The sequence below is a fragment of the Oryctolagus cuniculus genome, chromosome 5, assembly GCF_051225735.1.
Source record: "Oryctolagus cuniculus isolate XC-2025 breed Fujian yellow rabbit chromosome 5, ASM5122573v1, whole genome shotgun sequence".
In the NCBI taxonomy this organism is placed as follows: Eukaryota; Metazoa; Chordata; class Mammalia; order Lagomorpha; family Leporidae; genus Oryctolagus; species Oryctolagus cuniculus.
Genome location: NC_142871.1, coordinates 87950551 through 88454038, shown reverse-complemented (window position 1 = coordinate 88454038; position 503488 = coordinate 87950551). Strand labels below are relative to the sequence as shown.

At 40.6% G+C, this 503488-nt stretch overlaps 4 protein-coding genes, 2 long non-coding RNA genes and 1 pseudogene across 28 annotated transcripts; 5 read left to right on the top strand and 2 right to left on the bottom strand.

Annotated features, from left to right (window-relative positions):
• Window positions 1-81435: 81435 nt before the first annotated feature.
• On the top strand, window positions 81436-86398 carry RIPPLY2 (ripply transcriptional repressor 2). 2 transcript variants are annotated; one of them, XM_051854518.3, is made up of 4 exons: window positions 81436-81681; window positions 82138-82216; window positions 82499-82563; window positions 85601-86398. In XM_051854518.3, the coding sequence occupies exons 1-4, from the start codon at window positions 81575-81577 to the stop codon at window positions 85755-85757; spliced, it is 408 nt and encodes a 135-aa protein (XP_051710478.3). In that variant the 5' UTR covers window positions 81436-81574; the 3' UTR covers window positions 85758-86398. The 2 variants fall into 2 exon arrangements, with proteins under 2 accessions (XP_051710478.3, XP_008261509.2); XM_008263287.5 differs by lacking the exon at window positions 81436-81681 and adding an exon at window positions 81725-81963.
• On the top strand, window positions 82150-272115 carry CYB5R4 (cytochrome b5 reductase 4). Of its 4 annotated transcripts, XM_089332946.1 has the most exons (17): window positions 82150-82216; window positions 82499-82563; window positions 93734-93887; window positions 134741-134841; window positions 144691-144772; window positions 152568-152597; window positions 154049-154109; window positions 158876-158933; window positions 161888-161981; window positions 164640-164672; window positions 167105-167227; window positions 177640-177780; window positions 178905-179057; window positions 182124-182274; window positions 182575-182661; window positions 193452-193616; window positions 207236-207829. In XM_089332946.1, exons 3-17 carry the CDS (start codon window positions 93761-93763, stop codon window positions 207288-207290), a joined length of 1461 nt encoding a protein of 486 aa, XP_089189072.1. In that variant the 5' UTR covers window positions 82150-82216; window positions 82499-82563; window positions 93734-93760; the 3' UTR covers window positions 207291-207829. The 4 variants fall into 4 exon arrangements, with proteins under 4 accessions (XP_089189072.1, XP_008261382.1, XP_069929924.1 ...); XM_008263160.5 differs by lacking the exons at window positions 82150-82216; window positions 82499-82563; window positions 207236-207829 and adding exons at window positions 88037-88335; window positions 272043-272115; XM_008263159.5 differs by lacking the exons at window positions 82150-82216; window positions 82499-82563 and adding an exon at window positions 88038-88335.
• On the top strand, window positions 193583-343790 carry MRAP2 (melanocortin 2 receptor accessory protein 2). Of its 11 annotated transcripts, none has more exons than XM_089332951.1 (5): window positions 193583-193616; window positions 272043-272114; window positions 319462-319595; window positions 326706-326805; window positions 342261-343790. In XM_089332951.1, exons 3-5 carry the CDS (start codon window positions 319469-319471, stop codon window positions 342652-342654), a joined length of 621 nt encoding a protein of 206 aa, XP_089189077.1. In that variant the 5' UTR covers window positions 193583-193616; window positions 272043-272114; window positions 319462-319468; the 3' UTR covers window positions 342655-343790. The 11 variants fall into 11 exon arrangements, with proteins under 11 accessions (XP_089189077.1, XP_089189073.1, XP_089189075.1 ...); XM_089332949.1 differs by lacking the exon at window positions 193583-193616 and adding an exon at window positions 246533-246581; XM_089332948.1 differs by lacking the exon at window positions 193583-193616 and adding an exon at window positions 293691-293741 and having other exon boundaries at window positions 272095-272114.
• Window positions 262667-263531, top strand: LOC100341873 (cyclin-G1 pseudogene; annotated as a pseudogene).
• Window positions 343791-366123: 22333 nt separating the features above from the next.
• On the bottom strand, window positions 366124-456587 carry CEP162 (centrosomal protein 162). 9 transcript variants are annotated; one of them, XR_016233891.1, is made up of 27 exons: window positions 456261-456538; window positions 455129-455244; window positions 450460-450571; window positions 444048-444194; window positions 443529-443712; window positions 439675-439742; window positions 431084-431202; window positions 428573-428603; window positions 427966-428082; window positions 419991-420185; window positions 419377-419458; window positions 417706-417988; window positions 416541-416802; window positions 408201-408328; window positions 407663-407890; window positions 407007-407147; window positions 405147-405259; window positions 399812-399917; window positions 394006-394132; window positions 392619-392782; window positions 390913-391030; window positions 386149-386361; window positions 385007-385644; window positions 380892-381033; window positions 377532-377630; window positions 369272-369406; window positions 366124-367575 (listed from the first exon to the last, which is right to left on the bottom strand). XR_016233891.1 is itself a non-coding variant. In XM_002714457.6 (27 exons), the coding sequence occupies exons 2-27, from the start codon at window positions 455183-455185 to the stop codon at window positions 367366-367368; spliced, it is 4203 nt and encodes a 1400-aa protein (XP_002714503.3). In that variant the 5' UTR covers window positions 455186-455244; window positions 456261-456587; the 3' UTR covers window positions 366124-367365. The 9 variants fall into 9 exon arrangements, 8 of the variants coding, with proteins under 8 accessions (XP_002714503.3, XP_008261388.3, XP_008261389.3 ...); XM_002714457.6 differs by having other exon boundaries at window positions 390926-391030; window positions 419991-420182; window positions 456261-456587; XM_008263166.5 differs by having other exon boundaries at window positions 390926-391030.
• Window positions 456431-458444, top strand: LOC138849641 (uncharacterized). The gene is made up of 2 exons (XR_011388633.2): window positions 456431-456568; window positions 458353-458444. It is a non-coding gene; the product is annotated as an uncharacterized LOC138849641 (long non-coding RNA).
• A 13218-nt stretch (window positions 458445-471662) lies between these two features.
• On the bottom strand, window positions 471663-501762 carry LOC149126571 (uncharacterized). The gene is made up of 3 exons (XR_016233428.1): window positions 501522-501762; window positions 499917-500006; window positions 471663-471990 (listed from the first exon to the last, which is right to left on the bottom strand). It is a non-coding gene; the product is annotated as an uncharacterized LOC149126571 (long non-coding RNA).
• Between the last annotated feature and the right edge of the window lie 1726 nt (window positions 501763-503488).

Genomic DNA, 503488 nt, shown 5'->3' with positions numbered 1-503488 from the left:
GCCAAGCACAGAAAGACAGGTATACTACATGATTTTGGCAATGACTTTTTAGATACAACACCAAACATATGCTTTAGCAAAAACATAACTGAAGAGTTGGACTTCATTAAAATTAAAAACTTCTGCTTTGTGAAAGATGATTTCAAGAGAATGAGAAGGAATAGACTGGGAGAAAATATTTACAAAAGACACATGTGGAAAAGAGTGTTATTTAAAACATATACAGAAAATTGGGGCCAGTGCTGTGGCACAGCGGGTGAAAGCCCTGGCCTGAAGTGCTGGCATCCTATATGGGCGCCAGTTCTAGTCCCGGCTGCTTCCCTTTCCATCCAGCTCTTTGCTATGGCTGGGAAAGCAGTGCAAGATGGCCCAAGTCCTTGGGACCCTGTACCCACATGGGAGACCCGGAAGCAAGCTCCTGGCCCCTGGCTTCGGATCGGCACAGCTCTGGCCATTGCGGCCATCTGGGGAGTGAACCATTGGATGGAGGACCTCTCTCTCTCTCTCTCTCTCTCTCTCTCTCTCTCCCTCTCCTCTATCTGTGTAACTCTTTCAAATAAATAAAACAAATCTTTAAAAAATATACAGAAATCAAAATAGGAAAATGAACAACCCAATTAAAAAATAGGCAAAAGAGGGCCTCTGTGAGGCCTCGCAGTTAAGATGACACTTGGGGTGCCATAACCCCTACTGGAGTCCTGGAATTTGAGTCCCAGCTCTGTTTCTGATGCTAGCTTCCTGCTAATTTATAAGCCAGAAGGTAGTAGGTGATGGCTCAGGTAATCAGGTCCATGCCAACCACATGAGAGACCTGGATTGAGTTCTCTGTTCCTGTGTTTGGGCCCAGCCCAGCCCTGGCCATTGTGGGCCTTTGGGAAGTAAACCAGTGAATAGGAGCATTAGCTCGCTCTCTCTGACTCTCTGCCTAGTAAGTAATTAATTAAATTAATTTTTAAAAAATGTACAAAAGGCCTAAACAGACACTCCAATAAAGGAGAGGTACAGGTATATATGGAAAGCATATGAAAGATGGTCAACATCACAGATCATTAGAAAATTACAAATTAAAATGGGATACCTTGGCCGGCGCCGCGGCTCACTAGGCTAATCCTCCGCCTTGTGGCGCCCGCACACCGGGTTCTAGTCCCGGTCGGGGCGCCGGATTCTGTCCCGGTTGCCCCTCTTCCAGGCCAGCTCTCTGCTGTGGCCAGGGAGTGCAGTGGAGGATGGCCCAGGTGCTTGGGCCCTGCACCCCATGGGAGACCAGGATAAGTACCTGGCTCCTGCCATCGGATCAGCGCTGTGCGCCGGCCGCAGCGCGCCGGCAGCAGCGGCCATTGGAGGGTGAACCAACGGCAAAGGAAGACCTTTCTCTCTGTCTCTCTCTCACTGTCCACTCTGCCTGTCAAAAAAACAAAAAACAAACAAACAAACAAACAAAAAAAAAACAAAAAAAAAATGGGATACCTTTACTTACCAATGAGAATGGCCCAAATCCAAAACAGTGACAATCATAAGTACTGGTAAGGATCAGGAACAACAGGGATTCACACATCACTAGTGACAATAAAAAATTATACAGCCACTTTGGAACATGATTTGACAATTGCTTACAAAATTAATATATGCTTACCATATGATCCAGAAATAATGCTCTTTGGTAGCTACATGAATTGAAAACTTCTATCCTTTATAAAATCAATGCACAAAAATCAACAGCCTTTGTATACACAGGCAATGCCACGGCTGAGGAAGAACTTCTAAGATCAATCCCATTCACAATAGCCACAAAAACAATCAAATACCTTGGAATAAACTTAACCAAGGGCGTTAAAGATCTCTATGATGAAAATTACAAAATCTTAAGGAAAGAAATAGAAGAGAATACCAAAAAAATGGAAAAATCTTCCATGCTCATGGATTGGAAGAATCAACATCATCAAAATGTCCATTCTTCCAAAAGCAATTTATAGGTTCAATGCAATACCAATCAAGATACCGAAGACCTTCTTCTCAGATCTGGAAAAAATGATGCTGAAGTTCATATGGAGACAAAAGAGGCCTCGAATAGCTAAAGCAATCTTGTACAACAAAAACAAAGCTGGAGGCATCACAATACCAGATTTCAGGACATACTACAGGGCAGTTGTAATCAAAACAGCATGGTACTGGTACAGAAACAGATGGATAGACCAATGGAACAGAATAGAAACACCAGAAATCAATCCAAACATCTACAGCCAACTTATATTTGATCAAGGATCTAAAACCAATCCCTAGAGCAAGGACAGTCTATTCAATAAATGGTGTGGGGAAAACTGGATTTCCACGTGCAGAAGCATGAAGCAAGATCCCTACCTTACACCTTACACAAAAATCCACTCAACATGGATTAAAGACCTAAATCTATGACCCAACACCATTAAATTATTAGAGAACATTGGAGAAACCCTGCAAGATATTGGCACCAACAAAGACTTCTTGGAAAAGACCCCGGAAGCACAGACAGTCAAAGCCAAAATTAACATTTGGGATTGCATCAAATTGAGAAGTTTCTGTACTTCAAAAGAAACAGTCAGGAAAGTGAAGAGGCAACTGACAGAATGGGAAAAAATATTTGCAAACTATGCAACAGATAAAGGATTAATAACCAGAATCTACAAAGAGATCAGGAAACTCCACAACATCAAAACAAACAACCCACTGAAGAGATGGGCCAAGGACCTTAGTAGACATTTTTCAAAAGAGGAAATCCAAATGGCCAACAGGCACATGAAACAATGTTCAGGATCACTAGCAATCAGGGAAATGCAAATCAAAACCACAATGAGGTTTCACCTCAGCCCGGTTAGAATGGCTCACATTCAGAAAGCTACCAGCAACAGATGCTGGTGAGGGTGTGGGGAAAAAGGGACACTAACCCACTGTTGGTGGGAATGCAAACTGGTAAATGCAAAATCGAAGTCAGTTTGGAGATTCCTCAGAAACCTGAATATAACCCTACCATACAACCCAGGCATCCCACTCCTTGGAATTTACCCAAAGGGAATTAAATTGGCAAATAAAAAAGCTGTCTGCACCTTAATGTTTATTGCAGCTCAATTCACAATAGCTAAGACCTGGAATCAACCCAAATGCCCATCAACAGTAGACTGGATGAAGAAATTATGGGATATTTACTCTATAGAATATTATACAGCAGTAAAAAACAATGAAACCTGGCCATTTGCAACAAGATGGAGGAATCTGGAAAACATCATGCTGAGTGAAATAAGCCAGTCCCAAAGGGACAAATATCATATGTTCTCCCTGATCGGTGACAACTAACCGAGCACCAAAAAAGGAAACCTGTTAAAGTGAAATGGACACTATGGAAATTTATATTCATTAAATAAAAGTTAAAAAAATAAGAAATCTTATATCCATCCATAGATATAACAAAGAGAACTGAGAAAAATCATAAAAATTGTACAAATCCTAGTTTACAATATGCTCAATGGTTCTGCTTCTTTAAATGAGAAGAAATTGTTATCCTTTAGAAATTTAACTAGAAAACCTCTACAGGACCAGATGGAGTATAACTCCTCTACAAACTAAATCGTGACTTAAAGTTTTAGCATTTTTGAGGTTTTTTAATCTAGAATTTATTTTCTTCTCCAACTAATATAGATCTCTAAGTGGTTTTGATTCAGCTCCTGTATTAACCATGATTTATTGTTGATTTATATTATAGCACCTACAATTGCCTCCAATTTGCCGATATTAGATTATTGCTTATGTGGTCAGGGAAATGCTGAGATAATATATTCTATTATAATTTAATGAATTGGATGAGATATAGAAATCTTGGGAAGCATCTCATAAAACATTCATTTTACAGATTAGAAAACAGCACTGAATTTAGTGACCTGATGAATGTATCACAGTTAATTAGCAACAAACCTGACACTAGAATTCGATTTTCCTGATTCTGAAAATTAAGAATGCTGAATCCACAGAATACAAAGAGCTGACCTCTATAGGGAAACAAGAGAATATGTGCAAGACTAATGCTTTTATCAATTAAAAGTTTGAGCAATAAATATTATTTTAACTAAAAACAGTTAATATGTCAACTTAAAATTCTTGGATTAAATATGTTTTTCTTGCTGTAGCAATAGCTCTGTATCACAACTCAAAGAAACAAGGAATTTATTGCAAGATGTGACTTCAGTTTGGTCTCTCCTTAAAATAGAAGATAGCTCTAGTTAGAGAGCAGATGTGTTCTTAAAGAAAACACACCATCTTTACACTCTGTGTATACTCCAACAGGGTACCCAATTCCTGATGAAGATAAAGAAGCAAAAATGCTGAATATTTGATAATATGCAGCCTGTGGTTCTCTGAAACTTCAACATACAGGGACTACTTGTTTCTCTTGAGAGGTAATTACATTTGGCGAATTATATTTCATTGGGCATATTATCTTTCTGAGGTCAAAATCATTAATGTTGTGACAGTGTTGTGTAGTACCAGAGAAGAGAAAGAATTTTTTTTCAGCGTACAAATCAGTTTTCACAGTTAGAATGCACCTTCGTCAGAGAAAAGCAAATAATAAATCATCCCCTCATTTGAGCTTGCTAACATGTCATTTGCCTAAGGTAGCTCTTCCTTCAAATTTAAGAGAGCATTCATTACTTTCACTTACTTCAGTTCATTGACTTATTCCTAAGCTTTAACAGTGGCTTTGACGACTTCTCTTCAAATGTTTTTTGACTTCTGTCCAATGCAATGCTGATGGCTCCTTGTCCTGAATTTTATTAAAATATTCTGAATCTCCCTGCCTGGCATTTCTTTGTCTTGCTCAGTCCCCAAAGCTGTTCTAATTTTACCCTCCTCGTAACAAATCCTGTTTAGAAGGAACCTTGTTGTTAGAACTACTACTGACTTTTGATGAAACATTGAAACTTTTTTTTCTCCTCACAGTCTGTTGTATGAACCATCAGGCTGTTCCCCGAGCATTTATTTCCATCATTTGTCTTCTTTATACTTGAGTGTAAATGGTTTGCAGCAAGCAGGCAAAAAACTTTGCAAAACCATTACGTGGCAGGAATTGTGTAACAATTGGCCATTCTTAACATTTATAATTTCTCCTTGCAGACTTTTCCTGCCTATCCTACTATTGCTTCTTAGTGCTGGTGATGAGAGAGCTGGAGCCTTAATGCAATGACTTTGTGCACACTCTCATTACCCAGCAGACCCAAGCAGAAAAGGGGGCCCGGTTGTTTTCTACAGAGTCAGACAGTTACTGGGCAGGGGGTATCGTGCTTCCAGAGCAGTCTGACAAATATATAAATCCCAGTCACTGAGTTGTCACTAGGGGGTGTGGAGGCAATGCAGGAGTACTTCTTTCTTTCTTTTTTTAATAAATACATTCATTTATACAAAAATGACATTTTATGTAGTTCATATGTATAGTTTTATGAACATTTGGCACCTAACCCTCCCACTAACCACTTCCAGGATTCTGGGGAGAATATGAAGTTATCCTTTTTTCCTTGTGCTTGAATCAGTTTGAAAATTAGTCTAACACCACACCTCTCTGTTATAATTATTTGCCTATGTATCATTCTCACCTCTTAAAATTATGTTCTCCTTAAAAATCAGAACCACACCACACACGTTTCTCTATCGTTCAGACATGGCCTCATCACTGATAGCAAGTAAGTGCTAAAACGAAGAGAGTGAAGCAATCTGTGAATCTAGGATCTCGGAGGGTAGTGCTTAATCCTCATGAGGCCTGCCTTGACTTGCTTAAGATCCTAGGTACAAAACCTGCCACCTGTTTTTTCCACATCTGATTTAAAATAAGTTCTGGGTAAGGAAGTGGGATGGAGGATGTAAGGTGCAAAGGCTGATTTGGCAGATGAAACCTCTGTGGAGTAGTAGCAGCAGTTTTATTCCAAAGAGACATTTTCAAAGATCACATCAAGGGGCTGGTGCTGTGGTGCAGCGGATTAACGCCCTGGCCTGAAGCATCGGCATCCCATATGGGCACTGGTTCTAGTCCCGGCTGCTCCTCTTCCGATCCAGCTCTGTTATGGCCTGGGATAGCAGTAGAAGATGACCCAAGTCCTTGGGCCCCTGCACCCACGTGGGAGACCAGGAGGAAGCTCCTGGCTCCTGGCTTCGGATCGGCGCAGCTCCAGCCGTTGCGGCCATCTGGGTAGTGAACCAGTGCATGGAGGACCTCTCTCTTTGTCTCTACCTCTCTCTGTCTTTCAAATAAATAGAAATAGAGCTTTAAAAAAAATCACATCAAAGTTTAAACATGTACATGGGAAGCCCCCACTGAAAGGGGAGTTTCCCATGTCAGAGCCTGCCAAGCCCAGCCTGCCTCCCCTAGTTCTGCCAGGACACTCACCTCCCACATGAAATCCACCCCAAAGGCCTTTCATGCTGTCTTCTGAATTCATTTGTAGAATACGCTCTTGAGTGAGAACTGTCTCTAGTATTTCCATTCATCATGACATGGATTGCCTTTTTGTCAAATTGCAGTGGTTGCTTTGGGTGCTGTGTGTAGAGGGATTCTGTTAGAAGGATTCCCTCTGAAGTTTCTGAGCCCATGCCACAGTGTGATGGAAGACTTGGAAGAAGAAGAAAGTACGGATTGTGCAGTGCACATGGCACGGGTTGACCTTCTATGTTGGTATGTTTCATTTTAATAGTGTCTAGTATTCTAAATACTTTCTGTGCCAAGCACTCCTGTAAAACACCATACAGCTATTAGTTCATTTGATTTTCTCAGTAATCCTCTCAGATAGACATAATTGGTATCACCATTTCATAGATGAGGAAACAGATGCCCACAGATGTTAAGTAACCTGCTGAAGTTTTGTGTCTTTTCAGTAGCTGGTCTGAGATATAAATACAGGCAAACATTTCTCAGGGTCCAGATACCTGATACTATGCCTATTCTCCATATATATTCACTAGGAAGTATCTTTTTTCTCTGCAATAATAACAGCATAAAATTTATAAGAATATACATGTTCTCAAGTTTTCTGCCATTTGTCATATCCTTTGCTTAAAGGGACAAACCACAGTGGCAACAGAACTCTGCCTCTTCCCTGTGAGTGGACTTGAAATTGCTTGTCTCCAACATATGCGTCTTTGAAGGCCTAAGTCTGGAAGCCTTAGGAAGCTACAGGCTTCTTAACTGCATTGCTATTTCCTTCCTTCTTCTCCAGCGGACATTAGCCATGACAGCGTCTGACAGATGTTTTTACTTTGAATATACTGGCTTCCTTAGTAAAAAGCTCAAGAAAATGGAGCAAACATCTCATTACTTGACAGATGAACAGCAGCACACCCCAACAACTCTTTGGGGAGTGCATAGGTGGATTTCACTTATTAGTATTTGGAACACCACAGGATTTTATTACAAGAAGAAAAGAGAAGATTTTTCAAACAAAATGTATTAGTTCAGAGTTGGAGGGACACTCCCCACAAGCTAGAAAAAGCTAACCCCCCCCTTGTTTACTCATTCCAGCCTTTCATGAAATGAATGGGTGAACATTTTCTGAATGTAAACTGAGGCACTTGCTTAGTCTCCACATTGCATTATTATATACACATTCCTCATCTGTGTCCTTGAAAAACCATTTGTCTTCACTTCACTGAATGTTTTTAGTCTAAGAACTTTTTTTGGCCATACATCTTAGCAACATAGAGTACTCCTGGTAAATGTATCTGAAGAATAAATGAGCATTCATTCGTTTATCTCCTGCTAGGAAATACAGGAGTAATCCTTTCTGTAAAGTTTCACTATCCTTTCCCTAAATGCTGATTTCTTCCAAGATTTCAAGCTTGGTCCTCAAACCTTCTGTCTGCTTCACTCACGCTCCCTAAGATCTTGCCCTCTTCCTCCTATGGCTTATTGATTGTGAATTTTGCTTTTTCCTAACACTCCCCTACCCTCTACCCAGTCCTCATTCCCTCTGTGATGATCTTAGTTCAGGCTTTCATTATTTATGGCTCAAATTAAATACTCTTCAAACTGGCCTTCTGGCCTCTCCTTTCCTTCTCTTCCAGTTAGCTCTATATTGCCACAATTATTACTTTCACAAAATAGAAATACGGTCGTATCACTGTCTGCTACAAACCTTTAAAGACAGCTTCTTCACATACAGAGTGAAGTCCAAGGTGCAGAGGATGCCTCCTTGTAGACTTTGCTCTGCCTTTTCAGGCCCATCATCCCCCTTACCACATCCACTGAGCTCCATGCTTGCCCAGCAGCTCATGGTTCTGGGGTGCACTGTTTCTGCACCTCATGATTTGCTGGTCTCATTCATTGCCTGTGGCCAGATTGGGTTAACCTTTCAGTAACGTGAGCAGGGTGGACTTTCCCAGGCAGAGTGCTGTTCCTCTCCCTGTCGCTCCCCCATTCGCGGAGGAACAACACCGGACCCTGCGCTGTTCTTTATGCCCGGCCCTTCCCGGGTTAGCTGCCGCCCCCCCCCCCCCCCCCCCGCCTCCGCGGAGGGGCGGCACCCCTGCCACTTTGCCTGCTTCCGCGGAGGAGCAGCACACCACCGGCCGGCTCTCTCAGGGGCTGCTCAGATGGTCCTCAGATGTTGCTCGGTGCATGCTCTCTCTCTCCTCCTTTATAGTCCTCTTCCACCAGTCCCAACTCTGCTGCCCACACACCGAGCACGCTGCTCTCCTCCAATCAGGAGCAGGATCAGCTCCTGCTGCTTGTTAGTCAAATTGGCAAGGCAGCTGCGTAGAAGTCGTTTGCTCTCTCTCAGCGCCATATTGTGGGATATCAGATGCATAGTGTTAGTCTTAGTTCCAGTAATTTAGTCTAGTCTCAGTTGCTCCCCACATCTCCCCAGTGCCTCTTCCTCTGGAATTGTGTGGTTCTCTTGCAGTACCTGTGATGCTTTATTGCAATGATTTTTCCACTTGGCTTTCGTAATGCACTATGCATCTCTATAGACTGTGCGTTGACTACACCCGCTCTTACTCCTATGATATTTGTTAGGTTAGCCCTAGGTTAAGAATACAGACCTACTGATCTGATTTCATCATCATTTAAAAAAAAAATCATCTATTATTTTTCACTTTATGTTTCTGTGTGGGAACAAACTGTTGAAATCCTTACTTAAGGTATACTAAGCTGATCTTCTGTATACTAAGATAATCGAAAATGAATCTTGATGTGAATGGAAGGGGAGAGGGAGTGGGAAAGGGGAGGGTGGTGGGTGGGAGGGACGGTATGGGGGGGAAAGCCATTGTAACCCATGAGACGTACTTTGGAAATTTATATTCATTAAATAAAAGATTAAAAAAAAAAAAAAAAAAAAAAAGATGATTGGAGAGGCAAAAAAAAAAAAAAAAGAATACAGACCTAAGACCAGACCACAGAGCTCATACCCTAACTCTCCATTCACTATCTGAACTGGGTGACTTTCAGCAAAATTAATCTCTCATCTTTCTGAATCTTAGTATCTTTTTCTGTGAAGCATAGGTTAACTGTACTTACTTCAGAGGTTTCTTTTGATCATAAAGAAAATGGGTAGATGTCAAACACTAAAGAGATTAATAGAGACCTTATCCTAAATTTCACTAGATTCTTTTCTTTACCATGGCAGTAATACTGGTAGAAGACTTGATGAGGCAAGGGGTTACATCTCTTTTACTTGACAGCGTGACATCAGCACATTCTAAGAATTCATGGCAGAGGGCATGGATGGACCTCACTTTTTAGTATTTATTACACAACATAGTACTATGCCAAGGAGAGAAAGGAAAGAGTTTACAAAGGAAATAGAGAACTCCAAAGTGATATTGTTAGACTGTGGCCAACTACTGTATGTAGTACAGATTCTGTTTTCAAACCGTTTCTACAAAGAAGCAACCTCAAAGGTGAAATAATTATTTCCTTCTAAATTAGCCCCAAATCACATTGAAATAGCTGGTTTCTCTTGTGAGAATGCTCACCAGAACTTTAATAAAATATAATTACATTGATAAATAGGCCTGTTATAGAGGATGAAGATCCCTATGCTCCTTGGTTGGCAAAGATATCTTTGACAGTAAAAATTGGGAAAGACATTCACAAGTACTTTTGCATTAATGCAAATGTACCCAATGTCCACAAGAAGAGGAAGATGAATTATCTCTGCACAGGGACATAACTTTTCTAGCTAGCACCTCTAAATCCCATGTCTATTCAGGGAAACAAGTGGGTACACATTTAAGCCATGTAGAATCTTGATTCTACATCAAAAATATAGGAGAAAAGCTTGGCTTTGATGATTTCCAAGGCTGGGTTTACAAAATGTGTTCACTCATATTTATCATCATATGACTTACTATGATTAAATCTTTACATAACTTCCCTCACATATTTATTTTGTGTAGAAAAATAAACTTTAAAACCTTCCAGATTTAGCGGATATTTTTAGCAACTACTATATTCTACTGTGTATGCCATATACCATTAGCTATAAAATAGACCCTGAACAAGTAAGAATTGATCTGTTGAACACAATTGCTTGATAGCATTCATTAGTATTCTACAGAGTATTAGTATTAGACAAGGTCCAGGATGGTGGGAGGGGACAATAAAAGGAAATTCTCAAACCATCTTCATAGTCCAGATTGCTTAGAATAAGACTCAATGAGTGACTGGGTGAACTGCAGTTTGTTGTGATAGTGATGGTAGATATACTGGCAGGAGCTGGATGAGTCAGGGCATCCAGAGTAGACTGACTTAAGGCAAATATCAAGTCTAGAAAGAAGAATAACATGCTAGTGGAGAAAAAATGAGGTATAGGCCTTAATGTATGGATCAAGAAATAGTAGCTAGAACTAAGAGAGTTTGCCATGTGGTGGGTTCACTTCAGTGCAGTGGATACTGGTTTCACAACATAAGGCTAGTTACATTTCCCTGATGGTTAGTGATCTGAGCATTTGTATTTCATCCTTTGAAAATACCTGTTCATATCCTTAGCCCATTTCTTAACTGGATTGCTTGTTTTATTGTTGTTGTGTTTCTTGAACTCCTTATGTATTCTGAATATTAGTCCCTTATCAGATGTATAGTTCGCAAATATTTTCTCCTATTCTGTTGGTTTCTCTTTATTTTGGCTAGTGTTTTCTGTTCTGTGCAGAAACTTTTTAGCTTGATTTAGTCCCATTTGTCTATTCTTGCTTTTATTGCCTGTGCTTCTGGGGTCTTATCCAAGAACTCTTTGCCTAGGCCAATGTCTTGCAATGTTCCCCCTATGTTTTCCTCCTAGTAATTTGGTGGTTTCAGATTTAGGTTTAGATCGTTGACTCAATGATAGTTAATTTTTGTATAGGGTGTAAGGCAGGGATTTTGTGCATAGATCTGTATCTGGAGATCCAATTTTCCCAATACCATTTGTTGAAGAGACTGTCCTTTTTCCAGGAATGTATTTTAGCTTTATTTTCAAAGATTAATTGGTTGTAGATGTGTAGATTATTTCCTGGAGCTTCTAAAATGTTCCATTGGTCCACATGTCTGTGGCCATCCTCCAAAAATCAATAAAGAAACAAATGCTGGTGAGGCTATAAAGAACAAGGTCCCTAATACATTGTGGAAATGTAAATTAGTATAACCATGAAAGACAGTATAGAGATTCCTCAGAACTTTGAAAATAGATCTACCATATGACCCAGGCATCCCACTCCTGGGAATTTATCCAAAAGAAATGAAATCACTATATGAAAGAGTTATCTGTACCTCCATTTTATAACAGTTCAATTTGAAATAGCTGGGGCTGGCACTGCTACACAGCAGGTAGAGCCACCTCCTCCAGTGCCTGCATCCCATATGGGCTCTTGTTCAAGTCCCAGCTGTTCCACTTTTGATCCAGCTCTCTGCTATGGCCTGGGAAAGCAGTAGAAGATGGCCCAAGTCCTTGAGTCCCTGTACCCACGTGGGAGACCCAGAAGAAGCTCCTGGCTTCAGATTGGCCCAGCTCCAGCAATTGTGGCCATTTGGGGAGTGAGTCAGTGGATGGAACCTATCTCCCTGCCCCCCGCCTCTGCCTCTCTGTAATTCTGCCTTTCAAATAAATAAATAAACCTTAAAAAAATAGTAATAGCTAAGATATGGCATCAACTCATTTATCCATCAACTAATGTCTATACAAAGAAAATGTGGTATATGTACACTATGGAATACTACTCATTTATAAAAAGAACGAAATTGTATCTTTTGCCACACAGTGGATGCAATTAGGGAACATCATGCTTAGTGAAATAAACCAGTCCAGAAAAGACAAATATCACATTTTCTCTGATTTGTGGCAACTAATATAGACAGTAAAAAGTACTGTAGTGTATATGAGTGAAATTGACATCTTGAGATTTGATTATTGCTTATAGCCCTTGTCTATACTCCTGAGGAACAGTGGTCATTCAGTATGCTGAATTCTTTTTTTTTTTTTTTTTTTTTTGACAGGCAGAGTGGACAGTGAGAGAGAGAGACAGAGAGAAAGGTCTTCCTTTGCCGTTGGTTCACCCTCCAATGGCCGCTGCTGCCGGCGCGCTGCGGCCGGCGCACCGCGCTGATCCGATGGCAGGAGCCAGGAGCCAGGTGCTTTTCCTGGTCTCCCATGGGGTGCAGGGCCCAAGCACCTGGGCCATCCTCCACTGCACTCCCTGGCCACAGCAGAGAGCTGGCCTGGAAGAGGGGCAACCGGGACAGAATCCGGCGCCCCGACCGGGACTAGAACCCGGTGTGCCGGCGCCGCTAGGCGGAGGATTAGCCTAGTGAGCCGTGGCGCCGGCAGTATGCTGAATTCTTTCTTTAGTGGAGGCTTAAGCTTGTGATTGTAAAGAAAATTAAAAGTATGTCATTGTAATAATTAAAAGAAAAATAAGAAAGGAAGGAGGAGAGAGGGTGAGATCAAGGAGGGGAGGGTGGGAAGTATCATTATGTTCTTTTTTTTTTTTACTTTTATTTAATGAATATAAATTTCCAAAGTACAGCTTATGGATTACAATGGCTTCCCCCCCATAACGTCCCTCCCACCCGCAACCCTCCCCTTTCCCACTCCCTCTCCCCTTCCATTTCGTTATGTTCTTAAAACTATATATATGGGGGCCGGCGCCGCGGCTCACTAGGCTAATCCTCCGCCTAGCGGCGCCGGCACACCGGGTTCTAGTCCCGGTCGGGGCACCGGATTCTGTCCCGGTTGCCCCTCTTCCAGGCCAGCTCTCTGCTGTGGCCAGGGAGTGCAGTGGAGGATGGCCCAGGTGCTTGGGCCCTGCACCCCATGGGAGACCAGGAAAAGCACCTGGCTCCTGGCTCCTGCCATCGGATCAGCGCGGTGCGCCGGCCGCAGCGCGCCGGCCGCAGCGCGCCGGCCGCGGCGGCCATTGGAGGGTGAACCAACGGCAAAAGGAAGACCTTTCTCTCTGTCTCTCTCTCTCTCACTGTCCACTCTGCCTGTCAAAAATAAAAAAATAAAAAAAAATAAAAAAAAAACTATATATATGAAATGCATGAAGTCTGTTCCCCTTCTATAAAAAATTAAAGGTTATGTTTATACTATGCAATACCATTATATCTAAGAAAACAGTATTTATACCTTAATTAAAAGATACTCTGGGGGCCAGTGCTGTGATGTAGCAGGTAAAACTGCTGCCTGCAGTGCTGGCGTCCCATTTGGGTGCTGGTTCAATTCCCCGTGGCTGCTCCACTTCCAATCCAGTTCCCCGCTAATGCACCTGGGAAAGCACTGGACGATGGTCCAAGTCCTTGGGCCTCTGCACCCCCATGGGAGACCCGGAAGAAGCTCTGGGATCCTGGCTCCTGGCTTTGGATGGGCCCAGCTCCGGCCTTTGCAGCCATTTGGGGAGTAAACCAGTGGATGAAAGACCTCTCTCTCTCTGCCTCTGCCTTTCTGTAACTCTGCCTTTCAAATAAATAAATAAATCTTCTTAGAAAGTAAGGAGAATGACAAAGAAAGATTACTGCTAAAGAAAAAAAAGAAGTCCATCCCTGGTGCTTCATCTCCAAATGACCAGTTTTGGCAGAAGAGCTAAGTGTGACTGAGAGACAGATGGAATCTATCACAGTAACTACAGATGAAAGGGCTGGTCAAAGTGTTGCCTTTCTCTCTCTGCGGAAATGAAAGACATGGAGAAATAGATTACAAGACAACATACTTGACACATATTAGTTGATGTAGAAAGACTTACAGAGTGAATGAATGACAACTGATGTGGATTTTACTACTAAAAAAAAATCCCAGCTAGAGCCTTTGAATGGAAATCAAGATATGATCAGAAACTCGGGGGCCGGCGCCGTGGCTCACTTGGTTAATCCTCTGCCTTGCAGTGCTGGCATCCCATATGGGTGCTGGGTTCTAGATCCGGTTGCTCCTCTTCCAGTCCAGCTCTCTACTGTGGCCCGGGAAGGCAGTGGAGGATGGCCCAAGTGCTTGGGCACCTGCACCCGCATGGAAGACTGGGAGGAAGTACCTGGCTCCTGGCTTCGGGTCGGCTATTTGGGGGGTGAACCAACGGAAGGAAGACCTTTCTCTCTGTCTCTCTCACTGTCTATAACTCTACCTGTCAAATAAAAAAATTAAAAAAAAAAAAGAAAGAAACTCGCAAGTCTCAAGGTTAGAATTGTGATCACACATGGCTGACGGCGGCAGAGGTCATAAATTAGACTGGGTCAAAGGAGGAGTGGATTGCAGTGAGCGAGGAGGACCCAGGACCCTGGAAATGCCCACTCTGGATGACAATGGCTTACCGTTATGGGCCTGTAGAAGTGTGTAGCAGAGCTGTATCCATTACAGACACACAGTCAAGCTTAGTGACGGCAGAACTGACCACAAGAAAGAAGCAGCTTTGTTTTCTGAACACTGACCTAATTATGAAGCACACACGTTGAAGACAATTAGAAGGGCTAAGGTGACACCATGTGCTATGCCAACTTAAAAAAACACACACACACATACAATAATGATAGAAAGATTTTCCTGCCTGATTCATGTGGTGGGCTTTTAATAGGCTGAGAGCGTTAAAAGCTTTAAATCAATGTTGAGATTATACCATTTTCTCCTACAAATGATTCTTGCCCATGAGTAAAAAGGATTATAGATCATTTAATATTTCCAAAAATAAACTCAGACATTTTATGCAAACTTTTCTTAGTTAAAACAGTGTAACAATAATCAATGGTATAGTAGGTAAACTTTAAATCAGAAGCTCCTTCATGTGGGATATTAGATTGAAAAACTCACACCTAATTTATTTGAAAGGAAATTGGCATGTCATTTAATGAGAATGTTTGTTTATAGCTGTTGTCTATATTCCCACTAAACCAGGATCTTTTTGCTTTTTTAAAAAGAATATTTATTTATTTATTTGAGAGAGGCAAAGGCAGAGAGGGCAAGAGAGAGGTCTTCCATCTGTTGGTTCACTCCTCACCATGGCTGCCATGACCAGAGCTGTGCCAATCCAAAGTCAGGAGCCAGGAGCCAGGAGCTTCGGCTGGATCTCCTACACAGGTGCAGGGGCTCAAGGACTTGGGCCACTTCTTACTGTTTTCCCAGGCCACAGCAGAGAGCTGGATCGGAAGTGGAGGATCCAGGACTCGAATCGGCGCCCACATGGATGCTGGCACTACAGGCGGCGGCTCTACCCACTACTCCACAGCGCTGGCCCCATGAAATACATTTTGCTGTTGGTTTTGTGCTTGCTCCAAAATCTTTTTGCAGATTAGATTACTATACCCCCCCCACACACACCTCCAGCTCTCATAAATGTCCTAGAGTGTAGTAATTATTCTTTTATGATGAAGAGCCTAGGAGGAGCTCACTTTATTCTAACTGTGAGGTTCTACTTCAAAGTATCAAATCCAGGCCCACTTAACCTCAAAGTCCATCTGCTTTGCATAAGCTAACACCACATGAGGCCACTTCACTTTGATTATTTTACTTCCAAGCCTGGTTCTGTGTACAAGGACCAATAAGCAAGCATGATCCTGTGTGGTAGTGATATGGGGACTAGTCAAGGAGTTAGATTAGGTTCATGAGCTGGAAGTTGCACCTCCTTCACTCTGTGTTGCCATGTTCACCTACCTGTCAATCAAGGACCCCCTCCCCAGGAAGTTTCACCTGGATGTGAGTGTGGTGCCACATAAATACTTCTGTTCTTCTAAATCTCATAAAGATAGAAATGGAATCTTGTTCTCTCCTCCTCGTGGACTCAGGACAAGCAGAACAAGGTATGATAATTCCCTTTCTTTGGCCCACTTTCCTGAAATAAAGCTCTAATGAGCCTGTGTATTTTTCTCACTTTGTAAATAAAGTTTATCACTCTGCATGTCATGTTTGGGTCTGTGCTTAGAATTCTTCTCTAAGTAAAAGGCAAGAGTCTGGGAAATAAATTTAGGTCCAACCCAGCCCATAACAGTAGGAATACATTACACAAACCTATTGATTAAGCTGCATAAATAAGCACATGAAATATTATCAGGGTTCCATTAGCAAGACAGTCCTTGGCTCTTTACACTGAGCCACCTGCAATTAAAATCTACAAACTCCTAAAATTTTACATCCTGTTCAGGAATAGATCCTGCTCACTTGATGTGTAGTAAGCACTCAATGAACATTGGATAAAGGAAGGGTAAGAGAGAAAGAGGAGGGAGCAAGGAAGGAGAGAAGGAAGAAAAATTATAATCTTGAGTGTTTATATGATCATGGAGAATAGAAAAAAAGAATTTGAGGTATTAGCAGTGGAACTGAAGTATTTTATAATTATCATCCAATGTGGGAGAGTGGCCTCTGGGGCTAAAAGTCAAGTCATAGAAGAACAAGTCTGACTCGGATGAGGATGGTGGAACATGAGGGCTGGAGTTTGAAGTTTGGAGGGCAGAAAGGTGAACACAGGATGAGAAAGAAACTAGAAGAAATGAGAAGCAGTGTTGCTAGGTGTCTCACGATTTCCAAGTAGAAGGAGAAGACTCATAGCACATGCACAGATACACACACACACAAGGAGAGGGCGTCCACAGCTCCACTCATTTACAGAAAGTCAGTCTAATATTGAAACCATCAAATAATTCTGTTATAGTGAACAATATAACAACTCAAGAGATGGAGAAAGCAACAGAGCTGTTTTTTTTTTAATTAATTCAGCAATAAATTTCAAAGGGAGAGAGAGACAGAGAGTACTCCCAGTTGCTAGGCCAAATGCCCACGCCCAGAGCCACTCCTAGGGGCTGCCATTCTGGCATAGTAGGCTGAGCCTCTGCCTGTGGTGCCAGCATCCCCTGTGGTTACCAGTTTCAGTCCTAGCTGCTCAATCTCCAATTCAGCCCCCTGCTAATGGCCTGGGAAAGCAGCAGATGGCCCAAGTGCTTTGGTTCCTGAATCCATGTGGGAAACCCAGAAGAAGCTCCAGGCTCCTGGCTTTGGATCAGTCTAGCTCCAGCTGTTGCAGCCATTTGGGGAGTGAACCAGCAGATGGAGGACCTCTCTGTGTCTCCCCCTCTCTTGGTTTGTAACTCTGCCTCTCAAATAAATAAATAAATCATTTTTTAAAAAAAGAACCACTTCTTTTTTTATGTTTTTTTTGGGGGGGGGTTGTTTTTAACTTTTATTTAATGAATATAAATTTCCAAAGTACAGCTTATGGATTACAATGGCTTCCCCCCCATAACTTCCCTCTCACCCACAACCCTCCCCTTTCCCACTCCCTCTCCCCTTCCATTCACATCAAGATTCATTTTCAATTCTCTTTATATACCGAAGATCAGTTTAGCATACATCAAGTAAAGATTTCAACAGTTTGCTCCCACACAGAAACACAAAGTGAAAAATACTGTTTGAGTACTCGTTATAGCATTAAATCTCAATGTACAGCACATTAAGGACAGAGATCCTACATGAGGAGTAAGTGCACAGTGACTCCTGTTGTTGACTTAACAAATTGACACTCTTGTTTATGGCCTCAGTAATCACCCTAGGCTCTAGTCATGAGTTGCCAAGGCTATGGAAGCCTTTTGAGTTCACCAACTCTGATCATATTTAGACAAGGTCATAGTCAAAGTGGAAGTTTTCTCCTCCCTTCAGAGAAAGGTACTTCTTTTTTGTGGGGAGCAGCCCGGACTAGACTGAGTTACTGGAATTAAGACTTATTCTATGCATCTGCTCTCCCACAATATGGCGCTGGGAGAGAAGTAAACAGCTTCTGCACAGCTGCCTCCAGTTCAACCAATAAACTGTAGGACTTGTTCCTGATTGGAGGAGAGCAGCGTACTCGGCGTGTGGGCAGCCGAGTTGGGATTGGCAGAGGAGGACTATAAAGGAGGAGAGAGACGGCATGCACCGGGAACATCTAAGGGGAACATCTAGCTGAAGGAACACCTGTGCAGCCCCCGAGAAAGCCGGCCGGCGGTGTGCCGCTCCCCTGCGGAAGTGGGGAATGTGGCCAGGGGGAACTGCCCTTCCACGGAGGTGGAAGGGATAGTAGCCAACCCGGGAAGAACCAGCAGCAAACCCGGGGAGGGCCGAGCAGACGAAAGAACAGCGCAGGGTCCTGTGTCGCTCCTCCACGAAGAGGGGGAGCGACACTTTTTGATGGCCTGTTCTTTCCACTGGGATCTCACTCGCGGAGATCTTTCATTTAGGTCATTTTGTTTTGTTTTGCCAGAGTGTCTTGGCTTTCCATGCCTGAAATACTCTCATGGGCTTTTCAGCCGGATCCACATGACTTAAGGGCTGATTCTGAGGCCAGAGTGCTATTTAGGACATCTGCCATTCTATGGGTCTGCTGTGTATCCCGCTTCCCATGTTGGATTGTTCTCTCCCTTTTTTTTATTCTATGGGTTAGTATTTTCAGACACTAGTCTTGTTTATGTGATCCCTTTGACTCTTAGACCTATCATTATGATCAATTGTGAACAGAAATTGATCACTGGGACTAGTGAGATGGCATTGGTACATGCCACCTTGATGGGATTGAATTGGAATCCCCTGGTATGTTTCTAACTCTACCGTTTGAGGTAAGTCAGCTTGAGCATGTCCCGAATTGAACATCTCTTCCCTCTCTTATTCCCATTCTTATATTTAACAGTGATCACTTTTCAGTTAAGTTTCAACACTTAAGAATAACTATGATTAATTACAGAATTCAGCCGATAGTATTAAGTAGAACAAACAAAAAAAAATACTAAAAGGGAAAAAGTATTAAGACACTATTGGAAACAGTGACTTGATCAGCTCTTGTCCTGACGGTTGATGTACAATGTAATACTTTATCCATTTTAGTATTTTTTTTTTGTTCTTGTACCATTGGTTGAACTCTAATTAACACACAATTATTCTTAGGTGTTTAAATTTTAACTGAAAAGTGATCCCTGTTAGGAATTTGGAAAACATTATGCTGAGTGAAATAAACCAATCCCAAAGGGACAAATACCACTTGTTCTCCCTGATAGGTGACAACTGACTGAGCACCAAAAAGGAAACCTGTTAAAGTGAAATGAACACTATGAGAAACGGTGACTTGATCAGCCCTCACCCTGACTGTTGATGAGCAACTTGATATGTTATCCTTCTTAGTATTTTTTTTATTTGTTCTACTTAATACTTTTGGTTGAATACTGTAATCAATACACAATTCTTCTTAAGTGCTGAAACTTAACTGAAAAATGATCGCTGTTAAATGTAACAGTGGGAATAAGAGAGGGAAGAGATGTGCAATTCGGGACATGCTCAAGCTGACTTACCTCAAACGGTAGAGTTAGAAACATACCAGGGGATTCCAATTCAATCCCATCAAGGTGGCATGTACCAATGCCATCTCACTAGTCCCAGTGATCAATTTCTGTTCACAATTGATCATAATGATAGGACTAAGAACCAAAGGGATCACATAAACAAGAATAGTGTCTGCAAATACTAGCTGATAGAATCAAAAAGGGAGAGAATGATCCAACATGGGAAGTGAGATACACAGCAGACCCATAGAATGGCAGATGTCCTAAACAGCACTCTGGCCTCAGAATCAGCCCTTAAGTCATGCGGATCCGGCTGAAAAGCCCATGAGAGTATTTCAGGCATGGAAAGCCAAGACACTCTGGGGGAAAAAAAAAAAACTAAATGAAAGATCTCTGCAAGTGAGATCCCAGTGGAAAGAACGGGTCATCAAAGAAGGAGGTACCTTTCTCTGAAGGGAGGAGAGAACTTCCAGTTTGACCATGGCCTTGTCTAAATATGATCAGAGTCAGTGAACTCAGGGAGCTTCCATAGCGTTGGCAGCTCATGACAAGAGCCTAGGGTGATTACTGAGGCCATAAACAAGAGTGTCAATTTGTTAAGTCAACAACAGGAGTCACTGTGCACTTACTCCTCATGTAGAATCTTTGTCCTTAGTGTGCTGTACATTGAGATTTAATGCTATAACTAGTACTCAAACAGTATTTTTCACTTTGTGTTTCTGTGTGGGAGCAAACTGTTGAAATCTTTACTTGATGTATGCTAAACTGATCTTCGGTATATAAAGAGAAACGAAAATGAATCTTGATGTGAATGGAAGGGGAGAGGGAGTGGGAAAGGGGAGGGTTGTGGGTGGGAGGGATGTTATGGGGGGGGAAGCCATTGCAATCCATAAGCTGTACTTTGGAAATTTATATTCATTAAATAAAAGTTAAAAAAAAAAGTTGAAAGAACTACTTCTAATACACTTTTATCATTAACCTACAACAAAGAAATTTTGGTTCAATGTAAATGATGCAAACCTCTGAAGAATATTGTAATATAGTTTACAATATTCACGTGGTGAACTCTGGGGCTTGTCAGACCTACATCTAGGTATTAGAAAAGCAGATCCTCTTTCATACTTCCCATTATTTCCTTTATCCAGTGTGTATTTTGATTAGCAGATGTTTATAAGGGAATAATAGATAAAGAAGATTTAAAATTTTTAGAATAGATATGTGATATTGATAAACAGCTAGAAGAATATATCAGAAAGACTTGAGGATGGCGTGTGCTGGAACTTGTAGAAATGTTATTCATCTATTTTAGAAAGTTTTGAATGACCTTTTTGTTAAGCTAAGTTCAGAGAAAAACAACCCAAAAAGAGATATGACCAAGGCTTGGACAGATGGTATAATATTAATAGATGGTAGAGAAATGACAGAACTCAACTGCTTTTAAAAATTTCTCTATCAATAAAAATGGTATTTGAACTGGGACTCCCAAAGTAAATGTTGTTAGAACACAGAAGAACAACTTAACTGAGATGAACTAAAAAAATCACTTGCTTTTAGAAATATCTTTAAAACTCCAGGTATACATTTATGATAACCAGGAGGTATTAGAAATATCATATGTGAGGCTTTTCAGACATATAAAAGTTCACCTCTGTAGGTTAATTTTGAGGCTCATGGTAAAAGGTTCAGGTGCTAGTAGTAGGAAAATGGTGACATGAGTTTTTAAAAGTCCAATTTTCCATGGTGGCCTTAGACATGCACATCAATGAACTCGAGTTCAATACCTCAGAAAATTCTAACAGAGGTTGTTCAATTCATGGATGGTGAGCACTTAAGAAGGCCCTCACCAAGCCACTGCTAGCTGGAATACAATGGAAGGAGGAAGGAATGCAATGCAGGCTATGGAGTCATTCTGATTAACCACCCTGCAAACAATGAATTCGAAACTCAGGCAGAATCAAAAAAGCATTCTGACAAGAGGTGGCTATGGAAAATAGGATGCCAACCGAAGCAATGAATTGATGGGGAGGGCTGAAGTCATGGACCACAGGTGAGAGAAGAGAGCCCAGGGGGACTCTGAGCCAGGCCAAAGGCGGTGGAGCTGAGACAAGCTAGGTGTGGCAATCCGAAGCAGGGTTTGCCAGGACTAAACTGTCTCCTTACGGTTCAGTGCCATTGGAATCTTCGGACACGGGGCCTGCTTCCAGGCTGCCCAGGACCATCTGCTTCCTAAGGACCAGACACCTGGGAACCAATCCTCCCAGCGACTCCCGGCTCAGAGCACTGTCCCATGCTTTGGCTTCTTTGTGTAGAAAAAAAAAATCATATTTTGAGAAGAGAAATTTAATCTTATTTTATGGGGGTTGTTTCTGATGTTTACTGTGTTCTGAATGTTTGTGTCCCACTGAAATTAATGTGTTGAAAGCCTAACCCCCAAGCCAGTGGTACTAGGTGAGGAGGCCTTGGGGGACAGCCTTCATGAATGAGATCGATGATCTCAATAGAGAAACCCCTTGCCCCTTCTACCATGTGGGGACACAGCAAACGCAGGGCCACTGTGAGCAGAATGTGGGTCTTCACCAGGAACCAAATGCACTAGCGCCTTGGTCTTGAACTTCCCAGCCTCTAAAACTGAGAGAAAGACGTTTCTGTTGTGTAGAAGCCACTCTGTCTATGGTACGTTGTTATGGCAGCCGGAAGAGACCACGATAATGCTGCCTCGGGGAAGTCCTGTTTTTCATAATCACCGAACATTAAGCTCTCACAAAGGAAATCCACACAGCTTTCCTAAACGTTCCTGTAGGCAGAAAATGAGTGTTGCAGAGGAAGCGCTGCCTGGCTAACTGCTGTGTTTTCCTGTAACTTAAACAAAGGATGTTAAGAAAGAAACAGAATAACATGTTCTGCTCAATTAATCGCAGGGAATATTGCTTATCATTTTCAGCTTCACTTTTTAAAATGATGACTTGCCCCAAATCAGCTACTCTTGGCCAGAAGGTTTCAACTGTTACAGCCTGTATTTCCTGTCTCCAGGCAATTCTTCATTAGAAGAGCCTCGTTTGGACTTCAATAATACATAGTAGAAATTCGTATTTCCACCATAAGAGACTTGGATAGTGTGCTTTATATTTATGAGAAATGTTTTTGCTTCTGACAGCTATGTGATTCATTCTGTGCTTAGGTAATCTTTCCTCGGATTGAATTTCCTGTTTACTGTCATGCGTTTTTCTCATCCTTGAATGTGTTCATTCAGGGTGAGGGATACAGTGGGTTTCTTTTTCTCCCCAGGAAATCTCTTGAATTATATCAGTTTTTATTTGGTATTTTCTGCCATTTTATTAACTTCCTGACTATGTAATCGATCATTGGAATCAATTGCTGATCGTAAGGCATTCATTCATGAACTCAGTTTCTCTCTTCTCCTCTTCCTGTTCTCTTTTCTACTTGATATCTCTCACCACTAATTTCTAACAAAACCTCAGAGATTTTATTAGTTAAAATTATTTTCCTTGGCAAATAATAGAAAACATTGTGAAGTTGACAGGAGTTTATTTTTCCCACACATGAAGAAGTCCAGAGGTTGGCAGTACAGGAACCTAGCAGCCCAGTCGCTAAGGATCTGAGCTCTTTCTGTTTCACACACATCGCCATCTTTTTTTTTAACTTTATTGAAATGCATATACATCACCATCATTGCCGTATTAGTTTCTACCCTCACAATTGCTGTCCCATTGCTGCTCCACCTTTGGGCAGCAATAGAGGTGAAGGAATGGCCAAAGTCAATGTCACTTAACAAAACTTTCACTGGGGTCCAGCATTGTGGCACAACGGGTTAAGCCTGCACCTGCAATGCTGTCATTTCATATGGGCACTGGTTCGAATCCTGACTGCTCCATTTCCAGTCCAGCTCCCTGTTAATGCGCCTTGGAAAGCAGCAGAGGATGGCCCAAGTCGTTGGGCCCCTGTACTCACATGGGAAACCTGGATGAAGCTCCTGGTTCCTGGCTTTGGCCTGGCCCAGCCCCAGCCATTCTGGTCATTTGGGGAGTGAACCAGCAGATGGATGCTCTCTCTGTCTCTCCTCTCTGTAACTTTCTTTCTCAAATAAATAAAATAAATCTTTAAAAAAAATTCATTTACTTCATTGGCCCTAATTGGGTTACACTGACACCCTCATACCAACCACTGAAGGGTGACTAGGAGAAAAGGGGCAGGTTTGAGACTGAGTCAACCAGGAAACATTAGCTGCTACTCATCTGCCCTCCTCTATCACATCCCATAACTCAGTAAGAGGTGATTCCTAACAGGCTTTGGATGTCCAGCATGTACTGAGCATGATAAAGAGTGCATTGTATTCATTACTTCAGCCCAATAAAACCCATGCAACATCATCATTGTCATTATGATTATAGTTCTCATTTTAAAGAGAAAAGAGCAAGGCTTCTGCAGCTGAGGTTACACAGCCAGTGAGTGGCAGGGAATACATCTGGCCCACTCTAAAGCCCATGGACTTAATATTATTGGTTTGAGAAACAGTGAAACATGGGGTGGAGGTTGTTTTCTCCTGAAGACAAAAGTGTAAAATTCTTTCATGTTAATGCACTGACTGTCCTGATATCTAAGCTTTTAAAATAAAGTGCACCTATAAGATGAGATGTGAAGACAAGAAAGAAAGGAATTAGACATGTCTCCCTTATCAATAATTGTAGTCCTATCCCTCTGCCCCACATCTCTTTGAGAGACCAAGGCCTTTGAGCAAATGTGCACTAAGCCTGGGACACAGGACCTGAATTTGGCTCTCCACTTTAATACTTACAGCTATGTGAACTTTGACAGCTGAAAGTTTAGCAACTGGTTCTCTAAGTGTAGTTCTGACATGTATGTTGATTGACATTTTCACTTATATTCCTGGATAAGACAATGGTGAAGACGTATGTTGGAACACCACTTGTTCATCCATAAATGACTTATTTGCTAAATCAGATAATAGGGTTTATAAGCTGGAAAAACATTTCCTCAGTTATTTGTGCCATTCACAATGTCACAGCTCTAGACATAAAGCATTTTAATTTTAATCTTATTAACAACAAGAGTCCAGACAATCAACAAAGCAATAAATCACGCCCCAATTTCCATGGTGTAAATATTTCCACTACAGCCAGTTTCAAGCTGCCAACATGCTGTTGCTAGTGTGGAGCTGGGAAGATGTGTGTAGTAACTGGCAAACCCTTATATGGTATTTCTACTACCTAGAGAAAGGAGAGGTAGATAACTTCAAGATACTAGTAAAATAATTGGAAATTATGAGTTTTGAGTGTCACTTTTTTTAATAGAATTTGTTTACTCATAAATGTATGAAACAATTTTTTTTTTGACAGGCAGAGTGGACAGTGAGAGAGACAGAGAGAAAGGTCTTCCTTTTGCTGTTGGTTCACCCTCCAATGGCCGCCATGGCCGGCGCGCTGCAGCCGGCACACCGCGCTGATCTGATGGCAGGAGCCAGGTACTTTTCCTGGTCTCCCATGGGGTGCAGAGCCCAAGCACTTGGGTCATCCTCCACTGCACTCCCTGGCCACAGCAGAGAGCTGGCCTGGAAGAGGGGCAACCGGGACAGAATCCGGCACCCCGACCGGGACTAGAACTCGGTGTGCCGGCGCCCCAAGGCGGAGGATTAGCCTAGTGAGCCGCAGCACCGGCCTGAAACAATTTTTAATAATGGTTGTGCTTAACGACCAACTTCAAGTCTTCTTAAAATGTCACAGTTGGTTCCCAGAGCCTGTTTTGAACCACATCACATGATTTAACCTATTTGAGTCCCTATTTTCTTATCATTAAAATTGCTTATGCTACCAATGATCATTGTGAGAATTCCATGAAATGATATTTTAGAGAAAGAACTTTGTAATTGGTGAAGTGCTATGTAAATAGAACCTCAGCAACAAGGAACAAATATAGCAAGAAAAAACATTCCCTTGAAAAAATTATGTACTATTATAAAGATTAAAAATTGAAAATCAAATTTCAAATTAATCAGTTTGATACTGAAGACATAGAGTGTAGATAAAGGAAGGGAACTAAATCTGGGGGCATTGGTAGATTGAAAAAATGGAGAAAATTCTTGGCACCTCTTCCTATGAAGAAGTTAAATGTGGACTGACTTTGTGAATCACTTGGGCCAATACAATGTGGTGGAAGTAACATGTGAGTTCTGAACTTAGCCTTCAGAGGCTTGTTGTACCTGCAGTTGCTGCTTTGGGAACCCAATAGCTAATAAATGAAGGAGCCTGGGCTAGCCTATTAGAGGAGGAAGAGAGTCCATTAGAGACGAATTCAGATACTATAGCCAATGTCAGCCAGCCCACAGCCAACTCAGCCACCAGCTGCACATGCAGCAGGGAGTCCTAGCAGAGATGAGTCAAGCTTGCCCAGATCACAAATCAGTGACCTTCAGACTTATAAGCCAAACAAATGGTGGTTGTTCCAAGTCACTAAGAATTGAGGCTTGCTGTTGCAGGGAAAAACCCAATAAATTCCTATAATGTTCAAGGGATTATATTAGGCTCTTTCTAGTATTTAATCTTAATTAATCTTCATAAGACTCCTGTGAGTCAGCATTTTTAATCACGTTTTAATTCTTCAGGGACCTGAGGACTCTGATTACAGGAATGTGGCTATCAGGTCAGAAAGTATATAGAAGAGCTTGTATGGTTTCAGTAAAGAATATTCACAGATATTGTACTAGAGTTTAGGCTAGGTATGTGGAAAAGATATCAGAGATGAGACATAAGGAATTCTATTGCTGCTGAGTAATTAGCAACTGTTTATTTTTGTACCTGTGAAATTTGGATCACTCTAACACATGGAAAAATACTCATTAATAATTCTGATATTTAAATTTTAAAATAAGCACAAGTGTTTAGAAGAATCCATTTTCTTTTTTTTAAAGATTTATTTATTTATTTGAAAGGCAGAGTTAAAAAGAAGCAGAGGAAGAGAGAGAGAGAGAGAGAGAGAGAGAGAGAGAGAGGTTTCCCATCTGCTGGTTCACTCCCCAGATGGCCACAACAGCCAGAAGCCAGGAGCTTCTTCTGGGTCTCCCACGTGGGTGCAGAGACCCAAGGACATGGGCCATCTTCCACTGCTTTCCCAGGTCATAGCAGAGAGCTGGTTCAGAAGTAGCACACTGGCCGGTGCTGCAGCTCACTAGGCTAATCCTCTACCTGCGGCGCCGGCACTCCAGGTTCTAGTCCTGGTCGGGGCGCAGATTCTGTCCCGGTTGCCCCTCTTCCATTCCAGCTCTCTGCTGTGGCCCCGGGAGTGCAGTGGAGGATGGCCCTAGTGCTTGGGCCCTGCACCCCATGGGAGACCAGGAGAAATACTTGGTTCCTGGCTTCGGATCAGTGCGGTGCACCAGCCGCAGCACACCAGCCGCAGCAGCCATTGGGGAGTGAACCAATGGAAAAAGGAAGACCTTTTTCTCTCTCTCACTGTCCACTCTGCTTGCCAAAAAAAAAAATTAAATTAAATTAAAAAAAAAGAAGAAGTAGCACAGCTGGGACTCAAACTGGTGCCCATATGGGATGCCAGCACTGCAGGCAGTGGCTTTACCCACTACGCCACAGCACCAGCCCCAAGAATCTATTTTCTTCACAAAATGCTTGCAGCTTTTTGATAGTCACTATGAGGTATTGTGTAATAATCCTCAGTGCTTTTCCAAGTTGGATATTCTTTCTGAATATCATAATGATATTTAATATTCAAAATTCTTTACTGACATGATGACATTATATTTGTGGCATTAGACTAAGAAATACTGTAATTACTTAATTTGAACAAATTAATAGAGGTTTAAGCAAATTATATGCAAACATATAAACTTTTAAGTAATGTATTGAGGTATTTTAAATTAACTTTGAAACTGCAAAAGAAAAGCATCTATACTGCCTTTACTCACACAAACCTCAATTTTTATTAAAAACTAAGTACGGAAATGCTGAACTTCGATTATTTTTCCAACTACCCATCATTCTGTCCTTAAAATATCCCCTTTCTCTCTCGCTTCTCTTTATTTCTTTATTTGAACTGCAGAGGAAGAGAGGGAGAGAGAGAGGGAGAGAGAGAGAAAGAGAGAGAGAGAATCGATCTTCAATCTGCTGCTTCATTTCCCAAATGGGTGCAACAGCCAGGGCTGGACCAGACCAAAGCAAGGAGTCAGGAACTTCGTCTAGGTCTCCACATGGGTGCAGGGGCCTAAGTACTTGAGTAATCCTCTCCTACTTTCACAGGTGCATTAGCAGGGATCTGGATCAGAAGTGGAGCAGCTGGGACAAGAACTGACACTCCATATGCGATGCTGGCACTACAGGTGGCGGCTTAACCTGCTGCACCACAACTCATGGGAGTGGGGATTGAGGGTGGGAGCTTCTTCATTTCTCTTCCTCCTCCTGCAAATATCTTACTGGATGAGTGGTGAAATAGGAAATTGCCAGTGTGTACCTTCTGGCCTAGCAGTTCAAACACCTATTGATATACCTGCATCCTGTATTTAATTGCTTGGGTTTGAGTCCTGGCTCCACTTCCAAGTCCATTTTTCTGTACCTTAGTAGGTGATGACTCAAGTAGTTGAGTCCATGCCACATACATGGGGAATTGGGATTGAGTTCCTGGCTCCTGGCTTTTCCTTGGCCTAGTCCCAAATATTTTGGACATTTGGGGAATGAGCAAGTGAATTATGGTAGCTGTCTCTCTCTCTCCCCTCTTCCTCCCTCTGTGCCTCTCAAGTAAATAAAAATAAATAAATAACAATAAATAAACAAAAATTAAAATGGAAATTCCTAATAATAGTGTGTGCATACAGCAAGAACCGTTCAGTGCTTTCTTGTTATCATCTTGTTTACTTCCTTATGAAAGGAAATTATTTGAAGCCAGCTCTGAAAAGTCATAGGGCAGCTAACTGAATTATTTGTGCATTCATTGTAAAAGGGATTGCAGATGCATAAAGTTTATTGTAAAGATGCAGTGTTGTATTACCAACCCTAGCAAGTACTTGCATTTTCATAAGGATCAAATCTTTGAATTAAATGAATAAAATTATACTGAAGGATATTCTCCAGTGTGTGTGTGCGTGTGTGTGTGTACAGAAAGGAGGAGTATATGAATCATCATAAGATCACATCACGATATGAGTCATCTATTTCATGTATGCAGATTTGGGCCTCCCAGACCCTAAATCCTGAGATTATACTGCCCTTCTTCAGATTTGTCATTTAAAACAAAGCATTAAACTGTAAAATAAATGTAAGGAGATCAACAAAAGTCTGGCTTTTCCAAAGGTGTTCTCTTGGGTTGATTTTAAGATCAACATCAAATGCTTCCCAAATACGCTGGTTTTCCATTGCCTCTGGACCTCTGCTTACCTTTGAAGCATAACTCAGATACTGGGTGCTGCTTGTTGGGGACCCAGTGTGGCATGCCTTGTGATACCTCTTCTGCTAAGATGACAAGCCAGTTTTCCAGCAAGAGTAATTAAAAGTCAGCAATACAGAAGGCCATTCAACACGATACAAAATGCTTACTTCTTTGGCAGTAAATTTCTGAACTGCTAAGCATTTGCAAAGATTCTTTTTGGGATAATTAGCTTGAAAATGGTATATAAATGCATACAAAATCCAGAGAGATAATAGCAGTAATAGCTTTGGGGTATCTGGGTTCTCTATTCATTCTCCAAGTTTCTTCCTGGGCTAGCTCTTTCACCTCTCCCAGCTCTTGTGTGCATGTCTTTTCCTCATCCCATCTGGAGGGATTTGATTTTAAATTCCTAAGCTTTTCTCTGGGTATTAAAGTTGCCTCATGTATCAGTTGCATTCTGAGAGTGGGGTTACTTTCTTTGAGCTCTTGTGTAGCCCTTTTTTGAAAGCTTTTGTTTATGATTTGAGAGGAAGAGAAAAAGAAGAGGAAGAGAGTACAAATTTCTATTTGCTTGTTCACTTCCCAAAGCACATAACAGTTGAGGCTGGGGCTGACTGAAGCTAGAAGCTGAGGACTCAATTCTGGTCTCCCATGTGTGTGACAGGGACCCAACTCCTTGAGCCATCACTGCATGTCCCAAGGTATGCATTAGTAGAAAGTTGGAATCAGAAGCTGGAGCAGGGGATCAAACCCATGTACCCCACCAATGTAAGTGCTAGGCCAAATGCCTACCCCTGTGGCCTTAGGTCTTAGCACTGAATACCTCCTGCCTTGGTCCCCATTCTGAGACCCTGCTTAGTTTGCCAGTTCTATGAGATGGGTGCCAGGGCTCTGCCCTTCTCTTCTTTGCCCTTGCTGTGAGATAGGAGACCAACATGTGAAGCCAGCCTAGAAGCTGAAGCATTGATTCTGTGGCCAGATCTCCGCAGGGACTACTACCCAGCCTCTCTAACATCCTGGTATCACACACTTGCACTTTCTTCAGCATCATGTGAGCCCCACCAACCTGCTTGGAAATCTCATTACAGTTATTTCTCTACCCCACGCTGACAATGCTTGAATCCCCTACAGTTGTTCAAACGTGAGTCAGAGAGGAGCTATAATCCCCAATCCTGCTCCATATGAAAAACCCCTCAAGCAATCCTCAGACAGAGAGGATACAAGTTTTTACCTGAGTGGCAAAGATAGAAACACCAAGGCAAGAAGAAAGAAGGAAAGATTCACTTAGGTAGAGTTGAGTCCAGACAAATCAGGCAGAGGTAGAGCAAGGCCTGGCCACATAACAGGGTCTACATAAAATAAATCATGCTGATGTGAGACTCTGGCCAATGGGCTCCTTTAGGTGGTACTCAGGGAGCTAAGTAGTTTGATGAAAGAGGGAGATGATGAGCTAAAGTGATGAGCTCCTCCAGCAAAATGCTTCCCCTATTTCACTCTGAGGAAACTGCCATGACTCACTACAAAAATAATCCCCCAAATACAGCAGTCAGATCCCTACTGAGTCATCATTGTGGCATCTCGAAGCATCTCAGGGGCATTTATATGGAAATGCATAATTTTAATTTTAAATACATTTTTAGTATTTTCTTATTTCACATTGATGTATGGTAATTGTGGTGAACTGGGAATATGCAAATAAGTAAAAAGAAGAAACAAGAATTATCCACAATCATAACACTTATATATAGCAATTGTTAATATAAATAATTTTGGTGTGTCTTTCATTGCATGGTGTGCATGTGTAATATGTGCATTTCCATCCATCTATCCAGTCTTTTAAAACGAGATCTATTGTTCATACTGTTGACAATTTGCCTTTTTGCATACACATTGTGTATATCCTTAACTGAACCACGTTCAAGAATGTATTTCTTTTCTCCTTTTTGTTTTCATGGAATGATCTGACAGATCCTTAATTTTGTACATTGTCACTTTGAATAACCCAATATGGTGTTTCTTTAGAGTATGCTTTGGACAGACTCATACAAAGTTCAATTAGTTTACAGAGGATTTTAACAGCAATTGTCAAGGCAGGCAAAGACAACAAAAGAAAAATGACTAAGACTTGAAAGAAAATTCTTAATATGTTTTGCAGTGTTTATTTTTTTGCTTGATTTTTAAATAAAAACAAGTCACTCCAATTCCCAACTTGTCTGAGAGCTTTTGTGACATATATTTCTAGTAACTTAAATTATTATAAATTGCTACTATAGTTGTACTCCTATTGGTAAAATATACAACAGTGTTTAAAAGGCAGCATCCTGAGAAAATAGAAGTCCGAATAGTGTAAGCCAGTTGAATTCTCCAAATGACTCTGTAATTCTAAATTTCATGGCTTTCCTAGGGCATGGAGTTCACTGAGTATGGTCAGCTCTATCCTGAGAATGCACCGCTGTCAGGGGTCTTTGCAGATGTTCCCACACAAAAAGCTTCTCAAGCTGCCTTCTGCCTTAGCTTGGAGACATCTGTTCCGACTGTGGGATTTCCTCCCTTCCAGTGTGGAAAGAATGTTTTCCCCAGCAGACCCGGCTCAGGCAGGTGTCCACAGTGTTTCAATCAGGTCAATCAAAAACTTCCTAAACTTGGCCAGAATGTTTAGATTTCTGTCTAAATTGTCATCTGTGAGATATTCTTTAACTATCAGATAATACATGTCTTCCATGTATAACATAATCTGGTTTCAATACTTCCAGACTCTTCCAATTGATTCGCCATATTCATCGTTTTGATACAACACTTTATTGCCTTTATAAGATTTAAACTGGGCTATTAATTTCTTATAGTATACAAACTGATTCTAGGCTCTCCGTAGTAAAATTAAGAATCTTTAAAAATAACACAGTGATTTGATGATTTGTCATTACTTCTGGACTTGTGAATTCTATGGTGCAGCCATTCACAGATAAGGTTTAGAATAAGAATTAATTTAAGACTTTGGGAGAGTGAACGGCTTCTGCATTCACACAACTTTCTCTTTAATAGCCTATGCCTTTGATATTCTTTTTCCAGCATATGTATTATCAGCTGCTTAATCCATAGAACTGGGGAGGTATTTCAAATTATTTGCAGTTCTGTTTAATAGGAGGGCATAGTAAAAAGTTTGTGGAAAATGAAATTAAAATATGTTTGGGCACAAAAATGTTGAAATCTATGCATTTTTTTTCATTTTCTGTGAACTTTCAGAAGTATCCTTGTACTTCTCAGAGTTTTGTGGCTTGGCAGTCATTCCTCCCAACTCATCCTTACCTCCTCCTGAAGTCTTGACCTAAGAAATGGCTTCCAGGCATATGATCTATGGTCTAAGCAGCATGTCAATGATTTGGTGGAGGAATGGTAGTGTAAAGACTTCTTTGGTCGGGGTTTATTGGAGCCAGTCCTTTTCTTCCTTTAAAAGCTCCACCATCTCTTTTCTCTTGCTCTGATATGTTCCCCAACGTCGTCTTTCTAAAATTTATTATTAATATTGTCACTATTTTGGCCAACATTGAGAACCACACCAGGTATCTAAGACCCCAGAGGATGACATCTTGTTCTAGGGCCACCCTTGCCTCCACTCCTAAACCCCACTCATTGCCCGTCAGTCCCGAGATGTCTGCTCCGCCTGGTTTCACGTTGCCCTTGCCTTTTCCCACACGGCTTCTGGGAGCATTTGTTCTCTCATCTAAGAAAATCTGTACCCAGAAACCAAGCTGAAGGGTGCTGTGTTCCTTCTGCTGATTTTAGTCTTCCATGATTTCTGTTTCAACATGCAGGATTTCTGGTGTTTGATTTTTTCTTCCTGTCCTCAAACATGTAATTGTCCTCTCCTTTCCATTCTATCAGAAGATTAAATTGATGTCCACCAAACCCTTCGTGTAAAAGTCTGTAGTAGGTCACATTCAAGCAAGTGGTCACATTTACTTATTACGTCATGGATGTGTTGAAGTGATTTTTACCTTTGAAAAATTTAACAGTTTTTCAAAGCTAAGTCATATGGTTCAGCATTGCTATAAATTCAGAAAACATAAATTCTAAAGTTTATCAGCCAATATTTTTCAAGGCACTTATTTGCATAATTGTTCAGGAATTGTTCCTTGATTAATTATTCTACCCTGAGATCTTAAATGATCTTCTTGATTCATATGGTGCACTCTAGTGGGGTCTACTTGAATTACAAACAGCCCTGTTCCCAGATGCTGCCCACAGTTTGGGGGAAGGTGGGGCATGACTTGGAGAGGCAAGACATAAACTAAAAATGTACAGTGGCATAATGCTAATGAATGTACTAGAGAATTTTTTTTAATAAAAGAAGCATAGATCTAGAAAGGAGGTGGAGATATGCAGTTCCTTCCATTGTGTCTGATAAACATTTACCCTAAGTCAATCCAGAAGCTAAAGTCTGAAGGAGTGAAGAAATAAATCTTGCAAAATAACCATTTATGTATTTACTTTGAAAATGTAAACAGCACTATCAAATATTTATAGAGTATGATATTTGTATTTGAAATGGTAGTAGATGTTATGATTGTTCTGCCTGCACCACTGCATACATTGTACCTACTGAAAAACCCCTTCACACAAGCATATATATATATTTGCATGTAACTGGAATAGGATTTATGTAGGATGAGATAATACCATAGCATTGTGGTAATAGATATGTTTTGCCAATAATTTCAGTGGCCAGGGACCCCCAGTATGAGAACTTTCTAGTCCATTCTCCTTTAATACAGCCTATTTTGTTTCTGTGTGTTTTTAAGAAAGGAACTCCTATAGACAATGTAGATAAGGGGCTGAGGAATGTTGCAAAGCAAAGACGACTGAACATTAAGAGATCTGGATTATAATTTATGTTCTTTCACTTCCTAGATGGGTAATTTGTCATGCCAGTGACAATTCACTAAGTAGCCTCTACATTCTCATCTCTAAAATTAGGAGGTGGGCAAATATTTCTTCATTGACTGGCTCATTAGTTGATGTTATCCATGAAATTACATTGAGGGGCCGGCGCCGTGGCGTAGCAGGTAAAGCCACTGCAGTGCCAGCAATCCCATAGGTGCATTGCTTTGAGTACAGCTTCTCCACTACCAATCCAGCTCTCTGCTATGACCTATGAAAGTAGTGGAAGATGGCCCACGTCTTTGGGCCCCTGCACCCACGTGGGAGACCCGGAAGAAGCTCCTGGCTCTGGGCTTTGGATTGGTGCAGCTCTGGCTGTTGTAGTCATCTGGGGAGTGAACCAGCAGATGGAAGACCCCCCACCCTGCCTCTGCCTCTCTGTAATTCTGCCTTTCAAATAAATAAATAAATCTTTTTTAAAAAAATTACATTGGTTACAAGTAGAACAGTTATATTTTGAAGTCCTTGAAAATTGGTGAGAAATTCAGTGTTTTCTAACTTTCATATTAAAGTCCTGTCCTCACTTCAGTGACGGTCATTTTAACCTTGTTAAGAGGAAGTGTTTGTTAACATAATTCAGGCAAATAAGGACCATAGAAGAATAATCTTCAAAATTCTCCTTTGTTTATGACAGTTACATTGTCTTGGATCACTAGAACTTAGTAGTCATGGAAGGTTTATGGTAATCATAACAGAAAAGTATGCCTAACTGTATGAAAGATGTTTTTTGTTTTAGCAAGAAAATACAGTCACAGATAGATTCTATCAAAGTCATTATATTCTTCAGTCTAATATGAGAAATCATTGTTTATATTTTCCTCAATACAAGTATTAGTTAGATTAACATATAACACTATATACATACTTTAAACAGCTCTATATATTTATATACCTATCTATTAGAGAGAGAAGGGGAGAAAGAGACAGAGAGATCTTTCATCTACTGATTAATTCCCCAATTGGCAACAACAGCAAGGGCTGGGCCAGACCAAACCCAGTAGCCAAAATTCCAGTCAGGTTTCCCAAATGGGTGGCAGGATTCCAAGTACTTGAACATTGACTTTCTAGGTGCATTAGGGGGAAGCAGGATCAGAAGTGGAACACTCAGGACTTGAACTAGGACTCTGATTTAGGATGCCAGTGTCACAGGTTGCAGCCTAATTTTCTGTGCCAAAACACCGGTCCATGTCTAAGACTTTTTAATTAAGGTTTTCTAAAATGCATGTGGATTCTGAGGAGCTTTTTCTTGTTCTTACTCCAAATAGATGCAACAATTATATTGGTTTTTTTTTTTTACTTGGAAAGAATGAAATTGAGAAAGAGAGGATGAGAGAGAGAGAGAGAGAGAGAGAGAGAGAGAGAGAGATCTTTCATCTGCTGGTTTACTCCCCAGACCACACCAAACCAGGATCCAGTGCTTTATCTGGGATGGCAGGGGCAGCCCAGGTACTTAGGCCATCTTCCATCACTTTCCAATGCCATTCGCAGGAGATGGATTGGAAGTGGAGCAGCTGGGACATGAAGTGATGGCCAGACAGCCCCAACAACTATATTCTTCTAAATGAAGAAAAGTTTAAGCAAGGAGTCAGTGATATGAAAACTTCCTTAGGAACCTAGTTCTTTACTGAAAGCTAAATCTAAGTGCTACATTATCTGCTCAAAAAGAGAATACTGATCCATTTTTAATTTCTCCATTCTAGTAGATTCCCAAGTCCTCTTCAGTAATGCTACACTCCTGTGTCAAACTGCCTCTTTGGACCCTACTCTCATCCCCAGGATACAATGTTAGAAAGCACCATTGAAGGATAAAACATCAAGTAACAAAGAGTACATAATGTATGCAACAAATTACTCCATCCAATATACATATTTGTATTGTTTCTCTGGCTTGCTTTTTTACCTCACCATGATTATCAAGTAGATGTAATATAATAATTTATTTATTAATTAATTAATTTATTTATTTATTCATTTATTTCTATACAAAACAGCAATTTGTGCCTAGCATGTATTGGGCAGTGTAGAAAAGCTGAGTGTACTATCTAGTGATTATTTTAAGACCTAAGCTCAGTGCTGGGGCAGTGGCACAGTAGGTTAACCCTCTGCCTGTGGTGCCAGCATCTAGTCCCGGTTGCTCCGCTTCCGGTCCAGCTTTTTGCTGTGGCATCGGAGAGCAGTAAAAGATGGCCCAAGTCCTTGGGCCCCTGCACCCGCGTGGGAGACTGGAAAGAGGCATCTGGCTCCTGGCTTCAGATCGGCACAGCTCTGACTGTTGTGGCCGTTTGGAGAGTGAACCAACGGAAGGAAGACATTTCTCTCTGTCTCTCCCTCTCACTGTCTGTAACTCTGCCTCTCAAATAAAATAAACAAAATCTTTAAAAAAAAGACCTAACCTTATTCTTTCCTTTGGTTTTATTTATGTCCCTAACTTAGCAATGAACTATGTGGTTAAGTACTTTATTCCAAACTAAACAATTGACTCAGGTAATATAATGCCTCACAATACGTAATCAAAATCTCAATAATATTCCATTCAAGAACAAAATCAGTTAAGAAAAAGAGAAGCAACAGTAATAAAATCATATTTGGGTTCACAACAAACCAAGTATGTTGCTATAGTGTCAAATAATACTATTGTGTTTTCATATGCTCACAAAGTATATCATCAAAATATTGAAAGGTCAGTCTTTCAAGGTTGGTGAATTACCTGCCCCTGATGTGAAGGAAGTCAAGATATTTGCTGTAGTCCATTTTCTGCTGCTATAACAGAATACTCCAGGCTGTGTAAATTATTATAGCAGAAGTTTATTTGGCTCATGGCTCTGGAGACTTGGATGTCCACAGTCCAGGGGTGGCATCTGGTGAGGGCCTGCTTCCTACATCCTGACTTGGCAGAAGACATCACATAGTGAGAGAGGGTCAGACTCATTTGTATGTTAGCCCACTCAGGAATGTACCCAGTCCCAAGAGGAAAGAGTCCTTATGACTTAAGCACATCACATCTTTAAGGCCCCACCTCTTAATACTGTTACAATGGCATTTAAACTTTAACACGAGTTTGGGAGAGGACATTTAAACTGTGGCAATATAGAATGTCAGCTTACTACAGAAACTGTAATAATCTACATTATGGTTCTATAGTTAGGTACAAGCCAAGAATAATTTGATGGATTTTCCATATAGACATGAGATTAAGTTTCTGCGTTTAATTAGCTACAAGCAGACACTATATTTAGTTCATTTCTCAAGCAGTACCTCAGTTATTATCTCTATCTTGCAAAAATATTGGTGGAAGTGAATCATTTTGAAAGCTGATACACTTTCAGAAAATACCCTAACTTGACAAATTCATTCTAAAAATGGATACTATATAGATTAGCACAGGAAGCATAAAATACTATAAGAGGATTTAGTTGCCCAGAAATTCACATGTAGCCCATCTCACAAAAGAACTGGTCTCAATTCAAGAAAAATTACCTCCTATAAAATTCTTGTTGGTCACATATTATTTTCCATCATTTAGGTAGTGTTCAGGCTGTGTGAATAAAACCACTTTTATAAACGTCACACCATCACGCCCTGGCTGACATTTGACCTGGTTCAAACAGTGAAATATAATCACAGATTTTTAACCTGTCTTTTCTATAAATGCTAAAGAACCCCCAAAAAGATAATTATATCCCTTTCATAAAATATTCTATTAGCAAATGCATAAAGTGCTAACAGCAGCACCATAGAGATGGAAACATTTAATATTTATAAATATTTATAAATATACCTCCAAGGTATACACAGTGTATTTATACACTACACACACTCTTATTCTTGAAGAGTGTTCACTTGCTTGAGCTGTTTTCTTCCTGTTACGTAAGGACATGGGAGTCAGCCAATGGACATCTTTCCACAGAGAATTGACAGATGTCTGCGGAGCAAAAGTGGAAACAATCCAGAAAGTCTAAATTGGCACACTTTATGTGGACTATGGACAAAACATTTGCTTTAACTGTATTTCATTCAACAGTATTTCCACTTTTGACATAGGCCTTACGACTTTATGAAAATTTATTGTCCAACTCTTGAGATTTCTTAATAGCAATTCATATACTCATTTCCATAAGTGCAACATTGTTGAATTTTATCACACTAATAAATGAACTGCAATATGGTACAGGTCTAAAAATACTGAGTATTTCAGTATTGCAGGCATACACTGTTGCTTTTGAGGTGCAGTGGGAAACCTGTACATCTACATGGGAATGGTCAATTAGTAAATTAGTATAAAAAGGAAACGAAAGTAATGTTTTTCTCTGCAAATAATCATTATCCTGCAACAAGACATTTTATTATTGTATTGTGTGCCTAAACTTACCTATCATGTTCTAGTTGTTAGCATGTTCCCAGCCTACCATAGAGTATGATGAGAAGAGCATGGATTCAAAGATCTGACAGATCTGCTTTCAAATTCAGCTCGACTACTTAGCAATTGAATGACCTTGGCAACTGTCTCAGTTCCATCATTTATATAACAGGTATAATAATGTTTCATTTGAATAGCTGTTTTGCAGATGAAATCAGGAAACAATGTCTGTCACATTAGTGAGCAGGTGTTCAATAGCTGTTATTTCCCTTTAAATCCTCTTTCCAATCTCAAAACAACAAAATAATAAAACCTGGTTACATCCTGAGTTTATCCATTTTGAGTGTTGTAAATCTTAAAAATACAAAATTCATTTTAAAAGTAAGTACATATTTAGAGAAAGAAATTATGTCATAATAAATTACAATATTTTTAAAGCTATTTTAAAAAGTATAGATGAATGGGGCTGGCATTGTGGTGCAGCAGGTTAGCCCATGACCTGAGATGCCCCCATCCCATATGGTCAATTAGTCCCAGCTACTCTACTCCCATCCATTTCCCTGCTAATGTGCCTGGAAAAGCAGCAGAAAATGGCCCAAGTGTTTGGGCCTCTGTTGCCCACGTGAGAGAGCTGGATTGAGTTACAGGCGCCTGGCTTCAGCCTGGCCCTCCTCTGGCCTTTATTGCCATTGGCAGAGTGAACCAAAAGTTCTCTCTCCCTCTCTCTTCCTCTCACTCTCCCGCTCTCTTTCTCTCTCTCCCTCTTTCTGCCCCCTCTGTAAATATCTCTCCCTTTCAAATAAATTTTTATAAAAAATAGAAAAAGTAGCAATTTTTCTATATAAAAAATAAAAATGATTCAGATTTTTTCTAGTATTATTGGTTGAACTTTGGATTTTATTATATTTAGTCTGGGAAAATATTATTTTTAGGGTCTTAACCAATTATTGTTAATGGCATGTAAATTTTAGAATTGTCAGTTTTAGTAAATTTTGCATCAAGTTTCTTTCATATATAAATTGCAAGACTCAGGGAACTTCAGCTTTTCTTTAAAGTATAAATTTTAAATATATCTAAATTGGCAATCCTGGTGAATTTTCGGTTGATGTCCTCATGTTGTGATGTTAGGGAGAGTGGGCAGCAAGTATCTGTGGAAGCTATTCTTGTACCTGGTCAGCCAGCAGTGTAACTATAGCTAGATACAACTTTGTACCTCAGAATCCCCAAAATACTGGTTCATTCCCTCATCTGCAGTTTTGCTTTCCATGGTTTCAGCTACCCACAGTCAACTACAGTCTGGAACATGGGTTATGTCAGCAGGAGAAGGGTGCATATAATGTAGTAAAATACTGAGAGAGAAGGAGGAGAAGCCACATAACTTTTACTGCACTATATTGTTACAATTGTTCTATTTTTATTTGTTACTGTTGGTGGATTCTTACTGTGCCTAACTGAAAGCTCATCATAGCTGTGTCTGTTTAGGAAAAGAACATTATATATATATATATATATATATATATATATATATATGTATATATATATATGTATATATATATTCATATAGGCCTTGGTTTCAGGCATCCACTGGGAATAAGGAGGACTACTATAAATTCAAAATAAATATAACTCCAATTCAATTACCCCTTAGTTACATCTCATAGTAAAGAGGGGCATTAAATTGAAAAGAGCGAAGTCTTAAAACCAACTGAAATTAAAATATCCTACTTTCGCCATGTATGCAAAATGTGACCACGTGAATACGTTGCTAGAGCCCTTCCCAGGGCCTTGGAAGGGGTGCATGTGATGAGGCACCCTGAGACTTGTGCTTCATTGGTTTTACCTCAAATCCATCTTGCTTCTTTCTTCTCATCTTTTCTCTTCCTGTCCTGCTCAAACTCTGACCATCGCTTTCTTCGTATTTTCTCACTGCTTCACTCCCCGCAATCTGCCATTCAGCTCTATCACAACATTGAACTTGCTATCTTGAACACCATAGTGTTGAGTAGCTTTTCCTCCATTCTCATCCGACTTGATCTTCCTGTCACATATGAGGCCGACCATCACCCTCACCTTGAAATTCTCCCTTCCTTTTGTTGTCAGCAACTCGCCAGTCCCTGTTGACCTTCAGCCTGGCTGCTTCCTTCTCTGCCCCTTGCTGGCTTGTCTTCTTCCACCCCCCGAATTACACAATCCCTGTAGTGCTCTTATCTGCCTCTAACCTCATCACCCTGCCAACTGCACAGAGAAATCTCAGTGCTCGTGGATTTGGTGAACACCTCTACCTAGACAATTACCAATCATTAAACTCCCACTTTACTCTGCAACATACTCCAATTTCATTTTCCCATCCATCTGAAGGGCAGGCCTCTTTAAAGTCACCTTAACACCTTAAAATCTATAACATGCTTATACTCCCTAAATGTATCCCATTTGTATTGTACTGCCTAATTAATTATTGACTTTAATTATGTAATTAAAATAATTATATTTTATTTGAATAGCTGATAGATACATGCACATGTGCACACATACATGCACGTGCACACACACAAACAAAATCTTCCACCCATTGGTTTACTTTTCAAATGCCTACAATAGGCAGGATTGGCCTAGTCAAAGCCAGGAGCCAAGAACTCCAGCTGGGTCTCCCACATGAGCGGCAGAAGCCCAAGTACATGAGACATCGTCTGCTGCCTCAAGGGTGCTGGTTAGCAGGAAGGTGTGACTTCAACCCAGGCCCTTCAGTATGGGATGCCAGTGTCCCAAGCAGCATCTTCTTACCTGCTGCGTCAAATGTCCACCCCGATTCTATCATTTCTATAAGCTTAGGAAAGCCCCATCCCCCTTCCTTCGCCTATGTCCTCTTCCTCTCTTCCTAGTCTTCTTCCTCTGCTTCCCTCTTTCCTTCTTCCCCACTTCTTTTAATTCCTTGAGAGGGTTGTGTAACAGTAAATACGTGCAGAGGAAACAGAAAGGTACGTTAGAATGTTGAGAAAAATTCTGTAGTCTGTTTCTCGTGAAGGACTAGATCATTTCCGATTTTCTTTGCCCACTTTGACTTTACAAGGGAATCTTCAAACATGGGAAAATAAGGGGAAAACCACTAAGTTGTACAAAGATCACGGCACCGCACAACACTCCAATTGTTTGGTCCTTCATTAAGATGAGGAAATCTGTCAAACACTACCATCTGCCATCCAAAGAATTAAAAAATGTAAAAAACACACCCAAATTAAGTCATTTGATGATTCACAACAGGGATGCAAGTTTCAAAGGCAACACATTACATAATGACTAATAAAGGCTGAAACAATGGCAAAGCCTGGAGGGCAGAGGAGGAGGAGGGATGTGTGGGAGGAGGAGGACTAATGATGATTACTAGTTGTCATGTCTCGGCTGAGCTACAAGACAGGAAGATGGAGGAGAGAAGATGACTCAATTGACTATTCTCTGCCCTCATCAGCAGCAGCCTACTGTTGATGAGAGTCAGAGAGGCTTAATTTCAGGAAGACTTCTTGTTGTGCTTCAACCATACAATTGTGCTTGGTTCCTTGGTTAAATCTGTGGCCAATGGTATGGGAGTGGGAGTGGAGTATGAAAGGGCTGAGAAGTTCTGATTTCTTCCGAGACATAAATTACACCTTAACAGAAGCTGATCCATGATGGGTCACATTTTCTCAAGGAAGGACCCAACCCTGAACAAGAAAAATGTCCTGAAAAGAATACTTTCCCAAGTTTCCTGGCAACTAATATTGCTAATTTCTGTATAAAATGATTGGCCAAAATGTTAGCTTAGCACAGAGTAACATGAATTTAGTATATTACTAAAGTATCAGTACAGTTGAAAATTCAGTAAAAGTTGGTGTTACTGTTATAATTTCTTCTGTTTTAACAGAAACTAGATATAAACAAACTTTAGCTGAACATCAGTGTAAGCTATTGATATGTGTTCATTACGTTTGTCTCCCAAAAGGATCTCAGATTTTAAATTGCTTTACAACGAATTCAAAAATCTTGATACAGAGGTGGGCATTTGGCCTAGTTGTTAAGATGCTGGTTAAGGTGCCTGTGTCTTATATTGACTACCTGGGTTCAAGTTCTAGCTCCAGCTCCAAATTCTAGCTTCCTGCTGATTTGGACCCTGGAAGGCAGCAGGTGATAGCTCAAGTTGTTGGGTGCTTGATACATACATCGGAGACCTGGATTGAATTCCTGGCTTCCAACTTAGGCCCTGGGTCAGGCCCAGCTATTGTAAATTAAAAAAAAAATTATTTATTTATTTGAGTGGCAGAGTTACAGAGAGAGAGGGAAAGACAGAGAGAGGTCTTCCATCTGCTGGTTCACTCTCCAGATGACCACAATGGCTGAAGCCAGGAGCCAGGAGTTTCTTCTAGGTCTCCCACATGGGTGGCAGGGGCCTAGGGCAATCTTCTGCTGCTTTCCCAGGCATATTAGCAAGGAGCTTGATCAGAAATGGAGTAGCCAGGACTCCATATGAGTGCCCATATGAAATGCCAGAGCTGGAGGTGGCAGCTTAACCTGCTGCACCAAGGCTCTGGACCCTATGGTGCATATTTTGAAAATGAATGAATCAGCAAATTCACTCCTTCACCATCTTCCTCTCCCTGGTCTCTCTTTCTCCTTCTTCCCCATTCTTTTTCTCTCAGTATCTCTGCCTGCAAAATAATGAAGATTAGATAAGATAAAATAAAATGCTTAATATGGTAGCAATGACTTAGCAGGTGGGAATGCATTACAAGACTCCCAGTGGATGCCTAAAACCTCAAAATGTGCAAATCCTGTACACCTGAGATATTGCAACAGTTGATCTGATGACTGCTAAGTAAGGAATGGGCAGGTAGTATATAAAGTGTAGATACACTGGGTGAAGGGATGACTTATGTTTGGGGCTGAGAGAGATGATGTGAGATTTCATCATGGTGTGCATTTAAAATTTATTAATTGTTTATTTCTGGACTTTTCCATTTGGTATTTTTATACCTTTATTGATCACTGATAAATGAAACCATAAAAACTGAAACTACAAATAAGGAGGGTTACTATATGGTTAGGGGTTTGTCCATTTTGAAATTGATCTCAATGTTGAAAATGAAAAGGAGGAACTCATTTAAAATATTTATTTTCTACTGTTGCAGCAAAGTCAAATAGACAAATTTTATTTAGTATCTTAAATCAGAAGGTTTTTTTTTAACTTTTATTTAATGAATATAAATTTCCAAAGTACGGCTTATGGATTACAATGGCTTCCCCCCCATAACGTCCCTCCCACCCTCAACCCTCCCCTTTCCCATTCCCTCTCCCCTTCCATTCACATGAGGATTCATTTTCAATTCTCTTTATATACAGAAGATCAGTTTAGCATACATTAAGTAAAGATTTCAACAGTTTGCTCCCACACGGAAACATAAAGTGAAAAATAATAGATGATTTTTTAAATGATGATGAAATCAGATCAGACCTATTGTCATGTTTAATCCCAGTGAGAGTCAAGTTGGGAATTGATAATTTCTTCTTCTTTTTTTTTTTAACAGAAGATCAGTTTAGTATACATTAAGTAAAGATTTCAACAGTTTGCACCCCCATAGAAACACAAAGTGAAATATACTGTTTGAGTACTCGTTATAGCATTAAGCCTCAATGTACAGCACATTAAGGACAGAGATCCTACATGAGGAGTAAGTGCACAGTGACTCCTGTTGTTGACTTAACCAATTGACACTCCTGTCTATGGCATCAGTAATCTCCCTATGCACCAGTCATGAGTTTCCAAGGCTATGGAAGCCCCTTGAGTTCTCCAACTCTTATCTTATTTAGTCATAGTCAAAGTGGAGGTTCTTTCCTCCCTTCAGAGAAAGGTACCTCCTTCTTTGATGACCCGTTCTTTCCACTGGGATCTCACTCACAGAGATCTTTCATTTAGATGTTGTTGTTTTTTTTTTTTTTTTTTTTTTTTTTTGCCAGAGTGTCTTGGCTTTCCATGCCTGAAATACTCTCATGGGCTTTTCAGCCAGATCCGAATGCCTTTAGGGCTGATTCTTTTTTTTTTTTTTTTTTTTTTTTTTTTTTTTTTTTTTTTTGACAGGCGGAGTGGACAGTGAGAGAGAGAGACAGAGAGAGAAAGGTCTTCCTTTGCCGTTGGTTCACCCTCCAATGGCCGCCGCTGCAGCCGGCGCACCGCGCTGATCCTGGCAGGAGCCAGGAGCCAGGTGCTTTTCCTGGTCTCCCATGGGGTGCAGGGCCCAAGCACCTGGGCCATCCTCCACTGCACTCCCTGGCCATAGCAGAGAGCTGGCCTGGAAGAGGGGCAACCGGGACAGAATCCGGCGCCCCAACCGGGACTAGAACCCGGTGTGCCGGCGCCGCAAGGTGGAGGATTAGCCTATTGAGCCACGGCGCCGGCTTAGGGCTGATTCTGAGGCCAGAGTGCTGTTTAGGACATCTGCCATTCTATGAGTCTGCTGAGTATCTCGCTTCCCATGTTGGATCACTCTCCCCTTTATTTATTCTATCGGTTAGTATTAGCAGGTACTAGACTTGTTTATGTGCTCCCTTTGACTCTTAGTCCTTTCATTATGATCAATTGTGAACTGAAATTGATCACTTGGACTAGTGAGATGGCATTGGTACATGCCACCTTGATGGGATTTTATTGGAATCTCCTGGTATGTTTCTAACTCTACCATTTGGGGTAAGTCAGCTTGAGCATGTCCCAAATTGTACATCTTTTCCCTCTCTTATCCCCACTCTTATGTTTAACAGGGATCACATTTCAGTTAAGTTTCAACACTTAAGAATAACTGTGTATTAATTACAGAATTAAACCAGTCATATTAAGTAGAACAGACAAAAAAATACTAAGAGGGATAATGTATTAAGTTGTTCATTAACAGTCAGGGCTATGCTGATCAAGTCACCGTTTCTCATAGTGTCCATTTCACTTCAACAGGTTTCCTTTTTGGTGTTCAGTCAGTTGTCACCAATCAGGGAGAACATATGGTATTTGTCCCTTTGGGACTGGCTTATTTCACTCAACATGATGTGTTCCAGATTCCTCCATTAGGTTTTGAAGAGAATTATGAGATTTATATTATAAAGTGCCTAGGAGCACTTGGAGCAAGCTATGTTTTATAAGGGTTCCTTTTAAGGGACGGGCATTTGGTGCAGTGGTTAAGCTGATGCTCGGGACACCTGCACACCATATCTGAGTGCCTGGGTTCAGATCCCAGCTCTGCTCTCCATTCCAGCCTCCTGAAAGTCACATCCTAGGGGGAAGCAGGTGATGGCTCATATGCTTGGGCCCAGCCATGGCTGTCGCAGGGATTTGTGGAGTGAATCAGTGGATGGGAGATCTCTCTGTGTCTGTCCGCCTTTTGAATAAAATTAATCATATACAGATAGACTTCAAAAAAGACCTTCTTTTAAGTAAAACCAATACGTGGTAAAACAAATTTCAAATAACTTCTTTACGTAGTTTGGCCTCTCTGAGAGCGGATGCTGGAATCAGGATTCAGGTGAAAATAGTTTGGTTGAGAGAAGGTCACGTCCAGAGGAGTGAGGAAGTGGGACAGGAAGGAAGGCAAACAGTAAAGGGTGTGCCGCGTGGAGCCAACTCTCCTGTGTGAGAGTGGAGCCTAACCCCACCGAGGAGTCCCTAATGACAGTGTAGACCACACATGCCTGCAGGAGAGGGAGCTGGGACATTTCACAGACTCACGTAAGTCATGGTTTCACTCATTCAGTGAAAGCTGCTCTGTCAGGAGCGTCAGTTCTACCATTCGTCAGACCTGTCATATGGGAGGCAGAGTGCACCTCCATGACGAGGGGAAGCCCACGGTCCAGGTACTGGCAAGTGAAAGCCGGCATGTGGTGCTGGCGATAGCTGCTGTACCTCTCTCCTCCATGCTACGTTTCACGCCGTAGGGCATTGCTTTTCTCTCTCTCTCTCTGCATCCAAATGGCATCCACCTTTGAAAATAGGAAAACGAGACACCAGATTATCCAACAATTAACCACCTTCATTATGTTGGTTTCTGCAGGAGCTTCCCAGAGGCAAATGCTCAGGGAGGAAATCCAGGCTCCCTATTTCTAGCTGCTCTGGATGATTTAACACACAGTGTCTTGCAAATAGTAGAGTATGAGTTACTGGGAAAGGAGAATGTGCAAGAAGCAGAGTACACTGAGAGTATGTTCCTTATATAGGATATTAAGATGCTGTCTAGGAAGTCTTCCCCGCCGCCAGCCCTAAGATAAAATGATTGTTACTTTTGTTCAGCTCCATGGTCATCTGGGGAAGCTGCTCATCCTTCTTACTTTTCATCTATTCAGGGAACCCCAAAATTCTGTGGACCTCCAAACCCTTTACTTGTGAGGGAAACAGATTTGTGCTACAGAGAGAGATCAAGTGGCTTATTCTTGGTCATAAAGTAAGTTAATTGCTTAACTAGGATCAGAACCGGTTCCATGTGGTCAAGGAGATGGAAGGAGCTAGAGTAAGAAACTTGTCCCAGCCCACTCACTCTCTGAGTTATACACATTTCCATCCCCACTTGCCTTCAAATTTTTCTCATTCTTTGCTTCCCTTCATATAGAAATTCCCAAACTGGTCAAATGATCAGGTAGGTGTGGTTTTTTCTTCTAGAGTTCCTACTTCCTTGTGGCTATGGGGTGTTCAGATGGGAAAGATATAAGGTATTGCATAAGATGCAAAGAACATTTTAGCCATCCCTGCTGGCCTTTGTGCCTGTTTCTCTTCATCAGTATCTCAGCATAGGTAGCAAAATGTGTTTTTTTTGTGTGTATTTTCTGGTTTGCTCCAATCTCTCCCATATTACTTTTCTTCAAAATATACCTTGATGCTTTGTCCCAAAACATCCACATCCTTACTCATCAGTTTCCAAGTTACCTGGAAAAATAATTAACCCTTCCCCATGATTGGTCTCAATTCTGTCCCATGGACTTTTTGCTTTGATTGTTCCAAGTTGGGAGAAAAAATTTCAAGAAAAAAAATGTGCTTTTAACAAAAAGGTGATGAAAAGTCAGCAGTTGTGTGCTCAAATAAAAAAATTGTGATTTTCGCCCTGTTGTTGGGTACCCAGCAAGAGGAAAAAAAAGGATTAGCTACGTGATTTATATTTACACTTTGAAATTTGTCCCCAGTCTGAAATCAGATCTCTGTGTTTACTCAGCCATAAGATGGAATCACATTACTCCTCCAGCTGATGACTCACAGGAAATACTGGATGATTTTTTAAACTGAAAAACAGGCAAAGCCTTCTTTTTCTGAGAATCCTGAAAGATAGGGAGATAGGAGAAGGAGGGTGGAAAATGCCTTTCCACAGTCACCACTCAATAGTCTTCTTCAAGACCTGAAGAGAGCAGAAATACTGCTATTTTCCTCTAGTCGCATTGCAAAGTGTGGAAACAATGTGTTACATTATAAATGGGCTCACTGAGAGGTTTTCTTCCCAGCAATAACTAAAGGATGTGTGTACACAGAGGAGAGCCAGACATGGGGCAGGCCTTGTGGTGCATTGGTCAGGATACCACTTGGGATGCTCTCATCCCATACCAAAGTTCTCCTTTGAGTTCCCACCCTGCTTCCAATGCAGATTCCTGTAACTCACCGCTCTGGGAGACAGCAGGTGACAGCTCAAGTATTTGGGATTCCAGCACCCAGGAGGGAGACCCAGATGGAATTCCTGGCTCCTAGATATTTGCAGGCATTTGGAGAGTCAACCACCAGATGGAACTTTTGTTCGTTCTCTCTCTCTCTCTCTCTCTCCCTGCCTTTGAAATAAAAAATTGAATAATAAATAAAAGTTTAAAACAAGAGAGAAAGACATGGCTTAGGATGGAAAAAATAAAGACATAAATATGTGTATCCAGGTTTCTTATGTATTTCTCTTCTGTATCTTTAGAGAGAAGCATCTTAAAGGTACAAGGTATATAAACATACAGAGGGTGACTACAAAAGAACAAAATACAGCAAAGGTATCAAAGGTGCATATTGAAACTTCATGTAATCCTAGTATTACATTAAATCATCCTTTGCCAGAATAACATACGTTCCTGAACAATATTACTTACAGTACAACATATGGAAAATGCTGTTTTAATTGCATCAAGAATACTAGTAATAAGCAAACCTTGATGGGATTTAGTATTGCCAAGGACATTCTGCCAAATTAGGGTTTATTTATTTATTTTGCTTGACTATTTGGTTGAAGCTATTTAATGTATTTGTTCAATGCTCTTGTTAATTTGATCTGTGCCACATGTGTCTTCATCCATAGTCTAGTAGACAATAGCTTTTATGTATGTAATATACTCATTTAAATATAAACGTCTATCACTATGATGTGTTTGGACATTCAAGTCAGGCAAAAGAATGAGTGCCAAGTCTTGACTTCCTAGTGAACAATTATGTTCTTATATGTCATAAACTGGGGTTTGAGACTCAAGGACTACATGAAGAATCCAGACCATGAAATATGAATAAAACATTATGCAAAGGTAATTGTAGCTCAAAGACATTTGTAACTGCCAGAAACATCTGGGAATAGTGGCAACTTACATTGTTTCTAACAGTGATCCACTTTAGGTGGAAATTTAAATCAATGGCAGGAGAAAAAAGAGCAAAAGTATCAAATTATACTGGCATTCCGTAGAGACATTGTGATCTGCAGATAGAAAATGTAATGTTTTCTTGTCCTGTGAAAGTAAAATTCCCAAAATAGGACTGGGCAATAGAACTATCTGTGATGAAACTGTTCTCTATATTCTCTGTTCATTACTGTAGCCACTAGTTACATGTGGCGCTTGAAACATAGCAGTGCAATGGATAAAATGAATTTTAATACAATTTACTCTTACTGAATTTGAATGTAAATATCCACATGAGGATATTATGGCTACCATATTGGATAATATAGTCCTATAGGGAAAAAGCTCATATTGACCCACCCAAAAAAGCTATGGTAGAGTGGCAGGGATGAAATTAAATTAGAGATTTTAGAATCAATGAGAATCACTTGGAAATATATTGAATTTACAAACAGGATCTAACTCTAAAGGTTTCAAGATCCTGTTTTCAGGAAAATATTTTTTTCAATCCAGCCCTGATCTCCTGATTTTTTCACTCAGCTACAAATTCCTTGAAAATTTCTCCTCTTTTAGCATTCTTTGGCAGTGATTTTTGGATTCTACTCTTATTCTTCTATTCCTTCTCAATGTTCATTGCTAGTTCTTTGGGACCTCTTTATTTCTATACCTCCTATGTGGAGCATGTAAATAATTGTGTCCCTTAAGACCCTAAGACTCTACTCTGAATATCTGTTTACCCACCTACTTTTCACTTCCATAATTGTGTGTTTGACCCCAAAATATTAATATTAAGTCCCAGACTTCATACCTGGCTACTTCATCCTAGGCTACTAACTTCTCAGAACCCTTCTGCCTGAATGGTGCACACAACTCCAACATTAGAGGATTTGGGTCAACGGCCTCTACTACATTCTTAATTAGGCTACGTCTATATTTGCATCCATTGTGTTGTGAAAGGCAGGACTTCATTCTTTTTTACTGCTGAGTAATATCCCATCATGTGTATATACAACTTTACATTCAAATACATCTTATCATTGAAATTTTCCCACATTTTACCTTCTATAGATCAAGCAAAACTGTTCTTTTGTAAAGTTATCCTTCATTCATTCCTGAAAGCAAACCAATCTTTCAATTAACCAATTCTTCCGCCAGAAATATGTCACCTATTCACTCTGCTTGCTTTCTTGAAGGACAAGCTGAAGGTCTGGAGTCCTAAGAGTTAGGGCAGGCTGGGTATGGGACAGGATCAATAACCACAAGTGGAAAAATAAGAAAGGTTTTATAGTGGAGAATGTGCAAGATGGAGTAAGCAGCTTTGAGAGGAAAGAAAGACCCAGAAAGAGTCCTAGAAATAACTGAATGCTGGGTGAAGGGACTCTTGTGAGCCTCTATTGATGAATTTAGGGGCAGAATGGGAGCTACTAGGCTTACAAAGCCTATTATATTGGCTTTTTCTTTCTCCTTGATAGATTAACCTAGTCTGAGAAACACACTCTTACGTTTCCTTTGTTGCTTTATTACTACTTTATTTTTACCTCTGGCAGGTTATAAAACTTCTTTGAGCTTAAGATCTTCATCTGTTAAAGGGGGAGGGTATTCAAACCTATCTCATAGAGTTATTATGAGAGTTAAATGTGTTGGTATAGGTGGATCACTTAGAACCGTGTTAGATCACTTAGAACAGTGGCTGACACCATAATAATGCTATTTTTCAGATGTTTAGCATTGTTACTCTATTATTCTATTGTGCTATTTCTTTAACAATTGTTAAATTGGTCCATGTATACACAGACTCTAGGCCCCCCATTCCATTCTGTATTTAATTTTGCAATTACTTTATTCTTGATATTTCCTTTGACTTTCAATGGTTCCCAAATTGCATAATGGTTAAGTACAAACTCCTCAAACTCACTATCATGACATGGAATGCTCAAGCCCCAACCATTCAACATGACTCTTTGCCCTGATGCTTTACCTCTCCTTATTTTTAAATATTTATTTGTTTATATAAAGTGAACAGATTTCATATATACAGTTTTAAGAACATAATGATACTTCCCACCCTCCCTCCTCCTTCCTTTCTTATTTTCCTTTAATTTTTGCAATGATATATTTTCAATTTAATTTATAATTGCAAGCTTAATCCTACACTAAATGAAGAATTCAATAGGTAGTAAGTAGGAAAACCACTATTCCTCAGGAGTACAGAGAGGGATATTAACAATAATCCAATCTAAAGATGTCAATTTCACTCATACACATTACATTTTCTGCATTCTATATATTGTTACCACAAATCAAAGAAAGCATGATATTTGTCTTTTAGGAAGTATTTTATTTTACTAAGCATAATGGTATGCAGTTTTATCCATTTTGTTGTGAAAGACATGATTTCAGTCTTTTCTGCTGCTAAGTATGTGTGCTGCTGCTAAGTGTGTGTGTGTGTGTGTGTGTGTGTGTATACAATAATTTCTTTACCCGGGTATCAGTTGATGGCTATCATGGTTGATTCAATATCTTAGCTTTTGTGAGTCCAGCTGATATAAACAGTTAACTCTTTCATTTGTTGATTTCATTTCCTTTGGGTAAATTACCAGGAGTGGGATGGCTGGGTCATACAGCAGATCTGTTTTCAGATTAATGAGGAAGTTCCATACCATCTTCCATAATGGTTGTAGCAGTTTACATTCCCATTTGTTATATTTTTTGTTATTTTTTGATTATAAGATGATAGTCATTCTAACTGGGGTAAGATGAAAACTCATTGTGATTTTTATTTGCATTTCCCTGATGGCTAGTGATCCTGAGCATCTTTACATGTGCCTGTTTGCCATTGTATTTCATCCTTTGAAAAATGTATATTCATGTTTTTAGTCCATTTCTTAACTGCTTTGCTTGTTTTGTTGTTGTTGAGTTTCTTGAACTCCGTACATATTTTGGATATTAACCCTTTATCAGATATATAGTTTGCAAATATTTTCTCCCATTATGTCAGTTGTCTCTCTTCACTTTGTTGAGTATTTCATTTGCTATGCAGAACCTTCTTATTTTGATGTAATCCCATTTGTCTATTTTTGCTTTTATTGTCTACGCATCTGGGATCTTATCCAAGAAGTCTTTGCCTAGGCTAATGTCTTGCAGTGTTTCCCCTATGTTTTCCTCTAGTAATTTGATGGTTTCAGGTCTTAGGTTTAGATCTCTGTGAGTTAATTTTTGTATAGGGTATAAGGCAAGGGTCTTGTTTCATCTTCTGCATGTAGAGATCCATTTTTCCCAATACCATTTGTTGAAAAGACTTTTCTTTCTTTAAGAAATTTGTCAAAGATTAATTGGTTGTAGATGTGTGGATCAGTTTCTGGGTTCTGATCTGTTCCATTGGCCTACATGTTTATTTTTGTGCCAATACCAGGCAGATTTGATTATAACTGTCTATGATATGTCTTGAAATCTGTTATTTTTATGTCTCTGCCTTTGTTTTTATTGTTTAAGACTGCTTTAGCTATTCGCTGTCTTTTGTGTTTCCATATGAATTTTAGGGCCATTTTTTCCCAGATCTGTTAAGAACATCATTGGTATTTTAGTTGGGATTGTGTTGAGTCTGTAAATTTCACTGGGTAGTATGGACATTTTGATTATATTAATTCTTCCAATCCAGAAACATTGAAGATTTTTTTCATGTGCATGCCTTCTTAAATTTTTTTCCTTAATGTTTTGTAATTTCCATTTTAGAGGTCTTTCACATACTTAGTTAAATTTATCCTAGGGTATTTAAACTATTTTGTAGTTATCGTGAATGGTACTGATCTTACAAGTTCTTTCTCAACCATGGAATTGTTTGTGCATACAAAGGCTATTGATTTTTGTGTGTTGATTTTATATCCTCAAATTTTCCAAACTGTCTTAGGAGTTCCAATAGTTTCTTAATGGAGCATTTTGGATCCCCTATAAATAGGATCATATTATCTGCAAATAGGGATAATTTTACTTCCTCCTTTACCATTTGTATCCCTTTGATTTCTTTTTCTTGCCTAATGGCTCTGACTAAAACTTCCAGAACTGTATTGAATAGTAATCATGAAAGTGAGCATCCTTGTCTGGTTCCAGATCTTAGTGGAAATGCTTCCAACTTTTCTCCATTCAGTGTGATGCTGGCTGTATGTCTGTCATACATTGCTTTGTTTTGTTGAGACATGTTCATTCTATACCCTATTTGCTTAAGATATTTATCATGGAAGCGATCGAAGTCGGCGAACTCAAAAGGCTTCCATAGCCTTGGCAACTCACGACTAGAGCCTAGGGAGATTACTGACGCCATAAACAAGAGTGTCAATTTGTTAAGTCAACAACAGGAGTCACTGTGTACTTACTTCTCATGTAGGATCTCTGTCCTTAGTGTGTTGTCCAATGTGAAGTAATGCTATAACTAGTACTGAAACAGTATTTTACACTTTGTGTTTCTGTGTGGGTGCAAACTGATGAAATCTTTCCTTAATATATACTGAATTGATCTTCTCTATATAAAGATAATTGAAAATGAATCTTAATGTGAATGGAATGGGAAAGGGAGCGGGAGATGGGAGAGGTGTGAGTGGGAGGGAAATTATGGGGGGGGAACCATTGTAATCCATTAACTGTACTTTGAAAATTTATATTTACTAAATAAAAAATAAATAAAAAATTTCAAAAAAAGATATTTATCATGTAAGGGTGTTGTGTTTTATCAAATGTTTTCTCTGCAGCTATTGAGATGATCTTGTGGTTTTTATTCTTTTATTTGTTAATGTTATGCATCACATTTATTGATATGCTTATGTTGAACCATCCCTGCATCTCTGGGATAAATACCGCTTGGTCTGAGTGGATGATGTTTTTGATGTGCTGTTAGATTTGATTGGCTAGTGTTCTGTTGAGGATTTTTGCATCTATGTTCATCAGGGATATTGGTCTATAGTTCTCTTTCTTTGTTGTTTCTTTTTCTGGTTTTGGAGTTAAGGTGATGCCAGCTTTTTAGAAGGAGTTTGGGAAGATTCTCTCTCTTTCAACTGTCTCTTATGGTAGTGAAGATTTTTCATACCATCCTATCAGTGTTTGTTGATGTCCTTCGTTAGAAGGATCCCCTATCTTATCTTCTACTAGTCTGAACTCTAACCACTTTGGAAGGTCCAGCTAAAGTTCAGCCTTTTATACTATAGTAGTGATAGTGTCCATTGTGCTTTCCTAATATAAATATGTACATCCAATAGCATTGGCCATAATGTCTGGCACACAGTGTTTGATAAATATATAAATATTTGTTGTTCTTTCTTTGGCATTGAGCATCACAGATTTTTAACCATCTATTCTGTGATTGATAATTAATTTATGAATACATATTGCATCAGTTTAGAATATATCTGCTATCACATTTTATAGAAGACCACAATAATGGAGGATTAAACCTAGGGATATTTATTGTTTCCTCCTATGTTCTCATGAATAGCTCAAAATTGTCTTTCCACCCTAGGTTTCAGCATTCTTAACCTGTTGGATTTTCCTCTGTGTGCTTTTTATCTCGCCATCTTATGGCACCTGCTGTAGCTCCAGCATTACATCTTCACATAACTATTCCAAAGTAGAAGGGATATCAATGGCAAGTGTATCATCTTTAGCAAGAGTGGCTAAGAAAAACAAATGTCTGGGAAAGGAAAATAGGGATGCCATGAATGGCTCAGATAATTCATCACTTGAGACAGGTCACACTGCTCTCCTAATAAAATTGCGATCTTCTTGGTAAAAAGAGAAAAATGGCTCTTGAGTAGGCATCTTGGATAGTGCCCGCCTCTGTTTCACTTTCATTCTTGACTTCAGGTTCCTTGAGTGCAGAAATAACATCTTTACCCCATCAGAGTGAACATTAGCCTTAAGAGCAGCAGCCACTCTGTAAGAACTTGTTTCATAGTTGAATACTTAACTGCTCTTGGGAGAATTTTTTTAAGTCCATTTCAGAGTCACAAACAACTACCAATTTTGAAAATAAACGAAGTTCAACAGCAGACTGTGAGCTCACAGTTATACAAGTTTATCATTCTTCATAGAGAGTCCTGCTGAAGCTCAGAAGCCAACATACAAATTTTAAGGAGTATTTTTTATTACTATCTGCTTGATATAAACATTATATACTGAGCTAAGCTCAGTGTTCTTTAATTAACTTTTCAGGAGGCCTTGGTGAAAGTGTAGGTCCTAAAGCTTCCAACCCAAGCAGCCTCCTGAAGCCCATGCTTCTTTAAAACAGGAGTTAGCTACAAATAATAGTTCCTTTTTCCACACTTGATAGTATTTAGCTGAACACGAAGTAATTAACATCTCCATCAAGTACAGTTTTCTGGTTACATCGTATGGTCTGAGACACTCAGGCCACTCATCCATCTGGTTGCATTGATTTTGCCATTTGCCAGCATGTGGGCTTGTGTGTGTAGTGAGGGCATGTCGGGGGTAGCAGAGAGTTGTTGGGTGTTTGGAGTAACACGTTACCACATGTGCAGGGTTGGGTCTGTAACGTGTACCTAATCACTCCATTCCTCTGCCCAAGTGGAAAAGGACAGCAATTTCTTGTCACATCACTCTGCTATATCTCCTGCTTGGTGTATCTGGAGAACATCACAGCCCAGTAGAAATAAATGTTGTACCATGAATTGGATTAAAAGCTAGTAGCCTAGCAATTGCTCAGCTCTGAAAGTAAAATTCTACATATCAAGAAAACAATGATAATCCAGATGAAAGACAACATGAGAAACACGTGAAGAAAAATATATGCTAGTGTGAAAGACAACATGAGAAACACGTGTAGAAAAATATATGCTAGTGTCAACGTACCTATATATTCCTGAATTGTACATAAGTAGATTAATTTGCACACATTATCCAAATATGGGGGCGGAAGGTGGAAAAATTTAAAATTCATCCAGTTTATTTGGTTATGTGACACATCTATACTCAAATATTTTACATCTAACATTTTCCTTTCCTTTCAGCTACTTTGAAGACACATTAGCGAACTGGTTCAATTCATACAATAATTAGCACCAAAGATAGGAAATACTCAGCCCATGGCCTTGGATTGTCTGAAGTTTCTTTTTATGAGTATGCCATAAGAACTCAATGAGGAAAAATATATGACATAGCAGGTAAGTCATGAATGGCCATTCCATCTACTTGCACATGTTGAAGTAGGCTATCGATACTCTGCACAAGCTAAACATGGCACTTTCAATGAATATAATTCAACAATCAATAACACTTGTACCAACTATAAGTTTCACCTTTTATTAATGAGGTCAAAATAACTTTAATTAAGTTTTGCTTTCCATGAAGGAAAAATACAACCCGAAATTGAATCAAGCACCAGATATACTCTCCTCAGAGGGACCACAATGACCTTGCCTGAATATTAACAATTATAACCATGAAACTGGATTGGGAAATGTGAGGTGACAAAGGACCAGAGAAGAAAAAGATAAAAAGGACCCTACAACTCTTGGTTTGCTGTTTGCTACTGTTTGCCATGACTTGTGATGTTTACCACTGAGAGTGATAGAGGGCATTAGGCCAATCAGCAGAGTGGAGGCCCTGGATGGGTTGGAATCTCACTCTACTAGGTGTGGTGATTTGGGCTGGCAGCTTGGGAAAGGTGCTTAACCTAAGTATCAGTTTCCTCTTTTATATATAAAGGGTGGATAATAACAGTAACCATATTATGTTTGTGGGCAAATTGAATAAAATAATCATATAAAGTACTTAATGCACGGTGAATTCTATACATGTTAACTACTATTATCATTTTAGTTATAATGCTATGGGAGAGAGAGGTATAAGAGAACATTTCTGAAACTTTGTAATTATTTTATTATTCTGAAAGGGTGAAAAATAGGAAAGGAAGGGACGGGAAGGAAAGCAAGGCAAGGCAAGGCAAGACTAATGATGCTGAGTTCCTTTCCATGATTTGTTAGCCAGTTGTATATCTTTGTTAAGCCTTATTTTAATTATTTAAAAGACAGCGTTACAGAGAGAGGTAGAGACAGAGAGAGAGCTCTTCCACCTGCTGGTTTACTCCCCAGTTAGTTGGCCACCATGGCTGGAGCTATGTCGATCCAAAGATAGGAGCCAGGAACTCCCTCCAGGTCTCCCACGCGGGTGCAGGGGCCCAAGCACTTAGGCCATCCTCCACTGCTTTCCCAGGCCATAGCAGAGAGCTGGATCAGAAGAGGAGCAGCTGGGACTAGAACCCGCACCCATATGGGATGCTGGCACCTCAGGCCAGGGCTTTAACCCGCTGCGCCACAGTGCCACCCCACCAGTTGTATATCTTTATAGTATAATTTTAAATATCTCATTTAATTCTTGCCATAGACCTGATAGGTATTTCATAGGTAAGTATACTAAGACTCTGTAAAGGAGAGGAAGTAAATTGCCAGACATCATGACAGAATTATATTCAAATCTATATGTTTCATACTTCAGACATGGGCGGAACGGGCCTGGAAAGTGACAGAGTTGGACTACTTAATGGTGTCTAGACTTCTCAGATTAATAAAAACCTCACTGGGCAGTGAAATTATGACCAAGGCATGAGAGAAGCCACTCACCTATAATGCAGGCCAATTCCAGTGGATAAGCGACACACAGATGGATCTCTGTGCTGTCTCAAGGCATTCAGTTTTCCCAAAGGATACTTTTGGATGTCTCTGTGGGTCATTGAAAACTCTTATTTTTAGTTTTAAAAATAAGATGGTGACTGGCATAATTCAACTGAGAACTAATATATTTCATAAACTGCCATTTTATTTGACTAACTAGAACATTTTGGTCAAAAGGTAAAATATGAAAAAGTTAGACTTATATAACCCAATTGGAACAGGATCCAGACTGTTTCAAAAAGCTTTTGATCACTTAGAACATTCGAACAGCTTTGAAATAAAACAGGTGAATCAAGAACACATGTCCTAGAGCCAATACTTTGCTAACTACAAACTGACCCAGCAGCTCACAAAAAGTTTGTCTGTGTACTAACATGTGCCCCCCAAACACGTGTATTGATGCTACACACAGAAGCATGTTTCAGGCACAACATGTAGCATCAGCAACTGCTAACTCTATACATATTTTACCTCTCCTACCTTCTCTTGAGATTCTTTTTATACTGATTACATAATTTTTAAAGAGTTCCGTGGTTAAAAAATAAACTGCCTGGGGTGGGACTTGTGGATTAGTAAGTAATCTAGCTTAGGATGCTGGGTTTCCATATCAGAGTGGCTGGGATTAAGTCCTATCTCTGTTTTGTATGTACCTTCCTGCTAATGTGCCTGGGAGGCAGAAAATGGTGGCCCAAGAACTCAGGTTCTTGCCACCAACATAATAGAGCCAGATGGTTTCCCTGGCTCCTGACTTCAGCCTGGTACTGCCTTGGCTATTGTGGGCATGGAGAAATGAGCCATTAGAGGGAATATCTCTCTGTAACTTCTGTAACTCTACATTTCAAATACATATATATGCATATATATTTTATATATCATATAAATTTTTAAAATGATGCCTGAATTTATATAAACCTGGTTATTTTAAATTCTAGTCTATTTGATCCCAAATAGTGAATAATCTTTCACTCCCTCTATGATAGTATTAAAGTGATATATGTTAGAACATTACAAATCAGAAGCAAGAGAATCAGTTACATGCTGGGACAAATTTTAGAATCCAAAGATTTAAATTGAGATAACATTAAAATGTCCTGACATTAGCGGGACAAAGCTTGCTGCCCATGCTCTGCGGGAGCCCTGTGTTTTCCCAGGTACTTGTGTGAGTCACACTCGCCTGCCACATACCCCTGGACAGTGTGGGGTGTTTTCATTACACGGAGGGACAAATCTCTAGCAACACCAGAGCTTTCTGTTTATTTTAAAGGAAGTGCAAAGTACAAGTGTTTACCAAATCTGTACCAGACTGCCTGGTCTCAGACAAAATGGATTGTGGCTTCTATTGTTTTCTCAAAATGTGTTTTGATTTGAGTAGAGCAATTTGGGACAGAAAATAGTGAGATTCACTTAGATTCCTTTTCTCTTATGATCTATATCCCCCAAGGAGAGATGAAGAAATTGGAAGGAATTTTCCACTCAAGGGTGATGACTGTGCAACACTACCTGTGTTAAGCATACAGCATTATGTTTTTAAGAAATATCTCTTAAAACAAGCGATTTTTTTTAAAAAAAAAGCACTTCTCTAAGAATCTTCTCTTCTTGTATTGAAACAAAGTAAGCAAAAGTAATATTTACATAAAGATGAGGCATTAGTGGAAACAACTGGGACACATTTGCTGCTGCCAGGACTATATCTGGAGCATTTGTTTCCTGGAGAGTGTGGGGAGATAAAGTGAGCTCTTTTATCCTCTGGATCCAAAATACAGATGCCTCAAAACCCTGTCTCAGCTCAGGGCTTACTAAGAGCTGGAGCCCAACTGTGAAAGCACAGATCCTGCGAAACAAGGTCGTTATATGACTGGTTGTGATGTGGAAGGTGCAACCCAACAGAATTGACTTGAACTCCCTGGGCGCTCTAAAAATACTAGTGAAGTGTTCAAAGCAGTTATATGTATATTGGAACCATGTAGTTCCACATTTAAAAAACCAAATAAGCTTGTAGAAAATTATAAGAAACAGACATAACTGGCTCTTTCTCTGCTCTAAAATCTACTTTACTGAGAGTGGTTCCCATGCAAACACTGCCAGGGATTTATGTTTGATGCTCACCAAAAAGAGCTATAGCAAATTTCCTTTTTCCCCTCTTTGTTTTGATATTCTTTTAGTTGAACTTTAACATTTTTTTCTGGTTATTGGTAGAAAATATGAACATTGTTTAAAAAGTAGAGAATCATAGAGAAATAAAAATCACCTATAGTTGCAACCCCACTTATAACAAATTTTAATGTTTTGGTCTAGTTTTTCTAATCTTTCATCTATGTTTGCATTCCACATAATGCATATGTATAGCACTCACAAAGTTGAATTCATATCTTACTTTTTGTCTCCAATGCCATGGAACATTATAAAATGAGATTTTAACATGACACTAAGTATTTCTTGAGCACAAAATTTTAAATGACTGACAGTAATATTCTTTAATAATTTGAGTATTGCTCGATGTGTAGGTGGTTTTTACCATTGTATTGTTATAAATGATGAACCAATGGGTAATTTGACACATCAATTTTGTATCATATCTGATTGTTTCCTTTGATAGGCCCTAAATTGGAATTAATGTGTTAAAATAAAAGATTTTAAAGTTCTTAGTGTAGTTTCCCTTTCTGTGCTGACTGAATGTGCCCAGGTAAATTGTGTTAAGTCCCATTCCTGGCTAAAAGACTGTGTCTATTGCCGGTGCCATGGCTCAATAGGCTAATCCTCCACCTTGAGGCGACGGCACACCGGGTTCTAGTCCTGGACGGGGCTCAAGATTCTGTCCCGGTTGCTCCTTTTCCAGTCCAGTTCTCTGCTGTGGCCCGGGAATGCAGTGGAGGATGGCCCAGGTCCTTGGGCCCTGCACCTGCATGGGAGACCAGGAGGAAGCACCTGGCTCCTGGCTTCGGATCAGCACGGTGCACCGGCCGCAGCGGCCATTGGAGGGTGAACCAACGGAAAAGGAAGACCTTTCTCTCTATCTCTCTCTCTCTCACTGTCCACTCTGCCTGTCCAAAAAAAAAAAAAAAAAAAAAAAGACTGTGTCTATCAATTTCATCATATTCTCATACAAACTTACTTATGAGCATTAAAAAAATAGTTTCCAGGTTGATGTGTAAAAAAGTAGTGCCTCACTGGAGCTTTAATTTGCTTTTCCTTAAAACTAATTAAAACATACATTAAAAAATTTCAGAAAGTGGCAATTTGTATGTTTTGGAAAGTGTTCATTTCCATTATCTGTTTTCCTCTTTCTGCTAATTTAATTTTCCTATTTTTACAGTGCCAGCCCATGAATAGTTTTTTTTTTTGTAAGATTCATTTTCTATGAACTTTTTGAAAAATATTTGTATTTCTTATAAACATTTAATTTTACAAAATACACCAACATACACAAGTATAGAAGCTTTAAACAAAAATTAGTTTACTTCCTTTTGCACTTAAAAGTATATCCTGGCTTTATTTACTTGTCAGTCTTCAATATTTTCCACTCATTTAAAAAATCTCTAATATTCTGAAATTTGGATAATTTACTTCGCCATATCTTTATGCATATTCTCATACACATATTTTTCTGTTCATTGTGAGTATGGCTCTGGTTTATTTCTATGGGTCTTTCTTGTAACTGAACATAAAGCATGAATCAAATTTTGCATGTAGTTTTTTTTCTGAAGGAGGAAGATTCTGTCTTGCAGATCTTACCAGCTGGTGACAAAAGCCAAGGGCAAAATAAGGTGTTGTGATAGGGCCCATTTCCCACGCTAAGAAACAACAGAATAGGCTTGGTGGTGAATCTGCAGGAGACTTCTATTAGCCGTCTCCTGCTACCTCCCCATTCTGGAACCACAGAACTGGAGCGGAGGAGGACAGGAGGGCTGAGTCACAATCCTGCAGCCCACCTCTGCTGAGTGGGTGGCTTAATGCTTGTAACTATTGAGTAGGTTGCCCTTGGCCACAGCAGCAGGCCAGACTCATCCTGTTCCTAGTAGAAGTAGCTATTAGAGCTCATTCAGCAAATAGCCTCTTGGTTTCTGCTTCCAAGAAATGGCTTGAGGCCAGGAAACCTCAAAAGTACAGAGGAGGAAGAAGCCATCAGTCTAGGCTGCATTCCACCTCCTGACTCTGAGCATCCTCAGACTGGGCTGACTGCAGAACTTCCATAAACACCTGCCTGGCCTGACTCAGGTGAGTGAAATGGATAGATACTCTGATATAGAGACCCGACATTTACAAATGCTTACTCCCGGAGATACTGGAAGGACATCATATAAAATTCATTCATGCATCATTTTTAAAGATTTATTAATTTGAAAGTCAGAGTTATACAGAGAGAGAAGGAAAGGCAGAGAGAGAGAGAGAGAGAGAGATCGATCTTCCATCCACTGGTTCACTCCCTAACTGACCGCAATGGCTGAAGCTGTGCCAATCTGAAACCAGGAGCCAGGAGACCCTTCCAGGTCTCCCATGCGGGTGCAGGGACCCAAAGACTTGGGCCATCTTCCACTGCTTTCCTAGGCCTGGATAGGAAGTGAATAGCCAGGACTCTAACTGGTGCCCATATGGGATGCCAGAACTGCAGGCGGTGGCTTTACCAGCTATGCCACAGCACCAGTCCCCATTCATGCATCATTAATCATGCATTTAGTAAGTGCTTCTGGAATGCTGGTTTCAGACATCTTGATAGTTGGCAAGGACACAACAATGAAAAAACACGGTCTTTATGATAAAGAGATGAATGTGAATGAATTACTGTCATGACATAGGCTTGGTGCTAGATCAGAAATGTGTACAGAGAGGGGAGCCTCAGAGGAGGAGGTGAGTTTTTGTTACTTGGGAGACAAACAGAAGAGGAAAGGCTTCTTGGAATAGGTATGTTGCAGCCAACTCTGTTGGTCTTCCCAGACATTGACTTCCTGTGTGTCCCTTCAGACATGCCTGACTCCAGAACCAATTCACAATAGTTACCAGAGTAAGTACCCACCAGTTGCAGGGTTGTGGGTAAGCATCCAGCCTTGTGGAAATCTTCATCTTGACCTAGGGACAATGGGGCATAGTGTCTCCAGATCAAAGGTCAAACCCTCAGAGAAGACATGAATTTGAACTAGAGTGGAGTTTCATATGGCCTTCGTCTTCATTTGCTTTTGCCCATAAGCAAATGCTGAGACAAAGCTAAACCTTCAGGAAAGGTGGAAGGAAAAGCAGATTTATTGTGGACCATTTTGTGACATTCTTTCCTCCCAGGTCAAGAATGTAGGAGTGGGAAGTATTGTCCACATCCAGCTGTGTATCTGAAAGGCTTTGATTCCATGTTCAAGGCAAACTATGAAGAGAGATCTAGAAATGTGGGTTAGGACAATAATCCTGTCAAGGTAGGGAATTCCTATTTAATTTTATGATGAAAATATGATTCTTAAGAATTTAAAAGTTGGATTTTCATTAATAAAATCAATCTAATTTTTGAAAATGAAGCTTTCTGCAATTCGGGACATGCTCAAGCTGACTTACCTCAAACGGTAGAGTTAGAAACATACCAGGGGATTCGAATTCAATCCCATCAAAGTGGCATGTACCAATGCCATCTCACTAGTCCCAGTGATCAATTTCTGTTCACAATTGATCATAATGATAGGACTAAGAACCAAAGGGATCACATAAACAAGAATAGTGTCTGCAAATACTAACCGATAGAATAAAAAAAAAGGGAGAGAACGATCCAACGTGGGAATTGAGATACACGGCAGACCCATAGAATGGCAGATGTCCTAAACAGCACTCTGGCCTCAGAATCAGCCCTAGAGGCATGTGGATCCGGCTGAAAAGCCCATGAGAGTATTACAGGCATGGAAAGCCAAGACACTGTGGGGAAAAAAAAAAAAAAAAAAACTAAATGAAAGATCTCTGCAAGTGAGATCCCAGTGGAAAGAATGGGTCATCAAAGAAGGAGGGACCTTTCTCTGAAGGGAGGAGAGAACTTCCACTTTGACCATGGCCTTGTCTAAATATGATCAGAGTCGGTGAACTCAGGGGGCTTCCATAGCCTTGGCAGCTCATGACAAGAGCCTAGGGTGATTACTGAGGCCATAAACAAGAGTGTCAATTTGTTAAGTCAACAACAGGAGTCACTGTGCACTTACTCCTCATGTAGGATCTCTGTCCTTAGTGTGCTGTACATTGTGATTTAATGCTATAACTAGTACTCAAACAGTATTTTTCACTTTGTGTTTCTGTGTGGGAGCAAACTGTTGAAATCTTTACTTAATGTATGCTAAACTGATCTTCTGTATATAAAGAGAATCGAAAATGAATCTTGATGTGAATGGAAGGGGAGAGGGAGTGGGAAAGGGGAGGGTTGTGGGTGGGAGGGACATTATCAGGGGAAGCCATTGTAATCCATAAGCTGTACTTTGGAAATTTATATTCATTAAATAAAAGTTAAAAAAAAGAAAAAAAAGAAAATTTATAAGTCAAAAAAAAGAAAATGAAGCTTCATTTATTAGCAAATTAAACTTAAGTAATTAAGTTGAATGTTATGGAGTGGATATGCCACAGAAAGAGAAATCTGAAGTCTATTATTTCTAGAGTGCTACAATGTGTCCCTCATTTTTCTGGGGGCAGTAACTTCAAATTGTGAAGTCACCAGTGCAAGCATAGAGACATTTCTGAGGAGTCTAGAGACCCCAGACTTTTGGGTCCAACCTCCATAGCCAGAAACAAATTTAACCAGCAAGAGGCTGGAGTGTTCACACCTGCTATGTTCTGATTAGCCCGGTTCAATTCCTTACCTACACATTGTGGTCTTTATGGTGCTTCAAATCTACCATCCTGCAGAGTGGGCATTGAGTCTAGCTGTGGAAATGCCAATATTCCCCATCAGAGTACCTGAGTTTGAGTCCTTCTTCTCTTCTTAGCCACCTAATTAACTGTTAAACCCATCTCAGGCTCCAGGATTTGGCTCAAAATTCCCTTGGGCTCAGGATGGCCCCTAAGCACTGTTCCCATGCTACCATGGCTCTATCTAACCATTTATTTTAGTCTTTTCCCCTTGCCAGAGCATGAACTCCTCTCCAGAAAAGATCACTGAAGTATTTCTAGTTTTGAAATCAGTACCTAAAATACACAGGTGTTAATAAGTATTTGGTGTTGGAAATTCAATTTTATATACTTGTCCATGTGAAATGTTTTAGGTGTAAACAAAAAAAAATCCATCTCAGTCTGATGAAGAAGGAATTTTCCTCAAGGTCTCTACAATGTTAAGCAATCTTCTCACCCATACTGCTCTTCATCCATTTTTGAATTCCATTACAGAATCAGAATAATAATAATACATTGGATAAAACCACTTAATAAATCTAGGCTACATTTACAAATTGAACAAAAAGTCTTAAGAAATCTACAACATTTCTTTTTAAAAAAGATTTATTTCATTTTATGAAAAGGCAGAGTGAGAGGGAGAGGGAGTGGCAGAGAGAGGAAGTCTTCCATCCAGTGATTCATTCCTCAGATGGCCACATTTTGTCTAAGGCTGGCGCAGGCCAAAGACAGGAGCCTGGAACTCTGTTCTGGTCTTCCACAGGGGTAGCAGGGCCCAAGACCTTGGGCTATCCTGTGTGGCTTTCCCAAATGCATTAGCAAGGAGCTAGATTGGAAAGCAGGGCAGCTGGGTCTTGAACTGGTACACTGATATGGAATGCCAGTGTCACAGGTGGCAGTTTAACCCACTGCACCACAGTGCCAACTCCTACAATATCAGTTTTAAACTTGAAAATGTGCTAGGACTTCAGGACCATACAATAATCATAGCACATTTTTATGTAACAAATAATTTCTTTGAGTGAACATTTTATTATTTCTCATACTTTAATATCAAATATAATTGAATGATAACTTTTTGTGTAGACATTATGCAAAAATATATGCTTATAACATGAAAACACAAGGCTATATTATCTAGTTGCAGCTGGTGAAGATCAAACCTTGGGCCAAAATTTCCAAATTTCTGACTTCAGAAATCAGAATCTTAAAAATCTATGAAAAGATAACTCAGAAGAATATTTGGACCTTGCCTAGTGTTATCTTTTCCATAGATTGAACAAGACAAGCAAACTTAGTAATACGCTTCAGTGGAAATCTGACCCTTATAGGATTTATAGGAAGAGCAAGGAACAATCCACAATGTCAAACAATTTTACAATTGCAGGGATAAGTGTTGGCAGTAACTTTAATGCCAAGGTATTCTGAGGAAAAACTCATAGCTCTGTTAATGGTGAAGATTGGATTAGGGTAATATTAGGGTGGTGTACGAGATGGAGAAAAAGAAAAAGTGATTATGTACTTTTAAATATATATGCATATGGATAGAGACATATCCATTAATTTTGTATTGTGGAAAATGAGCAGGGTTTCATATATTCTTTAGACTATGCATGCTTTGACAATACCTTGTTCAATTCTTATCTTTTTTATATTATTTTTTGGTGCAATGAGGAGGAATGTGGCATCATGTCCTCAAAGTGGCTTTATGTGAGGGTGTCACCATCAAAATGATAATTGTTTGAGATACATTTTAAAGTTAGTATTTCAAGTTTGCTATAGAATTTTAAAATCTTTGCTTAGTTTGAGCATTTCGTCTAGTCATTATTTTGAACAGATTACTATTTCCAACAGTTCCTGTCCTGAATGTTTATAGGTAATTTAGCACTGGAGCAAATTTGAAAGCAAAAAATAAATTCAATTAGCCAGAAGGGTAAGTAGAAAATAGAAAAACTCTGTGGCAAATTCTAAACAGCAGCTTGCAACAGATTTCCATTCCAGTAAATACTGGAGTTTCATTCTGAAGGAGTATTCCACCTGAACGCTGACCTTTTGGCTTCAAATATTTGAACGGTGAATCTCTCACTGTAGTTGGGAGAAGTAGAGGGGAAAGAGGCAGGAGATGTTGTTAGAAAAGTAGCCTGGGGGTCAGTATGGAAAGAGCCTTGGGTGCTGGGTGAGTTTCTCTGCTATGTGTGGTGGCAGGATCTGGTTCCCTGTGAGCTGGGCCATCAGAAAGGAGGACCCTTGTCTCATGGCCTTCCTCAGGCCAGCTCATGAGCTCTGGATTTTTCCCTTAGGCAGCTTCCTCTAGGTCAGTTCCCTAGGCTCCTGGGGTCCCACCTGGTACTGCTCATTTTTTCTGCTTTCTCTCTGCCGTCTTACACATCACCACAGTTTCTTTATCCTTCCATGCCCTGTGTTCTTTCATAACAGACCTCAATGGCTCATTAAATCTAGAGCCTGGATCAAAAACTGCATAAATTGCCCACTCCCTTTCCTCAGGGGTAGAGGGGGTTGAGTCTTTGACCCCTCCTAGGGAGTAAGAGGAAATAATTACAATTCATCCTTCCAATTCAGCAAAGAAGGGAAAGACAGAATAAGCAGATACTCATATTCAAAAGGACTGATTATTCATGTTCTGCTGTGACAGTTTAATGTCCCCTCTTTCCCATCCCTATGTCTCTTCCAGTTCAGGTCTTCATGTATCCCACTTGGACTTATTCTGAGTGTTTCCCTCCATCCTAAAGACGTCTTCTAAAATAAAAATCTGACCAAGTAAGTCCATAGTTTAGGAACCTAGACTAGTTCCCAATAGTCCTAAACATTAGTTTATAGTCAACATCATGATACCTGTGGTAGGCAGAATAATGCCCCCTTTACAAGGTCCATGTTCTAATCCCCAAACCTGAGAGTCTGTTATCACACATGGAAAAGTAAACTTGACAGATGTGATTCAGGTGGGGAATTACCCCCGGTTATCTGGGCGGACCCAAAGCAATCACAAGCTTTCTTATAAGCAGGTGGCAGAAGGACACAATTCAGGAGCAGGAAATGTGAAACGGAAGCAAGGGGTTGGAGCCAGGTGAAGAAAGGTCCACAAGGCAAGGAATGCAGGCTCTCGCAGTTGGAGTGGGTAAGCCATGGATTCTCCCCAAGCAATCTCGAGAAGGAGCCAGTCCTGCTGACATCTTCATGCTAGGTCTGTAAGACTATTTGGGACTTTTGACTTCTAGACTTGTAAGAGAGTAAAACCTGTGTTATTTTGAGCCACAAAGTTTGCAGTACTGTGTTACAGAAGCACTAGATGCTGGGACTCACCAATCCATTTTGTGTTTCTCCTATGCACACAAGGTATCTCCAGTCCCAAAGATGTGAGTGGGCCAGTGTGAATGGTTCTGGCCAACGGGATGTAGGCGGAAGTAATAAGGACCATTTCCCAGCCTGGAACACAAGAAATCTTCTCTTCCTAGTCTGTCCTGCTTTCCCTTTCATTGCACCCTGGGGCTTATAAGTGTGAACACAGTCATCATACCATCTGATAATGGAAAGAACTTGAAGGACACTGGCCCTGGAAATCTGATAATGAGCATTTGCACTGCACTTTGCCTAAGTGAGAAATAAGCTCTTATTGTGTGAAGGTACTGAAGTTAGGGGTGTGCTTGTTAATTTGAGGTATCCTACCTCAAATCCAGTTGATTTTGCTTTCAATTCCAAGGGGAAATTCATTCTGGGGACACTAGCATCATGGTCAGTGAGCACACAATAGGAGGGACATATTGGTAAGAAGAATTTTCCTGAAATTCCTTCTGATTATCCCCTCCCCTCGTTACACCTGAGGATTTCCCAAGGAGAATCACATCCCGGACATCTGATATGGTAGTGAGGTGATGGAAAGAAACCCAGATACTGCATCAAGGGACTGAACTGTACGTGCAAGAAACACCCAAGAAGAGACAGCAGTTACTGGCACTTCAGAACCATTGGATTCTTTTTCTAACATTTAAAATTAAAATTAAAGGGACCCACATAAATGCTGCTCAGTACTATCATGGCCATAATCCCTGAAACGGACTTTGTTTTGGCTCTGTAGCGTCTGCTCTGTCTTAGTCTGGGCTGTCTCTAAGAGTTGAGCCTGAAACCCAGACTCGTGTCTATTTATGAAGTAAGGAACAGCAAGAAGACACTGCTGCTCAAGGGTACAGAGGAGTGCACGTGAGACCATCAGTCTGAAGCAAGCTGACACCTACAGCAGCAGCAGGAGAGGCAACAGCCAAAAACAAGCTGATTCATGCTGCAGAATCCTGGGAAGGCTCAGGAAGTAGAGGTGCCAGGTACCTCTGAAGCTGAGATGTGGAGAGATACTGAGAACAGAATTAGTAGAAAGGCTCTGTTTGCAACAGACACCCTTTTCTCAGCACGTGCACCAGGCAAATGCCTTCCCCCACCATAGCTGAAGACTGGAAAGGCCAACATTGACAAGTTCTGGATCTGAGAACAACAGGCACAGCTGAGGTGTGGGTGAAGCAGTGCACAGAAATGTTTTGGATATTGAATATACCTATCACAGGAAGCATCTTATACTCCAACTTTGGGTAGACTGCACATAACCAAATATCATTTAAATTCCAGAATTTTTTATATCTAGGCACTTATTTTAATATAACCTTTCTTAGCTATCATTCACAAATATAATTTCAGGGTCTGCTAGAACTGAGAGCAGCTTTGCTCCTAAGAATCCTCTGTTCTGGGACTTGGATGAATTCAAAACCATGAACCCCAGCCCAAGAAAGATCTATGTTATTCACAGACCAGGTGCCCAAATACTGTGCATTCCAGTCAGTACTTCAGCTCTGCTCTGGCCATTGGTTATCCGTGACAGTGGCTACAGTGCACAGTGTCTTGGAATTGAGTTGCTTCAGTCCAGACTTCAGCTAAGCCAGTTACCTGCTAAGCAAATTGCTTCCTAGTCTCTCAGTTTCTATATTTAAAATAAAATTTTAAGATTTTTCAAGTCTTTGGTAGTGTAATATACCTAGGAATTACATCAGTTTGTAATGAAAAACCACTAGTCAAGATTATATTGTTCTCAAAGACAGTTTAGGAAGTTAATTCACAAATAACAGATAATTTTATTCTTTTCCATCAATATAGACTTAAATATCAAATTCTGAATAAAAGGATTGCTAATGTTTTAAAAATCAAATTTCCAAGGCCTAGAATGCTAGCAAATACATTTAAGAGGCACAATGGAGCTGGAAAGTCATCATTCAGAACCTATCATCATAGTAATAGATTTAGCCAGGAATCACCAATGGATGCCAAAACTAGTGATAAAATTTTAATAAGAAACAGAGTACTACATAGCCTTAAGTATCTCCTCATAATTCCTTATTAATTACAAAGAGAAAATAATGTCATGGTGGAGAAATCTGGCAGACAATATGTTAAGCAAGTGACTAAAGTTAATATCACATTAATGGGGCAAATTAATTCCATGTGTCACCTGCTAGGATACACCAAAAAAGATACACTGTCACTGCTGAGTTGTTCCTCCCAAATGTTTATAACTTGAATTAATCCTGAGGAAATGTCAGATACATTAAAATTGAGGAATACTCTCCAAAATAATTGGTCACAACCTTTTAAAAATGCTAAGGTCAATAAAGACAGGGAACTATTTGAAGAAATGTCAACTATTAAAGGAGAATGAAGAGGTAGACAAATTAAATTCAATGCCATGACCCTGGATTGGATCCTGGACTGATAAAAGAAGAAGTTATAAAAGACATTACTAGGATGCAGGCATTTGGCCTAGTAGTTAAGAAGCTAGTTAAGACTCCTGTGCCCATATTGGAGTATCTGAATTCATTACCTGGCTCCGCTCCTGACTCTAGCACTTCCAACCACTGCAGACTCTGGGATGCAGTGTGATAACTCAAGTAGTTGGGTCCTGGGCATCTACAAGGGAAACCTGGATTGGGCTTCTACCTTAGGCTCTTGTGGGTACTTGGGGAGTGAACCAGCAGATGGGAGTTCTGGATGTGTGTGTGTGTGTGTGTGTGTTTTGTGTGTGTTGTGTCTTCCTCTCTCTGACTCTCAAATAAATATGTAAAAAGACATTATAACAACTGATGACATCTGAATATTGAATGGGGATTAGGTAATAGTCACTGTGTCAATATATCAATTATATCAGTTTTGCTAATTGTCGTAGTTAGGAAGGAGATTGTCCTTAATGTTAATATATACACACTGAAGTCTTGAAGGATAAAGAGGTGTGATGATGAACTTACTCTCAAATAGTTAAGGGAAAAAAGTGTGTATAGGTATGACAAGGCAAGCAGGGCAAAATGTTTCAGAATTGGTGAAGGGCAGGCGTATGGCACAGCAGTTAAGATGTCACTTGGCTGCTTGCATCCCATACCAGAGAGCCTAGGTTCAAGGCTCACCACAAATTCCAATCCAGCTTTCTGCTTATGTGCACACTGGGAGGCAGTGGGTGATGGCTCAAGTATTTATCTCCCACAGCTAAGACCAGATTGAGCTTTAGATTCCTTGCTTTGGCCTGGTCCAGCCTGGGCTGTTGTGAGCATTTGGTGACTGAACCAGGGGGTAGATCTATTTCTCTTTCAAATAAGATTAGAATAAATGTTTCCTTAAAAATTGGTTAACCTGAATAAATTGTATATAAGGAATCTTCAAAACATTTAGATAAATTTAAAATTATATAATATTAAAATCATGAAAAATAAATGTTCCACATCCACAAATATAATCTTCTCCAGGTGACATTACATGGTCAAAGGTGATACAGATGAACTTAGCATATCATCTTGTATCTCCAAGCTTAGAGAAACCCTTTTTTCAAACCACCCCATAACATGATCAAAGGCAAGATCGCTTCAAACCCCCAGAGCCCACCAATAGTTCAACATGTAATGTAAGAAATCAACTACTTTATGACTGATTCTTCAGATAAAATTAATAGCAGTAGTTTTAAGAACAGCATGCAGAATCTGCAAGTTGCCACCCTAATGGTCAGTCTTTCATTCTTGGTAACAAACCTCCTGAGTTTTAGGTAGGAAGGTTCACAAGAAATGTAGGTTCACAAGAAAGGCTATATTTCTCAGCTTCCCTCGCAGCTTGGTGTGACTATGTTATTACATTCTGATAGAAGGGATTAAATGGAAGTTATATGACAATTTCTAAACATCTCATTAAAACACATCAGAGTTCCTTTTATCCTACTTGTCTCTTCTAGCAAATTGTTACCTGGACTATGGATGAGATGCCTGGATCTTTAGCAGTTATCCTGGGCAATAAGGGGGCAGGTTTGTACTCCAGGAATGGTGGAACAGAGAGATAGAGAATATGACTGAAAAGAGCTATCATGCCAACTCTGGAACGTCCACCTGGTAGATTATTTTATTTTATTTTTTTTTTTTGGACAGGCAGAGTTAGACAGTGAGAGAGAGACAGAGAGAAACGTCTTCCTTTTCCATTGGTTCACCCCCAAATGGCCGCTGCGGCTGGCGTGCTGTGCTGATCCGAAGCCAGGAGCCAGGGGCTTCCTCCTGGTCTCCCATGGGGTGCAGGGCCCAAGCACTTGGGCCATCCTCCACTGCACTCCCTGGCCACAGCAGAGAGCTGGCCTGGAAGAGGGGCAACTGGGACAGAATCTGGCGCCCTGTCCGGGACTAGAACCCGGGGTGCCGGTGCCACAGGTGGAGGATTAGCCAAGTGAGCCGTGGCGCCGGCTGTAGATTATTTTATGTAATCTATTTTTCAATATTTTACTCCATAAAGGTGGATATCATTGACGTATCTCCAAGAGCTTCACAGAATCTTCACAGAATTTCAGCTGATGAATATTTGCATAATGAATGAAGATTCTTCAAAATGTTGCCTACGACCACATCAGTAATTCATCTGTACTTGGTACCTTTTTTTTTTTTTTTTTTGCCAGGCAGAGTGGACAGTGAGAGAGAGAGACAGAGAGAAAGGTCTTCCTTTTCCGTTGGTTCACCCTCCAGTGGCCGCCGCGGCCAGCGCACGGCGCTGATCCGATGGCAGGAGCCAGGTGCTTTTCCTGGTCTCCCATGGGGTGCAGGGCCCAAGCACTTGGGCCATCCTCCACTGCACTCCCGGGCCACAGCAGAGAGCTGGCCTGGAAGAGGGGCAACCGGGACAGAATCCGGCACCCCGACAGGTGTGCCGTCGCCTCAAGGCGGAGGATTAGCCTAGTGAGCCGTGGCGCCGGCCATACTTGGCACCATTTTAAGCATCATAATTTACTTCAAAGATCATAGTAAATATATGCCATCCCTACAAATCTTTAGACAAACAATAGAATCCTTACCTGGTCTTCCAGTTTGTTAAAATCACACAACTAATTTGTTATATTTTTGTTTGCTTCGATAACATTCTCATTTGATAATCATGACATAAGCTGAGTTATATAGTAAATGGTATGTTTTGTCACAGGAAGAAACAACTTCAAAATCCCAGGAGTTTAAAACAAAGTTTTTGTTTTTGTTTTTGTTTTTAAGGTCAATAGGGGGCTCTATTCTATATAGTCCCCAATCTGATGGATGAAATCTCCTCCTTTCAGACAAAGGACAAGTGAATTTTCATTCAGCAAGTGGGATGGACTTTTGGCCTAGTGGTTAAGACTACTGAGAACACCTGCATCCCATATGGGAGTGTTTGGGTTCAAGTCCCGGCTGGGTTCCCAATTCCAGCTCCTTGTTAACCCTGTGCACCCAGGAGGACATCAGATGATGCCTGAGGTAATTTTATCCCTGCCTCCTGCGTGGGGACCAGGAAGGAGTTTCAGGTTCCTGGCCTCAGCCTGGCTCAGACCTAGTTGTGGGCATTTGGGAAGTGAACCAGCAGGTGGGAGTGCTTGCACGTGCTCTCTCTCTCTCTCTCTCTCTCTCTCTCTCTTCAATTCTTTCTCTATATAAATAAATAAATAAACACAATTAAAGTGTTTGCAAAATCCTTCCTTTTCCAAGTGTATCTGTCTGAGATGGTATTTTCTCGATGGTCTTCACCAAGAAAATATTTTACCAGACTGAGTACAGAGCAGGCAAGATAACTCAGTTGTCTTCTATAATCCTGAAATGAAAGAGATTTGCAAAAGAAATTATTTCTGGAAAATGTAGTCACTTTTTATATAAATGTATATTTTTGCTAATATGAAATGGATAATTATTATTATAAAGGAATTAATGTAATTAAAGTTTTCTCAGTTTACTTTTAATTCAACAATTATCAATAAATTACAATCCACATAAACACTGGGTTTTTGAGGTCCTCAAAAATGTTGATTTAATTTTTGTTTTGAATAAGTATCCTTAATTGAAGAGTGTAAAGGGTTACTGAGACCAAAAGGTTTGAGAACAAAAAAATCAGTTCTTCTCAGTCTCATACTACTATGTTTCTTTTTTTCTTTTTCTTTTTTTTTTTCTTTTTTTTTTTCTTTTGACAGGCAGAGTGGACAGTGAGAGAGAGACAGAGAGAAAGGTCTTCCCTTTGCCATTGGTTCGCCCTCCAATGGCCACCGCGGCCGGCGTGCTGTGGCCAGCACACCACGCTGATCCGAAGGCAGGAGCCAGGTGGTTCTCCTGGTCTCCCATGCGGGTGCAGGGCCCAAGGACCTGGGCCATCCTCCACTGCACTCCCAGGCCACAGCTGAGAGCTGGCCTGGAAGAGGGGCAACCGGGACAGAATCCGGCGCCCCGTCCAGGACTAGAACCCGGTGTGCCGGCGCCGCATGCGGAGGATTAGCCTAATGAGCCGCGGCACAGGCCACTACTACGTTTTTGTTTCTTAAATTATCCTGCACTTGTGATTGCTAATATAGAATTCCCTTTCAAATGGCACACTTTCAGTTAAAATTTGGCTCTCCCATTAAAATGAGGAGTCATTTACCTATTTAAAAATAAAAATTTCACTCTAAGTAATTCTCTAATCTAATTAATAAAATTCAGAAACAAAATGCAGATATATTATCCCCTATGGCCTTCTTTCTCTGGAACAATCCACGCACCAGCTGTCTGGTCACTTACTAATAGTAGGAGCCAACTCAGCCATTGAGATATTTTCTGCTCTGATTTTGCTATAGCAGGAATAGTTTACAGGTCATTTAGGAAATGGTTCTCTGGCATTTTTTCTTTCAGGTCTTAATGTAAATCCTTTCAGAGGCTTTCCCCTGATCACTGTATTTAAAAGAAGCTTCCTCAAGTTATTTTCTATTAATCACCTTTCTAATTCTGTTGCAAATAGTAATTCTCTCCTTCATCTATTTGTTTACTTTCTGTATTCCAACTAGAATGTAAGCACTGTAAGAGCACTGCATTTCAAAGCTTAATACAATACCTGGTACATAGTGGCCCATCAAGTGTCTGTTAGCTGAATCTAGTTTTCTCTCCTATTTATCATATTTTGGTCAATGATATTTAATAATAGAGAATATTAAACTTGCATAATTAATGGACATTTCATATAAATATTAGATGTAGTAGTATATAGTCTTTAATGGATAACATCAATCACTTCTTGTGTCAGATGGATGTTTCAAATATTGCATTTTTATTTTATATACTTCATTATATATGAGAAATTAACCTATTGAGGGCTAACACAGAAGTTTAAAAATGTCTAGAAGTGAAGCCATGAAAAACTCACAATAGTTTTTGTCCAAACCTGAGCTTCTACAAATGTTTTCCATCTTTGCTATACTTGGAATTGGAACCACATCTCATGAATTCACTCTCTCTCTTTCATTATGGTTTTAATAATTTAATCCAATTGTAACTCTAATGTCAAGCACTAAATAATGTAGGCAATTAATTATACTTTCTTGTTGTCACTGACCAAGAAAGCAAGCCACATTGAGATGTGGCTGCTTTCGGGGGAGATATTCCCATGTATGAGTGTGATTAGCACAGACTTGCTAAATCTCTCTCTGAGCCATCTGTGAGCACCTTCTTGCTTTAAAACAACACACACTAGCTCTGCTCAGTTCTAAGTCAGTTTTGACCACAACTGTTATCTTTATCTTAAACCTGGGAAGATTCTCATGCCTGAAGCCTGGAAATGCCACTTTTCACTCCTCAAACGAAAGACTTCTTTTTTAATCAGGGGTCTCATATGAAATTTTATTGGCATAAAATGTTGACCAGAGAAGTTCCAATCCGTTTGTAAGGGAAAAGCTAGATCAAGTTACTGGTGAGTTCAGAACACAGTCTTGTGTTTAATCTGTGAACAATCACAAGGAAATTCATAGTCACTTGGGCTTTCTTGCTCGCTCTTGGTTCAATCTCAAGTTAGAGTGATGGAAATGCTCCTTTTGCAGTGGCCTCTGAGGGCCTGTATTTGGACAAAATGACAGTAAATGTGCCCTCCACAGCTTGGAAGCTGCACAAGCTTTTCTAACAAACTTGTTCTGAGCTCCACGAATCCAAGCACACACAGGCAGACTCCAGACTGCACTGCAGCACTGCTGCCTGGAAGGGCGCAGACACCGGCGTAAACAGGCGCTGCGAGTGCTTCAGCACAAATTCTCACGGCATCAGAGACATTTGAATAATCACTTTCTCTACACAAGATGCAAACTGGAAACATTGAAAATAGGTTTGATCCTCAGTGCAGTGTTTTAGTTCAAGCTCAGACCTACTGAAAATCGGCCCTTTAAAGTCACATTGAAGATATATTGAGATATATCTTGTGTATCAGAAAATTCATCCATTTTAGCTACGCAAGTTCGTGACATTTAGTAAATTTACAGAATTGTGCAATCATCCCCATAATCTAGCTTCAGAATATTTTTCCTTTAAAGATCTCCAATACATGTAATGTTTAGGACTTTGTATTCAATTTTTCACAATTTTTCTGTGTGGAACCATAATGTAAGTAAAATACTGAAAATGTTAATAAAATTGACTCTGTTGGCATTCAAACAGAAATGAATATTTTGCATACAAATGAGCACTGTTTTATAACATTGTAAATTTACAGTAAGGAGCACATTTTGTATGCACAAGTTTTTTGCAAAGGAGTGTAGCTAATTAGGCAGGTATCACAGTTTTCCTTAAATAATATTCCTAAAGTCATGAAACAGAGGGGAATTGTAGGAACTGAGACTAGCCCTGTTCTTGTTACCAGCAGCACTGGCCTGACTCAGGAGGCACATGGTGGCAGCAGCAGCTGTGAGTCATTATGTTCCCCACATTCCTTCACACGTCTGTTCTCCACCTCAGTTTGTAAGTGGGGAATAAGTCACATCCCAGCTGAGGTCATCCTGTGCATCGAAAAGAGTAGGATAGTACCACATCATATTCAAAGTTCCAATTCTACTTTTCATTTGTTATTGTTTTCCAGAAAATACAGAAACTCATAACCATTTTGTAAACTTTGCTTTGTCATTTGAGAGGCAGACAGGTAGAAAGGTAATGGTGTATGTCTATGTGTGGGTGTGTGTGTCTGTGTGTGCACACGCTACGGAGAATATGAATGCCATGGAGATAGAGAGTTCCCGTCTACTAGTTCACTCTCCAAATGCTACCACATGGGGCTGGGCTATGGGCTGGGGCAGGAGCTGGGAACACAATCCAGGAATCCAATTACTCAAGCCAGTGTCCCTGGTTCTCAGGTCTACACTGGTGGGAGGCTAGAGTTACGAGCTGGAGCCAGGAACTGAACTCAGGCATGCTGCTGCTGCTGTCTTAACTGCTAGGACAAATGCCTGCTCCCCTGCATTTGAAAGTGTGGTCTTGATTTCTTTCTTTCTTCCTTCTCAGGGACCATAACCTAAGTACTTATTCTCTAGAGTATACATTCTTTCTCTTATCTTGTAGTCATGCAAAGATCCAGAACACACACATAAGGCACACATGTACCACATATAAGATGAGTTTATGATAGTTTCTTGTAGTGAAATAAAGCTTTATGACATATGTCTGTTAGAATGTAGTGTGGGATTTCATCACTTTTGCTCATTGCTGTATCCCAAGCTCCTAGAACACTACCTGGCACATAGCAGATGTTCACTAAGTACTTGTTGAATAAATAAATTTTGTAGAATTTTAATCATAATATACTACATATATTTCTGTGTTATGAAAAGTGTGTTGATATGTTACAAAAAGCATATATTTTAAAGTGCTCTAATGGACTCAGGACAAATTCTGAAATAAATCTAAACTATAACATGAATATGTTATACCTTAGGTTGTTACGTGATTCTGTATTTTTTTTCTTTTTTTAAGGATTTATTTATTTATTTATTTGAGAGGCAGAGTTACAGAGAGAGAGGGAAAGACAAAGAGAGGTCTTCCATGTGCTGGTTGACTCCCCAAATGGCTACGATGGCCAGAGCTGGTCCGATACAAAGCTAGGAGCCAGGAGCTTCTTTCTGGTTTCCCACAGGGGTGAGGGGCCCATGCACTAGGCCATCTTCCACTGCTTTCTCAGGCCATAGCAGGGAGCTAGATCAGAAGAGGAGCAGCTGGGACTCAAACCAGTGCACATGTGGCATTGTGGTGTCGTAGGCAAAGGCTTTACCCATTATACCACAGCACTGCCCGTACCCCTCCCTCCCGCCATATTTCATTATATTTAATTTACAAGACTTTACGTCCTTATACTACATAAAGCTTGATTGATAAGCCCATATATAATGATAAAATAATAAATAGAATGTCCCTGAAATTATATTAGTTGTTCTCTTTTTCTAGCAAAGCTTCATGGTTTAGCTAACAGACCCCATCTTTGATATAAATGACAAAATTATGCAAAAAAGGGAAAGAAACATAGTATTTGACCTTGGCCACACTGGAAATCAGCTTCAATATATGTATAGAGGCCAACTTGGGTTGCTGCTTGGAACATTGGCATCCCTTATCAGCAACATCTGGGCTTACAGTGGCATTGAACTTCATCATTCCTTTGAGTTGAGGTGTGTCCTATGATTTGTTTTGAGCAGTAAAATGTATTGGAGGTGATGTGTGTCACTTCTGGGCAGAAATCTTTGAAAGTTGGCACACATTCCAGGGGGAAGAGGCTCCATCAGCTTGCATTGTAAGTGAAGGTGCTATGGAACAGATCTCCCACCAACCAAAATGAACATACAGCATGAATGAGAAACAAATCTTTGCTTTTTAAGGCTATAGAACTTTGAAGGTATATGTTAGTATTGTATAGTCCAGCCCATTCTGATCCAATACTTAAAAGCAAATTCATTAGTTTTCCCTATGTACCATTAAAAGAATAAAACAACAACAAATAATCTTACCTGCTGTCTCTCCTACTTTCCATTTTCTTTGTCTTCACACCATCATCATCTCCCTGGTCAAGAATGGAAACCCTAGAGGACAGCTAAACCCCATTTTTATGTCTGTCCATAGCTAATGACTCAGGTGGTTTTGCAGATTCTATTTCTCAAGTGTCTGTCAAATCTATTCATTCATGACCATGCCTAGCATACATTTGCTAATTTACTACCTCTTGCCTAGATGGCAGTGATCTTTGAAATCAGGGGTGGGGAACCTTTTGTCTACCAAAGGCCATTTGAATATTTATGTCATCCATGGACCATAAAAAATTATCAACTGAAAAATTAGCCTGGTATAGATTTATTGAATTGTGAGTCCTGCCTGCAGTTGCTTTGTCAGGACAGAACAAATGATTTTGCAGGCCTTATATGGTCCACAGGCTGGACATTCTCCACCCCAGTGAAATGATCTTGTTGTCAGTAGCAGTCTTCCCTAAATCCATCTTCTATGTCTCCCAGAGTGAATTTTATAAAATGCAAACTATGACCATTACACTGTTCTGATTTAAATCGTCCACCAAAGCTTAAAGAATCCATTTGGAATGTCCTAGAACAGCAAATTAGATTGTCAGTAGTCAAAACCCTTTGTATTTCTTCAGTGACATCTCTGCTCCAGCGATTACCTGTTCCTTCTTCTCCCATTCCTGTACCGCATACATGGATGATTTTATTACTTGATTCTTCTAGAAATCTCAAATTAGGTTTTATTTATGCTAATAGGCTTTCCTGGTTATCTGACAGAGATGTCTAAGTCTCCTGTGTGTCACTTCTCTGTCTAAAAGGAATAGGTCACATTAAAAAGATCCTTGTTCATGTGACCATTGTAATGGCCACATAACGTAGTGACTAACCTCCTTGAGGATGAGGGAGTATTTTATTCACTGTTAGATTTCATTTAGCACATTCCAAAACCTCAAATATGTTCATGCAAGGGGTTGGTGTTGTGGCATAGTAGGTTAAGCCTCTGCCTGGGGCGCCAGCTTACCATATGAGTGCCGGTTTGTGTCCCAGCTGCTCCACTTCTGCTCCAGCTGTCCCTTCTGGTCTGGGAAAGCAGTGGAAGATGGCCCAACTCCTTGAAGCTCCTGGCTCCTGGCTTTGGATTAGCCCAGCTCTTGCTGTTTGTGGCCATTTGGGGAGTGAACTAGTACATGGAAGACCTTTCTCTCTGTCTCTCATGCTCTGTATTTCTGCCTCTCAAATAAATAAATTTAAAATCTTTAAAAAAAGTTCATGCAACTGAAATAATAAGCGATTTCATTCAATAGCTTAACATCTATAAAGGGCTTATAATTTTAAAACAGTTTAAGATCTAAGGGCTGGCGCCGCAGCTCAATAGGCTAATCCTCTGCCTTGCAGCGCCAGCACGCTGGGTTCTAGTCCCGGTTGCCCCTCTTTCAGGCCAGCTCTCTGCTGTGGCCAGGGAGTGCAGTGGAGGATGGCCCAAGTGCTTGGGCCCTGCACCCCATGGGAGACCAGGATAAGTACCTGGCTCCTGCCTTCGGATGAGCGTGGTGCGCCGGCCTCAGTGCGCCGGCCATTGGAGGGTGAACCAACGGAAAAGGAAGACCTTTTTCTCTCTCTCACACTGTCCACTCTGCCTGTCAAAAAAAAAAAAAAAAAAAAATCTGGTGATGGTTTACTATATGTCTGACACTGCAACAGCACCTTATAAGTTTTATTTTACTTAATCTAACAATAACTCAAGGGCATTGTGTTAGGTGTGCATTCTCACTGATTTCATTTTCTGAAGCAAACTGTCTCTCACCTTCCTGCCAAGTAGATCAGTACAGCCCTTTAGGTATAAATTAGGTGGATTATTTTCCTGTACAGTAACAGAATGAATACAAGACACTATCATTTATGTTCATGATTTTAATCCACAACTTTCAAAAGAAAGTTCTGCTCCATTATGTAAAATATTTTGAAGAAACTTATAACATTTATATATCATCTTTCCTTTGAGGCAAAACACTTTTTACCGAGTTCGATTACGGGCACAAACAGATTGACTAACTTTTTTATGTATCGCATCATATGTTTTTCTAGATTTCAATATCCTTTCAGACACTCCTTGCCCCCAGAAAAGAATCTTCTAGTTGTCACTGCGTGACAAAATGCCAAATAGTGACCAAGGTATACAGACTTATTGTAGAGAGATACTCACAAGATGTTGGGGAAAAAAAAATCACAAAACTACGGAATAAGATGATAGTTTTATACGCTCAACTCACATGACTCTCGCCCTTGGCACTCTTGCTGGAACACTCAGTCTTTCACAATTCATCTCTTGCTGCCAATAATTTTTAATGACCTACAAATAGGCAGATCTATGCATCCAATTAATCAATACATTTTTAAACAAAATAGCCAACATTCTTTCTTAAGGAGACCACTGAACCTTTAAAAAAAAGTGTCAGAGAGAGGAAGGGAAACCATTCCCTTTCATTTTGGTCTGCATCCCTCCCGTTTTTTGGAAAACCCAGCTGCATTTGCCAAAGGTCAAAGAGCCGTGGGATGAGTCACGCAATCCCCAGCCACTTGGCCCTTTTGCAGAAATACACAAAACGTGTAGAGTCACTTAATTTCATCTCCTCCTAAGCTCTTCACATGGAAATTGGCCGCTCGGGCGAGCGATGTTTTTCACCAAAGCCAAGTGTCGACCGGCGATTAACACTCGCTGGGAAGAACACCTTCCCGGCCATTTGGGAGCTGCACGCGTTCACACCCGGGGCCGGGCGCGGTAAGCTTTCACGCGCAGCCTTTTTGTTTACGCGGGGAGGGGGCGGAGAGAGCACAAAGCTCCGCACGCGCAGAGGCCGCGAGGGCTTTTATAAAGCTCGGCTCCGCGGGCAATGCCTGCGGCTGGCGCCGAGCCGGACCGCGCCATGGAGACCGCAGCGAGCGCGGAGAAGGCGGAGAACGCTGAGGAGAACGGGGCCTGCGAGCGCGCGCGCTGCCGCAGCCGCCACCCGGCGCCCGCGGCCCTCGACGGCCCAGCGTGGCGCAGGAGCGCGGAGTCGGGGTACGGCCCCTCCGCGCGGCCCTGCGCGCAGCCACCACGCCGTGCCTCCCGCGCGCGCCGCCCCAGCTCCTCCCCTCGCTCCCGGTCCTCAGCCCGCCGCGCGCGCGACGCGGCGGCTTCTCCCGGGGCTGGGCTCACGTCTCCTTTGCGCACCTTGTGTTCCCCATCCTGCAGGCCTGCAGGTTTCTGGAGACCGTGGCAGGAACCCCGAGGCGAGGAAGAGGAGCAGGTGCCGCCCCTCCCTGCGGAAGAGGTGAGGAAGCCGCGACTCCGCGGGGTGCAGTGGCTGCACCGTTGCTGGGGATGCGGGGCTCGGAGGGAGACGCACACTCCGCCTGCCCCTCGCTGAAGATCGCACCCGCCGGTAGCCCTGTCGGTGTCCATGCAGTGGGACAATACTGAATGGGAGCCTTGGGGAGATGGGGGTTTGGGGTAGGGGTATGGGGACAGGATCACATCCCCTGGGGCACGGTGGACGATTCCAGGTTCTAGACGAGGAGGTTGGTAACTGGGATCCCTCTCCTTTTGCCCCCAGGTACCCTGTGGCCCCGGAATGACCGAAGACTCGGGAAAGCTTTCCCAGTATCGACACCCAGTCAGGTGAGTGTCAAGCCTCCACGGAGGTCTCGCCCCATCCAGCCCCGCGAGGAGCCCAGGGCACGGCACCCGCACTCAGCAGCGGCCCTTGCAGTTTTCCTCTCTTGCACAAGCTTTCTTCAAGGTGACTGCCTCTGGCAGTCGTGGCGGTCCGTTACTCATAGAAATGAGAAGCGTGGGAGCTCCTGCACACGCAGTCAGTGCTGAAGGAGTACGAAGAGGGCAAGTGCATGCTAGAGTAAAACAAAGGTGACGTCTTACACCTTCGAAAACAGTTTCACGGTTTATCCCAAAGGGGCCGAATAAAACTGGGCTCCCACCAGGCAGAGGGTGTATGTTACTGCCTTGCAAGTAACAGAAGGAAGAATGGGGTTAACGGTTGCAGTGTCTCAGCAAATCAAAGTCGACATAGAAAAGAACATAGAAATGTAATGGAAATCCTTAAGATTACTAAAGGTGATCACACAATGGGGTGAAAAGTTACTTGAGTTCACTGTTTACTGCAAACAGGCCCCAGTTTACTGCTGTTAGCCACATGAAGTCAGCCTTTGTTTGAGATTCTTTATAGCTTTTATTCACATGAAAAGTTAATTCTGCAGTGTGCTCGATTCAGACAGCTGTTAAAGGCAGAGCTACAGGATGCCTGTTAAGTGTAGGTGTTTATAAACAGCAAGTAGTAGCCAATTCATGTTAATTTCCTACCATGCTGCCGGCAATAATGAAAGAGTAGGGAAAAATACAGCAGGTGGGAAGCGTTGTCATGGAGCTTAGTTTGGTCGGTTTTACAACTAAGTGCCTGCCTGCCAAGGGGAGCATTGAGGAATAGGGAACGGATGTGTCAAGGTTGTGATTACCTGGATGGTCTTGAAGAAGTTAGCCAGATGGTTGAGGCGTGGGACCCAAGGGAACAGCATAGGAAAAGAGATGCAGGGATGTGGTACAGCACGGATAATTCTGGAGATCCAAAGGGCTAGAATGTGGGTGTGAGAAGCTGTGGTCATTGCTGCAGGGTAGTGGGAGGCCAGGTCTTGAACACCTTGCTTTATCTTGATCTTGTGTGTGGCACTGAGAAACCACGGACTTTACTCTGTAGTGGCATTGGGTGGTTACCCAAAGGATTATCTAGAAGGGCAGTGTGATCATATTTATGTTTCCAAATTCTAAAACAACAACAACAACAACAACAACACACACACACTAAGGAATGATGTACAGGCTTAGAGCAACGCGGGATTGGAAGCTATTGCCATTGCTTCTAAATCAGGTGAGAAATGATGAGCCATTCTAAGACTTTGGGAGTGATGTGGGGACTGGATGAATTTGAGGAATATTTAGATAGCAAAATAGAGTGGAGTTTGTAATGAATTGGATATGGTAGGTGACGGAGAGGTAAAAAGCCAGAATGGCTCCCAAGTTCGTGGCTAGTTATCAGGTGAATGCTGTACTAAGAATGGAAATTAGAACTTGAAACAGATTTTGGGAGCAAAATGAGCTCAATTTTCTACTTATTATATTTAACGTGCCCTTGGGGCATCCAAATAGAGATATCTGTAGGAGCTACATACATAACTCGGGGGCCCCTATGTAATGTCGGAAGTAGCCACAGAGACCATGGAGCCTGTGGGAAGTGGGTTGGGAAATCAGGGCTGAGGCTCGGGTCATTCTAGGGAGTGTAGAGGGAGGGGTGAACATTCCCAGTGAAGCCCTAAAGGAGAGGCCACCATCTACCCAGCAGGCAGAGGAGGAGAGCCAGCAAGGCCTGAGAAGAATAGGAACAGCAATATTTCAGGGCAGTGTGGAGTCCCTGGTAGAAAAGTGCTTCACACTGAGCAATTCTGAGCAGAGGGTGGTAACAGCTTAACTGGATTTTTTGGCTTTGACAGTTCCAGAAATTTATCAGAAAATGTTTCCTATATGAGTCATTCCTTTGTTGTCTGAACTGTTACAATTTAATTGTATTTCTCTTTATTTCATTTTTATTAATTTCTGTTTTGACTGGTATGTTTCTTATTCTTTTTATTCAGTTGTCAACTTCTTGAGGGTAGGGACCATGATTTACTCATCTTTGAATTATCTACTATGTTAGCATAAGGAATCACCATAATGGGTATCCAATGACTAAATCATAGTTATTTATTTAAGTATCAAAATTAGAAACTAGTAATGAAAATTCTAGACACATTTATAAACTAAATAGCCTATTTTTCTGCCTTTTAAGATGAAACATACTGAACATAATATAACTTCTGTTAAAATCATTCTATTATATGGATACACAGGGCAATTTATCCTATGCTAAAATGACTGCACTGTAGTTGGTAATTCAGCCCAATCTCTCTTCCTTTCTTTTCCTCGGATGAAAAACAATAGGGAGCCAGATGGCAAGATTAATATTTGTCAGATTTTTAAAATTCTGAGGTAATCATATGCAAATTATATGTATGAAATGTGCATCATTTCTCAATATCAGGATCGTGTTGCTAAATTTAGTTGAATGGAGAGAAGTGAGGCAGATCAGGTAGGCTGAGTTAGAGATAGCCTTTCTAACCTCGAGTTGGTTAGTACAAAGACAAACTTAAATATGGCTTTTTGTACTTTCATAAACTTAAATTGGCTACATCCATGAGTTAATCTGAATTTTAAGCAAAATAGTAGGCAGTTTCCACCTTTGTATAAGGTACAAGTATTTTGTCATCTTTATAAAGTTTATAAATTCATCAGAAGTTCTGGTTTAGTGGTAGGATTCTTTTTCCAAATGACCTAGAAGTTGAAAGTAAACCTTGTTGTATGTTTGTTAAGAATAAATACATCCATAATTATTGAAGTAAGCCAAACATTGATCTTATACCTTTATAGCTTCAGCTTGGATAAAATTTTAAAGTCTGCCAGTTGTTGACAATTTAGCAAGTAAACTCCATGATGAAAATGCATACATCAGTTGTTAAATATATGGAGCTCTTGAAATTTCACTGTTTCATGAGTGTAAGGATTCTGTGTGTGGGGGGAAAATAAAGCATATTATGTTGTCTACTTTTTTCAGACTGTTTTGGCCCAGATCAAAGTGTTATGATTACTTATATCAAGAAGCAGAAGCTCTTCTGAAAAATTTTCCAATTCAAGCCACAATTTCATTTTATGAAGATTCAGATAGTGAAGATGAAATTGAGGAACTGACCTGTGAAAATCAATCTGATTAGTTACTTTTGATGACATTCAAGGTTACAAGATTTAAATTTAGTGTACAAATGTATTATAATCCTTTCAAACTAATTTATTTGTATATAAACTATTAATAAAATGGAATATTTTATAATTACTATGGTAGTGTGGCCTTTTTAAAATCCCTACACTAGAATTAAATGTTTGAATTTTAAAAAGATGCTATAAATGTCTTATTTGTATTATATTTGGGGTTTGTAAACTATAATTTTGGTGTGTTCATTAAATTACAAATTTCCCTTGAGTTACACTTTTGCAAATTATAGTATTTAATTTTTAAGACTGGACCTTGTAACATCAGCTGTTTGCTGCTGGTCCCTATTGGATGTTGTGGTTATATATTAATATTGTCTTACTAGATAATACTGAAAATAACCTTATTTTATCAGTCACACACTTATTATTATGTTCTTGATGGAAGATGGTGGAAAACACTTTAAATCATAACTGAGAAAGGGAATCAATCTTAGGGCTCTTAAATTTTAGGAATTTTAAATAAGTGAATAAAGTAACTCTTATTGTAATAATTCTGCTATCCTTAAATTCAGTAGCAAAATACTCATGTGCATGGATTTCAGAAATCATTTTTGTACCAAAATAAACTTAAATTTTAATTCCATTTTCAGTGAATTTTTTGAAGTACATTCATAGCGTTGGTCTTCAGTATGTATCATACTGCATGAGAAATCCCCCAAATTAAAACAACATTTAAATGGAACATTTTACATGGAGTCTAAAGGCCAGAATTTGATAGTATTGTCTAATTTTTGCCCAAGGAAGAGCTAAGGAATTTGGCAGCTATGAAACAATCTTTGATATTATCACATTTCCTTTGCTTTAGTTCCTTGCTTTTGATATTCCCATGTAATTTTTTTCTCATGGGAAGTGAAATCCGTAGTGAGTTTTTCTCCTAGATACTTGTAGATGAATGCATCACCACTTAATGGGAGAAAACAATTTCCAAAGTAATGTAGTATAACATGGTTATGAAGTTCTTTTAGCGTACATACAGTCTTTTCAAAGTAAGCATTCCAATTGCAAATAATATTTCTTTACCATTCCAGAATATTAATGGGTAGAGATGAAGGTCAGAGGTGATTAGCTGACTAAGTAATGCCTCTTAATGAGTGGTCACATACAGTGGCACACTCTTCATTCCTATTTATTTTTATTTGATTTTGGAGAGAGAGTGAGCATGAGCTGGGCCTGGCAGATGCCAGGAGCCAGGAACTCAATCTGGGTCTCCCACAAAGGTAGCAGGGAGAAAACTGCATGGGGTGGGGAGGAGCTGGTACTCTGGTATGGGATGTGGGTACCCCAAATGGCATATAATCACTGCATCAAATGCCTGCCACATTCTAATATAAAAGGCGCTACAAACAACTTTGATTTCCAGGCATTTTATGGACTAGGTAATTGTAATGGAGGAGGTTTCAGCCATGAGGATCTGTTCAGCAGGCGAAGTTAGTGAAAGGATCATGAGGAAGGTTACTTATGTGTCTCCTCTTAAAAGCTGCTTTTATTGAATTCTCTTCTCAGGGTCTCTGTGTGTGTACACAAAATGCAGCAGGCCACCCATATGGACTTGGAGCATTAGGGACTTGTATTTCCCTTCACAGTGTTTGTGCTTATCTCATGAATATGTTGGAATAGTACAGAGATCCACTGCCATTTATTGAGTACCTACTGTTAGCCAGGCACTGCCCTACAGTTTACATATGACCCTTTACTCTGGCCATTGTGCAGATGGGGAGAATGAGGCTTTAAGATAGCAAAGCAACTTGGCACAACCCCACTCAGTCGTTAAGGGCAGGGATGGCATCCAGACCAGATGTGCTTGATGTGATCAACATCAGTTAGGGGTGAGCTGCAACTTCCAGGGAAGATGGGAGCAGGAGGAGATTTACTCACATATTTCACTGAAAAGTGAAGTTTTCTTCTTACACCCAGTGCTGGCTGTCGGCACTTGATACCTTGACACTTAAAGGTGTGAGGTTCTCCTTGCACAGCCTAGTACTTTACAAGGGAGAATTTCAGAGCAATCATAATGCTTTTATGGTGTTATTTTATTTCTGTATTCCAAGTAGTATGGTGGTACTGCTTAACATGGACAGACACTGGCATTCTGAATACTCAGACCCGGTCAGCACCAGGGCTAAGGAACAGCTTCACTGTTAAGACTTCCACGAGATAGCTGTCACCTCCCTCTAGTGCTGAAGTTCAGGACGCAAGAGTAACTGAGCATGCGTACTTTCCCCGGTTCCACCTCCGCCGGCGTTCCCGCCGTCCCGTTGGCCCCGCCCTTCGCGGACGTGCTGCGTCATGGCGTGTCTCACCCCCGGTGACCCCGGAAGTGGGTCAGGGGCTTGGCCTCTGCCCGGCCGCAGAGCCGGAGCGGGAGTACTGTTCTGAGAGTTGAGCCCCAGAACGAGCTTATCTGGCGGCGGCGGACCCCGGGCAGGGCCCGGGACAGGGTCCAGGATGCTCAACGTCCCTTCCCAGTCCTTCCCGGCCTCCAGCTCGCAGCAACGCATCGCCTCTGGGAGGCGTAGCAAGGTAAGCGAGCTACACGGCCAGCCTAACCCGGAGCTCGCCTTCCGCCGGCGTTCTGCGTTCCTGCACGGTCTGTTAGCTGCTGACACGCCCGCTCCCACCTCCTGTGCCACTCTGTAGCCTTCATGCCCTCCTGCCTTTGCTGCCGACCTCTCTCTGATCCTGCGGCGTCTCGTGTCCTCGAACTCCTAGAACTTCCTTGCTTCTCACCTGCTAGCCGCTCTCTGTCAGCTCCAAGTCCTTTCCCGCTATTTGAATTCAGATTTGTATGACAGGACCATGCCCTGTGCTTGCCGCATTGTAGGTACTCAGTATTGGGTTTCTTCCCTCAATCTATCCTCCTTTGCAGCCGTGGGAGTGCTGTGGGTTCCCTAGAGAAAGGGAAAAGCTGTGCAGTAGCGACAGTGGCCATCCCTGTAAGGCTGGGGACTCTTGGAGAAGCAGGGACAATTGTCCACAAACTTCCGAACGGTTCTAAAGTCACACTGCCTTTCTTTCTCCGGTAACTGTTTCTCCAGTGCCTTTTCTGCTGATCCCACTGGCTGACTTTGACATTAAATATAATTCTCTTGAGTTTTTCTTGAGTGTATTACTGTTAGCAACAAGTGTTACACGTGTATTCTATATTTGCCAAGTTACCAAGAAATTGCAAGGTGAATGTTGCTCGCTTCAGTGATTTCTTAGTTTCTCATTGTGTTACTACACCTGCCTGTTTCATTTCTGAGACATCCGCTTGAGACACTCTTTTCGTTTCTGAATCCTTTGCATCTGCATCATTTGGAACCCTCATTGATTTTATTATTATTCTTCACTTAGACCTAGAGTTCTGATCCTAGATCAGAATAGGGGTTCAGGGATCTCTGGTTTTCATTAGCTTTTCACAGGTCTTTAATCCTAAACATAATAATAATACTAATAACAACAACAACAGGGTTTGCTTACTGATGTATGTTGAGTGCTTTACGTGGATTATCTCGTTTAATCCTCACAGTGATACTATGAATTATTCCCACTCAGAAAATAAAACTGGCTGTGAAGTGTTGCCTTACTCTCTGGGCTTATTTGTGATGTGATTCTGGCTGTGACATATCATTTATTGCTGTTGTTTACCATACAAGCCATCCATTATGTGTCCTCCCTGAGGTTTGGCCTGTTTCTCTCTTTAAAATACATACTTGACAGATTAATAGAACCTTTCCAGAGCAAATCTCTGAATTAGAATATGAGTTACTGCTCTCTTCTTCGTTAAAACCCCAACCATATTCTCAGCATCCATGTAAAGGCAAAAACTTAAAGGCAAAGGCAGAAGTAACAGCTGGTGGTGGTAAAGGTGAGTCTTCGGATCCAAAAAGAACAAAATATGATTATTATACAATTCAAAGGAAGATTCCAACTCTATTCTTTTTTTCCCTCTCTTTGTGAAACAGATGATCTTGGATGTGTTAGAAGCTGAGGCGGGGTTAGATGAGATGGGTTAGAAGTTGAGGAAATGGAACTTATGTGAAGAGGTTGTACTCATCTGTTAAAATTGTTAAAAATGTAAACTTTTAAGTAAATGCCCCAGATTCTTTCTCCAGATTCACTACTTTATCTCTGAGTCAATTTCCTCATTTGTAAATGGGAATAACAGTACCAGTTTTATAGGATTGTTCCTGGGATTAAATGAGATACGGCTTCTGTTTGTACAGCTTTGGTAGTGGTGTGGTAAATGCTATTTGCATTGAGCTTTTTGTTCAAATCTTACAGATTTGACTTTGACACAAAGTATGCACTCAGTATGTGGTAGTTATTATTATTTCTACTAACAGTGGTACATAAGTGCTTTCTGGGAACCTACCATATTCTGAAGATGTAGTTTCTGATTTCAAGGAATTTCATCTCATAGACTGCATGGACTAGTAAATTCGCAGTTCCAATGTCATGAGTACCATAACCATCCCGACCACAAAATGTGTGGGGGTGAGAGAAGACTTCTGGAGAAATAATGAGTGGGGGAGGTTGATCCAGGTAGAGAAATTTGCACTTATAAATAGGTGCTTGATAGCTATCAAAGAATAAATTTGGGGCCGGCACTGTGGCATGGCAGGTTAAGCTGCTGTCTGTAGTGCTGGCATCCCATATGGGCGCTAGTTGAATCCTGGCTGCTCTACTTCTGACCCAGCTCCTGCTAATGCACCTGGGAAAGCAGCGGAAAATGGCCCAAATCCTTGGGCCCTGCTGTGAGAGACCTGGAAGAAGCTCTGGGCTCCTGGCTTCGGCTGTCCCAGCTTCAGATTTTGCAGCCATCTGGGGAGTGAGCCAATGGATGGAAGACCTCTTTCTCTACCTATTTTTTCTTCTGTAACTTTTGCCTTTCAAATAAGTAAATATTAAAAAAAATCAGTTCTCCTTTGACTAAAGTATATAATATGAAAGAGTTAAAGTTACAACTTCTATCTAGTAAAGGAAAATTGACCAGATTGTGAAAGATCTGATAAACTACTAGAGAATATAACGACATTATTATAAGGTAATGTTGGAAGCAATTGGATCAAACAGGTTCCATGATTAGATTTTAAAAAAGAGTTATTTATTTATTTGAAAGACAGAGTTACAGAAAGAGAGGGAGAATGGAGTAGAGGTTGGGCAGGGGGATATCTTCCATTCACTGCTTCATTCCCCAAATGGCTGCAATGGCTGGGGCTGGGCCTGGCTGATAGTAGAAACCTGCAACTCCATCTGGGTCTCCCATGTGGGTGGCAGGGGCCTAAGAACTTGGACTGTCTTCTGCTGTTTTCCCCGGGCACATTAGCAGGGAACTGGATCAGAAGTGGGGCAGCCAGGACTCAAGCAGCACTCCTATGGAATGTTGGTGTTGCTGGTATTGGCTTAACTTGCTGTACCATAGCACTGACTCGCATGACTAGATTTTCATTCCAAAAGATTACCTTGTGGATTATGGAATGGAGAGGGATAGTGATTTTGGTTTGAGATGGGAAAGATCGGTTTTTTATACTTTATTCATTACTCATAAGAGGCACAGAGTTTCCATGATGATCAGAGTGGGATGTTGTAGATTGATGAGATAGAATTTGGAAGAAAAATGGATGCCTAAAACAGAAGAGTAAGATCTATAATCTTCCTTTAATTTGCGTACTGTACATTAGATATTGTCCTGGTACTGTGTTACGAACTTGTTAAGACAGTTTTTATACAGTAGTCCTGTTCCTTAGAGGTGTATGGAAAATTTTCCAGTAGGTATTCTCAACTGGGTAAAATACAAGAAATACCTCTTAGTCGATTTTGTGTTGCTATAACAGAATACCTGAGACTGGGTGATTTATAAAGAACAAAGATTTATTTTTTATAGTTCTGGAGACTGGAAAGCCCAAGGTCAAGGGGCCTGCATTTGCAAGGACCTCCTTGCAGAGGGCATCACTTGGTAAGAGAGAGCAAGACATTGAACCTGAAGTCTCAGTCTCTTTCATATTTAGCATTAATCCATTCATGAGTGTGGAGTCCTCAGGACTGAAACACATCCCATTAGGCCCCATATCTGAACGTTATCATATTGGGAATTCAGTTTTCAATGCATGCTTTTCAGTGGACATATTAAAAGCATACCAAGCTTTAAGGCTCTGCTGTAAAAGTCTTGAAGATGTATTTGTAAAACAAAACAAGAACCCAGACCATCCTGTTAGTAAATCCTCTAGGCAGGGAGGGGTTGACTGGTTGACTGACATACTTTTATTTATTTATTTATTTTGCTAAGAGCCAGATAGTAAGTACAGTATTCGGTAGTTTCCCCTTCTCTTTGATTTTGCTTTCTATGGTGTCAGTTATCTGCAGTCAACCAATATCCAAAAATATTAGATGGAAAGTTTCAGTTCATGAGTTTGAGGTTGTACACTATTCTGAATAGCATGGTTAAATCTGGCTCTGGCCCTCCTGCTCTGTGAGTCATCCCTTTGTTCAGCATATCTACGCTGTATATGACAGACTTCATTCACTTTGTAGCTGTCTTGAGTATCAGATTGACTGCCTTGGTTTCCCAGTGCCTTGTGTTTAAGTAACTTTTATTTTATTCAATAATGGTCCCAAATGCAAGAGTAACGATACTGGTCATGCAGATATGCCAAAGAGAAGCCATAATGTTCTTCCTTCAGATGAAAAGGTGAACATTATTGACTTAAAAAGGAAAGAAAAACAATCACATGCTGAGGTTGCTAACATCTATGGAAAGAATGAATGGTCTATATGAAATCATGATAAAGGAAAAGAAATGTATGTCTGGGGAAAACCTAGAATATATAAGGTTCAGTACTATCAGCAGTTTCAAGCATCCTCTGGGGGTCTTGGAACATATCCCTGCAGATAAGGGTCTACTGTATTTAGCCACTGAAGGCTTTGGAGGGTTTCAGTCTCTTCACCACTACCATATGTCCAAACTGTTCTTACCTCAGGGCTGTATAAAGATGTTGGAAGGGTAGGCCTGGCCATTGTTTGCCAGCTCCTTTTAATAATTTTACAGTTTTGTTACTTTTCTGATATTTGATAAACCTTGTTTCCCAATGGGTTCATAGCAAACAGATTGCTACCTGATGATTTCTTGTGCCGGCCTGCGGCACAATGAACTGGGTCTTCCTGAAACAGAGAGTGGGAATGCGGGGACAAGGACGCAAAGAATGGAGCCAAGACAAGTCCTGATCAAGGCTCATTTATTGAATAAATGCAGTAGTATTTAAACATGACCAGTTGTTTACAAGGAGGAGCACAAAAGATTTACATATCAAAACGGCTCTTAAGGTTACAATAAAAACACTTAGGTGATAAATGAAGGTTACAGGTGTGACTGATTATTTGTATCATCTCTTGTGAAAGGTTTAGATTCCTCCTGCCTCTTCCCAGAATCTCCCCTAGCCTAATTGTCTGTGCCGGGAAGTCTCCATTCATATGTTTAAGTGTAAACAAAGGGAGTGACTACCTGTGGCTGCCCACAATTTCTAATGTCTCCTATATATTGACAATCAGTTTTAGCCAATCATTTATCTTCTCTGCTATCAAACTTGTTTTGATTTTAAAGGTGAAGCAAATTTTTGGTTCGAGTTAATGACTATTACATATACAATATTAGTGATAGAACCTGGACCAGACCATTTAGTGCAAATTTGTGTGACAAATTTCTAAGCTCTTCCTCAGATCCTAGGTATTTTAAGTAGTGTTATATTTATAATGCTAGTATAGCAAAAGCAATTTTGACAGCCTCCTAAAGCTATAAGAGGATTTGTAGAATTGTGAGATTTGAGTTTTATTGTATTTTTAAGTGAGACTAAGAATCGTGAAGGTAGGCTGAAGACAAACAGTAGGGAAGCAACCAATGTGAAGAAACCAAATTTGTTTCTTCCTTTTTTTCCTTTTTTAGGTTCCTTTAAAACAGGGCCGAAGTCTTATGGATTGGATTCGACTGACCAAAAGTGGAAAGGACTTAACAGGATTGAAAGGCAGGCTAATTGAAGTAACTGAAGAAGAACTTAAAAACCACAATAAAAAGGATGACTGTTGGATATGCATAAGAGGTGGGTAGAATTTATTAAACACTACAGAAAAATTTTGTCTCGGTTTTCCAATTGTTATGTGATTTTTACCCTGTATTTTTGTTGTTTGGTGATATGATTCACAATTAGATAACAAAAGCATGCCTTGTATTATTACTATTATTTTAAGATTTATTTTATTTATTTGAAAGAGTTACAGAGAGAGGTAGAGAGAGAGAGAGAGAGAGGTCTTCCATCCACTGGTTCACTCTCTAAATCACCACAGTGGCTGGAGCTGAGCCAATCTGAAGCCAGGAGCCAGTAGCTTCTTCACGTCTCCCACATAGGTGCAGGGGCCCAAGGACCTGGGCCATCCTCCACTGCTTTCCCAGGTGCATTGTCAGGGAGCTCCATTGAAAGTGGAGCAGCTGGGACTTGAACCCGCACCCATATGGGATGCCTGCGCTTCAGACCTTCTGTGCCACAGCACCAGCCCCCACATGCCTTGTATTTTTTATACATTATATCATAAATGATAATTTTGATATATATTCAATTATATTTTATAATTTTATAATTATATCATAAATGATATAATTCTGATTTAAAGTAGTATTTATTCCTTAAGTAACCATTGGTATTCTGATGCAGAAAATGGAATTTCTGAAATGAAAATTTTTTTCTAGTATTCCTGCATTACATTGCCTTTGAAAGGATATAAATATTTTCCAGGCAAGTTAATGCCAAAGTAATACAGTAAACTTACTCAGTAACTCCTAGTTTATGTAGAATAACTTTCCACCACAGAGCTTGTGCCAGAATCCTATTGGGGAAAAATTTTTTTTGAAAACTTAAAAATTGGAAAGAATTAAAGCTAAATCTACAGTTCTCATTTGTAGCATTTTTTTTTTTTGTTACATAGTAAATGAGAGCTCCTATTGAGAAATGAGCATATTGGAGGAAGTGAGCAGAGGGACAGGAAGATAAAAGCATGACCTGATGGTAGCCAAAACTATGGTGTCTAAAATAGGAGCAAAAACAAAGAAAGGCATCAAACTACAGTGAGCTTCTATAGTGATGGTCTGGAGTTATCTAGACACAATTAAATATATCTGATGCCCTCTGTTTAAAATTTACTTATTTATTTATTTTCATCAATTTAAGATTCAGAGAGGCAGAATGAGAGGGGGAGAGAGAGAAAGAGACAGAACTCACACTGTTACTGACCTAATTTGCTCACCTGTAAAGACAAAGAGACCAGTGTGCAAACCAAATGAGGTTTTCTGGGGGCTTATGGCTACAGTATGGTGGAATGAGTTTCCTCCAAGTGGCTCACCACTGGAAGCTGAACAGGTGCATTTGTGGGACTGGGAAGATGTGGTGGTTTCCCCTCAGCATATGACACTCTAGTCTGTACCTTTCTTGAAGTTCTGCATCATTCCCCTTTGCACAGCACATTTTGGTTTGCGCCTGGCTCGGTGTACTGCACAGGCATAGTTGTTTTTTTTTTATACATTACATGCTCAAAATTGGTGTTGTTTCTCATTGCTGCCACTCCAGGAAGGTCACATATTGGTTGCCCTTGACTGTTGGGCATATTTGCAGTTTGGGGAATGCTCCTTGTTCCTGATTGGTTTCGAGGTGGAGCTGGAAACATAGTCAGGTCAGGGATACAAGTCGGGTCCTAAGGGACTTGATTTAGTGAGTCCTATTTATATGCTGTTGACCATCCACTGGTTCCCTCCCCAAATGTCAGTAACAGCTCAGACAGGATGAAGGAAAAGCCAGGAACTTAAACTGGGTCTCCCACATGGGTGGCAGAAACCCAATCACTTGAGCCATCACCTACTGCTTCCCACAGTGCGTATTAGCAGAAAGCTGGAATCTGAAACATAGCCAGGAATTTAATCTAGTCACTCTGATATGGGATGTGGGCTTCCCAGTTGTGTCTTAACCACTCTACCGAATGTGCACTCCATCCTCTGTTTACAGAGGAAAGAAACTGTGTCATTTTTACTATTATACAATTATAATTTTATTGTCTAATTATGGTTTGTTGTCAGCTATCCTCATTATGCTGTATCCTGCATGAAGGCAAGGACCATGTCAGTCTGTCTGAGTACTCTGTGCTTAGTGGCTGCACAGTGAGGCCACATGTTTACTGAGTGAATACAACACTTAATTTTTAAGAAGTTTTGTTACTTAAAGAGGTATGTGGTTGTCATGGAACTGTTGATATGATACATGGAAATACCCCAGGAGACACTTCATAGGTTTCCTATGATGACCACATCAAATTTCCCAAACTGCATAGCTTAAACAACAGACATTTATGGTCTCACAGTTCTGGAGGCCAAGAGTCTAAGATCAAGGTGTTGGTGGGGTTGGTTCCACCAAAGGACTGTGAAGAAGAATCCATCCCAACCTCTCGCTTAGCCTTAGGTGGTTGTCGGCAGTCTTTGGAGTTCCTTGGCTTGTGAAACATCATCCCAATCTCATCTTCATCTTTAAATGGCATTCTCCTTGTATGCTTGTCTGTGATGAAGTTTCCACTTTTTATACAAAACACAGATCCTATTGAATGAGATCTACCCTACTCCAGTGTGACCTTATCTAATTTTTTTATCTGCAGTAACCCTATATCTAAATAAGGTCAGAATCAGAGTTACTGGTGATTAGTACTTCAGCCTACAAATTGTGGAGAAGTTAATTCAGCCCATAATAGAAACAATTAGAGCATGGAATTTTCAGTGGCAAAGGATATAGTAACTTGCAGCAGATGATAATACACTTTTCCCTGAGAGAATAACTCTGCAACTCCCAAAAGTTCCTCAGAGACACACGAATGTAGAAGTAGGATTCTATCTATTGTGAAAAGCCCCTTTTGCCATTTAATAGGAGTTTTAATACCCTCCCTGCTGCCTATCTGTTTATCATTTGCAAGTACGTAGAGCCAAGTGACCTCCCGACTGCGCTTGAGTGTGCTTGAGTGCTTTCTGGTAAGCTGAGTGACATGGAAGTCAATTCTCCAAGAGCATCCCTCAGCTAGCCTAGGCTGTAATCATTCCAGATTTCTGTTCTGCAGTAGGAAAAACACCCTTGTGTGAACCCTTCTTGTTTCAGTGAGGCATTATCCAAGTATATTATACTTTATTATTCACTGGGTGTATTGATGGGGATAACAGATTGCTTAGCCATGTTTGAAAAGTAACACGATGCTTTGCTGCTCCTTACTGTATATCTTCTGATAATGTATAGCACTTCTTCTGGTAAGGTTGCTGATTTAATTTTGAATTGTGAAAAGTTTTTGGAAATGTGTTCTACTCTGTCAACAGGAAGACTTTTCCCACCTTTGCAAGGCAACATAAATGTCTTTTTTTTCTTTCTTCTCTCAAGAAGCATGCAATTTAGACCTTGCCCTTGGTATGAAGTAAATGACTATTAGATAATAGGCTGAGTGAAGGGCCATAAAGAAAGCAATATCATATTGAAGATGGGGAAACACATGACTTATAACAATCAGGGATGCTTTTGTGGTAGAGATAAACCTTGAAGCAGGGGACAGTATTTCAACAAGAAATGGAGTAAGGGCATCATCCAAGTAGACAGAAGTATCTACATAAAGAAACAGACACAGAAAAGTCTGAGGTTAACTATTGGAAAATTGCAAGAAGACTAGAAACATTTGTTAAGTTGGATTGTGCCAGATCATGAAAGCCAGACTGAAAATGTGTTCTTCATTTAGATGGCACTGTAAGCTGTTGAAAGGATCTGGATGTGAGGATAGTGTGATCAGATATGTCTTGGAGAGTAATCTGATGGTGGGTGTAGGGAATTGAAATGGGACAAGGAAAGCATTTATCTAATCATAAAAGATCAAGTGGAAAAGGAATTGAACCAGGATGTTGACAAAGACAGTTGAAAGTAGGATGAATATGAAATGGACTGTTCAGCTGGCACTGCAGGTCAATAGGCTAATCCTCCACCTGCAGTGCTGACACCCTGGGTTCTAGTCCCGGTTGGGGCGCCGGATTCTGTCCCGGTTGCTCCTCTTCCAGTCCAGCTCTCTGCTGTGGCCTGGGAGTGCAGTGAAGGATGGCCCAAGTGCTTGGGCCTGTACCCTCATGGGAGACCAGGAGAAGCACCTATGTCTCTCTCTCTCTCTCACTGTCTAACTCTGGCTGGCAAAAAAAAAAAAAAAAAAAAAAAAAAAAGGACTGTTCATTTCTAAAATTATTCCAAATAAGAGTTAAAGAAAATATATAACTAAATGTCACTTTTTCTTCTTATCTATTCTAATTTTTTTTTTTTTTTTTTTTTGACAGGCAGAGTGGACAGTGAGAGAGAGAGAGACAGAGAGAAAGGTCTTCCTTTGCCGTTGGTTCACCCTCCAATGGCCGCTGCGGCTGGTGCACTGCGCTGATCCGATGGCAGGAGCCAGATACTTATCCTGGTCTCCCATGGGGTGCAGGGCCCAAGCACTTGGGCCATCCTCCACTGCACTCCCGGGCCATAGCAGAGAGCTGGCCTGGAAGAGGGGCAACCGGGACAGAATCCAGCGTCCCGACCGGGACGAGAACCCGGTGTGCTGGCGCTGCAAGGCGGAGGATTTAGCCTAGTGAGCCGCTGCGCCGGTCCTTATCTATTCTAATTTAACATATTATTTAGGGGCTGGCGCTGTGGCGCAGAAGGTTAATCTTCTGCTTGTGTTGCCGGCATCCCATATGGGCGCTGGTTCTAGTCCCGGCTGCTCCTCTTCCGATCCAGCTCTCTGCTATGGTCTGGGAAAGCAGTAGAGGATAGCCCAAGTCCCTGGGCCCCTGCACCCACGTGGGAGACTGGGAAGAAGCTCCTGGCTCCTAGCTTCGGATTGGCGCAGCTCCAGCCATTACAGTCATTTAGGGAGTGAACCAACGGAAGGAAGACCTTTCTCTCTGTCTCTCTCTCTCTCACTGTCTGTAACTCTACCTGTCAAATAAATTAAATAAAATCTTTTAAAAAACATTATTTAAGCTTCTTGTAAGGAGAATGTATGCCGTTAGCCTCAAATATTAATGATAATGTCTGTACCCAAGATTTTTAAAAAATCTTTTTATTTTCATTGTATTTGAAAGGCAGAGAGAGTGCTTTAATTTGCTGGTTCACTCCCCAAGCACCCTCAAAAGCCAAGGCTATGCCAGGCCAAAGCCAGAGCCTTGAATTCAACCCAGGATTCTTATGTGGATGGTAGGGACTCAGGACTTGAACCATCACCTGCTGCCTCCAGGGTGCTCATTAGCAGGAAGCTGGATCATAAGCAGAGGCAGGATTTGAACCCAGGCACTCTGATCTGGGATGTGGGTACTGTAAAGCATCATAAAGGCTATGCCAAATGCCTGTCCCTCTTGCAAGTTTTGATCAAAACTGTAGCATGGGGAAGCATGGTATCATAGTATAATTTCTTTTTTTCTTTGTAAAAACATTCATTCTTCATTTTCTAACAAATGCCTCATTTTTAGATCAAATCTGAATTCAACTGATAAGGATGAAAGAATTATAATCTCTGATAAATCTTAGAAAATATATGACTGAGTGTGCGGTTTTGTAGCTAATATTTTCAGGACTATTTTCTCTCTCTCATTTTTTTTAAAAGGATGATTTTGTTCATTTGAAAGAGAAGGAGAGACAGAGAAGTCTTCCAATCCACTGGTTCACTCCCAAAATGGCTGCATTGGCTGGAGCTGGGCCATGCTGAAGCCAGAAGCCCGGAACTTCTGGGTCTCCTGCGTGGCTGCAGGGGCCCAAACACTTAGGCCATCATCCGCTGCCCTTCTCAGGCTACTTCCTGGAAGTGGAGCAGACGGTACTTGAACTGGCTCTCATATGGGATGCTGGCATTTCAGGAGAGCCTTAATCCACTGTACCACAATGCCGACGCCCTATTTTCTCTTTTCGAGCATCGATTAGCGGTTCTGCTGCATGCTCATGTGTGCTGAGGTCAGTCACATTCCTAAAAATGATGGTGAAAAAGACCACTTGACTGTCAGTAGGCTGCAAAATGTGAAACTACATTGTAGGCATTGGCCTGGAATGGTTTCTAAAACAGATCTCTGGAGTTTGTGGTTTGATAATTTTCACTATTTTCTGTAAAGTACATAACTTTATTGTAGTACAATAGTAGTTAATTGGAGCCGGCGCCGCGGCTCACTAGGCTAATCCTCTGCCTTGTGGCGCCGGCACACCGGGTTCTAGTCCCGGTCGGGGCACCGGATTCTGTCCCGGTTGCCCCTCTTCCAGGCCAGCTCTCTGCTGTGGCCCGGGAGTGCAGTGGAGGATGGCCCAAGTGCTTGGGCCCTGCACCACATGGGAGACCAGGAAAAGCACCTGGCTCCTGCCATCGGATCAGCGTGGTGTGCTGGCCGCAGCGCGCGGGCCACGGTGGCCATTGGAGGGTGAACCAACGGCAAAGGAAGACCTTTCTCTCTGTCTCTCTCTCTCACTGTCCACTCTGCCTGTCAAAAAAAAAAAAAAAAAAAAATAATTGGAATTTTGAAGGGATGGTTTGGGGAAGTGTTTTGCTTTTCAAAATCTTTGTTGAATTTACCATTCATTCATGCTTTTATAGTTTTCTCCTTTATTATTTCTCTCCTCTGAGAAGAAGTGAGGTGATTTACAAACATGAAGTTTTGAAAAGCAAACATTTAAATCATTTATCCCATTGGCACAGGCAAAGAATTCTTGGGAAAGACCCCAGAGGCAGAAGCAGTCAAAGCCAGAATTAACAAATGGGATTACACCAAATTGATTAGCTTCTGTACTGCAAAAGAAACACTCAGGAAAGTAAAGAGGCAGCTGACAGAATGGGAGAAATTATTTGCAAACTATGCAACTGATAAAGGATTAATAACCAGAATATATAAAGAGCTCAGGAAACTCAAAAACAACAAAACAAACAACCCAGTTAAGAAATGGTCAAAGGATTTAAACAGATATTTTTCAAAAGAGGAAATCCAAATGGCAATAGACACATGAAAAAATACTCAAGATCACTAGCCATCAGGGAAATGCAAATCAAAACCACAATGAGGTTTTATCTCACTCCAGTTAGAATGGCTTTCATACAGAAATCAACAATGCTGGCAAGGATGTAGGGAAAGAGTACCCTAATCCACTGTTGGTGGGAATGTAAACTGGTAAAGCCACTATGGAAGACAATATGGAGATACCTCAGAAATCTGAGTATAGACCTACCAGTGACCCAGCCATCCCACTCCTGGGAATTTACCCAAGGGCAATGAAATCAGCATATGAAAGAATTATCTGCACCCCTATGTGTATTGCAGCTCAATTCATTAAAGCTAAAACATGGAATCAACCCAAATGCCCTTCAACTGAAGACTGGATAAATAAAATATGGGATATGTACACCATGGAATACTACACAGAAATCTGGTCACTTAAAAAAAGTGGATGAATTTGGAAACATCATACTAGTGACATAAGCCAGTCCCAAAGGGACAAATACCATATGTTCTCTCTGACTTATGATCACTAATAGAGCACCTAAAAGGCAGTCTGTAGAGTGAAATTGACACTTTGAGAAACAGTGACTTGAATAGCCCTTGTTTTGACTTGAGGAAGTTTTTTTTTTTTTTTCATATTATTTGTTGAACTCTGAACATAGTTAAACATATATGTATAAAGTCAGTTGATAATAGATCTTAGTAAAAAATAAAAGTGGGAATAAGAGAGGGAGGAAGAAGAGGAGTAGGAGGGTGGGCACTTTGGGAAGAATCAGCGTGTTCCTAAAGTTGTAATTATGAAGTGCGTGAAGTTTGTAACGGTAAAGCTGTATAGTTCTGCATGCATTCCTGTGGACTCACTTCTAAGGGTACAGTTTAAAAACTTGCCATGGGTCCCCAAAGCCCCTTAAGCTTGGTGGTAAAAATACCATCATAAGTGTTAAAGTGGTCATATGGATAGGACTAAGTGTCTGGTAATAATAATAGATATAATTAAATAAGAGTGAATGCTTCAACATGGGAAGGAGTCCATACAACAGACTCACACAATGACAATTGCTTTAAATAGTACTCTGACCTCAGAATTAGTTGTAAGGCATTCTGGTCTGACTGAAAAGCCCATTTGAGCATTTCAGGCATAGAAAGCCAGAACACCGAGGCAAAAAATGTCCTACAAGAAGGACCTTGGTAGGTGAGACCCTAATGCAAAGAAGTGGACATTAAAGAAGGAGGTTCTTTTCTCTGAAGGGAAGAGAGAGAGAACTTCCACTTTGCTTATGGCCTTGTCTAAATACTGACGGAGTTTGTGGGTTCCAAAGGCTTCCATAGCCTAGGCAGCTCATGTCAAGAGCCTCAGGTGATTACTGATATCATATATAAGAGTATTAATTGTTAAATTTACAACTGGAGTCACTGTGTACTAACTTCCCATGCAGGACCTCTGCCCTCAAAGAGCTGTATTATAATTATGTCTAAATGCTCACAAAAGATGTATCATTCTTTGGTGCTTCTTTAAAGTTATTAAGTTTCTAAAAAAAATGTGAAATTAACTTCAGTTAATTAACTTCAGATGCAGTGACTTTGAATAGTCCTTGTCTTGATTGTTGAGGAACAGTTTTTTGTGTGTGTGCAAATTGTGGAACTCTTTACTTAGCATAGAGTTGGTCTTCTGTGTAAAAAGGTAATTTAAAATGGATCTTAGTGGAAAATGTGACTGGGAATGGGAGAGGGAGGAGGAGGAGTGGTCGGAGTGTGGGTGAGAAGGTGGGTATGGTGAGAAGAATCACTACATTCCAAAAGTTGTACTTATGAAATGCATGAAGTTTGTATTCCTTAAATGAAGGATTGCTTTGGGGGGAAGAAAATAAATCACTTATTCATGAGAGCTCTGAAGAGCTTAGATCAGGCTGTATGGTATATTTTATTTCAGTATGTAACCAGTGTTAGTACTGATTTATTATGTGATGAAATCGTCATGTGGCAGTGTGGTATAGCCTATGATCTTAGTGAGGGTGAGGGATATGTGTGGCCTGATACTCAGTGATGGTATACTTAAATAAACAGTATTTTGAAAAAGTTGATTACAGTCAAAGGATTGATGGCTCTCTTTTTAAAAATTTGTCAGATTAGGTACTCCAAATAGTATTTAATGTACTTCATTTATGATTTAGAAATAAAAACACTTTGATTTCTTTCTTTTTTTTTTCACTTATTTGAGATGCAGAGTTACAGACAGAAGGAGAGACAGAGAGAGAAGTGCTATAAAGTGTCTTTCACAGTATAGTGTCATGTATTTCATATTTTTGTGTCTCTGTTGGTGATTTTGCTGTTTGAAATGGCTGTCAAGGATACTGAAGTGCTGACATAAGAATGCTTATGGTATGCTTTATGGAGAAAATAGGTATTACATAAGAGTTACAGTGCTGATGACTCTGAGTTCAGTGTTCATGAATCAATAATATACAGGTACCAAATAAGATACCTTTAAACAGAAGCACATTAAACCAGGTTATTTAATGATTGGTTGGCAAAAATTTTGTGTCAAGAGGGTTACAAGAAACAGAATGTATGTTTTTCCCTTAGGTGTAATAGTTCAGTAGCCTCTGGTAGCTACCATTATACTTTTAACTTCTATATCACCTTTTTCTTTAGATTCTACAAATGAGTGGGATCACATTGTACGTGCCTATCTGAGTCTGACTTGTTTTATTAAACATAAAGATCTTCACTTCCATCCATGTTGATGCAAATGACAGGATTTTTAAAAAATTTTTTCAGACTGACTAGTATTCCGTTGTGTTCTATATTTTCCTTATCATTCATCAGTTGATGAACATTTAAATTGTTTCCGTTTTTTAGATATTGTGAATTCTGCTGTAATAAGCATGATGGAGCAAATAATTTTTTGACATCTAATTTTGTTTCCTTTAAATATACAGTAAAGGGATTGCTGTATCATATAGTGGTTCTATTTTTAATTTTTTAAGGAATTTCTGTGTTAATTTCCACAATGGCTGAACTAATTTATGTCAGCAGTGTACAAGAGTTCCTTTTTCTGTACATCCTCATCCTCCTCAGCACTTACTTTTGTTGTTTTGTTAATACATCCTCACTGGAGTGAGGTGGTATCTTACTGTGGTTTTTTTTTTTTTTTTAAGATTTATTTATTTATTTATTTGAAAGGCAGAATTACAGAGAGGCAGAGGCAGAGAGAGAGAGAGAGAGAGAGAGAAATGTCCTCCATCTGGTTTTTCATTCCCTAGATGGCTACAATGGCTGGAGCTGCATCTATCCAAAGCCAGGAGCCAGGAGCTTCTTCCGGGTCTCCCACATGGGTGCAGGGGCCCAAGGATCTGGGCCATCTTTTACTGCTTTCCCAGGCCATAGCTGGATTGGAAGTTGAGCAGCGGGGACTTGAACTGGTGCCCATTTTGGATGCCAGCACTGCAGGTGGCAGCTTCACCCACTACGTCACAGTGCTGGCCACCCTTACTGTGGTTTTGATTTGTAGTTCTTTGATGATTAGTGGTGTTGCCCATATTTTCATGGTGCTCTTGGCCATTTGTGAGTCTTTGAAAACTGTCTATTTAGATCTATTACCCACTTTAAGTGGATTATTTGTGTCATTGCTATTGAGTTGTTTGAGTTTCTAATATGTTCTGGTTATTAACAGCTTCTCAAATGTATAGTTTGCAAATACTTTCTCTCATTCTGTAGGTTTTCTGTTTGTTGATTTTTTCCTTTGCTGTAAGAAGCTTTTTATTTTGATGCAATCCCATTTGCCTTTTTGCTGTTGTTTCCTGTGCTTTTGGGGTATTATCCAAGATTTATTTGCTGATCCAGTATTCTGACATGTTTCCTCTATCTTTCTCTGGTAGTTTTCATAATTTCGGTTCTTATATTTAGGTGTTTAATCCATTTTAGTTGATTTTTTTGGTACATGGTAAGAAATAAGGTCTAGTTTCATTCTTTTGCATTGATATCTAATTTTATCAGCCTCGTTGTTGAAAAGATTGTCCTTTCCCCCGAGCATGTTTTTAGTGCTTTCGTCAAAGAGCAGTTAGTTGGCTGTAGATATGTAGGTTTACTTCTAGGCCCTCAGTTGTCTTCCATTGGTCTATGTGTCTGTTTTTATTCCAATACTACTTTATTTGCTATAGCTTTGTAGTATATTTTTTAAAAAAGATTTATTTATTTTCCTTGAAAGTCACAGTTACACAGAGAGGAGAGGCAGAAAGAGAGAGAGAGGTCTTCCATCTGCTGGTTCACTCCCTAGTTGACCGCAACGGCTGGAGCTGCGCTGGTCCGAAGCCAGGAGCCAGGAGCTTCCTCCGGGTCTCCCGTGTTGGTGCAGGGGCCCAAGGACCTGGACCATCCTCCATTGCTTTCCCAGGCCACAGCAGAGAGCTGGACAGGAAGTAGAGCAGCCGGGTCCTGAACCGGTGCCCATATGGAATGCCGGCGCTTCAGGCCAGGGTGTTAACCCGCTGTTCCACAGCGCCGGCCCCTGTAGTATATTTTGAATTTAAGGTAATATATTACTTCCTGCTTTGTTCATTTTGCTTGAGATTGTTTTGGCTATATTATTTATTTTGTGGTTGTGTACCATTTTCAGAATTTTTTTCTGGTTTTGTGAAGAATGTTTTTTTTTTTTTTTTCTTTGACAGGCAGAGTGGATAGTGAGAGAGAGAGAGAGAGAAAGGTCTTCCTTTTGCCATTGGTTGGCCGGCGCACCGCGCTGATCCGATGGCAGGAGCCAGGTACTTATCCTGGTCTCCCATGGGGTGCAGGGCCCAAGCACTTGGGCCATCCTCCACTGCACTCCCGGGCCATAGCAGAGAGCTGGCCTGGAAGAGGGGCAACCGGGACAGAATCCGGCGCCCCGACCGGGACTAGAACCCGGTGTGCTGGCGCTGCAAGGCGGAGGATTAGCCTAGTGAGCCGCGGCGCCGGCTGTGAAGAATGTTTTGATAGGAATTGCATTGAATCTGTAGGTCATTTTAGATACTGTGGACATTTTAATGATATTGTTCCTTGTATTCCATAAGCATGGGATATCTTTGCATTTATTTGTATCCTCTTCAGTTTCTTTCATTAATGTATTATACTTTTTTATTGTAGAGATCTTCTACTTTACTTAAATTTATTTGTGGTTTTTAAAAAGATTTTAGTAGCTATTGGAAACATTTGGACTGCTTTTTTGATTTCTTTTTCAGATAATTCACTGTATAGAATGACACTACTGATTTTTCCATGTTTTGTATCATGCAATTTTGCTGAAATTTTTTTTTCTAATAGTTTTTGGTAGAATCTTTGCAGTTTTTTATATATAAAGTCATGTCAAATGCAAACGTTGGTAGTGTGATTTCCTCCTTTCTAATTTAGATGTTCTTTAATTCTTTCTCTTGATTAATTGCTCTGTTTTAGGATTAATTGAATGAAAAGTGGTAAAAGTGGACATCCTTATCTTGTTCCAGATCTTAGAATGCCTTTAGCATTTATCCATTCAATATGATATTAGCTGTTGGCTTGTCATATATGGAATTTATTATATTGAGGTACCTTTTCTTTCTTTTTTTTATTTTTAAGATTTATTTGTTTCAAAAGCAGAGTGACAGAGAGTGAGACATAGAGAAATCTTCATCCCAGATTCATTCTCAGAATGGCCACAACTGCCAAGGCTGGGCCAGGCGGGGCCAGGCTAGGCCAGGCTAAAGCCAGGAGCCAGAAACTCCATCCAGATAATTCACAAGGGTAGCAGGAACTCAAGTGCTTGAGCTGTTGTGTGCTGCCTTCCCAGGTGCAATAGCAGGCAGCTGGATTGGGAACAGAGTAAACTGGGACTAGAGTTAATACTCTCCAGTATAGGATATGGGAATCCCAAGTGTCAGCTTAACGTGCTGTGCCACAACACCTGCATTAAGATAACTTCTTTCTATTCCTAACTTGTCCTGAAGTTTTTTTTTTTTTAATTAAGAATGGATTTATCAAATGCTTTTCTGCATTTTTGGAGATGATAATATGTTCCTTGTCTCTCATTTTGTTGATATAATGTATCATATTTATTGATTTGTATGTGTGGAATCATCTTTGTATCCCTAGGATGGATTCCCAAGTTGGTCACAGTGAATAATATTTTTAATGTTGTGTTTGGTTTGGTTTCTATTATTTTGTTCACCAGAGATACTGTCCTGCCATATTCTTTGTGTGTGTGTGTGTGTGTGTTGTTTCCTTGTCTGGTTTTAGTATCAGGGTAATATTGGTCTTGGAAAATGAGTTTGAAAGAGTCTCCCCTCTTTTTTTGGGGCGGGGGGGAGATGGGATAATTTAAGAAGAATTGGTATTAGTTTTCTTTTAAATGTGTGGTAGAATTCAGCAGAGAAGCCGTCTGATCCTGGGCTTTTCTTTACTGGGAGAATTTTTTTTACTAATCCATTATTGTTTCTAGTTATTGGTCTGTTGGGTATTCTGTTTATTCATGATTCAGTCTTGGTAAGGTGTAGGTGTCTAGGAATTTGTCTACTTCTTCTGAGTTATCGAATTTGTTGGCATATAGTTGTTCTTAATTATTTCTCTTCCTGGAGCTGGCATTGTGGCATAGCAGGTCAAGTTGCCACCTGTAATGTTGGCATCCTGTATGTGCACCAGTTTGCGGCATGGCTGTTCTACTTTGGAACCAGCTTACTGCTAATGGCCTGGGAAGGCAGTGGATGATGACTCAAGTATTTGGGCTTCTGCCTCCTGGATGAAGCTCCTGGCTTTTTGCTTTGGCTTTGCCTAGCGCTAACCACTGTGGCCATCTGAGGAGTGAACTAGCAGATGGAAGATCTCTCTCTCTGTTTCTGCCTCTGTCTCTCTCTAACTCTGACTTTCAAAATAAATAGACCTTTTTTTATTTATTTTATTTTATTAATGAACATAAATTTCCAAAGTACAGCTTATGGATTACAATAGCTTCCCCCCCCCATAACTTCCCTCCCACCCACAACACTCCCCTCTCCCACTCCCTCTCCCCTTCCATTCACATCAAGATTAATTTTCAATTATCTTTATATGCAGAAGATCAATTTAGCATATATTAAGTAAAGATTTCCACAGTTTACACCCACACAGAAACACAAAGTATAAAATACTATTTGAGTACTAGTTATAGCATTAATTAAACACCTAAGAGTAATTGTATATTAATCACAGAGTTCAACCAATAGTTTTAAGTAGAACATAAAAAATACTAAAAGGGTAAAGTATTAAGTTCTTTTTTTTTGTTATATAGTTTTTTTTATTTAATAAATGTGAATTTACAAAGTGCAACTTGTGTATTGTTGTGGCTCCCCCCCCCCAAACCTACGTCCCTCCCTCCCGTGGCCCTCCCCTCTCCCACTCCCTCTCCCATCCTGCCCTTCAACTAAGCAAGGATTTCAACAGGCTGCACTCACACAACTGCACAAGGTATAGGGTATTGTTCGACTAGTAGTGTTGTTTTTAAGTTTCATAGTAAAACACATTAAGGAGATCCTATGTGGGGAGCATGTACCCAATGACTCCCGTTGTTGATTAACAATTGGCACTCTTATTTATGACGTCAGCAATCACCCGAGACTCTTGCTATGAACTGTATAGGCTGTGGAAGCCCCTTGAGTTCACCGACTCTGAACTTGTTTAGTCAAGGCCATATCACAGTGGAGGTTCCTTCCTCCCTTCAGAGAAAGGTGCCTCTCTCCTTGATGGCCTGTTCCTTCTGCTGGGGTCTTGCCCACCAGGATCTTTCATTTAGATTGTTTTTTGCCACCGTGTCATGGCTTTCCATGCCTGTGAGACTCTCATGGACATAAACCTTTTTAAAGAAAAAAACCCTCTCATCCATTGTATGTCTGTGGTTTCAGTTGTAATGTTTCTTTTCCTTCTCTTGAGTGTGTTTATTTGAGCCATCTCTCTTTTTTTTTTAAAGTCTAGCTGAGTTTATCAGTTTTACTTATCTTTTTGAAGAATTGGTTCTTCATTTCATTGATTTTTTTTAGTTAATATTTTGAGCTCTAGCTTATTTTTCGTTAATTGAAAGGCAGAGAGACACAGAGAGTAAGGGAAGAGGAGGGAGGGAGAGAGAGAAAAAAAGAAATTGGAATGAAGGAGAGAGAGAGGGAGAGAGAATGAGAGATTGGTCTTCTATTTACTAGTTCATTCTCTAAATGCCCACAAGAGCCAGGGCTGGGCCAGGCTGAAGCCAGGAGCGTGAATGTTAATCAATCTGGGTCTCTAGCTTGGGTGTCAGGGCCCCCATACGTCAGTCACCAGTTGATGCCTCCCAAATGCACATTAGCAGGAAGCTGTATCAGAAGCAAAGCCAGGACTTGAACTCAGTTACTATGAAATGGGGTGCTGGTTTTCCAAGCAGCTTCTTCACTTTTGTTCCAAATGCCAATACCTTTATTATTTCTTTACTTCTACTAATTTTGAGCTTGGTTTGGTCTTGTTTTTCTAGCTCCTTGAGATAGAGCAATAGGTTGTTCATTTGAGATCTGTTTTTTTGATGTAGGCATTTTATTGCTGTCAGCTCCCTTCTTAGTATTGCTTTTGCTGTGTTCTATCCATTTTGATATGTTGTGTTTTCATTTTCATTTGTTTCAAGACATTCTTTAGTTTCCTTTTTATTTTTTCCCTAAATCCGTTGGTTGTTGTAGTTTCCAAAGTTTTTTTTCTTATTTATTTATTTGTAGTTTTAATGCATTGTGACCAGAGAAGATACATGATTTGATTTCAGTTTTAAACATAGTGTGACCTACCATATGATCTGTCCTGAAGAAAATTCCATGTACTTTTGAGGAGAATTTATATTTTGCAGCTGTTGCATGGAATCTTCTGTATACATCTGTTGGGTTCAAGTTGTCTAGGATTCATTTTGGTGATTTTCTGTCTGCATGATCTACACATTGCTGAAAGTTAGGTATTAAAGTCCCCTACTGCTTTTATATTGCAGTCTACCTCTGCTTCTAGGTCTGCTAATTTTTTTAAAGGTTTTATTTGAAAGAGTGACAGAGAAAGAGAGCAAGCAAAAGAGCTGTTTTCTATGCTGGTTCATTCCCGGGATGCCTTCAACAGTCAGTGCTTGACCAGGCTGAAGCCAGGAGCCAGAAATCCTTTTGAGTTTCTTGCATGGATGGCAGGAAGTTGGGCCATCATCTGCTGTCACCAGGTACATTAGCAGGAAATTGGATGGGAAGCAGAGGCAAGACTGTATCCAGGCACTCCGATATGGGATGCAGGCATCTAAAGCAGTGAAATAGCCAGCTGCACAGCTGTATTACAACACCCACCCAGGTCTATAAATACTTCCTTTATATCTGTAGTTTTTCTGAAATTGGGTACACATATATTTATAAGTGTTAGTTCCTCTGGCTGAATTGTCATGCCTTTTCATTATATAATGATCTTCTTTATACTGCTTTTTATTTAAAGTCTTATTTTATCTGCTATAAGACTACTACTGCTTTCTTTTTTATTTTGCATGTAATAACTTAAACTGTTCCTTCAGTTTCAGTCTATGTGTATCCTTAGAAATAAAGTGAGATTCATCTGATAAGCTTATTTTTTAAAAAAGAATTATTTATTTATTTGAAAGCCAGAGTTAGAGAGAGAAAGAGAGAGAGAGAGAGAGAGAGAGAGAGAAAGAAATCTTCCATGTGCTGGTTCACTCCCCAAATGATCTCAACAGCTGGAGCTGGGCTGGTCCAAATCCAGGAGCTTCTTCTGGGTCTTCTTTGTGGGTTCAGGGGCCCAATGACCTGGCCAGGTAGGAGCTGTAGCTAGGAGCTCAACTACTTGGGCCATTACTGCTACCTTTTAGGGTACACATTAGCAGGAAACTGGACTGAGGAGCAGAGCTGGGATTTGAACTCAGGCACTCCAGTAAAGATGCAGGTGTCCTAAGTGGTGTCTTAACTGCTGTGCCAAATGCCTACCTCCTCACATTTTGATTTTTTGATTTCCTACTTTACATCTTCCGTATTATGTATCTTTTAATATATTAACAAAGTTATTCTTTTTTTTTATCTTTTATTTAATGAATATAAATTTCCAAAGTACGACTCATGGGTTACAATGGCTTCCCCCCCACCCCATACCGTCCCTCCCACCAACAACCCTCCCCTTTCCCACTCCCTCTCCCCTTCCATTCACATCAAGATTCATTTTCGATTATCTTAATATACAGAAGATCAGCTTAGTATACCTTAAGTAAGGATTTCAACAGTTTGCTCCCACACAGAAACATAAAGTGAAAAATAATAGATGATTTTTTTTTTAATGATGATGAAATCAGATCAGACCTATTGTCATGTTTAATCCCAGTGAGAGTCAAGTTGGGAATTGATAATTTCTTTTTTTTTTTTTTTTTTTTTTTTTTACAGAAGATCAGTTTAGTGTACATTAAGTAAAGATTTCAATCGTTTGCACCCCCATAGAAACACAAAGTGAAATATACTGTTTGAGTACTCGTTATAGCATTAAGCCTCAATGTACAGCACATTAAGGACAGAGATCCTACATGAGGAGTAAGTGCACAGTGACTCCTGTTGCTGACTCCACAAATTGACACTCCTGTTTATGGCATCAGTAATCTCCCTATGCACCAGTCATGAGTTTCCAAGGCTATGGAAGCCCCCTGAGTTCTCCGACTCTTATCTTGTTTAGACACGGTCATAGTCAAAGTGGAGGTTCTCTCCTCCCTTCAGAGAAAGGCACCTCCCTCAACAAAGTTATTCTTAATTGTTCTGTTTTTCAGTCTTCATACTAAAGATATGAGTGGGCCAGCGCCGCGGCTCAATAGGCTAATCCTCTGTCTGCGGCACCAGCACCCCAGGTTCTAGTCCCTTTCAGGGCGCCGGATTCTGTCCCACTTGCTCCTCTTCCAGTCCAGCTCTCTGCTGTGGCCAGGGAGTGCAGTGGAGGATGGCCCAAGCACTTGGGCCCTGCACTTGGGAGACCAGGAGAAGCACCTGGCTCCTGGCTTTGGATCAGCGTGGTGCGCCAGCCGCAGCGGCCATTGGAGGGTGAACCAACGGAAAAGGAAGACCTTTCTCTCTGTCTCTCTCTCTCTCACTTTCTACTCTGCCTGTCCAAAAAAAAAAAAAAAAAAAAAAAAAAAAAAAAAAAGATATGAATGGTCTGCATATAATGTTTATGATGCTAGAATATCCTGAATTTTTATGGCTATTCACTAGCAAGTTTTCTACTTTCAGGTGTTTCCTTCTTTCTTGTTAGCCTCTCTCTTTGTTTGAAGAACACCTTTTAGCATTTTTTGCAGAACAGGTTGTGTTAGTGATAAATTCTCTCAGCTTTTGTTGGTCTGAGAATGTTTCTATCTCTCCTTCATATTTAAAGGATAACTTTGCTGAGAACAGTATTTTTTGTTGACAGTCTTTTTCCTTGCAATACTGTGAAAGTGTCATTGCACTCCCTCCTGGCCTGAATTTTTTTGCTTAGAAGTCTGCAGTCAGGTAAATTGAGACACCTTTATGTGCTGTTGTTTCTTTTTTCTTGAAACTTGGAGAAATCTCTCATTGCATTTAACTCTGGAGAGCTTGATTCTAATATATCATGGGCTAGCTTTGGGTGAGTCTTTTTTTTTTTTTTTTTTTTTTTTTTTTTTTTTAAGATTTATTTATTTGAAAGGCAGAGTTACAGAGAGGCAGAGGCAGAGACAGAGAGAGTTCTTCCATCCAATGGTTCACTCCCCAAATGGCTACAATGGCCAGAGCTGTGCCAATCCAAAAGCAGGAGCCAGGCCTTCCCATGCAGGTGCAGGGGCCCAAGGACTTGGGCCATCTTTTACTTTTTTCCCAGACCATAGCAGAAAGCTGGATTGGAAGTGGAGCAGCTTGGACTCTAACCGGTGACCCTTTGGGATGCTGGCACTGCAGGCGGTGGCTTTACCTGCTACACCACAGTGCTGGCCCCAGATTTTGGTGAGTCTTAATGTGATATTTGACCTTTCTGTACCTGAATTTTCTAAGTTTGGGAAGTTTTTGTTGTTATCTACTACTTGAATATGCTTTTTGCCTCTTTAGCCTTCTCAGGTTCTTTTTGAACTCCAGTTACTTGACTATTTGCTCTTTTAATGCTATCTCATAGTTCTCATAAACTTTCTTTCTTCTTCTTTTTTTTAAATCCCCCGATTGTATATTTTTTTTCTGTTTGATCTATTCTGCTCTTGTTACCTTCTATCAAATTTAGCTTTCTCTTACTGTGTTTTTTAGATCATGATTTTTAAAAAATGACATCTATTTCTTGGTTAAGTTTCTGTTAGAGGATTGAAGCATTGCTCTGTGCTTTCCTGAAGCTGGTTTAGTGTCCTTAAGACAGCTGTTTTGAGTTCCCCAATAATTTGAAGGTATCAGTTGCTGTATATATGGTCAGTTTCTAACAGGTTTTGTTTTTGTTTTTCATTAGGAAAAGCCATGGTTCTCTGGAAATTTTTAATGCTTTTTGGTGTATAGTGTGATTAAGCATTAAGCAATTATATATTTTTCAAGTCTTTATTTGTGCCTATTTTTCCAGAAGTTCCAAGCAGTCTGTATTTCCTTTGAACACTTCCATATAGCATCCAAAGTCTAGGTAAGCCATCAAATCGTCTCTTGGTGTATCTTTTTCACTGCTTCAGCGCTAGAGTCTATTCAGCCCAAGTTTGCCCTAAAACTGTAGTTAGTGGGGCCTGTGCTGTTAATCCTCCACCTGGGGCATCAGCATCCCATATGGGTGCTGGTTCTAGTTCAGGCTGCTCCACTTCTGATCCAGCTTTCTGCCATGGCCTGGGAAAGCACTAGAAGATGGCCCAGGTACTTGGGCCCCTGCACCTATGTGAGAGACCAGGAAGAAGCACCTGGCTCCTGGCTTCGGATTGGCACAGCTCCTACTTTTGTGACCATTTGGAGAGTGAACCAGCAGATGGAAGACCTCCCTCTGTCTCTCCCCCTTGTCTGTAACTCTACCTCTCAAATAAATTAAAAAAAAAAAAAAAAAAACCACATAAAAACTGCAGTTGGTGTATTTTTTTGAATGAACTGAGGTAGTATTTAAAAAAAGTTCTACATCTCTGCAAGCCTGTATCTAATGCGGGGATGCCTTGTCTGTAGTCAGTGATACATGATCAGGTCATGTAATTCTGCTTAGCTCTGGTTTTCACTGTGGAGAGACCAGCCCCATGCTCCATTGCAGTGGCTTGGCACCTACCTCCCTTTTCTCACCCCAATGAATAATTACTTTCTTTCTGTTTTGCTGCCTGGAGTTGGAGAAGTACTCTGAGCAGTTTTCATCGCCACCAGTACTACAATGCTAGGTCTCACCTGGAGCCCGCAGCCCACTGAGACCAGCAAACGAAGGGCCACAGTACTATGGGATCCCTTTTACTCAGTTGGACTTGCAGCAGATACTGCAGCAGCCAGCAGCATGTGATACTCTCTGGGATATAAATCTAATTGGTCTTTGGTACCAGGTAGGTCCAGAGGCTCAGAGACTGTTACGATCTACCCAGTATTGGGTTTTACCAGTCCAGCACTGATTAGCAAGGCACAGTCCTATATTCACTTTTGTGTTCTCTCTCAGCAGCTGGTGTCTTGTTCCTTGCTAGCAACTCAAGGTAGGGAGAGGGGTTGTAGAGGCTGTCATTTGGCTGCCCAGGTTTACCTTAATCTGGGTGGCATTTGAGTCTTCTAGCTGCAGGTAGCTGTGCAGTACTATACTGAGGATGTGCACCACTCACATGTGGCTGGTGGTGATGCAGGTTGAAACACAAATGTGTCTCACTGAGATGCAGGTTTCCATCTGATGGTAGGGCAAGTGCCTGGGGATTGGGCCTTTAGGCTGCATCTGGTGCTAGGTCTCACCACAACAGGACTGGCACTGAGCTCCAATTTAAAGTCCTAAGCTCACTTTCCTGCCCTGCTCCCCAGAGGCTAGAATCTTGCTCTTTGTTGTCTGCCTTAGGTTCGGGCATGGTGATACAGACATGCCTTAGCTGCTGGCTGATCTGTGGGTGCTAGCCTGAGGGCAAGGGCCTTTGATCTTGTCCAGCACGAGGTTTCTCTGTGATGGGCCTAGTACTAGGTTTCAAAACTGAGATCTGAACTTAGTACCCTTTTTCCCCAAACAAGATTTTTCTACTCATTGTGCTGTTTGGAACTGGGGAAGGGGTATTGCTGGCAACTTTCCTTCCTGCCTTCTTCAGTGCATCTTTTTATTGTACTGAGGTCAAGCCCTGAGGTCTCTTGCTTGGCTTCCTTAGCTCTTGTAGAAGCAGTTTGATGAATGAATTTATTGTTATATTGGTGTCTGTTGAGAGGTGACTACTTGAGCATCCTACTTAGCTGCTGTCTTGCTCCATTCCACAAACCAACTTTTTACAGGTATGCTTCCCATCATTTGTTGTTGATCTCACCCATAGATTTTCGGGTTGCCTATTCCACGACACTATTGCAAGTAATCTAGTCTTTGTTGATTTTATCTGTTTTACTGACATCTAAGTTTATTTGGTTTCTCTTACTTTCATTCTCTGTCTCCGAAATGGTCATTTACTCTTCCTCCTCCTTCTTGTTTCTTGTTTCTTAACGTTTCCTCTCCATCCCATTAATTGAAAATCCAGAAAAATAGAGGAAAATCCATTGAAAATAGAGGAAAAACAAAAACAAAACAAACAGCAACAATCAAAGCACAAGTGGTCCAGGGTCTCATCTGCCCTTGACTGTGCTGCAGTGCTTCACAGACTTCATACAGCAGTCTGAAGTTTCTAAGAAATATGTAGGCATATTTTAATTTTCTCTTGTGTCAGATTTTGAAAGTTGTGCTTTGCAGTGATTTTGTTAATTTCATCTCAGCTATCAAGTATGCTATCTTCAAGTTGTGCACGGTTTTTTCTTATTATCTCTTGAATGCCATTGGGTGCCATGGTATACCCTAAACTCTCTCTCATTCCTGATGATGCTAATTTTTGGTTTGTCTCTTTTTCTTGGTCAGTCTTACTAGGAACTTAAAATTTTACTAGCTTTTTCAAAGAAATTAATTTTGGTTTTGCTTTTCTTGATTACTTGTTTATTTTACTAATTTTTACTCTTTATTGAAGAGGTAGGTATTTTAAGATGATTTTCATCCAACTTTGGCATCATTGTATTTCTGGTAATAATTAGCTGTAACTCTAATATTCTTAGTTAATGCCTGAATTACTTGGTAACGCCAAATCCAGTATTGTGATTTCTTTCTTCCTTCCTTCCTTTCTTTTTTTTTTTTTTTTTTTTTCTTTTTTAACCTCTTGTTTCAACCTTTGTTTTAGGTAAGATCTGTGTACCTGAGCTCCAGGAGCTGAGCTTTCTTGGTGCTTTTGTGACTTCCCCAGGGACAGACATCCTCTGCTTCTGACTTAGTACAGGATGTAGAATGCAAGTAAGTTTCTTGCTTCTCCCCCCATGACAGTTAACCTTATATCAGTAAGGGAAGTGGGAGAGGCCAGGACAAAGGATCAATTTTCTTGCCTCTTTTCTAGTGCTAGGATTACTGTTTTGTATGAGTGCAGCATCTGGCATGAGTTTTCTGTCCCTTCCCCAGTATTTGGCTAGCATTTGCCTTGTGTCAGTGCAGAGTAAGGAGTAGTGTGTGTTTTCTGCCCTTTCCAGCAACAGCTAACTTTTGCCTGATGCCAGGGCAGGGGCTAGGAGGTAGGAAACTTTATTATTCCCTTTTCAGATCAGACAGCTTTTTTCTTATTACAGGATTTGGTCTGTGGCATGGTGTCTTGTTCTGCCTCAGCAATAGCTGATCACCACCATGTGCTTGCTTAGGTTAAAAACATAAATGGACTTTCCTTGTTATTTCTGTTCTATCCTTAACTTTTGGTGCAGGTACTACATACACATACTATCAGTTAGTCTTTCTCAGTTTTGTCCTGCTCACAGTATTTTTCATGAGCAACTCAAGAGGTAGAAGATAATGAAAAAGAATTGGTTAGTGAATACAGAGTTCCCTTGTATATGAGATTCTCAGGGATTCATAATTGGCTCTAGTGCACAATTGCTTTATAATGACATCTCTCTCTTTCCCTGTGTTCTGCTAAAGTTGAATTGGTTCACTTGCCCCTTCTGCTCAGTGTGGCTGGCTACTCTTCGGAATTTAGATCATCTACCTCATAGTCTCGCCTCACTAATGAGTGCAACAGCTTTATTTTTGTGGATTATCTGATTTTTTGAAAGATGGGAGCAATGCTTCCCTATGACTTTTACTAAGTTTGTTGTTCTATCCTAATAAATTTTTGCAGCTGACTTATTTTGGAAAATAGGAAATAGCTAAGAGCACAAGGACACATTTGTCTCCATACACCCCCACCCCCCAAACCCGGTGACTAATAGCAAGACAGGTAAGTGCTGGTAAACCTAAGGCATAGGCTTACAGAAGGAAATGATTCCACAGAATTGAAAAGAGATAGAGAAAGGCAGGAAAACTCATCTGTTTTTAGAAAGAGGATAGTTGCATAATATTGATGCAAGTTGTGAATCTAGTTTAAATGTAGTAAGTGTGACCATTATTAATGATTCCTGATTTCTACAGAAGGTGGTTGTGGATTGTTTTCAGAATTGTACCTTGATTGCTTAGACCTTTGGTTAATTTTTCATGCTTTTACTAATGCATCCTTTTAGTTAAATAGCAGGGCTGTTTCTCCTAATACTGTCATTCATAACAATATTGATATTTGATAATTATGCCCAGTTGACCTTCTGAAGTGTTTAGATGCTTATATCGCATTTTCTTAGGGGGATAATTATTTAAAATTTTTTTCTTTCAGTATTGGTATCAACCTTTGGCTAGTCTGTTTCCCCCTAGGAATCTTATAATTTTCTATACATAATTGTTCTGAGAACCATTTGAGTAATGGGTGGTGGTGGTAATAAGAAGTAAATTTTAGTGTTTTCACTAGTAAAGTTTTGCCTCTTTTTAGTTCATCCTGCTCCCCTGCTCCAAGTGTGACCATATTCCTGAGCACGGTGTCCTTCTGGCTCATCTCTGGAGAGTGAACCTATGCTTCTTGCAGAGTTCATTGGAGGATTGTCATTTGGTTGTGTTGGTGTTGGAGTTGTGGATCCTAAGGAGAATGCTGCTGCTTACTTTCAGAACTGCCTGAAATCTCTGATTTTTGTACCTTTTGAAGTTCTGTTGAACAAGTTGACATTTTTTTTTTAATAGGGCCTACAATTTACATATAGGTTTTACTTTCACCTTTCTTTATTCTGCCAAGTGTGTTATTGTGTTACCACTAATGTATTTGGCTTTCAGACTTTAAAAACCTTGTTTCTATTATTTCCTTATATCTGGATTTCATGTTATTTATCTTTTTAAATAAATATTTATTTTATTTATTTGGAAGAGTTTCAGAGAGAGGGAGGGAGGGAGAGAGAGAAAGAAAGAGAAAGAGAAAGAGAAGGAGAAAGAGAGAGGTCTTCCATCCAGTGGTTCAATTCCCAAATGATGCAATGGCCAGAGCTGAACCAATCCAGAACCAGGAGCTTCTTCCAAGTCTCCCACTTTGGGGCAGGGGCCCAAGGGCTTGGGCCATCTTCCATTACTTACCCAGGTGCATTAGCAGGGAGCTGGATCTGAAGTGGAGTAGCTGGGACTCTTAACTGGCACCCACGTGGGATCCCTGGTGCTGCAGGCTGGGGCTTTAACCCTCTATGCCACAGTGTCTGCCCCTTATTTATCTTTAGCAGTCATTTTAGAACCTTTTTTTAAAAATTTATTTTATTTATTTGAAAGAGTTACGGAGAGAGGTAGAGACAGAGAGAGAGGTCTTCCATCTGTTGGTTCACTCCCCAGATGGCTGCAATTGCCGGAGCTGCGCTGATCCGAAGCCAGGAGCCAGGAGCTTCCTCCGGGTCTCCTACGAGGGTACAGGGGCCCAAGGACTTGGGCCATCCTGCACTCCCTTACCAGGCCATAGCAGAGAGCTGGATGGGAAAAGGAGAAGCCAGGACTAGAACCTGCACCCATATGCAATGCCGGTGCTTCAGGCCTGGGTTTTAACCCGCTGTGCCACAGTGCCAGCCCCATTTTAGAAACTTTTCAGCAGTGTTAGAGACAAACAAATGCTTTTAATCCAGAAATTGTGAGATACTCTATTATCCAACACCTTTTAAACCTACTTTCTAGTTACTATTCTTGAATATGCTAAGCCTCATTTACTTTATATCAGTATAAAATCCATTTACCTTTTGTTAATTTCTTTGACATCTCTCTTAACTAGAATTAGCAAAGATCTATTGCTAGGTTTTCTAAAATAATATGCAGAGTTCCACTTGATCATAGCTGATTTGGACCACCACTCTTGCAAATACAAGTACCATCTATAAATTCAAGACAAAATTAAAAAAAAAAGCACACACACACTGGCTAAAGACACTGAGAGCAAGGGTCATCTGTATTTAAATAAGAGATTATGGCTGGCTGAGCTTCCCATTTCTTACAATATATTTTTTTAAGATTTTATTTATTTGAAAGAGTTACAGAAAGAGACAGAAAGAGAGCTAAAATGAGATCTTCATCTACTGGTTCACTCCCCAAATGACCATGATAGCCCTGCCAAAGTCAGGAGACTCCTCTGGGTCTTCTAGTTGTGTGCAGGGGCCCAACGTCTTGGGCCATCATCTGCTGCTTTCCCATGTGCATTAGCAGGAAGCAGGTTCAGAAGTAGAGTAGCTGGGACTTGAGGTGTTTTCCATATGGGAGGACAGAACTGCAGGCGGTGATTTACTCGCTGCACCACAGCACTGACTTCTCTTACGGCATTTAACCAGAGGTTATGTCTGAATGTTGGAGCCATGAAAGGTGGGTAAAACTCAGAGGCTCAAAGTCTTACTATAAGAACTAGAGGACAGAAGTTGGGGCATCTGTAGTAACTGGAAAGCAAGGGAACAAATAAGAAAAAGAGACCCAGTGAGAGGTGTAAATTGTTTAAACCTTGCATCTAGGACAGAGTTGAGCACCCCAAAGGCTAAAAATGTTATGAGAAGTTTCAGTTTTCATCCTGCCAAAGGGGAACAAGTTTGGAGTTTGGGTCTAGTTAGGTCACTTGTCTACTAAAACAGTCAATACTTTCTGGATGAATGTAACAGGATCCAAAGTTTCTTTAACACATTGTTCCTACTGGCCATAATATAGTTGAAAATTGCTAGACATACTTAAGAATTAAGGAAATTACTAGAAATTAATCCCTTTATGATCCACATGTTAAATTGAGTGCACAGGATTTTAAAACACCTGTTATAGCTGTGTCCCAGAAAGTAAAGGAATATATGTACATAATGAAAAAAGAATTGGAAATCTCAAAGAAATAGAAATTATAAATGGAAATCTAGAACTGACAGTATATGAAATAAAAAAAATGTACTGAATGCATTTAATAGCATATTGGACATAACCTAAGAAAGATTAATGAACTTGCAGATAGATGTATAGAATGTATCCAATCTGAAGAACAGAGAAGAAAATGGTGGAACATAACAAAGGCTCAGGGACCTATTAGATAAAATAAAAATGTCCGGTATATGTGAAATTATTATTTCAAGAGAGGAATGAGATAATGAAGCAGGAAAATATTTGAAGAAATAGTATCCAAATATTACACAAATTTGTTGAAAAATGTTGAATTGTGAATTCATTAGCTTAAAAAATCCATGAATGATCAACATAAAGAAAACTACATCTGGAAGGTGGTGGGCAGATATTTGGCACAGCAATTGATATGCCTCTGGGAATGCCCACATCTCACATTAGAGTGCATGGGTTTGAGTCCTGGGTCTATGCCTGATTCTGACGTCTTCCTGGGAGCACCCTGGGAGGCAGTGAGTGATGAATAATGGCCTAAGTATCTGGGTCCGTGCCATGCATGTTTGAGACCTGGATTGAGTTCCTTGCTCCTGACTTCAGCCTCGTCCATCACCAGCTGTTGCAGCATCCTGGAAGTAAATCAGCACATTCTCATTCTCTCTTTCTGTCTGTCTCTGTCTCTCTCTCTCTGCCTTTCAATAATAAATGAAATAAACAATCTTAAAAATACACATTTAGTTACATCCTACTCAACTGCTAAAAGCCAAAGATAAGGAGAGTATCTTGAAAGCAGCCAGAGAAAACACAGCAGGGAATATTAAAAAGAACTTATGGGAAAAAACAAAAACAAAAATAAAGCACCATCAACCCTGAATTCTCTATCTGTAAAGATACAAAATTCTTTAATGATGAAGATAAATAGTTTTTCAGATAAACAGAAACTGAGAATTTATTACCAGAAAACTTACAAGAATTGCTAAAAGAGGTTATCAGATTGAAAGATAGTGATACAAGATAGAAGCTCAGATCTTCAGGAAATGGTAAATATGTGATTAAGAGAAAAGATTACCTTTTGCTCTTTTCATTTTAAAGTACATGAATATTTACAGCAAAATTATAATATTTGTTGTGGAATTCCATAAAGAATAGGGAATGGAGAACAGTAAATAGTTCTTATGTGAAACTCTTCAGAAAGTCTGTGGAAAAAATGGAATGAGAAAGTAAGTTTGTTTTGTTGTAAAGCACCTCTCACATGCATAGATTTCAGGATTTTTTGGCACCAAAATAGACATTTTTTTTTTTTTTTGACAGGCAGAGTTATAGACAGAGAGACAGAGAGAAAGGTCTTCCTTCCGTTGGTTCACCCCTCAAATGGCTACTACGGCCAGCGTGCTGTGCCGATCTGAAGCCAGGAGCCAGGTGCTTCCTCCTGGTCTTCCATGCAGGTGCAGGGCCCAAGCACTTGGGCCATCCTCCACTGCCTTCCTGGGCCACAGCAGAGAGCTGGACTGGAAGAGCAACCGGGGCAGAATCTGGCACCCCAACAGGGACTAGAACCTGGTGTGCTGGCGCTGCAGGCGGAGGATTAGCCTAGTGAGCCGTGGCGCTGGCTTAGACTTATCTTTTAATATCAGTTTTCCATGAACTTTTTAAAGTGCCCCTATATTATCACATGTGAAGGCATATGAGATTAATTCTTAGGTAAGCAGGTATAAACTAAAAATATATTCTGTGATTCCCAGAACAGTCACTTCAAGAGTAATCCAAAGAGGTAAGGCTTAATGACCAATAAATAAAATAGAATTCTAAGATTGGTTAGCACAAAAGAAGACAGGAAAAGGGGAACTCAGCCACAAACAGAACACTTGAGAATGGGAAACAGTAAGAAGGTGGATCTAAATTCAACCACAGTAATTATTTTAAATATGTTAAATATTCTAATTAAGAGATAGAAAGTGTGTGTGTGCGTGCGTGCGTGTGTGTGTTTTACCAAGACTTAACTACATGATGCCTACAAGAGATATATCTTACAAAGATACATTGAAAATAAATTTTTGGAAGAAAAGTATACTCTCTGAACAGTAAGAAACATTATTGGTTGAACCATTTTATTGTAAAATAAAAAATACTACCAGACAAGACTAAGACTTTTTTTGGAAAAAAGACATTTCATAATAATTAAGAGTAATTTAATTAGAAAGATTGTTTATGACTTGAAGCAAAGCTTCAAAATATATGAAGTAAATATTAATAGAATTGAGGGGTGGATTAAAATCTGTATTCATAGTTACATGCAGCAATCTCAGCAATAGTGAGAATTAGATAAAAGTCAGCAGACATGAAAATAATGTGCAGTTTCTTCACTGAACACAAGATGGCAAAGTAGTTACAGTACTTGCAAAAATTTATTTGTGCGTTGAGTACTGTGAAATAGGCTAGTTTTCCCTCATTTATTTTAGAGTCGACAAAATTAACAGTGGCGAATAATTGAAATAAATAGGAATACTACAGTATAGTGGCATCATACTTGTACTATATATAGTAGGCATTAAATAAATTTTTATTGAATGAATATAATATTGAACTTTGCAGTTAAGCATATATTTGAATTTTAGAAACAAAAATTATTTGTAAGATCTAATTAAAAATATCACTTTTTCTTATAGCTGTGATTTTTGGTCTTAAGATTTTTTAAATGTATATTTATTTATTTTCCACTATTTACGAGGCAGAGTAAGAAAGAGAGAGATGTCTTCCATTCCCTGGGTTACTCCCCACATGCCCTCAGCCAGGGATAGGTGCCCAAAACTTCATCTGGGTCTTCCATATGGGTGGCAGGACCCCAGGTATTTGAGCAGACATTCACTGCCTCCTGTGATACGTTAGCAGGAAGCCAGATCAGAAGTGAAGGTGCCGAGAATCTGAACTGGCACTCTGATATGAGACGAGGGTATCCTAAGATATATCCCTTTCCTTCTCCCCTTTTAATAACTTTTATTTATGATGCCATCTATTGATAACTCAGTTTTCCGAAATTAAAATTTATAATTTTTAAACATATTTAAAAAGTAAAAACAATAAACCCACTCTGGTAAGATAAATAATGCCCGTGTTTCTGAAAAAAATTGTCTTCATTGTTTTACATTTTGGCAAATTTCTTTTAAAACTTAATTTTATTTATTTGAAAGGCAAACAGAGTATGTTCCCCCATGTGGCTGGTTCACTTCCCAAATGCCTACAGCAGTTGTGGCTGGGCCAGCCTGAAACCAGGAACGGGAATCATCTCTGTCATGTGGATGGCAGGGACCCAAGAACTTGGGCATCGTCTGCGCCCTGTGCACATTAGCAGGAAGCTGGAATTGCAGGTGGAGCTGGAACTCCAATTCAGGCACTCCCATATGGCGTACATGTGTCCCAACCACTGAGCCAAATGCCTGCCCCTTGGCCAGTATCTTTAATATATGGCTTAATAGTTGACAGCTATAGTCTCATTTCACTTTCTACATTCAATCTTATAACACATCATGTACTCTTTAAAAAAATTCTACGTTTGTCAAAGAATGAGAGTTAAAAGAGACAGGTAACATCTTAGTATTACTATGGAAAAGTTTTGGATCTGGAACACCAAAAGAATCTAAAACTCCTTCAAGAGTTCCTAGATCAGAACTTCTGACTTAACACAAGAGAGCAAAGAAGAAATGAAAACTTCCTGCTTAGTGGGTGTGTGGTCTGCATGATGGTGATACACTTTCCTCTGTTGGGCCATTGTAGTTCATATGTATTATTAACATGTGGGAGCTTCTTCTGGGAGATAAACTAATAGGCATACAATCTGATTTTGTTCATAGTAGCAAAATAAAAAAAAAAAAAAAAGGAAACAACCGAAATGTCGGTCCCCTGATGAGAGGAGAAGTAAAATGTGGTATAATCACAGATGGAATATTATGTATCACAAGGAAAAATACTGATACATGTCACATCATGGATGAAATTGACATGCTAACTGAAAGAATACGGTTACAAACTACCATATATTATATGATTTCATTTATATTAAATGTCAGGAGTATGCAAATCTATAGAGACAAAGTAGATTAACAGGGACCTGGGACTAGGGAGGATGAAAGGAATGCTACCTGAAAAATGCTTGTTTTTTATTAAATTGCCTTTGGAGTTCTCCTGGTCTTAAAATTGTCATTCTGTGACTGAACTTAAATATATATTTTTTTGACAGTATGAAGTACTAAGTGTAATTTAAATATGGGTACTTCAGATTTTAAGAACTTGTTTGAGAGCTCAGAGTTTCAGACTTATAACACTAAAAACATAATTTAGTGTGAAAAGATACTGAACAGGTAGTGCTAGTATTTTGACTAAAAAAACTCACTGTAGCTTTCAATATGTGTTTTCAGTTGCACTATAGTTGTACTAGGATGAATTAGCTGGATAATGTATCCCTGAGTGTTGCTAGGGCATTTAACAATGATTCATTAAACATGGAAGAGTATCTTCCTGATACAACTGTTGAATTTTAACTTTAATGTCTACTCTTGATTAAAGTTTAGAAAACAAAACATAAAAATATTAGCATAAAGCAGAAGAGGAAAGGATAGATGAATGGATGGATGGATTAATGGATGGACAGATGGTTGGTTGGATGGATGGACAAACAAGAAGGACAGACGAGTAGATAATTATCCTCGCCAAATCCTCCACCACTGAAGCTCACTCATGTTAATGGCCTAAAAGTATTACTTGGGTTGTGAACAGAAGACCTTGGTTATAGTTTAATTCTGCATTACTCAATTTGGTGTTTCAAAAATCCATTTTTGTTCCCCATTTTTATTGAAATTTAAGTTTTGCAGAATTTATTAATAGTCTAGCATCAATTTGAGATTATGTCTATTGGTCCATAAATATTGTACTTAATGTACAATCAGGTGCCCAAATCAGCATCAGAGCAATCAGAGGTGTAGAAAGAAGTTAATAAAATTGAATCATTAAAAAATTCAGGAGGTTATAAATTAGTTTCACAAAACCAAATAGTAAGACTTCATAGGAGGTTATAAATTTGAATGAGAGATTTGTTTCTAAAAACTCATGTATAGTACAGTAGAATATAATAAAGCAAAAGAGCATAAAATTTGGTTTTTCATTTTCTTCTAATGTATCCAGATAACCTAGTTTTGTTTTGTTTTATTTTGTTTTGTTAGGGAATACTTTTGAAAAGGAAAAATGTAAAGATTATAAGGAGGGAGATAATGTGGAAAGAGTCTCTGGATCAGAGGAAATGTACCAATTTCCTTTTGGGACTGGGTTTAAATCTCATGATTACCATGTTACTAGCAATGTCAAGTGTGGTTGAATCTAGTATATGTTAGATTGACACAGTGACAGTCTTAATTCCTTCCAGTGAGGAATTTTACAAGGATTTCTACTTTTTGAAAAATGTATTTAAGGTCTATAAATTTCATGTATTTCCTATATACAGATTAAGGAACATAGTGATACTTTCCACCATTTGGATATCCTTTTTTTTTTTTGAAAAATGCCTCTTTAAGTCCTTTGCCTGTTTCTTCACTGGGTTATTTGTTTTGTTGAGTTTCTTGAGCTCTTCATATATTCTGGTTATTAATCCTTTATCAGTTTCTAGTGTGCAAGTATCTTCTCCCATTCTGTTGGTTGCCTCTTCACTTAGCTGAGTTTTTCTTTTGTAGTGCAGAAGCTTCTCAGTTTGATGTAATCTTGTTTGTCAATTTTGGCTTTGATAGCCTGTGCTCTAGGGTCTTTCCCAAGAAGTCTTTGTGCCAGTGCCTTGCAGAGTTTTCCCAGTGTTCTCTAGTAATTTGGTCGTATCGAGTAGTAGATTTAGGTCCTTGATCCATATTGAGTAGATTTTTGTGTAAGGTCAAAGGTAGGGGTCTTTTTTTTTTTTTTTTTTTGACAGGCAGAGTGGACAGTGAGAGAGAGAGACAGAGAGAAAGGTCTTCCTTTGCCGTTGGTTCACCCTCCAATGGCCGCCGCGGCCAGCGCACCGCGCTGATCCGATGGCAGGAGCCAGGAGCCAGGTGCTTTTCCTGGTCTCCCATGGGGTGCAGGGCCCAAGCACCTGGGCCATCCTCCACTGCACTCCCTGGCCACAGCAGAGGGCTGGCCTGGAAGAGGGGCAACCGGGACAGAATCCGGCGCCCCGACCGGGACTAGAACCCGGTGTGCCGGCGCCGCTAGGCGGAGGATTAGCCTAGTGAGCCGCGGCGCCGGCAAAGGTAGGGGTCTTGATTCTTACGGTTGCACATGGAGATCCAGTTTCCCCAGCACCATTTGTTAAAGAGACTTTCCTTGCTCTAGGGATTGATTTTAGCTCCTTTGTTGAAGATAAGTCAGTTGTAGATGTGTGGATTGATTTCTGAAGTTGTATTCTGTTCCATTTGTCCACACATCTGTTTTTTGGCCAGTACCAGGCTGTTTTGATTGTGACTACTCTGTAGTATGTCCTGAAATCTGGTATTGTGATAGCTCCAACTTTTTTTTTTTTTTATGTATAAGATTGCTTGAGCTATTTTGATCTCTTGTTTTCCCATATGAATTTTAACATAATTTTTTCTAGAAATTTTCTAGGAAATTCTTCTCATTCTGAGAAGAATGTCATTGGTATTTTGATTGGGATTGAATCTGTAAATAGCTTTCAGTAATATGGACATTTTGATGATGATATTGGTTCTTCTTTTTTTTTTTTTTTTTTGACAGGCAGAGTGGACAGTGAGAGAGAGAGAGAGAGAGAGAAAGGTCTTCCTTTTGCCGTTGGTTCACCCTCCAATGGCCGCCACGGCCGGCGCGCTGCGGCCGGTGCACCGCGCTGATCCAATGGCAGGAGCCAGGAGCCAGGTGCTTCTCCTGGTCTCCCATGGGGTGCAGGGCCCAAGCACCTGGGCCATCCTCCACTGCCTTCCCTGGCCACAGCAGAGAGCTGGCCTGGAAGAGGGGCAACCGGGACAGAATCCGGCGCCCTGACCGGGACTAGAACCTGGTGTGCCGGCGCTGCTAGGCAGAGGATTAGCCTAGTGAGCCGTGGTGCCGGCCGATATTGGTTCTTCTAATCCACAAACATGGAAGGTTTTTCCTTTTTTGTGTGTCTTCTATTTCTTTCTTTAATGTTTTATAATTTTTTTGGTAGAAATCTTTGACATCTTTGGTTAAATTTATTTCAAGATTTTAAAGCTTTTTTTGTAGCTATTGTGAATGGGATTTATCTTAGAAGTTCTTTCTCAGCCATAGCATTGTCTTTGTATACAAAGGCTATTGATTTTTTTGTGTTAATTTTATATCCTGCCACTTTACCATACTCTTTTATGAGTTCCAATAGTCTCTTAGTGGAGTCTTTTGGTCCCCCCATATATAGAATCATATTATCTGCAAATGAGGATAGTTTGACTTTCTCCTTTCCAATTTGTATCCCTTTTATCTCTTTTTCTTGCCTAATGGCTCTGGCTAAGACTTCCAAGACTATATTGAATAGCAGTGGTAAGAGTGGGCATCCTTGTCTGGTTCTGGATCTTAGTGGGACTGATTCCAACTTTTCTCTATTCAATAGGACGGTGGCCATGGATTTGTCATAAATTGCCTTATGTTGAGGAATATTCCTTCTGTACCCAGTTTGCTAAGAGTTTTCATCATGAAAGAGTATTGTATTTTATCACTGTTGAGACAGTCATACAGTTTTTGTTCTTCAGTTTCTTAATGTAATGTATCACATTGATTTGTGAATGTTGAACCATCTCTGTGTACAAGGGATAAATCCCACTTGATCCGGGTGAATGATCTTTCTGATGTGCTGTTGGATTCTATTAGCTAGATTTGGTTGAGGAATTTCACATTTATGTTCATCAGGGATATTGGTCTATAATTCTCTTGTCTGTTGCTTTTTTTCCTGGTTTAGGAATTAAGGTGATGCTGGCTTCATAGAAGGAGTTTGGGAGGATACCTTCCATTTCAATTGTTTTGAATAGCTTGAGAAGAATTGGAGTTAGTTCTTTAAATGTCTGATTGAATTCAGTAGTGAAGTATCAAATCCTGGACTTTTCTTTGTTGGGAGGGACTTTATTACTGATTCAGTCTCCGTCTTGGTTATTGGTCTGTTTAGGTGTTATATGTCTTCATGACTCCATTTTGGTAGATTATATGTGCCTTGGAGTCTTTCTACTTCTTCTAGGTTTCCCATTTGTTGGCATACAGCTCTTTTTAGTAATTCCTGATGATTGATTTTATTTCTGAGGTATCTGTTGTTACATTTCCTTTTTCATCTCTGATGTTCTTGATTCAGGTCTTCTCCCTCTTTTTTGGTTAGTTGGGCCAATGTTGTATCAATTTTGTTTATTTTTCAAATAGCCAGCTCTGCATTTCACAACTTATATTTTTATTGTTTAAATTTTGTTTATTTCTTCCCTAATTTTAATTATCTCTTTCCTTCTACTAATTTGTGATTTGTGATTTTTTTCTAGGTCCTTGAGTTGCATTGATATTTCATTTATTTGGTACTGTTACAGTTTGTTGACGCAGGCACCAATTGCTGTATACTGCTTTTGCTGTATCCCATAGTTTAATATGTTGTATTATTGTCATTTTTGATTTCTTCTATGACCCACTCACTGTTCATTCAGGAGTATGTTGTTCAGTCTCCATATGTTTCCATATATTCTAGAGATTCTTGAGCTGTTAATTTCCAGCTTCATTCCAGTGTGGTCAGAGAAGATGTATGGTATGATTTTGATTTTCTTGAATTTGCTGAGACTCCTGTATGGCCTAGTATATGGTCTATCCTAGAGAAAGTTCCATGCATTAATGAGAAGAATGTATATTCTGTAACTGTGGGATGAAAAGATATGTAGATAGTAGTTAGATCCATTTGGTACATAGTGTTGGTAATCTCTGTTGTTTCTTTGTTGATTTTCTGTCTAGTTGAACTGTTCAGTGATGAAAGTGGGTGTTGAAGTCTCCCATTACTATTATATTAGAATCTATGTCTCCCTTTAGATCCATTACTATTTCTTTTAAATAGACATGTGCCCTGGAATTGGGTACATATATATTTATGATACAACTTCCTGTTGGATTGATCCCTTAATCATTACATAGTGCCCTTCTTTGTCTCTTTTAATAGTTTTTGTGTTAAAGTCTATTTTGTCTGATATTAAAATGACTACACATGTCCTTTTTTGCTTTCTGTTAGCATGAGATATCTTTTTCTATCTGTTCTCTTTCAGTCTTTGGGTATTTTTATTGGTGAGGTGTATTTGTTGTGGGTAGCAAACCTATCTGGGTCTTGGTTTTTAATCCATTCAGTCAGTCTGTATTTTTTAATTGGAGAATTTAGGCCATTTTCATTCAAGGTTACTATTGATAAGTAATGATTTGGTCCTACTATTTTTCCATAGATATTGCTATTGTTTATTTTGGATTTACTTTTACTGTGAGATTTTTCTGGCTTCACATTCTTTCATAATGATGATTGTCTTTCTGGGTTTTTGTGTAGAAGCTGTATAGCACATCCTTAAGCATTTGTAAGGCTGAATGAGTAGCGACAAATTTTTTCAATTTCTGTTTGTTATAGAAGGTCTTTATTTCACATTCACTCATAAGTGAGAGTTTTGCAGGGTATAGTATTCTGGGTTGATATTTTTTTCTATGAAGACTTGGACCATGTTTTGCCTTTCTCTCTTAGCCTGTAGGGTTTCTGATGAGAAGTCATCCGTGAGTCTAATTGAGAGACCCTCTGAAAGTAATCTAGCATTTTTCTCATGTACATTTTAGAATGTTTTCTTTATGTTTTATTGTGGAGAGTTTGACTATGGTGTGCTGTGTTGAAGACCTTTTCTGGTCATGTCTATTAAGAGTTTTATGTCCTCCCCTCCCCTCCCCTCCCCTCCCCTCCCCTCCCCTCCCCTCCCCTTCCCATTTATTTTACTTGAATGTCAGAGTTACACACAGAGAGAAGGAGAGGCGGGGGGGTCTTCCATCCGCTGGTTCACTCCCCAGATTGCCGCAACAGCCAGAGCTGCGCCGATCCAGAGCCAGGAGCCAGGAGCTTCTTCCGGGTCTCCCACATGGGTGCAGGGGCCCAAGGACTTGGGCTGTCTTCTACTGCTTTCCTAGGCCATAGCAGAGGGCTGGATTGGAAGTAGAGCAGCCAGGTCTGTCACTACGCCACAGCACTGGCCCCTTGCATATCCTTTTCTTTCTGTAAATTGGAGAAGTTTTCTGTAATTATTTCACTGAAAATGTCTTCTAATCTGTTCTTTCCTTTTACACATTAGGAATTTTTTATTTGACCTATTAAATTCTTCATTTCTGATATTTTATTTTGATTTCTCTTTAAGATCTCAATTTCATGGAAACATTTTCATTCATGTCATGTGGGTTTCTTTAATTCATGGATTTGCCTCTGAGTAATTCTATGATTAATCTTTTGAATTCTGTTTCAGCCATTTCATCTCTCTCTTCATCTTTACATTCTAATATGAAGTGTTATTGTGTTCCTTGGAGGGTTCATTTGTTTTCCTTATTGTTTCTTGAATTTCTGTGTTTATTTTTAGGCATTTGTGGAGGTACTTAGTTTTTTCCTCTGATGGGTTTTATCTTTGAACTATTCCTCTGTGGCTTAGTGGAATAACTGCTGTTTCAGTGAATACCCAGAGGTGTGTGCTAGATATTGCCAGGGAGCTCTGGTCAGTGCTCCAGGGTGGTACAAGTATCCAGGGTGACACCCAAGTTGGGCATAGTAGATCTCATGTTAACATAATGGAGGGGTATAGTCACCCCTGTTGGTATAATTACACCCTCTCCTCCTCTCTTCCAAGGTGATCAGTGCCCAAATTTTAGCCATCAGTGGGTGTAACATTTATCCACACTTCCACATGAACTGCACAAAGGATCTGTTCAGTCCTCAGTGTGAGCACAGATCCTGTTGCAGTGACCTACTCCAGGCAGTTAGGGAGCTCTGAGTGTGTGGAGCCTTACACAGTTATTACCCAGAGACCCAGCTACACCCTGCACCCTCTCATGCAGTCACATAGTTTCCACAATCTCACTGCACAGGGCTCCCAGTGTCACAGGGTGCAGAAGATCTGCTCTGCCCCCCTAGCCTGTCCTGTCTACAGAGAGGCTGAGACATTCCCAGAGCCAGCTGCCTGTTGCTGCTCCACCTGTGCAATTTGAGCCCCAGAGCCTGTGATATGTTGAGAGGCTGGGGGCACCTCACAGTTGTAGGTGGGTACCCAGCCCCCTGTCAGCCCTCCCAGCCAAACTCAAAGTCAGTGGGGAACATGGATTTTTCCCTCTAGTAAAATCCCTGGATCACACCCGTGCTGAATAGCCACTGGCTGAGCCATACTTGTTTCATAATCATGCCTTCTCCCCGCTAGTTGGTGGGCACATAGAAGAGTCTCTAAGCTGGCACTAATGTCGGAATGGTCCTCCCTGCCTTTTGTTGGGTTCTGTGCACCTGAACTGCCGTGGTTACCTCTGCTGACAAGATTGCATCTGTCCCCTCCAGTTGCTGGTTGCCCCCACAAGAGATTCTGCACTGCTACCTGCTAATGTCCAAAATGGCTACCACCTTCTCTCAGCTGGTTGCTGGGTGTCATTGTGGAGTGGATGGGGAGAGAGAAATGTGGCCTCCCTGTTTTTTGCCTCTGGGTGACCAGGTACCTGTTCCCCTCAGGACTCTGGGCCGAACTCAAAGACAGTGTAGTCTGCTAGGCTCTCCCTCTGTATCCCCAGTGGCACAGACTGCTGCAGGGTGATCTCACCTTGCTCTTAAAGCTGGCGCTGTCTCCAGCTCAGGGCTGCTGAGGGGTGTGGTGTGTCTGTGCTTGCTGTCCATGTGCACCTTGCACACTGATCCACGGTGTCTCTCCTCCTTCCCAAAATCTCCACTGCTGTTTTCTCGCCAACTCACCTCTGACAATGTACTTTCTCTACCATTTATTTATTTATTTATTTATTTTTACTATTTTCCCCTAGTCTAGAGCAGTCTGCCCTGTCCCTGTTCTGCCATATTGCAATCCTGTCATACTCAAGGATTTCTACTTTTGTCCTTCTGAAGAGAGTGGGATATTCTTCGTTTCATACAGTGATCTTAATCCATCAGAAAGTTAAGATTGTGAGAGGATACAGGTCCATTTAAAGGGCTTTGAGGAAGCAGAGAGCACATGTGGGATGTTTCAGGCCTTATATTCTGATCAAAGATAGGTGTTAAAGCTTCCAGGAGAGCTGATTGCTGAAACACATGAAATTCAGTCACAGATGATCTGTTTGTAGATTTCTTGTTCTTGAGAAACTCTTGAACCCTAGTTAAGATTTGGTTGCAGAGAAAGTTTTCAACTCTTACTTAGAAGGGATCCTCTTTTAAAAAGCTTACAGGGGCCGGTGCCGCGGCTCACTAGGCTAATCCTCCGCCTGCGGCGCCAGCACAGCGGGTTCTAGACCTGGACGGGGCGCCAGATTCTGTCCCGGTTGCTCCTCTTCCAGTCCAGCTCTCTGCTGTGGCCCAGGAGTGCAGTGGAGGATGGCCTAGGTGCTTGGGCCCTGCACCTGCATGGGAGACCAGGAGGAAGCACCTGGCTCCTGGCTTCGGATCAGCACGGTGCGCCAGCCGCAGCCCGCTGGCCACAGCGGCCATTGTGGGGGAGAACCAACGGAAAAGGAAGACTTTTCTCTCTGTCTCTCTCTCACTGTCTAACTCTGCCTGTCAATAAATAAATAAATAAATAAATAAAGCTTACAGGGACTAAATCTGATCCTAATTGTTGCTACTTAAATTTGTGGTCTGTGGATTTTGGAGCATTAAACAGTAAGTAAAATTCCTTCTAAATTTGGTGAGGAGAGGTGTATGTGGACAGAGGATGGGCTCAATCAACATTTTTCAGATGTTTGTGGAAGTCTACTGAAAGACTTCTGTGAATTTTCTTCTTTTCATGCTTGTGTTTAAGCAGGTTTATGAAGAAATCTGGACTAATTGGTTATTTTCTAAAATTTAATTAACATAGGGTGAACTTTTCAAGTTATCTGAGGTTATTTAAATTCGTAAAAGTCATAAAAAGAGGGAGTAGTCCTGTAAGTAAGAAAATCAGTTGTTCTTATTGCACTTTGGAGGTATCTTTAGAGCTGGTTTTGTCTGCTAGAAAGTTTTTATGTAAAAACTTAAGAAGCCACTCACTTCTTTGGAATGGCATTTCATTGAGCTATTCTGTTCCTTTTGCTGTTCCCTATTCCACTTTCTTAAGAGATAAAAATATAGTTGTTAGTAGGCATTTAGCCTAATGATTGAGATCCCTGTGTCTTACTTTGGAATGCCTTGGTTCAATTCCTGGCTTCAGCTCCTGGCTCTAGCTTCCTGCTAATTCACACCCTGGGAAGTAATGAGGAGACGGCTCAAAAAATTGGGTTCCTGCCATCCTTACAAGGAGTCTTGGATTACCCTCCCAGCTCCCAGCTTTGGTCTTGTCCCAGCCTTGCCATTGCTAGCATTTGGGGAGTGAACAAAGAGATGAAGGCCCTATCTGTGTCTGTGCTTGTCTCTGTTTCTGCCTGTCTTTCTCTCAAGTAAATAAAAAGGGTTGAGTATATGAATAGATAGATGAAATATTTGGGGATGATAAAAAGATTAAGATCTAAATAAAAATCTTTGTTTTTTGTGGGGGGGGGGGATGGGCAGTTGCAGAGAAGAGTTGGATTTTTTTTTTCCACAGAGCAATTCTAAGTGGTTACCATTGCTTAGCTTTTGCAGAGATCAGATATACAAACTAAGAGATCAATTCTTTTTCATCCAGATCTCTTCCTATGGCAGACGTGAACAATGGAGTAGAAATATTATTGCTGTGGGGTGTGTGTGTGTGTGTGTGTGTGTACTTTCAAAAGTTACAAATACAGTATTTCATCATCATGCTGTGGTAGGGAAGCAATTCGCTATGGGTCTTTTGCATTTGGTATGTATAATGAGCAGAGGCATTGCCTTTGTACTGGACATCCTTTTCAGAGATGTCTATATACTAAGCAACTTTGGATGATACAATGTCTCCCTCTAGTGTGAAAGACTGGTTGGCTTATTGTCCAGTTTAATAAAAGTAGTGTCTCCCTCTAGGAGGAATGGAAGGTGTACTTCTCATTTGAAAACATTCAAGTTTCCTAAGCTCAAGAGTCTTCTTTATAATACAGCATGTTGAGAGTATAGACATTACCTGGCCCTCTTTACATAGCTCTTGAAATCAAAGTTGAGGGAACTGGTAACAACTGTTACTACTCTAGCTACTGATGTGAGTTCTAAACTACTCTTTGACTCTAATCTAGTAGTCTTGTTTTGCTTGCCAGGACCCAGAATTCTGGCAAGTTAACTTGTGTGATAATCTCAGACTCTACAGTTCTTGATATCTTGAAATAATGATTTTTAAAAATAAGGTGTATTTGGAATGATTTAATGTAATATAAGTTTAATAATTTTTACAAAACTCATTTAGGATATTGATTTTCATTGCTTTCATGTAGGGTTTGTTTATAATGTCAGCCCATACATGGAATATCACCCTGGTGGAGAAGATGAACTAATGAGAGCAGCAGGATCTGATGGGACTGACCTTTTTGATCAGGTAAGGTTCTGAAATTAATCAAAATACTACAGTGGAAAAGTACTCATATATTTAGCAGTATGATATTTGTAGAAGGAAAGAAAATAATACATTTCACAGATGTTGACTTGAAATTTGAAATGTAGGCAGATGCTCACAAGTAGCAGCTATTTAATTTGCCTTTGAATGATTTTTTTAGAATGTTAGAGATGATTTTGAATTGGTTAGAGTGCTCACTGCCTCCTCTGCTGGCCAGTGTTAACTCAGTCTTGATTAACTTTGATAATGATGATTTACTTATGGGAGACGGTGATGATTAGAAGGAATACTGGAAAACATACTAAATCACTTTTTTAAAAGGTTTTATTTATTTATTCATTCATTTATTTATTTTATTTATTTTCCCCCCAAAGCAACTTTTTATGTAAGGAATACAGACTTCATGCATTTCATAAGTACAACTTTTGGAATATAGCGATTCTTCCCACCATACCTGCCCTCCCACCCACTCTCCCACCCCTCTACCTCCTCCCTTTCCCATTCCCAGCCCCATTCTCCACTAAGATCCATTTTCGATTAACTTTATACAGAGAAGACCAACTGTATGCTAAATAAAGAGTTCAACACTTTGCATGGTAAAGAAAAAACAAAAACAAAACTGTCCCTCAACACTTGAGACAAAGGTTATTCAAAATCATTGCATCTTGAAGTTAATTTCACTTATTTTTTATTTTGTTTTTAAATATTAATTAACTTTAATGAAGCACCCAAGAATGGTATATCTTTTGGGAGTACTTAGACATAATTATAATTACAACTCTTTGAGGACAGAGGTCCTGCATGGGAAATTAATGCTCAGCGACTCTTGTTAATATAACAACACTCTTGTGTATGACATCATTCATCACCTGAGGCTCTTGACACTAGCTGCCTAGGTTATGGAAGCCTTTTGAATCCACAAACTCTGTCAGTATTTAGACAAGGCCAAAAGCAAAGTGGAAATTTTCTCCTCCCTTCAGAGAAAAGAACCTCCTTCTTTGATGATTACTTCTTTCCACTGGGGTCTCACCCACCGAGATCCTTCATGTAGGACATATTATGCCTCAGTGTCTTGGCTTTCTGTGCCTGAAATGCACTTGTGGGCTTTTCAGCCAGACCAGAATGCCTTAAGGGCTGATTCTGAGGTCAGAGTATTATTTAAAGGGGTTGTCATTCTGTGAATCTGCTGTGTGGACTGCTTCCCATGTTGGAACATTCACTACTGTTTAATTCTATTATTACCAAACTTAATAATAATCCTATCCATATGATTAATCCTATTCATATGATCACTTTAACACTTAAGATAGTATTTTTACTACCCATGGGATTGGGGGTCCCATGGCAAGTTTTTAAACTGTATCCTTAGAAGTAAGTCCATAGGAATGTATGTAGAACCATACAGCTTTACAGTTACAAACTTCATACACTGAATAATTACAACTTTAGGAACATACTGATTCTTCCCACCATGCCACCCTCCAACCTATACTCCCAATTCCTGTCTCTTCCTCCTTCCTCTCTTATTCCCACTCTTATTTTTTACTGAGATCTATTTTCATTCAACTTTATGCACATATAGTTAATTCTATGCTAATTAAAGAGTTCAACAAATAGTATGAAAAAAACTCTTAAGACAAGGGCTGTTCAAGTCATTGCTTCTCAAAGTATCAATTTCACTTCTAAAAGATTGCCTTTTAGGTGCTCTGTTAGTTATCACAGGTCAGGGAGTACTTGTGATATTTGTCCCTTTGGGACTAGTTTATTTCACTAGTATGCTGTTTTCTATTTTCATGCATTTTGTTGTAAATGACCAGATTTCATTTTTTATTGCTGTGTAGTATTCCATAGTGTACATATCCCATAATTTCTTTGTCTAGTCTTCAGTTGAAGGGCATTTGGTTTGATCCATTCTTAGCTGTTGTGAATTGAGCTATAATACACATGGGGGTGCAGATAACTCTTTCATATGCTGATTTCATTTTCCCTTGGATAAATTCCCAGGTGTGGGATGGCTGGGTCATATGGTAGGTCTGTGTTTAGATTTCTGAGGTATCTCCATACTGCTTACACGGTGGCTGTACCAGTTTACATTCCCACCAACAGTGGATTAGGTACCTTTTTCCCCACATCCTCACCAGCATTTGTTGTTTGTTGATTTCTGTATGAGAGCCATTCTAAGTGGAGTGAAGTGAAACCTGATTGTGGTGTTGATTTAACATTTCCCTGATGGCTAGTGATCCTGAGCATTTTTTCATGTGTCTGTAGGTGATTTGGATTTCTTCTTTTGAAAAATGTCTGTTTAAGTTCTTTGCCCATTTCTTCAGTGGTTTTTTTTGTTTTGTTGTTGAGTTTCTTGATTTTCATATATTCTGGTTATTAATCCTTTATCAGTTTCTAGTTTGCAAATAATTTCTCCCTTTCTCTAAGTTGACTTTTCATTTCTGAGTGCTGCTTTTACAGTCCAGAAGCTTCTCAATTTGATGTAATCCCATTTGTTAATTTTAGCTTTGATTGCTTGTGTCTCTGGGGTCTTTTCCAAGAAGTCTTTGCCTATGCCAGTTTCTTGCAGGGTTTCCTCAACATTCTCTAATAATCTGATGGTGTTGAGTCATAGATTTAGATCTTTAATCCATTTTGAGTGGATTTTTGTGTAAGCTGTAAGATAGGGGTCTTGCTTTATACTTCTGCATGTGGAAATACAGTTTTGCTAGCACCATTTGTTGAAGAGACTGTCCTTGCTCCAGGGATTGATTTTAGCTCCTTTATCAAATATAAGATGGCTGTAGGGTTGATTTCTGCAGTTTCTGTTCTATTCTGTTGGTCTATCCATCTGTTTTTGTACCAGTACCAGGCTGTTTTGATTATAACTGCCCTGAAGTATATCTTGAAATCTGGTATTGTGATGCCTCCAGCTTTATTTTTGTTGTAGAAGATTGCTTTAGCCATTCAAGGCCTCCTTTGTTTCCATATGAATTTCAACATCATTTTTCCTATGAGAAGAATGTCCTTATTATTTTGATTGGTATCACATTGAATCTATAAATTGCTTTGGAAGTATGAACTTTTTGATGATATTGATCCTTCTAATCCATGAACATGGAAGATTTTCCCATTTTTTGTATCTTCCTCTATTTCTTTCTTTAATATTTTGTAATTCTCATCATAGAGTTCTTTGACATCCTTGGTTAAATTTATTTTAAGGTATTTGATTTTTTTTTTTTTTGCAGTTATTATGAATGGGATTGATCCTAGAAAGTCTTTCTCAGCCATGTCATTGTCTGTGTATACAAAGGCTGTTGCTTTTTGTGTACTGATTTTATAGCCTGCTACCTTACCAAACACTTCTATGAGTTCCAGTAGTCTCTTATTGGAGTCTTTTGGATCCCCTATATATAGAATCGTGTCTTTGCACATAGGGATAGTTTGACTTCTTCCTTCCCAATGTATATCCCTTTGATTTCTTTTTCTTGCCTAATGACTCTGGCTAAAACTTCCAGGACTATATTGAATAGCAGTGGTGAGAGTGGACATCCTTGTCTGGTTCTAGATCTCAGTGGGAATGCTTCCAACTTTTCCCCACTCAATCGATGCTGTCAATTGATTGTGTTGAGGAATATTCATTCTATACCTAGTTTGCTTAGAGTTTCCATCATGAAAGGGGGTTGTATTTTTAATGGATGTGTTCTCTGCATCTTTTGAGATAACCATGTGGTTTTTGTTCTTCAGTTTGTTAATGTGATGTATCACATTGATTGATTTGCAAAAAATCCCTCTTGGTCTGGGTGAGTGATCTTTCTGATGTGTTATGGGATTTGACTGGCTAGAATTAGATTAGATTAGTTAGATTAGAAGAAGGAACTTTGGAAGACATATTAAATCACTTTTAACAAATCATGTAAGCCTTTTTACTGTTAATCTTTTCTCATTTGGAGATTATTATGTATTCAACTTGCCTCAATATACAGAATCTGCCTTTCAAGTAAAAAGTTAGATGAGGTTGATTAATGATTAAAAAATTTATTTTTTCTCAAGTGATAGTAGAAATTCTGTATTAGTATCTCACGTTTCCCCTTTTATTTACTAAAAAGAAGCATTAGTTCTTACAGTATTTAAAACCATACCGAATATATTAATTAATATCAATTTACTGAGAGGGCAGTCTTTAGAAGGATAGAAATGTGCCTTTGTCTCAAAAAGTTTGTGTTTTTTTTTTTTTATATTTGAATGTTGATTAACCATATTGTGGGTTTTTATCACTGCAGATACCTGAAGCAGATTGTATAAGGTTTTTTCTGATCAAATATAACTTGATCTCTGGTCTCTTGTTCTCTTCCATCTTAGGCTTTTTTTGACCAGGTGACAGAAATATAATTTGTTTTATATTTAAAGTATCTAAATGCACCTACTTGTCTGGCAGAATCTAGTTTACTATTACTGTTCTTCCTGGATTGGAGAGAAATCAGGTTTGATAGCATTGTTCTTGGGAGCTTCTTATTGCTGCTTTAAGACAAGTCTCTATTGTGATTTGGTGGTATTATTATCTAGCAATACAAGCTCAGTAGAAGCAATTAGGAGGGGCTGGTGCTGTGGCTTAGTGGGTAAAGCCACTGCCTGCAATGCTGGCATCCCTTATGGCTCGGGTTTGAGTCCTGGCACCTCTTCCAAACCAGCTCTGCTATGGCAGCTCTGGCCATTGCAGCCAACTGGGGACTGAACCAGCAGATGGAAGACTCTCTCTCTCTCTCTCTCTCTCTGCCTCTGCTCTCTCTGTGTAACTCTGACTTTCAAATAAATAAATAAATCTTTAGGAAAAAAAAAGAAAGAAATGGTTAGGGATATTTGTCTAAAACCTGATCTGCCACAGTTTTATCTTATCTGCCTTATAACTTCTTGATGCACAAGAAACATTTTCAGTAAGATCTAGACTTGCTTATATTTCTCAGTGTTATGAGGTGATATGTACCTTATTTAAAGAAACCTTATTTTAGAGAAGTTGTCGCTCCCCCTCTTCGTGGAGGAGCAACACAGGACCCTGCGCTGTTCTTTCGTCTGCTCGGCCCTCCCCGGGTTTGCTGCTGGTTCTTCCCGGGTTGGCTACTATCCCTTCCACCTCCGTGGAAGGGCAGTTCCCCCTGGCCGCATTCCCCACTTCTGCAGGGGAGCGGCACACCGCCGGCCGGCTTTCTCGGGGGCTGCACGGGTTCCCTTAGATGTTCCCCATAGATGTTCCTGGTGCATGCCGTTTCTCTCCTCCTTTATAGTCCTGCTCCGCCAATCCCAACTCGGCTGCCCACACGCCGAGTACGCTGCTCTCCAATCAGGAGCAAGTCCTACAGTTAATTGGTTGAACTGGAGGCAGCTGTGCGGAAGCTGTTTACTTCTCTCCCAGCGCCATATTGTGGGAGAGCAGATGCATAGAATAAGTCTTAATTCCAGTAACTCAGTCTAGTCCGGTTGCTCCCCACAGATCCCCCTTTCTTTTTATTTTTTGGCGTTGATACGCGCCTGTCTTCGGTGTCCCGCGGCACACACTCTGCTCTACTTGCTAGAGTTGCCACAGGCTCTTACAAGTCCTATCAATCAGGCAAACCGAATCCGGGTCCTCTCTTCGCCATGTTGTGAGGAGGTTTTTAGGCGCTGATGCGTGCCTGTGTTCGGTGCCCTGCAGCGCATGCTCTGCTCTGCTAGAACTGCCTGCAGGTGCTTACAAAACCTATCAGGCAAACCGAATCCAAGCCTTCTCATTGCCGTATTGTGGGGGAGACTTATTAGTGTTGGTTTGTGCCTATCTTCGGTGACCTGCAGCTCATGCTTTGGTCGAGCTGCTTGCTGGTGCTTACCGCCTTAAATCAGGCAGACCGAATCCAAGCCTCCTAATTGTTGCATTGTGGGGAAGCCTTACTGATGTTAATTCGTGCCCGGTCTTCGGTGACCTGCGGCGAATAAGCTGCTAGCCACCCAGGTGCTCATCGCCTCACTCAATCAGGCAGACCGAATCCAAGCTCTCTAATTGCCATGTTGTGGGGAGGCCTTTCTATTTCTCTATTTCTCTATGTCCGGGCATTCCTATTTCTCCCATTCTACTTCCATCTTCCAGCATTCCTATTTCTCTCACTTTACTTCTAAACTTCTGTTTCTCTTATCCCTGCGGCTTCCCGGCGGCGCCCGCCCCGAGGCTGCTTCTCGGCACCTCGCCCCACGGCAGCTTCACAGCTCTGCGCGGCTTCCTGGCGCCTCGCCCCGCCGGCGGGTTCCCGGCTCTGCGCACACGCTCCGCGGTCTCCACGCACTTCGCGTCCGCACCACGGCCTCGCGCCAATGCCCCGTGCTCTCTCTGCACGCGGCGGCTTCCACGAATGTTTCCGCCACCACCGGCATTCAATCCAAGTTCCCCGGACTAACCTGGCGAATCCTGGCGGCCCACGTCTCTGCCTCTGGTTCCAGATCTTCGCCTCTTGCTCCCCAGGGTGACTTGAAGAATTCCAAGATGGCTTGGCCTGCACTCGCGGCTTCATCCTCCCTAACATTTTTCTCTACCCGGTGTGTTTCCCTAAGTTTTCTTCCAACAATATTCCTCCCTCATTTCTCCTGGCCTCTCCCCACAGTCCGTATCCAAGTCTAAGTTTCTTATAGGTTTCACTTTCACTTTCAACCTGCAGTCCGTATCTGAGTCTGTTTCTTCTTGCTTTCACTTTAAATCCTAACTTCTTTCCCACAGTCCATATCCGAGTCCAAGCCTCCTCCAGGTTTCACTTTCGCTTTCAATCTCCTAGCTTCCCCGCCATAGTCCGCATCCGAGTCTATGAAAGCTTTCACTTTCGCTTTCAATCCTAACTTCTTTCCCACAGTCCATATCCGAGTCTATGCCTAGGCTTTCAATAGCTTCTTCCGGCACCTAGGCTCTTTGCTAGTCTCTCTCTCCGGTATTTTCCCAGTTCTTCCCGTTTCTTCCCGTTTAAGTTTCATATCCGTCCTAGGTTTCCTATCCGAGCTAGGTTTCCTATCCGTCCTAGGTTTCCTATCCGAGTCACGGCACCATTATGTCGCTCCCCCTCTTCGTGGAGGAACGACACAGGACCCTGCGCTGTTCTTTCGTCTGCTCGGCCCTCCCCGGGTTTGCTGCTGGTTCTTCCCGGGTTGGCTACTATCCCTTCCACCTCCGTGGAAGGGCAGTTCCCCCTGGCCGCATTCCCCACTTCCGCAGGGGAGCGGCACACCGCCGGCCGGCTTTCTCGGGGGCTGCACGGGTTCCCTTAGATGTTCCCCATAGATGTTCCTGGTGCATGCCGTTTCTCTCCTCCTTTATAGTCCTGCTCCGCCAATCCCAACTCGGCTGCCCACACGCCGAGTACGCTGCTCTCCAATCAGGAGCAAGTCCTACAGTTAATTGGTTGAACTGGAGGCAGCTGTGCGGAAGCTGTTTACTTCTCTCCCAGCGCCATATTGTGGGAGAGCAGATGCATAGAATAAGTCTTAATTCCAGTAACTCAGTCTAGTCCGGTTGCTCCCCACAGAAGTCACAAGAACTGTTGTATTTTTTATTGTTATATTGTTATAATTGATATATTTAGCAGTTAAAATAGTATTTTGGTCACCAAATTTCTTCATTCCCTTTGGCTTTAAATAGATTAGTGAAGTTTAAATTATTTATGAGTTTCTACCACCATGGAAATGAACATTTGTATTCTAGAAACTACAGTGCAGCTTGTTGCATCTTTCCATGTGAGAATTTACTTATACCCAGAATTTGAGTTGTACGAAGAATATTAATGTCATTTTCTTTGCCTCCTGTTTTGATCTCACTGCTGACCTCTTTTTTTTTTTATGAGACATTTATTTATTTGAAAGGCTGAATTAGGAGGAAGAGAGAGAGAGAGAGAGAGAGAGAAAGATCTTGTATCTGCTGGTTCACTCCCCAAATGGCTGCAATGGCCAACGCATATTTGGCCCATTTTCCATTGCTTTCTCAAGCCATTAACAGGGAGCTGGATTGGCAGTGGAACAGCCAGGATGCGAACCAGCGTCCTTTTGGGATGCCAGCACTGCAAGCAGCGGTTTAACCCTCTGCACCACCATGCTGGCCCCATGATCCCTTTTCTTGTATTTCCAGCTGCCTGATGGTCACTTTGATAACATGGTGGCACTTCAACTCAGTGTGCTCTCAGATAATATCAACTCATCTTCTTTTCTCCTGTTTCCTGTTTCTGTTAATAGACATGAAACCACTGAGAATCTTTGCTTTCTGTCATTATGCCCCAGTATCTGGCCATTTCTTTGCTCTATCTTTAAACAATTTTTTCTTTTCCCAGTGCCTTAGTTTAAGCCATCAGCACCCTCTCTAGTCCTGTCCTTGTAAAGCTGTCCAACTAACTTTGCCTTTAGTGCTAATTTAAATAACATGACAGGTAGATTCATATTCTTAAACTCAGTTGTCTTAGTACCTTGCTATTCAGTTCTCAGTGGCTCACCATTTACAGGTTTTATCTTGGCATTTGAGGCCCTAAAAAGTATAGATGAGGGCAGATATTCTTAATTGCATCTTACTTTAAGCAAACTGAAGTACCTGTCATTTTTCACCACCTCCATGATTGACAAACCTCATATCTTTCTCTCTTTGACTGTCTTTCTGTTTTATCTGTTTAAATTGTACCCAATCTCAGGCTGAAAAGACCAATGGCAAAGGTAGTGCTGTAGACACTAATGGATGCTCCATAAATGCTTGGTAAATACCCTTTGTGTTTATATTTGTAAATAAGTGCCAATTTCTAAGTATATGTACCTTTTGATATGTTATTATAATCAATATTTATTTACTAAAACATAGAGATGCTGTTATCAATATTATTTGACCTGATTATTTTAATGATTATGTACTTTTGTATTGAATAATATTATCTTCCTTTACTTGTTTTTGTATAATTGGTTACTTGAATTATTTCCAATATTTTTCCAGATATGTTCCAGAATATCTGAGTGAAAGAGAAACATATTTTTGGGCTTTTTAATGCAAATTGAGAAAGTGCCCTAAACGAAGGTTATTTAAATTTAATTCCCACCAGTGGTATCTGGCTATGAGTTTTGTCAGTTTTCTTCCTTGAAGTGACAGTCTTTGTTTATTTTTCAAGAAGATGTCTGTTAAATACCCAAGTCTGAATAAATGCTTTGTTTATTAGGCATTCTTTCTTGTATAAATGGCCTTTCATGAAAAAAAGCCCATTTTGATTTGCAGATCAAACAGCTATTTAAGTGTCCTCAGGGCAACTATCATACTTTATAATAGATGAGTTTTGAGAACTTTCTGGTTTGTCACATTGAATATAAAAAAAAACATGAGTACTCAAGGGTCCAGATTTAGGTAAATGAATGATTTTTTTAATTCATGAAGAAAGGATATTCTGAAATATCAGCACCCCTCCTCCCCAGAATCTGGTGGTAAAAATATAATGATCACTAATACAGTTTAGGTCTCCTGCCTTAATTAGTACTAAGATAACAACATTTTACCCACCACTATTGTTGTAGCACCAGTGCAAATTTGAAAACAGTGACAAGGGCACACAACATCTTAATATTTTCATGAAGCTAATGGAGACCTCCCTCATGGATACCCAAAACCTGAGAAACCTCCAGGAGCCCGTAGACAAACTTTGAGAATACTGTATAAACAATCCCTGTCTTTGCTGCCTTTTTGTCACTCCCTTGATTAATTGAATCTGTTTCTTAGTTTTGAGGTGTGTGTTCAGAGTGGTTTAGGATGTAGTTTTGATCATAATAAAGTGAGAGGATCCATGGAGTTACATTCAGCATTGCATTCTTCTCCCCTGCTAGGTTCATCGTTGGGTTAATTATGAATCCATGCTGAAAGAATGCCTGGTTGGAAGAATGGCAGTTAAACCCACCATTTCAAAAGGTGAGGGGAGCTGGTGCTAAACCAGCATTGATGTGTATTGCACATGTAGTCCTTTTTTTAAATTTATTTATTTATTTAGTATATGTTTGAAAGGCAGAGTTAAAGAGAGATAGAGAGAGGGAGGAAGGGAGAGATCTTCTATCCGCTGGTTCACTCCCCAAATGACCTCAACAACCAGGGCTTGGTCAGGCTGAAGCTAGGAGCCTAGAGCTTCTGGGTCTCCCACGTGAGTGCAAGGGCCCAAGCACTTTGGGCTATCTTCTGCTGCTTTCTCAGGCACACTAGCAGGGAGATGGATTGGAAGTGGAGTAGCCAGCTCTTGAACCAGCGCCAATATGGGATACGAGCTTTGCAAATGGCAGCTTAACCCGGTATGCCAGCCCCATAGTCCTTTGTTTTTAAAGTTGGATTTCAACAAATAGAATTCAATAAGTCACTACATTTTTCTCACTTTTGCTGACCTCTTGGTCTAGTCCCTCTAAAGATTTTGCTTCATTATGTAAACATTCCCTTAAAAATTGGCATGTTTTGTATAGAAAATCATAGTATATGAGGCTTAAATATTTGTGAAAGTGAACACTTTACTCTTTTCTTAGTTTTTATTAGTTTCATATTCTCTTGTTGCATAGGCAGATTAGCTACTTAATTACTCTAATATTTGGTTAGGACTGATTTTTAGATTAGTTTTTAGAACTTATATTTTGATCAAATAATAATATTTACACACTTTAGAAATCATAGTATATAAAAATTACATAGTGAAATTTTCCATCCCAACTTTTCACCCTATTTGCTTTGAAAAGTCATAATCCATGCTCCTTTGCTACAGATAACTCCAGTCTTATTTTAAACTTCTTTTAAAGTGTATTCCATTTCTTTTTCTTACTTTGAGCTGGAACTCTACAATCTGGGTTTTGTTCAATGTCATCTTATTAGTTCTTGATTGGCTTTCAGAAGAGCAGCCATTGAGAATTTTAGACATGGAATTGGAGTTCTAGTAATACTTTCTTTTTTTATCTTTCTTTCTTTCTTTTTTTTTTTTTTTTTTTTTTTGACTGGCAGAGTGGATAGTGAGAGAGAGAGACAGAGAGAAAGGTCTTCCTTTGCCATTGGTTCACCCTCCAATGGCCGCCGGGGCCGGCGCGCTGCGCTGATCCGAAGGCAGGAGCCAGGTGCTTTTCCTGGTCTCCCATGGGGTGCAGGACCCAAGCACTTGGGCCATCCTCCACTGCCTTCCTGGGCCACAGCAGAGAGCTGGCCTGGAAGAGGGGCAACCGGGACAGAACCGGCGCCCCGACCGGGACTAGAACCCGGTATGCTGGCGCCGCTAGGTGGAGGATTAGCCTATTGAGCCGCGGCGCCGGCCTCTAGTAATACTTTCTATAACCCTTTTCTATTAAGGAATGATAGGCATTTCTTTTGAATAACTCCTGACCTTTTCACTGAAATTCAATGAAATTGATTTGTTAAGACAGAATCATCTATTAATTATTTCACTGAGTTTTGTAATTCAAGGCTTTATTGCCAAGAGCCTTGATCAGCAGTATGGAAATAGCACAGGCATACCTAGGTTTGAACTCTACGTCCATGGCCTATTGGCTGTGCAGTCTTTGGGACAGTTTCTACCAGGGAGCATCAGTTTCCAGGTATGTACAGTGATTAATGCTACTAAGAAGTAGCCTGAGTAAGGTTCCTTGCACAGCAAGTCTGATAGGTGATCAATAGGATTATTTTTCTTCCTGTTGCTATAAAACAAATAAGATATATGTGAGAACTGTATAAAAGGGACATAGTAGCTAAAGAGAAAGATTTTTTAGTTCAGAAATAAGAAATGCCCATGATAATTAAAGTGGTGTATTAACATTACTTCCTATACTTTTTATATGTGAGATTTATTCATAGAGAACATTAGATGGATAACCATGTACCAGTCTAAACTGGAACAATTTTTTAGAGTTAATGGGGACTATTAGTGATTAAACTAGAACAATGGGGGTAAACTATGTCTGTCTAGCAAACCAGCTTGTGTGTCCACCCTATACTTAGAGCTTCTCCCAGGTGAAGTGGGAAGAGAGGATGATGAGACTAATCCTGACAGAATTGGGTAGGAGGAGAAAGTAGATATACTGAAGAGGAGTTTACACATGAGCTCTTTTCAGTATTGGAAATCTGGCACTGTCTTTTATGTGAGGTGATTGCCATACACCAGTGCAGGTGGGCTCCAGAACAGACATGTGGACAGTTTTGGGGGCTTAATTCCCAGTTTGTCTGGTGGCTTCTAGTGTAGCAGTGGTGAAATGTCTGGGTAATTAGGAAGAAAATTGCCTAGTACGAGTTGAGATATGGTTGCTATAAGTGTAAACCACATTGAATTTGGTATGAAAAACAAAATGTAAAGTGTCTTATAATTATTGTATTGATTATATGTTCAAATGAGAATATTCTGCATATAGTAAGTAAAAATCTAATTTAACCTTTTTCTTTTTTTACTTTGTTAATCTGGTTATTAGACAATTTACATTTACACGATGGCTTGCATTAAATTTATTTTGGACAGCACTGTTCTAGAGCATAATTATACTTTTTAAAATTAACATTATATTTTTAAAAAGTAGTCATATTTTCTAATGACATATTTCAGCTTCAGGACTATTTCTTCTTTTTCTTTTTTTAAAATTTATTTATTTACTTGAAAGTCAGAGTTACACAGAGAAGGAGAGGCAGAGAGAGAGAGGTCTTCCATCCGCTGGTTCACTCCCCAGTTGGCTGCAATGGCTAGAGCTGTGCCGATCCGAAGCCAGGAGCCAGGAGCTTCTTCCAGCTGCAGGGGCCCAAGGACTTGGGCCATCTTCTACTGCTTTCCTAGGCCATAGCAGAGAGCTGGATTGGAAGTGGAGTAGCTGGGACACGAACCGGCACCAATATGGGATGCCGGTGCTGCAGGTGGCAGCTTTACCTGCTACGCCACAGCGCCGGCCCTAGGAATATTTCTTCTTAATTCTTTTTACTCTATCATAATTCCTCTTACTTTATTTTTTTAGATTTCATGCCCTGTCTCTAGAATTCAATGACTGTAAAGCATTTAGAACCATAGGTTAGCAGAACATTAGAGGTGGGAAAGGGACTTAGAGCTGCTCTAATTTCCTCTGTCAACGTGAAGCTACTGAGGCTTGTAGATTTTTTTTTTAATTTTTTTTTATTTTTTATTTTTTGACAGGCAGAGTAGACAGTGAGAGAGAGAGAGAGAGACAGAGAGAAAGGTCTTCCTTTGCCGTTGGTTCACCCTCCAATGGCCGCTGCGGCCAGCGCACCGTGTTGATCCGATGGCAGGAGCCAGGTACTTATCCTGGTCTCCCATGGGGTGCAGGGCCCAAGCACTTGGGCCATCCTCCACTGCACTCCCTGGCCACAGCAGAGAGCTGGCCTGGAAGAGGGGCAACAGGGACAGAATCCAGCGCCCCGACTGGGACTAGAACCCGGTGTGCCGGCGCCGCAAGGCGGAGGATTAGGCTAGTGAGCCGCGGCGCCAGCAAGGCTTGTAGATTAACACACCTGATTAAAGGCTACAGGGTTATTTAATTTTGGAAGCGCACTAAGTGAAGAAATCTTAGGAGCCTGCTTTTTTAAGGCAGAGAATGACCTCATTAATGTTATGTGCTTTTGAATGATTTATTTTCATTTGGTGTATGCCAGTTGTCCTTAACTGGAGTTGATTATGTTCCTCAGGGGACAGTCAGAATTAGCTGAAGAACATTTTGGTTGTCATAAGCAAACTAGGCACAACTGGCATTCTGGTGGATGCAGGTCAGAGATGCCACTGAATAACGTACAAAGCTTAGGACAGATGTCCACAACAAAGAATTATCTAGCCCAGAATCTTGGTAGTGCTGAAACAGAGAAACCCTCTTACATGCATTAGTCTCATTCTTAAAACTGATGACAGTGGCCCAAGCATATTAATCTGGCATGTAGACAGTGAACAGCTCTCTGGTTCATCCCAGGCAAACCGTGGCATCTGTAGAGCCAGGTATACAGGTAGACAACAGGATCCACAGGGTGCTGAGGCGTTCTAATTTCTAGGAGTCCTTTTACTGTCACAGCATTGTGATCAAGGACTGGGTAACTATTGAGTGGACTGGCTGCCAGCTGGAAGTGCAGCCTCTGCAGAGACAGAGTTCTTTGCTCTAGGACCTTCTGTTTCCTCATTAGTGGAATGGGGGCCACTTCAGGTGAGCAAAGCATAGCTCAGAGAGTAACTGGTAGAGGAAGAAGCAAGACAGCTACTTGTAGGAGATAGGGTGGCAGGGGGATGTAATGACGTGAGATTTACCAGACAAGCAAACTTGCTCTTTTAGTCTAGCTGTCTTGATTTGCTCTTGCTGGTGTAAGGTCCATTGTGAGGGTGATTTAAAGGAAAGGTAATTAAAAATGAGAGATGAGAAGTCTCTGATTAGAGGGGCAGACGCATGACTGAACAGAATGTGCATCTTGCTCTGTGGTGATTGATATTTTGTTTATATTAGCATTTGTTTATTTCAGAGAATGATAAATTTTGAAGACACACACACACACACACACACACACACACATATACGTATTCATTCCAAATAAGGTTAGAATCGTTACTCCCTCAGGGGCTAGGACAGGAATTGGACAGTAAGTATAAATTGGAGAATTGAATAAACAGTGACAAGGATAACTAACTTACGGAGAAAATATGAACTTCTAAAAATGCATTGTATGCTGTGATGAACTAAATGCGTAATGGTGGAAAAAACTCTGGAATAAATAATTTACTCTGGTGCTTGTAAAGCTTTTTAATCCTGGGAATTTACAGAGTGTGTCTTTGAACATTTAAATTCTGCTGGTAAACTGCTTCTAGGACTGTTGTGTGCAGTAGGATAAACTGCCACTTTTAAGGCTGGCATTCCATGTCGAAATGCCAGTTTGAGTCCCGCTGATTCAGTTCCATACTAATAAGTCTGGAAAGGCAGTAGAGGATGGTCCAAGTACTTGGGCCTCTTCCACCAATGTGGGAGACCAGGATAGAATTCTTGGCTCCTGAATCTGGCCTGGCATAGATCTGGCTTTTGCAGCCATTTAGGAAGTGAACCAGTGGATGGAATCTCTCTCTCTCTCTCTCTCTCCCCCTCCCCCTCTCTCTCTCCCTCTCCCTCTCCCTCTCTCCCTGTGTGTGTGTGTTCCTCTCTGTGTGTTACCCTGCTTTTGAATAAATGAATGAATAAATCTTTTTTTAAAAAGAAAAAAGAACATAAGAGGAATAAAAAAGTTTAAAATATAGAAATTATTAAATCAAGATTTGAGCAATGAATATATAACTTTTGCAAAAGTATCTTAGTGGAGCTTTTCAAAGTAATGCAGATCACCTAAGTAGATGTCCTCTTTCTACTGGCACATCTTGGATTTAAAAAAAAAAAAAAAAAGACTCAGGGAACAAATTACTAATTTAGCAGAATCCAGAAAGTTCACATCAGGTAGGAAGTAATTGTGTGAAATAATATATTTTCCCCCTAGAAGAAAATTACCTAGCATATTTCTTCAAAATTTGGGAGCCTCTTAGATTAAAAAGAAATTATTATACATAATAAATGAGATTTATGAAGCTACTAGCTGTGTTGTACACTGAAAATAGCTTTAATTTACTTAGGATACCATCATAATACTGTTTTCTTTGTTCTAATATAAAACAAATAATCACAACTGCAGTACCAGACAGATAAGACTGAAGATGAAAGTGAGTGAGCAAGCATAGACAGCAATAATCCTTTGCCAGCTATAATAACTGGATTTCTATCTGGCAGTTGATGAATCAAGCTTGTGTTGAGGGAGAATTTAAGTGATGTTTTTGGTCTTGTGTATTTTTAGGAAGTATTAACTCTAGCAATGGCATGTCAAGAAATAAAGGCTGAGTTTCAGAGGAGGAAAATCTAATCTTGGCTATGCTGCCAGTTGTGGGTTTCTAGTCCTTGACCTCTGATTTTCACTCTTACATGAGGGGATCGGGTAATTTGCCTTATGTTGTTAGGATCCCTTTCAGCTATAAAATTATTTTCATAAAATGAGGAAAACTAGGATAGTCACCTGGCCTCCTTAATCATAATTATTTTGCAAAGGTTGAATGAAGTATAGTTAATTATGGAATTTCTGATGATTAAAAGTTAGAACGTAGTTTTGAGAACTTTGATTTAAATGTTTCAGTTTCTTTTTCTATAAAATAAGGTGATGTCAATTTAATGAGCGATGTCTTTCAGTTTTTCTACTCGGTTACCTTGTGATAGCTTATAATACTGTTTTATTTTAAAAACTCTGACTACTTGCTGAGAGTCTCTGTTTTTGTTTTTTGTTTTGTTTCTTGTTACTAGAAAGGTACGTAATTACTAAGATAACTTTGTGGGTTGGCTGTCATCCTGAAAAAAAAATAAATACTAATTTTTTTTCTGTGTTGTAACACTAATAATTCCATTCTATATCCATGTGAAAGTCTGGACATATTTTCAGCATTTCTGCCACTTTAAAGTTGTAGCAACAAAGATCACTTTAAGTACTGACCAAAAAGAGAAAGATAATAAGGAATATTTCTTTGGATTGTTTACATCTATGTTTCATTTATAAAGTGTAATGTAATTCTGATTAATTTAGACTAATTTAGACTGTAACCTGGACAAAACTTGGAGTTTATATCCTCTCTAAAGAAACTAAGATTTTAGAAAAAAGTGACCAAGGAAGAAGGAAAAGTCATGGAATGGGAGACCGACCTCAGCAGAAATGGCCTAATAATTCTCCAGAATTATTATTAACATTGAAAATTATTAACATATTTTTTAAAAAATATTTATTTATGGCCGGCGCCGTGGCTCACTAAGCTAATCCTCCGCCTTGCGGCGCCGGCACACCGGGTTCTAGTCCCAGTCGGGGCGCCGGATTCTGTCCCTGTTGCCCCTCTTCCAGGCCAGCTCTCTGCTGTGGCCAGGGAGTGCAGTGGAGGATGGCCCAAGTCCTTGGGGCCCTGCACCCCATGGGAGACCAGGGTAAGTGTAAGTACCTGGCTCCTGCCATCGGATCAGCGTGGTGCACCTTCTGCAGCGCACCAGCTGCGGCGGCCATTGGAGAGTGAACCAATGGCAAAAGGAAGACCTTTCTCTCTGTCTCTCTCTCTCACTGTCCACTCTGCCTGTCAAAAATAAATAAATAAATAAATAAAAATTAAAAAAAAATTATATATTTATTTGAAAGGCAGAGTTACGGAGAAAGGGGGAGAGGCAGAGAGAGAGAGAGAAGGGCCTTCCATTCGCTGGCTCATTCCCCAGATGGCTGCAATGGCCAAGCCTGGGCCAGGCAGAAGCCAGGAGCCAGGGGCTTCATCTGGGTCTCCCATGTGGGTAGCAAGTCCACAAATACTTGGGCCATTTGCTGCTGCTTTCCCAGGCATATTAACAGGGAGCTGGATTGGAAGTGGAACAACCAGTACTCAAACCAGGGCCCATGTGGGATTGCAGCATGCCACAGCTTTAGCTCCGAAACCTACGTATATGAAACAAAGGTATATAGTTATGAGCCTTCTTTTTCTTTTTAAAAATTTTTTTATTAGTAAAAGAGAACAAATTTTATGCATTCCATAGCTGCAATTCCAAAAACACAACCACACTTCTACTTAAGCCTTGGTTAGAAAGCTCTTCAAAAAGAAAGACTTTTAGCTTTAAATCAATAATATGTACTGATATTCTCTTTGATATTATATACTGTTTCTTACTTCTTTTTCTAAATCATTGTACAGACTATCATGAGGAAAAGAAAGTCTTAAATGGTAAGTCATAGATATATAATAAAAAGAGTCGTGCATGCTTATGTACAGTGTTGCCTCACAGAATTGTATGGGAAGTTATATTTTTTTGAAGTGAAAGATGTCATTATTATATTAAATCTAGAGAATTGGATAAAACTTTCTAGGCCTCCTATTCCAGTCACTACTGTTAACAATAATCTACTGTTAACAACAGTCCCTTCTATGACATCCCTAAACACATGTCCCCCCTGCCGTCATCTTGAAGGCATGTAGTGATTAGGAGTTACAGCCTCAGAAATAAGCCTGAACAAGCCAGCTCCCTGATGCATGTGACTCACCTCCAGTGTTGTATGTAGATGCTGAATAGATTAATAATCTCATCTTTTCTTGGCTGAGCAGCATTGGCTTCCTCAGCTGTTCATTGTGACTTGATGTTAGGACTGTACTTGCCCACCCCCTGCTTACCACCCCCTCCCCCTGCTGCAAAGAAAAAGTTGGGTGTAGCAGATAGTACTGATTGATGAAATGCCTGAGGTAACCAGACCTGAACTGTTGATATGTGTTTAGAAGTTTTTCCCCTTGTTTACAAAAGAATGTTAGAGAAATGCAGCTAACTAGCTAGACTGCCAGATGAGCTGCTTCTTCCTTATTAACTAACAAGAAGAGTATATTATAAACTGGTTTGTACAATTAATGATACCTAAAGCTGTTTGAGAGTGTAAAAATGTATTAAATTAGGGACTGATCTTTGGTTTCATCTGATGATTGACACTTCTATGATACTGCAAAATCGACCATTGTTTATAAACTAATTAATAATGGACTGGGCATTTCCTTTGCCACCACATATGGCTTCCAGAATCTTCACTTTACTGTTGACCTCCTTTGGATAAATTGCATTTAAACCCAGTTAAAAGTGGCTTTAATAATGGAATATAGCACTCTATAAGTGATTTGGCAAGCACCATTACCACTGTGATCTGGATCCCGTAAGACTGAAAATATATGCAAGCATCCTTCAAAAGTTTGTAGAAAACTTGATTTGAAAGATAAGTTTATTCAGGTGCAAAAACATTTTTAAATCGATATGTAGTTTTTCCATAATATGCATATTCCATAAACTTTTTGAAGTCCCCTCTTATTTATGTTTATCAGCTGCCACAGTTTGCTCTTTTAGGCCCATGTGGTACATTTGTATTTCTGGATGTGGTCTTCCTGCCTTCTATGTCATAATTCCAACAACTGCAGGGGTTGTGTGTGGGGGGTGGTGGAACTTGTCAGTTGTTAGGGGCCATAAGGTGGGTGCAGGATACAAGGTATGTTTTGGTTTATGAAAACTGAGTAATACATTTACGATTTGTGTCCTGTTATGTTTGTATGTAATATTTCCATAAAGATTGAACTGAGATACCAAAAAATTTTCACTGCTATGAAAATGAATTAAAGCTTAAATTATGTTTTCCTTTGCGAAGGCATGCTTCCTAAGAGCCGAGTGACAGATACACTTGCCAAAGAAGGTCCTAGTTCTCCAAGGTATGCACTATGTAGAAAGTTAAATCAGCTCTACACAAAAATGCACACATTTTTTAAAAAGTAGCTCTGAGTATGGTTTATTGCTTACTGTTAATCATAATTTTTTGATGCAAGAACAGTAGTGCCTCATCTATCAGATGTTGGAAAATGAGTTGATCCATGAATGTGAATTTTACATATAACTGAAATTTGATCCATTTTAAACACTAACACTTTAAAAAATTAAAAAATTTTTTTTTCTGATTATAAAATACATTCATGGGGGCAGGCGCCGCGGTTCACTAGGCTAATCCTCTGCCTCGCGGCGCTGCCACCCCAGGTTCTAGTCCCAGTCGGGGCGCCGGATTCCTGTCGTGGTTGCCCCTCTTTCAGGCCAGCTCTCTGCTGTGGCCAGGGAGTGCAGTGGAGGATGGCCCAAGTGATTGGGCCTGCACCCCATGGGAGACCAGGATAAGTACCTGGCTCCTGCCATCGGATCAGCGCGATGTGCCCGCCGTGGCAGCCATTGGAGGGTGAACCAACGGCAAAAGGAAGACCTTTCTCTCTGTCTCTCTCTCTCACTATCCACTCTGCCTGTCAAAAAAAAAAAAAAATACATTCATGGAAGAAAACTTGGAAAATAGAGAAACACACAAAAAAGTGACGAAATGAATTATAATCGCCCCAACTTTAAATGTATACTGCTACCATTTGATTTATTCTGTCCATTTGCATTCACATAATACTTATTTCCGTAGTATTTTATTTTTATAATACCAGTTTTGTAATAGATTCCACAAGCAATTTTCTGTTATTAGTCTGTGGAAGCATTTTTGTCTGTATATAAGACCATACTAGAATTAACTATTCTATTATTTGTATATCTAATTTGTTTTCATCAATTTTTAGTGGAAATCTTTCAAAACGTATTGAGTACTGTCTTAAACAGTTAACATTATTCAGTATATGTTTTTGTTAATGACTTCAAATTCCCTTCAAGTTAAGTGTGTTCTCTGTCATTCTTACCATCTTTTTTTCCCTTGCTGGTCTCTATTATTCTAACGGTAGCATCCTGATATATTTGTTACATTGTTTTGTAGACTGTTTTAAATTAAGAGGTTAGGGATGCCCACTCTAGGTTCACCTATGAGTGCCTTTATGTAGGTGATAAGTGTAAAGCCAGTATCAGTTTGATCAATAGCTATGGTAATACAGAAGACTTAGTTTAACATTTACTGTCCACTCATCAAAAAACCTTAATGAGTTATCTTTTTTTTTTTTTTTAATCTTTGTATACTTTTTATTTTCTCTACATAAATTCAAAGAGAACTGCATGCATAAAATACTTTATAAGGCTTTTTTTTTTTATCTTTTATTTAATGAATATAAATTTCCAAAGTACGACTCATGGGTTACAATGGCTTCCCCCCCCATACCGTCCCTCCCACCAACAACCCTCCCCTTTCCCACTCCCTCTCCCCTTCCATTCACATCAAGATTCATTTTCGATTATCTTAATATACAGAAGATCAGCTTAGTATACCTTAAGTAAGGATTTCAACAGTTTGCTCCCACACAGAAACATAAAGTGAAAAATAATAGATGATTTTTTTTAAATGATGATGAAATCAGATCAGACCTATTGTCATGTTTAATCCCAGTGAGAGTCAAGTTGGGAATTGAAAATTTCTTTCTTTTTTTTTTTTTTTTTTTTTACAGAAGATCAGTTTAGTGTACATTAAGTAAAGATTTCAGTCGTTTGCACCCCCATAGAAACACAAAGTGAAATATACTGTTTGAGTACTCGTTATAGCATTAAGCCTCAGTGTACAGCACGTTAAGGACCGAGATCCTACATGAGGAGTAAGTGCACAGTGACTCCTGTTGTTGACTTTACCAATTGACACTCCTGTTTATGGCATCAGTAATCTCCCTATGCACCAGTTATGAGTTTCCAAGGCTATGGAAGCCCCTTGAGTTCTCCGACTCTTATCTTGTTTAGACACGGTCATAGTCAAAGTGGAGGTTCTCTCCTCCCTTCAGAGAAAGGCACCTCCCTCTTTGAAGACCTGTTCTTTCCACTGGGATCTCACTCACAGAGATCTTTTTGCCAGAGTGTCTTGGCTTTCCATGCCTGAAATACTCTCATGGGCTTTTCAGCCAGATCCGAGTGCCTTTAGGGCTGATTCTGAGGCCAGAGTGCTATTTAGGACATCCGCCATTCTATGAGTCTGCTGAGTATCTCACTTCCCATGTTGGATCACTCTCCCCTTTATTTATTCTATCGGTTGGTGTTAGCAGATACTAGACTTGTTTATGTGCTCCCTTTGACTCTTAGTCCTTTCATTATGATCAATTGTGAACTGAAATTGATCACTTGGAGTAGTGAGATGGCATTGGCACATGCCACCTTGATGGGATTGAATTGGAATCCCCTGGTATGTTTCCAACTCTACCAATTGGGGCAAGTCAGCCCGAGCATGTCCCAAATTATACATCTCTTCCCTCTCTTATTCCCACTCTTATGTTTAACAGGGATCACATTTCGGTTAATTTTCAACACTTAAGAATAACTGTGTGATAATTACAGAATTAAACCAGTCATATTAAGTAGAACAGACAAAAAAAAATACTATGAGGGATAATGTATTAAGTTGTCCATTAGCAGTCAGAGCTATGCTGATCAAGTCACCATTTCTCATAGTGTCCATTTCACTTCAGGAGGTTTCCTTTTTGGTGTTGAGTCAGTTGTCACTGATCAGGGAGAACATATGGTATTTGTCCCTTTGGGACTGGCTTACTTCACTCAGCATGATGTGTTCCAGATTCCTCCATTTTGTTGCAAATGACTGGATTTCGTTGTTTCTTACTGGGGTATAGTACTCTAAAGAATACATATCCCATAATTTCTTTATCCAGTCTACCGTTGATGGGCATTTAGGTTGGTTCCAGGTCTTGGCTATTGTGAATTGTGCTGCAATAAACATTAGGGTGCAGACCGCTTTTTTGTTTATCAATTTAAACTCCTTTGGGTAAATTCCAAGGAGTGGGATGGCTGGGTCGAATGGTAGGGTTATATTCAGGTTTCTGAGGAATCTCCAGACTGATTTCCATAGTGGCTTGACCAGTTTGCATTCCCACCAACAGTGGGTTAGTGTCCCTTTTTCCCCACATCCTCGCCAGCATCTGTTGTTGGTAGATTTCTGTATGTGAGCCATTCTAACCGGGGTGAGGTGAAACCTCATTGTGGTTTTGATTTGCATTTCCCTGATTGCTAGTGACCTTGAACATTTTTTCATGTGCCTGTTGGCCATTTGGATTTCCTCTTTTGAAAAATGTCTATTGAAGTCCTTGGCCCATCTCTTAAGTGGGTTGTTGGTTTTGTTTTTGTGGAGTTTCTTGATCTCTTTGTAGATTCTGGTTATTAACCCTTTATCTGTTGCATAGTTTGCAAATATTTTTTCCCATTCTGTCGGTTGTCTCTTCACTCTCCTGACTGTTTCTTTTGCAGTACAGAAACTTCTCAATTTGATGCAATCCCAATAGTTGATTTTGGCTTTGACTGTCTGTGCCTCCCGGGTCTTTTCCAGAAATTCTTTGCCTGTGCCAATATCTTGAAGGGTTTCTCCAATGTTCTCTAATAACTTAATGGTGTCAGGACGAAGATTTAGGTCTTTAATCCACGTTGAGTGGATTTTTGTGTAAGGTGTAAGGTAGGGGTCTTGCTTCATGATTCTGCACGTGGAAATCCAGTTTTCCCAGCACCATTTATTGAATAGACTGTCCTTGCTCCAGGAATTAGTGTTAGATCCTTGATCAAATATAAGTTGGCTGTAGATGTTTGGGTTGATTTCTGGTGTTTCAATTCTGTTCCATTGGTCTATCCATCTGTTTCTGTACCAGTACCATGCCTTTTTGATTACAACTGCCCTGTAGTATGTCCTGAAGTCTGGTATTGTGATGCCTCTGGCTTTGTTTTTGTTGTACAAGATTGCTTTAGCTATTCGAGGTCTCTTGTGCCTCCATATGAATTTCAGCATCATTTTTTCTAGATCTGCGAAGAATGTCTTTGGTATCTTGATTGGGATTGCATTGAATCTATAAATTGCTTTTGGGAGAATGGACATTTTGATGATGTTGATTCTTCCAATCCATGAGCATGGAAGATTTTTCCATTTTTTGGTATCCTCTTCTATTTCTTTCTTTAAGGTTTTGTAATTTTCATCGTAGAGATCTTTAACGTCCTTGGTTAAGTTTATTCCAAGGTATTTGATTGTTTTTGTAGCTATTGTGAATGGGATTGACCTTAGCAGCTCTTTCTCAGTCATGGCATTGCTTGTGTATACAAAGGCTGTTGATTTTTGTGCATTGATTTTATATCCTGCCACTTTGCCAAACTCCTTAATGAGTTATCTTTAATAGTAATGGATTTGTGACAGGCAGGAATGAACATAGTAAATGCAGATTTCTTCATTCTCCTTAAAAATATTTTCTTATTGCTCTAATTAAAGGAGATTTTAGTAAGGAGATGCATAACCTTTATAAAAAGTGTTATCAGTGTTATTTTTGTTTTTATTCAAATATATGGAAGTATAAAATTTTAAATTTAGAAATAATGGTGACCTATCTAATGAAGATCATAACATGGTAAAATTACTGTTTATTTAAAAAAAAAGTTTAATCTGGAGAAGTATAATTCTCAGGGTAAGTGTTTAAAAATTTAATGATTTAAAATGTTAATGTGCAACATTGTTATAATTATTCTTTCTTTTCTTAATATTTTACAGCTATGATTGGTTCCAAACAGATTCCGTAGTCACCATTGTCATATATACTAAACAGAAGGTAAAACATTTAAAAAAATTTAAAAATAATAAATAACAAATGTTATTCATGGGTCAGGCCCTTTTCTAAGCACCTATCTTATATTGATTTATTTACATCACAAATATTCTGTGGTAAAGATACTAGTTTTATCCTGTTCTAAAGAAGAGGAACCAGAAAGAGATCAAATAATTGGACCAAAGTCACACAGTAAATGGCAGATCTACAGTTTGGATCCCCAGCAGTCTGGCTCTAGGGTATCTTCTCTTAACAACTGGGCCATAGTTTCATTAAAGTATTGGACTGGGAAGTATTTTATGTGACTTTTTTTTTTTAAAGCATGGGTAATGAAAGTGAATCCCAATGAACTTCACCATAAAAACAAATTTCCTGAATGTAAATTGGAATTAGAGAGACTGTACTACTGTGGTTCAGTATGTTTGAACTTCTAATGGTGTTCAGATATCCTTTTTTTTTTTATAAGATTTATTTATGTATTTGAAAGGCAGAGTTAGAGAGGCAGAGACAGAGAGAGAAAGGTCTTCCATCTGCTGGTTCACTCCTTGGAGGACCGCAACCACCGGAGCTGGGCCAATCCGAAGCTAGGATCCAGAAGCTTCTTCCGGGTCTCCCACATGGGTGCAGGGACCCAAGGACTTAGGCCATCTTCCACTGGCTTCCCAGGCCATAGCAGAGAGCTGGATTGGAAGTGGAGCAGCTGGGACTAGAACCGGCGTCAATATGGAATGCTGACACTGCAGGTGACAGCTTTACCTGCTATGCCACAGCGCCGGCCCCCAGGTATCCTTTTTTTTTTTTTTTTTTTTTTTTTTTTTTTTTTTTTAAAGGATTTATTTATTTTACTTGAAAGTCAAGCGTTACACAGAGGAGAGGCAGAGAGAGAGAGGTCCTCCATCCAATGGTTCACTCCCCAATTGGCCGCAGCCACTGGAGCTGCGCCGATCTGAAGCCAGGAGCCAGGAGCCTCCTCCGGGTCCCGCTCGTGGGTGCAGGGGCCCAAGGACCTGGGCCATCTTCCACTGCCCTCCCAGGCCACAGCAGAGAGCTGGATCAGAATGGAGCAGCCGGGTCTCAAACTGGTGCCCATGTGGGATGCTGGCACCACAGGCCAGGGTGTTAACCTGCTGCACTACAGCGCCAGCCTCCCCCCCACCCCCATATCCTTTTGAAACTGAAGTTAGGGGCTGGTACCTGGTGGAGCCACCGCCTGCAATGCCAGTATCCCATATGGGCACTGGTTCAAGTCCTGGCTGTTCCACTTCCCATCCAACTCTCTGCTGTGGCCTGGGAAAGTAGTGGAGGATGGCCTAAGTCCTTGTGTCCCTGCAGCTGCATGGGAGACCCCGAGGAATCTCCTGACTCCTGGCTTCAGATCAGCGCAGCTCTGGCCATTGTGGCCAATTGGGCAGTGAACCAGTGGATGAAAGACCTCTCTCTCTCTCTCTCTCTCTAGCTCTCTGCCTCTCTTTTCTCTGTGTAACTCTGACTTTCAAGTAACTAAATAAATCTTAAAAAAAAAAAAAAAGAAAAGAAACTGAAGTTAGGGAGATAGTTTATTCACTGAGGGTTTGCTTGACACTTTGTTTATGTGAGGCCCTGCCTTAGTTGGCAGGGTTCTAATAATGAAGGACTGTTACACAGAGCCCTGGCTTTCCCAGGGCTCACTTTCCCCCTGGGAAGTCTCCAAACACCTCCTTCAGCAGTCATCAAGGTTCCCACACTTGGAGGAACAATGTGGGTTTAAAGATGAGTTCTGGCAGCTGGGAGCTTTTTCAGCTGGGAGCTTTTCATGCCACCTCTGGGGTGGCAGAACCACCCTGAGCTGATGAGTTCCTCTGACTCTTGCAGCATTAGCTTACTCTGCTGCAGAAGACTGGCTTTGGGGTAGGTGTTGCAATGCATCAGGGTAAGCCTCTCCTTTTGATGCCCACATCCTATATTGGAGTCCGTGGGTTCTAGTCCTGCCTTCACTTCTGTTACAGCTGCCTGCCAGTGTGTACCCTATGAGACAGCAGATAATGATTCATGTCCTTGGGTCCCTACCACCCATGTGCTATACCTGGATGGACTGCCTGGCTTCTGACTTTGACCTGGCCCAACACTGGATGTTGTGGGCATCTGAGGAATGAACCAGTAGATGGAAGATACCCCTCTGTAACTCTGCCTTTCTAATAAATAAACACTTACTAAAAGAGAAAAAGTGACTAGCCTCTGCCTGATACAGTCATATAGCCAGGAGCAGTAGAGACATTGCTTGTCCCTCTTCCCACTCCTTCTTGCTGTTGTCCCTTTGTCATGTAGTCTAAAACCAATAGGGGAGAACCTAGGGAGGTCTGAGTCCACTCCCATGGGTAATATCAAAGTAGTACGGAGACCAGAAGGCTAAAGGAAAGGGAAGGTTTCCATAGGAAAGTATGATTTCAGTATGATTTAATGATACCAAAATACCCTCCACCAATGCTACGTTGTTTTAGAGACATCTAAAAATTTGCTACTGGATTGGTTTTGCTTTGTTTGTTTTGTTTGATAGGCTGAGGTGGAGAGGTTATATAATTTGCCAGCATCACCCAGTAGTGGAAAGATGAAAATGAACACAAATATCTTGGTTTCTCATATAATTCTAATTTTTTTCACCATATTGCTTATCCAACAAGTATTTATTGAGTATCTACTAGCTGCCAGGTGCTATTCTAAAGATACTCTCTTAAGCATAGTGCTCCAAGGTGAAGGGGGATCCTAACAGACATGAATATGTAGTTTAAATTTTGGTATGTGCTTTGAAGGAGAAGAATTGGGTTGAATGAGAGGGAAAAAACAGGAGTAACATTTATTTAGCTTGCAAGTTCTATAAAGAAGCACAGTACAAACTCTCATCAGTCAGTCACCTCACAAGTATAAATGTGGAAGTTTGGGAAAACTGCTTTTTAATCTTTTGTTTTTGCTTTCTGTTTAAGGATATCGGTTTAGACTCAGTAATAATTGATCATCAGGATGATTCCTTTAGAGCAGAAACAATTATCAAGGACTATTCATATCTTGTACATATTGGTGAGTACTGTTTTATTAAATGAGAGTACCCTCATTTTCTTTTAAATAAGACAATCATGGTCTATAGTCTAGGGCACTATATATTTTATCTCCTATTTTTTTTGTCATTTTTGATTTTTTTCTTTATACTAATAAAAGTGTTAGCAAATGGTGGTAAGGCCTTAAACCTTTCCAAGTTTAAGCAGTCAGATGCCATCAGAATCAATAGTTTATACTTGTTGGTCCAGCTCTGGTATACCTTACAGGCAAGTCTCCTGAGGCCTCCAGTTGTTATGTACTTACTTCGCACCCATCACTGGGTGGCCCATTCCACAGGTCTATTTCTTGCCTGCTCTGCCATGGGCAGTCAGAGGCCACAATAGAGCAGTCTGGGCTGCACATGTGTGTTGTATCCTCAGCTGTCTGTCTCTTCATGGCCAAAGAGAAACCAGACAATTCACTTCTGTCGGTTTGGAGGAATTAAGATCTATTAGAAGAAAGAATCTCTAAAGTCAGGTTTCAGAATACCAGATTCTTAATCTGCTTCTCGCTTAGAATGAACTTGACTCTAAGATTTCACTGTTTTCTCCTTTTATGACAATGATGTTTTTCTAATTAGAAAGTAGAAATAAAACAAAAAGCAAATAATAGGAACAGGAAAATAATCTTGGAAATAGTGTGTAAAGTATGTATTCTCGGGCCGGCGCCGCGGCTCACTAGGCTAATCCTCCGCCTAGTGGCGCCGGCACACCGAGTTCTAGTCCCGGTCGGGGCGCCGGATTCTGTCCTGGTTGCCCCTCTTCCAGGCCAGCTCTCTGCTGTGGCCAGGGAGTGCAGTGGAGGATGGCCCAAGTGCTTGGGCCCTGCACCCCATGGGAGACCAGGAAAAGCGCCTGGCTCCTGGCTCCTGGCTCCTGCCATCGGATCAGCGCGGTGCGCCAGCCTCAGCGTGCCGGCCGCGGCGGTCATTGGAGGGTGAACCAACGGCAAAAGGAAGACCTTTCTCTCTCTCTCTCTCTCTCTCTCACTGTCCACTCTGCCTGTAAAAAAAAAAAAAAAAAAAATATGTATTCTCATGAAGGACTTTTCAGTTACTTTTGCAGAGTCCAGGCTGAAACTCTCAGACTTCAGCTGAGGCAGATTCTGCTCAGTGCTCTGCTCTATTAATGAAGTTCATTTAGTTCTGAATTTGGTGAGAGTTAATAACTGTTTGTTGTTCTTACTTCTCCCTCATCCATTAGAACAGCCAACCTCAAGCCATAAATCTTTCTAGAAATATATCCTACCCTATGCAACTGTTTTTCTCTAATTTTTGATGATTTAAAATCTGATTGCCTTTTATGGGGGAGCTTTAATTAGATACTCCAGTTGTCTGGAAAAGTATTTATTAGTCATAGCACTGTCATGATTTCTTTTTAAATAAAACCTATGTGTTAGCATCTACTATTTTTTCCAAATACTTTGTGACTGATTTTGTTCATGCTGTAGCTAACAGTATATTTAGCTGTTCTTTCTGGCCAGACCACAGCTGCAGTTGCTCTTGAAGCAATAGCTGAGAGTTTGAAGAGTGTCCCCAAATCATACCATTTGGGGTTCGTTAGAATTCCAAACTAGGAGGCATTAAATGTCAGGATGATCTACCCAAAACTTTAATTAGGAAAATGGGTACAGAGGGGTCTGCAGTATATTTCAAGGCAGACAGTGAGAAAAAGGGATGTTCTGCCAATGTGTGTCTGAAACAAAGGGGTCAGGTTATGGAGTTTATAGAGAATTCAAGAGTTTGGTCAGGGCTGGGGCCAGTTTCTTTCAGTGTTTTGGGCAATAACCTAAACACCTTTAACAGTGCCTAGAGAATGTTCGTGGCCTAGGCTTATGTTCTAGCCTGCTGGGGAAAATATGCTCATGCTGGCTGGGTCACAGAACAGCCAAGGCATTTTGTATTTCTCCATCAGGACAAAAAAAAGTGGAGAATCCTCTAGGACCCAGTATTATCACATGTATTACAAAAATGACAACAACATCAAAAAACAAACAAAAAGAACCAGCTTCGTTACCAGTATTGAACTGAAGGAAGGACTGAAATAGTGCAAAATTTTTAGAAGGTATTTGATACAGTATTCCTTGCATCTCCTCCTTTTAGAGTATAAGAGCAGAGGTTTTTCTCTTTGATTAACTGTTGTATCCATTATTCTTGGAAGTGCTAGCACATACAGAGTCTCAAAAATTTCTTTTCTCAGCAGTTAAATGAATATTCAGCTTTAGAAAATAATAGAAAAGAGAAGCAAGGCTAGACCTTGCTTGGTCTGTGTTCTCATTTGTTCATGAACACACCCAGGGGTCTGCAGCCTACAGGTGCCATGTCTCTGTGTAGCCTGCCTTTCTATGGTTTGCTGGACTTTTCTTCTGGGACCATGCTTGGACTTGTATGAGTTCTCCACTTATGTGTAATTATATATTTATTCTATTAAAAGATAGCAGAATGGGATAATTAAAAGAAATGTATATTTAATTTGGCTCTCCATTTTGATGGTGTGCAATATTTTTTCCTTTTGATCTTTCAGAATGTTTTGCTTGTCTTGAGGGATTTGAAATAGTACATAAACCACTTAAATGATCTTGGTTTTCATAAATTGTATGAATTTAAGTTGGATTTTAACCAAATACATTTTTCTGTCCCAGGGCTAAGCCATGAGGTTCAAGAAGATTTTTCTGGTAAGCTGCCAAAAAATTGTGTTTCTATACATGCATATAAATAGAAAAAAATCACATTTTTTTTTGACAGGCAGAGTTAGAGAGAGAGAGAGATAGAAAAGTCTTCCTTCCGTTGGTTTACCCCCTAAATAGCTGCTATGGCTAGTGTGCTGCGCCGATCCGAAGCCAGGAGCCAGGTGCCTTCCCCTGGTCTCCCATGCGGGTGCAGGGCCCAAGAATTTGGGCCATCCTCCACTGCCCTCCCTGGCCACAGTAGAGAGCTGGACTAGAAGAGGAGCAACCGGGACAGAACCGGCGCTCCAACCGGGACTAGAACCTGGTGTGGTGGCGCTGCAGGCGGAGGATTAGCCTACTGAGCTGCGGCGCCGGCCAGAAAAATCACATTTGTCTTATTTTTCATAAGTATGTTTTCATATTGCAAAACAAAGGTATATAATTTTTTATAAAAACAAATATGTTAATTTTTAAATATGTTTTTACTGTAGATTTTATGTTTTCCTCCATTTTTTCTTCCCCTTGTGCCTTTAAATTTTTTTCTTCCTTAAAAAAAATTCCTGTCTCCTTTCCATTCTTCTTCCTTCCTCATCTCTGCCCTGCTGCTCACATGCAGTTTGTAGAAATATACTAGACCAAATTTCTCTTAGCTGTTTATGTTGGCAGAGAATATTACTGAAGCATGAATATTGCTGCATATCCACGCATAGCATGGATTTCACACAGTTGTTTATTAACAGTACTCACCATAGAATGGTGCTTTCTTGCTTCCAGGTACTGTCAGAGTATACAAGAGTACTTCAAAAAGTTCATGAAAAATGGAGTTAAAACAATAAATTTATTTTGGTGCAAAAATTTATTGAAATCTATGTGTGAATTTTTCAAAGTATTCATTTTCCATGAATCCTTGTAAGACCTCTTATGTTACACTGTGTTAGTGTCTCCCCTTTTCTGTATACCTTAGTGAGCCTAGTGAATTTTATAGATTATGCTATTAGAAGTCAAGAAGCATATTTTCACTTCAGATCAGTACTCACTGAATTGCATTAATTTGATTGATTTTTTTAAAAAAAGATTTATTTATTTATTTATTTGAATGACAGAGTTACAGACAGAGAAGGAGAGGCAAGAAAGATATCTTCCATCAACTGGTTCACTCCCCAAATTACCTCAACAGCTAGGGCTGGGCCAGGCTGAAGCCAGGGGCCTGGAACTCCATCTGAGTCTCCCACATAGGTGGCAGGGGCTCAAGCTCTGGGATCAACTTCTGCTGCTATCCCAGGTACATTAGCAGGGAGCTGGATTGGAAATGGAAAAGCTAGGACTTAACTGGAGCTCACGCAAGATGCTGGTGTCTGTTGCAGGTGGCAGCTTAATCTGCTATGCCACAGTGCTGGTCCCTGACTGACCTGTTTTAAAAAGCTGTAAAGTTGATACTGGATCCTGTGTTTACTGTGAGGAAAAACAGATAACATTGTTTCTAAAGAAAAATAAGATGTGCTTCAGTTCTTTAAATGCATGTTCAATTCATAAAATTGAAATCAGTATATGGAATTCTATATATTATTATTGTATCCATGTATTTGAAACTATTTTAATCATTCAAATAATATAAAATGCTTTTAGTTGTCAAAAATTCATATAAGCTTCATTAATATAGTCCCTATTTGCTTGGGATGTGTTTCACTGAGGTTTTTCTTGTGTTTCTTACTCAGTGTTAGTCTGCTGAATTTATCCATGAGAAACCCCTGATTCCAACTAGGCAGTTTAAAACTACGCAACTTGAATTTGCTTTTGTGGCTACTCTAATGAGTTTTGTCCTTGCATTCTGGTTGATTGTTAGCTGCTATCCTGTTCTTCCCCAAAATTGTGCTTAAAAGACACTACTTCAACAAATTTCTTGGGTCTTTCTCTCTTGGATCCCCCTTTCTGACTGCTGTGGTAGAAGTTTCTGACTTAAGTAAATCTTGCTTCCCCCCCCCGCCCCCCCCCCAAACAGTAAATTTAGCTGTAAACTGCTTAATTCCATGACTGTATCTGATAAGCGTTATGAAGACTAGTAATATGAGAGGTCTTCAAAAAGTTCATGGAAGATGCGTTTTGAGAAAAACATGATTTCAGTTTTTTTGTACTAAAATTATAATTCAATTCCATTTTCCATGAACTTTTTGAAGTACCCTTGTGAATGTTGGTTTGACCCTTGAAATTAGTTTGTAAGAAGCTAATCTGGCCTAAAGTTAATTAAACTGGATTTCACATTGTATAAGGAATAAACAATTTTGATAAATATTCAAACAAAATGTCATTTATCTCACTAGTGATCAACATCATTTATATTACTTAGATCAGAACATTTGGACTGTTTGAGAAAGATTGTTTTGAAAAAAAGATCTGATATTAGTACCTATGAATCCAAATGGCTGTTATCTTCTTTTCAGTGCGGGTTGTTGAGAATGTGGGAAAAATAGAAATTATCCTTAAGAAAAGAGAGAAAACTTCTTGGAAATGTCTCGGTCATCCCCTGGAGAATGATAATTCACTAGTTCCAAAGAAAGATACAGGTATGCCATGCTGTTACTTTCTTATATTAATTTAATATTGGTGAAATTGTTGTACTGTTTGGGACCAGAGTTTGGAAGGCCTGATTCGTATGAGTTAAAGGGTTCCTATATTTTTTTCTAGCTTGAAAAGGACATTATGTCTGGTTTTTTTTTTTTTTTTTTTTTTCATATATGTTAAATTTCAGAGTAAAGGTTTAGGCACAAGTCCCTAGATAATGACTTCTTGAAAGGAGAAGCCTGCTTGTACTTAGACATTTTTTTTTTCCAAACCTTTTTGAGAGGCAGGGAGACAGGCAGAAACATAGAGCTCCCATGTGCTGATTCACTCTCCAATTGCCTACAATGACTAGGGTTAGACCACGCTAAAGCTGGGAGCCAGGGACGCAGTCAACTATCCCATGGGAATGACAGAGACCCAACCACATGAGGCATTCCCAGTTTCCTCTCAGGGTACACATTAGCAGGAAGCTTGAATAGGGAGGAGAGGCAGGAATTGAACTCAGACACTCTTAATGTCTTTTTTTTTTTTTTTTTTGGGCAGAGTACTCTTAATGTCTTTTAACTGCTGGACTGAATTTCTTCCCCTGTGCTTAGGCTTTTGTCCTACCTACTCCTTTGGGTGCCTTTTAATAAAAGATACAAACACAAGTTGACATTTATGTTTTGTGTACACATTTATGTTTAATATTTTCTGCCAAGTAAACCAGATTCTCACTTACTCCTAAAGGATGATACTGTTTATTTCCTTCCTTTTCATCTAAGTTTAAAATACATAGAAAACAGTGCATGTTACATGTGTTCTACCTGATGAAATTTCACAAAATGGACATACCTGTATTTTCTCTTTTGAAACAAGTAGGATTTGCTCTTCCTCCCAAGTGTGTTGAAAATTCACAGTGATGTGTCACAGTATACATCTATTTTCCTCCTTCATGCCGAATGTTCATCCTCCATGCTGATCTTTTCAATATAGAAACTTAGGATTTTGTTTTTTGTGGGTTTTTTTTTAAAGATTTATTTATTTATTTGAAAGAGTTACAGAGAGAGAGAGAGAGATCTTCTGCAGGTTCACTTAGAAAAGGAGAGAGAGAGAGACAGGGAGAGATCACAATCATCCATCTGCTGGTTCTCTCGCCAAATGGCTGCATGGGCCATGGTGGGGCCAAGTCGAAGCCGGAGTCAAGAACTTCCCACGTGTGTGCAGGGGCCCAAGCTTTTGGGCCATCTTCTGCTGATTTCCCAGGCACGTTAGCAGGGAGCTGGATCAGGAGTGGAGCAGGTGGGGCTTGAACCGGCACCCATATGGGATGCTGGCCCTGCAGGTTGCAGCTTTACCCACTATAGCACAACACTGGTCTCAAAAGTTAGGATTTTGAATTCTGGGAAATATCATTGATTGTCTTCCGTCTGTGATCTGTTTTTGCTTTCTAGAAGTATTTTTATATTAAACCTCCTTAATCCTCTAATTTTCTTAATTTTTCTTATTTTCACTTTTGTCCTTTTGTTCTAAGGAGATTTCTTTAGCTTTGTTTTTCAAAGCTTTTCTGTTAAGTTACTCATTTCTACTTGTACTTTAAATTTCTAAGAATTTGTTTGATTTCTATTTGTTTGTTCTTAGCATCATTTATTTGTCTTAGCATGTTATTAACTCCTCCTACCTTTTTAAAAACATTGATAGTGTTTTAGAGTTTTCACAGTGTATTCTGAGATTCCCTCTCAAGTTAGTTTGTTGCTCAGTGTGTTTTAGTGTCTTTCATATTAGATGCTCTCTTTGAGTGCTGGCTTATCCTTGACTGCTCACATTTCACGGTGGGACTCTAAAAGCTCACTGGAAACTGCATGTGGGTATTGCTTATCAATGGAAATAGACATTACACAGCTGGATCGTTTCCCTGGGAAATAGTGATGCCAGTATTTTGTCAGATCTCTAGAGTGAACAGTCTCTTCCCTACTGATTTCAGTTACCAGGCATGCCCTTGCCTTGTCAGCTCTCGAGTTTGATGCTTTCATTTCTAATTCCCATTCTTTCTGTCCCTAGGGGCTTTTGCCTTAAAAAAATAACCAAACAGACAAAAAGAGGCCTAGTTGTTGTTATTTTGAGGGTTTCAGAAGGAGTTAACTGTATGAATTCCATTTATGACTTATAAATATTTAAAATTAGTATATGAAATAGGAAAAACTGAAGTGTTTATCTGACTCTCACCATTCAACCTAGAACACACACTTCTGGTCACCAAAATGTGTGGGAGTTTGTCCCTACTGACAGCCAGTTTGCCAGGAACACCAACCGGGTGTCCACAATTTAACACTGTTCTCATACTAACTACAGTGAATGCAGACCCCACTGGTTAAGGCTCAGTGTAACAAGACTGTCCTTTAACTCAGCCCTTTAAGTCAGTTGCAGGCTCCTGGATTGTGACTGTACTTCTGACCAAGCAACCATAAATTTGGGTTCATTTGCCTCATCCTGCTTTGAGTTTAGAAAGTTGCTATTTAGAGTCATGGAACTTGGGGAAGCACTTACTTATATGTACTCTTTTAGTGTAAAGGAGGTAACATAGGATCCAGCTGATTAACCAGATTGAAGAGAAGTAAAGGGCACCGTATGTAAGGAGTACAGAGTTTTCATTGTCTCCCAAAGCTGCACCACACTCCAGGTAACTCCATGTGTTCAGCAACCTAGAAGCTCTCCAAATTCTGTCTTTTTGAGTTTTTGTGAAAGCTTCATTATGTAGGAATGATTGATTGCGTCATGGCCAATGGCAATCAACTGAGTCTTCAGCCTTTCTCTCCTTGGAAGTTAGAGGTGGGGCTGAAAGTTCCAAGTGTTTAACTATATGGTAGGTTACCCTGACAGCTAGCTTCCTGTCTGGGGCAGTCCAGGAACCTGCTAAGAGTTGCCTTATTAGAACAAACAATGCTTTAGTCACACAGAAAATTCCAAGGGATTTAGGAGCTTCCTGTCACTCAGGAAATTATGAACATTTTAGTAACTATGTCAGAAACTGAGTCAAAGACCAAATATTAGAAAAAGGATTTTCTTGGTACCTTTATCTATAAGGATTTTAGGAGCTCTATGTCAGGATCCAGGGACATTTATTTATTTATTTCACAATTATAAAAATATATTTATAGATAATTTTCAGAAAAGTATGAGAAATCTTATTTTGAGGATTCATTGTATATAAAAGGCTACTTTAGGCACTGTTAAGAAACAAACAGAAAACATGAGAAATTATTTCTCAGGTTGAAGAGAGAAAACATTAAAAACAGGAAACTAAATCTTTTATAAAGATCAGATCAACAAGGATATGTTATGTTGTACAAACTAAACATATTTTAAGGTAGTCTCAAGTGAACAAAGATGAAGTTGATCTTGAATGACTACCTGAAGTTGTTTGAAATTGGAATCTATGGCTTTAAAAAAAAATAACAGAATAAGAAGCTGTGAAGGACTTTCCGTATCATACTGGATATATATTGTGTCGAGTATTTTGCAGTTTGGAAGAAAATGGAAGAAGCACATAAGTGGTATGTATGAAAGTTCAAATAGGTTAATTGTTCTGGAGCAGGAGGAACTGAATTTTGTGGTATTATGTAGGGAAGGGGGACACAGGAATAATAGTGTGATCTAGTAGATCAGAAGAAAGGGGCAATGAAGAAAAGATTTATTATTAGGCTGAAATCTCTCACCTGAGATTACCTGACTTATCTAGTAATTGAAAGATGGAAAACCAGATAAAATCCAGGTCCAAGAAATAAATGATACTGAAAACTAAAGCTGGCCTCCATTTGGAAATAGAGTGATCAGTGCCCAGGTATTCATCTTTGTAACTTGCTGAGGTTTTCCATAAACTCTGATACCTTTGCTATAAATTTCTCCTTCAGACTCAAAGCACCATAGGAAAAAGAAAGCTTTATTTAAAATGAAAGAAAGAGTGGAAAAGAGAAGCAAAGAAAGCATGGTTTGACCTTTTTTATGTGAAATTGGAGCCAGGGGTATTATTTTTCAGTGAAATAGATTTTCTACTTTGAGAAATGACTCAGTCTGGGTGATTTTTATTTGACTGAATTAACAAAGATAATTTCTTATTTTTTCTTTCTTCTCATCAAATCATGAAAAACTGTAGATTATTCTACTCACTAGCAGAGCTTAATTGTTATATCATCAAAGGATTGTATTGAACTTGTTACCTGTTATCTGAAACATGTACAGCCCTATGTGGTTCCTAGATTTTCAATATGTATTACTAAAAGTAGACTCTTTTATAACATGTTGACTTCATCATAGTGAAGTTTCTTAGCTAAAAGAATTTTAGTTTGAAAATAAGCTTGTAAGTTGAAAGTTTTTTTTTTTTTTTTTTTAAGATTTACTTATTTATTTCAAAATCAGAGTTATAGAGAGGGAGAGGCAACAGATCTTCCATCTGTTGGTTCACTCTCCTAATGGCTACAATGGCCAAGGCTGGGCCAGGCTGAAGCCAGGAGCCAGGACCTTCATCTGGGTCTCCCATGAGGGTGGTAGGGTCCCAGATGCCTGGGCCATCTTCTGCTGCTATGGATCAGAAATGGAGCAGTGGGACATGAACCAATGCCCATATGGGATGCCAGCTGCAGACAGCAACTTTACTGGCTATACCACAATACTGGTCCCCTGGTGTTCCCTTTCTGTTGTCTCTCACAGTGAAGACTTTGCCATGTTTTCTGCTTTAGCCTAATGAAACTTTATTTTTGAAAGAATAATGGATTGAACATTTCTAAAATTTATTTTCATTTTATTTGAAGGACAGAAGGGGAGGGGCGGGGGAGAGAGAGAGAGATCTTCCATCCATTGGTTTGCTCTTCAAAAGTACCCACAGCCCCAGCTGAAGCCAGGAGACTAGGACTTAGTCCAGGTGAACTTGAGTGGCAGGGCCTTAACTGATTGGTAATCACATGCTGCCTTCCAGGGTGCACAATAGCAGGAAGCTGAATCAAAAGTGGAGCCAAGATTCAAAACCCAGGGACTGCGCTGTGGGATGAGGACATCCCAATGACATCTTAGCCACTGAGCCAAATGCTCATCCCTGACGTTCTATTTTTAGAAAAAGAAATACAGCTTCTTTTCAGTGTTAAGAAAAAGGTTTGTGGGGACTGGCGCTGTGGTGCAGCAGGTTAAGGCCCTGGCCTGAAGTGGCGGCATCCCATATGGGCGCCGGTTCTAGTCCCGGCTGCTCCTCTTCCAATCCAGCTCTCTGCTATGGCCTGGGAAAGCAGTAGAGGATGGCCCAAGTGCATCGGCCCCTGTACCCACGTGGGAGACCCGAAAGAAGCTCCTGGCTTCAGATCGGAATAGTTCCAGCCATTATAGCCATCTGGGGAGTGTACCAGCGGATGGAAGACCTCTCTCTCTGTAATTCTGTCTTTTAAATAAATAAAATAAATCTTTAAAAAAAAAAAGAAAAAGATTTGTCCAAATTATCATATTATTTCCCAGTATTTCAGTGTTTCGGTGTTATCCCAATATCTCTGTGTTATGTGAGTGGTGGTGTTTTTTTGTTTTTTTTTGTTTTGTTTTTTTTTTTTTTTTGACAGGCAGAGTGGACAGTGAGAGACAGAGAGAGAGAAAGGTCTTCCTTTGCCGTTGGTTCACCCTCCAGTGGGTGCTGCGGCCGGCCCACTGCAGCTGGCGCACCACGCTGATCTGAAGGCAGGAGCCAGGTGCTTCTCCTGGTCTCCCATGTGGGTGCAGGGCCCAAGCACTTGGGCCATCCTTCACTGCACTCCCAGGCCACAGCAGAGAGCTGGCCTGGAAGAGGGGCAACCGGGACAGAATCCGGCAGCCCGACCAGGACTGGAACCTGATGTGTCGGTGCCGCAGGCATAGGATTAGCCTATTGAGCCGCGGCGCCGGCTATGTGAGTGTTTTTAAAAGAAGTTAAGGGGGCTGGTGCTGTGGCATAGTGGGTAAAGCCGCTGTCTGTAGTGCTGGCCTCCCATATGGGCACCAGTTCGAGTCCCAGCTGCTCCACTTCTGATCCAGCTCTCTGCTATGGCCTGGGAAAGGAGAAGAGGTTGACCCAACTCCTTGGGCCCCTGTACCCACGTGGGAGACCAAGAAGCAGCTCCTGGCTTTGGATCGGCACAGCTCCGGCCATTGCGACCAGTTGGAGAGTGAACCAATGGATGGAAGACCTCTCCTTCTCTCTCTGTGTAACTCTGACTTTCAAATAAATAATAATAAAAAAAGAAACTTAAAAAAAAGAAGTTACGTATTTTGGATAGAAAACTTTGTCTTATATTTTTATTTTATTACCTTGTATTTATTTTCAGTCTCTTGTTTTCTTAAATAATTATCTGTGCTTACAAAGCCAAAAATCTGACACTTAAAATTATGGCATTGTCCAGACTGAAGTTATTAGCACCATCTGCTTTATACTACTTTTTCCCAATTTAATGTATTTCCCAGTGGTCTATGCTTTATCCTCAGGGCAACAGGAAGCTTAAAATTCTTAAATTTTTCATAAAACTTTTAAAGCCTTTAGTTAAGATGTTCCTCTAAAATCATGTCAGTCTTTTATGGGTAAAATGCTGAAATTACCTCAGTAGTGTTAAGTTGCAAGAATACTGTGTCAACTCTCTTACAAGGTAAGTCAGTAATTCACCGTAACCCGGGATTTCCTTGTGTTGTAAGTATAGTCTTAGAGATGCATGCTTACTGTGGAAAATCCTTCCTGGCAAATGCTAGAAAAGAAATTGTCAAATCAGAAGATGGACATCTTTACCCAGCAGTAAAGTTAGGACGAAGACATGCAGTAGATTTGATTAGACCTATAGCCTTTAGACCTGGGCAAGGGGGGCACCTGCCCTAGGTTCCACTCTTGGAGAACCCCGTATAGCTGTCCTCCAGCCACACCCCTTCCATGGTACCTCTTCCTCGGGGTGAAGATGTGCAAGGCCATGATATGTCCACCTGGTGTATATGCTCTTTCTTTCAGCACCGTAGTCTTGCCATCTGGAATCCCAGGATTGCTTGACCAAATGGCTGTAAATCCACTTCTACCCAAGGAGTGCTCAGAGCTGTTTTTTAGGAGAGATCATGAGTAGCCTGAAAATGTGAACTGATGTGTCCACACCTGTGTAAGGCTCCGCTACTGTCAGAGCTGAGAGTGAGAAGTAGAGAGTTGCAGGCATAGGGCCCAAAGGTCTTCTCCCTTCCTACTCTCACTGTGTCATGTTCTTAGGAGTTTAAGAGTCTTGAGTTTGAACCTAGCAGGGAATTTTGAAGGTGAGTATTCTAAAGTACAGCATAAAAGTAATTTATTGACAGTTATTTGCAGATTTGTAATTTTTTTAAGTATTTTGATATATATTGTGAGTCTCTGGTTGTATTTCTTAACTTGGGTCCCAGAAAGGGTCTGAAGGAGGGAGATCATTTGACCTTCGATTTCTCTTATGGGTGGGACTCTGTCCTTTAACTCTTTGATAACCCTGGTTACTCTTGCAGGAGAACTTTAGGGTAGTGACATTAGCCAAAATCTGATCCAAACCTACGCCCTGACACTACAGTGAGGTGGCCTCAAGTAATGCCCTCGTTTTTGTGTTCTTTGATGCACTCTGAACTTTTGTAATTATTGAGCAAACCATGTTAATAGGTAGAAAGATTGAATGACTGGAATCTTTGCAGGACAGAAGAAAGAAGGAAAGTTGGATCCAGCTATGCCCAAAATGATTTCTAAGATTATATGTGAATTTCAGTTTTCTACTCCTTGTTGATTATTAACTGTTGAGCCTCATTTGTTAAGATCTGGGAGCAAATTTTTCTGTACCTACTTAAGTTTTTTTTCTTAAAAATTGATTGACAGATTGATTGATTTGAAAGGCAGAAATACAGAGCACAAGAGAATGAGATCTTCCATCCGCTGGTTCACTCCCCAAATGGCCGCAACAGCCAGAACTGGACTGATCTGAAGCCAGAAGCTTCTTTTTGGTCTCCCATAGGAATGGCAGGGGCCCAAGTACTTGGGCCATCTTCTGCTGCTTTCCCAGACGATCAGAAGTGGAGCGGCCAGCACATCAGCCGACACCAATATGGGATGCCAGTGCTGCAGGCAGCAGCTTAACCTGCTAGGCCTCAGTGCTGGTTCCCCTACCTCAATATTTTAAGAAAGAGAGGATAATTAGGATAAATGCATTATCAGGATTGATTGCTTTACATCTCTATAAGTACTGGTTTCTAAGGGAGAAAATAAGCAAGCCAATATCATGTCTACTGTGGTATACTGTTTATATCGAAAAGAAAATTTATTTTCTCAGCTTGGAATAGTAATTTCAAGTATTTCCAATATTTCTTTTTTCTTTTTTTTTTTTTTTTTTGACAGGCAGAGTGGACAGAGAGAGAGACAGAGAGAGAGGGTCTTCCTTGCCGTTGGTTCACCCTCCAATGGCTGCTGCGGCCAGCGCGCTGCAGCCAGAGCACCGCGCTGATCCGAAGGCAGGAGCCAGGTGCTTCTCCTGGTCTCCCATGGGGTGCAGGGCCCAAGGACTTGGGCCATCCTCCACTGCACTCCCTGGCCATAGCAGAGAGCTGGCCTGGAAGAGGGACAACTGGGACAGAATCTGGCACCCCGACCAGGACTAGAACCCGGTGTGCCGGCGTCGCAAGGTGGAGGATTAGCTTATTGAGCCGTGGCGCCGGCTTGTTTCCAGTATTTCTATAACTCCTTGATTGCTTTTGTTTTTTAATTATTATACCACAAACCTGGCATCTTCAGTTTGTCACTTAAATTAATTTTCCAGATTCTATAACCTATACCTTAAGCGTAAAAGTTTATTTCTATTTTAATCATTTTGATGGTTAAAATGTTTTATAATTTACATATACACTTAATATATGTTCATAAGTAGACATAGCAATGTTTACTTTTCTTGCCTTCATCAAGGAGGTATTCTAAAAACAATTTTAAATCATTTTAAGTATTTCACTGCTAATTGCTTTGGGAAAACAAACGAGGTAAAACACAGACCTGAAGGCTTACATATTTACAGCATTCATCTTTGATAGGCTTGCCTTCTTCATTAGCCTATAGGTTAGTAAAAGACAAATCTGTTTTGTTTGATTTTGTATCTTAAGCACATACAATGTGGCATAAAGTGTATGCTCAACAAATATATGTTGTGAATGAATGAAGGTCCCCTGATTACTTTTTTCTTTAAAAAAAAAATTATTAGACACAGAGAGCAAAAGAGAGAGTGAGCAAGTGAGCAAGGGAGAGAGTATGTGCTTCCATTCGTTGGTTTACTCCCCAGATGTCTGCCACAGCCAGGGCTGGGCTGGAGTTGAGAGCCGGGAAGTCATTCCAAGTTTCCCACATATGTAGTAGGAACTTAATTAATTGAGGTGTCACTGTCGTTTCCCAAGATCTGCAGTAGCAAGAAGTTGGGACTAGGAGCGAGAGCCAGAATGAACCCAGGCCCTCCAGTATAGGACATGGGCATCTTAACTGCTGGACTAAATGCCTGGCCTGCTTCCCTGATCTTATTTCTGAACAAAAAGTGATTCAGGCAATCCCTCCTTACACCCCAAAATCTGAAGATGTAGGCTTAGTCATAATGTCAGTGAGAAGGCATCTCTAGTGCCCAGGCAAGAGCTATATTTTCCGAGAGCAATTCATGTTTCTTCTTCCTACCAAGAAGTCTGATAAAGTAACTAATTCTAAACCTTTGGAAAATTAATTAAGTCTTTAAAAAGCTTAATATCTCAGACAGTTTCAGTTTATAATTCTACAGAATTCATGTTTTAATTCAATTTCATGTTCAGACTTACTTTTCTAAAGCCAGGAGAAGTTAACAGGGTTATAGAATGGTTATTGGCAAGATATGAGTGTGATTCATTTATTCTTCTAATGTCCATTTTTAAGTTCTTGTTGTAGGAACATTACAGCTTTAGAGGAAGACATCTGTTGTAGGCTTAACCAGAAAATAAAGTATGAGAGAGCTTCAAAAATTTTATGGAAAAATGGAAGTATAATGTGTTTATTTTGGTGCAGAAACATTGAAATTCCTGCATAGTTTTTTCATGTATATGGTTTATACCACTGTAAAAGTAAAACCTGAAAGGTAGAATTATTTGAAAATAAATTTGAGAAGTAAAGTAAATTTTAATTTCTTAAAATAGTTTTAATGTACTGTAATAGATATGAGAAAATTACACTTATTTTATAAAATTCATTTTTCATATTATAGAAATGTAAGTTTAAGTATCTCAGGAAATGAAAAACTTTAACCTTCTATTATTGATGAATTTTTAAAATATGTAGACATTTCAGTGAAATTGAAACTCTCTGGAGTATAAAAGCTGAGTATGTGCTTTTACTTGATGGCCTGCTATTATTAATTTATGTATCACTAAGAGAAAATGAACCACCTTCTAGGTTTATACTACAGAAAGTGCCAGTTAATTTCCAAGGAAGAGGTCACTCATGATACAAAGCTTTTCTGTGTGATGCTGCCACCAAGCACTCATCTTCAGGTGCCCACTGGGCAACATGTTTACCTCAAGCTGACTATTACAGGTAAGAGAACAGAGGCTTTGGGCGCATTTCTTCTTCCTTAAGGAGTTCACACTCAGTATTGATGTCTTTATGAAGCAACCATTTAGGTTATTAATAAGTGTTTCTGGGCAGCAAGTTCAATAACTGGTATCTTCCCAAGTGCAGTTATTGCCCAAGTATTTTAACTTACATATGAATTAACTTTATATATATCAAGGAACCACATGAAAAGCTTTTTTCTTTCAAATGTGTGGTGATGCTTCTGTTTGGAATTTGGTTAGCTAAAGCTATAACATGAATTCTTTATTTTATCCTTTTATAGAAATCATATATTCTTTTTATTTTAGAATTTTTTACCTTTGCCACATTCAATTCAAACATAAACATTATATATATATTTATATACACATATGTACAATTTTTCTTAAAGAGATATTAATATCACACGGTGAGGGATTCATGACAATGATCATGATGTGGGGAAAGAAGAGCATATTATTATTTATATAGTATGATTCAGTGAAGTAGTACTTAAAACTACCCAATGATGTAATATCCACACAATTTTTATACTCTTTATATTAATCTCCACAAATAAGAAAAATTGTGATATTTGTCTTTCTGGGTTTGGCTTATTTCACTTAGCAATTTCTTAAAATTAGTTGAACATTTTTTCATTTAGTTACCAAGATTCTTTATATATATAAAGTATTAACTATTAAAAATGTAAAGTAAAATAAATTCTTCCACTTCTCCACATACTTTCGCTGGCCATCAGCAACCACTTGTAAATTCCTTCTTACATCCATCCCTGTGGTCAGCTTTTGATACAACTTTTGTTGTGGCCTATTACAAAGCTTAAATGCTTATGGAATAGATTGCTGTCTATTATTAGCATATTATTATTTCCATTATAGGTTTATTATTGCTTTGTTAAAATTATGTCAACATATATAAGCATGGAGTATATACACATGTGTATACCATATACCTGTAAGACATACAGTTAGAATTATTAATATACATTAGGGGCATCATCTTATATGTATACCCATAACATCATAAAATATTGTATATTTCATCTTCATTAAGAGTTTCTTAGATTTTTAGAGTTTAACTTATTTTTTGTGATTTCTTTCCTCTAGGTACAGAAATAGTAAAGCCATACACACCTGTATCAAATTCCTTACTCTCAGAGTTCAAAGAACCAGTTCTTCCCAACAATAAATACATCTACTTTTTGATCAAAATCTATCCAACTGGACTCTTCACACCAGAACTTGATCATCTTCAAATTGGTTAGTATTTTTGTAAACCTTGTGCTCTAGGTTGAATCAAACTAACTGTAGTTATCTCCAAATGGAAGTCTGTCAGATATCTTCACTCAAGTTTAAGATATTTGGCAGTCAGCCATTAAGTTCTGTTAAGTCTGCCTCCTTGTGACTTTGTAATCTTTTCCCCTAGCCCTTCTGCCACCCTGTTATGGCAAGCCTTCATCATTTCTCTCTGGTCTCTAACTGGTTTTTCACAATTCTTTCTACCTGCTGTTGGTCTCTTTGTTTATCTGCATTTTCCAGTCCTTGGGAATGAACTTAATCATGTTGCCCTGAAGCTTTGAAACCTCTGCTGGTCCCCATTACCTGTACTGATTCAGTCTTCTGTGTTCCCTACAGAACATGATCTTCCCAGCTTCATCTCTTGGTATACAAAAATACTGTGCTCCTGACAGTTCTACAAGTTTGTCATCCACATTCATTGGTACATTCAGTTGTTCATCAACCCTTTCTCTACTGACCAAGTGCCTTACTTTGTAAAAGATCCAACAAAATATCACTTTCTGTGTGAAACCTCCCTCCTCAGAAACCTCTAATAAATAAAATTACCTCTGTTTTTAACTCTGTTATAAGAACAAATACATAACAGAGTGTCAATAAATGTACTTAAAAGAATGGATAAGGGGCCAGTGTTGTGGCAGAGCAGGTTAAGCCTGTGATGCCAGCATCCATATGGGCACCGAATCAACACCTGGCTGCTCTACTTCTTCTTCTTTTTAAAGATTTTTTTTTTTTTATTTGAAAGTCAGTTACACAGAGAAGGAGAGGCTGGTTCACTCCCCAATTGGCCGCAATGGCCGAATCTTTGTTGATCCGAAGCCAGGAGCCAAGAGCTTCTTCCGGGTCTCCCATGCAGGTGCAGGGGCTCAAGGACTTGGGCCACCTTCCACTGCTTTCCTAGGCCATAGCAGAGAGCTGGATTGGAAGTAGAGCAGCTGGGACTTGAACCGGCGCCCATATGAGATGCTGGCACTGTAGGCAGTGACTTTACCTGCTGCGCTACAGTGCAGGCCCCTGCTCTACTTCTGATCTACGTCCCTGCTAATGTAGCTGGGAAAGCAGCAGAGGATGGCCCAAGTCCTTGGGCCGCTGCACTCAAGTGGGACAGCTGGAAGAGGCTCCTGGTTCCTGACTTTGGCTTGGCCCAGCCCCCTCATTGCAGCCATTTGGGGAGTGAACCAGCAGATGGAAGATCTCTCTCTCGCTTTTCATTTCAAATAAAAATTTTTAAAAATCCTTCAAAAAAGAAATAGGTAAAAGACCTATAGTAAATACTTTGGGATTAATGACCTCACTTATTGCTCCAACTCCTATTCTCTTATGTTTTCTGCTCCTAGTTCTGTATTTCCTTTCTGCTGCTTTTTACCTAAGACAAAGTGTTCTTTCTAAGACAGCATTATCAATATATTGGAGTAACATTGAATTGGATCACTAAAATTGACAAATTAAAAAAAGTCACATTTCTTGGAAATTCATCTTAGAAATCTACATATAATTGCTATGGTTAGTCATTCATGCTTTGTTACATAAATGAAAATAGTGTTTGTGAATGTGAACGTTACATCCATATGATTCAGTGGAAACTTAAACAGTGATATTACAACTCTTTCTAAAGATTCTGTGAACAAAGGAAAGTGGAGATTTCATCTAGAGCATGGAGCAGGAAAACCCAAAGAACAAGATGAAGTATTATTTCAGCTTCATTCAGGGAAGCTAGACATGATATAAATACTTGTGTCACTTAAATAGTTGTATTTTTGCATGGTATGATAACTCATGAACCCTTACCATGGTGTAAATGAACTGTCCCATAAAATTATTCACCCCTTTGTTTCAATCCTTGTTTACCAAGCAACTTTTATGTGATTAATATGGTTTTCCAAGTGTTTTGATGCAAGGAATAAGGTACTTGGGTTGGGACATGGAATGTTCAATTCACTAGATACTGTCAGTCACTTGCCATTTTTGCATGTGTATTTTAATGTCTTATGAATTTGATTAGTGACAGTTACACTGCCTGAGTCTAATCAGAGTTGTGGCGTTGGAAGGATTGTGAATAAAAGTTACCAATAACCATCTGCCTATTTCCTAAGGACATGCTGATCTTCTGATCCCTTTCAGCCTATAACAAAGAGTTTCTGTCACTTTCAAATGCTTAATTCATCAAATCAAGATTGTTACTATCCCTGTAATGGAAAATACGGAAAAATTTTGAACATCCATGCAGTTTAAAGTAATTGGACTATTTAAAATAATTTAAAAATCATGAACAGCTTTATTTTTCATTTTTAAAATTATAGTGGAAATTTCCAAATGTAGTCCTACAGGCAGTTTTCTTACATGAGTAATTCATGGTGGTTAAAGCAACAGCAGTAAAGAATATGGGCCATAATTTCTTAACTGTTTTGATCCTAGATTAGAAAGGTACATGCCCCAGGTACAGCTGACTGCTTTTCTGATTTTGCTGTTTTTATTGGAATTATAACAGCTTTTCTTATTTTAATTGATGTGTCATTTAAAAAATTTGATGGAGGAAAAGTTAGCATATTAACTAACCTAAGATTGTAGAATACATTTCTATTTCACTTTTCTCTCCTACTAATTGTATTACAATGGCTAATAATCAGTATGTACACAGTGAATATCTATTTTTTGCCCAGTGCCATATAGTACAAATATTCATGAACTCTAACTTTTAGATGCTTGTAATTTAGTCTAGCTACAATCCTTTATCATAATTTATGGGTAAGTACAGTGTGATACTTTATATATCTCACACTTCAGATAATTTGAGAAAGTAACAGTGGGGCATAATAAAATCTCCTTATTAACTTAATTATAATGATATAATTCAGGCATATTTGGGGGCCTAATGATCACCTCTAGCACTTCTTAGATCCTCTAAAGGCTGATGTGCTCTCTGAAGTTATTTATCACTCATCATTGTTCTACCTGTAGCTACTTTTAGCATTCTCAGTTTCTCTGCTGGGTTTTTCATTTTTCTGATTTAGTTTATATTTCATTGTATAGGAGATTTTGTTTCTGTAAGCAGTCCTGAGGGCAATTTTAAAGTATCCAAACTCCAAGAATTAGAAGATCTCTTCTTATTGGCAGCTGGAACAGGCTTCACACCAATGGTTAAAATACTGAATTATGCTTTGACTTATATACCCTGTCTCAGGTATGTAATTTTATCTGTAATTACTATCCCTTGTGAGGCTGTTGTATTAGTATAAAGCTTTCTAAACTGAGTATGCATCAGACCCTAACAGACATATTCTTACTTCCTCATTTATCATTTCTTAGTCTGCCTTCTCCAGACCTAGCTATTTTATTAACTTAGATCTATTATCTCATGGTAGTTTTTGATACTTTTGGTTCTAAAAAATATTCACCCTAGTTCACTGTAGACTTTCAATTTGTATGTAATTTAAATTTTTTTATTTAAATCTTTCTGAATTTGCTTTTTCTTTCTTTTAAGGAAAGTGAAGCTGATGTTCTTCAATAAAACAGAGGATGATATAATTTGGAGAAGTCAGCTGGAGAAATTAGCATTTAGAGATAAAAGGTACTAAAATTGTGTTAGTTCTGCATTTAAATATTCATACCTCTATAGTAAGTGTAGGCCTTATCTTCTTTGGTTGAAACTTTGAGTTGATCAGGAAGCTCCTCCTTCATAAAACCCTAATCAGTAATTCTCTGAATTTAAATCATATGATTGCCTCCTCCCCAAGAAATACTATCTAAGTATGTGTCAAAGAAAACGTATATTGGACTCTCTGATCATGTTATGTAATTTTTACTGAATTTTACTGAATATTTCATTATAGTCATTTTGGCAGTTAAATGTTTTCCTGTTGTAATGCAGCAGATAAAATAAATTTGGTGAAAATAGTTTCAACAAATTGGATTAGCACTTTTTTGAAAAAAGGAATTTGTTTTACTTTAGATTTTTAAGGTCACAGCAAATACATGCTAATTACTACAACACAGTTCTCAATTCTCATATTAATGCAAACAGAACAGATTCACTGTAGTTCTAGTGCAGAGAGAACAAAAGAAATGAAGTTCCTAGATACAATTTGTACCACTAATAATCCTCAATATACAGTTTGAGAAATGCTGAAACAGGCAATAGAAAAAAAAAAAACTAGTCAAGTTAACTCACTGATATAATGAGGCAGAAATACTTTAAATTTATTTCAATAAAAAACAACCCAGCACAGTCAGCTGAAATAAGAATATAATTTAACAAGCATATGGCACATCTTCCCTAAAGATTTGAAAGCAATAGGAAATTCAGAACAAGTGTTTTGTTTTGTTTTGTGTTTTTTACAAAGAGTGAACTGGATAAGCTTTCACACTTTCTAAAGTATTTTTGTAACAAATGGTGTTTCTGAGACTCTCAGGATGTGGTAAGTTGCACAAAATATCTGATGTAAATGTTTGCATTTATAATAACATAAATTCTAGACCTTTTCATTAGCGTTAAAATCTAGAGAAACTCAGTTAGCTATCCCAGGGGTGCCAGGTTTTTCTAAGTATTTTCTGAATATCTGTAGTAAAATAATACAATGATCTTTTTAAGATTTTTATCTCCTTGTTTGTTGTCTCCCATCATCTTCCCCTTTCTCTTTTAATAAATGACTTCCACAAATTAAGAATAGTTTATCCTTGAAATGTTTACTATTCTTTAAAAGCTTAAAACTGAAATCTACAAATATTTACTATATTTAGGTAACTGTATAGCTATTTTAGAGAGTGATTTAAAGAAAAATTTTTATGTTTTTAAAGTGTGTTTTATGCTTGGAAGCATTTATTGAGAAGCCTAAAGATCTAAATTCTAGTTCCTGTTCTACTCCTCTATAGCCTGAAACTTTATTCAAAAATTACTTCATTTTATGGTCTTGCCTCTTTATCTTTACCATAAAATAACTGTGTCTGTCTTGCTTACTTCATAAAGCTGTTGTGAGAGTTGTAGGAATTAATATAGGTGCTTTGGAAACTGTGAAATCATCCCTTAGATGTTTGTATTGGGCTTATAGAGAACTTGTATGTACATGTGTTTGGTTTCTTAACTCTCAGAGCTCCTGTTTTCCTAAACAGACGTTTAAAAGAATGTAAACAGATAGAGCTTGGTTTGTTAGCTAGGGTTGGGTTTTGTTTTTTGGTGTTTTTTTTTTTTTTTTTTTTTTTAAGTATATCTGGTGGTTTGATAAAGATCTTCTTTGAGATAGTTTCTTCATAAAAATTTTATAAAATTCTAAAAGAAATTTAACATTATTTTAATAAAGAGACATACTTTTAGTTATTAAAAGGAGTTAAACTTGATTTTCAAATTAATTGGTGAAAAGGAGTGTATTGACATCCTCTGAACATAAAGTGTCTTTTAACAAAGTCAACTTTGCTTTTGTTTTGGGCTTCATAATTTGGGTTGGTGGGATTGCATAGGCTGGAGTATTGAGGATGTTCAAGAAAGGCCTCCTTTTCCCCTTCTGGATGCCTGGCTCTAAGAGCACTCACCAGGAGAGTGATGCTCTCAGTGTGCTGAAAGAAGTGGTAGGGTTCTGACTGCCCGCCTGCCTCCTCCTCCCTGTCTCTGCCTTCTCCTTCTCTTCTTGCTGTCTCTTGCTCACCGCTGTGTGCTCATTCCCTCTACTGCCAGGCCTTTTCCTTCCTTTCCCTGTAGACTTAGCTCTCCTTGACTGAGACACTCTATTGGTACTGACTTCTGGCCACTTGTCTGATTCACAGTTCCCAAAGATTTCATGGTCTTTTTTGAGTGAAGTCAGGACTGACAGGAAAACAAAAGATCCATGTTTATGTAGATGGTTTTGGAACATTTATCAGGAATTTTACCATATTCTATGGTTTTTTGTAGAAATTGAAGAACTCTAGTCTTAAAGGCATACTCATGAGTTTTGGTAATGCTATTATATCAAAACAATTATTGTGCCCCATAAATGAGAGGGAAAATAAGCATTCAGTTTTAACGTCGGGTGATTTTAGTCATCCCTGTTTTTAGTTAACATTTAAACCTGTTCATTTTTTACTGTACTGAGTCACTCTTTCCCACCCCTTGACTCCCATTTTTCTTTCCTAGTTTTGGCAATAAAGTTTCTGATGATAGAAATGTGTTATCTAAACACATTTCCTTGATTAAACTACTATTGGATTGTGAACATAGAAAAAGTTTCTGAAATGTTGTAGTTAAAACAAGTGAAATACCCTTCTCTGTAGATTTCAGTCTCAGCATTCCACATAATCCTTTGTAGAACAAGAAGGGATAGGAAGAGTTAGGCTGGTGGGTGAGCTAATATTTCCATGTTCGGCAAGCATGCTATGCTTGTCCTCAGGGTTTATCTGGATGAAATCATTCGCAGACAAAATTCTTCCAAATAACATTGTAAAATAGCAACTGATTAACCTGTGATCTTGAGCAAGTTACTTGCTGAGCCTTGATTTTCACATCTATTAGAAGAGAGGCAAACCCACTTAATAGACTCACTTGGGTATGGGGATTAATGAGCTACCATATGTAGTATTAGCATGCTTGTAACACTTTTGTGAAATATGTGTGCATATCTACTCTACCTGTATGGAGGCCCTTACAGAAGGATAAAATACTGCATGGATTTATTTTCTCATGCATTCCCAGGAATGTGTCTCTTCATTTTTCCTTATTTCTACTCTCAGTAGAAATGCCAAAAATAAAAAATAAACAGGTGTTCTATCAGTATTTTTGAGGATATTTTTCATTCTATTTTAATCTGTTATTAAGTATGAAGTTTGAACAGAAAAAAAGTGAAAGCTTACCAGATTTTACCTAAATGTGTTCACATACTTGATTATTAAATCCAGCCACTGGGATTCAATTCACAGCATTCCAAGCCTTACAAAATCATGAATATTTCTTAAGATGCAAGAAAACCGTAGGCAGCCCATAAACAACTCATAGACAAGCCAAGGTCAGTCTTGGCTTGTGGAATTCCTGGGATGAGAAAGTCACGTACTCCCATGTTGAAGGAGGATGCACTCTGTTAAAATTAACTGTGTTATGACTGTGTTGCAGAAAGCCCGATAAGTTGCTTGCATGTGTTGTTAACTTCTGTGTTGCCTTGAGCTGCAGCTGGTTATGTATAAAATATCACTGAGACGCTGGAATAAATGAGCCTTCATCAGCCTGTTGTCTTGGCTCCATTCTCTGCACCCTTGTCCCTCTTTTCCTTCCCACTCCCTCCTTCAGGTTCCGTTTGACTGGTGTGGCTGGCCTGCACAAACAGTAGGTAAATACTATGTGCAAGTAGTTAATCAAGCTAATTAGTTTATAAAACTGAAAATTCAAATTAAATTTCGATTACTCTTCTCTCAAATATGTGAGCAGTGTTATAAGGTTCAGTTGATCTAGTCTTATACATTGGTCTACCTTTTCCCATAAATATAATGTACTGTTTCAGTTTGTCAACGAGGTTAACTTCTGGACAGTGTTCTGTAATAATATAAACAAATATTTTCCCTCCTTTTCAGTCATTTGGGGAGGTGGTAAAACTATATTAATAGAGCTAAAATGTTTACATTGATTTCTCCTTTTGTTTATAAAATTAATACATATTTATATAGAAAAATTATGAGGAAGAAAATCTTCCATAATCCTGTCACCCAGAGAACAGTTACTAACATTGTGATCTGTTTGCTTACATTTATATACACATGTGCACATGTACAACTTTTGTATTTTCAAAACAATCTACTCATGCTTGTTATACTTCAAAAAAGTTTATTTTATTTATGATGCAGACATACACAGAGAGAGCTCCCATCTACTAGTTCACTTCCCCAAATACCCAGGCCAAATCCAGGAGCTAGAAGCTCAATCAGGGTCTCTTGAGCCATTATCTGGTACCTGCCAGTTGTACATTAGCAGAAATGAGGAGCAGAGCTGGAACTTGGGATAGGATGCAGGGGTCCCAACCAGCATCTTAACTGCTGGGCCAAATGGCTACTTCTTATAACTACATGTTCTTTTTGTACTACATGGTTTTATAACCTCATGTTAGTGTTTTATATGTATTCTATGTGAAGAATCTTTCTACTTAGTCTATTATATTCTATGTAAAGAATATTATCAGCCAGTGATTCTCAACATGAAACATGTCCACTGCTTTGGTGGCATTTTTGTCTGGAAACATTGTCAAAACTGAGGGAGGAGGTGTTACTGACACCAAGTTCATGGGCCAGAAATGCTGCTAAACATCGTACAATGCAGAAGATAGCCCCCTACAAAAAAGAAGTATTTGGCCCAAAAATGCCAGATTGCTGGTTTAAAACAGCATGTACCATAATTTTTAATAACTACATTGTACTCAGTCATACCATATTGTACTTAACCACCCCTCACAGTGTTCTTTGCCTCTGTAATTATTCTGGATAAAATTCTTCAGAGGAGTCACTGCGTCCTAGTGTCCTAAGGATGTTTATACATTTTGTTATATAGCCTCTAAGAGGTAAACTACTCCTCAGCTGCTACCACCACCTCCATATACTTAATATTGTTGATGTCATTTTTTTTCCCGTTAGAACAGGTGGGAAGGGTAGTGGTTAGCACATAAGGGAAAAGAAAAAAAGAAAGAAAAAGATTGCTGTAAGGAGAGAATGGGTTCAGATCATTTGCAACTCTTTAAGCATCTGTGTGATTGTGGTGGAGAAAGACATGCCAAACAGTGGGACCACCCTAGTGGTGAAGTTCTGATGTACTTGAGTAACTGTAGAGTCTGTGCCTTGAGCAGAACATATAACTTGTCCTAGAAGTCTAGGGAGAATGAAAGAGCAGTTCCATTTTTGAGAAGGTAGGATATCAGAACTTTTTGGAAGAAGGGCTTTTTGAGCTGTGCATGGGGAAATAACTAACATTTCTATGAACAGGAAAAGAAATTTTGCTAGTGAGATTACATTTGTAAAAACATGAAGTCCAGGAGGATATCTTAGTGTTTTAGTGACAGAGCAGAATCCAGTTTTGTTGAAATAAACATAGTGTGTGAAGGAGAACACTGTGAAATAACTATAAAAATAAAACCATTAAACCTTATGTCAGTCCTTGTTTTACAGTCAAAGAAACAGGGTAGGCTGAAATCAGTTGGTGAGAGACCTTGAATGTAGTTTGTGTCTTAGTGTTTTTAGTAGATGAACATGACAAAGCCCAGCAGTTCTGTGCCACCAATCTCATTTTAGTGCTGACAGAATCTATAGACAATGACTGTTTATTTGTTCTGGGGTCAGCGCTGGGATTGGCAATGTGTTGTTTCCATTTAAAATAGCAAAAGCCAATGATTGCAGAAGCATAAGTAAATGGAATGGTGTGCCCTCAGCCCTCTCACAAAGGGGAAAGATCCCAGCCTATCTACACACAGATATGTAGGCCCCAAATCTAGACCGCCATTCTATTTTCTGTTCTTGCCAGATATTCCTTAAATGGAGTGTTTTTTAGAATACATTGTTCCTTGAAATGTTCATGTGTTCTCGCAAAGGATTCTATGATTAAGTAAGTTTGAAAAATAATATATACCACATTGCTTTCTTAGAAGATTTCTTCTAAATATATTTAAGTCTTTCAGAAATGTTGAAGAAATCATATTTAACTAATTTTAACCCAGTGTATCTCAAACTTATCTGATGTTAGCCTTTTTTTCATGAAATAACTAATAGCTAAGGTTTCATCAGATTCATTTGGAAAAACATTTCCATAATATGTATATTTTATTTAATTTTACCCTTGGGTGTTTGTTTTGTGAGACATTTTTCTTGTAAGCAAATAGCAAGTTTTCCTGTGGTTCTTACTATTTTTTTTTTTTTTTTTTTTTTTGGACAGGCAGAGTTAGAGAGAGAGAGAGAGACAGAGAGAAAGGTCTTCCTTCTGTTGGTTCACCCCCCAAATGGCCTCTACAGCTGGCGCGCTGTGCCAGTCTGAAGCCAGGAGCCAGATGCTCCTTCCTGGTCTTCCATGGGGGTGCAGGGCCCAAGCACTTGAGCCATCCTCCACTGCCTTCCTGGGCCACAGCAGAGAGCTAGACTGGAAGAGGAGCAACCAAGACAGAATCCAGCGCACAAACTGGGACTAGAACCCAGGGTGCCGGCGTTGCAGGCGGAGGATTAGCCAAGTGAGCCACGGTGCTGGCTTATTACTATTTTTTTTAACCAGAAAAACCCATGCACCTCTAGGACCTCAAGTACTCTAAATTGCTCATCTGTGGGGAGTGAGGAACCATTGAAGCTTTTTAAGCAAAGAAGGTGCAAAATTTGATCTAGGTTTTTAGGGAGACTAAAAGATTAGAACAAGGCAATTATTGTAGTAACTAAGTGGTATATAAGGATTTAATCTTGAATTTTGGCAGTAAAAATAGAGAAGTAGGCACATGACCACATGAGTGAGAAGTATGCAGGAGGTAGGTTTTAGGAGAGGGTTTAGATTGTTGGATCTCTGGGCTCTGCATATGATTTAGACTGTAAAAAATACACTTATATTTTAAGACTTTTCAGATTATTATCGGTCTACTTCAAAGTTTCTTTTTTGACAGGCTTATTTACTTTGATTAACATTTTAAATCACATAGACATTCATTAGAAGCAAGTCTTTTCTCTCTCCATCTCTGTCTCTCTCTTTTAATGTTGCTTTGTGTTTTATGGATTATCTAAATTCATTACCTTTTTTTAATTTTTATTTTTATTTTTATTTTTTTGACAGGCAGAGTAGACAGAGAGAGAGACAGAGAGAAAGGTCTTCCTTTACCATTGGTTCACCCTCCAATGGCCGCTGCGGCTGGCATGCTGCGGCCGGCGCACCGCGCTGATCCAAAGCCGGGAGCCAGGTGCTTCTCCTGGTCTTCCATGCGGGCGTAGGGCCCAAGCACTTGGGCCATCCTCCACTGCCTTCCAGAGCCACAGCAGAGAGCTGGCCTGGAAGAGGGGCAACCGGGACAGAATCTGGTGCCCCGACCGGGACTAGAACCTGGTGTGCCGGCACCGCAAGGCAGAGGGTTAGCCTAGTGAGCCGCAGCACCAGCCATTACCTTTTTAATAGTCCTGGTCCTGCTGGTATTTTTGAACTCATAAAGCAAAGAGGAATTTCAGGGTATTTACTAAATATACCCACACAGGCCTCCAACATCTCAAAGGTGTTAATTGTCTCAGACAGTAAATTAGCTTTCATTCCAAAAATCCAGGAGAGAAGATTCCATAGGCATCGTCTTGATATGCTGTTAGAAGTGCTTCATTAAAGAATTCTGAAGTCTTACTATGGGCTTGCTCCTGCTCCAGTTTGAACTCTCTTCTCCAGGGAGAAGAAAATGAACAGGAGAGCAGCCTCTCTTTTCAGTTCCTGAGATTGTATCCAGGTGCTTGTTTGCTTTCTCCACTGAGTGCCTGAATTTATAGTCAAGGAACCATTATGTGAATTAATGCAAAATGCATGAGAAATTTGTATCATTTATGTAAGAATCTCAGTTATTTATCGTCATTCCATAGATTATGCCTCCAGAAAATGCCATTGATATGCTTGTTTTTAAGCATTCTAAAAATAAATTATGAATAATTATTTACTTCAAATTATAATTCAAATTGATTTATATATCTTACAAGTTTATTCCAGTAATAGGCTCATTGGAATTAGGGCCTTGAGCAACCATCTCTTATTTTATAATTTAGTGGGGCATTTTCAGTCTTTTGTACAAATGTTTTTGTATAATTGGAAATTTCTTTAGACAATGGTTTATAAGCTGTTTTGAGGACTCATTTGATAATCTAATGAAAGATTAGGGACCATTTTCCCAGAAAATGCACTTAAGAATTTATGTATATTTTTACATGTAATTTCATAGATGCCAGCACTTTGCTTTGTTCTTCTAAGCACAAATTTTATTTTAGCCAATATGCTTTCTTTGTAAATAAATTCCTTTATTCATTCAACTGGTATTTTTGTGCACTTAACACTGACTCATGCCTGGATCTAGTATTTTTATTTATTTATTTATTTATTTGACAGGCAGCGTGGACAGTGAGAGAGAGAGACAGAGAGAAAGGTCTTCCTTTGCCGTTGGTTCACCCTCCAATGGCCGCTGCGGCTGGCGCTCTGCGGCCAGCGCACCGCGCCTATCCAATGGCAGGAGCCAGGTACTTCTCCTGGTCTCCCATGGGGTGCAGGACCCAAGGACTTTGGCCATCCTCCACTGCACTCCCTGGCCACAGCAGAGAGCTGGCCTGGAAGAGGGGCAACCGGGACAGAACCCGGCGCCCTGACCGGGACTAGAACCCGGTGTGCCGGTGCCGCAAGGCAGAGGATTAGCCTAGTGAGCCGTGGCGCCGGCCTAGATATAGTATTGAAGAAGGCAGACAAGGACTCTGATCTCATGGAGCACTAAGCAAATACCGCATTCTGAAATCATCTGAAACTATCTTAATTCTAAGCGCTAGAAAGAAAAAAAATATGCTAGTATAAGACAGTATTCGGGGAAGCTGTTTTGTATACGGTGATTGCTGCTATAAATGGGAACATCAGAAGTAAGACATAAAACATAATTCTGTAAATATTGGCTATAAAATTACAGAATATTAGAAGTCTGATAGGTGATGTAGGGCTGGGGTCTGTGTGCATGACCCTTGGCTGCTGCTCTTATTTGGTCTGTGCTATTGTGTCAGGCTTGTAAGTTCTTAGGGAGCTTAACCCAGGTGGGGCACAGTGGGGGTGGGGAAGAGGGTGCACAGCTGCACCTGCCACATCTTGTTTCTGTCCTCATACTTGATTCTCCCTTCACAAGTGAAACATACACTTCAGTTTTCTCTGAAGATTTACATTAATGTGTGATCAATTCCTACTGCTATCAGACAATGTATCAGTTAACTCACTGGAACATGGAGAAAAGCAGTTGATCTGATGCTGTTGAAAATTTGAAGAATTAATTGTAAGGAGCTGGCGCTGTAGCGTAGCAGGTAAAACCGCCACCTGCAGTGCCAGCATCCCATATGGGCACTGGTTCAAGACTCAGCTGCTCCATTTCTGATCTAGCTCTCTGCTATGGCCTGGAAAAGCAGTAGAAGATGGCCCAAGTCCTTGAGCCCCTGCACCCACATGGGAGACCTAGAAGGATCTCCTGGCTCCTGGCTTCAGATCGGCCCAGCTCCAGCCATTGCAGCCATTTGGAGAATGACCCAGGGGATGGAAGACTTCTCTCTCTCTCTCTCTCTCTCTGCCTCTCCTCTCCTCTCTCTATCTGTGTTAACTCTCTCAAATAAATAAATAAATCTTTAAAAAAAAAAAGAGTTAATTGTGTTTGCTAAAATGGAGCTATCAGAGCTAGTATAACATTGAATTTTGAATTTACTGTGGCTTTTCACTAGCAATTTACTTGACAAGATTACTAAGCCTGTGAGAAAAAATGTTCTGTCATTACACTGTGAGACTTGGTTTGATGTTGTTCGTCCTCATTTTAATTCTATACCCTTTCTTTTGCTTTCATCTATTTAGTTATAAACTATTTGAGTGCCTCCTATGTGTTGGCCACTAGGCATACGGTGATAGCCAAAGCAGACATGGTCTCATGTGGAAAGTAGACAATAAAATGGTCATCTTGGTGACTGCACATTTACAACTGTGGTGCTTCCCTATAGAAATGATGCTTAGCTCAGGACTGAAGGGGCATAGAGTACAGAGTGCAGGGTGGTGGAGAAGCCTTACAGAAAGCAGAAAGAGAATGGCCAGCTGAGAGAAGACAGTCAAGAGCAAGGACTCCAAATTGAATGCAGAGAGCTAGGCAGAGAGAGGTTCCCAACATAAACCCCTCATTTCTGGCTTGTGCAACCAGGTTGATAATGGTGCCATTCACAGAGATAATGTCAGGTGTGGGGCAGAGATATCCTAAGTTAAGTTTGAAGGGCCTTGATTGCCTAAAATGTCAGATAACCTTGTTAGTCAAATTGCTCATAAGAATCTGCAAATCATTGGAGAGATTTGGAACGGAGATTGAAATGCACTTATCATTGGTAGTTGCTCTTTCCTGTGATTTATATGAGCAGATTGTTAGTGGAAATAAGTTGTTTGACATCTCTTGGAGCTCTCTTTCTAATGAGTTCAATAAAAGCCAAATTGCTTTACATAACTATAGCTAAGTCAGTACTCGGTAAATAATGGATTTACCTGTATGTTTTTGTCAAATATGTACTTATAATTAACTTTAGTGATTTTTTTTAGCAGATATACCAATCTTTATATTTAAATTACTCTTTTGATGGGGAGAGGAATGTTTTACTAAACTTGAAATATGGTAGTATGCTTAAAATAACACATTTTTTAAATTTGTTTCTTTTCTCTAGATTTGATGTTGAATTTGTTCTCTCAGCACCCACTTCTGATTGGAATGGCAAACAGGGACACATTTCACCAGCTCTTCTTTCTGATTTCTTGAAAGCAAGTTTAGACAAATCCAAAGTTCTCATCTGCATTTGTGGACCAACACCATTTACAGAAGAAGGAATAAGGTAAGTAGGAGTGTGATAGGAAATAGAATACCCAACAAGGTGAAATGGAGATCTCTCATAAAAAGAAATTGACTTATTTCTCATTTCTTCTCATTCATATAAACCTGCAATTTAATTACTTGCTACAACCTTTAAAAGTAACAAAGCCTTTAATCTTCATGTGGTGAAGGATTGGGAGCCAGGATTATGCTAGTGTTAGATATGAACATAGAAGTAAAATACAGCCAGCAATCCGTGTTTTTTGCCAATAACTCATAATATGGATACATTCACAAGATTGATACCATAATCTTATTTGGGACATTAAGGCTCAACCTCTTCTTGGACCAGTAGTTTTATGATGTATAATAATTAATAAACAATGGTCTTCTTATTGTAAGGTTCAATCTTCATTCTCTACACTGGGCAAGTTAGTAAAAAATCAATACGGTGACCAAAAGGCAACAAAACAAAAAGGAGAGACTAAAGCATAAATAAGGTCAGACTAATAGTTGAACCTTGGGTGACAGAAAAACAATGGTAGTGACCATGTTATTTGAAATTGATGTTAATATGATTTAACTCTAAAGTGATGCTTTAAAATATGTGATTGAATACAGCTACTGTTGGGCTTCCGGATGAATTTATAATATGACTGTCTTAAACCCCTTGTTTTTGTTGTTTGCTGTATGATTGAATTTGATGTTTTCTAGATAATTTTATATCTTTCAGCTTTCTTTTAATTTTCTTCTTTAAAAGATTTATTCATTTATTGGAAAGGCAAAGTTACAGAGAGAGGGAGGGATGCATAGAGAAAGATCTTCCATCCACTATTTCACTCCCCAAATGGCCACAACATCCAGTGCTTGGCTAGGCTGAAGCCAGGAGCCTGGAACGCCATCTGGGTCTCCCACATGGATGACAGTGGCCCAGATACTTGCACCATCTTCCTCTGCTTTCCCAGGCACATGAGCGGGAAGCTGTATCAGAAGTGGGCAGCTAGGATTCATATGGGATGCCAGTGTTGCAGGTGATATCTCAACCAGCTACTCCACATGCCAGCCCCTTTATTTTTGTTTTAATTATCAGATTCATCACAGAAAATAAATAAAGGCATTAAAAATAATTTCTATGCCATATATTAATTAAATTTAAGTATATTTCTAGCTTTAATAGTTCAGAAAAATACTTTTCTAGTTAACCTTTCTCACCTTTGATAAAATTTTAAAGTTCACATTTAAACTTACTCTTTTAAGGCTCAAGCAAAACTTAAAATTATAGTTAAGATCTAGTATGGTTTGGATATCAAGTAATTTTTAGGAAAAAAAGATTAAGAGCTACACTGTGTCCTCCTGTCTTGACACTGTTATTTTAGAAGTATCAGCGTAGATTGCTGTATAATAATTTTGAATGATTGGAGTCATAAACTCTTCAGTCTCAGTAGGAAGGAATTTGTTGTATAGCCTCCTTAATAGAACTAGATTTTCTCACATGAATTACAGGTTTCTTGAAGACTCAGATTTTGTCTGTTGATTTCATACAGGTCTTACCCAGTTCTTTGCATACTAGAGCCTCAGGACATGTACATGGAATAGAAAGTAGATCATGCTTTTGTATTTTCGTTTTTTAAATTGACTAATCTATATATCTTTATTTTCTTGATTTTTATCTCAGAACTAATCGTCTAGAGCTATAATAGCCAGTTTGCCAAGAATTTCTCAGGAATGTTATTAATTGTTAAATATGGAATACCAACTACTAAGCACCGTTGAAATGCAGCATGGAGTTGCCTTTTGAGCTGTCATTTAATTCAAATCAGCACATGTAATAATTCGTAGCATCTGCCCTGTGACTTTCAGCTGAGGATTCATTTGATTCCCTTGTCTCCCCAATCATAATGGATGTGGAATAGCTCTCATAATTTGGCATGGATCCTTTATTCCACATGGTTTTTGCTTTTATGAAAAGAAACTCTGTGGGATGTCTACTCCTGGGGCCCTCCAGAATTAATCTCCTGTCTGCCACATAGGTTATATGCATAATCATTGCAAACATATGCTCCGTATTTTGTTGGACATTTGTCAAGTTGTATGATGTGGTAACAGGGCAGGATTCAGAAACCTACTTTAAAAAAAATACAGATAAATAATTTGGAATTACTAAATGCCCACTTTATTACAGAGATGAATAAAATAGTCTGTGCTTTCAAAGACCACAGTGTCTGCTGGTGGAACAACTGCATATACTAATAACTAAACTATGACTCAGAATATCATAAACATTCATATGAGAAATAAAAAAATAAATAAGTGGTTTTTAGAAGATTAATTCCTTTATTTGAAAGACAGATTTACAGAGAGAGAGAAAGAGACCGTCCATCTGCTGGTTTACTTCCCAAATGAAGGATGACTAAAATGTTACATGACAGAAGAGGTGGAGAGGAAAGAGAGAGAGAGAATGAGCAGAAGCATTAAGGGTCCAGGCATTCAGAAGGTTAAGTTGGTTTGAGTAGAGAGACTACTTACCTGGGGGCGGCAGGAAGAATGGCTGGAAAAGTAGGATTGTTCAGATAGGAAGAGACCTGACTGGTGCATCTGGTTGGCCTTATCACTCCTATGTGTTGTGAATATGGGTATGCATTCTAGAAGCTGCCAAATGGAGGTTGAATCCCAGCTCTGCCACTTAACAATCATCTTAAAATCATTTGCTGGGTGTTTGAGGGCCAGCTACTTAACATTTTTAGGCTTTAGTACACTCACCTGTAAAAAGGTATACATAGTAATTCTTAAGCTTGTAAAGTTCTTAATACGGTAACTGGATATAATATAGTAAGTACTAAATAATGGTTACTGGGGTGGGCGTTGTGGTGCAATGGGTTAAGCTACTGGTTGCAGGACTAGTATCCCATATATGAGCACTGGTTCAAATCCTAGCTGCTCTGCTTCTTTTTAAATTTTTTTCTTTTAATATATTTAAGAAAAATAAGTTTCATGTATTTTATATATACAGATTTAGGAGCATAGTAAAACCCTCTCTCCTGCCCACACTCCCACCATCCATTTTTACTTTTGTATTCTTCCTTTTAATTTTTACAATGAAATACTTTCAGATTATTTTATAATGATAAGATTAGCACTCCACCAAGCAAAGAATCCAACAAATAATAACAAAAAAACCCCACTGTTCCTCAATAGTAAAGACACGGATGTAAACAAAATATCAAATCTCAAAATCTCAATGTTGCTCATATATGTTACATTTTTTAGTACTCTATTAGTTACCACAGATCAGGGAAAACATGATAATTTGTCTTTTTGGGACTGGCTTATTTCATTAAGAATAATCATTTCCAGTTGCATTTTGTTGCAAAAGACAGGATTTTATTCTTTTTTTAAGGCTGAGTATTATTCCATAGTGTATATGTACCACATTTTCTTTATCTAGTTATTGGTTGATGGGTATCTGGCTTGATACTATATCTTTAAGCTATTGTAAATTGAGTTGCAATAAACATGTGGGCACATACAACTCTTTCATATGCTGACTTCATTTTATTTGGGAAAGCCCCAGGACTGGGATGGCTGGGTCATATGGTAGATCTATTTTCAGAATTCTGAGGAATTTCCTTGGTATCTTCCACAGTGACTGTTCCAGTTTACATTCCCACGAACAGTGGATTAGGGCACCTTTTCCTCTACATCCTCACCAGCCTTTTTTTTTTTTTTTTTAATTTCTGTATGAGAGCCATTCTAACTGGGGTAGGGGAAATGTCATTATGGTTTTGATTTGTATTTCCCTGATGGCTAGTGATCCTGAGTAGTTTTTCATGAGTTTGTTGTCCATTTAAATTTCCTCTTTTTAAAAATGCCTGTTCAGGTCCTTTCTCCATTTCTTAACTGGATTGTTTGTTTTGTTGTTGAGTTTCTTGAGCTCTTTATAGATTCTGGGTTTTAATCCTTTATCAGTTGCATACTTTGAAAATATTTTTTTCACATTCTGTTGGTTACCTCTTGACTTTGTTCAGTGTATCCTTTGCTGCACAGAAGCTTCTTAGCCTGATGTAATCCCATTTGTCTATTTTTCCCTTTATTCCCTGTGCTTCTGGGGTCTGTTCCAAGAATTCTTTCCCTAGGCTAGTGTCTTGCAGATTTTCCCCAGTGTTCTCCTCTGTTAATTTCATGGTATCAGGTTGTAGATTTAGATCCTTGATCCATTTAGTGTTGCTTTTTCTGTAAGGTGTAAATTAGGGGTTCTTGTTTCATATTTCTGCATGTGGAGATCCAGTTTTCCCAGTACCATTTGTTGAAGAGACTCCTTTATCCAGGGATATAATTTTAGCTCCTTTGTCAAAGATTAGTTTATTGTATATATGTGGATTGAATTCCATGGTTTCTGTACTGTTCCAAAGGTCTTCATGTCTATTTTTGTGCTAATACTAGGCTACTTGATTATGACTGCCCTGTAATATGTCTTGAAATCTGGTATTCTGATGCCTCTGGCTTTGTTTTTGTTGTGTAAGGTTGCTTTAGCTATTTTGGGTCTCTTGTGTTTCCATACAAATTTTAGCATCATTTCAGTTTTTCCAGATCTGAGAAGCATGTCCTTGCTATTTTGATTGGGATCTCATTAAATCTAAATTGGTTTCAATAGTATGGTTATTTTAATAGCATTAATTCTTCCAATCCATGAGATGAAAGATTATTCCATTTATTTTTTGTCTATTTCTTTCCTTAATGCTTTATAATTTTAATGGTAGACATATTTCCCTCCTTGGTTGAATTTATTCCAAGATATTTACATTTTTTTGTAGCTTTTGTGAATGGGACTAATATTGCAAGTTCTTTGTGTGTTGATTTTATATCCTGTCACTTTACCAAACTCTTTTATGTGTTCCAATAGTCTCTTAATGGAGTCTTTTGGTTTCTCTCTACATAGAATCATATCATTTGCAAATATGGATAATTTGATTTCCTCCTTTTCAATTTGTATCTTTTTGGTTTCTTTTTCTTCCCTAATAGCTCTGGATTATACTTCCAGGACTATATTGAATAGTAATGGTGATAGTGGGCATCCTTGTCTGGTTCTGGGTATTTTCAAATTCAGGTGATGCTGGACTCATAGAAGGAATTTTGGAGGAGTCCATGCTTTCACTTGTTTTAAATAGTTTGAGAAGAATTAGTTTTTCTTTAAAAGTTTGATAGAATTCAGCAGACAAGCCATTCAGTCCTGGGCTTTCCTTTGTTGGGAGGGTCCTTTTTACTGATTCAATCTCTGTCTTGGTTATTGGGTGTGTTTAGGTTGTCTGTGTCTTTGTGAATCAGTTTTAATATATTGTATGTGTCCAGGAATCTCAATTCTTCTAGATTTTCCAGTTTGTTGACATACTGCTCTTTGTAGGCATTCCTGATGGTTGTTTTTATTTCTATTGTATCTGTTGATATCACTCCTTTTTCATCTCTGATTTATTGATTTGGGTATTCTCCTACTTTTTTTTTTTTTGATTAGTTGGGCTGATGGTTTAGTAATTTTTTATTTATTGAAAAAAAAGCTCTTAATTTTACTTATCTTTTGTATTTTTTGTTTCAATTTTATTTATATTTCTTTTCCTAGTTATTTATTTCCTCCTACTAATTTTGGGTTTGACTTGTTATTTTTCTAGGTCCTTGAGATGCATTGATAGCTCATTTGTTTGATGCATTTCCAATTTCTTTTTAAAAAAAATATTTATTTTATTTATTTGAAAGACAGTTACAGAGAGAGGTAGAGACAGAGAGAGAGGTCTTCCATCCGCTGGTTCACTCCCCAGATGGCTGCAATGGCCGGAGCTGGACCGATCTGAAGCCAGGAGCCAGGAGCTTTTTCCAGGTCTCCCATGTGGGTGCACCCACTGCACTGCACCACAGCGCCGGCCCCTCCAATTTCTTGATGTAGGCACTAATTGCCATAAACTTCCCAGTTGACACTGCTTTTGCTTTATCCCATAAGTTTTGATCCCTTTTGATTTGATCCCTTTTGATCCCTTTTGATTTCTTATGACCCATGTTCTTTCAGGAGTGTGATGTTCGATCTCAATGTGTTTGCATATTTTCTAGAGATTCTTAAGTTGTGAATTTCTAGTTTCATTCCATTGAGGTCAGAAATGATGCATGGAATGATTTCAGTTTTTTTTTTTTTCTTAATTTGCTGAGACTTGCTTTATGGCATAGCATATGATCTATCCTAGAGGAATTTCCATGCACTTATGAAAAGAATGTGTATTCCTCAGTAGTTTGAGGAAATGTTCTATAGTTATGTTAGGTCCAGTTGATCCATAGTGTTGATTAGCTCTGTTGTTTCATTGTTGGTGTTCTGTCTAGTTAATCTTTCCACTGATGAAAGTGAAATGTAGAGGTCTCCCATTACTATTGTATTAGAGTCTATGTCTCCCTTTAGATCCATATGTTTTAAATAGCCAGGCACTCTGGCATTGGATGTATATACATTTATTTTAGTCACATGTTGCTGTTGAATTGATCCCTTAATCATTACATAGTGCCCTTCTTTGTCTCTCTTAACAGTTTTTGTGATAAAGTCTATTTTGTCTGATATTAGGATGGCTACACCACCTCTTTTTTGGTTTCCATTAGCATGGAATATCTTTTTCCATCCTTTCACTTTCAGTCTGTTGTATGTATCTTTGTTGGTTTCTTGTAGATGACAAATAGGTGGGTCTTTTTATTAATCCATTCAGCCTGTCTATATCTTTTAATTGAAGAATTTAGGCCATTTGAGTTCAAGGTTACTATTGTTAAATAACAACTTGGCCCTACCTTTTACCCATAAATATTCCTATTATTTACATTGGATTTCTTTTGTACTTTTATTAAGAGGTGTTCTGCCTTCATATTCTTTCATAATGATGACTATCTTTCTGTGTTTCTGTGTGTAGCACATCCTTAAGCATCTTTTGAAGGCTGGAAAAGTGGAGGCAAATTCTTTCAATTTCTGTTTGTTATGGAAGGTCTTCATTTCATCTTCAGGAGAGCTTTGCAGGGTATAGTATTCTGAGTTGACAATTTTTTTCTCTTAAGACTTAGACTATGTCTCTCTATTCTCTCTTAGCCTGTAAAGTTTCTGATGAGAAGTCAGCTGTGAATCTAATTGGAAATCCTCTGAAAGTAATCTGGCATTTCTCTCGTGTACATTTTAGATTCTTTTCTTTATGTTTTACTGTTGAAAGCTTGACTACAGTGTGTTTTGGTGAAGATCTTTTCTGATCCTATCTTTTAGGAGTTCTTTGTGCTTCCTCTACTTGGACATTCCTTTCTTTCTCCAAAATGGGGAAGTTTTTTTGTAATTATTTCACTAAATAAACCCCCATTCTCTCTACTCCTTAGAGAACTCCTAAGACCCATATATTCCATTGTTTGATAGTATCCCTTAAATCTCCAACACTGTTTTTAATTTTTTCTTATTTATTTTTCTTTTTAGTCTGACTGTAAAATTTTCCAGAGATTTATCTTCTAGCTCAAATAATCTTTCTTCTGCCTCACTGAGTCTGTTCTTTTTTTTTATTATTTTATTTTATTTTTTATTTGACAGAGTTATAGACAGTGAGAGAGACAGAGAGAAAGGTCTTCCTTCCTTTGGTTGACTCCCCAAATGGCCGCTACAGCTGGCGCTGCACCAATCTGAAGCCAGGAGCCAGGTGCCTCTTCCTGGTCTCCCATGTGGGTGCAGGGGCCCAAGCACTTGGTCCATCCTCCACTGCCTTCCAGCGCCACAGCAGAGAGCTGGACTGGAAGAGAAGCAGCCGGGACCAGAACCTGGTACCCATATGGGATGCTGGCACCTCAGGTGGAGAATTAACCAAGTGAGCCACAGCGCAGGCCCCACTGAGTCTATTCTTAAGACTTTTCACTGCATTTCCTATCTGATCTTATTGAATCTTAGTTTCTAATATTTCATTTTGATTTTTCTTTAAATTCTCAATTTCATGGGAAAAATTTTCATTCATCTCATTGATGGATTTCTTTGGTTCATTGATTTGCTTGTAATTGATTTTGAATAATCATATGATTAATCTTTTGAATTCATTTCTTCCGTTTCTTCATCATCACATTCTAATATTGAAGTGTTGTATTCCTTTATGGTGGGGACAGGGAGGTTCATGTTATCTTCTTTATTTTTTTAAAATTTTATTTATATTATACAAGCTCCATGTATTTCATATATTCAGATTTAAAAACATAGTTATACTTCCCACCCAACCCTCCCTCCTGCCCACCCTCCATCCCTTCTTTCTGCTCCCTCTGCTATTCCCATCCTTAATTTTTACAAAGATCTACTTACAATTTATTTAATGATCATAAAGTTAATCCTACAGTAATTAAAGTAGTTCAACAAACAGTATGGAGGAAAAAAAAACTGCTCCTCAACAGAAGAGACAGGGCTAGAAACCATCATCAAATCTCAAAATGATCATTTTATTGCAATACGTTAATTTTAGGTCCTCTAGTACCTCAGATAAGCCAAAACATATGTCATCTCTCTTTTTGAAACTTGCTTATTTCACAAAGTAAGATGGTTTTCAGTTGCATTAACTTTATTGCAAAAGATAGGATTTCTTTTTTTTTTTTTTTACAACTGAGTAGTATGCCATAGTGTATATATACCATAATTTCTTTATCCAGTGAACAGTTGATGGACATCTGGGTTGAGTCCATATCTTAGCTATTGTGAGTTAAGCTGTTGTAAACATGGGGGTACAGATAATTCTTTCATATGGGGATTTCATTTCCCTTGGGTAAATTCTCAGGAGTGGGATGGCTGGGTCATATGGTAGGTCTATATTCAAATTTCTGAGGTATCTCCATACTGTTTTCCATGGTGGCTGGACCTGCTTACATTTCCATCAATAGTGGATTAGGGTACATAATTTCTTGTTTGTTGATTTCTGTATGAGAGCCATTCAAACTAAGGTGAAATGAAACATTGTGGTTTTGACTTACATTTCCCCGATAGCTAGTGATCCTGAGCATTTTTTCAAGTGTCTGTTGATCATTTGAATTTCCTCTCTTGAAATATGCCTGTTCAAGTGCTTTACCCATTTTTTAAATGGATTTTTTGTTTTGTGGTTGAATTTCATATGCTCTGTAGATTCTGGATATTAACCCTTTACCAGTTGCGTAGTTTGCAAATATTTTCTCCCATTCTGTTGGTTGCCTCTTGACTTCACTGAGTGTTTCTTTTGCAGTGCAGAAGCTTCTGAACTTGAAGTAATCTCATTTGTCAATTTTTGTTTTTATTGCCTGAACTTCTGAGATCTTTTCAAAGAAGTTTTTGCCTATTCCAATGTCTTGCAGGGTTTCCTCAGTGTTCTCTAGTAATTTGATCATATCAGTTCATAGATTTAGGTCATGGATCCATTTTGAGTGTGTTTTTGTATAAGTTGTAAGGTAGGGGGTATAGCTCATACTTCTGTACAGGGAGATCCAGTTTTCCAGGCACCATTTGTTGAGGAGACTGTCCTTGCTCCAGGGATTGCTTTTAGCACCTTTGTCAAAGATAAATTGGTTGTGGATGCATGGATTTATTACTGGCATTTCTGTTTTGTTCCATCGGTTTACACATCTGTTTTTGTGCCAGTACCAGCATGTTTTGATTAAAACTGCCCTGTAGTGTGTCTTGAAATCTGATGTTCTGATGCCTCTGGCTTTGTCTTTCTTGTATAAGATCGCTCTAGCTATTCAGGGTCTCTTGTGTTTCCATATGAATGTTAGGTTCATTTTTTTCTAGATTTGCAAAGAATATTGTTGGTATTTTCATTGGGATTACATTGAATCTGTAGATTTCTTTTGGTAGTATGGACATTTTGATGATATTGATTCTTCCAATCCATGAATGTGGAATATTTTTCCATTTTTTATGTCTTCTATTTCTTTAGTGTTTTGTAATTTTCATCATAGAGCTCTTTGGCATCCTTGGTTAAATTTATTCCAGGGTATTCAATTTGTTTTGTAGCTATTTTGAATAGGATTGATCTTAGAAGTTCTTTCTCAGCCATGGCATTGTCTGTGCATACAAATACTAATGACTTTTGTGTATTACTTTTATATCCTGCAACTTTACCAAACTCTTTTGTGAGTTCTGATAGTCTCTATCTCTCTCTCTCTAAGATTTATTTTTTGGATGTGAGGGCCATCTGGCTGTGACATCTGTCACCCCATTGATCACCAGGGTTGATTCGGCTGAGCTGGCTGGCTAGGCAGGTGTCCCCTTCCTCCCTCACCACTCTACATGCGTCCCTCCTGAAGCTGCACGCTCAGTCGAAGAGGATGGCCTTCCCCTCTAGATCAGGACTGGTCTTTAGTCAAGGGTATACGAGTAGCTGCACTCCCCTGCTAGAACCTCCAAACAAGCTCTCAAGATTTATTTATTTATTTGAAAGGCAGAGTTACAGAAAGGCAGAGGCAGGGAGAGAGGTAGACGGCTTCAATCCACTGGTACACTGCTCAAATGGCTGAACTGCCAGAGCTGTGGCAATCCGAAGCCAGGAGCCAAGAGTCTTCTTTGGATCTCCCATGCAGGTGGAGGGGTCCAAAGACCTGGGCCATCTTATACTGCTTTCCCAGGCTATAGCAGAGAGCTTGATTGGAAGTAGAGCAGCTGGGACTTGAACTGGTGCCCATATGGGATGCCGATACTGTAAGCATCAACTTTACCCATTATACCACAGCACTGGCCCCCTGATAGTCTCTTAGTGAAGTCCTTTGATTCCCGCATATGTAGAATCATGTCATCTGCATTTAGGGTTAGTTTAATTTCCTCCTCTCCAATTTGTATACCTACTGTTTCTTTTTCTTGCCTAATAGCTCTGGCTAAAACTTCCAGCACCTTAATAAACAGCAGTGGTGAGAGTATAGGCATCCTTGAGTGATTCTGGATCTTAGGGGGAATGCTTCTTGTTTTTCTTCATTCAGTAGGGCATTGGCCATGATTTTGTCATAAATTGCCTTGATTGTGTTGAGGAATGTTCCTTCCACACCCAATTTGCTTATTGTTTTCATCATGAAAGGGTGTTTTATTTTATCAAATGCTTTCTCTATATCTATTGAGATAATCATATAGTTTTTGTTCTTCAGTTTGTTAATGTGATGTATTACAATGATTGATTTGTAAATGTTGAACCATACCTGCATACCAGGAATAAATCCCACTTGTTCTGGTTGAATGATCAGTGGGGACTGTGGATTTTTCCCATTTGTAAAATCTCCTCGTCCTGTGCACATGAGAGCTGCTGCAGCCTCTACTGGTGTCAGGATAGTGTCTTCTCCTGCCACACACTGGGTGCCCTTGTTGGGGGATAGGGAAGAGGAAATGTGCTTTTCTTTCACTGGACTCTTTGGGTACCTGCCCCCTGCTAAGGCTCCAGGCAGGACTCAAAGTCAGTGTGGTCTGCAAGTTTCTCCCCCAGGCAATATCACCAGTGGTATGGGCTGCCACAGTTGGCCCCCACCTTGCTTTCGAAGCTAGCATCTCCTCCAGCCCTTGGCTTTGAGAGTCTTGGTGGTTTCTCTGTTCACTGCTGTGTATCCTCACTTTCCACAAATACGATGTCCCTATTCTGTATATAGAAAATCTAATGCAGACTTCTCTCCAGTTTGCTGCTGGGAATGTACTCCTGCTTTTCTTGTGTTATCTTTCTCTGGTCAAATCTGCGTGTCTTTCCCTATTTGGACATCTTGGAATCCTCTCAGCCTGGAGCTGCTGTGGAAATTCCTATGGAAACAGCTTTTCCCTTCAGGACACACAGGGAACCATGTGGAGCTGGCTGTGGCTGCTGCTGTGCTTCTGACCCAGCCCCCCGCTAGTGTGCCTAGGAAAGCAGCACAGTGCTTGGGCCACTGCCACCTATGTAGGAGGCCATGATGGAGTTTCTGGCTCCTGGCATTGGCCTGGTCTACCCTTGGCCATTGTAGCCATTTTAGGGAGTGAACCAGTGGATGGAAGATCTCAGTCTCTGCCTCTCTCTCTGTCACTTTTCTTTTCAAATAAATTAAATAAAATTTTTTAAAAAATAAAAAATAGTTATTTTCAGCAGGATATTATACAGCAACTTCTAAAAATTTCAGTCACTATAGTGTTTCCCAAGTTGAATCAGATTTTTTTTTTTTTTTGACAGGCAGAGTGGACAGTGAGAGAGAGAGACAGAGAGAAAGGTCTTCCTTTGCTGTTGGTTCACCCTCCAATGGCCGGCACGGCTGGCGTGCTGTGGCCGGCGCACCGCACTGATCCGATGGCAGGAGCCAGGTACTTATCCTGGTCTCCCATGGGGTGCAGGGCCCAAGGACTTGGGCCATCCTTCACTGCACTCCCTGGCCATAGCAGAGAGCTGGCCTGGAAGAGGGGCAACTGGGACAGAATCCGGCACCCCGACCGGGCCTAGAACCCGGTGTGCCAGTGCCGCAAGGCAGAGGATTAGCCTAGTGAGCCACGGCGCCGGCTCTGAATCAGATTTAAACAGTATGTCTGCCTTTCCTTTTCACTGGGAGATAATGAAGATAGAATGCTAGGGGAATCAGGTTCTTATTTTGAAAACTCGTGAGTAAAGGGAAAAAACATTTCTTCTGCCTTTTCTATGTGAGCCATACTATAAGATAGCCATACAATAAATTAACAGAAGTTACATTCATATATTTAGAATTCCTCACCTGATGAATGAAAGGGTGATAGAAGTAGAGTATCACTAAATTCAGTCCCTAATAAACCAATGGATCTTTACTTGCATCAGTGGTTGCTAGCATCCAAAAAGAAAGACAACCATATATATGCACTTGCTGGTGGAAGAGTACTACCTATAACATAGTCTTGTCAAAAAGAATTAATAAACCTATAAATCTAACTATTCAGTTATGAGAAGAGGACATGGAAACAGTATTAAGGAATATCACGGTGATGCAGCAAAATGAGGGCTGTGGGAGACTCAACAAATAAAAATCTGTTTGGCAACAAATTATAGGGGACAGGAGAAGAAAGGGATGATCTAGTAAATCAGAAGATACCTAAAAGAATTGTCAGCTAATGACAAGAGTAAACTTAAATTGGATCATGGTTCAAAGAAGCTACTTTTAAAATTATGGCATTTATGAGGCAATTGAAAATTCAAAATTTGAGGGGCTGACGCTGTGGCGCAACAGGTTAAAGTCCTGGCCTGAAGCGCCGGCATCCCATATGGGCACTAGTTCGAGACCCGGCTGCTCCTCTTCCAATCCAGCTCTCTGCTATGGCCTGGGAAAGCAGTAGAAGGTGGCCCAAGTCCTTGGGCCCCTGCACCCACGTGGGAGACCCGGAACAAGCTCCTGGCTCCTGGCTTTGGATCGGCGCAGCTCTGGCTGTTGCGGCCATCTGGGGAGTAAACCAGTGGATGGAAGACCTTTCTTTCTGTCTTTACCTCTCTCTGTAACTCTGTCTTTTGAAATAAATAAAATAAATCTTCAAAAAAAATTCAAAATTCAAACAGTTATCTTTTTTAGTAGTGATAATTATATTTTTAAAAATATATGCTAAATAGGCAAAATGAAAAAGTACTATGATTTGATCTTATTTTTTTATTTTTTAACATTTCCACTAAGAAACTTCTGCTTTCTGTTGTTTTTCAGGTTGCTGCATGATCTTAACTTTTCCAAAGATGAGATCCATAGTTTTACAGCATAATGAAGACCTGTCATTGTCCTTAACTAGTTTACCTAAATTTGTGATGGCTTAGGGTTTTTTTAAGAACATTTTTGTATATACGCAAAGGGTAACTAGAATCCAGGCTTCCATTTCTGAAATGAAATCAACTGTTTTCTTCTGTATAAGTAATTTCTTGGCTTTATTTTGTACCATAACTTATTTTACTACTGATATTTGAACAAGAAGTTGGTCTTGGCAACAAATATATACAGGATTCTTTGTTATGAATCATAAATTTCCTTACCATTTAAATCTTATTACTGTTGTACAATAAGCACTGGTATTTATGACATAAAATAAATGATCACTTCGATCATGTTTCTATGCTGTAAAATGTCTTATTAGCAATACAAATTCAATTTTACATTGCACTGTTAACTCAGGAAATGATCATTTATGTCCTGGTTACTGATATTAAAACATGGAATGTTTTAACTTATTAAGTGATCCAAAAATTTGTTTGTATGTATCTGGTATTAATGCAGAGGCGAATAAAGTTATACTTAAGTGTTTTTTAATCTTTGTTTCAGAATGCGGTTGAATGCAACAATATTGGGCCAGTGTCTTAAGTGGAAATAAAGAAGGCAACAGTATAAAAGATACTGGAGACATTTCAGACATGCACCCTTGTACTAGCTATGTTAGAGAGCTTATGAAGAGAAATGTGGCAGTTATATTGATTCTTAGTCAAAACCAAAGGCATTAGGAAAAGGAATGAAAGTGTTGCATCTGGTTCCATGGCCTAAATTAATCACTTAGTGCTTTGGAACAGGTTAAATTTTAATTCTTTTTGAGCCCATCGAGACCAGCTGGAGAGCTGAGGAACATTCTGTTCTAAATGGTTCTTTCTTTGTCTGGTGTCTTTCTCCACAGCTGGCAGTTCAGCAGGGAGCTCTCCTAGGCTCTGGTGTGTGGGCAACTTAGTTTGTCTCCCTGCTGCTATGTGCAACCTTCAAATATTTTCTCAAATCAGAATTTAGCAAAAGGTATCAAGAAAAATCACTGCATGTTTTTTATGAGGCAACTGGGTTGAATGCCTTGGTGGCTACTGCATAATCTAAATTGGATTATTATTTTTTTTCTAAAGATTTACTTATTTATTTGACAGAGTTGCACACAGAATGAAGAGGCAGAGAGAGATCTTCCATCCACTGGTTCACTCTCCTATCGGCCACAATGGCCAGAGCTGAGCCTATCCGAAGCCAGGAGCTTCTTCCGGGTCTCCCATGTGGGTGCAGGGGCCCAAGGAATTGGGCCATTTTCTACTGCTTTCCCAGGCCATAGCAGAGAGCTGGATCAGAAGTGAAGCAACCAGGACTTGAACCAGCACCCATATGGGATGCCAGCACTGCAGGCAGTGGCTTTACTCGCTACGCCACAGCACTGGTGCCCTAACTTGGATTTTTTCAACCTTAACACAGTTTACCAGCAGTATTTTCACAGAAATCCAGGGTAGCTGGAGATCTCATTTCTGTAAATGATTTTGTAAACATCTAGGTGTTCACTGAATGAACAGTCTACTCAAGAGTAATACAATATTAACATTATTTAAATTAAAATACTCAGCTTGTGAACTTCTTGTATACAAATGGAGAGTTGAACTCTGTCACTTTTTTTTGTGCCTCCCTCTTCTGTAACCAGTCTTCCTCTCACCGTCATTAACCATTATTATGGTGAATGGACTGTGGTTGTCCTGAGCTGGCAGAGCTCCTTGGTTGCCAACAGGAACTTTCTCTGGCTTCATACCTCCCTACCAACTTGTTTTTTCCTTCTAAAAGAGACCGTGTATCACCTCTTTATAACTCATGAGCAGTATCTCAGTTAACTGCCTTAGCCAACATCTTTGTCATCTTTTCTCATTATTATTCTGTTTTCTCTTTCCACCAGTCCTTTTCTAGTTACCAAAAGCAAATGAGGGCCGGCGCCGTGGCTCACTAGGCTAATCCTCCGCCTAGCGGCGCCGGCACACCGGGTTCTAGTCCCGGTCGGGGCGCCGGATTCTGTCCCGGTTGCCCCTCTTCCAGGCCAGCCCTCTGCTGTGGCCAGGGAGTGCAGTGGAGGATGACCCAGGTGCTTGGGCCCTGCACCCCATGGGAGACCAGGAAAAGCACCTGGCTCCTGGCTCCTGCCATCGGATCAGCGCAGTGCGCCGGCCGCAGCGCGCCGGCCACGGCGGCCATTGGAGGGTGAACCAACAGCAAAAGGAAGACCTTTCTCTCTGTCTCTCTCTCTCTCTCACTGTCCACTCTGCCTGTCAAAAAAAAAAAAAAAAAAAAGCAAATGAGTCTCCTCTCTATTACTCTCTGTATGTATCTTTTCTTCATTCCACCTTTTTATTGTATTTTAAAGCCAAAGAAATCTCATAAGCATCTTCTGGGTGATCTTCACTCAGTTCTATATTTAACATGTTAATTATTCCCCCAAATTGTAGTCTCTAATTTGAAAATCAGCCAAGCTTCAGTTTATAATGCCCAGTTACATCTTGGACACCACTTAAATGTTCTATAAGCTCTTTAATCTCATCATAGCCCAAACTAAACTTTGGTCATAATCATTTCTTCCCAAGTTTGTCTCTGTCTGGTTTTCTAGGATTGCCTTCCCTCTGATCAGCTTTGGGAACCATTAGGAATCAACATTACTGTCTCCATATACCATCTGATCCATTTCTATACCAGCCACCCCTGCCCTATCATTCCTCAACTGCATTAGTAGACAGGAGCTTGTTAATAGGTCTTCCTGTTATAGTCTTGAGCTCATTGAAAGATTATTCATCATTCCAGGATGTTGTACAAGGATTTTGGAGTCTTCTACTGAATACAGCTATATACTCTGGGGGTACAGATGGAATATACATTATAACTATTATTCTTGAGCAAAGAATTCAAAACACTCCTACACTACATATTTGCAATGAGGAAAGAGAATTATGCTGACTCCTTTGGCTTGACAAATCTGCTTGCTTTAAAAAAAATGTACATGTGTGTGTATGTGTTCATTTTCTGTTGCTGCAAGAATACATTACTACAAATTAAGTAGCTTTAAAAAACAACCATTGATTATCTCCTAGTTTCGGGGTCAGAAGTCTGGGCACAGTGTGGCTCAACTGTGTCTTCTGTGGAAGTTTCTGTAGGACTGAAATCAATTTGGCAATTGGGCTTGGCTCTTAGGCTTTAGGGAAGATTGTTATTCCAACCCAGTTCAGGTCTTGGTAGAATTCCGTTTCTTGAAGTTATAGGACTCAGTTCATCATTTCTTTACTGTCAGCTGGGGGCAAGTCTTTGCTGATAGAAACTGCCTGAATCCCTTCTTACACTCACTCTCCTTCAACATCGATGGGTTGAGTCCTTCTTGTGCTTTAAAGCTCTCTGAATTTCCCTTCCACTATATTGTTCTTGCCCCAGCCAGAGAAAGTTAACTGCTTTTAACGACCTGTGATTAGAATGGACCATTCATATATCCAGAATGGTCTCTCACTGTTAAGATTTCAAAGTCCCCTTTGCCTTGTAACCTAACATTCAAAGGCTGCAGAAATTAGGGTGTTGACATCTTTAGGATCCCATTCTATCTGTCACAATGTATAAAGAAAACAAAGAAATGTGTCCAAGGTTAAGATGATTATGTTTTATTTAGATATGGGCCCTCAAATTTTACCTTAATGTAAGAGGACATGAGATGAGCTGTCAAATCCCAAATACTTCATTATGGAAGCTAACACTTGGCTACAATCTCGTCCCAGTTCACCTTCCTTATCATATAAGCTTATCTTGAACCAACTTTGGGCTGAATCTACTGATAGTTATGGACCTGTACCTTTAGGCAGATGAACCAGACTGTATGGTCTATAGTAGTTTGAACTGTAGCTTGTAGATTGTAAAAGGGAGAGTTCATCTAGTCCCAAACTCTTAGTGTATTTTCAGTTTGGGTTTTCTTGTAAAGTCAGCTTCATCCATTGTTGCCAGTTTGGTAGGTCTCACAGCAGAAGTCCAGGGTGATCTATCTAAAATTCAAAATCATATCTGCCTTCCTACTGAAGTTCCTTTCTGGTACCCAATCTCTACTCATGTAATGGAAGCTTTCTCTTGGGAATAGCATTATTCATAAAGCCAAAAGGTGGAAATAACCCAAATGTCTATCGATATCCACGCAGTGGAATACTATTCAGCCATAAAAGGATTGAGGAACTGATAACATGCTACAACTTGGGTGGGCCTTAAAAACATTATACTGAGTAAAAGAAGCCAATCATAAAATACCACATATATTATTCATGTAAAATGTGTAAAACAGAAATTATAGAAGCAGAAAGTAGCTGATGGTTGCTTTATCGGGTATAGAAAAAGGAATGATAGCTAAAGGGTGCAGAGGGTTTTACTTGAAGAGAGAATGCTCTAATGTCAAGTATGATTATAGTTGCTTATACCCGTGATTATACAGAAACCATGGAATTGTACACTTTAACTGGGTCAATTATATGGTATGTGAACTATATTTCAATAAAATATAAGTATTTTCAAATATTAAGAGTAAGCCAGGAAAAACACAAGAGCTAATCAATATTACATAAAATTTAGGACAAAAGTGAAAAGGATATAAGCTTAAAAATATATTAAGATTAAAGAGGAAGTGGTACATAATAAAAACAAAGAATATTCAACATATGAATAATACTAGTCCTTGTAGAAGAAGATTAAAAGAAGGGAAATGTATAAGTACTAAACACTATGCTTAAAAAAAAAGTATTCTTGAAACAAAAAGTGATGTCAGTGTCCAAAGAGCATACCTGAGAATATTTACTCCAAAATCCCACTACTGGAAAAAAATCTAATAAAAATATTTAATCCTAAATCAAAAGAATGTTTAGTCATCCAGACAAAAACCAAAAACAAACCCATGACTTTAAAAGCAAAAAAAAAAAAAAAAAAAATCAAGTCATCTGTCTTGAACAGCATTGCCTTGTGCTGCAAGAAAGCATTGTAGCATATTTAAGATACTCAAGGAAAAAAAGTGAGCAAAGGATTTTATATCTAGCAAAATTTACATGTGAATATAAAGGCACAAACTATTACTTAATATAAAAAATGAAGGCATATTCTTTTCAAAATACTTTCCTAAGGAATCTTCAAAACAACAAACTTTAGAAAACCAGGAAGACTAGAAAGACAAATAAAAGGATTGTTGGTGACCATCAAAAGTAAGGCTAAGGGTTAAAAAATGAGTACAGATATGATGCAACCATCAAAAATGGGAAGAGAATGGGGAAAGCACAGGCAAAAGTTCTTAAACTATTTTAGTAGCATCAGCAAAGGTTGTATTAGTTTTGTTATTCTTAAGATATGAAATACAGAATTAATGTCATCTGATCTTCAGCATCTGTGTCTCATTTTTAATACTTTTGGGGTGAAGTGGTTTAAAACCATCTGAACTTGGGATAGTCATTACTAAGGGCTGGGAAGGGCAGAGCAAGGAGGGGATAGAGAAGATTGGACAACAGGTACCAAAATACAGACAGAAGTACCAGGTTCTGCTGTTTCACAGCACAGGGTGTGACTGCAGTTTACAATGATGTATTACAAACTCTATAATGACCTGGAAGAGAAGCTCGTAAGTGCCAAACAAAGCAGAGATAAACAAACAGAAAAGGTAACTGTCTTAGGCTCTCTCTATGTGCTAAACTATATTGCACTGTACCATGTTATATGTTAGTCAAAAATTTTTTAAAATAAGAACTGGCATCACAGCACGGCAGATTTAGCCACCCCTCGTAATGTCAGCATCCCATCCAGCTCCTTGCTGGTGCACCTGGGAAAGCAGCAGAAGATAGTCCAAGTACTTGGGTCTCTGTTACTCATGTGGAATACTCGGATGGAGCTCCTGGCTTCAGCTGGCCATTGCGGTCATTTGGGGAGTGAACCAGCAAATGTAAGATATCTGTCTCTCCCTCTGTCTGGCTCTGTGTTGTAGTAGGCTAAGGTTCTGCCTGCAGCATCCCATATGGGTGCCGGTTCAAGTCCCGGCTGCTCCACTTTGATCCAGCTCTGTTAATGCCCTGTGAAAGCAGTGAAAGATGGCCCAAGAAACTGGCTCCTGGCTTCGGCTCAGCCCAGCTTCAGCCATTGCAGCCATCTGGGGAGTGAACCAGTGAATGGACCTCTTTCTCTCTCTCAATTCTGCCTCTCAAATAAATAATAAAGAAAAAATGGGAGGAAAGAGACAGGAGGGGAGGGAGGAAGGAAAGGAAGAACAAAAAATATTTTAGTGAAACTAGCTCTGATCAAACTATTACTTGGTTTGAGAAAAAATTTCACTAACTAAAAATCTTAAAGAACTGGCTATAAAATGTAGCCAAGGGTCCACAGTGCTGCCTCCCTCGTGGTTCCAACCTGAAGGAGAAAACTTGGCAATTACTGCTCTTTATGAGATTAGCTGTTTGAAGCATTCCATTCTGTTTCTTTCTTACCCACTGGTATTCACGGTACTCATGAAGATTGTTACCTCCAAGAAATGATTGTGTATGAACCAGGGGGAGACTTACCAGGGACAAAGTGCATGCTATATTATGTTCCCCAAGGCCAAGTTCTGTGAGGTACCTGGTAGTATATGTTAGGGCTTAACAACGTCTATGGTGCTCAGTGTTGGGAAACCAAGCCTGGGAGAAAACCCGATCTCATAATTTGAGCTGAACTGCAAGAAACCCAAGTAAACACTGCAAATTGTGAGAAATGTGTGCAGGAACCATCTAGATACAAAGCTGTGAAGGAAATACAGCAGCTCCCTAACAGGCAATGAAAGAATAGTGCCTAAGACAGTTCATATACCATGTCTGTTGACAAGCACCAGATCTAAGCAGGTGCCTTCTCATTCAAAATTGAATAAGCTTTAAAATTCCAGTATAGGGGGTAGGCATTTGCCTTAGTGACTAACACAACTTGGGACACCAACATCCCATATTGGAGTGTTGGTTTGAACCTTATTTCCTCCACTGCTAACGCTCACCTTGCAAGACAGTAGGTTATAGCTCCCACATGGGAGACTGATGGAGTTCCTGGCCCCTGGCTTCAGCTAGGCCGCCCTTAGCTGTTGCTGGTGTTTGGGGGAATGAACCAATGGGTGGAAGATTCATTTGTCTCTCTCTCTCTCTCACTCTCTCCCTGCCTTTCAAATAAAGTCAAAATAAATATAATTTTTTCGGATAGGGAGAGTTAGTGAGAGAGAGAGACAGACAGAGAAAGGTTTTCCTTTTCCATTGGTTCACCTCCCAAGTGGCCGCCACAGCTGGCGTTTTGTGGCTGGTGTGCCATGCCAATCCAAAGCCAGGAGGCAGGTGCTTCCTCCTGGTCTCCCATGCGGGTGCAGGGCCCAAGTCCTCGGCCATCCTCCACACCTTCCCAGGCCACAGCAGAGAGCTGGCCTGGAAGAGGGGCAACCGGGACAGAATCCAGCGCCCCGACCGGGACTAGAACCAGGGTGCCATCGCCACAGGCAGAGGGTTAGCCTAGTGAGCTGTGGCGCCAGCAAATGTAATTTTTAATTTAAAATCCAATATAGAACTTAGAGTAATGCAGAAAGGTAGGAAAAAGAGTAATGTCATTCTAAAGATTCACAAGGAAGAGCAAAGCCATGACAATAATTTATGACAGGAGCCAGAAAAAGATTACCAAAAAAGTTTGACATTCTCAGTGGCATGCAGGAAGGCATAGCCTCCTTAAACAGGAGCAAGAAGAATGGAATGAGATGAAATAGGCCTGGAAACTTTCGCAGTATCAAATATTAGCTATCATAAAAGCAATGAGATTTAAGAGAAAAAAGCAACAAAGTGTTGCTTTTTTTTCATTTTTAAGGAACAGAAATGAGCAATTCTCAGATTCACAAAGGCTCAGGAAACATACTAGCTATCTTGAAAAAAATTACTTGAAAGAACACCAGAGAAGCCGATGAACCAAGATTAAGAATTTCAGACTGCAAAAGCCATAGTGTATAAGTACTTTTCATAAGTAATTAACAAATCAAGGAATATCTGAGACAGTTCTTCTGTGGACATCAGATGCAAATATGAAAATTGGCCTTGGTCAATATTAGTAGATTAGGAAAAGCAATGCAACTGTAAACAAGATTTTTTTTTTTTTTGCTTGCAATAAAATTAGCCCTAGTCTCAAAGTTATTCTCAATACTGGCAAGAGTGCAGTGAGTCAACCATTTGCCAGGCTCCTTGGTACACTGCTATGTTTTTTTGAAAAAGCCCCCTGTCAGTATGCACTCAAACTTTTCTCACTCCTTGGCTATTTGGGGATTTTATCCAAGGCATTAGCACAAAACACTGGAGGGAAAAAAACCTGACTTCACTATTGTTACATTATAAAGCTACAATTTAGATTACATACAATACTGAAGTTTGTATGGGAAGTTTACAGGAAGCAGGGAATAATTAAGTTAGTATAGTCACTTACTGTAATACTTTATGTACATTAAATAATACTTATGAACTATTTAAAAATATGTCCACTATGATATTAAGTGAAAAAATCAGACTCTAAACTATATATATAATGTGATTGTAATCATGGAAAAAGATGGAAATATGTAAAGAATATAGAAAAAGATTTGTGAATTTTTCTGAAGTCTATACAAAAACAGTTACTTTAGATGAATTACTAACATATTTTAGAAAAATTATGCATATGTTAGCTAATGGTAAATGAGTACCAAGTGTTCATACATTTAATTTTTTTTCAAACAAGGGTAAGAAAACAAACACATTTAGCAGGAGACATTACCACAACCTAATCTCTTGCCTTAGAGATTAGTACCGTTTATCTGCTTTTATTTCAATAGGGAATAATCGGTTTCTTAAAAAAATTCAAATAATGCTAGGAGATGATTTAGAGCCTTTTCCTGAACAGGAAAAATTAATGAGGTCTACAACAAGAGAAAGAACCTGAGATCTTAATTTGTGGAATAATTTCAGTTCTGTGTCTTTGGCTCCTACCCAGTGGTTGGTCATATTTACTCTCCAGACCACAGTGCCCAACAGAAAGATGCAGGTACTATGGGGTCAGGATAAACCCACTCAGGCCCCAGTTCTTTAGGTAGGCTTTTTTCTTTTTTTAGATTATTTATTTATGTATTTCAGAGGCAGAATTATAGAGAGAGGGAGAGCAGAAAGAGGACTTCCATCGCTGGTTCACTCCCAAATGACTGCAATGGCCAGAGCTGAGCTGATCTGAAGCCCGAAGCCAGGAGCTTCTTCCAGGTCACCCACGTGGGTGCAGGGGCCCAAGGAGTTGGGCCATCTTCTACTGCTTTCCCAGGCCATAGCAGAGAGCTGGATGGGAAGAGGAGCAGCTGGGACTGGAACCGGCACCCATTTGGGATGCTGGCGCCGCAAGCGGAGGCTCAGCCTACTACACCACAGCACTGGCCCCTGGTTAGGTTCTTTTTTTTTTTTTTTTTTTTTTTTTTTTTTTTTTTTTTTGACAGGCAGAGTGGACAGTGAGAGAGAGAGACAGAGAGAAAGGTCTTCCTTTGCCGTTGGTTCACCCTCCAATGGCCGCCGCGGCCAGCGCGCTGCGGCCGGCGCACCGCGCTGATCCAATGGCAGGAGCCAGGAGCCAGGTGCTTTTCCTGGTCTCCCATGGGGTGCAGGGCCCAAGCACCTGGGCCAGCCTCCACTGCACTCTCTGGCCACAGCAGAGAGCTGGCCTGGAAGAGGGGCAACCGGGACAGAATCCGGCGCCCCAACCGGGACTAGAACCCGGTGTGCCAGCGCCGCTAGGCGGAGGATTAGCCTAGTGAGCCGCGGCGCCGGCCCTGGTTAGGTTCTTATAAGTTACTTCATTCGCCTCCTTTATAATCACCCATCATAAAACAATACTTGGCTTAACCACGATGCTCTTCTCTAAACACATTTCTTTTTGCCTTCCCTGTAGTACGAGTAGTGTCAATACTGAGCACCATACAGAAGGTAAATAACAAGTTTCTGCTTTCTAATCGCTGATTTTGAATTATGTGCAGTGGACCTCAGCTGGAATCAATATACAACATGGAAATGAACCATCCAAATGTCTGGGCTTCTCGGGGCTCATGTTCAAATTTTGATCAGGTTACCAGTTTACACGAGCAGTTGACTACTTTCTTCTTGTTGGTTTAACCACACAACAGAAGCATTGTCATTGGGGGAGGCAGGCAAGAGCAATGGGGAAGAGGCAGAAAATTAGCGGAGAGGTGCACTTTAAAACCAGCTACACCTAGAGGGAGCTGCTGCAAAATTGAGCCCCCTTCCTTCATAAATGGCAGATAACATTTTGTTGCCCTTTTCTTGTAATCATATTGCAATCAATGTTGCTCTACAAAACTGCATTTATTCATCTAATAATTCAGGGCTTTTCCCACTTTGAAAGATGGATTCAGTTATAAGCTAGTACTGGAAATGTCCAGTTGTTTACATGGAAACCTTTGCAGAAAGGTATTCAGAAACAGAGTGTTGTGTCTGACTTGTTTTGCTCTGAATTATGCTTTGAAGTTGCATCAGTATTGTTGCATATATCAGTAGTTATATGTTTATAACTATTAGCTACATATTTCATATTAGTTAAAAGTTCCTTTTAGTACTGTCTGAATGTATCAATATACAATTATTCATTCATTCAATTGCCAATGGACATTGAGTTGTTTCCAATTTGAGGCTATTCTGATTAAAGATGCTAAGAGAACCCATGTCCAGGTCTTTATGTGGACATATATTTTCATTTCTTTTGGCTAAATAGCAGGAAGTATAATTTTTGTGGCCTATAGTAACTGTATGTTTAAGTTTTAAGCAACTTCTAACTTTTCTTTAAAATGACTGAATCATTCCTATTGGCGTTGTATGAGACTTTCAGTTATTCCACATCTCCACAAACTTTGAATTGATTAATCTTTTCAATTTTAGTGTGTAGTGCTATCACATTGTGGTTTTAATTTGCACTTCTCTGGCAGCTACCGACATTGAACGTATTTTCTGTGCTTATTGGCTATTAGTGTTTTGTCTTTGTTAGGATGTCTGTTTAATCTTATGCTCGGGTTGCTTGTCTTATTACTGTTATTATTATTATTATTATTATCATTGAATTTTAAGTGTTCTTTATATATCCTGAATATGTCTATTGCCACATATGTTTTGTGAATATTTCAGTTTGTGACAGCAAATCATACTTGTCCTTATATCTGTAAGTTTATTATAAGAAGTATTAGAATAATTATTAGAATATAGGATACTCTTATAATAAACTTAGAGACATAAGCCAACTTAGTTTTGACCAAAATGAAAATATAAAATAAACAACAATGCAGGTGGCAGCTTTGTAGCTGATGTGTGAGTGAATGGAAGGCAAAGAAGAAACATCTAATTGGCAGGGGCTAGGCCTGTGCGGCAGGAGTAATGATAAATAGGGCCAGGAGGAGACCCCTTCAGTTTTACTTCAGTGAAACACATATTAGTGAATGAAGGTCATAACTGTGTGGCCACTATGGCACAAACCCAGAGGCTTTGTTAGGGGGAACAAGCTGCGGACATCTCCTAGAACTTTCTGTCCCTTGCTTTGTAGCAACTGGGCATTTGAAGGGAAATTGGAAAATGAGCTGGCACCTTTCCTTCTTGTATTTGAAGAGCTTATGCTCTGACTTGGAATTTTCTAATTAGCTCTCCTAGTCCTTGGTGATTACAACAGAAAGGGGAGTGTTTTTAGTAGCTATTGTTGAAGCAACTATGTAGATGTCCTTACAATTCTATGTCCTCTCATCGAGCACATGCTGAGAGAGGCAGCTATCTGTGCTCTGCAATTGTTCTTTAAACTCATCCAAAGGAAAAGGCTTTTGAATTGTTTTGTAAAATGCACTTTTTGAGCAAGTTAATATTTTATTTATGCAAGAATTGTCACAAGCAATTCTAAGAATAGTCAGATTCTTGAGGAAAAAATACAGGAAATAATTTCACAACATTTAAGTTGTTATTATCACATTTCATATATTAAGTGTGGCATTTTAAAACCATTTATTTATTTAGAAAGGCAAAGAGAAAAACAGGGAGCATGCTCTCATCCATTGGTTCAATCCCCCAAATCCCCACAATAGCTGGGGCTTGGCCAGGCCAAATCCAGGAACAGAAACTCACTCCAGGTCTCCAGTTTATGTGGCAGGGCCCAGATGCCTGAGTCATCACCTGCAGAGTACACGTTAGCAGGAAGCTGGAATCTGAAGCAGAGCTGGGGCTTGAACCCTGGTGCTCCAGTATAGGATGCAGCAGCTTCACCATTGATTCAAACACCCACCCCAGTGTTTATTACATATACTTATATTTTAATAAATTGAATTCATTATTCTAATCCTTCTGTGGGGTAGGAATTCTGCCAGATAAACCACCAGAAGAAGATGCATTCTCCCTCACCCCTAGTTGGGAAATGGCAAAGGTAGCGTTTCCTGTACTGGAAGTGGTTTAGGAAAGCATAGCACAGACCCCAAAATAACACAGAAGACACCCCCAGCCCCTTCACCCCCAGCCCTGGCACTCTGCCCCATGCTCCTCAACAGACTCTGGGAAAGCTACTCGTTCCTTGAGCCGCAGTGGGTGAGTCAGGTGTTCTGTGCAATGTAGAGCAGCATATTACGGAGGTGTTTTCACTCCCCAAAGTTCCACTTTTTGTTCTCTTGGCCAGGAAATCATAAATACCAATGGCACACATTTCTGCAGTGCTTTTCAGTGAGCCAGACAACTTCCAACAACCCTTTGGTGATATGCTGGCACATGGTAACAACAGACCCTCAAACAACACACCTGATTTGTAGAACATGCTGATTTCTATGGTGTGAACACTTGTGTGGGGAACACAATCCATTTCTACATGAGGGCGGAGCTGCAGAGAGAGGGGTATCATTAGTTCCTCTAAGTGACCAGTGCTTTCACACAGGTTGTGGACCAGGCATTGTGCAAGAGCTTTCTACAGGCTTCCATTTAACTGCCTCAGACCAACATGAAGAAATGGGTATTCTTATCTTTTGTTTACTCATGATGCTTAAGGAAACTCTGTCACAAGTCACAGAGCGGTAGAGCCAGGTGGAATTCAGCCAATCTGATGAACTTGCCTGGGGTGACACAGCTGGAAGGAGCTGCTGCAGGCCCTCAGAGCCGGTGGGGGGATCCTGCAAGGTGCCTCCCCTCTCACAGCAAGCAATCTGAATTTTGTTTCCCAGTGCACAAAATTTGAACGCTCCACCTTGTGGTCAGGTCTAGGTACTGCCAATTGCACTCTACTTGTTTTAAAATAGTGGGAAGAGGAAAAATATCAGCTGTCCTGAGAATGTCAAAGGGGAGAGTTTGGAGAAGGCTCTGGAACCAGCTGTGTTCTCTATAAACCGGGTGGCTTTGGAAGTTGCTTTAAATCCCTTGGTGCTAGGTGATTCTCATAGGTACACAATGGGATGATTAGTGTCTGGCACAGACGAGATGCTTCATAAATATTAGCCTGATACTATCTCAGTATGAAACAAACAAGTTGAGCTTTTTGTATGAAAACTGGAGTTATTTGTAAATTCAGAAACATAGGGAATGATTAATTAAAGGACGATTTATAAGCCCACGTTATCACTTACGCCAGCCGTGTGGTATGAGATCTTATAAAATGCATTTCAGTGATTTGACAAACAGGGTTGATATTTTTAGTTCAATAATAGAGTAATTTGATGCAAGGCCTTCCTTATCTTTTTAATAAAAAGCAATGATTTCAGACCTGCAAAAACAGAGGGAGAAATTGCCATGAACAGAAACTGTTACTCACCCAGCTTGAGAAACAAAGCGTTTAAAATTTTTGTTGAAGACTCCTGCAGAGTCCTCTGTGATCCTGTTCCCCTCCAAGCCACTCCCAGGGTTATTATTACCTTAAGCTTTGTATTTATCATTCCCATGCATGTCTTTATATTTGAATACAATGTTTATGGGAAAATGGAATTAAAGGTAAGTTTATTTTGGTGCATAAATTTTGAAATCAATGTAGAATTTTTCATAACAGGAATTTTACATGAACTTTTTGAACTTTTTGAATACCCCTCATATGTTCATATTCATAAAGCATAACTCCATACAAAATACAGAATTGTCGTTTATGTTCTTAAATGTTATATGACTGATACTGTTTGGGGTCTTCCGACACTTGTTTTGTTTGAATGGAATGCTTTGGGGATTAATTTATGTTGATACATGTGACACTATCCATTTTAATAGTGTTCCATTATTTTATGAATATGTAATATATTTTTAAAAATCATTTTCCTATTGATGGGCATTTGAATTTTTGCAATTTTTCTCCATCCCCAAATGGTAATACTGTTTTACATGTTACCTTGTGAGTACCAGTGAGGATTTCCTCAGGAATTTCTAGTCACATAAGGTATGTGCATCCTCAGTTTACTAGGGGAAAACAATCCTATTTTCTTTTTTTTTTTAAACTTTTATTTAATGAATATAAATTTCTGAAGTACAGCTTATGGATTACAATGGCTTCCCCCCCATAATGTCCCTCCCACCCGCAACCCTCCCCTTTCCCAGTCCCTCTCCCCTTCCATTCACATCAAGATTCATTTTCGTTTCTCTTTATATACAGAAGATCAGTTTAGCATACATTAAGAAAAGATTTCAACAGTTTGCTCCCACACAGAAACATAAAGTGAAAAATACTGTTTGAGTACTAGTTATAGCATTAAATCTCAATGTACAGCACACTAAGGACAGATCCTACATGAGGAGTAAGTGCACAGTGACTCCTGTTGTTGACTTAACAAATTGACACTCTTGTTTATGGCCTCAGTAATCACCCTAGGCTCTTTTCATGAGCTGCCAAGGCTATGGAAGCCCCCTGAGTTCACTGACTCTGATAATTTTTAGACAAGGCCATGGTCAAAGTGGAAGTTCTTTCCTCCCTTCAGAGAAAAGTACCTCCTTCTTTGATAACCTGTTCTTTCCACTGGGATCTCACTCACGGAGATCTTTGATTTAGTTTTGTTTTTTTTTTTTCCCCTAGAGTGTCTTGGCTTTCCATGCCTGAAATACTCTCATGGGCTTTTCAGCCAGATCCGCATGCCTTAAGGGCTGATTCTGAGGCCAGAGTGCTGTTTAGGACATCTGCCATTCTATGGGTCTGCTGCGTATCTCACGTCCCATGTTGGATCGTGATCCAACAATCCTATTTTCACAGTTGGCCAAGCTGTCAATTTGCCTGCTCAGTACAGTGTGTGAGAATTCTCATAAACCATATCCTTAATTTTTATCATTTGACTTTAGAAATATTCCAGCTCTAATGCACGAGATGGCCTCAGTGTCGCTTTAATTTGCATTTTCCTGATGAGGTGGGCGTTTGTCTCTGAGGCGCTCTCTCTGCCTTTCCCCTGCTCCATCCTGGAGCAACCCGATCCCTACAAACGCATTTCCCAGGGCCCTTTGCCCATTTACATGCAGCTCACTAGAAGCACTGCTGGGAGATTGGAGGAGGTAGGCCAGAGCCTTTCTCCCTGTCCACTCTGCTGTGAGTCCTCTGGCAGCGTTTTGCTCCTTCATGGTCTCAGCTCCTGTTGCACAAGGCCTGTCTGGGTACTCCTGCTGGATGGTCCTCCCCTAGGCAGTGCCCACTGGACTGGCCCAGCCCCTGATTCTAGAAACTTCGTCTGTTCATCTCCTTCCTTTTCATTGTGGCCTGTGAGTTCCCACCAAGCTCTTGGTAGCCTTCCCTTTGGGGTTTCCAAAGTCTCTGTGTTCAATTGCAACCAAGTGAGAACTCAAATCCGAACATCCCCTACATCTAACACAAGTGAGGCTGAACCGTTTTTCTTTTCCTCCCTGCCTCTCTCCCTCCCGTCTTTATTTTACCATTTAGACCTTCTCTTGTGTAAACTAAGCGCACTTGTCTTTGTTTTTCTCTTGGATCACATTTTTCTTATTGACTTACAGAAATCCTTTCAATTGTTTGAATATGTAGCTGCAAATATTTTATCCTGGTCTTGTATAGCTTGCTTTTCTTTTTTAAAAGATGTATTTTAAGGCTCAGCAGTGTTTATGGTTAACATACTAATTCGATGTATCAAGCTTTTCTTTTGTGGCTTGTGTTTTTCATATCATTTTAGAATCCTTTCCTACCCAGGAGTCAAAAAATAAATAAATAAATAAATAAGGTTTTGGCTTTTTGTCTTGCTTTGTTTTTAAAATTTCACATTTCACAGTCACATCTATATTTTCTTCCACATTTCAGAATTTAATTCACCTGGAATTAATTTTCATGCATGGTTTGCTGTGGAGGTCTGTTATTTTTTTCAAGTGGATAACCTGTTATGCTGGAAACAGTGGTCTGTTGGAGTTGCCTCATACCCATTCAGGAGGGGCTGTTATTAAATATTGAAGAATTTGTGAGCTGATTATTAAACACATTGTAGTGTGTATCAGTCATGGTGGGAATTTTTATACTACAGGGATGGGTAAATATTGCAAATCAGCTTCCTCTCCAACCCTAGGGAATTTACACGCACATAGGTGCACAGAACTTATCATGAAGCCTATTATACAGTGAATCCTTTGCAAATTGAACATCACAACTTTAATGGTTATAAAACAAATTTTTGAGTTGCAACAGAAAATAATGCACATATACACACATGTAGAAAGAGGGCATTTCCTGCATAATTCGCAAAAAAAAGTGCTATGTGTTCTGAATCATCAATTTATTTTAAAAAATAATTTTTATTTGCTATTATGATCTTTTTTAAATTTTTTATTTTTAAAAAATTTCATTTATTTGAAAGAAAGAGTTACAGAGAGAGGTAGAGTCAGAGAGAGAGGTCTTCCATCTGCTGGTTCACTCCCCAAATGGCTACAACGGCCAGAGTGGAGCCAATTCGAAGCCAGGAGCCAGGAGCTTCTTCCAGGTCTCCTATGTGGGAGCAGGGGTTCAAGGGCTTGAGCCATCCTCTGCTGCTTTCCCAGGCCATAGCATAGAGATAGATTGGAAGTGGAGCAGCCTGGACTTGACCGGGTGCCATATGGGATGCCGGCACTGCAGGCCAGGGCTTTAACCCACTGTGCCATAGAGCCAGCCCCCTGATGATCTTATGATCCTCTTCTAATCAACCAATATGATAATAAATAAAATATAGATGCTTGTATTCTTGGGATAATTCAGTTGGGTTGTAATTATTACTTTTTAATTAAAAATAGCCATTATGTGTTTAAATTTTTTTCTTTTTTTTTAACTTTTATTTAATGAATATAAATTTCCAAAGTACAGCTTATGGTTTACAATGGCTCCCTCCCCATAACTTCCCTCCCACCCGCAACCCTCCCCTTTCCCTCTCCCTTCCACCTTCCATTCACATCAAGAATCATTTTCAATTCTCTTTATATACAGAAGATCAGTTTAGCATATATTAAGTAAAGATTTCAACAGTTTGCACCCACATAGAAACACAAAGTGAAAAATACTGTTTGAGTACTAGTTATAGCATTAAATCTCAATGTACAGCACATTAAGGACAGAGATCCTACATGAGGAGTAAGTGCACAGTGACTCCTGTTGTTGACTTAACAAATTGACACTCTTGTTTATGGCCTCAGTAATCACCCTAGGCTCTTTTCATGAGCTGCCAAGGCTATGGAAGCCCCATGAATTCACCGACTCTGATCATATTCAGACAAGGTCGTAGTCAAAGTGGAAGTTCTCTCCTCCCTTCAGAGAAAGGTACCTCCTTCTTTGATGACCTATTCTTTTCACTGGGATCTCACTTGCAAAGATCTTTCATGTAGGTTTGTTTTGTTTTGTTTTGTTTGTTTTTGTTTTTGTTTGTTTTTTGCCAGAGTGTTTTGGCTTTCCATGCCTGTAATACTCTCATGGGCTTTTCAGCCAGATCCGCATGCCTTAAGGGCTGATTCTGAGGCCAGAGTGCTGTTTAGGACATCTGCCATTCTATGGGTCTGCTGTGTATCTCACTTCCCATGTTGGATCGTTCTCTCCCTTTTTGATTCTATCAGCTACTATTTGCAGACACTATTCTTGTTTATGTGATCCCTTTGGCTCTTAGTCCTATCATTATGATCAATTGTGAACAGAAATTGATTACCAGGACAAGTGAGATGGCATTGGTACATACCACCTTGATGGGATTGAATTGGAATCCCCTGGTATGTTTCTAACTCTACCGTTTGAGGTAAGTCAGCTTGAGCATGTCCCTAATTGCACATCTCTTCCCTCTCTTACTCCCACTCTTATATTTAACAGCAATCACTTTTCAGTTAAGTTTCAACACTTGAGAATAACTGTGTATTGATTACAGTATTCAACCAAAAGTATTAAGTAGAAAAATAAACAAAAAAAAAATACTAAGAGGGATAACGTATTAAGTTGTTCATCAACGGTCAGGGCAAGGGCTGATCAAGTCACTGCTCTCATAGTGTTCATTTCACTTCAACAGGTTTCCTTTTTGGTGCTCAGTTAGTTGTCACCGATCAGGGAGAACATATGGTATTTGTCCCTTTGGGACTGGCTTATTTCGTTCAGCATAATGTTTTCCAGATTCCCAACAGATATCACTTTTCAGTTAAAATTTAAACATCTAAGAATAATTGTGTGTTAATTACAGAGTTCAACCAATAGTACTAGAACAAAAAAAAAATACTAAAAGGAATAAAGTATTACATTGTACATCAACAGTCAGGACAAGAGCTGATCAGGTCACTGTTTCTCATAGTGTCCATTTCACTTCAACAAGTTTCCCCTTTGGTGCTCAGTTAGTTGTCGCCGATCAGGGAGAACATATGATATTTGTCCCTTTGGGACTGGCTTAATTCACTCAGCATGATGTTTTCCAAATTCCTCCATCTTGTTGCAAATGACTGGGTTTCGTTGTTTTTGACTGCTGTATAGTATTCTATAGAGTACATGTCCCATAATTTCGTTATCCAGTCTACTGTTGATGGGTGTTTGGGTTGGTTCCAGGTCTTAGCTATTGTGAATTGAGCTGCCATAAACATTAAGATGCAGGCAGCTTGTTTGTTTGCCAATTTAATTTCCTTTGGGTAAATTCCAAGGAGTGGGATGGCTGGGTTGAATGGTAGGGTTATATTCAGGTTTCTGAGGAATCTCCAGACTGACTTCCATAGTGGCTTAACCAGTTTGCATTCCCACCAACAGTGGGTTAGTGTCCCTTTGTCCCCACATCCTGGCCAGCATCTGTTGTTGGTAGATTTCTGAATGTGAGCAATTCTAACCGGGGTGAGGTGAAACCTCATTGTGGTTTTGATTTGCATTTCCCTGATTGCTAGTGATCTTGAACATTTTTTCATGTGTCTGTTGCCCATTTGGATTTCCTCTTTTGTAAAATGTCTATTGAGGTCCTTGGACCATCTCTTCAGTGGGTTGTTTGTTTTGATGTTGTGGAGTTTCTTGATTTCTTTGTAGATTCTGGTTATCAACCCTTTATCTGTTGCATAGTTTCCAAATATATTTTCCCATTCTGTCAGTTGCCTCTTCACTTTCCTGACTGTTTCTTTTGAAGTACGGAAACTTCTCAATTTGATGCAATCCCAAATGTTAATTTTGGTTTTGACTGCCTGTGCTTCTGGGTATTTTCCAAGAAGTCTTTGCCCGTACCTATATCTTGCAAGGTTTTTCCAATGCTCTCTAATAATTTGATGGTTTCGGGTAGTAGATTTAAGTCTTAAGTCCATGTTGAGTGAATTTTTTTGTAAGGTGAAAGGTAGGGGTCTTGCTTCATGCTTCTGCACGTGGAAATCCAGTTTTCCCAGCACCATTTATTGAATAGACTGTCCTTGCTCCAGGAATTGGTTTTAGATCCTTGATCAAATATAAGTTGGCTGTAGATATTTGGATTGATTTCTGGTGTTTCCATTCTGTTCCATTGGTCTATCCATCTGTTTCTGTACCAGTACCATGCTGTTTTGATAACAACTGCCCTGTAGTATGTCCTGAAATCTGGTATTGTGATGCCTCCAGCTTTGTTTTTGTTGTACAAGATTGCTTTAGCTATTCGAGGTCTCCTGTGTCTCCATATGAATTTCAGCATCATTTTTTCCAGATCTGAGAAGAAGGTGTTTAGTATCTTGAATGGTATCGCATTGAATCTGTAAATTGCTTTTGGGAGAATGGACATTTTGATGATATTGATTCTTCCAATCCATGAGCATGGAAGATTTTTGCATTTTCTGGTATCCTCTTCTATTTCTTTCTTTAAGGTTTTGTAATTTTCATCGTAGAGATCCTTAACGTCCTTGGTTAAGTTTATTCCAAGGTATTTGATTGTTTTTGTAGCTATTGTGAATGGGATTGATCTTAGAAGTTCTTCTTCAGCCATGGCATTGCCTGTGTATACAAAGGCTGTTGATTTTTATGCATTGATTTTATATCCTGCTACTTTGCCAAACTCTTCTCGTGTTTAAATTTTTTAAATGTTTAGTTTTATTTTCATTTGAAGGCAGAGAGAGACAGAGGGAGAGAGAACGACAGAGATCTTCCATCTGCTGCTTTGCTACCCAATGAGGGCTAGGCCAGGCTGAAGCCAGGAATGGGAACTCAATCTGGGTCTCTTATGAAGGCAACAAGGACCAAAGTACTTGAGCCATCACCTGCTGCCTTCCAGGGTGTGCATTAACAGGAAGCTAGGTGGAAGCAGAGGAGGCAGGACTCAGACCAGGCACTCTGATATGGGATGCAGACGTCCCAAGCAGCAACTTAGTACCACACCAAATATCCATTTCTGTGTTTACATTTTTATTTATTTATTTATCAGAGAGAGAGAGAGAGAGAGGGAGAGAGAGAGAGAGAAAGAAAGCTCCCACCTATGAGTTTACTCCCCAAATGCCTGCAATGGTCAGGTCTGGGCAGGGCCAAAGCCAGGAGACCAGAATTCAGTCTAGATCTCCTATGCCAGCAACAGAGACCCAAGCACTTGAGCCATCACCTGCTATCTCTCAGGTTGGGCATTAGCAGGAAGCTGGAACCAACTTGAACTCAGGCACGCTGATAGGGGATGCCTGTGTCACCACTGGCATCTTAACTGCTAGGACAGACACCTGCCCCTGCTATTATTAAATTTTATCTGAAATTAATTTCAGTATTTGTTGTTGGGGCTGGCACTTTGATGTGGTGGGTAAAGCTGCTGCCTGCTACGCCAGCATCCTATATGGGCACTGAATCGAGTCCTGGCTGCTGCACTTTCAATCCAGCTTTCTGCTAATGTGCCTGGGAAAGCAGTGGAAAATGACCCAAGTGCTTGGCCCTTGCACCTACATGGGAGACCTGGAATAAACTCCTGGCTCCTGGCTTCTGACTGGCACAGCTCCGGCTGTTGCAGCCATTTGGGGAGTGAAAATTTTTTTAATTAAAAAATTGTTATCAATGTTCATAAATGAAATTGGCATGTTCTTTTCATTATTTGATCTTTCTAACTTGGCTTGAATGTTGAAATAACATTGGTCATATAATGTGTTTTGGAGTGGGCAGTTCTTTTCTATTTTACCTTATGATGCCTGTGTGACAAGAATCTGGCCCTCAGTCAACAGGTGTATCTCATTTGTTAAACTCCTTCATCACCTTCTCCTCACCTTATGGACCAATTAATTCCTAATTGATTTTCATTATACTAAATCTATTTGGTTCTGATATTTTTCCTTTGAGTCATTTTTACAAAAATATTTGTAGAGAAAGTGGGTTGTTTCATCTCACTTCTCTAACTTACTGGCAAAAATAAATTGCTGAGGCCAGCGCCCTGGCTCAATAGGCTAATCCTCCGCCTTGCAGCACCGGCACACCGGGTTCTAGTCCCGGTCAGGGCACCGGATTCTGTCCCGGTTGCCCCTCTTCCAGGCCAGCTCTCTGCTGTGGCCCGGGAGTGCAGTGGAGGATAGCCCAAGTGCTTGGGCCCTTCACCCCATGGGAGACCAGGAGAAACACCTGGCTCCTGGCTTTGGATCAGTGCGTTGCGCCGGCTGTAGCACACCGGCTGCAGCGGCCACTGGAAGGTGAACCAACGGCAAAAGGAAGACCTTTCTCTCTGTCTCTCTCTCTCACTGTCCACTCTGCCTGTCAAAAAAAAAATTGCTGAAAGTATTTTCTTATTTTTGATACTGCTTCTGTCTGCACAGTTAAACCCATTTTTTTTAATTTCTACTACTTACCTGTTCTTTCTGCTTTCATCAGTCTTTTCAAAGTTGCAGCTATTATATGAGTATTTTTTAAAGAATGTGACTTTGATTTCATCAGTCCTCTCTAATGTATTTTTGCTTTCTATTTCATTACTTTGCCCTTATTTTATTACCTACTAACTGTGGCTGCCTTACTGGCACTCCTTTTCTTCCTGGGACCGAGGAGTGGTGCTTGAGAGGAGAAAGCAGAAAGCGTGCGATTGAAGTGACATCAGGCCAAGAAGAATGGAGGTTGGCATTTCCTCTGAGAAGTGCTAGACTCCGGGAGTTCTTTAAAGGAGACATTTTTAAACCCTTCTTTTCAGCCACTTGGAAAGCTCTAGAAGGTGCTTCTAAGGGAACATTTTCAGAAGATGTTAATTATTTCTTTTGCATAACAAATCTATGCAACCTTATAGGCATGAGGAAAAGGAACTTGTATTAAGTGCTGTGGTTCATTGCAGAGCACATAAATGCTTAAATCGCAGCTTGGCCAACAAGGAAGAAGAAAATAAGGAAGCAATACTCTCCTTATAATTGATTTCTAAGTCCCAGTCCATAGGCTGAGTTCTTTCGGCATCTGGCAATTGTCCAGCTGATAAGCCACCTCCAGAGGTAGCCGGCACCCACCCACATGGCGGGGATTTCCCTGCTTCTGGTGTCTGCAAGCACCCGAGTCATGTGGAAGTATTTGAAAAAAGTGTTCATAAGAGGATACTTCAAAAGTTCATGGAAAATGAGATTTTATTTTGATACAAAAAAAATGAAAACCATGCATACGAGATTGTTCTGAAAGCTCATGGAGAGTAAGTATTACGGAAAAAAATGCGTGGATTTCAACATGTTTGGCACAAAACAAATTACCTTTTAATTCCATTTTCCCATAGACTGTTTGAAGTACCCTCATGTGTCTTTATTGTCACCCCCAATTGTGTCCGTTTGTGTGACTCATAATTTCTGATGTCCTCTGAACCCACTCTAGACTGATAATTCCACCTCTCCGTGCAATGGAATTCTCTTTAAAAAAATCAAAATAAAGCAGCTCCTAGTTTAATGAGCCATGCAAACAAGTAGAAAAACAACCATTAGTGCTGTTAGCTTTTCATTGCTTGAACTACAGTACCTGAGACAAGCTACTGAAGAAGGGGCGAGGTTTATTTCTGCTTGGAGTTTGACGGTTTGCAGTCCCAGAACAGAGGCCTCTGGTGAGGCTGGGGGATGACAGAGGGATGACTGCGTTGTGTGGCAGTGAGTAGAGAGAGCAGCCAGGCCAAACTTGGCTTCCATAAACAACCTTCTATTCAGAGCCACCCTCCAGTGATCTCCGTGGGCCCACCTCCTAGATGCCATCATTAGATCAAATCTCCACCCTTAATCTAGTAACCATTGGTTTAGGACTTTGGGAACCAAGCCCCTGTGCATGGACCTTTCAGATACCTCCAAACTATCATCCGAACTGTAACAGGGGTGCGATAATAAATGCAACATTAGAAATACGCAAAGGGTGCTGTGAAAGCCAGAGCCAGCATCAGAATGAAAGAATCACAGCAGGATGCTGGGAGGAAGAATTGCCGTTCTGATTTCAAGCTGATGAAAGCTCTTGATTCAGGTGGGTGTGAATGAGGGCGGTGAAAGGATTGACGGGAGGCTAGGCCCACGAGAAGCCGGGGCTCCCATCCACTAAAACATCCTGGTGATAAGAAGGCAGGCGAGAGGAGAGGAAGGGTGTGTGGTGAAGCAGAGCTTTTCTTCATTGGAACGGCAGTGGTGCCTGCCTACTCAGGCCATGCATAGCTAACTGGGGGTTCTCAGTGCTGCCCGACTCAACCAGGGCGCTCCAGCAATGAGCCTTCTGCTCTGTCTCCCCTGGCTGGCTCATCGCTGCGCTCCCTAGTGACTGATTCCTCTCTAGGCCATGCCCTACTCTGACCTTGTCTTTTCTAGAAGAGCTTACTGGCTGAGCCACAGTAGGGTGCTTGGGGCGTTGGGCAGTGATTGAGTCAGGAAAAATCCAGCCTTGAGGACATGAAAGCTGGATGAAGACCATGCTGGCTGATCAACCGCCTGGTCCATACCATGTGCATAGGAGCAGCAAAGCAGGGAACCTAAGCATTCTATTGCAAGAATGTTCTCCTTCAAAAATAGCTGCAAAGCTATTTTCCCTAGGAAAATGTGTTATCATTTTTTGTACTCACATCAGTTTATATAAAGATCTTTGTCTGTCCCTAGTTGAAGGTTGGTATATTGGGACCAAGTCCCCCATGCAAATTGTCTCCGGAGTGGAGGAGCCACACTTAGAAACCTATGGGAGCACAATTGCAGGAATAACAGATCTACAATAAATGCTGCACAGCCTTTCACAAATCCCATGACATTTGTTCTTCACTGAACTGTGAGATGCACTGTGTTAATAATTCTCACATTGCAGATGGCGAAATGGATGCTAGGGGAAGTTGCGTAAGTTGGCAAGTTCCTGAGCTGCTGAGTGTGGCATTCAGAACTCATACCCAGATCACTGACTCCTGAGCCCACAGCCCTCACCCTTCCCCAAACCATGACTCTCGTAAGCTTCTCTCCATCTGTTCTCGCGCTGGTCAATGGCATTGAGAAACTGATCTGCTTCTCTAGCTTTGAAATTCATTGGCTAAATGAGTATCTATTCTGTGAGGATGTAGAGGTGGCCCCTATAGCCCTAACATCTAGGAGACAGATAATGCATTTAAAAGGTCTATAAATGAGCAGGATTTTTTTTTTTTTTGGAAGTTTTAAGAACCCTATTTTTTTGTAAGACGCTGAAGATGGAGATGTAATTTTAGATTATGATATGGAAGAAGATTTTGAATGGATTTGGTATTTCAGCTGACTTCTGTCAGGCAGCTGGATTTTGATGGGCAGGACTTGGGCATACCCGGGAACAAATTCAAGGTCCTAGAAGGACCAAGTGTGCAGTTCGCAGCCTGCATGAAGCTGAGTGATGGCAAGCGAGGCCTGCAGCTGGGTCACAGGGCACCTTGTATGTCTGTATAACGAGTCTGCTTACAGCAGAAAGATGGTAGAGACCCTCTAAACATTTTTCAGTAGGCAAATGGCATGACTGGAAAATAATCAGGGGCTAAAGTTGTTCACAGCAGGTTAGGCTAATCTTGGGGTGCCAGAATCCCACACTGGAGTGCCAGTTCTGGTCCAGCTTCTTGCTAATGAGCCTGGAAAGATGCTGATGACAGCTCAAGTACTTGGGTCCCTACCATTTACATGGGAGACCCAGATGCAGTTCCTGGCTCCTTACTTTGGCTTCATCCAGCCCTGGCTATTGAGGGCATTTGGGGAGTAAACCAGCAGGTCAAAGATCTCTCCCTGTCTCTGTCTCCCTCTCGTTGTCACTCTCTATCAAATAAAGAAACCTCTTCAAGAAGAAAGTAATTAATGATCAATGCTACTTTTCCAGAGGAGAACCAATGATGCAGGTCATAGGTCAGTGCATTCAGAATCATTCTGTATCTCCTCTGATGGTTAATTTCACGTATCGACTTGGCTAGGATTCAGTACCCAGTTGTTCAAACACTAATCTGGATGTTGCTATGACAATATTTTTTCAAATATGGTTAACATTTCCAATCAGTAGACTTTAAGTAAAGTAGATTGCCCTTCATAATGCAGGTGAGCTTTGACTAAGCAGCTGAAGACCTTTGGAGCAAAGACCAAGGTTTCTTAAACAAGGAGGAATTCTGCCTCGCCTGGCAACACGGAAACCTGCTTGAGTTTACAGCTAGCTTGCTCTGGCATACAGATTTCAGGCTCCAGACTACAGCATCGACTCTTACCTGAATTCCCTGCCTGCCCTACAGACCTCAGACTTGCCAGTCCCCACAGTGATGTGAAACAATTCCTTAAAATAAATCAATCTTAGATAAATGATTGACAACTGGATAGCTCTACAGGTATCAGTTTGAGGGGTGTTCAAAAAGTTCATGGGAATACATATTATGAAAAAACAATGCATGGATTTCAAATTTTTTGCATCAGAATAAACCTATGTTTTAATTCTATTTTCCATGAACTTTTAAAAATGCCCTCACATATTTCCTGTTGATTCTATCTCTAGAGGATTCTATACTATACCAGCTATTTTCAAAAGGGTTTTAAAATGAGTAAGCAGACACATTCATTACAATCTGGTTTTACATTTTGTAGGTTTAACTTATTTTTTAAGGTCAATGAATTATTATTCAGTAGATTTTTTGAGTTCCCCTTTATTTCCTCCCAATTCATTGCTTCCTGCCTCTTTGTCCAATGATCCTTACAGCAAAACCACTAAAATACATGATAGAAGCAATGTATTCAACAGAGACTAAATCCTGGAATCTAGAAATAAGATTTAGTCTGCAATTGGTATTAATAAGCATAAACACAGCCTGCCCTGCTGCTCCTTCTGCCCTAAGGCTTAGATGACATCTGTTTGTAAGAGTGAGGAGGCGTCTCTAAAGAAAACAGGAAGTTTTTAGAGTAAAATATAATTAAAGCAGGATACATAGCTGCCTTGGAAACTATGCAAGAGGCTTCCAGAGAGTTTTGGTGATGTTGATGATTTTAGAGATGGGCCACTGTTTCTCCAGGGCTGACAGATGGGGGCTCTGATGAATCCTGAGTGCCAAGTGGCACTGTTCTCAGCACATACACACACACTCACACACACCAGTTTTCTCATCTGTAATGGGACAGGTTGAGCTAGATGATTTCCAAACTCCTTTTGCAATTCTGGCCTTCTGTGAGTCTGTGATTTGTTTTTCCAGATTGGCTCTGTGATTTGCAAGAGAATGAGTTGATATTCCAGGAGACTCTGACAGTAAAAATTCTTATTGTAAATTAAAATATTCATGTTTTGGCCTTTAGATCCACCTTTTTGGTCTCTGATTAGCATGGACAATTTCTCCCTACCAAATCACTTACAGACAAAGGACCATCTGACTTGTCCCACTTACTGGGCCCACGTCACATCATGAAGCAGTATGAATTGGGTGGTCAGAACACTCCCCAAGGGGTTTGCATGGCAGCATGTTGACAATAAACACAGAAAAGAGATTTTAAAATGCTGTAAATAATACATGGTAATACACAAAAGGACAAAGCAAACAGCTAAACCCCATCACTCAGCGATAGTCACCATTAACATGTGACCATTTAAACATAGATTTTTATGGTTATATGTATTTTATTAATGAGACATGCAATGTGACAATATTCAAATTTTATTTAAAATTCTATATTTTAATATTTAATCTAAAATATATTTTAGGATATGAGAGGGCTTCAAAGAGTTCATTTTGATTATAATTTCTATCAACTTTTTGAAATCCCCACAAATTTTATTATAAAACTAGAATTTGTATGTTTTCCTTACATTTAGAGAAGGATTATTGACATTAAAAAGCAGAACCTAGAAGACCTGTTTTCTCTGTTTTAAAAATTTATTTTAAGTTGAAAATTTATAAATCTGTATATTTATGGGGAACAAAGTGAGGTTATATATTCATGCAATGTGGAATAAGTAAGTCAAGCTTTAATATGGGCATCATCTCAAATACTTACCTTTTTATATTTATAAGGATTCTTTGAAATGTTCAGTCTTTAACTGATTCAGTAGAGCTTGTAGACACAATCCTAAGAATATAATGATATTCCCTTTTCCCTTTCACTCTTGCTCCTTCTCCCTTTCTTTTTTTTTAGTTTTTGAGATAGCATATGTTAAATTTACATTAAAGGAGTAATGCTTGCTTTACCAAAGCAAAAAATTTAACAAGTAAAAAGCAAAAAGACCTAGATTAGTGAGAATATTGACAGTGGCTATAAACAATAATTGAATGGGAAAATGACCATTTCACCCATATACAGTAACTGTTAAAGTAATCACAGATCATTAAAACTATAGTACTATAACACTTTTAACTACTGATTTGACAAAGGTATAAAACGAAGTTTTACAAAACTGTGTTTGCAGCAATACTGATATACACAAGCATTTCTTTTTTTTTATTTTTTCCTCTCTTTTTAAAGAAATTGAGCTCACACATATGGGGAGAACATGTAGTATTTGTCTTTTGTCTGATTTCACTCAATATGGTGTCCTCCAGGTGCACCCATTTTCCCCAAATGATAGAATTTCCTTGTTTTTTAATAGTTAAATGATATTCCATTGTGTATCCATACTGCATTTTATTATATATTCATCTGATGATGGATATCTTAGTTGATTTCATATTTTGGCTATAGTTTACAGTGCAGCTGTAAACATGGTGGTGCAGGTATCTCTTTAGTACAATGTGTTCCTGTCTTTTGGGTGTATATCAAGTTGCTGGGTTGCTGGATCACATAGAAAGTCTGTTTCTAGTTTTTTTATTTTTAAAATTTTTTAAAAGATTTATTTATTTATTTGAAAGAGTTACACAGAGAGAGAAGGACTGACAGAGAGGTCTTCGATCCGCTGGTTCACTCCCCAGATGGCCGCAACGGCCAGAACTGCGCCGATCCGAAGCCTGGAGCCAGGAGCTTCCTCCGGGTCTCCCACGTGGGTGCAGGGACCCAAGTGCTTGGGCCATCTTCTACTGCTTTCCCAGGCCGTAGCAGAGAGCTGGATCAGAAGTGGAGCAGCCAGGACTAGAACTGACGCCCATATGGGATGCTGGTACTGCAGGCAGCGGCTTTACCCACTATGACACAGTGCCGGCCCTATTTCTAGTTTTTATTTTTTTATTTATTTTTTTTATTATTTATTTATTTATTTATTTATTTTTTTGACAGGCAGAGTGGACAGTGAGAGAGAGAGACAGAGAGAAAGGTCTTCCTTTTGCCGTTGGTTCACCCTCCAATGGCCGCCGCAGCCAGCGCGCATCAGCCGGCGTACCACGCTGATCCCATGGCAGGAGCCAGGAGCCAGGTGCTTTTCCTGGTCTCTCACGGGGTGAAGGGCCCAAGCACCTGGGCCATCCTCCACTGCACTCCCTGGCCACAGCAGAGAGCTGGCCTGGAAGAGGGGCAACCCGGACAGAATCCGGCGCCCCAACCGGGACTAGAACCCAGTGTGCCGGCGCCGCTAGGCGGAGGATTAGCCTAGTGAGCCGCGGCGCTGGCCTATTTCTAGTTTTTTAAAGAAATCTCACTGTTTTCCACAGCTGGGACTTAAACCGCTTCTTATATGGGATGCTGGCGCTGCAGATGGCAGCTTTATCTGCTACACCACAGCACTGGTGCTCCAACCTAAGTCTTTTGGCTGAAGAATTTCATCCATTTACATTCAGTCTTCATAAGTACTTATCATTTTTTGGCGATAAGAACAATTGAAATTTATTCTCTTAGCAATTTTGAAATGTACAACACAGTGTTATTAACTGTATTTACCACATTGTCCAATAGACCTCAAAAAACCCACATATCATTCTGAGATTTCGTGCCCTGTGACCATAATCTCCCCATTCTCTGCAGCCTCCATGACTACCGTTCTACTCTCTGCTTCGATGGTTTTATGCTGCACACACAGGTGTAGACATGTGGCCCTTACCTGGTATCATTTGTTTCACTTAGCATAGTGTCCTGCAATTCCATTAATGTAAAAATGGTAGCATTGCCTTATTTTTTGTGGTTGAACAGTATTCCATTTTTTCTCTCTACTTATTTTAGCTGTAATTATTGTCTGTTGTGTTGTCTTTTAGCCATCATATTGGGGATATAATTGCTCCACACACCTTCATTGTCATCCCAGAGTACAGTATTCTGCAGGTGGCTCTACTAATGACATTGGCTTTTGTGTTTTCATGTTTCATAATGGACTTTTGTTGCCATGATCAAATGAAGCAATTCTTACCCTTCTAGGTCAATTTTCTTTCAGTTCTGTGGAGATCACACATGTGTCTCAGGGCTTGCAAAAAGATCTTCTAATCTGTAGATAGTTGCTCATTTTACCTTTTGGTTTGGGGTGTAGCCCAAGAATTCCTATTCTACTATTTTGCTGGTGTCGCCTCACAACTTGTTTTCTTACATCACAGTTACGTCATCCATACATAAAGAGGCTGAAAAACATGAAACCTGACAAAATAGAGTTCTGACTTACCCAAGAAACCAAGCAAAAAGTGTAAATGAGAAAAGTAAATGACAAGAGCTATACCTCCCTTATTTTTTAATTGTCAATAATTTGCCATATTGGGTCTTATGTAACAGACTATTTTCAGACAAAATGCAACATACAAAAATTTCAGTTAAGTTGTAGCTAATTTTGAAAATAATAACCCATTTTAAGGAAAAAATATTGAAAATTTAAAAGATAGACTCGGTGGGCTCTTTAAATGCCAGACATTATTTATTATAACTTTCTGAACTAGAAATGAAAACTTTCTGAAGCATCTTCTACGGTAAGGTATTACATTGCATTCACTGGAAGAGCACAAATAACAACTGAGAGACCTTTGACAGTTTTACAATCAATTCCTTCTGAATGCCTGTTGCATGGAGAGAAGTCACAGCAGTCTCACTTTCATAATAGCAGCTTGGTGAAAACACTCTGTAAAGAAGGAATTCAGTTGTCTCAAGGAAAAGCACTGTAGCTTGCAGGCTGAGCTACCTGCTTTAGTCACAGAATGCCATTTCTACCTGAAAGAGCAAGTGCTGTACAAACTATGGTTATTCAGACCTGTGCATTTGTCACTCTTGGAAAATTGAGTCCACTGCCAGGAGTGACGTTTTTTACCAGTTCTTCTAGTTTGCTGTTTTTGTTGCTAATGAGATAAAGTTTCCACTTTCAAGAAGATTAGAATTTCAGAAAACTTGTTACTTCCATATGAGTCTGGCAGATTCCCAATACCAGGAAATCTTTTTATGAGATTTATGCAGATGCTAATAAATGCGACTTTTTTGATGTTGTACAATGTTTGATGTGAACATATGGAAGATCTGTACAACGTAGAAAATCAATGTTTACCAATACATGATTTTATAAAAAATACACATGAGGAAATTTAAAATTAACCAGTTTCAGTTTATTTCAGTTTATTAACCAGGATTTCAGTTTATATAGTGCAAAAAATTCTTTAATATCACTTCTGTTTCCACAATGCAGCTTACTTTTCAGAACCTACCTCTCATTTAGATTGCATATTAAAGAAGGCTAGCCACAATGACTTAAGGCTAATTAGTGCTCCTGGACCTCCAACAAGGCATCTCTGTGAAATTTTAATTTTTTTTCAGTGAAAATAGCATATTGAAACAGATAGAAGGTAAAAGCAAGTATGAGAATTCAGCTGTCATCTTTAATGACACAGTTAAGAGATGTGCAAAAAATATAAACAACACACTCTTGTTGCTAAATATTTTGTTTGAGAATAAATTTTTCAGAAATGTTATTTATAGTAACATGAAATGTATTTATTGTTATTTTTAAATTAACATAAATGCTTTTTAGTTTTGCTTTAATTCTAAAATGATGAATATTGATAAATATAACACACATAAACACAAACAAAAGCTCTCTAGAATCCTCAATAATTTTTAAGAATGTAAAGGAATCTTTAGATCAAAATGTTTGAGAACCACTGATTTGACATAAATCCTAGTTTACTCATTTATTTAACTGATCCCTTGATTGAAATTGTTTATTTAGCTTATTTATTTTTAAAAGATTTATTTATTTATTTGAAAGGCAGAGCTACAAAGAGGCAGAGACAGAGAGAGGAGTCTTCCATCTGCTGGTTCACTCCCCAGATGGCCACAATGGCCAGAGCTGTGCTGATCCAAAGCTAGGAGCCAGGAGCTTCTTCCAGGTCTCCCCCATTGGTATAGTGGCCCAAGGACTTGAGCCATCTTCTACTGCTTTCCCAGGCTATAGCAGAGAGCTGGATCAGAAGTGGAACAGCCAGGACTCAAACCAGCGCCCATATGGGATGCTGGTACTACAGGCGGTGGCCTTACCCACTACACCACAGTGGCAGCCCCAGGACTTACTAAATCTTAAATCTGTTAGTCTGTGATCTCTGTTTTCTCTCCTGTTATTCGGCAAAGTTCCTCACCAACTTAATCTGTTTCTTGTTGCTGTACCTGAATACCAGGTTGTGTATAATTTACAAAAATAAAACTTTATTCAGCTCATAGTTCTGAAGACTGGGGAGTTGAAGACTGGGCAGCTGTATCTATTTTATTTCTTTTATTTTTATTTTTTGACAGGCAGAGTGGACAGTGAGAGAGAGAGAGAGACACAGAGAAAGGTCTTCCTTTTTCCATTGGTTCACCCCCCAATGGCCGCTGCGGCTGGCGCACCACGCTGATCCGTAACCAGGAGCCAGGTGTTTCTTCTGGTCTCCCTTTCGGGTGCAGGGCCCAAGCACTTGGGCCATCCTCCACTGCACTCCCTGGCCATAGCAGAGAGCTGGACTGGAAGAGGGGCAACCGGGACAGAATCCGGCGCCCCTGGGCAGCTGTATCTAGTGAGGGTTTCTTGCTGGTGGGGCATAGTCCCAAGGCAGCACAAGGAATCACGTAGTAACACAGAATGTTGTAACTGATGCCGCCCCTCTGCGCTTTTTTTTTTTTTTTTTTGGACAGGCAGAGTGGACAGTGAGAGAAAGAGACAGAGAGAAAGGTCTTCCTTTGCCATTGGTTCATCCTCCAATGGCCGCCACGGCTGGTGCGCTGCTGCTGGCGCACCGCGCTGATCCGATGGCAGGAGCCAGGTACTTATCCTGGTCTCCCATGGGGTGCAGGGCCCAAGCACTTGGGCCATCCTCCACTGCACTCCCTGGCCACAGCAGAGAGCTGGCCTGGAAGAGGAGCAACCCGGACAGAATCCAGCGCCCTGATGGGGACTAGAACCCGGTGTGCCGGCGCCGCAAGGCGGAGGATTAGCCTAGTAAGCTGCGTTGCCGGCCTCCCCTCTGCTTTTAAAACCACAGTTATATAAAATTAGGGTCCTATCCTGTGGCCTTGTTTAACCTCAGTTATCTCCTAAAGGCCCCAGCTGTAAATACCATAGTCAGATTAAGTTTCTACTCTCTTAATACCTCAAGGTGGCAATGAAATTTCAGCATAAATTTTGGTAAGCAGATTCAAAGTGTAACACTGGCACATAGGACACACTCAGCATATGTTTGTTGCATAACTGATTAACCAAATAAATGATGAATAAATGATGAGCAAATGGAAAGATATATGAGTTCATTAATCCAAAAATCAGGTTGAGCCATGTGCACATAATATGACAATTTAGAAACAAAGATGGGGGCTCGCACTGTGGTGTAGCTAGTAAAGCCACCTTTGGTGCTAGCATCCCATTTAGGCGCTGGTTTGAGTCCCGGTTGCTTCAATTCTGATGCAGCTCTCTGCTATGGCCTGGGATAGCAGTAAAAGGTGGCCCAAGCACTAGGGTCCCTGAACCCGCGTGGGAGACCTGGAAGAAGCTCCTGGTTCCTGGCTTCGGATCGGCACAGCTCCAGCTGTTGCGGCCATCTGGGGAGTGAACCAGCTGACGAAGACCTCTCTGTAACTTTGCCTTTCAAGCAAATATATAAAATTAAAAAAAAAAAGAAACAAAGATGGAGCTTTAAATGTGTGTGCCCCCTCAGGGCCCCCTGACCCACGAGGGGCCTGGCCTCATGGCCTGAGCCCTGTCCCTACCTCCCCACTGGCTTTCTTTCTACTCACTCTTCTCCTAGACTTCTAAATGCTGCCTGCTCTCATCTGACTCTGCTGGACTGCTAGTATAACAGCCGTCTATCCCACATTGTCTTTTTCTTGGATATACTGCAAGGTAGGAAGTAAGGGAGTAGATTCGGGAACCTACTCATAGCTGGGGCTTTGGGCAAATTTTTAAACCTATCTGTGCCTCTCTCATCCTCTGTGTGGCAGGGTCACATAGTATCCCCCTCACAGGGCTGTTATAAGGATTCCATGAGTAGGTCTTTGTAACTGGAAAAGTGCCTGGCCCAGAGCAGTCTCTATAAATGTTTATTAAATAAAATTAATTCATACGGCAGGGCTTGGATGATTGTTAGAGACCTGTCAGTCTCACGGTATGGTAAGGGTTGGAGTTCTCCAACTTCCCAAGCCACTTCTGCCAGCCCTGCCTGCCCTAGTGAGCAGATGCCAGAACCCAAGTCCTGGCTCAGCACAGACAGCCTCATCATCCCTTGTTGAATCATCTGTGGTTGCATCTCCTACACAGAGAACAAAATGTCTACCTTTAGGACAAGTGAAACAGTTGCCTTTCCAACACAGCTGCTTCACAAGGTATCCTTCCACTTCCAAAGACAATCAGAAAAACCTGCAAAGAGCATTCTCTGAGAATAGAAATTATAGCAACAAAACTGAAGGGGGTGGGCATTTGGTGCACTGGTTAAGATGCCATTTGTGATACTCATATCCCATATCAGAGTGCCTAGGTTTGAGTTGTGAATCTTTTTCTTCTTCTTCTTTTTTTTAGCATTTTTTTTTAATTTGACAGAGTTATAGACAGTGAGAAAGAGAGAGAGAGAGAAAGGTCTTCCTTCTGCTGGTTCACCCCTCAAATGGCCACTATGGCCGGCACTTCGCTGCTCCGAAGCCAGGAGCCAAGTGCTTCCTCCTGGTCTCCCATGAGGGTGCAGGGCCCAAGCGCCTGGGCCTCCTCCACTGCCTTCCCGGGCCACAGCAGAGAGCTGGACTGGAAGAGGAGCAGCCGGGACAGAATCCGGCACCACAACTGGGACTAGAACCCAGCGCCCATATGGGATGCCAGTGCTGCAGGCGGAGGATTAACCAAGTGAGCCACGGCGCCGGCCCCAGAGTTGTGAATCTTTTTCTGATTATAGCTTCCTACTGATGTACACCTTGGAAAGTAGCAGGCAATGACTGAAGTACTTGGTCTCTGCCATCCATATGGGAAACCTGGAAAAAGTTCTGGGCTCCTGGCTTTGGCTTAACCCAGCTCCAGCTGTTTCAGGCATTTGGAGAATGAAACAGCAGATCAAAGATGTCTTCCCGTCTCTCTGGTTTCAACCAAAAAAAAAAAAAAAATGAGGAAAGTAGGTGCATATGTCAGCTTTTTGTTACTACAACAAAATACCTGACATGGCATATGAATGGGTCACAGTCCCAAGATTATCTGCCACTGGTTGGGCATCTAGTGATGGTGTTCTTGCTGGCAGAGTGCCAAGATGTCATAGGTCATTACAGGGAAATAGATGGGGAACATGCACTTCTGTGTCTGTAATTTCTTACAAGTCACCAGGATTTAATCATATGAGCCCCACCCTTACAACTCAACCCAACCCAATGGCCTTTCAAAGGCCCCACCTACAAACCCCACAACCAGGTCAAGTCTCCACCATCTCAGTACCATTAACACAAGACTTTGGGGACCTACCCTTTAACACATGGGCCTTTGTGGAACATTCGATACCCAAGCTACTATCCAAACCATAACAGTAGGAAAAAAAAATTTCAGGCTGGGAATAATCACTTCTGAATTATGCTACAACTCATCTGTAGTGCAGACAAGTCAGCCAGCCTAAAAAGATCAATAAATCCTCTTTTCTGTCTCATGTACAGTCTCTTCAGACACTGTGAAGGCAATTGGAGAGGGTTTATGTGCTGAAAACCCATAATCTTTGGCTGTATTTTGTTCAAGAGACACAGGGAATTGTTTCACATCTGCTTTAATCACATCATGTTGGCAAAGCCTTCAAATCACTTCTAATTGGATCAGTTGCAAGCTTTTTTCCTGATTAAACTATAAAACCTGGAGTTTAGATGTGTTTAATTTCCTACAAGCTGTTAATGAGAGTACTGTTCTCCTTCAGAACAGAATAAAGGAAAAAAAAATGGCTTAAAGAAACACCTGGAGGCCCTAGAAATCCCAGGAACTATTACACTCTAGAGAAGAAACATATCAAAACAGGTAACTCTCACACACTTTATTCTTGATGTCTTTGTGTACATAGGAAAATGCCAGTAACTAACCTAGCCTTTAACAGTGGGTGGTCATCAGCAAACACCGGAGAAGACCCTAGAGCAGCCGCATTTGCCGGTGGATAACATGAGCAGTAGTCTATCAGCCTGTAAAAACTGCCCACACCTCACTTACTGAAGGGGAGGAACAACAGCAGTTTTGTGTGCAGCAGGGGGCGCTGCTGGGAGGTAGACAGGAGGACCTTACCAAGTGGCCTCTGGGTGGCAGTGAAGAGTACATCTGTCACTCCGTGCTCAGTAAATATTAGTGCCTTCTTTCTTGCCTTCCCCCTTCCTGCACTTAATTCCAGTAACCACAGAGGAGGCTCAGAGCCTTCACTGCCTATGCCTCCCCTCGGGGGCCTGAGGATGCCCTCTAAGTTCAGTCCTTAGGGTTTAGGGTTTAGGAAAATGTCGAGTGGCACCAGGAGACGCGTTTACCAGGTGCCTGACGCGCATTTGGTTGAGGAGAGCATGGCAGCACTCGCTCTGACAGCCTTTGACGTCCCCAAGTCCTCTAAGAACCCGTTAGGCCTCTCCCACACCTTCAGTTTACCTTGACCCCTTTTCTTGCCCAGTGGAAAGCTGTATTGGCATGCATATCTTTTGCCTAGTGGGTAGTTGTATTTCTTCTATAACTCCTATAAACAGGTTTCAAGTGTGGCCTTCTGACCCTGTCGTGGTGTCAGGATCTCAGTGAGCAGATGTACTACACTCATGCCTGTGTGGGCAAGAAACTTCAGTTGGAGGCCCCTCCCCTCAGTGCTGGTCTTGGCAGGTCGATGAACTCATCACTTACAGTTCAGCAGAGACAGAGACATGCTTACACGTTGTTATTGTTTAGAAAACCTTAGTTGTTATGGCCGGCGTTGTGGCTCAATAGGCTAATCCTCCACCTAGCGGGTTCTAGTCCCGGTCTGGGCGCCGGATTCTGTCCCGGTTGCCCTTCTTCCAGGCCAGCTCTCTGCTATAGCCCAGGAGTGCAGTGGAGGATGGCCCAAGTGTTTGGGCCCTGCACTCCATGGGAGAACAGGAGAAGCACCTGGCTCCTGCCTTCGGATCAGCGCGCTGCGCCGGCCGCAGCACACCAGCCGTGGCTGCCATTGAAGGGTGAACCAACGGCAAAGGAAGACCTTTCTCTCTGTCTCTCTCTCTCACTGTCTACTCTGCCTGTCAAAAAAAAAAAAAAAAAAAAAAAGGAAACCTTAGTTGTAAGCACACAGATGGGGTTCACTAAACACTTGTTGGACTGGTACTATGTTGACTGGTACTATGTTGAGTTGTGGCAGGTCTAGAGAACTCTCCTGAGCCTAACCTGTGGACGGAAGGTAAGTTGGCACAGCTATCCCAGAACAGTGTGGCGGTTTCTTAAAAATAAAAGCAGATCTGCAGTCGACCTTGTGGCCTTTCCCCTCAGTGTTTCACCAAAGCTGGGAAAGCACAGATCCACACAAGGCCTTGTAAACAAGCTACACGTAGCAGTTTACTCATAATGGCCTCAAACTGGAACCAGTCCAAATGCCCATCGAGATGACTGGATGAACAATGTTGGTGTATCCACGCAGTGGGGCACTACCTAGTAATAAAAACAATTAACTGTGGATATATACAACAACATGGATTGAATCTCAAAATATTTTTAAAAGCCAGACAGAGCATAGCCTGCACAATCACGTTAGTGTAAAATGCTGGAAAATGCAAACCAGTCTACAGTGATAGATCGGTGGTTGCCAAGGGGTGAAAGGGGAGGGTGGAGGGAGGGATGACACAGGCCGTGAGAAAATGGTACTGGGCTGCATCTGTGCTGAGCGTGGCGACTGTTTCATGGCTGGGAGATTTGGGGCCACCCACTCTTGACTCCTGAAAGGAATAATTGGTGTAGAAACTTGTGGTGAATTTGGTGTATACTGTGACCAGCAGTAAAACATTTTTCAGTGAAAACCTAATGGTAAGGTTTTAGCATTAAAAGCACTTTGCAAAACAGATGAGGAGGTCCTGGTTCATCCAACAGCAGAGCACCTCACAGGTGTAGACAGAGTTCTGGAAGTTGCCTGGTATTTAAAGAAACAGGTTCCCATGGGAAAGGGCAGGGATTTTTTTTTTTTTTTTTTTTAGATTCCTGTGATTTGAATTCAAATTCTTCCTTTACCACTCACTAGATGTGTGATCTCAAGTTGTTTTGGCTAGCTCTCATTTTTCTGCTCCATAAAATAGGGATCGTAATACCACCTACCTCAGAAGACTGTTTAGAAGTAGGCTTGAATAGTTTAGTAAGGATTTATAAATATCAGCTTGCTTATTTTAGAGTATAACTGGGATGTGCTCTAAGCAATCACCTCCTTTGAGAGATCCCCAAACTTGCCCCATCCTAACAATCCTCTGGGGGCGTTTGTTAAACACAGATTCCAGCCCTTGCCTCACCCCTACTGAACTTGAATCTCTAGGGGAGGTACCTGGGATCTGTCCAACAAGAGCCTCATAGCTCCAGGCACATTTGGGAAACACAGATGATGTTTGTAAAATTCCAGATTCCCTACATCTGAGGGTCCAGTTCAAGTACCTACACACTCATGGCTTCATCTCCCACTGTCCCTCCCAGAGTCTGATTCTATTCTCAGAGATGAGATATTGCATTTTCTTTTCTTTTTCACTTGTTTGTTTCTGAGCAACATTAGCTTCATTGTAATGCAGCTAGAGAAGAAATTGTATTTTAAATAAACTCCTACCCCTACCCCACCTGGGGCTCTCAGCCCACACTTTGGGAAACACTGCCTGCTATCATCCTACCTCCATTTAAACTATAAGAATTTCAGGAATAATCTGTAATTTGAGACAAAGTGCTCTATAGCTTTGTTTTTGCCTCCAGTTCATGGACTTTATGAATTAGGGGGAATCACTTTGTCTCTTTGCCAAGTATTTTCCTTCCTCATGCCAAATTAAAATTGTTCCCTTCTATGCCAAGTTCTTTAGCTTGGGATTGAAAAGTAACTCACTAGTCAGGATGTATTTGCTGCACCTGTTCCGGATTTGCACAATTCTGCTCATGCAGGCTTTTCTTTACCAGCTCTGGTCATTTGATCTGATTCAGTGCCTTGGAAGCAACCCTGAAGGTAAGGACTCCTCCTGTTTAACTTATGTGTATCGCTGGGCACTTCTGAGGCATTTCTGATGAGCAGAGGGTGTTCAGGGAAGCATGAACAAAGGTATGAGCTCGCCGGGCACACGGGCACTCAGATCATAGGGAGGCTTTCTGGTGTACCACCTTCTGGTTCCAGAGTCACCAAAGGGGTTAAGATGAGGCAGCCAGCAGATCCTTAGAGTTGAGCTAAGCTACATGGATATGATATGGGTAGATGTTGTGCAGCATTTGGTGGGTCCAAGAAAAATTCTGAAGCTTGTGAGCAGCCATGAGACAAATTTGCAAAGATACGCCAGTATGTCAGAGCTGGAAAGCACTGAGACATGGAGGAGAAGCACAATTCCAGCAAAGAACAGCAGAGCTTTTCTGCTAATCCCCTGAATTTCAGCCAGGACTTGAGAAATCATTTCACTGGGACACAGGTACAGTCATCCACATGCAGTTAAGAGCCATGACAAAATAGGATTTAGGGTGTCTGAGGAAACCAGAAATGTGTCACCACCTTGGAGAAACATCTTGCTAAATAATTGACATCGTTCTTACGGGTATCAGTGTGTGTGAGCTCAGTAAAGCTGAGCTTGGATCATTGCATCCGTTTCTTTTGGAAACGAGTTTCTAATTCTTAGAAGCCAACTCAAGCATTCAGTCTCAGTTTTCATAAATGTTCAACTTCAGAACCCTACAATTCTTGAAACTCATCTGCAATAAGAATCCAGGGAACTTTAATTTCTGTAACCTTTTTTTTTTTTAAGATTTATTTATTTGAAAGGCAGAGTTACAGAGAGGCAGAGACACAAGAAAGGTCTTGCATCTGCTGGTTTACTCCTCAAATGGCCACAATGGCCAGATCTGGGCTGATCTGAAGCCAGGAACCAGGAGCTTCTTCTAGGTCTCCCAAATGAGTTCCGGGACCCAAGCGTTGCTGCCCTCCCAGGCCAATGCACAGAGCTGTATGGGAAGTGGAGCAGCTGGAACTCCAACTGGCGCCCATATGGGATGCAGGTGCCACTAAACTTTGTGGGAGAAATGGAATTAAGGTACAAGTTATTTTGGTGCAAGTTTTTTTTAATTTGTGCATTTTTTTGATAGGCAGAGTTAGACAGTGAGAGAGAGAGAGAAAGGTCTTCCTTTCCATTGGTTCACCTCCAAAATGGCCACTATGGCTGGCATGCTGCACCGATCCGAAGCCAGGAGCCAGGTGCTTCCTCCTGGTCTCCCATGTGGGTGCAGGGCCCAAGCACTTGGGCCATCCTCCACTGCCTTCCAAGGCCACAGCAGAGAGCTGGACTGGAAGAGGAGCAACCGGGATAGAACCCGGGGTGCCGGCACCGCAGGCGGAGGATTAACCAAGTGAGCCGCGGCTCCAGCCTAATACGTACATTTTTTTTTTTTTTTGACAGGCAGAGTGGACAGTGAGAGAGAGAGACAAAGGGAAAGGTCTTCCTTTGCCGTTGGTTCACCCTCCAATGGCCGCCGCGGCTGGTGCTCTGTGGCCGGCGCACCGTGCTGATCCAATGGCAGGAGCCGGGTTCTTCTCCTGGTCTCCCATGGGATGCAGGGCCCAAGCACTTGGGCCATCCTCCACTGCGCTCCCTGGCCACAGCAGAGAGCTGGCCTGGAAGAGGGGCAACCAGGACAGAATCCAGCGCCCCAACCCAGACTAGAACCCGCAAGGCGGAGGATTAGCCTAGTGAACCGCGGCGCCAGCCTAATACGTGCATTTTTATAATATGCATTTTCTGTGATTTTTTGAAGCATCCTAGTATGAGATACATTAAAGACTTTAAATTGGGGCCAGCACTGAGCACAGCAGGTTGAAGCCCCAGCCTGCAGTGCCCACAACCCATTATGGGTGCCAGTTTGTGTCCCAGCTGCTCCACTTCCAATCCAGCTTCCTGCTTTGGTGCCTGGGAAAGCAGCAGAGGATGGCCCAAGGACCCTACACCCACGTGGGAGACCAGAAAGAAGCTCCTGGCTCTTGGTTTCAGATCAGCTCAGCTCTGGCCATTGCGGCCATTTGGGGAGTGAACCAGCGGATGGAAGACCTCTCTTTCCTCTCTCTATCTCTCTCTTTCTCTCTTTCAAATAAATAAAATAAATCTTTTATAAAAAAAGTGTAAATATACCTCTGATAAAAAGCATCATTTAGACAGTAAGGATGAAGAGTAAAACTTTAGGAATCCCCATGACAGCATTTCAGTCATGGAAAGACAAGACATAGTGGCAAAAATGGTTCTGCATGAAAGATCTCTGTGAGCAAGACCCCAGTAGAAAGAAGGATGTACTTTTCTCTGAAGGGAGGAAAGAATTTCCTCTTTGCATATGGCCCTGTCTAAATACCAACGGGGTTTGTGGACTCAAAAGGCTTCTATAGCCTTGGCAGCTCATGTCAAGAGCCTCAGGTGGTCATTGACATCAAAAATAAGAGTGTCAGTTGTTAAATCAACAACAAGAGTCACTGTGCACTTACTCCCCATGTTGGACCTCTGTCCTTAATGAGGTATACTATGAGAATTAATGGTAAAACTTGTCTTCAAACTATATACTTTGTGTGTCTGTGTGGGTGCAAACAGTTAAAATCTCTACTTAGTATAGTGTTAGTCTTCTGTATAGAGTGAATTAAAAATGAATCTTAATGAAAAATGGAATGGGAGAGGGAGTAGGAGGTGGGATGGGAGTAGGGGTGAGAGGGTGCAAATGGGGGGAAGAAACATATTCCTAAAAGTTGTATATATGAAATTTATACTCATTAAATAAAAACCTTCAAAAAAACTTTAGGGATCCCTAAGGTCCATGTTTACCTCCACTTCTCATTGAATGGGAGAATTCCGGCCAATGACCTTTGCCCCTCATTCCCAGATTTTTTCCCTGTGCTCCACAGGGAGTCTCTGAAGACATCATGTTTATGTAGCTCTCAAAAGAAATGGAAATTTGGGGCCAATGCTGTGGCTTAGTAGGTTGAGCATCTACCTGTGGTACTGTCATCCCTTTTGGGTGCCCATTTGAGTCCCGGCTGCTCCTCTTCTGATCCAGCTCTCTGATAGTGGCCTGGGAAGGCAGTGGAGGATGGCTCAGGTGGTTGCCTGCACCCACGTGGGAGACCTGGATGAGGCTCCTGGCTTCTGATAGGCTCAGCTCAGGCCATTGCAGCCATCTGGGGAGTGAACCAGCAGATGTAAGACCTCTTTCTCTGTCTCTCCCTCTCTCTGTAACTCTGCCTCTCAAGTCAGTAAATAAATCTTAAAAAAAAAAAAAGGAAATGGAAATGGAAATTCAAGTGTCTTTTCCCAGCTCCATGGGTAATAGACCTTGGAATAATGAAGAGGACATAAAAGGCATATTTCAAATTATGGATGAAATTCGGAATTACCAGGATGCACATCTTCCTGCAAAAGTTTTAGGAACAACTTTTTTTTAATGGACACACTGATATAAACCTATAAACAGAAATCTCTTTAGTACCGCTTCTTTTCCCCTACAAGCACCTGCTTTATGTAGCTTAGAGGCATAGGAAGGATTGTTTTGTGTCTTGAGCAGGGAAGTATTTAGCAAATCAAGGCATCAATTAGAAACAGTCACAAGTGATCATATCAATAAATGGCCTTCGTTACGTTCCAAATTTCACATAATCCTGATAACATACAGAACCTAAACTCAGTTTATAAACTTCATGTATTTCTTTCCTCCAAATCTTCCCTCTATCCTTACTTTCCTAGATATTCATTAGGAAAGATTTTAGCTGCAAATAACAAAGTCCATGAAGATAGTTACTGGTTACCTCATGGGTTACACCATCGGTATAATTACACTTCTGCTTCTCCATCCTTAGGGTATTTGGGCTTCTGTCCTCTTGATTGTCATGGTATATCACAAACTAGCACAATTCCAGCCTCACATCTTCACATCATTTCCAATGCCAGGAAGGTGGGGAAAAAGGGTGATTTTTTAATCTTCACAACAGTGCTATGAGATTAGTACTATAAAAAAGCCATTGTATATAAAAAAGATATGCAACAAAGTAAAAATGATTTTTACCCAAAAAATCCTTTGAATGACATTTTTTCCTACTGTTTTATACAAAATCTTTTCATTTTTGTCCCAGATATGGCCATGTGTGGCTCAGATCTACTGGGAGCTTTCTTGGCAGACATCCGTAAGCTAGCAGCCCCTGCAGGCAATGGACTGCCTCTCCCAAGGTCACCTCTTCCCTGAGTGGCCCGCATGCCTTGACTGACTGGGGTAGGAGTCACAGGCTGGGCATTGTGGCCTGGTAGGGGACAGCTGGAGTACAGCAGTTCTTCCAGACTTCTTCCTCTGCCCGAGGTGCCCCTGATAAACATCCTGAACCAAAGTGGCCATTTTTAATATCCCTGCTATGTCATAGATACATGAATTTTTATTTTACATTGCTGTAGACATACTGATGCATTACTTGTTAAATTTAATAATCCATCATGAACAGTTCCTCACATTGCTAAATAGCCTTTATAATTGTCTTTTTAAAATTTAAATAATGTAGCCATATTCAAGAATGTTAAAAAAAGAATTGGGAAAATTAGCTCTAATCCCATTATCCAATAGAATAGATTATCTTATTATATTTATTTTTTCCAACGAATAGTTTTATGAAGTTGCAAGCATAATGTACAAGTATAAATTGTACCATTTTTTTCACACTCTTTAAAAATGTACTTATTTACTTCTTTTTATGCTGTCACTTTGTCCAGAAAGGATTAAAGGCAGCTGATGAAATTACATAAATTTAGTAAAACACAGGCCAACCATCAGCTGGGGTATCCTTAGAGGTTTGTGTAAATTCGCATCAGACCCTTGAACACATGGCAAAGAGATTTGGAGAATTTCTAACGATTCTGACTTAGTCATAGCTTTTCCTTAGCTCCTTTCTCTGCGAAGTGTAACAACTGGCTGATCGTGTGAGTCACAGCGATAAGCATACATTCTCACCAGTTGCCAAACATGTGCACACACACAACACACAAAATAGACACAAGCAGAGAGAGAAACACACTTTATCCAGGCACTTTATGACTCTACCCACTTCTTTCAAGTGTTGGAGATTCCACTCTTCTGGCTCCTACTTCCTTCCTCTGTGCTGAATTAACAGACAAATTATTCCCCTCACTCCCTGTGCAACAACAGTTCCGCTCACTTTCAGACCTTCTACCCTAAGGCAGCCGTCTGTTTCTTCAACAGGAGCAGGTTCAATCCTTCAGAGTTCTCTGTTTTTAAAGGTTGAGAACATAAAACATGCTTGGATCTCAACACTAAAATAAGGGGATGAAAATACAGGTCATAGGGAGACGGACCAGAAAGTCAGTATGATGGCAGGGGAGTGGTTAGCACAGGAAGTGTCTGTCATGAAGCTTCTGTGTTGGAAAAGTTGCAGAGCAAGGGCTGAAGACAAGCAACATGACAAAGAAGTATCTCAATAATTTAGCAGCTGGTGGGACCTGCGGAGCACAAGTGGAACTGGGGAAGTTAAAAGGGCTCACAGAGCCGGCGCTCACTAGGCTAATCCTCCGCCTTGCAGCGCCGGCACACCGGGTTCCAGTCCCAGTCGGGGCACCGGATTCTGTCCCGGTTGCCCCTCTTCCAGGCCAGCTTTCTGCTGTGGCCAGGGAGTGCAGTGGAGGATGGCCCAAGTGCTTGGGCCCTGCACCCCATGGGAGACCAGGATAAGTACCTGGCTCCTGCCATGGGATCAGTGCGGTGCGCCGGCCACAGCGCGCCAGCTGTGGTGGCCATTGGAGGGTGAACCAACTGCAAAGGAAGACCTTTCTCCCTGTCTCTCTCTCACTGTCCACTCTGCATGTCAAAAAAAAAAAAAAAAAAAAAAAAAAAAAGAACTCACAGAATTACGAATCTGAGGCATATAGAGAAAGTGGTCCTACCCCGAAACGCAATAAAGAACTTGGAGAATTCAGTCGTGTTAGAGGGGAAAATGATTCACTTGTCTTCACAGGTAGGGATCCAGCTGAACTTGTCTGCAATTGGACTTGAAGTGTGGTTCAATGGAACCCCGGGAGGGTTATTGAGACTGACCTGGCCCTGGATCACATGGTCACCTGTGAAGAACTCTAGACTGACGTTGTGCCTGTCAAACAGGTCCAAAAAGAAGGGAGACTTATAGGAAGGGGTGGGATCGTGTGATGGCGCAGTGTGGGCAGATGGATTAGTGGAGCAGGTAAGAAGCTGTGTTTGTGAATTCTGGAGTGTTGGCAGTTAGGAGTTACCTTTTAGGTTGTTTTGCCTGCCTACGTGTGGGCATTATTTTTAAAAAGGGGAAGACATCGTGCTGAGGATGGAAAATGATTTTCTGCCACTTGCTGCTGCTAACTCTGTAACCATAGCAACCAATTTGTTCAGTCAGGATGGAGGATTTTACTACAGCAACAGCCCTATATTGGATGGTTCTGATTTCCAAGGGAAATATTTACAGCTCTCTCCGTGAAGCTGCTCCAGTTGAATGTAACTGCAGAGCAGATTAATCCCTGTCTCGGGGATTTCTAAAGAGCTGATCCATTACTGACTCCAAGTGTCAACACCACTGTGGCAAGTGACCAACAGCAGACCCCTGTGGAAGCACACAACACACGGGGTTTGGGGTTTATGTTTTTCTTTTAGCTCTGACAGTGGTGAAATTAGTGGGGCCCCTTTGGTTTTATAGGAAACCAAAAGACTGTCAGTATTGTGTGAGACAGATGCTGGGCCTTCTGGACGGCTTTTGACTCATTCCAGGAAGAACTCCAGGGTCTCCTTACTCCCCCAGCCAAAAGCACCTGCATGAACTCTGGTGAGGAATGGACATTTTACTAAAGGTTTTGTGGGGAAGCTGCTGTCCAGCATGGAGTTCGGGGCCTTGCCCATCCTTCCTGTAGGGACATCGTCTTGTGTCTTCCTCTGTGGCTGTGGCTGAGTCTCCCCTCTCCTGCACTCCCACCTCCTTCCCTCCAGCCTCACCTCCCTCCCCTCTCCCATTCTTAGGCAGAACACCAGGCTCCTCCAGCTACAGATCCCATCTTTTAACATCATCTATAACGACAAACAGAGCAGGGGATATTGGTGGCTTTTTTTGTGTTCTGCAAACAAACTCCTTTATTTATTGGACTCTTTAGATGATGAAAGGTAATTAGATTATGAAATGTTTTCCCCATTCACTTTTTTAAATAGAAGTATTCAATATATTATATTATATATACACACATCAAATTATATTAGGCACCATGCATACCTCTGGTTTGAAAATTTTATTTTCTCAGCTTTAAAAAGAGACTACCTCCCCAGCTCCTGCAATAACAAAGTCTAGACATACTATTCTGTACCAAAAGAATAGAGTAGAAGTCCAAGCCTTTCAGACTCAGATTTTCAACCTCCTCTTCTACTGTAAGATTGACTCTGACCTTAGCAAGATGCATTTTATATAAAAAAAATATGATGGTTCTAATTAGCACAGCTTTGAAATGAGTTATGACTGAACTGGAAGTTCAACCCTGCTTTCCGCAGGACTACAGGGTGGTCGCACAGCTGATTAGGACAAAACCACCACTAACAACCATCAGCTGAAAAATCTACAGTTTGCTAAAGAAGTATATAAAATTAATGTGCAGAAAGTATGCATGTATGCAAGTTGCTCTCTGTATATAGGCAATATAATAATATTCTGGAGTGAATGAGCCTATTTATTATAGTTATAAGTAAGATAAAATATCAGAAATAAATGTACCAATAATTAGGCAACACCTAGAGGGAGTAAATGACAACACATTCCTGAAGGAAAAACAAGACCTGGAATCCATTTTTTTGAATGGAAAAACTCATTGCAAAGAACTTATTAGGATTTTTTGGTGGCCTAATTTAGTAAGTTTTGGTAATTTTACCAAAAATGTATTCTGATTGCACTAAAAATGCTTGAACAAAAAGATGTATTCTGTATTTTCTGGATATTTAGTATTCATTAATGTATCACCTTTATTAATTTTGTTATTTTTGAATCTCCTACATACTTGTTTTTCTGCCAAATGATTTCTCATGATTGAGAGCTGAATTAAAATCTCCTACTAGAGACAAAGTTGTGTCAGCTTTTCTGGTATTTATTCCAATTAAAAGATAATGGAGTGGCTGAGATGGATTAAAAAAAATATGCAGCAACATGCTACCTACAAGAAACTCACTTCACAAGTAAAAGACACAAACAGCTTGAAAGTGAATGGTTGGAGAAAGATATTCTTGCAAACAGAACCCCAAAGCAAGCAAGAGTAGGTGAAATGGAGAAAATCTGTAAAAAGAGTCAAAGATCACTATGTAATGATCAAGGAATCAGTCCACGAAGATGTAGCAATTGTAAAAGTAAATGTAATGCCAGCGCCGCGGCTCACTAGGCTAATCCTCCACCTTGCGGCAACGGCACACCGGGTTCTAGTCCCAGTTGGGGTGCCGGATTCTGTCCCGGTTGCCCCTCTTCCAGGCCAGCCCTCTGCTGTGGCCCGGGAGTGCAGTGGAGGATGGCCCAAGTGCTTGGGCCCTGCATCCCATGGGAGACCAGGATAAGCACCTGGCTCCTGACAGATCAGCGCAGTGTGCCGGCTGCAGTGCGCCAGCCGCAGCGGCCATTGGAGGGTGAACCAACGGCAAAGGAAGACCTTTCTCTCTGTCTCTCTCTCTCACTGTCCACTCTGCCTGTCAAAAAAAAAAAAAAATATGTAGAACACTGGATTAAATAAAACAAGCATTACTGGATCTAAATGGAGAGAGAAACTCCTGTACATAATAGTGGGGGACTCCAACACCCCACTTTCCTCAGTGGACAGATCATCCTAACAAAAATCTGACAGTTGAAGAAACGGATCCATTCTATGCGCACATGAGCATTCTCTAGGATAGAACACATAAGTCTCAAGAAATTTAAAAACTCAAAATTATATCATGGACCTTTTCCTGCATTTCTGAATTATGAGAATTGATTTTAGGATTATAAAGTTCCTTTTCATTGTATCATTTGATGCTTTTTCACTTACGTTTGGTATTTTTGATATTGCCGTAATTCCTGCTTTCTTCTGGTCATACTTACAGCTTTAATTTTCCATCTTTATGAATCATTCTGTCTTTGCTGAGTCTTGTGCACACACCTTGGAGTTCTATTTTACTTTTTTATCTAATCTGTAGTTCTTTTTCCTTTAATATATGAGTTAAGGTTGCTTATTTATTGTTATGAAAGACACATGTGCTCTTAATTCATTATATTATTTATAATTTGCCAGTTTTGTCAATTTCCAAAAGTATTTCCCTCTGTAATTGATTTTCTTCCCTTTATTTTACATTGTGGATGATTCTTCTGATATTTAGGAAGTATAGTGTTTTCCTTTTGTGATTGCTTCTGTAATTATGGGTCTACAATACCCTTAGCTTTGTTTCTTTAGAGACATTATCTATTTTTCCCCACTATGAGCAATAGTAAACTTTTTTCCACATCCTTCCACTAACTCACTCCCACACACCTCCCAATTTTGTTCAATGTTATTTTTTCTTCGTACCATTTATATAGCTCGTATTTATATTACTTTATTTATAGCCTTAAATAAATATCTTTTGACTCAGGATTATTAAAGAAAATTATATGTATACTTTCTCCTGCCTTTTCCCACTTTCCTATTTTATTTTAATCTGTGGTAGTTTAATCAATTTTATATTGGAGGCATATATCTCTCTGTTTCTGTGGTATATTATATTTGCCATTTTGTTTCTGAACCATTAATACCCTATTAAGTATTGTTTCATTATTTGATAATTACAGCTAAGCACTGGATTTCCAGTATCTGTATCTTTATCATTTTCTCCCTATTGTTTGAACTTTTAAATAAGTGAAATTCCATTTCATTCTGTTTATTTTACAGTATCTGTTTTTATTTCATTTATGCTTCCTCTAATTTTGCATGGTTTCTTTTATATTTTTTGATCTTCTAATTGTCTGCTGGTTTCCCCCAGCCAATATTTCTCTTTTTTTATTTTTTTTTAAATTTTTTATTTAGTAAATATAAATTTTTAAAGTAACAGTTAACGGATTACAATGGCTTACCCCCCCCATAATTTCTCTCCCACTCATACCCCTCCCATCTCCCACTCCCTCTCACATTCCATTCACATCAAGATTCATTTTCAATTATCTTTATATACAGAAGATCAATTCAGTATCTATTAAGTAAAGATTTCATCAGTTTGCACCCACACAGAAACACAAAGTGTAAAATACTGTTTGAGTACTAGTTATAGCATTAATTCACATTGGACAACACATTAAGGTCAGAGATCCAACATAAGGAGTAAGTACACACTGACTCCTGTTGTTGACTTAACAATTTGACACTCTTGTTTATGGCGTCAGTAATCTCCCTAGGCTCTAGTCATGAGTTGCCAAGGCTATGGAAGCCTTTTGAGTTTGCCGACTTTGATCTTATTCAGACAAGGTCATAGTCAAAGTGGAAGTTCTCTCCTCCCTTCAGAGAAAGGTACCTCCTTCTTTGATGGCCCCATTCTTTCCACTGGGATCTCACTCACAGAGATCTTCCATTTAGGTCTTCCTTTTTTTTTTTTTTTTTTTTCCCAGGGTGTCTTGGCTTTTCATTACTAAAATACTCTCATGGGCTCTTCAGCCATATCTGAATGCCTTAAGGGCTGATTCTGAGGCCAGAGTGCTATTTAGGACATCTGCCATTCTATGAGTTTACTGTGTATCCTGCTTCCCATGATGGATTGTTCTCTCCATTTTTGATTCTATCAGCTAGTATTATCAGACACTAGACTTGTTTGTGTGATCCCTTTGACTCTTAGACCTATCAGTGTGATCAATTGTGAACTGAAATTGATCACTTGGACTAGTGGGATGGCATTGGTACATGCCACCTTGATGGGATTGCATTGGGATCCCCTGGCATGATTCTAACTCCACCATTTGGGGCAAGTCCAATTGAGCATGTCCCAAATTGTACATCTCCTCCCTCTCTTATTCCCACTCTTATATTTAACAGGGATCATTTTTCAGTTAAAATTTAAACACCTAAGAATAATGTGTGTTAATTACAGAGTTCAACCAATAGTACTAGAACAAAACAAAGAGAAAATACTAAAATGGATAAAGTATTACATTGTACATCAACTGATCAAGTCACTGTTTCTCATAGTGTCCATTTCACTTCAACAGGTTTCCCCTTTGGTGCTCAGTTAGTTGTCGCCCATCAGGGGGAACATATGATATTTGTCCCTTTGGGACTGGTTATTAATCCATAAGGCTTTATTAGGTTTGTTTTTTTTTTCCTCTGCCTTAAGGCATACTTTTTTTTATTTCTTTTTTTCTTTTTCTTTTTTTTAAACTTTTATTTAATGAATATAAATTTCCAAAGTACCATTTATGGATTACAATGGCTTCCCCCCCATACCGTCCCTCCCACCCACAACCCTCCCCCTTCCCACTCCCTCTCCCCTTCCATTCACATCAAGATTCATTTTCGATTATCTTAATATACAGAAGATCAGCTTAGTATACATTAAGTAAGGATTTCAACAGTTTGCTCCCACACAGAAACATAAAGTGAAAAATAATAGATGATTTTTTTTAAATGATGATGAAATCAGATCAGACCTATTGTCATGTTTAATCCCAGTGAGAGTCAAGTTGGGAGTTGACAATTTCTTTTTTCTTTTTCTTTTCTTTTTTTTTTTTTTTTTTTACAGAGGATCAGTTTAGTATGCATTAAGTAAAGATTTCAACAGTTTGCACCCCCATAGAAACACAAAGTGAAATATATTGTTTGAGTACTCGTTATACCATTAAATCTCAATGCACAGCACATTAAGGACAGAGATCCTACATGAGGAGTAAGTGCACAGTGACTCCTGTTGTTGACTTTACCAATTGACACTCCTGTCTAAGGCATCAGTAATCTCCCTATGCTCCAGTCATGAGTTTCCAAGGCTATGGAAGCCCTCTGAGTTCTCCGACTCTTATCTTGTTTAGACAAGGTCATAGTCAAAGTGGAGGTTCTCTCCTCCCTTCAGAGAAAGGTACCTCCTTCTTTGAAGACCTGTTCTTTCCACTGGGATCTCACTCACAGAGATCTTTTTCCAGAGTGTGTTGGCTTTCCATGCCTGAAATACTCTCATGGGCTTTTCAGCCAGATCCGAATGCCTTTAGGGCTGATTCTGAGGCCAGAGTGCTATTTAGGACACCTGCCATTCTATGAGTCTGCTGAGTATCTCACTTCCAATGTTGGATCACTCTCCCCTTTATTTATTCTATCGGTTAGTGTTAGCAGGTACTAGACTTGTTTATGTGCTCCCTTTGACTCTTAGTCCTTTCATTATGATCAATTGCGAACTGAAATTGATCACTTGGACTAGTGAGATGGCATTGGTACATGCCACCTTGATGGGATTGAATTGGAATCCCCTGGTATGTTTCTAACTCTACCATTTGGGGCAAGTCAGCTTGAGCATGTCCCAAATTATACATCTCTTTCATCTCTTATTCTCACTCTTATGTTTAACAGGGATCACATTTCAGTTAATTTTCAACACTTAAGAATAACTGTGTATTAATTACAGAATTAAACCAGTCATATTAAGTAGAACAGACAAAAAACTACTAAGAGGGATAATGTATTAAGTTGTTCATTAACAGTCAGGGCTATGCTGATCAAGTTACTGTTTCCCATAGTGTCCATTTCACTTCAACAGGTTTCCTTTTTGATGTTCAGTCAGTATTTCATCTCCTATTTCCTTGCCATATATTCCTTGAGTTATTTTTGAAGATTTTTTGTTGATTTATTTGAGAGGTATGCAAACAGATAAACACACAGATAAACACCTACACATAGAGGTATGGGGTGAGGGGAATAAGAGAACTAGCTACCATCTGCTGGTTCACTCCTCTGCGGTGACTCTTCACCACAGGAGAATTAGACAGGCTGCCCACAGCTTGCCTTGGCCGAGGAGAGGAAGTGCGCCACCCGCCACTCAGCCTCCCCGAACCCTGGGGGACAATCAGACGTGGTGGGGAGCCCATTCGAAGCAGGATCTCACTTTATTGTAAAAGGGAGGTGTATATATAGCTGAGGTACAGAGCGGATGGTACAGAGTGGATGCGGGCAAGGGGTGGGGTGATGTGATGTTAAAGGGTTTTAGCCACTCCTATTATACCACCTCAATGATCCTTAGGCAAAAGTGCCCAGGGGCTGGGGTGTTTGCCACCAGGGATTTGAAACTTAAAGACAGGTTTTCAAATTCGAGGCAGGCTCAGGAAGTTTCCTCTAGGCCTCTCCGGATTCAGCCTCCCACACACTCCTCAACTGCCCACAACAGCTGGGACTGGACTAGGAGCCAGGAAATCAATCCAGTCCTCCCAGCTGGGTTCCTTGAGCCAACACTGCTCAAGGTTTGCATTAGTGGGAAGCTAGAGACAGTGGCCAGAGCCTCGCCCAGTCAGCAGATCCAGGCACTCCAGTGTGAGACACAGGTGTCTCAATGGCCAAGCTAAACACCCACCCCATCTTCCCCAAGTTGATGCATTTCTGTGTTCTTGATTTTCTTTGGAGATGTAATTATTTCATTATTTTTAAGTTCATCGACAGTTTCCTGTCCCTGCTACCTCTCTCCATTTAATCAATGAAATTCCATGTTTTAGTTAAACCATTTTCTTTTAATTTTATGTGGACAACCTCTGCAATACACAGTATTCTATGAAAATAGATGGGCAAGAGTGCTTTGGAAAGACAGTGTTAGACAATTATTAGTAAAATATAGGATCATGTTTTATGGGATTTTTATTGGTGAGTGTTTGAAGTTATATGTGAAGGAAAGTTGTAATATAGGAAAACAGAACGAAAGACCCCCTACTAGAGAGGTGATGATGATGGCCTTTGGAGAAACCGTAAGACAACACATTCATTGCAGTTATAGGACAGCTAGGAACCTGTGAGGCTTGAATTTTGAGATAATACCAACCCTAGTTCCTGTACATATGCCCAGGGAGGGAGGTAGTGCCAAGATTTGTAGCTAAGGTGACTCAGTGAATTTCTTGATAGTATATTTATATTTTTAACATTTTAAATTATTTTTATTTCTAATTTATATTACAAGTTATATTTCTAGTTAGGTCAGGTTTTTAAAAACATTTTTTCTTTATATAAGGTGAAGAAATTTCATGTATTTCATACATACAGATTTAGGAGCATAGTGACACTTTCCACCCTACCTTCCCTCCCACCAACACCCTCACCTCCCCTCCTTCCTTCTTCTTGTTTCTTTTCATTTTTATAATGACATACTTTCAGTTATTCTATAATCATAAGTTTAACCCTCCACGAAGTAAAGACTCAACAAATGGTAAGAAGAAAAAAGACTGTTACTTAACATAGAGACAAGGGCTGTAAATAATGTTAATTTCTCTCCTATATGTTACAGTTTTTGGACTCTTAGTTACCACAGATCAGAGAAAACATATTGTATTTGTCTTTTTGGGACTGGTTTATTTCACTAAATATAATGATTTCCAGTTGCATCATTTTGTTGCAAAATGTAGTATTCCATTCTTTTTATGTGTATATATACCACATTTTCTTATCCAGCCATCAGTTGATAGACATCTGGGTTGATTCCATATCTTAGCTATTATGAGTTGAGCTACAATAAATGTGGGTGTACAGATAACACTTTCATATGCTGATTTCATTTCATTTGGGAAAATTCTCAGGAGTGGGATGGCTGGGTCATATGGTAGATCTATTTTCAGAATTCTGAGGAATCTCCTTACTATCTTCCACAAAGGCTGTACTAGTTTACATTCCTACCAATAGTGGAGTAGGGTGCCTTTTCCCTCACATCTTCACCAGCATTTATTGTTTTTGATTTCTATATGATACCCATTCTACCTAAAGTAAGGTGAAACCTCATTGTGGTTTTTTATTTTCATTCCTGTGATGGCTAGTGATCCTGAACATTGTTTCATGAATCTGTTGGCCATTTGAATTTTGCTTTTGAGAAATGCCTGTTCAAGTCCTTTGCCTATTTCTTAACTGGATTGTTTGTTTTGTTGTTGAGTCTCTTAAACTCTTTGTAAATTCTGGATATTAATCCTTTATCAGTTGTGCAGTTCGCAAATATTTTCTCACATCTGCTGGTTGCCTCTTCACCTTGTTGAGTGTTTCATTTGCTGTGCAGAAGTCTCTTAGCCTGATGTAATCTCGTTTGTCTATTTTTGCCTGTGCTTCTTGGGTCTTTTCCATGAAGTCTTTACCCAAGCCAATGTCTTGCAGCATTTTCCTGATGTTTTCCTCTACTAATTTGATGGTCTCAAGTTGTAGATTAGATCCTTTATCTATTTTGGTTGATTTTTGTATAAGGTGTATAGCAGGGATCTGATTTCGTACTTCTGTATGTGGAGATCCAGTTTTCCCAGCATCATTTGTTGAAGAACTGTCCTTTCTCCAGGGATTGGTTTTAGCTTTGCCAAAGATTAGTTGGTTGCAGATATGTGGACTGATAAAGGGTTTTCCATTCTGTTCCATTGGTCTACATGCCTATTTTTGTGCCAGTACCTGGGTGTTTTGATTACAATAAATGCCCCGTAGTACATCTTGAAGTCTGGTATTATAATGCCTTTGGCTTTGTTTTTGGTGTTTAAAATTGCTTTAGATATTTGGGGTCTCTTGTGTTTCTGTGTGAATTTTACCATCATTTCTTCTAGACCTGAGAAGAATGCATTTTTATTTTGATTGGGGCCATGTTGAATCTGTAAAATGCTTTCAGGAGTATGGATTGTAATTATATTAGCTCTTCTAGGGCTCTGAGCTAACCCTGAGGAGGGCAGTGTCATCTATGCAGCATCATGGAGACCTCTGCCCAGGATGGTGCCCCCTCACCAGACCTCTCCCTCTCATCTGTGAGTCCCCTCGAAGGCCTCTGTAAGCTGATGTAGTTGGGTGAGATGAGAGCAGGCCTGGTGAGGGAGGTTACTACTGAGGAGCTGCAGCTGCTGTCCACCTGATAGAGGTACTGACAACAGCAGACTCTCCGAGACTGCTATAAAAGCTGAACACTCTGTTGGAACAGGAGTCTAGATGTCAGCCAGAGGTCTGTAGCTGGAGACCAATTGAGTCTGCATATGATGATGGCCTCAGAATGACTGCATGACTGAGGGGCTTCGAAGGAAAAGAGCTTTTTAGTCTAAGTGTTTTAGCTTCGACACAGACATTTTCTCTAGCTGTGAATTTACTGGACAGATACCTGTCCAAAATGAAGTTACAGCCCAAGCACCTTGGATGTGTCCATCTCAGCTGCTTTGATTTGACTGTAAAATCAATAGAGGAGGAAAGAAATATCCCAACTGACTTGATCCAAATAAGTCAGAACAGGTGCCTGGTTTCAAACTCAATGAAAATGGAAAGAATTGTATTTGAGAAAGTATGTTGGAAAGTCAAAGCTACTGCTGCCTTTCAGTTTCTGCAACTCTGTTATTCACTCATTCAAGAGAACTTGCCATTTCAAAGGAGAAATAGCCTTAATTTGGAAAGAATGGAAGCTGGACTTCAGGCACATCACTACAAGATCTTGTTTTCTAACCAAAGCCTTCTGTATTGACACCATCATTGCATTGGAGAGCCAAGCACAGAAGTGTATAGAGTTAACAAGAGGAGCAGAATGTTTTCAGAAACATTCCAAGGTAAATTGCAGAGATTTGACCTTCTGGCAAGAGCTTATATCCAAGCATTTAACAAACTGTTCACCAAGCAAGTGTTCCAAACCAGATGTTCAGAAGTTGAAATGGATTGTTTCTGGGCATACTGCACAGCAGTTGAAGCATAGTTACTACAGAATAACTTATCTTCCAACCATTCCTGCAGTGGTTCCTTAATTGGTGAATTTGGATCATTGTTATTGTCTGTATAGAGGCTATTATCCACTGCTATAATTTTCTTGTAAAATTGAAGAATTAAAATATCATTTATTGGCTGGGACCACGGCTCACTAGGCTAATCCTCCACCTGTGGCGCCAGCACACCGGGTTCTAGTCCCGGTTGGGGCACCAGTTCTGTCACAGTTGCTCCTCTTCCAGTCCAGCTCTCTGCTGTGACCCAGGGAAGGCAGTGGGGGATGGCCCAAGTGCTTGGGCCCTGCACCCTCATGGGAGATCAGGAGGAAGCACATGGCTCCTGGCTTCAGATCAGTGCAGCATGCTTGCCATAGCGGCCATTGTGGGGGGTGAACCAACAGAAGGAAGACCTTTCTCTCTCACTGTCTAACTCAGCCTGTCAAAAAATATCATTTATCACCAAAGTAAAGAAAATGAGTTGCCATAGCATAGGGAGAGTAACTTCACTGATTATTTGAAAACAGTTACTATTTACAGTATCCTAAGCAATTATCTAACCTCTGATATATGTTAGCCATTTAATTAATAAGCATTAATAAAAGCATCTTCCTCAACAGCCCAAGTTTAAAAAAAGAGCAATAAAGTCATATTTCCTTATTGCATATAATCTTTTCTATGTAGACCCAAGATGTAGTTCATTTAAAGATATATTAGCTGAGTAGGACAATAGGAACAAATTTTTGGATTATATGCGGTCTTATTTGAGAATGTTAATTATAAGCAAAATCAATATGATCTTGGAAGGTGTATTTAAGGAACAAGCAAGATATAGCAGATCAGTCTCCATGCTGGGTGTCTGAAAACTGCAATATCAAGAACGTAGTTACTAGCACTGCTGGAATTCTGGAAAGTTATTACATGCATAAAAAAGTGAACTTGGGATCATTACATATACATTCTTGCCATTTAAATTTCTTGGCTATTAATAATGGTTTATCTTTTTCCACTCAAAATTTAATTAACATTTAGTTCTTCCAATCTGCACACATGGAAGTGTCTTCCAATTTTTGTCTTTTAATTCTTTCTTTGATTTTTTTAACTTTTATTTAATGAATATAATTTCCAAAGTACAGCTTATGGATTACAATGGCTTCCCCCCCATAACTTACCTCCCACCACCCGCTCTCTCTCCCCTTCCATTCACATCAAGATTCATTTTCAATTCTCTTTATATACAGAAGATCAGTTTAGTATATATTAAGTAAAGATTTCAACAGTTTGCACCCACACAGAAACACAAAGTGAAAAATACTGTTTGAGTACTAGTTATAGCATTAAATCACAATGTACAGCACATTAAGGACAGAGATCCTACATGAGGAGTAAGTACACAGTGACTCCTGTTGTTGACTTAACAATTTGACACTCTTGTTTTTGGCGTCAGTAATCACCCTAGGCTCTTGTCATGAGTTGCTAAGGCTATGGAAGCCTTTTGAGTTCGCCGACTTCGATCTTATTTAGACAAGGTCATAGTCAAAGTAGAAGTTCTCTTCTCCCTTCAGAGAAAGGTATCTCCTTCTTTGATGACCTGTTCTTTCCACTGGGATCTCACTCACAGAGATCTTTCATTTAGGTCATTTTTTTTTTCCAGAGTGTGTTGGCTTTCCATGCCTGAAATACTCTTGTGGGCTTTTGCTGTGTACCTTTGGGGGAGTAATATTGTCTTCATTGTTCATGTTTCTCATGCTTCTACATTTATTTTTAGGCATTTGTGGAACCACTGTTGGTTTTCTCCTCTGACGGATTTTATCTTTGAAATATGCTTCTGTGACTACTGGAGTGTCTGCTCTTTCAGTGGATATTCAGAGTTGTGTGCTGGGTGGGCCCAGGGAGATCTGGTCAGTGCTTGCGTATGGTTCAGGAGACCAGGGTGACGTCCACACTGGGTATGGTATATCTCCTAAGTTGTCAACGATGGGGAGGATATGATCATGCCAGTTGGTGAGATAACTGCCTCACCTCCTCTCTGCCAAGATGAGCAATGCCCAGGGTGAGCCTACAGTGGCTACAAATCCTAGCCACACATTTGTAAGAACCATACCAAGGGTCTGTGCAGTCCTCATTGTGAGTACAGAACCCTATGCAATGATCCACCCTAGGCACTCAGGGAAATCTGAGCCTCTGAAGCTATACTCATTGATTTCCCAGAGACCTAGTTACACTCCATGCCCTGTCATGCAGTCACCAAATTAACCACATCATGGTAGGCAAGGCTCCCCCAGTCACAGGGAACAGGGGATCCACTCTCAGCCCCAAGAGACTGAGCTGCTGCATCCATGGAGAGAGCTGAGGCATTCCCAGAGCCAGCTGCCTGCTGGTGTTCCACCTGGCAGTTTCAATACAGGCACCAGTGATATAGAGGGGAGGAGCGTGCCTCTCAGGCTTAAGTGCACACTTTGCCCTCAGCCAATCCTCCAGGCCAGACTCAAAGCAATGGGGACTGTGGGGAGCACAGTCTCCCGTAACATCTCCCGTAACATGGCAGGGCCCGTCACCCAGGAGACAAATAAGTACTAAGACTGTGGACAAATAAATACTGAGGACAAATACTGAGATTACCGAGACTAGACTAAACTACTGGAACTGCTAAGACTAACTATGCATCTGATCTCCCACCATATGGCGCTGAGAGGGAGTAAACAACTTCCACACAGCTACCTCACCAATTCGACTAACAAGTTGCAGGAGCTGATCCTGCCCCTGATTGGAGGAGAGCAGCATGCTCAGCGTGTGGGGAGAGAATGCTAGCAGAGTTGGGATTGGTGGAAGAGGACTATAAAGGAGGAGAGAGACAACATGCAGTAGGAACATCTGAGGAACCCTTGAGAGAGCCGGCCGGTGGTGCCGCTCCTCCGCGGAAGCGGGGGAAGCGGCGGGGGTGCTGCCCCTCCGCGGAGGTGGGAAGGAGCGGCAGCAAACCCGGGAAGGGCCGGGGAAAGAGAACAGCTCAGGGTCCGGTGTCGTTCCTCCACGAGTGGGGGAGCGACAGGGGACTGTGGAATTATCCCTCAGATAAAGACTCCTAGCCCCACATGCACAAGTTGCAGCTGGCTGTACTCACCTTTTAGAATGGAGCATCTTCCCTTCTATTGGATGGGAGCCCTTGTGGAGGGGGATGGGAAGCAGGCAATGTGCTCTCCCTTCACAGGCTTCCCTGCTCCCAGCTAGAGCTCCAGGCCAGACTCCATGTGCTCCACAAGGTTCTCCCTCAGCACTGTCACCAGTGACTGAGGCTGTTGCAATCTCCTCTCATTTCTCTGTAAGAAAATGGCGTCCCCTCCTGATGCTGACTCTGATACAGGTAGGAGAAGACCAGAGGAGTACAGCCTGACTTTTTGCTGCCAAGTATGGCACTCTGCAGGAATACGGGAGAGGGAAGAAACAAGGCTGCTTCTCTGCTCCACACCTGACAGTTGCTTGGACCCCAGTCAGCTCTCCAGGCTGCAGTAAAATTCAGTGGTGACTGTAGAACTCCCTTTCAGCTAAAACTTCAAGCAGCAGGGCACACAAGGCACACAGCAATCTCTTCCTCCCTTGTCCTGGTGTGATGGCAGCTCACAGCCAGCAGCTGACTGCACCACGTGACTGGCAGCAGCATTGTCTCTGTCTTCTCTCCTCTCATCCCATAGATCCTTCACTGTTTTTTTCAGTTCTTCACCAAAAATTTCCATCAGGCCCCTGGAAATGTGGTTCTTTGTCCTTTTCATATCTCAGAGCCTATGCCCTATTCAGCCATCTTGGATTTCCTGATATTCTATTTATAAAATATCTTAATATAAACTGTGTAACTGTGCTTGTCTCATACTTTAACAATCTACTGGTTCACTCTCCACATGAAATGACTGGGCCTTGTCTGAACCAAAGCTTGGAGCTTGGAACTCAATCCAGATCTCCCACATGGGTAGCAGGGAACCAACTACTTTAGCCATTACCCGATGCCTTCCAGAGTCTGCATTAGCAAGAAGTTGGAGTTAAGAACAGAGCCAGTCCTGCCAGTGTACCTGGAAAAGCCCCAGAAGATGGCCCAAGTGCTCAGGCCTCTGCCACTCATGTGGGAGACCTAGAAGCAGCTCCTGGATCGTGGCTTTGGCCTGGCCCAGTCCTGGCTGTTGTAGTCATTTGCAGAGGAAACCATGGATGAAAGATCTCTCTTCTCTCTCTGTAACTCTGCCTTTCAAATAAATAAATAAAATATTAAAAAAAAAGAGGAGCCAGGACTCTAAGCTAGGCACTGTGCTATGGCATGTGGCATGTGGAAGTTCCAATCAGCATCTTAACTGCTAGGCCAAACGCCTATTCCATATATTTTAGATACTTACTGAAATGCTCAGGGAAAGGAATATGCTACCTGGACACTTACAGGAAGGGAACTATCCTCATGGGGGTGCTATAAATTCCTCCATAAATATCTCGTAGTTTATGTGGTCTACTCAATAGCTTTAAAAGATGTGGAAATCTCTAGTTAATGATATGAATACTGAAATATTTTAGGAGACATGTATTGATATCTATAATTTATTTTGAAATGCATCAGAATAAGATGGATGGATAGAATAGAGGATTGGATTAATTGATAAATTCATGAGCAAACATTCATAGTGAGAGGTTAAACAGCGGGATATATATGATAGTCACTTTAAAATTCTTTGAGGGGCCAGTGCTGTGGCTTAGCAGGTAAAAGCCACCGCCTGCGGTGCTGGCATCCTGGATCGAGTCTCGGCTGCTCCACTTCCAATCCAGCTCTCTGCTATGGCCTGGGAAAGCAATGGAGGATGGCCCAAGTCCTTAGGCCCCTGCACCAGTGTGGGAGACCCGGAAGAAGCTCCTGGCTCCTGGCTTTGGATCGGCGCAGCTCCGGCCATTGCGGCCAATTGGGGAGTGAACCAGCAGATGGAAGATCTCTCTCTCTCTCTCTCTCTCTCTCTCTCTACCTTTCCTCTCTCTGTGAACTCTTTCAAATAAATAAATAAATGTTTAAAAAATATATAAAATAAAATTCTTTGAAACTTGCTGTATCCTTAAAATTTTTCTTTATGTTAGGGAAAATTATGGAAGTGAAAGCAATTACCATGTAGTTGTCAGTATTATGGTATTTACAATCCCAAATTAAGGGCCTAATATTTTTAATTCAACTGGTAGAATGGAGGAATCAACCACAACAGTTTGACTATTTCTCTCTACTCTGTTTTCTCAAAGCTGCTTGTTTGATTGCTTAGTTAAAAGATTGGATTATTCTAATGTGAATATCCACAGTAAGGTGTTCTTGGTTGGAACTGCCTACAAGTATGATGGGAGCAATACCAAATGGGGTCAATCTCAGTGAAACTGCAAATAAGGCAATTCTCTTGTTACTATGGGCTTGGAGAATCCCTAATCCAAAATGCTCCAAAATTTAAAAGTTTTTAAGTACCAATGTTATATCACAAGTATAAAATTCCACACATGACCTCACATGACAGGTTGTAGTCAAAACACAGGTGCACAAAAAACATTGTTTAAAATTATCTTCAGACTATGTGCATAAGGCATATCTGAAACAGAAATGAAGAAATGATGTCTCATTGTGTATAGGCAAATATGAATATTCAAAGAAAACCACTTCTACTTTCAAGAACTTCGATGAGGGAGTACTCAGTCTATATTTCAAAATCCAAAAAATTACTTTTCAAGAAATCTTATTGTGGAACTTCACTGGAAATGGTCCAAGTTTTGTATGTCACATACAAAAACTTCCAAAGTGGGTATCCTGCTTTGGTTCTCCTAATTGGGGATCAAATATTTGAGTTGCATAAATTCCAACATCCTAAATTTTGTTCTCTTATCATATATAGTAAGTCTGGATGCTTCGGATAGGATATTTCTAGAGGCTGTCAAACAGACACAGACATATAGGGAAGAACACCCTATAGCTATCAACCTTAAGCACAATCAGAGGGAGGTTCTTCAAAGAATAATGACTTTATTGGGAATGGTAGAGCACCACATGGGAATAAGCACGCCATGGTAGTCTGTGAGCATATATCCAAAGGACATGAGGGAAGGGAAAGCTTGTAGAGGCAAAATGAATAGGGTTGCATAAGATAGTTTGAAACCATAATCATTGGCCACAAGAATGAATGACAAAGATGATGCCAGCCCAAGGTTGAGCAGTTGTGGGGAAGATGTACTTGCAGAAGAATTTTATGTGGCAGTGGCCTTTATGCAAGATCGTGGTTCGGGCAGAGTCTTTGGTGATACCCATTTTCAGGCATTCAAGAACAAGAACCCTTCCTTCATAACCATCCAGCTTGTTTCCTTCTTCCTTCCTTCCTTCCTTCCTTCCTTCCTTCCTTCCTTCCTTCCTTCCTTCCTTCCTTCCTTCCTTCCTTCCTTCCTTCCTTCCTTCCTTCCTTCCTTCCTTCCTTCCTTCCTTCCTTCCTTCCTTCCCATATCAATACAAGTGACTCCAATTTGATTCTGACAATTTTCAGATAACAGTGAGGACAGATGTTAGTGAGATGCACCTACAAGCCAATGAAAGCCAAAGATTGTGGGTGGCCAGTAGAAGAGGTTGGAGAGCCCTCCAGATCCAACCTTGCTGTCAACCTGATTTCTGATTTCTGGCTTCCAGAAATATGACAGAATGAAAGTCTGTTGTTTCGACTCCAAGTTTGCAGCACTCTGAATTGCTAGCCCTAGAAAACTAATATGCTGATGAAAATGAAGTCCTATGGATTTAACTTCAAAGATCCATATACTCATAAATAATCTCTTTTCTTTCCTACAATCCCATCACTCATTTCTTCTTCTTACAGCCACATTACCCATCAATGTGCTTTAAACTTCAGTTAGAACAAACTGTAAAGTTAAAATACACCAGTAGAAGCAAGAACCAAGGAATGGGTTACACTTAGGTAGCAACATGGCAAGAAAGTCTGGGTTGCATTTTAGTTTTGCTCAAAGAAAGAGGCTTCTATGGGGCAGGTGCTGTGGCATAGTAGGCATAGTAGTTTGTGTCCCAGCTGCTCCTCTTTTGATCCAGCTCTTTGCTTATGGCCTGGGAGAGCAGTAGAAGATGGCCCAAGTCCTTGGGCAACTGCCCCCTTGTGGGAGACCTGGAAGAAGCTCTTGGCTCCTGGCTTTGGATTGGCTTGGCTCCGGCCATTGTGGCCATTTGAGGAGCGAACCGGCGAATGGAAGACCTTTGTCTCTGTCGCTCCCCGTCTTCGTGGAGGAGCGACACAGGACCCTGTGCTGTTCTTCTGTCTGCTCGGCCCTCCCCGGGTTTGCTGCTGGTTCTTCCCGGGTTGGCTACCGTCCCTTCCACCTCCGTGGAAGGGCAGTTCCCCCTGGCCACATTCCCCACTTCCGCGGGGGAGCGGCACACCGCCGGCCGGCTCTCTCCGGGGCTGCACAGGTGTTCCTCTTAGATGTTCCTGGTGCATGTTGTCTCTCTCCTCCTTTATAGTCCTCTTCCACCAATCCCAACTCTGCTACCCACACGCCGAGTACGCTGCTCTCCTCCAATCAGGAGCAGCTCCTGCAGCTTGTCAAGTTGGTGAGAGGCAGCTGGGTAGAAGCTGTTGCCTCCTCTCCCAGCGCCATATTGTGGGAGAGCAGATGCATAGAATAAGTCTTAATTCCAGTAACTTAGTCTAGTCCGAGTTGCTCCCCACATGTCTCTTCCTATCTGTAGTTCTGCCTTCCAAATAAATGAATGGGACGGGGCTTCTAGCATCTTTGATGACATATGTACTTTCTCTGCTGACAGCTTTCTTCCCCAAAATGAAAGAGCTAATAAGGAAAATAATTTTCTAAAAAGCCAAACAGAAATGAGTCTGCTTCTGGCTTATTTCAAGTGATTTTTTCCCCTACCTTTATCCTAAATTTCCTCACTAAACTCATATTATCTAGTCATGGACTGAGAAAAGCAGCAAAATACAGAGAAACTCTGAGATCATGTTCTCTTTAGAAACAAACAAAAAAAGAACTTTTTAAAAAATCATTTAGAACTGTATGCAAAATTTCATTTAATTTGTTGTGATTTTTTGTGGCAAAGTTATTAAGATTTTTCTCAGGAAAATGATGAAAATAAAAAGCTTTTTTTAAATTTTAGGCCATAGTACTTGGTAACTGGTGTTTCAGGGCATCAGAAAATAAGACAGTAGACTTTGAAAATTTCTTAGACTTCATTGTAACTTGCTGTTAATCCGGTTAAACACAATCACCAAATTGACTAGTACAAAATAATTTGCATTACCTGGCCAAGTGCGTGGCAAGGACAAGGTGTGTGGCTTAGGACAAACAAGGTCACCCTCAGCAATGACAGGAGCCAGCAATTGCTTTACAAAGAGCTTTCCGATACTACTTTTTCCAGTTTTTATAATCGCTAAAAAATGCTTTTTCTCTACTGCCAGCAGACCTCCCCTTGGGAATCTGTTTTCTTATGTCTTTGTAGCTCTCTCAAAGGATATAGTAGTACTTTGAATCACAGCATCTTTCTTTTTGTTCTAGGGGCCTTGCCTTCAGTTCTGAAGATCCAGATGGAGCCCCAGGGTAAAGCACCAGCTGCTCAGGATCGGTCAGGTTAGTAAAAACAAGTGTGGACTCATAAATATACTCTGCTTTTTGGACATAAAAGTGCCAGTGTTGCAGCTGAAGGGGAATCTGGTGGGCCTTTTGGTGACACTGGAGAACCGTGGATGCTCTTCTGTTGCGGTCTGCTATGGTTTGGGTATTGTTTGAGGGTGTCCCTTATGGTTTCTTGTAGTGAAATTTAATCTCTATTGTGAGGTACTAAAAAGAGTGGAAAATGAATCCAGATGGCAGTGTTTGGAGGTGGGTCCTTGAAAGGTGATCAGGATTGGGTGAGGTCCTCAGGGTGGAGCTCCATGTTTGAATCACCATTGTTTTATGAGAAGAGGGGGAGGGGCCAGAGGACACACATACACCAGGTGTGCCCTTGACCACCCTGGGACTCTCTCAGGAAGAAGGGCAGCACCACAATAGCTCCTAGATTCAACCTTGAACCTAAGATCATGTGCCAAAACAAACCTCTCCTTATACCTCAGCTAGCCTGTGGTGGTGTGCTATTACAACAGAAAGTGGGCTAGTCATACCAGGTCTACGGAAACTGTGTTGACTTTTAAATCCTAAACCCTAAACTAGTAAAAGGCTATGTAATCAGTAGCATTGTTTTAGATTTTTCCTCCCCAAATCTGTATCTGTCTGTGTGTTTGTCTACTTGCATTGGAAAGGAAGTATCTATTAAACATCTTTTCTTTACCCATATTTCTTTCTTAAACTCTGTGAATTAAAGTCCTCATGTGTCCATGAGAATGGAGTTTTTAAATATCTCTTCTTCAGATCTTGCTTCTCAAGTGGGAATAGCATAGGAACAATTTCTGAGCCTATAAGTGATTTTTCTTTCAAGGTCCTCTTGTCTCTTCACACCAACACATTGGCTATGTGTAATTCTGAGTCCCCAGGTGGACCATAACACACTGATAATTTAATCATATATTGTTATGGACAATTGCTTTTTGGTGGGATGGGATCAATTGGCCCATTTAAGAAAGAAAATTGCCAGCTCCATCACCATGAAGCCCGGGGCCTTATTTTCTTTAAAATAGCTCCTTGCCCGTTTGTGCTGGATTGGAGCAGCCTTCCTGTGCTTTCCTGGGGGCAGCATCCCAGAATGTGTTCTTGGCACACAACTCTGGCAGCTGCTCTGGGATGGCTGCAGGGCATTGCTCAGATCTGCCTGCCTACTTCCCTGTCTGAGCTCCTGCTACTGCCTAGGGTAATAGACGTAATAGTCACAATGCCCTGGGACTTGATGAGTTGAATACTACAAGTCTGTTAGAGCCACTGAACAGAGACCCATACAGTTTTCCCTTAAAAAGATGTTTGCAGTTATCCTTCTGCAGCTGTGCCACGAGCTTCTTTCTACACAGTTCTGGACACCAAGATCCTCCACAGAGCTTGACCCTTTCAGTTAAGGGTGCCCTGGTGAGCTGGTTGGCACATTTATCCCTTACTGTAGATACTTGTACACAGTCCAGTAAATATCTATTAAATGATTTAAGTCATACAGAAGATTGCTTACTCTGTTGCAAATATTCTGCATTTTGTGTCATTTTTAAAGTCCATAGATGACCATAATCTCTATATGACTTATCAGTTTAAGCCATGTGTCTGGTTTAGAATGGAACCTCACTGTCCAATAAGACAGCTGAAACGGAGCCCACAGTTTAATGTTCTTTGATGATTCCTTTTCATTCTGCTTCCAAAATCTGGGGGAACACCTACTGGAGTTTCTTAGAAACTCCATTCTCTAATCAGTTCTGCAAGTCCTGAGTTTGCCGCAAAACCTGGAGAACTAGTTTTTCAAACAATTCAATGGCCAGCTAAAGGAGTACATTGCATGGCTTAGAATGGCTGATTTATGAGTTAAATGATTTCACCTGATCCTGGGAGGGAACCGACAACTCATTCAGCTTCTCATCTCTACTCCATGAATAACTGTTCCTGTGACCACAGCAATGACAGGCACAGATTGATTCAGGTGACCTGCTGTTTATGGATTCACGGAGTCATACAGCAAAATACTCAAAAGAAGACTCAAGGAGCTGGTTCTCTTTCCATGAGGGAAGTCCTCTGTAAACTCTTTTCTCTTATAGGGCAGATATGGTACCAAGGTTGAGCCCAGATGGAATTAAAAGAACTCAGAAAGGCTGGCCCTGTGGTGCAATGGGTTAAGGCCCTGGCCTGTAGGTCCAGCAACCTTTGTGGGCACTGGTTTGAGTCCTGGCTGCTCTGCTTCTGACCCAGCTCTGTACTGTGGCCTGGGAAAGCAGTTGAGGGTGGCCCAAGTTCTTGGGCCCCTGCATCTGCGTGGGGGACTTAGAAGAGGCTCCTGGCTCCTGGCTTCAGATCGGCTCAGCTCTGGCCATTGTGGTCATCTGGGGAGCGAACCAGTGGATGGAAGACCCTTCTCTCTGGCTCTACCTCTCTCTGTGTAACTCTGCCTTTCAAATAAATAAAATAAATCTCTTTTTAAAAATGAATATAGCAGGAAATGGGTAGAATATAAAAATGATAGGGACTCTGAAGAGAAAGGTAGACGTTGTAGACCAAGTGGTGGGACTACTGAGAAGCAGAGATGAAGGTGGGAGGGAGGAGTATGAATGCAACAGCCTATGGATCCACACGCCATCTGGAAGAAAATCACCATTGCTGCTTTGTACAGTTATGTTGCTTGATTAGCTACTTTTCTTCAAACATCCCATCTCTCTGGCAAAATCTGACAATGTTTGGTATAGCAAACCCTGCTCTGATACTATGGGCTTCACTGCATTCTTTAAGGATATTCAAAGAACAGTTAATAAAGAAAGCCCTTCATTTTGAACTTGAGAAAAATCTGTCAAATTAGAATGATGTCACTATTTGGGTTTCTAAATTCCATCCCTTTATCCTCTTAATACTCATCTAAGCTATCTCTTCCTTAAGCACCAAGTCCCATGACTTCATATACTTCCTATACAGTAGACCTTGCATTGAACTCAAAGGGGCACTCCCAAGAAAGCAGGACATTCTCTTCTTGGCTTGGTGCCTGCTACCTGAAACTTGAACTCACCCTTCCCTCCTCCTTCCCCAGACTCCTGCGTGATCACACAGATGGGCAGTCCCAAATCAAACTCACAGGAGGCTGAGGTCCTTCCTAGAGGCTGGCTTGACAAGCAGTTTCACAGAGGCAGATCATCAAGAGGCTAAGCAGGGACCAGAGTGGGGTAGTCACTGTTGGTATTGGATCCACTCTAGCCTAGGGGACCTCTTGAGGTATCAAAGTGATGTGTACAGTATAGACCATTTACACAGACGTGACATCTCTACATTATATGCTCAGTTCATAGCTGGATTGTGACAGGGAGCCCTGTTCCCATAAACTCACAGATTCCAGCTTTGTTTACGAGAAGCAACCCTAGGCAGCCTGCTCCCCGCGCTACAGAAGGACTCTGCCACTAACAATTCAATCACTTGACTTGGCAGGAGACCCATCTTGACAAGGGGATTAGAGAGGGTCACCTACCTTCTTTATTGCTCCGGATAACCCCTGCCCCCTTAATGGGGAGAACAGAGTGCAGGCCTGCTGCCTAATCTTGTGCTTCCCAGAGCCGCTGCTCACTTGCACTGCCTGCAGGAGCACCACGCTAAGGAATTCACTTTTTTGAAAATTTTTATTATTTTTTTTTTTATTTGAACGTCAGAGTTACACAGAGAGGAGAGGCAGAGAGAGAGAGAGGTCTTCCATCTGATGGATCACTCTCCAGTTGGCTGCAATGGCCGGAGCTGTGCTGATCCGAAGCCAGGAGCCAGGAGCTTCTTCTGGGTCTCCCACGCGGGTGCAGGGGCCCAAGGACTTGGGCCAACTTCTGTTGCTTTCCCAGGCCATAGCAGAGAGCTGGATGGGAAGAGGAGCAGCCGGGACTAGAACTGGCGCCCACGTGGATGCCGGCACCACAGGCCAGGGCGTTAACCCGCTGCACCACAGCGCCGGCCCCGGAACTCACCTTTAACAGCACTGTTCTCAACAAAGCAAAGACAGGCCATAGCATGAGATCTCCCAAAACAGCAGACTAGGAACAAATGCTTTTCTATTAGAGTTGGAAGCGCTTTGGCCTGGAGATTTATTTTCCTCATTCTGTTTTTCACTTGGGTTCCTTTAGAAAAAGTGTTTTCAGTTCTCCAAGCAGCCACCATTACTTGTGAACAGGAAGCAACCCATCTCCGGAGAATCTGAGAATACTAGTGGACACACAGAGAGGCCAGCCCAGTGACACATGAGTCGTGGGGAGCAGCTGCAGCATCTCCTGGAAAACAGCCTGGCAGCCTAGTTTCTTTCTTTCTTTTTTTTTTTTTTAAAGATTTATTTATTTACTTGAAAGTCAGAGTTACATAGAGAAAGAGAGGCAGAAAGAGAGAGAGGTCTTCCATCCTCTGGTTCACTCTCCAACTGGCTGCAACAGCTGGAGCTGTGCTGATTCAAAGCCAGGAGCCAGGAGCTCCTTCCAGGTATCCTACGTGGGTGCAGGGGCCCAAGGACTTGGGCCATCTTCTACTACTTTCCCAGGCCATAGCAGAGAGCTGGATCGGAAGTGGAGCAGCTGGGACTAGAACCGGCACTGTAGGTGGTGGTCTGTTTGGAGCAAAAGCCATTCCAATGCCAAAGTGATGCTCATCAGGTGTGGACCATCCTTGTCATCCCTTTTTTGTGTGAACCTGGAATTGAAGCCAAACTGGTTGGGATAACTGATGTTACATCACAAAAGGGAGAATAGAGATGCATTGACTTACCCAAACATTGACTTTTGGACTCAAAGGTCCAGATTCTAAATCTCATCTTTAGGGCAGGAATGTGATTGATGCTAACATTGTACACAAGAACAGGAGCCACTGATCTGTGATGTGTCCTTACTGTGCAGCACTGATCTGTGACGTGTCCTTACTGCACAGCACACCCAACTCAAGCTCTTCACTTACGTGCTCTGATTTTTCTGGACGCAGGACTCCTGGATGCAGAGCTTATCCCCACTTCACAGACGAGAAAACTGAGGCACTGAACAAGTTAGTAACAGAATGGAGATTTGACCTAAATGTCTTTTACCCTGACCCTGAGTTCTCACTGCCTCCTTAACTGCTTTAATCTCTTCCAACAACTTTATTCCATTCATTGATTTTTTATTTTTATTTTTTCACAAATAACAAGGGCAAGCAATGTTTTGCCAGGGCACAGACACTCCTGAGTGTGGAGCTGCCTTTAGTAGTGAGCTTTTCCACATCTCCCCATCTGCCTAGGTAGATGTGTCTTCTAAATTATTTTTACTTGATGCCCTTTTCTTCCTATCAGTATTCTGTCTTTTCAAGTGTTATAAATAATATATGAATGTATCATATACAGCTTTAAATTTATCATGTCATTTATATGTATCATGTAATTTTATAATATTTATATAATATATACCATGTATTTGTATATATATCATATATTCTTTACATACTATATGACATTTATGTTATGTATGTGCCATAGTTCAAATGGGTGTGTCCTCCCCAAAATTTGTAGGTTAAAATCCTAACCCCACAAGGTTTATTAAACCCACATGGTTTATTAAGCAGTGAAGCCCTTTGGGAGGTGATTAGGTTCTGAGGGTAGAGAACTGCAGCTCTGTGAACCAGAAAGTGGGCTCTCGCCGGTGCCGCGGCTCACTAGGCTAATCCTCCGCCTTGCGGTGCCAGCACACCGGGTTCTAGTCCCAGTCGGGGTACCGGATTCTGTCCCGGTTGCCCCTCTTCCAGGCCAGCTCTCTGCTGTGGCCAGGGAGTGCAGTGGAGGATGGCCCAAGTGCTTGGGCCCTGCACCCCATGGGAGACCAGGAGAAGTACCTGGCTCCTGCCATAGGATCAGTGCGGTGCGCCTGCCGCAGTGCGCTGGCCGCGGTGGCCATTGGAGGGTGAACCAACGGCAAAGCAAGACCTTTCTCTCTGTCTCTCTCTCTCACTGTCCACTCTGCCTGTCAAAAAAAAAAAAAAAAAAAAAAAAAAAAAAAAAAAAAAAAAAGAAAGTGGGCTCTCACCAGACAGTGACTCTGCCAGTGTCTTAACCTTGGACTTCGCAGCCTCCAGCACTGCAAGAAATACATTTCTGTTGTTTATAGGAGGGGTTTAAAAAGCTTATGGAAAATGTGAATCGTGATACAACTATGCATGGGTTTCAACATTAAAATTTTTGTTTTAATTTAGACACACACACTTGAAGAGAGGAAGAGAGCGAGAGAGCAAGAGAGAGAGAGAGAGAGAGAGCAAGCCAGCTCCCATCTGCTAATAAACTCCCCAAATGCATGCAGCAGCCCCTAGCTGGGGCTGGAGCTTGGAACTGAGAATGCCCTGCAGCTGGCAGGAAGCCAGTTACTTGAGCCATCACCATCACCTCCCAGGGTCTACACTGGCAGTAAATTGGAATCAGAAGGCAGAGCTTGGAACTGAACCCAGGTACTCTGATATGAGATATGGCAGTGTCTTAACCTCTAGGTTAAGTGCCCATTCCTGTTTAAAAAAAAAAAAATTAAAAGGCAGAGGAGAGACAAAAGAGAAACAGACAGAGAAAGAGAAAAGAAAGAGAAAGGAAAGAAAAGGATCTCGTATCAGCCGCTTCACTCCCAGCTGGAGCTGGGCCAGGCTGAAGCTAAGACCCAGGAATTCATGTCGGTATCAGGGATCCATGTACTTGAGTCATTATCTGTGACCTCCCAGCGTGAATATTAGCAAGAAGTTGGACTGGAAGCAGATCTGGGACTCAAACCAGGGGACTGTGTACATTCCACTTAGGTTGTGTGCATTCCAAGTGGAGTCTTTTTATATATAAAGATTTTATTTATTTATTTGAAAGGTAAAGTTACAGAGAGTGAGAGGACAGACAGAGAAAGGTCTTCCATTTGCTGGTTCAGTCCCCAAATGGCCGCAGTAGCTGGAGCTGCGCCGATCCGAAGCCAGGAGCCAGGAGCTTCTTCTAGATCTCCCACACGGGTGCAGGGGCCCAAGCACTTGGGCCATCTAGTACTGCTTTCCCAGGCCACAGCAGAGAGCTCTATCAGAAGAGGAGCAGCCAGGACTAGAGCCAACTCCGCATATGGGATGCTGGCACCCCAGGTGGAGGATTTAACCTACTGCAACAGGGCGCTGCCCCCCACCCCCCGCAAGTGGAGTCTTAACTGCTACACCAATGCCCACTCCCATTTTTAAAAAAATCTTAAATAAAATTTATTTAAGAGGCAGTAGTGGGGGAGAGGCAGGTGGGAAGAAAATAGATTGATTGCAAAAATTTTTGCAGTGGGTCCAGCATTGTGGCAAAGTGGGTAAACCTGCCACTTCTGATGCTGACATCCCATATGGGTGTCGGTTCAAATGCTGGCTGTTCCACGTTGGATCCAGCTCCCTGCTAATGGCCTGGGAAAGCAGCAGGTGATGGCCCAAGTGTTTGGGCCCCTGCTATCCACATAGGAGACCTAGATGAAGCTCCTAGCTTCAGCCTGGCTCAGCCCTGGCCATTGCAGCCATCTGAGGAGTGAACCAGCAGGTAGAAGATCTCTGTCTCTCCCCCTCTTTCTGTAACTCTGCCTTTCAAATAAACAAATAACAATTTTTAATTAAAAAAAATTTAAAAATTGTTTTTTGGCCTTTTGGCTAAGATCAAGAGTAATAAAAATTATAAGAAGTTTTTTGTACCAAAATAAATTCATCTTTTATTTCCATTTCCCATGAACTTTTTAAAGTACCCAATTAAACCATCCTGTCTATGGTATTTTGTTGTAGCAGCGAACAGACGGAGACAATATATCTCATACAGTGTATGCACATGTGTGTATCTGTGTACGCATGTAGATCATGTCTTGTACTTTAGGTAAAACTTAACTTTGCCCTCAGTTCATAAGAACCTGACGAAGAGGGAAGGAAGCCTGCTGCTATCTCTCTGTTAACATCTCCCTCTAAACTGAGTCTTGCAGGACACCTGCCATGTGTGTCTACTCTTCTTCATGTCCAAGGCAGACAATGCCTGTGATGTCACAGGTGACTATTTCTGGACCAATACAATCCAGTGATTGTAATGAAAATCCTGGATGTGTGCCAGAAGACTAAAGGCAAGAATTTAATTGAGCAGAAAATATAAAAATGCACTGAAAAATAATCATGCAACTCCCAAAGTCATCAGTGCTTTAAGTTGAGGATTACACTAGAACTCCTTTTCCCCAAGGCATCGGTGCTGTGTATTTCACCAAGCGTTTCTGCTATCAGTGCATAGTTATTTATTTTATTCTTTTAGTTTCTTTGAAGTCATGAAATGTTGTTAACTTTCTACTACTTCTAACGTGCAGTAATTTCACAAGAAAAGTATACTTTAAAGACACAATATGAGAGTATTAATATTTGATTGATATGACTTGAGGTTATCCACTAGGAAACACTGATAAAGTACACGGTATGTGCCAAGCATGGAGTTTTAAAAAATGAATAAGATATAGCATCCACCTTTGAGAACCTCATAGCTTAGACATTAAAATATATTGGGGCCAGCGCCGCAGCTCACTAGGCTAATCCTCCGCCTTGCGGCACCGGCACACCAGGTTCTAGTCCCAGTCGGGGCGCCAGATTCTGTCCCAGTTGCCCTTCTTCCAGGCCAGCTCTCTGCTGTGGCCAGGGAGTGCAGTGGAGGATGGCCCACGTGCTTGGGCCCTGCACCCCATGGGAGGGCAGGATAAGTACCTGCCTCCTGCCATCAGATCAGCGCGGTGCGCAGGCCGCGGCGGCCATTGGAGAGTGAACCAATGGCAAAGGAAGACCTTTCTCTCTTGTCTCTCTCTCTCTCACTGTCCACTCTGCCTGTCAAAAAAAAAAAAAAAATATATATATATATATTGGGCAGGCATTTAGCCAAACAGTTAAGACACCTGTGAAGATGCCCATGTCCTGTATTGGAGTACAGGGTTCAATACCTAACTCTTGGTTCATGACTCCAGCTTTCTGATGATGCAGACATCGGGAACCACCCATGTGAGAGATCTGGATTGCATTCCTAGCTCCTGGCTGAAGCACCGGCCCAGCCCTGGCAGTTGCAGGCACCTGGGGAGTGAACTCCAGGATGGGAGTTCTGTCTGCCTGTCTACCTGCCTCTGTAGCTCTCTGCCACTCAAAAACGTGTGTGTGTAGGAATATGAGCTGCTCCCTAACATGTCAGGGCTGCGGGGTTGGGAGATGTGGTAGACATGGAACACTTCAACAGGAGCTATCAGGGTTGAACTTTCTTTCTCCCTCCATAACTCGTTGTATGCTCCTCGGCATGTCATTGAGCTTCCCTCAACCTCAGCTTCTTTGTCCATGATAGGGGTAATAGCTACTCTATTGCTCAGGCAATCCTCATAGGCTCAAATCAGAAAATATATGCAGGTACCAGCACTGTGGAGTACTGGGTAAAGCATTGCTTGCAGTGCTGCATCCCACATGGGAGCCAGTTCGAGACCCAGCTGCTCCACTTCTGATCTAGCTCCCTGCTAATGTGCCTGGGGAAGCAGTAGAAGGTGGCCTAAGTGCTTGGGTCCCTGCACCCACATGGGAGATTTGGAAGAAGCGCCTGGCTCCTGGCTTTAGTTATGCCCAGCTCCAGCCGTTGTGGCCATTTGGGGAGTGAACCAGCAGATGGAAGATCTCTCTCTCTCTCTCTTTCTGTCTGTAACTCTGCTTTTCAAATAAATAATTCTTTAAAAAATGTAAAACATTTTGATAACTGGGTCAGATATTTGTCAGCTCCATTAGGGCAGGGGTTTTTGTCTGTGTTGCTCACTCTTGGATCCCCAGCATCTAAAACAATGCCTGAATCATGACATATGATATATAAGTATGTTAGTATATATATGTGATATATGTTATATATGTACTAATATATTGATTGAATGAATATATATATAGTACATATTAATTGAATGAATGCACATCATAATTTAAAAAAACCCTGGCCTTTCCCTTTAAAGGATTCAAAATTATAGTAATCAGTTCTTGTATTTTACAGAAGGAAAACACTCTTTTGGTGTAAGTTCTAGAGCCACCACATCTCATGGCTGGAAAGTATCTTGAAGTACACACCACCCGTCCTTGCAGGGTGACGTGAATATCCTTGACTCAATTCTTGTCACATGCTTGTCCAGCCTGTTCCCGATCACAGCCCCCAGAGAGGCGCTCGCTGGGATCCTGGGCAGAACTTCCCCTCACTCACCTGAACTCTCTGTCCTCTGGAGGGCGCAGAGCAATCCTTCCCCAGGCCCTGGGCCTTCAAAGATCAGTGACACTCCCTACCCCCAGATTTCTTGTATGCCAGATAGAAGGAATGATTTGTTACTTGTACACGTAAAGCACTTAACCACTATATTTCTTGTTAATAGGTTAAGCAGAAATTTAGGATTTTTCAATAAACACATCAACAAGAACTGTCAGTGGGATACATTTGCTATTCCCCATAGTAGGCTCTTGCTTACAAATGTGAACATTACTGGCCCCACCTGTTGGTAGACATCTGGAAAATGTCTGCAAATGTAAAATGAGTAGTAAGGTGCAGAGAGAATAGCTGTTGTTTACATCTGCCATCAGACAAGTAAATACAAGTACCACTGCAGCAATCCTTACTGTAGAAAGAAACCTGGAGTCTACCTGTTGATAAGGAGAGAGCTAAATACATGGTGGCATCCACTCAAATATAACCACCATGACAATGTGATGATTGTAAGCATTATGTAATAAATGCCTACAAAATGAGGATCCTGGGGCAGCTTTGTAGCTCCATGGTAAGGGTTTTCTTGGGCTGTCCTCATCTCATAGCAGGGTATGTGCTGCATGGCTGTGCTCCTGGTTCCAGATTCCTTCTGAAGTGTGCTCTGGGAGGAAGCAAGTGATGGCTCGAGTACTTGGGTCCCTATCACTCACATGGGCGATCCAGATTGGTTGAGTTCTGGGCTCCTGGCTTCTGCCTGGCCCAGCTCTGGCTGTTACAGGCTTTTGGACAGTGAAACAGCAAATGGAAAATTCTCTGATCTCTCTCTCTGCCTTCCACATAAATAAAAAAAAATAATTATTTAATATGAGGGTACTTCAAAAAGTTTCTGGAATAACAAAAGGTAAGTTTACTTTGGTCCCCAAAACACTGGTACCTACATAGGTTTTTATAATACTTGTTTTCCATAAACTTTTCATTGGAAAAACTACAAAAGAATTTCAATTTTTCTGTACCAAAATAAACTTATTTTTTAAATTCATTTTTCCATGAGTTTTTTGAAGAACCACATATAATGGAATTATATGAGAAAATGTAAATTTATGGGTACCACACGATTACTATATAAACAAACATTTTACAAAAGTCTAAAAGTAAATGCAAAATGCCATCAATCATTGGTAGTTTTATGGTGTGAAATTATAGATGATTTTCCTTCCTTCTCAGAAGTGCTGATAACACCTTTGAAATAAAAAGTTTAAAAGTTTTTATATTGGGGCCAGTGCTGGTAGGGTAGCGAGTAAAGCCGCCACCTGTGGTGCTGATATCCCACATGGGTGCTGATTTGAGTCCTGGCTGCTCCACTTCCAATCCAGCTCCCTGCTAATGTGCCTGGGAAAGCAGTGGGAGATGGCTCAAGTGCTTGGGCCCTGCACCCACTTGGAAGACCTGGAAGAAGCTCCTGGCTTCAGATTGGCCCAGCTCCGACCTTTGTGGCCATTTCTATCCCCCTCCCTCCCTCCCTCCCCCCCCCCGCCTCTGCTTCTTTGTAACTCTTTCAAATAAATATAAATATTTATAAAAAAGTTTTTCTATTCCAATATTCCTTTCTGATATTTGCTTTTGTTTTATTTGTTTATTTGAGAGCAGAAAGAGTGCACAAGAGCGAGAGAAACAGGCAGAGAGAGCTCCTATCTGCTGCTTCACTCCCCAAATACCTACAATGGCAGGCGCTAGACCAGGGTTGAAGCTGGGAGCCAAGAACTCAATCCAGGTCTCTCATGAGATGGCAGAAGCCCAGTGGTTTGGTCCATCACTGCTGCCCAGAGTATATATTCGCAGGAAGCTGGAAGTCAGAGCAGGAATTGAATCTAGGTACTCCAATATGAGATGTGAGCATTGTAACTGCCAGGTCAAATGCCTGTCCTTTTTCTGACAGTTTATGCATACACACACAAACCCCCCCCCCACACACACACTCATCTGCTCCTTATTATTCATCTTCTTCATATTCAGTCTGTTTCTGCAAAATAAATATGCATTTGTGTGGGGCCAGAATTGTTAGGAATAGCATTAATGACAATTTGAGGAAAGCAGATGTGTGCTGAATGCTTTCAGTGCATGGGGGCACATTCCTGTGCTTGCTAAGCTTTGGTTTCTTCACCTACAAAGAGGAGACAGCGATGACAGCCACCACTTTCTCTGACAGCAAATGGAAAAGAGAGACTCTCTGGTCCTTACTGTGCTTCATGTTATTCCTAAAATTGTATCACAGCCAGTGTAAGGCATGCCAGATCTATTTCCCGGTGGGACAGTGAGGGCAGCTGAGTCCAGTGGTTGTGAGTGCGCTAACAGCCACTACTTCTTAAGGTTGTTTTGAGGACTGAATGTGATAATGTTGTGTGTGTGTAAATGAGAACTGTCAAGAAAATCACCAGGAGGTACCCAAGGGTGACAGGACTACGGCTGAGAGGTAAGGGCAGCCTCCCCAAGGCGAGGTCACCCTCTGACTTTCTGCTGCTGAGCGGTGACTTCTGGAAGCTGAGGGAGAAACAAGGAGAGTGTGGAATATGCTGGGCAGGTTCTGGACCAACAGAGCTAAGGAGACTTAGACAAATGGGTGCTCACCCCCATTTGGGCACTGAGGTGGCTTTTGGGGATTGCAGCTGGGTCAGTTTGTATCTTATGATTCCAGGCACATGTGGGCTCAATCCTGAACTGATACCAGAGAATGAAATCCAGACGGTGATGGTAGTGAGGGCAAAGCTCTCTGGAGGCAAAGGAACCAGGACGGGAGAGGTGGCCTCCAAGGGCAGACAAAGCCAGGTGGGGCTGCAAGACCCCATTTTGCCCTCACTGCCGGGGGTTGCCAGAGCTGTGCAGAAAAGAGAGGGGGCACGAATACACAAGGAGCAGTGCACACATAGCTGCATCTCCAGTGTCAGAGCTGGACTCAATGTGATTTTCCATTTTGGAATAATTCCAGCCTGCCTTATATTGGCTGTGATTCAGTTTACGGAGTAACAAGAAGCAAGGAGCCAGGACAAACCCGCCTCTCTCTTCCATTTGCTGCCAGAGTGGATGAGCCCAGAGCCAATAAATTGAAACTTCCTCATTGTTGTGTGATAATAAACAAACAAGAAGCCACCAGCAATTCACTGAAAAAATGCACGAATTCAATTTTGAGGAAAACGGAAGTGTTAGAGCCTAGAGCTACCCAACCGTCATAAGGCTATGGTTTCTTCCTGGTGCACCGGCTGCCTCTGGTTGGGTAGCATGGATTCAAGTTGACATTTCAGATGCCTCGCTGCTCCATCTTCCTGATCGAATGCCAAACACGAGCTCAAATACGTGGATGTTTTGTCTGCCTGGCGCTCCGTGGGTGGAACTCTGCAGTTCTCCTGGGGGAACAATAAGATCAGCAGCAAGAGGGAAGCTGCAGGCAGACACAGAAGCATCACAAAGGAGGGAATGGGATGCGTTTTACAGGAGAGGCCCTGAGAGTGAGCTCATGAAGGGGTATGGCGTGCCCAGGAAAGTGTTCCATGGAATAACTGACAAAATGAAAACTGTGTTCACGTATTCAAGAGGAAGTATGCTAAGTTTAAGAGAGCAACGTGCTGGGGCCGGCGCTGTGGCATAGCGGATAAAGCCACTGCCTGCAGTGCCAACATCCCATATGGGCGCTGGTTCGAGTCCGGCTGCTCCACTTCCGATCCAGCTCTCTGCTATGGCCTGGGAAAGCGGTAGAGGATGGCCCAAATACTTGGGCCCCTGCACCCACATAGGAGACCCAGAAGAAGCTCCTGGCTTCAGATCAGCACAGTTCTGGCCATTGCAGCCAAAGGGGGAATGGACCAGTGAATGGAAGATCGATCTCTCTCTCTCTCTCTCTCTCTCTCTCTGCCTCTGCCTCTGCCTCTCCTTATCTCTTTGTGTAACTCTGACTTTCAAATAAAAAAATAAATTTTTTTTTAAAAAAGAGCAGCGTGTACAACCAAGACAAGGCAAATGAAATCCAACGTGTGCCAATGGGTGAGAAAGGCAAAGTTTGCAAAAACAAAACGATACCCTTAGGAGCAATGGATGGAGAGGACTGTCATTAATGAGATGGGAGAGAGTGACAGTGGCAACATGAGCAGCTGCAGCCTGTGCCTTCATATCCCAGGAGTGCCAGGGTTTCTGAGTACTTGCCCTCCTGCTTATTTTCTGAAACTTAATTGAGTCGATGGGGAAATTGTATCCTTGAAGTAAGTTATCTTTGCTGCTCCCTTGGATAGCTTGGGCTAGCAGGCTACCTGTGTCTGTGAGTGTGGCTTTGTCTTTGATTTGGGTGGACGATAGGCAATCCTATTCCCTAAACAAAGTCTGAAGCCCAGAAACATTAAAGGTAGCTGTGTCATAGTATATGTCTTAACACCTAAAATCATTGTCAAATGTTCTAAGTGTCTCCTTCCAGTGGCCCTTGCCTTGTTGTTTGACTTATTAAAAATCACACACAGACAAACATTAATTATTAGGGAGGTGTCTGTCTGAGACAGGTCTGCATTTTACTGCTTCCTGCTGTGTCCACTGGCATAGGTCCTAATCAATTGGAAAATAAATGGAGCCGTCTCAGGACTAGAGCCAACACTGAGCCCTGCTTTCTGGATCTGAGAGCTGCCAGGCAGTCCCTTGCCAAAATGCAATGCCAGAACCCATGTTCCCCTGTCTCCTCACTGTTTCCTTTCCCGTGTGCCCCTGTGTCTACAGTGATGCCTCTGGGTATTCTCCCAGTTCATTGTGTTTCCAAGTCTTTGTTACTCAGGTGCTTGGAAACATCCTTGTTACATTTCATTTCTGTATATTCTTTTCCATCAAAAACTGCTTAACTACATGGTATCATCCTGAACAAATGGAAAGGAATTACCCTGTTTCATTTGGTATCCCCTCACTTTCCTAAAAGCATCCCCCATGCCAAGAAGGGTCTAGGACAATGGAAGATACTCACCACTGAATGAACGAATGATTTTCCCAAAGGATGAATCAGATTTTTTTTTCCCTTCAGAAGCTCTCTTGTTTTCTTACTATTTTCTCTATTATTTCATCAATTATTTTCTCTCTTGACTCTATCTTCAAATCTCTCCTCGTGGGTCCTTGTTCTCTCATCTACAGACTCGTTTAAGTCTCTCATATGAAACAAATGAATAAATACAAAATGAGCACGTCTTTCCTCTTGACTCTGCATCCCATAGATTTATTCAGGATGTGTTTGCTGGGCCTACTACATGCCTGGGACTGTTCCTGGTGCTGGATGGAAGCAGAACAGTTGCGGCTCTCATGAAATTAATGAAAAGATCCAATGATAAATATACAAGCAAGAGGTGCTGTAGTGACAGTTCTGTACCTAGGGCTAGGTCATTTGGTGCACTTGTTGGAAGACCTCCCAATGGCCCTTCCAGTGGCTTGGGTCAATAGAGTGTGGGCTGGATTTTGGCCCTCCTGGCCTGCTGGCCTTCCATAGGCCTGTGACTCCATTCTCCTCCTTTCTCCCCCAGCCTCCTTAGAAGAGGAGCCTGTAGGAGTAATCTACTCCATTATCAGCAGCAATCTGGCCTCAGGCCCCACCTTGTGACTCTGTACAGAGTGCACAGGCTTTGGTTCTTCATCACTCAGCTTGGCCTTTAGACGGTATTTCCTGCTTCTCCATTGGATTCCACCTGCTGTTGCTCAACTGTTTCTCTGGTTGCTCCAACAGCAGCCTTCTTCTCATTTCATGTTCTCAGAGAGTGGTTTCACCTGTTCCCCCAGCTCAACCCACACCTCTGCACTGATGCAGCCCAGTGGTCTTCAGAACTCCACTCCTGGTTTCCCAAGGCCCGGCTTCATGGGTGTGGGACCAGTGCAGTGGCACAGGACTCTGAGCTCACCGGGGCCTGTCCCTTGGTGTTGCTGTGGATTCCTTCTGAGAGGAGCAGCATGGTGGGGGCAAGAGGTGCGGAGTCACCACACAGACCCCGGGAACCGGGTGAAAGCAGGCCAGAGGCAAGCAGCCCACAGACTCGTTTATTTCAGTTGCTACAGCAGCTTATATAGCCAAGGCAGCCAATCCGGTCAAGGGGAAGTCTATGCCCTAACCAATCACACCCAGTTGCCAGGCAGTTTCCGAAGCCATCCAATCACAGCCTGTTGCCAGGCAGGCTCCATTGTCATGTGGTTTCCAAAGCCGTCCAATCAGAGCCTGTTGTCAGTCAGGCTCTGTTGTTGTGTGGTTTCCGAAGCCATCCAATCACGGCCTGTTGCCAGGCAGTTTCTGTTGCCAGCAGCCATCTTGGCATGACCTTCTCATTCCACCACACCTTGGGATCTGATACTCTGGTCACCATCTTGAAATTCTTAGAACCCTTTTCTTTGAATTTTGAATCATTGTTCCATAGGTCTGTTGGTCTTCTCAGGCTGCCATAACAAAATACCACAGAGGAGATGGTTTAAAAAATAGAAATTTGTGTTCTTTCACTCCTAGAGATCGAAGCCTATGATCAAAGTACTGGCAGGGTTGGTTTTCTCTGAGGGCTGTAAGGGAAGGGTCTCTGTTGCAGGCCTTGGGCTGCAGAAGGCCACTCTCCTGTGCCTCTTCACATGGTCATCCTTCTGTATGCACACACCCCCCTGTGTCTCCTCTTATAGGAACACCAATCAGCCGGGATTAGGGACTACCCTGATAGCTTCCCCATAACCCTCCCTTTAAGAAGCCCCCATCTCCAAATATAGTCACATGCTGAGGTCCTAGGAGTTTGAATCTGTGAATTTTCTGGAGGACACAATTTAGCCCAGAGCAGTGAGTGAGGTCCGATGGGGCAATGGAGCAAGGCTTGGGGTCTGGGCCCACTGTGGTCCTGCTCTCTGCAGCTCCCCTGGAACATGTTTTCAGCTGCCAGCTTCATGGCTTACCAACTGCCCAGCAACCCCCCTCTTTTGCCCTTTGGGGGAACATGAATGCAGCTGCTGAGAGGGCTGGGGTCTAACTTGTCGGGGCTGACAGCACCACCGCGTATTTGGAGGCAATTTGACTGAGGCAAGCCTCAGACTCACCCCCAGTCCAGGTCCCCAGCATCTCCTGACTGGAGTTGGAATTCCTTGGGGTTTATCTGTGGTCCATGGGTCAGCCAGCAGTAAAGGGAAACTGACCTCCCCATCTCCAGATATAGGGTCAGTCAGCCCCTTTGACATTTTGCCTAAAAGCAAGAGAACCCTGGCCTGGAAATTGGCTTGCACAGACACTGATTTTTCATACATCTCCAAGGGGTGATGGAGTCCATGCAGGACCCTGTAGCCACCTATGACTTGGCCCTGCCTTCTCTCACTGTCTCCTCACTAGTGTTCTGAATGTCACCGCCACCCTCTGAACAAAGCTTTGTGCTCACCTCTCTGCCATATGCTTTCCTTCATTATCATGGCAACAAACTACTATCAATCCTTTGAAAAGAAAATGACATTCCATCTTCTTGGGGAATCCTTCTTGTCACCTCCTACTTCCCATCGCCTAAGGTAAAACAAAGAGCTCCTTTAGGGTCTCCATGAATCTCTTTGATAAGGTTCCTAACACAGTTTCGATTATTTCCTTCCCTGTATGCCTTCCATGAGATTGGGAGCGATTTTGAGGGCAAGAACTGTGTTTTAATTATTGCTGTTGCCTGGAGCCTAGTGCAGGCTGACCACAGTAAATGTAAATCTTCGCTGAAGAATCAAATGCATGCATGATTGAATGCATGAGCTTGTGATGAAAAGCATGTCTTTCCCAGTCAAAACAGTGATGGCATTAAATCCCTGCTCACAATGACTAGGATTGTGACTTTAGGGAAATTACTCAGCAGCCTCAGTTTTGCAATCTCAAAATGGGACAAATAGAGTACATCTCAAGGCAAATCATGGTTAATTTAGATTGATAAACAGCAGCAATAGCTAAATATAACTCCATCCTATCATTAAATTTCTGAGCATTGGGCAGTGTTTTGAAATGAAAAGACAAAAGGCAGTGAAGTTGTGTTTTGCAGATCTTTATTAATAACAGCAACAGCAAAATGTATCCATTAAATGCCCACTGGGTGCAAGACTCACCTGGGATCTATCAGGGGTGTTAAGATGTATTATGCTATCATCTGAAATAAAGTAGAAAAGAACAGGTGCGCTAAGAGAGATGTCTCATTTTATAGTAAGAGTTCATTTGCAGCTGGACAGTGAGAAAGGCTTCCTGGAAGAAGTGGCATTTGAGATGTACCTTGAAGGAAAGTCAGAAAGGTGCTCTGGTACTGGGGAAAGGAACAAGGGACTGACAGGAGGCATGGGAAGGCAGAGAAATGTGAGCTCTGTCGTACTGCTAGTGAGGCTGTTCTCCTGAGAGCTGCAGTTTGGGTTTCTGGAACTTATAGCTAGTAGCCTGGCTTTTTCCACACAGCACAGAGCACCTCGGGTTTGGCACCGCTACCAGAACACAGCCATCTGATGCTGACAGGTAAGGAGAGGCTGGCCTGATTACACTGCCACCTCTCAACAGCAGCAGTTCTGTAGCTCTGTGATCAGAATGTTCTACTACTCCCTGGTGACATGTGGTGTGGGCTCTCCTGCCTGGGTGATGGATGGCAACCGGAATCAATCAGAGAGAGACTGAACAGGGGAACGACTGACAGACCTAATCACAGGTGGCCAAATTACGTCATTTAGAAGTGAACTGCCCGTGGATGAGGCAGAACACATACATATGCCACAGAAAGGGTTTTCAAAATATTTTACTTTACATGTGATAGTCAGACTGCTTAGGAAGAAACCCGGATCAGATGTCATTTCCAGGAATCCTTTGTGGCCCCAGCAGATTGAAGTGGCCACGCACCAGCAGCCTGCCTACCTGGCTGCTGTTGCTACATTAACCCCCCAGCTGCATTCAGTTCCAATGAGACTGGTTCTGGGGCACCAGCCTTTCCCGGGTTGAAGGTTAGCTCCTCCATTTCTTCATGTGATCTTAATTCCTTGCACCTGCCTAAGCCACGGTTTCCTGCTGCATAGAATGGAAATGGTCATCATTCCTACTTGATGCGGCACCCGTGAATAGTAAAATGGCCCTACAGTAAGGGCCAGCTCTGTGCCTGGCAGCACGTACCAGCATGATCTGCCTTCTCATCTCCTTCACTTCTTTTTGAAAACTACACCCACTTCCCATTTATTAGCCCACTTCCTGCCTTTTTCTTTTCTTTTTTGATTGACAGCACGTTATCACTACATACTGAATTTACTTGTTATGTTTGTTGTCTTCTCTTTATTTCAATATAAGCTCTACTAGGCTGTGTCTCTCCAAAGCCCCACATCCGTGTCTGGCAGTGGGTACGGGCTCAACAAAACGCTTGCTGGAGCCAGAATGCCAAAAACTACTCCTGGCCCAGTCCTACCCTCTTCTGAGGGCCTGTTTGGGAGCCACGTGACTCCTCTCTGCACGTAGACCTGGGGGCACAAGGAGGAGGGACTTAAATCGATTGAGGTAGTAATTTAAGCAGCACATTATGGAGGGCCCTGGTGTTACTGCACTTGAACCCAGGATTTAGGATTGTTCGTAAACGTAGATTCACGCTGCTCCACTCCCTCTCGCTATTACCCAAAGTTGGCCTGAGGGACCCCCTGCAAAGCTGGGGCGGGCAAGCGATTCCCCGAGGCTCCTATTTCCTTTCCTCGGGTCCCGTCCAAACTCCGAGGGGCCGCGTAAGCAGGAGGGCATTCTGCAAAACTCACCTGCTCGGGCGGGGACGCGTCTGCCCGCGCTCAGGCCCCGGCCCCAGCCCCGGCGCCCAGCGCCGCCTCCGCGGCAGGTCGGGAGCGCGCGTCTCCGCCGCAGCGCAGGGAGTGACTCGCCCAGCCCTAGGCGGCCAGAGGCGGTGGCGGCGGCGGCGACGACGGCCCTCACGCACCTCGGAGGAGCCGTGACCCGGGCCGAGCCCGCGGGCCGGGCGCGCCAGCCGGTAACCACGGGCGGAACGGGGCGCCGGGCGCGGGCCGAGGCAGCACGGCTCGCTTGGGCTTGGGGGTGGTTTTGAGTTGGGCGAGGGGCGGGAGAATGGGCTGGAAGGGAGAGAAGTGGGTTTTGAGCGGGCCCACGGGAAGAGTGGATTCCGCGGGGAGCACCCAAGTTTAAGCGGGTCCCTGCAGCCGCTGAGGTGCGTGTGTCCCGCCGGAGGACGTCCTCAACGCTTGGCAGCTTTGGGGCTTAGCGGGGCTTCCTCCCTGGCGGGCCGGGTCCCACCCTCTCCCGCAGGTGAGAAAACTTTCCTGGTTCTGGCCTGCCTGCGGCTATCGCGGTGCCCTGCGACCGAGAGCGCCTTCCTGGGTACGCACTCTGTCCCCTGTGCCCGGGCGCGCCCCCACTGCAGTGGGCAGGGCTCTCAGACTGAGCCCTTGACCGTCGTGCGCTCGCTGAGTTTAGACGGGGGAGCCTGCCCACAGGTGCTCGTACTGATGAGAGGGAAATTGCGGCCACATTCCCACTCCTTTTCCAGTCTTTCTGTGTATTAATTGAAGCGGGCAAGGAGCAGCCTCATTAGAAACCCGCCCTGAGGCTTTGTGGTTTCCACGTGGAATCCCAGACATTGCTCTGGACTGAATCCGATGTGAAGGAACCACCACCAAGGTGTTTCGAAAACAAAAGAAGCTTGAAGGAAAGTATCCACGTGCCCCCCTCCCCCCGGGGAAGAGAGGGCACGCCCACAGACAAGCTAATTCCTACCCAAACCTTAAAAGTAACTAGCATCCTCTCCAGCTTGCAGGTGAAGCAATATTGATTAAACATGTCCCAACGGACTGGCGCAGTTGACAGCGGGGAGCAGAGGTCTGCAAACAAGGGCCCCAAATCCAGTGTCCTTTAGGTCACACGGGCACATCAGCAAGGGCAGGTGCAGGAGGATGAGCCAAGCGGGCAAAGACAAGGCTGGGACGGCCAGGGACTGCTCTGAGCTGGGGTGCCCACAACGGGAGGTTTTGTTTCCCTGAGGAAGGTCACCCAGAGCTTCTGGAAGCTGAGATGAAATAAAAGCTCCCAGCCGCTGTCTTTTCAGATCCAGAAGACCAGCCTTCACCCCTTTAAGAGGCTCTTGGAGCCCAGCACTGGACTGGATTGTTCCAAACCCAGTTGACAGGCATCCCAGGGCAGGGGCTCCTCTTGAGAGAGGAGGCTGGAGGCAGGAGATTTTTCAAAGGAGGGAACTGTTGAATCCTGGCAACTTTCCAGAACAAATTCATTAATAATTAAAAAAAAAAAAAGATAGTTGAAGACTAATGAGGAAAGCATTGGTAAGAAGGTTTTGCCAAATTTACTTTCTCCCCTTTTCTAGGGACCCACTGGGCTATGGCTTGAGGCACACCATTTCCATTGTTTTTCACATGTGAGTTATGGGTCATTCGGGTAATGATATCAGTGTAGAGTTGCAACCAGCATTTTTTAAAAATTGAAATTCAGTAGAAAGGAAAACATCAGAGTGCATTGCAGGAGCAAGGGTAAATGTTTTGTGAAGGGAGGAGGAGAGAGGGAGTGAGATTCCGAGCTGTTTATCTTGTCCCACCTGCACAGGGTGGGGCATGCCACCTACCCTTACCCTTAGCTGCTGCCCTCCACCTTCCAGACTAACAGCACTCTGCTCTGGTGGTGGTCGTTAATCTTGCAAATCACATCATCAACACCTGGAAAGTGTATTCTTCCTTCTCCCCATTCTTTTGGCCAACAGATGCTGAGATATTTTTGCCAATCAGAATTTCTTTATGAATTCTTCTTTACTTTTTTTTTCTTTACTTTTTAACGTCTTTAGTGTGACAGTAAGTTGGCTTGGTGCTTCCTAATGCATAGTCTCTTTTAGTTTTTTGTTTTTGCTTCTTTTTTTTTTTTTTAAAGATTTATTTATTTGAAAGAGTTAGAGGGAGAAACAGATACCATCTGCTTGTCACTCCTCAAGTGGCCACAGTGGCCAGGCCTGAGTCAAGCCAAAACCAAGAGCTTCATCCAGTCTCCCATGTGGGTAGCAGGGGCTCAAGGACTTGGGCCATCTTACACTGCTTTCCCAGGTCATTAGCAAGGAGTTGGATCGCAAGTGCAGCAGCTGGGACATAAACCAGCACCCATATGGGATGCAGTGGCTTTACCCACTACACCACAACTCTGGCCCCAGTCTCCTTTAGTTTTCACAGCAAGGTAACTCTGTTATTCCATTTTCAAGCAGAGGTTCCCACCATCAGAGACCTATAGATAAGTCAGAGTCTCGGACCTCCCATCAGTAGACAATCTAAAGTGTGTCTGGCCTTTGCATTTTTGGAAGTTGCTCCCATACCTAAGAATATGGGGAGGGAACGGGTAGCATACAAAGGAGCTCTGTCCCTGCCCTTCTTGGTATCACTTATAAGGAGAAAGGCATAGAAGGGACATTGATTAGAGTTGTGGCAACTGCACATCTGGGATATTAGTCTGTGAGAACCATTCACATCTGGACAAGAGATAACGACATGAGAATGTTGGGCTTATGGTAGGGTTAAAGGTCTAGTTCTGCAGTTATGTTCAAAGAGGAAATTTCAGAAGTGAAGGATGGAGCAGTGGTGCTGAGCAGGAGTTCATGCGAAGAAAACAAACCTGGACTTTCTATAGACCACCAGCTATGAATGAACAATCACGGGAAGTAGCTGCTTCAGAGTAAACTCAGGTTCTTTGACAAAGATGTGCCTTTTCTCAAACACATCTGTATGGACCATGATAGGCACCCAGCAATCCTCAGGTGGCTGAGACACAGGAAGTGAGTTTTTTCCAAAAGCAGAGAGTTAGAACCCGTGATCACCCTGGTGCCGGCTGATCTTCTGTCAGGACTGCAGAGAGGGAAGATTCCCCACTTGGTGAGGGTGCGCATCAAGTTCTGTCTCGGAAAGCTCCTCCCGATGCTCACTCTTCCATTTTGTTAGAAATATGGGAATAGAAATGAACTTTGAAGCTGTATTGGAGGGGCAGGCGTTGTGGCATAGCAGGTAAAGTCACCACCTGAGATGCTGGCATCGATATGGGTGCCAATTCCTGTCCTGGCTTTTCTACTTCCAATCCAGTTTCCTGCTAATGATCTGAGGAAGAGCAACAAAGGATGGTCCAAGTGTTTGGGCTCCTACCACTCACATGGGAGACCCAGATGAAGCTCCTGGCTTTGGCTTGCCTAGCTCTGACCGTTGAGGCCATCTCGGGAGTGAACCAATGGATGAAAGATCTCCGTCTCTCCCCCTCCCTCTGTAACTCTGACTTTCAAAATAAATATTTAAAAAACCATATGGGAGTGCCTGGGTTCTGTCACCAGTGCCATTTCTGGATTCCAGCTTCCTGCTCATGTGCACCCTGGGAGGCAACAGGTGGTGGCTCAAGTACTTGAGTTCCTGCTACCCATGTAGGAAACCCATTGTTTTTCTGGCACCTTCCTTCAGCCTGGCCCAGCCCAGCAGATGGAAGATATCACCCTTATCTGTCTGTCTCTCTGTCTTTTAAATAAAATGAAGATAAAAATAATTTAAAAATTTTTTAAAAGTAAAAAGTAGCCAGTTGTTTGTCAATGTCACACGTACCTCTGAGAAAGGAAGGGTTAGAGAAAGGAGCAATTAGAAATGAAATTGTTGGGGCCAGTGCTGTGGCGTAGCAGGTAAAGCCACCACCTGCAGTGCCAGCATCCCATATGGGTGCTGGTTCGAGTCCCGGCTGCTCCACTTCTGATCCAGCTCTTTGCTGTGGCCTGGGAAAGCAGTGGAAGATAACTAAGTCCTTGGACCCCTGCCCCCAGTGGAAGACCTGGAGGGAACTTCTGGCTCCTGTCTTCAGGTTGGTGCAGCTCTGGTCATTGTGGCCAGCGAATGGAAGTCTCTCTCTCTCTCTCTCTCTCTCTGCCTCTCTGTGATTCTGCCTTTTAAGTAAATAAATAAATCTTTAAAAAAAAAAGAAATGAAATTGTTTGCCTGCCAGGGAGTCAGACTTCAGAAGAGTGGCTTATCAAATGAAACTACAATAAACCCTTGAACGAAGACACCCCCCACAAAAACTACGATAGTCTGTTATTCATGGTCAAAAACAACTTTCCCACATGGTTCCAGTATTCCCAAGATTGGGAATTACCTTTCAACATCAGCATAGGAAATGATCAGGAAAAAAATATTCCTGTTAGGAAGTGGGATGTGTTCAGTGCTTTACAACTTCGGAGACCAACCTGCAGACAGGATGATGTTATTCTTGGCTGATGTTGAGAGTGCAGAGTGGGTTTTCTCTGACTGGCATGTGAGAACTGCTTGGGCCTTTGTAAAGAGGGAGTGCACGTGTTTTTGCATTTCCTTTACAAATGATTCTTCAGTCCCTTATGGTGTGGGTGAGATGTGTGGTCAAAAAGCAGAATCTCTTAATGAGTTGCTAAAATTGTGGAAATGAGAATCTGGGATTAATAGTTGGTTATATTGCTCTTATCAAAACCTATGTAATTTTTGCCTGATGAGATATTCATTAAATTTTCATAACCCTTCACGTGAAAATAATTTATAAACTCCAAATAATTATTCTCAATGGCACTTTTGTTTTTTTCATGAATGTCCTTGAGGGCAAAAACAGCAATCATTGATCGAGAAAGAAATATTAGGAGATGAGTGATGGGTGTGATTGTAAACACTACCTATTTTTCAACAAACCTTTGTATAGATAATTCTAGAAAATATAGTTCTATCATAAGGGGGGGTAAAAGAAGAGAAAGAAAAAAATTTAAGACTAAGGTCTAGGAGCTATTTCATATAAATTCACATCATATTCCTACCAGCGCTTTAAAATTTCCATCAAATCATCCCAGTGGAAGAGGAGGGCTAACCCCTCTCTCTAGGAGTCTGAAGCAGAGGCCAAGGGTGCCAGAAGCAAGTCTATGTTTATCTTGAACACATCTCCCCTTATTAACACTGAAGATCACCCTCTGGGTCTTCTTGTAAACTCTGTGCTCCAGGAGGCTGAACCATGTGTGTCCCAAGACTTGAGGGCTTATTTGACTTCCTCGAGCCTTGGTAAGATGAGGTCCACTGCTTTCAGTCCCTCAGTTTACAAGGCTCCTGTCTGGCTTGCTTCTGGCCAGGCCCCTCCCAGCAAGGCACAGGATACCCAGAGCCTACACTGCCCTTGCTCTACAAGCTCTAGTTTGCCTGTGAACATCGAGTGTGCCAAGGGGACTGTAGGTGGGGGAGGTGGGGAAACCAGAAAAGATACTCACTCTCATTTAAAAATCCCAGACCTAGGAGGGTGAGGGGATCATTAGTAAGTTCAGCTTCCTGCTGTTCTGTCTCCAGCAGTTAAATAAACCACTGCTTTAGTTTGCATTTCCTTCCTGTGGAACAGAGGTGGATACACCTGGTCCTTCTCTTTTTCGTTTGCTTGTCGAGAGAATGATTCAGCTCAGAGCTGTAAGAACCATGTGTGCTGCTTGGAGACAGATACCACGAGTGAGAAATACAAAGCAGATTTATTTGGCAAGTCATCCTGAAAGTGATTTAAGACATGGCCCGACTCAAAATCTCCAGTAATTCCAATTCAAAAGGTAGCTAATTCCATAGGAGGGTGAATGTGGTCCAGTTTTAAAGCTATGATGGTTTAGAATAGCAGCTATATAAATCAGCATGAGGGTTCAGTTCAGGGAGGGGCACAGCCGCATCTTTTAGGGAGTCTGATTATAAAAATGAGAGATTCGAGTCATCCCTGTGATGCAATTTGGGAGGAGAGACAGATCCTTGTAGACTGACACAGTTGGGCAAGTCTTCTCAAGGATAGGCTGAAATATGAACAGAAGGGACATGGAAGTCCAAGTTGGCAAGTGGAAAAGAATGGTAAAAGGCTCAGACGACCATCTCCCAGGATCCTGTGTAGTAACGAGCTCTCCCTTTCTCAGTGACCCCAATTGCGTCTATGGTGTGCGTTATCTGGCTTCTGTGTTATCCCAGAACCTGTGTGTTTATGTGTGTATTTGAAGGGTGAAATTCAGTGGCGGGGAGGATGATTCTAAACAGAAGCCACCTTGACTTTTTAACCTGCATGAAATCTGTCATAGTTAATGAAACTTGTATTTTTTAAAACATTCTTGTTGATATGAATTAACTCATACTAATTTTAGCTTGTTCAAAACTAGTGTTCTTTTTTTTTAACTTTTATTTAATGAATATAAATTTCCAAAGTACAGCTTATGGATTACAATGGCTTCCCCCCCCATAACGTCCCTCCCACCTGCAACCCTCCCCTTTCCCACTCCCTCTCCCCTTCCATTCACATCTAGATTCATTTTCGATTCTCTTTATATACAGAAGATCAGTTTAGCATACATTAAGCAAAGATTTCAACAGTTTGCTCCCACACAGAAACATAAAGTGAAAAATACTGTTTGAGTACTAGTTATAGCATTAAATCTCAATGTACAGCACACTAAGGACAAAGATCCTACATGAGGAGTAAGTGCACAGTGACTCCTGTTGTTGACTTAACAAATTGACACTCTTGTTTATGGCCTCAGTAATCACCCTAGGCTCTTGTCATGAGCTGCCAAGGCTATGGAAGCCCCTGTAGTGTTCTTTCTCTTTGAAGAGCATGTTTATAGGAACTTAATGAATGTATTTGTTGAAGACGGCATACAGTGGGATAGTTGAATAACATTTTGAAAGTGGTTTTGTTTCAAAAAATGTATTTGTCATTTGGTTACAGTAAGAGTGTTTGGAATAAAAGAAATAATTTTAAGGGACTTTCTATGACAGTTTAATTCATCAAAGAGAACATTATTTTCCCAAAATTAATTTCACCACCTATATTACTTTTCTAGGGCTGTCGTAACAACATAAAACAGACTGCGTGGTTTAAACAACAGTAACATTTTTTGCTATTCTAGAGACTGAAGATCCAAGGGCAGATTACCAACTGGGTTGATTTTCCGTCAAGGAAGCCTCTTTTCCATGTGGGTTGATTTTCCGTCAGGGAAGCCCCTTTTCTGGGCCCCTCTCCTTGGTCTGCAGGTAGCCTTGCTCTTGCTTCCCCTTCACTTGGCCATACCTTCTTGCTTGTGCACCCCCTATCTTTCTGTGTGTCCTAATCTTTTTTTTTTTTCTTATAAGAACACCCAACAGATAGGGTGTCGCTCCCCCTCTTCGTGGAGGAACGACACAGGATCCTGCCTAGGCTTCATATCCGAGTCACGGCACCATTATGTCGCTCCCCGTCTTCGTGGAGGAACGACACAGGACCCTGCGCTGTTCTTTCGTCTGCTCGGCCCTCCCCGGGTTTGCTGCTGGTTCTTCCCGGGTTGGCTACTATCCCTTCCACCTCCGTGGAAGGGCAGTTCCCCCTGGCCACATTCCCCACTTCCGCAGGGGAGCGGCACACCGCCGGCCGGCTCTTCTCGGGGGCTGCGCAGGTGTTCCTTCAGCTAGATGTTCCCCCTTAGATGTTCCCCTTAGATGTTCCTGGTGCATGCCGTCTCTCTCCTCCTTTATAGTCCTCCTCCGCCAATCCTAACTCGGCTGCCCACACGCCGAGTACGCTGCTCTCCTCCAATCAGTAGCAAGTCCTACAGTTTATTGGTTGAACTGGAGGCAGCTGTGCGGAAGCTGTTTACTTCTCTCCCAGCGCCATATTGTGGGAGAGCAGATGCATAGAATAAGTCTTAATTCCAGTAACAGTCTAGTCCAAGTTGCTCCCCACAATAGGGTTTGAGCCACCCTGCTGGCTTCACTTTAATTTAATCACATCTTTAAAGACCCGATCTCCAAATATATTCACATTCCAAGGTACTGAGGCTTAAGCCTTATAAATGCAAATATTGAGGGGAACACGATTTAGTCCTTACCAGTACCGTATCCATATTGTAATACACGTTATATACATACCCACATTTTTTTCTTTTTTCTATTTTTATTTTATTATTTGAGAGTAGAGATAGAATGAGCAAGAGCACTCCCTGCACCCCAACCTGCAAGTTGCCACAATGTTCAGGACTGAGGCAGCCAAAATCAGGAACAAGAAACTCAATCCAAGTCTCCCATGTGAGTAGTAGGAACCCAATTATTTGAGCCATCACCGCTGCCTCCCGAGGTCTGCATTAACTGGAAGCTAGAATTCAGATCCAGAGCCAGCATTCCAACATTGGAGAAGTGTGCCCTGACTGCTAGGCTAAACTCTTACCTCCATCCATAATTTTTATAAATAGGTACATTCCATTGAGTTTGTCACGAAAGAGAAAACTTCATGACATTTTACTAAGTTACCGTTTTGTAGACGTGGAAAGAATTTCAGTGCATCCCTTTCAGAGAGAGTGAAGATTTTAGCCACAACCAGTAGCTGTCATGTGCGTACCACGGAGAGAGCCAGTGACAGGCTGCCCCAAGGGAAGTGTCTCTTGCTGTGAAAGCATTGATGTCAGGCTGTCAGCTCTGCAGCAGAGGAGACTGCTTGTATTATGGAACTGTGCCTTCCTGCTACCTGCAGGGCGCTTACGATGGTCTATAATGATAAATGATGTCTGTGAAACGATAAATTTTAATTGCCTTATTTGTTAAAATAAAAATGTTGGCAGCCCTATTTCCCAGGTTTCCAGAAAACATTCTCCAGAGACTGGAGCCTGATAAATGAGATAGAGATACTTCCTCTTTCTCACTGGGAAGCCACTAGCTTTAAATGCAGTCCATGAGAAGGACCTGAAAGCTTTAGAGTGATACATTGTGGTGGAATGATGTGGGTTAATGACAGGGACAACAGAAGGGGACGCTCAAAACAAGGAGAATCTGGTGTGTTTCCAGTCTGGGCATGGTGCAGTCTCACCTCTGGAAACGACTCTCCCTGGGGTGAAGAAGCATGGTTCTCCATAGCCTGGATGGAGTATTTCTTCTGATGGAGAAGGAAGTCCCAGGGGAATCTTGCAAGGAGCAAAGTTGAACCCTGGAAGGTTGCCTGGGGAGGAAGGGCTTACAAGGATGGTGTCTGGCTGTCTCAGCACCATCTTTCATCCCCTTAGGTCCTCGTCCTCTTTTTGCTATAAAGAGCTCTCAGTTACCCTTGTGCCAGGTGTAGCAATTAGAAAGTGCTGTTTTTATTATTTGGGTTTTTAAAAAGATTTTATTTGAGAAGTGGAGTTACAGAGAGAGGGAAAGACAGAGAGAAAGGTCTTCCATCTGCTGGTTCACTCCCCAAATGGTTGCAGTGGCTGGAGCTGGGCCGATCCAAAGCCAGGAGCTTCTTCCAGGTCTCCCACATGGGTGCAGGGACCCAAGCACTTGGGCCATCTGCTGCTGTTTTCCCAGGCCATTAGCAGGGAGTTGGATCAGAAGAGGAGCAGCTGGGACATGAACTGGCACCCATATGGATGATGGCATCACAAGCGGAGGCTTAGCCCACCACACCAAAGTGCCACCCCCTTTTATTATTTAGTTTTATGTGTTAATTTTTAGAACTTTATTTTAGTAAAATATTCATAATATGAAATTGACTTTTAGTTTACAACTCAGGGGCATGAAGGATAGCCACATTGTTGTGAAACCATAATAGTTATTCCTCTTCATTGTCCCAAGCTGTAACCCTGTACCTGTCAATACTAACTTCCTGTCCCTAGCCCTTAGCTACTGGTAACTGCAGTTATACTTTCTGCCTCTAAGAATTTGATTATTCTCCTGTATAAGCAGAACTGTGCAATGTTTGTCCCTCTGTACCTAGTATTTCACTTAGTATAATGTCTTCAAAGTTTTTCCATGTTAAAGCATGTTTCAGAATTTCATTCCTTTTCAAGACTAATATTCCATTGTATGTATATATCACATTTTGTTGATCTGTTCATCCCTCAGTGGATGTGTGAGTTGTTCCTGCCTTCTGGCTATTGTAAATCATGCTGCTGTGAACCCAGGTGTACAAATACCTATTCAAGTTCTCACTTTCAGTTCTCTTGCATATGTATAAAGAAGTGAATTTGCTGTATCTGATGGTCATTTTTTAAAATTTATTTATTTGAAAGGTAGAGCTACCAAGATAAAGAGGGAGGGAATGATAGAGTGAGATGTTCTGTCTGCTGGTTCACTCCCCAAAAGGCCAGGGATGGGCCAGGCCAAAACCAGCAGCCTAGAATTCCATCCTGATCTCCCATGTGGAGATATTCTGCTGCTTCCTCGGACACATTAGCAGGAAACTAGATGAAAAGTGGAGCAGCGGGGACTTCAACAGGTGCTGATATGGGACGTTGGTGCCATAGGCATAGCAGCTTAACCTGCTGCAGCACAACACAAGCCCCCTCCATGATAATTGTATGTTTAAATTTTTGAGGAACTGCTACACTCTTCAGCAGTGGCTGTACCATTTTACGTTCTCACCAGCCTCTTTGCATCTTTTTCCAATGCTTGTTTTTATACTGAAAAATGTGTTCTTTTCGTAACTGCCATCCTATTGGTATGAAGTGATATCTTATTGTGAAGCATTGCTTTTTCATAGTTGTTTCTTGGATTTGACTGTAGTATATTTTTTCATTTTGTAATTTTTATTTAATGAATGCATTTTTACATAAATACAAATTTAGGAATACAGTGGTTCTTTCCCCCTTACACCCCCCCCCGTCCCATCCCACCTCCCATTCCCTCTCCCATCTCCTTCTTTATTATTATTTTTAGTATGACTTTATGTTGACTGTAGTAATTTTAAACACTTTTATTAAAGGCTCAGGAATAGAGGAAAAGTAAGTCAGCATTCATTGGAAGCCAAGAAACTTGACTGTAATAGAGAGGTCAACTTGGGATTCCCCTGGTGTCCTCTGCTTGCCTGCAGGTTTTTGAAGTAAAGATCAACAATGCAGGGACCAGAGTCAGGAGTCAAATCTATGACTTTTCACCATAGGATGGGCCTCACTTTGTGGTGGTAACAGGGTGTCATCACTGGGATACGAGACAAGCATGTTAACACTCTGACACATGCCGTGGGTGTAGGAGTAGGTCCTGTAAATTACATTACACAGCTCTCTTGCCCTGATTCCACGTTCACCAGATGGAATCTTCTCATCTTCAGTTTTGTTTCCCAGCCTGTGTAGAACATGAGCTCTGATCTGCTTGGCCATTTTCTTCCTTATTGTAATTCAAGAAATGGGTGTTGTCATTGTAAATCTTCTCCCATACTTGATCAGTGTTAGTCTGTAAGGGCTTCTCGCCCCTGGAAGACAAAGTCCAGCTCTCTGAAGCTACAGAGCTGGGGATTTAGCTGTAGTCATGTCCCACCTGGCTGGGCTAGTGTGCCTGTACCCCTCAACTCCTCTTCCCCCCATGCTTCTAGGGCCATGTTGGCTATGATCCAGGCTTTGTTTGCAGTGTCAGAGCACTCAGACTCTTGTAATAAAAGACGTTCCACTTGGCAGTTTATAAACATGGGAATGTGTTGCACATAGTTCTGGAGACTGCAAAGTCTGAGAGCAAGTCATCAGCAAATTTGGTGTCTGATAAGTGCTCTCTGCTCACATAGGAAGTGCCTTGTTGCCATGTTCTCGCATGGTGGAAGGGAGTGAGGAACCTCACCTGTTTCATAAGGGCATTAATCGCATTCAGGAGGCTTGAGCCTGAGCCTTCATGACCTCATCACCTGCCAAGGCCCTCATCTGTTGATACCATCACGTTGCGTATTAGTTTCCAACACATGAATTGAGGAACAGCATGTGGACATGCAGGAGGTGGCCCCTGCACTGATGGTGCTTCCAGAAAGAGGCCAGAGGAAAGAGAAGGCCATGCAAGGACTGGTCTGTGCGGTCTTATCATAGCCTTTACCATATTGTTCTGGAAAGATCTGGGACTGTCTCCAAAAATGTCTCTAAAGGCCCAAAGGCAATCATTGTATTCCTAGCCCAATGTTTAGGCAGTTAACATTTTCTGGACTCTGCTAGGGAGTACACCGGGCCAGGGAACATTAACTAGATGTCCTGGGCATAACTGGAAGAGGCGGATCTGTGAATCCAAACTGCTTGCTTATTTCCTTTGAGGCACCAGCTGGTGAAGAAAGGCCACCCACTTGTTCATTAAGCAAGTGTTCCTTTCAGGTGAAAGCCGATTATCTGTGTAAAACCCTGAGACCCATTTCTGGCCTTGGAAGCATTCTTCTGTTACACTGATTCTGCTTTTATGATAGAGGAAGTCACTGGGCTTTGGAATACTTATTCATATCTTGCTCCTAGAAACGAGTTACTGCTGTACAGGAGAGAGGCGGGGATAGACAGGAAGATGATACACCCTGCATTTAACTCTCAGCTGTCAGTCACCATGTGTTGTTGAAATCTGCTGGGCAACTTTTGTATGTTTTCTAGGAAACACCAGGGAATGGCATAAAACTTGGAAATGGAAAGAAATTTGGGAAGCACGCTTATATTGAGAAGGGGAGAAGGGAGGAGCAACCCAGTCAGTGTGTGTGTGTGTGTGTGTGTGTGTATGTCAGAGAGACAGAAAGACCCTGAATTTTGTGGCCCGAGTTCCAGACTTCAAAGGTAACAGTCACGCTCAAGTCAAAGAATAATAGTCTGGAAAAGATTCTAAAGTCCCAGAAGAAATCTTAGGATTTCTATCATCAAAGGAGAGAAAAATTCATATCCTGTGAAAAAGTTATTGATTCCAAATGATTACAAAGTGTTTAAAAAAAACCCTAAATTTGATTGGAGGGTGTCTGATCATTGTGAGTCCTTATGTAACCAACCAGGATAACTTAGTTCATAAACTAACTGAAAGGCTGAGGAATAGAGTCTTGTACCAACTCACCGAGACGCATCAGTCACAGGGGCTGAGCCTCCGTCACAGGCCGCCTGACTAATGCAAATAAGGCAGAAAGCCCAGGTGTACCCAGCTCAGCTGTCCCTGTATCACCTTCCGTTTTCTGCCCATGAGTGCTTCCTGCCACTCAGAACCGGTCCTGGTTCTGAAGGCTGCCTGATTCATGAACCTTCCTTTGTTCAATTAAACTCAAATTTAACTTGACTAGGGTTTTTCCTTTTAACAAGGGAATCAGCAGACTTGGGAATTAAAGTGGTAAGTGCGAACAGAAAATGATGGTTCACAAGGAACTTATAAACAGAAGGAATAAACGAGAGTAGAATGGTCAGCATTTCTTGGGCACTGCTCTGAGCATCCTCCAGCTCACGCACACACAGCGCAGGCAGCCTGGTGCCAGGGCTTATTCACTGAGTACCGAGGCTGTGGCAGCTCTCAATCGAGAGGGTCTCTGGTATTCCCTGGGTGGAGACACCCACCCAGACACTGGCAGTTCTGAGTTACATACCAGATTGTCCCTCTGAGCAGTGACGGGTTAACTTCTACAGCTGTGACTCTGAAGCTCCGACTTTAGGCTCTCAGCCACTGAAGTGCAGCATGGCAGGACTTTGTTTTTGGTGTCTTGGGTCTCTTTACTGGAAGAGAGAGACAGGGTGTTAAGTCAGGAGGTGACTTCTCTGTGCTGTGGGACAGCTGTTATTGCTGGAAATAAGAGGGAGGGGGAGGTTAGAACAGGTAACAACAAAGACCTTTCTGTCCAGGTTAGAAGAGGTTGGTGGTCCTCGGTGGTATGCCTGCTTTGGGAGTTTTGGAACTGAAGAGAAATAATGTAGGAATGGACCTACTCTGAATGGACCATTAGGTCTCCCTGTACAAGCTGGTCACCATGGGTGTTTGAATCGGTTGCACTGGCTGGCAGCTTCTCAGAGCATTTCCGGCTGTGCCATCAGATATGTGCATGTGTGTGTTCGTGTGTGCTTGTTTTTCAGAGTGTCTGGGCACCGTTTGCATCTCTCCACTTAATGTGCTTGTTGCATGCCAGGATTGGCAGTCACTTGAAAATCTCATCCACCCTTTCCCATGGAAATAAAGGTTGTCCAGCTCCAAGGGCACAGCCCCTTTGGCATGCATGCCATTGTCAGCCACCAAGGATGTTGGTGAAGAACCTTGTTTGTCTTTATGGGAAGTTCCTTGTCCTAGCACATCTCCCCCATAGGAGAGTGCAGAGAATTGCTTGATTTGTCTTGAAGAAGGAAAGGGAGTGTGCAGGAATGATAACGGGAACCTGCACTGCAGGAGCAAAGATTGGAAAGACAAGAGACGATAGAACACGTTGACAGTGTGGGTGAGGAGAAGGGGTGGTGGCTTAGCAAAAGGTGTCTGCGGCTTGCTGATCAGGCTCTCTGTTTGGGTTTAGTTTTTCCTGTATCATGTTCTCCCTACCCCCTGTAGCTTGTCCTGGCCCTCACTACCCTGTGCCTACATTGGGTATGGCTTTAAGGTACAGTGGCAATTTTCATTATTTTGTTGGCAACAGAGCTTTCAGCTGCTCAAAAGAGCAATTTTTCTCTGCTGCTCTAGGAAGCTTGTTGAGGATATGCTTCTTGTTAAACAAGTGACTCTCAACAGCGCAAACACGGGGAAGAAAAACGCATTAAGAAAATCTTGGCGAGGGCAAGAGTGGGGCTCAGGAACAGCAGAAGCCCAGAGGGCAGCTGCCCCCGCGAGCCTGCTGCTTCATGTCTGTTGTGATCAGGAGACAGCAGCTGCCAGCTGTTCGGCACTCAGTGAGTAAGCCCTGGCACCAGGCTGCCTGCGCTGTGTGTGCGTGAGCTGGAGGATGCTCATTGTGCTGAGAGAAGCGGACTCGGGGGGCTGCTACCCAGACATGCTGGCGGTTTGCGAATGATGAACAGGTGTAGCTTACATTTCAGCAAAGCTCAGAGGGACAACCTCGGGCTTCAGTAATGGGCATGAGACAACATCTTTCCTTACCACAGCCTGCTGTTTATGCCTTGTGTCTACACTGATGAGTTCGAGGGGTGGATGCAGAAAATTGTGACTTGTGGACTCTTTTCAGGGCCCTGGGTGAGTGCTTTAAAGGAGAGGCCAGAGATTTGGTCCTCCAAGCCTACCTCTGGGAAGCAAGAACTGAGAGGAAATGGCTAAGGAAAACAAAAGCCCCTTCTTTTATGTGAAGGCTGGTGACACACCAGGCTGGCCCTGGTGCTCACCAGCTCTCGTCACCAGGTACCTACTAGAACATTGCTCCTCTGTTATGGTGCATTTGGTCTAAAGGAGCCTCTGCACCTGCATTATGTTCTGCATACAAGTGAACTGTAACTGGACTTGACATGTGGACAGTCTGCAACCTATTCTTGTGACAAGTAGCTAAGACCCAGCCAATCGCAAGCAGCCAATTGTTCAAACCACTTTCAGATAAGACAGATGAATGCTGTAACTAATCCATCTGCCTCCATACCTCACTTCCAGTTCCAGGATGTCTCTTCCTTTTCTCTGACTATATATATAAAATTAATACATGTGGTTGAGTCTGGCATTCTGAGTCATTTTTTATCTGGACCAATGTCTAATTGCAGAGTTACAAAGCCAATTAAGATCTACAGAGTAGGAATGGCATCGCGGCTCACTTGGCTAATCCTCTGCCTGTGGCTCGAGCACCCTGGGTTCTAGTCCCAGTAGGGGCGCCGGGTACTAGTCCCAGTTGCTCCTATTCCAGTCCAGCTCTCTGCTGTGGCCCGAGAGGGCAGTGGAGGATGGCCCAAGTGTTTGGGTCCTGCACCCGCATGGGAGACCAGGAGGAAGCACCCGGCTCCTGGCTTCGGATTGGTGCAGCACCAGCCATGGCAGCCATTAGGGGAGTGAACCAATGGAAGGAAGACCTTTCTCTCTGTCCTTCTCTCACTGTCCATAACTCTCTCTCACTGTCTAACTCTGCCTGGCAAAAAAAAAAAAAAAAAAAAAAAAAAAGATAATTAAAAAAAAATCTACAGAGTAGATTTGTTATAATTTTATCTTTTCACACTTAACATGGTCTTTGTACTTTCAGAACCTTTGCATGTGTAACTTCGATGACGCTTTGGCAGTAGATCCCTTAATCATTAATTCAGAGGAAAGAAAAAAGTGTAAGGAAGAGAAAAAGAAGGAACAAGAAATACTATTGGGGTTAGCATATGACACAGAGTTAAGCTGCTACTCAGTGCCGGCATCTTGCATTCAATTTGGAGCACTGGTGTAGTCTTGGCTGCTCTGCTTCAGATCCAGCTCCCTGCAAATGTGCCTGGGAAGGCAGCAGAAGGTAGCCCAAGGTCTTGGGCCTCTGTCACCCATGTGGGAGACCCAAATGCTATTCCTGGCTCCTGACTTTGGCTTGGCTCAACCCGGGCCATTTGGGAGGGAACCAGCCTGGGCCATTTGGAAGGGGGCCATTTGGGAAGATTGATCTTCTCTCTCCTTCTCTATCAATATACTTTTCAAATAAATAAAATAATTCCTTTTAAAAGAGTAAAATACTGTATGCAAGGTACATACAGGTTACTGTGTCCTGAAAGCTGATACTTAAACATTTTACTCACTAGTTCCTGACCAGGCCTGCGAGGGTGCTATGACTTTGTTTTTTAATTTCTTTGTATAAAGAGAACATATTTTATATACTTCATATATACAATTTTAAACCCATAATGATATTTCTCACCATCCTTTCCTCTTTCTCTCCCTCCTCTTTCCTTCCTTTTTCCCCCTTTTAATTTTTGTGATATTAGACTTTCAATTAGATTTCTGAGGAATCTCCATAGTGTTTTCAATAAAGTTTACATTCCCACAAATAGTGTTTTAGAGTACCCTTGTCTTCACATCCTCACCAGCATTTGTTGTTTTTGGATTTTTAAATGATAGCCATTATAACTGGGGTGGAATAAAAACTCATTGTGGTTTTCATTTGCATTTCTCTGATGGCTAGTGACGCTGAGCATTTTTTCATGTGTACATTGGCCATTTGTATTTCATCCTTTGAAAATGCCTATTCATTTTCTTTGTCCGTTTCTCAACTGGATTGTTTGGTTGTTGTTGAGTTTCTTGAGCTCCTCATATATTTTAGATATTAATCCTTCATCAGATGAATGAGTTGCAAATATTTTCTCCCATTCTACATTTACTTTGTTGAGTGTTTTCTTTGCAGTGCAGACGTTTCTTAGCTTGATCTAAGTCCATTTGTCTATTTTTGCTTTTATTGCCTGTGCATCTGGGGTCTTATCCAAGAAGTCTTTGCCTATGCCAGTGTCCTGCAGTGTTTTATGTCTTAGGTTTAGATTCTTAATCCATTTTGAGTTGATTTTGCATAGCATGTAAGGTAGGGGTCTAGTTTCATACTTTCGTGAAGAGAGATCCAATTTTCCTAACACCATTTGTTGAAGAGACTGTCTTTTCTCTGGGGAGTGATTTTAGCTCATTCCCAAAGATTAATTCATTGCAGATTTGTGGATTAATTTCTGGAGTTTCTAATCTGCTCCATTTGTCCACATGTCTATTCATGTCAATCCTAGGCTATTTTGATTATAGCAGCCCTGTAACATGTCTTGAAATCTGGTATAGTGATGACAGACTTCTATTTTTATTGTGTAAGATTGTTTTAGGCATTCTGGGTCTCTTGTGTGCATATGAATTTTAGTATCTTATTTTTCTAGTTCTAAGAAGCATGTTTGATTTTGATTGGGATCTTATTGAATCTATATATTGCTTTGGCTCATATGGACATTTTGTTGATATTCTTCCATTCCACCCACATGGAAGGTTTTCCAATTTTTTTGTATATCTTCTTGTATTTCTTTCCTTAATATTTTGTAATTTTTTTGTAGAGCTCTTTCATGTCCCCAGTTAAATTTATCCCAAGGTATTTAAATATTTTAAAGTTATTATAAATGGTACTGATATTACAAGTGATTTCTTAGATTTTTATGTTGGAGTTTATATCTTGTAACTTTGCCATATTCTCTTATGAGTGTCAATAGTCTCTTAGTGGAGTCTTTGGCTATAGGATCATATCATCTGCAAAAAGGGATAATTTGACTTCCACCTTTCCCATGGTATCCCTTTGATTTCTTTTCCTTGCCTAATGTCTTTGGATAAAACTTCTAGAACTATATTGAATAATGATAGTGAAAATAAGCATCCTTCTCTGGTTCTGTGTCTTAGTGAAAGTGCATTCAATATGATGTTGGCTGTGGGTTTGTTATACATTGCCTTGATTGCTTTTAGGTATATTCCTTCTATATCCTTAAGTTATTTATTATGAAAGGATGTTGTATTTTATCAAATGCATCCTCTGCATCTATTGAGATAATCATATGGTTTTTATTCTTCATATGTTAAGGTGTTATGAAATATTTATTGATTTGTGTATATTGAATCATCCCTAGGATAAATCCCACTTGGTCCAGGTGGATTATCTTTTTTATATGTTATTGGATTTGATTAGCTAGTGTCTTATTGAGGATTTTTGCATCTGTGTTCATCAGAGATATTGGTCTGTAGTTCTCCTTCTTTGTTGTATCTTTTTCTGGTTTTGGAATTAAGATGATGCCATCCTCAAAGACTTTGGGATGATTCCCTCTCTTTCAATTGTATTGGGTAGTTTAAGAAACATTGGGATTACTTCTTTAAAGCTTGATAGAATTCAGCAGTGAAGCCATTGAGTCCTGGGCTTTTCTTTGTTGAGAGTGTCTTTATTACAGATTCAATTTCTATCTTGGTTACTGGTATATTTAGGTTTTCTATGTCTGTGACTCAATTTTGGAAGATTTTATGTGTCCAAAATCTATCATTTCTTTTAGATTTTCCAATTGTTGGCATATAGCTGTTGGTAAAAATTCCTGATGATTCTTTTTATTCCTCTCATATCTGTTACAACATTTTCTGTAACGTTTTCATCTCTGATTTTGTATTTTTGCATCATCAGCTCCCTACCCCCTTTTGGGTTAGTTAGGCCAGTGGTTTATCAGATTTTTTTTTAAAGGCCCTTCATTTTCACTGAACTTTTGTATCATTTTTTAAATTTCAATTTTGTTCTCTATTTTTTATTGTTTCTTTCCTCCCACACATTTTGTACGTGACTTCTTCTTGTTTTTCTAGGTCCTTGAGATGCATTGTTAGATCATTTATTTAATGCCTTTCCAACTTCTTGATGTAAACACTCATTGCTGTAAAATTTCCTCTAACACTGCTTTTGCCATATCCCATGAGTGTTGAATAGTTGTGTTGTCATCTTGATTCATTTCTAGGACTTCTTAAATTTTCCTTTTGATTCCTTCTGTGATCTGCTGTTTATTCAGGAGCATGTCCTTTAGTCTCCATGTGTTTGTACATTTTCTAGTTTCTTAAGTTGTTCATTTCCAATTTCATTCCATTGTGGTCATAAAAGATTTGTGGTATGATTTCATATTTTTTAGTTTATTAAGGCTTTTTAAAAAATATTTATTTATTTTTTTAACTTTTATTTAATGAATATAAATTTCCAAAGTACAGCTTATGGATTACAATGGCTTCCCCCCATAACTACCCTCCCACCCTCAACCCTCCCCTTTCCCACTCCCCCTCCCCTTCCATTCACATCAAGATTCATTTTCAATTCTCTTTGTATACAGAAGATCAGTTTAGCATGTATTAAGTAAAGATTTCAACAGTTTGCACCCACATAGAAACACAAAATGAAAAATACTGTTTGAGTACTAGTTATAGCATTAAATCACAATGTACAGCACATTAAGGACAGAGATCCTACATGAGGAGTAAGTGCACAGTGACTCCTGTTGTTGACTTAACAAATTGACACTCTTGTTTATGGCCTCAGTAATCACCCTAGGCTCTTGTGATGAGTTGCCAAGGCTATGGAAGCCTTTTGAGTTCACCGACTCTGATCATATTTAGACAAGGCCATGGTCAAAGTGGAAGTTCTCTCCTCCCTTCAGAGAAAGGTACCTCCTTCTCTGGTGACCTGTTCTTTCCACTGGGATCTCACTCACGGAGATCTTTCATTTAGGTTTTTTTTTTTTTTTTTTCCAGGGTGTCTTGGCTTTCCATGCCTGAAAAACTCTCATGGGCTTTTCAGCCAGATCCGCATGCCTTAAGGGCTGATTCTGAGGCCAGAGTGCTGTTTAGGACATCTGCAATTCTATGAGTCTGCTGTGTATCTCACTTCCCATGTTGGATCGTTCTCTCCCTTTTTGATTCTATCAGTTAGTATTTTCAGACACTAGTCTTGTTTATGTGATCCCTTTGGCTCTTATTCCTATCATTATGATCAATTGTGAACAGAAATTGATCACTGGGACTAGTGAGATGGCATTGGTACATGCCACCTTGATGGGATTGAATTGGAATCCCCTGGTATGTTTCTAACTCTATCGTTTGGGGCAAGTCAGCTTGAGCATGTCCCAAATTGCACATTTCTTCCCTCTGTTATTCCCACTCTTATATTTAACAGCAATCACTTTTCAGTTAAGTTTCAACACTTAAGAATAACTGTGTATTGATTACAGTTTTCAACCAAAAGTAATAAGTAGAACAAACAAACAAAAATACTAAGAGGGATAACGTATTAAGTTGTTCATCAACAGTCAGGGCAAGAGCTGATCAAGTCACTGTTTATCATAGTGTTCATTTCACTTTAACAGGTTTCCTTTTTGGTGCTCAGTTAGTTGTCACCGATCAGGGAGAACATATGATATTTGTCCCTTTGGGACTGGCTTATTTCACTCAACATAATGTTTTCCAAATTCCTAACAGGGATCACTTTTCAGTTAAAATTTAAACACCTAAGAATAATTGTGTGTTACTTACAGAGTTCAACCAATAGTACTGGAACAAAAAAAAATACTAAAATGGATAAAGTATTACATTGTACATCAACCGTCAGGACAAGAGCTGATCAAGTCACTGTTTCTCATAGTGTCCATTTCACTTCAACAAGTTTCCCCTTTGCTGCTCAGTTAGTTGTCACCGATCAGGGGGAACATATGATATTTGTCCCTTTGGGACTGGCTTAATTCACTCAGCATGATGTTTTCCAGATTCCTCCATCTTGTTGCAAATGACCGGGTTTCATTGTTTTTGACTGCTGTATAGTATTCTATAGAGTACGTGTCCCATAATTTCTTTATCCAGAATACTGTTGATGGGCATTTAGGTTGGTTCGAGGTCTTAGCTATTGTGAATTGAGCTGTAATAAACATTAAGGTGCAGACAGCTTTTTTTGTTTGCCAATTTCATTTCCTTTGGGTAAATTCCAAGGAGTGGGATGGCTGGGTTGAATGGTAGGGTTATATTCAGGTTTCTGAGGAATCTCCAAACTGACTTCCATAGTGGCTTAACCAGTTTGCATTCCCACCAACAGTGGGTTAGTGTCCCTTTTTCCCCACATCCTCGCCAGCATCTGTTGTTTGTAGATTTCTGTATGTGAGCCATTCTAACCCGGGTGAGGTGAAACCTCATTGTGGTTTTGATTTGCATTTCCCTGATTGCTAGCGATCTTGAACATTTTTTCTTGTGCCTTTGGCCATGTGGATTTCCTCTTTTGAAAAATGTCTATTGAGGTCCTTGGCCCATCTTTAAGTGGGTCGTTTATTTGAAAGGCAGAATTAGAGAGTGAGAGAGGCAGAGAGAGAGAGAGAGAGAGAGAGGTCTTCCATTCGCTGGTTTGTTCACTCCCTGAATGGTAACAATGGCTGTAGCTGGGTTGATCCAAAGGCAGGAGTCGGGAGCTTCTTCTGGGTCTCCCACATGGGTGCAGGATCACCCACACATGTTAGCAAGGAGCTGGTTTGGAAGTGGAGCAACTGGGACTGAAACTGCTGCCTGTATGGGATTCAGGCATTGCAGGCTGTGGCTTTACCCATTATGCCACAGCTCTGGACCCAAGTCTTATTTTATGGCCTAGCAAATGATCTATCTTACAGAAAGTTCCATGTGCTGATGAAAAGAATGAATATTTTTCAGCTCTAAGTATTAATTAGATCCATTTGGTCAGTAGTTCAAATTAACTCTGCTGCTTCTTTATTGATATTTTATACAGTTGATCTATCCATTGATGAAAGGGAGGTGTTGAAGTCCTCCATTATTATTGTGTTGAAGCATATGTCTCCCTTTAAATCCAATAACATTTGTTTTAGATAGCCAGGTGCCTTTCACTGAGTGCATACACATTTACTGTGGTAATATCTTACTATTGAATTGGTCCCTTAACCATTACATAACGCCTCCCTTTGTGTTCTTTTTACCAGTTTTTGTGTTAAAGTCTATTTTGTCTGATATTTTAATGACTACTCCTGCCCATTTTTTATTTCTGTTTGCATGGAATATCTTTTTCCATCCTTTCACTTTCGTTCTGTGTGTATCTGTGTTGGTGAGGTATGTTTCTTATAGTCAGCAAATAGATGGGTTATATTTTTAGTCCATTAGGCCATTCTGTATCTTTTAATTAGATAATTCAGTCCATTAACATTCAAGGTTATTATTGAAAAACCATGACTTGGCCTTGCCATTTTTACATAAATATTCATATTGTTTGTTTTGCATCTCTTCTGTACTCTTGTTAGGAGGTTTCCTGCTTTCACATTCTTTCATGATGTTGGTCTTTCTCTATTTCTGTGTGTGGTATATCTTAAGTACCATTTGTAAGACTGTCCTTCATTTATAAATGAACTTTTCACTGGGTACAGTATTCTGGGTTGACATACAGACTTTTTTGTTTTAGGGCTTAGACTGTATCTCTCCATTCTCTCATAACCTGTAGGTTTCTGGTGAGAAACCTGCTGTAAATCTAATTGGAGTTTCTTTAAAAGTATCTGATGGCTCTCTCTCTCATATACTTTAGTGTCTTTTCTTTATGTTTTATTTTTGAAAGTTTGACTATAATGTGTTGTGGTGAAGATATTTTCTGATACTGTCTATTTGGGGTTCTTTGCACTTTCTGTACTTGGATGTCCATATCTTTCACTGTTTCTTTTTAATCTGAGAGTCTCAGGTAATATTTTAGACTTTTGAGGCTGTATCATCTCTGTTGTAAACCATTAAATTCTGCTGTTGTAAAGCTAAACAATACTTGGAAAATACAAAAGTAAGTAGGAGGCTGTGTTCCAATAAAATTTTATTTATGGACACTGGACTCTCATATTTGAATTTCATGGAATATTCTTATGTTGTGAAATACTATTACCCTTTTGATTATTTTCAAGCATTTTTAAATGTGACGTTGGCTGCCACATACAGGTGATCACCACAGTATGATGATTTTCAGAGTAATGTGACCAGGGAGAGAGTAGCTCTGGGGTTTGCAGGTGCTACTTAGAGAATAAACAGCACTCCACTTTTATTTTCTTCTCTGGTTTATGTGTTTTTCATTATTTTTCTGTTCTAGGTAAAGCCTCGTCCTTCCCTCTAGTCTGCTTATTACATTGGCTGTGGTGTTGATTTCTAATAAAAATAACATCAAACCAGACTTCATCTTATTTTCCTTAGGAAAAAAAAATGGAGAGTAAGATAACTTTATTTTTGAGTTGATGGAATAACACAAATCCCATGATTTAAGTATTCATCATTGTAACTTTTAAGCAATCTAAATGAATGACTTTGAGTTATTTGTATTATAATCTTATTCATTTGTCTAAAGCATTTAGATTGATGAAGCGCATGGTGAATTTGGTAGGAACTGGCTGACCCAGGAATAGGTAGTATCTGAACAAATCAAGACTTTTATCTCCCAGACCAGCATTTCTCAGCTAATCATCATCATCATCAGGGTGGCTACTGTTTATTGATCAGAACTTGGGTCTTGGCTATTCACTGTTCATGTACAATTACATTTAGTCTTCATAGCACCTTCATGAAGTAGGCATCATTGCTATATTTATTTTTCTAGTAGGAAAACTGGAACTTCGGTCATTTATGTTTCATGATTCCGTGGCAGAGGTTGGTCAACATTTTCTATAAGAGACAAGAAAGTAAATATTTTAGACTTTTGAGGCTATACCATCTCTGTTGTAAACCATTAAATTCTGCTGTTATAAAGCTAAACAGTCCTTTGAAAGTACAAAATAAGTAGGCTGTGTTCCAGTAAAAGTTTATTTATGGACCCTGGACTCTCATATTTGAATTTCTTGGAATAGTTTTATGTTGTTTTTGATTGTTTTCAATCATTTTAAAATGTAGAAACATTGTTCCCTTGCAGGCCGCATAAGGACACTGGAGGTGGCAAACAAATCTGATCTCCATGATGGGAGTAGGCAAGGAAAGAGAGTTGGGAAGAACACACATGCTGGGAGGGCAGCCTGTATGTGGGGCTGAGGACACAATGCATGCATTCCAGTTTGAGGAGGCTCAAGATAAGGGGAGATAGTGATGGCCCTAGTTATGACCTTGTAAGACTAGGATTCGGACGGCGCCGCAGCTCAATAGGCTAATCCTCCGCCTGTGGCGCCAGCACACCCGGTTCTAGTCCTGGTCGGGGTGCTGGATTCTGTCCTGGTTGCTTTTCTTCCGGGCCAGCTCTGTGCTAAGGCCCGGGAGTGCAGTGGAGGATGGCCCAAGTCCTTGGGCCCTGCACCCGCATGGGAGACCAGGAGAAGCACCTGGCTCCTGGCTTCGGATCATTGCAGTGTGCCGGCCACAGCGTGCCGTCTGAAGCAGCCATTCGAGGGTGAACCAACGGAAAAAAAAAAAAAAAAAGGAAGACCTTTCTCTCTGTCTCTCTCTCACGGTCCACTCTATCTGTCAAAAAAAAAAAAAAAACAAAAACAAAAACTGTAGGATTTTGGACTGTGGCCTGATAGCAGTGGAAATCCATGTACAGTATTAAGCAGAAAAGTGACAAGCACAATTTGTCTTTGTAAAAGATCACTGGTTGATTAATACAGGATGGATTGCAGGGGTCAGTAAGAGTAGAAGTAGAAGATCCAGTTAGGAGGCCAGAGAAGTGGGCTTAGGAGCAATGATGGTATCCATGGGTGACTGCGGCGAGAACCATTTCATGACAACAGTTTTTCAGGTCATCATGAAGATCAGTTTTGCAGATGAGGAAAATGTGGCTGGGAGAGATTAAGTGTCTTGCCTGGGGTCAGCGCTGTGGCTTAGTGGATTGAGCTGCCCCCTGCATTGCTGGCATCCCATAGGGGTGCTGGTTCGAGTGCCAGCTGCTCCACTTCTGATCCAGCTCCCTGTTAATGGCCTGGGAAAGCAGCGGAAGCTGGCCCAACTCCTTGGGCCCCTGAATTCACATGGGAGACCCAGAAGAAGCTCCTGGCTCCTGGCTGGCTTTGGATCAGCCCAGCTCTGGCCCTTGTGGCCATTTTGGGAGGGAACCAGAAGATGGAAAAATATCTCTCTCTCTGCCTCTCTGTAACTGCCTTTCAAATAAATAAATAAATCTTAAAAAAAATTGTCTTGCCTGGTGACATAACTAATAGAGATAACATAAAGGTTAAGACTCAGTCTTCTGACTTCAAGTTCAGTGCCTTTTCCTCTGTAGTGTGAAATTCTTTACGTTTGCAGATAGCAATTATGTTTATGCTAATGCATGAACCCTGCCTCTGAGGAACTACTCTGTTCTTGTTCTTTCTCTCACAATTCTTTTCTTCTGGAGCAAGTGCTTATAAATGAGGACAGTGCCTCTTGGGCTGGGGTTGTTAATTTTCATTTCCTGGAGAGATTCATTTCATCGTTGAGAGAAATAGCCTCTTGTTCAAATAATAAAAAGGCCAAAGATGATATTGTGGTAATGATTCGATGTTATTTTTGTGCTGGTGTGGGACTGGTAGCTGAATGCTTACAAGGAGGAAAGGTCAGACTTTCTTAGAATCTCTGCAGCTTTCTCTCCCAAGTGAGAAATGGCGCATTCTCTCCTCCTCTTGGAGAAATCATGTGTCTGGCTCGGCCCTCAGTCATTCAGCAGCTCTGAGACGGGCCTGCATCCACGGGCTGGGGCTTGTGCTGCGGCAGCCGTGAGGGTGGCTCTGCCCGTAGTGCAGGAGGAGAAGCGGACTTCAGAAAGGAGGCAGAATCTTGGTTTCGGCTGGCATCTCATTCAGATTTTGCTTTCTATTACTATTTGTCAGTTTCTTCCCTTCTCCCTTTACAGGAGAATCCCTGTGAAGTTCTGGTGTGCGTCTTAGGCATCTCTGCCCACACCATGGTGCACAGTACATTGCAAACAGTTAGTAATACAGATTACATTACTTGTCATTTTGGGCGTCCATGCTGTACAGTGAAAGACTTCCCCAAAAGTCAGAATTTTCTAGTCTAAAATCCCTCCCTCCTCTGTCTTTCAGGTATATGTAAATAGATAAATAGATATATTTTTCAAAAAAAAAAAAAAAAAAACCACAAAGGGATAGACATTGTGACACAGTAGGTGAAACTGTAGCTTGGGACACTGCATCCTATATCAGAGTGCTTCTGATCCAGCTTCCTGCTAATGTGTTTGGGAGATAGCAAATGATGGTTCAAGTTCTTCCGTCCCTGCCACTCATGTGGGAGACCTGGATCAAGTTATGGTTTCCTGGCTTTAGCCTACCTGAGGCCTGGCTGTTATGGACATTTGGGGGAGGTAGATAAAGATTCTTTCTGTTTCTCCTTCCAACCTCCCTCCCTCCCTTTTAAATAGATGAAAATCAGTAAGTAAGTCTTTTATAAAAGTAATAATCACAGTTAACAAAGAAAAAACTTGGGAAATCCTGAAAATGTGATTTTCAAGAGCAAGCAATGGGCCACATTCAGATGTCTATTGAAGGTCTCCCATTGCACAACTTTGGTCACCAGTTTTTCCCCACTGCAGTTCATTAGACTTAGATTACATGTCTTCATGTTGCAAAGTAGGCACTTAATAGACATATAGAGACCTACTTTATTTCTGAGACTGATTTTTTTAATTCTCTGCAATAAATAAAATTATTTACATTTGGAGATATAGGCCCGTCAGGCCAAAGTTGTAAGTACAGGGGTTGTGAAACACTCTCTCCTTTTCCTCATTTTCTTCATCAGCTTTGAACACTGGTTAAATGCTAGGCATCGAGTTAAGGTCACACACGAAGTCATATATGATATCTGATATCAAATATATTTCAGTCTAGTGGAGAGATAAAAGGAAATCATAACCACTTGGAGTGGGCAGCCAATGAGAACCTCACCCTGATTTAGCAGGCAGGCCCTCCCTGAGGCCTGTGCCACTGAACTCCTGAATGTTGTCAAGAGTAATTCAGATAACTGTGCAGTTATGGATGAATGAACGGGTTTTGCAGTTGCCTTTCTCCATTTGTGCAGGGTGGAGATGTCTGCCCAGAAGTTAATTTCTAACAGGACCTCCCAGCAAGCTGCATCCAACTCTGATTACACCTGGGAATATGAGTATTATGAGATTGGACCAGTTTCCTTTGAAGGACTGAAGGCTCACAAATGTAAGTGCTATAGAGTTCTTCATTGTAAGCATAATATGTATTTGATTTAATCTGTGAAAATCTCAGTGGCTACGTCTAAACATCCTGTCTTATGACTCTGTCCTCTACCTCCAAAACCCCACAAAACACCCTCTGCATCCATAGGCTGATTTCCCAGGATCATATTACGAACGGCCCCTGATGATTCTAATTAACAAAGGATGTAAAAGATTCCCTTAATGGGGTAATGTGCATCACCATCAGCCGTAGATTGAGGTGTTTTTCAAAGCAACAACCATTCCAGCTCCCCCAGACGGTGGATGTTTGAACTCTTAAAGCATATGTACAAAAATAGAATCTGGAACCACTATTTGAAGAGCTGTTTTGTAACACATAGTCGACAGCATCCTTTCAACCAGATTGGTTTTCCAGCGCTGTGGCAATGAGTCTGTGTGTGTGCACACTATTGAACGAGAATAGCCTGTGATCATTCCTAATTCCGTGTTAACGGCATGAATTGTGTTTCATGTTATTAGAGTGATCAGTGATCCAGCACAGAGCAAGGAACTGTTCAGCTCTGTTGATAACTGAACACTGAGTGGTCACCATGAATCATCTTTGTTTTATTAAGTAGAGCTGGCATCGGAGACAATCTCCTCCCAGATCCTGTCTTGATTTCCCTGCAAGTCTGAGGGGTGTTCAAAAAAAAAAAAAAAGGAAAAAATGCATATTACGAAAAATGGTTCATGATTTCAAAACTTTTTGTACCAAAACAAACTTACCTTTTAATTCCATTGTTCTCCACAAGCTTTTTACACTCTTCTGGTCTGCCTGAGGTGTTCGTTTCACATTGAACACGTGCAACACTGGACACTGAGACAGAGTGGTGGGACCCTTAGGAAATGAGGGAGCCTGGAGTCTGAGACACAAGTGGGGTGAAGGAAAGGTGTTCACTCCTCTGGCTGCTCCCCCTCTGACCTGCCTTGGCATTCTCAGTCTCTTGCACCCACCTGCTGTTGTCCTCTGCAAGGAGGACTTTCTATTTTTGTTTCTTAAACAAAACTCACATACCCTTCCCACCAGAAGCAATTAGCAATAAGTAAGTGATTTTATTCATTCTTTATTGATGTCTATTCAATGTTTTATAGGAAGAAAGCACATGAATCCCTTAGGATGGGCGTCATTGATTATTCGATGGAAGGCTGTTGCAGGCTGAGTGCGAATTCACCCTTCCTAATTTGCCTAAATGCCTTCATCTGATGTTTTGCTGGGATAATCTTTAGGTCAGGACCCTTGCTGGTCATGAATTATGATGGAAATCAAAATGACTGGGTGGATTTCTATCTATTTCCCTGTAACATGGGCTGTACTTCAGCTTTATTTGTGTGTCCATTCACTCCTATCTCTCTTTCTCAGTTTAAGGGACACAGAAGACAAGCCTGTTGCTTTAGTTTTGATTGGAACCTTTCTGGAGACAACTGAGGGAAATCTGTTCTTTTTAAAAATATTTAAGGATTTATTTATTTAATTGAAAGAGTTACAGAGAGAGAGGGAGAGGAGATAGAGTGAAAGAGAGAGATATCTTTCATCCACTAGTTTGTTCCCCAGATGGCTGTAACAGGGCTGGGCCTGGGTCAGGAGCCAGGATTTTCATCCAGGTCTCCCACTTGGGTGGCAGGGGCCCAAGTACTTAAGCCACCTTCTGCTGCTTTTCTCAAGCCATTGGATGCATCAAAGACGGCAGCTTAACCTGCTACTCCCTCTTTTTTAAATTTGTAAAAAATGTATTTATTTGAAAGGCAGTGAAGCACACAGAGAAAGAGACAGACAGACGCACATACATACAAAGAGTGATCTCCCCATCTCTGGTTCACCTCCCAGATGCCCACAACCACTGGGATTGGACCAAGCTCCTGGAACTTAGTCCAGATCTCTCACATAGGTTACAGGGACCCAAGTACTTGAGTTGTCACCTGCTCTCTCCCAGGGTGCACATTAGCAGAAAGCTGCTGTGGAGAGTGGAGCCTGATGTTGAACCCAGGCACTACAATGTGGGATGCTGGCATCCTAAGCAGTGGCTTAACCATGGCACCAATTACATGCTCCTGAGGAAAACCTTTTTTCGAGCCTATTATATTCTAGGAATAATTTCAGTTGGGAAAACAAATCCTGCAAAGTGTGGGCAGAGATGTGACACATTATTGTACTGACTATATCATTAGTAAGGACTGCTTTTGTTTTAACATTCACATCATGAAAAACAAAACTGCCCAAGTGAGCACATCTCGTTCTGATGTAAGAGATCTAAATGAGGTAGAGAACTGTAGCTTCAGGAGTCTGTTAATAAATGAGACGCTCAGAGCAGAGCAGAACAGAAAACAAACAAACAAAACCCCTGATACTCCGGCAAATGAAAAGATTACATTGACTTTTTCATGTGTGTACCAGTACAGTCTCTTCCATTGTAAAATGCTGCGATTCTGACCTTCAAGTGTGACTCCTTATTCTGTTAAGAAAAATGCAAATCCAGTTATGTTCAGATTCCAAAGAATAGAAGCGGGACATTTCAAGAGGAAGCATTTAATGAAGGTAGGAATGACCCTAACAGTTATTTTAATTTGCTTTACTTGTAATGGATCATACTGGGCAATAGTAACTACATTCTTAGACTAATTTTCTCTGCCTGCTGAAATTAATATATCTACCTCCAGGCATAGGCATTGAGCAGAGTGTTTAAGACACTGCTTGGGAAACCTGCATTCCGTATCAGAGTGCCTGGGTTCGAGTCTTAGCTCTACTTCTGATTGTAGGCTCCTGCTGCTGTGCAGTCTGAGTCCGCCAGTGATGGCGTAATTAGTAGTACTCATGTGAGAGAACCAGATTAAGTTCCAGGCTGTCTGCTTTGGCCTGGCCCAGCCCTGGCTGTTGTGGGCATTTGGGGAGTGAACCAGCAGATGAAAATCATCTCTTTCTTTCTCTGTGCCTTTAAGTAATATGAAAATAATTTAAGAAATGATTCTCCCCTTCAAAGCATCTTTCATCTATGAAACAGTCTCCAATGTCATTGTGAATTCTCCTTTGGCCTCAGTTGTGAATCTGGTATTAAACATTATGATGCATCAGAAATGGACATACTTGTGATATACATTTGGCACCAGCATAGGGAAGTTTCATTCATTTTTCCAACATATGAGAGTACCCCATAAAGGTTGTGGAAAATGGAATTAAAAGATAAGCTTATTTTGGTGCAGAAATTTTTTTAAATTAATGCATATTTTTTCATAATGCATATTTCTATGAGTTTTTTGAAGACTCCTTTTATTTATTGAACACCTGTAATGAAGAACACATCACCTCTCAGCCTCTTGGCTAAGACCAAATGTCATGAAGAACACTACTCTAAGCACTGGATATACAACAGTGAACTAAACAGACAAAAATATATTTTCTTATAGAACTTGTATCCTAGTGGGAGAGACAGACAAGAAATAAACCCAATTAGAAGATGATTTAAAAGTGTCAAAGCAAGTGGGGAATGAGGTTATGGGATGTAGAGGTGAAAGAATAGGTAAAGTGGCCATGGAGCACCTTACTGAGGAGGAGGAATTTAAGCAAAGACCTGAAGAAGTGAGGTATTAAATTATAATATTTCTGGGGGAAGAACATTCCAGAAAAGTCTCCACGGTAAGAGTGAACTTGAACCTGCAAGGAACCAGAAGGAGGCCCACATGGTGCTAGGTGGAAAGGGGCAGAGCAGCACGAGACAAGGTTATAGGTACAGATCAGAGCATGGAAGGCCTTTGAGGCCATGCCAGGGACTTTCTTTACTCCAAGAAGTCATTTGAAGGTTTGGAGCAGAGAAGTGGCATCTGGCTTAGGTCTCAGTAAGATGACTCTGCAGCTGGGTGATGAAAGGAAAGAGATCAGAAGTAGAGACCAGCAAGGAAGCTAGTGCCTTGGTCCAGGAAGCTGACGATGGCAGCTTGGACCAGGGTGAGAGCAGTAGAGTGGTGAGAAGTGCCTAAGTTCTGGATATTTTGAAAGATAGGTCTGACGAGATTTGTCAGTGAATTGGCACTGAGGTATAAGGGAAAGAGAAGCACCGAGGATGGTTTGCAGGTCTGTGACCTGGCAGAATGGCATTCCCATTATCCAAGATGAGGGAGAGAATGGGAAAAGTGGGTTCAGAGAGGAACCCCAGGATCCCTCATTTTGGACATGTTCAACTGAGACACTAATTAGACGCCTAAGATAACATGGCAGAGGGAGGTGTGGGGGGAAGGTGTAAGTTTAAGAGTCGTCAGCATGCGAATGGTATCCAGAGCCAAGATATGGGACAAGTGAGTATAGGCAGGAAGCTGGAGAGGTCCGGGCGCTGAGCCTTGGGGTGCACTCATATTTAGAAGGTGGAGGCCTGAGAAGGAGGTGGTGAGGAGCCTGAGAGGATGGACAGAAAGCTAGGGGGGAAACACGGCAGCCGGGAGCTGTGGTTTCCGGGAAGTAAAGGAAGTAAGCGGGTTTCACGTATGAGCCATTGGTCTGTGCTAAAGCAGCTTTAACTCACTGGCTGTGACCACTGGATTTACAGTGTAAATGATTACATGGTTCATTCTGAGCAGGTGGAGGGAGAGAGAGTGGAATGAGTGGTTGCTTTGGTCCATCCCTAGAGAGGAAATAGGATGCATGGAAAACAGGATCATGTCGGCTCTCACCTCTCTTATTTTGTTCCCTTCATTAAAGGTCAGGTTTAGTTGGTGCGTGATTTCTGGAAGTTACCTGTTAATAAAAATCATTTCAGAAGGCAGAGTTCTGTTCAAGAGGAACGTGGATAAGCAGCGCTATGGAAAGCCTTCTGCCATGGGAAAAACTAAGCCATGTTGTCAAGGAAATACTTGGAAATATTATGGGATCATGAGGATTCTCAAATTCTAACCACAGCCCTCCTCCTCTCTGCTCTGCCCCTGTCCCCTCCGTGACTTATCTAAGGACTGCGACCTTCCCATGTTCATTGCTGGTTTTTGATCATCTCCCTGGGGAAGAAGAGTCGACCAGACCAAATTAAAGGGCCTCCCTTCTCCACTCTACCCACCTGTTGGTTAGAGAATTGGAGGACTGATGGGGTGAGCCCACCTTGGCAATGTGAAAGCTAGCCTCATAACACCCTCTTAGCAAACAGCTCTGAGAAATATCAGTTATTGTGATTCTATTAAATTCCGAATCAAGGACTTACATGTAGCATTGGCATGTCATTTCAAAATTTGTTTTTGTCATGCAGGCAGCAGATAAAGTATAATATGCAGAAATGTTATTTATTTGTACAGTGTTTCTTCACAGTCCGTGCCCAGATAATTGAGATTTCATTTTTCTATCTTGGTTGCACTTGAATACCTGTGTTTTTAGTACTTGTCCTTAGGTCTTTCTTTATGCTTCGTTTCCACTGTATTAAAAGGAAGAGTCTACAATTGTGGTTTCTTTGTCAGTTATGGTTAAGATCTAGGAAAGATGCATTGGTTTTGCATCTTAAGAGCTGAATAAACATTCCTATCCTCTAGGCAATAGTATGCCTAGGATACATGTATGAATTATGCAGAGTACATTGCTCAGCTGAATGTTTCACTTTAGGAAAAGTGCTGGGTATACATAATTTAATTAGAATAATGCTTTGCATTTAAATAAATGTGCAAGCTCTATTTTTTTTTAAATTGCTAATCATCCTGACTGTATTCTCACTGAACTTCTTAGTATATACAACAGAAAATATAGAATGATTTAACTCTGTTGTCCCCCGGATTTGAGACCCTCCTGGGGATGTCCCAGGTTCTGTAAACAATTTACTCTAATCCCTGTCCCAGAAACACATACACATGCTCCTTGACTGATGATCATAAGTTGAAATCTTGTAAATCCAAAAATTATTTAACAGTCTGACCTGCACAATGTCCTAGGGAGTGCTAGTCATTTACACTGATGATTGTGAGGTTGACTGTGAGCTGCAAGTGACTGCCATTGTCCACAGTCAAGACAGAGTATCCAATAGTGTAGCGCTCGCTAGCCCAGGAAAAGGTCAACTTCAAAGTATGGTGTCTGTAGAACGTGTCTCACTTTCACACCATTGTCAATCATCAAATGATAAGCCAAATCATTGGTAAGTGTGGGACCATCTGTCCTTGTGACTGTTACACAGATAGGACAAAGGAAGGGCCGATTTACAGACAGAAGCCCGGATAAAATGTCATGAGGTCAAAGGAGAGGGAGCACATCAGTGAGGGAAGTTAGTGCAGGCCTTGTGAAGGAGATGGGGTCATGGACAGACTTGGGAGGCTGGAGAGCCTTTCATTCGCTCTTAGATGAGGAAGGTTGTGAGTGTGGGTATGAGGAAGCTGTGGCTCAGAGCTCATGTCAACACAGGGCCACAGACGTGTCCTCTGGTCTGATTGGAAACACATGGGTTTAAAGTATGGGTAACCACAAGAAGAGGGTGCTGAGTTGAATGATAATAGGCAGCACCTATGTGGTCCCTTCTCAGGCATTGTATAAAGTGCTCCTCATATGGAAACTCTTAGTCTGAAAAGTAATCAGGTCTATGTTTGTTGACGATTCTTTCATAAAAGAACAGGACCATCAGAGCTGCGATTAAGCTGGTGTTACAGAGATGAAGCACAGGGAAAGGGAGAATGGCAGGGATGCTCTGAGGTCTTCTGTGTGTTCTTTGCAAGAACTAAATTAATCAGTTATGAACATAAAGTGCAAAATTGGGTGGATTGGGATCGGAATTGATTTCAAACTTCATGGAGCAGTCTGCAAACACTTGTCTTTTCTACCTCAGGAGAGTGAAGTAGAACCTGGAGGGCCCAGGTGGCCTACCTTCTGTCCTGGCCTCCTTCACTGAGCTATGGAAACTGAGTCCCTATTGTCTAAGTTTCTTTGTGCTACTACCTGAGAGACCTGGAGACCACGTGACTCCTCCTCCATTTCATTCCCTACATCTTATCAGTCTTCAGCTGAGTAGGGACCAAGCAGATTGCTAACTTCTCATATTTCACATGCCAGCTCCTCTCCAGAAAGCTCAGATTCTTTTGTGTTCAACTGTTCAACTGTGCAATACTAACCCCAGGACTACCTGTCTTGCAGATTCCATTGTGATTGGATTCTGGGTTGGTCTTGCGGTCTTCGTGATCTTTATGTTTTTTGTGCTGACCTTGCTGACCAAGACGGGAGCTCCACACCAAGAGTAAGTCTAGGCTGTTCTCAAATGTCCATTGTGCAGCCCAGGGAACTAAAGAAATAGACACTGGGACTTAGGGCTGAGGTTGCCACTACTAGACGGAGAGGAGGTTGGTTACGAATTTGCTAACTGACCCAGGTCTCATGGGTTCCCATGTTCCTCCCGGTCCCCTTCCCCTCATTTCTGAGGCTTATTTTCAAGTAGAATCTTGGGACATTCAGAGTTTCTTACCCCTTTCCTACAGTTTTAGTGAATTCCATTTTGATTTTATATTGAAATGCTTATTAACTAGTATGTATTTTCTCTGAGTAGGATTTATATGAATAAAATTAAAATTAAAAATAGCAGTAAAAGTGATGGCAAAATTAAGATGAAAACTGGCCTTAAAAATATTCTAAGGACTGTAGAAGTAATTGTTACTAAATAAATAAAATAAATGAAATAATTACTGACAGTAATCACTGAGTTCAACACTGAGTTTCCTTGTAACTAGGATAAAAGAGAAAACACTGTAGATTAAATAATTCATATAGCAGGTTAGGTTTTGGGTTCTACTTACATAACTTTAGTTTTGGGATTTGGGTTCAAGAAGGAAAGTATTAGTTGGATTTATAAAAGGTGCTTAAAGAACATTGAGTAACACCAGAAAATATCTGTTCAGTTATGGTTTATAAAAACAAGTATCTTAGAGGGTTTTTTTATATTATTCAAAAGGGGGGTGGGTGGATAATGTTTGTTGAAGACCTTATTAGCCAATCCCAGAAGGCAACAGACTGTGCTGAAATCTGTAATTGAAAGAGCTTCTGATGAAGAGATTATTGACAAGTGTGGACAAGGAGAAGGACCACCACATAGCAAGATGCAGGACCCCAGGGCTAGAAACACCAAAGGGCAGTTACCACTGCATCTCAGGGGTTGAGGTAGGGTGGCAAGCACAGCTGGATTCCAGGAGTGAGCTGAGAGAAGCTGTGACCATGGGTTGAGGGATGCACCTCACTCTACTTCCTCCTCTTCTCTCATTCTTGCTCCCCGTTGGCTGGACACAGCCAGCAGCTGGAAGCTCCATTGAAGGCCAGACCTGAACCAAGGAGGGTTGTTGAGAAGGTTGGGAGAGAAAATGGAAGGAATGTCACACAAATCCTAACATGTTTGCAGTCAGCATTTCATTGACTTCTCGCAGGCTGGCAGCGGCATTCTTTCATTAGCATCTCATCACATAGTCCCTAGTGTCTGTTGCTCATTCTTCAGGCTGCACTTGAGCATAAGAAATGCCTGGGCAAAGGCAACCATTCTTCCTACCACTCACTTATTTCCAGGTATCAAGGACTGGCAAAAAATTAAGTGCAAGCATTTTAAATGAAAGGGAAATACTATCTTATTGAAGCACACAGAGACACGTGGCTAAGAATCTCTTTAAAAACCATTAAAAATACTTCATGTCTCCCCTTTTCCCTCTCCATGTTCTCATAAACATGTGCACATGTCTTTGCTTCCATTATATTGCTTCAGGGAATTCGAAACCACAGTGTGGGTTGCCAGAATATAAGAAAAACTGAGAACAAACTCAGATGAGGGACATGCCTCACAGACTGCTCAGTAATACTACCGTACTATCTCCCTTTTCTTGGCAGGAGGGGTGGATTTTTGCTAGTTTATTGAGGTGAATTTGTGTGATATAGGAGGCAGGTGATTTTATGGATAGAAGCATCCTAGTACAAAATAGAACGTGACTTCCTGTGTTGATTAATTTTTGTCCCAACATGGCTGCCATTGTACCCAGATGTTTGCTCAAACAATATTCTAGATGTTTCTGTGAAGGAGTTTGTTGTTGTTGTTGTTGTTGTTAGATGAGGCTAACATTTAAGTCAGTATGTTATCATAATGTGTGTTGGCCTTATCCAATCAGTTGAAGGCATTAACAGGAAAAGACGACTTCCCCAAACAAAAGGGAATTCTGCTGGTAGGCAGCCTTTGGTCTCCAACTACAGCTCTTCCCTGGTCCCTGCCTGCTGGCCTTCCCTACAAGATTTGGACTTGCCAATCTCCACAGTTGCATGGTTAATTCCTTAAAATAAATCTCTCTCTTTACACACACACACACACACACACACACACCATTCTCTGGAGAATGCTGACTGATCTGCTTCTGCAGGATGTCCCTGAGAACAGCTGAGATTTTCTAGTCTTCCCATCGGCAGCTCACTTGTAGCACGAGATGGTCTCTCTTGTTGACTGCAGCTCAGAATAATGCCCAGTTCTAGAACAGGCGTCATTGTGCCACTTTCTAACAAGGTTAAGCAGAAACTCTAACCTTTTTTGCTTTTAATAAAATAAAGGGTCATCCCTCAGGGCCACACTTGAAAGGCATCTGTGCTCAGGCTGAGGCAGTATAAGACATGGCATTTGGTTACAGTCTGTTGTAATAGAAAACTTAAAGAATCAGACATGTGGAAAAACCCTTAAGTGAATCCATTAAAAAAGGCTTTTAGAGTGAGCAAACTTGACATTTATTTGGCAGGAATTTTCATCTAAAATAGATATTTTTTCCATGTAGCCCACTTTCATAAAAATAACCACCAATTTTAAGCTTGTCTTTGATAATTAGGAGCTGGCAGGGGGCGGAGGAAGGGGTGATATGTCATTCAGAGTAATGATAATAGTAGCCAGGTTTTTTGCGTGTTTATTGTATGCCAGCATTTACTTATCACTTTATAAGTGCACACATAATTTCACTAAGTCCTCACAGGAGGATGAATTAAGTTCTATAAGTGTTCCCTCTTTACATGAGAAAAATGAGGATAATCACGTGTCTAAGACCTCATGGTTTAAAAATAAGCAGCAGAGCCAGGCCTCAAACTCAGACCCTGAAGTTCCTGCCACTCATGACTATGGTACGGTCTCTCAGGTGGATATTTCCAGTCTCCTCCTGGTGAACAAGAGGTGTTAGACAGAAGATAGATTTGTTTCCTTCTGTTGCACAGTGGACCAAGCCCAGGCTCTGGGTCCCATATGCCAGGTGAGCTGCCTGAGACGTGGGGCCTCCTTTGTAACCTCTGTATGCATGGCACTCCTCACATATATAAAGGAAAGAACACCGTCCCCTAGGGCTATGATAAAGATGAAGGGGGAAGCCACAGCCTGTGGGGCTGCTGGCTTACGCTGGGCTCCCAGGGCCCCTCAGCAAAGGTCCATCACTTGAGTGAGTTGAAGAGCTTGGGTGCAGAGCAGGAGGGAGATGGAGAGGAGCCCACCCTCCCACGGGACGCCAGGTCTTGACCATTCCCTATGAAACAACACTGGTACAAGCATCACCTCATTCTGCCTGAACTTCAGCTTGGCCTTTAAACAGAGGGATGAACTGAGGAAGACGTTTACATGGAGAACCCTAGGTGTGGGCTAAAAGGACTGGCATGTCTTAATTTTGACTGCTTTATGTGTCAGGCTCTCTGAGCTATCTTTCACAGAGGCCAGATACTCCCTCAAGTAGATGTGAGGCAGCCTCTTTTTGGAACACATCACTCCAACACTCTGGATAAGGTAGCTGGTCAAGGCTGGAAGCTCAAATGGACTAGTGCTAGGTTGCCACTTGATTCAGTCTCTTCTTCCCTGAATGTACCTCAGGACAGGGCTCCTCGGCTCCCTAGGGTTTCCTCACTGCTGACACATGGAACAAGTAGGAGCATACTCCTGAGAGCAGTGAGACACAGTGGGCAGACACCACTAACCCTGCCTCCAGCCCTGTGCTCACACTCAGGGCAGACCTCGCTCAGGACCAGCGTCTTCCCTGCACAGCCAGCCCTGTGCCTGAGGATCATTGTCTTTTTTCTTTTTTTTTTAAGGTTTATTTATTTATTTATTTATTTATTTTAAAAGCAGAGAAGCGGAGAGGCAGAGAGAGACAGACAGACAAATAGACATTCATCTTCCATCCACTGGTTCACTCCCCAAATGGCCACAATGGCTGGAGCTATGCCGATCTGAAGCCAGGAGCTTCCTCTGGGTCTCCCACGTGGGTGCAGGGGCCCAATGACTTGGGCCATCTTTGGCTGCTTTCCCAGGCCATAGCAGAGAGCTGGGTTGGAAGTGAAGCAGCCGGGACTCGAACTGGTGGTACCCATATGGGATGCCAGCACTGCAGGCAGCGGCTTTACCCACTACACCATAGCGCCAGCCCCAAGGATCAATTTCAAAACAGAACTCCAGGCAGCCACCAGGAATCAACCATGGTTTTCTTGAGACAGCACGTTTGCTATCCCTGGCAGGCTTCCCTCCAGCAGTGTTTGGTGGCTGGAGCCAAGATTCTCTGAGCACAGCACTGTTGACACCACAATAAGATGAGCATTTTTTTTTTCCTTTCTGAAGTTTTCAACTTGTGGTCATGTTACAATAGGAACTTCAGTTCTGATGGCCTCTGTTAAAGAGGGAATGTGAAAAAATCAGACTAGGCTATAAGATGGTAGTGAACAACTCTGATTCTCAGGATTGCACCTGTGAGGTGTGCTTTTTGCTCCGTCTACATGTCTTCTGAGGCTGGCGAGGGACTAACGGAAGCTTCACCACATGTGGCTGTGTTGTCTTCATCACTCAGCTTCTCGGGCTGCTCTGATGGGAGACCCCTGGCTCTTCCACCCGGAAGTGGCACAGGTGTGGAACCAGTCATGCCCACCTGACTGCCGCAGGGTGGGGACTGTGGTGTCTGTGTGCCCAGAAAAAGGGGGCCAGATCTGGAGAGCACTGGGATGTTTCCTGCAGAGGGAGAGAGACTCTTTGAAGCTGACGTCACCTTTCTTAAAAGCTTTTCCATCTGAGAAGCAGCTTTGATGAAGACTACTTTCTCCCTGGAATATTTGCTGTTGGGGGGGAAAGGGAGCTCTTGTCTGGATCCTTTATGGACAATGAAGAGAGGGAACCATTGTCTGTCTGGCTGCTCAGTGAGGGAGCCTTTTACTCTGTATGTCGTCTTGCTAAAGCGTTACAAGCCCCATTATCATAAATCTGCCATGTAGAGAGTAATGGGGAAGTCTGGGATCACATTTTTATGCTGCATATTTTGGACTTTTTAACAATATGATGAAACTTCAGACATCATAAGCCTCTAATACCCTCCCTTTGTAGCCTTTTTTAAAAGCACCTTGTCCAGGTAGGGGTGTTCTATTTTTAGAGGTGAGAGCAGGGTTGCTCCTGACCTTATACAACTGAGAATTACATTTTATCTTGAATTGTAATTTACCTGAATATGACATTACGAAAGGATGGGCTCATGTAACTAAAAGCTTCTAGCAGAAAAACATCAGTGCTTAAAACCTTTGACAATGACCTTGGCCACAGGAACCGACTGGCAGAGTGCAGCTGTTGTGATTTCAAAAGTCGTGTCCTTCCGAGATGTCTTCCACTCTCTGCAGATAGAAAGCCTGACTATTTTATGTATCTGCTTCAATCTACCAACCTTTGCCAGAATTACTTTTGAGTCCTCATCAGTTAAGCTATGTTTGCCGAGTCACGATTATGCTTTCCCAGGACTGTGCCAAAGGTCATTCTAAGGTAGTAGCACCTTCCCTGCCTGGGGTAGACTGATGTCTTCCTGGTAAGTCAGGACCACCAAAGAAAGCAACCAAAAGGCACTTCCACCTAAACAAAGGGTTAGGGCTTATTACATGATATCATAGGCTATGACTCCATAAATATCTGTGGTTAATATAATTTTCTCACTGGTTATTAATCACAGAAAATTTCACTCCTACTAGGTTCACATTTAGCTCACACATCTTACACATACGAGGAGCCCACAGGCTTGTCTGCTGAGCACTTTTTCATAACTGGGTAACCCTGAGAACAGTCATCAGGTGCTAAGGCACTTGGCCCAGTAGCAGGCACCTAATTTGTAAACGCCCACCAGGAATCTGGAAAATCCCAAGGGGAATAACTCAGAACATTGCCTATGTTGTCCCTCTGCAAGTGGACATGGGAGGAGTCTCTCCTCCTAACTTGATTTATCTTTCAGGTCACAGAGGAAAGAGCACTTCATTAACTTCTGGGGGATGCCACAGGAACAGCATGAGCAAAGGCACAGAGAGAGGTAGTCTTGAGTGGGGTCAAGTCTCATGTGCCTGGACTATGGGATTAGTGAGGGGGCCAGTGGGAGAAGGAAGGTGATGTGAGAATGAAGGATCTGGATGATCAGGAAGAAGTGTTTGGGGACTTGGTGATGGCTTCTGAGATGAGTGATGCCATGGGGAGTAAATGGTAATCACTGTGCAGTGTCAGAGGATGGGATGGGTCTTTGTGACAGATAGGTTCTGAACAGGTGCAGAAAATTCCACATGTACAGAGAATCCATAATGCAAGACATCAGGAAAAGAAGAAAAGGCCAAGAATCAATAGTATGGAGTCTTTTTACTCTGGCTGAGAGAGTTCACATAATAGTCAATAGATTGTCGTCAATATGTTGTTCACTTGGAGTCAATAAGTTGAATCCAAATTGCATTTCTTACAACAAACTGAAAACAAGGAGTACGAATCTCAAATAAGTGAAAAAAAAAATAGTTTGAAGATGTAGGCTTCTACCAAAATAAAGATTTGTACTTTTTTAAAATGTTAGGATGACATAGGAGAATTTCTTTTTTTTTTTTTTAAAGATTTATTTATTTATTTGAAAGTCAGAGTTACACAGAGAGAGGAGAGGCAGAGAGAGAGAGAGAGAGAAAGAGAGAGAGAGAGAGAGAGAGAGAGTCTTCTATCCGATGGTTCACTCTCCAATTGGCCACAATGGCCGGAGCTACACTGATCCGAAGCCAGGAGCCAGGAGCTTCCTCTGGATCTCCCATGTGGGTGCAGGGGCCCAAGGACTTGGGCCATCTTCCACTGCTTTTCCAGGCCACAGCAGAGAGCTGGATTGGAAGTGGAGCAGCCAGGTCTTGAACCAGTGCCCATATGGGATGCTGGCGCTTCAGGCCAGGGTATTAACCCACTGTGCCACAGTGCTGGCCCCAGGATAATTTCTTGCAAACACAGTAGCTAGGTCTTAATTTCATGATGACAAGATATAGAATGATTGTGAACCTGAAAAACAATAAGGCACTAAAATTATTGAGGATTCAGAATTTTCTTTTTTTTTAAACTTTTATTTAATAAATATAAATTTCCAAAGTACAGCTTATGGATTACAATGGCTTCCCCCCATAACGTCCCTCCCACCCGCAACCCTCCCCTTTCCCACTCCCTCTTCCCTTCCATTCACATCAAGATTCATTTTCATTTCTCTTTATATACAGAAGATCAGTTTAGCATACATTAAGTAAAGATTTCAACAGTTTGCTCCCACACAGAAACATAAAGTGAAAAATACTGTTTGAGTACTAGTTATAGCATTAAATCTCAATGTACAGCACACTAAGGACAGAGATCCTACATGAGGAGTAAGTGCACAGTGACTCCTGTTGTTGACTTACCAAATTGACACTCTTGTTTATGGCATCAGTAATCACCCTAGGCTCTTGTCATGAGTTGCCAAGGCTATGGAAGCCCCCTGAGTTCACTGACTCTGATCATATTTAGACAAGGCTATGGTCAAAGTGGAAGTTCTCTCCTCCCTTCAGAGAAAGGTACCTCCTTTGATGACCCGTTCTTTCCACTGGGATCTCACTCGTGGAGATCTTTCATTTAGGTTTTTTTTTTTTTCCCCCAGAGTGTCTTGGCTTTCCATGCCTGAAATACTCTCATGGGCTTTTCAGCTGGATCCGAATGCCTTAAGGGCTGATTCTGAGGCCAGAGTGCTGTTTAGGACATCTGCCATTCTATGGGTCTGCTGTGTATCTCACTTCCCACGTTGGATCATTCTCTCCCTTTTTTATTCTATCAGCTAGTATTTGCAGACACTAGTCTTGTTTATGTGATCCCTTTGGTTCTTAGTCCTATCATTATGATCAATTGTGAACAGAAATTGATCACTGGGACTAGTGAGATGGCATTGGTACATGCCACTTTGATGGGATTGAATTTGAATCCCCTGGTATGTTTCTAACTCTACCGTTTGAGGTAAGTCAGCTTGAGCATGTCCCGAATTGCACATCTCTTCCCTCTCTTATTCGCACTCTTATATTTAACAGTGATCACTTTTCAGTTAAGTTTCAGCACTTAAGAAGAATTGTGTATTGATTACAGTATTCAACCAAAAGTATTAAGTAGAACAAACAAAAAAATACTAAGAGGGATTCAGATAAGTTTTCTTGTGAGACCTCTTTGTCACTACTACAAATATTTGAAAGCCACTACTTCGGAAGGAAGGTTGATTTCAGCTCATAGTTTTGGAACTTCACAGCCAAGATTGGGCAGTCCCCTTGGACTGGTGTCTGATGAGGCAGAACATGTGCGAGGGAGGATCACATGGGGAGACAGGAAACTGAGAGAATTCTAGTCATCTGTATCTATGTGATCTGTCCTCATAAAGCCATCGTGATCCAATCACAGGGTCCCACCCCCAACAACCTAATCCAATCTAATCGATTTCCAAGGCCACGCTTTCAAACACCATAATTGGATTTAGCTGCATCCTTAATTCATTCACATAGAATGCTGGGAATCAATCCCTCCATACATGGGTCTTTAGGTGACACACAAACAACTCTGCAAACCACATATTTGAGCCTTATGATTATTAATTTCCACAGATAGAACCAAAGCTGTGGAAGACAGTTGATTTTAAACTCTTAATTACTCTAATAGGTACTGGTGAGCTTAATTTCCCACCTGCCACCTGGGTTTGAGAGGCTATGGTCATAGCTGCCCCCTCTGTCTGTCACAAGAGCACACATATTGTGGAGTGATAGCCAGGCCACCCACAGGCACAAGTTTTATAAGACTGAAATGCATCCTTAATAACAGGGCATGTGTTTCTGTTTGAATGCTGAATTAAGACAATATCCAGTTAACTCAGTACATTGAATTAGTGGACATCCTTTGAAATTCACTGCACTAAATATTTAACAATATTTTCAGGTGTGACTCATGGGAGCTAAGCACTTTAAGACTGGGTTTTCTAAAGGACAGTATTTTCAGTGCTTTCCTTGGGGTCATTCTTAACAGTAGATGGCAGGGAGTCTCCCCCACAGAATCTAAAGCCCTACAGCCTCCTAGGATGATCAATAGTGGAGGGTACGGGATGCCCTTTCCATAACTTTGTGGTCCATGAACTCTAAGGACCCCTGAAAGAAGGCCCCATAGAGGACTTTGGAGCAGAGCTTGGAGATGTAGATAGGGCCGCATCCTGTGGCCAAATACAGGTGCAGGAAAGGAGTGGATCCGTTTAGTTTGCCAGAGGGTCCTGGGTCGCAGGCTCTGGAGTTCACACTTAGGATCGTCAGTCTGTCCACGAAGGCTCACCTGCTTCTGCCTTTAGGACCTTAACTGAGCATGCCTACGAGTAGATTACAAGTAGACTACAACCCTGCCAAGGCAAGGGTTGCTTTGGTTTCAAGATCTCTTCATGACTGACACATGATTTATTCACTTAAGAAAAATGACACTTCTGAAAAGAAGACACGCCATTAGCCAATAAGCACGTGAATAGATACTCAGTTTTTAGACATCAGAGAAATATACATTGAAACTATGATGAGATGCTATTTCACTCCCATTTGAATGAAGCATTACATATTGACATCACCAAATGTGGGCAAGGATCTGGAACTATGGTAATTCTTATGTTGTGGTGGGAGTGTAAAATGGAGCAACCACTTTGGAAAACATGGTAGTTTTCTTTGTAAAATTAAGTGAACATCTACTATATGACCTAATAATTCTACTCATGCATTTATCCAATAGCACTAAAGACCATATTGCCACAAAGAGACTTTTCAACAATATTGTAGCTCCTTTACTCGCAGGAGCCTCAAATTGGAAGTATCCCAAATGCCCTTCAACTGGAGATTGAATGAACATAATTGTAATACATTTTTACAACGGAATTCCTCAACAAGACAAAGGATACACTATTGTTTCTTGGAACAGCATGGAGGAATCTTTGCTGAGTAGAAGAATCTACACACAAAAGGCTGGATATTGTATGATTCCATTTATATGAACTCCAAGATCAGGCTAAACTAAACTGTGGAGCTAGAAATGAAGAGATTGCCCGGAGGTAGCAACTGACTGGAAGTTCAAGAACAGACAAAACTAATCGATGAAAATAGAAATCATAGCATTGTTGCCTAAAGGGAGTGGAAATTGAATGGAAGGAAAGTTCTAGGGCAAAGAAAATCAATGTTCTATATCTTGATTGAGGTGGTGCATACACAAGTATGTACATTAATGAAAATTCATTGAGTTTTGTACTTAAGATTTATGCATTTCACAGTATGCAAATTTTGCCCTGTGATGAGATGGGTAGTAACAGAATTGAAGCATGCAATAGCCATGGTCAGTTTTTCACATGCATGTCCTTTATTTTATCACCAGGAGAAAGAAAAGAGAAATAAAATGGTGTATTGAGTATTTGATGTGTACCTAAAGACCCATGTATGGAGGGATTGATTCCCAGCATTCTGTGTGAATGAATTAAGGATGGAGCTTAATCCAATTATGGTGTTTGAAAGTGCGGACCCTTGGAAGGGTCCTTAGATTCTGAGAGTAGGAATATGAACTTTTTGCTGTTCTTAGACAAATTTCATTGTTGTCATACTGAGAGATCATCAGGCAAAGCTAGGAGGAAGTGTCTGTGGAAGCCTTGATGTATCCTTAGGCTGGGGACAAATGGACTTTCGTGTCCACTGTCCTGGCTGTGCCCTAGGTAGGGACCAAACTCTCCTTATTTCCTGTGCCTTCGTTCCCTGACAAGGGTGCTTCCACGATCCAGATCTTAATCACAAGGAGCAGTTGTGTTTATGGAGGAGCTGCTTCACACAGCTAAGTTTCTGGGTCCACTGGTGCCCCAGGTATACAGAAAAGCTATTTCTCAGAGCTTCCTGCCTGTGGAATTAGGGGCTTATTATGGGTCTCAGCAACCTAATCCTGATTTCCCCCTCTCGTTTTTCCTATGCGACATTAGGTAGCTGGTTAGGTTTCAGGTTTCTGACTCAGCCCTGTCCTCAAGCATCTGAATGCAGGCCAAAGAAGATCACTTATATTTGCATTGAAGCCCAAGTCTTCAGGTCTCTCTAAAGTACTTTTTCTTTGAATTGTAAATGTATGATTTAGTGACTCTTGTGCTCATGTGCAAACCCTTGATCTTCACATTGTATTTGTTGGGTGGGCAGTGAAGTTTGTTGACCCCACTTATGACTAAAAGGAAGAGTTCAGGGTTCTGAAGGGAACTCCTTTCCCCAGAGTCCACAGATGATCATGTTAGGAGAGGACGGGACACCCAGGCCCCCTGCCAGCCGGATGGCACAGCTTCTAGGATCACTGCCCTCTGAAATCCAGGTGAGTCTTGGAAATTTGGAACTAGTGATCTATGATCAGATTTCCAGACCTGAAAATGGACTTGATGCTCCACTTCCCTGTAAGAATTGGGCCATAAGCACTTTGTCCTAAGTGTGGGGGTGGGGAGGAAGAGATTTAAGAACTGGAATCGCTGAGAAGACTCTACATTTGTTGAGCAGACTCTCACAGGCTGCTTTTTGCAGGATCTATTATGGATTTGAAAACGTGTTCAGACATGATTCTTGCCCTAAGGAGTCACCACCTATGCATGGGCATCCCTTATATAAATGTGGAAATGAAAGGGGTTAAAGTAGAGAGGGTATCATGTTTCTCAATTTTCCTGGCTTCCTTCTTTTATGCACTTGCGGGACTAATTGAGAATTATTGTATTCATCCATTCACTCATTTATTATCATTGTACAGCTAATTTGTAGCCCATTACATGAAACAAGGAATTAGGAACCTGGGTTTTATTCCCACTCATGCCATTAACTGATAGTGCTGTTCAAGCCAGAGATTTGAGTGCTCCTTACCTCGGTTTATACACTTGTAAGATGTACACAGATGTGTAAAATGTACTTGCCCCAGGTAATGCACTGGTCAGTTTTGTGAATCAAGCGAGAGAAATGGGTACTATAGTGCTTTGACAAATACTGAATGCTGTCCTTTGTGGTAGCAGTGTTGTTCAGGCTGGCCTGATATAGGTCTGTGGTGCCAAACTTTAGTATGAGTAATGACCCCTGAGGATTCTATGAAAATCAATTACACACCACCTCCAGGGAGTCTGAGGGCCTGTGCCCCAGGAAGCTGCAGTTTCGGAAGCACTTCGGGTAATTCTGGTGCAGCTGATCCAAGGATCTCGCCGAGGGACACTGGCACACGTGCAGAATATTGGGAATCCACAGCAGGTGCCTGATTCCAGAAGATTCAGGATCTCTCGCCCTGAGGCTGTGCCTTGGTTTATTTATACATGTTCAGAAGTGATGGCTGTCATTTCTTTTCTTTTTCTCTTTCAGCAATTTATTTCTTTTTATTTACAGTTTGTGTTCAGTGCAAATCAATTCCATAACATGAGAAGTTACTATGAGTCAAAGCATAAATACTCAAATGCTTACATAATCCAAAGCAGATGTATAGCATTTAGATATGAAGCAAAACACAGTGTTCAGTCACACACACAGTAGCTTCAGATCTGTTCAACCTGTTTGTTCCTATGTAGGTTTCTAAAGATAGTACAAAACAAACAAAAACTACCTTGGTTATCAAGGCTCCTGTCTCCTCTGGCCATAATTAGATATTGGAACATCTAAGCATCATTGTGTGCCACATGAACAAAAGACTTCAGGGAGTGTCTATTTTTGCAAAGGTCTGTGAAAGATTTACTGCAGACTGAGCCAACTTTAGGCTTAAAACTATCAGGTTCTAATGATTTCAAAATGTTGACTGATGGGGTTGGCGCTGTGGCACAGCAGGTTAACACCCTGGCCTGAAGCACCCGCATCCCATATGAGCACCAGTTCTAGTCCCAGCTGTTCCACTTGCGATCCAGCTCTCTGCTATGGCCTGGGATAGCAGTAGAGGATGGCCCAAGTTCTTGGGCCCCTGCACCCACGTGGGAGACCCAGAAGAAGCTCCTGGCTCCTGATCGGCGCAGCTTCGGTCGTTGCGGCCATCTGAGGAGTGAACCAGCGGATTGAAGACCTCTCTCTGTCTCTACCTCTCTCTGTAACTCTTTCAAATAAATAAATCTTTAAAAAAAATAAAATAAAGCCGGCGCCGTGGCTCAATAGGCTAATCCTCCACCTTGCGGCGCCGGCACACCGGGTTCTAGTCCCGGTTGGGGCGCCGGATTCTGTCCCGGTTGCCCCTCTTCCAGGCCAGCTCTCTGCTATGGCCAGGGAGTGCAGTGGAGGATGGCCCAGGTGCTTGGGCCCTGCACCCCATGGGAGACCAGGAAAAGCACCTGGATCCTGGCTCCTGCCATCGGATCAGCGCGGTGCGCCGGCTGCAGCGGCGGCCATTGGAGGGTGAACCAACGGCAAAGGAAGACCTTTCTCTCTGTCTCTCTCTCTCACTGTCCACTCTGCCTGTCAAAAAAAAAAATAAAAAATAAATAAATAAATAAAAATGTTGACTGATGACAGAAAGGGTTCCAGATGTGAGTATCCTGATCAATAGTTGCTTTTATTTTTTTAGGCATCTACATGAAGAGTATAAAAGTTTTTGTGAATTTAATGCAAATTAACTTCCAGTCTATACTTCCCAAATACTTGATTTACAGTTTTGGCTCCTTCATGTATTTGCCTTTCAATTTTTAATTTCAAATATTTTCACTTCACCTTCAAAACAGACCTTTTTTTCAATTCTAAAAGAGTATGGGGCCAGCATTGTGGTGTAGCAGGTAAAGCTGCCCCTGCAATGCCGGCATCCCAGGTGGGAACTGGTTCGAGTCTTGGCTGCTCCAGGTGGCATCTGCACCTTCATATTAAAAAAAAAATTATCAAAAGTATTCAACATAGGCAGAAATAAAGAAACAGCATTTTGAAATTAGTTGAGTTCAATGCACTTCTATTCTTTGGAATCAGTTTAAAGTTTAAATGATTTTGACATTCTTGTTGAATGAAAATACAGGATGGAAAATGCCTACCATTTGACTTTAGGAGGATAAGCAAGATTTATTCAAGCTTAGATTTGGGGGTATTTCCAATCCATCATTGTCCTAGTACAAGTCAAATACTACATAAAAAGTCAAGTGCAAAGTCCAATTCAAAATCTCAGAGAAAAAGAAGAAGAGTTCAGTTCTTAAGAGAACAGTGATAACAATGCGGAACTTTAGAGTGTATCAGTATTAAATTAGTACTTCTTAAAACATTGAGGATCTACAGTAACACCTAGAATTTCTTCTAATGTACATAAAAATAGAATCATGGAAGCTTTTGAATTATCTAACTGGTTTATGGCCTTATACATTTAATAAACCAAATGAAAAGTGACTCTATTCCACATCCCACCCTCTATCTCTCATTAAGACAAAATCTATTCTGATTTTTTATTTATTTATGTATTTATTTTTTGGCAGACAGAGTTAGAGAGAGAGACAGAGATAAAGGTCTTTCTTCCTTTGGTTCACCCCCTAAATGGTCGCCACAGCTGGCATGCTGCGCCAATCCAAAGCCAGGAGCCAGGTGCTTCCTCCTGGTCTCCCATGCGGGTGCAGGGCCCAAGCACTTGGGCCAACCCCACTGCCTTCCTGGGCCACAGCAGAGAGCTGGACTAGAAGAGGGGCAACCGAGACAGAATCCAGCGCCCTGACCAGGACTAGAACCCAGAGTGCCAGCGCCGCAAGGCGGAGGATTAGCCTAGTGAGCCGCGGTGCTGGCTGAAGATCGGTGTTTTTCCTTGCCACACTAGACTTCTGGTCGCCATTTGGATTATGTTTAGAAGAGGGAAAATGTTGATGTTTCTTGCCCTGAGTCTCTTAACATCTTTAAGATGTAAAAGAGAGAGTGAGGCTATGAGAAGACTGGCTGTTGCTGACTTGAAGGGTGTTACTGTCTGCCCTTGTGATGGCATTGGTTGGACTTGGGGCAATGGAAGCATTCCGGGAGGAGTTACTTGACATTGTTACAACAGTTGTTTGATTTGAATGACTCCGCCTGGGTAGAAGCGATGCCAGAAGCAGCAGCTCCCGTGCAAGCCTAGCCACCATTGATTACTCTGCCTGTGTCTGCTCCATGGGTGTGCTGCACGTGTGTCGTGATGCGGCATGCTCAGGGATCAGCAGGCTCCAGGTGGGTGCAGGTGAGATGGCTGACCTCCTGTACCAGAACTGCTATAGTAGATAGGACGTGGCATCGCCCGCCCACCCAAGCTCCCCCGCCACTGCCCATGGCTCTCATTTCCGTTTGTTTGCATGCTCTCAGAGTGACGTAAATCCAGTAGGTGCTTAGTGGAGATATGCTGGCCTTCTCTACATGCACAAAATCCGGATTCTGCAGGTGATGAGCTGGAACTTAAGCGACCTTGTATTTTCTGTTTCTTTACAGCAACACTGAGTCTTCAGAGAAGAGATTCAGAATGAATAGCTTTGTGTCAGAATTTGGAAGACCCCTGGAGCCAGATAAGGTGTTTTCTCGCCAATGCAATGAGGAGTCCAGGTCTCTCTTTCACTGCTACATCAATGAAGTGGAGCATTTGGACAGGGCCAAAGCTTGTCACCAGACCACAGCCATAGATAGCGATGTCCAGCTCCAGGAAGCCATCAGGAGCAGTGGGCGGCCAGAGGAGGAGCTGAACAAGCTCATGAGGTTTGACATCCCCAACTTCGTGAACACGGACCAGAACTCCTCCTTTGGGGAGGACGATCTTCTGATTTCTGAACCACCTGTTGTTCTAGAAAATAAGCCAGTTTCCCAGACCTCACACAAAGACCTGGATTGAGAAACAGGCTCTGTAAAGTGTCTTCCTGAAGTCGTGGGCTCTTTGTATAACAGGAGATAGCCATTCACCACAGTTGTGTGTATGAGGCAGAGAGAAAGAGAGAGAATGAGAGTGAGAGAGAGAGAGAAAGAGAACTCAGAAGACAGCTGATTAAGCCAAAATGTTTTGGTTGCCTTTTTTTTTTCTTTTTAAAAAATTTGGCATTTTTAAAAAAATTAAAATATTTACACTATCTCATCTTCCTCATTGTTGGAAAATGTGGCCAAATACTCAGTGTCTTGAGTTAGCATACTGTGTTGTAACCTGGCCCTGTGTCTATGATGTCCTACTGTTGGCATGCTGCCTAACCTCTTTGGGCTGCCATATTTTTAACTGTAAAGTGCAATGTCTGGATGATCCCTCCCAACTCTCATATTTTGTGAATTTATGGCTTTGTGTGCAGATGAGGCCTAGGTATACATAAAACACTGAAAAACAGGGCACCACCTCCTATTTCTTGTACAATTCCTGAATCCCTATACCTTTCACTCAGTCCTTGACTGAGCCTAGCTTTAGTCAAGGGATCTGGGTGTCTGCCAGGATGTCAGGAGACTCATCCTACGTAGGCCAAGATCGCTGGGTTGTGCTGAGTTCTTCAGAGGACCCTCAATTGCCCATGCTCCAACCCGGCACAACCCTGCCTCAGATTTCCTACCAATTCATGTAACATTGCGAGGCACTCCTATCCCCAGAAATGTGGGAATATTGTCAGCTGAGTGAGAGGAGAGACCTCCTGTGTGTGTCTGCTGCTGTATCTGTAGTTACCCTGCTATGCCATTGGCTGCAGAACAATACTACAATATTGGCTGAGGAAAAACACTGTTGGATGTGCTATTTACTTGGTAAATGTGGTCATCATCTAGCTTTGAACTGATGAGCTGTAAATATACCACTAATAGGTCTTCAGAGAGGCTGGATCATGTAAACACATGGGCAATCCAGAGTTAATTTCATGAAGGATTCAAACTTGCACGTGACTTTGCACACAGTTGCATGCATGGCCAGCAGCAAATCCTTGGGTGGCATCTTCATTCTCAATTTGTCCACCACTCATCTTGCTTAAGCTACAAAATAAATGTATTTGATTGCACAAGAAATTTCTCTGGTTTTTTGTTCTCACACATCCTACTTTTTATTTCCTTAAAAATCTACCACATTTATTTGCCTCCTACTCTGGGACAGTGCTGACTGTATCATAGAGTGTATGTTAAGTGTAACATTTTCTATGGTGTAGCATTTTCAAAAACATTGTGAGTCTCCTAGATATATCATACACATCATAGTGATATGAACCATGTACAAGATTTTGTTTAGGAATTATTTTCCCAAATGAAATCCCTTCCCCATAATATCTTTTGAGGAAATATTCTTTTAAGATGCTACCACTACACAGTAGAATAGAGTGAAAGTTATTGTAATTCGAGCTACTGTAACACATTCTTGCAATTAGATACTCCCTAGTTTCACAGTTTTTTCATGCAAGAAATCAAGAATGGTAAAAAAAAGATTTTATCAACTTCCCATATGTGTATTATTCATAATTAACCAAATATAAATGATGGATTATTTCCTATTAAGATATTTAAGTGGTACCTTATATAGAAGTATATTTATTAGAAGATTGTGGGATAGTTAAAAAGTTGGGAAAATATTCATGAATATACCATAATTTTTATGAAGTAAATGTTAAGCACTGTACAGGTCTAAAGTTTTACCACTCTTGCAAATTGACTTGCCACAGTCTCATGGGAGCTGCCAGAAGTCATAAGATTCCTGGTTCAGAAACAACTTCATTCCAGCACACCAGACTGCATAAGCTTCACACTCATGTTGGTTCCTGGGTTCATTTTAGGCTGTAACAAATTTCCACAAACCCAGTGGCTTGAAGAACACACATTTATTCTACAGTTCTAGAATACAGACGTGCCAACATCACTCTCTGGGTTGTGTTCCATCTGGAGGCTCTAGGGAGGAATTGGTTTTTCAGGATTTCTAGCTTCCAGAGGTTGCTCACACTCTTTGGCTCCTGACCCCGCATCACTGTAATTTCTGCTCCTGTTAACATATCTGTCTCTGGCCTACCTACCTCCTCATAAGAACCCTTGCGATGGGAATGGATTGCTTAGTATGATCCCCCCATCTTAAAATCTTTCACTTCTACAAGGTCCCATTTGCCAGATAAGCTAATATATTCCCAGGTCCAGGGATTAGGATGTAGGCATGTTGGGGAGCCCGTAGCCTACCAGCCTCTGTCCCCTAAAAGTTCATGTCCAGCCTATATGCAAAATATATTTATTCTACCCAAAAATTCCAAAATCTCAATCCATTACAGCATCATCTCCAAGTCCAATGTATCATCTAAATCTTAGCTAAGTTATATATTGGTGAGATCCTAGATATGTTCCAACCTAGGGGAGAACTGCTTTGTATCTGTGGACCTGTAAAACTAAAAAGCAAGTTATTCCCAAAACACAATGATGTCACAAGCATAAGATATTAGTTATAAATATTTCCATTCAGGAAAGAAAACAGGAAGGAAAAAAGTCACTAGCCCCAGGCAACTTCAAATGGAAAAACTGCATTATGCTTCAAGACTCCGAAAAAAATATCTGTGACTTGTGACTCCAACCTCTGGGCTTGAAGTACTGCCCTTAGAATCTTTGCTCCGTTTTCTTGAAGAGTAAAATGTATTTGTAGCTGAGCAGTTTTATCAGCATGTTTCCTGTACGTAGAATTTGGTGAGCTTGACAGCCTTTGATCTGACCCGTCTCTGACCTTTTCAGTTCAAGTTGGCAATGTTTCTGCTGCTATTAACACTGTCAACAACATTGTGAGTCTCCGGGAAATATCATAGGAACTCACTTCTTAATCTTTTTAAAAAAAGATTCATTTATTTATTTGAAATACAGAGTGACAGAGATAGAGGGAGAGACAGGAAGAGAGATCTTCCATCTGTTAGTCCCTAAATGGCTGCTAACAGCTGAGACTGGACCAAGCTGAAGCCAGGAGCCAGGAACTCCTTCTCAATCTCCCACTTGAGTGGCAGGGGCTCAATCACTTGGGCCATCACCTGCTGCCTTCCCTGGCACATTAGCAGGAAGCTTGGAAAGAAGCAGAGCAGCTGGGACTTGAACCAGCTCTCCAGTATGGGATGCTGGTGTTGCAAGCAGCAGGCTGCTTAACCTGCTGCACCACACGCTGGCCCTAGGAATTCACTTCGTTAGACAAGAGCCTTCTTCATAAATAATTCCTGAATCACCCTTTCCCTATTCCTAGGTTCTCAGATAAATGGTGTGACCAGTCGTATCCTTAATCTTTTTAAAGAGCCCTCTGTGTGAGAGAATAGTTTGTCCAATCACACCATTAGCTTTCTACAGCATGCTTTTCTGATGTGTATCTCCTGAGGTGTTTGTTTGTTTGTTTGTTTTTGCCAGGCAGAGTTAGACAGTGAGAGAGAGAGTGTCAGAGAGAGAGTAGAGACAGAGAGTGAGTTATAGACAGTGAAAGAGACAGAAAAGTCGTCTTTCCGTTGGTTCTCTCCGCTAATGGCTGTTATGGCCGGTGCTGCACCGATCCGAAGCCAGGAGCCAGGTGCTTCCTCCTGGTCTCCCATGCAGGTGCAGGGCCCAAAAATTTGGGCCATCCTTCACTGCACTCCCGGGCCACAGCAGCAGAGAGCTGGACTGGAAGAGGAGCGACCAGTACTAGAACCCAGGGTGCCGGTGCTGCAGGCGGAGGATTAGCCTAGTGAGCCACGGCGCCGACCTCCTGATTTTTTTTTTAAAGACTTTTTTTTTTTTTTTTTACTTGAAAGAGTTACACAGAGAGAGGAGAGGCAGAGGGAGAGAGGTTTTCCATCTGATGGTTCATTCCCCAATTGACTGCAACAGCCGGAGCTATACTGATCTGAAGCCAGGAGCCAGGAGCTTCTTCTGGGTCTCCCACGAGGGTGCAGGGGCCCAAGGAGTTGGGCCATCTTCTACTGCTTTCCCAGGCCATAGCAGAGAGCCGGATCGGAAGTGGAGCAGCCGGATCTTGAACCTGCACCCATATGGGATGCCAGGGCGTTAACCCGCTGTGCCACAGCGTCGACCCCATATCTCCTGATTTTAGTGTTTTTATAATGTGAATAGTCTGATAATTTGTGAAATTGTCAAGTCCTGGGTTCTTTTCACTTAACAATTCTTCCTTCAATTTCTCTCTTTCCTCTTGCATGTTACCCTAAGTGGTAAGAAATCAGGCCTCGGCCGGCGCCGCGGCTCACTAGGCTAATCCTCCGCCTAGCGGCGCCGGCACACCGGGTTCTAGTCCCGGTCGGGGCGCCGGATTCTGTCCCGGTTGCCCCTCTTCCAGGCCAGCCCTCTGCTGTGGCCAGGGAGTGCAGTGGAGGATGGCCCAGGTGCTTGGGCCCTGCACCCCATGGGAGACCAGGAAAAGCACCTGGCTCCTGGCTCCTGCCATCGGATCAGCGCGGTGCGCCGGCCGCAGCGCGCCGGCCGCGGCGGCCATTGGAGGGTGAACCAACGGCAAAGGAAGACCTTTCTCTCTGTCTCTCTCTCTCACTCTCTCACTGTCCACTCTGCCTGTCAAAAAAATAAAAAAAAAAAAAAAAAAAAAAAAAAAAAAAGAAATCAGGCCTCTTCTCTAACACTCTACATGCGAATCTCTTTAGCGAGGTACCCAAGTTCATTGTGGGATGTTCATTTTGCCTTCTACACAAGTGCAGAACACAATTCATCCCAGCTGTCTGCCACTACATAACAAGGGTTCCCTTTTCTCCAGCTTCCAATAGCAAGTTCTTCATTTCCATCTGAACTTCACCTGCAGTGCTTTCAATGTCCATATCTCTACCAACAGACCGTTAGGATAATTTAGGTATTTCATAAGTTATCTGTTAGTTTTCTACCACGCGCATCACTTCCTCTGTGCCCAACAGTCATTAACTGTCTGCTCAAGAAATCTACACTTTTCTTGTCATGCTGTCCAAATTTCTTTTAGCCTCTGCCAACTTCCCAACTTCACATTTGTAGGTATTTTCTATAGCAGCAGTTGGATTGCTCTGGACTCAGTCGGGAAGATGGATGCTGTGCACACAATGAGGTAGCATCAGAGCTGAAGAGTTCGGAGCTTAGGAAGCCCAATGTTGTCACAATGAGCCGCAAGCCAACCTGTCTGACTTCCATCCCAGATACAGACATTATCTTCTCAGTCCTGAAAAGTAAGCAGACCTGCTCTCTGCTCCACAGGGGGACACTATCTCCACCTTCCAAGGCTTCAAACCTCATTAAATTGACAGTTGAGACCAAAGCTGTCAGTATCTGTTCACAAGACATGAGAGGTCCTTGGAGATCTTTCTTTTTAGACCCAAAATGATCAAAGAGTACATTCTGTAAGTCGTCTGGGATTATTAAAGCAAGAGACAACTTTGAAAACTGCTGAGACTTTGCAAAAACATACATTATGTATGTGAACTATTTTATTACTACTGAAATACTTTCTTTTGATGAGAGAACAATGATCCATTTTGCCACCCAGAAATGGAGACCGGTAGAAATAGCAAGTCCTTATGTCCAGCCCAGGCTTGTAGATTTCTCAAGGGAAATGCCTTCAGCCAGTGTGGGCAGAGGTAGACAGTTGGCAGCTTCTGATGATTCCTGAGGCAGGTATGTGCGGATATACAGAGAATATTCCTATTGTTCTATGGAGTTGGAGCTTTTGAATAAATTTTGTTACAGATCTGGGATCCCAAGCTTGAGAAGTTAATTTACCACTGCATGGCTAGTGAGAGAAATCAAGAGAACTATGCCTGACTTGGGAAATATGTATTTCCATTTCAAGGAAAATAAGTTCTAGAATCTCAGAGACATCTCTAGGTCATAAAAACCAGAGATCGTGGGAAGAGATGCATTTCCTTTTCCAGGATCCTCGCCATCTGCCAACTATGGAGCAAAGGTTTTTCTTCCTCTTGTTCTGCCTCTTCTCTTGTGTAAGCCAAAAAACTATTTTCCCCATTCGTTGCATAGCATATAATTTTGTACTTGTAGAAGATCTTGACTTAGTTGGGATATGGGGGACAATGTAGTTATGGCTTGCATTTTAAATGGGAATCTGATTTAACCTAGATCACCTTAGGTGTGAATAAGGATGAACATTAAAATATTAAAATTTCAACATAACACACTGCAAAAGCACCCCTTGGGATTGCCAAATAGTGTCAAGTGTAGGTATAGACCCTCAAGTTGCCCATGGGGTCGACCACCCTCAAGTGGTCCCCATGAAGCCTAAGAGCAAGAATGTGAGTTTGGGAGCACCGACATTTGCTTCAAGCGAAACGTATGAAGATGAATTACACTAAAGAGATAATAAATCAGAAGACAGTTATCTATCGTGACCACAATGTCTTAGGTGAGATTCCAAAGAAGCAAATCCCAAGAGGAGGATTATTTCTGAAGTGATTCAGCATGGGCAAACTGTCCGAAAAGAGGAGGCAAAAAGCTAGCAAGGATGACATGCAGCTGCAGACTGGCCCCATCCTGACCACACAGGGACTGCTGGGGCACACATTGCACCATAGCGTTGGTTCCAGCTTCTACCAGGGGCATGAGCAGCCCCAAGGCAGTCAGGGTAAGGTGGCTTCAGCTTTGACCAAGGGCAGTTCTTGAGGGAAAGGAGCACTGGTCAAAACCCCCAGCACCTGGGAATGGGTACTGACTTGTAAAGCCATCTGGGGGGACACTACCATCACTGATTGCAAACAGCAAGAGATGACCTTTATTAGGCACCAAGCTGTTCGTGTGCTAAGGTAATTGTTATAACACTACTGTGAGAAGTGTTTTTTTTTTTTAGATTTATTTTATTTATTTCAAAGGTACCATTACAGAGAAAGAGAGATCTTCCATCCACTGCTTCACTCCCCAAATAGCCACAATCGCTGGCACTGGGCTAGGCCAAAGCCAGGAGCCAGGAGCTTCATCCAGGTCTCCCACGTGGGTGCAAGGGCCCAAGGACTTGCACCATTGTCCACTGCTCTTCCCAGACACTGTAACAGGGAGCCGGACAGGAAGTAGAGCAGCACGGATTGAAGATGGCACCCATTTGGGATGCAAGCACTGCAGACGGTGGCTTAACCCATTATGCCACAGTGCTGGCCTCTACTGTGAGGATTCTTAACATGTCTACGCAATCCTTTTATATATAAGTTGTCAGATCATTTCTCTGCTCAAAATCCCTCAGTGCCTTCCCATTTTATGCAGTAAAGAAGCCAGGGTTCTTACAAGGACCTCAGAGCTCTGTGTGAGCTATGACTCCCCCACCTCCCACCATGGAAGAGAGCGCTCTTCCAGTAACTTGTATGCAGGGGTCTCAGTAAACCCAAGAGTCTCCATCTAGAATGAGCCCTTTGTCCAAGTGGATATTATCATTCCCTCCCCTCCAGGGGACAGCAGCATCAGCTCACAGGTTCTTAAGTTCTGGCTTTCAGTTTCTTCTTTATTTTTACCATTTGAGAACTTCTCTTTTCTTTTCCTCTTGTTATTTTTTATTCAGCATTACTAAAAGTTTGATTTAAAAGGTTTCTAAATTAGCTTGGTTTGCCATGTTTTGAGAACAGGAAGCACACCCATTTCTTCAGTTCTAGAATATCTGTTTGATTCTTCATTAAAGTATATTCTAGCATGTTTCTCTGATGAAAATTTTTGCTTATTCCTTCATCCACTTTATCCATCATTTCTTCTATGTTCTTGATTATTTTATAGTCTTTGTAAAAGGTTATACTAATGGTAATGTCTAGATCATTTGTGGGATTACATCTATTGTATAGTGTTTTTATTCTCATCTCATCAATGATATGATCTTCACACTTTGCACTTTAGACTTTTCTTGTTACTCGGCAGACACTGTACATGAAAATCCACTGATGCTGCATGTAATATTATCTTCTGTCTTCCCTATCTCTGTTAGGCAAGTAGGATAAGAGCTGCTTGTCTCAGTCTAATCAGGCATTGAGGGGTCAAAACTGAATTGCAGTGGGTTAAGCCACCTCTTGGGATGGCCACATCCCTTATCAGAGTGCCAGTTCAAGTCCTGGCTCCTCTGCTTATGGTCCAGCTTCCTGCTCATGCACCCTGAGAGGCAGCAGGTGATGACTCAAGTATTTGACTCCTGTCACCCACATGGGAGATCTGGATGGAGTCCTGGGCTTCTAAATTTGGCCTGGCCCAGACCTAGCTATTGTGAGCATTTGTAAATGAACCAGTGAATGGAAGATCAATCTCTCTCCGTCTCCCTCTCTACCTCCCTCCCTCCCTCTCTTCCTTTTAAGTAGATGAAAATAAGTATTTAAGAAATAGGTTTGAGGTATACTTTATAGGATAATATTTATATATCTAAAGTATATGATTTAATACATATTTTAAATATTTATTTATTTGAGAGGCAGAGTTACAGACAGAGAGAGGGAGAGACAGAGAGACTTTCTATCTCCTGGTTTACTCCCCAAATGGCCACAATGGATGGAGCTGGGCCAATACGAAGCCAGGAGCCAGGAGCTTCTTCTGGGTCTCCTGCACGGGTACAGGGGCCCAGGCACATGGACCACCTTCCACTGCTTTCCCAGGCCATTAGCAGAGAGCTGGATGGAAAGTAGAGCAGCTGGGACTCCAACCAGTGTTCATTTGGGATGCCGGCACCACAGGTGGAGGCTTAATCTACTATGCCACAGCACCAGCCCCACAATTTAACACATATTGACGCCATTATACATTCAAGAAATACTCACATAAAACACAACAATAAACATAGCCATCACCCATGAAGCCTATCTAACGCTCTTTTATTGTCCCTCCCTCCGCATCCATTCCCTTGAAACCTTTCTGTAACTAGACATTGATTCATATTTTCAACATATATCTATGAATGGAATAATGCAGAATCTACTTTGCATGATTTATCTCATTCAGCATAATTCTTGTGAGATTCACCCATTATCAATAATTCATTCAATAACATAATTTTTTAATAAAAATAAATTTATTTTTCAATAAAAATTGCTGAATAGTGTTTGGTCATATAGCTATACCATATTTGTTTATCCATAAATTTATTAATAGACATTTGGGTTATTTATAGTTTTGTTGATTACAAATACAATTGCAATTAATATTTCTTTACAAGTTTTTGTATGGACATATGTTTTATTTTTTAAGTACCTAGAAAAGGGATGTCTGGGTCATAAGATAAATAGTTGTTTGCTTTTGTGAGAAACTCTGATTTTATTGATTTGGGTCTTTTCTCTTCTTTTTTTAGTTAGTTGGGCCAATGGGGTGTCAATTTTGTTTATTTTTTCAAAACACCAGCTCATCATTTGGCTGATTTTTTGTACGTTTTTGTTTTTGTTTTTGTTTTTTTTTTGGAGTGAATCCTATTGATTTCTTCTCTGATTTTAATTATTTCTCTTCTCCTACTAGATTTAGGTCTGGTTTGCTGCAGTTTTTCTAGATCCTTGAGATGCATTGAAAGCTCATCTATTTGGTGCCTTTCCAATTTCTTGATGTAGGCACCTATTGCTATAAACTTTCCTCTCAACACTGCTTTTGCTGTATCCCATAAGTTTTGGTATGTTGTGCTGTTATCCTCATTTACTTCCAGAAAGTTTTTGATTTCTCTTTTGATTTCTTCTATGACCCATTGTTCATTCAGGAGCATGTTGTTCAGTCTCTATGTGTTTGCATACTTTCTGGGGTTTCCTGAGTTGCTCATTTCCAACTTCATTCCTTTATGGTCTGAGAAGCTGCATGGTATGATTCTAATTCTTTTGAATTTGCTGAGACTTGCTTTATGGCCTAGAATGTGGTCAATCCTAGAGTAGGTTCCATGTACTGCTGAGAAGAATGTAAATTCGTTAAGCATATGATGAAAAGTCCTGTATATATCTGTTAGATCCATTTGGACTATCGTGTCGTTTAAATCTACTGTATCCTTGTTGATCTTCTGTCCTGTTGATCTGTCTATTTCTGAGAGTGAAGTATTGAACTCCCCCAGAAACTGATAAAAAAATTTCCAAAACGGTTACACTACTTAAAATTTCTCACAATGTATATGAATTTTTATTGCCCTATTCCCTTGCCAACACAATGTAACATCAACTTTTAAACTTTTATACATTTTTCTAATACACATATGTAATGATATCTATTCATATGCTTATTTTTCCTCTATAGTGAAGTGTTTTTGTAAGTCCTTGGCCCATTGTATTTTTGGGTGTTTGTTTTATTATTGAGTTTTGAGAGTTCTTTATAATCTGAGTATAAATCTTTTTCCAGCTCTATGATCTGTAGTTAGTTTCTCTCAGTTTGTGACTTGTTTTATCATTTGCTTAACAGTGTCTGAAAAGCAGAAGTTCTTCATTTTGATGAAGTCCAATTCATTAATTCATAACTTCCTTGTAAAATAAATCATGTTTTTGGTGTCAGATCAAAGAAACTTTTGCTAAACTTTTTTTTTTAGGTCATAAAGGTATAATCCTATGTCTTTTTTTCTAGAAGTTTTATAGTTTCAGTGGTTTCCCAGTCAGATTTATGATCCATTTCGATTATTTTTATTTTTATTTATTTATTTTTTAAAAATATATTTATTTATTTGAAAGTCAGAGTTACACAGAGAGAGAAGGAGAGGCAGAGAGAGAGAGAGAGGTCTTCCATGTGCTGGTTCACTCCCCAGTTGGCCACAACGGCCGGAGCTGCAGCGATCCGAAGCCAGGAGCCGGGAGCTTCTTGGGGTCTTCCATTCGGGTGCAAGGGCCAAAGGACTTGGGCCATCTTCTGCTTTCCCAGGTCATAGCACAGAGCTGGGTGGAAGTGGAGCAGCCAGGTCTCGAACTGGCACCCATATGGGATGCCAGCACTGCAGGCGGTGGCTCTACCTACTACACCACAGTGCTGGCCCTCATTTCAATTATTTTTAAAACATTCCGTGTGAGATATCTATCAACGTTCATTTTGTGGATGGGTAACTATTTGTTCTAATTCAGTTTGTTGAACAGATCATTTCTCCATTGAATTGCTTTTGCTTCAGTGAAAATCAGTCGTCCATTTATTTGTTGGTTCATTTCAAGACATTCTACCCTGTCACATTGTTCCATTTGTCTGTTTTAGTCCAATTCCAAATTTCTTGATTACAGTAGCTTTATACTAAGTCTTAAAATCAGATCATGTAGGTCATCTTAATTCATTTTACTTGTTGAAAGTTATTTTGGCTATATGACGGTCTTTGCATTTCTCTCTGATTTTAGAGGCAGTTTTTTTTTTTTTTTAATATGACAGTCGAGAATATGTGTGGGTTTTTTTTGTTTGTTTTTGAGAGACAGAGACATTGCAGGGAGGGAAGAGAAATCTCCCATTCACTGGTTTATTTTCCAAATGACCACAGCAGTCAGGGTTGAGGCAGGCAAACCCGGAAATGAGTTCCAGAAGCCTGGAACTCAGTCTGGGTCTCTCAGGTGGGTGGCGGCGACCCAAGTACAATGTGCCTTCCTCTGCTGCCTTCCAGGGTAAACATTAGCAGGAAGCTGGAATAAGAAGCAGAGCCTGGACTGAAACTCACGCATTTCAGTATTTGGGCATCCCAAGATTTGGGCATCCCAAGGCACATCTTAGCCAGGATCCCAAATACCTGCCCCTAGACTCAGTTTTAAAAGTCCTTATATCTGGTTCTTCCAGAATTCCATCCATTTCTTCAGGTCCAACTTGAAAGCTATATTTTAAAACATGCTCTTAAGCTCCCAAGTTTAGCGGCTTATTTTTTCTTTTGTGCTCCACTCACACGATTCCTTATATTCCAACTTATTCATATTTGGATATATAAAAGTGTCATATTTCCCACAGTACAGTAAACCTCTCAAGACTAGGAATCTTGGCTTATTCCCTTTGCTGGAAAAAAAAAACTAGTTTAAAATATTTATTTATTCATTTGGGATGCAGAGGGAGGGCATTCCCATCTGCTGGTTCGTTCCCTAAATACCTACAACAGCTGAGCCGCTGAAGCTGGAGCTGAGAACTCAATCCAGGTCTTCCATGTGGTTGGCTGGGATCCAATTGCTTGAGCCATCACCTGCTGGCTCTCAGAGCCAGTATCTGCAGGAAGCTGGAATCAGGAGCCAGGCCCAGACAGTGGGACTCAGGCTTCTTAACAGGTATCTCAATTGCTATGCTAAACACCTGCCCTGCAAAAGCTAGTTTTATACTTTGCAGGAGTGAGCCCTGCATTGAGACCTAAAGAAGACATCTAGCTCATGTTCTGCATATAATCAAGAGATCAGATTCAGAACTGTTAATTCTATTGCTTGATATCACCAAGATTTATCTCTATTATTATTTCTATTGACATACTTACATCTTCAAGGAATAATTGTGATAATTCTTTCCCAAGTATCCAAACACATTCTGATTGGCTTGTGATGCTAGTGATATGCAGCCTTGCCTTACCTATCTTTGTTGTTCACATCCTCCCTCATCATGAACTCTTGGGGAACTGTCTTAAAGATCTCTATGATATCTTTGCCTACCAGGACAGGAGCACCAACAGTTCAAACCTACTGTACTTGGGTTTGCACCGATCCCTCCAGCCCTAATCTAGCACTCCATTTGATGTAACTGCTGTGTGCCCTTGCCCTCTAAAGTTCATTATCCTCAAGAATTGCTGTAAGGAAGTTAATCAGATCCTTCTTGCAAGAGAAATGCAGGTCACTGATCTAGCAGCATGGGAGAAGTTTCAGCCTGCTTTTTTTGTGGAGTTCAAACTGTTCCATGCTTATTAGAAATAAATACAATGAGGAAATTATTTTACCACCTAACAATTTCTGCTAGGTCACTATATGAGCTGAGAAATCAGCTTTCTCATTACCCTCAGGAATTACAATCACCTTGAGTAATGATTTCTCCTGTGAGAAATATAAGGCTTGGGGTGCTTAGGTTTGTTTCTCTTCTTCAGTCTTTTTATCTTCATTATATCAGTGAGATAATATGGATCCTGTATATTTGCAACACCGCATTAATCTTTATGAAAGGATTCTGTGTTAAAGCCTACTAGATAAATTTGTTTGAAGACAGAAATGCTCTCAGATTTTTGTCCTAAAGTAAAATCTTGATTTATGGTTAAAGAAAATTCACATCAAAATCTTCAGTGCAGCGATATAAAATTCAGAAACAAAAATGAAGTTAGTGGGTTCTAGTAAACTCTGTAGCAGTTAGTTGTCCTAAAGCCCATTTCGGTGGCAGTTTTGCAATGTTTCTGTTTCAGAATCCATGAGAGAACTGTGTCAACATTATCACCATTACAAGAGAATTGGTTCCTATGGAAGGGCCCAGAGGAATACAGACATGGACATACAGGGATGTGTGCATGTGTGTTTGTTGTATACACTGAAAACAATAAGACATTACATGCTGAGTATATGTCATAGAGAAGAACATGATGACGCAAATCTGGTGTAGACGAAGTAGTAGAAGTGAGATGGTCAAATGCAAAGGGGAGGACCTGAGCATAGGTGTCCATAGAGATGGTTTGGTTAGGTTAGCAGATCATTTGAAGGAAGGGGACTATGGTACACAGTATAATGTTCCCATATCTCCAGCTGTCGAGCAGTGAAGATGTCACTGGGCACCACAAAAAGGCCTTTACGTATAGGATTTAGTTAACATGGGAAGTCTCAACTTCCAATTCATTTGATCATCGTTTTGTCTCCTAGTGGAAGCCTTCTCTCTGGAACAAAGACTTCTAGGCCAGCAGAGCATAAAGTAAAAACTCAGCTAATGGGCCAGTAGGGATAATAATGAGTGATGCTTCTCTTAATTCTATCTGCTGATTCCTGGACCCATGAATCTTGCCCTTGAGAGAAATGGTAACTTACATCCTAATGCAGACTCGGTATATACACCCTTCTAGAGAAGCTTACCTTAGACCTACAAGGTATTGTTACATAGCTGGTGCTGTAAATGAGTCTTTTTTTTTAAAAGATTTATTTATTTGAAAGGCAGATTTATAGAGAGGCAGAGAGATATCTTCCATCTGCTGGTTCACTCCCCAGATGGCTGCAACAGCCAGAGCTGTGCTGATCTGAAGCCAAGAGCCAGGAGCTTCTTCTGGGTCTCCCACGTGGGTGCAGGGGCCCAAGGACTTGGGCCATCTTTTACTGCTTTCCCAGGCCATAGCAGAGAGCTGGATGGGAAGTGGAGCAGCCAAGTCTCAAAGCAGCACCCATATGAGGCACTGGCACTGTAGGCGGCAGCTTTACTCACTATGCCACAGTGCCAGCCCCATAACTGAGTCTTAAAAAGGCCACTCTTTCAAGCCAGTTGCTTCAGGATGTTGGAGGAAATGGTACCAGTGACTTCTCTGAGTATGTGCCCATCACCACACTTTGGTTGTGAAGTGTTTTCTTGGTTAGAAACTGTGGGGACCCATGAGCCGGCCATGGGCCCACATGCTAAGGCTTAGCTTGCTGACCATTGGCAATAGCTACTGCTGTGTGGATGTTAATGGTTTCTGTTGAGCTGTGATATCGGGACTGTTTCATAACCCCAGGCTAGAGTCAAAACAACTACGGCCTTGGGGCTTCCCGTACTTCTTTTCCCACTGACCAAGCCTGAGAAAACACCAGGTGGAAGCTTGTTAGCACCCGAGTCGCCTGCTATGTGACCAGGAGCTTGATTGGATGAAGGCGCGTGATCACCTTTATGGTTGGACAAGGAGCGCATGGACTGTGTGTGATCAGGCACCTGATTGGAGCACCACCGCATGTTCTGTAGCATGGACTAAGCTTGCTTACATGCTTCAACAATGTTATACTATATAAGCCGTTCGTGAAATAGTAATGGGAGCTTCCCCTTTCTTTCGGAGCTCCCCTTGCTCAAGGGTTTCTCTTTCTATCCAGTTTAAATAAAGCCTACTGAAGGCCGAGAAGCAGCGTCCGAGTATCTGTTTTTCCCGAGACCCCGGGGACCACAAGAAACAAGTATTGTGTGGCATACTTTGATGGAAGATAGGGCATTCTTTAAGTCATTGCAGAATCATTACATACAGGAAAGGCAAATCCATACTCAGAGTATCTATTCTAGTAAAGACAAAATATTGCCTTCCATAATGGAAGTAGTCCAGGTAATCAACCTGCTACCACATAGTGGGCTGATCACCCAGAGAATGTACTGTACTTGAGGCGGTGTTGGTTTCCACTGCTGGGCACTCAGTTTTCACCATAGTCAGGTTGGCCTTGGTTAGTAGAAATTCATGTTGCTGGGCCTGGGCATGACTGCAATCCCTGCCACCATGACCGCTTTGTTCATGAGCCCACTGGGTAGTGATTGGGTGTCTGGGGAAAGAAGCTGACTGACATGCGTAGAATGGGTCGTCCTATGTGCTTGGCTCCTAAAATGCTCCTCTGCTGAAGTCGCCCTATGTGATTACTCACATGGGACACAAAAGTCTTCATGTTCTTTGCCTGTTCAGAGAAGTCTATCCACATTTCTCTTCCACCAATATATTTTTTAGAGATTCTGTTTATTTGAGTGGTAGAGTTACAGACATAGAGAGAAAGGTCCTTTATCTGCTGGTTCACTTCCCAAATGTCCATAACAACTGGAGCTGGGCCAATCCAAAGTCAGGAGCCAGGAACTTCTGGGTCTCCCTCACAGATGCAGGGGCCCAAGCACTTGGGCCCTCTTCTACTGCTTCTCCAGGCCACAGCAGAGAGCTATTTCAGAAGAAGAGAAGCCAGGATTTGAAATGGCACCCAAATGGCAGAGGCCTAACCTACTATGCCACGGCACTGCACGTGCTGCCCATCCGCCCGCCCCCACCCCCAATTTCTTTGTTGCCATTTTTCTAATCATGTTTCTTCCAATTTCCTGATCACCCAGCCAAACTATTGCCTATACCCTGTGAACTGGAATAAAATCACTTAACTGGCCATTCCTCTAAGTAAAGAGCACAACCAGGTACACTACCTAAAATTCTGCCCACTGGCAAGATTTCTCTTAACCATGCCCTTGTGTTACTTCCAAGAAAGGGGTTCTAGTGCTGTATCTCTCTACTTCTGTTTGTTGCCTACATATTTTTACAGAATCATCAGTAGGCAAGGCCCAAATCTCCCCTCTCTGTCAACTGCTCATTGGAAACTCCTCATGAAGCTATAGCTGTGGGCTGGGAGATAGAAAGCAGTGCATCAGGAGAAGACGCTAGGAGTATTCAGGCCACTTCTCATGTAACTTGTTTGTGCTTAAAGACCTATGTGGGCCTGATCACGTATATACCACTTCCATTGGATGATGTAGTATGGATTAGCATGCCCAACTTTAAGACTTGGCGAGTCAGATAACAAGCAGTTCACGCTAGGCAGCTCAGGTAACCTGGCAGCTCAGTGGCCCATAGTCAAGTGCTGAGTTTCTACTAAGGCCTAGTGGCAGGTTGAGAGTGTTGCTCAAAAGCAAAGTTGTAACCTGTGCAAGATGGTGGGGCCTTGCTCCAAAATCCTGAACATCTGTGTTGCCATTTACATGCTGCAGACAGCATCCCTTCTGCCACTGCCACCTCCTGTACCATTGGTTCTCCTGGATCACTTAGACCAGGGGGCAGGACCGCCCACACAGTGCCAGAGAGCCTTCTGTTCTGGGCCCCATCCAAGCTAGTAGCTTTTGGTTATTTATTTAATATTTATTATTTATTTGAAAGGTAAAGTTTGGATTGATGGAGAGAGAGAGAGAGAGAGGCAGATAGATATCTTCCATCCAGTGGTTTACTCCTTAAATGGCCTCAATGGCTGGAGCTGGGCTGATCTGAAGGCAGGAGCCAGGAGCCTCCTCCGGGTCTCCCATGAGGGTATAGAAGTCCAAGCAGTCTTGAGCAAAAAGAACAAAGCTGAAGGCATCATACTACCTGTCATCAAAATATAGTACAAATTTATAGCAAGAAAAAAAGCATAGTTCTGACAGATATGTTGGAGCTGGCATTGTGGTGTGGTGGGTTAAGCCTCCACCTGCGATGCCAGCATCCCATGTGGGCATCCCTTATGGGATTGTGTCCTGGCTGCTCCATATCTGATGCAGCTCCCTGCTATTGGCCTGGGAAAAGCAACAGAAGATGACCCCAAATGTTTGAGTTTTCCAAGCGAGGGACTGTGATTCCCACGGTAGTGTCCAGCCTATGGGGGAGAGCAATCGCAGCTCTTCAAGAATGCTGGGGCTCCCCTCGCACATCTGTTTCTCAGCATATTGGTGAGACCTTTGCCTCCTGGACCCCCACTGTGAGAAGATCTTGGGTGACAAATAGACTCCAGCATTCCTGTCTCCCCGAGCCTTTGACTCCCTTTGTCTAGGTTACACTCAGATTTACCATCTTAACTTACTCTTGGTGGACTGTATACTTTTTTTTTGGAGTGAATATTTTTTAGTTTTTTTAATTAACAGTTTCAGTGTGACTTATACAATTCTAAGAACATGATGGTATTCCCTCCCTCCTCTCCCCTTCTCTCCCCTTCTCTCCTTCCCACATGGACTATATTTTGGCCAACTAACCAAATTATTAGGAGATTATAACATATATATGTATATATATACATACACTATATATATATATATATATACACATATGTTATCAACAGTTTATTTGAGAGTGAGGGAGGCAGAGAGGCAGGTAGGCACAAACAGGGACAGCCAACAGCAGGGTGAGACAATGACGGGGAGAGAGAGACTGACAGTGAGTTAGCAAGAGTGATAGAGGCTAGGTGTGGCAGAGTGGCAGAGAGAGCCTGGGCCTGAAAGGGGGGCCAGTGGCAGAGAGAGAATAGGGGGAAGTGGAAGACAGGGGACAGTGCAGTGGCAGAAAGAGGGGGAGCAACAGCAGGGGCCTGCCAGTGGCAGAAGGGGGTTAGGGAGGCAAAGAGGGGAAAAAGAGAGGGAGACAGAGTGGCACAGAGACAGAATGAGACTGGAAGAGTGATGGAGACTGGGATGGAGAGAGTGATGGAGATGAGAGTGAGTGACGGAGATGGGGAAGATGGAATGGCAGGGGAGACAAACGGGCGAACAGGGAGAGAGAGACAAGGTGACAGACACACAGAGAAACAGAGCAAGAGAGCAAGAATCTCCCATCTGCTGGTTCAATCCTTAAATGCCTACAACAGCTGGGGCTACGGAAGACTGAGGTAGGGAGCCAGATCCCATTCCAGGCGTCCTCGGGGACCCAAGTACTGGAGTCATCACCACTGCCTCCCAGAGTGGATATTAGTGGGAAGCTGGAATGCGAAGTGGAACTGGGACTGGAACCCAAGCACAGTGATATGGGATGTGAGAATCCCTAGCAGGGTCTTTTTTTTTTTTTTTTTTTTTTTTTTTGACAGGTAGAGTTAAAGACAATGAGAGAGAGAGAGACATAGAAAGGGCTTCCTTCCATTGGTTCACTCCCCAAATGGCTGCTACAGCCAGAGCTACGCTGATCCGAAGTCAGAAGCCAGGTGCTTCTTCTTGGTCTGCCTTGTGGGTGCAGGGCCCAAGGCCATGGGCCATCCTCCACTGCCCTCCTGGGGCACAGCAAAGAGCTGGACTGGAAGAGGAGCAACCAGGACTAGAACCTGGCGCCCATATGGGATACCGGCGTCGCAGGTGGAGGATTAACCAAGTGAGCCACAGCGCCAGCCAGTGTCTTCCTCTTGATTTCTTTTTATCCTACCTCATTCTCTTTCTCTCTTTTTAAAGCTTTTTTTTTTTTTTTTTATTTATTTACTTTAAAGGCAGTTATAGAAGAAAAGAGAGACAGATAGCTTCCCCTGCTTGTTCACTCCCCAGAAGACAATAAGGCCAGGGCTGGCCTGGCAGAAGCCAGGAGCTTCTTCTATGTCTCCCACAAGTGTGCAGACACCCAAATACTCGGGCCATCTTCTGCTGCTTTGCCCAGGCCAGAAGTGGAGCAGCTGGGACTCAAACCGGCACCCATATGGGATACCCATATCTCAGGCAACAGCTTTACCCATTACATCACAGTGTTGGTCCATGCTACTTTGTTTTCAGTCAGGAAAACTTGTTTATTCTCTTAGCAATTTTGAAATATACATTATTAGCTATGGTCACTGTGTCACTGTGCATGCAATAGCTCTCAAAACCTTCCTGCGTAAAACACTGTATCTTTTGAGCAACGTTGCCCTGTTCCCTCCTCCTTACCCTCCTCCTCCCAGCCATCGGCACCTGCCATTGTAGTCTCTATTTTCCTGGACTCTTAGTGAGATGATGCAGCATTTGTTTTTCTGTGACTAGTTTATTACACTTAATATCTTCTAGTTTCCTCCGTGATGTTGCAAATGACAGAATTTCCTTTTTGGCATCTAATTAGTGTTCCACTGTCCTCACCCATTCAACACTTGATGGACACTTCAGTGGATCTTGACTACTGGGAATAATAAAAATGGGGCTGCAGGTATTTGACAGGACACACTGATTTAAATTCTTTTGGATCTATATGCAGCAGTGGGATTACTGGATCATGTGATAGTTCTAATTGTAGTGTTGGAGAGCCCTCTGTTCTGTTTTCCCTGTTGGCTGTACCAGTTTACATTCCTACCAGCTGTACAAGGAGTCCTTTTTCTTTATATCTCCATCAACATTAATCTTCTTTTTGATAACAACCGTTCTAATAGGTATGATGTACTCTATCTTTGTGGCTTCACTCGCATTTTCCTGACAGTGATGTACATTTTTTCAGGAACCTGTTGCCTGTTTGTATGTCTTGAGAAATGTCTATTTGACTCCTTTGCCCATTTAAAAAATTGGATCCTTTGTTTTCTTACTATTGAGTTGTTTGAATTTTTCCCCCCATACTGTATGGGTTTTCTTTATTGTTTCCTTTTGCTGCACAGAAGCATTCCCATCTGCACAGCTTTAGTTTGGTGTCCATACTGTTGGGGTCAAATCCAAAAACATCATTGCCCAGAGCAGTGTTGTGGAACTTCTCTGTTCTCCAGTAGTTTTACAATTCCAGGCTTTGGATTTAAGTCATTAATCTCAGTCAGTAAATGGCGTAAGGTAAGGATTCAATTTCATTCCCCTGCATGTGGAGATCTAATTTTCCCTGCATCATTTTTTTTCAAAAGTCTTCTGTCCTCATTGTGTATTCCCCATTGTCTGTTCTTGGCTTTTTTTTTTTTTAATGGAAAATCAATTATTTGTAAAAGTGGACACTATTTTGTCTCATTGATCAATGTTGTCAGATTTATTTATTTGAAAGTCGGAGATCTTTCATCCACTGGTTCACTCCCCAGATGGCTGCAACAGCTGGGGCTGGGCCTGGTCAAAGCAAGGAGCCAGCAGCTTCTTCCAGGTCTCCCACTTGGCTAGCAGGGGTCCAAGCTCTTGGGCCATCTTCTGTTGCTTTTCCCAGGCCATTGGCAGGGGGCTGGATCAGAAGTGGAGCAGCCTAGACACAAATAAGCGCCCATATTGGATGCTGATGCCACCGGCAGCAGCTTTACCCACTGTGCCCCAGTGTGTGTGCTTTATGCCAATACTACGTCGCTTGTATTGCTCTAGATTTGTGTGTTTTGATGACAGGTAGTGTGAAGCCTTCATCTTTGTTCTTTTTGCTCAAGATTGTTTTTTAATATTCATGGTCTTTCCTAGCTCCACACGCAGTTTCCTATTTCCATGAAAGCTGTCATTGGAATTTTTTTTTTTTTTTTTTTTTTTTGACAGGCAGAGTGGACAGTGAGAGAGAGACAGAGAGAAAGGTCTTCCTTTGCCGTTGGTTCACCCTCCAATGGCCGCCACGGCTGGCGCGCTGCGGGCCGGCGCACCGCGCTGATCCGATGGCAGGAGCCAGGTGCTTCTCCTGGTATCCCATGGGGTGCAGGGCCCAAGCACTTGGGCCATCCTCCACTGCCTTCCCGGGCCACAGCAGAAAGCTGGCCTGGAAGAGGGGCAACCAGGACAGAATCCGGCGCCCCGACCGGGACTAGAACCCGGTGTGCCGGCGCCAGTAGGTAGAGGATTAGCCTATTGAGCTGCGGCGCCGGCCTGTCATTGGAATTTTAACAGAGACTGCACTGAATCTGTAGATTGCTTCTGGGTAATACAGAAATGTTAATATTCTTCCAATTCATGAACACAGGTTATCTTACACAATTTGTATTCCCTTCCATTTTTTTCACCATCTTTTTTATACATACCATTTGATGGAACAAAGTCTCATTCTCGCTCATTGCCCAAAAAATAAACTGGAATTTATTCCTTGCCCTTGACTCTCAATTGGGTCTCACACCCTATTGCCTTCATATCCCACCCCCACATCCTTTCGCAGGTTCCCAGGCCCCTCCCCCCACGGCCACTTGAAAGACCACTTCCAGGAATTCCCCTCCGCCTGCTACCTCTATGCCCACCCTCTTCCCTAGCCCTCCTGAAAAACAAAGGCCCAGCCCCTGGGGTTGAGGCCTTCCGCCACGTGTTCCATCAATGTACACATTGGTCATCTAAGAATTTATTTTCTCTGAATAAATTCGGTCTGGCTGTAAATTCGTACACTGCCTCCTCTCTATTCTGTGCCTCTTTTCCTGACACCTTTCATCTCCTTGGTTAAATTTACAACTAAGCATTATTATTTTTTGGTTACTACTGTTCAGTACCCTTACCTGTTCACAGTAAAATGGACTTTTGGGGCTGATGTAATCCCATACAACACTTGCTTTATTAAAAACAAAAGGGGGGAACGTTAGTCAAATGGTGCAATCTTACCTGTGGCCCGATCTATGCCCGGGACACCATCCTTGGCTCTAGCCCTCACTGCCATTGATGACCAAATGGTCAACCACAGATATCGGCTCCACCCGCAGCCCACCAGGATTTGCTGCTATTTCCCTGCCCCCCCCCCCCATAGGTATAGTAGGACCTGCTTCCTGCACATGTGCCCTCTCTCCTGATCTCTCTCTCCATCTCCCCCACCCCGCTGCCCCAGGCCTGCCGGGCTTCCTCTACTCGACAATAGTATCTTTCCTCAGTGTTTGGTGTGTTTTGTGGTGGCCTTAAAGTAAATACCCTGTGAGACTAGGAGCTCAACTTCCTTTGTATTTCAGTCAATACCATGCGACCTTGTGTTTGACTTTCAGCCATTTCTCCACTGTTGCTGTAGGAGGTGAGATCCTCCCTCAATGCATATCTAGAAGCTCTTAAGTCATTTATGCAGTGCTTGAGCTAGGAATTCAAATCCTTAACTTCATCCCAAACTTTGATTTCTTTATCAGCAGTAGGCACAACCAACCTTTATTATAGTCCTCATATGTACTGTGTTACTTCTTATACATGGCTTATTAGTAGTATTCAAGGTAGATACTTTGTATGTCTCTGTAAACAGCTCATTCCACCAACTATCCATGCTGGTTATATTATTTGAAATAGATACTTCAGCATTTTAAAGTCTAATTAGAAAATTTCAGAAACCCCAAAACCACTTCAGGACACTCATCCTAAAAACCCTTTCCATTAGAACCACTCGTGATTTTGGTTCTTGCTACTAGTATTATATAAGGAGACTAAATACTATGATATGGCATCTGTAACCTAGAGAACCAGGGCAATTAAAAGCGTAATCAGCTCGAGGCTGAAGGCCTTTAGAATCTGGAGCGTGTGTGTGTGTGTGTGTGTGTGTGTGTGTGTTTGGGGACCAGGGTTGGGGGTGGGCTTTGGTTTGCTGGTGCCAGCCCTGGTGTCTGAAGGCCAGAATATCTTGAATTCTGATGTCCAAGAGCAGAAGTTGGGTGTCCCAGCTCCAGAGCAGTGAATTCGCTTTCCTCAGCCTTTTTGGTCTATCCATGCTCTCCTCAATTTGATGGGACCCATGCACAGTGGGTGAGGGTGGGTCCTCCTTATTCAGCTCACTGATTCAAATGCCAGTCCATTCCATAAATAACTTCACAGACAAACCCAGAAAAAAATGCTCTCCCAGTTATCTGGGTATCACTTAGGTTGAAAACTAAAATTAATCATTAATGGGAGAGACTTTCTGGAGCCTAACTTTTCACAAAAGTCTTACTCAAAATACCCTAAATGTGTCCTTTTTCTGGGTATTCATTGTGGTCCCTAAGGACAACGACTAAGCAATAGGAGTGGTTCCTGAGGATTCTGTTGTGATAAATTTCTCTGACTGCACTTACTGATCTTCAAGTTGTAAATGGAATAGGGGACTTACCGTGTGCATAGCATTCTCTAAAACAGATTTTAGAATCCTTGTCAAGATAAGATGTAAGTAATTATTTGAGGTTTGCTTTTCCCATTGTTTAGAACCTGCTGCATTTGCACTTGGAATCAAATGGGCCACAGATAGCCAAAAGGACAACAGGAGGAAATGGGTACAGCTATGTATTAATAAAGAGGCTTGCAGATGAATGATACACAAAAGAACACCCAATAACCAAAATAAATTATTTATAACTTAAAATTATTCCACATAAAAAAATATAAACTATAGCATTTTACTACCCTGTTAGGAAAGGTACATTAAAAAATATGGACAATAAGACAGTAATTGCATTCCTTACATTTAGTAACTTTCACATCTCACATTGCTGCCCATAATTTCACAAAGATCTAGTGCACTTGTCCTTTGTAAGGTATTCTACTTTGTAATTATTGTCCTAGAATGGCACTTATTGGTATGTGGTAACTGAGCACTTAGAATGTGACTATTTCAACTGAGATGTGCTACTATCTCTGTAAAATACATTTTAAAGACTTAATATGTCAAATGCCAAAACTCTAATTTTATATTCACATCTTTTTAAATGTGGCTAATAGAAAGTTAAACACTACATATGGCTTACATTACATTTTAGTACATAGTGTAATAGAACATTTGGAGAAGAGTCACTATAACTCTGACTTAACCATTATCTTATACACTTGACATCTGCTTTTGGAAATGGGAATTTTAAAACAGTGGTTTGGCTACTTTTATGCATATTTGATTTTTTTTTCTAATGGGAATATATTACATTTTAAATAGACAAAGTAAAATCATTATATACTAAAAAGCAGTATTGGAATTAAAGAGACATAGCTTAAAAGATTAAAACAGTATGATAAAACTGTATTTCCATATTGTGAAATGTATTTTTCACCTTTATACCAGTGCACAAAAACAAACCAACCAACCCGCCTAGAGGAAGGAGTGGAAAACTGGGAGGACCAGAATTCACCATCTCCGTGCACAGAGCTGCACCTGTCTTCTGAATTACTGAGGAAACTATCACCCAGGTTCACAAGACTGTCCACGCAGCTGTGCTCACATTCTCACCTATCCTCATGGGAAAGAGAAGCTGGTTTTCTGTTACAAAAAACTCAGTACACAGTTGGGCAATAATTGCCAGTGTATGCACAATTTTCCCTTTCCATTTCTTACATATGCTACACTTTTCACAAATCTTGTTACGTCAGATTCATGGTCATCTGATTATAAAGGAACCTGCTTGTAGATCATTCAAAATGTATCTGGCTAGTCAACACATCAGGATTTTTTTTCTGTGTTAGTTAGGGGTAATTTATTTTGCCATGCTGCTCTAGTGTTTGCTTCTGGCATCACGCTGGAACACCGGTGTTCAAAAGCCGCCGTGACAGTTCGTGCCTTTCAATGAGGTCACGCAAGTGTGACTTTCTAGTAATACTCTGGTGCATTCACTTCATCCGAAAGAGCGACTGGCACCACCACCCCCTGCCGGTGCAGCTCACGGAGAACATCCAACATGGAGTCTAATTCTGTGCGGAACTTGTCCAGCTCACGGTTCTTTATCTGTGCCAGTCTTTTCCATTTCTCTACCTCTTTGTTTTGCTCAGTTTCTACTACTTGCTGTGTCTGCTGTATTATCTGCAAAAAGAAAAATTCCACGTGACTGTCACGGTTCATGGTGGGGTGAAGAACACTTCAGTCTCAGAGCTGAGGTGGGAAAACGTGAAATAGGCAAACCGTGGATGTCCTCTGGGAGGTCTGTATGCATGCAGTGGGAGGGTTCTTCAAAAAATGTGCAGGAAAATGGGGATAGAATATATTTATTTTGGTGTAAAAAATTTTGAAGCTTATGCATACCATTTTCATAACATGTATTTTCATGGACTTTATGAAGATTCCCTCATAATTTCTGTCAACAAAGAATATATAAGTGCTTGTTTCCACAAGATCCCTATGTTGAAGCTCTAACCTTTTGAGGTTGTTTTTGGAGTAAGGATATAATTAAGGTAAAATGAAGTCATAAAGGTGAGGCCCTGGGGGCTAGCATGTGGCAAGACAGGTTAAGCTGTCCCACTGTGACACTGGCCTCCCATACGAGCACTGGTTTCCAGCTCTTTGCTAATGTGCCTAGGAAAGTGGTGGAAGATGACTCCCCTGCAACCCATATAAAGTTCCAGGTTCCTGGGTTCCGCCTCACTCAGCCCTGCCCATCGCAGCTGTCTGGGGAGTGAACCAGTGGATGGAAGACAGCTCTCTGCCTTTCAAATAAATAAATACATAATTTTTTTTTCCCCAGGCAGAGTTAGACAGTGTGAGAGAGAGAGAAAGGTCTTCCTTTGCCGTTGGTTCACCTCCCCCCCCCCAAATGGCTGCCACGGCTGGCGCGCTGTGCTGATCCGAAGCCAGGAGCCAGGTGCTTCTCCTGGTCTCCCATGTGGGTGCAGGGCCCAAGGACCTGGGCCATCTTCCACTGCACTCCCGGGCCACAGCAGAGAGCTGGACTGGAAGAGGAGCAACTGGGACAGAATTCGGCGCCCCGACCAGGACTAGAACCCGGGGTGTCAGCGCCGTAGGTGGAGGATTAGCCTAGTGAGCCGTGGCACCGGCCTATAAATAAATCTTAAAACAAAAAACCAAAATAAACGAGGCCCTCATGTGATGAGACTACTACTGCATAAAGACAGATACCAGAGATCTCTGCTCTCTCTCCCTTTCCTTTGCATGCCTGCACCAGGGAAGGACTGTGTGAGGAAACAGTGATAGTCTGCGAGCCAGGAAGGGAGCCCTCAGTAGAAACCAAACCAACCAGAACCTGATCTTGGAACCCTGAGAAAATAAATGTGTTACTTTTGCCACCTAATAGTCTAGGACATTTTGTTAGTACCTCAACCAGGCTAATACAGTGTACACAGAAAGCTAAATATTGGCACCACAGTGTCTTTACATTTATTATTTAAATTTCTATTAATTGTTTATAAATATAGTAGTTACATCATTAGTACTAGCCATATAACATTGTGATTTTAATCTAAATTTATTTCTGAATGAGCATTTGTTGAAATGGCTCGAATAGAGAACACTGTTCCCAAAGCCAGATGTGTGACTTCTTAGATACCCATTAATAATTCACATGACACAAGTGTTCTCTTTTCACTGGATAGAAGACAAACCAATCTTTAAGCATTTGAGATTTAAGGTGTTATTTTCTCAAGTTATGAATTTCTTTTTAACATGATCAAAATACAAGGGAAACACTTTTGCTAGGAGTGCAAAACTAGCAAATGAAAGGCACGTAAAAGAAACAACTACACAAATATGGAAATGCGGTCTTCACCTGCTGAAGCTCGTGTTCTCTTTGCTTATGTCTCATTTCCATTTGTTTAATTTTCTTTTCCAAGCCCATGAAATGTTTCATCTCCGGTGTATGGTTTTCTTTGGCTTCTCTCAATTCTTCTAAGAGTTTGGTAATCTAAAGTTGAAATATGAAGTAAATGAAAAACAGTCACAAAGAATTCTAATAGGTAATCTTGAAAATCAAGACACTTGCCCAAGGCTTTTCTAAGATGTATCTTGGATTATTATTAACTTTCACTCCTGTGTCCACAAAGTGAAGGTACATCCCAGCTAACTGGACCACTTCTCGCTCCCATGTATGCCAGTCTGGTTATGGGGCTCAAAACTTTGATACATTTGGCTCTGCTACAGTGTATTTGTTTGACAGTAAGTTGTTTACTTATAGGATTAAAATACATTTAAAGTACCTGACAGAGAATGGTGCCCAAAGCACAGAAAGTTTATTTAGTGCGTGTGTATCCCTCTTTTGTCAATTCCCTACAATTTTTTTTTTTTATTTGACAGGCAGAGTTATAGACAGTGATAGAGACAGAGAAAGGTCTTCCTTCCGTTGGTTCACCCCTGCAAAATGGCCGCTACGGCTGGCACTGATCCGAAGCCAGGAGCCAGGTGCTTCTTCCTGGTCTCCCATGCGGGTGCAGGGGCCCAAGCACTTGGGCCATCCTCCACAGCCCTCTCGGGCCACAGCAGAAAGCTGGACTGAAGAGGAGCAACTGGGACAGAATCCAGTGTCCCAACCGGGACTAGAACCCAAGGTGCTGGCACCGCAGGCGGAGGATTAGTCTATTGAGCCGCGGCACTGGTCCCAATTCTCTACAATTCCAATTGTAATTCTCTTATGGCTCTTGTTTTGATTGTTAGTAATTTATTCTAAAAGTAAAGGTATATCTATAAAGGTGGAGCTTGTTCTGTGTTGGCCATTATCTTAGGATCTGGGGATGCAGACACATGAAAGACAGATTGTCCTCACAAAGCTTAGTCTACTGTACTACCTCTGCTTTCATATCATGGTCCACAGGTAAAGTGGCCAGGACTTGAAGGGGCCTTCTTATTGGGCTTGGCCAAACAACAGTATTTTCATTATGGTATACAAGGGTACTATCACAAGGTAGTGGAATATGGAATTAAAAGATGAGTTTATTTTGCACAAAATCTTTGAAGTCTATGCATATGAAAGATATTCTAATAGTTAATGGAAAAGCATATTGTGAGAATAAATGGATTTCAAGTTTTTCTGCACCAAAATAAACCTATCTTCTTTTTTTTTTTTGGAGTACCATATAATCAGGAAAATAAATTCTATCATGAATCAGATTTTGCTAATTGTTAACATCAAAAGGCAATAAGCAAATAAAAAGGATAAATAAATAAATAAATTCAGTCATGTTTTATATAAAAACACTCTTACCTAAGTAACACTACAAAAAACATGCATCTTACCTATATTGGTTGAAATAAAAATAAAAGCAAACAATAAGGAATAATCTAAATACTTCAAATGTAGAACATTCCTGATGATATCATCAGTGACCAAAGATATAACATAGTGTAATGATGAGTGCTGGGCATAAAAGAGTTTAATGATAAATGATTACTAAAAGTTACTGCAGGGCAATCATGATTAGTGACGTAAGAAAACTGCAGAGGTGCAATCAACTATCATTTCAATTGATATAAACTTTTTAATGGTTTCTATGCCCAAAATGACTTTGGGTTTTTTGCTGTTCTACAACATTTCCAGAAACTGCTATCTTGTGCTATACATGAAACCCATTCTTGGTACACTAGCTGGGCAGTTCCAGTCTCGTGAAAGAAGCAGTTAAGTGGACCAGAATGGTGTTCTGGAGTGGAGAGATGGTCACGGAGCAGTGAGGTGATGAGAGGGATAGCAAGCTCAGCCAGGAGGTGGCTGGAGGGATTTCTAAGGCAGCCATATTTGGATAGAGCCTTAAAGGGCATTACTATGCGCTAGGCACTATACTATCCACTTGACAGATGTCTCCTCTAATTTGTTTACTAAACCTTATATTTCTTGTTTGAATTTACAAATAAAATGTGAGCTCAACAGAGCAGGAGTTTTAATCCCCTCTGTTCTCAGTTTTCCTAGAACCAAGAACTGTGCCTGGCAGAGGGAAGGCATTCAGCAATTATTCATGAATTTGGCTAATTAATCTACCTTTCAATGACTAAAGAAACATTCTCTGGTAAATTACACAAATGTAGAGCTCTGCAAAGTTCTACAAAAAATAGCAACAATTTTCTTTTATTCCAACCTATCTAAAAACAGCTTTTAAGAAAATTAGAATGGATTATACATATTTTAAAATATGGCATTTTAATGAAATATGGAGTTATACACCTTTGCTTATATGACAAAACTACTTCCTGCTACCTGTATATTACAGAAAAAAACTGGAGATAACCTGTATGCCAACAATAGAGGATTGCTGAAATAAATTAAGAGTTTGTGGCCTGAGTCCAGAGGCCCTAGGTTCTAATGCTGGCACATGTTTATCTAAGTTGGTAACTTTGGGCAACTTAATTCATTTTTTTAGCATCAAATGTTTTTTTTTGACAGAGTTAGACACTGAGAGAAGACAGAGAAAAAGGTCTTCCTTTTTCCGTTGGCTCACCCCCCCCCCCACTCCCCCGCCAAATGGCTGCCACGGCTGGCGTGCTGCGCCGATCTGAAGCTAGGAGCCAGGTGCTTCCTCCTGGTCTCCCATGTGGGTGCAGTGCCCAAGGACTTGGGCCATCCTCCACTACCCTCCCAGGCCAGAGCAAAGAGCTGGACTGGAAGAGGAGCAACCAGGATAGAATCTGGCACCCCAACCGGGACTAGAACCCGGGGTGCTGGCGCCGCGGGCAGAGGATTAGCGTAGTGAGCTGCGGTACTGGCCATAGCATCAATTTCTTCATAACATAGAAATCATAGTACTTATTTAGGTTGTGATGAGAAGCAAATCAAATAATGTGTGTAAAGCACCTAGCCTCATAGAGACTCCAAATACTAATTATTACATTGTCTGCTCTATCAGACAATGGTATAATGAAATTGCTAATGAAGACACACTGATGTGTAAAAAATGCCTTAAAACCATGCATGCACACATAGATGAGGGTCCTCAAGAAGTCTGGAAAGATGATATAAAGGTTTTATTTTAGTGCAAAAATTCTGACATGCATTTTCCACAAACTTTATTTTTTAAAGATTTATTTATTTGAAAGAGTTACACAGAGAGAAGGAGAGGCAGAGAGAGAGGTCTTCCATCTGATGGTTCGCTCCCCAATTGGCCACAACGGCCGGAGCTGTGCTGAACCGAAGCCAGGAGCCAGGAGCCTCTTCCAGGTCTCCCACATGGGTGCAGGGGCCCAAGGACTTGGGCCATTTTCTGCTGCTATCGCCGGCACACAGGGTTCTAGTCCCTGTTGGGGCACCGGATTCTGTCCCGGTTGCCCCTCTTCCAGGCCAGCTCTCTGCTATGGCCCGGGAAAGCAATGGAGGATGGCCCAAGTTCTTGGGCCCTGCACCCCATGGGAGACCAGGAGAAGCACCTGGCTCCTGGCTTCGGATCAGTGCGGTGTGCCAGCTGCAGCGCGCCAGCCGTGGTGGCCATTGGAGGGTGAACCAAGGGCAAAAAGGAAGACCTTTCTCTCTGTCTCTCTCTCTCTCACTATCCACTCTGTCAAAAAAAAAAAATAAATAAATAAAAAATAAAAAAATAAAAATAAAAAAGAAAACTCAGAGTTCTAGACCTCTGGCTTTGGCATGGCCCAATGGATGGAAGAACTTTCTCTGTTCACTCTGCCTTTCAAATAAATAAGTCCTTTAAAGAAGTTATTTTAAAACCACAGAGGCTATCAAAAAACAGCATATTTGTCACTCCTTTGAAATGTATAGTGTGCCTTCACTTGTGGCCATGTGTAATAAAAGGGATAGAGAGTTATCTTCCATTCCTAGAAAACATGACAAAATACAGGAAACAAAGGTTCTCACACCCTGGTTAACAGCACTGCAGGAGGAGGAAAATAAACAGGGTGAGCTCTCTTATGATTACTGTTTACTGCCTGGAGGCAGTTTTGAAGCTAAGGGAATCGGAATTAGTTGACCAATTCCTAGAAGTTTCACAGTGGCAGGATGAGTCTGAAAGCAAATGCCTCAGTGTATAGGAGGGTATCTGGGAATCCGCAGAAGGGTAGCAGTGATGAGGATAAATCAGCTATTACAGACCAGCTGCATGCTGAATGCAGGTGTTCAAGTGAAAAGGCAGAGGGTCACTGTCTGAATTAAAGACTGAGTGTGTGTTTTCCAGTCACTAGGCTTAAAAATCATGTGTTGCAGCTGTGACGGCTTGAATGTATTCCCCCAAAGTTTAAGTGCTGAGGACAACTTCCAAAGCAAGAGTGCTGGGAAGTGGACAAGAGGTCATTAGGTCATGAGGGCTCTGCCCTTACGAGAGGATTAAAGTCCTAGTTATCTCCAGTGTTAGAAGAGCAAGCTGGGCTCTTTCTTGCCTTTCCCTTCTACCACAGAGTGACACAGCACTAAAGGTCCACAAAAACATTAGCACCACGCTCTTGCACTTCCTCCAGCACCGAATACTCTTTATACATTACCTAGTCTTAGGTATTCCATTATAGCAGCATTTTAGCTTTTCCATTTTCTCCTCTTTTAGCTACGCTTAAACTAAGAACCATTTTAACTATCACTGACTCTACCTTGACAATTTCTTTACCTTGCAAATATAAATACATTATTCCTTTCATTATTTTTCCAAAAACCTTTACTTTAGGTCTGTGAAGGTCTGTAAACTTACACACATTCTTAAACACTGCAGGAATGCACAAATAGCCTTGGGGCTACTAGAACAAGATTTTAAAGACAGTTACATAACTGTAGAATACTTTCTCATTGATCTTTTCATTATTAGTGCTATGTTTTGCATCTAAGCCTTAAATGCCTAAATAATACAAATGGTAGATATGCTTCAAAGAATAGCACAGCTTTTCTGGTTTTACAAAAGGATCTTGGGGTAATAAAAAATAGTGGGTTTCCATAATCAACTATTTCATCTAAGGATATTGTTAGTAGTGATCCAGCATGACTGTCATGGTGGCTTCATCTATTTCTTACTCAAAGTAATTAGTGTATACTGAAGGAAACTGGAATATGTTACATACAAATTTTTGAGCTAAGGGCAATTAAGAGCAGCAAATAGAGAAAAAGCTCTCTCCTCCCCTTTTATGTCTAAAGATAGAAATCCTCCTTTACCAGAGGACTTGGACTCTATTCAACCCAGAGATGGCACCAGAGGAATCTGCAAGCCTTATGTCTCCTCCCAAATTTACATTCCCAGTTTCCTACCTTCCAACTAAAACTCTTTTCCTTCATTCTGTTATTTCTCTACAAATCTAGTGTTTGCTGAAGATGCTACATAAGCCAGAGTTCTAAGCCACTGCTTTGAGTTACCTTTTGTTGAGGTTTCTACCATATGATGTGTGGTGCATACTTTAATATATTTTCCTCTTCTTAATCTGTTACAGGGGTCCATCCCAACTATGACTTTATGAGGGCTGAGGAAATTCTTTTTTCTCTTCCTGACCATTTCTGGTGATCAGATGAGATTTCCTGGGATGCCCCTCTTGTTCCAGAGCCTACATATTGGATACTAGGAGTTGGTGAGAGTAAGAATTCTTTCCAAAGTCAGCTCCCCCAGATCTTTGTCTATTGACTTCTCTTAACCAACAGTGTAATAAAGTCTCTTGGAAAACCCTAGTCTGGTACTTTGCACGGAATTCTTCCAGATTAGGGTGCTGTTTCATGGCAGGCTCAGGAAACTCCGAATAAGAGAGGAACTTGCCCAAATCTATAGGTTTTATAAGCAAAATCTGATGGCAATTCCTTGTTTCCCTAGCCTGGACATGCTTTTAAAAGATCCAGGCGCAGGTATTATGCTACAGTAACTTAAGCTACTCTTTGGGACACTTACATCCCATGTTGGAGTGCTGGCTTGAATCCCAGCTATTGTGCTTCTGATCCAGCTCCCTGCTAATGCATCTGAGAGGCAGTAGATTATGGCCCAAATACTTGGGGTCCTGCCACTTGTGTGTGAGATCTGCATTGAGTCTTTGGCTCCAGGCCCAGATGTGGTTGAGAGCATTTGCAAAGTGAACCAGCTGATAGAAGATCTCTCTTTCAAATGAGTTAGAAAAAAACGTTACAGTAAAGCAGATTAAAAAAAAAAAAGCCCTATGCCTAATTACTATTATGCTACACTTACATAAATAATGAAGCTAAATTTGATGACAGACCAGAGTTTTAAAAAAATTACTTATCTGAAAGTCAGCATTAACAGAGAGAGAGAGATATCTTCTGTCCACTGGTTCACTCTCCAAATGGCCGCAAAGGCCAGTGCTGGACTAGAAGCTTATTCCAGGCTCCTGTGGTGGTGCCAAGGGCCCAAACACCGGGGGCATATTTAGCAGGGACGTGGATGGAAAATACAGCAGCCAGGACATGAACCAGCGCCCACATGAATGCTGGTACTGTAGGCAGCAGCTTTACCTGCTACGCCACAACACTGGCCCAAAGACTAGACTTATTTTTGCAAACAAACTGGACTTACTGTGATTATCTTGATGAACATGGGGGTACTGTAGAGAGGAAAAACTGTCATCTCAAGGATGGAGGGAGGAAGTATCATTGTATTGTTAGAATTGTATTTATGAACTATACTGAATCTATTCTCTTTGAGTTAATATTACATTAACATGAGAATTATCATACATTTGCTGTGGCCCTGAGAATCTAATGTATTAATTCCTTAAATAAGAAGCAATACCTTGTGGATATCAGAATTATCTTTGAGGTTTTGTTATTTGGCCTGGATCCTGAATTCTTCTAGTTTCCTTTAGTATAGGGCCATAGTTTATTAAATTAACATTTCTAATTTTACTCCCACCCTTCTGGTTTGGAATCACTACAGAACTGTACTTTTCCTGAAGCCCTAACAAGCTGAAGCTGAATGAGCTGATATAAACTTCGGAGAACCACCACAATCACAAGTGGACAACCTCATGCCTGCTGCTGTGGGCCACTCATATATCACCGCAGACATCTAGAATTCAACATCAGCAGTCTTCCTGACTGACTACCCTTCCAGACTCAAACTGGGTTACAGACTGCTCCAACCAGTAACCTTTGTTCTTCCATTTGCACAGAAATTGGTCTTATTAAATCACCATATAGAGGCCTAACTTTAATGTAAGCCTTCCTGCAGCTCATCATGGAATGAGACACAACTCTTAACTATTTTCAGGTCTGAGCACTGATTCAGTAAGATATGGGGCAATGTGCTTTCTTCTTTTCTGATTGTCTCAATTCACATTTCCAGCCCTCCCCACTTTTGCCAATCTCTAATCCAAATCTCAAAATCGACCAATTTGGCAAATTCTAAGCTACTGCTTTTAGTTACCTTGTTATATATATATATATATATATATATATATATATATATATATATATATATATATATATACATTGTGTGATGCTGTCTTAACAAGCTTGTTTATCTCGTTAATCTTTTCTTGTTATCTGTACTGTCCTAATTAAGAACTCATGATGGTTGAGGAAAAAACTATTTTCCTCCCCAACATGGCATTAATTATTTTACCACCTAAAAAATCAAGCAGGGGCTAGTGCTGTGGCACAGTAAAGCCGCTGCTGCAGTGCCGGCATCCCATATGGGCACTGGTTCAAATCCCAGCTGTTCCACTTCTGATCCAGCTCTCTGCTGTGGCCTGGGAAAGCAGTAGAAAATGGCCCAAGTCCTTGAGCCCTTGCACCTGCCTGAGAAACCCAGAGAATCTCCTGGCTCTGGTTTGGCACAGCTCTGGCCATTGCAGCCAATTGGGGAATGAACCAGGGGATGGAAGACCTCTCTCTCTGCCTCCCCTTCTCTGTGTAACTCTGACTTTCAAATAAACAAAACCAAGAAAATATCTTGTTTCCACTTCCCACAAAATCTGAACAGTAAATACAAGCATATAAATAATTTCTGACAACATGTGAATCTCACCTGGGGAAAGGATAATTTATATAAACGTTACTAGTATATTCTAACACATGATCATTTCAGATTATGCCCATTTATACAGTCAATTTAGAAGTATATACAGAAATATGAGTATCACTGAAATGTTTAAGCTGATTTTGGCCTAAGAGTTTAGGTATTTCTTACCTCTTTCTGTAGGATTTCTTCTCGAACTTGGGAAACTGCAAGAGACTCCTGTTTATCCTGCAGCTCATTAACTTGACTTTGGAAATGTTTTATAAGCACCTAGGAAATACAAGTACACAGTTGATAAAGTCCCCCCCCCCCTTACTATTTGAAACATGTAAGACAGTCAACTCATAAAGGGGAAACTTTGTTGAAGTGAAATTGACACTATGAGAAACAGTGACTTGATCAGCTCTTGTCCTGACTGTTGATGTACAATGTAATACTTTATCCATTTTAGTATTTTTTTTTGTTCTAGTACTATTGGTTGAACTCTGTAACTGACACACAATTATTCTTTGGTGTTTAAATTTTAACTGAAAAAGTGATCCCTGTTAGGAATCTGGAAAGCATCATGCTGAGTGAAATAAGCCAGTCCCAAAGGGACAAATACCATATGTTCTCCCTGATTGGTGACAACTAAGCACCAAAAAGGAAACCTGTTAAAGTGAAATGAACACTATGAGAAACGGTGACTTGGTCAGCCCTTGCCCTAACTGTTGATGAACAACTTAATACGTTATCCCTCTTAGTATTTTTTTTGTTAGTTCTACTTAATATTTTTGGTTGAATACTGTAATCAATACACAGTTATTCTCAAGTGTTGAAACTAAACTGAAAAGTGATTGCTGTTAAATACAAGAGTAGGAGTAAGAGAGGGAAGAGATGTACAATTTGGGACATGCTCAAGCTGACTTACCTCAAACGGTAGAGTTAGAAACATACCAGGGGATTCCAATTCAATCCCATCAAGGTGGCATGTACCAATGCCATCTCACTAGTTCCAGTGATCAATTTCTGTTCACCATTGATCATAATGATAGGACTAAGAACCAAAGGGAGCACATAAACAAGACTAGTGTCTGCAAATACTAGCTGATAGAATCAAAAAGGGAGAGAATGATCCAACATGAGAAGTGAGATACAAAGCAGACCCATAGAATGGCAGATGTCCTAAACAGCACTCTGGCCTCAGAATCAGCCCTTCAGGCACGCAGATCTGGCTGAAAAGCCCATGAGAGTATTTCAGGCATGGAAAGCCAAAACACTCTGGCAAAACAAAAACAAAACAAAACAAAAAAACAAAACAAAACAAAACAAAAACAAATGAAAGATCTCCGTGAGTGAGATCCCAGTGAAAAGAACAGGTCATCAAAGAAGGAGGTACCTTTCTCTGAAGGGAGGAGAGAACTTCCACTTTGACTATGACCTTGTCTAAATATGATCAGAGTCGGTGAACTCAAAAGGCTTCCATAGCCTTGGCAACTCATCACAAGAGCCTCGGGTGATTACTGATGCCATAAACAAGAGTGTCAATTTGTTAAGTCAACAATAGGAGTCACTGTGCACTTACTCCTCATGTAGGATCTCTGTCCTTAGTGTGCTGTACATTGAGATTTAATGCTATAACTAGTACTCAAACAGTATTTTTCACTTTGTGTTTCTATGTGGGTGCAAACTGTTGAAATCTTTACTTAATATATGCTAAACTGATCTTCTGTATATAAAGAGAATTGAAAATGAATCTTGATGTGAATGGAATGGGAGAGGGAGCGGGAGATGGGATGGGTCCAAGTGGGAGGGAAATTATGGGGGGGGGGGGGAGGGAGCCATTGTAATCCATAAGCTGTACTTTGGAAATTTATATTCATTAAATAAAAGTTAAAAAAAGAATAATGTATAAAACATTTGGAAGAATATGGCCAAAAGCTATATTTTTGCTAAGTATAACAGTATTAAGGGGCTATTAATAAAGCTAACGCAATCATATCTGTTAAATGTCAAGTACATGAACATATTTTTCTATCAAGAAACTAAGAACGTGAGAAAAATTCATATCTCCTGTCTCCAATGCTGTAATTAAACTGTTGTAGTGATCAGATTATGCGGACTTCCTTTCAATTCACATTTTAACATATTTACAACTCTGGGAAAATAACATACTAGTGCAATTTAAAAAGTCTGGAAAAGCAGAATTAAAAGGTAAGTTTATTTTGGTGGAAAACATTTTGAAATCCACATACCTATGAAGCCTTCAAAATGATCATGGAAAATGCACAGTATGAAAAAACTATGCATAGATTTCACATTTTTTCCATCAAAATAAACTTACCTTGTAACTTAACTTTTCAATTAACTTTCTGAAATACCCTGGTATTTATGGCTCTGTGGCATTCTGACATTACTTTTCCCACTCTCACTGTTCCTTATTACAAAATCAATTGATGCGCTGTTTGCAACTGCTGTCTGATGCCCTAGGCGCTGGAGAGGTTATCTGAAAGTCTGTATGGATTTTTACTGCTCAAAAGCACTTTAAATATTTTTTATTAACGTACTAAAACAGTTCTTTGCATCTGAGCTAGTTAAGTTGCAGACTCATCATCTGAATCCATTAGTACTTCAGCATGTGTCTTTCAATAAAAGATTTCTAATAAAAGCATAATTTTACATTAAGAACATTTACAAAAATTTTAACATCTATCCAGCTCATATTCAAGCTGCTCCAATGGAGGGATTTGTTTTTAATTAAGAAGACATTAACTACAGGTGGGAGAGACAGTGGTGAGATAATTATTTCTTATATTCCCCCATAAGCTTGCTTTTAAAAAGCTGAAACCTACAGAAAAGATGAACTCAATACACATATATATGTTCAACCTGATTCACAATTTTGCTGTATTTGTTTTGTGGGTACACCACTTAAAACTAAGTTGCAGATAAAAGTTCTCAATCAATGTTATTTTTCAACCAAGTAGTATCACAAACAATGGTCATACAGAAGTTCATAGACCTTTCAAGTGGCTATACTGATTATCCAAGACACATTAATTCAAGGAAATGCTGAAGAGCTGTCAGCTTAGAAGATATTTCATCAAAGTTTACAGCTATGTTCATTATTTCATCCCCAGTGCCTGATCATCTATAAACTGGACCATTATTTGTTCCATGAATGAAAGGTAGTGGGCTGGAAAAAAGCCCTAGGACAATTTGTCAGTTAGGACTTGGAGTAGGGGGAAATGACCCGGGATTCAAGTTTAAGTACTAAGTCCCAATCACATTTGATATATACTACACCATCCGTTACAACATATTTAGCAGATATATTTAGAAATGTAAGGACAGAATGGACAAACGCTTATTTATAGGGCATGATTTTGAATTCCATATAGATCAATGGTATCCTCTTCTGTTTATATATAAAAAAATCAAGCCAGTATTAATTTTTTATCACCAACCTCGAGTTAAATATTTCCAAATCAAAAATGTTTACCAGTCCTGAAAAAATATTAAAGTCAAGATTAAAAAATATTTATCTTTTACCTCTTGAGTTGCTATTTTACGATTTAGTTCAGCTACTTTGGAAGAAGAATTTTCTATTGCATTTTGGCAAAGGAGTTTCTCTACTTCCCTTTGATGAGAGGCTTTGAGGGAGGCAATGTGTGCTGCAGTATCTTCCTGCATCCTAGAGAGAAAATGAAAAACTCAGAAATAAAATAAGTGGCTCTTCAATCTCTAGTTAGGAAAATAAAAAAAGGGGGAGGGGATGGTAAAAATCCTGGAAATTAAAGCAACAAGGGGAGAGATAGCATCAATATTTAAGTCATTATATTAGGTGCTAAATACATTACTGCCTATGTAGTTCTTAGAAGCACTTCAGGAACTTACTCTCACTCACTGGATTTTATTAAGGGCAAACTTGAGTGTGGGAAAGAGTGATGTATCTCAGGTCCAGAGTAGGAAACTCAAGTGCCAGGGTTAAGCCCAGCATAGCTGGATTTCAAAGTCTGGGCTGCTGCCCCCCCCCCCCCCTTTTTTTTTTTTTTTAAGATTTATTTACTTATTTGAAAGGCAGAGTTAGGGAGACAGAGAGAAAGACAGAAAGGAAGAGGTCTTTAATCCATCCATTGGTTTACTCCCCAGATGGCCACAATGGCTGGAGCTGAGTGGGTCCAAAGCCAGGAGCTTCTACCTGGTCTGCCATGTGCGTGCAGAGACCCAAGCACCCGGCCATCTCCTGACGTTTTTCCCAGGCACATCAGCAGGGAGCTAGACTGGAAGTGGATCAGCCAGGACTTGAACCAGCACCTATATGGGATGGCAGTGCCAGAGGCGGCAGCTTTACCTGCTACGCCACAGCACTGGTCCCAAAACCTGGGCCTTCTCTTCTATCCCCAGCCTGGGGTTACATTTTCCGAGGTAATCTAGAGTTCTTAAATATCTGTTTGAATTTAAAGCGAAGTGCTCAGCATTGTATCATTTAAGATAAACTCAGATTTCCTATCTAGATTCTTTCTCTAGAAAAATCACAGCAGCTCACCCTTTAAAATCTTCAATGCTTTGTGTCTAGGAGCATTCATCAATTTTTGGTGATTGCATATAATTCCAGGGCAAGCTGCATGTTGTGAGAATAAAATGATCTTTATGGTAATTCTCTGGACATGAGAGCAATCAGCAAGTAATTACTCTGGACCGTAAGTGTGAGAGACTATTCATTTATCTCAGTGAAAAAATTATGCATTCAGAAGTAGTTCAGTAAAGGGCAAAGTTATGAATGAGTTGATACTTCTCTCATAGATACATTTTTTTCTCTTACTTGAAAGACTTAAAAAATGACAGATTTCATTTAAAGCAGATATTTTAGTAAATTGCTGTTACATATTCATAAAATAATTTCTAACTACAGACACATTTATCAGCTGTTTATTTTGCTATATGAATATTTCTCCAAGGGACTACTGTCATTAGGGTCCTAGGTGAAGCATAAAAATTTAAAGTGTTCAGAGGCCGGTGCTGTGGCATAGCGGGCTAAGTCTATGCCTGTAACACTGGCATCCCATATGGGCACCTATTCAATTCCTGGCAGCTCCTCTTCCAATCCAGCTCTCTGCTAAGGCCTGCAAAACCAGTAGAAGATGTCTCAAGTGCTTTGGCCCCTGTACCTGCATGGGAGACCTGAAAGAAGCTCCTGGCTTTGGATCAGTCTGGCTCTGGCGATTGTGGTCATTTGGGGAGTGAACTAATGGGTGGAAGACCTTTGTCTCTGTCTCTCCCCCTCTGTCTGTAACTCTACCTCTCAAATAATTCATAAAAAAAAAAAAAAAAAGAAGACAGCCCAAGTGCTTCAAAAGTAAAATCTAAAGTGCTCATGACGTAAGTGAGTCACAGTAAAAAAAAAACGCCTAAATCTGGGACTAGGCAAGTTTATTCCTCATTTCCCAGACACAGAGCTATCTGAGAAACAGATCAACAATACTAGAAAATTTTTAAATTACATATAATAAAATTTATAGTAAATACCTGAATTTTAGATTATTTCCAAGGAAGAATCTAATTCTTCCCAAATAATTTCACACTACTGTTATATTCAGGACTGAGAAAACAAGGTCTCAGTTTGAATGCAATATGGTTGTCATAATGACTCAAGCACTGACATGGCTGCTAATTAATCAATAAGCACACTCTGCTTCTACACCAGCTTGCTTGGGGACACAAAAAAAGCAAAATCTTACAACAGTCTAAGGAGTCACAGGCTGTGTATAGTTAACACCTTCTTGGCATATATTGAAACTGTCAAAGTCGGGGCAGGGTGGACGGCATATATTTTCCTGAGAAGCTCCAGGAGATGCTTGTGTAGCAGGTAGGGCCTGAAGCACAAATGAGCCAAAGGCATGAAGAAATGTGGTAGGTTAGGTAGGCATGCACAGTAGGCGTGTACATTAGAATGGTGATGGGACTTGAGATGCCAGCCAAATTTAAACTTAGGGTTGATATTTCAGGAGTTACGAGTAATTAGAGGCCGGCGCCGCGGCTCAATAGGCTAATCTTCCGCCTGTGGCGCCGGCACACCGGGTTCTAGTCCCGGTCAGGGCACCAGATTCTGTCCCGGTTGCCCCTCTTCCAGTCCAGCTCTCTGCTGTGGCCCGGGAAGGCAGTGGAGGATGGCCCAAGAACTTGGATCCTGCACCCGCATGGGAGACCAGGAGAAGCACCTGGCTCCTGGCTTCGGATCAGCGCGGTGCGCTGGCAGCAGTGTGCCGGCTGCGGCGGCCATTGGAGGGTGAACCAACGGCAAAGGAAGACCTTTCTCTCTGTCTCTCTCTCTCTGTCTTCTCTGCCTGTCAAAAAAAAAATAAATAAATAAAAATAAAAAAAAAGAGGAGTAATTAGAGGGCATAGTGACTCAGACACAGAAGTGTTCAAAGAATACTCATAAAGCAAGATGATTGAGGGAGACAGAAACAGAAGTCAGGGATATCAGGATAGGAAAACTATCGTAAACCATGTGGGCTACACTGGTTTACCATGGTAAAGAAGAAAAAAAATGAAAACATTTATAAAGCAACACCTTATAGACTATGAACCGAGGAATAAGGGAGGTAAAACTCGGTTGGGCAGTTGCAATGTGGTTATATACAGCAATGGGGAACTTGGGAGGGGGAATGAGTCTATGGGTAAAAAAGACATAAACTAAGCATTGTTGATTCCAAAAGAAGCAATCCAATAAGTAATTACAGATTTAATATCTGCACTCAAGGAGGAGACCACACCTTTACAAGTGTGTGCCAGAGTCAGGATTCCCAGAGGCCATAATAATGGATGAGTTTAGCAATGCGCAAATAATAGACTATAAACAGAAAGTCAATACCCAAGTCTGATAAGAAGCCAGTGTTTTGGGGAGGGAGAAGTAAGAAGAGTGAGAAGTTAAATAGAAAAGGAATTTTAGTCATGGAGGTTAAGGGAGGACACTACTCAGGAAAGACCAGGAAGCCAATGTTGTCAAGGAAAATGATGGAGAACATGCCCCTGGAACACGAAAGGTCATTACTGAGAGATCAGATTAAAGGAGTGGTGACGATAAGAGGCAACTTTAAGAGGCAAGGAAGTGGAAATAAACGGAGAGGTTACTTAAGAAAACTGGCACTGAAATAAGACTAGAAGGACTGTGATCATGTGAAAACAAGGCTCAGAGAAAAGAGTGCACAGAGCTGGAGATTCTAGAAAGGGAGGTGTCCTACAGCTCCTCAGGGCATGCTTGGAGGTGACTGCAGGGTCAGTCTGAAGAGTCATTTTTCAAAAGAAGAACTTTTCCTCTTAGACTTTCAACTAGTTTTAACAATTGGTCTTTTCTGAATGCACTCTGCCTACAGTAATCATAAATGATGGTAATTCCTTTGCAAGAAGGGCCCAGTGGGTCACAAAGGCCTGTTAACACCGTTCAGGTACATGTGGAAAGCCAAGACTGGTCAGGCTGTGGCTTGGGCTGACAAGGAGGTTCAGGTGCAACAGAATCTGGGCCGATCTATGCTCAGCAACATAATACAACTTCTTAAAACTCAATTACGAATTTGGCTCAGAGTGAAACTAATTATCCAGAGGAAATAAAACATGTCATAATTCAAAATACTTACGTTTTTATAAGCAATTTAACATTTTACCTTTTCATAGAATTTTCAAATTCGTTCACTGCTGCTTCAGACTTCATCTTCAGCTCATTTCGTTCTAAAATCAATCCCTCTAGCTCAGTTTTCAATCTGCAGTTTTCTTGCAAAACCTCTGAGACGCGGGAATCAGTAAAAGTGTGTGGTAGGTAAAGTTTGCTGTCCAGGGCGCCAGGGAGGGAGTGCACATTTCCTTTACCTGGGTGTGAAACATCTTTCTTCATCCTTTTAGCAGACATCTCCTCTCTGCCCTTAGAGTTCTGATTAGACAGCATCGTTCTTCTCTCCTTCTGAAGTCTCTCCACAGTTTTTGAAAGGTCTTGTATTTCTCTCCCCTTTGCAGCTAATTCTTCATTGAGTCTCACCAGTTTTGCTTTGGCATGAGCCTGCTCCACCTGGAATTCTATATCATCCTTACCATTTTTCTTGAGTTCTAGTTCAGCACTGCGTTGCTTCAGAACCACTATTTCAGCTTCCAGGTTTCTAACAGTAATTTGATGGGCTTCCTTAATGTCATCAAGCTCCTTCTCTAATGCTTTCACCCTGGAGAGGTTGTCACGTTGATTCTGGGGCGCTTCCTTCAATTTGCGGGCAAGTAGCTGCTCCTGCTCCTCGAGTCTCTGTTCATACTGAATCTGAGGAATAGAATTCATGTACTATCAAACCCCTGCTGAACATTTCACTGATTACTGGATACTGAGTCCTATACCAGTCCTTCCTTCCGGCATTTAACATATATTCATTCTTTTTTTTTTTTTTTGACAGGCTGAGTGGACAGTGAGAGACAGAGACGGAGAGAAAGGTCTTCCTTTGCCGTTGGTTCACCCTCCAATGGCCGCCGCGGCCGGCACACTGCTGCCAGCGCATCGCGCTGATCTGAAGCCAGGAGCCAGGTGCTTCTCCTGGTCTCCCATGGGGTGCAGGGCCCAAGCACTTGGGCCATCCTCCACTGCCTTCCCGGGCCACAGCAGAGAGCTGGACTGGAAGAGGGGCAACCGGGACAGAATCCGGTGCCCTGACAGGGACTAGAACCTGGTGTGCCAGTGCTGCAGGCGGAGGATTAGCCTATTGAGCCGCAGTGCCGGCCCTAATGTTCTTAATGTCACCAACTCTACGTTCCATGGCTACCTGGCACTTACCTTCATTTTCTGAAACTGCTGTTCCATGGTACGAAGGCTTTTCTTTGCTTCTTCATCTTTGCCCTCTAGATCAGCTTCCAGCTTTTTAATCCTTTTTTCCATGAATTCCACTGTATTTTTATCCCCTGTATCACCAGCTGCTGATGCAGCCAGTATTAAAGCAGGTAAAGAATTGGGGTATCTTCTCTTTAGAATTCCTTCCATTTCCTTTACCTATTAAAATATTTTTAAACATATGTAAGGTCACAATACATACACAATGAAGTAGTTTCATGTATAAACAGATTATGCTACAGTACTCATGTCAAGATTCATAGATTTTACAGCCCATCTCTAGACTCAATCAAATGCACGGATACATAAATTAATTTTGAATTTTATATCCCTAGATTATCTAAATAAAAACTCTAAAAATAAAGTGCCCAATTAACAAATGATTAAGAACACTTTTTTTTATTTGAAACACATATTCAGACTTTCTGTTAGTACCCAACTTCTTTACAAAGCTCTTCTCTTTTTTCCCACAGACTATCGATTGAAAAATTACATATATGCACATGAATATGCAAACTTTTTGTATAAACATGCAGGTTCCCAAGCACCTGCCCTGCCTGGAACAATCTCCACTCCTCGCAGTGCCCTTAGAAGTTCCCTCCAAATGAAATTTACTTTAATGATGACTTCTTTCATTTGAGAAACAAGGAGTATTATGTGGTACTGACAGTATACGAGTATAGGTTTTCATGTGTATACAGTGCTTTTTAAAAGGTTTTATGCTTAAGATATCTTTGAAGAACAAACATTAAACACATTACCTTCTTTGTTAAACAGTTTTCTTCTAGCTTGAGCAAGTAACAAAACAGCACCTGAGAGGCAGTCTAGTGCATTGGTTAAGAGCACGTTCACAAGGCTGGTGTTGTGGAATAGCAGGTTAAGCCACCATCTGCAATGCTGGCATTCCCATGTGTGCCAGTTCAAGTCCTGGATGCTTTACTTCCATTCCAGCTCCCAGCTAATGTGCCTGAGAAAGCAGTGGAGGATGGTCCAAGTGGTTGGGCCCCTGCACTCATGAGGGAGGCTGGGATGAAGGTCCTGACTCCTGGATTCACCTCACCCCAGTTGGAATGGCTCACATGCAGAAATCTACCAACAATAGATGCTGGAGAGGATGTGGGGAAAAAGGGACACTAACCCACTGTTGGTGGGAATGCAAACTGGTTAAGCCACTATGGAAGTTAGTTTGGAGATTCATCAGAAACCTGAATATAACCCTACCATGCAACCCAGCCATCCCACTCCTTGGAATTTACCCAATGGAAATTAAATTGGCAAACAAAAAAGCTGTCTGCACATTAATGTTTATTGCAGCCCAATTCACAATAGCTAAGACCTCGAACCAACCCAAATGCCCATCAACAGTAGACTGGATAAAGAAATTATGGGACATGTACTCTATCGAATACTATACAGCAGTCAAAAACAACAAAACCCGGTCATTTGCAACAAGATGGACGAATTTGGAAAAGAACATGCTGAGTGAATTAAGCCAGTCCCAAAGGGACAAATACCATATGTTCTCCCTGATCGGCGACAACTAACTGAGCACCAAAGGGGAAACTTCTTGAAATGAAATGGACACTAAAAGAAACAGTGACTTGATCAGCTCTTGTCCTGACGGTTGATGTACAATGTAATACTTTATCCATTTTAGTATTTTTTTTTTTGTTCTAGTACCACTGGTTGAACTCTGTAATTAACACACAATTATTCTTAGGTGTTTAAATTTTAACTGAAAAAGTGATCCCTGTTAGGAATTTGGAAAACATTATGCTGAGTGAAATAAGCCAATCCCAAAGGGACAAATACCATATGTTCTCCTTGATAGGTGACAACTAACTGAGCACCAAAAAGGAAACCTGTTAAAGTGAAATGAACACTAGGAGAAATGTTGACTTGATCAGCCCTCACCCTGACTGTTGATGAGCAACTTGATATGTTATCCCTCTTAGTATTTTTTTTTGTTAGTTCTACTTAATACTTTTGGTTGAATACTGTAATCAATACACAATTCTTCTTAAGTGCTGAAACTTAACTGAAAAGTGATCACTGTTAAATATAAGAGTGGGAATAAGAGAGGGAAGAGAGGTGCAATTCGGGACATACTCAAGCTGACTTACCTCAAACGGTAGAGTTAGAAACATACCAGGGGATTCCAATTCAATCCCATCAAGGTGGCATGTACCAATGCCATCTCACTAGTCCCAGTGATCAATTTCTGTTCACAATTGATCATAATGATAGGACTAAGAACCAAAGGGATCACATAAACAAGACTAGTGTCTGCAAATACTAGCTGATAGAATAAAAAAGGGAGAGAATGATCCAACATGGGAAGTAAGATACACAGCAGACCCATAGAATGGCAGATGTCCTAAACAGCACTCTGGCCTCAGAACCAGCCCTTAAGGCATGCGGATCCGGCTGAAAAGCCCATGAGAGTATTTCAGGCATGGAAAGCCAAGACACTCTGGGGAAAAAAAAACAAAAACAAAAACAAAACCTAAATGAAAGATCTCTGCGAGTGAGTGAGATCCCAGTGGAAAGAATGGGTTATCAAAGAAGGAGGTACCTTTCTCTGAAGGGAGGAGAGAACTTCCACTTTGACCATGGCCTTGTCTAAATATGATCAGAGTCGGTGAACTCAGGGGGCTTCCATAGCCTTGGCAGCTCATCACAAGAGCCTAGGGTGATTACTGATGCCATAAACAAGAGTGTCAATTTGTTAAGTCAACAATAGGAGTCACTGTGTACTTACTCCTCATGTAGGATCTCTGTCCTTAGTGTGCTGTACATTGAGATTTAATGCTATAACTAGTACTCAAACAGTATTTTTCACTTTATGTTTCTGTGTGGGAGCAAACTGTTGAAATCTTTACTTAATATATGCTAAACTGATCTTCTGTATATAAAGAGAAACGAAAATGAATCTTGATGTGAATGGAAGGGGAGAGGGAGTGGGAAAGGGGAGGGTTGCGGGTTGGAGGGACGTTATGGGGGGGAAGCCATTGTAATCCATAAGCTGTACTTTGGAAATTTATATTCATTAAATAAAAGTTTAAAAAAATCCTTAGAAAAAATGCTTTTGGAAACAGAATAAGATATGAAACATACATGCAGCAAATCAACGATACAATATCTTCTTCAATGACATTTTATAGAAAGATATAATCTAAGGTATAAACCAACAAATGTTTAAGGAAAGTTAATAAGACATAGGTTATTTTGATAAAATAATTTTATTTCTGGGCAATTGGGTTCACCATTTAAAGTCACAATTTTGCTCTTTATTTTTACCCTCATACATTTAGTAATACAGGAACTGAAGAAGCAGTAGAAGAGGAGTAGTTCCCTTGGCCTTTCCTCTCTCACAGTTCTAAATGGCTTCTTCTACATTGGCTCACGTAAATCTTAAAACAATAAGAAAAATCCAAGCAGTACTGGATTACACCCATTTTGAGGGTATTTTTAACTGTTCAAAAGACTTTGCTTGCTCCTTCCTTGGTCCCGGACCCAAACTACCAAGTCATACCTTTTAATGTAAGGACGGTTCCTGTAAAAGCAACAAATTTTTTGTCTAATTTTCCTCCTTCTCATAAAACTAGTATAATATTCAGTCTACTGATGATCTCATAGTTTTGTATTTGTGATGGAATAATAGCTACATGTTGAAATATCATGTCTTGACGATAGAACCACGTTCCCTTATGAACAGGCTGGAGTTCTTATTCTGATTTACCATTTAGTTATGAATACAAATGATACATAACAAAGTTTTAAAAACAGAAATTAATTACAGTTCCAACTTCCAAACAACTACTTCAATCAAAAACATTCTTTATTCTAAAACGCCTCACTCTATGACTTAATTCAATTACTTGATTAATTTACTTCTTAGAAATTTTTTTATTTATTATTTTGAAAGGCAGAGTTACAGAGAGGGAGACACAGAGAGAGAAATATCTTCCATTCACTAGTTTACTCCCCAAATGGCCAAAACATTGAGGGCTAGGCCAGGCTGAAGCCAGTAGCCAGGAGCTTCCTCCGTGTCCCTCACGTGGGTGAAAGGGCCCAGGGACTAGGGGCCATCTTTTGCTGCTTTCCCAGCTCATCAGCAAGGAGCTGGATGGGAAATGAAGCATCTGGGACACAAACTGGTGCCCATGTGGGATGCCAGTGTCATAGGCGGTGGCTTAACCCACTATGCCACAACACTGGCTCAAAATCCATCATTTTAATAAAGGTTTCCTAGCTAAACTCACCATAAAATGAGTATTTCTAAGCCTAAACAGTGAGCAAGAGCTCAAGATTATGGCTAGCTCTTTGGGAGGTTGAATATTCAGTTTACAGGGCAACACTGTTTTATAACATTTTCCAAACATCACCAACATGTTCCCAATGCAATGATCTCCTATCTGTATTCCTGTCTCCTATCTTTGGTTAAGAATTATAACTCTACTCAAGGCTTCAAAATTTTGCTTCCTTCTTCCTACATGTCTAAATAGAGCTGGGATGCAAAATGACTTTTCACCAATAAGTAAACCATGTTATAAATAACCCTACAGATTATACAAAATGATAGTTTATTACTTTTATTAATGTTCCTTTGAGATAAAAATTTTTAGGTTGACATCTTATGAGAATTTCTGAAACAGAAAAACAAAAATATACCACATATATATAAAAAAAACCTCAATGAAACTTTACCCTTGACACATACTTGTCTCTCCAAATCCTGAATTTTTTTGGCATCAACTGCTCTATCTTTTAAGCGCATCTTCTGCTGGATAGATGGATTCCCAGATTCAGCTTTCAGTTTCTCAATCTGTCAGTAGCGAAAGATTTAAGAAGCACATTTAAAACACAAGACAAAGGACAGATATTTGGTATAGTGGTTAAGATGCCCACTTGGGAGGCCCACATCGCATACTCTAGTTCCTAGGTTTGAATCCCAGCTCCACTTCTGATCCAGTTTCCTGCTAATGCTCACCCTGGGAGGCAGCAGATGATAGCTCAAGTACTTGTGTCCCTGCCATCCTTGTGGGAGATCTAGAATGAGTTTTAGGCTCCTGCCTCCAGCCTAGCTGGTGTACCTTTGGAGAGTGAATTAGCAGATGGAAGATTCTCTCTCTCTCTGCCTTTCAAACAATTAAAAAAAAATACACATACAAGAAAACACTGCAGGTGAGGCAGTGGCAGGGAACATAATATCAGTTCGTTTATTCATTAATTCATTCATTCCTCTGTAAGCATCAACCATACTTCTCTGAAATCCCAGGCACTTCTCAGGCAGGGCCTGGGGCTGGAGATATGGGGGCAGCCCAAATGAGGTCCTGCTCCATGCTGCTTATGCTCTAGTGAAGGTAGACAGGTGATGAGCTCATAAATAAGAGTGACAAGTGAGAGGAAGAAATCAAGACAAACTGAAGGAATAGACACAGTCAGAAGGAGTAGGAATGGCAGTAATGTTAGATACGGGAGTCAGGAAAAGTAGAAATCTGAGCTTCGTCTTGAATGAGAAGGAGTGAGACAGGAAAGAGCTGAGGCCAAAGTACCTGAAGTTGTGAGAATAAGTGGAATAAACCTGGCAAATTTAAGAATCATCTGGGGGCCAGCATTGTGGGGTGACAGTTAAAGCTCCTGGCTTCAGCCTGGCCCAGCCCTGGTCATTGTGGCCCTTTGGGGAAGAGAACAGTGGGTAGAAGATCTCACTCTCTCTCTCTCTCCCTCTTTATCTCTCTAACTCTGACTTTCAAATAAATAAATCTTTCAAATAAATAAATAAAAAAGGAGAGGCGACAGCACTGTGTCACAGAGGGCTAAGCCTCTGCCTGTAGCGTTGGTATCCCATATGGGTGCTGGTTTGTGTCTGCCCAGCTGCTCCACTTCTGACCCAGCTCTCTGCCATGGCCTGGACGAGCAGTAGAGGATGGCCCCTGTGTTTGGGCCCCTGCACTCACGTGGAGACCAGGAGGAAGCTCCTGGTTCCCGGTTCGTGGCTAAAGATCGGCCCAGCTTCAGCCCTTGCAGCCATTTGGGGAGTGAACCAGTGGATGGAAGACTTTTCTGTCTGTAACTGTACCTCTCAAATAAATAAATAAAATCTTGGGGGAAAAAAAAAGAATCACCAGGAGCTCTGCGGTGGCTGGAAGAGTGACTCGGGGTTGTGTGGCATTAGATGGGGCTAAAGAGGTGACCAGGATCAGACCACATGAGGACCTCATGGAACATAAGGAGCCTACATTTAGTCTAAGTCTAATCTAAAATAGCTTATATATCTAAATGCAAACCACAACCAGTTATTTTCATTAACAGTGCTTAGAGTAAGGATGCAATGGCACAAGGTTATGGAGAAATGATTTTGAGGACAATAGGGTTCATCTACAGAAATGCATTATGAAATGATCTATCACCTCAAGTTTGAGCTTCTCAATTTCTTCATTTGCTTCTTTAAGCCGAACTGCATCTCTGTCCAGAAGTTCCTGATTTTCAGCATACCACTGTAATCTTTTTTGCAGGCGACTAATTTCTTGTTTATGTGTTTCTTCTAAAATTTTTATTTCATATAATTTTTCACCTATAAAATAAATAGCTCAATAACCTGATTGTACTTTTTCAAAAAAATTATAAATGAAAATTAATGACTATCTAATTAAAGCATTATAAAAATAAAAGGTATAAAAAAATAAGAGGCATAAAACAAGTGATGTATCAACACACTATCAAATATAATTTACTAGTAAAGGGAAACAAGACATAGTGCTCTTAATCCAAATCTTAAATTGGATGCAAAGTTAGCTATGCAGAAGCTTTACATAAATTGGCTATTTTCTTACTGACTTCCCTTATAAAAGTAAAACTGTTTCATTGAGAAAAATAAGTGATGTTGGGCTCAGGAGACAAAAACCACAACAAAGAATGTCTACAATTATATTAAAAGGTAACAATGGCAAACTCTCATGAGTGCTAACAATGTATTTTTTGAATTACCACAACAAATTTACATGATGGGTGTTACTATTATTATCATTGTTTTTTACAGACGAGGAAAGAAAATGCCATTTCTTATGAACAGGCAAGAATGAGTTTCTTGGTAGAGATCCTACTAATACTGTGGAGGGAAGACTATTACCTTGGTTAACAAGGGCTCCTCTTACTTACCTTTCTAGCCCTGTGTTCTACAGTTTTAAGTTCCGGTCTCTAAGTACACTGGACACTGTGCTCATGAGACACAGCTGAGCACTTCCCTCCACTCCTCCACTTCCAAATCTTCCTATCAAAGCCCAGCTCAAAAACCAATCTCCCTTGAAACTGCTATTTAGCCCATTTAGTCATACGTTTATTTGTAATTTGTTCTTAAGGTTTTCTGCATTATTATCTTATTCTCTTTTGTGTTCCTGGTTGGGATCATTCAATTTTATCTTTGCATTCTCTAAAAAATACAATGCAGTGTTATTTGTTCATATGGAAAACACTTAAGAGCCCACATTTCAAATTCAGGGGAAAAAAAAAAAAGAAACTTTGCCCTCAGGAGGTTCACAGTCTAGCTGAGATGACAGCTTGTAAACAACACAAAATGCTATGAATTCAATACAATTCTTGATTTTCTTTGATTGCAATTATTAGTACTGAAAGGAATCAAATGCATACATCTTTTTAAATAACTAACATAAAAATGATTCTATGACTGCAATACACTTCAAGGAACAGCATTTGGATTATGCCATTCTATTTATGTTACTTAAAATTCAAGATTAGAACAATTATGCACAGGTAGACAGTTGAAGCTTGGTGTTTTACCGGTGGCATAAGCAATCTGATCTTTGGCTTGGTCCCTTTCTTTCTTCATTTTTTCCAAGTCTACTTCAAGAGCTTGTTTGTCTTGCTTCAATCTTTTGATGTCCTCAAGTAAACTGTTTTTTTCTTTCTTGACATTCAAAGAAATACAGAAACAAGTTATTTCCAGTCACAATAAATTGGGTAATCTCTTTTAACCAAACCATAAGTACTGCTGTGAAATATTTTTCCTAAATTTTAGCTCTGATTTTATTACTACTATCCACCCCACCCTAGCTTATCAGAATCAGTTCTAATAATCTTAGCATAGCATTAAAAACTTTCCAATAGATTGTTCTAATTTCTTCTATCTACTAATCTTGTTAATGACTCACTAATTCTTTTGCTGGAATGCCACAATAACCTTACTAGTCTGCTTCTTCTACCGTAAGCCTCTACAGTTTATTCTCACAGTAGCTAGAGGGATTGTTGTAAGGAGTCAGTTAATTTCTGTCTGAAACTCTGGGAGTTCCTCTCAGGGTTATGCTCAGATCCTTACCACGACCTTCTACTTCTATAACCCAGCCCTGCCAATCATGACTGCATCTACAAGCAATCTTTCTACCCATTCCATTCATCCAGAGACATCCTTGCTTTTCTTTGAACACTGCCTGTACACTCCTTCCTCAAGGGATTTCCACAGTGTCTCCACTGGGGGCAGGGCTCTGTCCCATGCTGCCAGGTAGCTCACTTCTTCACCTCACCAGGATTTCTGTGCAAAGGAAGCCCCAGGAGAAGGCCTGCTCTGACCACCAGATCTAAAACATTCAGCCCCATCCTAGGCCCAGGCACACAGTACTTACCACTTCCTGACATATGAGGGGATTTCAGAAAGTTCATGGAAAATTGAATTTAAAGGCAAATCTTGGTGCAAAAAATCTTGAAATCTATGCCTAGCTTTTTTATTTCATAATACACATTTCCATGAAATTTTTGAAGATCCTTTATGTTATCTATTAACTTGAAAGCTGTACTTTAAATTGCTTGTAACATAGTCCTGTACCATAAAAATTGCTTAGGACATAGAAAAAGGTTAAGTGAATTCTCTATATGCCCCATATTCATGCTACTCTCAACAGCCTGAAGTGCTGTGCACCATTCTTCTACTTAATAAAAATCATACTTCTTCATCAAAGTTTAGTTCAAATTAAGCTCAGCTACTCAGTAACTTCGGCACTCCTACAAACATTTATTCCTCTAGTATTGCCTTTAATACTTTGTTTCATATGGCATTGACTTGTGTACATGCCTCTTCTTTTATTACACAGCAAGTCCTAAGGAGACCAAGAATGATTTATTACTATCTATTTATGGAACTGAGCACATGCAGGTACTAATAAATGCACACTGAACTCAACTCCTAACTGCTGAAGAAAATCTTGGACTCACTGGCAGTATACTTGGAAGAGTTGAGTTTCAAAATAATAATTTTTTACAAATCCCATTTATATTACAATATCTTAAAGTTAAAATTTAGTAAATAAAATAAATGCATACATAGAGCATGGTTTAGTCTTGCATTCTAAATGCCCCACAGATTCAGCTGTCTTGCATTGTTTAATCTTCTGTGTGACCTGAAGATGGCTTCAAGAAAGTGCTGATCTTCAAATTTTTGAACATTCAGGTATCTTTCTGCAAATAGCTTCTGTTTAATTAGGTCTTTTCATATTCTCCTTCATGCGTGCCTCCTTCATGAAATTACAGAACTTTAGAAAGGAACTTTAAACATCTTGAGTTCTATCAAGCTTAAGTGCGTGTCTACTCCATGCTTGCAACATTTGTCCAGGGACAAAGACTGTCTACTTCCAAGAAACTCAGTGTGTCTTTCATCAGTTCTGTGGACCACAGGGCTTTTGGTTAGCAGGTGCTTTCCCTCCTTTATTTTATGAGTTATTGTGCAGCCTTTCAGAGAGGACTCTGTCTGCCTCTCTGACCTTATCTTCCTCCACTCTCGTCCTTACTCACTTCAGACTGAGTCTTCTAGAAGGTAACAAACACATATCTGACTCAGAGCTTTTGCATGTGCTCTTCCTCCTGGCTGGAAGACTCAGTCTTCACACAGTTGGCTGCTACTTTTCTCTCTTTTAAATATTTATTTGAAAGTCAGAGTTACAGAGAGAGAGACACAGAGAGAGAGACAGAGAAAGAGAAAGAAAGACACCTTCTATCCACTGGTTCACTCCCCAAATGGCCACAGTGGGCCAAGCTGAAGACAGGAGCTTCTTCCGGTTCTCCCACATGGGTGCAGGGTCCCGAGGACTTGGGTCATCTTCTGCTGCTTTTCCAGGCCATTTGCAGGTAACTGGATCAAAAGCTGAGCAGCTAGGATGCGAACTTGTGCACAAACGGGATGCCAGTACTGCTGATAGTGGCTTAATGAGCTATGCCAAAGCACTAGTCCCTACTGCTTCTCTTTAGTCTTCAACTCAAACATCCCTTTATCAGAGAGAGCTTTTCTTATCCACAGTATTAAATGCTGCCTTACCTCTACTTTGCCTTCTAGTAATATGTTTTTATTTTCTTTGAGGAGCTTATTTCCATCTGCAATTATTTGTTTACACATTGTCTGTCTTCCTCACTGGATTATATATGCTCTGAATAAGTGAGATCTGCCTTGCTTCCTTCCTGTATTTCAATACTTAGATGAGTGCCTGACATATGGCAGATGTTTGACAGAAGCTGTCTAAATGAATGAACGCATTGTTGTCAGCCCCATTCTCCTATTGACCCTGGGATACTAAAAAAGGGCCCAGCACCCTAGCTTTTATTATGTTTCCACCCATACTTTATAAAGAATGAACTGACATTTTAAGAATAGACTGGTACTAATTTTTAAGGCATAAATTACACAAATATACTTGATGTGATTATTATTACATATTCACCCTAATCCAATATTCAAACAATTATTTGTTCATTTGAGAGGCAGAGAGATACATCTCCCATTCAACTGGATTGTTTTCCAAGTACCCACAATGGCTGGGGTTGCTGTGTTGAGACTTAAGACTCTTATATGGGATTCAGGTGTCCCAAATGGTGGTTTAAGCTGCTAGGGTAGTTAGTACAAGTTTTATTACAAATAATTTAAATTTAAAAAACCAAAATAAATGAAAATAAGGGTATACTTATATTATTTATATTACATTTTTCAGTATCTGCACACAAAATAAAAATCTCTTTTTATTAACACTTTTCCTTTTTAAAAAATTTCCTTTAGGGAAATCTGCCTTTGGCAGCTTCATCAAGATGGACATAGATGTAGATTTTCACTTACTTAAATTCTCAACAAGTCTCACTGTACTTCTTAATTTGAGAATTCATCATTTTTAATCACTTATTAGAAATTATCAGCCATTATCTATTACAAAGATTTCAATATAGGGGACAGTGATTTAGCCTTGCAGTCAAGATACCACTTGGGACACCCACATTCCATATAGGAGTGCCTGGTTTTGGCTCTGCTCCTGGCGCCAACTTCCTGCTTAAGTGCACCCTGGGAGGTAACAGTGATGGTTCAGGTAGTTGGGTCCATGCCATCCATGTGGGAAACCTGGAATAAGTTTCTGGCTCCCACCTTTGGCCTGGCGCAGTGTGGGCTGTTGGGGCATTTGGGGAGTGAATCAGCAGATAGATTTCCTGTGTGTCTCTGCTTCTCTCTGTCTCTCAAAATTAAAGACATTTTAAAGCATCTCATTTCTTAATGTTTCCAATTCATAAATTTTCTGTGTTTTATTCTAAGTTCCTAGATATTCAGTTTATATTTTCTTCACTACTTATGATCATCTATATAATTCTTCTACCTAGTTTTTAAATTCTAGCATATTTCTAGAGCTCATTTTTCTCTGAACTTGCTTAGTCTTTTTTGTTCTTTTCTAACTTTTCAATTTGATTTGTAAATTTAATCTTTTTAAAAGTTTATTTATTTTGTAGTCTCTATTCAGTAATTCTATTGGGGTTCTATTCCTGCTGCAAACTATCTCATGCCTGCTGATGGAGTCTTTCTCTAGGCTTTATAATTTCACATTGTTAGCACAGTATCAGCAGATTTTATCTGCAGGAATACAGTGTGAACTGCATTAAGAGCAAATTCCTGTACGAGTTGTTCTGCATTTGTTCCTTTTAAACACATCAGAGGTTATCAATGACTCAGGACAACTGTTTACACTGCTTTTTCAATTTGAGCATTGTGCAATACCAATAGTGTCAGTTCAAACACGAAAACACAAACCAAGACAGAAGAGGTGACCTCCACGTTGCAATGAGTATGGTGCACACACCGAGTAGAGACGTTTTCTCCTTGCTATCCACAGACCAACACACAACTCCATCTGAGTCTCTTATGATGGGTAGGTTTTTTTTTTTTCCCCCCCAATTTTACTGAAAGATGTGATCCTCTGAGTCTCCTGCCTATACTTGACTGTTAAAGCTCAGGCCTCTCGGTTACCAAACTGTGGCCTGAGAGGCAGATGCCTACTGCTAGGTTTTAACCTCTCTTTACTTTTGATCCCTAGATATTTCCTTTACTTTCTTGAGGGCTCATTTATCCATTTACAAGATGATCATATTTCAGCCTAATTTCTGGTATTTTTTAGTAGACACTGTCAAATTTTCTGTTTGAAACCATGTTCAAAACAAAAATTTTAAAAGGTCAAACTTAACAACAGACTTGAGTGAGGTAAATGCTCTGTTTAAAATCTTAACATGTTCCCTTCAAACTTTCATAAAATATGGCAAAATTATTTTGTTTTAATTTGCTTATTTCTGGGGTCCATTGGTAAGTTGGGGGTTTCCAATCATTTTTTAATTCTTTTCACTTATCTGTCAACCTAAGTATCCAATCATTTTGTATCTAAAGAAAGTTGTCTAATGCATTCACATATGCTGCTACATTTTCTATATTATATAATCCCAATACATTGGAAGGGCTTTTTAGTTTAGTGCTACGGTTTTTAATGGGAGGTGGTGGAACGAAGTAACTGTCCTAAACAGGGAATGTTTGGAAATGTGGCAGAGTGGCTTTGATTGTAATAATGATGTATGGGTACTACAACCCCTGAGGATAAAGATGAAAAAAGTCAGGCAAGAATACCTGTGCTTAAAACAGAATTAACTTGCTTAAAATTCCAGAACATCTTTACTGATAATTACTGCTTTAGAAAAGTCTAGGCCATATTCTATATAACACAACTTTTAATAAAAATAACTGTTATTGAACAGCACTGCATTTTATCTTTTTTTTTTTTTTTGACAGGCAGAGTGGACAGTGAGAGAGACAGACAGAGAGAAACGCCTTCCTTTTTGCTGTTGGTTCACCCTCCAATGGCCGCCGTGGCTGGTGCGCTGCGGCCGGCGCACCGCGCTGATCCGATGGCAGGAGCCAGGTGCTTCTCCTGGTCTCCCATGGGGTGCAGGGCCCAAGGACTTGGGCCATCCTCCCTGGCCTGGAAGAGGGGCAACCAGGACAGAATCCGGCGCCCCGACAGGGACTAGAACCTGGTGTGCCGGCGCCGCAAGGCGGAGGATTAGCCTAGTGAGCTGCGGCGCTGGCCTGCATTTCATCTTTCTGTTAGGTATCTGGGATACAAATGTTTGTGAAATATAGTCTCTGCTCTCAGGTAGAGAGGTTCCTGCCATCCCCCTGGTCCTGGATGGCATTCCTGGCTCCTGAGTTTGGCGGTCATGGGCATTCAGGAGGGTGAGCCAGTGAGAGGGAACTCTATCTCTCTGCCTCTCATAGAATAATAAAAAAAAAGTTTCATATGCAACTTACCTGTGTCATCCGTAGTTCTCCTAACAGATCTGTAAAGTTCTGATTTCTTGTGGGCTCTGAGTCTTCAACTACTTGAGATAGGAAACGACTTTTGTGCATCTGTTCTCTAATGTATTTTGAAAACAAAAAGGCTTATTTTAATATTTGATCTTTAAAATTTGAAAACAAATGATGAACAATATGAGTTCAACATTTAAAAAATTTTAATACAGATTAAAATACTAACATACTAAAAGAGAAGTATACTGTAAGCAAAATGCCACATTTAAGAAATTGAAACCCTAAGATTATTGGTTTATTTATAATATAGAAATTTTTTTTTAATTCTAAGATAAAAAATGGCCAACAAAGATGTGCTGCATTTCTCCTGTGGTGTTAATATACTCCTTATTATGTAATTCTAGACTCCTTCCTGAGAACAAAATACCAACCTTATATTCATTCAGAAACTAACAAATCCCAAATTGTACATCTCCTCCCTCTCTTATTCCCACTCTTATATTTAACAGGGATCACTTTTCAGTTAAATTTCAACACCTAAGAATAAATGTGTGTTAATTACAGAGTTCAACCAATAGTATTAACTAGAACAAAAAAATACTAAAAGGGATAAAGTATTAAATTATACATCAACAGTCAGAACAAGGGCTGATCAAGTCACTGTTTCTGTTTGGGACACGCTCAATTGGACTTGCCCCAAATGGTGGAGTTAGAATCGTGCCAGGGGATTCCAATACAATCCCTTCAAGGTGGCATGTACCAATGCCATCTCACTAGTCCCAGTGATCAATTTCAGTTCACAATTGATCATACTGATAGGTCTAAGAGTCAAAGGGATCACACAAACAAGACTAGTGTCTGCGAATACTAACTGATAGAATCAAAAAGGGAGAGAACAATCCAACATGGGAAGCGGGATACACAGCAGACTCATAGAATGGCAGATGTCCTAAACAGCACTCTGGCCTCAGAATTAGCCCTTAAGGCAGTCAGATCTGGCTCAAGAGCCCATGAGAGTATTTCAGGCATGGAAAGCCAAGACACTCTGGGAAAAAAAAAAAAAAAAAAAAAAAAAAAAAAAAAAAAAACCCTAAATGAAAGATCTTTGCGAGTGAGATCCCAGTGGAAAGAACGGGGCCATCAAAGGAGGAGGTACCTTTCTCTGAAGGGAGGAGAGAACTTCCACTTTGACTATGAGCTTGTCTAAATAAGATCAAAGTCAGCGAACTCAAGAGGCTTCCATAGCCTTGGAAATGCATGACTAGAGCCTAGGGAGATTTCTGATTCCATAAACAAGGGTGTCAAATTGTTAAGTCAACAACAGGAGTCACTGTGTCCTTACTCCTCATGTGGGATCTCTGTCCTTAATGTGTTGTCCAGTGTGAATTAATGCTATAACTAGTACTGAAACAGTATTTTACACTTTATGTTCTGTGTGGGTGCAAACTGATGAAATCTTTACTTAATATATACTGAATCGATCTTCTGTATATAAAGATAATTGAAAACGAATCTTGGGCCGGCGCCACGGCTCACTAGGCTAATCCTCCGCCTTGCACACTGGGTTCTAGTCCCTGTCGGGGCGCCGGATTCTGTCCCGGTTGCCCTTCTTCCAGGCCAGTTCTCTGCTATGGCCCGGCAGTGCAGTGGAGGATGGCCCAAGTGCTTGGGCCTGCACCCCATGGGAGACCAGGAGAAGCACCTGGCTCCTGCCATCGCATCAGCGTGGTGCGCCGGCCGCGGCGGCCATTGGAGGGTGAACCAACAGCAAAAGGAAAACCTTTCTCTGTCTCTCTCTCTCACTGTTATCTTGATGTTAATGGAATGGGAGAGGGAGCGGGAGATGGGAGGGAAGTTATGGAGGGGAAACAGCCATTGTAATCCATAAACTGTACTTTGGAAAATTATATTTACTAAATAAAAGTTTTAAAAAAAAGAATTTTAAGAACATTTTAAAATCCTAAAAAAAAAAATAATAAACTAACAAATCCACATTCTATGTACTATGCACTTTAGATTCAATTTTCCAGGGATATTGTACACAGTTTTGGAAGCCAAAAAAGATCATCTAACCCTAATGTACTAAAATAAATAAATAAATAAATAAAAACAAAAAAATACATTTATTTCATCATGAAAGTTAACTGAGGGCTTCCATTTGGATCTTGAAATAGGTATTCTCAGTGATGACATGCATTTCAGATATAATTATTTTGAAGTACTTTATTGAAGCATCTGGAAAGTAAGCAGATGTAAATATTTTCATGCATCAGAACTGTGGGCGCCAGCACTGTGGTGTAGGCTAAGCCTCTGTATGCAGTGCCAGAATCCCATATGGGTGCTGCTTCCAGTCCCAGCTGCTCCAGTTCCAATCCAGCTCTCTACTGATGCACTTGGGGAAGCAGTGGAGGATGGCCCAAGTACTTGGGCCCCTGCACCCGCATGGGAGACCAGGAAGAAGCACCTGGCTCCTGGCTTCGGATGGGCGCAGCCCCAACTGTAGCAGCCATTTGGGGTGTAAACCAACGGAAGGAAGACCTTTCTCTCTACCTCTTTCTCTTACTGTCTAATTTGTCTACCTGTCAAATAAAAAAAAATTTAAAAAATTATTATTTTTTTTTAATTTGAAAAGCACAGAGACATGGAGAGAAAGAAAGAGACGTTTTAGTCCTCAAATGCCTGCAACAGTTGAGGCTGGGCCAGGCTAAAGCCAGAAGCCTGAAACTCAATCCAGGTCTCTTATGTGGGTAGGAAGTACATCATTATTTGCGCCATTGTGTGCTGGCCCCCAGGGTGCACATTAGCAGGAAGCTAGAACTGGAAGCGAAGCTTGAACACAGGCATTCTGGTATGAGATGTGGGTGTTCAAGAGACATTTTAGCTGCTGTGTCTAGCAATGTTTAAATTTACACAAAGGTGTCCTCTGCTTGCCAACCATGTAGCTGCTACCTTTGCTACTGTGTCTTTTGAAACAAAAAACATCAGTATGAACTTTCAGTTTTCTGTGTCTTAATGCCCTAGGTTATTTGATAACTACAACAAAGTGAAAGAAGCAACATTCACAACATTCATGTTTAAAAAAACTTTTTCTGATAGCAATCTTATCTAAGGGATTAGAATTTTATATGAAATGATGCACACAAAAAAATGATGCACAGTAATTAAAAAAAAATGTCTTACCCCAGCTTGCTAGCTTGTGCATGCTTGCAGGTTTGGCTTTTTCAGTTAATATGTTTAAGCTGGAAGTAGCAGGCCTGATTCTGGAATGATTCCTAAGTAGGTGCTGATGCCCCACTGCCCTGCAACAACTCATAGGTGTCTTCCTGTCTGTAAAAATACCTTCAGCCAAACAGCAGCCCCTGCCCTGTCCAGGGGGCATCCCAGCCAGTGACTGACACTGCCACCTTGCCTCAAGTGAGGACCAATATTGGTTACCATCTGTTCTCCAGAACTTGAGTGGGAGCAGAATGAACATAGTGTCCAGTTGAGATCCCATCCTTACTGTCCCACTACACACTTCTCCATCTTGCTTCTCTTGCTCCTTTTCTCCTGACAGTAATTATTTTTTTTTAAGAGTTAATTATTTATTTGAGAGACAGAGTTACAGAAAGAGAGGAGGAGAGACGGAGAGACAGAGAGAGAGAGAGAGAGAGAGAGACAGAGACAGAGAGATCTTTCATCTGATGGTGCACTCCCCAAATGGCTACAATGGCCGGAGCTGGGCTGATCCAAAGCCAGGAGCCAGGAGCTTCCTCCAGGTCTCCTACGTGAGTGCAGGGGCCCAAGGACCTGGGCCATCTTCCTCTGCTTTCCTAGGCCGTTGCAGAGAGCTGGATCAGAAGGCTGGAAATGGGCCAGTGCTATGGCTCACTAGGCTAATCCTCCACCTGCGGTGCTGGCACTCCGGGTTCTAGTCCCGGTTGGGGCGCTGGTTCTGTCCCGGTTGCTCCTCTTCTAGTCCAGCTCTCTGCTTTGGCCCGGGAAGGCAGTGGAGGATGGCCCAAGTGTTTGCGCCCTGCACCTGCATGGGAGACCAGGAGGAAACACCTGGCTCCTGGCTTCGGATTGGCCGTGGCAGCCATTTGAAGGGTGAACCAACGGAGGGAAGATCTTTCTGTCTCTCTCTCTCACTAACTCTGCCTGTCAAAAAAAAAAAAAAAAAAAAAAAAAAGAAGGCTGGACATGAACCAGCGCCCATATGGGATGCCAGCGCCGCAGGTGGAGGCTTGACTTACTATGCCACAGCACCAGCCCCTGACAGTAATTCTTTAGCATGTCACTTCCACAAGGATCCTACCTTAGGCTTAGTTTCCATGCAATCTTACCCAAGACAGAAAGTAATGCTGCATCCTTGTTTTTAGTATTATTAATCACATGGTAACTTAGGAAATGTTTAGGTATCTCAGGCTTAATGACTGATTATGAGAAATATTGTATATTCAATTTCCTGAGACCAGTATCAGATTCAAATACTGAGGTATGCTCTAGTTATCTTGCACTATGAATATCCACTGAATAGTAAATATATTACTAAATTGAAAATCAATGTACAAATGAAAATAAGTATAAAGGGGCCAGCACTGTGGCATAATGGGTAAAGCCACTGCCTGCAGTGCTGGCATCCCATATGGGCACTGATTCTAGTGCCAGCTGCTTCACTTCTAATATAGCTCTCTGCTAAGGTCTGGGAAAGCAGTGGAAGATGGCTCAGGTGCTTGGGATCCTGTACCCTCATGGGAGACCTGGAAGATGCTCCTGTCTCCTGCCTTCAGATCAGCCCAGCTCTAGCCATTGTGATGATTTGGGGAGTGAATTACCAGATGGAAGACCTGTCTCTAACTCTGCCTTTCAAATGAATAAATAAATCTTTAAAGAAAATAAGTATAAAAATAAGTAACTTTTACTACTTCTCAATAAAAATAAATTTATTAGTATCACAATAAAATGCTTAGAGTTTAAATATATTTGATTTTTTTTAAAGATTTATTTATTTGAAAGGCAGAGTTACAGAGAGGCAGAGGCAGAGAGAGAGAGAGAGAGAGGTTTTTCCATCTGCTGGCTCACTCCCCAAATGGCCGCAATGGCCGCAGCTGTGCCGATCTGAAGCCAGGAGCCAGGAGCTTCTTCTGGGTCTCCCATGCGAGTGCAGGGACCCATGGACTTGAGCCTTCTTCTACTGCTTTCTCAGGCCACAGCAGAGAGCTGGATAGGAAGTGGAACAGCTGAGACTCAAATTAGCGCCCATATGGGATGCTGGCACTGCAGGTGGTGGCTTTACCTGGCACACCAGAGCACCTGCCCATATATTTGATTTTAGAATTTCAAAAGGACTTACTTTAGGGATGCTAACTCACTGAGTAAACTCTGGTTTTCCTTAAACATTCGCTCTTCATTTTTCTTATTTTGTTCTTGGAGATCTTTCACTTGATTATATAATCTTTCATTTTCCTTTAAAAATACAAAATTCCATTTTAATTAGTTAATAATACTAATATAATACAGATGCTTATAAGAGAAATCCTTTAAATATCTTTAAGGACTTTACAAATCTTTTTCAAACTTTTTATATTTTATCATTAGAAAACTTTGTATCTAAAAACAGTTCTTCTCAAAATGTTTAAGATGTTTAAAAAAAATAAAATTGCCAGAATTCCCAAAACTAAAGAGCCTATTGTTAGCATAACCCACCGCACTTCACAGCAACGTAACGGGGTGAGCTGAAGGCATCACTGATTCCCAAGTGCACAGACCAGGGGTCGGAAGGCCCAACAGTGCTCTTTATATATTCTTCTGTTTTTGGCCTGAGAAAAGAATAAAACTCCCCGCTGGACAGGGATTTTGGAAGCTTGGTATCCAGGAGTGAGGTGATCAATAAAATGGGCATTCATGCCTGTGAGTGAAACTGGCTGTTAAGAAGTAAATTAAAGACTGGGTATTGCTAAAAGTTATTAGACAGGCAGAGCAGAGCATAGATGCAGCTCACCACAGGGCTTGAGCTAGACAGAGACTCACACCACCTGAGTACACAGAGAGAAGGCACCAGTCTGCACTTAGATGCTCTGGCTTATTAACCTCTTTAAACTGAACAATCTGATGAAAGCCAAAGGCTCCTGAAGATCTGATGAGAACAGCAGCCTGGCCCAGGGTGACTGGACTGGTGCCTGGCAGATGGTCTGTGGCTTCCATACATGCAAAGTTAATGAATCTCCTGAAATATTTAGATGCCTAAATTCTGTATCATCCTTGTGGTGGGATGGTGTGCATAATTATGTTTATATGAAATCTTAAAACTGTGTGTAATGTATGGCAAGAAAAGACTGGCAGGCAAAGGGTTTCAACAGTTCTGACTAACTCGAGGGCAGCCTGCCCTGCAAAAATTAGTCTATTTCTTTTCGAGAAAATACTGTAATCATTGACGTGGCAAGGCTTTCTCTGGATGTCCCTGTGGGACAATGTACTTTACTAGCAGGCTCAGCACTCGGGTTATAGTTGCCAAAAGGAGAAAGAGGGAGGAATATAAAAAGAGGCCTGGGGAAGCAGGACACAAAGATGAAGACTTATGCTGGAAATCAATAAACCTGTCTTGGCTGTTAGGCCAGCAGCACCACACATTGTAAATCTCTGTCTCTATGGGACACACAGATCCTCTCAAAATAAAATTTAAAAATTTAGCAAAACTAGCCAGTGTCTTATACTGAAAACCAAGGCAGAAAACTAAAGAGAAACAGGACAGTGTCTAAGGAACATGCTATTAAAAATAACAGGCAAAAAACAACAGGCAACATTTACTGATTGGTACTGTATGCCAGGCTAAGTAAGAATATACTTACTAAGAAGTTAGCTGGTACTGGTTTATTTTTAATTTCATAATCACTGTACAAGCGAGCTACAGCTATCATTACCTCCATTTCACAGATGAATTAAACTGAACTAGAGAGGTAAAGTGATTTTCCAAAGCTACACAGCGTTGGTAGAACTGATTCTCAAATCCAGATTCTTTGAATCCAGAACCCACGCACTTAGCCAATTTAATTCTGCCCATGAGAAACGTGCAGGCTGGTCGAATTATTACTTCTACATATTTGTCAGAATTTCTATTAACTGTTAACCACTGAAATGCTTTAATATGTTTTTTTTTTTTTTTTGTAATTAGGGATCAACAACAAACTCATCATGTGTTGAAGAACTGCCACACCTGTTGGTATCCTTGAAGAAGTGTCTCTTGTTCTTGTATTTCTTTTTGGATTTGCTTCAGTTTTTCTCCAGTGACAGGATCTGTTGGTTCTCCAAAATGTAACCACCTTTGTTTTTTGCTTGTTTCTTCAAAGCTACTTAACTTTGAGAAAATGCAGAAATTTTTTTATTTGGATAATAACATGATAAAGTCAGAAGTGAGTTAGAAAGTGATTACACCCAAAAAACATCTTATAATACTGATCACACTGGAATGTAACACTATAGTTAAATCAGCACGGTGGTATTGTGTGCCGATGGCTGTGGTGAGTGAAATAACTCAGAAATACTACATAGTAATAGTCTATGAATCCGGACCTTCTACAGCAGTTTTTGTGGAATTCTGTATTTCTTTGTAGGTCACAATGAACCGATTTGTTTTACAAAGCGCTGTGAACAGAAGAAAACCATCAAAATGAACTGGTTTAAATTTAGATTTCCCCCACAAGTTCAATTCAAGCTCTCCAGTAAGGAGGCACTCCCTAGAACCAAGTCCATAATTTATACAGCAAATACATCAAGTCAAATAGCTTCATGTACCAAGGAGCAATGCATTTAGAAGAAAGTACAGGGAATCACTTAAAATAAAAAGGAAAAATAGAACAATGTGTCTGGTACCTTAGCTTGAAGAATGTAATTGTCTTGATTTAATTTGAAGAGTTCTTTTTCCTGTTGTCTCTTTAGTTCTTCCAGTTTATTTTCTAGCTCTTTCTCTTTTTCTGAGAATGTGATTTTAATTTGTTCAATTATGGCTTGTGCACCCCTCCATTTGTCCTCTGCTTCCTGAACTCTTTTAAACATAAGTAATTCCTTCTCCTTGTTTCCACCACCATGTCCTAAAGAATGCTTTTAAGGAAAAGCATTACTTTATTACAGTGGACTTACAAAGACAGTAGGAAGAGAGGTGGTTAGGAAAAAACAAAGCAAAGCACACAAAGGATAAAAATGGCAATGTTCCACTATATAAGAGCATGAATATACATTCAATAACAATGATGAGAATATCACTCTTAAAAAATGGAATTTCATGCATTTATAATTTAGTTTAGTTTTATAGCATTTATAACTTTAGTTTTAGCATTTATAATATTAATTTAGTTTTAAAAATCTTTTAGAATATATGGATTATATGAATAATTTGAAATCTAATACCTACAGTCTGAGCACACAATTCTGTTTCTGTAGGCTCTTCACACTTCTCAGGGGCAGCCAGGCAACTTTCAGTTCTGGGAGCTGGTTTACCCACAGCAGCAGGCTTGATAACTCTTGTTCCAGTTAAGATTTCTAAACAGTGTAAACAATAGATAAAAGCACCAGAAATGCCAAGTTGAATGTGTATTCAGCAATTACTTAACAGCAAGTACAAATACAGTGGGAACACTTAGATAAAGTGAGGATCTCAGCACAGGCAATACACACCACTCTAACACAGCTGTTTTATTAGGACAACTGACTGCACTCAGATGAACTGCACCCCATAATCAACATTTTACTCGACTTGACACAGATGGCTAATTGATCCAAGAAAAGCCTAATGACAAATGGAGCTAAACAAATGTGAGAAGAATGTAGGATTAGATACATTTAGGCTTTATTATTTTTAAACAAATTAGTCTTTTAAGTGTTCATGGTAACAACAATTTCTAAATGACAAATCAAAGAGCAGCTGATAATGATATAGAAGCATCTTGGTTCAGATTCAGTGGGCTTTCAAAGCATACTTTTTAAAAACAATATATATCAAGATATTACAGGGTTAACAGAATTATAAAAAATTCACGAAAGGGGCCTGCGCTGTGGTATAACGGATAAAGCCGCCAACTGCAATGCCGCATGCCATATGGGTGCCAGTTCGAGTTCTGGATGTTCCACTTCCAATCCAGCTCCCTGCTGATGTGCCTGGGAAAGCAGTGGAGGATGGCCCAAGTCCTTGGATGTTTGCACCCATGTGGGAGACTTGGGGGAGGCTCCAGGCTCCTAGCTTTGGATCTGTCCAGCTCCTACCATTGCGGCCATTCTGTGAGTGACCCAGCAAATGGAGACCTCTCCTCTCTCTGCCTCAGCCTCTCAAATAAAATAAATAAGTCTTTAAAAAGAATTTAATGGAAGACTTTATAACAATTAATCTAATTTTTTTTAATTTTTAGAATTTATTTGAGAGGTAGAATTACAGACAGTGAGAAGGAGAGACAAGAGAGAAAGGTCTTCCATCTGCTCACTCACCAAATGGACGCAATAGTCAGAGCTGAGCTGACCTGAAGCCAGGAGCCAGGAGCTTCTTCTGGGTCTCCCACATGGGTGCAGGGGCCCAAGCGCTTGGGCCATCTTCCACTGCTTTCTCAGGCCATAGCAGAGAGCTGGATAGGAAGTGGAGCAACCGAGACTAGAACCAGTGCCCACATGGGATGCCAGTGCTGCAGATGGAGGATTAATCTACTGCACCACAGTGCTGGACCTGGTTAATCTAAATTTGACTTTAAAAGATTAATAGTATTTTTATAATGTCTTGGTAATATATATTACAAATAAAATGTATATTCTGTTCCAATATCAGCTTTGAAGAGAACCTGTAAAATTTCCAAACAGCAGATATGATTCTAAGGCCAATATATTATTCAGTTAGTAATAAGCAACATTTAGGGGAAATACCTAGAAGGGGTCTTAAAGCCCATATTCAAATTCTACAAGTCTGGACACTCAACAAACATTATTTGAGTGCCTTAAAGGTAAATGAAAAAATTCAATATCTATATTTTTAAAATAATTTTTTCAAGATGCTAACTTTTTAAATGCAGGGTTAACTTTTTCATCGAAAGTGTTACACATGATTATTAAAGTCAAAAGAAATGTTACCAACAATCTCTTACTGAAAGACTTCATTTCAGTCTTTCTCCAGGTATGCAAAAGTTTTTCTTAAAAAAAAAAATCATGATTACATTTAATTAGAATCTCTGTTGTAGGTCTTTAGAGAACTTTCTTAAAGTGCTGGCAAAACAACTGTTTAAAAAAGCAGGCATTTAATCCCCCCAAATCACTGGAGGTTCATTACTGTGACCAAAGAATGAGGTGTGATCCGTTAGCCTAAGATTCTTCTTAGAACAAGGAAGCATGCAAAGAGTCATTCTTGTTCACAGCTCTAGTTTTGCTAGTTCTTTTGGAGAATTCTCTTCTTGAATTCTTATTTTTGATTTTGGTCTTAGTGGAATAAAGTATCTTAAGTAATAACTTTCAGTAATGGTACATGGGCATTATCTTCTCCCTCCCTTTCTATGTGAAAGAAAATTTGCTTAAACGTGAAAGGTAAACTAAAAGACATCACAGAATTTGGAACCTGTGATCCCTTCTTGAAAATAACACATTAAGAAAATTCTGTCAAAAAGGGAACCAATCAAAATAATTCCAGAATTGAGGAATTATGGCTGAGAGACTGGTGAAAACTATTCAACTTCTTTATTAATCAGAACTAAGAATGACAATTGAAAAGCGAAAGGGAACGATAATTATAGAGGAGAGTATGATAAACATATCACTACCTTGAACAAATGAAATAAAAACCAACAAAACATGTAGAAGCCATGTGATTTGGGAAATACGTTATTTTATATTTCAATCAAGAGGAGGAATCAACCAATAATGTTTAGAATTGAAAAAAGCAGTTAAGAAACAACACTACAGCCATGGCAACCTTTTTGTGTTATTAAATCATGTATGTTTTTCTTAAACCTTTTGGGAACTGTAACTTCATAGGACAAGTTTCTTTTTCTTCTTATAAAGTAAATCTAAAGCTAATGTTTTATTGAAAAGGAGGTGCAGGCTTTGTGGCCCAGCTGCTAGGCCACTGCTTGGGATGCCTGCATCTTATATGGGAGTTCCTGAGTTTGAGTCTTGGCTTTCCTTTTGATACTGCTTCCTGCTAATTCACACTTTGGTGGGGAGCACGAGATAGCTCAAGTAGTTGGGTCTCCACCACTCACACAGGAAACCAGGATGAAATGATAGGTTCCTGGCTTTAGTTTGGCTCAGCCATGGCTGTTATGGATATTTAGGAAGTGAATCAGAGGATAGGGGATAGGGGTGTTTGTAGGTGTGCGTGTGTCTGCCTTTTATAGCAACTTTCTTCTGTAATGGATTATAATCTGAGGCACCAATTCTACTCTTCTTACACCCATCCAATTTGTCTTTCCAAGACACCTCCTTGTCCAGTTGACTGATTTAACCTATCCTTGCAAAATCCAAGGTGAGTTCTCAGAGGTTGGCATTGTGGTACAGGAGTTAAGTTGCCATCTGTGATGCCAGGATCCCATGTGAGTGCTGGTTGGAGTCCCAGCTGCTACACTTCTGATCCAGTTCCTGTTACTGCTCCTGGAAAAGCAGTGGAAAATGGCCCAGGTACTTGGGCTCCTGCCACCTACGTTGGAGAGCTGGATGCATTTAGTCTCCTATCTTCAGTCTGGCCCAGTGTGTTGTGGCCATCTGGGGAGTGAACCAATGAATAGAAGATCTCTGTCTCTACTCTCCGTAACTCTGCCTTTCAAATAAATAAAACGAACCTTTTTAAAAAAAGTGAGTTCTCCAGAACTATACTGAATAGCAGTACTGAGAGTGGGCATCCCTGTCTGGTTCCAGATCTCAGTGGAAATGCTTCCAACTTTTCCCATTCAATAGGATGCTGGCTGTGGGTTTTTCATAAATTGCTTTGATTATATTGAGGAATGTTCCTTCCATACTCAGTTTGCTTAGAGTTTTCATCATGAAAGGGTGTTGTATTTTATCAAATGCTTTCTCTGCGTCTATTGAGATGATCATATGGTTTTTCTTCTGCAGTCTGTTAATGTGGTGAATTACATTGATTATTTTGAGAACACTGAACCATCCCAATATTCAATATAGTTCGGGAAGTTTTAGCCAGAGCTATTAGGCAAGAAAAAGAAATTAAAGCGATACAAATTGGGAAGGAAGAACTCAAACTATCCCTCTTTGCAGATGATATGATTCTTTATTTAGGGGACCCAAAGAACTTTACTAAGAGACTATTGGAACTCATAGAAGAGTTTGGCAAAGAAGCAGGATATAAAATCAATGCACAAAAATCAACAGCTTTTGTATACACAGGCAATGCCACGGCTGAGAAAGAACTGCTAAGATCAATCCCATTCACAATAGCTACAAAAACAATCAAATACCTTGGAATAAACTTAACCAAGGACGTTAAAGATCTCTACGATGAAAATTACAAAACCTTAAAGAAAGAAATAGAAGAGGATACCAGAAAATGGAAAAATCTTCCATTCTCATGGATTGGAAGAATCAGTATCATCAAAATGTCCATTCTCCCAAAAGCAATTTACAGATTCAATGCAATACCAATGAAAATACCAAAGACATCTTCTCAGATCTGGAAAAAATGATGCTGAAATTCATATGGAAACACAAGAGACCTCGAAGAGCTAAAGCAATCCTGTACAAAAAAAACAAAGCCGGAGGCATCACAATACCAGATTTCAGGACATACTACAGGGCAGTTGTAATCAAAACAGCATGGTACTGGTACAGAAACAGATGGATAGACCAATGGAACAGAATGGAAACATCAGAAATCAATCCAAACATCTACAGCCAACTTATATTTGATCAAGGATCCAAAACCAATCCCTGGAGTAAGGGCAGTCTATTCAATAAATGGTGCTTGGAAAATTGGATTTCCACTTGCAGAAGCAGGAAGCAAGACCCCTACCTTTCACCTTACACAAACATCCACTCAACATGGACTAAAGACTTAAATCTACGACCTGACACCATCAATTTATTAGAGAGCATTGGAGAAACCCTGCAAGATATAGGTACCAGGAAAGACTTCCTAGAAAAGACCCCGGAGGCACAGGCAGTCAAAGCCAAAACTAACATTTGGGATTGCATCAAATTGAGAAGTTTCTGTACTGCAAATAAAACAGTCAGGAGAGTGAAGACGCAACCAACAGAATGGGAAAAAATATTTGCAAACTATGCAACAGATAAAGGGCTGATAACCAGAGTCTACAAGGAAATCAAGAAACTCCACAACAACAAAACAAACAACCCACTTAAGAGATGGGCCAAGGACCTCAATAGACATTTTTCAAAAGAGGAAATCCAAATGGCCAACAGACACATGAAAAAATGTTCAAGATCACTAGCAATCAGGGAAATGCAAATCAAAACCACAATGAGGTTTCACCTCACCCTGGTTAGAATGGCTCACATTCAGAAATCTACCAACAATAGATGCTGGAGAGGATGTGGGGAAAAAGGGACACTAACCCACTGTTGGTGGGAGTGCAAACTGGTTAAGCCACTATGGAAGTCAGTCTGAAGATTCCTCAGAAACCTGAATATAACCCTACCATACAACCCAGCCATCCCACTCCTCGGAATTTATCCAAAGGAAATTAAACTGGCAAACAAACAAGCTATCTGCACATTAATGTTTATTGCAGCTCAATTCACAATAGCTAAGACATGGAACCAACCCAAATGCCCATCAACAGTAGACTGGATAAAGGAATTATGGGACATGTACTCTACAGAATACTATACAGCAGTCAAAAACAATGAAACCCAGTCATTTGCAACAAAATGGAGGAATCTGGAAAACATCATGCTGAGTGAATTAACCCAGTCCCAAAGGGACAAATATTGTATGTTCTCCCTCATCAGTGACAACTAACTGAGCACCAAAGGGGAAACTTGTTGAAGTGAAATGGACACTATGAGAAACAGTGAATTGATCAGCCCTTGTCCTGACTGTTGATGTACAATGTAATACTTTATCCTTTCTAGTATTCTTTTTTGTTCTAGTACTATTGGTTGAACTCTGTAATTAACACAAAATTATTTTTAGGTGTTTAAATTTAACTGAAAAGTGATCCCTGTTAAATATAAGAGTGGGAATAAGAGAGGGAGGAGATGTACAATTTGTGACATGCTCAGTCGGACTTGCCCCAAATGGTGGAGTTAGAATCGTGCCAGGGGATTCCAATACAATCCCATCAAAGTGGCATGTACCAATGCCATCTCACTAGTCCAAGTGATCAATTTCTGTTCACAATTGATCACACTGGTAGGTCTAAGAATCAAAGGGATCACACAAACAAGACTAGTGTCTGCGAATACTAACTGATAGAATCAAAAAGGGAGAGAACGATCCATCATGCGAAGCAGGATACACAGCAGACTCACAGAATGGCAGATGTCCTAAATAGCACTCTAGCCTCAGAATCAGCGCTTAAGGCAGTCAGATCTGGCTCAAGAGCCCATGAGAGTATTTCAGGCATGGAAAGCCAAGACACTCTGGCCAAAAAAAAAAAAAAAAAAAAAACCCACTAAATGAAAGATCTCTGCGAGTGAGATCCCAGTGGAAAGAACGGGGCCATCAAAGGAGGAGGTACCTTTCTCTGAAGGGAGGAGAGAACTTCCACTTTGACTATGACCCTGTCGGAATAAGATCGAAGTCGGCGAACTCAAAAGGCTTCCATAGCCTTGGCAACTCATGATGAGAGCCTAGGGAGATTACTGATGCCATAAACAAGAGTGTCAAATTGTTAAGTCAACAACAGGAGTCACTGTGTACTTACTCCTCATGTGGGATCTGTCCTTAATGTGTTGTCCAATGTGAAGTAATGCCATAACTAGTACTGAAACAGTATTTTTACATTTTGTGTTTCTGTGTGGGTGCAAACTGATGAAATCTTTACTTAATATATACTAAATCAAGCTTCTGTATATAAAGATAATTGAAAATGAATCTTGATGTGAATGGAAGGGGAGAGGGAGAGGGAAAAGAGAGGGTTGCGGGTGGGAGGGAAGTTATGGGGGGAAGCCATTGTAATCCATAAGCTGTACTTTGGAAATTTATATTCGTTAAATAAAAGTTAAAAAAATAAATCTTTTTTAAAAAGCCTTAATAAGCTAAAAAATATGAAATCATTTCACATATCTTTTATGACCACAGTGGAATGAAATTGGAAATGAACAACTTAAGAAACTAGAAAATGAACAAACACATGGAGACTAAAGGACATGCTCCTGAATAAACAGCAGATCACAGAAGGAATCAAAAGGAAAATTTAAGAAGTCCTAAAAATGAATGAAGATGAAGTTACTAAATAAAAGTAAAAAAAAAAAAGTGATTTCTCAATCCGTATCTTTCTTTGCTTCTTAGCGGCAAATGACTGATCAGATTCTTCTTAAAAACACTTTGTTCATTTGGTCTTTAGGATTCTACCTGATTCCAAGGTTTCCTCCAATCTCACCCTGTCTTCACTTGTAACTTCTTTCTCCTCTGCTTGATTTTAATCCTTCTTTGGAAGTTTTTAAAGATTTATTTATTTAAAAGGTAGAGAGGCGAAGCCAGAGAGAGAGAGAGCTCCTCCATTCATCAGTTCACTCCCCAGATGCCTGCAACAGCCAGGTCCTAGCCAGGCCCTGGCCAGGTCAAAGCCTGGCAGGAATTCCCAAGTGGGTGGTAGGTGCCTTCCCAGGTGCATTAGCAGCAAGCTAGAGGAGAACAGCTGGGATTTGTTATAGGATGTCAACTTCAGAAGCAGTGGCTTCACCCACTGCACCATGTGGGCCCCTTTGCTTGAGCTCTTAAGATGGCATGTCTGGGGGGCCAGTGCTGTGGCTTACTTGGTTAATCCTCCACCTACGGTGCTGGCATCTCATATAGGCACCAGGTTCTAGTCCTGGTTGCTCCTCTTCCATTCCAGCTCTCTGCTGTGGCCCGGGAGGGCAGTGGAGGATGGACCAAGTGCTTGGGCCCCTGTACCCGCATGGGAGACCAGGAAGAAGCACCTGGTTCCTGGCTTCGGATTGGTGCAGCGCTGGCCATAGAGGCCATTTGGGGAGTGAACCAACAGAAGGAAGACCTTTCTCTCTGTCTATAAACCTACTAGTCAAATAAATTAAAAAAAAAAAAAAAAAGATTGGCATGTCTGGACCCCAGGTCCTGGTCTCCTTTTTTTCCTTCTAGTAGTGCTTTCTTTCTTGGTACTCTTGGTCTCATAACAAACCATCTTTCTGTTTTTAAAAACACTTGCCAAAAGATATCTACAGTTCATACCTGCCTCTTGAACTCCAGATTTAAATCTAATTGCCTCCTTGTCAACTTCACTTGCATGTCAAATAGACAACTCAAAATTGACATCTCAAAACTAAACACTTCAGTCCACATGCAAATCTATTCTTTTCCATCCACCTGATAGTAATTCAATTTTCCAGACAAAAAATTTAGTAGCCTGAAACCAGCTGTTCAGATTTTTGGTTCTGTCTCGAAATGTATCCTTATCCAACCACTTTTTATCCCCATCCACTGCCACCATCCTGGGGCAAGCCCCATGTGTGACCTTCTATAAATTGTTTCAGAAGAATATAGTATCTTCAGATTAATTTATCTCCCTGAAAACAAGGAAGGAAATAAACTATATGTACAAAATGTATTATGAAAAAAGTATTGGATTACCTTTTTTCCTAGCTTGATTTGAGGCAGGAATGGGTCTCAAGTTTTTGGTTTTCACAATGTCCTTTGAAGATTTCTTTTCAAGAGTAGAAAACATCTTGAGTGGGGAACTGGGTTTGCCATAGCCTGAGCTCCTAACTGATGCATATAATCCACTCTGAGGTTTTTTTTTAAGCAAAGGAGGTGCACTTCTAGCCTTTTTGTACAGTACTTGTTTACCAATTACAGCCCCTTCTTCTCCAGAACTCAGCTGAGATCGAAAAGTCTGCATACAAAAAAATGTAAATTCTTCAGAACCTAAATGAACTTCAACTGTTGTTGTGAAGGAAAAGTTAATATATAGCAAGATACTCATCATGACCAAATAATACAGTTTGTAAAAGGTAAACAACTATGATAAAGTTTTCTAGTTATAATCTTGGCACTTTGTAATATAGTTTCAAAGTTAGCATTAAAACAAAGCAAATAACAAAGCAAAATAAGGTTTCCAGAAAGCCAGATGTGTAATTACTAGAATGAACATGGAAGAGATCAAGGAAAGAATATATTTCGAAATTACATTTGAAATCTTTCTTTCCTCTCAACTTTTCAAGATGCTTTAAAAATTTCACTGAAATTCTGACTTACTCCACAAAGAACTGGAGATGATTTACAGTAAATACACAATTCAATATTATAAAATACAAAGAGAATATTGAGACCAGGGAAACTACAAAGCAGAAGAGATCAAGAACAGAGGAAAAAAAGGGATAGTGAAGTATAAATTTCCCAACGGTTGTTAGCAGCATTCCTGCAAAGTGCCACTTACTACAACGTTAACTATTGGAAAGACTGAACAACAAACACTATAATGATAAATACAGTTTATTTTATTTTACTATTCAAATTCTGGGCTATGCTTGGAAAAAAAGAAGAGGAAGAAATAAAAGAAACACTGTGAAGAACAGCTTCTAAAAGAAAGCAAATGTCACGGTGGTATTTTTTAATTTGGGGACTAGAGGGCACTGTAATAAATATCACCCACAAGTCCACAAATCTTGAGCATCTACTGTGGAGGTCAGTGTGTAATCAATCCCAGTGGCAGAACACATTTATCAACAGTACTTTATAAATCTGACATAACTTCATTGCTAAATTTATCAAAGCAATTTGGGTTATACATACTTACTTTATTAATTTTGTCATCTTGAGGTAATAATAATTCATTAACTGATAATTTTTTCCTCAAAATATCAAGGTACATTTTATCAATATGTTCCTCTGAAGCAGTTACTGGTGGATAGCTACATTCCATACCCTCACTTGCTGTCCTTTGTAAAATCACATTCTCATCATTTTTGTCCAAAGATTGGTTCACATGGTATAAGTCTTCAGACATCACATTTGAGTTCATCTGTAGGGGTAAATGGCTAATACATTCAGTTTCCTTATCATCAGCCATTTTCTTAGAGCTATAAAATGAAATTGGACACAGAGAGTGAATCCTATGTAATATGACTCTTCAAATACCAGTTACACACACACACACACTGTAAGAGTTGTAAATATTCAAATTAAAGTTACTAATGTTAAATACATTATTAACAATTTGGGTTATCATGGCATATTCATATAGTACTAAGTAATCTATTTTAATTTCAGATAATTTTAAAACTGGAAAATATAAAGAATTACACAAATAACTCAGATCTACTTTAAAGAAAGCCAAGTCAAACAAGATTGAAATTTATTTATTTATTTCAGAGGCAGAGACCGGTATAATCATTATCTGGTATTGGTGAGAGTTCCATCACTAAATTAGATTTATTTCAACTTCATTACTTGAATAATTGGGAATAAAGATACCTTGTCTACTTATTAAATGGATTATGTGAGATACTGTATGTGACAATGAATAATACAGAAATGCAAAACTGTCTTAAGACATTACTATTGGGGGCTGGCGCTGTGGCATAGCGGGTAAAGCTGCCACCTGCAGTGTCAGCATCCCATATGGGCACCAGTTCGAGACCTGACTGCTCCACTTCTGATACAGCTCTCTGCTATGGCCTGGGAAAGCAGTGGAAGATGGCCAAGTCCTTGGGCCCCTGCACCTGCATGGGAAGACCCAGAGGAGACTCCTGGCTCCTGGCTTCAGATAGGCGCAGCTCCGGCAGCTGCAGCCAATTGGGAAGTGAACCAGTAGATGGAAGACCTTTCTCTCTCTCTCTCTCTCTGCCTCTCCTTCTCTCTCTATAACTCTGACTTTCAAATAAATAAATAAATCTTAAAAAAAAAAAGACATGTTACTGTGCTGTACTAGTTTGTTTGCAGAATGACAGTGGGTCACGTATCCTTCCACCAAACTGTACAGGACTTGAGAGATATTCACGAAACCTGATTCATATGTGAGCACAGAACTCACCTGTGAGACCAAGGGCCAGTCTGTGATTAAGTCAAAACTAGCAGGTTTATAAAGAACATATCAATGACTCATCTAAAAAATAAAACTCATTTTTTCTCTGATTATGAAACAACAGTCCCTCATTATGCAGAGCTGAAGAGAGATCATATTTTTCAGTGAAAAGTTTTAATACCAATTAATAGCAGTTTTTATTTAATAGCATCAATTTCTTTTTTAGTACTAGAAGAATTTTTATGAATTAACTGAGTAAGAACATGAAAAGAAGTGAATAGTGACTTAAAGGGAAATTCATATACGCTAATGTTAGCCATAAATCTTACACTAGAAATGACATACAACAAAAAGTCATAAACGTTTCCAATGACAGAACAAACAAAAAAAAATCCCAAAACTCAACAAATCATCCTACACAATACAGTCCAAAAAAACTCATACCTGATTGGTTGTAAATCAAAACCACTGACCCCAAAAGAATCTATTCTGATAGGTTTCATTAGCTCCTCTACTGTGGGCAGATCTAAAGAAGGAAAAAGTGAAATTTAAAGCCACAATGTTATATAAATTGCTTACTTCTGCATGTCTCATACCACCAAATTACATTTTCTCTAATTGACACAGTTAACAAAATAGTACATGTAATAACCTGCTTCCCACTACAAATTTCCTTGTACTAAGAAAATCTCCTTTGATATTTATGAAATATCAGTGTCAAATATATATCTACATAAACACATGCACATATTTGCTAAGCATGTATTTAGCTGACCCCCCCCCCCCATACTGCTCTCTATTAAAATAACAACTTTAATATATGTACATGAAAAAGAGTAAAAAATATCAACTTAAGTGATTTCTTAATTTTGTGCAGGGATACTAGAAAAGGAAATTTTATTCTGTTTGGGTCAAATTTTATATTTAAACAAATGATTCCTGAGTTTCACATGCACAAACTCTTTATGCTCACAAACTGTCTTTATATTATACTAGAAACTAGAAACTATTCAGTTAGGGTCTCAAATACTTAAAAAAATTGATCTATCAACTTTTACCAGATTCAGTAGTAGAAATGTTTTTTGAAGACTCTTCATTTTCTTGAGAATGATCTTTCACTGAGCCCTTGATATTTCCCACTGTGTTACATCCAGTTTTTTGCTCATCTGCATCCCCCAATGAATGGGCTATGTGAGAGTAAGCCTGACGCAAGGCTTCAATGTCACTATTGCTTTGTCCGTAAGAAATACCTGCTGAAATAAATGGCATCCCCAGTTATAATCACATCACAAATACAAAACACTAACATCATCAGTATGTTGGGAATGGTAAACAGGGCTGAAGGAAGGTTAATAAAAGTAGAGTTAACTACAGACGTAGGTAATTTGTACCTACCTATAGTCTATTCGCATTAAATCACAGCAGATTCAATAACCTTTCTAGCATAAAATCTGACTTCACTAATTATTGTCCTCTCTTCCTACTATTTTTAATCAACCCCTCTCATTGTTTAAAAGTAGTCCTAAATTTCCCAAACTGACAAATTCCTTTGAAGGATTCTACCCCTCCCTTATCACTATCATTCTCTTACTCTCTCTGCTTCCCTGTACCACCAAGCATCTTGTAATCTGCATATTTTCTTCAACTGTAATTCATTCCTCCCAACTTTGTAACTGGTTAAGTTTTCCAATATTCTACTAAAGCCACTATAATCAAACGCAATTTCCTAATGGCCAAATCCATCACCTCTTCAACATTTTGAGTCATCTATCGCTTCTGTTATCCCTGCTTTTTCTTCTTATTCCCACCACTCTGAGACTACTTTTTCATCTCTTATGGTCAACAGCTCATTTCAGGGCTCTAGTTTTAGGCTTCTTTCTTAATCCTTATACTTAGTTTTGGCATGGGGTGGAGGGGTGGTGGTGAGGATGGCTAATTTCATCAAGAACTTGGCTTGATCAGAAGTGCACACCTTGGGGCTGGCACCATGGTGCAGCAGGTTAATCCTCAGCCTGCGGTGCCAGCATCAAATGTGGGCACCGGTTCTGCTCCTGGCTGCTCCTCTTCCCATCCAGCTCTCTGCTATGGCCTGGGAAAGCAGTATAAGACAGCCCAGGTGCTTGGGCCCCTGCACCCATGTGGGAGACCAGGAGGAAGCTCCTAGCTCCTGGCTCCTGGCTTTGGATCAGAGCAGCTCCAGTTGTTGTGGCTATTTGGGAAGTGAACCAACGGAAGGAAGACCTTTCTCTCTGTCTCTTCCTTTCACTGTCTGTAACCCTACCTCTCAAATAAAAAAAAAAAAAGTGGAACACATGACACCCTCAAAGGAACACAACCAACTTATCTTGGGTTAAGGAGCTAAAATCAATTCCTACAGAAAGGAAAGTCTCTAACAAATGGCGCTGGGAAAACTGGATCTCCACAAGCAGAAGTATGAAGCAACACCCCTACCTTACACCTTCACAAAAATCCACTCAAAATGAATCAAAGACCTAAATCTATGATCAGATACCATCAAATTATTAGAGAACATTGGGGAAATCCTCTGCAAGTCATTGACATAGGCAAAGATTTCCTGGAAAAGACCCCAGAAGCACAGGTAATCAAAGCTCAAATTCACAAATGGGATTATATCAAAGTGAGAAACTTCTGCACTGCAAAGGAAACACTCAGCAGAGTGAAGAAACAATTGACATAGCAGAAGAAATTATTAGTAAACTATGCAATTGATAATGCATTAATATCCAGAATATACAAAGAGTGAAGAAACTCAACAACAACAAAACAAATAATCCAGTTAAGAAATGGGCAAAGGACTTAAACAGACATTTTTCCAAAGAGGAAATCCAAATGGCCAACAGGCATATGAAAAAATGTTCAGGATCACTAGCTATCAGGGAAGTGCAAAGCAAAACCACAATGAGGTTTTACCTCACTTCAGTTAGAATGGTTTTCACACAGAAATCAATAAACAACAAGTGCTGGAGAGGACGTGGGGAAAAAGGTACTCTGGGCCACTGTTGCTGAGACTGTAAACTGGTACAGCCACTGTGGAAGACAGTATGGAGATACCTCAGAAATCTGAATATAGTCCTAGCATATGACCCAGCCATTCCACTCCTGAGAATTTATCTAAAGCAAATGAAATTCACATATGAAAGAGTTATCTGTACCCCCATGTTTATTGCAGCTCAACTCACAATAGCTAAGATATGGAATCAACCCAAATGTCCATCAACTGAAGACTGCATAAAGAAATTGCAGGATATGAGCCCTTAAGGCATGCAGATCCGGCTGAAAAGCCCATGAGAGTATTTCAGGCATTCAGGCATGGAAAGCCAAGACACTCTGGGGGAAAAAAAGAAAAACCTAAATGAAAGATCTCAGCAAGTGAGATCCCAGTGGAAAGAACGGGTCATCAAAGAAGGAGGTACCTTTCTCTGAAGGGAGGAGAGAACTTCCACTTTGACCATGGCCTTGTCTAAATATGATCAGAGTCAGTGAACTCAGGGGGCTTCCATAGCCTTGGCAGCTCATGACAAGAGCCTAGGGTGATTACTGATGCCATAAACAAGAGTGTCAATTGGTTAAGTCAACAACAGGAGTCACTGTGCACTTACTCCTCATGTAGCATCTTTGTCCTTAGTGTGCTGTACATTGAGATTTAATGCTATAACTAGTACTCAAACAGTATTTTTCACTTTGTGTTTCTATGGGGGTGCAAACTGTTGAAATCTTTACTTACTGTATGCTAAACTGATCTTCTGTATATAAAGAGAAACGAAAATGAATCTTGGTGTGAATGGAAGGGGAGAGGGAGTGGGAAAAGGGAGGGTTGTGGGTGGGAGGGAAGTTATGGGGGGGAAGCCATTGTAATCCATAAGCTGTACTTTGGAAATTTATATTCATTAAATAAAAGTTAAAAAAAATAAATAAAAGAAATGGAAGAAACAGCAGCAGTGAGTGAGTCAGAGTTCTAAAATTCCTCTAAGAAGGCATGACCCTGTGACTGTCCAAAAGAAGAATAATGGCTAACTTACTCAAAAATACTGTGTATCTCAATTTCTTCTTCACTATTTTGTTGACATATCTATCTCCATAAAGTGTACAAAGAATTGTACTTACAATCGGAAAAAAATATTTTCATCTAATTAAATTGAGAGAGAGAGAGAAAGTGAGAGAGGTATTTCAATCTTACATCTGACTGTTTACTTATCAAATGCAGCTGGAGCTGTGTTAGGACAAAGCCTGGAATTCTGGAATGACATTCTAGTCTCTGAGTGGCAGGGACTAGTACTTAAGCCATTACCGGTTTTCTCCCAGGATGTTCATAAGCAAGAAGTTGGATCAGAAGTAGAGTAACCAGGGTTTGAACCAGACACTCTGATGTTGTACACGGAAATTGCAAGTGGTGGCTTAACTCACTGATCCATAATGTGCACCCATCCCTAGCTAACTTCATGAAGGCTCATTCCCTGTATTTACTTGACAGAGAGGGAACACGAATTGTGAAATTATTAAAAACTGTATTTAGATAGATGAGAAGATGTTGTCTTGGCAACAATGGTGCTGAGAAAACCCGTGAACTGTTCCCTAGTGTGTACCCTTATTGACACTCTACAGGATGCTTTCAGTTGATTGCACAGCAATGGTCTTCAAGGACTTTTTAAGTCTGTACATTGGAATTTTGAGCAAAATATTACAGTGTTTTATAATAATTTGAATTCAAGTCTTTAAATATTTATTTGGCAATTGTGCTAATCTAAAATATGCATGTAAAATATTGTCATTGTCACATATATTTTAAATAGGTATAACAAAATATTCATAGTATTTTAACTTGGAATAAATACAAAGAAAATATGTTAAAAAAAAAGAAATTGCAGGATATGTACACCATGGAATACTAAACAGCAGTATATAAAAAAAAAACCAGACCCTGTCATTTGCAACAAAATGAGTGCACTGGAAAACATTATACTTATTGAAATAAGCCAGTCCCTAAAAGACAAATACCATATGTTCTCTCTGATCTGTGGTAACTAACCGAGTACCTAAAAGGTAATGTACAGAAGTGAAGCTGACACTTGAGAAGCGATGACTTTTAACAGCCCTTGCCTTGACTGTTGAAGAATAGTTTAGGGTTTTGTCTTTTTTTTTTTCCATACTATTTGTTAAACTCTTTACTTGGTATAGGGTTAATCTTATGTGTATAAAGTTAATTGAAAATAGACCTTAGTAAAAAAATAAGAATGAGACTAGGAGAGGGAGGAGGAAGAAGTGTAGGAATGCATGTTGGAGGGAGGGTAGTGTGGGAAGCTAAATTTGTATTTATGAAATGCATAAAGTTTGTATATCTTAAAGAAAAAGTTTCTGGATTAAAAAAATGGATAAAAAGAAAAATAAAAAAGCTTGGCTTTAACTTCACTTTTGCTTGTGGCTCCCAAACCTTTCTCTTTTGTATCTCTTTTCTTAACACAATCTCACTAACATATATTAGGATTGTCCTCTATGAAAATCACATCTAAAATATCCCCAACTGAATTTGGGGATGTAAAACATATTCCCACAAAAACTTATTCTATCATCAGTATTCCATATTTTATCTAGTGGTATCACTATTTACTCCATCACCCAAAACAGGAACTGTGACGTCATCATTCACTCTTCCTTCCCTATTAACCTTCTCTTCTCACCAGATGACCAATTCTACCAAAAAAGAATGACAGAACTAATGACAATAAAGAGCTCAAATTTTTGTAAATAATCTCTTAATCAAATTGTATCTTCTATCACTAATGGTGGATTTTTTAAAAATTAAAAATTATTTGTAGCAAAGTGGAAGCCAAGAAGGGAAATACAATGACAAATTTATTATTGAGACTCATGATTAATTAATGCATGCTAAAAAGAAAATAGTAAAATATGTATTGCCTCATCTTCCTGCTTTCATAGAGCAATACTACCATCCTATAACTACTCCAGTCATGCATCCAGGATACAAAATGACACGTGGCCATGAGACAAATGAAAGTAGTGAAAAGTTAGATCTGGCCTGGTGCTGGGAAAAACCTTATTTTTATATTTACTAACAGTTTAACAAAATACAAAAAATTCCTAAATCATATGATTAACTAAAGGCAATCTCTGAGCCTGCTTAGACACAGTAAAACAAAACAAGTCACTGAATATTTCAGTTCTTAAACCAAGTTCAAATCATCATTTGAAATCTGCAAGTGTATTTTTGAAATCCTAGGTAAATGAAATAACCTACAAACATTGTTTATTCTGTATGCCTTCAGATTCTTTTCTACAGCTTGGCTTATATAAATAATGATGACAACAACCATAGAGTAGCTACTGCTTAATGAGTTTTCATAATGTACCAGGAAATACACATTATCTCAGTTGATCATCAGAAGTTTTATTTTTAAAGAGGAAACAGGCTTAGAGGCACATGGCGGCAGGGCTGCGAATATGAATACAAGTCTACATGGCAGTAACTTCATGCTCTACTACCTTCCAGTCGTCAACTAATCAAGCTATTTCAGAGTTAAGAACATTTAAGAAAAAAGGACAGCAAACTAACTTCATAACTGTTTGGATCATCTTAATATGATTATCTTCTTACAATTTTTACTTTTAGCAATATATTTTTACTTGAATTTTTAAAAAATTTGAGAGGCAGGGACAAAGACTGATACACAGAGACAGTGGGGGAGACAGAAATAGAGAACTCCCATTTGCTTATTTTTTTCCTAAGTGGCTGCCATGGCCAGGGCTGGGCCCTGATGCCAGAGCTGAGAGTCAAACTCAATCCAGATCTCCCATGTGGGTGCCAGAGGTCAAAATACTTGAGCAACCACCTGCTGTTTCCCAAACTCTGCCTTGGTAGGAATTTGAAATGCAATTCAGAGCCAGAAATCAAACCCAGGCACTCTAATACAAGAGGCACAAACACCTGTCCTGTGAGTCTTTCTTATAGTCTACAGCGTTAGTTTTCATACTGTGATCAATAAAGTAGCAATTTTTCAAAGAAAATAATGGGTTCCACAAATATTTGATTGGAATCCCATTTTAAATTATGCTTTAAAACAGTATAATAGAACCTAGTCTGCGCACTAGAATATGCCATTTATGTAACTCTAATATTTTGAAGATATTATGTAATTACAGTATTTTTATAACTTTTGCCTTCTATTTAACTTGTTTCCATGCATGTCAGAATAAAATTTCTCTGGCCATTCTGCATACATGGAACTTCCCATAGCATACTGATAACTAGAAAAGTTGTAGCTCAACAATGGTCTTTTGAAACAACTCATGTCTGAATACTGAAAACTAGAAGTGGAGGACGATCACAGCACCTTTATGACATGACATGGTTACTTAAACAGTGGTACAGCTAGCTGAGGGACATGGGCTCTGGATATGCTTTCATCAAGGCAGAGCAATCCTTCTGGGTGACAGCAAATAAGCAATTAATATGTCTTGTGGGAAAATTCTTATACATAGCTTTAACTTTTTGACTTGTGTACTTATGTTTTAAAATGGAAGGGGATGAAACAGAGGTAACTCTCAGAAGGAAAGTAACTAGAAACAAAAGATCTGAAAGAAATTTGCTGTTTGACTCTTATTTTTTGATCTGGTTGTTTATCTGTGTATTTAATAACTGAATTATATGTGTGTATTTAATAACTGAAAACTTATTAAGCTGCACTTTTCTATAGCTATATTTTGATAAAAAGTAAGAATAAAAAAATAAAATGCAAGCTAATGTTTATAGTTGGTTAGTGATTTCATCTTTATTTCCAAGTGTCTGAATTGGTATAGTTGACCAGTATCATGAGATGCAAAAGTAAGCTGATTAAAACATTTTAATTTGCAATTGTTAATGTGGTAAGATTATTGCTATACAACAAAACAAAATACAGAGTGGAAGGCTGATGGTGATAAAAGAATGTTAACATATGTCTATAGATCCTAATTTCAAAATTTTCAAAAAAACCTCTATTTTCATTAATTTTTAAAACATTTATATTTTATTCTTTAACCACATAACTTTTTAGTATCATTTCCACATTAACAATATTTTTATTTATTTTAATTCTCCTTGAAAGGCAGAGAGAGAAAGAGAGAGAGAGAGAGAGAGAGAGAGAGAAAGAGAAAGAGACAGACAGGGATCTTGCATTCCCCTGGTTCACTCCCCAAATGCCTGAAATAACAAGGGCAGGGCCAGGCTGGAGCCAAGAGCCCAGAATTCTTCTCTTGATATCTGGCAGGGACACAAGTACTTGAGTTGTCATCTCCTGCCTCCCAGGGTGCGCACCAGCAGCAAGCTGCATCTGAACAGGAAGAGCCAGGCAGTTCCATATAGGATGTAAGCAGCCCAGGCAATAAATTAACCACTGTGCAAAATGTCTGCCCTCATTAATTTTATAGATAGATGTCACAACTGAGAGCTTACAAATTTATACTGATAAAAATAGCATGTTTACTTCTATATAATGTTCTATATAAGATTTTAATTGGATAAAGTTTCCACTGTTTTAACAAAGTAGTTTATCAAAGACCTTTATAAGCTCTGGCATAGCCTCACTAGTCTTTGGTGTTTCAGAACTGTGGCAGCTAATCTAATGTCTTCCTAAAGAGAAGGAAAGCTCTCTTCGGTCTTATGGAAAAGAACATAAGGCCAAAGTCTCATTTCTTCTAAAAGGCAAAATTAACTGAATTCTGTGGAGAGGCACAGTATTACATAGGTAAATTGTTAATATTTACCTACAGTGCTATACTTTCGCATCAATAGCATTTACTCATTTATTAATATGTGTGTATTTTAACATCACTTGACTTGACCTATTAGCATTAAGTGCCACCATTAGTGAGTTCTGGTTATTTAAATTGTTAAAGATGGTAGAAAATGTGAAATATAAAGTTTTACGGTCAGTGCAGTTACTTTATATACCTCACTAGAAATGAAGTCAATGGATTACAAAGTATTCTAAAGAACAGCAATTTTTCAAATATGTTTACCCGTTTCTGTCATTTCTTTATCAATCATTCCCTGTAGGGTTTTTGACTTAGCTGCTGCTTTATCCTGTTCATCCAGGTTGACGTCTTCAACAGAGTCTAATGAATCAAGAAGTACAACTGAAAGAATATATAAGAAAAAAAATATAAGGACTGTAAGTAATTTGTGTAGTTTCTTTCTCACATACAATGTCTACATACAATCAGTATTTAATCTTGTGTATGTATATGTATATATTAAAACAAGCATGATTTAGGTATATAAGTGGTCTTCAAAATCCTCATTATATTTTAATTCCATTTGTCCACAAGCTTTCTGAAGCCCTCTCAAATATAAAAAGTGTGATTTTCTTGTTATGTACAAGAGAGTAAGTTAACATGAACACACCTACCTGTGCTTTCAAACAGTCTAATAAGAACAACAAAAAAAATTCTCAAGTGTAACAGGATTCTTGATAGGCAGAAGGAATACATTATTGAGAAAAGCAATAAAGTTTAATTCCTTAGAGATAGTTAAAAACAAAGTAATTTATTCAGAGTTATTGAGATAAAATTTTCTGAATAGACTAATTTTTGCTACCAAAAATATATAAATATACATAATATTTACCATTAGCCAGCATACCGGTTTTCTCTTCTTCCTAAGGTAAAAGAAAATTATTTCATGTTTTAAGACCAAAATCACATCAAATGACCACAAGGCAAATTCTGTTGTGAAGAGATCAAGAAGTTATGCTTTCTAGGTTTTCGTCACCATTTTCATTTATTAACAGTATGTCAAAACTATAGTTCTGAGAAAACTTTTAAAAGTCTCTTCCAAACTTTGGCAATTACCAAAACTAATTTAGGCTTTTAAAAGCCTCTCTTAAATTGTTTAGGTACCTACCATCTGCTCACTGACCTTGCTCAAACTTTCTGTTTTTAACTTCAACATAACAGAGCTTCTTCACATGAGTCCTGTAATTATTTCATCATCAGTTTTTCCTTGTTAAAAATAACCAAATATACCTTATACTTATTGTTCCATCCACATTTCAAGACAGATTTTAGGAGGGCAAGCCATCAAACAGCAAGACGGGTGAAGCTCTTCAATACTGCAGGTGCCCTTAGAACAGGGGTAGGGAATGTCTAGCCTGCAGACTGTCTAAGGAGTGTGAAATCCTGCCAACGCTACCACAGGCAGGGCTCAAAATTCAATAAACATACAGCAGGCTAATTTTTAAGCTGATAATTTCATATGGCCCACAAATGATGTTATAAATACCTAAATGGTCAATGGCAGAGAAAACGTTCCCCACCTCTGCCTTAGAATAACTTCTAATTAGTGTCTCCACATTCCTCACAAGCCTATGAAGTGTGCAGGGTCCTCCCATAATAACAAAGCTATAGGAGCCTGTGTTGTGGTGTAGCAGGTTAAACCGCCACCTGCAGTGTCAGCATTCCATGTGAGTGCCAGTTCAAATCCCAGCTTGCTCCACTTCTGATCCAGCTCCCTGCTAATGTGCCTGGCAAAGCAGTGCAAAATGGCCCAAGTCCTTCGGCTCCTGCATCCACGTGGAAGAGCTGGAAGAAGCTCCTGGCTCTTGGCTTCAAACTGGCCCAACTCCAGCCATCATGGCCATTTGGGGAGTGAACCAGCAGATGAAGTACTTTCTCTTTCTGTAACTCTGCCTTTCAAGTAAAATCAATAAATCTTAAAAAATGACAAAGCTGTAAGTCTTTCCTGTTTCGAGTCTTACCCAGACTTTTCTTTGTGAGGCTTCTACATTTGGGCTGAAATATTTTAGTACAGGGGACATTTTCTTAATATACTGTACCATCATGCATTATTAATTTTCTCAAAGAATATTGTAATTGCCATATTTCATGTATAAATCACATGACACAGAGAGACAGCAACCCAAAACAAAGTATCAAGTTTAAAATTAAAGAGTATTTACATATACCTGAAAAATATTTCACTCTTTATTTAGAGGCTATGAGTTTTACACATATTCAAAACATCTAGTCCTAATATGCAATCCCAAGAGACTGTGTACACAACAAGACCAAAATAACAACAGAAATCGTCTTATAACTACTATTAGAAAGCTTCACAGATAAGTTCTGTATGATAGGTTATATACTACATAGTCCTATAGCTCTGAACAAGCCTTGGTAACAACTGGCAAATGAGAGAATTAGAGCAGAGCACTGCTGAATGTGAAAGGAATAATATAATTCCTAATCTTAGCCAACTAAGTTTTAATTTTTTAATTTTTCTTGACAGGTAGAGTTATAGACAGAGAGAGAAAGAGAGACAGACAGAGAAAAAGGTCTTCCTTTTTCCGTTGGTTCACCCCCTCAAATGGCTGCAACGGCCAGCGCTGCGCCGATCCAAAGCCAGGAGCCAGGTGCTTCCTCCTGGTCTCTCATGTGGGTGCAGGGCCCAAGGACCTGGGCCACAGCAGAGAGCTGGACTGGAAGAGGAGCAGCCGGGACTAGAACCCGGCACCCATATGGGATTATAGCACCACAGGCGAAGGATTAACCAAGTGAGCCATGGCACCGGCTCCCAGCCAACTAAGTCTTAAACCCTACTAAGGGAAATTTATTGTACTTTACAATGAAAATTCCTGTCACAGAAACCTGTAATATACCTATTAAAATGTAGTTTTGGAAATTTAATTTTCAATTCCTGAAGCTTAACTAAGAGAAATCCTTTGCCAAACGCAATCCCTTACAGAATCAATTGTCAGAGTTTCAGCTGACATCTCAGTTAAGAAAATGCACACCTGAGTGTGTAGACTCCTAAGTTGACAGCAAAGAGCAAGACTATGAAGAACTTTGTATTCTGAGCTCCTCAAATGGCAAGTTAGCCAGGTTGATGGAAGAAGTTGTCAAACTGTTAAACACATAATTGGGGGCCGGTGCTGTGGCCTAGGAGGCTAAGCCTCTACCTGAGACGCCGTCATCCCAAATGGACATCATTTCGTGCCCTACTCTGGTGGTTGTGGCCATTTGAGGACTGAACCAGAGGATGGAAGACCTCTTTGTCACTCCTTCTCTCTGTAACTCTTTCTCAAATGAACTCTCAAATAAATAAATACAATCTTAAAAACATACATAATTGATAATGTACCTGTTTGGGTACATATATTTTTTCTGATTTGGGATTTTCTTCAGAATGAATCTCTTCATCTTTGGTAGTCAAAGCTGCATCAATATCCTCAGCATCATCAAAATCATCACTGTAATTTTCTGAATAAAATAATTTTTTATCAGAGGAAATGCATTTTTTTCTGAAAATAACTAAAATACATATCAAATTTGTCTGAAATTTACATGAATATATAACAATCAATTTTGTAAATTACTGATTCTGAAATAATGTGAAAATGCAATTATGAGAAGTCAGGTAGAATGTACCATACATTTTCATATATTAATCATAAAATACAATTTAAATGTTTTATGTAAGTTTTACAAGTTCCATGCATTTCATATATACAGATTTAGGAAAATAGTGACACTCCCCCCTCCACCCTCCCTCCTACCCATGTTCCTACCCTTCTTCCTCTTCTCTCTCCCATTCCCATTCTTAATTTTTACAAAGATTTACTTTCAGTTTACTTAATGAAGGTAAAATTAACCCTATTCTAAGTAAAGGAGTTCAACAAATAGTATGAAGGAAAACAAAAACAAAAACACTGTCTCTTAACAGAAGAGACAAGGGCTGTAAACAATCACTGAATCTCAAAATATCTATTTCACTCCAAAATAATTTTTAAAAGTACAAGAATCACACTGTCACATAAGTCAAATTTCAAGGAAAGACTGAGTTTCAAAGGAAGGAGTCTGCAGAAGAATAATTTATTGAAATATTAACATAAAAATAACTTCAGAGAATTTTTCTTGAGATTTAATGTTAGTATGCAATCTTATTTTTATTTCATTGTCTGTAGTTTCAAATAGTTCTAAGCGTTTTATATTTTTAGTCTTTATTATGATCAACTAAACATTTCTAGAACTGTCCAAAATATTTTATATGAAATTTAAAATGAAATTTCAGTATTTCTGTTAAAACAAAAATCTGGGGCTGGCACTGTGACACAGTGGGTAAACCAGTCTCAGCAAATTCAAAAAGACAGAAATCATACCAAGCATCTTCTCAAACAACTATTGAATGAAGCTGGAAATCAACAACTCAGGAATCTCTAGAGCATATGCAAACACATGAAAACTGAACAACAGTCCAGATTCCTGGACACATACAACCTACATAAATTGAACCAGGAAGACATAGAAAACCTAAACAGACCCATAACTGAGACAGAAATTGAAACAGTAATAAAGGCCCTCCCAACAAAGAAAAGCCCAGGACTAGATGGATTCACTGCTGAATTCCTCCAGACATTTAAAGAAGAACTCCAATTCTTCTCAAGTTACTCAAAAACAATTTAAACAGAGGGAATCCTCCTAAATTCTTTCTATGAAGCCAGCATCACCTAATTCCTAAGGTGGAAAAAGATGCAGCATTGAAAGAAAATTACAGACCAATATCCCTGATGAACATAGATGCAAAAATCCTCAATAAAATTCTCGCCAATAGAATGCAACAACACATCAGAAAGATCATCCACGCAGACCAAGTGGGATTGATCCCTGGTATGTAGGGTTGGTTCAATGTTCGCAAAACAATCAACATGATACACCACATTAACAGACTGCAGAAGAAAAACCATATGATTATCTCAATAGACGCAGAGAAAGCATTTGATAAAATACAACACCCGTTCATGATGAAAACGCTAAGAACACTGGGTATGGAAGGAACATTCCTCAATATAATCAAAGCAATTTATGAAAAACCCACGGCCAACATCCTATTGAATGGGGGAAAAGTTGGAAGCATTTCCACTGAAATCTGATACCAGACAGGGACGCCCATTAATACCACTTCTATTCAATATAGTTCAGGAAGATTTAGCCAGAGCTATTAGGCAAGAAAAAGAAATTAAAGGGATACAAGTTGGGAAGGAAGAACTCAAACTATCCCTCTTTGCAGATGATATGATTTTTTTATTTAGGGGATCCAAAGAACTCTACTAAGAGACTATTGGAACTCATAGATTTTTGACAAAGTAGCAGGATATAAAGTCAATGCACAAAAATCAACAGCCTTTGTATACACAGGCAATGCCATGGCTGAGAAAGAACTGCTAAGATCAATCCCATTCACAATAGCTACAAAATCAATCAAATACCTTGGAATAAACTTAACCAAGGACGTTAAAGATCTCTACGATGAAAATTACATAACCTTAAAGAAAGGAATAGAAGAGGATACCAAGAAATGGAAAAATCTTCCATGCTCATGGATTGGAAGAATCAGTATCATCAAAATGTCCATTCTCCCAAAAGCAATTTACAGATTCACTGCAATACCAATCAAAATACCGAAGACATCTTCTCAGATCTGGAAAAAATGGTGCTGAAATTTATATGGAGACACAAGAGACCTCGAAGAGCTAAAGCAATCTTGTACAACAAAAACAAAGCCGGAGGCATCACAATACCAGACTTCAGGACATACTACAGGGCAGTTGTAATCAAAACAGCATGGTACTGGTACAGAAACAGATGGATAGACCAATGGAACAGAATAGAAACACCAGAAATCAATCCAAACATCTACAGCCAACTTATATTTGATCAAGGATCCAAAACCAATCCCTGGAGTAAGGGCAGTCTATTCAATAAATGGTGCTGGGAAAACTGGATTTCCACATGCAAAAGCAGGAAGCAAGACCCCTACCTTTCACCTTACACAAACATCCACTCAACATGGACTAAAGACTTAAATCTACAACCTGACACCATCAATTTATTAGAGAGCATTGGAGAAACCCTGCAAGATATAGGTACCAGGAAAGACTTCCTAGAAAAGACCCCAGAGGCACAGGCAGTCAAAGCCAGAACTAACATTTGGGATTGCATCAAATTGAGAAGTTTCTGTACTGCAAAAGAAACAGTCAGGAAAGTGAAGAGGCAACCTACAGAATGGGAAAAAATATTTGCAAACTATGCAACTGATAAAGGGCTGATAACCAGAGTCTACAAAGAAATCAAGAAACTCCACAACAACAAAACAAACAACCCACTTAAGAGATGGGCCAAGGACCTCAATAGACATTTTTCAAAAGAGGAAATCCAAATGGCCAACAGACAAATGAAAAAATGTTCAAGATCACTAGCAATCAGGGAAATGCAAATAAAAATCACAATGAGGTTTCACCTCACCCCGGTTAGAATGGCTCACATTCAGAAATCTACCAACAATAGATGCTGGCGAGGATGTGGGGGAAAAGGGACACTAACCCACTGTTGGTGGGAATGCAAACTGGTTAAGACACTACGGAAGTCAGTCTGGAGATTCCTCAGAAACCTGAATATAACCCTACCGTTCGACCCAGCCATCCCACTCCTTGGAATTTACCCAAAGGAAATTAAATTGGCAAAGAAACAAGCTGTCTGCACATTAATGTTTATTGCAGCTCAATTCACAATAGCTAAGACCTGGAACCAACCCAAATGCCCACCAACAGTAGACTGGATAAAGGAATTATGGGACATGTACTCTACAGAATACTATACAGCAGTCAAAAACAATGAAATCTGGTCATTTGCAACAAGATGGAGGAATCTGGAAAACATATGCTGAGTGAATTAAGCCAGTCCCAAAGGGACAAATATCACATGTTCTCCCTCATCAGTGACAACTAACTGAGCAGCAAAGGGGAAACTTATTGAAGTGAAATGGACACTATGAGAAACAGTGACTTGATCAGCTCTTGTCCTGACTGTTGATGTACAATGTAATACTTTATCCCTTTTAGTATTCTTTTTTGTTCTAGTACTATTGGTTGAACTCTGTAATTAACACACAATTATTCTTAGGTATTTAAATTTAACTGAAAAGTGATCCCTGTTAAATATAAGAGTGGGAATAAGAGAGGGAGGAAATTACAATTTGGGACATGATCAATTGGACTTGCCCCAAATGGTGGAGTTAGAAATGCACAAGGGGATTCCAATACAATCCCATCAAGGTGGCATGTACCAATGCCATCTCACTAGTCCCAGTGATCAATTTCTGTTCACAATTGATCACACTGGTAGGTCTAAGAGTCAAAGGAATCACACAAACAAGACCAGTGTCTGCGAATACTAACTGATAGAATCAAAAAGGGAGAGAACGATCCAACATGGGAAGCGGGATACACAGCAGACTCACAGAATGGCAGATGTTTTAAACAGCACTCTAGCCTCAGAATCAGCCCTTAAGGCATTCGGATCTGGCTGAAGAGCTCATGAGAGTATTTTAGGCATGGAAAGCCAAGACACTCTGGGAAAAAAAAAAGACCTAAATAAAAGATCTTTGCGAGTGAGATCCCAGTGGAAAGAACGGGGCCATCAATGAAGGAGGTACCTTTCTATGAATGAGGAGAGAACTTCCACTTTGACTATGACCCTGTCGGAATAAGATCGAAGTCGGCGAATTCAACAGGCTTCCATAGCCTTGGCAACTCATGACTAGAGCCTAGGGAGATTACTGATGCCATAAACAAGAGTGTCAAATTGTTAAGTCAACAACAGGAGTCACTGTGTACTTACATCTCATGTGGGATCTGTCCTTAGTGTGTTGTCCAATGTGAAGTAATGCCATAACTAGTACTGAAACAGTATTTTACACTTTGTGTTTCTGTGTGGGTGCAAACTGAGGATATGTTTACTTAATATATACTAAATCAATCTTCTGTATATAAAGATAATTGAAAATGAATCTTGATGTGAATGGAATGGGAGAGGGAGCGGGAGATGGGAGGGGTGCGAGTGGGAGGGAAATTATGGTGGGGGGGGGATTGTAATCTGTAAGCTGTACTTTGGAAATTTATTTTTACTAAATAAAAACAAACAAAAAATATCTATTCTTCCAAATGCAATTTATAGATTCAATGTGACACCAATCAAAATACCAAAGACATTCTTCTCAGATCTAGAAAAAATGATGCTCAAATTTATATGGAGGCACAGTAGAACTTGAATAGCTAAAGCAATCTTAACACAATAAAAACAAAGCCGGAGACTTCACAATACCAGGCTTCAAAACATAGTAAGGCAATTATATTCAAAAAAAGCCTGGTACTGGTACAAAAACAGATGTATAGACCAATGGAACAGAATAGAAACACTAGAAAGCAATCTAAACATCTACAACAAACTTATATTTGATCAAGGAGCTAAAACCAATTCCTGGAGCAAGGACAGTCTATTCAAGAAATGGTGCTGAGAAAACTGGATTTCCACATGCAGAAGTATGAAGCAAGACCCCTACCTTACACCTTACACAAAAATCAACTCAACAGGGATTAAATATCTAAATCTACAAGCCAATATCATCAAATTATTAGAGAACATCATAGAAACCCTGCAGGATTCTGGCACAGGCAAAGACTTCTTGGAAAAGACCCCAGAGGCACAGGCAGCCAAAGCCAAAATTAACAACTGGGATTACATCAAATTGAGAAGTTTCTTTACAGCAAAAGAAATAGGAAAGTGAAGAGGCAACAGACAGAATGGGAGAAATTATTTGCAAACTATGGAATTGATAAAGGATTAATAAACAGAATCTAGAAGGAGATCAAGGAACTCCACAGTTTCTTGATAATCCACTTAAGATATGGGCCAAGGACTTAGACATTTTTCTTTTTTTAAAGGTTTTCACTTATTTATTTGACAGAGTTACAAACAGCGAGAGAGACAGACAGGCAGAAAAGCCTTCCTTCCGTTGGTTCAATCTCCAGGATGCCGCAATGGCCGGAGTTACGCTGATCTGAAGCCAGGAGCCAGGAGCTTCTTTCTGGTCTCCCTCGTGGGTGCAGGGGCCCAAGAACTTGGGCCATCCTCCACTGCCTTCCCGCGCCACAGCAGAGAGCTGAACTGGAAGAGGAGCAACCGGGACTAGAACCCGGTGCGCCACCGCGCCGGCTCCAGACATTTTTCAAAAGAGGAAATCCAAATGGCCAACAGACACATGAAAAAATATTCAGGATCTCTAGCTGTCAGGGAAATGCAAATCAAAACCACAATGAGGTTTCACCCCAGTTAGAATGGCTCTCTTACAGAAATCAACAAATAACAAATGCTGGCAAGGACATGGGGAAAAAGGTACCCTAATCCACTGCTGGTGGGAATGCAAACTGGTAAAGCCACTATGGAAGGCAGTTTGGAGATACCTCAGAAATCTGAATATAGTCCTACCACTCCTCAGAATTTATCCAAAGGAAATTAAATCTGCAAATGAAAGAGCTATCTGTACCTCCATGTTTATTGCAGCTCAACTCACAATAGGTAAGACATGGAATCAACCTAAATGCTTAAACGTCAACCTAAACATCAACAGAAGCCTGGATAAAGAAATTATGGGATACGTACTCTGTGGAATACTACACAGCAGTAAAAAAAAAAAAATGAAATCCGGTCTTTTACAACAAAATGGATGAATCTGGAAAACATCAAACTTAGTGAAATAAGCCAGTCCCAAAGGGACAAATATATGTACTCCCTGACTGGTGACAACTAACTGAGCACCTAAAAGGTAACCTGTAGAAGTGAAATTGACACTATGAGAAACAGTGACTTCATCAGCTCTTGTCCTGTCAAGGAACAGCTTATTATTTTACTCTTTTTACTACTTAATACCATTGACTGAACTCTACTTAACACAGAATTATTCATAGGTGTTTAAATCCAATTGAAAATTGATTCCAGTAAAAAAAATAAGAGTGGGAATAAGATAGGGAGGAGATGTACAGTTTGGCACACATTTGCTCAGACTTACCCCTAAGGGTAAAGCTAAAAACTTGCCATGGGACTTCAAATCTCTTTAAGCTGGGTGGTACTAATACCATCTTACTAGTTAAAGTGATCATTTTAAGTGTATAACTGATCATATAGATAGGAATAAGTGTCAAAGGGATCACATAAATAAGACCAAGTGTCGGCCGGCGCCGTGGCTCACTAGGCTAATCCTCCGCCTAGCGGCGCCGGCACACCGGGTTCTAGTCCCGGTCGGGGCGCCAGATTCTGTCCCGGTTGCCCCTCTTCCAGGCCAGCCCTCTGCTGTGACCAGGGAGTGCAGTGGAGGATGGCCCAGGTGCATGGGCCCTGCACCCCATGGGAGACCAGGAAAAGCACCTGGCTCCTGGCTCCTGCCATCGGATGAGCGCGGTGCGCCGGCCGCAGTGCGCCAGCCGCGGTGGCCATTGGAGGGTGAACCAACGGCAAAGGAAGACCTTTCTCTCTGTCTCTCTCTCTCACTGTCCACTCTGCCTGTCAAAATAAAAAACTTAAAAAAAAAAAAAAAGAAAAGAAAAAAAAGACCAAGTGTCTGCTAATAACAATACATAGTATTAAAAAGGAGAGAATGATCCGACACGGGAAGCAGGCCACATAGCGAACTCATAGAATGACAAACAGCATTCTGGCCTCAGAATCAGCCCTTAAGGCATTTGGATCTGGCTAAAAAGCCCATGAAAGCATTTAAGGCATGGAAAGCTAGGACACTGTGGCAAAAAATAGCCTATATGAAAGATCTCTGTGAGATCCTAGTGGAAAGAAGGGACTGCCAAAGATGGAGATAACCTTTCTCTGAAGGGAGGAAAGAACTTCCACTTTGATTATGGCTCTAAGTAATGTCAGAGTTTGTGGGCTCAAAAGTCTTCCATAGCCAAGGTAGCTCATGAAGAGTCTTGGGTGATCACTGACACCATAAATAAGAATATCAATTGTTAAATTAAACAACAGGAGTCACTTTGCAGTTGTTTCACATGTAGGACCTCTGTCCTTAATGAGTTGTACAACGAGTATTAACGGTAAAACTTGTCTTCAAACAGTACTTTATACTTTGTGTGCCTGTGTGGTTGCAAACTGTTGAAATCTTTACTACTAGTACACAGTTGGTCTTCTGTATATAAAGATACTTAATCAATCTTAATGAAGAATGGGATGGGAGAGGGAGCAGGAGGTGGGACAGGAGTTAGGGTGGCAGGGTGGGTATGGGGGGAAAAACTGTTATATTCCTAAAGCTGTACCTATAAAATTTGTATTTATTAAATAAAACTTTTACAAAAACTATAAGTATTCCATCAAGAGAATGCAGAACAAAAGCAGCAGCAATAGCAAAAAAAAAAAAAAAAAAAAAAAAAGTCCAAAAGCAAATGGCAAAATAGTAAACAGTCATATCAGTAAATATTTTTGTAAAGAGTAGGAACACTCCAATTAAAAGTCAGAGATGGTCAGATTAGATAAAAAAGAAAAATGCAGCTATATGCAGTCCACATGAAAATTGTTTGAAATACAAACACAGTCACATTAAAAGTCAAAAATATGGAGAAAGGTCTATCTTGTACTTCTCCAGCTCCTTGCTTTGGAGTTATCTGTTGTGATTTCAGAGTCCAATAATCCTGGCATAAACATCTTTTCTTCTGCATTCACAATAGATCCATGGCCTACTCTCACTTAGAACAATTTCTTAGTAGTTCAAATTGTAATATTACCTGTTTCCAAGACCATATGATTTTCTTTGTGATTATTTTTCTCTAGTCAGTGTCTTTATCACAAGTTCTCTATGTTTTCAAACACGATAAATTTTTAAACTGATGAAATTACCTGCCAGTTCTTCACATTTTGATTCATTCTCATGTTCGTCTTCAGTTAGTTCTACATTGGCTTGATTACTGGAAAGAAACATTTAATTTAGTATTAATCTCAATAGTATATTTTCATGCAATCATTCATCTAAACTTTAAAAAATCTCTAAAGTTATGCATGAAAGTATTTTTATGCGTGTACAAAAGTTTTCGGAAGACAGAATTTAAAGATGCTCATTTTGATGTGAGAAGTATTGAAATCCATGTATAGCTTTTTCATAATACGTATCTTCCCTGAACTTTCTGAAAACCCACTGTAATGCTTTTAAGTACTCCTGCTCTATCAAAAGTTAAAAATATTCAAGCTATAAACAATGGCTTATAAAGAATCCCCCTTTTTAGATAACACCACAAAAACATAGGCAACAAAAGCAGAAACAAACAATAATATAAAACTAAGAAGCTTATGGACAGCAAATGAAACAGTGAAGATACTACTATCAGAATGGCAGAAAATATGTGCAAACTATTCATCTGACCACAGATTCAAATTCACAACATATAAGGAACTTGAAAAACTCAACAACAGAAAAACAAATTGCCCAGTTAAGAACTGGGTAAAGGATCTGAATAAATATTTCTCAAAAGAAGATATACAAATGGCCAACCAACATATGAAAAAATTTTCAATATAACTAGCCATCAGCAAACTGCAAATCAAAACCACAATGAGTTACCTCACTCCAGTTAAAATGGCTTTTATCAATAAGACAAATAAAAACAAAACAACAAAAAATGCTGACCAGGATGTAGATGAAAGAAACCTCTGTAACTATTGGTGGGAATGTAAACTAGTACAGCCATCATGGAAAACAGCATGGAGGTTCCTCAAAAACTAGAAACAGAACTGTCATATGATCCAACCCTCTCACTACTGAGTATGTATCCAAAGGAAATGAAATTGATCTGTTGAAGACATCTGTATTGATAGGTTTATTGTAGCAGTATTTACGACAGATAAGATTTGAAATCAATCTAAGTGTTCAATGATGAATGGATAAATAAAATGTATCTGTGCACACACATACACAATTAAGTACTATTGTGCTAAAAAAATTGAAATCTTGGCATCTGTAGCAAAATTGCTAGAACTAGAGGCAATTATATTAAGTGAAATAATCCAAACACAGAAAGATAAATACTATATGTTCTCTTTCACACAAAGAAGTTATTAAAATAATGTATCTATATATATTTGCTTCTAATTAAAATACTAATACTATAAGCTGGGCAGGGTAGAGCAAGGCGGATGGGGGAGTTTACATAATGGGTACTAAAACATAGTAGGGCTAATGCAATAGGTTCTGGTGTTTTACAGCACAGGGGGGTGACTACGGCTCATGAATATGCGTAATACCTAGTAGAATACCTAGTAGGCTCCAAACACAAAGACAAAACAAGGAAATGGAAAGGTTGATATGGCTGGTTTATTCTGTGTGTATATGTTGAAATGATGCACTATATCCTTAAAAAGGTGCATGCTGGGGGGATGGTTGTAGCATATCAGGTAAAGTGGTGGCCTGAGATGCCAGCATCCCATATGAGTGCCAGTATGAGTCTCAGCTGCTCCACTTCTGATTCCCTGCTAATGTGCCTGGGAGAGCAGTAGAAGATGGCCCAAGTGCTTAAGCTTCTGCACCCACATGGGAGATCCAGGTGAAGCTCCTGGCTTTGGCCTGGCCCAGCCCTGGCTGTTGTGGCTCCTAGCTTTGGCCTGGCCCAGCCCTGGCTGTTATGGCTCCTGGCTTCAGCCTGGCCAAGCCCTGGCTGTTGCAGTCACTTGGGGAGTGAACCAGCAGACAGAAGATCAACTGATCTCTCTCTCTCTCTCTCTCTCACACAGTCTGTCTTTCAAATAAATACATCTTTAAAAAAAGAAGACATAAAAAAATAAGAAATATTTCATAGGCAGGCACTGAAGCATGGTGGGTTAAGCTGCCACTTGGGATGCCTGCATCTCCTATCGGAGTGCCCAGCTAACGTCCTGCTGATATGCCTGGGAGGCAGATCACAGTTCAAGTGCATGGGCCCCTGCCACCTATGTGGAGGATCCGGATGGAGTTCTGCGCTCCTGGTTCCAATCTTTCCTAGCCCCAGTTGTTGTGCAGAGATTTTGGGAGTGAACCAATGGCCAATGGATTGAAACTCTCTGTCTCCCTCTCATTCTGCTTTTCAAATAAAAATGCAATAATAAACATTAAAAAGAAAGAAATATTGCAAAAGGGGAAAAAATGTGGCCAACAAACCTGTGTATGCTTACTCTGTGTTGTCTCTGTTGGCAGAGGTAATCTCCAGGGGCCCTCAGGGCCCTGCTGTGTTCTTTCTGGGTATGCCAGGAATGCAAGGCTTTGACCATTCTTTTTTTTTTTTTTTTTTTTTTTTTTTTTTAAGATTTATATATTTGAAAGTCAGAGTTACAGAGAGATGGAGACACACACAGATCTTCCATCTTCTGGTTCACTTCCCAGATAGCTGCAATGGTCAGGGCTGAGACAGGCCGAAGCCAGAAGCTTTACCTGATCTCTCACATGGGTGGCAGGGGCCCAAACCTTCTTCTGCTGTTTTTACTAGGTCATTAGCAGGTAACTGGATTAGCAGTGGAGCAGCCAGAACATGAACCAGCACCCATATGAGATGCCAGCATTGCTGGTGGCGGCTTTATTGGCTATGACACAGTGATGGTCCCAACACTCTGACTATTCTTTACCAAGCCATTTCTCAGGGTTCTGTTTGCAGTGAGTAATCTTGCAAAAAGAAGTAGATTCCACTCGGTTAAAAAAAAAAGCCAGCCACCCAGGCTTGTTTCCACTTATAATAAAAACAGCAACAGATTCTCCAAGCTCAGTGTTCCTCATCCATAAAGTGATGCACAGACGTCCATCACAGATTCTTTGCCTTGCCCCTGTGGGGCCATGGGTCACAGGAACCAAATGTAAACGAGGATAACACCAGAGTACTGCTTTGTTGTGAGACAAGATCCTATTTCTCACCCAGGAATCTTCTGTCCATTGTCAACATCTATAAAGTTGGTAGGCTACCTTGTTGCTTTCAAGTATGATAAAAAAAAAAAAAAATCTCATGCCCTGTACACTTCATGACAGGAAATGTACTCTTTTCTCTACAGTCAGTAACTAATCATCTCAAGGAGACCAGGCACACCAATAACCAGAGGTTATGGATTTCTTTACCCTTATTTGTACTTTTATGTTGTTACACTCCTAAATAAAATTCTAACCTGTTTTCCACTTATAATTTTAAAAAATTACATAGATAACTAAAATGAGGAAATTAAAGATCTCAGGTTTCACAGAGAGATGGAGAACACCAATGGTCTACTGTACTCAGGAGGGGAACCAGCTCAGTCAGGATTTCCAGGATAAATGAGGTTTCCTGATCATCAGGGTCAACCACATGTAGAGGTGAACACTCAGACCAAACTTCCATTTGCTCCTTGGTTTCCACTTCTCTTTCTACTCCTTTTTTCATAAGTTCATAATAATAACCTGGACTCTTAGTTTTGGAAAATTATCTAATTATTTTCCTATTAACGACTTGTTAGAAATCATTATTAGTGGTGATATCATCTTAGGTATGAAATTTCTGGTACCTGGAGACAGAGTCAGCTCTCAAAAGCAAACCAACACATTCTGTTTATATGTAAGAAAAGCCTGACTATAATAAGGAACAGAAAATGGAGTTAAGAAAAAGATTTTTGCCTCTTGTAATGTTTATCTATTTAAGCCCATCCATATACCAGACACTAAAAAAAAGAAAAGTGGAAGCAATGAACTGCTTATGTTGTGTTTACTTTACCTGTGTAAAACTTTTAAACGTGTAGAGTCATTAGAATCCAGTTCTTTATTTAATCTTGAATAATCAATGGAAGACGTCAAGCCTTTCTCAAGCCTGGCAAAAAACTGCTCTTTTTCTTCCTGTTCCTCTAATGTGTCCAATCCCAATCCAAGAATACTATGATTGAGTTCAGAAACTACTAGTTCTAAATGGAAAGCACAAACGTATTTTATTAATAGAATTCTGATAAAACTCATTTACATGATGCATTCATGGATATTACACAGTAAATTGAAAACAGTTTTTACAAATACTTTATGTAATTGCTTACCCACCAAAAAGAGACTCATATTCATACGAATATATTAGTTTTAAGGTTTCTCCAGAGTTGTGATTCTAAACCTCTTGGAAGATATTAAATCTGTTTACTTGCTTCAGTAATTGAGGTTCCAAGATGCTTATGAGTTAATTTCTGTAGAAATTCTGAACATCAACTTAGTGACCAAAAAATTATTGACTGATACACCTCACATTTCTTACCATTTGCTTCTAAGCTGTCAGCACTTAAGACAGAGGTTCCACTGCTCTTAAGAAACTGAATCTTTTCAGCAGATTCCTCATCTGTCTCCAGAACAGGCTGAGACATCTTCTTTGTTTTCAAATAGCTCACATTTATTTCAAGCAGTCCTAGGAGCAGATTTATTACAGCTGAATATTTTTGTTCGGAGAACTGTTTTGATCTCTATGCCACCACAATACCTGCTGTACTAATTTTGTGCACAGTCATTATATAATCTGTTCTGTAAAATAAAAATCCATCAGACCTGAAATTCAAAGAAAATCATAATTCTATTTGGTTTAGCATATCTTATTAAATGTTTCAAAAATTTGAGTAAAAGATTTTTAAGAATTATATTGACGCACAAGTACTTAATACAGTCTACAATGCTCTATAAAAAATATTGCTGCCAGGGCTGGTGCTGTGGTGCAGCAGGTTAAAGCCCTGGCATCCCATATGGGCACCAGTTCTAGACCTGGTTGCTCCTCTTCTGATCCAGCTCTCTGCTATGGCCTGGGAAAGCAGTAGATGGCCCAAGTCCTTGGGCCCCTGCATCCATGTGGAAGACCCAAAAAAAGCCCCTGGCTTCTGGCTTCGGATCTGCGCAGCTCCGGCCATTGCAGCCATCTGGGGAGTGAACCAGCAGATGGAAGACCTCTCTGTCTCTGTCTCTACCTCCCTCTGTAACTCTGTCTTTAAAAAAAAAATCTCTGCCTCATTTCCTCTGTTCATTATTATTCAGTGTGTTTTTGTTGCTTGCTTTGTAATACTACTGTAAGTAGACTGTGGGTGGCCTAGGTTAACAAAATATAAGACATGGGGCTGGCACTGTGGCACAGCAGGTAAAGTTGCCACCTGCAGTGCCAGCATCCCCTACTGGCGCCGGTTCAAGACCTGTCTGGCTCCACTTCCGATCCAGCTCTCTGCTATGGCCTGGGAAAGCAGTGGAAGATGGCCTAAGTCCTTGGCCCTGCACCTGTGTGGGAGACCTGGATGAAGTTCCAGGCTCCTGGCTTTGGATAGGTGTGGCTCCAGCCGTTGCAGCCGTTTGTGAAGTGAACTAGTGGATGGAAGACTCCTCTCTCTCTCTCTGCGTCTGCCTCTCTGTAACTCTGCCTTTCAAATAAATAAATCTTTAAAAACAAACAAAAATACAAGATTGAAAAACAGGTACACTAAAGGACAATAATAAAAGCTAGACAAGACCCTTTGTTAGTATACATATCACTTGAAGAAAAGAGTCATTATTTCAAAAATACTGGAAACTGGCTCACTGTAGGACAGTTTCTCTCACTGGGATCTGTGTATATTGTTAAGGAAGGGAGGCTCCCAAATAATAACTTCCGCATGGCTGCAGGAATGAAAAACTACATGCCAAGGTTTGGGTGCCCTTGGGGCAACTACCCAAGGTCTCACCCTGGCTCTGAAGCTGGACTCAGAGATGTGACCCACACCAACCATGCTCAGAGGATAGCATTTTGGAATGTGAAACTTTTTCTAAGGCTAATATATATTAAACATATTAAAAGTATTTTATGATTTTTTTAGCTATTAGGTGATATTAAGGAATTACTATCAATATTTCTTTTTCATTTATGTCTTAGATATTATAATATTTTTATTTTAAAAAGAGATTCTTTAGGGTTGGCAGTTAAGTCACCTGTATCTCATACTGGAGTACCTCGGTTCAACTCCCAGCTCTGTATTCCAGGTTCCTGCTAACACAGACCCCAGGGTTAGTTCAAATAGCTGGGCTGGGTCCCTACCACTCATGTGGGAGACCTGGATTGAGTTACCAGCTCTAGGCTTCAGCCAGCCTTAGTTCTTGAAGGCATCTCAGGAATGAACCAGCAGAAGGGAGCTTTGTCTGTCCATCTGCCTCTTCCTCTCAAATTACTTTTTAAAAATAGTCCTTATTTCAAGAGATGTTTTGCAGAAAGTGGATAGAAGTGATACGCTGGTGGGGATTTAGTTCAGCATAGCCCAGTGTATGAAGGGGTGGAGAATGACAAGGGCGACAGGTGAAATGTTATTGGCCATGTGTTAATAACTGTTGTAGCTGGGGCCAGCACTGTGGCTCACTTGGTTAATCCTCCGCCTGCAGCACAGGCACCCCATATGAGCACTGGGTTCTAGTACTGGTTGCTCCTCTTCCAGTCCAGCTCTCTGCTGTGGCCCAGGCAGGCAGTGGAGGATGGCCCAAGTGTTTGGGCGCCTGCACCCATGTGGGAGACCAGGAAGAAGCACCTGGCTCCTGGCTTCAGATCAGCGCAGCGCCGGCCACAGCAGCCATTTGGGGAGTGAACCAACGGAAGGAAGACCTTTCTCTCTGTCTATCTATAACTCTACCTGTCAAATAAATTAAAAAAAAAAAAAAAAAAACTGTTGTAGCTAGCAATGGGCACATGGGACATATGCTACTTCTTTCTCCATGTTTGAAATCTTTTATATTAAAAAAATGTTTAATGTTATATGACTTCTGGTCATAAAAGCTTATGTTTATATAGAATGTTTATGTTCCATGCATGTTTTTTAGCAAACTCCATGCCTACAAAGGTGTTAGTGCTGGCCCCACAATGAAAGCGTTTACCATCACAAAAGGACTAAGGATAATCAACAATGAATATGTATTGCTGCCTGCTATGTACCAGGAATTATATTAAATGCTGGGGATTTATCACTGAGTAAAAATGATAAAAACCCCTGTCCTTGTGAAGCTTACATTCATGTGGATATAGAGAGATTATTAATTAAAATAAATAAATGCAACTTCAAATAGAGTGGTCAGGAATGCCTTCGCTGAGAAGTTGACATTTAGGAAAAGATGTGCTAGAAGTAAGGGAGAAATCCAAGTGAGTATGTGAAGGAAGAGTACACCCGTGTAAAGCCTCTAAGCACACAAATGCTAGGTAGGTATGAAGAGCAAGGAGGCCAGTGTAGTTCTAGTGGCAGGGGCTAGTGAAAGACAGTAGCAGTTGAGAGGCCAGGAAGTCAGGATGCAGGGCTGGGAGGGAGAGTGGCAGCTTATGGGGCATTAGCTTTTATGATGAGTGACATGAGAAGATATTAGAGGGAGTAGGTGGCTTGATGTAGTAGATAACAAAATTTTGGATATAAAGAAGTTCAAAGAACTCAGGTGTCAGGTTATTGGACTTCACATTAATGAAGTAAGAGGCAGAACTGGAGAACGATAGTGTTGATCTTTGAGGAAGGAAAAGGAATAACCTGGAAGTTAACAGGTAACTGTAACACGCAAAGACAACAGGTGTTCTGACAACATGGTTCACAGGAGAGTGCAGGAGAAAGGTCTAGAAGTGGCATGAAGAGAAATCTACAGCTTTCCCAGGTCAAACACAACAGATGTGGTAAGGGCAACAGTGGCCACTGAAGGAGGTTACTGGAGAAGCAGATAGGAGAATTAAATGTGAATCACAACTCTAAGTTGTTTGAGGTGAGATATTAATGGGGGGAGGGGCTAGATTCTTGCCAAGACTGAAAAATTCAAGAATGTTCTGCAAGGAAGTAACATTTCTGCTAAGGAAATAATGAGGTGAACTGGAAAAGGAGACATTTATAGGCAAGGGGAACAAGTACAATGGGAAGAATGGGGAAGTTGAGGATGCAAAAGGCCATGAGGCTGTAAAATGAGTTAGGGTGACTCTGGGAGGAGATAAGCCTAAAGCAGGTGAGTCAGACTAGCTCTCCTCACAGCCCAGGGGCAGAGTTTTGCACTTTATTTCAACAGCACTAGAAAGACTGGAAAAAAAGAATTGTTTTTCTCTAACAGTATATACTAGTAAAGAACTGAGAAATGGAAAAGGGAAATAATTATGTGATATAGACATTAAGATGAGAAAAAATATAATTTTGTGTTAGGAGTTCATATTAAGAAATTCTGGCTTCAATTTCCTAATTAGTGTCTTCTTGGAAAGGGTTTAAAATCCATTTCATGGCTTCACATGAATAATCGTTTTATCGGACCAAATAATAACTTCCACACAGCTGCAGGAATGAAAAAGTGCGTGCCAAGGTTGAGGAGCTCTTGGGGCAACCGCCCAAAGTCTCACCCTGGCTCTGAAGCTGGACTCAGGGATGTGACTCACACCAACCATGCTCAGAGGGCTAACAGAAACCAAAATCCAATTTAGCTGTTTATAATGAAGAGTATAAATAGCAAGAGAATTGTTTCATCAGAATATTTTGTGCTTATGGCAACTGAAAAAGAAAGCAAACGATAACACAGAAGTTGCTCATGTCAATATTAAGTTGTATCCAACACTGATAATGCATTCATCTCTTAAGAGGGGTGTTCAATTCTCCCTTAGAAGCTTCTACACTCTTGATGGCAGGAAGCACATCTTGCTTTTTCACACTTGTGCCTAGTATTCAGAACATAACATGAACTCAATAAATGTTTGTGATTGAACCAGGGCCATACTATAGCACGGGGCTGGGAACACTCTTATTTAAGTAGACATCATCAAAGTTTATTTCTTGGCTATAGATCTTTGCTTCTTTGCTCAATCAAATCTATTTCTGACTTATATACTCTTCTAAAATTATTAACACAATTATTCAGTTTACATACAAGTGTTTCCGGTCTATTCTTTCCCTCCAGGGTCAGTTTGTATATTTCTGCTCTAATTCATTATTTTCTAGAAAGAAGGCTTTAATGCTGATCAAGTATCAAATGTCTGTCTACAATTCCAATAGCACTTCATCATATAATAGCCTTTTCAAGAACCACCAGGGGGAAAATTCTACAAAATAATTCTTCACATGTAAACATTAGCACTGTTGCATGGTTTGAGTAAGGCATTTTCTTTATTTACAGTGTCAGAAGAACAGAGATAATAATAAACAATATTTGTTTATTAAACACTATTACCAAATAATAGTAAATATTATTATGTAATAAAAATAAGTATGAGCTTCAGAGGATACAACAAAAAGAAGCTATCAAAATGTTCCCACCCTCAGTGGGAGTAGCAAATAGGTTATAGCTATCAGCACAATGGGCAAATGCATTAGGGTGTTTTGACATCAAAACAAAGGAGAAAATTTGCTGACAAAGAAGCTAGAAGAATCAGTGCAAGATTGTAAGAAGTGATGATGCCAAGTTTTACTGGACAAAAAGGACAAGACAAAATGACAAGGAGGGTGAGCTTAGGAACAGACACACGGGAGCCAAGAGTGTTTCCAGGGGATAAGAACAACTGAGGGTGGCTGCCGCACAGGGCTAGAGAGGAGGGTTCCAGTCAGATTATAGAGCGTCTTAACTATCACATTAAGGAGTTCTGACTCAGTTTTATGGGGGGAAAAAAAACAAAAGCCACGGGTAAATATTTCCCCTAGGAAAAATACAGAAACTTTCCCATTTACAAAATTATGCATAACACTGATCCACAAATAGTATAAACATAGATACCCACATATAGGTAGTAGAAGTGGTCTGGGTGCCTCATGGATATAGCAGTAACATAAGTAATAAGTATATATGGTAAATCATATTTATACTTATTATATATTATAAATACAGCATAGTAAGTATAAGAAAACATCCAAGAAAGTAATTTTGCATTTGTAAAGATGTGATTAGGAACAGTTCTAGAAAAGATACAAACATGTGCCAGAGAGGATCAATGATGAGTTCTTTGTCATTAAGGTAGTAAATTATGTTTTTACTAAATTCACTATTTGTGATACTAAAATTTATAGTTATTAAGATCTTCCCAGCACAGGGTGGGCATAGTGGCCACCTGGATTGCCTGGTTCAAGTCGAACTACTGTATGCTTCAGATCCAGCTTCCTGCTAATGCATCTGCAAGGCACATGATGGAACGAGTACTTGGGTTCCTGCTACCTACAGAGCGAGATCCAACTGGAGTTCCTAGCTTGTGGCTTTCACTGGGTCTAGCCCCAGATGTTGTGGGCCCTTGGGGAGTATGCCAGAGGATGGAAGATCTTTAGATTTTCCTCCATCTCTCGCTCTTTCTGTCACTATGCCTTTCAAATAAATAAATAAATCGTAATATGAAAAAAATCTTACATGTGACATCATTAACGCATCACCAGAATATTTTATATAAATCAGATTAAATCAATTTATCATTAAACATGATAAAATATAAATATACTTGAATTATTAATCATCTTGAGTAAATATAAACTTCCAATGTAAAATAACCTAATAATACAAAAACAAAGATTCTCCATTACAAAATAAGCATAAAATAAAGTGAAGTAATATGAAAAAATAATTCTAACTTCAAAAATCCACAGTTAGTGTTACTTTCTTTTATATTTTAGTGCAAGTAACAATATTCAAAATTAACAGTCTTGCCTGACCCCTTGTGGTCAAATAATTTGAAACTAAAAATCAGCAATATTTACCACTGTCTTCATAATCATCTTCAGTTAACCACCAAGGCACTGTATCTTTCTTCATTTCCTTCTTAGGTTGTCTAGGTGTTTTGTTTGAATTTTCAAAAGAATCATCCGAGAGCTGAATCAGATACAAGTTACTGCATGTTAGAATACATTATAAATTTGATAGATTCATCACAAAAAAAGTTTCTACTGGTTCTCTCACACTTTAGCTATCATAAAGACAAATAATCTCAACAATGTTTAAACTCCTATTTCTAAACCTAGGAGGTCAAAATAATTTAAAAATCAAGCATAAATCTCTGAACATCGACTTTCATATCCAGAGTTAAGCAGCTTAATTAGAACAACACAGAAAAAAAGAGAACTTGATCACAAGACTTGTTTAGGAAAAGAAGGAAGGATATAATCCTACCTATCTTCAGATATTCTTGAGGGCCTAAGAATAAACGTTGGTTGAGCAAAATTCCATAGCATCACCTTAGAAGAACAGAGACTCCAAGACAAGAATTGAGTTTCAGTGGCCGAGAGGATAAAGGTGTTCGTCAGAGAAATCAGCATTTTGTCACAATGATTAATAAGCTGTAGCATATTTTTATTTGTCCTTTTCTACTCTTATGGTTCAAATTTCACAATTCTAAATCCCCGACTCTAACTCCAATACCTCCTCCCTCTTAGCCAGTAACCTGGCCTCCTCTCTAATGACTGAATAAAGATCTTCAAATTTCACCCTCCTTCCCCTTACTCCATCACAAAACTCACCGGTTTAGGCACTTCCCTATTTCAGAAGAGATAATTGCTTCCTCCCCTCCAAACCAAACCTGCACAAGCATGGGTCACTTCTCTCCAGGTTCTTCTTTTCTTGGTTACCCCATCTCATTTCTAAATCTTCACTCCCCTCTCTCTGTTCTTCTCTCCCTCCCCTCAGATTATAAACCTATTTAGCACTGCATCTCCAAAGCCTAGCACAACACCCTGGTAGAACTGTGGAATGGAAGAATGAACATTCATGCGTACTCTACTTTGTTAAAAAACAAAAAACACAAGTTCCCTATTTGCCTTGTAATTTACCTACCAATTTTCCTTTAAACAGCAGTCCTCTCTTATCCATGGGGGATTAAGTTTCAAGATCTCTAGTGCATGCCTGAAACCATGGACAAGACTGAAACTCACATATATCATGTTTTGTCAGCATTGCCACACACTGCTGGAGTTATTTGTGCTCCTGTTTCTATGCCCTGGTGCCTCTTTGCATCACTAGTTTTGCACTTAGGGGCCACTACTAAGTAAAGTAAGAGTTACCAAGACACAAATACTGTGATACTATCATATTGCCACATTGGATCAGTGTGATAACCAAAAAGGCTACTAACTGACTAATGGGTGGGCAGTATATGAAGTGTGGCTATACTGCACAAAGGGATGAGTTATGCCCTGGATGGGATGGAGTAGGAGTTCATCATGCTTCTCAAAATGTCTCGCAATTTAAAACTTAGGAACTGTTTCTGGAACGTTCCATTAATATTTTCGGACCATAAGTGACCACATGTAAATGAAACTGCAGAAAGCAAAATTGTGGTTATGAAGGGACTACTGTATACCAATTTCTCAAGCTCACTACTCAACCCCTTAAAATCTGGTTCCCATCTAAAACAGCTCTCCTCCAGGCACAAAAGGCTCCCAAATGCCACAGTTACAGGGCAGCTGTCAGTCAGGCTCCCTGACTGTATCACACGATTTGATACTAGCGAGCAGCTCTTATTTCTTGAAACCCTCTACCTTTGACTTTGGCAGCATCACTTTCTCCAGGGTATCTCCAGCTTTGTGGCTACTCCCAACCCTCTATTTAAACAGCTTTGGGCCCCTTTGCCCATTTCTTTAACATGAGACTTCTTCAGGACTATGCTCTTTGTCCTTTTCATTCTCATTTTATACCGGTTTTCTGGAGAAGAAATCAAGAGGTGCACGCCTGCTCTATGTCAACATCTACACTCAAGTTATTTTCCTTACACTTTAAACAATCCTGGAGACTACTGATGAGGAAACAGAAGCCCACAGACATTAAGCAACTTGACCAAGTTACAACTGTTAGTAAAAGTTACACAGCAGGATTCAACCCCAGATGACATTTTAAACTTCTAAGACCAGGGATATACATTTCCATCTACCAAACAAAAATCTCTTACCCAAAAATTTTTTGTCAGTTTTGAAATAGTCAAAAAAAATTCATTGTCTTTCCTGACAACCAGGTAAGAAGAGGGGAGGAGGGAAAAAACAAATATTCTTTATCCCATTTGAATTTCTGAAATTTACTAGTTATATCACTCAGGTTCTGAACTTCACTATCACCTTGAAATATTCCATTTCTGTCTCCTCCCCACATTTTTCCAGTTAACCTGTTAGTAACATAAGTATAACACCATCCACCCTGCAGGGTTGCGGCAAAGGTCAAGAAAAGCAATGAAGAACACCTAGTGTACTAAGACACAATAAGTATTCTCACTTCAACTGCTTTCCAGATTACTGTCATCAAAAATAAAACATAAGAAAGCCAATCTTGAGAAAATAACATGTTGGCAAGGATATGAAGAAACTGGAACCTCTGTAAACTAAGATTTGTTGCAGGGAATATAAGATGATGACCACTCTAGAAAACAGTCTGGCAGTTAAATGTAGAGTAAAAGGTTAAGCAGAGTTATGACAAAACCCAGCAATTTTACTCCTAGGTAATGTATGTTGAGAAATGAAGACATACAGCCACATAAAAACTGGCACCTGACTATTCAATGCAGCATGATTCATACCTGCCAAAAAGTGGGTAGAATTCAACTGCCGATCCACTGATAAGTGAGTAAACAAAATGTAGTATAGCTATACACGGAATATTATTCAGCTATAAGACGAAATGAAGTACTAATAAATGCGACACTATGGATAAACAATACTAAGTAAAAGAAGCCGGGCCCAAAGACCACATATTGTATGACGGCATTTCTATGAAATATCCTTAACAGGCAAATCTTCAGGACAGAAAGTAGTTCAGTAGCTGCCCAAGGCTCAGGAAAGAGGAAAGGAGAGACAGGGGGTAACTGCTAACTAGATACAAGGTTTCTTTTTAGGGTGATTAAAAAGAAAAAAGCTCCACATTGACTGTGTTGATTGTATAACTAAAATCACTGACATGTACCCTTTAAATGGAAAACTTCTATATTATGTAAATTGAATCTATGAAAACTATAAAAGAAAAAGATGGTCACATCACTTTCCAAAAAACAAAGAACAAAGATCTGTAAATCAAATCTTTCAACGAACTGCTTCAGTGATAATTTAATCAAAATGACCAAAATTAACATGACTCTAAAATCATCATTGCATTGTTTAGAAAGAAACAAGGCCTTAAATCTCACATGAGATAAGAGCTTTTGTAAGTTATGGATGGACATAAGGAGGAGACAAATGGAGAGAGCAGGCAGGGAGCAAGAATGAGAGAGTTGGAGAATGCTGAGTGTGTTTTCAGGGGTGGTAAACAAAAGGTAGAAGAAAAAACATTTTCAAAGGCCTGCACTGCTATTTATTTTTTTTACAATGAAAGCATTTCCCATTAATTTAATTTTCAAAATGCATCCATATTTAATTTTAAAAAATCAGTTTTCAAATGGGAACTGAGATTCATTCTGGCAGTCTATTACATCTGGCAATTGGTATGCGCTTTTTAACACCCTTAAGCCCTACAAAGTACACATATTTTTCTTAACAATGAAACTGAGGATCCTTCTACAACTTCAAAAGTTCCTTTATAAACAAGAAGGTTATGATAGGTTAAAACATGACTCCCTTAAATACCTATAAAGTCCCTCCGTTTATGAAGAGAATGTGTTGCAACCCTTCAATCCATTCATTCAGCAAATATTTATTAAGCATTTATTAGATACTGTAGGTAAAGCAATGAACATGCAGCCATGTCATAGGCTATAAATTCTTCCTATGGGAAGCAGAAAATAGACCCACACAAGAAAAGAAACAAATGGTGTTTAATGCTACACAAAGAATTAAATTAGTTAAATTAAACCTCCAAGAAGTGACTTGGTAGTTTTTACTGGATAAGTGGAAAAACTGAGTCTGAGGGAGTGATATTTAAGGTAGAAGCCTCACTAGCCAGGTAAGCATAAGGGAACAGCTTTACAGGCAGAGGGAACAGCTACTGCAAAACCCCTAAGAGGAAATGAACTGACTTGTCTGGAAGAGAACAAAGGCCCCTGTAGGATAAATAAGACACATGACGGGAAAGAGTGGTAACAAGTTAGTGAAGGAGCCCTGAGTGAAATCAGGAAGCATTTCACAGATGGCAGGGAGTCTGGATTTTATTCTACATGTGATGGAAGAACTACCTAGGGAGGAACAGAGTCTTATTTATGTACTAGACTGTTCTGGCTGTGCTGTGGGGAAAGGAATGCTGGGAACGCCGGGTGGGTACTGCTCAGGTGAGATCAAACAAGTTAATAAACTAGCAGGTGGCAGTGAAGAGAGAGAGTGCGCTAAAGGGTAACAGGTGTATTCCGGAGGTGGCATTAAACAGACTTTTGTGATCAACTGATTGTTTTAGAGGTGAAAATGAATCGAGGGATGAATCTGCTGAGACAAACTTATGAGACAGATTTTTAAAATACAAACTTACCTCTTTCATAAACTGTTCAAACTCTTCATCTAGCTCTTCTTTGGAATAGTGGGCCATAATCAATGATTTTCACTTCCCAATGTAAACATTCTACAGTATTTACAACACTGGAAACACTAAATGACAAGAGACACAGAAGTATTTTGAGGAAATGCATGACATCACACAACCAGACTTCATTTATCTTATGATTCAGTATATGTAAACAATTATCGACAGTAAGCTAGTAAAAGCTTCCTTATTTAGTAAGCAAACTGATTTGGAAGGGCAGCTTTGCCACTCTTTTGTACTTAAGGTACAGGATTTTCATCCCTTAACACCCACTTGTGAAAGGGTGATCTCCACAGTATTTTCTAAATCTGTGCGTGTGTACGTGTGTGTGTTATTCAATATCTCTCCAAAACCAACCAGGTCCTCCCTCACCAAGAATCTTAAAAAAAAAAAAAAAAAAAAAAAAAAAAAAAAAAAAAAAGCGAATCCAATAGACCCTTTCTTTCTTGCAAAGCACAAAGTTTGTGCGGCCTTCTCTTTCAGCTAGCTATTTTACCAGTGCATACTGTTTTGCAAAATGGACTCTTTCCAAATATGGGGATGCTTCAAGACCAAGACCTAGACAAACAGAACTTATGAAGACATTTCCAAATACTACAAGAATAAAGCTAATGGGGAAACGTTTCTTTCGGCAAGGTCAACAAAAAACGATGCACTTGGCACCTGGAGTAGAATCCAGTGATTTGCAACGCAAAGCTCTCCCCGATCTACCGCAGTTTCTGACTTGAACTCTTTGAGGTAACCACTGCAGCCGGCTTTCGCCGCGGCGGGGGTGAGGAAGGAGACGCAGACCACAGCTCCGCCACCTGCAGAGAAACACCCCCTCCCCGTAGGCGCATTTTCCGTCAGGTCCGGGCGAGGGCGGTTAAGAGGCGGACCCCACCAACAGGTCCTCGGCCCGGTGGCATCTAGGCTCCAGAAAGCGCGGTTCCGGAGTTGGCGGGAAGACAAAGAGGCGTCTGCAATGGAGTCCGAACGGAGGAGGGAGTAACCCGGAAAACGAAAGCCCTGAAGACCGGGTCGGAAGCGCAGGGCTGGCCAGGGAGATATGACCGGGAAGCAGGCGTCCAAGCTCCCTTACCTCTGTCTGAATTCCGCGCTTTCCCGGAAGGTCTGAGTGAGCCCAGAAGTTGCCAGGGTAACAGACGTCAGAGGAGGGTCTCCGGAGTCACATGACCCGAGTTAGTCACGTGGCTCATGGGCCCAGCAGGACAGCCGTTAGGTTCCGAGGGCCTTTGCTAGCGCCAGTTGGGACAACCACGGTTCGGCAGGGCCCTCTGGGAGCCAAAAGCCGCCGTCGCTGCAGCCTCAATTCGCTCTCTGGCGTTTTCTGTGGTCCTTGGAAAAGCGCATGGCAGCGAACGGGTTATTGGACTGCTAGGACACGCGGTAAGGGCAAACAGCCCGTGGCTTCCTGGGAAATGTAGTTTCTCTCCCCTAGGCTTTGTAGTTCCGCACTTCTTAACAGCCTTCCTATAGCCTTCTCATTTGAACGCTGTTTTCCATGCCTGAATTTTGAAGAAACATAATTTATTAGGTTTCTTTCACGTGCCAAGCCTCTGTGTAGATGTCAGAGAAACACAAGTGTGTTAGAAATCTGTTAAGGACTCTGTGCCACCACCTAGTGGACAAAAAGCTGAAAATACACAAACAGCAAAGTATCCTCTTCTAGTCCAGTGTCTGTGCAATATTAGTGATTTGAAAGGTTTGGAACATAAATCATATTATTCCCCTGCTTAAAATCTTACAATTATTTCTCACTGTAATTAAATCCAAACACCTACAAAGTCGTTTAGGACGGGCTTGGCACTTAGCTCTACACTCTTATCTCATCCCTACTCAGCAAAGCATGCAGAATTATTTGCTTCTCAACTCCAGAATTTAATCCTTTGGTGTTACTGAAGGTATAATTAGAACTTTGATCTAAAGAGTGGAGGATGAGTGTTACCGTGTCTAATGAGTGTTTTTTGTTTTGTGCCTTGCATGCATCTACAGAATTTAGGGTTACAAGACTCGTTTGTCATACTGGATTATGGTAGCACTAAATTTTTGATTAATAAACTGAATTGTTAATACTTTTTTCAGAATACTTGTCATAAAAGGAGTGGATAAAGTTTATTTAGAACTTTCTCTGTGCTGGACATCGTTGTATGATTTTTACAGTATTATTTAATTTTTGTAACTACATTTTGAAGTACATAGTATTATTGCCATCTTAGAAAAATTAAGATTTAAAGAGTAGGGGCTGGCATTGCGGCGTAGTGGGTGAGGCCACTGCCTGTGATGCCAGCATCCCATTTGGGTGACTGTTAATGTCCTGGCTGCTCCACTTCTGATCCAGCTCCCTGCTAGTGTGCCTGGGAGAGCAGCAGAGGAGAGCCCAAGTCCTTGGGCCCCTGCTGGGAGCCTGAAGGAGGCTCCTGGCTTTGGACCAGCCCTGCTCTGACCTTTGAAACCATTTGGGGAGTAAACCAGGGATGGAAGATTCATTCTATCTCTCTCTATCTCTCTCTCTTTCTAACTTTGCCTTTAAAATAAATAAATCTTTAAAGAAAGATTTAAAGAGTAACTTTCTGAAGTTCATATAATTATGAATGGGGAGATTCAAGATCCCAACTCTGTCATATTGACCTCATGACCCATAATTTAAAATACTGTGTACTACTAATTAACTATAAATATATATCTAGCTAGAATATCAATGAAATGACATGGTAAGTTGAATACTTTCAGTAATTGAATCAATTACATCACTTTGGGTGGGATCCAGTTCTTCATAATTGTTAGATGTTTCTTGTGTTTTTATTTCTTGGAATGCCATAAACCTTGGTAAGCATTTTGTTTTTGCCAGCTTCCCAGTGACATTCTGTGGAGCAAGATTGTCTTCATTTTATTTTTATTATTAATTTTTTAAATACTTTCACATATTTTAAAATTTTAAATATTATTGTTTACATTTTATTATTTATTTTAGCCTTCATTGTATTTGTCTCAGCAAACACTACCAGGTAGAAACTCAGTCAACACTGACAACATAGTTGCAGCCAAGCCTGTCATGTTGAGTGAGATGTAAACCTAGGGTATTGTGGAACTGAATTAAGGGGAGAAGTGAATCAGTCCAGTTACTCAATAGTTACATTTACCAAATCCTGCTTCATTACCCGTTTTTTCAGATGGAGGAATTCACTGATACAGATGATGAGGAAGACACTGAAGGAACTGTGTTATTCTGATCATAAGATAATTAAATTTAATGGTCTACAGAGTTCTGTTATTTGTTATTGTTTATGTTTGCCTATTCATATCCTGGCTGTTTTTTATTTTAATTGCTTAAAATTTTTCTTAATTGTTTAACATATGAAATCTGGTGTTCAAAGTTTTAGCTGTTGTTTCAAATTTCCCAAAGGAAAATAAGAATAATTATCCATAATGGAACATTGAGAAATTACACAGTCATCTTTATAAGGAAACATGGGCAGATGCTCTTTCCCTAGGCTATACAGAGTTGCCAGTTTACAATTATATCATGAGGACATGGATGGGATTTAGGTCATAAAGTTGTTTTTAAAAGAATTCTCCAATTCAGTAGATTGCCACTGAGGATAACAATTGGATTGTGCTTTTAAATCATAACAATTTGACTATGCTTTTAAATAAGATAATTAACAACATAGTATACACACACACACACTCACACATAACTTAAAATACCAACACACAAAGATGATAAATTTGGCTTAATCAGTTTAAAGAAAATTTATTACTCTGTGAAAGACCCTGCAAGAGGATCAAAAGACAAGCTAAAGACTAGGAGGAAATATTTGCAGAAAGGGTCAAATCTGAGAAGCAACTGTTGTCTGGAATATACAAAAAACACTCAACACTCAGCAGTGAAAAAGCAAGCAACACAACTAGAAAATAAGGAAAGTATGTAGACAGACATTTCAGCGAGAATATGAAAATGGCAAATAAGTACATGTAAGGACGTACAACATCCTTGGCCATTAAGGAAATGCAAATTAATGCCACAATAACATATTACTGGGTGAGTGTAGACATGAAAAGGCAGTACAGGATATCTTTGTGGTGATGGAACAGTTCTGTAGCTTGAGTGTGGTGGCAGTTACAGCAAGCAACATGTAATAAAATTAAATAGAATCACATATACAAATGAATGTGTGTAAATTTGGTGAAGTCTCAATAACCACTATAGTATTTTTCCTTTCTACAAATATATTACCATTTTTAAAAAAGACTATGTTGTATTTCTTCAATTAAAAGCACAAAAGTATTCTTTGACTTTCTATAGTAATTGCCTATGTGTATGTAAAATTTGATACAGCAATGAAAAGAATTCATTTTAAATCATACTGAAACTTATACATCTTTATATAAATTCATTAAATAATAGCTCATTCTTTTTTTAAATAGTTCATTCTAAAAGCATATTACTTAGAAAATGTTTTTGGTTATTATTACAGTAGTATATGTTCTTTAAATCTTCTATATTTAAAATTTTCCAGCTCTCATAAAGGCATTTTGTTGGGCTGACTTTGCATCATAGCCTCTGCTTTAGCTAAAAGTGCCATTAAAGCAACAACTGAATGTACTATTTCTGGAACTCATCCCATTTATTTATTTATTGCCTTTCTAAAAGATACATGATTACTTGTGATATTGAATTGATGCTTCCTTGTTAATGTATATATGTGTATGAATATCAAGTTGTTTTCATCATTGTTCTCTATCGGTATGAGATAATAAAAGATTTCAGTTTTGCAGCCTAGAGGTTGCTTTCTCACTTATCTGTGCTATTTTCTTGTAACCTAGGCTGTGGTGGAAGGAGAAGGCTATGCCAAGATGGCCGCTGGCAACAGAGCCGGCCTGGCAACAGGCTGTGATTGGTTAGGGCATAAACTGCTTCTTGACCAGATTGGCTGCCTCAGCAATATAAGCTGCTGTACCAACTGAAATAAATGAGTCTGCAGGCTGCTCACCTCTGGCCTGCTTTGTTCCTGGGGTCTGTGTGGTGACTCCACGCCTCTGGCCCCCACCGTGCTCCTCCTCTCAGAATGAATCCACCGCAACACTAGGGCCCCTTTATGTCCATTTGTATATACATTAGCCTCAGAACCCTTACAGGAAAGCCCCATATACAAATCAGATAAGAGAAGAAGTGCTGTGATTGGGATGCAGATAGGGATTTCTCTCTGTCAGCCTCACAAATAAATACATAAAAAAAATGTTAAAATATGCTGATAAAGCAGAAATTTTGTTTTATTTATTGTTTTCTAAGATAACTGCTTTGGATTTCAATAATAGTACTTCTTGGATTGTGTTACTGGCCTTTAATGAAAGAAAAATAAGTAGATCTTCTAGCTGGAAAAAAAAAAAAAAACAAACCAGTATTCCAATCACAATCTGTAGTGTTAATTATACCTAGGCCATATGCAGTCATTTTCTAACCTATGATATTTATTCAAATTCTAATGATTGATACTGTTTTTCTGTGTGCTCCATTGAAGCACTTTGCATTTCATACCCACATCTTCATGGCCTCATCCTTTACTGTAACCAGTGTTGCTGGAATCAGTTACATTCAGGCTTTGATCAACTTCACACAGGAATGGGTCAATAGTGTGCAAAAAACTTACTTTCTATTCTCCTGGGCATCTCTGATCCTCAAGGAAACCCATTTATCACTCAACAGTTGCATCTTGAAAGTGCCGAGGACCTAATCTCTGTGTGCCTACCCATGACCATTGCAGGGACATGGCTGATGAATAAATACTTCCTTCTTTGAGCCCTAGGGCTGACAATATTGAGAAGTATCCATAAGAGTTTTCAGCATGTCCTATGTTTTCATAATCAATGATTCACAGGAATGGCTTGATAACACATTCTTGTATTGGCTTTCCCTCCTTCTCTATGCCACCCTCCTATTCATTCCTTCCATTTCTTGGCAACCCATTCCCAAATACATTACTTTTAGTCTGGTCTATTCCTCAGGTTCTGCTTTCAGTGGAACTATAGGGAAGATATATAGCAGTAGAATTAACCTGGAAAGCAGACTATAAGGATGAGAACCAGATAAATCTACTGGATGGTGTGGAAGACCCCACTGGTGATGGGAAATTAGATGGTGATAAGCAGTATCATTCAATCATTGTGATTTTCATATAAAGTTCATCAGGAAAAGTACAGGTAGAAGGTGAAGGGCTGACTCTTGGAAGGGATGGTGGCAATGGTCATTACAAGGATTGCAGAATGGCTGAATTTTATTAATTACTGTCAGTGCCTGCCTGAAATAAAGAAAATGGCTCAGTTCAGACAAACCAGTGAAAGGTATAGCATAAAAACTGATTGCTTCTATCAGCATTTAAGGAGATAATCATTCCCTGCAGCTGCAAAAGAGTCTGTATTGAAAATAAGGCCCAGGGTAAAATTATAAGAGTGGCACAGCTGCAAAGGGAATGGAAGCTGCAGCCTCTGAGCAGCCTAAGTCAGAGCCCTGGTATCAAACAGTGGAACCCTGTGGCCGCAATATGGACATTTAGGTGAATGAGTCTGGGAATCTTGAAATCTCAGATTTCCCTGAACCCTGTCTACTGGCAAAAAAAAGTCCCATTCTCTTTGCTAAAGAGAGCTTCTACCTCTTTCCTGGAAACCTTGGAATGACCTAAATACCCTTATCTAGGGAAGGAAGCTCACAAGATGAAGCTTGTCCTCATATCCACCTTGCCACCATTCATTTTCTCTAAGATAGTAACTCAGATCAGGTGTCAAAATATTTGATGAAGGAAACAGAATTCTTTCTCCAACAGGGAATGATTTATGCAAATTGCAGGTCCCATATTATATACACTAAAAATAACTGGGGAAACACATGTAGAAATAGATTTTTAGAGTGTAACTGGTAGGGGAAAACAGCACATGCGTATAGGGAATAATATGTTGGCACCGGAGCACTCAGTTGTGACTTGGCGTTCAACATCCTAACAAGAACCCCTGAAGCTGGTACCAGTATTCTTCTGTGATGTTCCTCTGCATGTTTCATGTTCCACAATATGAACATGGTCAATAGAAAAATGACACAAGTAATGCTGAAATTGCTTTGGTCAAGTAATAAAGATTTGAGAAGATTCATGGATATAGGAAGGTTTAAGTGGATAAAGTGGATTTGTCTAGAACCTATCACCTGACTTTATTCCCTGAGTGGACCCAGGGGACATTTCCTTCAATGAGGCAAAAAAGGAATTCATTGGTGAAAGGGATGTCAGCACCTCTGAAAATCGTGCTGATGTCTGTCCTCTTCCCCAGGCTAGAGTTTTTAATAGGAGATGCTGTTGTAGAACTGGTCTCCCTAGTATTGATTCTACAGTGAAGTTTCAGATTCTTGAATGGCATAGCCCATACAGCCAGACTGAGCTGTCAGAAGCAAGGCTGCCATTACTGAAATAGGCAGAGATTTATTGTAGCAATTGGGAAACCTTGACCTGTAGGAATCTACAGCAATGACTAACACATCATGGTTCTTTGAGGGATGAAATTGATGGACAGCTCATTGGGTGATTGGGTGTATATATGTGTGTGAGAGAGGGAAAAGAATGAGAGAGATTAAAAATGATCATGTGAACATATTAATATAATTTATCTCAATTGAAAAAATCCAGATCCGTTGCCCAATTTCTATATTTGAATAATGTCATAGACACATAGTTCATTGATCAAAGGGAGGGATGAGTGGGGCTAGTGTGCTGGCACACCATTAAGCCACCACTTGTGAAACTGGCATCCCCAATCAGAGTACCTGTTTCAGTCCTGGCTGCTCCACTTCTGATCCAGCTCCCTGCTAACATGCCTAGAAAAGCAGCAGAAGATGGCCCAAGTACTTGGACCCTGGTCAACCATGTAAGAAACCTGATGGAGTTCCTGGGTCCTAGCTTTGGCCTGGCCCAGCCCCTGTTTTGTGGCCATTTGGATAATGAATCAGTAGATAGAAGATCTCTTTTTTTTTTTTTACATTTTTTTTAACTTTTATTTAATGAATATAAATTTCCAAAGTACGGCTTATGGATTACAATGGCTTCGCCCCATAACGACTCTCCCACCCACATCCCTCCCCTTTCCCACTCCCTCTCCCCTTCCATTCACATGAGGATTCATTTTCGATTCTCTTTATATACAGAAGATCAGTTTAGCATACATTAAGTAAAGATTTCAACAGTTTGCTCCCACACAAACATAAAGTGAAAAATAATAGGTGATTTTTTAAATGATGATGAAATCAGATCAGACCTATTGTCATGTTTAATCCCAGTGAGAGTCAAGTTGGGAATTGATAATTTCTTCATTTTTTTTTTTACAGAAGATCAGTTTAGTGTACATTAAGTAAAGATTTCAACAGTTTGCACACCCATAGAAACACAAAGCGAAATATACTGTTTGAGTACTCATTATAGCATTAAGTCTCAATGCACAGCACATTAAGGACAGAGATTCTACATGAGGAGTAAGTGCACAGTGACTCCTGTTGTTGACTTTACAAATTGACACTCCTGTTTATGGCATCAGTAATCTCCCTATGCACCAGTCATGAGTTTCCAAGGCTATGAAAGCCTTTTGAGTTCACCGACTCTGACTCTTATCTTGTTTAGACAAGGTCATATTCAAAGTGGAGGTTCTCTCCTCCCTTCAGAGAAAGGTACCTCCTTCTTTGATGACCTGTTCTTTCCACTGGGATCTCACTCACAGAGATCTTTCATTTAGGTTTCGTTTTGTTTGTTTGTTTGTTTGTTGTTTTTTTTTTTTTGCCAGAGTGTCTTGGCTTTCCATGCCTGAAATAATCTCATGGGCTTTTCAGCCAGATCGGACTGCCTCTAGGGCTGATTCTGAGGCCAGAGTGCTGTTTAGGACATCCACCATTCTATGAGTCTGCTGAGTATCTCGCTTCCCATGTTGGATCACTCTCCCCTTTATTTATTCTATCAGTTAGTATTTTTTTTTATCTTTTATTTAATGAATATAAATTTCCAAAGTACGACTCATGGGTTACAATGGCTTTCCCCCCCATACCGTCCCTCCCACCCACAACCCTCCCCTTTCCCACTCCCTCTCCCCTTCCATTCATATCAAGATTCATTTTCAATTATCTTAATATACAGAAGATCAGCTTAGTATACCTTAAGTAAGGATTTCAACAGTTTGTTCCCACACAGAAACATAAAGTGAAAAATAATAGATGATTTTTTTTAAATGATGATGAAATCAGATCAGACCTATTGTCATGTTTAATCCCAGTGAGAGTCAAGTTGGGAATTGATAATTTCTTTTTTTTTTTTTTTACAGAAGATCAGTTTAGTGTACATTAAGTAAAGATTTCAATCGTTTGCACCCCCATAGAAACACAAAGTGAAATATACTGTTTGAATACTCGTTATAGCATTAAGCCTCAATGTACAGCACATTAAGGACAGAGATCCTACATGAGGATTAAGTGCACAGTGACTCCTGTTGTTGACTTTACAAATTGACACTCCTGTTTATGGCATCAGTAATCTCCCTATGCACCAGTCATGAGTTTCCAAGGCTATGGAAGCCCCTTGAGTTCTCCGACTCTTATCTTGTTTAGACAAGGTCATAGTCAAAGTGGAGGTTCTCTCCTCCCTTCAGAGAAAGGCACCTCCCTCTTTGAAGACCTGTTCTTTCCACTGGGATCTTACTCACAGAGATCTTTTTGCCAGAGTGTCTTGGCTTTCCATTCCTGAAATACTCTCATGGGCTTTTCAGCCAGATCTGAGTGCCTTTAGGGCTGATTCTGAGGCCAGAGTGCTATTTAGGACATCCGCCATTCTATGAGTCTGCTGAGTATCTCACTTCCCATGTTGGATCACTCTCCCCTTTATTTATTCTATCGGTTAGTGTTAGCAGATACTAGTCTTGTTTATGTGCTCCCTTTGACTCTTAGTCCTTTCATTATGATCAATTGTGAACTGAAATTGATCACTTGGAATAGTGAGATGGAATTGGCACATGCCACCTTGATGGGATTGAATTGGAATCCCCTGGTATGTTTCCAACTCTACCAATTGGGGCAAGTCAGCCCGAGCATGCCCCAAATTATACATCTCTTCCCTCTCTTATTCCCACTTTTATGTTTAACAGGGATCACATTTCAGTTAATTTTCAACACTTAAGAATAACTGTGTGATAATTACAGAATTAAACCAGTCATATTAAGTAGAACAGACAAAAAAAAATACTATGAGGGATAATGTATTAAGTTGTCCATTAGCAGTCAGGGCTATGCTGATCAAGTCACCGTTTCTCATAGTGTCCATTTCACTTCAGGAGGTTTCCTTTTTGGTGTTCAGTCAGTTGTCACCGATCAGGGAGAACATATGGTATTTGTCCCTTTGGGACTGGCTTACTTCACTCAGCATGATGTGTTCCAGATTCCTCCATTTTGTTGCAAATGACTGGATTTCGTTGTTTCTTACTTCGGTATAGTATTCTAAAGAATACATATCCCATAATTTCTTTATCCAGTCTACCATTGATGGACATTTAGGTTGGTTCCAGGTCTTGGCTATTGTGAATTGTGCTGCAATAAACATTAGGGTGCAGACCGCTTTTTTCTTTATCAATTTAAACTCCTTTGGGTAAATTCCAAGGAGTGGGATGGCTGGGTCGAACGGTAGGGTTATCTTCAGGTTTCTGAGGAATCTCCAGACTGATTTCCATAGTGGCTTGACCAGTTTGCATTCCCACCAACAGTGGGTTAGTGTCCCTTTTTCCCCACATCCTCGCCAGCATCTGTTGTTGGTAGATTTCTGAATGTGAGCCATTCTAACCGGGGTGAGGTGAAACCTCATAGTGGTTTTGATTTGCATTTCCCTGATTGCTAGTGACCTTGAACATTTTTTCATGTGCCTGTTGGCCATGTGGATTTCCTCTTTTGAAAAATGTCTATTGAGGTCCTTGGCCCATCTCTTAAGTGGGTTGTTGGTTTTGTTTTTGTGGAGTTTCTTGATCTCTTTGTAGATTCTGGTTATTAACCCTTTATCTGTTGCATAGTTTGCAAATATTTTTTCCCATTCTGTCGGTTGTCTCTTCACTCTCCTGACTGTTTCTTTTGCAGTACAGAAACTTCTCAATTTGATGCAATCCCAATAGTTGATTTTGGCTTTGACTGCCTGTGCCTCCCGGGTCTTTTCCAGAAACTCTTTGCCTGTGCCAATATCTTGAAGGGTTTCTCCAATGTTCTCTAGTAACTTGATGGTGTCAGGTCATAGATTTAGGTCTTTAATCCATGTTGAGTGGATTTTTGTGTAAGGTGTAAGGTAGGGGTCTTGCTTCCTGCTTCTGCATGTGGAAATCCAATTTTCCCAGCACCATTTATTGAATAGACTGTCCTTGCTCCAGGAATTAGTTTTAGATCCTTGATCTGTCGCTCCCCCTCTTCGTGGAGGAACGACACAGGACCCTGCGCTGTTCTTTTGTCTGCTCGGCCCTCCCCGGGTTTGCTGCTGGTTCTTCCCGGGTTGGCTACCGACCCTTCCACCTCCGTGGAAGGGCAGTTCCCCCTGGCCACATTCCCCACTTCTGCAGGGGAGCGGCACACCGCCGGCCGGCTCTCTCGGGGGCTGCACAGGTGTTCCTTCAGATGTTCCCCTTAGATGTTCCTGGTGCATGCCGTCTCTCTCCTCCTTTATAGTCCTCCTCTGCCAATCCCAACTCGGCTGCCCACACGCCGAGTATGCTGCTCTCCTCCAATCAGTAGCAAGTCCTAAAGTTTATTGGTTGAACTGGAGGCAGCTGTGCGGAAGCTGTTTACTTCTCTCCCAGCGCCATATTGTGGGAGAGCAGATGCATAGAATAAGTCTTAATTCCAGTAACTCAGTCCAGTCCGGGCTGCTCCCCACAGATCCCCCTTTCTTTTTATTTTTTGGCGTTGATACGCGCCTGTCTTCGGTGTCCCGCGGCACACACTCTGCTCTACTTGCTAGAGTTGCCAAAGGTTCTTACAAGTCCTATCAATCAGGCAAACCGAATCCGGGTCCTCTCTTCGCCATGTTGTGAGGAGGTTTTTAGGCGCTGATGTGTGCCTGTGTTCGGTGACCTGCGGCTCACACTCTGGTCGAGCCGCCTGCTGGTGCTTACCGCCTTAATCAGGCAGACCGAATCCAAGCTCTCACATTGCAGTGTTGTGGGGTGACTTATTGGTGTTAATTCGTGCCTGTCTTCGGTGACCTGCGGCGCATAAGCTGCTAGCCGCCGCAGGTGCTCATCGCCTCACTAATCGGGCAGACCGAATCCAAGCTTTCTAATTGCGGTATTGAGGGGAGGCCTTACTGATGTTAATTCGTGCCTGTCTTCGGTGACCTGCGGCACATAATCTTAATTCCAGTAACTCAGTCCAGTCCGGGCTGCTCCCCACATTGATCAAATATAAGTTGGCTGTAGATGTTTGGGTTGATTTCTGGTGTTTCTATTCTGTTCCATTGGTCTATCCATCTGTTTCTGTACTAGTACCATGCTGTTTTGATTACAACTGCCCTGTAGTATGTCCTGAAATCTGGTATTGTGATGCCTCTGGCTTTGTTTACGTTGTACAAGATTGCTTTAGCTATTCGAGGTCTCTTGTGCCTCCATATAAATTTCAGCACCATTTTTTCCAGATCTGAGAAGAAGGTCTTCGGTATCTTGATTGGTATTGCATTGAATTTATAAATTGCTTTTGGGAGAATGGACATTTTGATGATGTTGATTCTTCCAATCCATGAGCATGGAAGATTTTTCCGTTTCTTGGTATCCTCTTCTATTTCTTTCTTTAAGGTTTTGTAATTTTCATCGTAGAGATCTTTAACGTCCTTGGTTAAGTTTATTCCAAGGTATTTGATTGTTTTTGTAGCTATTGTGAATGGGATTGATCTTAGCAGTTCTTCCTCAGCCATGGCATTGTCTGTGTATACAAAGGCTGTTGATTTTTGTGCATTGATTTTATACCCTGCTACTTTGCCAAACTCTTCTATGAGTTCCAATAGTTTCTTAGTAGAGTTCTTTGGGTCCCCTAAATAAAGAATCATGTCATCTGCAAAGAGGGATAGTTTGAGTTCTTCCTTCCCAATTTGTATCCCTTTAATTTCTTTTTCTTGCCTAATAGCTCTGGGTAGAACCTCCAGAACTATATTGAATAGCAGTGGTGAGAGTGGACATCCCTGTCTGGTACCAGATCTCAGTGGAAACGCTTCCAACTTTTCCCCATTCAATAGGATGTTGGCCATGGGTTTTTCATAGATTGCTTTGATTGTATTGAGGAATGTTCCTTCCAAACCCAGTTTGCTTAGAGTTTTCATCATGAATGGGTGTTGTATTTTATCAAATGCTTTCTCGTCATCTATTGAGATAATCATATGATTTTTCTTCTGCAGTCTGTTAATGTGGTGTATCACATTGATTGTCTTGCACACATTAAACCATCCCTGCATACCAGGGATAAATCCCACTTGGTCTAGGTGGATGATCTTTCTGATGTGTTGTTGCATTCTATTGGCGAGAATTTTATTGAGGATTTTTGCATCTATGTTCATCAGGGATATTGGTCTGTAATTCTCTTTCAGTGCTGCATCTTTTTCCGGCTTAGGAATTAAGGTGATGCTGGCTTCATAGAAAGAATTTGGGAGGATTCCCTCTTCTTCGATTGTTCTGAATAGTTTGAGAAGAATTGGAGTTAGTTCTTCTTTAAATGTCTGGAGGAATTCAGCAGTGAATCCATCTGGTCCTGGGCTTTTCTTTGTTGGGAGGGCCTTTATTACTGTTTCAATTTCTGTCTCAATTATGGGTCTGTTTAGGTTTTCGATGTCTTCCTAGTTCAATTTAGGTAGGTTGCATGTGTCCAGGAATCTATCCATTTCTGATAGGTTTCCCTGTTTGCTGGCATACAAGTCCTTGTAGTAATTTCTGATGATTCTTTTTATTTCTGTGGTGCCTGTTGTTATGTTTCCTTTTTCATCTCTTATTTTATTGATTCGGGTCTTTTCTCTTCTTTTTTTAGTTAGTTGGGCCAATGGGGTGTCAATTTTGTTTATTTTTTCAAAAAACCAGCTCCTCGTTTGGCTGATTTTTTGTAATGTTTTTCTTGATTCAATCCTGTTGATTTCTTCTCTGATTTTAATTATTTCTCTTCTCCTACTAGATTTGGGTCTGGTTTGCTGTAGGTTTTCTAGATCCTTAAGGTGAATTGAAAGCTCATCTATTTGGTGCCTTTCCAATTTCTTGATGTAGGCACCTATTGATATAAACTTTCCTCTTAACACTGCTTTTGCTGCGTCCCATAAGTTTTGGTATGTTGTGCTGTTATCCTCATTTACTTCCAGAAAATTTTTGATTTCTCTTTTAATTTCTTCTATGACCCATTGTTCATTCAGGAGCATGTTGTTCAATCTCCATGTGTTTGTGTATGCTCTAGGGATTCCTGAGTTGCTAATTTCCAACTTCATTCCTTATGGTCTGAGAAGCAGCATGGTATGATTCTAATTCTTTTGAATTTGCTGAGACTTGCTTTATGGCCTAGTATGTGGTCAATCCTAGAGAAGGTTCCATGTACTGCTGAGAAGAATGTAAAATCTTTAGCTGTAGGATTGAAAGTTCTGTATATATCTGTTAGATCCATTTGGGCTATAGTGTCATTTAAATCTACTGTATCCTTGTTGATCTTCTGTCCTATTGATCTGTCTATTTCTGAGAGTGGAATATTGAAGTCCCCCAGTACTATTGTATTGGGGTCTAAGTCTCCCTTTAAGTCCGTTAACAAATCTTTTAGATAAACTGGTGCCCTGTAGTTAGGTGCATATACATTGATAATTGTTATATCTTCTTGTTGTATTGATCCCTTAATCATTATATAGTGCCCCTCTTTGTCTCTCTTACCAGTTTTTGTGGTAAAGTTTATGTTGTCCGATATTAAGATGGCTACGCCCGCTCTTTTTTCATTTCTGTTGGCATGGTATATCTTTTTCCAGCCTTTCACTTTCAGTCTGTATGGATCTTTGTTAGAAAGATGTGTTTCTTGTAAGCAGCAAATAGATGGGTTTTGTTCCTTAACCCAATCAGCCAATCGGTGTCTTTTAACTGGATAGTTCAGGCCATTCACGTTCAATGTGACTAATGAAAAGTGGTAACTTTGCCCTGCCATTTGCCAAAGATAAGTTCTAATATATGCTTTGAATTCCCTGTGATCTTTTGCTGTGAGGTTTCCTTCCTTTATCTTCTTTCATATTGATGACCGTGTTTCTGTGTTTCTGTGTGTAACACATCTTTAACAATAGTTCATGTTCAATATCTACCCCACCACCACCCATTCAGCACCTGGCTGTATTAACTCTCCTGTACAGCATTATAATGTGATCTGTAAAGACTTTATTTGTCTTGACACTTTACAGAACATCATTATGGTCTACTATATTGATGATATCATACTGATTGTACTTGAAAGTAGAAAGTGGAAATTACTCCAGCTGCCTTATTTAGTACAGGCACATCAGAGGGTGGGAGATAAATCCTACACAATTGTAGGGTACTATTATCTTGATGAAGTTTTAAGTGATAAAAATGACAAATATGAAGAAAAATTATTATATATTAGAATCTACTAGCAAAAACAAAGCATAGTGCAGGGAGTGTACTCTAGTTTTTAGAAGCAACATATATAGTACTTGAGAGTATAGTACCAACCAATTTATTGGACTTGAATGTTACCTATAGCAATATAAGGTCTTATAGCAAATACAGGAAGTGAGGCAAGCTTCTTAGATGCTTGGACCATATGATCCAGCAAATCTGTAGGCAGCTAGATATCTGTGGTGAATAAAGATGTTTTGGAAATTCCCTGGCAAGCTCTGGTTGGACAGTAATAAAACAGATGACTAAAATTTAAGAAGGTGGTTATGTTTTCTGCTATTTAAAACTACTTGCCAATTCAAAAAATTTCTAGTGTGCTGCTGGGTTCTGCTAGAGATTGAATGACCATAAATGTCTTGAAAGTAAATGAGGGGCTGGTGCCACCTGCAGTGCCACCACCCCATATGCATGCCAGTTGGAGACCTGGCTGTACCACTTCTGATCCAGCTCTCTTCTATGGCCTGGAAAAGCAGTGGAAGATAGCCCAAGTCCTTGGGTCCTGTACCCGTGTGGGAGACCTGAAAGAAGTTCCTGGCTCCTGGCTTTGGATCAATGCAGCTCCAGCCATTGCAGCCATTTTGAGAGGAGGGGTAAACCAGTGGATGGAAGACCTTTCTCTCTCTCTGCCTCTGCCTCTATGTGGCTCTGCCTTTCAGATAAAAAGAAATCTTGTTTTTTTTTTTTTTTTTTTTTTTTTTTTAAGAAAGTAAATTACTAAGTGATTATGTGACTAGAGCTATCACTATTGAACTGAGCATCATTGACCTCAAGTCTAAAGTCAAATGGGCAGAGCCCAACTTTATTGTGAATGACACAGTTGGGATTAGGTCTGATCCGATACAGAATGTATAAGCAATGCATTTTACCCAAAGGGGTGGCTAAGACTCCCATACCAACTACCTCTTTTATACTAATGGCTTTTACAAATTTGCATAGGAATCCATCTTCATATAACTCTATCAGCTTTTCCTATGACTTGCTGATGAAGCAGCAACTCCCACCTTGTTCACATGTGCATTAGGGTGATGGGTTGATGACATCCATAAATAAACTGTTGCCACCTTTCTGTCACATTCAGAGGAATCCCTAATGCAGTGTGGTGAAGAGAAATCCTCCCAGTAGGAAGAGCTCTACAAAATACAAACACTTCGTCAATTAGTTATTTGGATATAGAAGTGGCCAGAGATACTACTTATGCATGTAGTATATAAGGATACTACCAGGTAGTGACAAATAGCTTGGCTTTTTGGTCATGAACCTTGATAAAGCAAGATTAAAAGATCAGGCAAGGGTGTCTGTGGAAAGAGGCATGCAAATGGCTGTATAATATGGGGCAAATGGCATGCACATTGTTGTCTTATGTTAATTCCTAAGAGTATTCTCTGGATAAATGGTATTCAACAACCAAGTAGTCAGGTTAGTTTGCTCCATGGATGTGAGCTATACTTTCTCCTGAACCTTCAGAAACTGCACTGATTGGACAGTTGACCCAGGAACAGAGTTGCAATCATGATTGGCAAGAAGGCCATTCATAGGCACAGCAGCATGGGTCCCTCTCCCTAATGCTGACCTAGCTACTGCACCTTGCTACTGAAAATGCCCAGTTTATTCATAGTAGAAACTGATGCTGAGTTCTTGATATATCATCCATCAAAAAAAGAATAGCCATCAATTTAGTTTTATTGGATTCCTTTCACCCCAGAGATGGCAACAATTCTACCTTGCTGGAATTAAAACCTAATATACTAATGGGTTTATGTTATCTTCCAGCAAAACCTCTACCAGCACTACCAAGTGAGGATTTATAGAATGCCTTATGCATTGGCATGGCATCCCCCACAACATTGCCTTTGCCCAGGGAGCTTATTTTATGGCAAAAGTGGTAGAGTAGTGGGTACAGGAGCAAAGGGTCTACTGGGAATCATTATTCATATTTACTGAGATGATATTCCCAGTATTCCCAGATAAAGTACCTGTGGGAAAGCCTTTTCAGGAGAAACCCAGGCCTAGACAGTAATTTGGTCAACCAGCTTGAAATAACAAATAATTCCAAATAATCCTGGTCTTAATATGAAATTATGCTGCATTATTCATACATGCAGAAGTTTAGGAAGAAGGATGATTTGGAAAATGAAAAATGATGGTTTCAATGTATCTGAATTTTATTCCTTATTCAATTTGCATTATGAACTGACAGTCATAGTGGTAAGCAGATACATCACGGAAATATTCATTCTCCTGTGTAAAGGGCACACTATCTAGAGATTTGCTACTACTTGTTTTACTCCTTAAAGTAGTATGAATTTGCCCAACATTATTTCTACATCATTAAATAACTGATAATAGTTACATTATCTAGGTAAATAAATAAAAAAAGAAGGGGAACGTTCTTCAACAACAAGGTAAGTGAAATGTGTGACATTACTTCTGTTGGTATTTATAATGTCAGTTTACGCTTTCACCATCAGAGGTCATGAAAGGACAATGTAGAGCAGAAAATTTGAGCTTCCTTGAAAATAAGTTTGAAATTTGAGCTGTAACATTCTTAGAAGGCTTCTAAAAAGAGAAAAATCACAAACTACTTAATGTCATTTTTTACATGAAAAATGTAAGTGTAGGATTATCTGGTGGAGTATAAGAACATAGGGTTATTCTTTGACTCTGGTGCTCTGTTTTTATTTTAAGAATAAAATTTAAAATGCAAAGAACTGAATACTAATAGGCTCAGAACTATAAACATTACACTTAATTTATTTTGGATTTTTGAATCTATAACAAAGGTATTCCACTTAATAAAAAATAAGTGAAATTAAAACTTATAAGTGTGTTGGATGATATGCATATTTCTAAGACAAATATAGCATCTACTTCGCAAAGTATTTTAAAATGTCCTTCAAAAACTATACATCTGAGAATCTGATGGTGTAAAATATAATAATGTCCTTAATAATAAAAATTAATTATATTTTTAATATCTACCACTTATATGTATTTTGCTTAAGTCTTAGGCAGAATATATTAATTTGAAACTTCTCTTGTTTGTGGATAAATTGTTAGAAATAAAAAAATTAAATTAACTTGCATTTGAGCGATAAAGCACAAATTCATCAGTTGTCATTGCTCTTTTTTGTATAATGATTTTAAGACCCCTTATAAAATAGTTGTTAATATTTTTCCATTAGTGTAGTTTGTTATATTCTCAAAAATACTGTAACTCATGAGATAAGAGACAAATACTATGTGATGTCACTTATATGAAGTAGCTATAGTAGTCAACTTCATAGAGATAGGAAGTAGAATGGTGGTTTCTATGGACTGGGAATAGGAGAGAATGGGGAGTTGTTATCTAATAAGAGTAGAGTTTCAGTTTTGCCAGCTGGAGAGAGTTCTGGAGCTAGGTTGCACAGCATTGTGAATATACCTAAGATAACTAAACTGTACACTTAAAATGACTTAGAGGAAAGTTTTATGTTATCTATATTTCACCATAATTTTTTAAGTGGGAATTTAAAAAAATACCATGGCACCTAGATTGAAGTTGGACAGCTGAAATCCTTTCTGTTAAAGTTGGCTCACAGTTGGCCAGCTGAGCTCTGCCAGCCCAAGGACCCACCACTGGACAAAAAGGACCACTGCAGGGCCGGGGTCTGGTTGAGAGAAATCATATTTCACCTATATAAGAAGTGTAATTAAAATGTAATACCATCCATCACAAATTCTCACTGGTTCAATAGGTAAAACAGTAGCATCCCACATCAGGTGTTGGGAGGACTAGATGATTTCAAACACAAGCACAAATTTGACCAGTGTCTTGTACATAATGCTCAGTACACCTTAGCTATAGGGCATTCTTTGTGAAGCTCATCTGATAATGTAGTAAACAATGAGTTGATACCGACTGCTATTATTACTCCCTTCATTATCTGTACCATTCTTCTAATATAGGATATAAAAAAGACACTTTTCATTGGTCTTTGGACCCCAGGTGTTACACAATGAGAAAACCTTAAAACTAAAAACAAACAAACAAACAAAAACCAAAAAAAACCCTTGTGACTCAGTAGGAGAATCTATTTCTATGGACAATTTGTTTACACAGCCAAAGCTCAGTCTTCGCAAACGTCCATACAATTATCCTTCCCCTCAGTTCTGTCTTATTTTTTTTTTTTTGAGTCAGTTCTATCTTTCAGGATTTATTCCCTAATTCAGTGGCTTTCAGGATTTGGAAACCTCTGTATTGCTACTGCCTGAAATCATTTGTGATCTGCAATGACGTCACTAGAGGGAATGGCTGATGAGTGCTGAGTGGGGCTAGGGTTTGAGAAATCCTTCGACATTTTATTGTGCTCTTTTCTTGATAACAATAACCATGCTAAAGAAATTCTTTGGATGTCTTGGATCTTTGTTGCTCACGCTGACTCAATTTATTAGTATGCAGGGGATCTTTAGAAAGTTCATGGAAAATGGATATTATCAAAAAACTATGTATGGACTTCAATTTTTTTGCACCAAAATAAACTTATCTGTTAATTTTGCTTTCTGTGAACTTTTTGAAGTACCATTAATTTTGTCATGAAAATAGGTCATTTAGATACGAAAAGAAGTTCTGCTACATGCATACCTATAATGTGCTCAATGAGAAATATTTTACTCAATTTTTGTTTGTTTTTAGTTACGTAATAAATTTCAACAGAAAAAAATATTAATTTCCAATATGAAATGGGAAAAAATTCTGATGCTTGCTTGAAGTCCTTCTTTGAAGAACTACTTTATCCAGAAAAGTCCAAGCACATGAACATTTTCTAGTCACTATATAAATCTCGTTGATGAAAACTCAGGCTTCTTTGAAAGCAAAAGAAAATATAGGAGACCTTTTCTCCAGTTCTACCAAACCTTTCACCAATGCTTCTAACAAGTTGCAAAATGAATTTCATCTCCATTCCCTCCCTTGCTTGCCCTCTGCAGGAGGTTTTAATGAGCAAGGAGCTGGTTCTAAGAATGAAAGCCAAAAGAATAGGAATCCTGAATAATCCACCACCTGCATTATTCCTCATCCAATAATCAAGAACATTGAGAGCAGCACTACTTCTGTAACACCACTGCCTTATTAAAAGAATTATTTAACTTGGAGGGAACCGCAGAAAGAACAAAAGAACAATTGAACTCATGTTTATTTTATGCTCATATCCAAGTTGGCAGTGACCTTCACATATTTCAAGTTGGAAATAACAGCTTCTTTTTGCTTTTATCTCCAGTAAATTTATTTGTTTTAAAATGTTATTTATTTATTTTAAAAATGTATTTTCTGATTTATTTAAATGCCTGCATGTTCTCTGCTTATTCCCATAAGATCATAAACTCTTTTGGGATAGGCACTGTGTTATTAATTTTTGTATCAGACCACCATTTTGTATGAAATTGCTGGTTGTTGAAATTATTGGCTTTATTAGGTATCAGTCCAATTTCATTATCTATTTTTTTTAAGATTTATTTTTATTTGAAAGGCAGAGTGACAGAGGGGAGGCAAAGAGAGATTGATCTTTCATCTCCTGATTCACTTCCTTCCTAATGGCCACAACATCTATGTCTGGACCAAGTGAGCATCAGGAGCCCACGCATTTGGGCCATCTTCTGTCTTCTGCTGCCTTCTCAGGCACAGTAGTGGGGAACTGGATCAGAAGTGGAGCAGATGGGACTTGAACTAGTGCTCATATGAGATACTATTGTCGCAGGTGGTGGCTTAACTCACTGTGTCACAATGCCAGCCCCTGGTTTAAGTTTTAATTAGAACATTTGTAAATTTTCCTACATCTTGAATGGATAAAGTCATATATATGGGGGAAGCTGCTGTTCTTTCTTCCTCCACTACCGTCTGACCCACACCTGTGCATGAGGGATACAGTTTATTCTTAAGTCTGAGGATGGGTAAGCACATTATTCCTGGGTAATTACAAGTTCAATAAAATTGTGGTAGTCCATTATTACTCTAATTCTACATGACTGTAATGATGACCAAACTTCTAAGGTGATACAATGAGAGAGCAGGAATCTGTAGAATCTCCTCTGTCAGCTCAGCGGTTGATCAGGGTAAAGCCACGTGTTCTTTTGTCTCCCAGTTTAATCTGGCTAAATATTGCCTCATGAGAAAATTCTCTCATTTTGGGTCTCAACTCTGAAGAGCTCAGAGAAAATAAAGGAAGTCTTGACTAATCACCCACTGCTGCAGAATAGAGTTCCCTATGCCTGTAGATTGAGGATGATGCTTGGTGATGATCTTTGGGATAAGGCACCTGCCCTAATGCCTTTGGGAAGCTGGATGAAGCTTTGCTATTTTAGCCACATTTTCCCCATGAGTTATATAACTTCTGCTAAATTAACTTTTTTCAGTAGTTACATTTCTTTCTTATTACAATAAACACATTTAGGTGATTTACACTCTGGAAAGCTATTTTATATGCATAGGTAAAGATGTAGGATTTATGCTCCCCTCCCCTTGATCCCTCAAGGAAGAGTTTTCTTGAGAAAGAAAATCAAACCCATGAGATTATAACCTCCATATTTTGAGATTGTTTCTGACTCTTGATAATCTTTTAAAGAAGACAAATTCAATTTGCACTGAAATTAAATTTCTTCATTTAAAAATATGTAACAAGGATACTGAAAGAAATGAAGACTATATACTATAATAACAGTAATATGTGCAAATCTGGAAAGAGCTGCAGGCTGGTTTGGGGGGAGGCCTGCATGGAGGAGTCTCAGCTATGATTTAACTGCGGGGGTGGACTGTATTGTGTAGAGCCTTGAAATGTCACCATCGTGAATCTACTTTATTTGAACCAAAACATCGAATGGGTTTGTTTTGATACAGGAATATGGCTGACAAGTCTACTGTCTTGGAGGATTGAGCTGGAAGGTTTGAGAACTCCCAGGCCTCATTTCAGTGGAGCCACAGCTTGGTGAATCACATGGGTGGGGAGGCAAGGTTGGCAGGGGCTAGCAGGAAATGGAACGAAAACCAATTAGAAACAGGCTACTGAGAACAGTAGCTTCTGAACAGTAGAACAAAATGGTATACTTTTGGCTCAGATCAATGGCATTTTAAATTCTGGATAACACAACCAGAATATAAGCTAATCTAAGTTTGTTTTACATGTTTGGTTCTGGCAACTTTTCAAAAAAAGAAGAGCTTCTTAGTTATTTTAAAAAATTTTTAAAACATCTTTACTAAAATCTTAGGATATGATAGAATTTCAAATATCAAATTTAGAATTGTAATTCAAATCTTATCAAATATTTATGTATAATTTCATATAAAATGTGCATGGGACATTCATTAAAATGTCTAGGCTGGGAGGCCTATTTGATTTATTTCTTTATATGTTACCATATTTCTTAATTATCTGTTTTGAAAATGTAGTCTTTTTTTTGATGTTTGATGAAAAGGAAGGCACTAATATTGAAACACCAAAGTGCATACAGCCTTTACTTACAATTTGTTATTTTTGCATGAAATTTATTTTTTAAGAAATAAAGTATTTAAGATAATATTAAAGTTCTGTTATATTATTTTATATTTAAAATCATTATATTTAAAATTTTTTATTATAAAATACATTTTTAATCAGAAAAAAGCAATAAGAACTTTAATTTTCTGAGAAGTTCATATTATCAGGGTTGCATTTCACATGCTTAGGATGCTTCCATGGGTAATTTTTTTTTTTGACAGGCAGAGTTAGATAGTGAGAGAGAGAGAGACAGAGAAAAAGGTCTTCCTTCTGTTGGTTCACCCCTCAAATGGCCGCTACTGCCGGCACTCTGCACCGATCTGAAGCCAGGAGCCAGGTGCTTCCTCCTGGTCTCTCGATGGGTAATTTCTAATGTGAGTTTCATATTTAAAAAAAAATCTAGAATAGTGAATAAACAGTAAACTTAAAATAATATTTACAGTTTAAAAATAATTTTATGTTGGCAACAAAGATTTCACATTGTGGAAGAGGTCAAAAATAATAATATTTAATAGTAAAATAAATAACAAAATAGGAATGGCAGAGATGCACAATGAGAGGTGCAAAAGAACTTCCCCTTTGATTTTTCTTTCTTTGTTTAGGTCAGAGTAGTTAAAATATTTCTTCCTAAGCCTGAAAAATCCATGTACTACTTGTGTTTTTTTTTTTTTTCTTTTTGGTATACGAGGCCAAATGCAGGGGCCCAGTGTGAAGATGGGAATCCAATTTAGATATGAAAGTAGGGATAGGAGGTAATCATCAATGTATCCAAGTAAACAGCATACTTTAATGGTTTCATAAAAATACTGTTCATACCTGCACTTGAAGGGCATATTATGACAGAACTCAAGCAAGAATATGTGGAATTTCTCTGGCAAAAAAAAAAAAAAAAAACAAAAAAAAAAAAAAAAAAAAAAACCCTACATGAAAGATCTCCGTGAGTGAGATACCAGTGAAAAGAACAGGTCATCAAAGAAGGAGGTGCCTTTTTCTGAAGGGAGGAGAGAACTTCCACTTTGACTACGACCTTGTCTAAATATGATCAGAGTCGGTGAACTCAAAAGGCTTCCATAGCCTTGGCAACTCATGACAAGAGCCTAGGGTGATTACTGATGCCATAAACAAGAGTGTCAATTGGTTAAGTCAACAACAGGAGTCACTGTGCACTTACTCCTCATGTAGGATCTCTGTCCTTAATATGCTGTACATTGTGATTTAATGCTATAACTAGTACTCAAACAGTATTTTTCGCTTTGTGTTTCTGTGTGGGTGCAAACTGTTGAAATCTTTACTTAATGTATGCTAAACTGATCTTCTGTATATAAAGATAATTGAAAATGAATCTTGATGTGAATGGAAGGGGGGAGGGAGAGGGAAAGGGGAGGGTTGCGGGTGGGAGGGAAGTTATGGGGGGGGGGAAGCCATTGTAATCCATAAGCTGTACTTTGGAAATTTATATTCATTAAATAAAAGTTAAAAAAATATGTGGAATTTAAAGTTTCTCAAAAATCCAGGTTAAAAATTTTGTATCAAAAAAGTGTCTGAGATCCCCTACAGTGTCAAAGCTTCCCAGCCACATTGATGAAAGCTATAACTTGTAGAATGAAAAAATAAGATTTTGCATGTAAAAAACAGTCTATCACTGAGTCTTACAATAGAACAATTACATTTTCCCTGGAATTTATGTATAATGACTACTCAATTTCCCCATCACAACCACTGTATCATTTCCCCTTCCAAAGTTAACTTTTCTGTTTAATTTCCTCTTAACAAGTTTGGTCCATGTTGGTAATTACCATGCGTACTCTCTCTCCCAGAGTAAGGAATAAACTCTCTGTGTCTCCAAAAGGCATCCATCTGACACCTGACAATCTTATTTGTTGAAAAAACATAGTGCTTGAAAATAGACATTATTCATAAATGCTTCCTGTAATATCTGTGGACATTAGTAATATAAATTATGTTTTCTACTATAAGTAAAAATACAATACTTAGCATATAATTTACTGTTCTTTGAAATGTAATGACTACATTCTCAAAACAATTCTTATGTTGTTATACTGATACTATACAATATTACTTTGAAGAGTTTAAGGACTTTTATCTCATTTGCAATATGTGAAGTCTAGTAGAGGCAACAGACTCTTCATTCCTCTTTAATCTCTTCATAGCACAAAGAAGATCACATAAATTTTAGTGTGTATGAGCATTATCTAATGTGATTTGAGTACTTTTGAAATTGCTTTAACCTTCGTCTGTGAAATAATGGAAAATTTTTATAAGATTGCTATGCTACCTGGCTCCTAAGTAGTTTAGGCAATGAAACAACTGCACATAAACTTTGGTATAGATGTGACCTTAGCAGTCTGCCAAAGACCATGCTATAGCAAATGTCAGAACTGTGCTGAATATGAGGGTGATGGCCAGCGCTCATGCCAGGAGTGACTTCCAGCTTGTAGTCATCTTGTGAAGTTCTGGGAACTATTACTTCCTGTCACTGGGCATGAGGAAGATGGTTTCTGCTACTGGTAGAAGAGGTCACATATTCTGGTGCTCACCCTTGGACTCCAATATATTCTTCCAAGGGGAGCCACAAAAAGCAATGGAACAAACTTTACAGAGGACATATTTTGTCCTAGGCACCATGTCCAGAGATAAAAGACATAGTCCTCACAAAGAGGAACTCACTGTTCAATGACAAATATTATGAATTATAGCACTCCATGAGCAACGTTATAATAAAATGCTGTGACTACAAATGCAAGAGCTCAGCTTGGAGATACCAGTTAGGGCCTCATAGCAAAGGTGGTTTTGGACCAGGAATAAATAGGTACTCCCTTATTAGAAAACAAGGAATAAGCTTTGTAAAGCTTGAGAACAATGTATTTAGAGAGGAAAAAGGAACATGTCTTCTTGGGGAATGTTGCATGGCCTGAGTAGCTAAAGCATAATTTGCAGCACTGTCCACATTTTATGTCCATTCTCCTTATATGAAGCGGAAAGATCTGCCTCTTGATTTTGAAGCGCCTATTGTTCCCCCTTTATGGGCAAGGAGTGGGAAAAACTAACTTTGGCTCTCCAGTTTGATGCATCAGGAGAGAAAAACATATTGAGTGGAGAATCCTTCTGGTGATCACAGCGCGGAGTTGTAGCGCGGAATTGTAGCTTTCAGGGGCAGCAATGTTGAGGGATGGAGGTACTTGTCCAGGGGAAGCAGCAATGGGGGTGCCAAAGCACAGGACCATCGCTGTGTGGTGATGGTTACAGTAGTGGTCATAATGGGTTGATTCCGTAGTCTGTTTTTGACTGTGGTTTTTCTGCTTAGTCTTTCTTTCTGCTTTTCCAGCCCTCTCAAAATTTCTGTGAGCTTCTCAATATATCCTGCCATAAATTCCTTTCCTGCTTTGTCAGCTATACTTCTTGCACCTAATGATCCTGTCTAGGTCAATAGATGTTATGTTTGAGTTGGAGGTTATAGTAGAATATGAAGGGTATAATATACCATGCTTGGTTTTCATACTGAAGGCTTTAAAATAGAGGGATGATATAATCATATTTACTTTAAAAAAATATTTCCACTATGTTGACATTGATGTGGAGAAGAGAAATTATGAGAAGAAGTCCAAGTAGAAGACTACTGTGGTGGTTATGTAAGAAATATGAGGGCTTAAAAGCAAGGGACAGTGAGGCAGAGAGAGAAAAATACATTGATTTGGGTGACCTATAGGGATAGGGAAGAGTGAGGAGTTAGTAGCTAGCTTGGATGGATGGATAGATGGAAGGAACGAAGGAAGGAAAGAAGGGAAGGCAGGCAGGCAGGAAGGATGATGGCCAATTGACCGATTGAGCTTAAGAGGATTTGGATATGTAGATTCATTGAATTTAAGGTGCAATTGGAGATGTCCAAGTAGCAGGTGCAAATGCAGGGCTCGGTTTGCACATGAAGTGAGGGCTGAGAAGGTACAGACTGCTTTTTAGGTGGTCAGACTGGATGGAGAAGCTTTGAGAGTCACAGGCAGGTAGATAGCTAAAAAAAAAATTCTCAGGACAATCAAAGCAACCACTCTTAAAATATTAATATAAGTATTCTTTCTTCCACTACTGGTTGTTTTATTGTATAACTTGTGAAGTGGTATTAAAATTCAATTGCAATTGGAAAAAAAGAAGTACTAAGGTTTAGTTTTGTAATTTATATTTTGCAAGCAGGAGGATTTTTTTTTTCCAAATGACATGTTGCATAGATACCCCAATTTTAAAACATCTGAAAATGGAGGCTCTCTGGTTGAAACAGGCCTGGAGGCTCCAAGTAGTTAACTGCTGAGCCTCCCTTTCAATTTTCAAGATGGTATTTGAGGTACCTCCTGAGATTTCCAAGGCTCCAGGTGTAATGAACATGTCCACCTATGTCTCTATAATTTATCTCTCTATCTATCCACTCATCTGTCATCTATCTAGTACATCCACATAGTCTACCTGCAAAATGTCTGCCCATTCCTTACCTGTGCCCATTAGCAGGGCTGCCTTGTTCCTTGTCTGAGCCTCTGGCTCCTGTTTTTCTCTGGTAGCTATTTGCAAAGGCATATGGAGCAGATCCATGGCTGCCACTGCCTATCACGAAAACATCAAGGGTATTGTTCCAGGGTATTCTTACAGCTCCCTAACCTGGGGTGCCAGAGCAGTGCTGGGTACTCAACACAGGTGGGCATAAGGGCCTCCTTTCTTGCCCTGTGACATACTTTTGTCCATGGCCCAAGATGCATTTGAGCATTTTCATTTGCTTAACGCAATTGACTTTTCAGTAAATCCAGATGAGAATGGATTCCATACCAATCCCTCCCATCTATACTTTTTAATACTGTCACTAATCCTGTTATGAAACAAAAGCAAATAAATAAATGGAGTCATATATATTTGCAAAAATGTGTGTGTGTGTGTGCATATTTCTGAATACGTGTGAGAGGTAGATGCTGATGTTCATATTAATACTAATCCATCAGTATCTAGCCCAAAATGCCTTACTACACATGGGACTCAGATTAAAAAACTGGACTACTGTGAAAAGGACAATGTCTTTGTCACGAGAGCAAGATCACTATCTTATTTATGGTATTTATAAATGTGTGGATTGGGTTTTAAGTTACTCCATCTCCTTAAGCAGTAATTTATCATTAATATGGGAATAATTATATTACTTATTTTTCAGCCTTGTTAAACAAACAAGATAGTGTTGCTAAGGTACTTGATCCTAGTAGGAGATTGGAAAATAATTAAATGAATCTGATCTATTTTTCTAGATAACTTAAAATGGGTTTGATTAGCATATGCTTTCTGTAGTGACCTTCCACCCTATCCTCTTTTCCATTAAAAAATCAGTTTCTTCTGTGGACATGTACATTTGTATTACAGAAGAGATAAGCACATGTACACAGAAGAGAGCGATTTTGAATATATGGAATCATTTAATCTGAGGAACTACAGCTTCTCTTTATTATGGAAATAAAGCATTAAAATTTTGTGTGTGCATGATGTCATTCTAAGATGACTTGAACTGCAGAAAATATTTTCAAAATATTCCCAACTAACAATCTGTGAGCAAGGGTGGACCTATGGAAATAGTTTGCAAAGTGTGCCTTTTGTCTCCAAACATCTAGCATGATTGAAGAAAACTTTTATGCTTTGAAAGCATTTTTTCAGCTACATAAGCTCTTGGAATGAAAACAAGCAGTAGGGCTATTGAACCAGGCAAAATAATGGAGATGTTGACAATTTTCGTTTTAAAAATTTTGTCAGTTGCTTCTGGCTTTTTTGTACCATATGCTCTTTTCTTTTTCCCACTTTATATCAGACACAGACTGTTTCTCAAAGAGATTTCCTGCTCCTCGCTAATCTGTTCATCCTTTCCTTCTTTTAAACAAAATTGCTCGGATAAACTATTTAGTAACAGAGAGATTCACTTGGGAAGATAATGGCTTAAGTTTTCTCTCTCATGGTTTGAAAAGTTTTATATTGGAAAACTATTTTAGAGCTACAGGGAGAAAGTAAAATCGTATTAATGCTAACAGAAAGGTTTGCATGTTTTTCATACTTCTTAAAAAAATCACTGAAAATGAGACGCTGTCTACTTAGCCTCTTCATGCATTAATTCCTTCATCCATTTATTCAACAAATATTTTGTGAGCACTTGGAGGTATTACGTGCAGCACTGATAAACCCTGGAGAAGACCTATTATTAGAGATCATTCTTGCCCTAATGGAACTCAAAAAAGGGTCAGAAGTGGGAAAATATTTGCAAAGCCATACAGAGAACACATGCTCTCTACTGATGATCTTGTGATCCTCTGTGGGAAGCTTAAAAGACATGGGAAATAATGCCCATCACTCTTCAATCCTCTACTTACAAAGCCAATTTTATTATCAGGATTTATTTACTGAGTCTTTGCTCAGATATGTGAAATGACTTGTCTAGCAAGCCTGATAATTGAACCTAGCCATTCATATTTATATGGTATATGTATCTATGTGTTGTATATAAGATGATTTATTAAAAATTTCATATTGTATATAAGTGCTTTATAATAACAATGGCATTTTTAGAGTTATTCTGGAGGGTCTTTTATCTTTTTTATTGCTTAGTTTTTAAAGATGGGATTATTACTGTGAACATGACAAAGAAAGCAACTTGAACAAAGTTCTTAATTCACCACTGCTTGTTTGCTTTTAATTCAGGACAAAACTGTTAACCTTTACAAAAAGACAACTAGGAATATGGTTAAATATTTATTTTCATAATCTCTAGTTTCACATATTTGTAAGTTCAGAACTGAAACCCTATACCTCCTCCAACGCCCCAGCAATTTTAATGGGACAAACTCTTTTTTTGAACTTTTTCCCCTGACTTAGTCTCTTAATTTTTATGGCTATAAAAAATAAAACATGAAAAAGAATCAGATATATTTTATCTTTCATGTATGACAGATGCTCCCTCACCCATGTTTCATGGACATAATCCATCTTTAGAAAATGCATCTTTAAAGATGGGTATTTCTGCCAGCAAACTCATGAAAAGAAGACTGCTTTTCTTGATTAGCAAATCCTTCATAGTCTTGGGGACACATGCTACTTAAGTTTCTGGTTCTGAGTATTCTTTACATAGTAAAAGAATTAACATGAGACTACAATGTAGACGATGGCTATGAGCATACTGAAATGATGATACGGCCACTCAGAACACTTTGGAGCCACTTAAAATGGACTAGATTTGTAGCAAAATACCAATGTGAATCAGTGACAGTTTCATTTCTAAAATGGCCATGGAAGTATAGGTGTTAATTTGGATATTTTTAATGGACAAAAATGAGAAAAAAATAAAGTATTAAATATGGACATAAAGGAAGCCTGGGGCCCTCACTGTCCAACTATCAGATACAAGTTTGTTTTAAGTGTCACAGAAGACCAAAGATCTGTCCTCTCTTGCTTAGAACTGATCCTATCTCCTTATAATACTGGCAGAGAGAGCAGCTTTGCCTTGCAGATTTTCACCAGTTATTTTTAGTTCTTCTGAAGCCTGGGAAATAAGAAATATAACCTCCTTGAAAAATCCAAGCAGGCCAACCATAGCAGGGCTCTGAATCTGATTAGATAAAACAACAAAGAGGTTCTGCTGGGGCAGAGGCAGGAAGAGCCAAGGTGGGTGGCAATCTCTGCTTAACTCGGGGGAAATGGAGCCTCAAAGAACTCAAAAGTGGGTGAAAAAAATAACATAAGCAAGAGACAACTTTCCCACATCTCAGGTCACTCTCTAAATACAGCTAGAAAAATTGTCCCCACACTAAGCTTTTTTCTTCTTTATTTCTGAAGTATAATAAACAGTATGTGAATGCATTTTTTACCCTCAGCAGCATACTGGGAGAGATATTCGCTCTCTGGGAAGGTCTGTGCTCTGTGTTAACCAGTTTTCACCCCTCTCTTGAGCTTAGAAGGTAAGTCAGGACAAAATGTAGGTTACAATGATGGATATTTGTTTTACATTGCCTGATAGGAACCTGGATTGATTTAACACAAACTTGTCCCATGGTTGTTACAATGGGAGAGAATCATGGGAATAAAATAGTGGGGAGTGCATCTACCACCAGACACAGCTAAGAAATAAAACTTCTTCCAGTTCTGCATTTGATTTTTGGGATCACTTTGCCAGACTTTAGCCTGGTGAAGACCAGGCAAAGAGGGAGGAGGTGGGGTGGGTGGCTGATGTGCTGACAGTTGTCATCCCGAGCTTTGACAGAGCTCGAGTTAGAGGCATGAGGCACCACATTGTAAAAGAAAACAAATAAAACGTGGGCTGGGTACTGAAATACAAGATGTGGACATCTGGCATCATCAGTGCTTTGGAAGCCACTAAAGTACCTTGTAGTTCAGTTTCACTGCTGAAAATGTAGGGCTTGTCTTACATTTCACATTCATTTGATAACTTGAACATGATCCTGAGTTCTTTCCCATTGTGTCCCATATTGCCAAGACCCATGGTTAAAATTGTGGAGAAGCAGCAAAGAGTCAAATCATAACAAGGCATTTAATTTGTTTCTTAGGGATGAATAAACTCAACCCTTTCAGCTTCCTTCCTCTTTTCTCTCCGAGTTTGTCACATTCTCTCTTTATTTATCAACATCCTGGTTCTTCTTTAACACATCACTAATAGCTGAGAGGCACGTTGCCTATGAGGAAGAGGGTGTTAGTAGAGGAACTGCAGACACAATTGGCCTAGGGAATTCCGCAGGCAGTGCAGAGGTCCAAGAGACACTCTGGGCATAGAAGAGGAGGAGTGAGACAGTATGGTCAGCTCAGCCGAGGCCCCAGCTGGTCCTGTGACTCTGCCAGACTCTACTTGGTACAAGCAGTTGTGTGTGTGTGTGTGTGTGCGAGAGAGAGAGAGAGAGAGAGAGAGAGAGACATCTACTGCTTTGCCCTTATGAACATCAGTGATAGGCCCAAAGGGTGGAGGTAGAGAAGCTGCCTGGCAGCATGAGGGCGGCTGGTCTGAGATCAACGTGTCTCGGCATCTGTCTCTTTCCTGTGAGATGCCATGGGAGAGGGTACCTGGCACTTGTTTCTCAGTACCACTGTGGCACTGTCGGTACAGGGATACGTGCACTGGACATGGAAAAGGATGGCCCCACTCTGGGCAGCCATCTATACCGTTCTGCCTTTTGAATTATAGAAATATAGACAAAGGCACAGAGAGACATCTGATATTAAAATTTCACATGCTATCTTATATCATACTCTCACATTTACCCAAAAACATCACCTTGACAAAATGTGTCACTGCTGGCATTGTGACACAAGGGCCTGGGATTGAGTTCTGCTTCAGTATCTTGCCAAGCTGACTGGGAGGTAGCAGATGATGGCTCAAGTACTTGGGTCCCTGCCACCCACATAGGAGATCTGGATGGAGTTTTTTTTTAAAGATTTTATTTATTTATTTGAGAGGTAGAGTTACAGACAGTGAGAGGGAGACACAGAGAAAGGTCTTCCTTCTGTTGGTTCACTCCCCAGTGGCCACAACGGCCAGAGCTACGCCAATCCGAAACCAGGAGCCAGGAGCTTCTTCTGGGTCTCCCACGTGGGTGCAGGGGCCCATGGACTTCAGCCATCTCCTACTGCCTTCCCAGACCTCAGCAGAGTGCTGGATTGGAAGAGGAGCAGCTGGGACTAGAACCGGCGCCCACATGTGATGCCGGTGACGTAGGCAGAGGATTAACCTACTGTGCCATGGCATCAGCCCCTGGATGGAGTTCTTAGCTTCTGGCTTTGGCCTGGACCAGCTTAGCAGTTGCAAGAATTTGGGGAATGAACCAGGAGATGAAATCTCTCTCTCTCTCTCTCTCTCTCTTTCTCTCTCTCTCTCTCTATACACACACACACACACACACACACACACAATGATCTTCATTTAAAATAAACTTTAAAATGTGTCTGTCCTGTGAAATATGTAATATTGACTGCTAACTTCCTCTTCATTAAGCCAAGCTCTGTGGTCTATAGAGAAGTGTTCTGCTCTGTGGCTGTCAGCCTTTTGTTTAAAGTACTTGTATCACTATGCAATGCTTGTAAGATAGACTACCTGCACCAAGTCCTGAATTCCTAATTGAAAATATACAAATACATCCATGGAACTTATGAACTAACTCTAAAGATTATATGAAATTTGTAATATAAACTTTGCATGACAGTGTGACAATTAATAATGCAATTAGCTATCAATCTAAGGCATAATAGAACACTCCTAACTTTCTAGTTATCATTTTCCTAGCTTCAAAATAAAATGCAGTACTTTTAGGGAAAATTGTTCGGTTTATAAAGTATATTTACACATGTCACCTGCTAAGAAGTTTAGAGCATAGTATATTAGCACCCCCACCTCCCCACCCCAATTTAGCTTTAAATTTCTGTTAATCTATGTATAGACTCCCATTTATGGATACAGACTGGAAGATACTTTCTAACAATAAAAACAATAGGACGACATGACTCCATGCAGAGGAGTGAAATATGAATGTTCTCCATAAAGTCCTTGGATCTCCAGATAGTTCTTTTAGAATCACCATGTGGTACTCAGGCTTTTATTGCTTTAAAAAGCATCAGAGATTCATTGTCGGAGACTTCCGAAGTGGAGGAGACAGTCTGTCAATGTCCTGGCAGGCAGAGCAGCTGAAGTCAGGCAGCCACCCACATGGTGCCAAATCTGCCACCATGGAATTGGCTGTACAAACTAAACAACAGCACAAAATATAAAAGGGTGTCTTGAAAGCAACACCCAGATGAAGCCTAAAACCTAGGCTGTGCCCTTTGTTGCTGCAAGCTTTAGAAAGTGGTCATTTCCTCAGAAAACTGAAACATTTTCAAATAAGAATTTTGTAGTGTATTTGTCAGGGTCAATAGATCCTTGATAAGCTTTTGAGAGAATATTTTTAGTAAGAAATTCTCTGAAGCTTATCATTCCGATTTAGAAAATCATGGGGGTTGGTGCTGTGGCATAGAGGCTTAATCTGTTATGCCAGCATCCCATATGAGTGCTGGTTCAAGTCCTGGCTGCTTCACTTCCAATCCAGCTCCTTGTTAATGTGCCTGGGAAAGCAGTGGGAGATGACCCAAGTGCTTGGGCCCCTGCAACCCACATGGAAGACCCAGATGTAGTTCCAGGCTCCTGGAACCAGGAGGAATCAGCCCAGGTCCTTATGGCCATTTGGATTGGAACCAAGGGTTATAAAATATCTCTCTCTCTGTTTTCTACCCCCATGCCATACTCTGTAACTCTGCCTTTCAAATAAATAAAATTAAAAAAATCATTTAACAATATGGTATGTTCCCATTTTTGAGTTAGTACAAGGTGTGTGGTTGTTTACTCATTGAGGAAAACTTTTACATTCTGAAAACACTGATTTAAACTACAGTAGGATACAGAGTTAAAATGAAAATCTGTCCTTGGAAATTCCTAGGGAAAACAAAGTTCTTCTAAAGTTCAGGATTATCCTTTATTGTGTGTGTTACTAATTCTATATTCTGTACAGTTATATAAGGAGCTCTCTTAAGTACCAGGGGACAGACACAATGGTTGACTCATCCATGGGTTTGGATTACACGTGTGGAGTTGTGTTTTGGATGGAGTTCTCTGGAATAGCAACACTCCATCAACAACACAGTGCCACACCTGTATTCCAAATGGCAGACTAAGGCAAAACATATGACATCAAAACGCTGGCAATCATATTAAAAAGAAAGAAAGAAAAAAGAACTTAGGCTGTAGCAAAGATAAAGACAACACTAAGACAACGATATCCATGAAGAACAGAGTTTTACCTATATTGTTTCACAAAATGATTTATCTATCATTTAACCTCTGCTCATAAGGCATGTTTTTTCTGCATAATGCTGACATAGACACTACATGCACAGCATGTGAAAAGTTACTAAGATGGAAGGATGTTCTAGCCTAAAAAATAAATTATCATTACAGGCTGCAGTGAGAAACGACTGCTGCTTATATTTCTAAAACTTCTAAAGCGTCACAAAGAAGGCAGTGAAATGGCTTTTCCTGGAATTTTCAGTGGTAACTGATGGTACAGAATATATTTTTCCAGTTTAAGGGAGGAAGTTACAATGTTTAATATTAAAAGGGAAAAGTTATATAATTGTTTTTAATATAAAACATTCAGAAATTACCTTTCATGTCTAATGTCATCTTATTCATGTCTCTTAGAGAAAAGTGCTAATAGTTCCAATCTGGTTGAGCTTCCACATAGTTTAATTTTTAAGGATATAACCTAAAACAATTATAGCAGAGATTTTTCTGTTTGTATAGTTATCTCTGTTTACATAATTGGTCACAGGAAATTATTTTTGTATGTAAAGAAGAATAAGTAGGATGGGTATACGGCACAACAGTTTAAGTCTCCACTTGGGATGCCTGCATCCCATTCAGAATTTTTGGTTTGAGTACCAGTTACTCCTCTTCTGATTGAGCTCCCTGCTAATGAGTACCCTGGGAAGCAGCAGATGATGGCTCTAGTATTTGGGTCTCTGCTACCCATGTGGGAGAACCAGACTGGCTTCCAGGTTCCTGGCTTCAGCCTGGCCCACCCCAACATTTGTGGGCATTTGGGGAGTGAACCAAGTAGATGAACTCTGTCTCTCCCTGCCCCTCCCTGTCCCTGCCCCTAGTCTGCCTTTCAAATAAAATGAAAAGAAATAAATAAGAATTTTCAAAATTGAGGCAAATTGAAGAAAAGAGAAGTATAAGAAAGCCAGCATAAAAATAGAACTTATGATACATAAAAATCTATTGTTATCTGTAAAAAGATATATTTTTAATGACCTAGTTTGAGTTTTTGTTCATAAAAATTGTTATATTATAATCATTCTTTTCCTTGTGGATATTGACACAGATTCATATATTTTTCCTCAGTACATAGAACGTAAGTGCATACTGTCCACTGGTTAATATTCCTACAATATAATTTTTCAAATCTTGCTTCCGCATGGAGATTGCAATGGATTTTTATCTTATTATCTGCCTTTTCCTCATATGCCATGCTTTATATTCATGAGATAGTTGCTATGAATTCCAGTCATGCTCTTTTATGTGTCTGAAACACAGGGAGTGAAACTTACACCGGAGTTTGAAATCCTGGCTTTCTAATAACTGTGTGGACATTGATCAGTCTTATGTCCAAGACCAAGGTTTGTCATTAAACACTTTCTTTTTTTTTCTCTACAGAAATAATGCAAGTGAAATGATTATTTAAAACTTCAATTACTTTTTATATTGGACAATCAGGGAACACACTCCGTGCACTTAGATTGGAAGTTTGGTACCACCACAGTCTTTGTTGAAAAACATGTGGCTGGCCATTGAGAAGCCAGGAAAAATCATGTGGATTAAAGGAAATAAATTAACAGTTGAGTTATATAGATCTTGAGGGCTCATTGCACCTGGAATCATTTTCATGGTAGTGTATACAATTGGGCTTTCTCCTCTTTCAAGTATCCTGGCTGATGGATGAAAATCGCTGTTTTGAATAAAATACTATACAAATCTTTCACTTGGTAACTGGGAAAACATTGTTTTGTTGTTGAGATTTTCAAGAAGTACCAGGATATTTTTGATAGAGATTGCCAAACTTTCTGTCATACAATTTTGATCCCAGACTGACGTTATCCCTATGTATGTCTTCTTTAGCTTTCATTGACTACATGCAGCTTAGCCTCTGCTTCATATTCTCAGGTAATTTGGGGAACTGACGCAGACTAAGTTTGGTAGAGACAGTTTTAGTGCTTTTAATAAGAGATGGTTTTAAGGACACTAAACATTCTTAACTTATCTGTAAGACAATGAAAATAAATATTACCATTTTCCATTTAAACTATATTTAGGGAGAAAATGAGAGAATTGCCATGTTTGAGGCCCTACTTAGCTATAGAATTCTGCAAAGTAATTTATTTGCATTACCCGATAATATGAATATGTATTGAACATTTAGTATGTATCAAATTCTGGCTGAAGCCCTTCTCATATATTAACTCACTGAATCCTAACAAAGACCCTACTAGGAAAGCATTTTTTGCTCTTTCCATTTACAGATGAGGAAACTGAAGCAGACAGAATTTGAGCTCTTAACCACTGCACTAGGTTGCTCCCCTTCTTATTCAATATCTGTAATATCCTACAAGATAGGCATAATTGTCTCATCTTACATATGAGGACACTGGAGATTCAACAACTTGCCCAAAGTCGTACAGCTGGGAAGTGGCAGAGCCAGAATTCTCTGCAGGACTGAGTGATGTCAAAGTTCATGTTTTCCCCATAGTAACAGGTACACTTTTGTTAGAAGGCCAAGTCAGCGCCCTTAGTGAGCATGTCCTTCCTACAAGCATGGAGCTGGGAAAGAGTCTGGGACCACGACTACAAGGCAGTGTGGCAAGGGCATTGCAGTCTGCCCTGAACTGCAGCCTGTACACATGGTTTGAATTGGCCCTCTCGCCCATGCTGCAAGGTCAGTGCTCAGAATGAATTGAGAATTTCAGAGTGGTTTGTTTCCCAGAGTGGACATGCGCCTTCAGACAGACACATTATGGAAATCCCGCTGGGATTTCCACATAGCACACATATTTGTAATGCCTTCTCCTGCCTCAGGCTACAAGGGTGCTTTGTAGTTAGAACCTACTTCATTTTAGGATCCCATCTGGTCTTTGGTGGAGCACACTGGAGAAAGTGAACTATAGATTAACCTCCAAGACAGAAAATATTTTCATGGTTCCCATTTCCATAAGGTCACAAGAGTGTATGAGAATAGAATTCTTGGCAGGAAGTAAAATATCTATACTCTTAGAAATACTCTTTTCTCTAGTTCTAGCTATATCTTTTTATATCTAGCTACATGTGAAAAACTACAGGTAGGGGCTGGAGCAGAAATCATCACATTGTTTCCATAGCAGTAGGTAGAGGGAAAATGCAACATATTCTAGGTTCTTAATTTTCTACTCTAAAATTTCATCAATTGTCCATGTAGATGTAATATTTTTATTTTATGAAGCTTCCTATCAATTTGGGGGGATACAATAGTCAAATATAACACAATATACATTTAGAGTTATTCTTTATACTATTTTATGAATACAAATACACACATCCTTAATGTGGCTCCCTCTAGTTTGCATTACTTTCCAAATTCATGGACATTATAAGGTTTGTGTCACTAACTATCTTTCTTAAGAAGAATTATCTCATTTAACTCTTTTGGAGTTGAAACTCTGCCAGGGACCAGCCTTTTCTCTTTTTACGAGGTAGACATTAATTGAATCCAGCAAATGCAAATCAGTTCAGTAATGTGAATCTGACTCCATTGGGATAGTCATGAGCACACCACTGCTAGTTCTTATATCTTTTTGACCTAAGAAGTTCTTCATTTTGGGTCTGCAGCATGCAGATATACTTTGGTAGGTCCATAAATCCCTGAATTGAGCTCCTACTACATGCCAGTCACTGTGCTAATTTATATGGATTTAAATCTTATACGACAAAACTATTTTACAGATGAGGATATGAAGATCATGGAGGTTAAATGACTCAGAATAAGATCACACAGTGGGTAAGTGACAGAGCTGGGATTTACCCAGAGGTCATTTTGAATCTAGGTAGGGCTCTTATGCTGTACATGGCCTTACATGTCTCCTCCGATAGAACATATTTGAAAGGCAGACTACTTCTCCAATGAACAATGCTATAGTCATTCTGTAATATTGATCTTCTGATGCTCTTCTCGATGCTACCAAAATTGGTGATCAGTTGTTCTTGCTAATGTAAATAACCTTCCTCTGGCTATATTGATATCTAGAAGTAGGATATAGTAAATTCTGTGTCTGAGAGTCATTCTGTCTCTAAGTTAGGTATCTTCATTTTCATATCAAAGTCAGATCCAGCCTTGGATTTCTCTTTCTGAGTCTAGCTTCTAGAAGATAATGTTAGCTTCTCATTCCCTAGTCTACTAAATTGCTCCATGCTTCTCAATACTGAGTATACTTCAGGAATTCTCAAGCTTGGCATAATAGCCAAATAATAGACTAATAATTAATAAGTTGGACTTTGTATTAAATAAATATCTCCCTGGGTGATTTAAAAATAAAAATATGCTTACTCAACTACAATATCCAGGCTTATATAATAGGGAAATTCTCTTAACTTTTGAGTTAATTCGTTTGGTGGTAAAGGTATGCTCAAAATCAATAGTTAAATTATCTTTACTTTTGAGATCAAATTTCCTCCTTAATTTTAACATATTAACAATCCTCATAATGTAGATTGTTTCTTTGCATTTGTACAGTTAGTGTTAAGAATGACTGGGTCTTGGAATGCACAGGACAAATATGGCCCATTTTTAAGTAGGCCAATTTTGCTTTAATATTTGGGAGAAAAATCATCATTTTTGTTAAGATAAATTTAGTTATGTCACAGATTTCAATTCAAATTTTACATGAATTTTAAGATTAATGCCTAAGACTTCAAGGAAATTTTTGGCTTGTGTTAGCTTCTTTAGTTACTGATTTTTCTCTTCTTGGCTAAAGCAGAAATTCCATGGAAAAATAACAGTAGAGGAAAGTTTGGGTTGCAAGGCAAAAGTTCACATTATATTGTGCAGACAGCACAGTCATGAGGCAAAGCAAGAGCTTTAGACTTTCATGGAAAAAAGGAAAATAGTAACTGAACTAATGAAAAATTGAGGACTCTATGTGAGCGTTCACTGAGTAAGTCCCAGGACCTGACGATATGGAGATGAACTGACATGTAGAAGCCTGCAGGCTAATGGAGGGAGGATCACACAGATATCATTATGGTACAGAGTGGTCAGTGCTGTAGGAGAAGGGGGTACAAAACCCAAATGGAGCGCAGATCACTAACTCTGATAACTGTAAAAAGTACAAGTAGGGACCCACAATTGACAGAGATGATACCATATATTTGTCTAACACTTTATGGTGTTAGACAAATTTCCATGAATTATTTGATGGTGCTCAAGCATTTTGAGGGAGAGCATGTTATCTCTGATAAATGAAGGAAAACTAGGAGATTTGCACAGTATCATTTTTCCAGGTCCATGCCCTGGTCTTCTGTTTCTAAATCCATTTACATTTCCCATGACATCATCTTCCACTTATGCTGTTTAAGTATGATGCCACTGGTGTTAAGATGGTAGACTGTTAAGTATTGTTTTGTGTTCCTTTTTAATACAGAATAAATAATAAAATTCTTCTGGATAGGAACAGAATAACTTCTTAATACTTTATATAATACCTGTGCAATGCTTATGACCAACTGGGAAAACCACTGCTTGACTAAAAGGTTTTGCCAGAATTGAAAGTTGATGGAAAAAACCTCTGCCAATCAGTGCTTAATCTGCCTGAGGGATAGAATTTGTCTTTCATTTGAAATATTTAAGGAATCCTTTTCATGGTTAAAGGTTAAAGCCTGTCTCATTGGTTTTCCTTAAAAATACCTTTTCCAACTTGTGCACCGTGTGTTATTATAACAAATAAAAATATTATTAAAATCCCTGGGTAAGCTTTTTCCTTTAGATAAGTGCAGAGCTACTAGAACATATGACATCATATTTGGCTCCAGCTTTTGGAAATGAACAGTATGAAAGATGACAATTTCTAGTAGCCACGTCATAACAGGGGATGAAATTTAAAACAAGACTGACAAAATAAAGTTTGAGGAAGCTGACTGTTTTGAATTGTACATTTATCATGACAGTTTTGGGGTTAATCTCTGGAACCAGCACAAGGATGAATGAGGTAATATTTGCACATGTTGTGGATAAGATAACCAAAGCGGGGAAAAGCCCATTTCCAGGCTAATGTGCAACTAAGATTATGTGCTTGATGGCTGGAAATGGCTATGTGGTTAGGATAATATAGGGTTCAAAGAAATGAAGCAGATGGAGTGCTGAGCAGTCACACTGGATCTGAAGCTTTCCGAATAGGGGCATGAAAAGATGACATGGGGCGGGAGGAGGCTGGAGCCTGCCAAGAGGAAGATTTGGGAAGCAAGGAGATGGGAGGTGAATGACCAAACTCCCTCACAGAAATGACATGGTAAGGGTTGGTAATTAAAGCTTCACTGAAAAGTGAAATCTGATGATAAAACTAGCTTAATGCCATTCATGTGTACATTAGAGTATGCGAGGAGACTGGAACACTGATTTCCATCCCTTCCTACCCAGATGTTATTACCAGCCGAGAAACGTTCAGAGGTCTTTTTTTTGGACTCACTTTGTTTTATTCCATGGCTTTGAGGAAGGCGAAAGAAAGCATTGTGCAGAATGTGTTGACTGAAATGCACCATTAATTTCATGTCTATTTTATAAAAAAAAAGCACTTTTAAAGCATGCCAAGGCATTTTAAGTGTTTCAACAACATGCTTTTGTGACAATAGAGAAGCGAGGGTATGTTTTCATGGTATCAATAAAAATATCACAGTAATTTACAGGCTGGACTGAGCTCTGAATCAGATCACAACAAAGCTCTTTTAGAGCTAGCAGCAAACTTAATTTTGTTCTGGGACCATCGAGATCACAATAAACACCATCTCTGATGGTCTCTGTGATCTGAAGTCTTGGTTTCCAGTAGGCTTGAGTTTTATGTAGGGCCCTCATTTTTGGAAATCTTTATCCTAACCCCCAAATTCCTAGTTTACAAGCTTTGAGGTCCTAGAAGGAAAGAGAAAAGGCATATTTTTTTCTTTCTTAACTAGTGTATGTTTCCAGATGGTATTAGAAGCTATTATTGACTGAGAAGAAGCACGTGGGTCTTGGGTTTGTTCTTGGTTCTGCAAACTTGGCAAATGGCTCACTCTGAATATCTAAACAAGTAAACAAAGCATTTTCAGGATTTGCTGACAGTCAGTATTCTATCCTCAAACTCTGCCGGATGCAAACACCAAGGGCCCAATTTCCCTAGTTTCTATTCTTTTAGTATCTCCTTAGAGAAGTACACTGGTGAGAAGCCTATATCTAATTCTTTTCATTAATGCTTCTGTGACAATATGCTTACATGGTTTTTTACCAATGAGTTAAGTTCCATGTGGCAACAAGATAGCAGTTTGTTGATTTAACTCCCAAGTATCATATTTGATGGGGCACTTTCACATTAATGTTACATTAAATTTCTGCTATTTAAGGCATGGTAGTAGATAATTTAGGATATAAAGATATTTAAGACCAATTTTCTGGCTCAAAAGTATCCACAATACTACGGATACATTGGTGAGTGCGCACTGCACTTTCCAAGTCTGTGGCTCTAAGAGAAATTGTGAAGGAGGCAAAGAAACATGGTGGAAAGAGACAAACATGGGGTTTGCAGCTCTACCTATTCCTGACCAGGACTACATCTTTATCTCTTCCTATATCTGAGTAGTGAGGAAATGGACAGTAAGTACATAGAGATGTTGTGAGCACTAAAAGGGATATCTCATGAAAAATGCCCCAAACTGTGCCTGATATATAATATATGTCCAACCAAACATTGGTTCCTTCTTCCAAAACTCAATGAAGGATCCAGCTAAGGGATCAGGGAATGATTTGGTGTTGGAGGGGAGGATTAAAGGATGCATAGAATCTTGTACAAGTGATTTGAGGGACACTGAAGAGAAAGAAAGATGGAATAGTAAGGATGCAAGAAAGGAAGCATGCTTGGGGAATAACATGCAGTCCGATTTGACTAATAGGATACATACTTGTATGTATAAGTATGTATATATGTATATATATATATGTATGCATAAGTATGTATCCTATTAGAGTAGCTATGGGCTACAGACCTTGTAGAGGCTCCAAATGCAATGAGAGGCCAAATAAAATTCTGTGAGCCAAAAGTGTCAGTGTAATAAATATTCAGCATGATATCTTGTCCCAAAGGAACATGGATCTAGCAGTGTTCTGTTCACTGGGTTATAATTGGGCAAGACAGAGATCAGGTGACTGCTTAGTATAATTGTAGAATTGTTCAGAGAAGAAGAAATGAAGGTTCAAACTAGTGTAGCAATAGGAAAAGGAGGAAAGTCCCTCAATCACACAGCGAGAGTGCAGTCGGCCCTGAAGGGTTTGTTCAATGCAAGAATAAGTATAGAGGAGAGACAAAACAAAAACATAACAAAAAAAAAAAACCCCAAAAATCCAACTTGAACTTTTACTTTCTTATCTTCTACTATAAGCGAAAATGGGGGAAGGAAGTAGGGGAAAGATGAGAAGGATGTTTTGGAACAGCGTGAGTTCATTCTTAATCGGGATGTTGAATTGTAGCCATTGAAAAATTAGATTAACACTTCCCTTATTTTTTTTTTTCTTTACCCTGAAGCCCTCACCCCATGCACTGCCCTTAATAAATAATACTTGATGAAGATGGTGATGATGTGTCCTCTTCATGTTAATCCAGGCAGTTCTCAGTTTATGAATGGATCGGGTTCCAAAAGTCTGTTGTAAGTCAGTTGTTTGACCATTGGAATGTATTTTTCCTTTGAGACAATGTAACACTCAGTGGTAAAATTCTCAAACTGCTTCACAAAAGGCTATTTAATCCACAATGTGTTGGAATTATAGTGCTAATGTACTGCAGACTAGTAATTCCTTATAGGCATATTATATACTTCTTGATGATTTGCAAGTGCTTTTGCATACATTTTGAGAAAAAAAAACAGAATTCTCTGCATGATATTTTTTCCATGGAAAAAAATATGCTCCAAGTTTTAAATGCAGAGGCTAGCTACACATCCTCCACCCACTCTGCTCTCAGTGGGAAGATTTGGCCTCCATGTAGATGCTCCCACGTTGCCTTTCCCAGAGTGCTCACTCCAAGGGCAATGCCAAGATGGGAGACAGGAAGGAGGGTGGGGAGATAAATATATACCAGTGCACAATGCAGGAGGGCTCCCTTGTGAGATAAGCCACCGCCGACTGTACGGTCAGAGACCAAGTTTGAATCTTGATTCTGCCACTTACTCTTGGGTAACCTGTGTGAGTGTTTCATTTTCCTTCATGCCTAGTGAGGATAGTTTACCTGCCTCATGGGGTTTGGTGATATTTAAGAGGAGGTTTCCTATGAAGGAGCACATGGCACAGCATACACAGTGGGTGCTCAAATGTTTGATCCTCTTCCTCAGCTGCCTACTCTCACTAAACTCTAAAGAGGAGTGGGTAGAGAAGGGCTTCTACGGTGATAAATGGAAGGGCCAAGAAAAGGGTTAAGAATTAGGGTGGGACTCTGGTGGTGATGTTTCTGTGGTATGTTATTAGTCCCCAGAGGGGAAGCAGTGAGGGCCCATGGGTGCTGACTCTCCCGGACAACAGTGACAGTTTCAACATCCATTTCTGCACCAGTGCTGTGTGATCCTCTTATCAGAAAAGGCACGAGGGCTAGGCTGTGTATTAGTAAGCACTGTAACCCATGTATCTCAGGTCTCAATTGTTTAACACTGTAGAAGTCTAGCGCTTTTTCATACTCACATGGAGTCCTCCAGGAAGCTTTTCTCTAGTGATGATTCAGTGGGTTCTTTCCATCTGTGGCTCTGCCAGTACTCACGACTTGGCATGAAGCTGGTGGAAGGGGGAAGAGCAAGTGCTGCTTTAGTGTTGTGCATGGGAGATTTTTATGAGCTGGGCCTGAGAGGTGCTCCTGTCACTTCCACTGAGATTACAGGCCATCACCACACGAACACATCAGACTGTAAAGGATGGGGAAATGTAGTTTCGCTGCTTGAGCAGGATGAAGAGGAAACAGTTTTGGTGTCAGCTGGCACTCTGCTGACGATGGCAGTAGAGGTGCTAAGCAGCTGCAATTTGGTAAAAATTGTTTGTTGGTACAAGAGATCCTTTAATGTCCCTCCATCAAGAAATTGCTTAAAACAATGCCAGGCAATAATATAAAATAACTTCAGCTCTTTAGACATAATGGAGTTTCTGAAGACACAAATTGTTATTTTTCATGCTGTTTTTTTGTCTCTTGAATTACTGAACTAACAAACTCAAAGTCTGGATGTTCAGGTTACACCCATAGCTAAGCATGCTTGATTTGGTCTAGTCTTTCCTGACCGACCATGGAAAAGGTCCTAGACAGAACACGGTTTTGGAGTCTAATCACTTCAATAGCACAGGATGTTCTAAGGCTCTGCTATGTTCCAGGTGTTAGGGATAAAAATACACGTAACACGAGGTCATGAGACTGGTGGGAGAGGAAAGGTCAACCTAGGAGGCTGATTAAGAGTCGAGATGAGGGTAGGCAGGAGCCAGAACATCAAGCCATCTCAAGGAAGCTGACTGCTAACCTGTTGCTTACAAAGAGCTAATTTCATTCTGGTGCACTAGCCCAGCGAGCTCACAGAAATGTTACCTGTTGATGCAAGATTCATGCCAATTTATTTGCAAAAATGTCTTCACAAAACATCTCTTCTGTGGTCTCACACTATTTAAGCATCATAATTTGTTCAGAACATGTGTGTGTGTTGTGTTTATGTTGTGTTTTCTAAGGCCTGTAAACACTTTTCAGATAACTGGCATGGAAGGCCTCTGCAAATTAGAGGTAGTAAATGAGAGGTGCATATCATGTAGCCTAGGCTTGCATAATTAGTTTTCTAGCTGAAAAGTTACTCATAACAAACTTACAGCACAATCTATATGCATCCCATTGAAAGTTTGGGGCATTGCACATCACACTGATTTAAATACTGGGTTAGCAGCCAATGTTTAAAGAGCAGACACTTATTCATTATTCCAAAAGGGCAGGGAATTGGACCACTGGCAGAGAGAGACAACAGCTATTTGTGTAGGGTGACCCAAGACAGTGCATGGGGTCCAGGGATCCTTTCTCAATTTGGGAAGCATCTGGTCATCAGGATGGTTCACAAACATGGCTGCCCATTAGAACAACCTGGGGAACGTTCAAACATTCTGATGCCCAGGCCGTACCCCAGACCACTTGAATCAGAATCTCCAGAAGTGGGAGCTCCATATCAGCATTTTCTCAAGCTCACTTCGTCTTTTTTTTTTCTGGTGGGTGTAACAGAATGCTGGAGAGTGAGTAATCTATAAAGAAAAAAGCTTATTTTGGCTCACGTTCTGGAAGCAGAGAAGTCCAAGATGAGTCAGGCATCTCTGGTGGAGGTTTTCTGCTGCTTCAGCTCATGGCAGAAAGCAGAAAGGCAAACAGCCACGCGTGAGAGAGAAGAGGGGGTGCGAGGAAGCCCAAGGCAGCTAACTACTCCTGCAAGTTAAAGGCATTAATCTGTTCCCAGGGGCTGAGCCCTTGTGACCCAAACACCTCCCACAAGGCCCACCTCCAAACACTGCTGCACTGAGGAGCTAAAGGGCTGACACATGAACTTTTGTGAGATACTCAAATCCTAGCACTCCCCAAGTGATTCCAATTCACAACCCAGTTTGAAGAGCCCTAGTCTATCAGATGGCATTACCACCTACTTGGAAACAGCATGTCCCAATTCATGAGCTCAATTCATTTAAGTCATGTGCCTAATACTGTGCTTGGTCTTGAGGGTTGAGAAAAATGCCAGGCCTTAAGAGATTTCACACTCTAGGAGAGGAAGCACAGGAGGGGTGATAGAGAGGGTTACAGCAGTGTAGACTAGGGGCCACTGTGGCAAAGCAGGTTAAGCTGCTGCCTACAGTGCCACCATCCTATGTGGGCAACCTTTTGCATCCCCATCTCACCTGCTCCACTTCCAATCCTGCTCCCTGCTAATGTGCCTGGGAAAGCAGCAGAAAATGGCCCAAGTGCTTGGGCTCCTGCACCCATGTAGGAGACCCAGGTGAAGCTTCTAGTTCCTGGCTTCAGCCTGGCCCAGCCCTGGCTGTTGTGGCCATTCAGGGAGTGAACCAGAAGATGGAACTTTCTCTCCTCTCTTTCTTCCTTTCTGTAACTCTGCCTTTCAAATAAAATAAATATTACTTAAGAAAGCACATTCTATTAAAAATAGTGCAGGCCGGCGCCATGGCTCACTAGGCTAATCCTCCGCCTGCGGCACCGGCACACTGGATTCTGTCCCGGTTGCTCCTCTTCCAGGCCAGCTCTCTGCTGTGGCCCGGGAGTGCAGTGGAGAATGGCCCAAGTACTTGGGCCCTGCACCTCACGGGAGACCAGGAGAAGCACCTGGCTCCTGGCTTCGGATAGGCACAGCGCACCGGCCGTAGCAGCCATTTGTGAGGTGAACCAACGGAAGGAAGACCTTCCTCTCTCTCTCTCTCTCTCTCTCTCTCTCTCTCTCTCTCTCTCTCTCACTGTCTAATTCTGCCTGTCAAACAAACAAACAAACAAACAAAAGACCAAAAAAATAGTGCAGAGTAATTGTGGAACTTCAAATAGCATTAATGAAAAGAAGAAAGGGAATGTCATGGTAAATGCCTGATAATTGTCATGTCTTTTAACTGGAAAATCTTGGCTGTAAATCTAGAAGACTTAGTAAATGAGAAATTTGATGTAAGATGAGGATTAGAAACCAGGAGAACTGCCTATTTACTCCAGCCTGTATACCAAGGACTTTTAAAAAGGCCAATCAAGGAGCCCTGCTGAACAAAATTGCTTCAAAACAACCATGTATTTCTGGGTAAGATTTATCTAATTTGTTTAAAAAATATTTTAAATAGAACACCAATGAGGAAAGACAATATTTGTCTTTTAAAAGTTAACAGCTAAAGAGTTCTAACCAGGCAGCAGGACAAGGTTTTATTTTACAAGCCAGTGGCAACATCCTCCTAGGGCTAAAATCTGTAATATTGCAAAGTATTATGATAACAGATATCTTTGATGTCTTATAAACAGCTGATAAGCCTTATTCAGTCTTATTTCTTCATTCTACATTTCTTTCACAAGCTAGACTGCTCCAGACCTCTCCTAGAGGAGGACCTGTAATTTTGACTCCTTTTCTATCAGATGGTCATGCCGTGGGAAGAGCACAGATATTGAGTCCCATTGCTTCCAAGGATCTCTGGACCTGTGTTTCCTTGTCTGTGTGAAATGCTCACAGTGAACTGAAAAACCAAAGTATTGGAAACATTCACTCTAACAA

Coding starts and splice junctions, on each gene's coding strand:
- RIPPLY2 (XM_008263287.5), top strand. CDS start 81,794: ATGCCTGCGGCTGGCGCCGAGCCGGACCGCGCCATGGAGACCGCAGCG. Junction 81,964..82,137: donor CGCAGGAGCGCGGAGTCGGG/GTACGGCCCCTC, acceptor CCCATCCTGCAG/GCCTGCAGGTTTCTGGAGAC. Junction 82,564..85,600: donor CAGTATCGACACCCAGTCAG/GTGAGTGTCAAG, acceptor TACTTTTTTCAG/ACTGTTTTGGCCCAGATCAA.
- CYB5R4 (XM_008263159.5), top strand. CDS start 88,261: ATGCTCAACGTCCCTTCCCAGTCCTTCCCGGCCTCCAGCTCGCAGCAA. Junction 167,228..177,639: donor AGTTCCAAAGAAAGATACAG/GTATGCCATGCT, acceptor ACCACCTTCTAG/GTTTATACTACAGAAAGTGC. Junction 182,662..193,451: donor TTAGCATTTAGAGATAAAAG/GTACTAAAATTG, acceptor TCTTTTCTCTAG/ATTTGATGTTGAATTTGTTC.
- MRAP2 (XM_089332947.1), top strand. CDS start 246,473: ATGTATTTGCTGCACCTGTTCCGGATTTGCACAATTCTGCTCATGCAG. Junction 246,582..272,042: donor CCTTGGAAGCAACCCTGAAG/GTAAGGACTCCT, acceptor TTTTTGTTCTAG/GGGCCTTGCCTTCAGTTCTG. Junction 326,806..342,260: donor ACGGGAGCTCCACACCAAGA/GTAAGTCTAGGC, acceptor GTTTCTTTACAG/CAACACTGAGTCTTCAGAGA.
- CEP162 (XM_008263166.5), bottom strand. CDS start 455,185: ATGGCCCACTATTCCAAAGAAGAGCTAGATGAAGAGTTTGAACAGTTT. Junction 428,604..431,083: donor AAATATATGTACCCAAACAG/GTACATTATCAA, acceptor CTTTTACCTTAG/GAAGAAGAGAAAACCGGTAT. Junction 407,148..407,662: donor ATTACATTCTTCAAGCTAAG/GTACCAGACACA, acceptor ATTTTCTCAAAG/TTAAGTAGCTTTGAAGAAAC.